Source organism: Sminthopsis crassicaudata, chromosome 5 (genome assembly GCF_048593235.1).
Source record: "Sminthopsis crassicaudata isolate SCR6 chromosome 5, ASM4859323v1, whole genome shotgun sequence".
In the NCBI taxonomy this organism is placed as follows: domain Eukaryota; kingdom Metazoa; phylum Chordata; class Mammalia; order Dasyuromorphia; family Dasyuridae; genus Sminthopsis; species Sminthopsis crassicaudata.
In genome coordinates this window covers 239,159,748-239,642,974 of record NC_133621.1, presented here as the reverse complement: position 1 = coordinate 239,642,974, position 483,227 = coordinate 239,159,748, and the positions used below count along the sequence as shown (strand labels likewise).

Here is a 483,227-nt window from a genome sequence, read left to right as displayed (position 1 = left end):
TGTACAGTGATCTTCTGGTTTTGTTCATTTCACTTTTTTTTAAATTAATTTTATAATTATATAAATTTTTGACAGTATATATGCATGAGTAATTTTTTAATAACATTATCCCTTGTATTCATTTTTCCAAATTTTCCCCTCCCTCCCTCTACTCCTTCCCCTTGATGACAGGCAATCCTATACATTTTACATGTGTTACAGTACATCCTAAATACAATATATGTGTGTAAATCCAATTTTCTTGTTGCACATTAAATATTAGATTCCGAAGGTATAAGTAACCTGGGTAGATAGACAGTAGTGCTAATATTTTACATTCAATTCCCAGTGTTCCTTCTCTGGGTGTAGTTGTTTCTGTCCATCATTGATCAGCTGGAAGTGAGTTGGATCTTCTTTATGTTGAAGATATCCACTTCCATCAGAATACATCTTCATACAGCATTGTTGTTGAAGTGTACAGCGATCTTCTGGTTCTGCTCATTTCACTCAGCATCAGTTGATTTAAGTCTCTCCAAGCCTTTCTGTATTCATCCTGCTGGTCATTTCTTACAGAGCAATAATATTCCATAACCTTCATATATCATAATTTACCCAACCATTTTCCAATTGATGGACATCCATTCATCTTCCAGTTTCTAGCTACTACAAAAAGAGCTGCCACAAACATTTTGCCACACACAGGTCCCTTTCCCCTCTTTAGTATTTCTTTGGGATATAAGCCCAATAGCAGCAATGCTGGATCAAAGGGTATGCACAGTTTGATAACTTTTTGGGCATAGTTCCAGATTGCTCGCCAGAATGGCCGGATTCTTTCACAACTCCACCAACAATGTATTAGTGTCCCAGTTTTCCCACATCCCCTCCAACATTCATCATTTGTTCCTGTCATCTTAGCCAATCTGACAGGTGTGTAGTGATATCTCAGAGTTGTCTTAATTTGCATTTCTCTGATCAGTAGTGATTTGGAACACTTTCATATGAGTGGATATAGTTTCAATTTCATTATCTGAAAATTGTCTGTTCATATCCTTTGATCATTTATCAATTGGAGAATAGTTTGATTTCTTATAAATTAGGATCAATTCTCTATATATTTTGGAAATGAGAACTTTATCAGAACCTTTAACTGTAAAAATATTTTCCCAATTTGTTACTTCCCTTCTAATCTTGTTTGCATTAGTATTGTTTGTACAGAAACTTTTTAGTTTGATGTAATCAAAATCTTCTATTTTGTGATCAATAATGGTCTCTAGTTCTTCTCTGGTCATGAATTCCTTCCTCCTCCACAGGTCTGAGAGGTAGACTATTCTCTGTTCCTCTAATCTATTTATTATCTCACTCTTTATGCCTAAATCATGGACCCATTTTGATCTTATCTTGGTATATGGTGTTAAGTGTGGGTCCATATCTAATTTCTGCCATACTAATTTCCAGTTTTCCCAACAGTTTTTTTTCAAATAATTATCCCTAATGTATCTTTGGGTTTATCAAACACTAGGTTGCTATAGTTGTACCCTTTTTTGTCCTTTGTACCTAATCTGTTCCACTAATCAACTGGTCTATTTCTTAACCAATACCAAATGGTTTAAACAATACCTTTTTAAATATCACACATCAATGACCAAACAACTATAGAGGTTTAATAATAAAACACGCTACCTATTTCCTAACTGAGAGGTCATGGAGTCAAGGTACAGAATAAGACATATATTTTTGGACATGGAAAACATATGGATTTATTGTTGTTTTACTACACTTATTAGATAGTTTTTATTTCTTTTTTTTTTTTTTTCCCTGAGGCTGGGGTTAAGTGACTTGCTCAAGGTCACACAGCTAGGAAGTGTTAAGTGTCTGAGACCACATTTGAACTCGGGTCCTCCTGAATTCAAGACTGGTGCTCTATCCACTCGTCACCTAGCTGCCCCTATTTCTTTTTTTAGAGATGGGTTTGAAGAGGAAACAAGGAGCTTTCATTGTATATGAAAATGCTTTTATTTTTGGTACACAAAAGATTTTTTTACTTAAGTATTTTCCTTTCTTAAAAATAGCTTAAAATTATCCTAATGTTAAAAAGATAATCACTAAACTTTTATAAAATAATTTGGTTGGAAATCTCTAATCTGACAGATTGCTTTCTCTTATTTAAGCAAAAATAAAAGCAAAAAATAAGTCTTTAAAATTGAAATTTATCAAAACTAAGTTGGTATCTTTAAGTATCATAAATAAATCCCCCCCAAAATTTCATAATATAAAAACGTTTAGAAACATTACTATAATAATTATGCATTTGAAACTTGAAACAACCCTACTTCCAATAAGAAGACCTCAATTCAACTGAATGCATTTCCTTTCTTAGGAAAATCATTCATCTCATCACCATTAGTATTGTATACTGATTGTTTCTAAAATTCCATATAAAGTTATCAAGTACAAAGCAATTACGTCTAATTACAAAAATAGTAAAAACAATTACTTGCTCAATACCAGGTACTTTTTCAAATACTTTACAATTATGTGGTCTCTGGAAAGTGAGTGAGAATTGGATGGGGATATAGTTTCTACAGAGTTATGCAATTAAAGTAGAGAAATACAGGGAAATGAAACTTAAAAGAGAAAAATAAAATTGAAACCTAGCTAGGATGTGGAGTAAAGATGCAAAACTAATAAAAGGAAAATGTAATCAGGGGTGCAAGACTCAAACTTGCAAATATTATAAAATGTAATTAGAGGTAGGGATTTGGAATAATAAAAAACACATTGTAAAATATAATTAGAGATGGGGATATGAAGGAAGATGTAGTATTGTGATCAGAGGAGAAGACTTAGTCTCAAGTGGGGGGGATTAGACTCTTCAAGTAGTATAGTACTCAGCCAATAGGGAATCAGGGGAAGCACTGAACTACTTCCAAATAAGGTGACTTCCAAGGAGAAGTAATGATGTGATCGATGATGGAGATTCATATATAGGTGGATTACTCACTCCTGAAAGGTTTTGATCTCTGTGGGGCATCAAGAGAGGGACTTATATTTTGGGTATTAAAAAAAGAAAACTATTGATTCCAAGTATTCCTATTCTATAGAATATCCACCTGTGCAGTTATATAATTAAAGATGTTTAACTTCATTCCTCCAAAGTCCAATGGTACTACCATTATCCCCTTTCAGAATAGTAAACTAAGGTAGACATAAAATAACTTGTTTCAGGTTGATGTGACTGATGTACATACCAGATGATGGTAGGCACCAAATAACTGGGATAATTCATCTTACTAAATAATAATAAATTTCACTTAAAGTGAAAACAGAATAAATTTTATCACACTAGGATTTATTTTTCAAATAATAACATAAAGAACCTTAATTTACAATTTTAGTGTTTAATATTATATGTTGTGTACATAAGGGCTATGTATTCCAAGCATTTCAGATTATGGAACACTATCTCCAACTAATCCTTGGCAAAAAATTTTTGAAGGGATACTGTAGAAGAGACTTTAACTATCACACTTGGTTAATATACCTTGCTTATAAAATTTCTCCACTTTAGATAGTTACTTGTATTGACTTTCAAATAAAGTTACAAAATTTTCCATCTTAATTTTCTCTACTTATACCAGAGTCTAACTTCTGCTATGTGGTTGGGGATGGGTCTGATAGATCTCTCCTCTCTCCAAGAGTTTTTCTAAAACCCCCTTAAAAAGAAACTCTAGAGATTGTTAATTCACCCATTATTTCCCCGAACAGGTCATAATTTAGGGCTATGAAAGGAAAGAAAGGATCTAAAGAGCACAGGCAGTATGAATTTGAATGACTTCTCACTAGCTCAGGCCTTAGATCTATAAATTAAGTTTAAAATTCATATTTTACTAAAATAACCAAGGTCCCATCTCTTATCTCACCACATTTTTTCCTCTATGTTTTTTTCAATCTCTATCTAGCCTCATCTTTCAGTTAAGCTGTTACCAAGCTTTTAATGATTTGATTCCAAGAGTTCTGTTCCCTCTATGTGTTCCTATGCAAATACATTCAAGATCATTCATAACTCACCTGGTTTTCACTGGCACTGGCTTTTACTTTTGTCTTCCTTTCTTCTAACACTAAGGAAAATAAATCCCTTTTGCCAATTGACTTTAAGTAGCTATTTAATTTCACTTTAGATGGAAATTTGCCTACCAAAAATCTAAGGTAGCTTTCTCTCATCAACCCCTCTAGGTTACATCTCTAGGCTTGTTTGATTGGTCAGCTTAAGAAAAACTTATTTTTAGAAAGTGCTCAGAGAAAAAAAAAAATCTCTTCTCTGATTCCACCTCCAAAACTCATAATCAAAAGACAGAAAGAGAATTTGAAAATTGGAATTACCCCTTTTAAACTACAAAACACAGATAGTCTGAGGAGGTCTAGTGAATGTGATGGGAGTTGAGGTCCCTTTAAAATTCCTTTCTGATTTCCTAACCCCCATGGCTGAATATCTGGGCCCAGCCCCCACCGGATCTGAGCTGGCTTGGGTTTTCTCAATCCACCACAAACAGTTTCTTACTTATCTGAAAAGCCCACCAAGAACTTGGAACTGCCCCCAATCTCCTTCTAGGTATAAAAGAGCCAAGCCAGAGCTCTCTCTTTGCAGGAGCCCTTCCCCCAACACATGGTATTCTTCCAGCCATGTAAGGGTTCCTGCCCGCCCAGCGGCCACCTCTGGCCCTGGCATCTTTCTAACTGAACTTCACTTCCAAATTCCTACAATAAACCTTTTATTTATCAATCTAGGTTTTTGGGCCTGTAAATTCATTTACAGGGGACACTGCACCTCATGGGATCTTTGCACCGACAAACAGGGTTCCCCCTTTCCTTTCTCTCATCAAATGCAGGATATCTTTTAAAGACAAAGACAAAAACATACAGAAATCAAAGTTGAGATCTAAAAGCTGTGTTCCTAAATTGGAAAACATGATCCTAGGACTAGTAGCTTTTACAAGAGCTGGTACTCTCAAAGGAGTATTTAAACTCTACTGTAAGAAGCTTCTAGGTCAGGTATACTTATAATAATTCTGAGGTATCTAGGCCACCACCCCAAAATGAACTCTGGAATTTCCATCAAGGTGGACACATCTCTGCTGGATCATAACTCTCACTCCCCCCACCCCTTAAAAAACATCCCAGAGCTTCTCTTAAAGCCCTCTTAACCAGAGGCTTTCTACAACTTGTGGACACCTCAATATATGCGCTTTCCCCAAGTCTGGCTTGAGGGAGTCTCGCAAATTGACCTTCCTTAATTCTGATGATGATTCCTCTGCTAGTGAGAGTGAAAATTAGAGAGCTGTAGTATCCAAAACAGTTAAATAGACAATGAACATATACACTTACCCAGATTAATTTAATTACTGGTAAAAGGGAGAGCAAGATCATAGCCAGAGTTCTAACAAAGAACTTTCCTCCTAGAGGACTTGGGAGTCAAAGGGAGTTTTTTATTACAAATCTAGAGTGCATAAAAAATAAAAAAAAGAATCTAGGTGCAAAGCTCTTGTCTCTTGTCTGGGCTGCCATAACTGTGGCATTTAAAAATGCCTAGGGATATAATTTTGGGGTAATGTAAACATTTTATTAATAAGACTAACACATTTATTAATTTAAAAAAGAGATCAGTGGCCCTACTGAATGCTAAGATCCTCATGGCAGTAATAGATTTTCATCACCAAATGTTGGGGAGAGAGGATTTAAACTTCAAAAATATGTTGGAGTCTCACACTGATTGATCTGGGTGAAAAAGTAGAAAAGGAGGAAACACCTTGGTCCTGATTCAATAATAATATTGATATTTTTAAATTTTGTCTAATTGAATACAAAAAAGAAATAATCATTTCTCTCAATGCATCAGAGCTCTTAAGTTTATCTTTATAATGTTGTTGTAACTGTTTAAATTTTAACTTGTTTTGTCCATTTCACTCTATATCATTTCATACAAGTTTTCTTTAGATCCTCCGAAATAATCTCTATCATTTATTAAGTTTCAGTAATATTCCATATACAGTTGTTTATTTTGCTCAGTCAATCCCCAATTAAAAGTGAATGGGACTGATTGGATGAAATATTTCTCAGTATTATCACATGTTCCCAGAATGGGACCTTGGGGGGTCATTTGCTTTCTGGAAGAATGAACTTTGAATCTGGAGATGCAGAAAGTTACAGGAAGTGACATGACTGGAGGCAGCCAGCATTGGTTACATCCTTTTAGTCTATCCAGTGAGAAGGCTTGAGTCTTTTGCTTTTAAACCCTGGACAAGGCAGAAGCTGGCCAGGTTCCAGGAATATATGGTGGGAGTTGGGTTGGCTCCCAGATGTGTCTGTGCCTCTCCTTGCAAGGATTAAATAAATACTTTCTCTTTGTATCTGATTGTGAAGTCCAAGTTAGCTCCCTGTTGACCTCAGGATCAGCCAGAGTCAGGATCAGCAAAAGTCCTTGGTCTTTAGGGGGAGAAGTAAAGGAGATGGACCACCTACTGACCTCCCTTCTCCTCTTTCCCCTCCAAAGTGACTCTAGCTTGTCTTACTCCACCCCCTAATCCCTGTATACACCAAAAGAAGCAGCCAGCACAGAATAGTGAGAAGGGCCATGTTCCAAGCATATGCTAATAGAGTATTGTCCAATAGGTAATTAGCCTTAAGTGCTTGGTTGTCTGATTCCAGTGCACCAGCTCAGAGTTTCAGCCCTTTACATCTGATGATGTCTCTGATTAGTTATTGGGAAGGGGGTCTTGCACCCGACCCATCCCACACAGTTTATGGGGGTTCCGCCTGGAATCTGGCTTCCCAGAGAGATGGCTGGTATCAGAATACCTGATTCAAGGTAAGTGCCAGGTTGGGTTCTCCAACCGACCTTGAGATCAGAGTCTCAGCCTCCCTCTCTGTGAAAAATGAGCCTAGGGAGACAAGACATTCAGATACAAACAGAAGGCATACAAGTTTTGAAGATGAAGCCCGGGTGAGAGAGAGCCAGGTAACTTAAGCATGTGTGATCCTGATGAGAGTGAAAGCAGACAGCCCAGTAAAGTTATGTAAAATCATCAACAAAAAGTTATACAAACTCAAATGGTCTTACATCCTCTGGAGACAGGATGAACCTCCAGAGAATGACTCTTTTCATATACAAACTCAATGGACTCATACCTTCTGGAACAGGAAGATGAATATCCAGAGAATGACTCTTTTCATATATAAACTCAAGTGGTTTTGCCTATTCTTAGATTTCTGTATAAAGTAGGCCTTCAGAAAATGTCTCTTTGCAAAAATCACTTCTCTCTTGAGAATGATGTTGCCCATCTTTATCTCGGTGTCTCTCTAACAATAAAAGCCTTTTTATCACAGCCTTTGAGTAAAAGAATTTCCTTCCACTACTGGTCTGAGCCTTGGAGAAGAAGGAATTGCTCACCTAATCCTGCCACACCTCTCCTTTGAAACCCTGCCCTCATCAATCCTAGAAACACTATCTGTTAATATGCTCTTGAACTATCCTTTTGGGCCCTGGGATCATCAAGCCTTGGGTGATCCAGATTAAGGGGTTAGGGCCAGATTAAAGGGTTCTGTTAATGGCACAGGATAGGGGTGTTCTATGGTTAGCTATGAAGGTAGGCAACTCCTTCTGACCCTGGTCTGCCAAGCCACCCTGGAGGGGTCGCTATGTATTTTCTGGAGATCAGTGGGTGAGACTGGATGCTCTGAGAGAGGACAGTCCAACTCAAATCTTTGGAGCAAAAGGAAAAAAAAAAAGTGCACTTGGGTATTTCTGTTTTATGTGGGAAAGTGGGGAAGACATAGTGTCTTCCTTGTGATTTTTGTCTGTGTGTGTCTTAGTACAGAATGTCTTTGTCATGTTTTTTCTGTGAGCTAGAATTTGTCAGAAAAAAAAAAAAAAGAGAGAAAGAGACTTTCTTGTAGGCTCCAACCCTGGCCAAAGTTGGAGCTTTAGCAAAGTCCATTGGCAATAATGGTCATGGAATTTGGCAATTGGTCATTTCAAAATTCCAAAGCAATTCAATTAAACTGGGAAGGATTGTGAAGAGAGAGTGAAGATGGTGATTCTTTTCCTTTCCTTATTTCCTGACTGCAGCAGGGGTCACATGGCCAGAGGGAGAGAAAGAAATTATGCTGTTTAGTGAAATTCATTATTTGGAAAATGATAGCAAAAGCAGTTTTATATTATTGGGAATTTAAAAGTGTATTTGATTGGATTTTGAGTTAAAATATAGGTTATTAAAACAAAATGCCTGTGGCTTATCTTAGGGGAGGTCATGTTTGTATCTCCCTACTTAGATGGTATGCTGCTTTCTAGAAGTATTGGGTAGTTTGTAAACTGAGTTATGCCTTAAAAAATTTGTCAGCTCTGTTGGGTATATGTAAAAGCTTTGTGAAATTTGGTTCAAAGTTATTTGCAAATCTTGAAGTTTAAAGTTTTAAAAAAAGTGATTTAAAGACAAGGGACAAAAAAGATTTATTGCAAAAGCAATTAATAGTTTAAATGGAGCATCTAGGTAGAAGGGTTATTGGTTTGAGAGTGTTTAAAGTATGTTGGAGAAGGTTTGAGCAAGTAAACATTGAGAGGAGAGAGACAGAGATGGTGTGAGAGAAAGAAGAAGAAAGAAGAAAATAGCTTTCCAGAAATAGGGAACAAAAAGGCAAACCCCCAGTGAATCTGCCATTTGCCATGGGAAAGGAGATACCTCATGAGGTTGGGGCCTGTCTCTAGCTGGCAGATTGGATACTGGGGGAAATGGTATCCTAAAAAGGTTAGCTATGATAAGTTGAGGTTGGGAAGCATGGTGGAATGAGGGAAGGACAACCACGTGGAAAGGGAACATATCAAATGACACCCTAATGCCCTCCCCCCATTTAGTATGGTGACTTTTTTTTTTTAAACAAACTTCAGCGCCTTGATGGTTCAAACAGTAATTGCTTTTACTGTTTAAAGGAACAAGGAACAACCTACATTTACATGGTTAATAACTGAATGTTTTATTTTTATTTTTCAAGTCTAGCTGCTCTAAGAAGTTTATTGGAACTGTAAGTTTTCTGAAAGCAATTTATTTCTACTAAGATATCCCATCTGTCATCAGCAAATTATTTAATGTTTAAGTGCATAATAGGTGTCCTTGTTTAAGGAATATGATCTGATCTGACAATTTGATTGGGTTATTTCCTAAAATTTAATTTTTTTTTAAGAATGAAGAGAGTATTAATGTTAAATCTGAAAGTTTCTTTTATGTGGAAACAGGATGGACAATATGCAATTTAGAATTTTTCTCTGTATTGAGTATTTTAAAAGCAAAATGATCTGTGTAATGTTGAACTTGGAACCATCTACTTAGATATGAAGAATAAGCTGTATAAGCTGTGAACTTTCTCTTACTGTGATTCTTGAGAACTAAATTCATCTAAAGCTTTGATTAATGATAATTGCTGTAGGAGATTGATGAGTAAATTGGGGCTCTAAGCCGAGATGGATCAGCTCTTCTCCTCCTGGGTCTGATTATCTCTCTCCTTCCCCAAAGTAACCAAGGGCAGGTTCGGTAGCAAATGAATTCGCTACTCAACGCTGTATCAAAACAAAGTCTTTATTGATAGTAAAGGGATAGACAGGCATTTATTTGGCCTCCAGGAAGACCAAACTGCCTGGCAAGGGGATGCCAGTTGGCGGGCACAAGGCTGGTATAAACCGAGTGCGAGGATTTCATTTTTTAGACCTTCCTTTTATACATAATTAGGATCATAAAAACAACGTTTGCACTGAGATGTTATCCTAGAGGTTCTGGAGATATATGTAAATAAGACAGGAATTCCAGATCTCATCATGAATATGCTACTCAGAAGAAGCTGTTAAAAGTGGAAGGTAACATTTGGGAATGAATTAGAAGGATGATCTTGGTCTCTTGCTGAAGGTTGGATTCTTCTGACTCAATTTCCCAGTGGTCTTCTTTTGAATGAGAATCCACCTGATTATTTCTGAATCTGATTTAAGGTAGAATGGTTTAAAAAAAAAACAGTTAGGACAGTTACCTGAAGTAAAACTGACTTAAATAAATCATGTCCCTGATTTTTCCTCTTACAGCAAATATCTGTAATCAGAGTAAGTGGTCAGTGGAAGATATAAAACACAATATAAGTGTTTAGATATTTTAATTTGCAGTCCTCGAGGACTTTCTGGATGCTGCTTTTATATCTTTTAACTCTTTTACTTCCTGGGGCTAGAGTTTCTTTATTTAAAGGCTTACTTTGCCCACGTACTTGGGGCCACTCCCACTTTGCAGGCAGGCAATCTTATCAGTCCTGAATTGGCTAAGGTTTTTTTAGGACCCTAAAAGTTATTTTACTTTGTATGTTGATTGAAGGCAGAACTAGGTCCTTGGGGTCTCTGGAACCCCAATCTTAGACCCCTGACTTATTTATCAAAGATCTATACTGTCTTCAAATGCATTTTTCATGTGAGGCTATATGGAAAGAGAATTTTTGACATCCAAACAATTCCCCATTAAGTATGCAGAGGTTTCTGTTGTTAAATGAAGGGGAATTCACTCCAGTTGAAGAGAAGAAGGCTTACAGATCAGCTGCCCATGCTACTGATTGTTTGCCCCTGACTATGGCAACTTTAATTCCCTAACTCCTGCATTCCCCCATATAGTTCCCAGGCAAGTAAATTCTGAAGAGGGCCTGCACATGTGCCCCTAGTAGGGACTTCAAACTGCTTTCTGTTTTGTTAACACCTGTACTAATTGGGTAAAAACCTTCCCTTGTAAGACTCTAGGGTTTTTTTGTGGGAGGGATCATACTCACTAAAGGGCACATGTTCTATCTATTGCACCTACTCCTTTGAGGAAACAAAAGCAAGAATTTGGGAAAAACATTCTTTGGTATCTATCCTAGGAAAGCTGTTAGAATGAGAGGCATTTTTGATAGCCTCATCCCCCTAGCCCTTTTCTGGGTGGGGCTACTGGTTACTATCCTTAGTAACCTCTTTGTTAACTCTACTTTTGTTTATTCTTTCTCTTTTACTCATATTTAGTCCTTGCATTTTAATATACTTGTGAGAGTTGCTTCTTCCAGACTCTGAGCCATGAAATTCCAACTATTTGGTCATCCTGAAAATCACTGAGACCTGATTCTGACATTCAGGACCAGATGCTGCTGCTGCTGCTGCCACCTACAACTCACTCATCTCCTCTTTTTAGTCCAGATCCCATTGGGTAGAGTAAGCTAGAGTCAGCCCCTGGTCAGCCTGAAGCAGCTGCAGAAGATGAGACCTTCATCTTTTTGTCCCAAATCAGTCTGGGTCTGGACTGCTTAAGGTGGAATGTATATATTGGGGTGAGAAATCTTCAAACTGATAAAAAAGAGGGGGGACTGAATGGGACTGATTGGATGAAATATTTCTCAGTATTATCACATGTTCCCAGAATAGGATCTTGGGAGGTCATTTGTTCTCTGGAGGAATGAACTTTGAACCTGGAGATGCAGGAAGTTGCAGGAAGTGACATGACCTGTGGGAGGCAGCCAGCATTGGTTATGTCCTTTTAGTCTAGCCAATGAAAAGGCCCGAGTCTTTTGCTTTTAAACCCTGGACAAAGCAGAAGCTGGCCAGGTTCCCTGTGCACATGGTGGGAGTTGGGATGGCTCCCATGGGTGTCTGGGCCTCTCCCTGCAGGGATTAAATAAATGTTTTCTCTTTGTACCTGATGATGTCTCTTATTAGTTAATTGGAAAGGGGGTCTTGCACCTGACCTGTCCCACACAAAAGGCAGTGCTTTGTCTCCAGTTCTTTATAACAATAAAAAGTTATCTATTTTTGTATTGATAAATCTTTTTTTCCCTCTTTATTTGATTCCTTTAGGCTATAAATAGTTACAGACATACTATTGAAATTTTTCTAAAAATTTTAATAAATTTCAATTTATAGTTTTGAACATTTTTTTCAAATAGCTGTTGTTAGCTTACATAGATTCTTCCTTTGAAAACTGTCTATCCTTTGAACATTTATCTGTGGAAGAATAGCTGCCATTCTTATATATTTGAATCAGTTACTTAGTGTTGAATATTAAACCTTTATTAAACATTGTCTACAATGTTACTACCTTTTTCTTCCCTAATTTTATTTGCATTGATTTTGTTTTTGCAAAAGCTTTTCAGTTTTGTATAATTAAAAATTGTCTTTTATGGTTCTTTTATCTCTTATCTGATCATGAACTTTTTCCCTATTCACAATGTTAATAATAGATAACATAATAGCTACTAAATACATATTTATATGATAGGCATTGTATTAAGAGCCTTATAAATATTATCATATTTGATCCTTACTATATAAAGTGCATGCACTTATAATCCCCATTTTGCAGTTGAGGAAACTGAAACTAACAGATTAAGGGACTCATTGAGGGTCACACAACTAGTAAGTGTCTGAAGCTAGACTTGAATTCAGGTCTTCCTGACTCAGCAATTGATTTCAATGTACCCTTACTCAAAGTTCAGCACTATCCACTGATCTACCTAACTGCTGTCTAACTAGTTTGGTAGTTTGAATGGTATTATATAAGAAAATTAATTTAGGTATATTTTTATTATTATTGTGCGATCATGATCCCCATAAACAATATTACTCCAGGTGTTATGGTCTTTATTTCTTTAAAATGTATTTTGTAGTTTTAGTCATACCATCCTATGTATCTTGGTAAGTGGGTTTCTGTTTTATGTGTTATGTCATTTAAAATTTTTTTTTATTAATTTTATAATTACAACTTTTTTCAGTTTTCATAACATTTTTTAAATTTATTTTTTAATTCATAATTTTTTTACAGTATATATGCATGAGTAATTTTGTTTATAATATTATCCCTTGTATTCATTTTTCCAAATTATCCCCTCCCTCCCTCTACTCCCTCCCCTAGATGACAGGCAATCCCATACATTTTACATGTGTTACAGTATAACCTAGATACAATATATGTGTGTAAATACCATTTTCTTGTTGCACGTTAAGTATTAGATTCCAAAGGTATAAGTAACCTGGGTAGATAGACAGTAGTGCTACCAATTTACATTCACTTCCCAGTGTTCCTTCTCTGGGTGTAATTATTTCTGTCCATCACTGATCAACTGGAAGTGAGTTGGATCTTCTTTATGTTGAAGATATCCACTTCCATCAGAATACATCCTCATACAGCATTGAAGTGTACAGCGATCTTCTGGTTCTGCTCATTTCACTCAGCATCAGTTGATGTAAGTCTCTCCAAGCCTCTCTGTATTCCTCCTGCTGGTCATTTTTTTACAGAGCAATAATATTCCATATCCTTCATATACCATAATTTACCCAACCATTCTCCAATTGATGGACATCCATTTATCTTCCAGTTTCTAGCCACTACGAAAAGAGCTGCCACAAACATTTTGGCACATACAGATCCCTTTCCGCTCTTTAGTATTTCTTTGGGATATAAGCCCAGTAGTAGCACTGCTGGATCAAAGGGTATACACAGTTTGATAACTTTTTGGGCATAGTTCCAAATTGCTCTCCAGATTCTTTCACAGCTCCACCAACAATGTATTAGTGTCCCAGTTTTCCCACATCCCCCCCAACATTCACCATTATTTGTTCCTGTCATCTTAGCCAGTCTGACAGGTGTATGGTGGTATCTCAGAGTTGTCTTAATTTGCATTTCTCTGATCAATAGTGATTTGGAACACTCTTTCATATGAGTGGAAATAGTTTCAATTTCATCATCTGAGAATTGTCTGTTCATATCCTTTGACCATTTATCAATTGGAGAATGGTTTGATTAGGGTCAGTTCTCTATATATTTTGGAAATGAGACCTTTATCAGAACCTTTGTTTTTAAAAATATTTTCCCAATTTGTAACTTCCCTTCTAATCTTGTTTGCATTAGTTTTGTTTGTACAGAAACTTTTTAGTTTGATGTAATCAAAATCTTCTGTTTTGTGATCAATAATGATCTCTAGTTCTCCTCTGGTCATAAATTCCTTCCTCCTCCACAGGTCTGAGAGGTAGACTATTCTCTGTTCCTCTAATCTATTTATTATCTCCCTCTTTATGCCTAAATCATGGACCCATTTTGATCTTGGTATATGGTGTTAAGTGTGGATCCATATCTAATTTCTGCCATACTAATTTCCAAATAACGAATTTTTATCCCTAATATTGGTATCTTCGGGTTTGTCAAACACTAGATTGCTATAGATGTACCCTTTTTTGTCCTTTGTATCTAATCTGTTCCACTGATCTACCGGTCTATTTCTTAGCCAATACCAAATGATTTTGGTGACTGCTGCTATATAATATAGCTTTAGATCAGGTACACTTAGACCCCCTTCATCTGACTTTTTTTTCATTAGTTCCCTTGCAATTCTTGACCTTTTATTCTTCCATATGAATTTTGATGTTATTTTTTCTAGGTCATTAAAATAGTTTCTTGGGAGTCTGATTAGTATAGTACTAAATAAATAGATTAGTTTGGGGAGTATTGTCATCTTTATTATATTCACTTGACCTATCCAAGAGCACTGAATGTCTTTCCAATTATTTAAATCTGACTTTATTTTTGTGGCAAGTGTTTCGTAATTTTTCTCATATAATTCCTGACTATTCTTTGGTAGATGGATTCCCAAATACTTTATACTCTCAACATTTGTTTGGAATGGAATTTCTCTTTGTATCTCTTGCTGTTGCATTTTGTTGGTGGTATATAAAAATGCTGAAGATTTCTGTGGATTTATTTTGTATCCTGCCACTTTGCTAAAATTCTGAATTATTTCTAATAGCTTTTTAGCAGAGTCTTTGGGGTTCTCTAATTTATAACATTTTTTTGACAGTACATATGCATAGATAATTTTTTACAACATTATCCCTTGTACTCCCTTCTGTTCCGAATTTTCCCCTCCTTCCCTCCATCCCCTCCTCTAGATGGCAGGCATTTCCATACATATTAAATATGTTATAGTATATCCTAGATATAATATATATGTGCAGAACCAAATTTTGTTGTTGTTGTTGTTGCTAAGGAAGAATTGGATTCTGAAGGTAAAAATAACCTGGGAAGAAAAACAAAAATGCAAACAGTTTACACTCATTTCCCCAATGTTCCTTCTCTGGGGGTAGCTGATTCTGTCCATCATTGATCAATTGGAACTGGATTAGATCTTCCATGTCATTATTTTTATTGGAATTTTCTTACTTCTTTCTGTTGGATTCTCTAAGTAATGTATATAGTACAATATAAAAGGCTAAGGTTTAAGGTTTATCTCATATAAATACATATAATATGATATAAAAGACGATTTCATGATTGTTAATTGTTTCAATTAAATTTTACTCTCTAGGATTTGCTATGTATACCATTATATTATATGTAAAAAATAATCATTTTTTTCTTTTTTTTTCTTATCTCATTTTTATAATTAACATTTCTGCAACTATGTTAAATTATAATAGTGGCTCTGAACTTGACATCAGGAAGAAGTTATTTCAAATCCTTTCTTACAGATTAGTTATGTTGCCATTGCCAATCATTTAACCTCTTTTCTTAGTTTCCTTTTATGTAAAATGGAGAAATAATAGCAGTTGCCTCAGAGTTGTGGTGAAGAACAAATATCTCCACTATGAAGTTAAAAATAAAGGCTATTATCAATGTCAACCAAAAAAAATTCAGAATCAAAGACTATTTAAAATATAGATTTATGTTCATTATGACAACTTGTTATTTTTCACCTTGATATTTATTATTTAATAATACATGAAGAAATCACAATTAGAGAGACATATAAAATTAAATTTTATTGCCAAAAAATTATCACCTGTTAAAAACTCTCATTTCAAACTACTTAAACTTGGAAATAGAATTGTCCAATCAGTTTAAGAACCTTTCAAATGAAGCTTTCAGTTGTTTTTGAATCCACTTGTTAAAAAAATTAAAATCTAACACCTTATTAGCTTGCAAGAACAACTGATATTCATAAGGGAAGAAAAATTTACTGTTAAATTTAACAAAAACATTTGCAAAATTGGTGGGTAGGACTAAAAAATAAGTATCATGATTTGGTAAATGTAGCTAATGATGCATATCTTCCATTTGAACCTACACATTCCTGTGAAATATCTTTCTTACCCTTACAATCAAGTACAAAAATAAACAAAACCTTTCTTTGACCTCAGGTCTTTTGTGCCTACTATGCCTATCCTTTGAGAGAAGAGGAAGAAGGTCAGACAGAAGTGGGATTTGCATTTAGTTCAGTGCCTGCACATAGTAGATACTTAACAAATGCTGATTGAACTGCTGCATAGGTACAGCTTCCATCTCCTGTTATGCAATTTCCTGTTTAATCTCCAGCCTTTGGAGGGAAGAAGAATAATGAAACCAATTCTCCCATCTAACTCCTTTCCATCTTATGTTTCCATCTTATGATTTCCAACCTGTCATCTCTCAGAAGAGTGGCACATTTCATTCAGTGATGAACTTTCCCCAACTGGTCATACACTACATATTTCAGTGGTTCTGAACTTCTGTATGTCATCAAACAAATCCCATTTCTCCCAAATTCTGGCTCTTTATTTTTATCCTCTTCAATTCTTCTAACTCACATTTCCAACCAAATATTATCCATGCCTTCCACTATGTCCTGTGGAATTACTTTTTCACAGGCAACAAACTTTCTTTCATTCTAGATTTTTTTCCTTTCCCACTTCTTTGGTCTTCTAAGTATGGCTGAAACCTGGCTTCCTTCTATGACATAACCTCCATGGCCACTCTTTGCAATACTGGCTGGACCTTCATTCATTCTGATTGCCTCACTAGTCAAGATGGGGGAACCCATAACCACTTCCATTCCCCCTTTACCTTCCTTACTCAGGAATCTTTTCTTTGAAATTCATGCAATTCATAACTACAGTCCAAAGAAAATCTACTAGTTGTCAAATACAGACCTCCAGATTATTCTTTCCTTTCTCAATGAATTCAATACTTGGCTCATAATTTTTCTGTTCTCCCCAACTTCTGCTTTGAGTAGAGGACTTCAACATATATATTAACTGTGTCTCCAAACAATCAGTCCCTTAATCTGCTCACTTCCCATGATCTATTCCTTAACTTTACTCCAGCTATACACAGAGATGGTCAGATCTTTGATCTTTTCATCACTCACAAATATATCACTTCCATGTTCAAACATTCCCCAAATCCCCTTATTTTATCACAATCTATTGGATTTTTCACCTCTCCCTTTGTCCTTCTCTTACCAAACTCTACTCTTTATCTACACCAAGACCTGAAAAATGTTGACCACCCACATCTTTCCCAGGCCATTAACCTTGTGCTAGCCACTATCCTTTCCTTCCTATCTTGATCCCTTCATGAACCAGTACAATTATTTACTTATATCAGTGATTGTTCCCTAGTAAGCCTCAGCTTTAGATCACTTCTACATAAACTGCTAAAAGAAGGTGAATACAATTATTTTGATTGAGACTATAAAAAGTTTATATCACACAGCCTCAAATGATATCTCTTTATCAAGCAATCCCTTATCAATTAACTATTACCACTGTCCACAAAGGATCTTTCAAATTTTTTTCATTGTTCCTCAAAACTGCCATAGTTTTCTCTGCCCTTATTCTCTCAGCTGAGACTCTTATTTCATATTTTACATAAAAATTTGAGGTTATTTCCCATGAACTCTTCTTTCTCTTTTCTCATCTCTTATCATTCATATGTCTTCTGCCTCTATCTCCTCCTTCACCCCTTTTTCATATGTAGAGATGGCCTTATTCCTCACCAAAGTTAACTTTCACAAGCAATCCATTCCATTAAATATCTTCCAGTAAATTACCTTCTGTTATCCTTATTCTATCATTTATTTTCAATCTTTCCATGTCTCCTACCTCCTTTCTTGATATAAACACGTTTCCTGCCTCCCCATTCCCGATTCTTTGCTAACTACCATGAATAGTTTTGATAAGATCATAAGCCAGAATGCAAGGGGTTAAATAAAGAATGAGAGGAAATTTGAGGCTTATATATAGATGGCCCTTTCAAGGAGTTTAGTTACAAAGGAAAAAAGAAATATAAGATGATTGTTAACATGCAGATAATTATGAAAAATCACATACTGAGAGGAGAGAAAGAGACAAAAGAATGAGGAGGAGAAAGAGGAGGAAAGGAGGAGGAAGAAATATTGATGATAATTTAAGAGGAAAGGCACTAAAATTGAGAACAGAGAAAGACTTCTTGCTGAAGGTAGGACTTTTATTGAGATTTGAAAGAATTTAGGAAAGATGGAGGCAGAGATGAGGAAAGAAAGTTTCAGGAATGGAATTCAGCCAATGGAAATGTATAGAACTTAGAAATGAAGTGTCTTGTGTGAAGAACTGCAATGAGTCCAGTGCCACTAGATTATGGAATATGTAGTTGGATAGAAGGTGTAAAAAGATTAGAAATTTAGAAAGGGTTCAGGTTTTGAAGGATTTTTGTTGAAAGTGAGTCTTCAGGTTCAGATTGATGTTGGAATGAAATTAAGAATTTCAAAGGCAGGAATAGTAAAGAAAAGATTTTTCTTCCTCCTAGAACAATTAGGATACAGTCACAGTTGGCTTTTCTGGACCCCTCCTATTGTGATCTTCCCATGGAAATGGTCAACAGAGCAGGGTATAGTGAAGAATATGGTAAGTCACTTGGTCTTCACAAATCCACCAGGTTGGCAAGACCTTGAATACTCATGGCTGGGACTTTATATTCCTTTAAATGACTAAGAACTGTTAGGAATAGGGTCAATCAAGTCCCAGAAACAACATTATTTTTGTTATTGTTTCATTTGTTATCTGACTCAGTGATCCCATTTAGGGTTTTCTTGGCAAAGATTCTGAAGTGGTTTGCCATTTCCTTTTCCAGTTTATTTTATAGATAAAGAAACTGCAGCAACAGGGTTAAGTGACCTGCCTTTGGTCACATAGCTCTAGAAATTGCCTAAGGCAAGGTCTTCCAGACTCTAAGTCTGGCAGTCTATTCCTGTACCACCTAACTGTTTGTTTTTTTTTTTTTTAAAGAATGCTAATAATTACGATGAAAGAAAAAGGGTCCTGAGCCCACACCACATTGTGCTAAGAAACTAAAGAAGTTGCATCAGAGAAATGATGGTAAATATTGGCTCTATCATATATCAGCTGTTGGTCATAAGGTCTTAACAATCTTTTAGAGGCCATTTTCCAAGATTTTAGGGATTGGATTGGACAGCCTTCCTAGCATGAGCAATACTAAGAAGCAAAAGGGAAAAGGAAAAAAAAATAATGGTACCAATCTCAAGGAGTCTCAATAATGAGAAAAAAAAAAGGAAAAATCTGTGGGACACTAAATGCAAGATACTTTCTAATAATATCACACATTGTTCCTCTAAATCCTTTCTGGGAAGAAATTGTGCAAATCACCCCAGATAAAAGAAAACCTACTAATTGTAAGGGACCTTATCTCTTTCTTCAGGATTACATGAAGCCCATTGAAGGGGCAATAATTTTGAAACCAAGAATTAATGTCTAAAAATGGTCCATTATTATCAGACAAGTTTTTCTGTGGAATCACTGGACTGGATAGCTCTTCCCCTTCCCAAGATGGCATTGATATTTCATAGACATGACTTCTAGGAGATTGGACATTTGATCTAGGTAATCAAGTGCCTATGTCCTAGGCATATGAATCTATTGTTTGGCAAATATCTTGACCTGTGATGGGAAAATGCCATTTTGTTTGTTGGTCAGGTTGAGAACCATTTGGGTTAGGTAGCTGATCTGACTGGTACAAGTAGCCTAGTTAGGTAGGAATTGGCAGTATGTCCTTATTTAGAGGGATGGTTCCATGCATGATACAATACATAATCATTACCCCGATGCTCAAATTGACACTGGATCCATTTCCCAACTGTGTTGTTTTTTTAATAGTTCTAACCTGGTTGTTTAGCATAATAGATATGATGGATACTGACATGCCCCATGAACAATTGTATGTAAAGGGAGGCATGAGAAGAAATTCTTCCTTAAGTCTTCACATCAAAAAGGAAAGACTAAGATTTTCTAGTCCCATGCTCTCCATTCCTCAGATCACTTGCCCAGACTCATGGTCATCTCCATGGAATTACTAGAGATGAAGTTTCTTTGTCCTATCCCTCAAGCCTCTCTCCTACAGGTTAGAGTTCATCCCACAGGAAGGACTTAGCAGGACCTTCATTCTTCTGTTACTCTATATTAGTGGCAGCCAAAATCTAGTCATATATGCCTCTCTTGTAGCAGATGGAATCACTGCTCAGCCAGGCAAAATGGCATTCTTCATTATTGAAATCCAGGTACTAATAAGTAAGTTCTCAATAGACCAGCAGAGGAAGCAGTATTCCAAGATTGGAAGCTTCAAGTTCTAGCAAAGTCAACATCTATTTATGAAAATCACTGACACTTAATGGTGAAGATGATTTCTAAAGTACCATTTTAATTAGCAATTCTATTGAACCTTCTATACTCTAGTGATCTTGTTAGAGGAAGGAACTTAGAACAATCAGTCTATAATAGAAAACAATAGATAAAAGGGAATTGTATAACCTAGAACCTAGTGTTATCTGTTCAGTAGTATCTAGAGCCCAACAGAGGCAAGACACTTTCCCAAAGGTGTGTTGTGACTTGGGAATTTAGAATTCTAGACATATAATAGTTGCTTATTCTACTTAACTTTTGAAGCCTGATAAACTCTATTTAGTTTGGTATTTAAGGACAGATATCTCCAGAAACATGGGCCTTACATAGACTCACAGGAAGAGACTTGCTTGCAAGGACAGCTTGCTTCATTTCTTCCATGACCAGGAAGCCACTTGAAAGAAGTAACCTTTTAGATTTGTAAGCCATCAGAATACATAGATAAGAAATATGGTTCTTGAAAATGTGAATAATAGTATAAGTCTCTGAGTTTTCTTCTTAGTTTGTAGAGAAATAAGTGTCAATAGCTTATTCTGAACTATTCTTGTAATCTCTAGGTTTTCTCGATTCCTATGTTCCTCAAGATTTAACTGAGTAGGATAAATTGTGGATTTTTTTTAGTATCAATTTCTTTTTGTCCTTCATATAGACTACCCTCTGATTATTAGCTTCTGCTACTATGGTCTCATCTGGCTTTATCAATATTATGTCATTAATGTAGTGGTGTACATCAAAGAAGTGAGGCTACTTTTATGTATTTTATCCATGACAATGTAGCAGAAAGAGAGTTTGGATAGCTCTGAGGAAGGGAATGAAAGTATTTTGGACTTTCCTAAGTAAAAACAAACTATTCCTGACTAGTTTTAGCCATTAGAATAGAAAGGTCAAAGAAACCTGCTTAGATTTATTGGAATAGAAAGAATAATAGAAAAGTGTAGAGTGCTGCAGATAGGCGGGGAATCTGCTGGTTAATTTGAATATGTCAAGTTGCTTGCCTTCTCAGTGGTAGTGTTGGGGAGGGAGAGAATTTGGAACTCAAAGTTTGAAAATAATTTTATTATTTTTACATGTACTTGGTTGGAAAATGAAATATTAAATGACAAAAAAAATATGTCCTGTGTCCATATATATTTTACTCCTTCAATCTCTTCAAAAATCAGAATTTTCAAACACTGTGAGAACTAGGTTTCTTCCATGTGTAACCTAGATAAAATCATGAAACTTGAAAAATAAGTATTTTTGAAACAAATTGAGGCTTATATAATTATCATCATCCCCACGTTGGGCGCCAAAATGTAGTGTCCCTCTGGAGGTCCCTGTTCGGGTGCCAAAATATACCATCCAAATTAGCTCTCTGGAGGATCTCAGGTCCAACCTTGGTCTTAGTGGAGGAGTGAAGGAGGCAGGAGACTTACAAGCATGGTCAAGATGGAGTGTCCTTATTTCAAGTCCTCTCAGCCCATAAATACCTTCATATAATTATAACATTACAGTACACTAAGTATGTGCCAACTACAGAATCATTGCATCACTACAGCACACTGTGCAAGTGCTAACTATAAGCACTCTGCTATTGATATGTAAATGCCTCTATTTACTGTAAGTATCTCTTGCTTTAAGTAGAACACAGGTGGTCACACCCTCCTTGACTTCTCAGGAAGGATGAGAATACCAAAGGTAAGTGGGAGCAAACTAGACATTGTCAGGAGGTTCCCTCTGGGCTGAAGAGTCTTATACCTTACCCAGAGTTACCCCCTTTCTGCAGCTCTCTATAGAAAATAAATAATTAAAAAAAAGATAGTGGAAACATATAAATAACAGAAAAGAGATATAGAACAAAGAAATAATAGAAAAAGAAAAATAGAAAGGATACCCAAAATATCTGTCAGATTCCCGAGTTTCTAGTCAAAGAAAAAATATTGTAAACAGTCTCCCTCTCTGCTTCTTTCTCCTATCAAAAAAGAGTTCAAGTACCCAGGGAATAATAGTCAATATCACTTAAGACTAGACTGATTTTACTGTAGAGAGAAAAATCTTGAAAAATTATATTGAAAAAGGGGAAAGGCTCATAATCAAGAATAACTTCTATACAAACTTGAATTTAAACACATGGGAGGAAAATATATTTTCAATAAACAGAGGACCCTCAAGCCTGATCAAAAAACTAGAGCTCAGAATAAAATTTGAAATGTAATGATAGGAGTCAAGAGAAACCTAAAAATGTAATTACAACTGAATAATTATGAGTTCAACAAAAGCAGTAATAACAATAACAATAAATTAGCTAACATGTATATAGTGACTTCTAAATGCCAGGCAAGCAAATCCAACCCAATAAACGTTTATTAAGCATCTATTATGTGTCAAGCACTGTGCTAAGTGCTGGAGATACAATTAATAAAAAGAAAGACAGTATTTGTCCTTAAGGATCTTATTACCTAAGTGGACAGATAACAGAAAAGGATATTTTGAACCTCTGAATAGGATTGTCAAAGCATTAGATATGGGAAATAGCTAGTAATGAATGAATGGAAATGGAAAAGCATACATACACGTGTACCACACACACAGAAATATACATATGTGCATATGTATGAATTTTTATTTTCCCAGTTGCATATAAAACTTTTACATTGACTTCCAGATTCTTTTCCTTCCTCCCTCCCTACCCTTCATTGAGAAGGCATATGTGAAGTTATGTAAAACATTTCCACAATTTCATGTTTTGAAAGAAAACAGATCTTCCCTCATCACTACCAAAAAAGAATGCTACAATCTGTATTCAGATACAATCAATTCTTTCTCTGAGAATGTTTAGCATTTTTTCATTTTAAGTCCTTCATAATAGTCTTGAATCAATATATTGCTGAGAATAATGAAGTCATTCATACATGTGTAAATATAGATGCATATAAACATTTTTCATTTTCCTTCAATAAGCTATATATCTAATATGTGTGCGTGCTAAACATAAAATTTTAGGGAATAAAAACTTCACAAGCAAATTCAGAAGAGCTGTAATATTAAACCCATCTTAGAAAAAAAGGACACTAAAGGAAGGATTAAAACATAATTGGACTCTAAGTTTTATCCTAAAGAATTGGTTGCCCAAAGAATAAATCATAGAACCAAAAGTTCAATGTTTGTAGAGGGCCATAGACAGTGGGGAAAGGCTGGGTGAGGTATAAGACCCTTCAGCCCACAGTGCTGGTTGGCTCCCCATGTCCTCTAAGGGCTCTCAATCTTCCTGAGAAGTTAGGGGAAGATGATAACCTATGTTGTGATTGAAGCCAGGTGGCAATCTACATACAATAGCAAGTTGTTTATGTGGTTCCAAGTGTGCAGTATCAATACATTTCACTTTGCTTAAGGATTTTCTAGGTGGTTTTTTTTTTTTTTTTCTGAGAGAATTTAGCTTATCATTTTCCATAGAACAATATTCCATCACAAATACATACCACAGTTTATTGAGCCATTCCTCAATTCATGTGCATCCCCTCAATTTCCAATTTTTTTGCCCTGAGAAGAGAGCTGCTATGAATATTTTTTTTTTCTTTTGGTATTCATGCTTAGTGGTAGTATTGTTAGGTCAAAGGATATGCATGAATTTATAGCTCTTTGAGCACAGATCATATTTTTGATCATTCATCATTTGGGGCACAGCTCTTATTTTATATAAATTTGTTTCAGTTCTCTCTATGTGTGAAGAATGAAGCCTTCTGAGAAGCTTGCTTCAAAATTCTTTTTACAATTACTATTGCTAATTGCATTTTCTCTCCATTTATTTTCTTTCTCCTTTCACCCTCTCTTCAAAAATTTTGATACTGACTACTCCCTCCCTCAATATGCCTTCTTTTATCACCCTTTCCATTCCCCTCCTATTTTCCTGCAGAGTTAAGATAGATTTCTATACCCACATTGAATATGTGTGTTATTTTTGAGACAAATCTGATGAGAGTAAAATTCACTCACTACCCCTTTCTTCCCAGCCACTATAAAAAGTTTTTCTTGCCTCTTTTTTTATGGCAAATAATTTGCACCACTCTACTTCTCCCTTTCACTTTCTACCAGTACATTCCTCTCTTACTCCTTAATTTCAATATTTTTTTCTTAAGATTATCACTTCCTATTCAACTGACACCTCTGCCCTCTTGTCTATATGTATGTACTTCTAACTGCCAAAATAATGAGAAAGTTCTAATGAAGTACAAGTTACATCCTCCCTCATGTAGGAATGTAAACAGATAAACCTTTTTAAGTCCCTTATAATTTCACTTTCCTGATTGCTTCCTTATGCTTCTTCAGTCCTGTATTTGAAAATCAAATTTTTCATTCAGTTCTGGTCTTTTTCATCATGAATACCTAAAGATTACACTCAGTTTGCTGGGTAGATGGTTCTTGATTGTGATCCTAGTTCCATTGCTCTCAGGAACACCATATTTCAAGTCCTCTGGTCCTTTAATGCAGAAGTTGCTAAATCTTATGCTATCCTTATTGTGATTCCACTATATTTGAATTGTTTCTTTCTGGATGCTAGTAATATTTTCTCCTTGACCTGGGAGTTATGGAATATGGTTGTAATATTCCTGGGAGGTTAAATTTTGGGGTCTCTTCCAGGAGGTGATTGGTGAATTCCTTCAGTTTCTATTTTACTTTCTGGTTCTGGAATAAGTTTTCCTTCATAATTTCCTGAAAGATGATAGTCAGCTCTTTTTTTTTTTTTTATCATAACTTTCAGGTAGACCAATAATTTTAAACTTATCTCTCTTGGATCTATTTTCCAGAAATGTGATGTTTCACATTTTTTTTTCTATTTTTTAGTTTTGCTTTATTGTATCTTGATTTCTCATAGTCATTAGTTTCCATGTATTTAATTCCTTTTTTTAATAGTCTTTTATTTTCAAAATGTGTACAAAGTTTTCAACATTCATCCTTTCAAAACCCTATATTTCAATTTTTTTCTCCTTCCCTTCCTTTTACCTCCTCCTCTAGGACAGCAAATAATCCAATATCGGTTAACCATGTGCAATTCTTCTATATATATTTCCACAATTATTATGCTGCACAAGAAAAATCAAATCAAAGAGAAAAAAAAACGAGAAAGCAAAAAGCAAGCAAACAACAATAAAAGGTGAAAATACCACATTAAATCTCCACAGTCCTATCTCTGGGTGCAGATGGTTCTCTCCATTGCAAATCTATTAGAATTGGCCTGACTACCTCATTGTTGAAAAGAGTCACACCCATCCCATAATGTTGTTGCTATGCACAATGTTCTCTTGGTTCTAATGCAAACCTTTCTAAGCTTTTCTGAAATCTGCTGATCATTTCTTATAAAACAATAATTTTCCATAACTTATTCAGCCATTCCCCAACTAATGAAATCTACTCACTTTCCAATTCCTTGCCACTACAAAAAGGGCTGCTACAAACATTTTTGTATGTGTGGGTGCTTTCCTCTATTTTATAAACTTTTTGGGAAACAAGCCCTATAGAGACACTGCTGGATCAAAGGGTATGCAGTTTGATAGCCCTTTGGGCATAGTTCCAAATTTCTCTCCAGAATAGTTGGATCAGTTCACCACTCTACCAACAATGTATGTGTTCCAATGTTCCCACATCCCCTCCAACATTTTCATTTTTCTGATCAATAGTGATTTAGAGTATTTTTCATATGACTAAAAATGGTTTTAGTTTCTTCATCTGAAAATTATTTGTTCATATCCTTTGGCCATTTATCAACCAGAGAATGGCCTTTTCATTTCTAATTTTTAAGGAATTATTTTCCTCAGTGAGTTTTTGTATCTCCTTTCCCATTTGGCCAGTTTTTCTCTTTAAAATATTCTTCTCATTAGCTTTTTGTATTTCTTCAGTTCTTTTCCTAATTTTCCCTCTTAATCCTCTTGATTTTCAAAATTCCATTTGAGCTCTTCCATAGCCTGAGACCAATTCTTAATTTTTCTGGAGGCTTTGGATGTAGGTGGTTTGATTTTGTTATTTTCTTCTGAGTGTGTGTTTTGATCTTCCAGTCTCCCCATAGTGCCTTTCTATGGTCAGAAACTTTTTCTTTTGTCTGATCATTTTTCTAGCCTATTATTTGGCTTTTACTTCCTTATTAAAGTAGGGCTCTAGACTGGGCAATGAATGTGGATCATAACATTTTATTTTCAACTTTTTTTGTTATTGTTTGCTTGCTTTTTCTTTCTTTTTTGATCTGATTTTTCTTGTGCAGCATGATAAATGTGGAAATATGTACAGAATTGTACATATTTAACATATATTGGCTTATCTTATATCCTGTAGTTTGCTGTGTAGGAGAGAGGATCAGGGAAGGGAGGGAGAAAAATTTGGAACATAAGGTTTTGCAAGGGTGAATGTTGAAAACTACCTTTGCATATTTTGAAAATAAAAAAGCTATTATTAAAAAAAAATAAACTAGGGCTCTGTTTTCAGGGTGGAGTGTGCACTGTCCCAAAACTTTAGTTTTGTGCAATTGTTTTCAGAGATCCTTCTAGGGACCTGACCACAAGCACTTTTTTCTGTCCTGGAACTGTTAGGACTGTCCCAAATCCATTATAGCTATAAGATCTAGCATGCTAAAGCAACAGAGTCCCACTTTGCTGGCACTGGGGCTAGGGCTGCACTGGCACATCCTGCACTCCCACTTTTATTCCACAGATCTCTTCTGAGGATCTTCCAAGTTTTCCTTGGTGTCTCTGGGGTAAGAGATCTGGAAGCCACCACTACTACTGCTGATTCAGACACCAGGACCAGGGGATCAGTGTCCAGGCAGGGGCTGGGGCTGTGCTGCCTGCACCAAGATTGCTCACTGAATTCCCACCCTGACCTTTTCTGCTAACTTTCAGCTGCTTTTAGCTGGTCTTATTTGATTTTAAAAGTCTTTTTAATCTTTTCAAATGAATTCTTTTTTGAATAGATGACCATTTGATAATTAAACTTTAGTGTCCTTCTCTGAAAATGAGCCCTCATCTTCCCTATTCCCATAGTAACTTTCTGTGGTTGTGTTCTCTTTTGCTTATTCCTTTTATAGGAGATTGTTGGGATAATCACCAATAGTCCTGGACATCTGGGGTGCTTCCTTTTGTTCTCTCCTCTAGTCTGGAACTCCATTCTCCTGTAAGTGCTTGCAGCCAAGCAGCATTCCTTACCCACTATTTCTGCACTCATTAGAGAATGTGCTGCTTCCTTCTCTACCAGAACTGCCTCTGGGCAGTACAGTTGGGCCTCACATTCCTTAAGAATAGAGGTTTCCCAAGTCTTCCCCAACTGAGACACCAGACTCTGGCATTCACTGGGATGTCAAACTCCTGTGGCTGAAATGGAGGATACCTTCCAACTTGGGCTCACTATTAACTGGTCCAGCTGAATTAGCCTGGAGGTGTTTACATATCACACTAACTAAACCTCCTACCTGGTATCTTTCTTCTGATCTTCTAGAATCACTATTTTGTCCCAATTATTATTATTATTTTTTAAACTATTTTATATTCACCCTGGGGCTTAATTTTGTTTTGTTTGTGGAAGAAAGCTTGGAATTTTCAAACCTACTTTGCTATTATCCCATAATCTTCTGTTTTCCTAATACCAAGCCATACTTGTTGTAATGAGTGATTTCTTGAGCAAATTGCTACAGTCAGGACGGACACGATTCCCTAAGTTTTTTGAGTCAATATTCATGAATAGATTAACATCTTTTTTTTTTTTTCATTTTTATCTTTTTCTGGTTTTAGGGTTTTGGTTATCTGAGAGGATTCTTATAGGATGCTTTCCTTTTCAATTTTTAGGAAAAATGTGTGAAATATGGGTACTGAATGAAGCATATTCTATGATAAAAGATATTAAGATATAAGCACAACTGTTGCTGGTACAAATGTATCTGAGAAAACAGAAGGAAATTTTGAAATCTTTAACATCTCAAAGCAAATCTCTACCACTCTGCATTTCTTTGTGGCAGTGGAAACAGTAGGAAAGGGACCCAGAATGACTGATGAAGAAATTGTATCTAGGTCCTGTAGGAAGATCATTTCTCTATCTCAAGAGCACTGGAATCATTCATACCACTATGATGGAGGCATCAGGAGCAGTGGAGGTATGGGAGAAAAGAATATATCATCTTCCATAAACATATCCCTCTAAATTTTTTCATTCATACAGAATATGATACTGCTTTTTTAATGACATTTCTCTACCACATTTATTTTTGTGAGGGACATTCTTCTGTCCTACCCTATTTAGGATATCCATATCTCCCCTATTTAGGAGTTGGTATACAGAAACACCCTCACCTATAACCCAAATATAGATTTATGTTAGGTGGCTTCTTAATTGGTCAAGTGATCTCTCTCAAATATTGGTTTAATGAATTGTCAGAAAGGGAAGAAAGCCAAAGAAGTGGTATTGCAGGAGAACATTGTGCACAGTAACAGCAAATTGTAAGATGAACAACTATGATTGACTTACCTTTTCAGCAATACAATTGCAAAGGGCTAATATTGAAAAATGCTGATGGATTCTGAATACAGAACAAGGCATACTACTTTCACTTTCTTCATTTTTAAGTCTTTTTTTCTCCTTTTGCTTCTTTTTCTTTTATGACATGACTTACATGGAAATGTTTTCCACTGATAACACATATATAACCTTTATCAAAATTTACATTTTAAGTAAAGAGAGGGAGAATAATAGAGGAAATGTAGAACTCCAGAATTCATGCAAATTTTTCTGTTTCCCTGAAACTTATTTTTTTTAATAATTTCTTACAACACAATAGTATTCCATAGCATCTGAATAGCATAATTTGTTCAGTCATCACCAACTGAACTACTTTATATTGTTATCTTTTTAGTGTGCGTATGTATTATTCCCCCAATTAGATTATATATTCCTGTAGTCACAGACTGTACAGTTCCTAGCATACTATTTTGTAGCAGTGGTTATTGGGTAAGTAATTGTTTTCTTTAAAACAAAACAAGATAAAATAAAGAAATGGTTCTATCCCAATCCTTTTTCCTTTGTACAATTTCATAAACCCATAAGAGATAACTAAATGACTTAGTTGAAGATGTTTATCTGTGGGTAGCAGGGCAGGAAAGATAATTAATGTATTGTATAACATAATCAGAATCCAAAATCCAAAAATTATACTAAAACTAATGATATGAAAACAAAAATTTGAGCTCAAATTTTTGATAAGTCAACTGACAAAATATATAATGAGGGGGAAATTATCTAATTATCTTGACAATAGTTCTCAAAAAACCAAAACAAATACCCCCCCCCCGCAAATTCAAATTAATAGAATGAGACTGCCAATAAGCTAAAACAATCCTAGGCTGAATTAATAAATAATTTTTTAATATGTAAGGTGTGTTAATAAACATGTAATAGCCCTAGTATACTTTGATTACACCACATATAGAACATCATTTTTGGTTTGGGCGCCATATTTTAAGGAGGACACACCAACAAATTCAAATGAGTCTTGAGGAAATTGTGAAAGATCTTGAAACTTAAATAAATGGTTGAAGGAACTTGGGCTTTTCTGCAGCCAGAAGGAACCTTAGAGATCACTTAGGATAATCAATTCCTGTTTGACAGATGAGAAAACTAAGGCACTAAAAAGTTTAATGAGAGAAATCTTCAAATATTTGAAGTGTCATATAAAGAGATAAAATTTAGACCACATAACAAAGAGAATGATTTCTTAACAAAGTAATCCAACCAATGAAAATGTTGCATTTACCTATCATTATCCTATCTATCAATATTCATAACTCCATGAATTCAATGGTTAATTTCATTTTTATTAAGTCTGAAATGGAAGTGATTATGGGAGAAAAGGGATGAGTAGCAGATTGTTTAAAAATTCCAAATATATATATATTTCTAACATGTATGTAAAAAATCTAAATCAAGAAGGAAAAAAAAAGTCTTCCAAAGAAAAAAGTTCAATAATGTGTGAAAATAGTACCATCTTGTGGACAATCATGAAGTCACACTGAATCTTGAAAATTTTATAAGGCTAAAAATTTTTGGTTCCATAGGAACTTTCTTTACAAACTGCTGTAGCACTGGAAGAGACCTCAGAGGTCATAACCCAACTCCATTATTTTACATATGAGGAAATCCTAGCTACAGAAACCAGGGGAGGTTAAACGACCTATTCAACCTCATAAAGACATTTAGTATTGCCCAAATTGGACTTTTCCCCCTGAATCATACTACCTCATCACACACACTTGTCTTCCACAATTTCTTTATATATAAAATAATTTAACCCCTTCAAGTTTCCAGTTTTAAAATGTATTTATTAAGTCACTGTTGAAGTAGATAGGGTAAGAGCAGTGGGCTTAAGAGTCAGAAAACCTGGGTTTAAAACTGGCTTTAGACACTTAGTAGTGTGATGTTGGATAAGTTATTTCACTATTTGCCTCAGTGACAGTTGTAAAATGGTGACAATAATAGCAGTCACCTTACAGGGTAGTTGTGAGGAAATGAGCACAATGCCTGGCACATAGTAAATACTATATAAATGTTAGCTGCTGCTGCTATTATTATAACTACTACATTTAAAATATGCTAATTATTCTTCCTTATAAGGTTTCCTGCTTTTGAACAAAGAAAACTTTGAAATAGTTTACTTAAGTAAAGAAAATGAAAAGCAGTTCTGACCTGAATAAATATTTCTTTCTTCTGAGAACAGAGACAAATAGAAACTTTAAAAATAAAAGCTCTCCATCCTATTAAGCAGAAATTAAAACTCTTTACTAATGACCTATGGTATGGCTAATGCAAAGACTCTTATGTGAAATATAATAATGGGGTTGCTATTCAAGAGTGTGAGATATTTGATATGTAAGGTATTTTCTGCTTGCATAGAGTAATACAGCTCCATATATGAAAATAGAGTGTTCTAGGAAAAAAAAAAAAATCTGTATCTTCTTGGAGAAAAAGCAAAAACTAATCCTTAATTAATGATATATTTAACTTTAATCTCAAAAAAGCTCTTTTTCATTCTTTCCCAGCTCATTAAATATACACTGATAATGGTCAGGATACTTATACAGGTCTGGAATATTAGGAAACTGTTTGAAGGGCACAAAACAGGTTGGTTTCACTGAAGACTTAGCAGTAAATCCTTGCTTCTGCCAGAAGTCTGTCTCACAACATTTGAATGCCTTCTAAATCAAAAGCAGTACTTTACAAAATTACCAATAGAATCTCAGTCTGGAAAGCCTACCTTAGAAATTACTTAATCCATCTACTATTTTCATTTTACAGATGAGAAAGCTGCCTGAGAGCATTTAAGTGATTTGTTTACAATACTGTAGGCTAAGTAATGGGGCCCTTCTCACTGGAGTTCTTCAAGCAAGGCTGAATGAACATTTGTCAGTTGTGCTATAGAAGGGCTGGACCAGTTGGTCCACCAGTATGTGATGGAACAGCTGAACTGCTAAATTCTCTTCCAAATTTGTATAGCAGAAGGAACTTTCAATGAATTGAGTCTTTGACTCAGAACTGAGTTTGGATCCTGGCTTGTTATCACATAGTAGATATGTGAACTGATCAAATCATTTAATTTTTCTGTCCTTCACTTCCCTTCTCTGTAAAGTATGACAACACTTAAAAATATATTCTTCATTAAGTCTATTTTAAAGCTTGTATTTCTCCCACAGTTTGATATGTATGTATATATATATATACACATATATATATACACCATAAAGACCAAGAACATTGGTTGTTGTGTTTTCTAAATAAGACTAAATTTATTCAACATCCTAGGAAAAGTTTTGATTATAAGTATATGAACAGTATAAAAAGTACAAAACAGATTGGAAGGTTTCTAATACATTAATACAAAGTGCATGACTACATACATTATATCCTACAGGCAAAGGAACAGATGGAAGAGGGTGAAGATGACGGTGGATGAGGTTCAGCAATAAATAAATAAATACAGAAGTAGAGATGATCTATATTATAGTATATTCTACCATACTGCAGTCATTAAAAATGTACAAAAAAAATCATTTCAAAAAAACTCAGGAAGAAAATGTCAATGGCTTGGACTCATGCATGCACTTCAAATACTGTAGCTCCACACAGCTAATCTAGCCATTTTATCATACAGTAATGTGCATGGAGAGTATGAAATAGGTATACTTTTCTCCAAAGGAGGAGTGTATTGACTAATGGTGGAAATCTAAAAAACTATAGGGGGCCCATAAAAATGGCTCACCCCTCATTCTTATATTGTTTATACTATCAAACTTACAAAATCCAGTCTTAAAAAGGAAGCACCACATCATGGTACAAGATAAACAAAACACTCCTCTTATTTTCACTTTCTGCACAGATTTGGTAGAACATTTTGAATTTACTCTCAAATTTAGAACATTTTCATAAAGAGGTTTTTGTCAGTGTGATGAACATGCAGTGGATTCAAACAGGAAATGTTTTTCTTGAAACCATTTTAGAACTGAAGAATATCATGTTGCAGCATTTATTTTATCCTTAACATTGCAATGTTTGGAAAGCTTGAATTGGAAACAAAATACAAACCCATTCTATTTCCCAACACCTTTTCCTTCCTAGTGGAAGTTAATATTAAACATAAGAAAAAAAAAAAAAAAAAGACAAAACTTGTAGCAGTGCACTGCAATATATCCCAAGAGGTTAAAACAAGTTAAATGCCCACCTATGTAGGTGAAACCTTCACAAAGGTCAACTGAAATAATCCAGAGCTAAAACTGAATCATGCAGGTTTTTGATGTAGTCACTAAGCAACCTATAGACAAGAGTTATATATATAATATAGAAGAAAAATGACAATTATTTACAGATGTGAAATTCCCTAGGAAATGTGCCCAGAAGCATTAACCCTTATTTTTTGCACAATCCTGCAGATATGCATAATTGTTTCATTAAGATGGACCACTACTTTTAACGATCAGTATATACAGTGTATTCTCTACCCATGCAGTGATGTTTCCATAGTTAGATACAGGAAGATTAAGCCCTAGTCATTCTTCCCAAGACTTGATACATCTCCAGGAGGACCTGTGGTTCTTTTGTTCCCCAATTCCTATAAATTACTATGTTCTTATACTATTACAAGAGGGAGAAAGCAATACAAATAAACAGGTCTCTCTTTGTCTTAAATTTAAAGAATGCTAACTCCTCCAAGTTATCTGCACTAGAAGGTACAGTTTGTTCTGCTTAATTACTCAGTAGTATAGGTTTAAATCATTACAACCTTTGCAAGACTTTCATGTTTCAGAATTGTTTTCAAATGCCTCTCTGGTATTTAAGTCTTTTTTACTAATCTGTCAGATTTGTTTTCACAAAGGAAAACAAATGTTATCATTCCCGTAAAACGCCTAATCACTGTTTTTCAATAGAGAAAGACTAAACTACATATTGTTTATACAAAAATCCCATTTCTGCCCTCTATATCCCTCTCAATGTTCATTTATTAAGAAGGGATTAAAAAACAGTAACAACCCAAAGAGCATTTTACAGCAGCATTCAGCTTTCCTATCAAATATGTAGCATCTTAAATATTATGTACAATCTTTTTTTTAGTAAGATAGACACTGGCTTCAGAGTTTAAGTGGAGAAAAAAATGAAAACAAATTTTTTAAAAACCCACTTTAAAACCATTCTAGAAATTGTCTTTTGGCAGGATAGTAAGTGTCCAAGCGAAATAAAGAGGGTCATTTTGTTGCCTTTCCTATACTAATTCTCAGTCCCCATTCTTGAAAAACATTAAAGTCACCATTCCTCCTGATTGGAGACAGGCAGAGATTCTGGTCTCTGCTCCTCTGGTTGTTCTGCAGCTGCCTTCTTATTTCCACAACAAGGCTTGAATAGATGTGTGTCTATTAGAACTTCCCCAAAACGCCCTTTGTAGATAATCCCACAGCATACTTTCTGTCTGAAAGAAAAAAAAAAAAACAAACAAAAAATAAAAACAAACAAACAAACAAAAAAAACCAAAACCCCAAAACATAATTAATCTGGAAACATATGCACACAAGCCAATGTCAACAACCAGCAACTATAAGCCCACAAAGTCCTGCTTCCTCAGTCTCATCATAATTCATGAAAATCCTTTAGCAATATCAATTAGCTAAGTAAAGGGTTATATAGGCCATAAATTTTTGTTTTAACTTTTTTCAAGTGGAAGATCACACAAAATTCCAAATTTTTATTTTATTCATGATTTCTAAGTAAATCCCACCTAGTTAGCCCAAACTCGCTTTGTTGCTAGGAAAGCAGGAAACAGTAGCTTATGATTTAGATAGAGTGTAAATTGAGATAGATGTTTCAAATGGTTCTATACCTTTTCCAGTATGTGAGATCTAAAAAGGAAAAGACTGGTGTTCTGCTAGATCCAGAGCTGATCTCCATATCTGAGCCATCATCAGACTGATTACTGTAACAAGGGGATTGAGCTGGGGAGGCACTTGAAGTGGTGCTATGAGCATCAGAATCTATAAAGGAGAAGGAAAAGTTACAATAGAGAACAGTGCTAACCTTCTCAAAGAACAATGGTATATAATCTCAGTATGGTATAAACTCTAAAAAGTTGGCAAAGTTATTAATTTCACAAACTGAAATTATCCTAACCAATGCCCAATAACCAAGAAATTATCCTAACTAATGCCCCACACACCCTCATTCATTGCTAATACAATAAAGAAACCACTGACATTAATAAACATTTAATTTCCCCCCCCCAAAAAAAAATCAAGAATTTCCTATTACATTCTATCTCAGCAATTCAGGATGTTACATTCTTTCCTTATACCTTTTGTCCATGGAGCATTTGTACATTCTCAGTCTATATTCCTCTACTAGGAATGGCTTGGGTTACATTGTCCTATGATTTTTCACATTTGTGATTCTCGAGGGAATTGCATCTTTAGAAGAAAAATCCTTAGTGACCTTAGGATTAGCTTACTTAGAGTACACCACTATCCTTACTAATAAGGGAACTTGTGTAAGTTGCTTTTGTCAGGCAAAGAGGTATAGTACAGGTAAAGCCATTTTCCCTGGTTCATCTATCCTATACAAGACTTTAGGGTGTACTGCCAGTACCAGAGATCTATCTCAATTAAGTCTCAGCCTGCCATATAGCTACACTAAACCTATTCTCTCTTACCTGTATTATAAAATTAATACCTGACTTTGCTACTTCTGATAGGGTTATTATGAAGCTCATCTGAGATAAAATATATTAATACAAATGAGATGTTATCGTATTATAAACTACATATTGTTTATATGTTTATACTTCTGCCCTCTATATTCCTCTCAATGTTCATTTATTAAGAAGGGATTAAAAAAACAGTAACAACCCAAAGAGCATTTTACAGCAGCATTCATAATAAAAAACAGTAAATGACGAATTCTAACAATGTAAGAGAAGAGCTTATTTCCAAATAGAAATGTCAAAAAGACAAGATCTGAACTGGAATTTCAAATGGAAATAAAGACATCTGTCTCAGCTTGCCTTTACAATGTGGCCAGAATAATTTCTAAAACAACTCTGCTCAAAAAACTTAAGATTGGTTCCATTGCCTATAAGGAGTAAAGTCTAAACTCTTGGTTTGGTGTTCAAAGCCCTTCATGACAATCTCCACCTACAGTGTAATATAGTGGATCTTCAGATGATCTGAGTTGAAATCCTAAATCTGCAAATTACCTTGAACAAATCACATAAATGCTCTAGGTCTCAGTTTTGCCCTGCAAAATTAAGTATGAGGGAAGGGAAGAGAGTAGGGTTGATCAGGGATGTACAGGAATTGGACTGAAATTTCCAAGTAGCTTTCTAACTGTAAATCCAATGATCCTCAACTCCACATTACTTCATGTATCGTGTGTGTGTATTCATTCCAGTCACAGGCATCTTGCACTGTTCCACCTACCTGTTATTTCTGCTAAGCGGATTCTTAATCACATGCAAAATTCCTAGCTATATTTAAAAATCTGAAGAATACTCATCTTTCCTTTCTCTTAACTTTTATTTTAGAACACCTTCTCCCTTGTATTAGTTATTAACGTAAATGCTTTATTCAGCACACAGTGAGGACTGCTACAGGTGAATAAAAAGAATTACTACAAAGGCAATAAGACACATCATATATAAATCAAGAATAAATGCAACAGACTTCAAGCTTCATATATGTATAATATTTTCTTTACCATCGTTGGATACCAATGAGTTTAATGGATTACATTAAAATAGTAATTCATTATTTCAAACTTACTATGTCGTTTGAATTCCTTTTGCAATTTGTTGATCTGATTGCTCTTTATTCTATTTCCAGAAAGAGTTTTTACTTTCTTTGGCTTTAATGTAGTCTTTAGACTGGGTCCAGCCCTTGCATCTACCACCTGAAAGAAAATGTCATTATTTTTTACTATCATCTTCAAAAGGGGGCTCCTTGTTTTCCTAGAGTTCTGTCCTATGTACTCAGAAAAGTGTGTTTAAGAATCTAAAACGTGACTCCCAATTCTGAGTACAAAGTAAGTCTTTTATTGTTTTTGAGGTACCAGGGCTCTACACTAAATTAAGAAATGCTGTTTCAGCAATTCCCAACTATGGCTTAACAATAAATGACAAACAGAATGTTAGCAGTCACATGGTATTTCTGCAAAGGTCTTTATTTCTGAACATCTAAAGGTTTCTGAACATCTAAAATCTAGTTTGGACAAATATGGATGACTAATAATAAGTTATTGTAAGAAGTCAGAGATGCCTGGGGTAAATGAGTTCATCTTTGATCTTTCATCCCATTAACCTTTGGAATGTATGTTGAGGGTCAATTGCTATGTTCTTCCAAAAATATTTGGTACAAATATGGGAACAGATATTGTCCTGAACCAAATTATTCATTTCTTTTATTTACTGTTCCCTAAACAATGACTTATGGAAAAATAAGTATTGCTTCCAAATATTTAAAGCCCAAAGCTTATTAAAAAAACCTCTGAATTCAAGAATAATTGTCTTCCCAGAGAAACTGATTATCAGGTGAATAGAGATAGTAAAAAAAGCTTCTTGTTACTTTAAAAGTTTTTAAACATTTAAAAAGTGTTCTACTACTTGTAAAAGCTACATAAGAAATAAAACAAATCCAAATAAGCATCACTTTGAAAGACAACAAAAGAGAATAACTAGAAGGAAAGGAACTAACATGATTCCAGTTTTTTTTTGATCCTGCTGGTAGCTTTTTCCATCTTTTCACCAGAAGCACACAGGCATTACAGATGTCTCCTGAACGAGTTTCATGCAACCTGACAACAGGGAAATAAAGAACACATTGATCTTACTTTAAGAATGCAAAAACACATTTATTAAAATGGATAATCTAAATATATCCCCTTTCAAAAAAAAATTTCCACTTTCTTTGCCCTGTAAACTTTATATTTCTAGAATTCACATTTAACAGTTTGGAAAGCCTGTAACAGATGTCAACCTGTGGCCAACCACCAAGTGTAGCCAAAACAGATTCAATGTGATTGGGAAATGTTTAACATAATAAATAAAAACAACATAGATAATGCTAATTTGTGGTTTTCTAATGTAATATGGCCTGCAGGGATACATTTCTATTTCAATTTGACACCACTAGTCTATAATATATTATGGAATTTAGGAATTATGAAGGGAATAATTCAAAATAAGAATAAATGTTATATGATTTCACAGAAACAAGCCAATTAAAACAATATAAAAAATAGAGAGAGGGGCTATGAATAGAAAACACAGAAACATAATGGTAATTTATCTCAACCTTTTTGAGAAACTTATTTCTGTTTCTATTTTAATATATATTGGCTTAGAGAGCAATGAAAAGGCAGGGAGAAGCTTACACAATGAAACAAAAGAGAGAGAAAAGCCACTAAATCCTGGCTCTGGTCAGGATAAACAAAAAAATCCACAAGCTCAGTGTTTCCTAAACTCATTTGGCCTCTGAACACTTTAGGGGTTGGAGACACAATCCATAAGTGCTAGTCTAGGAAGTATAGAATACTTCTGGGATGAAGAGAGCAATTAGGTATGAGAGAGGGATAACAGGACAAAGAGAGAGTTTTGTTCTTTTTTTAAAATAGAGAAGAATTACTGTACCTAATCTGACTTCAAATTTAATATGGAAAGGACAATGATTACATGATTATCAAAATAAAAATTTTTTTGTGGAACTCTTTTTCAGAATGCATGGAATATATATGGAATACCAGGGCTCTATATCAATTTCAGAAATGATGTTTCAGTAATTCCCAAGTCTAATTTCCAACTACAGCTTAATGCTAAATGTCAAATCTTATGTTAAGGAACAAACATGTAATTAAGATGAACAAAAAAAACTTAATAATAGCTAAAATTATGTATTAGTGATATTTATGTGCCAGGCACTTTGCAATAGCTTTATTTGATTCAGGTCTTTCTGAAACAATAATAAATGATATCCCATACCCTTTTATTCCTACTCCAGAAACTTATCTAGAAGTTGCTCACGGGAATGCAAGGAAAAGTCTCTCCATTACCACATTTATGCCCCTTGCTAGTTAGAATAGTAAGAGGGCTAGTAATTTATGACCTTAGGTTTCCTAACAACCACCATCTTGCACTCACCAATCAGAGCATTTACACCTCTAGGAACTCAATAACATCCCGGTGAAGTTGTTTTTGTTAGTTTTAGTTAAAATTCACTTGTGACATGATTATGAAATAATGAATAACCTCATACAGGATTATGTAGGCAGTGATAGAATGCTAGGCCTAAAGTCAGGAAGACTTTTCTTCCTGAGTTCAAATCTGGCCTCAGATACTCTCTAGTTCTATGACTTAATCCTATTTACCTTAATTTCCCACATCTGTAAAATGAGCTGGAGAAGGAAATGATAAGACCTCTGATATTTTTGCCAAAAAAAAAAAAAAAAAAAAAAAAAAAAAGAAGAAGAAGCCAGTTGGGATCATGAAAAGGTTGGACACAACTTAAAAAAAACCAGAAAAAAATAGCAGGCTATTCTTTTATTTTTTAAAAAACATGTTAAAGTATATGTTAAGTGCAATATACATATACATTCATTCATTCATTCATTCATTTATTTATTTATTTTTATGCAGTTATTTTGCTGCAAAGGAAAATCCGATTTAGAAATAAGGTAAAAATAACCCGAGAAGGAAAACAAAAATGCAAGAGGACAAAAACACAGAAGGATGGAAATGCTATATTGTGGTCCACATTCATTTCCCTTAGTTCTTTCACTGGGTGTAGCTAGTTCTCCTCATTATTGAACAAATGGAACTGATTTGATTCATCTCATTGTTGAAGAGAGCTACATCCATCAGAACTGATCACCATATAGTATTGTTGTTGAAGTATACAATGATCTCCTGGTCCTGCTCATTTCACTCAGCATCAGTTCATGTAAGTCTCTCCAGGCCTTTCTGAAATCATCCTGTTGGTCATTTCTTACAGAACAATAATATTCCATAACATTTATATACCACAATTTATTCAGCCAATCTCCAATTGATGGGTATCCATTCAATTTCCAGTTTTTAGCTACTACAAAAAGGGCTGCTACAAACATTTTTGCACATACAGGGTCCCTTTCCCTTCTTTAAGATCTCTTTGGGATATAAGCCCAGAAGTAATGCTGCTGGATCAAAGGGTATGTACAATTTGATAACTTTTTGAGCCTAGTTCCAAATTGCTCTCCAGTATGATTGGGTACATTCACAATTCCACCAACAATGTATCAGTGTCCCAATTTTCCCACATCCCCTCCAATATTCATCATCATCTTTTCCTGTCATCTTAGGGCAGGTTATTCTTAAAACCAATCTGTTACATTAAAAAAAAAAAAATAATAATAATAAAAAATGCCCCAAAACAATAAGAGGACAAATATCAGAGGACCAAATAATACAAAAAAGGAATAATGTGGTTGAATACTTTCATAAGTGATAGGGATTTGAACTTCACATTGTGACTTTCACATTAGTTACATGAATAATGAAGGGCAAATCACATAACTACATTGGTCTTTCTTTTTCTTGAGTATTTCCTTCAAATGCTTATAGTGACAATCAAACGGGAGAACATAGTATAAAGCATTTGAAAAAAGTAAAGATTCCTGACTCTTCAGGGTCCCCACACCTTTTCACAAGGTTAATTATTTAGCATGTCTAGTACTTATATAACCTTTATATGAATTTCTAATAACACTACAAAAAAAAAAAAATACAGTACCATTAGTAGCACATCACTCAAAAGCTTACTACTATGGTTTTATTGCTGTATTCATTTTATAATATGGGAATTTTCATTTAATAAAGACATTTGCAAACAAACTCATTCACTTTCAGATGATCTTACCCAAAGCAACTCTGGAAATCCTTCTCATAGCGTTTACTATCAGTGAAACGAGAACTGGAAGACTTGGCTCTGCAAATACAGCAACCCTCTATACTTCTGTACATCTTTGGTTTGTGGAAACCAAACATTTTGTCTTCTTGGCAGTAGCCTGTAAAGCAAACAGGAATTGACAAAGCTTTGTTAAAGTATGAAAAAGGCATCAAGTTGCTCAGATAGATGAATTGACATTCTCAAATATCAAAAAGGCATTTCAATGCTTACTATGTGCTGAGGGATATGGATAAAAAGGAAAACTTGCAAAAATAATTCCTGCCCTTAAGGGACATACATATTTTTGTTTTGTTTTTAATTTTTTAAATAGTATTTTATTTTTCTAAATACATGCAAAGCTAGTTTTCAACATTCATTTTTGCAAAACGTTGTGTTCCAAATTTTTCTTCCTTCCTCCTTTACATAGCAAGAATCCAATATAGGTTTAAAAAGTGTAATTCTCTAAACACATTTCCATATTAGTCATATTGCACACAAAAAAATTCCCTTCATGGGGCAGTTTGAGGACCTGAGTTCAAATCTGGATCCAGACACATAACACGTCCTACCTGTGTGACCCTGGGCAAGTCACTTAACCCCAATTGCCTCAGCGAAAAAAAAAAAAAAAAGAAAAAGAAAAATTCCCTTCAGATCAAAAGGGAAAACAATAAAAAGGTGAAAGTACTATGCTTTGATTCATATTCTGTCTCCATAGTTCATAATCTTGTTTCTATGTACAATGTTTCTCTTAGTTATTTAGCATCAGCTCATGTAATTTTAATTCTACCAATACTATATTAGTATCCCAGTTTTCCCCATGCCTTCCAACATTAACCATTATCTACTTCTGTCATCTTAGCCAATCTGAGAAGTGTAAAATGGTACTTTTCACATCATTTGACCATTTATTAATTGGGGAACAGTTTATATTCTTATAAATTTGAGTCAATTATATATTTTAGAAATAAGGTCTTTATCAGAAACACTGGCTGTAAAATTCCCCCCCCCAACTCTGTTTCCTTTCTAATCTTGGATGCATTGGTTTTGTTTGTGCAAAATCTTTTAAATTTAACATAATTAAAGTTATTCATTTTGCATTGCATGACAGCTCTTCTCTGGCCATAAATTCCTCCCTTCTCCACAGATCTAATAGGTTCCTTGTTCTCCTAATTGGTTTATTGTATCAATGTCTAAATCATGAACTCATTTTGATCTGATCTTGGTATAAGATGTTAGATGCTGGTCTGTGAAGGAACATACATACTAAAAAGTATACAAAACATCCAAAGAAGAGAAGTAACCTAATGAGAGGAAGGAGCTGGAGGGATGAAGGCATCCTGGGGGAACATTAACATTAGAGCTGAGTCTATAGACAACCCATGGATGTCAAGAAATGAGGTCTGAATTACTAAGAGAAATACAAATTGAAACCCTGAGATTTTTATTTCATCAGCAAACTGAAAAAGATGACAAAAGAAGGAAATAGTCAATGTTGGAGAAGGCTTGGAAACACAAGCACATATTTTAAAAAACAATAATATAGGAAATACTCCTAAAATGAAGGACTAGGGTAAAACTTATTATACTTCAAATGAACTAAAAGGGGGGGGGGGAGAAAGAAAAAGGGAGACAATTTTGTCTCATTCATATATAGTTCAAATGTCGTTATGACAGTTAATTAATTTCAATGAGCATTACTGTTTGAGGCACTAGAGAAGGACAAAAATGAGTAATCCCTGAATGTCAAGGTAGTTAATATAAATTTACCACCTTCCTCAAATAAAACAAACCAAAAAGCAAAATATTGCTTGCAAGTCCAAAAATTCCAAAAGGAAGCAGGAGAAATTTGGGTATGCAAAAGAATTTGCATACAATTACCTTCCTTTAAGGCATCCCTTAACTAAGGTTGTTTTTCTTTCCTAAAAGAAGGCAAATAGCTTTCAGGCATAAATAAGATACTTTTAATAAAGGTTATGTTAATCTCTTTGCCACCACAAAAATTCTATCCACCAGAGATAAACTATTACTAGCATTTACATGCATTTCCATACACGCACATATCACATGATTTCTGTGTAAAAGTCCAGGACACAAAAATGGTTGATGAAATCAGGTCTTTTTATTTGTCTGTCCAGCAGTGAACCTGGAGACTATCATTTTAAATATCTTTTCTTGTAGTTTTTGACTCAATTCTCATGGGTATTACCTTTAAGTCTAGCTGGAAGCTAGAAAAGAAAGATGCTAGTGCCATCTGCTTTCTAAATGATGAATAGTAACAGATGATGCTCTTATACAATCCCATCAGTGTGTGAGAGAAACAACAGGAAAGTTACACTCCCCCCCCCCCATCATGAAAAGTCGTGCCTTCTCTATGTTAGTGCTGGAGATAATGCAAAAACAGTTCTTGCTTTCTAAGAGAACACAGTCAAAGAGGATAAACAACATGTATACAATTATGAACAAATAGAATAAAGGGGGAGTAGTCTCGAAGAGAAAGCATTAAATCTAAGAAGGATTGGAAAATTTTTTCTTGTAATAAATGGGACTTTAGCTAAGACTTGACAAAAAAGCCAGGAATGCCAGAAGGTGGAGAATTACAGGCATAAAGGACAGACAGCCTGGATCACAGAAAAGATCAATAAGATAAAAGACTAGAAAGGTTATGAAATACTTTAATAGTTTAACAAAAGATTTTACATCAGATCCTGGATTTTATATTTGAATATAGGGAGCAACAGGAATTTTGTTCTAGGTTTAAAAAAAAAAAAAAAAAAAAAAAGGAAGCATTTCTTGGACAACTGTCACCCAACTGAGAAGTGCTGCTATAGTTTTTGGGGAAGAAACAATTCTCAGGCCTAGCAGCTTAAGTTATGAAAAGAATTACAAAGGAATCTGTAAAATTAGACTTAAGCATTATCTTAAATATAAATTCTACAATCTATTAAATATAAAGAATAAGATGGTCAATGAGCTAAAAAAAAAAAAAAAAAATGAACTTCATATCAATGATACAAAAAGCAAAATCTAAATCCAGGGAGAGTAAACCAAAAAGCAAAGGGTCTAATTTTGTGCAACCTTTGGATTTTTTAAATCCATTTAAGAGACTAGTAGTTTAAAGTATGCATTTTCTACCAGCAAACTTAGTGTAGGACATTACAAAGGATTTTTTTTCTTTTTTTAAAATAGCCTTTTATTTTCAAATACATACAAAACCTTATGTTCCACATTTTTCTTCCTCCCTTCCCTCCCCCATCCCTAGACAGCATGTAACAATCCAATGTTAAACATGAATTTTTCTATATATATTTCTATAATTATCAAGACACACAAGAGAAATCAGATCAAAAAGAGAAAAAAAAGCAAGCAAACAACAAAAAAGGCTATATACTATATTGTGATTTACACTCAGTCCCCACAGACTCTCTAGGTGTAGATGGCTCTCTCCATCACAAGTCTTTTGGAACCAGCCTGAATCGCCTCATTGTTGAAAAGAGCCAAGTCTATCAGAATTGATTATCACATAATCTTGTTGTTGCTATGTGCTATATTCTCTTGGTTCTACTCATTTCATTTAGCATCAGTCCATGTACTCTGAAGGCATACTGCTGATCATTTCTTATAGAATAATAACATTCATACACCATAACTTATATAGCCATTCCCTCATTGATGAACATCCACTCAGTTTCTAGTTCCTTGCCACTACAAACATAGCATTATCAATAATGAAATGCAGAGATGTAGCTACTAGTTTGTACAGTGGATTGACCCAGTAGCCTCAGACAAATACTAACTATGTGACCCTAGGTATGTCAGTTAAATCAAATACCTGCCTCAGTTTCTTTAACTATAAAACGCTTTCAAATTATCTCTTAAATTCTCCTTTGCCTCCAACCCAACTTTTCCCAGGCCTGAAATTTCACTATTAAATCTATTCCTTCAGTTACACAAGGTATTTAGACATTGCAGAGTTTTCATTAAAAAGCAAATACTTCTGAAATTGGTACCAAATCTCAAAAGAGACATAGTGGGGAGGAAGAAAAAGAGTAAAGAACTGAAAAGGAGATAAAGCTAAGGCATCAGAAACTATTATTCTAACAATTCCATTGAAATCCACTCAGTCATGGTGGTCTTGGATGCAGAAGTTGGAGATAATATTTTTATGTTGTATTACATTTGTAAAAAAAAAAAAAAAAAAAACAACAAACAACACTTTCATTATTAAAATACTCTGAATCTCTAAAGTAGGATCCTATGAGCCATCAGAAAATCCAAATTCCCAGATTTCCATTCATTATCCATGCTTTAAAGTATGAATCATTTCTGGAAGTAAAGACCTAAAAAAGTTTCAAAGGAGTTTCTTTAAGTTCTCATTGTTACATAGTTTTTCTCACACAGATATTTCACTTATTAGACTGTACACCATCACTGGTAAGATTCTACATTTTACCTCTTGGGAGTTTCTACTTTCTTTCAAAGATCAACTAAAATGGTATTTACTCCATGAGGGCTTACTAGATAGTGCCTAAAGGATATGAGGAAGTTTTTAAAAGTCTGATTAATTTTTCTCAAGCTGAGACATAAAATGATCAAGATGGAGAGTTATTACTATATATATAAATATATAAACATATATAATTTATATCTATATATAAATATTAAAAAAGCATCTATATATAGATGCTTTGGGGGGCGGGGTGGGGGGAGGGAGAGAAAGAGGGAACACTCACTCCAGAAGTTTTCTTGCAAACACCCACCACTCCAGAATGAATTCCTCTGCTGGATAAAAAGTTCATAAATGATACAATGCTAACATACATACAAAATGTTCTGAACAGGAGGGTCCACCATCACCTCAGCCTCCAGATTTCCTCCAGGAGTGAAAGTGGACTGAGTGCTTGTTCCCATGCCTTTTAGCATGATGTTTTCAGCGTTAACAGATACCTTCAATAGGGATGAAAATGGGCATCAAGGTCAGCTTTAGTTTAACTTTTCAATGTTAACTTTTTGTTTTTATATTACTTTTATTTATAAAATCACTATCTCCCTAGCAAGACTGCCTTTGTAACAAAGCGAGGAGAAAAAAGCAATTTAACAAAGACAACCAATAGACCACATTTAATAATATATAAAATGATACATTCAGTTCTCTACCTCTTCAAAGAAGAAAAGGTGGCTGCATTTGAATTCATTGAAAATTAAATTCTTGATTAATTAGGGATATCTAGGCAATCAACCAGGCATACCTGGGACAGAGGATACCTGTAGAATACCTAAGTGTTACTAGGATGAGGATCTAGCAAGGGGGAGTGAAAAGAAAAAAAAAAAAAAAAAAACAATCAGACAAGTAGGTAGAGACCCAGGAGAAAAAGTATTTGAAAAGGACAGATTTTGAACTCCGGATAGTACTTACATATTCTGCTCCCACCACCCGTGTTATTTATTCAAACTTTATACAAAGAAAACCCATTTCTTCTAGGATCCTATGCAGGCAGAATCTCACAACATCTACAAGTTTTCAAGTCTGATACAAGATTCATTCTAAAATTTCTCTTCTTGGATAATCAGATTATCTAATAAAAGATTGTCTCTAAATTGGCAAAGAAACATAATACTTGAAATGGAAGAATATTAGTCTGGGCTCTATAGCAAAAGTGATGAAAAGGGGAGTATATTTCTCCAATATCAGGATTACCTCTGGGACTAAGATTGAGTGTAACAGCATGGTTGCAATTCTGCTCTGGAACCTGGACCTTAGAAAAGTGTGGGGTAAACAAGCCAGCCCAGAGTAGATGTTCGTTCACATACCCTTTGTGACAATTATAGATGCTTCAATGTGATACTCAAATGTATCTCTTATATTAGGCAGGAGCTCAAAAAAAAAAAAAAAAAAAATCTTGCATAACAACCATAGTGTCCAGTTATTCTCTGCAAACAGATCCATTAAATAATCCAGTTTCCTATAAACGAGGCTGCAAATTGGCAAGAAGAGGAAGTTGAGACATGGAGGAGGCTAGCAACATTGGCTCATTCCTATGTGCTAAAAGCCCTGATCTTAAACAGCTTATCTATATTACATTAGATATTACAAGCCCCCTTGGACTGCATCAATACTTGGCAAATGGACGGGGAGCTAGCAAAACCAGAAAGTTTAATGTTGCACGTGTCTTATCATTAAGAACCCCTTGACCAATACTGCAGAAAAGTGAAGGGTGTTCATTAAATAGTTTAAGAAATGTTTGCTTAGAGACCTCTAGATAAAATAAATCATATATCCTACTCTATTCTCCTCATATCCTGTAAACTTTCTTTATGGAAAGTTAATCTGGAAAAGGCTTTTGCCAGCTCTTACATTCTTTCTGCTAGGCTAGATTCCACTTATTTGTTCACCTGTTTGCATGAAAGGTGTTTTTATTTGTTTTGTTTTTCCTAAATAAGAAGTTTGAAAAATATATCTACATAGAACTTATATTCACTAAAACATTTTAGCAACTCTTTTCCTAGTAATAAAGGTGACAATGAAATGATGTATGAGGTGGTTTTAGAGAAACCTAGGAAGATTTGTATGAAAATGATGCAATGAAGAGTCCAGTAAGCAGGAAAACAATTTTATAACAATACTAAAAAGACAAATAAGCAATATTCCCCCAAAGTCGTATCAGACTCAAGGTGCCAAATGAAATACACATTTTGCTCGATTATGTATATTTGCTTAAAAGGATTACTAAATCAAGGGTTAAGTTTGAAGGAAAAGAAAATAAATTTTTATTATAAAAAAATTTAACTCAATTAAAAAAATAACAAGTACAAGAAAAGTATTCAGTTTCCTGGGGGGAAAAAGGTAACATTAATTTAAGAAAAGTGTTTCATGAGGAAAATTCTAACAATTATTTCATTGGACAGGGAATAGAAGAGATTTTTAACCTAGGTCTGCAAATTTTAAAAAAACATTCTGATAATCATATTTCATTATAATGCTTTCCATTTGTTATCATATATACATAGGCAATATAGCACACAGTAAGTGTTGGATAAATGCTTACTGAATTGAATTTAATGAGGTTAGCTTTAAAGGACAGATCAACAGGCAAAAGAGGGGAAAAATTCTAGACAAAGGGAACAGTTATAGTGTTCCAGGCATGGTGAATGGCAAGCACATAGTGAATGTATGTCTCTAATGCTACCAAGCCATTTTAGAGTGGGTACAATGTGGAGGGACTGAAACTTGATATAAAACTAAAAGGGTAGAGTGACACCAGACTGCATAGATCCTTGAATGGAAATAAAGAATTTGTTTTTGTAGAAAAAATTGAAAACAAAGCAGATTTTCCACAGATATAGTAGAAATGACTAAACAAACTGTTATACATGAATGTGATGAACTGTTTACTATGCTATAAAGAAAATAATATGATGAATGCAAAGAAGCATGGAAAGACTTATAAGAACAAATAAAATTAGTTGCAAAATTACAAAGCATAACAGCTCCCAAGACATGAGAAGAATCCCATCCCAGTCCCCATCTTGCAGGTATTATATGTAGAGATGTCCAGATGTATGAAACATTGCACACACATTTTTTTTTAAATAATACTTTTTATTTACCAGATATATGCATGGTAATTTTACAACATTGACAATTGCCAAACCTTTTGTTCTAATTTTCCCCCTCCTTCCCCACTCCCCATGGCAGGTTGACCAATACATGTCAAATATGTTAAAGTATAAATTAAATACAATATATGTATATATGTCCAAACAGTTGTTTCATTGCACATATTTTTGGACTTTTTTCTTGTTATATCAATTGGTTTTGCTAGATTTCTTCCACACCCCTTTCTCTTTTTTAAAAAGTTAAACAGGATTGTTTTGTAAGAAAGAATCAGGTGAATTTTGAACAAATAAAAAAAAAAAAAGAATAAAACGTGTATTTTTAAATAACTGTAAACTTTGCTCTTCAGAAAGAAAAAAAAAAAACTACTTGAGATTTTTAATGAGTAACAATCAAATCTCTGTAAGATATTCCCCTCCCCCCAAGGGGTGGTAAAAGGAGTATAGGATGCAGTATAAGAAGTGCAATTTGGTGACATTAAGAGTTTTGTTAAGGAGGTCATAGAGGAAATTAAAAGGAAAGAATAGAAATGTTATGGTTCTCGGGACTAGTAACTAGCTGGATATGAAGGAAGGAATAAAGATTATCCTTAGATGAAAACCTAGGTGGTGCTGCTGAAAGAAAAGGTTTTAGGGGAAGTAAGTACAATCAGAAATGATGGGTCATCAGAATTTCAAACTACCTAGATATTATCTGTATGAATATTATCTGTAGCATCTATTAAATCTCTCTATGTACCCCTAAAGTAGAGAGGATGAAATTGACTTGCTTTAATAATTTCAATCTCCTGAAAATGAATGAAAAATCTCTACTCTGCATCTGATCTTCATCTACATGGAGGAACTAGGGGTGAAATGACCTCTCCATGTCTGAATTTATGATAGAAAAGGGGAAGACTATATACGTATAGTCTATGTGATCTTAATTTTGAGTGCAGATTTTAATGATAGATAGGATCCTATGACTTCAGCACAGGACAAAGAGTAAGTACTCAAAAATGAAATACTTAAGGCACAAAGAAATACATTTCAATTATAATGGGAAAAAAAACAAAAAAAACCCAACCCATTTTCTAGAGTCTAGGAAACAAACAAGCTTTAAAAAAAACAAAACAAAAAACAACAGTAGTTCCACCACTCTGATAGAGGTCCTGCACATTGATTTCTCAAAGTCTCTTCCACTCCACCCTCCACTCAGCCATTAAACTGATCTTCCTAAAAAATTTGATTACATCAATTTAATCCATTTAATCATTTGCAGTGGCCTTCTTCAGAACCAAATACAATATCCTGTTTGGTTACTAAAACTATTTATAAAAAACTAGTTTCTTTCTTTCCTTCCAATCTTCTCACTTTATTTTCTTCCATTCTCTTGTGATCCAATGATACCAATCTTCTTATTATTCCTCATAAAAGACAGTTCCCCTATAAATCACAAGCATTTTCATTGTCTCCCATGCCTGGAATTCTCTTCCTCATCTCTGCCATCTGAATTCCTGGCCTCTTGCAAGTGTCAGCTAAAGTCTCACCTTCTGCAAGAAGTCTTTCCTGGTCCCTCTTAAAAATAGTACCTTTCCTCTTAGACCCTATCTAATTTAATCTGGATATATTTTGTTTGGACACTATTGTTATTTTTTAATTCATGTTTTATTTTAAAAATAATAACTCTTTATTATCAAAAGATATGCAAAGATAGTTTTCAACATTCACCCTTGCAAAACTTTTGTGTTCCAAACTTTTCTCCTTCCCTTCCCCTACCTCCTCCCCTAGACAGCAGGCAACCCTAATATATGTTAAAGATGATTTGTACACTATTATACATATATAATCCCTCTGATTACACTGTGATCTTGAGAGCATGGGCCTTTTTTATTTGTATCCTAATCACTTAGCAAGTATTAGGAATAAATAAATAATAAATGCTACTTGATTTGGTTAAGTCCTGCAGACAAATAGTTTTATATATAATGACAAATGACTTAACTTCTCCTAAAGTTGTCTCTAGTTTGCAGAGCAGACGCTGATAATTATGAAATAACAGACCTAGTTTAAAACAAACAGAAAATAAATATAAAAAAGCAGGAAACTTATCAAGAGCTAAGCCTCATAATGCAGAGAAAGTAGTTTGTTTTGTTTTATAGTGTAGAAAGGAAGAAGTTAAAGAAAAGCATAAATAGAGGGAATAATGATAACAGGGGGAAAAAAATGGCAGGGTCAGTAATCTTATTTTGTTTCTTTTTACTCCTTCAAGGAAAATCATCTTTGGATAAGAGTGACTGAAACAAAAAGACTAATAGGAAGCTGAAACCTAAGATCAGTAAGGAGATAACTAAGTACCTAGCAGCCTTTGATAAATGTAAGGTCCAAGGAACTATAATATGACCCACAAAGCAGTAGCAGATGAGTGAGCCACAGTTAGTGATCTTTAAAGACTATGGAAACAATTCTCCCAAGAACTGCATATTATTAAAAAAATTTTAAATGTTCTTAATCATGAAGAGAACTGAAAATCAAAACCACGCAGAAGTTTTACACTTTACTCAACTAATTGGTAAGGATGACAAATAATAGACAAACTGGAGGGAGTTTGAGAAGACAAGCCCACTAATGCATTAGGGTTGGTGGAGCTGTGGATAGATAGAACTACTTAGGGAAGCAATTAGAATTGCACAAATAAAGTGGCTAAAATGTTCACACCAGAGATTCTATTGCTAGAAATATATCTCAAAGAGGTTAATGACCAAAAGGCTCCATAATAGTCATATTTATAAGTAGCTTTTTTTGTGAATCAAGATTGGCAAAAAAATGGATTCTATCAATTGAGAAATGGTTAACAAAACTTGTAGTACACACATGAATGTAGTGTGTAAACAACAAATTAATGAATACAGAGAAAGAAGCATGAATAGGACCTGAACTGATGCAAAGGAACAAAAAAAGGACAGCAACAATGTTAATGGTAAAAACAACACCAAAAAAACCCCATCAAAACTGAATGTTGGTTTAAAAGATACAGGAGAAGTACCCAGAGGGATAAAAAGACACTCCCCTCCATTTTACAAAAGTAAATAGAGGAGGAATTCCACCTATGGACTAGGTTTTTGGTTGTTCTTTTTCTGTAAGAATGGAGAAGATACAAGGAAAAAAATCTGGGTTCTCACCTAGAAATAAAAGATACTAATAAAAATCTATTTTAAAAAAATATAAAGGCCAAGACCTATATATATATATATATATTTTTTTTTAAAAGACTGTGAAGAATGGAAAAAAAAACGAAATTTCCCACTTTTAAAAGCTGAAAGAGAAGAGAGTCTGCAAAACAATAGACCAATTAATTCCTTACAAAATTCTAGAATTTTTTTCTTAAGGTAAGAAATGGCCAAGCCACAAATATCTAGAAATAGAAAAGAGACTACAACAAGCCTGCATGGCTTTATACCTCATCTCCCCATCCCCAAATCTGGTAGATTAGCAAAATTACCTAGATTCTTTGCTAGAATCTGATGGAGAGGTAGAGAAAAGTGAGACAACAGTAAAGATCAATAAGAATTATAATAGGTGCAATTATTGGACCCAAAGAGTGACAATTAATGGTTTGATGTCATTTTTGAGGACACCCCCTGGAGTGTCCCAGGGAGTCTAAGCCCCACCAATGGTCACAACATTTTTATCAATGACTTGAAAAAAAAATTAGTAAGCACACTTATCATATATGCAGATAACACAAAGTTAGGGAAGAAAAGCTAAATCTGTATGGCTATAGCAGAATAAGCAGCCAAAAAGGCCCTGACAGGACAGATATTGTGATGATGCTTTTAAGGCAAAACTAAAATGGAATAAACAGGAAAACAAAACCCAAAATACATTTGGCTTAAAAACCAACAACTAAGCCATAAGGTTTAAAAGCCACCAACAACTAAGCCAATTATTTCCACAAGATGAGGAGAGATGCAGTCACATACCAGTTTGAAAAAAGATCTGGAGGTTTTAATAATATTAACTGAATTCAAATCAACATCCCCAGAAAAAGCTTATACAAAATTAGGCTAACATTAAGAGAGGCATAATAGTTACCTAGGAGTTGACAATCTTATTATTCTATCCTAGTTAGATCTTAATCAATAGTATTGCCTTCAGTATTGGACTTTTGTAGTAAACTATTGAGAAGGACTTTGCAAATTGATTTTTTAACACATCCAAAGTCTGAGCAAGAAACAGATTTCCTGGAGTCATTTTATACTGTGGTATTGATGAGAAATATGGTCAAGGACACTACCATAAAAATAAATGTAGCCAATACTCTAGTATCAGTTGCTGAAAATGAGGTTGAAAAATTCTATGAAATCAATAAAACCTTCAAATTCATCAACATATTCTCTGATTCTTGGTGACTTCAATGCAAAAATGGGGGGGAAAGTGAAAAATAAAGCAAGGCACATACTTGTAAAAAGGTACAAGAATAAAGAATAAATTGAAAAAGGATAAAAAAAAAAAAAAAGAAGAAGAAATTAGAGTCCAAAGGTTTGTAGACCACACAAATGTCTCATTCCCATTAATGAATATTGCTTTGTAGTTGGTGACTGTCTGGTTCTTCACTTTCAGAAAAATGTTATCCTCATTGTGGAACTTGTTAATTACTTGAAGAAATTTGAATGAGGAAAAAAAGTGTTCCTAACTAGGATATGGAGTAAGGTTTTTTCCTCTTATTTTGAAATATGCTTATTTGTACTTCATTTGAATCTGTTAATCTGACTTCATTTCACTTTTATCATCTAATGGATGCAGATATAGAAGAAAATGGAAAGAAAAATAAGACAAAGCTCTCATTTGCAAAGTTATCAAGAAACTAAGTCATCACAAGGTGCTAAAAGATCATGCTAGAGTCTCTCTCCTGGATATTTTTTAAAAATGTAAACAACTATTGAAAGAAAAGACAGGCATAACTCTGAAGCAGAGTTGTTGTCTTTCCAGCACAAGATTCATTTTATTATATAGCATCAACAAGTTATCAAATGCTTACCATTTATATTAAGTATTTATAAATATATGTATTGATATATTAATTATATTGTACATATTTGTACTGAGTACTAAAGATAAAAATTATGTCTGCCCTCAAGAAACTTACATTTGAATGGAGCAGAAAACACATCTACAATGTAAATAAAACATAAAAGAAGGAAAGCATTAGCAGATAAGGAGTCTAAGGAAAAGTCTACAGAAAAATGATGTTATGTCTCCGGAACCTAGTCTTTAAGGAAGCCAGGCATCCTAAGGAGAAACTTTTCATGGGGAGAGCCGGTGCAAAGAACCTCCTTGGGAAGAACTTCTGGGAACTTAACAATGAAGTAGGTCAATATGCTAGACCTTAAGAGTTTATGAAGGTGAATAATGTGTAAGAAGATTGCAAAGGGGCCACTTTATAAAGATACATGTTATAAAGATAGATAGAATGTAAGCTCTATGGGGGACAAGCTAATTTTTTTTTTTGTCTTTGTATTCATAGAATTTACCCAGCACAGTTCATAGCACATTAGGAATTTTAAAAAGTATGTCATGATAGAATGAAAGTGTTAAGAGTGGTAACTAATTATATATATATGTATTATAGTCATTTCCAAAACTATGATTAAATATTTCACTAACTAGCCTTTCAATTCTAATGTGCTTCTTTTTCTTTTCTACCTTAACTCCATGTTGCCCATTATGAGTTACTAAACTGGCTTTTTGTCTTGTAAAAGTTTCTTCGAATTCATTTTTTTTAAAAACAATTCCTAAAAATCATATACCTTAAAAACCTAGAATATCCTTGAAGAGGATAAAGTCAAATTCTCCATTTAATCTGAACAGGAGAAGAAACTAGTTAATATAAAAGTCTAGTTATTTTTCTTCTTTGAATGTATGTGTGTATGCAAATAGGGTTAAGTGACTTGTCCAGGGTCATAAAGCTATTAAGCAGTAAATGTCCCAAGGATACATTTGAATTAAGCTCCTAACTTCAGAGCCTGTGACCTATTCACTGCCTCATCTTAGCTGCCCCTTATTTTCCCCAAAAAAATCAACTGCCAAGTTCTAAAATTTAGTTCTAGTTTACATAACTTACATTCAGAAATCTCCCTAATTAATAAAATGGTAAAGTGAGCTAGAAAAAGGCTTATGTTCCTGTGTTCAAATAAATATGAAAGAAGTTATCTTATGAAAGATAAAGTGCTTCATAAAATTTAATTAAATGATTTTCCAAGTAATTTTTAGACTTTTACTGTAGTAAGAGCAGTACTATCCTCTCATTTTACATATAAGGAAACTAAGGCCTAGAAATGTAAAGCTGACCTTTTCAAAGTCAACTAAGTTCAAAGCAAAGTCAAAATTTGAACTCATTTCCTGCTTCTATTGCACCACATTGCAGAAATCTGTTATTAAATAAGTCAACTTGGATCTTGGTGATATCAACACAAAAATAGGAGTCACTAAACATACATGTTGTGTATAACACATGTTAACTTTATTTGCTAATTGTTTAAAATCTCTGCTTTAGTTGACCAAATAACATATAAAGTAAAATGAAAATAACCTATTAATAGCATACAATGTATTTAAAGTCAATTTATAGTCATATTAGCCAAGCAACATTCAGAACTACTTATGAAACCTTATTGATCAAACTTGTATTGAGAAATTTTTAAAAATCAAGGAACATTTAGAAAAAAGCAAGCATCAAGGAACATTTAGAAAAAAGCAAGCTCACTTGTTGCTGCCCTAGGATGTCTAGACTCTAGTTTACCCACAAAAACCAAAGAAAGCCCTCTATTCGTCCCTATACTGAAGCTCTACAGAAAAACACTCTAGAAAACATCTAGGCTTAAAGTTAGATAAAGGAGCAGCCAGTTCTAAGCACCTTCTATCTTATTAGATAAACCAATCTAATTACAACCAATTTCCGAGAATTTCTAGTAATCAATAAAAGCAGGTATTTTTCATTCTCTCTTGAGGGGGAAGCAAATAAGATAAGGGGGGACAAGAAAAATAAATCACTAACCTTACAAGGAAAGTACTTTTAGGAAGTTGGGGGGGTGGAAATCATTTGTGTGCAGTGTTGTCTTTGTATGGGCACATAATATTTAACAATTTCCCATGTGCTCAAGAAAATCTAAGTGGCTAGAAAGCGAGGAAGAAATTAAACTTTTAGTTCTCCTCAAATCCAACCAAAATAAAAATGTTAACCTTCCAATTATGGTGTGTGTGCACACCCGTAGCAGTTCCAGTACTTACTTCCCTAGAAGCAACAGTGGGGACCATTAAACTTCCTCATGGTTATCTGATGAGGTAGTAGTGACAAACAGAGGAACATAAGTATATAAAGACACCTAGGTCTGGAAAAGTCAGTAACAGTAACTAAATATATTTCTCTATTTCCTTCATTATTCGCTGAATTCTCCTTTCAATCTAACTTGTTCATTAGATAATAAATTTCAATGTATTTGGTGGAAAAGGGTTCAGTTTAGTAGAAAAAATAACACATATTATATAAAAGTGATAATGTATAATGTCCTTGAATTGGAGTTTAAAAAACAATCCTAGGAACTTTAAAGTTACTCTTCAGCCCTTTCTCCAATAATCAAAAAAGAGAACAAAGTAAAATTTCTCTCTCTAGGTCTCTCCTCTCCTCTCGAGCTAACTTTATGGTCACCTTTTCCCAAAAGCCGATTCTAGTCTGATGGCCCAGTCATTCCAAAAGCCACTCCAGCATCTGTGCTCATGGAGTCCAACAGGCCGTTCCTTCATCTTCCATACTGTACTGGCTGTGCCGTGCCGCGCTGCTAAGACTTGTTCCTCCTCATGGCTTTACCCTGACGTAATTCAAACATGGCAACAGTTCGACTTCAAAAGCAAATCAACAGACCTCCCATACACACAGATCAACGAAGCAATGGTAGCAATCTAAAAGAACCTTATTAAAAGGCAAGAACGGAAGCTCAAACATAATCTTAGTCACTGCTAGAGCTCCTGGAGTTATATTTAAACGAAGGACTGGGAAGCTTCCTTCCTCTCTGCCTGAAAGTAAAGCCACACGCCTCCTCCTCCATGCACCCAGTATGGCACCTTAGAGTAAGTAGTTTGAACAGCCAAAGTTTCCCCACGAGAGGGTGGGGGAACAAAAGCCCTTCCAGAAAGTAGTCTTCAACTCTTGCAGAACAGCCAGAACCAGAACCCGGTCCCTTCGACCTCCCAGACTGGATCTTGCACCCAGGAGCATGAGCACATGCAGCCCTCTTTGTTTTCTGTCCAGCCAGGCTCTGCCTACGTGCAGCATCTGAGATGTCGGATTGTTTTCGATGGGGAGTGTGGGGGGTGGGAGCAAGAACAGGGACGCCTAAGAAAGGATACATGCACCTCGTCCGTAGTTCTTCCTCACCCTCCCTCAGAAAGGAAGAAATTTAATCAAAGTTTTGTAACGTCCTTGATTGAAATAGAAGGCAAATTGATAGAAATTCTCAGGCGAAAAAGCTGATAGTTAAGACTTTCACTCTGCTTTTTATAAACTGGCAAGAAGCCATCACCAAGAAAAATTTAAATTAAAATTAAAAAAAAAAATCATTGTCCCGCGAAGAAGGAATCACGTACCAAACAATTACTAAAAGGTTTTGGCTACGGCAACTAACATTAAAAACTAAAAAACACAAGTGCCGCTTGGGGCACATGTCATGCTAGGTTTTAGGTGGAAAATGAGTCCTTTTTTGGCTCACTTGAATCTTTAGGACAACTAAACTCCCTTCGTGTCAAAGTCAACTTGGGTGTAAGTTGCCATTTTAAACTGCAGAAAAATAACATCCTAGAAAAACCTCAGGTAATGGAGCCTTGTAGTTAGTCCAGATCAAAGCTACAAGTGAATAATATGTAACCAAACAAATACGGAAACATGGAACGTTGGGGGATATTCCAAGGAGAATTCGGTTTTGGATTTGGAGCTATTTTTAAACGGCCGCGTGTTCTGTCTCATTGTCGAATCCGCAGCTCTTCAGAGTTTAGCAAATAACGCCACGCCGCGCGCTAACTACTAATCTAAGCAATTAAGAAAAAAAGGGACTAATTTAAAAACCACTGGACACCAATACTCAAAAGCAAACTATGTTTTCCGCTCGAAATGCATATAATTTCCATGCATACAAACTAAGACACGTGCTCAAAACCAGGGTGGGGGGAGCCTAAATCTTTAAGCTAAACGACCCTAAGCCGCATCAACAACTCCAGTAGCAAGTCAAAACCCTGGGATATTAAGACCTTTCTCGGATCATTCGTTAATTAAATTGAGGAAAACAGGCCTTTTAGTCGACTGGCTTGCTTTATCCAACCAAACACTGCGGCTGGAAAAAGTCATTGTCACCTTCCAAGTGACTCTGTTAACTCCAATGACTACTTATTTGCACTTTACTTAGTTTCTCCTCCAGTCTTTTTAGTTTGCCTTACAAAAAAAGAAAGTAGTACAGACACATAAGACACGTGTATGTCAAAGCACTGGAAGATTTATTATTAAATTAAAGCAGCGCTCCCGGCAGACCCAACTCCAAGACAAAACTTCCCGCATAGGAGAGAGTGCCTAGAGCTGGCACTTTAAGTGGAAAAGAACAATTTCAAGTTCCTAGAGAAACAAACAATTTTTGCATAAGAGTAAGGATAAGAGTTACTCACCTTTCTACAGCAACTCTTCACGCTCAATAACGAGTGCAAGGTATGCCCTATAAGCCAACCGGGCCCACGTCTTCTTTAGCTTGCTCCTCCTGGTCTGGAAAATTGTCTACTGCAATTCAGCAGTTGTTACCTCGAGCCGGGAAGGTGTAGATTTCGATTTCCCTTTGCGCACGCGCTGTTCCCGGGACAAAATTCTCTTGAATCGAACTCATTTGCATGTGAGCTCTTGCGCACACAAGAGTGATCGAGGGTGGAAGCCCAAGCGGTCCCGCGCGCCCCCGTAGTCTCTATTGTCCTTTTAAGGGGAGACGCGCCGCGCGGGAAACATGGCGGGCAGGACCAAACCGAGAAGAGGGCGGGGGCTGCTTACTACAGCAGAGACGTCACGTAAACAAACGCCCCCTCGGGGGAAGAGGAGGAGCAGGGACACAGTATAAGGAGCCATGGCTCATTTATGAAGTTCTTCATCATGAAATTGATTGAGAGAAAAAAAGATTTTTTTTTTTAAAACATGTAGTTGAACGGTTCCTTTACCCTCCCCAAAAGCTGCGTTTTGCCGGGCTCCCACACCTGCTGTAAACTTGAGGCCCAAGAGGCTGCGCAGGAGGCTCTGGACTTAAATGTGCTCTTCTTCACCTCTGCTCTGTTTTCCCAAGACTTAGATCACTTTTGCTCTTCTTGTTTGTATTTAATGGGAAAAATTTTTTAAACCTTTATAAAAGTAATATTCACCTCCGCACATTCCCACTGTTTTGTTCTGTTCCTTTCGTTTTCATACCGATTTCCTCTGCTTAGGAGAAAGGGCTTTCAATTTCTGTGGCAAGAAGGCAAATTCCCGTAGGACTTGAAAGCCAGCAATCTGGAAACCTGCAAATATGTCCTTCAACTGAGAGTTGACCCGTGTTTTATATATTTAGAAATAATATCAGTCTCGGGAACTGAAAAGTGTTTGTTTTGAGAGGCTAGTAGTGTGAGTTTTCAGTATAGGTAATAAAAACTAATAGTCTTAATAGCAAAGATCGAAACAATTTATTTCATTTCAATTTGACGACTACAAAATGAAAAAAATGACGAATGTATATCTCATTCTGGAGATAAATTCCAACAATCTTATCTCAGTTTGATGAATAATGATGGATAAGGAGATAAAGGTTTGTTAATAGTGTGGATGTAAACATTATAACTGAATCACTTATTGACAAATTTCATTGTTTACTCCACAGTGTGAACATGCAGCTAAATTGGAAATTCCCACCTAAGGTGTCATCATGATCAAAATCATCATCATCATTATCATGGAAAACTATCTGGAGCATAATTCCTGCTAAAAGGTATAAAACTTTTAAAAAAGGAGGGAGGATGCAATTAGTTTGGATAAATGGACATATGTAATTTTTTAAAAGGGAAAATAATGGAATATAATTATTTATTATTCCATAGGAGGATATATCATTCAACAGAGGGGTTTTGTGACTGATACCTTTTTTTTTTTAATCTTTTAGTAGCAATTTCAATATAATTTATTTCATTTTTAATCCTGTGATTTTTATTTTATTCATTTTAAAACATTCTGATAATGGATCCACAGGCTTTAACAGATCCCCAAAGGAGTTCATGACACATAAAAAAATTAGGAACCTTTGGATCTAGCCTAACCCTCTTATTTTACAGATGAAGAATGAGAGGCCTGTAGAGGTTAAAAATGGAGCCTAAAGTACTAAGTAGCAGAGGAAGCTTTTGACATCAGATCTAACTTCAAATCTAACCCAGCCTGCATCTAAAAATAATAAAATATCCTCTTAGTTTGAACACACAACTTAAAATGATGCTTGACTGTGATGGACTTGGCTCATTTCAAGACAGATGATTCAAGGCAATTCTAATAGACTTATGATGGAAAAAACCTTCTGTATCCAGAGAGAGGACTATGGGGACTGAATGCGGATCACAATATAGTATTTTCACCTTTGTTGTTGTTTTTGTTTGCTTGGTTTTTTTTTTCCTTTCTCACTTTCTCACTCTTTTGATCTTTTTTTTTTTTGATCTTTTGATCTGATTTTTCTTACAAAGTATGATATATGTGGAAATATGTACCTATATTGGATTACTTGTTGTATAAGTATAGGGGAAGGGAGAAGGAGAGGGAGAGAGAAAAATTTGGAACCAAGATTTTGCAAGGGTGAATGTTGAAAACTCTGCATGTATTTTGAAAAATAAAAATCTATTATTAAAAAAAGAAGAATCAATATTATTAGAAAATAAAGCTACTGTCTTATTCAACAGTGTTACTTCTTTAAAAAAAAAAAAAAAAAAAAAAAAAAGTTGAAGATGCAGAGAAAGAAGTCCCGAATCAAGATAACCTTGAATACAATCCTGCTCCACACTTACTAATTATGTGACATTGGAAAAATCACTTAGCTTTGCTAAACCTCATTTTCTAATTTGTAAAATGAGAATGATAATATTACACTCAAAATCATAACTCACAAACCTGACAACAATTTATTTTCTTTTCGAGTAATCCAAGAATACAATTTTAAGCAGTCAGCTAATAAAATAAAATACTAAAAGAACATAGCAAAAAAAAAAAAAAAAATTCAATACTTTCCCACAAATACCTCTAGTTCTTGAATTCAAAGCACAAACCTCTTTCATTCTCCCATATAGATTCCCCAACCCCTGAAAAGGTACATACAGATAATGCAAAGCCCAGAGGACAAGTTTATAATTAATTTCCTCTACCAGCTCAGTAGGATTCCTAGTTTTTTTCATCTGCGGATGAAGGCAATAAAGAGTTGAAAAGGGGTTTGAATCATACCCTTAATATTCTTGTTCAAGTATAGGTTGTACTAGACAGCCCCCCGCGATTCTTTCTCACTCTAAAGTTTTGTGATTCTATATTTCTTACCTATCCTTCATGTATGTGCTCTGGCCACACACACTCCCTACATTTGTATCCCTTGATTTAGTCACTCTTCCCATGGTTGGTATGAGTATTTCTGGGAAAGTATGCCCCAGATTTATTGGAAATTTTTAAAAATGAGAACAATGTTATACTCCTACTTTTTTGTTCTTTTAGTTAGGCATTTTAAAAAGTCTTATTTTAACATTCTTTTGTACTCCTTCTTGTAATAAATCAGCTCTGCTGATTTTTTGTGAAAATCAAATGATTGCTATTAAGTTTACATACATTGTTTATGTATGTAAATTGATCAATATGAAAATTAAATTATCCTTTGCCATATCATAGAATTTAAAACTGGAAGAATTCTTAGAGATTAGTCCCTCGTAATTGAAAGTTAAAATATAAGAAGCTTGAGCAAAATGATCATCTGTCTCACCATCATCATATGGCTTATACTGTAATATATGTTTCCTGAATATAATTCCTGAAGTTTGAAACTCACATTAATGAAACCCTTAAAATGTTTATCTAACATAATTCTATTCTATTGGTAACATTCCCATTCTCTTGAACTTACTGACTTCTAATCAGAAATTTTAACTAATATCTATGATTTCTGACTGTTACTTTTGATATGTAGGGGCTTGAGTATAAAGAATTGAGAGAACGAATGTTTTTTTTAGCAAAATAAGTAAATCAATAGGTTTTTGTAAATACTACTGTCTCTAAGCAATCATTTGTTTATTTTATTGATGGCTGGTATCAGTACATTAAAAAATTTTTTTTTACTATTAGAAATGTGCTCATAGTTGTTGGATTTTTGAGTAGCCACTGTAACTGACAGAAACTACAGGAACACGTCATCTATATCATACTCCCAAATTATACTAATTTGTCATGTTGTTGGGAAGGGCTTTTCCTATCCAGAGTGAGCTTTCTTTTCTTCTTTTTTTTTTTTTTTTATTTAGAATTTTTTTTCCACAGTACATATGCATGAGTAATTTTTTTTATAATATTATCCCTTGTATTCATTTTTCCAAATTATCCCCTCCCTCCCTCTACTCCCTCCCCTTGATGACAGGCAATCCCATACATTTTACATATGTAACAATATAACCTAGATACAATATATGTGTGTAAATACCATTTTCTTGTTGCACATTAAGTATTAGGTTCCGAAGGTATAAGTAACCTGGGTAGATAGACAGTAGTGCTACCAATTTACATTCACTTCCCAGTGTTCCTTCTCTGGGTGTAGTTATTTCTGTCCATCATTGATCAGCAGGAAGTGAGTTGGATCTTCTTTATGTTGAAGATATCCACTTCCATCAGGATACAACATTGAAGTGTACAGAGATCTTCTGGTTCTATTCATTTCACAGAGTGAGGTTTCTTGCAACCTGTGCATCACTCAAAGCAACTCTGAATTTAAATAGTCTGATTTTATAACATGGAAGATTCTCAGTGATCACATCCTGTGGTTTATGGTCCCAAACAAGATTTTCCCTAGGTTTTGATCCGCTTTAGCTTTTCCTTAGAGATTTTTCATTTTTTAAAGGTGTGAACTAAAGGTGTGAACCCTGAGCTAGAGAATTGTTAAGTACTGATTCAGCACCTAGTAAGAACCTAACAAAAAGCATATGTTTTTTTCCTCAATAGTAGTTTATTTCATTTTCCCAAATACACATAAAGGTAGTTTTTAACATTCATTTTTGTAAGACTTTTTGTTCCAAATTTTTGTCTCTCCTTCTCATATCTCCCCCCTGCCCAAGTCAGCAAGCAAATTGATATAGGTTAAATATGTGCAAAAAAAATCAGACCAAAAGAGAAAAAACCAGGAGAAAGAAAAAGCAAACAATACAAATAAACAAAAAAGGTGAAAATCCTATGCTTCCATCCACGTTCAGTCTCTATAATTCTCTCTCGGGAGGCTAATAGCATTTTCCATCCCAAGTGTACTGGCATTGCCTTGAATTGTATTGTTGAGAAGAGCCAAGTCCATTACAGTTGATCATCACATAATCTTGCTGTTACTGAGTACAATGTTCTCCTGGTTCTGCTTACTTCCCTCAGCATTAATTCATCTAAGTCTTTTTTTTTTTTTTTTTTTTTTTTTGAGGCTGGGGTTAAGTGACTTGCCCAGGATCACACAGCTAGGAAGTGCTAAGTGTCTGAGACCAGATTTGAACTCCGGTCCTCCTGAATTCAGGGCTGGTGCTCTTATCCACTCCTCCACCTAGCTGCCCCCCATCTAAGTCTTTTCAGAAAGCATTTGATCTTAAAGCAGTTTTATTATAAGGTCCTTCTCTTTGCCAACACTAAGCCCATTTCTTCCAGGAGTTTGTCCTGTACATCTCAAACTACTCTCCCTGTGGTTCTTTCATAACATTTTATGTCCTTTGTGCCTTTGTATAGCTTGTACACATGACTTTAATATACTCTTTTGTCCCACTGTCACTAGTAGATCTTCCCGGGGCTCTTCCTGTTTATAGGGAACAGAAAGATTTTTCTATCTTGCTAGTCTCCTTACCTGGTTTCCTTCTGATTCCAAAGGAGAGAGAAATGCTATTTGAGCTCAGCTAGTCTTTCGGCTTTATCTGCCTGTGGGGAAAGATGGAAAAAAGTGCCACTTCATTGACTTCCTACCACCAGTCCCCTTATCTGAACTGCCTAATGCCCAGTGAGGACTGGACTATAAGGCTATCCCTGGTGGATAAACTTACCAGAGTATCAATCAGTATCAATAAGCTCTGCTATCTCCTCCCTTACTAAAAGATTGTGAACCTTAGGCTATTAGTCTTCAATGATCTTCAAACCCTAAGGCTCCCTAACTTATTTTCATCCCCTTAATACAAACTCCGTCCTCCCCCTCCAGCTCCATAAGTAATAAACTTTATTTCTTCTTAAGTTTTTTCTTTTCCCACACTTTTCAGCTTCTGATTCTTACTGAGACCCCACTCTCTCCTAAAAACAGCCTCTCGGGCCATTCTTTCTAACTCTGGTTGCATTTTAAAATATTATCTGGCTGAGGTAGAATTGGAATACTACTTATTCCACAATGCCATCTCTAATAATTTATGTAATGCCTATCTACCACCCACCTAACATTCTGGTAGCTCTTATCTACTAACTTCCAGGGCATTCTTTCCTTCTTGACATCAGTGGCTTTTTTCCTCCCCAACTCTGCCCTCAAACTAGAGGAATTCAGGATATATTTTGACACTCCCTTAACATCCTAACCTTCTAGCTATTGTTGTGTCTGGCTCTTCATGACTCTTCATGAACTATCTCTAGGGTTTTATTGGCAAAGATTGTGGAATGGGCTGCCATTTTCTTTTCCAGAGGATTAAGGTAAACAGAATTTAAATGATTTGTTTAGGGTCACACAACTAGTAAGTATCTGAGGCTGGATTTGAATTCCAATAAGGGGCTCTGTCCTCTAAGCCATCTAGCTGTGCAAAAAGATATAATGATAGCTAACTTTTATATAGTGCTTTAAAGCTTGCAAAACATTTTAACAAATATTATCTTATTTAATCATCACAACAATCCTGGGAGGCAGGTCTTAGTATTCCCATTTTTTCAGATGAGGAAACTGAGTCTGAGAGAAGTTAATTGATTAACTAGGATTTATTAAGTGCCTACTATGTGCCAAGCACTGTGCTAAAGGCTAGTGATATGAAGACAGATCTTAGTCTAATCAGAAAGACAACATACAACTATATATAATCAAACTATATACATGTTTTATTTTTAGTCATCAAAATTGTTGTTGTTTTTTGTTTTAACTATATTATAATCATTGTATACATTGATCTTCTAATTCTGCTTAATTTACTCTACAATGGTTATAAAATAATACTTCCCAGGTTTCTCAATTTATAATTTAACAGTATTTCTTTTTTCCTTTCTTCCTGCTTTTAGGAAAAAAAAAAGTATTTACAAAGCTATCATTTAAAGAGCAGTTGGTACAAAACATCTCTTCTTCCCTCCTCCAAATTTTGTGACACAGTTTCTCCAAATTAAACACAGAGTACAGGGAAATATGGGCTAACCCTTAAAGAGTGCATGTGGCAAAGGGATAACTCACAAGTCCTGGAAGTCCCTTTGCTAAAGTCCTTAAGATATTTCCTCTAGACATGCTGTAATTATTTTCCTCCTCAGCTATCCTTTATAGGGCCTTGATTCTGTATCTAATTTGTCCTTACTTTCTAAGGAAGACAGTGATATCAGCTGTTCCGGGAACACTTCATTGTCATCATTTATTTATTTACAGCATTTTTTCTTTTTAATATTCCTAATTCTTTCCCTTCCTCCCTTCTTTGGTAATGTTGGTGTCCGTATTGATTAGGGAAATTGGTCTATTGTTTGCTTTCTCTATTTTTGCTTTTCGTGGTGTAAGTATCAAAACAATATTTGTGTCATTTAGTTGATCTTCTTTACCTATTTTTCAAGTAGTTTATATAATATTAGAATTCATGGTTCTTTAAATGTCTGGTAAAATTCACTTGTAAATCTCTCTGGTCCCATAGATTTTTTTCTTAGCAAGTTCATTTGTGGTTTGTTCGATTTCTTTTTCTTTCTCTCTTTCTTTTTTTTTTTTTTTTTAACTTTTTTATTTTCAAAATATATTTATGGATAGTTTTCAACATTCACCCTTGCAAAACCTTGTGTTCCAAATTTTTTTTCCCCTCTCTTCCCCCTACCCCTTTCCTTAGATGGCAAGCAATCTAATATGTAAAACATGTGCAATTCTTCTATACATATTTCCACAATTACCTTGCTGCACAAGAAAAATCAGATCTAAAAGGAAAAAAAAAAAAGAAAACAAAAAGCAAGCAAACAACAAAAAAGTGAAAATATTATGCTGTGATAAAAACATTCAGTCCCTATAGTTCTCTTTTTAGATGCAGATGGCTCTCTCCATCACAAGTCTATTGGAATTGGCCTGAATTGCCTCATTATTGAAAAGAGCCACATCCATCAGAACCGATTACTATATAATCTTATTGTTGCTGTGTACAATGTTCTCTTGGTTCTACTCACTTCACTTAGCATCAGTTCATAAAAGTCTCTCCAGGTTTTTCTGAAATCATCCTGCTGATTGTTTCTTAAAGAATAATAATATGAGGGGCAGCTAGGTGGCGCAGTGGATAGAGCACCAGCCTTGAATTCAGGAGGACCAGAGTTCAAATCTAATCTCAGACACTTAACACTTCCTAGCTTTGTGACCCTGGGCAAGTCACTTAACCCCAGCCTCAAAAACAAACAAACAAAAAAAACCAAAAAAACAAAAACAACAACAAAAAACAAAGAATAATAATATGGCATAATATTCATATACCATTATTTATTCAGCTGTTTTCCAACTGATGGGCACCTATTTAATTTTCAGTTCCTTATCACTATAAAAAAGGCTGCTACAAACATTTTTGCACATGTGGGTCCATTCCCCATTTTATAGGGAAACTTCTGGATCAAAGGATGCGCACTATTTGATAGCCCTTTAGGCATAGTTCTGTATGGAGCTCCAGAATGGTTGGATCAGTTCACAATTCCAGCAACAATGTGCTAGTGTCCCAATTTTCCCACATTCCCTCCAATATTCAGCATTGTCTTCTCCTGTCACCTTAGCCATTGATTTCTTTTTCTAAGATGGAGTTAAGTGTTTTATTTTTATTTATTTATTTAAATACATGTATTTAATACAGTTTGTATTATTATAAGCATTCCTTTATTTTACTTAGATTGTCAGTTTTATTGGCATATAACTGAGCAAAACAGCTCCTAATAATAGCTTTAATTTTTTGGTAATTTGTTTTCTTCCTTTTTTAATCAAAAGAATTCAGTACGAAAACATTTATTTACCTTTTATTTATTTATTTAACTACCTTTCCTCCCCTCCCCCCATAAAACCAAGTCCTAGTTTTAACAAGGATTTTTTTTAACTTTCAAATTTATTGCTCTCCTTTGATTTTTAGGATTTCTGTTTTAGGTTTAATTGGGGATTTTTAATTTGTTCTTTTTCTTTTTAAAAAAAATATTTTTATTTACTTCATTAAATATTTCTCAATTACATGTAAAAACAATTTTTAACATTTTTTTAAACTTTAAGTTCAAAATTCTCAAACTACCCTTCTCCTTTTCCTCTCTTCTTAAGAAAGCAAGCAATTTGACATTGATTATGCAAGTGAAATCTTATATTATATTAATTGTTCTTTCTCTACTATTTTAAATTGCATGTCCAATTTATTGATCTGTTTTTTTCTCTTTTATTTATCTAAGGATTTAGAGACATAAATTTTGCTATATTTCACAAATTTTGGTATGTTATCTTATGTTGCCATTATATTTAATGAAGTCATAAGTCATTGATTATTTCTATGATTTGTTCTTTGTTTCACTCCTTCTTTAGGATTAGATTATTTAGTTTCCACTTAATTTTTAGTCTCTGCTTTCTAGACTTTTTATTGAATGTAATATGGTCAGAAAAGGTTTTGCTTTTTAGAATCACATCATACTCCCCTCTACCCCAATCTTTCTTTTGAACTACTCAATTATTAATGTTTTTAGACTTCCAATTTACGTTTCTACATGGAAAAAGTTTGTACTTATTGAGTCCCTTGATGTTCACTTTATATTTCTCTTGGATCTTGTCAAATTTTCTATTAAGTTCAGATCTTTTTGCAACAAAATCCTAAAAGCCTGATAATTCATTAAACATCCTCTTTTGTTCCTTCTGGATTATGCTTAACTTTTCTGGATATAATAGTTTCAGCTGCAATACCAAATCTTTTGCTTAAATATATAGTATTCTAAGATATGTGGTCTTTTAGTTTAGCCACTGCTAGATCTTAGGTAATACTAATTGTGGCTCTGTCATATTTGAATTGTTTTTTCTTGTTGTTGATACTATTTCCTTCTTAGTACAGTGGTTTCAGAATTTGGTTATGATATTCCTGTAGGTTTTCCTTGTAGGATCTCTTTCAGGTAGTAATCAGTAGATTTTTTTCCCTCTAGTTTTACTTGCCTCTTCTGTTCTTTTCTTTATTTCTTGTATTATCATAGTAAGTTTCTGTTTTGATTATAGCTTTCACATAGTCTAATTATTGTTATGTTTTCTCTTCTTGATCTGTTTTCCAAACCAGTTGCTTTTCTGAGATGTTTCACATTCTTTTCTATTTTTTTTTCATTCTTTTAAATTTTTCATTGTTTCTTGGTCTTTTATAACTTTGTTTTTTCTTTTGTAACCTTTGCTGGCTTCCCCTTGCCCAATTCTTATTTTACAGATTTTTTTTTTTCCTTGAGATTCTGTATCTCCTGTTCTAACTGGTTGGCTTTCATTTTATAATCTTTCTGTTTTTCTTGGATTGTTCTTATTTTAAAAATTTTCCCCTAGTCTCTTTAATTTGATTTTTAAAGCCTTTTTTGAGTTCTTTTATAAATTCTGTTTGGGCAGATAATCATTTGATGTTATTCTTTGGGGTAGAAGAATCTATTTTTGCTTCAGTATTCTTCTCTGAAAATGAATCCCATCTTCTTTATTTCCATAATAACTTTCTGTGGTTGGAATCTTTCCTCTTTGCCTACTCATTTTTGTTTTGTTTATTTAAAGCAGTTTGTTATTATAATTATCTCTAGTCCTGGTGTGGGGAGGGTGCCTCTGGCCTCAGGTCCTTCTGACTCTTATTTTTTTAAGCTTTGTACTAAGCTTAACCTTTGTACTTTTCCATTACTAATCTTGAAAATAATTGCAGTAATGCTCAAATGCACTATGAAATAATATTTCTTGTAGCCTTTAGATGTATTAATAATTGCTCAGAAAAAGAACTAAAGAAATTTTATGAATCATTTTATATGTCCCTCTACATAAATTAATATACATTCTTTGGTGCCAAAGTCTGATAATGTGAGGATGGGGAAAAATATATTGAGAAAATATGTTTCAAGAGAAAGAAATAAGTGAGAACAAAGATTTGTAGATTATACAAATGTCTTCATATTATGAAAAATTCTTCATTCATTCAAAAAATGAGTTAATGGTGTTGGACATGATAAATATCAAGTGATATTGAAAAAATGCAGTTATCTATGTTTTAATAGGTGTGGGATAAAATTTATTCCTGAGTTGGATATCTGTATGTAATCATAGCATTCAACAACACTAAAATCAGAATTTATTTTTTTAATGCAAGGATACAAATTTTATTTTTATTTTTTTATAATAGCTTTTTATTTACAAGATATATGCATGGGTAATTTTTCAGCATTGACCTTTATACATAACCTTCCGTTCCAACTTTCCCCCTCCTTCTCCCCACTCCCTCCCCTAGATGGCAGATAGACCAATATATGTTAAATATGTGAAAGTATATGTTAAATACAATATATGTATACATATCTATACAGTTGCTTTGCTGCACAAGAAAAAATCGGACTTAGAAATAAGGTAAAATTTACCTGAGAAGGAAATAAAAAATGCAATGGACAAAAATAGAGGGAGTGGAATGCTATATGTTGTGGTTCACACTCATTTCCCAGAGTTCTTTCGCTGGGTGTAGCTTGTTTTCTTCATTATTGAACAAATGGAACTGATTTGATTCATCTCATTGTTGAAGAGAGCTACGTCCATCAGAACTGATCATCATATAGTATTGTTGTTGAAGTATACAACGATCTCCTGGTCCTGCTCATTTCACTCAGCATCAGTTCATGTAAGTCTCTCCAGGCCTTTCTGAAATCATCCTGCTGGTCATTTCTTACAGAACAATATTCCATAACATTCATATACCACAATTTATTCAGTCATTTTCCAATTGATGGGCATCCACTCAGTTTCTAGTTTCTGGCCACTACAAAGAGGGCTGCCACAAACATTTTTAAATTAATTTTATAATTATAACTTTTTTTTGACACTACATATGCATAGGTAATTTTTTTTTACAACATTATCCCTTGTACTCCCTTCTTTTCCAAATTTTTCCCCTCCTTCCCTCCATCCCCTCCCCCAGATGGCAGGCATTCCCATACATATTAAATATCTTATAGTATATCCTAGGTACAATATATATGTGCAGAACCGAATTTTGTTGTTGTTGCAAAGGAAGAATTGTATTCGCAAGGTAAAAATAATCTGGGAAGAAAAACAAACAAAAAAAAATGCTCACAGTTTATACTCATTTCCCAGTGTTCCTTTTCTTGGTGTAGCTGATTCTGTCCATCATTGATCAATTGGAATTGGAATTAGCTCTTCTCTATGTTCAAGATATCCACTTCCATCAGAATACATCTTCATACAGAATCATTGTTGAAGTGTATAATGATCTCCTAGTTCTGCTCGTTTCACTCAGCATCAGTTGATGTAAGTCTCTCCAAGTCTCTCTGTATTCATCCTGTTGGTCATTTCTTACAGAACAATAATATTCCATAACATTCATATACCACAATTTACCCAACCATTCTCCAATTGATGGACATCCATTCATTTTCCAGTTTCTAGCCACTATAAAAAGGACTGCCACAAACATTTTGGCACATACAGGTCCCTTTCCCTTCTTTAGTATTTCCTTGGGATATAAGCACATTTTGATAACTTTTTGGGCATAATTCCAGATTGCTCTCCAGAATGATTAGATTCTTTCACCACTCCACCAACAATGCATCAGTGTCCTAGTTTTTCCACATCCCCTCCAACATTCATCATTATTTGTTCCTGTCATCTTAGCCGATCTGACAGGTGTGTAGTGGTATCTCAGAGTTGTCTTAATTTGCATTTCTCTGATCAATAGTCATTTGGAACACTCTTTCATATGAGTGGAGACAGTTTTAATTTCATCATCTGAAAATTGTCTGTTCATATCCTTTGACCATTTATCAGTTGGAGAATGGCTTGATTACTTATAAATTAGAGTCAATTCTCTCTATATTTTGGAAATGAAGCCTTTATCAGAACTTTTGACTGTAAAACTGTTTTCCCAGTTTATTGCCAGAATTTATTTTTAAAAGAGAAAAGCTGGCATGTAATTAAAAAGATTCATCTTCTTTCTTTGCTTCTCAGAGAAGTATTTGTGAATGATCCTACCATTTATCTCTAATTTCCTTCTTTCTTCTGGTCTTGGCAAAAATGTCAAGATAGAGATAATTTGGTTCCTCCAGCAATGTACCCACTTAGCCATTTGACAAAGCTCTCACCTTTAGGGTTAAAGAAGTTCAAAAACTATTTAATTTTTAGCATTCTCTGTTCTCTTTCCTGTCTCTCTGTCACCATCACTGCAAAATTGGAAGGGGGATACACAGGACTGAGGATTTTTTTTTTTTCATGAGATTCCATGGACAAACAAAACCAGCTAATAGTTATTGATCTGCATGCCTATTTTTCTACCTGTATGACATTTTTGAGTTATTTATGCAAGAATTAAAGGCAAATCTGATGAGAACCTCTACTCATAAGATGTTATTATCAATAACCAACAGTGGATCACATCTTTCCCATTGTAACATTAGAACAGGCTTAATAAGGGCTTAATTCTTAATGTGTGCTTAGATTTGCCCTTTCTGCTTGATTATACAGAGAATGTATAACATCTAATGCGCAATTCCATACACATAAGCTTAGTGAGTTTATTTTCGGTCCAGAAAGACTGGCAATCTAGTGCTGTGTGATGATGAGGAATTCCTGTGTGATGATGAGGAATTTGCAAGGAGCCAGAACTGAGTTCATATACAAATGAATTAACATACAATCTTTAAGTATTTTGAATGGAACTCTATTTTATTTCTTTTGCTTCTGGATGGTTATTTGTTTTATTTTAGTTGAAAGGCTAATGATTTATGGGAGCTTAGTTTATTTCTTGTTATTTTGCTGAAATTGTTTCAATTAATTCTTAGTTTTTAGGATTCTCTAAACAGACAATTGTGCTATCTGAAAAATATAATCATTTTGCTTTCCTTTTGCTCATACTTGCTCTTTTAATTACTTATAAGAAACATTTCTAGAAAAATATTAAATAATGGTCAAGAAAGCAAACATTGCTGCTTTGCCCCAATCTATTTCAGATGGATACTATTTCTTACATTAGGAAAAGGTCTATTTATTCATATATTTTCCATATCTTTTAACATTTTATGCCAATGATTTTTGTATTTGCAAAAGCTTTTTCTGCATCTAGTGATCTCATATAGTTTTAAGTTATTTTAATTATTAGCCTGATCTTTTATTATAATTTTTCTAATGTTAAACTAACTCAATATCCTTTATATAAATCCAACCTTCTCTTGTCATGTAATGGTTTAACATGTTGCTGTAACTTTTTTTGTCTATATTTTGTTCAATATTATTGCATCAATAATCATTAGGGATATTATTCTATAGTTTTCCTTCCATGCTTAGTCTTTCTCTGCTTTGGGTATTAACAATATATTTTTCTCATAAAAGGGGTATGATAAGATTACTTCTTTTACTATTTTTGCTAAGAATTTATGTAATATTGTAATTAATTATTCTTTAAATATTTGTTAGGATTCACTTGTAAATCTATCTTATCTTTGGTTCTTTTTGGAATTCTTTTAAACTTCTTTCAAATTATTTCCCTAAAATAGGATTTTTAAATTTCTTTATTTCTTGTCCTGTTAATTGGTATAATATTCATCCATATACTTTAAGCTATCACTTTTGTTGGCATGTATTTGGGCAAAGTACTTTGTAATAATTATTTCCTCTTCCTTTTTAAAAAATTGTTTTTATTTTTCAAGTTGGCAATTTGTTCCTTTTCTTTATTTAAATCTAATTAGCTAAAGATTTTTCCATTTAATGAAATTTGGTCTAAACTGCACTCAGTTTGCCTAATATGAAGCCCACAGCATTCTTTCACTATATAATAGTAATAACCTCCTCTGGTTGGTTGGTACTTCTATCTTTAAAACAGAGAAGACTGAACTGGTCATTCTCTTTTCACCATCTCTTTGACAGTTCTTTTCAATGACTCCTTTTTCCTGAATCCAGAGTGAGTGGGACTGATAGGATGAAGTATTTCTCAGTATTAAGTCACATGTTTCCTGTTTCCAGAACTGAGACCTTGGGGAAGTCATTTACTCTCTGGAGAAATGGACTTTGAACCTGAGATACAGGAAGTTGCAGTAAGTGACATAACCTATGGGAGGCAGCCAGCATCAGTGATCATTGGTCAAGGATGATTACATCCTGTTAGTCTATCCAATGAGAAGGCTCGAGTCTTTTGCTTTTAAATCTTGGACAAGCCAGAAGCAAGTTAGGTTCCAGGTGCACATGGCGGGGGTTGGGATGACTCCTTGGTGTGCGTCTGTGTCTCTCCCTGCAGGGATTAAATAAATGTTTTTTCTTTGTACCTGATGCTATCTCAGATTAGTTAATTGGATTGGGAAGGGGGGGGCGGGGTGTTTTACACCCAACCCTCCCACACACGAGTATATACCATGAACTGAACTAGGGAGACGGAAAGAATTCCTTTTTCCTATTCTCCCTCTTTTATCCTGGCTCCTAGAAATGGGCCTGGAGATATATTTGTTTCTGTTAAGTGTTATTTGTCCTCAGTTTCAGATGCTGGAAGTGAAGAATTTGAATCCGAGAGACCTTGGAGTTAACTTGCAGGTGGAGGTGCAGTAGCAAGCCGTGCCATTATCAAGCCCCTAAGAAGTCAGACTGAGACTTAAGTCCGAGGAGGGTTTTGGACTTGGGTTTTGGAGTGTGATCTTTAGGAACTGAACTTAAGCTATGAATCAAATTCTCTTACCCTCCCCATTGACTGAGGAGATACAAAGGGAATTAGGAATTACGCCTCTCACAAGTTGGAGCAACTATGTATATATTTATATCTCTGGAAGTAAAAATTCCTTTTGTAAGAGCTCCACTATGTTACATTATTTTCTTTAAAAAAAAAAAAGTTCTTAATTTTCTGCTTTCAATTTTGTTAATCCCTTTTTTGAGTTTCATAATTCTATTTTTATGTTTACTTAGTTTTTAAAAAAGTATTACTTATCTAGTTTTTTTTTTTTTTTAAGTTACCTTCCAAATTCATGGATCTTTTTTCTTCTCTTTTGATAATTATTTAGTGTTATAAATTTTGCCTACAGGATCCCTTTGGGTATGTACTAAAAGTTTTTGTATATTCCTCATTTATTTTAATATTATGTATTGTGTCTATGACTTGTTCTTTGACAAACTACTTCCTTTGTTAAAAAAAAAAAAAATATCGTTTTAGTCAGTCAGTATTGTCCTCTCACTCTTCCATCTCACTCATTCCTACCCTTGAGAACACAGGAAACAAAAACTTAGAAACATCTATAGTCAATCAAACAAATTGTTCACATTAACCATGTCCAAAAACCAAAATTTGTCTTGCATTGAGTTCTTTATTCCTATCAGAAGATAATTTTGTTGTTAGTCTTGTTAGTCCTTTTTTCCCCCTCTAACCCCTACTCTTTCAGTCTCCTAGGTTTCTAATTTGGAGTTATCCTTTTCACTCTCCTTCCCTCTAGCAAAGGAGTATTGGCATTAGTCAGCACTTTCTGAGTTCAAGTTCTGATATTTAGATGAAATAAAGTGCTCAAAAGTCATTGAATACCCAAAATCCAAACAGAGATATGCAATAAATATACACTGGCACTTAACTTTCTCCTCAATTTTCATATGGAAATATAATATTACCATACTCCTTTGGACTTCAAGTCCAAGTAATTTACTTTCAGCTTGGCTACAATCTTTAATCACCAACCAGATGCTGCATCAGAGAAGCTAAAGCTAATCAAATAAGGCCAATAGGACAGTTTTGTCCTCTACTATCCCATTATTGACTAGAGGTGAATGGTGGCATAAAATTGTCTCTTGCTTCAAAGATGCAACTCAGATTCCACTTTCTACAAGAAGCTTTTGATGCTCCTACCAACTGCTGCTATACTTTCTCTGAATTACTTTATATTTAATTACTTTGTACTTATTTATATTTATTCTCTTAATGTTATTCTGTACATAGATACTTGTCTCTCTTATTTAATTTTAATCTCCGCAAGAAGAAACTGTTTTATTATTTGTATTTGTATCTCCAGGACCTAGAACAGTTCTTGATACTAAGTGCTTAATAAATACCTATTGATTGACTGATAAAACTAACATTAACATAGTTTGGCTTATTACACTAACTAGCTATCATTTCTGGATACAATTTCAGAGCCTGCAGAGAATGAACTTTGACGGGAAAAAGAGGAATGGGAAAGATGCTGAATACTCAAAGATTGGAGCAGATGTAGAATCCCACAATAGGAGAAGCAAAATAACAAAGAAGGACCAGGGACAAAAATTAACTTCTAAAGGCTTATCTAGATAAGATTGACCTTGTAGTTGTAGATTGGCTAAAGTAACAACTATGCTATATACTTATGGATTCATTTAACTATAGCAATGACCACATTTGATGAGGAATGAAAAGCCTTGCAGCTAAAGAGGTTTAGCTGGAGATTTAGTGGAATTCCTTCTGTTTTGATGACCTAGCTCTGCTGCCATGGTGAGTGGGCATGCAAAGGGAAATAAAATTTATTTCATTAGTAATTTTATTCTAATATGTTTTAATATTTAATTAATAATTGAATCCTTTTAGCCTTACATCATAATTAACCTTAATTTTATTAAATTTTATGGTCTATGTGTAGTTCATTGCAAAAGATAGTCTTTGCTCTCAAGGAGTTCACAGTCTAATGGATGAAACAATATGTAAACAATTCTGTAGAAACAATTATAAAGGATGAAATAGAGATAACCAACAGAGGGAAGGCCTTAGTATTTAAGAAGATCAGGAAAGTTTTCTTTTTTTTTTTTTTTCCCCCCTGAGGCAGGGGTTAAGTGACTTGCCCAGGGTCACACAGCTAGGAAGTGTTAAGTGTCTGAGATCAGATTTGAACTCCAGTCCTCCTGAATTCACGGCTGGTGCTTTATCCACTGTGCCACCTAGGTGCCCCCCAGGAAGGTTTTCTTGTAGAAGAGTGGATTTTTATCTGAGAAGTAAGAAGATTGAGATGAGATAGGAAAGAATCCTAGACTAATGGACAGCCAATTAAAATGAACAGAGCCAGAAAATAAGCTCTATTGTGTGAGGAACAAGATGATATGTTTATGTGGAAGTTTAAATATGACTTTGAATATCAAATGGGAGATTTTGTTTTTGATCCTGAAGGTGATAGAAAGATACTGGATTTGTTGAATAGGAAGATGACATGGCCATACCTATACTTTAGGAAAATAACTTTGATAGTTGAGTGAAAACAGATTGGAATGGGGACAGTTTTCAAGCAGGGAGACCAACCATTAGGCTAATGAAAGTCTAGGTGTGAGGTGATGAGGACCTTAATCAAGGTGGTGGCAGGGTATTCAGAAGAAAGGGGACTATATTAGAGAGATTATGAAGGTAAAACAGGATTGACAATAAATTGGGCATGGGAGTGTGTTAGGATTATAAGGTGATAACTCAGGTTGTCTAAACAATTCTCTAGCTCAGAGTTCACACCTTTAGTTCAAACCTTTAGTTTACACCTTTAGACTTCTGAAAAGGAGTTTACACATTTAAAGAAGCAAATTCATTGGCTGTAGGAGTTCCCACAAGTGCCTGGGAGTTCTCACAAGCCCATTCTCTGGGAGGATAAAAGAAGACAACATTGAGCCTGGACAAGCAGTCTGGATTGGGGGAAAAAAAACCTGTGAAGACAGTCTCTTAGTACCAGATTTTGAAACACATTACAAAGTGGTAATCATCAAAACAATATGGTACTCAGAGGAGAACTAGAGATCATTATTGATCACAAAATAGAAGATTTTGATTACATCAAATTAAAAAGTTTCTGTACAAATAATACTAATGCAAACAAGATTAGAAGGGAAGTAACAAATTGGGAAAATATTTTTAAAAACAAAGGTTCTGACAAAGGTCTCATTTCCAAAATATATAGAGAACTGACCATAATTTATAAGAAACCGAACCATTCTCCAATTGATAAATGGTCAAAGGATATGAACAGACAATTCTCAGAGGAAGAAATTGAAACTATATCCACTCACATGAAAGAGTGTTCCAAATCACTACTGATCAGAGAAATGCAAATTAAGACCACTCTGAGATACCACTACACACCTGTCAGATTGGCTAAGATGACAGGAACAAATAATGACAAATGTTGGAGGGGATGTGGGGAAATTGGGACACTAATACATTGCTGGTGGAGTTGTGAAAGAATCCAGCCATTCTGGAGAGCAATCTGGAATTATGCCCAAAAAGTTATCAAACTGTGCATACCCTTTGACCCAGCAGCGCTACTACTGGGATTATATCCCAAAGAAATACTAAAAAGCGGAAAGAGACATATATGTGCCAAAATGTTTGTGGCAGCTCTTTTTGTTGTAGCTAGAAACTGGAAGATGAATGGATGTCCATCGGTTGGAGAATGGTTGGGTAAATTGTGGTATATGAAGGTTATGGAATATTATTGCTCTGTAAGAAATGACCAGCAGGAGGAATACAGAGAGGCCTGGAGAGACTTAAATCAACTGATGCTGAGTGAAATGAGCAGAACCAGAAGATCACTGTACACTTCAACAACAATACTGTATGGGGATGTATTCTGATGGAAGTGGAAATCTTCAACATAAAGAAGATCCAACTCACTTCCAGTTGATCAATGATGGACAGGGGTAGCTGCACCCAGAGAAGAAACACTGGGAGGGGAATGAAAATTGTTAGCACTAATATCTGTCTGCCCAGGTTGCATGTACCTTCGGATTCTAATGTTTATTGTGCAACAAGAAAATGATATTCGCACACATGTATTGTACCTAGACTATATTGTAACACATGTAAAATGTATGGTATTGCCTGTCGTCGGGGGGAGGGAATAGAGGGAGGGGGGGTAATTTGGAAAAATGAATACAAGGGATAATATTATAAAATATATATATATATATATATATATATAAAATAAAAAAAAAAAAAACAAAAAAAAAAACAATATGGTACTTGCTAATATGTAGCTATAGCAAAGAAAATGTAGACCAAAAAATTTTTAAAAAACAAGAATAATAAGCAAAGTTTTAAAAGTTTGCTTCAATCTGCATTTAGACTGTATCAGTTCTTTCTCTGAAAGTAGCATTTTTCATCATAAGTCCTTCAGAATTGTCTTGGATCATTTATAGATTTGGTCAAAGTATGTAAGTCATTGATAGTTGATCATCATACAATATTGCTGTTACTGTGTGTAGTATCATCCTGGATCTGTTCATTTCACTTTGTGTCAGTTCAAGTAAGTCTTCTTACATCCTACTCATCATTTTTTTAAATGTGTTTATTGGGGCAGCTAGGTGGTGCAATGGATAGAGTACCAGTCCTAAAGTCAAGAGGACCTGAGTTCAAATTTGGCCTCAGACACTTGATATTTCCTAGCTGTGTGTTTCTTTAAAACTTAAATGCAAAATAAGAAAAAAAAAACATAGAAAAACAAAAACAGTGTTGTGTGCCCTTCAGAACACTGGAAAGGGTTCAAAATATGTTAATAAATTTTCATTTCAATAAAGGGTGCATAATGGTAGAAAACATTGTATTCATAACTGCTCATCTTTTCTTTGCTTCCTTGTAGGTTTCTTTTTTTCTCTATTGTGCACATTTTACTTTATTCTTTTTTTCCCCCTTTTCTCCCCACATCTCCCAAGCAGTCTGCAATTAATATGTGCAAACACACACACACCTGCACACACATTTGTGTGCATATACATATACACACTTACATATATGCATATAACATACACATGGCTGAGATATAATGTAGATTTCTCTTTTGATTGAATCTTTTTAAAGTTTGACTTTGAGATAATGATTATTATCCCTAATTTTTTTCTATTAAATGCTATTTCTGATCATTGTTATTATCTTTGTGTATATCTCTTATTTCCTAGCCTTTACTTTTTTCTTTTCCCCCTCTTTCTCTTTCTCCCCTCCCAAACAGGTTTTAGTTAAACATGAATGTATTTATGTATACATGTATGTATTCACATCTGCTTAGACACACATACATATATATTACATATACATATACTTAATAGAATATACATAGATATATACATATACCCATATACACATATATACATACATCAATATTAATATGGCTTTAACACAATGTAGATTTCTCTTGATTGAGTTTTTTAAAGTTTGAGATCAATGATTACTGCCCCCCTTTTTAAAAATAAATTCTACTCTTGATCATTGTGATTGTGTTTGTGTATCTCTTATTTCCTGTCCCTGGTAACTCCTTTGTTTTACTTCTTGCTTTGCTATTAATTAACTTGCCACTGCCCCTGCCATGAATCCCTCCTTTATCTTCTCTTTACAATCTTTCACTCTCTCTTTATCCTATTCCCATTATTCTACTCCCATTAATGTACACACTCTCCTAAAACCCCAACTTATCCTATACCTTATCCCTACTTGCTAAATATATATATGTATTGTTTCTTCTTTAACCCATTACCCATGGAAGTAGGTTTTCAGAACTACCAGTCCTCCTTCTAATCCTCCTCCCCTGTCTAATTCCTTTGTATCAATTCTTGCCCTTGCACATCACTATTTTTTTTTTAATTTCTTCCTAGGTGGTTTTGCTTTTTAGAATCACATCATATTCATCTTGACCCCAGTCTTTCTTTTGGACTACCCAATTACAATTTTAGACATGTGGTTTATATTTCCACATATAGAATATACACAGTTTATACATATTGAGTCCCTTGAAATTGGTTAACTCATGTATGTTAAATTTTCTATTGAGTTCACGTTTACAAAATAATGAAATTCTGACAATTCGTTGTATGTCCTTTTTTCATTCAATATTATACTTAATTTTGCTGAATATAAAATTTTTAACCACAACCCTAGTTCTTTAGATTGCTTATATATAGTATTCTAGGACCTGCTTCTAGGTCTTTTATTTTAGCTGTTGATAAATCCTATACAAGTCTAATTGCAGCTCTAGTATATTTGAATTTTTTTCTTGTTATTGCTTAAAAAGTTTTCTCTTTGATCTGGGAGTTTCTAAATTTAGCAGTGATGCTTCTATATATTTCTTTGTGTTATCTCTTTGAGTGAGTGACAGTGGATTTTTCTATAGTCTATCACTTAAGGACAGTTTTCTTTCATTATTTATTATATTATTGTGTCAAGATTCTTTTTTTTTTTTTTGGTCATAGCTTTCAGATAATGCAATTCTTATGTTGTCTCTTCTTGATTTGTTCTCTAAAGCTGTTGTTGTTTTTCTTATAAGATGTTTCATGTTCTTTTCTACTTTTTCATTTTTTATATTTTGGTGTATTATTTCTTGGTCTTTTATAGCTTCACTGGCTTCCTTTGCCCAATTCTAATTTTCAAGGAGTCATTTTCTGTTTTAAGACTCTGGATCTCTTTTTCTAGATGGTTAATTGTCTTTTCATGAACATCTTGTTTTAGACAATTACAGTAAAGTTGGCATGGAAAATGCCATCCACATTCAGAAACAAAACTATGGAGACTGAATTCTCACTTTTATGTTACTTTTACTTTTTCTTTTCTTTCTCATGGTTTTTTTTTCCTTTTTTGGAGTGATTTTTCTTGCACAACAAGAAAAATATGTTTAAAAGGATTGTACATATAAAACCTATATCAGATTGCTTGCTGTCTTAGGGAGGGGCTAGGTAACAGATAGAGGAGGTAAGAGAGGAAGAAAGAAAAATTTTGGAATGCAAAATTTTACAAAACTGCATGCTGAAAAAGGTCAAGAAATTCAAGGGAATTAATGATAAATGCCATTGAAGGTGGCCTAGCTGTACCAGACCTAAAATTATATTATAATATTAAATCATTAAAACCATTTGGTACTGGCTAAGAAACAGAGTAGTTGATCAGTGGAATAGGTTAAGTTCATAGGACAAAATAGTCAATAACTGTAGCAACCTAGTGTTTGACAAACCCAAAGACCCCAGCTTTTGGGATAACAACTCACTATTTGACAAAACTGCTGGGAAAATTGAAAACTAGTTGGGCAAAAACTAGGCATTGACCCATACCTAACACCATATGCCAAGATAAGGTCAAAATGGGTTCATGATTTAGATATAAAGAGTGATATTATAAGCAAATTAGAAGAATATAGAACAATTTTCTTCTCATATCTGTGGAAAAGGAAGGAATTTGTGACCAAAGAAGAACTAGAACTCATTATTGAACACCAAATAGATAATTTTGATTATATTAAGTTAAAAAATTTTTGACTAATAAAACTAATACAGACAAGATTAGAAGGAAAGCAATAAATTGAGAAAACATTTTTTATATTTAAGGGTTCTGATAAAGACCTCATATAGAGAAGTGAGTCAAATTTATAAGAATTCAAGCCATTCTCCAATAGATAAATGGTCAAGAGATAAGAACAGACAATTTTCAGATGAAGAAATTAAAACCATTTCTAATCAGAGAAATTCAAATTAAGACAACTCTGAGATATCATTACACAACTCTCGGATTGGCTAAGATAACAGGAAAAAATAATGATGAATGTTGGAGGGGATGTGGGAAAATTGGGACACTAATACATTGTTGGTGGAATTGAGAATGGATCCAGCCATTCTGAAGAGCAATTTAGAACTATGTCCAAAGGTCTATCAAACTGTCTATCCCTTTTGAGCCAGCAGTGTTTCTGCTGGGCTTAGATCCCAAAGAGATATTAAAGAAGGGAAAAGGACTCATGTGTGCAAAACTATTTGTGGAAGCCTTTCTGTAGCATCAAGAAACTGGAATCTGAGTGGATGCCCATCAGGTGGAGAATGGCTAAATAAGTTATAGTATGTAAATGTTGTGGGATATTATTGTTCTGTAAGAAATGATCAGCAGGATGATTTCAGAGAGATCTGAAGAGGCTTACATGAATCAAGTGAAATGAGCAGAACAAGGAGATCATTATATATGGTAACAGCAGTATTATACGATGATCAATTCTGATAGATGTTGACTCTTTCCAACAATGAGATGATTGAGGCCAGTTCCAACAATATTTTTGTTATTGTTTGCTTGCATCATGTTTTCTTACTTATTTTGTCCTTTTTGATCTGATTTTTTATGTGCAGCAAGATAATTTTATAAACATGTTTATATATATTGGATAACATTTTTAATAGTTTTTATTTATCAGATATATGTAAAATTACAACATTGACAATTGCCAAACCTTTTGTTCTAATTTTTCCCCTCCTTCCCCCCCCACTCCCAGGATGGCAGGTTGACCAATACATGTTGAATATGTTAAAGTATAAATTAAATACAATATATGTATATATGACCAAACAGTTGTTTTGCTGTCCAAAAAGAAATAGTGTACAATTAGGCTGTGAAAGAAATCCAAAATGCAGGCGGATAAAATTAGAGGGATTAGGAATTCTGTGTAGTGGTTCATAGTCATCTCCCAGAGTTCTTTCACTGGGTGTAGCTGGTTCAGTTCATTACTGCTCTATTGGAACTGCTTTGGTTCATCTCATTGTTGAAAATGGCCACATCCATCAGAATTGATCATCATATAGTATTGTTGTTGAAGTATATTATGATCTCCTGGTCCTACTCATTTCACTCAGCATCAGTTCATGTGAGTCTCTCCAGGCCTTAAAATCATCCTGTTGATCATTTCTTACAGAACAATAATATTCCATAATATTCATATTCCACAATGTATTTAGCCAATCTCCAATTGATGGGCATCCACGTAGTTTCTAGTTTCTAGCCACCACAAAGAGGGCTGCCATAAACATTCTTGCACATACAGGCCCCTTTCCTTTCTTTAAGATCTCTTTGGGATATAAGCCCAATAGTAACACTGCTGGGTCAAAGGGTATACACAGTTTGATAACTTTTTGAGCATATTTGGCCTTTATTTTTGCCATTGATCTCCTTATATCTAGCAGTGAAACCCCTGGGTCAAAGGGTATGGATATTTCAGTTATTCTCTTTGGATAAATCCAAATTACTTTCCAGAATGATTGAACTAATTCATAGCTCTGTAAATAGCATATTAACATATCCACAATCCTTCCCATATTGACGATTATATTTTGTTATCTTTGCTAGATTCCTGCGTGTAAAGTATAAACTTAATTATTTTGATTGGCTTTTTTCTTATTAGTGATTTGGAGAAATGTTTTCACATTTTGGGGGGAACTGTCTATTCACATCATTTAACCAGAGGTATAGTTTTTGGACATATTAGTTATCTATATTTCTTGAATATCAGACTCCAGTCAGAGATAATTGAGAAGATTTTTCCCAAGTTGATTGCTTACCTTCTTATCATAGTTATTTTAATTTCGTTCATGAAGAAACTTTTCAATTTCATGTAATCAAAATTACTGTTTTATCTTTTTAAAATCTATTTTATCTTTTCACTTTTGTTTCTCTTTTGGATAAAAATTTATTCCCTAACCATGGCTGTAAAAAGTATACAATCTGTTCTTCTAATTTTTTATGGTATGAGTATTAATATTCAGCTCATATATTCATTTTGAATTTATTATGGAATATGTTGGTCTAAACTTAATTTCTTCTTGACCGCTTTCAAGTTTTCCCAGAAGTCTTCTTAAATAGTGAATTGTTTTTCTGAAAATCATTGGATATAACATTATAACATGTATAACATATATGAGATTACTTGCCATTTGAGGGAGGGGTTGGGGGGAAGGAGGGAAAAATTTGGAACACAAGGCTATGCAAGAGTCAATGTTGAAAAATTATCCATGCATATGTTTTGAAAATAAAAAAAAATAAAATTAAGGAATATTTAAAAATGTATGTTTAAAACTATCTTTACATGTATTTGGAAAAATAAAATACTATTGAGAAAAAATGATTTTCTTGTTTTTTTTTATTTCCTTTTTAGTTTTTTTTTCTTAATTTCTTTCATTTGACTTAAAATCTTTTTTGAGTTCTATAAATTCTTTTTTTTAAGCAGGTTTAATATCTTTGGGATAGAAAAGGTTGTTTTTTTTTTGTTGTTGTTTTTTTGTTTTTGTTTTTTAATTTTATAATTTCTGAAGATGAACCTTGGTCTTTCCTATCCCCATAGTAACTTTTTTGTGGTTGTTTTTTCTCCTTTGCCTACTCCTTTTTTTTTTTTTTTTTTTTTTAAAATAAGAACTTATTAGTGTAAATCACCTCTAGTTCTGGGGAAGTGGGATGGTATTTCTGGCTTCACTTCAATTTTCCCCTCTGGCGTGGAGCCCCAAACCAAGAACTCTACTCTCTTGTAAGTGCCTGCAGCCAGCAACTTCCGTAACCCACTGCTTCTGCACTCACCAGTGAGGAAAAGGTTCCTGTGATTGGGGCTGCACTACCTCTGAACCCAGGTTCCCTGATTGTTGTTTTCAGAGAGCTAGTCTATTTCACATAGATTAAAACTGTTCTGCCCAAGTTTTTGGCCTACTTTCTTCAAGGTGCAATTAGTTTGGATGTGGGGGAAATCTGTAGTTCTTGGAATTTTCTGATTTACTTTTCTATCTTTTCAGAATCATCCCCTCATCATTTCTTATAGCACAGTAGTATTCCATAACAATCATATATTTGTTCAGCCATTCTCAGATTAATGGGCATTCCTCTCAATTACCATTCTTTATCAACACAAAAAAAGCTATTACAAATATCTTTGTACATACAGATTTTTTTCCTTTTTTAAAAATCTCTTTGGGATATAGACTTAATAGTGATATTGCTGGGTCAAAGGCTGTGCAGGGTTTTATAACCATCTGAGCCTAGTTCAAAATTGCTCTCCAGCATGGTTGGATTAATTCATAATTCCACTAATAGCTGCAGTTATTTAAAATGAATTTTCTCTTTCTTTTTCTTCCTGCTGTGCTTTGTGTCTTAATATATAGAAATGTTGTAGCAGCTAGATGACACAGTGGATAAAGTACCAGCCCTGAAATTTGGAAAACCTGAGTTCAAATGTGGTCTCAGGCTCTTAATATTTAAGTCTCCTTGAGTCTGGGAGCTTATGCTCCAGCCTCCAGTTCTCTGTCTTCCCTGAGTCTGTTCTAGTCCCCCACAGTGGTGGGAGATGGAATGAATGTCTCTGGCTGAATTTGTCCCAGTTTATATACTCTATTATAATTACATCATCATAATCTTGTAGACCGAATCTTGTAGAATAGGTGTCAACCTTGTAGAACTATATTAAGTACTAAGTATATGTATTGAACTAGAGAACTATTAATCACGATGCTAAACTAGATAACCATTATATTATCAATTCCACTGAGTTAACACCTTTCTCCAGAATTCTGACCCATTACACTTTTCCTAGCTGTGTGATCCTGGGCAAGTCACTTAACTCCAATTGCCTTAACCAAAAAAAAAAAAAAAAAATATATATATATATATATATATATATATATATATATATATATATATATATATATATATATATAAATGTTAATGATTGAGTAGGTTTAATTTATATCCTGCAACTATAATTGTTTCAGTTGATTTTAAATTATTCTCCAGGGATGAACTAAATATACCATTATATAATTTCTCAAAAGTGATGGCTTGGTTGCCTATTTTTTTCCTTTAATTTTTTTTTTTTTTGATCTTACTGTTATAGCTAGCATTTCTAGGACAGTATTGAATAATAGTGATGATAACGGGCACCTTATTTCATTATTGATATTAATGGGAAGGATTGTTTATCCAATTCTAATGTTAGTTCTTATTTTCAGATATTATCATTTATCATTTTCAGAAAGTCTCCATTCATTCTTTCTAATATTTTTTTTCTTTTCTTTATTTTTTTATTATAACTTTTTATTTACAAGATATATGCATGGGTAATTTTACAGCATTGACAATTACCAAGCCTTTTGTTCCAATTTTCCCCCTCCTCCCCCAGATGGCAGGTTGACCAAAACATATTACATATATTAAAGTATAAATTAAATACAATATATATATATATCCAAATAGCTATTTTGCTGTACAAAAAGAATTGGACTTTGAAATAGTGTACAATTAGCCTGTCTTTCTAATATTTTAAATATAAATGTGTTGTATTTTGTCAAAAGTTTTTCTGCAACTATCAATATAATCATTTGATTTTTGTTGGTTATTATTTATATGATCAATAAATCCCACTTATTCATAATATATCTTTGTGCTATATTGCTGAAATCTCTTTGCTAGTATTTTCTTTTTTTATTATTATAGCTTTTTATTTACAAGATATATGCATGGGTAATTTTTCAGTATTGACCCTTGCAAAACCTTTTGTTCCAATTTCTCCTCCCCCTTCCCAAGATGACAGGCAGAGTAATACATGTTAAATATGTTAAAGTAAGTGTTAAATACTATATATATATGCAAACATATCCATACAGTTATTTTACTGCACAAACTTGGACTTTGAAATAATGTACAATAAACTTGTGAAGGAAATAAAAACTGTTAGTGGACAAAAACGGAGGGAGTGGAAATGCTATGTTGTGGTTCATACTCATTTCCCATAGTTCTTTTGCTGGGTGTAGCTGGTTCTCTTGATTATTAAACAAATGGAACTGAACGTCCAGAAGAATTGATTATTATATAGTATTGTTTTTGAAGTATATAATGATCTCCTGGTCCTGCTCATTTCATTCAGCATCAGTTCATGTAAATCTCTCTAGGCCTTTCTGAAATCATCCTGCTGGTCATTTCATTTTTTTTTCTTATTTTTTTTTTATTTTAATAGTTTTTATTTACCAGATATATTCATGGGTAATTTAACAACATTGACAATTACCAAACCTTTTGTTCCAATTTTTCCCCTCCTTCCCCACCCCCCCCAGATGGCAGGTCGACCAATACATGTTACATATGTTAAGAGTATAAATTAAATACAATACATGTATACATGTCCAAACAGTTGTTTTGCTGTACAAAAAGAATCGGACTTTGAAATAGTGTACAATTAGCCTGTGAAGGAAATCCAAAATGCAGGCAGACAAAAATTAGAGGGATTGGGAATTCTATATAGTGATTCATAGTCATCTCCCAGAGTTCTTTTGCTGGGTATAGCTGGATCAGTTCATTACTGCTCTACTGGAACTGATTTGGTTCATCTCATTGTTGAAGAGGGGCTCGTCCATCATAATTGATCATCATATAGTATTGTTGTTGAAGTATATGATGATCTCCTGGTCCTACTCATTTCACTCAGCAGCAGTTCATGTAAGTCTCTCAAGGCCTTTCTGAAATCATCCTGTTGGTCATTTCTTACAGAACAATAATATTCCATAATATTCATATACCACAATGTATTCAGCCAATCTCCAATTAATGGGCATCCACGTAGTTTCTAGTTTCTGGCCCCACAAAGAGGGCTGCCACAAACATTCTTGCACATACAGGTCCCTCTCCCTTCTTTAAGATATCTTTGGGATACAAGCCCAGTAGTAACACTCTTGGGTCAAAGGGTATGCACAGTTTGATAACTTTTTGAGCATAGTTCCAAATCATTCTCCAGAATGGCTGGATGTATTCACAATTCCACCAACAATGTATCAATGTCCCAATTTTCCCACATCCCCTCAACATTCAGCATTATCTTTTCTTGTCATCCTAACCAATCTGACAGTGTGTAGTGGTATCTCAGAATTGTCTTAATTTGCATTTCTCTGATTAATAATGACTTGGAGCATCTTTTCATGTGGCTAGAAATAGTTTCAATTTCTTCATCTGAGAATTGTCTGTTCATATCCTTTGGCCATTTATCAATTGGAGAATGGCTTGATTTCTTATTAGAGTCAATTCTCAATATATTTTGGAAATGAGGGCTTTATCAGAACCTTTGACTGTGAAAATGTTTTCCGAGTTTATTGTTTCCCTTCTAATCTTGTCTGCATTAGTTTTGTTTGTACAAAACTTTTCAATTTGATGTAATCACAATTTTCTATTTTGTGATCAATAATGATCTCTAGTCCTTCTTTGGTCATAAATTCCTTCCTCCTTCACAGGTCTGAGAGGTAAACTATCCTATGTTCTTCTAATTTATTTATAATCTCATTCTTTATGCCTAGATCATGAACCCATTTTCACCTTATCTTGGTGTATGGTGTTAAGTATGGGTCAATGCCTGGTTTCTGCCATACTAATTTCCAATTTTCCCAGTAGTTTTTGTTAAACAGTGAACTCATCCCAAAAGCTGAAGTCTTTGGGTTTGTCAAACACTAGATTATTAATGTTATTAACTATTTTGTCCTGTGAGCTTAACCTATTCCACTGATCGACTAGTCTATTTCTTAGCCAATACCAAATGGTTTTGTAACTGCTACTTTATAATATAGTTTTAAATTTGGTACAGGTAAGCTACCTTCATTTGATTTTTTTTTTCATTAGTTCTCTTGAAAGTCTTTACCTTTTGTTCTTCCAGATGAATTTTATTGTTTTCTAGGTCTTTAAAATATTTTGGGGGAGTCTGATTGATATAGCACTAAATAGATAAGTTTAACTAGTATTGTCATCTTTATTATATTTGCTCGACCTATCCAAGTTGCTAGTATTTTCTTTAGAACTTTTGGATCAGTATTCATTAGGGAAATTTTGTCATGTTGTGCAAGGAAAATCAGACCAAAAAGGGGGGAAAAAACTATGTTTCTTACTGGAAACGGAGTGGATGCCCCTCAATTGGTGAATGGCTGAATAAATTATGGTATATGAATATTATGGAATATTATTGTTCTGTAAGAAATGACCAACAGGATGATTTCAGAAAGGCCTGGAGAGACTTACATGAACTGATGCTGGGTGAAATGAACAGGACCAGGAGATCATTATATACTTCAACAACAATAATATATGATGATCAATTCTGATGGATGTGGCCCTCTTCAACAATGAGATGAACCAAATCAGTTCCAATAAAGCAGTAATGAACTGAACCAGTTACACCCAGCAAAAGAACCACTACATAGAATTCCCAATACCCCTATTTTTGTCTGCCTGCATTTTTGATTTCCTTCACAGGCTAATTGTACACTATTTCAAAGTCTGATTCTTTTTGTACAGCAAAATAAGTGTTTGGACATGTATACATATATTGGATTTAATTTATACTTTAACCATATGTAACATGTATTGGTCAACCTGCCATCTGGGTGAGGGGGTGGGGGGACAGAGGGGAAAAATTGAACAAAAAGCTTGGCAATTGTCAATGCTATAAAATTACCCATGCATACATCTTGTAAATAAAATGTTATAATAATAAAAAACTATGTTTCTTTTAATGAATGGTTACGTATTTTGTTTTTTCTTTTTTTCTTCCTTCCTTCCTTCCTTCCTTCCTTCCTTTCTTCCTTCCTTCCTTCCTTCCTTCCTGCTGAGGCAATTGGGGTTAAGTAACTTGCCCAAGGTCACACAGTTAGGACGCATTAAGTATCTGAGGCCAGATGTGAACTCAGTTCCTCTTGACTTCAGGGCTGGTGCTCTTTCCACTGCAACACCCTGTTTGTTTACTTTTTAAAAATAAAATAAATCCCTATTTTATTTTTTCAATTTTTCAATTTTTTAACTTAATTTTTTTTAAACTTTCATTTTTATTAAACCCTCCTTTTATTTTCAGGATTTTCATTTTGGTTTTGAATTGGGAATTTTTAATTTTTCTTTTTCTAGTATTTTTAGTTGCAGGCAAAATTCATCAGTATATATTTTCTCTTTTTTTTATTGAGGTAAAACCTTTAGATACATAAATTTTTCTTTGATTGAATACCACGAATTTGGTGTTGTGTCATTATCTTTAATGAAATTGGTGTTTTTTTCCATGATTTATTCTTCGATAAACTCTTTCTTTTAGGATTAAATCATTAATTTCCAAACTGTTTTCAATCTCTGCTTTCCTGACCCCTTGTTCAATGTTACTTTTATTATATTATGGTTTGAAAAGGGTGCATTTAATAGTTTTGCTTTACTGAGTTTTTTTGGGGGGGATGTGAGCTTTTCATTCCTTCTTTCTTCTGTTTTTCCTTTTTCCTTTTTTTTTTTTTTTTAAAATTAAGTGTTAAGATATTTTCCCTTAAAGTCTGATTTGGCTACATCTCCCAAATTTCAGAATATTGTCTCATTGTCGCCATCAATCTAACAATTCTTTTGGATTAAGTTATTTAGTTTTTAATTGATTTTTAATAATGCTTTCCAATAGCCCTTTTACATCAAGGGATGTTAATCGTTTTGCTTTTCTGTATTTACATATGAAGTTTTTATGTCTTAAAATACTCTTACTTTTGTAAGGTGACATACACAGTTGAAATATGTATTTTTTTTACTTTTTACTTCCATTTAGTAATTGTTAGTTTACCATATCTAATTTTACTAAAATTCCATTGGATATTATTTCTTGTTTTCAGTTTTATGAAATTTATTTATTTCTAGGAAATCTATTTCTCCTTTTAATTCTTTTAACTTTCCCTTTATACATACTATATATGTACCATTGGGATATATTAATATTAAATTCATTGTTACCTTTTAGCAAAAGTTTCCTTTTTATCACTTTTAATATATTTTTTGCTGTTATCTAAAATTGTAATTGCTATTTCTGCTTTTTTTATTTCAGCTCAAGCTTATTAGATTTTGCTTCAACTAATTGTAAGTCTTCCTATTTTAAGTATCTTTTTTGTAAATAACCTATTGTTGGATTTTACTTTGTAATTCATTTGGCTATGACTTTCTGTTTTTTGGATGAGTTTATTCCATTTACATTCAGAGTTATGATAGATCATCACTTACTTCCTGTCATTCAAGTTCAAGTAATGCTCCTCTCATTCCATGTTTGTATAAGGTTCTCCTTATACAATCCAATTATGTATTCCCATGTTCCCCCACCTTTTATCCAATTTCCACTTAATATTTCCTCTGTTTCTTTTCCCTCCTTATAACATTTTAAAATCATATGTAGATTAAATGTCTTTTGTCTCAGATAATTATCATTACAACACCTTTCTAAAATAATTTTTTATCCCTTTTAATATTCCCTCTTTTTAACAGAACATAATTATCCTTATAAAGTCTCTTCTGATTGTTCACTTGTAGTTATCTTTTGATTTTTCTCAACTTCTAGATTTCTTTTAAAATTTCCATTTCAGTTTTGTTTTTTTCAATAAGAATATTTGAAATCCTCTGTTTCTTGGAAGATCCATTTTTTTTTCTTGTAGTATCCTACAAGTATTCAATTTTATAGTACTCAAATTTGTTATACTAGTTGTAGATAATTATCTTTTCCCTTTTGGAATATCTCATTTCATGTTCTCTATTTTTCTAAAATGATAGATGCCAGATCTCATATGATCTTGATAGTGGATCTTTTGTATTTAAGTTCTTTCTGGTTGCTTAGAGGATTTTTTTTCTAGAATTCTGAATTTTGACAATAATATTCCTGAAAGTTTTCATTCTAGGTTTTCTTTCAGGAAGTAGTTGTGGATTCTTTCTATTTTCACATTGCCTCTTGTTCTTATGTGTCTAGGCAATTTTAATGTATGATTTGTAGAAATAGGATATCCTTGTGCTAATTTTTAATCATGAATTTAGATAATCACATGATTCTTATGTTTTCTCTCCTTGATCTGCTTTCTAGGTCAGTTATTTTTGATATGAGATACTTTACATTTTCTTCCATTTTTTCATCCTTTGAATTTTTTTTTTTTTTTAAATTCTTGTCGCCTTGAGTCATTAATTGTCACTTGGTCCATTCTGATTCTTAGGGGATGTATTACTAGGGTAAAGTTTTGTACCTTTTTGGTTAAGATTTTGATCTTTTATTCAATCCTCTTTTAATTTATTTTATAATTTAAAAAACTTTTTGCATAATTTTTTGTGAAAAAGCTGGTTTGATTATAGACGTTTTGAGTTATTCTCTCTTCTGAATTTGTATCTGAGTTATCTCTCGCATTACCAAAGTCCTTCCTTCCTTCATTTATTCACATTTATTTTTTGCTAAGTCCCAAGAAGTACGTTCCTAAGTCTCCTTTACTTTGAGGACCAAATCAACTTGTGGATCTTTCTTTTACTCTTTCTTTAGGCCTTTCTTTCTCTAGTCACTAAAATTCTACTGTGATCAACTGTTGAACCTCCTTTTTTTTTTTTGGATGAGGAAAAAAAGTGGAAGAAGCCATTTCTTTAATCTTCAATTTAAATCAAGAATGTTTTCTGATATTAAAGATTTAATTGATGACTTTTCCTTAGTGAGGATAAAAAAAATTATGTAAACTTGGAGGTTTCCTTTTCTTCACAATATTGCCTTTTCTCTATTGTGTAAAAAAGTTTTTAAACCATAGCTTTGAATTGAATTTCACATCAGTTCAACCTGTTGAGATTTTATTAATTCACTTTAACCTTCCTAAGAAATTTCTTATGAGGTTTGAAGCCCTTCACTTTCATCACAAGTATCACAAGTATAAAATGATAACATTTATTGCTTGTTGAAGGAGTGAATTATTTAATAATCAGATTGCTAAGTGTTGAGCTAGAGCTGAACTTTTTCTTCCAGCTCTGCTGGCAAGTTTCTTTAATAAAGGATTATTCCAAGATGTAGGTACCCTCTCTTCTATTTGGCATATTCTATTTGGTATATTTCCGGTGAGCCTATTAACTTGGGTAAAGTTCATCCCCAAGTTATTCTCTTTAACCAAGAATCTCCTATATTTTCTCCTTTTTTAGTAATATCTAGGTTTTGTGATTCTACTATTTTTTCATACTTGAATATTTTTGACTTGGAAGCTGTTTTTTGGCTATTACATTTCTGGGATTTTTTTTGTTGTAATGTTTCATTCCAGAGTTGATTAGAGATCCTTTTATCATTTTTCATTATAGTTCTGATAAATCTGCTTAGTTTTCATTTGTGCTTTTTGAAATTATGACCAAGTTTTTTTATTTGGAAATGATTTTCAGAGTGTGATGATTATTAAATTGTCTGTCCTCAATCTGTTTTCAAGGTCACTTGTTTTTAATAGTAGGTACTTATTTTTCTCTAAAATTTTGATTTTCTAATTTTTCTCATTGTTTCATGGCTCATTCTCATTTTCAAAAAGCCCATTACTTAGATGATGTTTTCCCCCGCTTCTTGTTCTAGGCTATTTATTATCTTTCTCCATATTTTTATTTAAATTTCTTTCAGATACCATTATAATCTTTGGGGCCAAGTCTTATCTTTAGGCTTTTTTTTTGAGTTGTTATGCAGTTACTCTTCTTTGAGAACTTCATCCTGGACAACTTTTAACTCATAATAGCTCTTCAGTGTTTGGGGTCTTTTAATTATTCGTATTTTTAACATCAATTATTGATTTGGGATTTGTGTCAGGGCCATTCCCACACTGTCATATTTTTGAATGACGTGGTCAGTTTCTCTTTCCTGGATTCTGTTGCTTTCACTTCTGAGTTGTCTGAGCTCAAAGTCATGGCAAATTTCAGTATCACCATTAGCCTTCCACAGTTAAAGAACAAAGGAATTGCCATGAATTTTTGATTCTTCTTCCCTTCTAGAATGTTCTCCATCCAGGCAATTTCTTTTTATCCCCAGGTTCTTCTTGGTCAGGCTCCTGTGCCTTGCTAGTGTCTTTTAACCAGTTTACTTATACTCATGTTGGCTTCTTTGGTAGTTACTTTTTTTGTTCAGGTAGATGAAATACTTTACTTAGTTTTATATTTGAAAATTTTCGTCATTTTATTGTCTGATTATTTTTAGATAGGATACAAATAAAAGAATTCAGTCTACCTGAAATTTTTCACAGGATCATATTAAGCAGAAGTCCATACTATAATTTCCTGAAATTCAATATTCCATTATAGTCATACATCATAATTTGTCCTAGAGTCAGGAAGACCTGAATTCAAAACTACAATTAGACACTGTGTGACCCTGAGCAAATCACTTAAGTCAGTGTGCTTCAGTTTCTTTATCTGTAAAATAAACTAAAAAGGGAATGGCAAACCATTCCATTATTTTTGCCAGGAAAACCCTGAATGGCGTCATGAAAAATCAGACAAAACTGAAAAACAATTGAATAATATTCTCCAATTAACACGTGCTCACTTTGTTTCTAGTTGATGAACACATACATACACACATAGACACACACACACACACACATACACACACAAGTTCTTTTTCTCCCCACATACAAAAATAATCATTGTTACATAGATACATATATGTATTTGAATATTTTACATTATACCTGTGAATGTATTCATATACACATATATAGACACTATATACACACAGACACATATACATACTAGACATACATATAAACGCATAGAGGCAACAATGTGATGCAGTGGATAGTGTGCTCGGCCTGGAGATCAGGAAGACTTAGCTTCCTGAGTTCAAATCTGGCTTCACAAACTTACTAGTTGTATGATTCTGAACAAGTCATTGAACCCTGTTTGCCTTAGTTTCCTTATCTATAGAAGAGCAGAAGGAAATGGCAAAACTTTTGAGATTCTTTGCCAAGAAAACTCTAAATGGGATCACAGAGATTCAGTTACATTTGAATAAAAACAAAATGTATAACATTTTATATATACATATATATATGTATATATATATATATATATATATATATACATATATATATGTTCATATACAGGTTGTACACATACACACATACATAAATCTCCCCCTTGCTTTGAATACCTCTCTAGAAATGGGTGTTGCTGGCTTAAAAGATATATGTAGTTTGGTGATTATTGAGATATAATTTCAAAATTTCAAATTTCCAGAATGGTAGGATGAATTTATAGCTCTGATAGTATCTTAGTTTGCCTATTTTTCCCAGTACTCAACCACCATCTGCCATTTCCTCTTTTGTGATCTTTGCCATAGGTATGAAGATAAAAATGAGAACAATATTTACTAAGGCTGTTACTTAGGTCAGATTAGCTATACTTAAATCCCTCGTTCACACAGATTAGTTTATTTTCCTCAAGAGGCAAACTCCATGAAACTCTATTGGCTCATGTTACTGATGTGAAGAATTGTTGTGTGATGTTTTCTTTGCAGATGATTGTGCCTTCAATGCAGCCTTTGAAGCTAAGCTACATCACAGCTTGTGCTAATTTTGGCCTGACAATTAACATCAAGAAAAGAAAGATTCTCTACTGGCCAGCACCACACCATTTATACTTGGAACCATCATTTATAGCAAATGGAGTAATTTGAAATGCTGTGGGCAAGTTCACTTAACTTGGCAGCATACTTTCCAGAAAAGTACACAAAAATGATAAGTTTGGTGCATGTATTGCCAGTCCTAGCCCAGTGTTTGGAAGGCTCCAAATACAAGTGTGGGAGAAAAAAGGCTGTGTACCAAACTAAGGGTCTAAAAAGCCGTAGTGCTGATGTGTGAAAGTGTGAAATCTGTACAGTATACTAGTGTCATTCCAGGAAATGGAATCATTTCCATTTGAGTCATCCTAGGAAGATTCTGAAGATCTCAAATGGCTCGGAAGAAATGAGAGATGTGCAAAATTTAGAGACATCTCCACTTCAAATATTCATACAGATAATGTGTGCCTGACTTGAATGAGACCCTTCTGAGCTTTATATAAGCCATATACAGAACACTGTCCCTTGACCCTAACATATTAATGTCACTTTGATTCATTTTGAGCATAAAGGAAAACACTTTTTCAAGTATTGTATCTTTCAGTCAAACTAGTTGCTGCCCAAATTTTATATTTTATCTTCTAATTCCATGACAAAAGTCTCTCATTTCTGAAATGTACTCCCTCCTCCTCTTTGCCGCTTACTTTGTGAAAACTCAGGTGCCTCCTATTTGAAGTCTTTTTTCTTTTTTGTCTTTGGATTAAATTTTTTTTCCATTATTTTGAGTTCCAAGTTCTCTCCCTTTTCTTCCCATTCCCCCTCATTGAGAAGGTACATGTGAACTTATGCAAAACATTTGCATAAGTCATGTTGTGAAAGAAAACATCCCTCCCCAAAAAATCCTCAGGAAAAATAAAGTATGCTTCAATCTGTACTGAAGTCTTTTTTGATTTCCACATCCCCCTCCCCCCATTAAACTCCTGAAAGGATTGCCGCTGCCTTTGTCTTTGTACTTATAGCATTTAATAGTACCATGCATATATTATGAACTTACCTAATTACTTAATATAATTGAATAATGTAAATTGAATCAAATCATTGTAAGAAATCCAACAAAATCATGAAAACAGAATTATTGAACCAAATCACTCTTTTCCCCTGTTCTTTCCATATTGTCATATCTATTATTTGTTTACACATCTGAATGAGAAAAGTTGGAAGAGTAAAATTTAAAAATATAGTAAACTTAAAAATATTTCCCATTCAAAATTCTTGAAAGAACTCAAGAGTTTCCAATATTTCATGGGCTCACTTTAAATGATCTTTTTCTGTGAATTAGGATAGTAACTGTTTTTACAGCTATGGCATGAAATTGAGTTAGTCTAAATTAGATCATGTGATAGACACCTCTTATATCAACATAGTAGAGTATTTGGGGTAGCCTCCCATTTTAAAAGATAAACCTTCACATCATTGCTCTGTATAATTATGCTGATACACATACACAATGCACAATGGAGATATGTTATATATGTTCCTACGTAAGTACACAAATACATGGACGTAATATGTATATGCATGTATGTATGTATGTATGCTTACTCTGGACTGTGGCCAGTAGTGTATGGTTTTTATTATATTACTTGGTTACAAAAGATCTTTGGTGATAATGAGGGTATAATACAAATTTCTAAACTGCAATCGTTACTACATATGTTGTTTTGATTTCATTGCCTCTTCATAGCTTATCTATGTTCAGGGTTAATCAGGAGTCTAGAGTAATAAAATGAGACAGAGTTTTTATTCTCACAGTTTTATTTGTAAAGAAAATAGCATGAAAAGCCATAAATGTACTTAAAATCTGAAAAACCCAAGACTGTTTTTGTGATGTGTATGTTAAAGTGCTTGTTATAACAATTTTTAAAGAAATTAACAGGCCTCATTTTAAAAAACCTAGTTCATATTCTATTTTGTTAATGGTATGTAAATAGAATGATTTAAATGTAGACACCTCAGGGTTTTTCTTTAATTATATGGGGCACAATTATATACATTTCAAGTTGGTAACAGGACTTTTTTTTTATAATTTTCATAATCTCATGTGATAGAAAACAATACCTTAGGGGCAGGTAGGTGGTGCAATGGTTAGAGCACCAGCTCTGAATTCAGGAGGACCTAAGTTCAAATTTGGCCTCAAACACTTAATACTTCCTAGCCATGTGACCCTGGGCAAGTCACTTATCCCCAGTTGCCTTAGCAAAAATAAATAAATAAAAAATAAAAAAGGGGACAGCTAGATGGTGCGGTAGATAGAGTACCAGCCCTGAAGTCAGGAGGACCTGAGTTCAGATCTGGCCTTAGGCACTTAATACTTTCTAGCTATATAACCCCCAGCAAGTCATTTAACCCCAATAATCTTAGCAAAAGAAAAAATAAGACCTTATTTACTAGAAATTAAAGTGAATCCAGATCCAGCCAAGACATTTGATTTTGCCCATTCCAATCCCTTCTTTCTATCTCATATCTTGCCATTTGATCCAGTTAGTTCTGGAGGAGATACCTGAGGTTGGTGACTTTACACAACCCATCCTACTTAAATTCAATTCACTCACATGTCAAAACATCAACCTCCACAAACAATAATTCCCACCACTATCCCAGATACCAAAACATATTGCTCTGCAAGTTACTTGTGTCAGAAAGGAATTTTATATAAATTAATATAAATGATGTTATTAATGGCTTTGTGTATGTATTACCTTTACTAGGAATATGCCACATTTTAATGGTAGAATTTCAGGTAGTGGGGCATCAAGATCAGATATTTTGGGAAAGGTATTTATGTTCCAGACTTTTCAAATCATATTGAATAGGCAATCACTTACTCTATTTGACACTTCAGGCTGGGTGGCCTCAATATATAAGTCACTAAATACTACAAAACTTGGCTGGATTTAAGGGAATTGCAAATACATAATTGATAAAGATGAAGAACATGAAATAATTTTCTCATTTTTCTTCAACAATAAAGAGTAATATAACAATACCATGTATTACAGACCTTGAAATCACACGAATTACTTAGATACAGGATTAACTCTATACAAGAGAAGGACTTTGGCCTTCCCTGAGACTCCATTCTTAATCATTGAGAGTGTACTAATATTGTATTATAAATAGAAATCCAGATTTTCAGCATGCTGAAAGGGGTTCTGTAAACTTCAAAATTAAAACAACCTGTAAAAAAATCTATAATTTGTGCCAAAAAGGAGAGATTTCATCACGAAATGGAATATTTCCAGTGCTGCTAAATAAATATTCTAGTAGGAAGTATGCTTCAATATATCTAAAGGTATATCATGATCTCTCTCTCTCTCTCTCTCTCTCTCTCTCTCTCTCTCTCTCTCTCTCTCTCTCTCTCTCTCTCCCCCCCCTTTTTCCCTCCCTCCCTCCCTCCCACCTTCTTCTCTCTCTCTCTCTCTGTTTCTCTCTCTGTCTCTCTCTCTTTCTCTCTGCTTTATTACCTAAAAGGGAATATTAAATATATAACACTTTCCCCATATTATTTACATGGTATGAAAAAAGAAGTCACTTTTTAAAAATTGCTTTTTTTAAGAAAGAATAAAATGTTAAGAGTATGAGCCATAGGTTAAAAATTGTGTATAAGAGTTAGCATTGAGTCAATAAACATGTGGGTCTTTAGATTTAGAAGTGGAGAGATGACCAACTGTTGTTTTTTTTTTAACCTATCTCCCTTCCCAGTGTGAGAGGCAAGTCTGCATTTTTTTACATCCCACCTTTCTATATACCTTGCTTACTAAGAGATGTTGAGGCTTATGCTTTCTATTTTTTTGTTTTGTACTTTAAAGAAACTATAAGCATACCCACCAAGGTATAGATTAAAACTAGAGAGAAATCATCTGTAAGGCAATGGTAATTGGGTAATAACCAGATTTTGCATAAAAATTGTAGCATCTAAATGCTTGGACTAAAGATTTTGTTTATACTTTTAAAGAATAACAATGTGAATTTTTTCTAATTAAAAAAGGAATGAATATTTCTTAAAGAATAATTTTAAAACATTTTCTTCTTGAGCTGCCATTATGTGAAAATATTAAAGGATGGCTTCAGCCATTTTTATTCAATATAAGATATATAAATGAGAATGAATTTTCAAATAAAAGAAATCATAAAATAAAGTAATGCAACAGATTCACTTTAACAAATATATCAACATCTAGATATCCAAATAAGAATTGTTTGCTAATTTCAATGAGGCCCAAACATCATTAAAAAGTTCTTTTGTATTTTACTCTGCTGGATGCCTATATTCTTGATATTCTTGTACATTTTTTTTTTTTAAAAGATTGCTTACTTCCTACTCCCACCTGCATGAGGATTAGCAAATCATTTAGCTGGAACTTTACTACTATGAAATTTCTAGGTATTGCTTTTCAATGCAGAGGTAAAATCTCGGGAGCATATAGCCCAGGAATCCTAGATTTTATCTACAAACTCAAGATTAAGATCATCTAGTTCTTGCTTCTGGTGTTCATTTCAGTTGTAATGATTCTATGAGTGCAATTTTCAGGGTGAATAATACTATATAACTGCATAGATTCTGAAGAGGTAGAAGAATGAGAAAGGGGATATTTTTTTGGGGAAAAAAAGACAGTGACAACAATGACTACTATTTTCACATTAAAGAGCTTGTGTCCTACTGTGGGGATCAGGAGATTTAAAATCAAGAGACCATGTTCTATTACTAACTATCCATGTGACCTTTCTCTCTCTAGGTCTCAGTTCTCTTTATCTTTAAAAATAAAGAAGCCGTGGGTTCTTTCCAGTTCCAGAATGTTCTTTAATATTCTATCCCTCAAGCTACACAAGAAATATTTAATAAGATGGTCATATGAACACTGAATTAAGAGAATATAATGGAAAAAACACATAGATTTTAAATTCAAAGGATCTGGGTTTCAAATCCACCTCTGCCAATGACCTTGGTAAGTCACTTAACAGGTTCCTATTAATCTATAAAATGAGAAGGTAGTAGTAGATGGCTTCCAGCTCTAGATCCTATAAAATCACCAATAAGTTACAAGAGTGACTTATCTGACATTTGCAAGTTAATAGTCCGGCATAGATTACTGTTGTAACAGATTTCAGTGGACAAGGACAAATATGATGTGATTTTATATATCACAGTGGAAATGTAGATATTACTATAAAAACCATGGATAATCAATTTTATGATAGAACCATAATGTTGATTCACTATTTTCCTGTATTTCTACTTTGTAATGTACTCTTAAACTTATTTATAGTATTTTTGATAAAGCCTTTAGGAAGCATAGAATAAAAGGTCAGACCTGAGAGTCAGGAGGACCTAAATTTAAATCCTACCTCAGACATTCAGAAATAAGTATGTGACCCTGAGCAAATCATTTAACCTCTTCTCATCCTCAGTTTCCTCATTTGTAAAGTGGAGATAATAGCACCTGGGTCACTAGGTTTTTGAGAGCATCAAATGAGACCTTTTGCAAACTTTAAAGGGCTGAATTGTTCTCTGCCATGTACTTGCTGATTTTAGATGGAATATTTCCTAAATGGACCACCCTAAATTAATGTATATGTAACAAAGGTTCTAGGTGAAAAGCAATACACTTATTTGCTGAAGTCTAAGATAGACCAGAGTATTGGAAGGGCTAACTATATTTTTGTTTCTCATTCACATCTTAGGATAACTCACTTGGTCTGAGCCTCATTCAAAGGATTTTAGAGCTGGAAGGGAAAACCCTAGAAGTTATTTTTTCACTTTCTTCATTTTGCAGATGTGGACACTGAGCCCCAGAAAAATAAAGTGACTTGTCCAAAGTCACTCACACAGGTGCCACATGGATGAGCCATCACCTTAATATAGGTCTTTGAACTATACATTCAGTATTCTTTTTTTATTGTAACACATCTAAGGGTATTGGACAATGCTGCCCCCCACAATGGCAAAAAATTACGATCCCCAAAATTAGATGTGATATGAGAAAAGAGATCATTCAGATATACTAAGGCTTACTGAGAGGAAAATAACCAAAGCAGTTGTTAATCCAAGTTAACTAGTGAAACATTTAATAACCATTACTATAAAAAAAACCACCCAATTAGAAAGCAAATGCTAAACTACAGTCATTCTTATCCACCTTATCTTACTTTTAATAATAACTAGTATTTATACAGTGCTTTAATGTTTGTAAAGCACTTTGAAATACCTCATTTTATTCTCATAACTCTAAGAGGTAGGTGCCCATTTTATAGATGAAGAAACCGAGATTGAGAGAAGTTAAGCAACTAAGTCACACAGCTACTAAATGACTGAGGGCAAGATTTGTATTCCAATTTTTCTGACTCAATGTTTAGTGCTCTATCTAAACAATGCACAGTTTACCACTTAATTTTTTACAGTTTGCCTTCATCTATATCTCCTGATGTAATACCTGTCTTGAAACATTCTTAATTGGAAAACAAAAAAGAAACATACTTAATTGTACCCTTTCATTTCTTTCTATACCATCATCAAAAATGCCTTCACAGTTTTCTAAGATAGCTACTGGTTTGTGTTTTAACAAGCTTTCCCTTAATTTTCTTGGGGAGCAAGAAAAGTGGCTAGAAATGGGGAAGAAGTAACAAAATTCTTAATTTCAACAAGCCAGTGCTTGTGGTTATCTCAGGAAGGTTAAAAGTACCACTGCTGAGTTTAGATAGCCCTGTTTAGGTACAATGTACTTGCTCCTTGCAAAGAATGAATACAAGGGACACTGTGAAACTTCTATCTTTTCAAAGCACCCCAAATGACAAGAAAAATGCCAAGAATTAAGTTAAGCCTGGCTAAGCTTTCCAAAGTATAGCAAGATTATCTTTCTATATTGTAAAAGAAATTTCTCCAGTTCAGCAGAGCTTCTAGGGACCAGTGTTTAAAATATTTTAAATACATCTCCATTTTTGTGCTGACCTAAAAATTACCTCCAAAGATTTGATATGTGAATTCACTGCTGAAATGCATAAAAGTTTGTAACTTAAAAGATATAAATGAGAAAAAGCAGTTACATCATTAGGTAAAACAGTTTATATCCACATTAACAAGGATAAGCCACAAGAATGGTAATGGCTACATGTTGATACTTGCTGTGTTCCTTTGCAATATCTTAAAAAAATTCTACTGGGCTTGCACTATATTTATATATTGATGGCTTTCTTGACATTCCCACTTTCATTTGCTTCTCCCTCCCTCCTGATTTTGTTAAGCTACTTATTTTCAGACATAAGAACATTCTAAGAAAGTTCTGACTAATAATTTCTTGAAGATAGATTATTTATACAACCTAACACACGAAAATATTCTATTTCATATTAAATTTCAGGTTCAAATGAACTATAATACAATATTTAACCGTGATTACAGCTTTACAACAATTCAGAAAAGGAATAATATCTACATCCTAGTTCAGAGGATGCTTTGTCCTCTCAGTGACTTACTACCACAGCATAAAGGGCCTATCAAGTTCATATATACACATGTATAGCTTTCTTTTGTTATTGATTCTCCCTGACAAAAGAATTGTTCTTGTGTTTATAAACATATATGTATAAGTATATACACACATATCTTCTTTCCCTTCACAATACTTCTTTTGCTTGGGAAGGGCAGACAACATGGCACAGAAGCTGGGAAAGGTAAAGAATAAAGAATCCATAGCTTTCAGCAAAGCCAAATTAAACATCCACTCCTTTAACAAGTGATCCTTCCAAGACAATACTGAAGTCCTGTATTGTCTGCAGGATGCGAATGAGGGAGTTGACAGTCATGTGGTCTCGAAGGAGAGCAGTTTCCTCATACATTCTAGTGATGGTAGGACATTCAGCCAATAATGGAATCCACTGGGGGAGCAGGTGATCCCTAAATGGCCAAAATAAGAATGGTTAGGTTAAAATAAAAAGGGTAACTGTACTACTAATGAAGAGGAAATCAAAGCAATTAAGTTATTTTGCCCAATAATATGCCAATAAATTCAACAATTTAAATGAAATTTAAGAATACTTATAAAAATATAAACGGTCTAGATTATCAGAAGAGGAAATAGAATATCTAAATAAGCCTATTCTAGAAAAAGAACCCATAAATGAGCTTCCTAATAAAACAAAACAAAACAAAACATCAAGACTAGATATATTTACAAGTGAATTCTACCAAATATTTAAGGATTAACTCATTTCAATAAATTTGCTGCAATACTAGGCAAAGGAGTTCTATCAGCCCCTATTATGAAACAAATATGGTTCTGACACCCAAACCAGGAATAGCAAAAACAGAGAAAGAAAATTATAGACTAATTTTACTAATGAATATAGATGCAAAAATGCTAAATAAAATGCTATCTAGGAAATCACAACAATATATCATAAAAATCATACATTGTAACCAAGTAGGATTTATACCAGGAATGGTTTAATGGAAAACTGTTAATGGAATTATGTCAATATCAAAAGTAACAAAAATCATATGATTTATATCAACAGATACAGAAAAAGCTCTTGATAAAATATCATACTCTTATTAAAAACATTTGAAAGCATAGATATAAGTGGATTTTTTCCTTAAAATGATAACCTAAAAGCACTAGCAACTATTATTTATAATGGGGATAAGCTAGAAATCTTCCCAATAAGATCAAGAGTAAAATAAGGATGGTCATTGTCACCAGTATTGACTATTGTGTTAGAAATGCTAGCAAAAGCAATGAGAAGAAAAAACATTGAAAGAATCAGAGGTTAATGAGGTAACAAAACTCTTTTTTCAGACAATATGATATACTTGAAAATTCTAGAGATTGAAGTAAAAAGTTAGTTGAAAAAATTAATAATTTTTGCAAAGTAGAGAAGACAAAGAAAATAAATCCATCTAATTAGTATTTCTATATATCACCAACAAATCCCTGCAATAAAAAATAGTTGTAGATATCCCATTTAAAATAACCATAGACAGTCTAAAATACCTGCCAAGACAAATTCAAAAATCACATGAACATAATTATAAAACACTCTTAATGCAAATAAAGTCAGATTTAAATAATTGGAGAAATATTAACTATTCATGGACAGGCATATCCAATATAATAAAAACAATAATTTTACCTAAGCTAATATATTCAATGCCATCTCAATTACAAAATAATTATTTTATTGACCCAGAAAAAATGATAATTAAATTCATTTGGAAGAACAATAGGTTAAGAATATCAAAGAAATTAATGAAAAAATTTGTAAAGGGAGAGGCTTAGCAATAACATATCTTAACCTATATTATTGTTGTTGTTTGGTCATTTTTCAGTTGTGTCCAACTGTCTTTATCCTTTTGAGGTTTTCTTGGTAAAGATACTGGAGTGGTTTGCCATTTCCTTCTTTAGCTCATTTTTAGATGATGAAGCAAACAGGACTAAGTGACTTGGCCAGGGTCCCAGAGCTAGTGTCTGAGACTGAATTTGAACATAGATCTTCCTTACTCTAGCTCTAACACTCTATCTAGTTGCCCTCAAATGATGCTATAAGGCAGTAATTATCAAAACCATCTGGTACTGGCTAAGAAATACAAAGATATATCAATGAAACAGCGCAGGCATACTAGACATAGTGGTAAATTATTATAATTACCTTATGTTTGACAAATATAAAGATTTAAGCTTTTGAGTAAAGAATTTAGTCTTTGGTAAAAAATTGTTGGGAAAACTTGGAAAGGCAAAAATTGGTATAGACTAATATTTCATATGACTTACCAAAATAAAGTCAAAACAGATATTTGATCTAAATATAAAAGATGCTATCTCAACATGGAACATTTTACTTATAAGACTTAAGGATAGGAGAATATATGAAACAAGAGACAGCATTGTTTGGAATAAAACGAATAATTTCGATTATATTAAATTAAAAAGGTTTTGTACAAATAAAACCAATGTAGCCAAGATTAGAAGGAAAACAGAAAACTGGGGAGGAAATTTATAGACAGTTTCTTGGAGACATATATACATATATATGTCAAGGTTTTATAAATTTGAGAGCGGTATATATTGTTATCAATATATAATGTATGCATACTATTGATATTAATATACATGTATATATAGACATGCATATATAGGCACATATATATGTACTGATATTAATATATACTTCAAACATATAAAGAACTCTCAAATTTATAAGCTCTTAAATCATTCTCCAATTGATAAATGGTTGAAGGAAGTACAGGCAGTACTTAGAGAAAGAAATTAAAGCTATCTGTAATGATATGAAAAATACTCTAAATCACTATTGATTAGCAAAATATAAATTAAAACAAATTTGAGATATCAGATTGGTTAATATAATAGAATAAATGACAAATGTTGGAAATGTGGAAAAATCAGGTGATTTTTGGTGATTGGTGAAACTGTGAACTGACATAGCAATTTTAGAGAGCAATACAGAATTAAGCCCAAGGAGTTATAAAACTGTGTATAGCCTTTGACCCAATAATAGCAAAATTAAGTTTGTTTTCTAAGGTGATCAGGAAAAAAGGAAATAAACCTAAATGTTTTAAAATAAGTTATAACAGCTCTTTTTATGGAGGCAAAATGTTTATCAATTGAGAAACGGCTAAATAAATTATGGCATATAATTTTTACAATTTTATTTATTAGCTTTTGACATTTACTTTTATATGAGTTTGATTTCCATTCGTTTCTCACTTTCCCCCTCCATAAGACAGCAATCAATCTGATATAGATTATAATGTATGATCATATTAATTCAATATTAGTCATGTTGTGAAAGAAGAATCAGAACAAAAGGGGAAAAAACAACAACAAAAGAAGTGAAAATAGTATGCTATTTTATGCAATCTGCAATCAGATTCCATAGTTCTTTTTCTGGATATGGACAGCATTTTCCATCATGAGTCTTTTAGAACTGCCTTAGATATATTGCTGAGATGACCAAAGTGTATCAAAGTTGATCATTTGTACAGTGTTGCTACTTTCTATCAAAGTTGAACACTCCCATAGTGTGGCTGTTACTGTGTACAATATTCTCTTGGTTCTGCTCCCTTTGCTTGGTATCAGTTCATGTAAGTCTTTTCCAGTTTTTTTCTGAAATTAGCCTGTTCATCACTTTTTTCCTCTGCTCATCATTTCTTATAAAACAACAGTAGCTAATTAATTTATCTTTGTAATATATAATTGTGATGGAATACTATGGTACTGCAAGAAAAGATAATTTTAGAAAAACTTGGAAAGACTTGAATAATATAATGAGCAGAACATTGTATACAATAAGAATAATATTATTCAAAGAATGACTAGAGAATGAATAAGTTATTTTGGCCATTATAAATACTGAATTCAATTACAAAATACCTATGAGGATGCTATACATCTCCAGAGAAAGAACTGATAAAAAATATGCATGTAGTATGTTTTTACATATTTACATCTATATCTTTCTATCTATCCATTCATTATTATCTATCTGTCTATGTCAAATGGTGGCCTTTTCTAGTGTGAGTTGGGAAGGAAGGCAGGGAGACAGTACAGAACTTGAAATATAACAACAACAACAACAACAAAATGGTTAGGTTTATTGCTGGGTAGTTTACAATTGCCTCCAACTCAGAATAATGCAGGATATGGGGCTGACTTTTATAAAATTTAAAGAAGCTTTGAAGTCAGTGGGAAAGGGAATTAAAACTATCCAACAAGACATTACTAAGGAAGAATAGGACAACAACAAATAGTGGGATTTGGGAAATGGTATCATATGGGAGCTAAGTTCCCAGTTGCATAATTTCTTCCCTTTCTCTTCTTCCCCCTATGTTTATGGTTTATGGTGCCTATATATCTAAGCTTTCATTACATTGAAATTTCTTAAATGGGGCTGAAAAGTAAATACTGTGAAACAACTGTTATAAATGAGTGGCATAAATAAGGACAAAAAAGTGCCCTTATAAGGGTGGTATTCTTCATTTTTTAGGGGGATGGTATTCAAAAGAATGAAATTAGGTAACCTAAAATGTTCTAGGTGAGGTGAAATATTGTCTAATAATCAGACTGATGAAGAGATCTACAGAAATAGCAAGACAGAAAAATTATGGCAAGGAGCTTTGAAAAACACTAAATGAATGAAAGCATTTATTATAAAGACATATGCTGATCTCAAAACGTTAGTCTTAGTACTTTAGGAGAAAAAAAAAACCCTCCTAATCTTCAATGATTCCTAAATTAATTCCCGACACCAAAGCTACTTGTGAATAAATAATAAATTCAAAATGAGAAACCAATGAATGAGATTTATGTCCAAGGCAGATATAACTAACCTTCTATGAAATGCTTTAGGTTTAACCATGTACCTCTAACATAATTTTAAAAATCAAAACTTCTTAGGTAACCTAAAAACAGAACAAAACTAAAAACTTAAAAATGTGTCTCATTTCCTATTATTCTAGAGATATTAGCTAATGGATAGAATAATTCCTATATATCAATTTTGGATAAAAGTTATTAGAAGAGAACATTCTTAGCACAGGAAAATCCCTTCATGCTAGCAAGTTTAAAATAATAACACAATGTACTGCACAGTCCTTTATTAAGAATATCTTATAGATATTGTAAAACTAGCATCTTAATCTTATAATCATCCCTTCCCCTAAATATTTTCTTAAAGATAACAAACTATCTCAAAAATGGAAATGGAAAGAGATAAATGGAAAATTTTGTCAAGACAGGATGTATATTCAATACAGCTCCAGGGGTTTAGTGTTGAAATGAAAAATAGGTCAGCTTAAAAAAACAAAACAAAACCTGGATATATACCTTGTCCCAAGACAAACCAGGATCTGGAATTTGCCATCCTTTCCAATGTGCCTAGGTGCAGTATTGATAGCATTAACATAGTGGCAGAAGGTTTTGCAGGATGATTTCTGAATAAGGACTTCATCTTCAGTGTCCTCAATTTGATCAGTTGTTTCAAAATAAGCAACAGCTTTCTCTGGAAAAAGAGGTCACAGTCACCATATAAGGAATATCAATTCATTTCAACAAAGATTTAAGTTCCTACTATAGATCAGTCAGTATGCCTGACTCTAGGGACACAGACAAAAAACAAAATTTCCTTGACTTTACTAAGCTTACATTTTATTGGGAAAACATCACCTTGTATGAAAATAAATAAATAAGTACAAAGTAATACAAAATATGGTGGGGAAGGGACACTTGGATTTCCCTACTCCATTCTGCCTACTTGATATAAAATAATTTCTGAAAGTAATAGGCATATGAGAGGAAAGGAAATAGAAATTTATTAAACTAATTGTTAAAAACCATCTTTTTCTGTTATTCCTTTATGAAGTATGAAATTCTGTGACTCGAGAACAGCTGACTATATTGGTTGTCAAAAGATTGGGCACTTCCATGATGGACTTAAAAAAAAAAGACAAGTTATATTCTCTAGGGAAACATATAGAGAGTTAAGGCTAAGAAGTAGTTTAGAGTTTGACAAAAAGAGAAGAGCTATCTGTGAATTCAAGAGAGCTTAGTCCTGGAAAGCCAAAACTCAAATCAAAAAGAGGAGTTGAGATATTATGCCTAGGAATGGGGTGGATGGCAACATGAAGTCAACACGAGAATAGAAAGGGCATTAGGGCCTGTAGTAGCAGAAATATCACTTGCATTGTCTATTGTCCTATACCGTGTCTCATACCGTGTACTGTAAGTTTGTCCTAACCTCTGTATATTTATTGGTAGAATGTGCCACAGGTTTGGGAGCGTGTGATACTACTGTTTTTTTTTACAGGGTTTGGGGCTAATTATGCCTATTGGTTAAAGAGTGAACCAGTGGAAGTAAAAAATATTGAGTATTGAGTAAAAAGTATTACTATTGGTAAAGAGTGAGACAAGATACTAGCTGAGAGGGTAAGTGGAGGGGGAGGTGTGATATGTAACATTTATTAGCCAACTACAATGTTCCAGACATTGAGTCAAATGTTGGTGATACAAAGAATGATAAAAGATAGTTCATGATCTCAAGGAGCTCACAATCTAAATAGGAGAGACAATGTGTAAATGAATTATGAAGAGCATTAGCTGGAAATCATCAGTAGAAGGGAGATCATTAGAATTAAGAAGAACAGGGAAAGGATTCCTGAAGAAGGTAAGATTTTAGTTAGGACTTGAAGGAAGCCTGGGAAATCATGAGGAAGAGATGAAGAGGGAGAGCATTCCAGGCATATGGGGCAGCTAGTGAAAATATATAAGTTGAGAGATGGAATTTTTGTATCTGGAACTGCAAGAAGGTTATTAGATCAAAGAGTTTTTAGGTGGGGTGTAAAGATACTTGGTCTTCCATAAGGGCTGTCTCTATAACTGGACCCAGATAGATGACTCTGGAGGGGAAAAGGAAGCAGGTGACCTTGCACATTACTCCCTCACTTAAATCCAGTTCATTTGCTTTGCCATAAGTTTACCTCCCTGATGTCATGGTCCTCCTCGAGAACTAAAGATAAATAGCAACCTCTGTGAGTAGATTCCACTGGCATCCCAATTGGAGCTGATCAGTTGGGAACACCCTCTTTCCTTTCTCCCTCTATTTCTCCCTTCTTTCATTCTTGCCTTCCATCCTTCCCTGTCTCCCTCTCTCCGTCCTTCCTTCTTTTTATCTTCCCTTTCTTCAGTCCTTTTCTCTCTTCATTTCCTCCCTCTGTTCACGTAGGGTATCATACCCTTACCTATAGATACTCAAAACTTTTTTTTTCTTTTTGGATGGTTGAGCCCTCCCCCAAGATATCTTAAGGTTTGCTGGCTAGATTTCTTTCTTAAGGAACATGCCTTAACCAAAACACTGACTCTCACAGATTAGATAACAATAGGTCCCAGGCCAGTCTCCAAGTGGTCATTGATTGGGTCCAGATTGACTCAGAGTAAATGTAAATAGAAATCATTTCTGTTTTGGCCCAGAAATCCTAAGGATATTCCCCTCTCAAATTGCTCTCCTTCACTTAAATACAATTTACTTGCATGTCAAGGCATTCTAGAACTCACATGGGACCATATTGAGAATCCACAGAAAATTTACTGTTATAATAAACTACCAAAGGTTTATTCATGTCAACAGGACTAAAAGGTTAATTCTTAAAAATACTTTCATTTATTGGATCTGAGATTTAGGAAAATGACAACCCTCTCATTCCTCCCTCCTACAAGCAACCCTTTTTTTTCTCTCTCTCCTCTTCTTTTTCTCTCTCTCTCCCCTCTTTTATCCTCCCTCCCTATCCCCTTCTCTCTCAAATATACCTATATAGCTTTTTTCTTTGGTAAGCCTTGAAAATTTTTTTATTGATCAGTAAGGTAAAGGAATGAGTATAATAAATAAAGTTTGGCTACTAGGAAAGTTCTTTCCAGGGCCATAAACTTGCTGCAAGTCAAGTTAATAAACATTTATTAAGCACCTACTATGTGCCAAGCACTGTGTTAAACACTGGCAATACAAAGATGAAAAACTAAACAAAAAATTCTATCTGCAGTTCTACAACCCTTCATATCCTGCCAATAGATACTTATAGTGAAGCCAAATCAGCAAAATTTGAAGGAGGAATTGACATACATCTCAGAATTGACTTGTATAGAAAGAGAATGATGTATGAAAGAGTGTTCCAAATCACTACTGATCAGAGAAATGCAAATTAAGACAACTCTGAGATACCACTACACACCTGTCAGATTGGCTAAGATGACAGGAACAAATAATGATGAATGTTGGAGGGGATGTGGGAAAACTGGGACACTGATACATTGTTGGTGGAGTTGTGAAAGAATCCAGCCATTCTGGAGAGAAATTTGGAACTATGCCCAAAAAGTTATCAAACTGTGCGTACCCTTTGACCCAGCATTGCTGTTATTGGGATTATATCCCAAAGAAATACTAAAGAGTGGAAAGGGACCTGTATGTGCCATAATGTTTGTGGCAGCTCTTTTTGTTGTAGCTAGAAACTGGAAGTTGAATGGATGTCCATCAGTTGGAGAATGGTTGGGTAAATTATGATATATGAAGGTTATGGAATAATTATTGTCCAGGAGGAACACAGAGAGGCTTGGAGAGACTTACATCAACTGATGCTGAGTGAAATGAACAGAACCAGAAGATCGCTGTACACTTCAATGCTGTATGAAGAGGTATTCTGATGGAAGTGGATATCTTCACCATAAAGAAGATCCAACTCACTTCCAGTTGATCAGTGATGGACAGAAATAACTATACCCAGAGAAGGAACACTGGGAAGTGAATGTAAATTGTTAGCACTACTGTCTATCTACCCAGGTTACTTATACCTTCGGAAGCTAATAATGTGCAACAAGAAAATGTATTTACACACATATATGATATCTAGGTTATATTGTAACACATGTAAAATGTATGGGATTACCTGTCATCGGGGGGAGGGAGTAGAGGGAGGGAGGGGATAATTTGGAAAAATGAATACAAGGGATAATATTATAAAAAAAAAAAAAAGAAAGAGAATGATGACTTAAAAAATATGGCAGTGGGAACTGGTTTCAGTGTGGAGTGGGTTGGTGAGATGGTTTCACCTAAATTTTTTTTCTATTTTTTTCTTTTTAACTACCCTGAATTAGATCCAAAGATGTTTTCACCTTGTTCCTTTTCTGATAGAACTCAATTTAATAACTGTTTTAGGCAGTAGAAATCCAAAGAGAGATTATAAAGTCAATTATTATTACTTATTTGAAGTTTTAATTAATTCAACAAATATGTATGATATGCTTACTAATAAATGTACCTTGTCAAGAATGAGAGATAAGCAATTATATTATTTTACTTAAATAAATCCTATCTCTAAGAATTTTTTTTAATATAACCTAGTAGTAGAGATGAGCTATATGAAAGTTACTGAAAAACAAGAAAACATACTATTCATAAGCAAAAAGTATACATTTGGAGGATTAAGAGATCATTTCTGGTAGAAGGAAAGTTTTCTTAAAGAGACAGCATCTGAGATGGGTCTTAAATAATGAAGTCAAAGTATTTCAACAGAGATATAGGAGAAGGCATATAAATAGATGTGGTTTAGGCAAAAAGATGTGAAAACATTGGATGTGTTTGGAATCTAAATAGTAGGGGGAAAATAGTAAGGGAATTGAGAGAAAATAAGACAAGAGACAAATCAGCAAGAGAAATGGCAGATTCTTAAGAATTTGGACTTTAATTGGATAGCAGTGAGGAGCCAATAAAATAAAGTGATGGGATTAGATGTATGCATTTAAAATTATTTAAAATTAAATTGGAAAGGAATATATAGCTAGATTGTAGATTATAGAAAATAGTGGTGACATAGGGACCAATTACATATAGTTTACAGGGACCAGTTACATATAGTAACATATTGTAACATAGGGAAGAGTTACAATAGTTTAAGGAAACAAAGAGATATGGAGATAAAATCTATAAGACTTGGTGGCTAACTAGAAGCATAAGTTGGAAAGGTAGAAGTAAAAGATTTTAATTAAGATTTTTAAACATGTGATATAATGTGACTGGGAGAATGTTAGGAATATTAAAGAAATTGGGAATTGGGAAAGAAAAGCAAGGTATTTGGAATAAGAACTGTTTTGAACATTTTGAGTTTGCGATGTTGGTAGAGAATCCAGCATACAGTGGTTAAAAGCCTAGATTTCTCAACCAAAATAGAAATAAAAAGAAAAACAAAAGATTATTAAGGAAAAGAGAAGAAAGCAAAGGACAGATAGGAAATATCTATGCATAGGGGATAGAAAGAAGAGAAACAAGAGAGGACAATGTTCTAAAAACCAAGGGAATGAGTCTACTGTTGGGGTCAACAGAATAAAACATTAAGAGATAGGTCCATGAGAATGAAGGCTGAAAGGCTATTAAATTTTACAATTAAGTCATTAATAACCTTTAAGGAATTTCAGTTGAGTAGTGAGAATTAAAGTCAGAGTACAAGAGGCTGAGGACAAAGTAAAGAAGTGAAATCAGATAAAAACTACTCTTCTATGTAATATGGCAGTGAAAAGAATGACTGAAACACAGTAATACTCAAGAAATCTTGGTGGGAGAGTTGGAATACTTTTTCATCTTCATTATCACTTTCTCAGTGTGAAGTACTTCCAGATATATAAATTAAACCATGGCCTATATATTTTTTTACATGTGTTCCTATTTCTTTTTTTTTCCCCTTCCTTCCTTCTCTTTTCCTTTTCTCTCTTCCTTCCTTCCTTCTTTCCTTTCTTTCTCTTTTTCTCTCTCTCTTTCTTCCTTACTTCCTTTTTTTCAAAAAGCTGGAACAACTTACTTTTGAGCTGTGAAGTTTTCTTGATTTCTTATAATTTAGCTCTGCTACACAGGCTTTTAAAAAATTCAAGTGGGGCTACCTGACTATGATTTAAACCCAAATCATATTGGATTTCATTGAATGGCAGCAATAGGTCCAGCCCAAGCTTCTTTGGCTCACTGTTTAAGTTTTGATGGATTAGAATGAATGTAGTGAGCATTTTTTTCTGTTCTGGCCAGAAACTCTGAGGATCTTTCTCTCCCAGCCTCTGATGTCTTTGGGATGGTAAACTGGGCCTCAATTCTTACCTAGCCCATAGTCATTGAATAATATTGAATTTAGAAAGATGCTCTTAAAAGAAATTTATTAAGTCACCCACTGCACTCTGGGACACTGCCAGTCATCTTGATTTTTGTCTTGCTATGGGACTCTAATGATTCTGGAGGAGAGAGTGAGATTGATAACTGTGCAGCTCTGCCTTACTCAAATCCAATTCACATGCAAGACATCATGCTCCTGATGTCATTGGTTCTCTTCTGAGAATAAAGAATGAATACTTTTCCTTTACCACCACTACTAAGTAATAATTCTTCCTTTGAAATTCAAAGTTTCAAATTTCCATCCCATCTGGATAAAAATTATGACTACTGCATGATATATGCATCATGATATTCACTCTATCCCTAGTCATTTCCCCTCACACTCAAATCATCATCCTATGTTTCTCCTCCCTTTATGTCCTTCTAGAATAAGTAGTTTCCATTCACTACTTCCATCTCCCCTCCTCTATCTCTTTAAAAGCTTTTGGAATCTAGCTTCAGACATTATAACTTAAATGAAATGCTTTTCTCTAAAATTACCAATGATCTCTTAATTTATGGATCTGATGGTATTTTTCTCCCCTTAGTCCTCATTCCTCTCAAACTATGTACTGCACCTTTCTCCTCCTGGATGTTTTCCTCTCTCAAGGCTTTCATGAGAGTACTCTCTTTTGGTTTTCTTCCTACATAATTGCTCCTTCCCAGTCTCTTTCAGTTAACATCTAGACTATGTGCTCTGTGTTCCCCAAGGTTCTGTCCTAAAATCCCTATTATTCTTCATTTTTTTGTGGTGACTTCATCAACTTTCACAATTTTAATAAGTATTTCTATGCATTGACTCACAGATCTCACATCACAAATTACATAGTGGGCATTTTCAGCTGTATGTCCCAGAGCCAATTCAAACTGAGCATGTCCAAAATAGAAATTCATTTATCTTTTCCCAAAAACTTATCCCTCTTTTATACCTCTCTATTTCTGACCCAAATATCACTATGCTTACAGACTCCAAAGTTTATAACATTGGTGAAATCCTTCCTTTTTTTTTTTTTTTAAGGACAGAAAGACTGAGCATGTTTGTTGGAAGAAGATAATGACAACTCAAATTTCTATAGCACTTGAAGGTTTGTAAAGAACCTGTAAAGTACTTATATCACTCCAAACCTATGAAAATAGGTAGTAAAAATACTATTCTTATTTTTCAGATGAGGAAACCAAGGTTCTGAGAGGTTAAGTGATTTGGCCTTGGCCAAATAGTCAGCTAATATTTGAAGTAAGAATCCAATTCAGATCTCCTGACTCCAAGTCTAATGTTTTTCCTACTATACCATTCTGCCTCTCAAGATATAATACCAAGGATGATTAATGGAGAAAGATCTCAGAGATGGTGGAAAGGATGGAATTGGTATAATGGTTATCCTTGACAGAGAGAATGATCTCTTCCATTAGGAACACAGAGAATTTTGAGATAAAGAAGGGGAAGTAAGACAATGGACAGACTTAATATTTTTAGTAAAAAGTGAGATCATCTGCTGAGTATAATAGATGAAGGGATTGGGTTAGGGGTTGAGAAAAGTAGGAGAGATTTGGAACATTTATTGTTGACAATGGTATAGTCAACAGGAGATAAATATAGAGATATAAATGACAGTGAGTGTCTAGCTGTGACAAAAATATTTTCTTTTTGTTTTTCTTTTTTTTTTTTTAAAAGCAAAAACAGCAACCAAAAAAACCCAAACCCTCCACAAATTAAAATAACTTTCTCCTATCACCAAATTTCATTGTTCTCTCACCCTTACTTACTTAATCTTAGGGTTTTTCTATTAAGGACTCTGATGAGCTTACATACATATACACAGTAGTTCATCTACCTATGAAGTCCCAGATGAAGACATTCTTGTGAAAGATTCGAGCAGATTTGAATCCATGATGGAAAACTTGTTCTAATGCTGCAACCAGACCATTTTCTCCACAGAGCAATATGGTAAGGCTTCCCCTCTGTGGAACAAACAATATTATTAATAATAAACATAATCATTTATGTTTTAAGATACCATAGGAGCCAAGTGCTAAAAACAGTTGCTTACTTATTAAAAATTCTACATACAAAAATTAGGATGGTTTATGTTGCATTTTCACTTATTCAAACTAATTAAAACATTTACTAACTGGATACTATGTGTAGAGCCCTAAGCTGCTGGAGGGAATCAGATATTTCTTAAAGGAGGTAGCACCTAAACTGAGCCTTGAAGGAAAAGAAGGATTTCAACAGGAAGGGTTAGAGAAGGATTGTGTTCCAGGTATGGGGAATGTCTTGCCTGAAAGCAGAAAGCATGGAGGTGAGATGGGGCAGGATAAGATCAGGGAACAATTAGTAATCCAGTTTGGTTAGAATGTAAAATGTGTGAAATAAAATTGTGAAGATGGGAGGGAGTCAGATTGTAGAGAACTTTTAATGTCAAGCAAAGAAATTAATATTGCATCCTCCAAGCAATAGATGAATTTTTTGAGGATGAGGGTATAATCATTATATCTTGTATTAACAGGACAATGATATACTTGTAGCAGTATGAGTGGAAAAGAAGAGAGATATAAAAAATATTGCAGAGGCAGAAATGACATGGCAAATGACTGGAGGCAAATGGAAAAAGTGGGAATAGGGGAAAAGATGAATAAAAGTTAGCTTTCTGAAAGCCAAAGAAATCATCAATAGAAAAAGGGAAGCTGGGTTGAGAGAAATGTATCAAATGGAGAAGGAGTCGGGACTGATGAGTGCAGTCGAGGTTATAAGTGTTGGTAGAAAATTCAGATGGATAAATTAAATAGGCAGTTGGAATATGGGACTAAAACTCAGGGAGAAACAGGATAGATATATAGACCTACTCTAGATGTGATAAATGAAATAGATAAGATTTTTAAGTAAGATCAGGATAAAAGAAGCCTTAAGAAAAAAAAAATTATTTTAACTGACAGCTTGTAATACCTCTTTTTCAGGTTTATGAAAGTGTTTCACAATGTTGTTCACAGCTTCTCCAATTCCTTCTTGAATCTGTCCAGCACTGGGTTCTGGAAAAGAATGGAATTCTCATGCAGAATAACATATAGTCCAAGAACTTCTGAGACTCAAAACAAAAATACTGTAAGTAACTGGCTCCAAATGTCTCATGGAGGTGGAGCACAATTTACCTTTATCTTAAGTTGCCTTGGCCAGTTTAATTCTAAGAAATGAGAGGAATAAGATAGAACAGATACCTGTTTGTCCATAAGCATAGTATGAATTGTCAGAGACAAAACTATTCGTCCTGAGGTTTTGCATATGTTTAATTTGTATGAATTATTTTTCAGTTAAAATGTCAATAACCCCAACAGTTAAAGAGGTGAGGATAAGAGATATTTCATGTGAAACATTTACCTAACCTTGGGGCTTCTCCTACTAGTCTAATTTTTTTTTCTAATCGCCTGTTATTCTCCTAAGATATTAGCTTCTATTATTTTTTGCATTCTTGGGATTCTGGGTGATTTTAAGGGAATACAAATGAAATACAAATGATTCTACCTCAAAATTCTGCAAACCTTGAAGTTGGCTAACAATTAGTTCTCAATAAAATGAATCTCAGTTTCATCAGAAATTGATGACATGGGAAAAATTGCATATTTTGGTATTTATTTGTGGTAAGATATATTAGATCTAATTGAAATATGAAATTAGGGAGTAATATTTTAAATTATGCAAAAATATAAATGTGTTTCTGATGCTTTTACTATAATTAGTATGGAAACTGTTCCTTCCCACCAAACCCATCCAGCAAGCAGAGATATACGTGGAAAACTGCATCTGCAGCTTCTTCCCACCTACCTTCTTATTGGGTGTGGAGGTAAAGTAGAAAACCAGGAAAGCATAAAAAGATTGAGATTATTCTGCTCTCTCTCATTTTATCCCAAGAAAATAGTATAACAGGATTAAAAGACAGAAAATACTTAATAAACTGTGTCCCATGCAGAGAGGGAGAAGAGAAGGAGTAGGGAAAAAATGGGTGGAAAAGAGACAACAGACAGATATCATTGCTACTGTGCCCTCTGCATATAAGTTTTAGAGAGCAAGGTCTTTGCCAGAATTAAAATTTTGTATGCATCTTTGGGGTTATTAGTTATTTAATCAAAGATTAAAAAACAACCCAACAACCCATGCAATAGTATGTGGATTGTATGTTTGCCTGTAAGCAGAAAATATAGCTTATATAGTCTAGATGTGGCAAGGTTTTCTGGGTAGAAGTTATAAGACTAAAGTCAGAAAACTTTAAAATATATACCTCGGCCCTTCACATTATGAACTTTTGACACATATTACATTTTTTGGGTATTTTGGAGGGCAGCCAAATGGCACAGTGGATAGAACACCAGCCCTGAAGTCAGGAAGACCTCAGTTCAAATCTGACTTCAGACATTTAATACTTTCTAGCTGTGTGAACCTGGGCAAGTCACTTAACCCCAATTGCCTCAGCAAAAACAAAACAAAAACAAAAAGAAACAAAATGGTATTTTATTTAAAATAAGCTGTAGTCTCCTTTTGAGAAATGCTCCAGGAGCAGTTAGATGGTGCAGTGGATAGAGCACTGAAATCAGGAGGAGTTGAGATCAAATCCAGCCTCAGATATTTAACACAGTTATCTGTGTGACCTTGGGGAAGACACTTAACCTCAATTGCCTGGCAAAAAAAGAGAGGAAACATTCCAACTTTCCAACTTGTATGTACAGGTGGGGTTTCCTAGAATGTGACTACTCAAGTTTCAAAGCACTTTGTAAATTTGAAATACTAAAACTAAAGCGGGCAAAATTCTACCAGGGGTAGAATTACCTTAGTCAAATAGCAGAACTGTGACTTTAAACCCAATGTCCTTTTTACTTTTTTCCTTTGGCTGAAATTAATTTTGTGGTTCTTCTACCATGTTCTATGTGATGTTTTAGTTTCCAACAAATTTATGTCTTCTTTAAAGATCACAGAATACTGTTCTTTGGAATAAAGACCTTTCCCTTTCAGGTGAAACATATGAGATTCATTAAAAGAGATTTATTCCTCCATTAACTCCAAATAAAAAGGGTGATGATAATTCAGAACTTTGGCTTCCCTAGTAGGAGAATCACCAAAGTGCCTATGGATGAGCCTCAGTGTCTTCACGACATTTAACAAATGTAGTAACAAAATGCTTACTCACCTGAAGGAAAAACATTAAGGCAGAATGATATGCTTCACAATGCAGTAAAACTTCAAAAATTTTGACATTGCTAAAATTAAGAATTTTTGATAATTTGGATATTTTTTGATCTTTGTTTATAAGAGTTTGTATTATTGTATTAAAACAAGACTGTGGGAGAATAAAACTGTCTTTACATTTTTTGGGGGGAATAATCTTTACCAATAATTAACTGATAGATAACAAGAATGGTTATTAATTAGCTGTGGAATGAAAAATAAAAGTTTTTCTAAGGACTTCCTTAGTTCTAAATATTAGCTTTGTCTAAATACAATAGAATTCAACTTGTATTAATTTCAGTGAGTGATAATTACTGTACTACAACAGATTATATTTAAACACAATATTCTACACATTTTTTTTCTGATTATGACAATTATCAACTTATCTTTTTTTCAGTCAGCATGATAAAAGAGGATTCTGTTTTGCCTGAGGTGAAAGTAGCAATAAAGAGTGATAGAAATGTTGTAAATCCCTTAAAAAAATTCACTAAGTTGCTGAAAGTTATCAGTATTTCTGTGCGTGCGCTCTCTCTCTCTCTCTCTCTCTCTCTCTCTCTCTCTCTCTCTCTCTCTCTCTGTGTCTCTCTTTCTCTCTCTCTCTCTCTCTCTCTGTCTCTCTTTGTCTCTCTCTCTCTCTCTCTGTCTCTCTCTGTCTCTGTCTCTCTCTCTCTCTGTCTCTCTCTCTGTCTGTCTCTCTCTCTCTCTCTCTCTGTCTCTCTCTCTCTCTGTCTGTCTCTGATGCCTTCTTCCTTTTTTTTTTTTTTTTTTTGTTCCTGTGAAGCATCTAATTACCAGTGTAAAATCTTGAGATCAATGAACTTACTACTATTAATTTTTCCAGTGAGGGAAGTAATGCTCAACCTTCGGGTTATGGTAGGTGATTTCTGCTGGGGTGGGGTCCGACACTGTTTTCCCAGATCTTCCTCTGATGTTGATGGGATCAGTTCTCCAATAAGAATTCTCATTCCAAGCTTCCATCATCTATTCCTTTCCTAGCCACCTCCTACATGGGAACCTATTAAGAATTAAGAAAATATCCTAAATACCAAGTGACATTTCAAACAAAAATGCATCATCTTACATGAGGATATTTCCAAATGAAAATGAATGGGATTAAAACTATGAAGTAAAAGTAGGTGGGTTTTCAATTAGAGTAAAAAGTAACAACTAGAATTTACTAGGACTGTTTTATTTTATGAGATATCTCTGCTTTTCATTAATTCTTACCAAAAAGTTAAACATATAGGGCAAAAGTAGACTAAAATATTTAATTCACTTCTATATTAAACATTCAGAAGGAGATCTGTGGCAGTAGAAAAGAGCAATAAGATTAGTATAACCTTATATTCAAACTTCTGAGCAGTATATAAATACTGAATCCCTAAATTAGACTATTGAAATTCTTGAGCCAGTATCAAGTATTCTTGCAAAGGCAAGAGCTTTTGAATCACTGTACAAGAGCAAAAGATGATATTCAATAAGTTGGAGATCATTTGGGAAAGGCAGCCTACACTGGAGGAAAGAGGAGCTAGGGGATATTTGGATTGAATATGAAAAACAAATGTTGATATAGCTACAACTTCCCTTATTTACTGCTCTATCTACTGGCCTGAAAGAGCCTGTGGAGAACATGGCAAAATTGTTTTGGCACCAGGAAACTGGGACTAGTAAGTAATATGCGTTAGTCTCTCTCTGCTGTATATCTTTTGATTTAATATGTATTTTAAAAAGCATTTCCCCTTACATTAAAAAAATTACATGGTCAATCTGTTATTTTTATTCCATAATGGGAAAGAGATAATAGTAGAAGGCATTGGCTAGCAGGAAAAAGAATATATAAAAATTAAAGATTAGCATTCTCCAAATTGGGGACATTGAGATTTTATGATTTTATTAACAACTTTTTGTCTTATATGAACATTTTAACCTAGTTTTAAAATTTTCCAGGTAGATTTGGGGTCATTTTGGTCTTGGACTAAAATGAATATATTGTTGTGGTCAGATGAGTCTGTTCAGATCATGGAAGTGTCAGGCAGGAGTGCAACCTTCAGTGAGAAAAAAAGGATGGGAGAGAGACAATAACCTAACAAAGAGAGAAGGTTTTGCTCTTGAGCTGACCTAGTGGGAAGGGAAAGGTAAAATGATAAGTTTCTCCTTAGCTTTGCTCAATAGTGATAACTGCTAATTATACACAAGTTTACAAAATCTTCGTTCTAATCTCAGCTTTGTCACCACCTTGTTATAAGCTATTGAATTTATTTGGGTTTCAGCTGCTCAAATGTCAAATAAAAGAATTAGACTATATTATCATTAAGGTCACTGAATTCTAAAAGTTTATGTTTTCTATGATCCAAAATTCAATATGCTTTTATGATCACTGGTTTAGGATTTTTACAGTATGTGAGTAAAAGAAACATATATGGAAAGAAACAAACTAATTAATATAACTTGGTAAAAATTCATAAAGACAAAAAAATCTCAAATCCATCTTGTCTGAAGCATCTCACAGATTTCTCATTTTTCAGATTAGTCACTTACCTGTATGTATGTCCTGTGATTTCATTCCTGACCATGACACAATCAACAAGCCACTTGGCCAAAAGCCCTGAGTTATCGTGACCAATTTGAACAGTGGTCAGTTTTCCCAGATTTTGGCACTGTGGAGGAAAATATAAGAGGTTATTCAAAAATGGATGGTCTTTGTTGGTTCTCTGATTTATCTATTTAATTTATATTCATTTTAAATACAAAGATGTTGGCTCAAACAACAGTAGACAAAAAAATCCCACACGATACTAAAAATTTTTTTTGCTTAAGCAGATGAAAAAAGAACAAGATTGATTTTAATCCTATTCTATCATCATTTTAAAAAATAGATTTTATAGTAATTAATGTTTTAAGAAATATCATATCTTATCAATATTTTAAGAAATAGCATAAAAGAAAAGGAATGGTAATAAATAATAAAAACAAATGCCAATAAGATTAAGACCTTTAAAATTCTTCTTTTAGGACTACTACTGATTAAGGTATTCAGAGCTGAGTTTTCAAGGCAGAAGCTAGTCTAATATTTCTGCATCTGAGAACTGTCATCTGTAAAGTGACAATAATTTTCTAAACTTTCCCCTTATACTAACGACCTATTATCTGAGCTTTTTTGTACTACCTCTGCATTCTTTTCTAGTATATCTTATAATTTCCTAAGTGTCAGTCTCTGGATATGAATTACTATGTTTATCTCAGTTATTAGAAATAAAATACTGAAATTCTTAAGAATAATTGTTTTCCTGGAATAGACATTTCTTTTCCAAGGATCTACTGGATTACTGAGATAGAATGGCCAAGCTCAAGATCATTACACTCATAGGAGAAGATGGAGCTATTCTTTCCATCTACTATGAACAGGAGTTCTCAAACTACGGCCCACGGACCAGATGCGGCTCGATGAGGATGTTTGTGCAGCCCGCAGGGTTATGGCAAATGGGCTGAGGGGCGGAGACAGAGTGTGAGTTTTTGTTTTTACTATAGTCCGACCCTCCAACAGTCTGAGGGACAGTGAACTGACCCCCTGTTTAAAAAGTTTGAGGACCACTGACTATGAAGATAGAAGACTACTTATGCAAAAATCCATGAGTCAAAACATTGGTTTTAGTGGCATTGATCAACTTTATAAGGAATAATCTAAGGATTAATTGTAATTGGCTGGAAAGCATTTTATAAAAGAGAACAAAAAGAGGTCCATAAATAATAAAATAATTTAAGCTAGAAGAAAATAAATAGTACTATACATATTCCTACAAATTTGTATAATACTAAAATTCCTACCAAAATACATGTAGTACAAATCTATACATATTTTCTACAAAATCTTCCTACAAGATGATGTCTAGGTTTCTTCTAAACTGCCCACCTGCTAGAATGATTCCAAGAAGCAAAAACTTTGTAGACTAAATCAAAGATTTCTGAAAAGGAGAATTTTAATTGTTTTTCTTGGCAAAGACATTGGTATAATGGTTGTCTATAATAATGGACCTGAATTTAGATTCAATTTCAAAAAAGGATCCTGAATTGAGTGTTCCTTTACCTTTCTTTCAGAAAATAAGTAAATTAAGTATTTCATCCTTGAAGCATTAGTTTGCTTCCAAACAGTGGGATTAGCTGAACTCACCTCAAAGGTCATTTCAAGGAGGTTTTTAGGAATCTGCATCACTCCTGTATCTCCTAGTTCACCTGACACACAAATCCACGGGTTTGAAGTAATAATTGCATTGCTTAACTTCTTAATTGGAATGATCACTGATCTATAAGGAATTACTGAAGAGAGAACAATAAAGTTAATAAATATTATCGACATGAAATTTCTCCCTACAATATCTATGAGATTTTCACATTTGAAAAATATCAGATGTCTTGAACACAGGATTTCCTTTTTAATGGTCATGGTCAAGACTGCCTATATGAAAAGGTGAAAGGGCAAATACTTCAAGGATGGACACACACACAACACACATACACACACACACACACACACACACACACACACACACACACACATGAATATAAAAAACCTAATGTTCACAAAACATATCTAACTTAAACCAATCTTAAGCACCAGGAGTTCCTTTAGATGGTAATACTGATAACCACATTTATATCACTTTACTAATTAACTTTGTTCAAAAAGCTGTTATACATTTCCTTGTAAATAGACAAAACCTTATGTAAAGAATGGTAGAATGCTTCTTGAATATTGATCATTTCTCCCTGATTTTCTTTGGTAATAACTTAAAGTAATATAGTTTAGATTCCTTGTACAGCTCAGTTTCATGTTACAGTGATCAACAAAACAGTGACATCTTGCTTCTAGATTTGAATGTTATCTAAGATGACATGTAAAAGGAGGAGTAGGTAAAAACTATAAGGTTCCATTCGATCCTAAATATAAGAGTTAATTAAGCTAGTTCTACTGAAAATGCCTACCTTCAAACGTATCTGAAATCTATTCAAAGAACATGGCACAAGTAATCAACTTCCCTTTATAACACAGAATATTTGAAAAAAACCTTTAAATTAAATTTATAAGCCCTAGGGCAACACAAAACACATCAATTTAGAGGTGATTCCTTATTTAAAAGTGCATAGGAAAGGCAGTTATAACTAATGGGGACATTTACAAACCTCAAAACTCAGGACCACTCAGTGATATACTGGGTTTTTTCCCCCATTTTATAATATTTTATTTTTTCCATTACAATATAGAAATAGTGTTCAACATTCATTTTTGTAAGATTTTGAATTCCAAATTTTTTTTCTCCTTCCTTTACTTCCTCCCTTCTCAAGAGAGCAAACAATCTAATATAGGTTATACATATACAATAATTTTAAGCCTATTTTCATATTAATCATGTTGTAGAAGAAAGAAAAAAAGATGAAAATAGTATGCTTTGATCCGCATTCAGTCTTTATAGTTCTTTCTTTGGATGTGGATGTCATTTTCCACCCCAAATCTATTGGAATTGTCTTGGATCATTGTATTGCTGAGAAGAACTAAGTCTATTATAGTTGATCATCACACAATTTTGCTGTTACTGTAGACAATGTTCTCCTGATTCTGTTCATTTCACTCAGAAACTCAGCATTAATTCATGTAAATCTTTCCATGCTTTTCTGAAATTAGCCTGCTCATCAGTTCTTATAGAACAGTATTCCATTACATTCATATATCATAACTTATTCAGCCATTCCCCAATTGATGGGCATCCACTCATTTTCCAATTACTTACCACCACAAAAAGGGCTGCTACAAACATTTTTGCACATGTGGTCCTTTTCCCTCTTTTATTACATCAGAAGTCATACTGTTGGATTATGCCCTTTGGGTATAGTTCCAAATTTCTCTCCAGTATGGTTAAATAGATTAACAACTCCACCAACAATGAATGCAGTCATGTCCCAGTTTTCCTACTTTTTTTTCCTACTTATCACTATCTTTGCTTATCGTCTTGGCCAAGATTGTTTTAATTTGCACTTCTCTAATTAATAATAGTGATTTAGAGCATTTATCATTTGACTATAAGTGGCTTTAATTTCTTTATCTGAAAACTGTTCATATCCTTTGATTATCAATTGGGGAATGATTTGCATTCTTATTAATTTAACTCAGTTCTTTATATATTTTAAAAATGAGGCCTTTATCAGAAACACTAGCTGTAAAAATAGTTTCCCAGCTTTCTGCTTCTCTTCTAGTCTTGGCTTTATTGGTTTTATTCATGAAAATTTTTTTAAATTTAATGTAATCAAATTATCCATTTTGCATTTCATAATGTTCTCTATTTCTTGTTTATTCATAAATTCCTCCCTTCTCCAAAGATCTGACAGGCAAACTTGTTCTCCTAATTTATGATATTATCACCTTTATGTCTGAGTTTTGAACCCATTCTGACCTTATCTTGGAAGAGGGTTAGATATATGAGTATATGCCTAATTCCTGCCATGTTAATTTCAAGTTTTCCCACAAATTTTTGTTGAATAGTGAGTTCTTATACCAGAAGTCTTTGCACTAATCAAATAGTTTATTAAATACTATTCATAATCTATTCCACTGATCTACCACTCTATTTCTTAGTACTAAATGATTTTGCCTTTTTATAATACAGTTTTAGGTGTCATATGACTAGACTACTACCTTCCTTTTAACTTAAAAAAAATTAATTCCCTTGATATTCTTGATCCTTTGTTCTTCCAGGTGAATTCTGTTATTTTTTAGGCTCTATAAAATAACTTTTTGGCAGTTTGATTGGTATGGAAATGAATAAGTAGATTAATTTAAGTAGAATTGTAATTTTTGTTATATTATTAGCTTGTCCTGCTATATTTTTTCAGTTGTTTAGATTTGATTTTATCTGTATGAAAATTGTTTTGTAATTTTGTTCATATAGTTCCTGGATTTGTCCTGGCACACAGACACCCAAATATTTTATATTTGTATGGCTATTTTATTTTCCAATACTATTTTATTTTTCTAAATACAAGTAAAGATAGTTTTCATCATTCATTTTTGTAAAACTTTGTGTTCTAAATTTTTCTCCATCTCTTCCTTACCTCCTCCCTAGAGAGCATGCAATCTAAAATTATGCAATCCTTTTAAACATATTTCTATATTTGTCATGTTATATAAGAAAAATCAGACCAAAAAGGGAAATAAATGAGAAAGAAAAACACATACATACAAAGAAACCAAAAGATGAAAATATTATGTTTCTATCCACATAGTTCTCTCTCTGGATGTGATTTCAATGATGAATACAATGTTTTCCTGGTCCTGCTCACTTCACTCAACATTAGGTCAAATCTTTTTAGGCTTTTTCTGAAATAAGCCTGCCCCTTATTCCTTATATTCCATTATATTCACATACCATAACTTATTCATCTATTCCCCAATAATGGGCATTTACTCAATTTCCATTTCCTTGCCACTACAAAAAGAGCTGCAACAAATATTTTTGGATGTGTAGGTCTTTTTCCCTTTTATATTATCTCTTTGAGTTAGTACTCAGACATAGTACTGAGACTGTTGGATCAAAGTGTATGAACAATTTTATAGCCCTTTGGGCTATAAATTGCTCTCTAGAATGGTTGGATTAATTCACAATTCCACCAACAATGCATTATTGTTCCAGTTCTCCCACATCCTTGCCAACATTTATCATTATTTTTTCCAGTCATCTTAACCAATTTGATAGATCAGAGTTGCCTTAACTTTGCATTCCTCTAATCAAGATCCATTGATTTTCTTTTTCTCTATTTTATTCATGAAAGCATTTAAAGATATAAAATTTCCCTTAAGTACTTCTTTGATTGTATCCTTTAAGTTTTGGTATGTTGTTTCATTATTCTTTTGGAAGAAATTATTTCTGTGATTTGTTGTTTGATCCACTCATTCTTTAAGATTAGGTTATTTAGTTTCCAATTAATTTTTTTTAATATATCTTTCCATGGCTCTTTATTGCACATAATTTTTATTGCCTCATGATCTGAAAAGAATGTACTTAATTTTTCTGCCTTTCTATATATGACTGTGAGGTTTTTATGCCCTAATATAAGGTTAATTTTTGTGTAAGTGTCATATACTGCTGAGAAAAAGGTATATTCCTTTCTACTCATTCAATTTTCTCTAGAGGTCTATCATAGCTACACCTTCTAAGATTCTATTAACTTCCTTAACTTCTTCCTTGCTTATTTTGTGCTTAGATTTATCTAATTCTGAAAGGGGGAGGTTGAAGTCTCCCACTAATATGTGGGAGTTTTGTTATCTATTTTTTCCTGTAACTAATTTAAGTTTTCCTCTAAGAACATGGGCTATATCACTTGGTGTATATATATTTTGTATTCATATTATTTCATTGTCTATGATACCTTTTAGCATGATGTACTTTCCTTCTTTATCTTAGATTTATTTTTTTCTTTCTTTTTTCTTTCTTCTTTTTTTTTTTTTTTTTTTGCTTTAGTTGAGGCATAATATATTGTGATCCAGGCTTTTATCTTTACTCTATGTTTATCTCTATGCTTCAAATGTGTTTTTTGTAAACATTGTAGGATTCTGGTTTTTAATCCACTCTATCTACTTCCATTTTACAGGAGAGTTCATTCCATACACATTGACAGTTATGATTGCCAGGCATCCTATTTTCATCCCTCAATCGTATTTTCCCTCAGTTTATACTTTTCTCTCCTTTTTCACCCCGTCCCTGTTCATGAGTGTTTTGCTTCTGACCACCACCTCCCTCAATCTGCCCTCCCTTTTATCACCTCTCCTCCCTTCTCTTGGTTTTTTCTTCCCACCCTTTCTTTCCCTTTTCTCCTTCTACCTTGCTATATAGTAAAATAAATTTCTAAACTTACCTAAGTGTGTATATTATTTCCTTTCTGAGCCAAATCTGATGAGATGGAGCTCCAGACAATGCTTATGCTCCTCTCTTCTTTCTCTGTACTATAATAAGCCTTTTGTGTCTCTTGGTGTGATCTTATTTACTTTACTTTACTTCTCCTTTTCTCTTATCCCAGTACAATTCCTTTTCCACTCTTTAATGTCTTTTTAAAAAAAATATCATCACATCAAAGTCAACTTATATTCACATCCTTTGTGAGATACAGTTCTCAAGTATCATCTTCCCATGTAGGGATGTAAATAGCTTAACCTTTAAATAACATCCATTTTTTTTCTTAGGTGTTTAGCTTTTTATGCTTCTCTTAAGTGTTATATTTGAAGATGGAATTTTGTTTCGTTCTAGTCTTTTTCTTTGAAATGATTGAACGTTTCCTATTTCACTGAAAGTCCATCTCTTCCCCTAAAAGATTATGCTCAATTTCTCAGGGAAGTTAATTCTTGGTGTAACCCAAGTTCCTTTACCATCCAGAATACTGTATTCCAGGACCTCTGATCCTTTAATGTCGAAACTGCTAAATCCTGCATAATTTTGACTATTGACTCTTCATACTTAATTGTTTCTTTCTGGAAGCTTTCAGTATTTTTTTCCTTCACCTTATGATTCTGCAATTTAGTTATAATATTTCTTGGAGTTTTCTTTGTGTGAGCTCTTTCAGGAGATGATTGCTGGATTGTTTCAATGACTATTTTGCCTTTTGGTTCTAGGATATCAGGGCAAATTTTTTTGATTATTTCTTGAAAAATGTTGTCCAGGCTGTTTTTTTGATCACGGTTTTCAGATAGTCAGATAATACTTAAATTATCTTTCCTGGAGATCTATTTTCCTGGTTAGTTATTTTTCCAATGAAATATTTTGTTTTTTAATAAAACTTGCTTAAAGAATGAAAAGATCCCTGAATTTGCTGGATGAAGGTATTACTCATATAAAAAGTTTTATTCTTTACTCTTTATTTTACCTAAACAATTATTTCTACACTGAATTACTGATATTCTCTGAAATAAAAAAAAGACTTAGGAAAAAGAAGGCACTAGTCGATAGGTCTCAGGTTTTGATAGCTCAAGTGATGATAAGATAGAAATTTCCCTGAAAACTGAAGAAAGCTGAAACTGAGTGCTTGTTTCTCTTTTCATTCCCTGAATTAACTTGAAAAAAGTTCCATGAGGATGCAATCAATGATTTATTAAGTCTTTTCTATGTGCCAAGCATTGTATTAAGTGTTGGGGACACACACACACAGAGACAAAGAGAGAGAGAGAGAGAGAAGAAAAAGAAAAAGAAGGAGGAGGAAGAGGAAGAGGAGAAGGAAGAGAAGAAGGAAGAAGAAGAAGAAGAAGAAGAAGGAGGAGGAGGAGGAGGAGGAGGAAGAAGAAGGAAGAAGGAGGAGGAAGAAGAAGAAGGAAGAAGGAGGAGGAGGAGGAGAAGAAGAAAGAAGGAGGAAGAGGAGGAGGAGGAGGAAGAGAAGAAGAAATAGTCCCTACTTTCAAGAATTTTATATTCCACGGGGAAAGACGCATAAATAGATGTATACAAAGGAAATACAAAGTAAATTTTTATAGCAGAGGGAGGACATTAATGGCATAAGTTTGAGAGAAGGTGTCATTTGAGCAAAATTCTGAAGAAAACATGGGATTTCAAGAGGAAGAATTGTATTCCAGGTACAGGAGACATTTTGTATCTTTCCATTCTTCTTATGCCTTACTCCCTATTCTTCCAAAGGAGATCAAGGCCAATGAGTTGTGAAAAGTAATAAGATTCTCTAAAGATTGTCAGCAATCCATAGGTAACTATAGGATGTTTTCATACAATAGCTTGAGAATTCATTTAATTCAACTTTACTAATATTTTTTCACTTTATCAGCTTTAGTTATTTAAATTTATATTCCAAAAGGATGCCTTTAAGAATCCTAATGGCTTCCTTTCAATCTATTTGTACAAAGACACATCATAGGAACTTATGGTAACTATTAGGTAGTTATGTGTTCTTTCTCTAGTGACACTAATTTGGAATACTGAATAGCTAGACCAAGAGTAAGGTTTAGTATTTCACAATAAGTACTTTTTGATACTTGTGAAAACTAATAATCAGCAGCTTTTCTTTCTTTCTTTTTATTCCTTCCTTTGCTCATTCCTTACTTCCTTCTTTCAATAATCATTTATTAACAAACAAAAACAATCTAAAAAATGAAGATGTTATTGGTGACATTCACTATGTAGTACAATAAACTCTGATCAGCTATTCCACTAATTATAATTATCTTTAAATAGGCCCTTTAGTATTTATGGAACAAAAAGGACCTTGATATAAAACTCTGAGGCACTTACTAATGAATGAAATAATTCTTATTTTCTGAAAGCTGGCAATCAAAATATATACAATGTATATATTGTAACAAAATAAGTGATAAGCCTGAATTCCATTTCTACTACACTCATATTTATCACACTAAATCTTAGTCCCAGTTTTTATAACAAATGTAATCAATTTTTGGAGTCATTGATATATTCATTCAGTTTTCTAAACTCACTGATTGTGGTGAATACACTAGTAAAACAGAAGTAATCCACAGCATTGAGGGAAAGGAGGTGGTATAGGAATTGTTCTCTTTCTTCTTCACAGCGCAGAAAAGCATACCGTTTATAAAGTTTCCTGTAAGACAAGAACACTACTTTAGAAGACTAACATAATTTTAAACATACAAAAATTTTCTTATGTTAAATACACCCTTGCTTCAGATTGTAGATAGCAATATACAAAGTAAACATAAGGACTGATGGTGAGAGAGCAGATTCATTTTCAACTTGGAACCATAGGAATGTGCAATATGGGCTAGTTCACTCTTTTAGTCTTCCAAATGGGATCTACTTTGTTGTACTAAGATATATCATCAAGGTATTCCAGGAATTAAATAATCCCATAGCTGTTTGCTGAAATACTATGCTAAACAAAGGAGTGCCTGTGGATACAATATGATTCCAAAGGCCATGTATGTGTAGATCTTATTCTAGGGAATCACAAGTCTGTATCCTTATACCTAATTCTAACCACTGAACATCATTTCAGGAGGATAAATTCAGTTTAGGTTTTTTGACAAAGTAAAAGGCAGAACATCAAAGGTTAATAAGTAGAATGAATGTGATAGTCTTTTCCAGGATTATCTTCCAATGGGTAAACACTCATCAAGACAGCATTTACTACAGAATTTACTTGCTCCTCATTTGCATACTATAGCTTCTGGGTCAGTGGTGAGGAGGTTGTTGTACACAGAATGGGTATGACCTTAACATTGTTACTTGTTCCAATATATACAAGAGAGCTAATTGCCCACATATGTGTGTGTGCATTCACACGCATTCATGTATGCATACACATTTATGGAAGTGATACACTGAAAGAGCTAACTTTTGTAATCTCACTAATCTGTTTTTTAAACATACAAGTCACTAAAAAAAATCTTGAGAATAATAAGCTGTTCTTACTTAGTTAGAGGTTGATTAGAAACCAGCTGCTTGAGATGTTGAGACAAGAGCTTCTTTTCAAGAGATAACCTTATCCATGCCCGAGCTCGACCTACATCAGTCTTGATTTCACTCATATTCTGAATGTGTCTGAAGAAGAGTGGCAAAAACAAAATGATGTAAATTTATAAGTATCACTTTAGACAGATAAAGAAACAAAGTGATATGACACTTGATAGTCTAATTTTCTTTTATATATAGAAGATAGATGATAACATAAAGCTCACATTCACTAAATTTTAAAAAGCTCCACAGTCATATTTCACAAGGGAAGTACTCTGGTAACACCAGAAAATTTAACATTTAATTTAATTTGATTTTTTTTCCTGAGGCAAATGGGGTTGAGAGACTTGCCTAAGTCAGCCAGCCAGGAAGTGTTAAGTGTCTGAGACAGTTTTGAACTCAGGTCCTCCTGACTTCAGGGCTGGTGCTCTATCCACTACACCAATTACCTACCCCAATTTTATTTTTTGGAATAGCGTAGTTCCTTGTTTTAGTTTTAACCTGTGCAAGCTTATGTGAACAAAACACCCATCAATTTTGGAAATTAGATTTCCAAACAGTAGACTGGAAACCATACTACTATTGCTATTTAGTTATTTTTCCCACTCAACTCTCCTCCTCAAGCTAATCTATACATTCACAGCTTTACCATCTTGACTAAGTATTATTTATAAATTCAATCCATTAAAAAATTTCTTAGAGATAATTTTCCACACTGTCTTTGAGAATGCTTAAAATTATAAACCACATAACACGGAATAGTACTAAAGATAGCAATTAAAAATTCTGTAAAAGTTTGAAAGGCTTTTAATTAAGAAAATTATATTGTCATTTTAATTATCACCCAACTTGAATGTTAAACATGAGTCTACTGCTGTGTCCACTAAGCTTGAAATGACTTTCCAGATAATATTTTCCCCTACAATAAAAAAAATTAGAGCCTGGAGGGATATTGAGCAAACTGTAATCCTAATAAAGGGGGAATTACCTTGCTAACTTGGTTTTTCTTTACCTACCTATCTCTTTACTTTTCTTTTCATTTCAGAATGACTCCTGGTAGCTGTGAAATTGGCAAGAATATAGAGTATGCAATCTTTAGATCTATACTCCCAATACTCATAACCCTATACATCCTAGATCTTCCTATATAGTATTCCCTAATTTATAGTCTTGAGGCTTTTATAGAGGTTGTGCAAGACTGTTAACCTCCAAAGCTTGCATAATCAAATAATCTGAAGAAATGAGAATTAAGCATTATTATCTCAATCTCTACTACAAACTCCTGGGAAAAGTATACAAAGTCCATTATCATTTTTGTGGGGCTATATCCTTTTTGAGCTAAAAACCATTACAGATAACTACATATGAAACAAAATAAAATGGTATCAAGACATACATCCTCATGAAGGACAGTGGAAAACTCAAGCAGTCAAAGCTCTAGTAAACCTTTGAAATAGCAGAGGCATTTTTCTAGCTCCATATAGAAATATTAATGATGTTGACTGTAACCAATCAGGGCAAAAGGCACAGATATTCATCATGTAACATCAAAGTATTTAATCCATATCCAAATGTACTCAACCTACCTAATTACTTTATAGAATACGTTCTTAACTGGGGGAGGGTTAATGAACATTAAAAATATATTTTTTTGTAAATGCATTTTAATATAATTGGTTTCCTTCATAATCTTACACATATTTTATACATTTTAAAATATTATTCCACAGTTTTGGAACCCCCTAGCCCAGATATAATAAAAGTGTCACACAATTAACTGGTTAGAAAGAAGTATAGGGAACATTTTCTGACACTGGGTGCAGGGTTTGATATATCTGGCAACTCTATTGTCCATACTCAATTCTGGGTTGTAGTTCCTGAGTGGAGAGGAGAATGAATAACAAGGGATTCCTTTGAGGTCAGTGCTCATGACTGTAAGGGAGTAGAGAATGTGGCTATGGTTTCAGGATCAAGAGGAGTATTACCTCTTGTGATTGCAGGGTAACAGAGATGGTTCTTATTGTGAGACGAGCATAGACTAGGAAAATAGTGATGACATCTTTCCCTGAATGACACCACCTATGAAGCACTGAAAACTTGTAAACCCCCGGTACTAGTTCTGAAAACAGCAACATGAAAAAGCCTGAAGTTTGGGACAATGTCTTCCCAATGCCAGGCAAGCAAAGCCCAACTTTAATATAAAGTACCAAATAGGCTGGGAAAATAAACAAACAACAACAAAAAAGAACTTTGACCATAAAGAGCTATTATAGTGGCAAGAAAGACCAATAAATAAACTCAGAAGACAACAAGAACAAAAGAACTACAAACAAAGGCTCAGAGAAAAATAACAATTAGACAAGAATTCTTAGAAGAGTCTTTCACTCTTCTAAGATAAGAGTAGTAGGAAAAAAAATTGGAAAAGAGGGTAATAAAAGAAAAAAATAAAAAGGGAGAATTAACACCTATATAAAAAATACTGAACAAGTTAAAAAACATATTTGGGAGGGAGCTAGGTGGTGCAGTGGATAGAGTACCAGCCCTGCAGTCAGGAGGACCTGAATTCAAATCTGATCTCAGCCATTTGACACTTCCTAGCTGTGTGACCCTGGGTAAGTCACTTAACCCCAATTGCCTCAACAAAAAAACCAAAACAAAACAAAAACAAAAAAAACCAAAAAAATGGATTTGGCAAAATTATAAGAGAGGCTCAAAAATTCACTGAATAACTACTTAAAACCCCAAAACAGGTCAATGAGAAGATAGAAAAGTTCAATGAAGAAAAAACTCCTTAAAAATTAGAATGAGGCAGTGTAAACCAAGGACTCCATAGTCCTCAAACATAAAAAAACAATAAAAATCAAAAGAATGAAAAAAAAAATAGAGGAAAATGTAAATATCTCATAAAAAACATAAACAAAACAAGTGATCTAGAATAAAAAGAGAAAGGAGAGATAATTTAAGTTGGACCTCTAAATAAAATAATAGCCAGGAGACTATGACAATACATCACAAAGATTATACATGGTGACAATGTGGGCTTTATACCAAAAATGTGGGAAAACTATTAACATAATTGATTATCAAAAATGGTAAGTCATATGATTACATTAATAGATGCAGAACAACCTTTTAACAGGTTGTTTTGACAAAATACAACTCATTCCTATTAAAACATTTGAAATCATAGGTATGAATAGATTTTCCCCTAAAACAGTTAAGAAGTGTCTATCTAAAACTATTAGTAAGGATTACTTATAATAGGGATAAGCTAAAAGCTTTCTCAATAAGATTAGGAGTGAAACAAAATTGTCAATATTATTTAATACTGTATTAAAAATGCTAGCAGTAGCAACAAGAGAAGAATGAGAAGTTTAAGGAATTAGAATAGGCAATGAGACATTATATAATGATACATTTGGAAAATCTTAAAGACTAAAATTTAATTGAAACAATAATTTTAGCAAAATAGCAGAATATAAAAATAAACCTACACAAGTCATCAGCATTTCTATACTACCAACAAAATCCTCCAATAACATCCATTTAAAAATAAATCATAGACAGCTTAAAATACTTGCCAAAACAAATTCAGGAACTATATGAATTTAATTATAAAACACTTTTTATGCAAATAAAGTCAGATTTAAATCATTGGAAAAATATTAATTGCTCATGGGCAGACAGATACAGTATTATAAAAAGGATAATTTTACTTAAACTAATCTACTTAATTCAATGCTATTAAACTACTAAGAGATTATTTTATTGAGCTAAAGAGAATAATAATGGAGTTCATTTGAAAAAATGAAGGGTTGGGAATATCAAGGGGCATGGTAAAAAAAGACTGGAAAGAGAAAGGCTTTGCTGAGGCAGAGCTTGCACTGTATTGGAAGATAGTGATTGTTGACACTACCTGGTACTAGGTAGAAGATGGAGGAATGGAGTGATGGAGCACAGTGGACATACAATAAATAAGTATAGGGATTTAGGTTTTGGGGATGGGAATAATGCATTGTTTGATGGAGATTCCTTTTTTTTCTTTCTTTCTTTTTTTTTTTCCTGAGGCTGGGGTTAAGTGACTTGCCCAGGGTCACACAGTTAGGAAGTGTTAAATGTCTGAGACCACATTTGAACTTGGGTCCTCCTGAATTCAGGGCTGGTGCTCTATCCACTACACCACCTAGCTGCCCCCTGATGGAGATTCTTGAGAGAGCTCAAGGACAATGTGGAAGAGAGCTGATATGGATCAATATCTTACAACATTTACCAAGATGGGGTCAGGGTGGACACAAGGCCTAGAAATAAAAGGAGATATTATAGGAAAACTGAAAGAACATGAAACACATTATTGGACTTGTAGTTAGAGAAGATTATAAATAAATAAGAGATAAAGAACACCGTGCAATGTAAAATAGATAATTTTTTATTTATTTCATTAAAAAGGGTTTGTACACATAAAAACAAGGTAGCTAAGATTAGAAAGAAAGCAAAAAATGGGAAAAATGTTTATAGACAATTCTTGTCTGATATCTCAAATATAAATATAAGCATATATATATATATATATATATATATATATATATATATATATATATATATATATATATATATATATATATATATATATATATATAAAACTTTGCCAAATTTATAAGAATGAGTCATTTCTCAATTGATAAGTGGTCAAAGGATATGAGAAGGCAGTTTTTTAATGAAGAAATCAAAACTATTTATAGTCATACAAAAATATGCTCTAAATAACTATTGACTAGATAAATGCAAATTAAAATAACTTTAAGATATCATCTTAAACCTATCAGATTAGCTTAAAATGATCAAAGGGGAAAATAAATGTTGTAGTGGCTGTGGAAAAATTAGAACATTAATATAATGAAAAGTTAAGGACTCCATGACTCATGAAGAACAACAAAGTCAAAAGAATGAAAAAAAAATAGAAGAAAATGTGAAATATTTCATCAGAAAAACAAATTACCCAGTAAAAAGAATAAGTAGAAAATTGAACTGATCCATCTATTTTGAAGAAGAATCTGAAATTATTCCCAAAGATTTATAAAACTTTGTATACTTTCTGACCCAGCAATACAGGTCTCTTTCCCAAGATGATCATGGAAAAAGAAAAAGGAACCTAAAAGTTCTAAAATATTTATAGTAGCTGTCTTTGTGGTAGTACAGAACTGGAAAGTGAAGGGATACCCATCAATTGGGAAATGGTTAAACAAGTTGCAGTATATATGATTGTAATGAAATACTACTACTGTGCTATAAGAAATGATGAGCTGGTTGATTTTAGAGAAACACAAAAAGATTTGTATAAAATAATGAAAAGTAAAGAGGATATTGTAGACAGTAACAGCAATATTTTAAAAGAGTAATTGTGAACAACCTCAACAGTTTAAAAGAAAAATTGTGAACAACCTCAACAGTATTCTCATTACTGTAAATACTCAAATTAGTTATAGAGGATCTATGAAAGAAAATACTATCCACTACCAGAGAAAGAACTGATAAACAGAAGCATCCATAGTATAATTTTCACATATATTTATAAGTCTGTGTCAAATTATAGCCTTCTTTACTATAGGGTGGAAAGGACACAATTAGAAACTTAAGATGTAACCCCCCCAAAAAAAAGATTAATTAAAAAAAAGAAAAAAATGATTGCTAGATAACCTGAAAACTATGGAAAAAAAAAAAACTATGAAAACTATGAAAGAAGAAAAAAAAGGCTTAGAATTTCAAGAAATTATAAAGGAAAACTGTTATCTAGGTTCAGATGGGAAAAATAGAAAATTTTAAAATTCACCAATCACCTCTTAAAAGAGATTTAAAAATGAAAATGTGCCCAGGAATATTGTAGATAAATTCCAGAGCCAGGTCAAAGAAAAAGCATTGCAATCAGACAGAAAGAAACAATTCAAATATAGTTTTGAATTTTGAACAGGAAAGATTTAGCAGCTTCCACATTAAAAGAGAAGTGAATTTGCAATATGAGATTTAAGAAAGCAAAGGAGCTAGTATTATAACCAAGAATAATCTACCCAGCAAAACAGTATAATCAGGAGGAAAAATTGATATTTAATGAAACAGAAGACTTTCAAGCAATCATGATGAAAAGACTAGGCCTAAATAGAAAATGTGACATTCAAACACAAAACTCTATAGAAGTATAATAAACTAAACATGAAGGAGAAATCATCATAAGGAATTCAATAAGATTAAATTGTTTACATTTCTATGTAGAAAGATGACAAATATAATTCCTAAGAACTTTTTCATAACTAGGGCAGTTAGAAGGAGTCTACATAATCAGAGGCCATGAATGTAAGTTGATCATGTTGGGATGATTTTTTTAAAAAATGAAGGGGTAAGAAAGAGGGATGCATTGGGAGGAGGAAGAGAAGGGAAAAATGGGAAAAATTATCTCACAAAAAGAGTCATAAAAAGAAGAGCTTTTATAATTGAGGGGAAAATGGGAGAGGATAATGGGTAACACTTGAACCTTACTCTCACTAGAATTGGTTCAAAGAGGGAAGAACATCATACACATATTCAAGGAGGTAGAGAAATGTATTTTACTAAATGGGAAGTAGGAGGGGAAGAGGAATTAAGATAAGAGGGTGTGGGATAAAAGGGAGGATGGATGATGGGGAGGTAATGGCCACAAGCAAAACAGACTTTTAAGGAGGAAGAGGGTTAAAAGAAAGAGAGAATAATAAACAGAATGGAGAAAAGGATATACATAGTAGAAATCATGATTCTAAATATAAATAGGATGAATTCATCCATAAAATGAAGATGATAGCATAATATATTAGAAATCAGAATCAAGAATATATTGTTTACAAGAGAAACACTTCAAATATAAAGACACAAACACACAGGGGCTGAAGTAGAAACTATTCTACTGATTTTTTTTTTTTTTTAAAGGCAAGGAGTAGTACTAATGGTCTCAGACAAAGAAAAAGCAAAAACAGTCCTATTTAAAAGAGATAATTAGAGAAACTACATTCTGATAAAAGATACCATAGACAATGAAATAATTATCAAAAATTTACAGCAAGATTTTCTGATAAAAGTCTCATTTCTCAACTACACAGGGAGCTAAGTCAATTTTGTAAAATTGATAAATGGTCAAATAATTTGGATACTTTTCAGAAGAAGAAACCAAAGTTATTTATAATTATATGAAAAAGTTCTAAATCATTATTGATAGTGATACTTTATCACACCTATCAGAAATGACAAATGCTGGAAATGACAAATGTAGGAAAATAGATACACTAATGAACTGTTACTAGTTCAACCTTTCTAGAGAATAATTTGGAATTATGGCCAAGGGGGCTATAAAATTATGAATATATATCCCTTGATAAGCAATATCACTACTAAGTCTGTTTCCAAAGGAGATCAAAGAAAAAGGAAAAGAATATGCATGTACAAAAATGTTTATAGCAGTTCTTTTAACTGGAAATTAAGGTTATACCCATCAGTTAGGGAATGGCTGAATAAGTTGTGGTATATATGATTATGATGGAATACTATTGTAATATAAAAAATGACAAAAGGATGGTTTCAGAAATACATGCAGAATCAGGAGATCATTTTACAAAGTAATAACAATATTGTACTGATGATCAACTGTTGAAAGATTTAGCCACTCTGATCAACAGAGTTGCTTAGGACAATCTGGAAGGACTCATGATGCAAATTACTATCCATTCTACAGAGAGAACTGATAAACTCTGAGTGCAAATCAAAATATAATTTTCTCACACTTTACTTTTCATAATTTCTTTTTTATAATATGGCTAATATAGAAATATGTTTTGTAAGCTTTCACATGTATAATAATGAGTATCATATTGGTTGTCTTCTCAGTGATGAGGGAAGGGTGGGATAGAATTTGGAAAGTTTTTAAAAATAAGTTAAAAAATATTTTCTCTGAGAAGGGATTCATAGGCTTTACTACACTTCCAAAGGAATCCATAAAGCAAAAAAAAAAAAAAAAAAAAAAAAAAAAAAAAAAGGTTAATCATGCCTAGTATAAAAAAGAAGTGCAGGAATGAAGAACTATGTTGAACTTTTGATAGTTATGATGATGATTATGAAATTTACTATAAATCTATTCATTTATCTCCTCTTTAAACCACTACTGATCTATAGAATATTGCCGGAAAAAGTACATGTGATTCTGAGTTATTGTTTGCTGTATCTCAAAATTTACATTAAGCACTTACAATGTGCCAAGCATGCTGCTGAGTGAAGGGGAAGATAAAAATAAACACTAAAAAGTCTAATAACCTGCCTTTACATAGTTTTTATATTCTATTAAGAGGAATCAATATGTACAGTGAAAAATAAATATTAAAAAGATAAATTTATTGAGGAACGGGAAAAGGAGGACATCATCTAACCTAATGAGGTCAGAAGTGGCAATTCAGTTGAGATGAAACGGGAGTACATTCCAAATCTGACTCAAAACACAGAAACAGGACATGAGATTTCACATATGGGGAACAGCAAGAAAACTAATTTAAAACAGAGATAATAGTAATATGCAATAAACCTGAAAAATAAACAGAACTAGAATATGAAAGGTTTTTGAAACATCACAGTTCTTCAGAACTATGAAATTCCAAATTTGGGTTGAAGGTATTAAAAAATATGCTGAAGCTAAAAAAGAAACCACTTCCCCAGAAATGTCAATTTTGGCAATATATTTTGGATTCTCTGATCATGGCCTTGAGAGGTTACTCTTTTCTATTGGAACTTCTATTGTCTTCTCCAGGATTGGCTATTTTCTTTACCCTGAGATACAATGAGTTATCACTAAGATAACATTCACCTATAATACCAAAACTACCCTTTACTATTTCCTTTGGACTCTTCTGACCCTTGAATCATAGTATCTGACTAGGAAATGCCAATTCCTCACCTCTTACCTCTTTAATTTTGGGTTTCTCGAGAAATCTGTATTTTATCTTAGAATAATGAGGGAGTTCTTGGAGCTTCTTGACAAAATCACTATCTATCCTTTAATATGAGGTTTATGAAACTCTGTATGTGACCTTTTCCTGAAATTAAAAAAATACTCATGGACCTACCAAATTTTATCTTGGTCTAGATTTTGGTTACTTAAGTACATATATATAATGGATGCTGGAGGGAAGTGTGGAAAAGTCTATATAAGAACTTAATTTGTACATTTAATAAAATAAATTTCCTACATTCTATATTTAAAGAAAATGTGAAGATCTCAATTATTTAGTGCTAAACCTATCCAGTATACAGATATTTGAGGTCTTAACTTGTACTATTATTAGTAACAGAAGAGTTCAGTGTGTATCATCACTGCAAAACCACAAAGATGGGATAACTGGGAGCTGATTTAGAGGACTGAGGACTGATTTAGAGAAGCATCAATGTTAGAACAAAGTACTATTGGCTACCTAATTTTTCCCCAAGTTTTAATCTTTTAAAGAACTGACTTGGATCCAATGAAACCCAAGTAGAGAATCAATCAAGATGGAAAAGGTCATTTTTTACTTCTTATTTTATTTTCCTACAGTTACATATACAAATAATTTTTAAGATTTATTTTTACACCGAGTTCTAGATTCTCTCTCTTCCTCCCCAACACACCCTCAATAACATCACAATTTAATATAGGTTATACATGTGCAGTCATGTAAAACATCCCCATAATATTCATGTTGTGAAAGAAAATATTCACCAAAAAAAACCTCAAGGAAAAATAAGACAATCAAAAAAAGTATTCTTCAATCTGCATTCAGACATTCTCTGGATATGGATAGCATTTTTTATCATAAGTCCTTCAGTGATGTCTTGGATCATTGTATTCCTGAGAATAGTTATGTCACTCACAGCTGAATATTTTATAATACTGCTGTTTTACTTTGTACACAATACATTTTACTTTGCAGCAGCTCATGGAAATCTCAGGTTTCTCTGAAAGCATCCTGCTCATGATTTCGTACAACACAATAATATTTCATCATAATTACATACCACAATTTAGTTAGCTATTCCCCAACTGATGGACATTACTCTAATTTTTAGTTATTGGCCCCTAGAAAAGAGCTGCTACAAATATTTTTATACATATAGATCCTTTTCCTTTTTTAAAAAATCTCTTTTGGGACAGAGACTTATAGTGCATATTGCTAGGTCAAAGGGTATGCATAGTTTTATTTTTTAATTTTTTTTATAATAGTTTTTATTTACCAGATATATGCATGGGTAATTTTACAACATTGACAACTGCCAAATCTTTTGTTCTAATTTTTCTCTCCTTTCCTTCCCCCCCCACAGATAGCAGTTTGACCAATACATGTTAAATATGTTAGAGTATAAATTAAATACAATATACGTATACATGTCCAAATAGTTGTTTTGCTGTACAAAAAGAATCAGACTTTGAAATTGTGTACAATTAGCCTGTGAAGGAAATCCAAAATGCAGGTAGATAAAATTAGAGGGATTGGGAATTCTATGTAGTGGTTCATAATCATCTCCTAGAGTTCTTCTGCTGGGTGTAACTGGTTCAGTTCATTACTGCTCTATTGGAACTGATTTCGTTCATTTCACTGTGGAAGAGGGCCAAGTCCATCAGAATTGATCATCATATAGTATTGTTGTTGAAATATACAAAGATTTCTTGGTCCTGCTCATTTCACTCAGCATCAGTTCATGTAAGTCTCTCAAGGCCTTTCTGAAATCATCCTGGTTGGTCATTTCTTACAGAACAATAATATTCCATAATATTCATATACCACAATGTATTCAGCCAATCTCCAATTGACGGGCATCCAGGTAGTTTCCAGCTTCTGGCCACCACAAAGAGGGCTGCCACAAACATTCTTTATGCATGGTTTTATAACTCTTGCCCATAGTTCCAAATTGCTCTACAGAATTGTTGAATCTGTTCACAACTTCACCAATGGTGCATTAATGACTCATTTTTTCGCATCCCCTCCACCATTTGTCATTTTTCTTTTCGGCTCTATTAATCAATTTAATAGGTATGAAGTAGTACCTCAGAATTGTTTTAATTTGCATTTCTCCAAGCAATAAGTTAGAGAATTTTAAAATAAAGCTACAGATAGTTTTGATTACTTTATCTGAAAACTATTCATATCTTTTGATCATTTACCAATTGGGGAATGGCTGCTATTTTTTATAGATTTGATTCAGTTCTCTACATGTTTAAGAAATGAGGCCTTTATCAGAGATATTTGTTTCAGAATTTTTTTCATAGATACTTTTGCTGTTTTTCTCTCCATCTTATTTCTCCCCTCCTCATTTATTCAATTCTCTCTCTCCTTTCACTCTGTCCTTCTCCAAAAGACTTCTGATTCTGACCTCACTCTCCTCCAATTTGCCTTCCCTTCTAATCCCCCTGTGCTCTACTTTCACCCTGGTGCAACAAATTTTTCCTGCTAACCTTCCAAGTTTTCCTGGTCTGAAAAATTGTTTCACTATATCTTTTAGTGGATTTTGCTATTCTAGAATCTGTTTAGAGTCAATATTTAAAGAAATTTGGGCAAAACCCTACCTTTACTCTGTCATCTTGATTCTGCCTTTTTTAAAAGGATATTTTTACCTAAAAGCAGGTAAGAAATTAACAGCATTTTGTTTCAGACAAGGGAAAAACTGGGATTGCCATCTAGAAAGGAGGACAATGAGAGAAGACCTAAGACTAGAAAGCCAACAACAACAAGATCAAATGATCTAACTCTTCAAAAATCCCTATCTTCCTCTAGTAAAAAAGAACCAAGATACACTACATTTAGTTCTGAGTACCTTTATCATGGAAAATTCAATGGAGAAAAAATAGAAACAAATAGAGAAAACATTAACAAAATAATAAGGAGAAGGGAATTAGTGATTTATGACAGATTAATAAATAAGTATAAAGATTACTAAATTAAAAATTTAAGAAAGAATAATAGTCCACAAATATTTGAAAGTATTGAACTAAATACTCTGGAAAAAGAAGGAGCTATTTATATATTGCATAGTGGAAAAAGGATAAATGAAGGAAAACTCAGGCTAAATGATTAAAACAATTCGTTAAAAGTTTGATACATGATTGTGGAATATTTTCTTAAGAACTGAAGTCACATATTATATGCGTACTAAGACTGCTAGATAATGCAATGGATAGACTGTTGGGTCTGAAGTCAGGAAGACATCTTCCAGAGTTCAAATCTAGCCTCAAACATTTATTAGTTGTTTGACTCTAGGCAAGCCACTTAACCCTGTTCCTAATCTGTGAAATGAGCCAGAGAAGAAAATGGCAAATCACTCCAGTATTTTTGCCATAAAAAGCCTAAATGGGATTTCAAAGAGTCAGATATGACTGAAACAACTGAACAGCAATTACTTGAGTATTAAGAAATTAGGCTCTGTTTATATAATATGAGGAAAAAATATGCACTGAAAATAGCCTTGCAACATAGTAAGATTTTTACTATACAAGTACAATATTTTTACTCTAAATTCTAATACTGACATAGAGATTTTTTTATACCAATTATATATAATGTTGTTTTCTTGCCTTGTGCTTATAGCTTTTTTTTCATCAATAGTATTTTATTTATCCAAATATAGGCAAAGATACATTCACTTTTGCAAAACTGTGCTCTTTAAAATTTTCACCTTTTCTCCCCCCACCTTTCTGCTGCAATTCAATATAAGTTAAACATACAATTTTCTAAACATATTTCCATATTGGTATGCTGTGCAAGAAAATCAGATCAAAAGGGGAAAAACTTCTTAATTTCATATAATCAAAATTATTTATTTTATATTCTGTGATCTCCTTTATCTCATATTTGATCATACTTTTCTTTTCTGTATCTCTGAGCAGGTACATTTTTCCATGCTCTCTTAACTTACATAGGATATCACTCTTTATGACTAAATCATTTAGCCACTTAGACCTAATCTTGGTATGTGGTATGAGGTGTTAATCTATGCCTAGGTTCTTCCAAACTGCTTTCTGATTTTCCCAGAAATTTTTGCCAAATGATGAATTCTTACCCCCAAAGCTTGCATTTTTAGGTTTGTAAAACATTAGATTTCTATGGGCATTTGCTACTATATTATGTACATAATCTATTCCACTAAATCACCACTCTGTTTCTTAGCAAATGCAAGATTGTTTTTGATGATTAACATTTGTAATATAATTTAAAATCTGATACTCCTGGGGTGCTTTCCTTCATTTTTTTCATCTATTCCCTATTTTTTGTTGTTCTTTCAGATGAATTTTGTTAGTTTTTATAATTCTATAAAATAATTCTTTGATAGTTCGATGAATATGGCACTGAATAAGTACATTAACTTTAGGAAGAATTGTCATTTGGCTTAGCCTATCCAAGAATTCCTTTCTAATATTCAATAATTCCAAGAGATCTATTATTTAAATTTTTTTAAAGCTCTCTTCAGGTTCTTAATTTCTTTACTGTTACTTTTTGCTTAGATTTCTCTTGGTTTTAAAATGATATATTAAGAGCCCCCACTTTTATAACTTTACTATATTTTTCTCCTAATTAAAATAACTTTAATTATAATTAGGTGCAATTATTTATATTGATATCTATGGTTCTATGTGACATAATATAATTCTTGTTTTTTTTTATTTTGTCTGCATTATAGGGTTCACTGAAATCATAATTATTACCTCTTTTTCCAATTCAGCTGAAGCATAATGGATTTCACCCCAGTCCTTTTTTAATTCTATGTGAATTTTGTTTTTCAAGCATGTTTCTTAAAATTTGTTTTTTGTTAAATTCAATTTCCTAATCCATCCAGCATCTTCTTAAATTTAAAGACAAACTTCATCCTATTCATGTTCACAATTATGACCATTAACTGTGTATTTCTCCCTCCATTTGACAAGATATAATGAATAGCATAAATAATGTATTAGATTACTGCTATCATTATATTACTATTAATATATCATATTATGATTTATATTGCATCCATCATGAAATGATAAACTTAAAATCAGGGAAAAACTAAAGGATACAAATGGAACTTTCATTTAAGTCTTTTCAATTTCTCACACTGCATGCACCATAGGCCAATCAAATTTTTGTTAAAGGCAGAATGAAAGTAATGGCAGGTCCTACCAAGCAGGACAGATTTCAAATATAGGCCTGTTATACTCAACAGGTTCTCCAAAGACTGTTTAAGTTTGAAGAACCCCATTGCCAGAATGATAGCTATAAGATATTAATTTATTTTAACTAAGAGCAACTAATGAAATCACATACTAACATTGAGAATGGTTAAAATCTGAATTGATGGTCAAAATAAAATATGAAATAACAAAGCCTTTAATAAGACATACTATCACAAATAGTTTCAGATACTTGACAAGCCATGTTAAATATGTATAACTAATATTAATAAAGTACAACATGAGAATACAGTGGCTACATATCTTAAACTTTAAGATTTTCACTTTTTAAGAGTTCAGCGAGATGTATATAATACTAATATCTGGAGAAAAACTCATATTCTGTAAATCTATTTAAAATAAGATCACAGAATTATAGAATTTGACAGAAAAGACACTAGTGTCTTTTCACTAGTCTAACTAGTCTAAAAGGCATTCTCACCAAAACATAGCACATAATGATCTAGCCTCTACATGAAGACCTCTAATGAGGGGAAATGCAGTGCACCTCATAGAGTCAAATGTATTTCTAATAGCAACAATTCTAAGCCTTGTATTCAAAGTAAATTCATCTTTAAACATTTTTTAATAAAAATTTTTACTGCAAATAACTATAATTAATTGAAGAATATCATCCTTTTCCCTTAGCAGCTCTTTGGTCCCCAAATTCTTGAGAATAAAATAAATTTATACCCAGATGAATTTATATACAGATGAAATTTAAATATGGGCTGGATAGTGACAGTTTTTTTGGTTGGATTTTGTGCTAAGTAAAAAAACAAGTGCAACAAGTTTATTCACTAAAGAATAAATACATTCTTGATGCAAATTTATAGTAGTTCGAGCCATTCTCCAACTGATAAATGGTCAAAGGATTTGAATAGACAATTTTCAGATGAAGTAATTGAATCAATTTGTAGTCACATGAAAAGGTGCTCCAAATCACTATTGATCAAAGAAATGCAAATTGAGACAACTCTTGAGATACCATTACATACCTGTCAGATTGGCTAAAAATGACAGGAAAAGATAATGACAAATGTTGGAGGGGATATGGGAAAACTGGGACACCGATATAATTCTAGAGAACAGTTTGGAACTATGCTCAAAAAGTTATCCAATTGTGCATATCCTTTGATCCAGCAGTGTTACTATTGGGATTATATCCCAAAGAGATCTTAAAGGAGGGAAAGAGACCCACATGTGCAAAAATGTTTGTGGCAGCCCTTTTTGCAGTGGCAAGAAACTGGAAAATGAGTGGATGCCCATCAGTTGGAGAATGGTTGGGTAAATTATGGTATATGAATGCTATGAAATACTATTGTTCTGTAAGAAATGACCAGCAAGATGATTTCAGAGAGTTTTAGAGAGGCCTACATGAACTGATGCTGAGTGAAATGAACAGAACCAGGAGATCGTTATACATGGCAACAAGAAGATTATACAACGATCAATTCTGATGGACATGGCTCTCTTCAATAATGAGAGGATTCAAGCCAGTTCCACTTGTTCAGTAATGAAGAGAGCCATCTACACCCAGAGAGAGGACTGGGAACTGAGTGTGGACCACATATAGCATTCTCACTCTCTCTGTTGTTATTTGCTTGCATTTTGTTTTCTTTCTCAGTTTTTCTTTTCCTTCCTTCTTGATCTGATATTTTTTTTGTTCAGCAAGATACATATATTGGATTTAGCATGTATTTATATTTAACATGTATTGCACTACCTGCCTGCTAAGGGAGGGGGTGGAGGAAAGATGGGGAAAATTTGGGACAAAAGGTTTTGCAAGGATCACTGTTGGAAAAATTACCCATGCATATGCTTTATAAATAAAATAATAATAAAAATGTAAAAAGAAAAAAAGAATAAAAACATTCTTCATCAGCATAGAAAATGCATATATCCTTCAGTCATTTAAGTAATTTAAATATGAAATCCATGAAATTATGAAGTCATTGTCACAGGTTAAAATAATTAAATACCTCATGTCTTGAATAAGAGAGACTCTAAGTGTTGGTAAAGTGGCTCCTGAATCAGACTTTCTTCTTTCTGGTCCAAGGGAAACTGTTTAGAAAAACATCATCACTTAGAAAAAAATTAGACTCAAATTAACATAAATAATTGTTAAGCATCTGCTATATGCTGACTAATGTTCTAAGTTCTAAAAAAACATAGCTTAGATAAGACATGAGACCACTTTAATCTATATACCATAGTATTAGAGTTGGCTCTAAAGGACAGTAATATTCACTCTATACAACAGGCAAAAGAGAGAGGATAGAAAAAAAAATGTTCCAAAAACAAGGAACAATTTGAAAAAAGGCATTAGAAGCAAAAGCTGAATTTTGGGAAAAACTAGTAGTCTGGGGTACAGGAGAAAGGAGGAGGATATATGGAAAAGTCATATGGGCTAACTAAAGAAAACTAGGTTGGTGTCACCTGAATGCAAAGCAGAGGAACATGAGCTTTCTTCTTTAGCTGTCATTTGGAGTTACTAAAGATTTTTTGAACAGAGATCTTATTTTTGCAGAAGGAAAATAAAAGAAGAAAAGATAGATTAAATAGTGGATAAAAAGGCTGGACTGGACTCAGAAAGACCTGAGTATAAGTCAGACCTCAGATACTAACTAACTATGTGACTATGTAACCTGTTTGCCTTAATCCACTGACAAACCTTTTCAATATCAATATGATGCATTATATTGTGTTAGGCACTGGGGATAATAAAACAAAACAAAAATAAAACAAACATGACAACAAAACAAAAATATAGTCTGTGAATTCAAAGAGTTTATATACTACTAGGAATATAATATACACATGGATAATACCAGGTAATATGAAGAAGTGGCAACTAGCAATTCAGGGAAGATTTCATGGAGAAAGTGGTCTTTGAGTTTAGTGTTGAATTAAATAAATATTCTGAGAGGAAAAGATATGGAAGGTGCATGGTTGGCATGGGAGATGACCTCTGTGAAGTCATGGAGAGAGGAAAAGCATGCTTAATCTAAGAAAGAGCTAGTAGTGCAGCTTGGGTGGAAAGTAGACTGAGGGGGGGTGGGGGCGGAGATAATGTGAAAAAAATTCTGCTTCTCAAAATTGTTTTATAACCTCCCCTCCAAAAAATCAGTACGTCTGTTTTACAACTAGCTCCTTCAATAACGATATTTCTTAATTTTTCTGATTATTGTTGATTTAGAATACTTCTTCAGGTAGTTATTGAAGAAGTCATATATTTAAATGCTGGACAGGGATAGAGATGAGGAAACTGCAGCTCAGAGAGGTAAAGTGACCAAGGGATTACTTTATCCAAGGGGATAAAATTTCTCCCTTGATAAAATATAACCTCCTTCAGGATAGGAAACGGTTCCATTTCTGTTTTTGTATCTCTAATATCTAATGGTCCCTGGCCCATAAGATATCCTTAGTAAATTTTTATTGATTACTGTTAGCTAGAATTTTCCATTCTGGTTATTGTGGGCCTACAACTAGAATCTAAAAATGAGTAATAAAATACCTTTAAAAAAAGTAGGTAAAACGTTGCCATAAGTTCTGTATATCTTACACCAAGTAAACCACTGAAAATAGGCATAATTTCGATTCTTATGTAATTCTACCACACCACACTTTAAGATTTTTTTTAAATAGGAAAAAACCATTCAAATTGTTGAAACTCTAAAATTATTTGATTAACATCAGCAAGCACACCATTAATAGCATACAAAATGGGCAACTTAAAAACAGTACTTTTCAGATGAAAAGAAACAACCCAAAGTAGGTTGCTACTTTGAAATCACCTTATACAGTGAATGAATTGCTTAATATTTTTATAAGACAAAGAGAACCTTCTCTAACATTACACATTGGAATCTCAACGACTATAAATGCCAATTCTGACATAAATTGTTATGTGGCTCCAAATAAATTATTTGTACTTTCTGTGTTTCAGTTTCTCCATCCATAAAATCAAAACTGAAGTTTGAAATCACTTAATAATTAAACAGTCAAATGGCCAGCAGAAGTAAAGGAAAGATACAGTAGGGCTAGAGAAGGGCAAATGTCCCAAGTTTCAAAAAAAAGGGAAGAGAATTAGTTTCTACCAAATATAGAATCTAGTGAATTCTATTCCTTGAAAAATTTTGGAACATTCTTAAAGTGATGCCTAATGAACATCCAGAAAAGAAGAATGGATGATCACAAATTGCATTATTCCTTGGTCAAGAAAAGAACATGCAAAATGCATTGACAGGAGGCAGCTAGTTGGTGCAGTGGATAGAACACCTGAAGTCAGGAGGACCTGAGTTTAAATCTGGCCTCTGACACTTAATACTTCCTAGCTGTGTGACCCTGGGCAAGTCATTTAACCCCAATTGCTTCAGGGAAAAAAAAATTACTTTGACAGGCTTACTAAAGCTCATAATTCTGGAGATTTAACTACTAAACTTAATTTTTCTTTCTTATTATGAACTTAAAACACAAATTAAAAAACAAAACAAAACAGAGAACAGAAAGGAAGTAGTAAAGTTGTAAACTTTTTTTTAAAAGTTGATACTAAATTTGAAAATTTAACAAAATTTCCTGTTTGTTGTCCCCTCCTAAATTTGTTTTCTTTTGTGTGTTATGAAAATATTTTATTGATCTTTTTTATATGTCTATTATTAGATCCTGCTCCAAAATAGAAGACCTTCCTTCTTAAACAAATAAGAATAACCAAGCAAAACTTAGCAATCCATTGACCATCTTTTTTGGATACATGATTAGTTGTTATGCTGAACAGAGTTTTAAGTCTTTCAAATTTGTTTTCTTTTTTATTATTGTATTTATTGTGTAAATTGTTCATTTCACCCTGCATCAACTCATAAAAAATTTCGAAGTTTCTCTGAATCCTTCATATTTAATATTATGTTGTCAAAACATCTTGTTTTCTTCATATATCACAATCAACCACTCCCCAATTTAAGCTCCCACTTTGTTTCCAGTTTTTGGCTACTACAAAAAGAGTGACTGTAAACCTTTTTGGACATATAGTTTTTTTCTTCTAACTTTTAAGTTCTCTGATATACCTAGCAGTAAAGCAGTATGAAATACATAGGTGGCATATTGATTAGTTTGCTGAATTTGGAATCAGGAAAATCTGAATTCAAATCCTGCCTTAGTTTAAGACTAGATGTGCAACTTTCAGTAAGTTAGCTAATTTTTTTCAGCCTTAGTTTATCTGCAAAATTGATACGGTTGCTCTGATGATCAAGTGAGATGAAATGTGAATTGTTTTACAAAGTCTAAAATTCTGTATATTATTATTACTAATTGTATTTATGAGTTAAAGGGTATATACTTTTGGGGTCATAGCCCTTCTAATAGTTCAATAGTGTCTGTCCTCCAATAATTGCCATTTTGCCAATTTGATATGAGACAGAACTCCAGATTGGTCTTAATTTGCATTTCTCCTTTTAATGTTTGGATCATTCTTTCATTCAGTTGCTGACAATCTGTATTTCATTATTTTAATACTACTCATTAATATATTCTCTGAGCTTTGGTTTTTATGTATTGAATCGATTTCCTACATTATCTTGGATATCAGACAACAGGGATTTTTTGCTGCAAAGGTTTTTCATAGTTAACTGATTCTCTTGCAATTTTAAGCATACTGATTTTTCTTAGGAAAATGCTTTTAAAATTTTATGTAAAAACGATTCATTTTCTCTAGGCCACATGCCTTACTTAAGAATTATGTCCTCTAGCCATAGCTATGGAAAGTATTTTTTTCTCTAATTCTCTAATTTTTTTTAATGGGTCTGACCTTTTATTTCTAGTTCTTGTTTATATCTGAATCTTTATTGTGGTATGTACTAGGATACTAGTTTAAATCTAATTTTAGCCAGAAATCTTTTTAGTTTTAGTCATAGAGATATCTTAGTCCAGTAGTTGGTGTCCTAAGGTTTATTGCACTATATTGCTTTTGACATTAATATCATTTATTAAAGTTGTTGTTTTCTTAATGTTGAATCAAACTTGCATTCCTGGACATTTTTGACCAAATTGAATGCTTTTAAGAAAATGATTCTTCAGGTGCTCCAATATTTTAACTTATTATTAGTCTGTTCAACTCAGTCATGAATTCTAAACTAAATTTTGTACTTTGGTTTTACTTTTTCAGTTAAATTTTGCCTTTGATATTTGAAGACTATGAAATTATAAAGGAAATGTGCTACATCAGAATTTCATTAAAGAGAAAGAACCTTTTATTTTTTTTTATATAACTAATGCAATTAAAAAAAAACTACCTCTTATAATTTAGCATTTATATTACCAAAAAAATTGATTGCAAGTCAGTAATTCACATGCAGCACTTTAAGATGGACTAATCATTTTTCTTATATAACAACTTTATAAAATAAGCAGTTTGCATTTATCCCCATTTAAAGAGAAAAAGGGAGAAACTTATTGCTGCTGGCTTGTTTGAAACTAAGTTTATGTTGCCAAATCAGAAGGAAAAATTTTCCATTCTCTCTGTTCACTTATCAATTTCCTTCTCCTGATCAATAACTTAAAATTTGCAGGTGAAGTTTAAAGTCTTTCATTAAAGATTAAAAGGCAACTTTAAAAATTTTCTTCTGATTCAACCAATCCCAATTCCATATTAGTCATGTTGTAAAAGAAGAATCAAAAAAAGGGAAAAAGAATGAAGAAGAAAAAAAATGAAAATAGTATGCTTTGATCTACATTCAGGCTCCATAGTTCTTTCTCTGGATGTGGACAGCATTTTCGTTCACAAGTTTTTTGGAATTGTCTTGGATCATTGTTTCAAACAGTTCTTTTAAAAGAGCTATATAAATTATTTTACTTTCTTTCTTGAATCATTTATCTTCTAATGGGGTAGAATATTCATTTGAACCATACTAATATACAATGCATAGAACATCAATGTGCTTCAGGAGTAGTGAAACAAATTCAACTGAATGATTCTTCAATTTGAAATTAAGCTATCTGTTTGCTTATGAACACTAGTTATAGGTCCTCATGTACCATCCTAGAGACATTATGAATAAGAACCAAATTTTTTGAAAGGATCTTAGAGATTATTTAGTCTAATTCAATATGAAAATGGATTTGTGATCTCATTGATTTGATACAGATTAATCTTGTTCATGTCCTCCCATAAGTTTGACATGCGTGGTCTATTTTCAAAATGGTAGAGAACTTCCTTATTTTCTTTTGACATTGAAAGAATATCAATGGTGCACTCTGTCCACTTGTTTACCTTATGCTATGTGACCAGCCTATATTAATTTTATCTAATATAATTCATTAATGACATCTTTATGTCAAGAAATTTCTCATTGTTCATATATAGCAGTCTGTTCACTCTCTACATGTACTTTTCATTGCTCTTTGTGGAGTACTCATTTAAAATTTTTCAGCCAATCATAGTACTTGTTTCACTGCCAATTAGAAACACTTGTAGAATCTTTGCCACAAAAAGATGGACCTTTGCTTTAATAGGAATCTTGGGGTCAGCAAGAAGCTTTGCAATTTGCTGAAGACAATTCAATCTGCTTTTGTACTCACATTCAACTCTGGACCCAACTCATTAGCAACTACTTTTGCCCTATATATACATACTGATAGACAGGTTCTATAGCTGTTAAAATCTAGACAATAGGCATTTTGACTTCCATTCAGTGTTATATGAATGAGAGTGATGTACCTGGGAAGCATTTACTTGTAAAACAAATGCTGAAGTGATGTTTTGTTCTATTGAATCATATGCTTTTCCATAATCAATAAACAATAAGAAAGATGAGTTATTCTATTCTATCTTTCAGTTAATGTTGAAATGGTAAAGATGTTAGTTATTGACTCTCATTTGTAAAAAGCCATGTATTCACTACTAATAACTTAAGTAAAAATGCCTTTTATGTATAGATGACTATTACAAAGATTATTCTATGGGAGATTAGGCATATAGAATTGTAATTACTGATATTCTTTATTTGTTTTTTGGAGATATCAATATAGTTCAATTTTTTTTTTGGTTTGGAAACTTTGTATTTATTAGTCTTTTGATGTCCACAAATGTACTGCCTTTGGCACAACTCTCCATAATATATATTTGGTCCATTATTACACAATTTCTGAGTTGGAAGACACTTCAGTGGCTGTCTTGTGTGACCCATACCAGAATATATACAATAGGAGATCTCTAGTATCTACTTAAAGACTTCCAGGGATGGGGTAGGCTATTCCTTCTCCACAAAAATTTCAATTTCTTGATTAAATTATGGGGTTAAATTCTTTCAACTATACACTAAATCATTTTTTGTGAATTTATTTTAGTTCATTCATTTATTTTTATTAATTCTGAGCTTTAGTTCTTATGAGTTGATAATTTGACTTTACAGAAAGCTGACTCAGGAATAAATCCCATATCAATAGAAAGTTTTTTTATTTTAATTAAAATGTAATCTATTCCCTCCAATATGATATCCAACTTATCTAGCAATTGCCAATTCTTTTTCTCAAAGTGCTTGTGATATAGAGGCATGGAGCTTCTATCTAACCTAGAAATCTTGGACCATTTGCATTCTTTCTTCATAAACTACTCTTTCCCCACATATTTTTCCTATTCTCATCTTTTTCTATCTCTGTAGTGAAGTCACCAAGTGTCAGTGTATATTAATTTAATCTGGAGGGTTTTATCATGTCATTTGTAGAATTTCTATAGCATCTGTAGCATTTCATTTATAGCAAATGATGTCACTACATAACAATTATTTCCTTGGTTGACTTTTTGTAAATACTTATCACTAGTACTGAAATATATGATGACCAAATATTTTATAAGACACATTTCTTGTTGCCATCGGCCATGTTAAAAAAAACTTACTCCATTAGTTTCCTCTTTATGCATATTCAAGAAGTTTGTGCAAGCTATTCTTTTTTAATGCTTTAAATTTTTTTTAAGCCAATTCCTTTTTTTCTTCAGGTTCCATTTATAGCAAGAATGTTAACAGTGATACAATTCAACTCTTCCAGCAGTTATGACCCTGTGATGGCCCTGGATAATGATCTCACATTAAGGGTACAAATAGCAAATTTAAAGTTTATTGATGTCTTCAAAAGTACATGATTCTAAGAACACTCTTCCCTTTTTCCCATTACTCTGCCATTGATGCTGCTGAAGTCAGTTGGGGCCACATAGGACTGAGTACTATTTTTTATTTTTCTGTAATAGTTGTCAGAGAAAAATAAAACCATTACCATGTGGCCAGTCAATTGGGAACATGCCTGTTTGTAGTTAGATACTTTGTTACTTGGAAAATGACTCATTCTATTACTAGGACTATATTTATAACCTTTATAATATGGGAGAACTTGGCAGAGTTTAAATTTTACTGCCATAACTTTTGAGAAGCCAATGTCACTTCCATAGCACAATGACACATAGGAACAAAAAGACTATTTCTTCCAAGCTATAAACTTATGTTGACTTTAAAAGCTTTTGGACTTTAAAAGTTTAAGGACTGATTAAAGCAGATTCAGAAAGCTAAGCAGAAATCCTTCATGCATAGACTTTGATATATTTTAACAACATATAAAAGAAAAATAATTCTTAAGTGACAATGATTCAAGGTTAAAAAAAAAAAAGTCATCCTAATTCACAACTCTCTATATTTGGCTTCTACCTCTTTTGGTTATTTTATCAACGGAAAAATTGTGAAAAACCTTCCTAGACTTTGGATAATTCCTAGATATTAGGCAGAATTTCGCTATTTAAGGGAAAACTCTATCCAGGCCTAACTTGACTCCTTCCTTTCTGAAATTGCCTCATTTTATGTATTCCTTCCTTCCTACCTCCAAATTCTGATACCATGACCAAATTAAATCTGCCATTGTTCTTAGATAGTGTTTCAATCTATTCTCTCTTAGTTCCTTTTACATCTTTATAATTTTCCTTATTAAAATATCCCTCCCTGACCACTAGTCACAAATATGTGTTGTTTTCCACAGTAAATGCTTGCTTTTTTATTAGTTCATTGGATAACAACAGAGACATATTTTATGTTGAAAATAATAAGCAGTAACATAGGACTGAATAGTTTTGGGTAAATAGTCTATCCAAATACCTACAATCTGACAATTTTGAAATCTTTAATTTACTAAATCTTATATTAGTTGGTGTAAAATAAAGGGGAAAGTCGATTCCATTTGCAAGAGACAAGTTTAATTTTTTTTTCAACAGGGTTTACTGCTAGCACTTCTATAGAAAAGATAAGACAAATCAGCACTCACCTGGGGATTCTGCAAGGTGCTCTTGACACTCTTCTCTGTCTTGATATTGAATTAAATGTGACCACAAAGCAGATTTCCCCTAAAATTAAGAGTTTATGAAATCAATTTATCAAAATAATTCATATTTCCATAGCATTTTGAATGATGGAGACTAGAGGTCCTAAGAGAGGTAAGGACCAATATGTGGTACACTTTTTTTTTATTTATTCATTTTTCCAAATTATCCCCTCCCTCCCTCCACTCCCTCCCCCCGATGACAGGCAATCCCATACATTTTACATGTGTTACAATATAACCAAGATACAATATGTGTGTGTAAATACCATTTTCTTGTTGCACATTAATTATTAGCTTCCGAAGGTTTAAGTAACCTGGGTAGATAGACAGCAGTGCTAACAATTTACATTCACTTCCCAGTGTTCCTTCTCTGGGTGCAGTTATTTCTGTCCATCATTGATCAACTGGAAGTGAGTTGGATCTTCTTTATGTTGAAGATTTCCACTTCCATCAGAATACATCCTCATACAGTATTGTTGTTGAAGTGTATAGTGATCTTCTGGTTCTGCTCATTTCACTCAGCATCAGTTGATTTAAGTCTCTCCAAGCCTCTCTGTATTCCTCCTGCTGGTCATTTCTTACAGAGCAATAATATTCCATAACCTTCATATACCACAATTTACCCAACCATTCTCCAACTGATGGACATCCATTCAACTTCCAGTTTCTAGCTACAACAAAAAGAGCTGCCACAAACATTTTGGCACATGCAGGTCCCTTTCCGCTCTTTAGTATTTCTTTGGGATATAATCCCAATAACAGCAATGCTGGGCCAAAGGGTATGCACAGTTTGATAACTTTTTGGGCATAGTTCCAAATTTCTCTCCAGAATGGCTGAATTCTTTCACAACTCCACCAACAATGTATCAGGTGGTACACTTTTTTAAATTTACTCATGGAAAAGTCAGAGATTGAAAAAAATTTACTAAGGTTAATATTCCATTTGAAATGATAGATTTTACAGTGGGGAAAAAAAGACTACAACCTAGGAAAAAGAAAAGAAAACTATTGGATGCCAAGCAATTGATCAGAAAATTAGGAGATAGTCACTTTTGATCTTGAGTCAATCATGAATTTTCAGTAAAATACAGAGACTTATCTTTTGTTTTTCTTGCCTTTTTTCTATATATCTTCCTGTTGACAAGGTCCAATTTAAATTCTGCTTCCTCTAAGAAGCCATCTCAAATCTCTCACATTGGAATTATTCCCATCTTCATCTCATCTTATACCATTAATTGGTATCTTTATGCACTTGTCATATTTTAATTTGTAATTATATTTATCTTTCTCTATTAACATGCAACCTGACACTTTACTATGGCAGAGAAGTAACCAGAATTCACAAAACCCTAATGATTGTATGTAAGCTTTAACAGGGTCTATCAAGAAAAACAGAGGAGATGTCTGTAATAATATGATGAATATTTAGTTACAATTCTCAAAGACTAGCTATTTAATTGTAGAGGGACTGTGATATCATTCATAAAGAAGTTTCTCATTTGCTTTTTTATATTCCCAATGCCTAACACAGTACATGGTGTTTGTTGAATGAAAGCAATTTCAAATTGGCTATATAAATATTATTTAGATGACATATTTTAGCAATACAAACTATAACTACTTAAATGTGTGTGTTTGTTTTTAAGAAAACTCAGAAGAGGTAAACTAAAAGGATAAGAACTTAGAAGTTAGTCAATCTTTTCAATTTCATATATTTTGCTTGTTCTTAGTATAGAAAAAATGCTATCAAAATTTCCCTTAAGCAATGTCAGATAGTCATTTAAAATTTACCAATCAAAAAGGAGACAGATACTATATGGATTAACAGTTTGACAACATAGATTAGAATCTTTCTCTAGGTATTTTCCTAAGTATTTTTTCCCCAGGAAGCAAGATTTCTGAAACTTCCTTTGGTTAAAAGGTACATTTCAATAAATGAAACACAAATAGTAAACAATAAAAATGTACATCCAGTGAACTTTTTAAAACTAAAAAGCCCCAGTTCAACAATAATGCTTTAATTTGTTGCCGTTACATACTTTTCAATAGGTTTTTATATCCTACAATTTTAAATGGCTCTTCTTAATATTCCCTACCTGCTTGATCTGAAGACCATGGCTCCATATTCTTTCCAGCAAGTCACATAGGCTGGCAATTAAAGTATTTTCCTCCAAGCCTGTTATGTTTGCTTCACCATGGCCAAGTTCCACTGCTTCATGTCCCATCTTTTCCACCAACATGCGTTTTGTCTGAAAATACCACAAAACCAAAATCAGTCAAAAATATATTGAGAAAGCTGAAGCTTTTTTTTCTTTATTTTTACACAAATGATATCAACTTTGGGCATATTGTTTAATCTTTATGTATCTGACAATTAGAGCACTATCATATTAGAAGAAAGATGATGTGATGATATTAGATAACCTCTATTAAGCAGCTTTTTGCTGAAGGATTTCACATCCAATTCTTTTTTTAAAAAAATATTTTATTTATTTTTTTATTATAGCTTTTTATTTACAAGATATATGCATGGGTAATTTTACAACACTGACAATTGCCAAGCCTTTTGTTCCAATTTTTCCTCTCCTTCCCCTCTCCCCCTCCCCCAGATGGCAGGTTGACCAATATCATGTACAATTCTAATGATATGAATGGCACTGTTCTTTTCTTAACACTGGGAAATCTCATCAAAGAGAAAAAAAAAATCTCAGTCACCAGAATTTTGGAATACATATATGTAATTATCAGCATGTCAAGAATGCCAGTGAAATGATGACATTTGGGGTTAGCTTTGGTTAAATTTAAACAAAAAATTATCATATAAAACCTGTTTTTCATGAGTAGATTAGCTTTCAAATTAGCCAGGTCTTTTGATTTTCTTCCCTATTTTTGTTACCCATTTCATCGTATTTTTGTTCCTAAGCATAGCTTAAAAAAACAAACAAACAAACAAAAAAACTACCCCAGAAACAAAACAGAAAGTGAAAAGAAGGCAACTTAGATCTGCTTTAGTAGCTCTTTGGAAAATACATGGTGAAAGGAGACATTAAAATTATTAGATGAATAAAGTTAGGGGGTTATGTATACATTTAATTTCTTTGGAGTTATCAATGTTCTTCAATAGGGATGGATAATTGATAGCTGATGAGTGGCAAATATGTGTACTAAAAGGTACAGATAGACATATGCAACTACAAAATAATATTGGTTTTCATAAACAAAGGCAACACCCACCATTAATAATAATGAGCCTGTTTGGAGTACTCTAGAGAGTAGTGGAGAAAAACTTTAGTCCTGGATGACAGGCCAAACTATGGAAATTCTTGAAAGCCAGACTAATTTCAACTTGATCATACATGTTACAGGCCATAGGGAGTCCAGAGATATTTCAAAACATTAGCAAGAGTTAGAAAAATAGCTAGCCATATAAATATTTTTAAATGAAAGTAAATGGCTCATAAGAGGATTGCAACTTTGATTTCATATTAACAATAAAAAACAAATCAGAGTGAGAGTGTGCATATACATACCTTCATTCTACATTCTTTTAGCAGGCCTTCTACAAATTTCCAGTTGGTCTGAGCTATCACTGCTGGAGAAAGATCTGACAATTTGGGTTGTCTCAAATTTTTCCCTAAATTCCTTGCCTCTTGCATATATTTCTAAAAATTAAACAGCATTATGAATACATGAGGATCAGTCTATTGATCTTACAGATAAATGTGGAGACAAAAAAAGTTCAAATATGGTTGTATGTGTACATGCAGCAGTAAATTAGCTAAGATTTAGAGCATAAAAGCAGTGACATTTCATTATTTCTTCATTGACATGATTAATAATAACAATAATTCACATTTCTATAGTGTTTTATATATTACAAAGTGATCTCACAATAATCCTGTGAAATAAGTAGCATTAAGTCATTTTACATCTGTTTCATTACATCTTCCATATCATACTGGAGTTATTTTAGGAAAAAATAATATAAGTACTATGGAATAGAAATTGGGAGAACTTATTTTAGGAAAAAATAATATAAGTACTATGGATTAGAAATTAGGAGAACTTATTTACTTACAAACTATGTGACCTAATGAATTCTTCCCCTCTTTTTTTATAATTGATAAAATGGGTATATTAAGTCCTAGAGTTTAGTCCAGAGCCAAGGGACAATGGGATCCAATTGCTTAATTTCTTATCTGATTATCAAAAGCTACAGTAGTGGCACAATAATTCTGCCTAATACTTTTACTGATTGATTTTCTTTTTAGAAACTCATAGGACCAATGCTTTTAAGTCCTATGAGTTTCTAAAAAGAAGATCAATCAATATGGTCAAGCTAGACTGAGGCTTTTTCTCCTATGTTGACTGGTAAATTTCATCTAGACACTAAAACATTCTACCCTTGTAGTCCCCACATGGCAGGTGTTTCCTAATCCAATGGTTAATAGTTTTATCGCCTTAAATTATGTTGTGGTGCCACTAGAGGGTGTGAAGGTACTGGGCAAGGAGAAGAGAGGGGATGTTTTCATATAAATAGTTCTCTAATTTAAAGGCAATATTTGAGATTCTATGAGAATTCTATGTAAAGTTAAGATAGTTTTCTTTAGGAGAAAATACAAATTAGGACAAAAATTGTTCATATGCTGTTACCTAGAGATAAGATTGGCTAATTCTACTCTCTTTGATATTTAAATTTCATTAAACAGCATAATAAAACTTTACAAATATCAACTTTTGTTGATTTCTCTTTTTCTCTTTTTAAATTCTATAGAAGAAATCAAATGAGTAAGGGAATATTTTGAGCAGGATAAAACTAACACCACAATGGAAATTAAATATGTAAGTTATAAAGATACAACTTTTAAGATAATGTATTATATAGTTAGGAAATGAAAACAGCAAAGTGCTGCTATGAGAACCACAGCATTACATTTCTGAAAACTCAGCATATATTACATGTGTTTCAGTGATATCTATCTATCATTAGATTTTTTTTTATCAATCTGAAGAGCTAATAGCATTACATAAAATATATATTATTCCAGTCTTGGATAACATACAAAAGAGAGTATCAGGAGCCTAAAAAGTAATAAAGTAAAAACAAAGGTATGATTTCTTTTGGCATTTATGGAGGAAAAAGTAAGGATTGATTTGGTTTTCCATCTTTGAATCACTCACCACACAGCATAATTATTTCTTTGAGGGTAAGAAATTAAAATTAAAAAAGTTTTCATACATAGAAAATAATACTCAGTTGAATGTTTTATGATTTTACAAAAGGAATGAAACTCTTAAGGATGAAGAAATTGCTACCAGGGATTTACTTTTTAGGAAAGAGAAAATACAAAAATTAGGAAAGGTAACTTAAAATCTTAATTTGGAGATAAGACAGCATAATAAAAACAGATGTCTCTAAAAAATCTCTGATAAAAAAAGTCATGTGCTTTCATCCTTGATAAAAGAGAATAGAATGAGAAAGAGCTAAATACAAACAAAAACAACTCAGCAAAAGTTGGCAGTAAATGGAAGGATGGCAGATTTTAAATGAAACAAATGGGCAAAGGGTCTAAAGATACTAGGGTTATATGTACTCAGGTAAATGCAAGAGTCAAACATCTGGAAAAACAGCTTTCAGCCAAAAAATATACCAGTCAGCATTCAGAGGAGAATATTTTTAGGAAGTTGTGCAGGAGGAGGTGACCTCTTATCCCACTTCCAAAATGAATTACAATTCTGAGATCAAAGTTCCTGGCAAAGTTCCTCCTACAGGAGGTAGATATGCCACAATGCCAAAAAAGCAAGAAAGAAAAAGAGAAAACACAAGCAAAATAACCATGCTTATAATTATTTACAGCATAAAGAAATGAGGAAGAGAGATTGCATATATGGTCATGGACAAAGAACAACTAAAGAGATTATGTTGAAATTGACAAGCAGGGTTTCAAAATAATATCTGCATGGTCACATGAATAAAAGTACTAATATTTAGCACTGATAGAATTTTTCTTTATTTCCATGTATCTGAATTTAGCAATAAAATCTATTGAAAGCATTTTTTAAATTTTAACTACAAATCATACTTAAAATGCAATTATTTAGATATTAGTCATTTATGGTAAATGATAGTGTTATTTTCAAGTAGCATAATGCTCTAGAAGAGATAGATACATAGCCACCATTCTTATAAATTAACTAATCAACATGAATTTACTGAGTTTAGTGATTTTTAGCTGTGTTTAACTCTTTGTAACTCATTTGAAGTTTTCTTAGCACACAGGAATGGTTTGCCATTTCCTTCGCCAGATCATTTTTACAGATGAGGAACTGAGGCAAACAGGATTCAGTGATTTGTCTAGGATCACATAGCTAGTAGGTATCTGATACTAGTTTTGATCCCAGGAATATGAGTTTCCTGACTTTAAGGCTGGTTTCTTTATATCCAATGCCACTTAGTATCTACTAGTGCTAAACGCTGAGTACACCAATAATGCCCAAGTTCTGCCAAATTTGGCAAGAATCTCTGTTTCTAGATTTTTTTCACTTAAAATGAAAAATTAAATAAGAAAGAAAGGTTTTTTTTCATGTCAAACGGGTATAAAATAGAATTTTTAAAAAATTTTAAATTGCTTTTCCTCCAATAAAAAAGAAGATATATATTTGGGTTAAGATATACATGATTATGTAATAAATACTTGAATAAACTATATCAGTCATAAATTTAAAAATATATATATATATTACACATATATACTGAAGAACAAGAGAAGTTGAATGACTCTGAATTCTTTAACTCTGAGACTGAGGCAAAATTTGGAATTACATACCTCTTTTAAGTCATTATCTAATCCAACATGTTCTGAATGCTGTCGTTGCCGATCTTTCTTACGCTGTGCTGTGGCACTCCGGCTAACCCAGCGACTGAAATAATCATATCCAAGAATTTTCAAGTTAAAACAAAACAGGGTTTCCATTTTCAGTAAGGAAAAGAAATCTTAATATTGAAAATACAATATTCCGTGACTGTTGGATGCATTCATTAATTTAAGTGCCTATGTAGTCAGTTACACATTATTATAATGCTCTAGAATATTGCATGTATACACAATATATACATATTTATAACATTTAATGACATGATCTTTTACATTTAGATGAGGAATCCATTTGGCATTTGTTGTGGTATTTGGTATAAAAACAATACAAAGAAGCAATTATGTTCTGTTTGATGCTTTTTATCTTTATATCAGAATTGTTTCCCACCAATCCACTCAAATTCAAAATGAACCCTTCTTATTGGACAAAATATTAGTTCCTTCTAATGCTTGTTGATTTGACTCTACTACAAGAAGAGTTTGTCTGTTGCATTATTCCTTTCTAAACTCTTTTTTTAAAAAGTAATATTTTATTAAAATAAGATGAAACATCAATACAACTATTTAAATTTTAGCAATAATTTGAAGTTAATGAATAATAATAATAAGTTAATGAATAATATTTTTCTTTTTCTTTTCTGTCTATGACAATTTACAACCTACTGAACACCTCAAGTAGGACTCCCTTAGAGGAAATATGCATAATCAGGTAAAGCCAAAAACAAAAACAAAAACAAAAACAAAAACATTGACTATACCCGAAAATGTACACCCCCTTCTGTACCTCTAGCCCAAGACGTCTTGGCCAAGAAATAGTGGATACAATTAATTCTCAGTTTTTTGAAATTGTTATTGAAAGAAGGGGCAGCTAAATAGCATAGTGAATTGGTAAAGGGCTAGAACTGAGCAATGCACTTGGATGATGAAGCACGTGAGACTAATTGCCAATTGGACGGTTCACCTATTAACTTGTTTAAGGTTGACCCTCCCCAGCTGTTCTGTGCTGACTTGATTGGTGAGACAAAGAGAGAGAAGTGACTTGTGTGGGAGGAGTAAGAGAAACTTGGGTGGTGGAACTCACGCTCACTTGCACTCGTGACCTGGCGTTGGAGGCGATGGTAAAGATCTAGAATAAAGACATTTAGTGATCCTGACTCCTGCTGATTTCTGGAAAGATAGAGTTCCAGCAGTGAATAAAAGTCAGGAAGATCTGAGTTCAAATGCAGCCTCAGACATTTAAACACTTACTACCTGTGTGACTCAAAGCAAGTCACAACTCTGCCTTGCAAAAAAAAAAAAAAAAAAAAAAAAAAAAAAAATATATATATATATATATATATATATATATATATATATATATATATTATTTGGCACTGCTTTGGTAAGAGTTCCAAAAAGGTTTTTCAGAATTGTTTCTTTTCATGTTGTTGCTATGGTCATCACCTGAAATGTTCCCTTGATTTTGTCAACTTCACTGTACATCACTTCATGTAAGTTTTTGTATATTTCTCTAAAACCATCCTATTCCTTATTTCTTATGACACAAATTCATTCATGTCACATCTTTTTAGATATCCACCAATGAACACTTATTTTGTTCCCATTTCTTTGCTTAGATAGCAAGTATTGTTATATTTTTGTATATATATTTTTGGTGACTTATTTAGATAGTTTCATATTCTTTAGAGAATGGTTAAATCAATTTTTAGCTTCAACAACAGTGTTCCAGTAAGCTTGCCCTTCCACAATCCCTCAATATTTGCTGTTATTTTCTTTTATCATCTTTGCTAAATTGATGATTTTTTGATGTTAAAAAGGAAAAACCTAAGTGTATTTTGATTTGCATTTTTCTTGGTAGTAGTGACTGAGAAGATCATTTTACATGTTAAAAGTTTGTAAATTCAAATCACTATTGATCAGAGAAATGCAAATTAAGACAACTCTGAGATATCATTACACACCTGTCAGATTGGCTAAGATGACAGGAACAAATAACGATGAATGTTGGAGGGGCTGTGGGAAAACTGGGACACTGATGCATTGTTGGTGGAGTTGTGAAAGAATCCAACCATTCTGGAGAGCAATCTGGAATTATGCCCAAAAAGTTATCAAAATGTGCATACCCTTTGACCCAGCCATACTACTACTGGCCTTATACCCCAAGGAACTACTAAAGAAGGGAAAGGGACCTGTATGTGCCAAAATGTTTGTGGCAGCTCTTTTCATAGTGGCTAGAAGCTGGAAGATGAATGGATGTCCATCAATTGGAGAATGGTTGGGTAAACTATGGTATGTGAATGTTATGGAATATTATTGTTCTATAAGAAATGACCAATAGGAGAAATACAGAGAGGCTTGGAGAGACTTACATCAACTGATGCTGAGTGAAACGAGCAGAACCAGAAGATCATTATACACTTCAACAATGATACTGTACGAGGATGTATGCTGATGGAAGTGGATTTCTTCAACATAGAGAAGAGCTAATCCAATTCCAATTGATTAATGATGGACAGAACCAGCTACATCCAGAAAAGGAACAATGGGAAATGAGTGTAAACTGTTATTTTTACGTTCTGAATCCAATTCTTCCTGTGCAACAAAAAAATTCGGTTCTACACACATATATTGTATCTAGAATATACTGTAATATATTTAACATATATAAGACTGCTTGCCATCTGGGGGAGGGGGTTGGGGGAGGAAGGGAAAAAATCTGAATAGAAGTAAGTGCAAGGGATAATGTTGTAAAAAATTACCCATGCATATGTACTGTCAAAAAAAAAAAAAGTTATAATTATAAAATAAAATTAAAATTAAAAAAAAAAAGTTTGTAAATTCTTTTTTAAAGAACTATTTATTCATATCCTTTGACTACTTATCTTTTGAAGAATGATTGTTGGTTTTGTATGTCACATTATTTATTATTTAAGATATCTGAGAAATCTTATATAAAGATTTTGTATATGATTTTAATTTTTTTCCCCAGGTATTTATTTCCTTCCTTATGATGAATGAGTTAATTTTGTGTAAGTCTTTCAATTTCATGTAACCAAAACAAGCTATTTTATTTTTTGTAATTGTCTATATCTCTTTTTTAGATTAAGAATATGTTTAAGTGATTTTTTCCCCTGAGGCAATTGGGGTTAAGGGACTTGCCCAGAGTCACACAACTGGGAAGTGTTAAGTGTCCGGGGGCAGATTTGAACTCAGTTCCTCCTGACTTCAGGGCTAGTGCTCTATCCACTGCACAACCTAGCTGCCCCTGGATTAAGAATATATTAAAAAGTTATTGATACCTTATATATTTTCATTTGAGAACTACCTGTTTACATTCTTTAGATACTTATCTACTGAAGTATGACATCTTCCTTTATGCTTCTATATATATATATATATATATATATATATATATATATATACATACATCCACATATGTATCTTTAATAATTAGACTTTTTCAGAGAAATATGCTGGGAACATCTTTTCCAGACTGTTTCCCTTATGATTTTGACTGCATTTAATTATCTTGTACAGAAACCTTTCAATTTTGTGAAAACAAAATTATTAATTTTTTCACAATCAAATTCAACCCCCCCCAATTATCAAGCATTATTTTTCCCTCATCTCCTACCCCAAAAACTGGAAAAATGGAAAACAAAACCCTTATAACAAAAAAAGTAAAATCAAGCTTTGTCAGAAGGTAGATGACATTCTTGATTATCAGTACTCTGAAATTATGGTTGAATACTCACTGAATTCATTTTAAAATTTTTGTTATTAAATTATAGTACAAATTATTCTTTTGGTTCTGCTCATTTTACTCTGTATCAGTTCTTTAAAATATTTCTGGGTTTTTCTGAAAATGTCTTTCTTCTTTTTTACAACACAATAATATTGTATTAAATTTATATTACAAAATTTTCTCTTTTCCCCAAATGATGTATATCATTTTAGTTTCCAGTTCTTTGCTATCACAAAAAGATCTGTTATAAAAATTTTGGTGGAAATTAGGATTTGGACACCCTGAAATCTATTCACAGACTCCTTGTAGGTTTGTAGATCACAAGGTAAGATGCCCTTAGGTAGATAAACTCTCAGATACTTATTAGAAAAACCTCTAGTGCTTCTTCATTATAGACAATGCTAGTTAGTTTCTTTTTCAATAAGTTTTATTATGTTAAAGGAAAAGGATTAGGAATTTTTTTACTTTGACTATTTAAATGATTTCTTTTTCTTTTTTTCTTTTTTTTAGATTTTTATTTCCAAATTTTTTCCTTTCCTCCTATGCCCTCCTCCCCGAGGAAGTAAGTAATATACCAACTGATATAAATGATATAAAAATCATGCAAAACATTTCCACTCAGTGATTTTTTTTTTAAAAAGGCAAGAAAATTATGCCCAAAAAGTTATCAAAATGTGCATACCCTTTGACCCAGCCGTACTACTACTGGGCTTATATCCCAAGGAAATACTAAAAAAGGGAAAGGGACCTTTATGTGCCAAAATGTTTGTGGCAGCCCTTTTCATAGTGGCTAGAAACTGGAAAATGAATGGATGTCCATCAATTGGAGAATGGTTGGGTAAATTATGGTATATGAATGTTATGAAATATTATTGTTCTGTAAGAAATGACCAACAGGAGGAATACAGAGATGCTGAGTGAAACGAGCAGAACTAGGGGATCATTATACACTTCAACAATGATACTGTATGAGGATGTATTCGGATGGAAGTGGAGATCTTCAACATAGAGAAGAGCTAACCCAATTCCAAATGATCAATGATGGACAGAATCATTTACATCCAGAAAAGGAACACTGGGAAATGAGTGTAAACTGTGAGCATTGTTTTTTTTGTTTTGTTTTGTTTTGTTTCTCTTCCCATATTATTTTTACCTTCCGAATACAATCCTTCTTTTGCAACAGCAACAACAACAAAATTCGGTTCTGCACATATATATTGTACCTAGGATATACTATAAGATATTTAATATGCATGGGAATGCCTGCCATCTAGGGGATGGGGTGAAGGGAAGGAGGGGAAAAACTTGGAACAGAAGGGAGTACAAGGGATAATGTTGTAAAAAAAAATTTTTTTTACCTATGCATATGTACTGTCAAAGAAAATGTTATAATTATAAAAATTAATAAATAAAAAAGGCAAGAAAAATGAAGCAAGAATTATACTTTTCAGAGTTCATTGGTTCTCTTCTCTCTAGAAATGGAGAATATTTTTTCATCGTGAGTCCTTTGGAATTTTCTTGGATCATTGTTTTGATCAGAGTAGCCAAGTCTTTCAGTTGATCATTATTACAACATTGCTGTTATTTTGCACAGTGAATTCCTGATTCTTCTCACTTTACATCAGTTCACATAGGTCTTAGGTTTGTCTTTTTTTTTTCCTGAAACACCCCCTCATCATTTTTTATAGCACAAAAGTACTGTATATATATATGTATGTGTGTATGTATATAAATACATATATATACATACACACACATACATACACACATACATATGTATATATGTATATACATACATACATACACACATGCATTACACACACATATTTGTATATGAGCACACACAGACTCATGTACTCTATTACAATCATATGCTACAATTGGCTATAATAATCCATTCCCCAATCAATGAACATCACTTCAATTCTTTGCCACCACCAAAAATGCTGCTATAAATATTTTCATACATGTAGGTCTTTTTCCCTTTTGGGGGAATCTCTTTAGGATACAGATCTAGTAGCAATATCACTGGGACAAAGAGTATGCAAAGTTTTATAGTCTTTGGGGCATAATTCCAAATTGTTCTCCAGAATAATTAGATCAGTTCATTACTTCACCAACAGTCCCTTAGCTGATAGGTGAGATCTTAGAGTTGTTTTAATTTGCACTTCTCTAAGCAATAGTAATTTAGAGCATTTTTTTTCATACATAGCTTTGATTTCTTTTGAAAATTGCCCATTTATATCCTTTGACCATTTATCATTTGGGAAATGGCTCTTATTTTTATAAGTGTAATGGCCTCTTCTAAAGCCTTATATCTTTAAATCATTTGATACTATTAACCACCTTGTGTGGTACGGCAAATCCAATTTACAAATACTCAGAGATAACTCAAGTGAAGAATAGAAGTATTTACTCTTACAATCTTGTAAGAAGTGAACTTCTCCAAAATGGACTCCAAACCAGTCTAGAGAGGTTAATTTCCACAGAGATTGAAATGAGTTATATAGTCATGACCACAAGAATAATTCTTGGAAGTAATATGAACTTGTTAAATTTTGACTTGAATTTTATGATGGTCTGTTTTGCAACTGCTTACAATTGTTTACCCTATTTCACTTCCCCAGATAAACTAAATCTAAGTTATAAATTCAATCTACCTTAGTTAATAATTTTATAAGAAACCACATAATCCCCCACAAAGAGATTTGTTTAGAGGTAAGTAATTCATTAAACTAGAATAACCAAGGAGACTTAGTTTACCTCAGGCTTCCTCAACAAATAGAGATTAGCCAGTTTATAGACTTCTTAGAATATCTCCAGGTTATTAAATAATTAGATTCTTTTCTAAGCAATTAAGGTCCAGGAGATCAGATATTTCTGCTACAAGAGCAAGTCTTTTGTTCTCCTTCCCAGAGCCTTAATGATTAACAGATCCTTGAAATTGGGTCTGGAATTATCAAGTGAGAGGTGCTCAGTTTCCCTATTACACTCAAATCCCTCCTCTTTTTAACATATGAGGACCTCTCACTCACCAATTCCCACCATTTGTCTTGGAAACAGTTATCACATGAAGAAATTGAAACTATTTCTAGTCATATTAAAAGATGCTCCAAATCATTATTAATTAGAGAAATGCAAATTAAGATAACTCTGAGATACCACTACACACCTGTAAGATTGGTTAGAATGACAGGGAAAGGTAATGCGGAATGTTGGAGGGGATGTGGGAAAACAGAGACACTAATACATTGTTGGTGGAACTGCGAATACATCCAACCATTCTTTTTTTTTTTTTTTTTCCATTTTTATTTTTTTTTATATTATCAATAGCTTTTTTTTATAATTTTTATTTTATTTTATAATTATAACATTTTTGACAGTACATATGCATGGGTAATTTTTTACAACATTATCCCTTGCACTTACTTCTATTCAGATTTTTTCCCTTCCTCCCCCAACCCCCTCCCCCAGATGGCAAGCAGTCTTATATATGTTAAATATATTACAGTATATTCTAGATACAATATATGTGTGTAGAACCGAATTTTTTTGTTGCACAGGAAGAATTGGATTCAGAACGTAAAAATAACAGTTTACACTCATTTCCCATTGTTCCTTTTCTGGATGTAGCTGGTTCTGTCCATCATTAATCAATTGGAATTGGATTAGCTCTTCTCTATGTTGAAGAAATCCACTTCCATCAGCATACATCCTCGTACAGTATCATTGTTGAAGTGTATAGTGATCTTCTGGTTCTGCTCGTTTCACTCAGCATCAGTTGATGTAAGTCTCTCCAAGCCTCTCTGTATTTCTCCTGTTGGTCATTTCTTACAGAACAATAATATTCCATAACATTCATATACCATAGTTTACCCAACCATTCTCCAATTGATGGACATCCATTCATCTTCCAGCTTCTAGCCACTATGAAAAGGGCTGCCACAAACATTTTGGCACATACAGGTCCCTTTCCCTTCTTTAGTAGTTCCTTGGGGTATAAGCCCAGTAGTAGTATGGCTGGGTCAAAGGGTATGCAATTTTGATAACTTTTTGGGCATAATTCCAAATTGCTCTCCAGAATGGTTGTACATCCAACCATTCTGGAGAGCAATTTGGAACTATGCTCAAAAAGTTATCAAACTATGACCCTTTGACCCAGCAGTGTTGCTACTGGGTTTGTATCCCAAAGAGATCTTAAAGAAAGGAAAGGGGCTTGTATGTGCAAGAATGTTTGTGGCAGCCCTCTTTGTAGTGGCCAACAACTGGAAACTGAGTGGATGCCCATCAATTGGAGATTGGCTGAATACATTGTGGTATATAAATATTATGGAATATTATTGTTCTGTAAGAAATGACCAACAGGATGATTTCAGAAAGGCCTGGAGAGACTTACATGAACTACTGCTGAGTGAAATAAGCAGTTCCAGGAGATCGTTGTATACTTCAACAACAATACTGTATGATGATCAATTCTGATGGACGTGGCCATTTTCAACAATGAGATGAGCCAAATCAGTTCCAATAGAGCAGTAATGAACTGAACTAGTTACACCCAGTAAAAGAACTCTAGGAGATGATTATGAACCACTAAATGGAATTCCCAATCCCTCTAATTTTGTCCACCTGCATTTTGGATTTCCTTCAGAGGCTAATTGTGCACTATTTCAAAGTCCAATTCTTTTTGTATAGTAAAACAACTGTTTGGACACACACACACACACACACACACACACACACACACACACACACACATATATATACATACATATATATATATATGTATGTGTATATATATATATATATAGTATTTAATTTATACTCTAACATATTTAACATGTATTGGTCAACCTGCCATCTAGGGGGGAGGGGAAGGAGAGAAAAATTAGAACAAAAGGTTTGGCAACTGTCAATGTTGTAAAATTACCCATGCATATATCTGGTAAATAAAAACTATTAAAGAAAGAAAGAAAGAAAGAAAGAAAGAAAGAAAGAAAGAAAGAAAGAAAGAAAGAAAGAAAGAAAGAAAGAAAGAAAGAAAGAAAGAAAGAAAGAGTTATCACAAAACAGATTGACATTTGGTAGACATAAAAAATGCAAAAATGAAAAAACAAAAATGACAATCTAGGGAAACTGAGGAAGGATAATTTAGGGAAACTGAGGCACAATATTCCACACTCTCCTTCTGAATGTTTGAATTATTGAATTACCTTCTCCCAGATATCTGGGAGGCCTCAGCACCATAATTTTGACCAACCCAATATGAAGCAAATAAATAAAAATAAAACTAGAAAAATGCAAGGATTTATGACAAGGGCAAGTCTCTCCCTGATAACCTCAGAATTAATCAGCAATACAAAGGATCCTTGCTGCTAGAATGTCAGGTCCTCTGCAATTCTGGAGCATCTCAGACAGAGAATCCAGTTTGAGATGGACAGCTCACTGTGAGTTAAGTGGTCTGCAGTCATTTGTACATTTAACTCAGTCTCTGCTCATAGAGCAGCAGGGCTCAAAAAGGTCGTGCTGCCCATTCAGAAGGGCAACCCTCTCCAGAGGAGAAGGGTAAGTCTTGGAGTAGCTACTCCAAGGAACAGACAGGGCTGCTACTAGGATTTCTGAGCAGTGTATGCACAGTTAGACCATCAAGATGGGCAAATCCTGAGCTTTAGAGGCCTGATATCAAACTGGAAGGTCCCTTTGAGAATGCTGAAATACTAATTAAGGAACTGGGGTTACAGGAGTGAAGAACCAGATCAGAAAGATTGCCAGTTCCAAGACAGGTGTCTGATTTCTGGTTGTTTTTAAAAAATAATCCCCAAAACTGAGTCTGCCAGGGCAATTCCAAGAGAATAAGGGATTTCCTAAAAATCCCTCAAACATAACAGCAATAGTTATACAATTCTAACAATTCCATCCCAAATCTTAAATACAATTAAAATATTAACAATAATTCATCAACCGCTTTTGCATTCTCCCATGTCAGTCCAAAGTACACCAGGAGCAGGGGAGATGGTTTCAATATGCCTGCTTCAGGCTGAGGCTCTCAGTCCATGCAAGGGGTGGGTGTGGCATGCTGATAACTACCTAAGCTTCAGATGGGCTTATCCATGTCCCAGAAGCGGTTCAATAATCTATAATTTGGCCAACGTTTAGAACAAAAAACAAAACAAAACAAAAGAAAAAAACCCCAAATCTAACAAATAAAGATTAGAATAGTCTGAGATTGAAAGACTGGTCCACAAGATGTGGGAAGGCTAAAACAGATTAGCCAGCAGCTTTGTCCTCTCATTATTTAGAAACTTAGAACAAACAAAAACAACACTTGAATATCATAGACACAATATCTAGTAATAGATAAATGATCAGGCCAAATACTTATTTGGCCAGGTATTTAGGATATAATGATTACATATATCATTGGAAACAGCAAGGTATGGCATAATTGAATTGCATTAACAGTTTCTATTGACCATTGCTCTGATTATAGAAATCAGTCACAGGAAGAAAAAATGCAGGGATATGACTATAACATAACATAAGTAGTTAAAACTCAACCTTCAGCACATCAGAGGGTGGAGTTTTAAAACTCCCAAATAGCATTAACTATAAGCCCAAGAAAGCTTACCTCTAATAACAAATCCCATTAACCAAAGTTTCAGATAAATCCCAAACAGTTATTTACTATGGCCTTATAACAGTAAGAAATTTATCCTAGAAAGTTCACATTTTTCATATCCAAATAGATATAAGTTGAACATTATACAAATCATTTTACTTTTAGAATGCCCAATACACAGAAAAGTCTATACATATTGTCCATAACAAAAACATTTTCAAAAGGACAAAAGCAAAAACCATCATTCTTGGAGTCCCTTTAAATAACTGGCATCAATACAGTTAATTACAACTTCCTATTTTCACATAAAAGAATCAGAAAAGTTCTTAAAAACATCAGTTACTTTTTGAAATAATCCTTTCAAACTATAGATTGAATTTATGATCATATTCCTTAAACAAGGAAACCATTATGTATCTAAAGAAACAAATATTCAATCAATTAATACCTTGTAATATCAACCTATCCCTTTAAAAGATTAGATGGCTTTCTTCAGCAGAAGGAACCCAGCTGCTGTAGCATGAACAAAAAAGCCCCTTTCCAACTGGGGCCCTTCCCCCCATCTCACTTTCAAAGGAGCAATCTCAAGGAGTGAAGGGGAAGTGAGCTAAATCTTTACCCCTGAGGAAAAAAAAATCTTTTCTCGTTTCCTACTCAATTTTCCTACACAGGAATCCTTCTCAGGATTTAGCCAATCAATTTATTTACTTTCTCCCAATATCAAGTTTCTTCCCAAGTCCACAGTTTCCCAAACTTTCTTTTATATTAGGAATGTAAACAGTTTAATCTTATTAAGTCCCTTATGATTTCTCTTATACTGTTCCTGAGTCCTGTATCTGAAAGTCAAACTTTCTTTTTAGCTCTGGGATTTTTTTTTTATATCACAAATGTTTTAAAGTCGTCTATTTCATGAAATATTCATTTTTGCCCCTAAAAGATTCTACTCAGTTTTGCTGAATAGGTGATTCTTGATTGTAATCCTAGCTCCTTTGGCTTTTCAGAACATCATATTCCAAGCTTTCTGATCTTTTAGTTTAGAAGCTGTTAAATTCTATATTATCCTGATTGTGGATCCACTATAACAAATACTTTTTTCTTTTTTTGAGACTATCACTAACCTTATATATAAGATTTTTATAGCTCTTAATTAACTAATAATTCCTAAGGTTCTTAAGTACACCATTTTATTAGTAGAAAATCATAAATATGTATTAAGTTATTATTAAAATAGTATAGCACAAGACAGAAAATCATCTAAGGTCTATTAAATTTTATTTTTATTATTTTGATAGTTTCTTATCTTTCCAAATATCTGGCTAAGGCTGTTTTCAACATTCACCTTCATCAAACCTTGTGTTCAAAATTTTTCTCTCTCTTCCCTCATCCCCAAGACAGCAAGCAATCTGATACAGTTAAATATGCAATTTTTCTAAACATATTTATTTGTCATGCTGAGCAAAAAAAGAAAAAAATAATAATCCAATCAAAAGGGGAAAACCCCATTAAAAAAAAAAAGAAAGAAAAACAAGTAAACAAATGACAACAACAACAAGGTGGAAATACTATGATATGATCCACATTCAGTCTTCATACTCTCTCTAGATAAGGATGGCACTTTCCATTACAAATCTACTGGAATTACTTGGAATTACCTCATTGTTGAACAGAGCCACATCCATATCACAATTAATCATTATATATATATATATATATATATATATATATATATATATATATATATATATATATATATATATATATATATATATATTTTTTTTTTTTTTTTTACTATGTATGATATTCACTTGGTTCTGTTCACTTTACTTTGTATCAGTTCATATAAATCTTTCCAGGCTTTTTAAAAATCAGACTGTTCATCATTTCTTATAGAACAATAATATTTCATTACATTCATATACCATAACTTATTTAGCCATTCCTCCACTGAGGGACATCTACTTAATTTCCAGTTCCTTGCTGCATCATGGTCTATTAAATTTTGGCATAGGTACCATGAGCTGTCTTCATAGAATTATACCATTTCTTTCATCTCAATACCTTAAGAATGCTTCTGTTTTTAAGACAAATATTCAATATCCCTTACTGTGGGCCTTAGAAATGATTAAATACAACTAAATTTGAAATATAAAGGACATAAAGTGTAGAACCTGACTTTTATTTCTAGGGTAAGAGATAAATATGGTGGCCTAAATTACATCCTCCAACTTCACTTATATTTTCCATTAATAGCAAGATCTTATATTTAAAAGTACTTGGACTTAATGGGTTAAAATCTTTTCCTTAATTTTGTCTCAAAAGGTTTAAATGGGAAAAAAAAAAGACAATTATGGTTCAAAGTACATTGCCCCATATATCATAAATACCCTGTTGTAAGTATCTTCAAATATCTCAGCATTCCCCAATATCTGCAGTCCTCTACACATATATTCAGAAAAATAAAATACTATTTAAAAAAAAGGAAATTTGATTGATTCTCCCTAATAATTATGTAATATTTACTAGACTACAGGAAACAATGTATACTATCAATCTGAAGCATGGGGAGACTTATATAACTTGATTCAGATAAAAGTAACAAGATATAACCAAAATAACAATAAAGAATAATATAAATACAAAAAAAAAAAAAAACAAAGAAAAGAAAAAGGATGCTGTTTAATTCTAAACAAAAACCTTGAACCTTGAAAAAAGTTGAGAAAATATGAGTGTGAAATGTTGGATATTTTGTCACATAATGATGACAAATTGATTTCTTTTACTTAAACAAGGGATAGTTTGGTGTGGAAGGGGAAGAAAAATTTAAGAGATTATATTGGAAATCTAATCCCTTCTTGAAAGTCTTACAGACACCATCTCATTTCAGGCCTTCTTCATCTCTCTCTCTCTCTGGAACATTTGAAATGCCTAATTGATCTACTGTCTCCAGACTGTCCCCATTCCAATCAGTTTTCCCCACAACTACTAAAATGACTTTTTCCCACTATATAATATTTATTTTTTATAAAAATGTGTAATCTAGCACTTACTTTTAAAAATCATTTAGTTTATGAAATCACTGTTTTGTAGGAAAGCATTAAAAACAGCTTAAGAAATGTCATTGCTATGGACAAAAAAAATCCATTTTGATTCTTTTTTTTCTACTCCATATTTTAATATTGGCATAAGATTGGCATAAGGGAAAATTAATTTGTCTCGAATGTTTAATAGATGATGATTTTCATTTAGCACATACATTGATTTAATCACTACTATGGTCTTTAAAGACTTCAATTAAGTTTCAGAGAAAAATAATTGAGGATACCATGACTGTTTTATTGTATTTTTAACAGCAAAAAAATTTCTTTCAATACAGCAATCTCTGTATTCAGGTTGACTTTTCATATTATTCTATACCTGTACTTAAGCCAACTCAGTCATACTTCACTTTTACAGAAAAATGTTAAAATCTGTGTTGTTAACAAAGCAACTTTAAAAAGACCACCAGTATGAATGGAACAAAAAATATCAACTGTATAATTCATTATCTGGGGTTTCTCATCATAGAAATCAGCACAGGGATTTCCAGTAAGTTCCTCAAAATATCTTAAAAAGTAATTTTTAAACATTTCAACAACAGGCTGCTAAAGAGCTTGACAGAATTCCCATATTATTTCAGAAGCTACCTATAGAAAGGGGAAATATTCTTGCTAAAGATATCTATACATTCTGGACCCCTTTTGAGATGAAAGTTACTATACACTCAGATAAAGCCAAAACTATGCACCTGCCAGGTCAAGAGTTTGTTTTAAAAGTGCTAAGAAACATGCAGAATGTATTTGTAGACAGACATCAGCAAATCTTATTGGTCCATCTTTGCTCCCAAGGGTCCACAAACTTTGAAAGGACGATAAAGCATATTTTTGGGACAAGATTGCTCTTTGAATAATAGCTATTCACACTCTTTCAACATTCTCTACACCCTGGTTGGCTATGATTTCACTCATTTCACTCCCTGTGATTGTTTTCAGAAAAGTGAAGTAGCTCATTTTCCAAAGTGGCAGATTGATCATTTTCTTCTGTACGGCAAAATAATACTTCAAAAATGGCATAAAGTAAATCATGAACATCTACTGTAAAAATGGTGAAACTTGAGTATTAAACTTGGCTGTAAGATGATTGAAGAGAGGAATGAATTATTGAAGGTACAATAGTCTTTAAGCACGAGTTCTGGGGCAGAAGGAATGAACAGAAGTCTGACAAGACAAATGATTATTTGATGAAGGAAAGTATGGACACTGCTTCTAAGAATCTCTTTCTGTAAAGGACAGCTGAGGCTGGCAGAAATGTCTGTAAACAGTCCCACATAAACCTCAAAACAGTCAACTGTTTGGCGGGACAGCCCAACCACGTCATTGAGAAAGTCTGTTAGGAGTGCCTAATTTTCTTCTTCAATTTTTAAAAACATATTTCCATGAACACAGTCAACAAATTCCTCATTAAAACCTATTTCCTTTCTGCTAAATAGTCTCTGATAACAATTAGTAATCTTAGATCTCATAAACAAAAAGCTGATCATCACTGAACAAGAAAGATTGGTAACCATTGTTCAGCTGATTTTGTATTCTGTTCAAAATGTCCTCAATGTAGCAATTTGGAACTATGCCCAAAGGGCTATAAAACTGTGAATACCCTTTGATCCAGCAGTGCCATTCCAGGGTCTGTATCACAAAGAGATGTTAAAAATGGAAAAGGAGCCACACATACAAAAATGTTTATGGTAGTTCTCTTTGTGGTGGCAAAGAACTGAAAATTGAGGGGATGCTAATCAATTGGAAAAATGGCCAAGTTGTGGTATATCAATGTAACAGAATGCTATTGTTCCATGGGGAATGATGAGCAGGTTGATTTCAGAAAGATTTAAATGAACTGATGCTGAGTGAAGTGAGCAGAAACAAGAAAACATTGTACACAGAAACAGCAATATTGCATGGATGATCAATTCTAGTATTCTCAACAATACAGTGATCTAAGACAATTCTAAAAGATTCATGATGGATACGCAGAAAAAGAACTAGAGAGTCTGAATGCAGATTGAAACATACTATTTTCTTTTTTTTTTCTTTCTCGTGTTTTTCTCCTTTTGTTCTGATTCTTCTTTCACAACATGACTAATGTGGAAATGTTTAATATGATTGTACATGTAAAATCTATATCAAATTACTTGTCATCTTGGAGAAGGGGGAAAGGAAAGAGGAAAGGAGGGGGGAAATGGAAATCAAAATCTTAGAAAACCAAATGTTAAAAACTAATAAATTTTTTTAAATGACCTCAATGAAAATATTCATTTATGTATTGAAGGACTTGATAAATCTGGATAACAGATAAGTTAACAGATAAGTTGTTGTGCTCTATACTTTTGGACTAGATTAGTATAGGCCTCTTTCATCTACGAAAGCCTTTGGAACACAAAGGAATGTATGTAGGTTCAATAGCAACAAACTTTTCATATTGAACTCTACAGTTTCAAAAAGCTTTAATGTCACTGATGTATGCTGATAGGCACTTATACTAGATTTTGTCAAACTTCCTATCAAATCCTGTAAAGCAGTTGCTTTGGAAACTTCATCTGAGATATGGGCACTATGAGACACTGAAAGAACTGCCAACATATACAGCAATCTTATTACACTTTAACTTCTTCAAACCTAGTAGTTTGCCAATTCTGTAGCATAGTGCTAAAAAAACAAAAACAAAAACAAAAAAAAAAAAACTAGCAACAACTGTGGAGAGACTTGAGCAAACCGATTCAACAATAATTTTACTTGCTTTCTATATTATACAAACACAGCTTCATCTTCACCCTTTCATTTTCTTTTTTTGAAGTATTTTTCTTTAAAAAAATTTTTTTTATTGGGTTATAAATGCTATCTTCAGCAATAAGAGATGAAAAAGAGATTAAAGGAATTAGAATAGGTAATGAGGAAATCAAATTATCACTCTTTGCAGATGATATGATGGTATACTTAGAGAACCCCAGAGATTCTACTAAAAAGCTATTAGAAATAATCCACAAACAGAATCAGCTACACCCAGAGAAGGAACACTGGGAAATGAGTGTAAACTGTTAGCATTTTTTGTTTTTCTCCCCAGGTTATTTTTACCTTCCGAATCCAATTCTTCCTTTGCAACAACAACAACAACAACAACAACAACAAAATTCGGTTCTGCACTTATATATTGTACCTAGGATATACTATAACATATTTAATATGTATGGGAATGCCTGCCATCTAGGGGAGGGAGTGGAGGGAGGAAGGGGAAAAATTCAGAGCAGAAGGGAGTACAAGGAATAATGTTGTATAAAAATTACCTATGCATATGTACTGTCAAAAAATGTTAGAATTATAAAATTAATAAAAAAAATTAAAAAAAAAGAAATAATCCACAAGTTTAGCAAAGTTGCAGGATACAAAATAAATCCACATAAATCATCAGCATTTTTATACATCACTAACAAAATCCAACAGGCAAGAGATACAAAGAGAAATTTCATTTAAAATAACTGTTGATAGTATAAAATATTTGGGAATCTATCTGCCAAGGGAAAATCAGGAACCATATGAGCAAAACTACAAAACACTTTCCATACAAATAAAGTCAGATCTAAACAATTGGAAAAAATATTAAGTGCTCTTGGATAGGTTCAAGCAAATATAATAAAGATGACAATACTCCCTAAACTAATCTATTTATTTAGTGCTATATCAATCAGACTCCCAAAAAACTATTGTAATGATCTAGAAAAAATAACAAAATTCATTTGGAAGAACATAAGGTCAAGAATTTCAAGGGAACTAATGAAAAAAAAAATCAAATGAAGCTGGCCTAGCTGTACGTGATCTAAAACTATATTATAAAGCAGCAATCACCAAAACCATTTGGTACTGGCTAAGAAATACATTAGTGGAATAGGTTAGGTTCACAGGATAAAATAGTCAATAACTATAGCAATCTAGTGTTTGACAAACCCAAAGACCCCAACTTTTGGTATAAGAATGCACAAAGCTGCATTTGAAATTTGAAAATTTAAAATTAGTATGCAGAAACTAGGCATTGACCCACATTTAACATCATACACCAAGATAAGATCAAAATGGGTGCATAAAGAATGAGATTATAAATAAACTAGAAAAACATAGGATAGTTTACCTCTCAGATCTGTGGAGGAAGAAGGAATTGGTGACCAAAGAAGAACTAGATATCATTATTGATCACAAAATAGAAAATTTGGATTTTATCAAACTAAAAATCTTTTGTACAAACAAAACTAATGCAAACAAGATTAGAAGGGAAACAATACAATTAAAGGTTCTAATAAAGACCTCATTTCCAAAATATATAGAGAATTGACTCTAATTTATAGAAAATCAAGCCATTCTCCAATTGATAAATGATCAGGTGAGGGCTGGGGGAAGCAGAGCTGATAGTGGGGCTGGGCCCCGATATTCAAAGGGTGCCTTTGACCAGGATTTGTGAATCAAGGTCAGCCATGGATTGGGCAATTAGAAAGGAATCGTAAAGGGACCTCAACCCCCATCAGTTGGAAAAGAAGTATTTCCATGGGTCAGTGTTGAAAAATTACCCATGCATATGTTGTGTCAATAAAAAGCTATAATAAAAAAATTAGTTTTTATTGAATTAAATACAAAATAAGAAAAAATAGAACAGAAAAAAGAAAACAAAAATAAAAAAAACAAAACACTGACAGGTGTAAAGAGTTGAAACTCTTAAAAGGTAAGCTTGAATCAGAAAACGGAGCACTTAAGGCAAATTATCTATTAGACAATGACTCTATTAGCATATATTTGGAAAAATGGCCCTTCTCACCTTTGGTGCTGGCTCAATGTTAAGATAATCGTAGGCAAGGATTAGAGGGTGGGGTGACAGAGGCCAGAAACTCATATGGCAGCAGGAAGAGGAAGAGAAAGGTGGAGATTCTGGACTCCAGAATCAAGAAGAGATCTTTGGCAAAACTCCTGGCTGTTTGTCTACTTCTTTAACTTCTCCTCCTAAAGACCAAGGAGGTTTACTTATCCTGACTCTGGCTGATCCTGAGACCTCCAGGGAGTTACTTTGGACTTAACAGTCATATGCCTAGGAGAATATCAGGGAGGATTCAAAAATATACAATGAATTTCCATTTCTAGAAAGTATATGTAATAAGAAAAGCCATTATATTCATGAATATTCATCTTTTCTTTGCTTTCTCATAGGTTATTATTTGTTCTCTCTTGTACATTTTTTACTTTATTTTCCTCCCCCAAACTGGCTATAGTTAAGCACAGATATATTTATATATGCACATATATTCACACCCACTCACAGATTCACACATATACATATATTTAAATAAACACATCCATAGACCTATATGCATACATATCCACATATACTTAAATACAGACACAAACACACACACACACACACATACAACACACTCATACACACATACATTTACCCAAATGAAAACATGCGTCTTATACAATATTAATATGGCTGACCTATAATGTAGATTTCTCTCGATTTAAAGATTTATTTAAGTTTGACTTTGTCTAAGATTGGATCACTAGCCCTACTTTTTTTTTCTAATAAGTTCTATTCCTGATCTTTGTTGTGGTGTTTCGGTATGTCTCTTATTTCCTATCCTTGATTATTCTTCTACTTTAATTCTGCTTCTTAACTTCACTTTTTTTTAACCTCTCTCTACCCTTGAATCATTCCCTTCTTTTCCTTCCTTCTTTAATCTAAACACTTTTCTGTAGCTCATCTTATCCTATGCCACCCTTTCCCTTCCCTTTACACCTTTCCCATTAATTTATACACCTTGTCCCATTACCATTATTCATATATTACACAACTTTCTACATCCTACCTTATCCTATTCCCTCCCCTCATCCTTCCCTACATATTTCTGTTGTGCCACATTTTTTAAAGTCCTGACCCAGTTTCCCTAATTGGCCTCAATTACTCTGCCTCAGGCTATAACCATTTCCTCTTAATCATTAGAATGTTTGAAAGGATAAAGGTCTTATATCTAGAATCCCTCCATTATGTCATCCCAGGTACCTCCCCCCATTAGGTCATCGTTCTTGTTACCCTATAAAAGAATCTTTGTATTCGGCATTTGTTGCTGGATTCTTGGAGATGATAGTCTCATTCAGCCCTGGGACCAAACCATGGATCCATCTGGTCCCAATAAATCTCTCTCTTTCAAATAAAATATTAAAAACTCTCTAATCTCTATTTTGCCTTAGTTTCTCTGGCATTATATTTCTTTATAGATTTTGGAGAGTGCTATACCCTTCAGTGTGTGTGTGTGTGTGTGTGTGTGTGTGTGTGTGTGTGTGTGTGTGTGCAGTGTTGCCTATTTAAGCCATTCTTAATGTGAGTAGTGATATAATGACTCTGTGGTCCCCTGATCTTTGTGTGGGGCCTGTATCAGAAAACCCTGAATCTCCTGACAACTCCTCTTCACTCTTTTATTTGGCCTCTGGGAAACTCCTAAAATGATTTCCCACCTTCAATTCACTTGAAGATCCTGGCCTCGGGAATAATGACCACCCATTATTGATCTGGAAATTACTCCCTCAATTCATCTGGAGAGTGCTCCCTAACCTCGGATCCCAGGAGGCTAAATAAAATTAAACCCTGTCTCCCAGGGCTGGTGCTCTATCCACTGGGCGACCTAGTTGCTCCTAATAAAACAGTTATATGAACGAAATCTCTTTGCACTGACCATATTAACAGAAGATTTAAGAGTTTGGGAACTTTGAGGAAAACAAAAAAGTGCTTGGCTAATTTAAAAACCTGGTAGCAAACAGCCAAGTCTGCAAGCCTTTTCTGATTCACTAAGGGGGAGATAGGGACAAAACAATGTTTGTACTTTAAAAGCCGCAAGAACTGACACTATACAGCTCTGAATGGGAAGAATAAAAGACAACAAAGAAAGCTGATGTCAAAGAAAGTAAACAGGAAGTGAAGGGGAGTCTTTTTCTGGAATTCCTCTTAAATTGTAAATCTATTAAGTTTCTTAAAATTATCTTGTAAGTAAGGTTATTATCCCTTGTTTGAGTTACATAGGTCCAAATGAAGGAATGAGTTTACTGATAATCTACAACTTTGCTAAGTAGGAACAATTTCTAATGATTGGCTTTTACACCAGGGATGTTAAAGAACCTTCTTAGATACCAAGATGAGTTGTAAGTTTTATATGATGAATCTCTTACTATTACAATTATATGACACAATTGCTATCAAATGGTATGTGCTAGAATTGTGAATTTGTTTACTTTAAGTACAAGATCTTAGAAATTTGTATGAAAATATTTAAACATTACTGCTGGAAATTTAAATCGGTATTTGATTTGATTTTAAGTTTTAAAAATAGGTTATTAAACCAAAGTTCTGGCAGCTTACCTTAGGGGGTCACATGTTTTTATCTCTAATTAAACGAAGTATGTTGCTTCCTAAAATGTGTTATTAGGCAACTGGTAATTTATGAAATTTGGTCCAAAGTTATTTAGATATTAGCTATCTTGTGACTCTTAAAGTTTAAAAAAAAAGAGGTGATTTTAAAAAACAAGGGACAAGAAACCTTGATTTGCAAAAGCAAGTGAGAGTTTGAATAGAACATCTAGTTAGAATATTACAAGGTAAAATATTGTTTTTAAAATAATACTTTAATTGGAACATATGTTAAAATTATAAACAACTGTCAATTACAAGAGATTCCTACCCCTTTTTGTGATAGTCTATGTTATATTTATTTGGCTATTACTTATGAAAATTGTAAACTTGCTAATTAAATAAGGGTTATTATGGTAATATTGAAACAAAATTGTTAAGGATTATTGATGTGGTAAATTGTTAGAAAGAGGCAGAAAGAGAGACAGAGAGACAGAGAGAGAAAGAAAGAGGAGCAGGATGGAAAAAAGGGCAGTTCTTTTAGAGGAAGGAACTTGCCATTTGCTAGAAGAAAGGAAACACTCCACAAGGTTGGGGCATGTCCTTAGTTGGAATGTTAAATCCTGAAAAGGACTTAGCACCCTAAAAAAATTATCCCTAAGGAGAAGTGGGGTTGAAAAGCATAGAGGAGTTAGGAGCAATACCACGTTGCACAGAGGAAAGGAAAAGAGAAGATGAAAGCTTTATTGAACATTTTTCCTCACTGAGTGTGGCTATTCCTTAGGAGTGAGAAAACAAACCGACTCACTGGAGCTTACCACTCCTCCCCTCCCCCAATTAATTGTTTTTATTATTAATAACTGAATCCTTTTATTTTTCAAGTTTATAGCTGCTTTAAGGCAAGGTCATTCTTGATGCTTTATCAAAGATTCCACTGCTTAGCAATACAAAAAACTTTTAAAAGGTTTGTTAGAATTGCAAGTTCTCTGAAAATGATTATTTCTACCAAGGTCTCCACCTGACTTCACCAAATTATTTAATACTTAGTAAAGTGAATAATGGTATCCTTGTAATAAATGTGTGGCTCAGAATGGTGAAGGGTCACCATTTAATAAAAAGCTGGAGAGATATCTAGGAGCAAAACAAAGTTCTCTCAAGAATCTGGTGTCTCTCCCATCAAGCATGCAGTTGAAGGGAGGCGGCACCTTTTGGGTCAGATTTTATATTTAAAATAGTCCCTTATGCAAACACTCCTCCTACCACTGACCATCATTCTCATTGCCTGAAAATCTTACATTCTAAAGGAGGGAACTACCCAAGAAATTGAACTTGGCCAATAAGTACACAGTTGCCATATTTGATTGAAGTAGAGATAAAATGATATCATGGGAGGATAGCAGGAAGAGGACTTAGGTATGCCCTTGAGTCATTGCTCAAGGACCTTCAGGCCTAGTCCAACTCTGAAGTAGATGAAGCCTTACTCAATTTTCACAACTGTCTTGAGAGATCTCACCTCATATAACAAATATAATCTATAGCTTTCTTGAAGTATCCAAGAAGAATTTTAATCTGATATTCCTGCACTAGTTTTGACTGTCTTGCAGGCACATTTGATAGATTATGCAAAATGGTTTGTAAGAGTAGAATTGTAAATTCATCCGGCCATTCTAGAGAGCAATTTGCACTATGCTCAAAAAGTTATCAAACTGTACATACCCTTTGATCCAGCAGTGTTACTACTGGGTTTGTATCCCAAAGAGATCTTAAAGAAGGGAAAGGAACCTGTACGTGCAAGAATGTTCGTGGCAGCCCTCTTTGTGGTGGCCAAAAACTGGAAACTGAGTGAATGTCCATCAATTGGAGAATGGCTGAATAAATTGTGGTATATGAATGTTTGGGAATATTATTATTCTGTAAGAAATGACCAACAGGATGATTTCAGAAAGGCCTGGAGAGAATTACTTGAACTGATGCTGAGTGAAATGAGCAGGACCAGGAGATTATTATGTACTTCAACAACAATACTGTATGATGATCAATTCTGATGGATGTGGCCCTCTTCAACAATGAAATAAACCAAATCAGTTCCATTTGTTCAATAATAAAGAGAACCAGCTACCCCCAGCAAAAGAACACTGGGAAATGAACCACTATATAGCATTCCCAATCCCTCTATTTTTGTCCGCCTGCGTTTTTTATTTCCTTCACAGGTGAATTGTATGTTATTTCTAAGTCCGATTCTTCTTGTGCAGCAAAATAACTGTATGGATATGTATCCATATATTGTATTTAACATATACTTTAACATACTTAACATGTATTGGACTATTTGTCATCTGGGGGAAGGAGTGGGAGGAAGGAAGGGAAAAATTGGAACAAAAAATTTTGCAATTGTCAATGCTGAAAAATTACCCATGCATATATCTTATAAATAAAAAGCTATAATAATAAAAAAAATACTTTTGCCCCATTAAAAAAATAGTTTGTAAGATATTTTTTGTTGTTTTTATATAGACTTTCTGAAGCCTCTGCTAGGTGAAACTTGCTACTGAGATGAAATCTCTTGAGACTGTAATATTGTTTTGAATTTGGATAGGATTGTCTGATAGATTATTAAATAATAACCCACCATTTGGAAGGAATGTCATAAGTTACTTGGAGAGATGCCTTCCTGAGCTATTACAGGTGATTGTCTTATCTGGGCAAGAGCTGGAAGGAAATCTTTGGCCTTTGCTTAAGATGGTGTGTGGAGTAAGGAATGGTGAAGAACTTACAGATTAAGCACATATTGATCAGAGACTGCTAGCTAACGTAAAATCAGGCCTTTAGGCCCCAGTCACGTGAAGGCCTAGGCTGCATTCCTTTGCCCAAATAGGGATTAACCTATACCTGGCCGAAGAAGCTATAAATCACATTGCCAGCTGCATTCCACTGATCAAATATGACCAATCACAACCTATGGAGGGCGGGATTTTGGAGGTTCTTTGTCTGAAATGTATAAAAGTCGTGAGCATCTTCAAGGGAGTGGCTCTCTCCTGCTTTGAATCTGGCTCACAGACCAGGATGGGGTCTGCTTCTCAAGATTCTAATAAATAATTCTGCTTTTCTATGAGTGATCTCTGAGTAGGCATTTTTGGATAGGATTTTCTATCCCTCACAATGGGATCCTTCTGATTCAGTTTCCCAGTTCGGTTTCTTTGTTTCCCACTTGATTATTACTGAGTCTATGAAGTAGAACTATTACTGCATGATTGCTTGTCAAAAGAGCTAAGGGTACTTTATCCTGTCATGGATATGCTCTCAGGCTGAGACCTTTGAAGGATCAGTTTTGACGCTATTATAATCATGTCCTGCTTCTTCCTCTTATAGCAAATTTCTGTAATCAGAGCAAGTGGTCAGTAGAAGACATGAGATATAATACAAGTATGTAGATGACATCCTGATCTGCAGCCCAGCCCTGGAGGCTTCTCTGGCTACTGCTATACAAACCCTTAACTTTCTTGCTTCCTGGGCAAGAGTTTCTTTGTCTAAAGGCTCACTTTGCCTATCAATCTATTAATCATTTGGGCCAGACCTCCATCTCCCTTTTGCTCACTATGGAGAGGAAGCAGAAAAGCTTTCTCTGATCAGGCCACAATAAGACTTGAAAGCTAAAGTGACTTCTCCCCCACTATAGCCCTATCTAAAGCTTTTTACTATTGTACAATGATGAAAGGGGAGGCAAGGTCCTTGATCCTGGATTCCTTGCATACTTCTCAAAGAAATTTGGTGAGCAATGGCTTCCACAGTCGTCCTAATTGAGGAAGCCCCTAAGCTCATCCTGGGACAATCATTGGTGATTCTAACTCCCCTCTTGGTTCGAAGCATTTTTGTCCCCATCAGAGCTTTAGAATTGGAGAAAGAAATGAGAGTGAATATTTATACTGACTTCAAATATGCCTTTCATGTTTTGCACGCTCATGGGGGCTATATGGAAAGAAAGGGGATTTTTGACAACCAAATCCCATTAAGTATGCAGGGGAACAATTACTGCAAGCTATCTGTGGACCTAGAGAGGTTTCTGCTATGTTTCGTAAAGGAAGGGGGATTTACTTCAGGCCAAGGGAAAACAGCCTTGCAGATTCAGCTGCCAGTGCTGCCTCTTTGCCCCAGACCATGGCACCTTTAATTCCCCAACTCCTGACTCCTGCATTCCCTCATGCCTCCCAGGCAAGTAAATTCTGAAAGGACTGTTAAAAAAAAGGTCTATCTCTTCAGTAAGCATAATATGCAATAGAAATAAACTGCAACCTTTCCCAGTAAGATCAGGAGTGAAACAAGGTTGCCCACTATCACCATTACTATTCAATATAGTACTAGAAATGCTAGCCTCGGCAATAAGAGCCGAGAAAGAGATTCAAGGAATTAGAGTAGGAAATGAGGAAATTAAACTATCACTTTTTGCAGATACATGATGGTATACTTAGAGAACCCCAAAGACTCTGCTAAAAAGCTACTAGAAATAATTCAAAATTTCAGCAAAGTGGCAGGATACAAAATAAATCCACATAAATCCTCGGCATTTTTATATATCACTAACAAAATGCAACAGCAAGAGATACAAAGAGAAATTCCATTCCAAACAAATGTTGAGAGTATAAAATATTTGGGAATCCATCTACCAAAGAAAAGTCAGGAATTATATGAGAAAAATTACAAAACACTTGCCACAAAAATAAAATCAGATTTAAATAATTGGAAAGACATTCAGTGCTCTTGGATAGGCCGAGCGAATATAATAAAGATGACAATACTCCCCAAACTAATCTATTTATTTAGTGCTATACCAATCAGACTCCCAAGAAACTATTTCAATGACCTAGAAAAAATAACAACAAAATTCATATGGAAGAATAAAAGGTCGAGAATTGCAAGGGAACTAATGAAAAAAAACTCAGAGGAAGGTGGTCTAAATGTACCTGATCTAAAGCTATATTATATAGCAGCAGTCACCAAAACCATTTGGTATTGGCTAAGAAATAGACCTAGACCGGTAGATCAGTGGAACAGATTAGATACAAAGGACAAAAAAGGGTACATCTATAGCAATCTAATCTTTGACAAACCCAAAGATTCCAACATTAGGGATAAAAATTCATTATTCGGAAAAAACTGTTGGGAAAACTGGAAATTAGTATGGCAGAAATTAGATATGGATCCACACTTAACACCATATACCAAGATAAGATCAAAATGGGTCCATGATTTAGGCATAAAGAGGGAGATAATAAATAGATTAGAGGAACAGAGGATAATCTACCTCTCAGACTTGTGGAGGAGGAAGGAATTTATGACCAGAGGAGAACTAGAGATCATTATTGATCACAAAATAGAAGATTTTGATTACATCAAACTAAAAAGTTTCTGTACAAATAATACTAATGCAAACAAGATTAGAAGGGAAGTAACAAATTGGGAAAATATTTTTAAAAACAAAGGTTCTGACAAAGGTCTCATTTCCAAAATATATAGAGAACTGACCCTAATTTATAAGAAACCGAACCATTCTCCAATTGATAAATGGTCAAAGGATATGAACAGACAATTCTCAGAGGAAGAAATTGAAACTATATCCACTCACATGAAAGAGTGTTCCAAATCACTACTGATCAGAGAAATGCAAATTAAGACCACTCTGAGATACCACTACACACCTGTTAGATTGGCTAAGATGACAGGAACAAATAATGATAAATGTTGGAGGGGATGTGGGGAAATTGGGACACTGATACATTGTTGGTGGAGTTGTGAAAGAATCCAGCCATTCTGGAGAGCAATCTGGAATTATGCCCAAAAAGTTATCAAACTGTGCATACCCTTTGACCCAGCAGTGCTACTACTGGGCTTATATCCCAAAGAAATACTAAAGAGCGGAAAGAGACATATATGTGCCAAAATGTTTGTGGCAGCTCTTTTTGTTGTAGCTAGAAACTGGAAGATGAATGGATGTCCATCAGTTGGAGAATGGTTGGGTAAATTGTGGTATATGAAGGTTATGGAATATTATTGCTCTGTAAGAAATGACCAGCAGGAGGAATACAGAGAGGCCTGGAGAGACTTAAATCAACTGATGCTGAGTGAAATGAGCAGAACCAGAAGATCACTATACACTTCAACAACAATACTGTATGAGGATGTATTCTGATGGAAGTGGAAATCTTCAACATAAAGAAGAGCCAACTCACTTCCAGTTGATCAATGATGGACAGAGGTAGCTACACCCAGAGAAGAAACACTGGGAAGTGAATGTAAATTGTTAGTACTAATATCTGTCTGCCCAGGTTGCATGTACCTTCAGATTCTAATGTTTATTGTGCAACAAGAAAATGATATTCACACACATGTATTGTACCTAGACTATATTGTAACACATGTAAAATGTATGGGATTGCCTGTCATCGGGGGGAGGGAATAGAGGGAGAGGGGGATAATTTGGAAAAATGAATACAAGGGATAATATTATAAAAAAATATATATATAATAAAAAAAAAAAAAAAAAAAAGGTCTATCTGGAGGATTTTACACATATGCTCTCTGGCAGGGCCTTGAAACTGCTTTTGGTTTTTGTTAACAGCTGTACTAATTGGGTAAAAGTCTTTCCTAGTAAGACTGAAAAGGCTCTCAGCAGGGATTTTCAAACTACAGCCCTGACGGCTGAGGAAGTTTATGCAGCCCGCCTGGAGCTGAGGGGCAGAGACAGAGTGAGCTTTTGTTTTTACTATAGTCCGGCCCTCCAACAGTCTGAGGGACAGTGATCTGGCCCCCTATTTAAAAAGTTTAAGGACCACTGCTCTAGAGTTTTTGCTAAAGGAGATCATTCTCATTTTAAGTCCAAATGTTCTATTCATTGCTCCATTTCCTTTGAGGAAACAAAAGCAGGAATTTAGAGAATATGTTCTTTGGTATTTATTCTAGGAAAAGTTGTCTGAATGGGAGAAATTGATGATAGTCTCATCTTCCCCATCCCCCACTCCCAGGTCTTCTTCTGGGTGGGGTTCCTGGTTACTGTCTCTAGTAACCCCCACACTAATGCCACTTTTGTTTATTCTTTTTCTTTTGCTCATATTTAGTCCCTGCATTTTTAATCTACTTGTGAGAGTTATTTCTTCCAGACTCCAAGCCATGAAATTCCAACTACTTGGTCAACCTAAAATCCTGATACCTGATTCTGACATTCAGTAAGCACTTCCTTGCCAGATGCTGCTGACTGCCATCTACAAGGCACTTGTCTCTCCCCCTTAGTCTGGACCCAACTAGGCAGGGCCAGCTCTACATCACTTATCATACTGAAGCAATTCTAGAAGATGAGATCTTTGTCACTTTGTCCCAAATAAATCTGGGTCTGCACTGCTTGAAGTGGAAGGATGGAATAATGGCCTTGGGGCCATCCGGCCTCGACAATGCTATAGTTCTGTGGATAACTAGATGCCAGATGCCAATCTATTGTTCTGTGATGACAGAGTTTCCAAGACAGATAGTGGGAGGTGGTGGAAGTGATGTGGCAGATTCCTGCTCATTGCTTTAAAAAGCATTATCTTATCACCCACTTGCTTATTCACTTAATCACTAGAATAGTTCAAGATTTCTTAGCTAAAAAGGTTCCTGAAAGCTTCCACTGATGTACAGGTGTTGGTTCTAAATGGTAGAGAATGGGTCACAGTTAATACTGAAAAGAGGGAAGAGTCTGAAGACCTAGATAATAAGGATGTCCTAGTGGAAGCAATGTATCAGGACTGGTGTGAGAAATCTTCAAATTATGAAATAAAGAAGAGGGACTGAATGGGTCCAGGTGAAGATTTCTCAAGAAGTCTATGAGATGGAGTAGATTAGAACTGGGCCTAAGTTTCAGTAAGTTAAATGACCCACAGGAAGTAGGCAGCATTTCTGACCACTGGTCAATGTTACTTCCTTTTCAGCCCATCCAATGAACTCAAATCTTCTACTATTTAATCAATTCATCATTTTCAGGTTGGGAGCACACATCATGGTGGAAGATTGGAACTGAGAAGCTGCTCAGCTGGTGTTCTTGGATATCTCCTTGAAAGGACTGAATAAGGGGGGCAGCTAGGTGGCACAGTGGATAGAGCACCAGCCCTGAATTCAGGAGGACCCGAGTTCAAATCTGCTCTCAGATACTTAATACTTCCTAGCTGTGTGATCCTGGGGAAGTCACTTAACCCCAGCCTCAGAAAAAAAAAAAAAAAAAGAAAGAAAGGACTGAACAAATGCTTCCTGTATGTATCTGAAAATACCTCTGAGTAGTTATTTTGGGTGAGAGGATCTAACATCCCATCCCATATACCACTATGGAGTTGTGGAATAAGGAAGGAAAGGGAGAATGAGATCTCTGCAGCCTGAGCCAGGGGACTTGCTACCTGCAGTTCCTCCCAGTCTCCTACAGCATGGGCCCACGAATAGATGGGGTCACTGCTGGGCCGGAAGGGAGGAAAACAGACTTTAAACCCCGACTTCCAAAGATAGGACTTTTAAAGTCCTATCTTCACAGAAGTCTCTTCTCTCCCCACTTTTAAAACTCTTCTCACAACCTGGGCCCAATATATATTTCCAGCCTCATTACTCAGTACTCACCTTGATCTCAACTGCATTGCCAAGAAGGTATTCAATCTTTTTTGTGCTGGTGGTCAGTCCTCTATTCCTTGAATATACTCCTTCCTCAATTCCCCTTCACAGAATCTCTCATCTTTCAACAGGCAGTTCAGATACCACCCATTATATGAAGCCTTTCTCAATATAATATCCTCAACTACTAATGTTCTTCCTAAGTACTGTGAGAAGTAAGATGTTAAGGGACAGGTCAATTCTCTGAGAGCCTCCACAGCTATGGATCATAACATCTGAAGAAATTGCAGCCTTTGTTGACAAAAGTGTTGCAGACTGGGAATGGGATAAATTGGAGGCAGAGAGAAGAGGAGAGAGGTAGCCAAGCCAAGCCAAGCGGATGGATAGCCCAGAGAGGTAAGGAGTTTGGTAGAGAACATGTGGGTCTTCAGACCAGGTGTTCATTAGGGAACTAACAAGTCAGGGCAGCGAGCTGGGTAGAGTTGACACTGCAAAGGTCAGTGGTCAAAGGTACTCTGTTGGGCTTTGGACAGACTAGTAATTGTAACTGCATGTTACAAATGTCCTCTCAGTCAGAGAACAGGTCTAAGTTCTATCATGATTCTCACTCATGGCTATCTTAAGTCACTTAACTTAGCTTCAATAAAATGCTAAGTTATTTATTGTGCAGATAGGGGAATCAGGTCATGGAGGTGACACTGACTTGCATAAATTAATAGTGGAGCCAAAACTAGAACTCAGTTACTCTTGACTCTCAGTCCACCACACTCTGTACATTGAGTTTACCACACTCTGAAAATGTACTTTTTGGGACTAATAGTGTCCTTTGGTTTTTTTTCTTGGTAACCAGCTTATTAAAAACACCTATCTTTCAGACATTTGTAGTAATCTAAAAAACAAATAAATCCATATATAAAAAGACAATAGCCTTGAATTCTAATCTTAACTTTTATGTCTGTCTGAATGACATCATCTTATAAAAAATAAGGATGCTTCAAGAGTTCCTTTATCTTATTCTATCTTTGGTTCTGTAAACTGATAAATTTACTGATATATTTAACTAATAAGCAATATTTAACAGTCAATCAAAGCAATGAATGACCATTATCCCAAATCATGTAAATTTTTGTTATTGTTGTTACTGAGGCAATTGGGGTTAAGTGACTTGCCCAGGATCACACAACTAAGAAGTATTACGTGTCTGGGATTTGAACTCAGGTCCTCCTGACTTCAAGACTGGCACTCTATCTACTGAGCCATCTAACTGCCCCAATAATGTAATTTTTAAAAAGAGGAACATTATAATAATGAGTTTTTTCTACAACAGAAAAAGAAATGAAGCTATACGCAGATTAAATCCAATATTATCTTCCAAATTTACATTTAATGTAAAAGATGAAGATTTAACTTAATCTTTTAAATTAAAAGATTTAGTAATCTTAAAATTATTAAGATAATTTTACATTATCTTAATGTAAAAGATAATGTAAAAGACTATCACTTTTCACAGGTGTAACCAACATAGTTTAATTGCCATGCCTGAAATTGATATCCTCATGCTCTTCACTTATTACTTAATCCAATTTTTTACTTCAGTAAGTACTTACTTATTGTTGGTTGTCAGGACATCAGCTTGCAATTTTGGAAAGAACCCTTGTTCATATTTGCCTTGACCAATCTTCATGTCTAGTAAATGGGGGTGGATGGCAGAATGATCCATCTTCATTAGTCGCTGCTCAATGGATTGGGCTGCAAATGAAATATGTAAGCTATTTTTATTGCACTATTGCAGGTCCAATCATATCACACACCACTCAAGAACAGATATAAAATCCTCTGTTTGGATTCAAAGATATTTTAGAAGGCAAAAGAGCTTGGATTACAATAAAGAATCAATTACCAGCAAAACTGAGCATAAACTTTCAGGTGGAAAAGATGACACCAAATAGAATAGGGTACTTTAAAACTTTCCTGCTGAAAAGACCAGAGCTAAATAGAAAATCTGATCTTCAAACACAAGATAAATACAAATACAAGCTACAAAAAGGTAAACAGAAAAGAAAAATCATATTATTCCATAAGGTTAAACTGTTACATCCCTAAAGAGGAAAATGATATTTATAAGTCTAAAGAACTATATATTTATTAGGGAAGTTAGAAGGGGGATATGTAGACAGTGGATGTGGTATGAAGTAGCTTTGAAGTGATGATATAAAAAAATGTAGGAGAAAAAAAAAAAAAAAGAATTGTACCAAAGTAAAGGCTGGAGCAGAATAGATTATGCTTCAATGGAAGTTAAAAAAAAAAAAAAAAGCAGAAGCAGCCATCCTGATCTCAGACAAAGGAAAAGCAAAAATACATCTAATTATTGCCAAAGCAGTATTTAGGGGAAATTTTATATCTAAATGCTTACATAAATAAAGCAAAGAAAGAAGAAATCAATGAACTGGGCATGCAACTAAAAAAGTTAGAAAAAAAAACAAATTTTTAGAAACCCAATTAAATACCAAATCAGAATTTCTGAAAATCAAAGGAGAGATTAATAAAATTAAAAGAAAACTATTGAATATAATAAATAAAATTAAGACCTGGTTTTATATAAAAAACCCAATAAAATAGATAAGCCTTTGGTTAATTTGATATAAAAAAAAAAGCCAAATTACTACTATCAAAAATGAAAAGGGTAAATTCACTATCAAATGAAGTTAAAAATGAAGCAACAAATAAGAGATATTTTGCCCAACTATATATGCCAATAAATCTGGCAATCTAAGTGAAATGGATGAATATTTACAAAAATATAAATCGCCCACATTAACAGAGAGGAAATGAAAAAACCCTATTTTAGAAAAAGAAACTGATTTATCTATCAATAAATTCCCTAAAAACAAAAAAAAAATGTAGGACCAGATGGATTTATCTACAAGTGAATTTGCCCAAACATTTAAGGAACAATTAATTACAGTACCATACAAATTATTTGAACAAATAGGTGAAAAAGTAGTTCTAGTAAATTCTTTTTATGACAAATATGTTGCTGATACCTAAACCAGCAAAAGCCACAACAGAGAAAGAAAATTATAGATCAATTAATGAATATTAATGCACAACTTTTGAATAAAATATTATTAGCAAAGTGATTACAACAATTTATCATAAAGATAAAATACTATGACCAGGTAGGATTTATACCAGGAACACACGGTTGGTTCAATATTAGAAGAACTATCAGTATAGTGAGCCGTATCAATAACAAAATCAAAAAAAGTTATACAATTATCTCAATAAATGCAGAAAAAGTCTTATGCATTTTATTTAAATTCTTAAATTCTTAATTAAAAATATTACAGAGCATAGGAATAATTTTTTAGCAGTAGGATTTTTTTTTTAAATGATAAGCAGTATCTATCTATCATGAAATAGGAATAAGATAGAAACTTTCCCAATTAGATCAGGGGTGAAATAAGCATAGTCATTGTCACCTTTATTATTTAATATTTTACTAGAAAAGTTAGATTTATTCTTCACTTAAGAAGAAAAAGAAATTATTAGAATATACCACAAAGAAACAAAATTATCACTCTTTGAAGATGATATGGTGGCATACTTTTAGGATCAGCCAAAAAATTACTTGAAACAATAACTTCAGCAAAATTGCAGGATACAAAATAAACTACAGCAGTGAGTTACAAAGAGAAACTCCATTTAAAATAACTGTAGATAAAATAAAATACTTGAGAGTCTATCTGCCAAAACAAGTAAGTTTAAGTATAAAAATAAGAACACGATTACTAAACACTTTTCACACAAATAAAGACAGATCTAAACAATTCAAAAAATATCAATTGCTCATGGGTACGATGAGCTAATAAAATAAAAATAACAATATTCATTTACTTATTCAGTCTATAAAAAGTACCACAAAGTTATTTTATGGAGCTAGAAAAAAATAATAACAAAATTAATTTGGAAGAACAAAAAGTCAATACCAAGGGAATAAATGAAAAAAATGCACAGGAAAGTGGCCTAACTCTGTGGAGACTAATAGCAGACAATCTCCAGACAAACCCCAAAGGAGAATATACCCTGGTTCCCATCACACAAGACTCTCCTAGAAGAAATTAGAAAAGATCTTAAAAGAGAGCTAGAAGAAAAATGGGGAAAGGAAAGAGAAGCTCTGCAAGAGAGTATGGAAAAGGTATATAACTCATTAAAAGAAAGATTTGATAAAGTGGAAAAAGAAAACAATTTCCTGAAATATGAAATGGAAAAGGTAAAGAACTCCCAGAGAAACAGAATTTGTGAATTGGAAAAGATAAAGAACTCCCAAGAAAGTAGGATTTGTGAATTGGAAAAAGAAAATAACTCATTAAAAAAAAATTAGTGAAATGGAAAAAAATTCCACAGAGCAAAACACCTCATTTAAAAACTCAGTTGGACATATACAAAAAGAAATTTTAAAAGTTAATGAAGAAAGTAACTCATTAAAAATTAGAATTGAACAAATAGAAATGAACGATTCGTTGAGACATCAAGAATCAATCAAGCAAAACCCAAAACATGAAAATTAGGAAAAAAAAAAAAAAAGTTAAATATCTACTTGGAAAAACAACAGACCTGGAAAATAAATCTAGGAGAAATAAGCTGAGGATTATTGGACTTCCTGAAAATTATGATAAAAAAAGAGCCTAGGCACTATTTTACAGGAAATCATCAAAGAGAACTGCCCAGATGTAATAGAATCAGAAGGTAAAATAGACATTGAAAGATTTCATCAAACACCTTCTGAAAGAGACCCCAAAATAAAAACTCCAAGGAATATTGTGGCTAAATTTCAGAACTACTGATGAAGGAAACACTATTACAAGCAGCCAGAAAAAACAATTCAAATATTGAGAAGCCACAATAAGGATCACTCAGGATCTAGCAGCTTCCACATTAAAGGATCGAAGGGCCTGGAATATGATATTCCATAAGGCAAAAGAATTTGGAATGTAGCCAAGAATAAACTATCCAGCTAAGCTGAGCATTTTCTTCCAGGGAAGAAGATAGACATTCAATGAAACAGGTGAATTCCATTTATTCTTAATGAAAAAACCAGAGCTAAACAAAAAATTTGACCTCCAAATACAGGACTCAAGAGTAGCATAAAAGATAAAAAGAACTCTTGAGAACTATATTTCTGTTACAAGCATACATAAAGAGCATGTGTATAATTTGATTTTACTGTTATAATATAAAAGAAGGGGGAAATAGAAGTGGAAAGGGGATTGTATCAGAAAAAGGGAAAAGAAGAGATAAAAAGAGGGAAATTATATCCCACAAAGAGGTAAAGGAAACCTATCATATCTGAGGGAATTAAGGGAGGGGGAAGAACACTGTGCAATTCTTATTCTCATCAGATTTGACTCAAAGAGAAAATAATAGACATATTTGGTTTATAGAGAAACTACTCTCACCTCATTAAAAAGTGGGAGAGGAAAAGGGAAATGGAAAAGAGTAGTCTAAATAGAAGGGAATACAGAAAAAATAAGGGAAAGGTATAAGAAAGGAAAAGGAATGCAAAGAGGGTGGGAGGGATCCTAAAGAGGGAAAGCTGTGTGAGGCAAGTGGTGCCCATAAGTTTAATACTGGGGATGGGGTGGTAAGGGAGGAAAGAAAAAGAAAAGTATAATCTAGGGATAATAAGATAGCAGGAAATACAGAATTAGTAGGGTTTATATATATATATATATATATATATATATATATATATATATATATATATATATATATATATATATAATAGTTTTTATTTACCAGATATATGCATGGGTAATTTTACAATATTGACAATTGCCAAACCTTTTGTTCTAATTTTTCCTCTCCTTCCCCTCCCCACCCAGATGGCAGGTTGACCAATACATGTTAAATATGTTAAAGTATAAATTAAATACAATATATGTATACATGTCCAAACAGTTGTTTTGCTGTACAAAAACAATCAGACTTTGAAATAGTGTACAATTAGCCTGTGAAGGAAATTCAAAATGCAGGCGGAAAAAATAGAGGAATTGGGAATTCTATGTAGTGGTTCATAGTCATCTCCCAGAGTTCTTTTGCTAGGTATAGTTGGTTCAGTTCATTGCTGCTCTATTGGAACTGATTTGGCTCATCTCATTGTTGAAAATGGCCATATCCATCAGAATTGATCATGATATAGCATTATTGTTGAAGTATACAACAATCTTCTGGTCCTACTCATTTCACTCAGCATCAGTTCATATAAGTCTCTCCAGGCCTTCCTGAAATCATACTGTTGGTCATTTCTTACAGAACAATATTCCATAATATTCATATACCGCAATTTATTCAGCCATTCTCCAATTAATGGGCATCCACGTACTTTCCAGTTTCTGGCCACTACAAAGAGGGCTGCCACAAACAGAATTAGTAGTTTTAATCGTAAATGTGAATGGGATGAACTCTCCCATGAAGTGGAGGCAGATAGCAGACTGGATCAAAAGCCAGAATCCTACAATATGTTGTTTGCAGGAAACACATTTAAAGCAGGGTGATACATACAGAGTAAAGGTAAAAGGTTGGAGCAGAATCTATTATGCTTCAGGTGAAGTAAAAAAAGCAGGGGTAGCCATCCTTATCTCAGATCAAACAAAAGCAAAAATTGATCTAATTAAAAGAGATAAGAAAAGAAACTATATCTTGCTAAAGGGTAGCATAGACAATGAAGCAATATCTATACTAAACATATATGCACCAAGTGGCATAGTATCTAAATTCCTAAAGGAGAAGTTAAGAGAGTTGCAAGAAGAAATAGACAACAAACTATAATAGTGGGAGATCTCAACCTTGCACTCTCAGAATTAGATAAACCACAAAACAAATAAGAAAGAAATTAAAGAGGTAAATAAAATATTAGAAAAATTAAGTATGATAGATCTTTGGAGAAAACTGAATGGTGACAGAAAGGAGTACACTTTGTTCTCAGCAGTTCATGGAACCTCTACAAAAACTGACCATATATTAGGACATAAAAACCTCAAATTCAAATGCAAAAAGGTAGAAATAGTAAATGCATCCTTTTCAGATCACGAAGCAATGGAAATTACATTCAATAAAAAGCCAGGGGTAAATAGACCAAAAAGTAATTAGAAACTAAAAAATCTCATACTAAAGAATAAAAGGGTGAAACAGCAAATCATAGACTCAATTAGTAATTTCACCCAAGAGAATGACAACAATGAGACAAGATAACAAAATTTGTGGGATGCAGCAAAAGCAGTAATAAGGGGAAATTTTATATCTCTAGAGGATTACTTGAATAAAATAGACAAAAGAGAAGATCAATTGGGCTTGCAACTTAAAAAGCTAGAAAAAAGGCAAATAAAAAACCCCCAATCAAATATTAAACTTGAAACTCTAAAATTAAAAGGAGAAATTAATAAAATTGAAAGTAAAAAAAAAAAAAACTATTGAATTAATAAATAAAACTAAGAGTTGGTTTTTTGAAAAACAAACAAACAAACAAACAAAATAGATAAACCTTTGGTAAATTTGATTAGAAAAAGGAAAGAGGAAAATCAAATTGTTAGTCTTAAAAATGAAAAGGTAGAACTTTCCACCAATGAAGAGGAAATTAGAGCAATAATTAGGAGTTATTTTGGCCAACTTTATGCCAATAAATTTGATAACCTAAGTGAATTGGATGATTACCTTCAAAAATATATGCTGCCTAGATTAACAGAAGAGAAAGTAAATAGCTCAAATAGTCCCATTGCAGAAAAAGAAATAGAACAAGCTATTAATTGACTCCCTAAGAAAAAAATCCCTGGTCCCCAGGACCAGATGGATTTACATATGGATTCTACTAAACATTTAAAGAACAATGAACTCCAATGTTATATAAACTATTTGAAAAAATAGGGAATGAAGGAGTCCTACCAAATTCCTTTTACAACACAGACATGGTACTGGTACCTAAGCCAGATTAAGTTGAAAACAGAGAAAGAAAATTATAGACCAATCTCCCTAATGAATATTGATGCAAACATCTTAAATAAAATATTAGCAAAAAGATTACAGAAAATCATCCCAGGATAATACACCATGACCAAGTAGGATTTATACTAGGAATGCAGGGTTGGTTCAGTATTAGGAAAACTAGTAGCAAAATTGACTATATCAAAAACCAAATTAACAAAAACCATATGATCATCTCAATAGATGTAGAAAAAGCATTTGATAAAATCCATCTATTCCTATTAAAAACACTAGAGAGTATAAGAATAAATGGACCTTTCCTTAAAATAGTCAGTAGCATCTATCATTAGTAAGCATCATATGTAATGGTAATAAACTGGAACTATTGCCAATAAGATCAGGAGTGAAACAAGGTTGTCCACTCTCAACATTACTGTTCAATAATATATTAGAAATGCTAGCTTCGGCAATAAGAGTTGAGAAAGAAATTAAAGGAATTAATTAAAGGAGCAGGTAATGAGGAAAACAAATTATCACTCTTTGCAGATGATATAATGGTATACTTAGAGAACCACAGAGATTGTACTAAAAAGTTATTAGAAATAATCCACAACTTTAGCAAATTTGCAGGATACAAAATAAACCCACATAATTCATCAGCATTTTTATATATCACTAACAAAATCCAACAGTTAGAGATACAAAGAGAAATTCCATTTAAAGTAGCTTTGGATAGTGTAAAATATTTGGGAATCTATCTGCCAAGGCAAAGTCAGGAACTATATGAGCAAAATATTTTCCACATAAATAAAGTCAGACCAAACAAATTGGAAAAATATTAAGTGCTCTTGGATAGGATGAGCGAATATAATAAAGATGACAATACTACCTAAACTAATCTATTTATTCAGTGCTATACCAATCAGATTCCCAAAAATCTATTATAATGACACAGAAAAAAAAACAACAAAGTCCATCTGGAAAAACAAAAGGTCAAGACTTTCAAGGGAACTAATGAAAAATAAAATAAAATAAAATGAAGGTGGCCTAGCTGTGGCAGATCTAAAACTATATTATAAAGCAGTGGTCACCAAAACCATGTGACATTGGCTAAGAAATAGACTAGTTGATCAATGGAATAGGTTAGGTTCACAGGACAAAATAGTCAATAACTTTAATAATCTAGTGTTTGACAAACCCAAAGACCTCAGCTTTTGGAATAAGAATTCACTGTCTGACAAAAACTGCTGGGAAAATTGGAAATGAGTATGGCAGAAACTTGGCATTGACCCACATGTAAGACCTTACACCAAGATAAGGTCAAAATGGGTTCATGATTTTGGCATAAAAATGAGATTATAAATAAATTAGAAGAACATAGGATTGTTTACCTCTCAAACCTGTGAAGGAAGAAGGAATTTGTGACCAAAGAAGAATTAAGAGATCATTATTGATCACAAAATAGAAATTTTTGATTATTTCAAATTAAAAAGCTTTTGTACAGACAAAAACAATGCAGACAAGATTAGAAGGGAACCAATAAACTGGGAAAACATTTTTACAGTCAAAGGTTCTGAAAAAGGCCTCATTTCCAAAATATATAGAGAATTGACTCTAATTTGTAAGAAATCAAGCCATTCTCCAATTAATAAATGGTCAAAGGATACGAACAGATAATTTTCAGATGAATAGAAACTATTTCTAATCACATGAAAAGATGCTCCAAATCATTATTAATCAGAGAAATGCAAACTAAGACTACTCTGAGATACCACTACACACCTGTCAGATTGGGTAGGACGACAGGAAAGGATAATGCTGAATGTTGGAGAGGATGTGGGAAAACTGGGACACTAATGCATTGTTGGTGGAATTGTGAATGCATCCAACCATTCTGGAGAGTAATTTGGAACTATGCTCAAAAAGTTATCAAACTGTACATAGCCCTTGATCCAGCAGTGCTACTACTGGGCTTATATCCCAAAGAGATCTTGAAGAAGGATAAGGGACCTGTATGTGCAAAAATGTTTGTGGCACTTCTTTTTTTAGTGGCTAGAAACTGGAAAATGAATGGATGCCTATCAATTGGAGAATGGCTGAATAAGTTGTGGTATAATGAATGTTATGAAATATTATTGTTCTGTAAGAAATGACTAGCACGATGATTTCAGAAAGGCCTGGAGAGATGTACTTGAATTGATGCTGAGTGAAATGAGCAGGACCAGGGGATCATTATATACTTCAACAACAATACTATATGATGACCCATTCTGATGGACATGGCTCTCTTCAACAATGATGAACCAAATTAGTTCCATTTGTTCAATAATGAAGAGAACCAACTACACCCAGCAAAAGAACTATGGGAAATGAGTATGAACCACAACATAACATTTCCACTCCCTCCATTTTTGTCTGCTTGCATTTTTGATTTCCTTCTCAGGTTATTTTTACCTTATTTCTAAGTCCAATTTTTCTTGTGCAGCAAAATAACTGTATGGATATGTATACATATATTATATTTAACATATATTTTGGCATATTTAACATGTATTGGTCTGCCTGCCATCTGAGGGAGGGGGGTGAGGGGAAAGATTGGAATGGGGGGTTTGCAGGAGTTGGTGCTGAAAGATTACCCATGCATATGTGTTAATAAAAAGCTACAATAAAAAAATATTTTAAAAAAGAATCAATTTATTCAATAGCTTCTGCATGTATAATTATTACAGATAAGGAGAGGGATTAGGTGGGACTAAACATATAATTTGACCAGTACAAAGAACTGCCAAATGAGGTCCTGACTGCTGTGACACAGTCATTTTAAATCTTATTAATCCTTTTTTTTACAGGTGAGAAGACAGACTGTGAGGATAAATAACTCCAAAAGGAAGGACTACCACAAGTAAAGCAGCACAGTACCCTAAATCTGAGACAAGAGATGGCATATTTTAGACAAGTCAGGCCATTATTACCTTAGCCACCACCTTCTTTCAGACCAAAATGGTAATAGCCAGGACCTTAAGCTCCAAATCTCTGGGAATATCTATACTTTCCCAGGCCACCATCCCATATTCTCCAATTGAGGGGAGAAAGGACCTGCCATCTTACCACCACCAAGCTCCAACCAAACTGCCACAGACAAGCAGTTAAGAACTTCAAAAAAGCAATGTCCCTCAAATCACTCACCTTGCTTTCAGTCCAACTCCCACAGCCACCATCTAGAACAGCAACTCCTATGAGCTGTGAACCACAGGCTGGCAAGCTAGCCAGCCTAGGTGAATCACAAAGGCACCCTGAGAGACAGGGGGCTGTTAGGATTACTAAGTGAGAACCCAGGCTTCCAAACAAGGGGCCCAAGAGGGAGACACATTACTAAAACAAATCTGATAGTAGATGGAACTGTGGCTCATGAGAAAATCCCTGGTTTTCATTAGTGCAAAGGTCTGGTCTAGCTCCTCTTGTCAGGATAAGCAAAAGTCCTTGCCCCACGTTGGGCGCCAATTGTAATGAGCTGTCGTCTCTAGAAGCTGCCGGATCACTCTCTGGGAAGAGATCTGCTGTGTCTTCTACTCAAATCTCTCCGACAGATTCTTCTTCCTGTAACGAACCGTTGTCTCCAGGCAGTTGCTGTTAACTCTTATCCAGAGAAGTGACTTCCCTTCCTGCAGGAAGCCCCGGTTGTCTCCAGGCAGTTGCTGTTAACTCTTATCCAGAGAAGTGACTTCCCTTCCTGCAGGGAGCCCCGTCAAGCCTGATGCAATGCAGAGTCTTTTCCTTGAATCCTGGCTCTGAATCTCCTCCAGCTCTTATCCTTCTCCAGGCCGATCTGCTCTCTGGGCCCAGTGCTGTCTCTTTTATCCTCCCAGAGAATGGGCGTGGGATAATGCAAGGGCTTCTGGGAAGAACCACCCCAGCCAATGAGCTTGCCCCCTCTATCAAGTCAACCTGAGTTCTCACCTTGTAATTGTCCAGAAAACCTGAGTTCTCACCTTGTCACTGTCCAGACAACCTGAGTTCTCACTTAGTAATCCTAACATCTTCTATTTGGTGAAACAAGCAACTACCACTATCACTCCTTACACTACAGTGCTCAAGACACTGAGCCAAAGAGCTCCTATACTACCCGGACCACCTACATCTCTGCTCACATTCAAGAATATCAGCTGTTTCCAGTCCAGACCTGAAAGCCATCTTCCTGGGATCACATAGAGAGTGAAAATTTAGAAAAGTTTTTTTTTGTTGTTTTTTTTTTAAACCACCAAGGTCCTGTAAAATGATTGCATAGCAGAAATGGATATGGTTTTATCAGTAGAATTAAGAAAACAAAAGATGGGAAATGAATGTAAACTGTTATTTTTACCTTCTGAATCCAATTCTTCCTGTGCAACAAAAAATTCGGTTCTACACACATATATTGTATCTAAATTATACTGTAATATATTTAACATATATAAGACTGCTTGCCATCTGGGGGAGGGGGTTGGGGGAGGAAGGGAAAAAGTCTGAATAGAAGTAAGTGCAAGGGATAATGTTGTAAAAAATTACCCATGCATATGTACTGTCAAAAAATGTTATAATCATAAAATAAAATAAAAAATTAAAAAAAAAAAAAAAAAGAAAACAAAAGAAAGAAAACAAGTATATTACCAAGTATATTATTTTGCTGCATTTTAAGGACCATGAAGCCTTTTCATCTGATTAGCTTCTAAAACTTTATAGACTGTCTTAGTTTCCTATTTATAATCTTAGCACTTAGGAGAATACAAAAGCTTAAAAATCCTTTTTCATATGTTTAAAAGACTTGCACATCATTTAAACTATATCAGACTGCTTGCTGTCTTGGGAAGGTGGTCAGTAAGGGAGGGAAGGAGAAAAATTGGAAACACAAAGATTTACAAAAATGAATGTTGAAAACTATCTTTACATGCATTTGGAAAAATAAATCACTATTAAAAATGCTTTTTAATTCATTCTTTTCTGTAACGTGCTCTCCTGGCAGTTACAATTACTAGTCTGTCCTAGACCCACCAGAGTACCTTTGACCACTGTCCTTTGCAGTGTGAGCTCTACCCGGCTCGCCTCCTCTGAGGCCTTCTAAGGTCTCTGGCCACAATCTCTTGAATCTATAGCTTAGTAACCGGTAGCGCACTCAAGAACAACCACATGTAATCTTAAAAGCCTTTATTATACCTACTCACATAATGCCCTAACTGATGCCCTGACTTGTTGGTTCCCTGGTGAACACCTGGTCAGAAGACCCATGTGTTCACTACCAAAACCCTTACCTCTTTTGGCTACCCATCTTGGCTTGGCCACCCAGGCTGGGGAGCCAGAGTGAAGAGCACCAGGTTAAAGAGGGCGGTTGCTGCCTGCAGTGGGCTTACATAGGGCCTGTGAGGTCACACACACAGCCAATCAGCGAGAGAGTCACCCATTACGAAACTATCTCAATATGGCCAGGATCCCGCCCAAGGGCAGTCCTAATATCCACAGAAATTACTTCTGGGCCTCAATCTCCCGATGCACTGTGTCCGCCCATTTAAAGGGCCCTTACACTTTTCTATAGAAGAGTTCATTTCACAGTTAGCTAAGAATTAGGAGCTAGGTATACTTTTTGTTCCTTCTCATGGCTAAGAATTTAAATTCAAGTCATTTGCCAACATAAAATATCTCATTAATAAATAAACTATCCAAAGATTCTGCATATCCATTTAAAAATATTTAAAGGGCTGTATCATACTCAAAAAGAAAAGTTAATACTAAAAATTTCCATTCATATATTGATAAAAGCAAAAAATACTCATTTCAATAACTTAAATGTACCTCTTATTAATGAAGATGTTATAAATTGATTATTTGTGTTCCACAATAAACAATGTTTATTTTAATCAAATCCTTTTGTAGTTACATAATCAAAAGACATTTCAGATTTATTATTTAAAATTTAAGATTTTCTGAGTGAGACAAGTGGTTGAGAAATACTTCCTTGTGTGACATAAAGGGATAGAAGGCAACATTTTTGGTATTAATATACAAAAGTGGATAACAATGATCATATATCAATCTTGTGACTTAAGCACTTAGTTCATTCTAACATTTGCTTCATTATACTTATTGTTTTTCTTCCAGAAACTGAGAAACTAAAAAAGCAAAAGGAGGCATGAAACTTTTCCCTGGAAAATACAAAAGAAAGTAAGAATAAAAGGTAGGCATAATTTCTTCCATCTCTTCCCTTGCTCCCCCAAATTTCATTAAATATAGATCACTAAAAGAAAACTGGTATATAGTAATAGAAGAAAAAAATTACACATAGTGGAAATAACATGTAAAAAGGGGAATAAATAAGCAATTTTATTTTAACTTATAAACTAGATGTACTTGCTTCTTTTAAAGTGATGCATTTCTAAGGGGCAGCTAGGTGGAGCAGTGGATAGAGCACCAGTCTTGAATTCAGGAGGACCCAAGTTCAAATCTGATCTCAGACACTTAACACTACCTAGCTGTGTGACCCTGGGCAAGTCACTTAACCCCAGGCCCCCCCCCCCCAAAAAAAAAAGTGATGCATTTCTGATACATAGAGGTCAATGGGAATAGCATATGAAAAGGGGAATAAGCTATTTTATTTTAAATTATAAACTGTATATACCTGCTTCTTTTAAGGTGTTGCATTTTTGATATATAGAGGTCCGCAAAACAGGTGCTCTTACGTTATACAGTCTTATCTTCTCAATCCTTGAATCAAAGACCCGAAGAAGAGGATCTTTTTCTTCCCACTGGGACATAATTTTATTATCAACAAAGGTGGCAAACATCTGTGTTTCAATGAAGTGTGAAAGAAATGGCAGATAAGGCTCAGGCTGATCAGACAGAAAAGAAGCCTGTAATGAGATAATTAGGCAATCAGTGAAAGTAGCATTCTTTATTATCTTTTACATCCTAAAAATACCCCTATTATTGAGGTCCTTTTTCAATTACACCTTCTAATCTCAACACAAAAATGCCCTCTGAAATTTCAAAAGCACTCTCAGCATACCTTTCTATGCTTTGTTTTCAATTTATAATCATTTACAACTTTGTCCACTAATACCACATTTCAACATCTCATCTCATGGGAGGAACTTCAAAAACTAAATTCTCAGGTGTTCCATCAATTCAATTACCATACTTTATCTTCCATCCCATCTAAGCTATGACAGGGATAGGTCAAGCACTGATTTTGTCATCACCCATAAATATTTCACTTCCATTTCAGGAATTCAAAAATTCCTTTCTATGGCCATAATCTTCATCTCTCCTTCATGCCCTAGTACTACTAAACCTCTTCTTCAGTTTCACTATGTCTACTCTCTTTATCTAAGTGTTTTCCCAGAGCATCATTCCTGCTCTGGCTATGCTATTCTATTGTCTATCTACCTCTAATTGAACCAATTCAATTCCTCACTATCTTCTCTCAAATTCCTTGTTCCTTTTCCCTAATGCCAATCATACCTGGCTAAACTACAACTCAATTATTCCCATCATCCCTTTGTTTCCACTTATGTCTGCTGAAAAGTTTGATCAAGTCAAATGGACTCACTATAAATTTATGTTATTAAATCTCAAGTGGTTAACAAAGTAATTTTAACTGTTGTTGAATTAATTCTCTATTCCACTCCCAGATATTCCAAATCTTTTTTCCTCATAAGCCTCTCTTCCCAGCTGAGGATCTTACCTCACATATCACTGAAAAAAAATTTTTTAAACAATTTTAATAGTTTCCTCTTCTCATCTCACATTCTTCTGACACCATCCCCATCTCTCTTTTCTTCCATCACTCCAATTTTGATGAAGTGGCCCTTATTCTTGCCAAGAACAAGTATTTTAAATGTATCCCTGATCCTTCTCATTCCTATAGAATTTTGTTTTCCAGTCCCTACTATCATTCCTTCTCTAATCTCTGACCTCTAATTATTAATTCTTTCCCTAAAATTTATACAAACACTCTAAATTCCTCCTAGGATTTTTTTGGGGGGGCTGAGGCAGTTGGGGTTAAGTGACTTGCCCAAGGTCACACAGCTAGAAAGTAATGTGTCTGAGACCACATTTGAACTCAGGTCCTCCTGACTTCAGGGCTGGTGCTCCATCTACTGTGCCATCTAGCTGCCCCTAAAACTTTTTTAACTATCAGCCACACTAGTTATAGTCCTATCATTTTCTTTCCTTTTTCAGCTAAATTCCTCGAAAAAGTCATATATTTGGTAGCTCCAATTTTTCTCCTCTTCACTTCTGACTTCACAATTCATCTCAATCTGTTCTATTTATGCTACTGGCAATACAATTGCTATTAACATATTTTTCTAAGTCTTCATCCTTCTTCTGTAACATTTGAAACTGCTGACTACCATCTCTTCCTGGATACTTTGCTCTGGGTTTCTATGATCCTTCTCTTTTAGTTTTTATCCTGCCTATTGTTACTGTTCCTTTTTATCCATACTGGGGCCTTCTCTATCCAATATTCCTTATCTCTTTGATTTTATTAGCTAATATCACAAAGTGTTATCAACTGTCAATTTTCTATATTATCAGAAACCCATAAATTTTTTTCTGCCATATATGTCCATATGCTGCCCCTTCCTGGGAGTAAGACATTTTGAAATATCCCTTTCAGGCTACTACTTAATTTCTGGTAAGGAAATTACCATCCTCTCAGTTATCTAGGGTCACTACTTCAATTATTTTTGACTCCCTACTCTAACTGAATTCAATCAAATACTAAATCTTGTTTCCACCTTCATAACATTCTCACGTCATTACTTCTTGTCATCATTACTTCTTGATTAGACAACAGCAATAGCCTTTGGTTTGGTCTCTTTGCCTCAAATGTCATTCCATATACTCTAATCAATCTTCTACGCAGTGCCAAAGTAAATTTCCTAAAATTCAGATCTGATTATTTTATCCTCTACTTAATAAACTTCAATGGCTCCTGTATATTTTTAAGATCAAATAAAAATTCCTTTAACTTATAAAACTCTTTATCATCCATCCCCTTCTTATTTCTCCTATCATTTTACCCATTACTCCCATTGATGCATCTGGAGTGTTATCATACCAGATTATTTGCTATTTGGCACAGAAGACTCTCCATCTTTATCTACCTTTGCACTGGCTATTTATCTCCATTCCTAGAAAGTTCTCCCTCTTTATTTCTAATCTCTTAGAATTCCTGACTTCCTTAAAGAGTCAGTTGAAATGCCATCTTCTGCAGGGGCTTCTCCCTTTGAGATTACCTTGTATAATGCAAGTATCTATTCTAATGAGATAATATAATATGTAAAATTCAAACCTAAAAGTGCTACAAAAATTTTAGCTATTATTATGATGATGCATTCTGTAATTGAAAGTAAGGGTTGTTTCTATTGATTGATTGTATTTCCAGAACTTGAAGAGTGTCTGGTACAGAATAAATCCTAAGTGTTTAATGAATGATAGATAATATTAAATATTTGCATCTACAGAGATTATCCAAAAAGAATTCTGACAAAGTGAATTTTCAGCTTAAGATTTTATAAAGATTAAAAAAGAATCAACACTCAATTTGATAGGAATTTGTAAATTTTTCCTAGGGATAAATTTCTAAGGTCATATAAATTCTCTCTCTCTTCTTTTTATCAGAATAAAGGAAATAAGCATTAAGAATCTACTATGTGGGGCAGCTAGGTGGTGTAGTGGACAGAGCACCAGCCCTGAATTCAGGAGGACCCAAGTTCAAATTTGGTCTCAGACACTTAACACTTCCTGGCTGTATGACCCTTAGTCACTTAGCCTCAGAAAAAAAAAAAAAAAAAAAAAAAAAGAATCTACTATGTTACCAGGCTCTGTGCTAAACATTTCATAAATTTTATCTCACTTGTGGTTGGGTTAATGGATAATATATCTAATTTGGTCCTTATAATAACCCTATGAGGAGGGTGCTTTTATTATCATTCTCTTACAGATAAGGAAACTGGGGTACATAATAATGTGAGGCCATATTAGGACTCAGGTCTTGACCTCAGGCCCAATGCTCTATTCACTGCATTACCTAGCTCTTTTTATAGAACTGGCAAGATGCCTCAAAATAATGAAGTTCAATGATTAAAAATACAAGATTAAGAAATTCTGAAGTTGGCAACTTTTTCGGGGATTTATGGACTGGTGAAATCTGGCAACCAATAACAGCTTCTTAATCAACAGTTAATGCAAGTGACTGTTATATAAGAAAGTGGAGCAGTAAGTTGATTGGGCACTCTATCCAAAGGTCTTCAATTACTCTTTAATGGAGAAAACCAGTTAATGTGCAGTGCCTGGCACACAGTAGGAGCCTAATAAACAAATCAACTTAGTTTTTCTGTCATCTTTTTTTATATAAATTATCATTAGAAATGTATTAGCTGAATGTTCCATTCATTTCTCACAAAGAGAAACTTTCTTTACTATCAAACTGAGAAAAAAACCAGATTTCATTTAATAAAATTTAACTCTCACAGTAAGTACAGATGATAGAAAAGTCACACAATTAAAAAAATTCAGAATTTACAATGCACAGAATTGTTCTTGGAGGAAAATATGTTAAATTCAAAAGTAAAAAAGTCAAATTTTTACAAATGCAATCTTAACTCTTGTATACAACTTAGCTACTAGGTAAAAATTTGGCAACCACATTGACTCTCCCTGATTGACTCTCCTGAGGCTACTATTTTTGATGACAACTCACCTATACCTCAAACACTATGTTGCTTCCTACTCTTAACTTTTATACTGGGCTAGTTTAGTGGTGAAGAAAATAGTATATTAGTTCAAGCATTAATCTCTGGCAGTGACCATAGAACCACCTCCTTTCATCAGTTAGTAAATAAACATTATTTATTATACGTTAATCAATCTACTACATCTTCCCTCAGCTTCTGTGAGTACAAGGATAACTTTACTGTGGTTGTGTGTGTGTGTGTGTGTGTGTGTGTGTGTGTGTGTGTGTGTGTGTGAATAAGATACTTATATTTTATTTTTTTTTCTCTAAGAAATAAAAAATAGGAAAGGTTTTGGCTATCCAAGTACTCTATTCCTATTTTCATACTCTAGAATTATTATCATTGACCCATACATTTTACCACATTCCCTAATCAAGATGTCTTGCCTCAATGTCTATGGGAACTATTACTACTGCTATACGGCTGGACCTACTTGCTAAATGGGTGAACTCAGGCATGAAGGAAGTCCCTCTATAGTGGCAGGAAAATGTTTATTCCTGTCATCCTAAACTGAATCTCTGAATGCATTTTTTTGTGTAGAAATACTGTTATATGTGATGATTAGGTAGTATAGTAGTATGATATTCATCAATTATACACACATTATGGGTTGAATAGGCAGGCTTTCATGATTTGATTTGACCTATAGGAAAGGTCCTTGAGGACCTATTGATATTAATATTGAGGACCTATAAATATTCAACAGACTTGAAAACTGTGAAATATAACCAGTTGGAAAGTTGGGGATGGCCTACACAGGCAACTCTTAAAGGCAATCAATTTTATTTCTTGAAAAAATTCTACATTGTATCAAATACTGCAATCTAGAGTCTATATTCAAATGAACTTTCTAAATGGGCAGAGCAAGAGAAAAATCTGATTCCCTCCCCCTATACTAAGCTATTAATTTCATCTCTTGAGGATAACATTAAAAAGCTAATATTTTTACTTTGTCAAAGTTCTGCATCTGCTCCCTATTGGTCAGCCATGATTCCATGTCCTGTGCCGTCTGAATCACAAAAGCCTCATAATCAGCAAACATCTGTGTGAAGCGATTGGCAAAGACTTCCCGAAGCTGTACGTTGAGTTTATAGTCTCTCATTTCTTCTTCTTCACACTGTAGTTTTAAGTTCTTTTCAGCCAGAGAGGCAGGAAGGGCCACTTTTTCTACAGTTACACCTGTCCTCTTGGTTAGAGCTTGAAGACGGGCTATAGTTTCATTGCCTTTCAGTAATTCATACATGTGGATTGTGTTTGTAGAGACATTTCCATTCTTTTTATCACTAACCAGGTCCTTCAGAACCATATTCTTAAATTTAATGCTGCTTTCATTGCAGTGTAGGCTGCTCTCAGGAGAAATTCCAAACTGAAGGAGAACTTCAGAGATTTCCTGGATAAAATCTAGTTTATTTGGGAACTGTGGAAATTCTTCTGGAAGCTCAATAAAGTGATTATCAATGTCCACAAAGCACAAATTTGCCTAAAAGGGAAAAAAAATGTCATCATCAAAATTCACTTCTTTTTAAATGTAAGAACTGTTAAAACTGTGAAAACATCAAGATTATGTGATCAGTCTTGCCTAATAATAACATGCAACAAAAGGAAAAACCCTATGTCTTTCATTTCAACACTCCAGATATCAGTGTCCTGAATCTCTACTGCCTTTTCTATATGCCTTTTGTGTAATTCTAGTACTAAATCAATGATTCTTAACCATTTTTATGTCATATACCCTTTGGATATACTGGTTAATTCTACCAACCTCTTATCAGAATAATGTTTTTTTTTTAAAGCTTTTTATTTTCAAAACATATACATGAATAATTTTTCAACATTAACCCTTGCAAAACTTTGTGTTCCACTTCTCCTCCCTTTTCCCATCCCCTTTCTTAGATGGTAAGTAGTCCAATTAATGTTAAACATGGTAGAAATATGTTAAATCCAATATATGCATATATATTTATACAATCATCTTACTTCACAAGAAAAAATCAAATCAAACAGAGAAAAAGTGAGAAAGAAAATAAAATGCAAGCAACAACAACAAAAAGAGTGAAAATGCTATGCTGTGATCCACACTCAGTTCCTACCGTTCTCTCTCTGAGTGTAAATGGCTCTCTTTATCACAAGATCACTGGAATCATCTCATTGTTGCAGTAAGCCAAGTTCATCAGAACTGATCATTGTATAATCTTGTTGATGCCATGTACAATGATCTCCTGGTTCTGCTCATGATGAAGCAAGAAGGAAACTGTTCCCTTTACTGAAGCTGTGTTCCCTTTAAGATTATCACTCTGAGATTGTGTCCCCTATTCTAATCTCAGAGATCAGGATCTCCTAGGCTCCAAGGAATCTAGAGACAGGGCCCATCCTTCAATTGAGAAATCCTGCTCTGATCAGCTCAGGCTGTCCCAGTTCCCACCAAGGTGCACATATAATAGTTTCCCTCAGCTAAACTCCTTGCAGATAGCCCAAGCAATATGCTAGGACCCTGCCACCTGAGCATTTCTCAGCACCAAAATTCCATTTCTCAATAGGACATTTCTCAATAGTCTCGTAGCAAACTGATTTCTATCCAACAATAAATTTTCATTTTGCAATAAATAATTCAGGAATAAGTGAATTTTTTCACCTTTAAACTTGCAGCCAATTAAAAGGAGACACAGCCTCATCACCACCAGGAATTGAGGGGATTAAAACCTCATCATTTTTGGTTCTCTTACCAGAAAGTCCCGGAGATCTGCACAAGGTTTTCACTCCCCCCCCCCCACTTTCTGTAGTGGATATCTAGACACGTGGGTTTGGGATGTTGGAGCCCTGGCTCAAGCAGTATTTTCCTAGGGAAAATACCTGTGTTCTTTGACAAAAGGCCTCCTTTTGTCGCACTCTTGTCTCCAGAGGTGAATAGAGATGAGATGCTATAGGATTTGGCGAAAATTAAAGCTTTTTCCTGTCCAAAATGAAGCAGAGACCAATTTGGCTTGAGAAAAATCCCCTAACTGGAAAGCTTAAGATGCTTAGATTTTGCTGGAAGGGAATCAGATTCCCTCCATTTAGCCTTCCTGGCTGATGAGTGCATCTCAAGGCACTCCCTAAATTTCTTTTTCTCTCAATTGACCTGAACTCTGGACCTTCCAGCTTTTCCAGGATTCTGATTTTAAGCTCTGCCCTTGGGCAGAAATGGGGAGATACACACAAAGCCAACCTCCCCCCCTCCCACTCCAAAGAGAAACGTGGCCATTTCTCTGAGGACCCCACACAACTTTCTCGGGGGTCCAAGGCCGGCACCCTCTTTGATCTGTCTTGGCAAGATAAATGGAGAATCTTGAGTTCTCAAGATTCTCCCACTCCGCTGTTACATATAGCTGTTGGAGCCTTTAATGACAGGAATCAGGCTGTAGCGGAGGAGAAAAGTCACAGAATTAAAGTGAGATTTGGAGACATCTCTTTACTCGTGGCTGCTACTCCTGGGAACCACAGGGGTTGAGCCGTCTCCCCAATGCCCTGTTCTCCAGCAGAAGTTTAGGGCTTGGTTGCAACAGCAGAACTCTCGCTATTCCCGAAAGTGGCCAGGTAATAACATTACACTTCTTTCTTCTTCACTCTTACTCTGCAATGCTGGTTTCTCCTCCCTTTCCCCCCATAGAGTGGGGATTGCAGAGGAATTCTTCCTTGCCAGCTTCATAACCTGTTATTTAAATATTCCTATCCTGTTCCCTTATTGGAGTAGTATTTAGTGGGGAGACTGGGGACTCAATCTTATTTTTTCAAACCTCCAGAAAAAATTTTCAACCAACTTTAAATTGCAAGGTTAAGAGAAGTTTACCTGCAGTCTGGACAAGCAGGGCCACGCCCATCCCAAACTCTGTCTCTTAAAAGAGCCCTAGCTTCCAGCCCTCTCAGGAAGCATGCTTAACCTATACATTTTAAAACCGGGTTTGATTTCCCTGATTTGGTCATCCTGCCTTAGAGCAGTGGCTCTTGTCATACTCCTTTTTAATTGAACTCCCCACTAGGTCCACAGCATTTCATCCTTAATCCTGCAACCCTGTTTCCCTGGAAATGGGGATACAAAGGCAGATTATTCTGTGGGGACTCTCACTGGCAACCTAGAGGCTGAATCATTGCCTCCTGGGATTTCTGCCCTAACCAGAGTTTTAGAACTGGGGAAGGGAATGAGAGTTAACATCTGCATGCTCATGGGGCTGTCTGGAAAAAAGGGGGATTCCAAACTGCTTTTGGTTTTTGCTAACACTTCTGAAAACCTCTGGGCACTTGTTTAAACCTGCCTCCTTGTGGAGAGATAAACAGCCTACTTTTTGTTCCTAATATATTCTCTCCTATTTTTCTTGATTGGCATTCTATACCCCTGCCAGCAATTAAAGGTCTGACTTTTCTGTAGACTCCAACTCTGGCCAAAGTCCATTAGGAAAAGTCCATTGGGAATAATGGTAGAGGAATTTGGCAATTGGTCATTTCAAAATTCTAAAGCATTCAATTAAATTGGGGAGGATCATGCAGAGAGTTAAGAGAGAGTGAATGAAGATAGCTGGAGCTCTGTGGGCAATATTGTTAGGTAGGCTATCAGCATTCTTAAGGCAGCCCACAGATGGGACCTGATGCATTTTCTGCAAAAAGACCCCATTCCCAAATGTCATCATCTCAACCCTGGATGATACTCCACTTTTAATCTCTGCTCCTGAGATGTTTTTTCTGGGCTTTAAGCTTCCGATTTTCAACTGCCTTTCAGCCTGGAGAACATGGGACAACTGATTGGGACACACAACACACAACCAGATGCTATGCTGCTGTTTTCAGATTTCACACCCCCCCCTCCTGGCTTGAACCCTTAATATCTCTGCAACCCTTGTGAGCTTGAAGTAACTACATGACATTGAGATCCTGGTCCTTTTTCCCCCAAATGGATTTGGGTGTTAACTGCTTGTGATAGGGACGAAGGAGGAAAACCGTTCCCTTTACTGAAGCTGTGTCCCCTTTTCGGATTTCAGAGATTAGTATCTCCTATGCTCCTAGAAGTCTAGAGAGAGGGCCCATCCTCCCAGGATGAGAGAAGTAACACTATTCAGGGGCAAATCAACTCTCATAGAAATTCTAAATTCTCATTCAATTGAGAAACCCTGGTCAGATCAGCTCAGGCTATCCCAGCCCCGACCAAGGTACACATATAACTGCTTCCCTCAACTAAGCTCCTTGCAAATGGCCCAAGCAATTTGCTAGGACCCTACCAGTGCCAAAACTCCATTTCCCAATAGGACTCTGACACAATAGAAGTCAATCTCTTAGCAAACTGAGTTCTATCCAACAATAAACTTTCATTTTGCAATTAATAATTCAGGAATAAGTGAATTCTTTCACTTTTAAACCTACAGCCAATTAAAAAGGGATTTTTAACAACTTTATTATTGCCACTAACCTCATCACCACTGGGAATTTGAGGGGATTAAAACCTCATCAATTTCACTTAGCATCAATTATGTAATTGATTTACAATTACAATCAATCACACAAGTCTCTCCAGGCCTCTCTGAAATCATCCTGCTGACTGTTTCTTCCAGAACAATAATAGAATAATATTTTTAAATACAAAAGTGAAATACATAGGTCATAAAGGAAATAAACTGATTTGAAGAAGTATCAAAATATTAAAATAAAGTTGTGATATAGGAATATATCTACAGTAATTTCTAAGAGTGTAAAAGCTATTTCAAGATATATACAACTGCAATGTGATATGAAAATGTCTATGATTTTGATTGGTGATAAAGTAACAAATACTAGTAATACTATTGTAGCTTGTTGCCTATATTCAAAATTGAAGGAAATGCTAAGTATCCATTAAAGATTAGTGGATGATAAAGATAAAAATTTTTATTTATTTTCTCATCCAAGTTGATGGAAATCCTAAAATCTGTCTACAGAGCCCAGTTTTAAGAATTTTTGTGCTAGACTATAACACAGAAATACAGAATGTATTACCAGAATTGGCAAATAATAGTTCACATTTATATATCTTTTCCAATTGTGAAAATTGTGAAATGTTTACATGTTAGTTCATTTGATCCTAACATGGTGAAGTAGTTGATTCAAACAATATTATTTCCATTTGATCAATGAAGAAATTGTGGCTTAGAGGGATCAAGGAACTTATATATTAATAATTTAAAATCTATTCAGACTTTACTTTGTGAAGAGCACTGTATTAATACGGCAAAATAGGCTTGTGAAAACCAAATTGATTGTTAAATTTTCATAAGAAATAGGCAAATACTAAAAACCAGGGTTTGATTTTTATTGTTTTGTCAATGTCTATGAATGAGACTGATTGGATGAAGTTTTCTCAGTTTGAAACTACTACTAAACAACTAAACTACTAAAGGTCTTATACCTTAGGCTATAATCATTCCCTCTAAATGTTTGATGGGATAAAGGTCTTTATCCATTTTAGACATCATTAGAATATCAGGAGCCTCTCCAGTACCTCCCTCCTAGGTGCCTGCCTCCATTATGTCATCTTCATCCTATGTTCCTCCCCCCATTAGATCATCTCCTTCCAGGTACCTCCCCCATTATGTCATTGTTCTTGTAACCCTATAAAAGAATCTTGTATCTGACATTCACGGCTGGATTCTTGCAAACTATAGTCTCATTGACCCCTGGGACCAAACCACGGATCCATTTGGTCCCAGTAAATCTGTCCCCATTTAATAAATTATTAAATTGTTCTCTAATCTCTATCTTGCTCAGTTTCTCGGGCCTTACATTTTTTTCCTGAAGACGTTTCTGATTAATTTGGGAAAGGAGATCTAGCACCTGTCCCACACAACTAGACTTGGTGAAAAGAAAAAAATGTTAATATAGATTAAACTTAAAAAATATATTGTGAATATATACACACACATATACAATCATATATATATATATATATGCATATTTTTGGAAACAACTGTTAAACATTTACTCACTTATCAATGGAATTATCAATCTAATAAAAAGATAAGACAATAATACTAATAACTAAAATATAAAATATTACATTTGAGGGTGATCAGAGATTTTCTGAAATAGATAGCTTTTAAATTGGACTTTTTTAAAAAAGGAGAGAAGTTTAAAAGACAAAAAAAGATAAAGTACTCTATTCCAAAAAAAGGGAACAACCAGATAGTTTAGTTCCAGAATCATAGATTTAGATCTGGGTTTAAAGATGAGAAAACTCAGGTTTCTAGCAATTTAACAACTTGTCCAAGTAGAATGTGGAAAAGCTAGAATTTGAACTCAAGTCTCTGGCTTAAAATCCAGGGTACTTGCCACTACATTGTGTAGCCCATGTTTTATTGGAGAAAAGAGAAAGGAGCAGAGAGCAATCCAGCTTGTTTGAAGCATAAAGAATTTAGAGGAAAATAATATAAGAAAAAATAAAAACAGAAAACCACTAAAGATTATTGAACAAAGGATTATGTAGAAGGCCAGTGGGTCCATGCCCTTGATGGCTTAACCATCTCTCTAATAATTGTAAAGACATATTGGGTAAAAATCAGGATAAACTTGGTGGAAAATTCATGCAATAGAAACAAGGCATCTTAAATATACTATTTACCCCTTAAAAATGACCTAAGGACGTACTTGAAGTATAAGTATATCGTACATTAGTATGATAATTTCTGCTATTTACTAGTCTGTTTGAATAGTATTGATAAAACATCAGGTATTTACACAATTCTGCTGATATTGATGAGCATCACAATTAGGCTATCTACAAGGCTGTAGATAAAACATCTTAGTATCTATGGTTGGGATGGATACTGAAAAGTCAAAGTATGGAATGTGCATTAACTCTGGAGGGATAATGATATCAACTAGAGCTAGCTAGTAATGTTGTTACTCTAGCCTAAAAGATTTATTAAGCTGGCATTCAGATTAATAAAATGAAGACTACAAAGCATATCTTCCAGCTGGCCTCAGGTACCTACACTCTCGGTTTTCACAGAAGCTAGACTTCAACAGGACTAGTTTAAGCAGAACTATCCTTAAGAAAAGATATTCTGTGAATAGTGTGGATTAAGGAAAGGAAAAAAGTAAGGGTGGAAGAGTCTAAAGGAGGTTAGTGGAAGGAAGCATGTGCTTACAAAGGCCCAGGTCATACAAAGGATAGGATGTAGATGCTAGGAAACATTTAGATGGACATATAATATAGGTAGATGGAGCTATGGCTCTATTACAATATCTAAGGACCTTTCTTAGATTATTTTCTAAATGCAACTCTAAACAATGCAATTAACTTATATTTTCCTTGGTTTCCTCACATATAAAATAAGTTGCGAAAATAAAATGAGATAGTGATTCATAAAGTATTTTACAAAATTAAAGCATTATATAAATGCAAGCTACTGTTATTATCTAGAAATTCAGACTAGAGTGAGTTAAAGAGTTGGGAGTTACACAATTGATGGATGGCTAAAAGAGACAAAAGAGAAAAAAGTCAAGGTTAGACCCAAAGAAATAATTAAGGAGCTACTTATAAAGACTGAGTAGGTACAGTTAAAGGTATAGGAGGAACACCAAGAGAATTATTATCCCTCTGAAGCTAAGAGAACATATGTAAGACAGTTAGCCAAGAGTGTGAAAAGATGCAAAGAACTGGGTGTGGGGGGAGGAAGCAAATGGATTTGGCAATCAAAAAATCCTTGGTTATCCAGGAGCACTGATTTACAGAATTAAGACTCTAATTAGGAACTAAATTTCAGTGCTACATATTTTTAGACTTTATTAATAAGGATGTCTAGATACTCAAAGTTTTTGAGAGTTTCTGAATTACTAGATTTGGGGTGGAAGTTTAGAGAACTAATCTCCCATCTTAGAGAGGTTCTTCAAATTGAAAGAATTCTTCCCATCTTGAATGTGACCCTCATGAATGAGAAATTTGATATTTCTTTTAAAAAATGATACTTCTTCAAATTATAAATTAATTAAGCTATGAGATCAGGTTTCTATTTTCCCCTGTCTTTCCTCATTGGCGAATCATTCCCAGAATATGGGGAGGGGGAGCAAGTCAGAAGAGTGTGGAGCAAAATGACTCAGCCCTTATCTTTCATACACTGAAAGCCCCTCTGAGGGTCAGTAAAAGGAATTTTTTGAAAACTGTCACCCTAATCTGGGGGAAGGGTGGTCATGGATCTCAAACTCTCCCAGAAGCTAAGTAATCTCATTCAATTCAATTGGAAATCTTGGCCACGGGCATAATCACCATCCTCTATTGAAAGGTCCCTAGCTCAGGGCAGCAGAAAAACACAATAAAATTGAATGCTATGTGCCCAGACTTTTGCAAAAGTCCTAACAGGAGTTTGCCCACTAAGAAAGCTGTTTTCTTATTAAGAGAGCTGCAGGAAGAAATGGACAACTATAACAGTGTGAGATCTCAACCTTGCATTCTCAGAATAAGATATCTCAAACCACAAAATAAGTAAGAAAGAAGTCAAAGAGGTAAAATAGAATACTATAAAAGTTAGGTATGACAGATCTTTGAAGAAAACTAAGCAGAGACAGAATGGAGTACACTTTCCTCTCAGCAGTTCATGGAACCTATACAAAAATTGACCATATTTATTAGGACATAAAAACCTCAAATTCAAATGAAGAAAGGCAGAAATAGTAGGTGTATCCTTAGTAAATGTAAATGCATCAGATCATGAAGCAATGAAAATTACATTAAATAAAAAGCCAGGGGAAAATAGATCAAAAAATAATTGGAAACTAAATAATATCATCCTAAAAAATGATTGGGTGAAACAGCAAATCATAGACATAATTAATAACCACCCAAAAAATTATAATAATGAGACATCATACCAAAATGTGTGGGATGCAGCCAAAGTGGTAATAAGGGAAATTTTATATCTCTAGAGGCCTACTTGCATAAAATAGAGAAAGAGGTCAATGAATTGGGCTTGCAACTAAAAAAGCTAGAAAAGGAGCAAATTAAAAAACCCCAGTCAAACACTAAACTTGAAATTCTAAAAACAAAAGAAGATATTAATAAAATTGAAAGTAAAAAAAACTATTGAATTAATAAATAAAACTAAGAGTTGGTTTTATTAAAAAAAAACCAACAAAATAGATAAACCTTTGTAAATCTGATTTTAAAAAGGAAAGAGGAAAATCAAATCAAATCAAAAATGAAAAGGGAGAACTCGCCACTAATGAAGAGGAAATCAGAGCAATAATTAAGTTATTTTGCCTAACTTTATGCCAATAAATTCAATAACATAAATGAAATGGAAGAATACCTTCAAAAATATAGCTTGCTGAGATTAACAGAGGAAGAAGTAAATTGGTTAAACAGTCCTATTTTAGAAAAAGAAATAGAACAAGTTATTAATCAATTTCCTAAGAAAAAATCTCCAGGACCAGATGGATTTACATGTGAATTCTACCAAACATTTAAAGAACAATTAACTCCAATGTTATATAAACTATTTGAAAAAATAGGGATTGATGGGGGTCCTACCAAATCCCTTTTATGATACAGACATGGTACTGATACCTAAACCAGGTAAATTGAAAACAGAGAAAGAAAATTATAGACCAATCTCCCTAATGAAGATGTTCCCTAATAAACATTGATGCAAAAATCTTGAATAAAATATTAGCAAAAAGATTGCAGAAAATAATACACCATGAACAAGTAGGATTTATACCACAAATGCAGGGCTGGTTCAATATTAAGAAAACTATTAACATAATTGACTATATCAATCACCAAATTAACAAAAACCATATTGATGGGGGTTGAGGTCCCTTTAAGATTCCTTTCTAATTGTCCAACCCATGGCTGACCTTGATTCACAAATCCTGGTCAAAGGCACCCTTTGAATATCAAGGCCCACCCCCCCACCATCAGCTCAGCTTCCCCCAGCCCTCACCTGATCTGAGCTAACTGAAAAGCCCACCAAGAACTTAGGGGTACCGCCTATCATCTTCTAGGTATAAAAGAAACAAGCCAGAACGCCCTCTTTGCAGGAACCCTCCCAGCCAACACATGTAAGGGCCCTGGTGTCTTTGTAACTGAACTTTACTTCCAAATTCCTACAATAAACCTTTTATTTATCAACCTAGGTTTTCGGGCCTGTAAATTCATTTTACAGGGGACACTGCACCTCATGGGATTATGTGCCGAGAAATGGGGTTCCCCCTTTCCTTTCCCTCATTAATATGATCATCTCAATAGATGCAAAAAAAAGCATTTGATAAAATCTAACATCTATTCCTATTAAAAACACAAGAGAGTATAGGAATAAATGGACTTTTCCTTAAAATAGTCAGTAGCATCTATCTGAAACCATCAGTAATCATCATATATAATGGTATTAAACTAGAATCATTCCCAATAAAATCAGGAGTGAAACAAGGTTGCCACCACTATCACTATTACTATTCAATATTGTATTAGAAATGTTAGCTTTGGCAATAAGAGATGAAAAGGAGATTAAGGGAATTAGAGTAGGTAATGAGGAAACCAATTATCACTCTTTGCAGATGATATGATGGTATACTTAGAGAACCCCAGAGATTTTACTAAAAAGATATTAGAAATAATCCTCAACTTTAACAAAGTTGCAGGATACAAGATAAATCCACATAAATCCTCAGCATTTTTATACATCATCAACAAAATCCAACAGCAAGAGATACAAAGTGAAATTCCATTTAAAATAATAGTACAAAATATTTGGGAATCTATCCACCAAAGGAAAGTCAGGAACCATATGAGCAAAACACTTTCCATACAAATAAAGTCAGCTTTAAATAATTGGAAAAATATTAAGTGCTCTTGGATAGGCTGAGTGAATATAATAAAGATGACAATACTACCTAAACTAATCTATTTATTTAGTGCTATACCAATCAGACTCCCAAGAAACTATTTTAATGACTTAGAAAAAATAACAAAATTCATACGGAAGAACAAAAGGTCAAGAATTTCAAGAGAACTAATGAAAAAAAAAAATCAAATTAAGACAGTCTAGTTGTACCTGATCTAAAACTATATTTTAAAGCAGCGGTCACCAAAGCTATTTGATATTGGCTAAGAAATAGACTAATCAATGGAATAGGTTAGGTTCACAGGGTAAGATTGTCAATAACTACAGAAATCTAGTGTTTGATAAACTCTTTTGAGATAAGAATTCACTGTTTGACAAAAACTGCTGGGAAAACTGGAAATTAGTATGGCAGAAACTAGGCATAGACCCACATTTAACACCACATACTAAGATAAGATCAAAATGGGTCCAAGATTTAGGCATAAAGAACGAAATCATAAATAAATTGGAGGAACATGGGATGGTTTACCTCTCAGACTTGTGGAAGAGGAAGGAGTTTGGGTCCATACTTAACACCGTACATCAAGATAAGATCAAAATGGATTCATGATTTAGGCATAAAGAACAAGATTATAAATAAATTAGAAGAACATAGGAGAGTTTAGGAGAGTTTACCTCTCAGCCTTGTAGAGAAGGATGGAATTTGTGACCAAAGACGAATTAGAGATCATTATTGATCACAAAATAGAAAATGTTGATTATTTCAAATTAAAAAGCTTTTGTATAAACAAAACTAATGTAAACAAGATTAGAAGGGAAGCAATAAACTGGGAAACCATTTTTACAGTTAAAGGTTCTGATAAAGGCCTCATTTCTAAAATATATGGAGAATTGACTCTAATTTATAAGAAATCAAGCCATTCTCCAAATGATAAATGGTCAAAGGATATGAATAGACAATTTTCAGATGATGAAATTGAAATTATTTCTACTTATATGAAAGGGTGTTCCAAATCACTACTGATCAGAGAAATGCAAATTAAGACAACTCTGAGATACCACTACATACCTGTCAGATTGGCTAAAATGACAGGAAAAGATAGTGACAAATGTTGGAGGGGGTGCAGGAAAACTGGGACACTGATGGTGGAATTGTGAACGGATCCAGCCATTCTGGAGAGCAATTTGGAATTGATCCAGCAGTGTTACTATGGGCTTATATCTCAAAGAGATATTAAAGAAGGGAAAGGGACTTGTATGTGCCAAAATGTTTGTGGCAGCCTTTTTGTAGTGGCTAGAAACTGGAAATTGAATGGATGCCCATCAATTGGAGAATGGTTGGGTAAATTAGGGTATATGAATTTTATGTAATATTATTGTTCTGTAAGAAATGACCAGCAGGATGAATCCAGAGAGGCTTGGAGAGACTTACATGAACTGATGCTGAATGGCATCAACAGAACCAGGAGATCATTGTACACTTCAACAACAATACTCTATGAGGATGTATTCTGATGGAAATGGATATCTTTGACAAAGAGAAGATTGATCAATGATGGACAGAATGAGTTACACCCAGAGAAGGAACACTGGGAAATGAATGTGGACTATTGAAAGGTCCCTAGCTCGGGGTAGCAGAGAAATTCAATAAAATCGAATGCTCAGCACCCAGACTTTTGCAAAAGTCCTAAAAGCCCTAATGGGAGTTTACCTGCTAAGAAATCTGTTTTCTTAGTGTAACAAACCCATTCTTGCCACAAACCTTGAGCCTGTATTCACTGGGATTTGAGAATTCTTTCACAAAGTCTGTGGAATGGCCAGGGAATCCCATTGCTATCAGATTCTCAACCCTTGTTTCTCACACCTCAACAAAATGCCTTTGTTTAAATTTGAAACTATGTGTTATTTCCTCATTCGCTTTTTTTTTCTTTTTTTTAGTTTTCGAGCTTAGAATGTAAGGTCACATTTTGGTTAACATTGTGTCAGGGAACCCATTTATTGCCCTTTCTGTCCATGGTCAGGGACCTCACTTTCACCCCTCTATATGATAAGAGTGACTGTCCACAAGATAATGAATAAATGGAATAAATTTACTAGGAAAAACTCCAACAATTTGCATCCACAAATAGTAGGTCCACTAAGTGTGGACCATGACATAGTATTTTCTTTTTTTTTTTTTTTTTTTGTTACTTGTTTGCATTGTTTTTTTTTCTCATTTTTTTCTTTTTCATCTGATTTTTCTTGGTCAGCATAATAATTGTGGAAATATGTATAGAAGAATTGCACATGTTTAACATATATTGCATTATTTGACCTTTAGGGGAGGGAGTGAGGGGAGAGAGAAAAAAATGAAACTCAAGGTTTTGCAAGGGTGAATCTTTAAAACTATCTCAGCATATGTTTTGAAAATAAAAAGCTTTAAATCAAAAAAAAAAAAAAGAAAAAGAAAAAGAAGAGAAAAACTCTAATAAGTAATTTTATCACTTCCTAGAATTTGAAATAAAATGGTTGACTTTAGAAAAGGGAGCTTAAATTGATTTTGGGGGTATGTGGGGATTTATTTGTGATATTCTTAACTATTATTACCACGTATGCATTTCTTTATGTGACTAACAGATAAGCCTTAGCCCATGTCCATGAGAGAGAAGCAACAACAATAAGTGAAATCTGCAGGTAATCCATAAAAATAGTTTAAACTCTGTGTAGCATCAAGCTATTTCATAAATTACTAAAAAGTGATAACTTTATGTTTTACTTTCATTCTACAAGCTCTACTTTCATTCTACAAGCTCTTCTTTCATTCTCCTTTGTCAAGAAGAAATGACTAAACAGTGAAATGCTGAAAAGGTAAATAACAAAAGAAAGGAAGAGGAATCAGAACATATTCAAACTAGATAATTTACTTTAGAAAAGAATAAGAGATTCATAAAATTTGAGACCTTAGGAAGCATCTAATCCAACCTATGCCAGGAAGAAATCACTATGATAATATATCCAAAGATTGGTCACCTGTTTTTGCTTAAAATTAAGGAAGGACACCCACCCACCATTTTCAAAGCACCTATTCTGTTCTGGTCAGCTCTAACTATTGAGTTTTTCTTAACATCAAAGCCTAAAGTTGTCTCTGCAACCTCTTTCCATTGCTCTCATTTTGCCCTTGGGAGACAAAGGAGAAAAAAAAAATTAATGTCTTTTTTAACATGACTGAACTTTAAGTACTTGAAAACTGCTATTATTTCCCCAGAAATAGGCTATGAAGGAATTTTCTAGTTCACACCTCAGAATTATTTGTCATTTTAAAACTGTGATATCTAGAACTGAACAAAATAATTCACATGAAATCTGATGTAGAAAAAGTACCTTCCCCTTCAATTCCACCTCCCGTTCTTCCTGGAAATTTTGCTTCTGTTGAGACAGCTAAAAAAATCACATAAATAAACAAGCACTTCTCAAGAGAAGAAATATAAAGTATCCACAACTATGTGAAAAAATGTTCCAAATGATAAGATTTAAATGGAAGAACAAAAATGCAAATTAAAAGAACTCTAAGCTTCAATATCATAATTTAAAAAAAAAAGGTGACAACTGTTGGAGAGGATAAGAGAAAAAAGGCACACTAAGCACTAGGGTTCGTAGAACGATAAAATGGTCCAGCTATTCTGAAAATCAATTTGTAAGTATACCCCATATAACACTAACTATGCATATATCCCTTTGCAAAACCCAGTAATACCGCCATGTCGGAATATACCTGAAAATTGAGAAAATCAAACTGACTCTTTTCTGTTAATTGCTTTCATTTTGTATAACCACCAAGATTTTATATAATCTCCTAAATCATGTTCCACTTGTATCTGAGTCAAGTTTAGAAGTTCAATTTTCCTGCTAATCACTGTTGCATAGAAGAGGACAATATGATACTATGTTGGAAGGTATTCCTAAACTCAATTGTGATGTCCCCCAAAGAGATTAAAAAAAAGGTAGCAAAGAACTAAGAGAAATAACAAAAGAGATAAATTCTGAGAAACATTTAATAAGACCTGAAAAGTAGTCAGCAGAATTAGAAGCACAAATTATAAAATAACTGTAACATTCACCTTCCAAGATATGTTTCTGAGTCTCTAGACCTTGATAGCATGCTTCAGCTGCCTTCTCACCCTGGAACTTCTCTCAGTGCCTGTGACTCCCATCCTCTCCACACTATCCCTCAAATATTCCTCCTTTTTCATCCCTTCTCCTATCTGTGATTTCCTTTCAGGGCCTCCATTTTGTGAAGGAATCCAAACTGTCTATCCTTCACCATATCTCTCCTGGCCAACCTTACCACCCGATTTTTAGGGTTTTTTATGTTTTACTTTAGAATTTAAACTCCCTGATGGCAGGAATTATCTTTCTTTTGCTTGAGTTTACATCCCAAGTGTTTAGTACAATGCTTAGCATATAGTAAGTAGTTGTCCAGCTGTTCCATTGTGTTCATTTCTTCATAACACTGTGGATCATACAGTCCATGGCATTTTCTTGGCAAAGATATTGTAATGGTCTTCCATTTTCTTCTCCAGTGAATTAAGGCAAAAGGAATTTAAGTGATTTGCTCAGAGTCTAGTAATTGTTTGAGGCCATATTTGAACTTAGATCTCTCTGACTCCAGGCTCAGAACTCTAGCCACCTAGTTGCTTCAACATGTATTCAACATAATCAATAATTATTTACTACCCACCTATTAAAATAGTGTAAAGAAAAAACAACTTTGAAAGGTTTAAGGACTCAATCAATTATATTCCCAACTATGACTACAGAGAAGAAGTTAGTGTCAGTAATGCTCCTGCCCCTCCCTGCAAAAAATGTCACTGAAGCATTTTTTTTTAATGCATCAAACAGAAAAATTCAGAGGGAAATGTAAACAAGATAACTTCCAAACTAAGTTAAATATATTTAAGAATATGATCTGATTTGTGATTTCATAAATAATCTTCTGTTTTTTATAAATGGAAGTATTGTTTATCAAATTCAGAATACATTAAAATAGGGATGTAATGGGCCAGAATTCTGGAGAAATGTACTTGAAACAAGGATTCTTACAAGGTATTAACTCAGTGGAATTGATAAGACAAAGGTTATCTAGTTTATCGTGTGAGTTCTCTAGTTCAGTATGATTGAGGTCTTAACTCAGTGGAATTAAGATAATGATTCTCTAGTTTACATGTACTTAGTACAATTTTGGCTCATTACATAGGGACATATATCTACATGCAGATATAAATATATATATACACAAAACATACATACATACACACACACACACACACACACACACACACACACACACACACACACATATAATATATAAATATTGCATTTCCTCCAACTGGAGACGCCCTCTCCAACCAGTCAACTGGGAGGTTGGGGGCTTCAAGTGCTTCTGCAGTTAAGGCTATTTAAATTAGTATTTTACAGTTTATGCTTTGCATTTCTTTGCTGACAAACACCTTGTGAGATGGAAGATGCCCTTTCTCTGGAGATCGTAGTAAGCCCCTTTTAACTTTTTCTTACTCTGAGAATCTCTGATTGTTTTTGTGGTTGATACTGTTCCACACAGTTTCTTCTGGGCTCTGATCAATTCACCTTCAAATGATAGATGATCACAATAGATGAGCTTCAGAACCTACTAGATATTGCTTTGACCAGCTCCTGGTTCTTCAAGCTCACCACCCTCCAAATGGGACCCTGTATGGCAGACTCAGCTCTATACCCACTCCCAGTAAGAAGCATTTTAGAAGATAAGATCATCACCCTCATACCCAAAATTTTAGGCCCCACTTGTTTGAGGGGGGAAGTTGTTGATGGTAAATAAACCCAGGCAAAATACTAAGCAGTGTTTGAGTGAGCCCCAGTGAGAAGCAAGCTGCCAGGAGAATTATTTTGTTCTGACATTATCATGTACAGAAATCTTTGTGCTTTGGTAATCAACACTATATTTCACTACTAGCTTTTGGGCACTTATATGTTATCTCTGGATTTAGCTTCTAAAGATGTGACTATGAAAAAATAGCTTTTTTAAAATGCCGCCACATGATTCATATTGAATTTGCAGTTTACTAACTTTTACCCCCATCCCTTATACCCTAGCTTTTTGCATTTCTACCTAACCATGCTTTTCTCATCCTATATTTGTAGAGTTGATTGTTTTGTACTTAAGTATAAGGGTTTTCCCATTTACCTTTAATGAATTTTATTTTATTAGATTAAACCCAAAGCACTATGCCATTAAGATGCAGTTGGATCCTGGCTCTGTCATCCAATATGGTAGCTGTTCCTTTCAATTTTGAGTCATTTATAAATTTGATAAGTATACCATCTATGCCTTTATTCAAGCAGTTGAAAAAAATGTTAAACAAGCACAATCCCTGCATGTTCCACTGAAGACCTTCTATTATTGTGACATAAATGATTAACTATTATGACACTGACCATCTAATTTTGCATCTAATTATACTATTCTGTCTTCTCTAAAAGAATGGTATGATATGCTATCAAAAGTTTTAGTAGAAATCTAGTTACCCCTGCCTATAGCTTTCTTCTGATTCATTCTTTTAACAATGTTGTTAAAAAAAAGAAATAAGGTTAATGTGATGGGTCCTCTTTTTGATAAAGTCATGTTGGTTCTTGGTAATCACCACTTCTCTTTCTGGCTACTTCTTTCATTTCTTTAAAGATCTAGTCTAGATTAAACCCCAAAATTGGAAATGGACTATCCATGCAATAAACTCTGCATCTGAGAGAATTCTGGGAAGATGGCAGAGTAGGTTGCTAAATTTCAAGCTCTTCAGATTTCCCCCCTAAGAGGACAAATTTGTACTTCAGGGTGAATATAGACTCCTGAAAAACGAAAAAGATTTGGGGCAGAACAGGGATCCTCCAAATACAGCCCAAGAAGATCAGAAGAAAGGATAGAGGCTAGGGGTTAGCCAATGTGAAGTACAGATACCTGTGGGCTAGGTCTGCACAAACACTAAGTGGGGAGCTTGGGGGCTTGCTGGGTTTGATTGTAGCTTCATCAGGAACCACAGAAACTTTCATCTCATAGACAGTGTGAATTCAGAGTTAGGGATCTGAGTCTGGGAAGACTGAGTAAATCTCAGCTGATTAAAATGTAAAACCCAGATATGTTAAGAGATGTGGCCGTGGCCAAGAGTTACCAGTACACTCAGTGAGTGCAAAGGCAGTAGGGCAAGGATGCTGCTGGCTGTAGGCACTTGAAGTAAAGCTGGAAGCACCATTGCCCCACTCCAGGACTAGAGAAACTTACACAAATACCTTTTATTTTTTTTTTAAAAATGAATCTACAAAGAAGAAAGAACCAACCATAGAAACTTACTATAGGAAATGGGAAGACCAGGGATCATCTTTAGAAGAGAACTTCTACCTCAAAAGAGAATTTATAGGAAAAATATGTATGGATGGAATAACTTAAGTCAGGAGAAGGGGTCTCTCCCAGCACTGAGCCAGGACCCTGTTGTTTTGATCATACATAGATAGATCCCAGTCACAGTTCTGGGTGACAGTCCCATGGTGAGAAGAAACACTAGTACACCAGAGCTTGTAGCCATAGTGGAGCAAGGACCCTCCACACAGTTCCAGGGCAGAAAAGAGTGATTCCTCACATTCTACAACACAGACCACAAGAGTAATAAACACCCTTCTCCTTAGATCATACTACCCTAGAAGAAATAAAAACCCTAGAAGTATCTCTGAAAACAGCTACACAAAATCCCTAAAGCTTGGGACAATGAACCTTCCACTCTGTAAGCAGAGTCCTACTTTAACAAACAATTAAAAGTCAAATAACAAGCTGGGAAAATGAACAATAAATAGGAGAAAAAAAAATAAGACCATAGAAAGTTACTACGGTGACAAGGAAGATCAAAATATTCTTCAGAAGATAACAAACATCTAAATCCTTCAAGAAAAATATGAATGAGTCTCAGGACATGGAAAAACTCAAAAAGGGTTTGAAAATCAAATAAGAGAGGTAGAAGAAAAAAATAGGGAAGAGAAATGAGAGTAATGAAAGAAAATAATGAAAAAGTCAACAGCTTGGTAAAAGAAATACAAAAAAATACTGAGGAAAATAACATCTGAAAAAACAGAGTAGGCAAGCCAATGAGGAAAAGACAAAAACCTACTGAAGAAAAGGATTCTTTAAAAATTAGATTTGAGTAAATGGATGATAGTGACTTTAAGAGAAATCAACAACTGATGCTGAGTGAAATGAATAGAACCAGAAGATCGCTGTACACTTCAATGTTGTATGAAGATGTATTCTGATGGAAGTGGATATCTTCAACATAAAGAAGATCCAATTCACTTCCAGTTGATCAATAATGGACATAAATAACTACACCCAGAGAAGGAACACTGGGAAGTGAATGTAAACTGTTAGCACTACTGTCTATCTACCCAGGTTACTTATACCTTCAGAATCTAATACTTAATGTGCAACAAGAAAATGGTATTTACACACATATATTGTATCTAGGATTTATTGTAACACATGTAAAATGTATGGGATTGCCTGTCATCGGGGGGAGGGAATGGAGGGAGGGGGGGGAATAATTTGGAAAAATGAATACAAGGGATAATATTATAAAAAAAAATTACTCATGCATATGAAAAAAAATTCTAAATAAATTTTTTAAAAAAGAGAGAAATCAAGAAGCAAAAAGCAAAACTAAAAAAGTGAAAAAATGGAAGAAAAGGTGAAATACCTCAATGGAAAAACAAATGATCTAGAAAATAGAACCAAGAGAAATAATTTTAAAATTAGTGGACTACCTGAAAGACATGATCAAACTATGTATCTAGATAAAATCTTTCAAAACATTATCAAGGGAAACTAAGTAAATTGTAAAAAAAAAAAAATAATAATAATGTATGTAAAAAAATAAGTGGGATACACAAGGGGAACGTGGAAATGAGGAAGAAGTGGTGAAGGGATTAGCAGGATGATTTTAGAGAAGCCTGGGAAGACTTACATGAACTGATGCTAAGTGAAATGAGCATCACCAGGAAATCATTGTATACAGCGATCACAACATAACATTCTCACTCTTTTTGCTGTTTTTCACTTGCATCTTGTTTTCTTATTAATTTTCTTTCCTTTTTTATTTGATTTTTCTTGTGCAGCAAGATAATTACATAAATATGTTTACATATATTGGATTTAACATATATAACATATATTGGATTGCTTGCCATCCAGGGAGGGGGTGAGGAGAAGAAGAGGAAAATTTGGAACACAAGGCTATGCAAGGGCCAATGTTGAAAAATTATCTGTGCATATGTTTTGAAAATAAAAACTTTAATAAAAGATAAAATTGTTCATACTATAAAATAAATATGTTGGCCAGAAAAAAAAAAAATCAAAATACCTCTTGATTTTAAAGACAGGAGGTATGGGGAAAAAATAGCAAATGAATAAGAAATGGGGAAAGAGAAAGATGCCACCTAAGAAGATATTATTTAATCTTTAAAAAATACCCAATTATCATTTTAAGTTAAATGAATATAAAATCAATAATAAGAGTATATTTTGATTTGGAATTAAGCAAAAGCAGATATTTTACTTCTGAGGTTTCAGTCAAAATAGAAAATAGAAATGTATAGAAAATATGTATATGAACATGGATACTAGATGATGCCCATGATAGATATAATGGAAGAGTTTGTCTTCATAAATTCAGATTAGTAGTTAGCAGAAAGACCAGAAAAATGGGATGTAACTGGTTCTATCCTGCTCAAGTTAGAAGATAGTTAACTGGGTGAAGGTTAAACTTTTCTTGGAGAGTTCATGGCCAGGAAGTTCATAAATATTAATTTCTCCTCTGGAGGAGCAAAGCCTCATTTTAATGGTCATACAATGTATGTGGTAGGAGAGGGAACATATCTAAGGGTAAATGTGTACTCAGTATAATGGAAGATGTACATTCTGTGGTCCCAGCAAATGGTAAAATAGGGAAGGGACTTTGTGGTAGGGAATAGGGACTTAATGCTTGCTTTTGTTAAGTATGTACTTATTCAAAGACTTCTGCTTTTGCAACAGCATAATAAATTGAGCTTTTCACTTCATCACTCTTAAGAAGCTTATTTTTCATACCTTAGAAGAGTGATAAAGTATCAGCTTCTGCTTCCAAAACAATGTTATTGAGCTGTAGTTTACTCATTGAAGCAACTAATATAGTTGATAAAAGAAACTCATGTAATTTATCCCAGGGCATAGTATTTTTGTATTCAATGAGCTTTTTAAATCTGAAAAAAATGAAAAAGCTGATGTTGAATTCTTGAATAAAGAATTAGAAAAGCCTAAAACTATAGAAAGGGACATTTAAATAGGGATTGTGAATATGTGTGTGTTTGTCAAGTGTATGTTAGAGTCAGAAAAATACATAGGATTTGAAAAGGCGAATACTGAAAGACTTCACACACAAAATTCCACTATGTTCTCTCTTTCTTTCTGTCTCTGTCTCTGTGTGTGTGTCTCTCTCTCTGGCCTTTACAATTCCCACATAAACATATATGTCTCAAAATCTCAAAAATCAATCTCTAGCCCATCATGGAAAATCAATGCCTACAAATTCATTGGCTGTGCTAAGCAAATAAGAAGTGAAGTAAATTATATCTTCTAAGAAAATCATTTTCTAAAATAAAAACTGGATAAAAAAAGTAAAAAAAAAAAATCAATAAGGAATTTCAGTGGATTTGGCTAATCCATTTATTTTCCAGGATAAAAGAATGGGCAGATTTTTTCAACTAAAAAAATATAATAAGTCAGATTTAGGAATAGGTAGATTCTCTCAACTAAAAATATAATAAGTTAGATTAGTTTATAGGAAGAAGAGAGAAAAAAGATATGAGAAAAGAAACTTCAGAGAAAAGTGAGAGAGCTTAAATGTGGCTTATACCAAGCTATTTTCCATGACCAAAGTATGTCCTATTAATAGGGAAATATTCACTGAGCCAAAAATAAGCAATGGATGACTGCATTTGCAAGTGGACAATGGCTTTGTATATTAAAACTTACTTGTGCTATATGTGAAGAAATTCCTTGAAAATGGTACTAAATAAGTTTAGTAATAATATAAGGTTCAATTATTTTATGCTTCTCATTTTAATTTTACATGTTATTAAGAAAAGCAGATATCATTTTTCCTTCCCTCTTTTGAAACCTCTTGAGGGGCCAAATAATAAATATCAAGAACCAATAAACTAAAAATAATTTATTTATGAAGTCCAGACTATATGCAAAAACTATTCTAGGCTGAGATTACAAAGACAAAAATGAAAATCTCTGCTCTCAAGCCTTTTATTTAATTTAACTAAAACTCTCAAAGAGTTTCCATTAATAACCCTAAGATCACACTACAGCCAGCTATTGGAATTTTATCTCACTTATATTTATAGACCAAGTGATAGAAATATTGTGTCTAGGCCTTAAAATAAAAAATGTTAAAGTATTTGTTATTTCATCAGCTACAAAGTGATAAAGGATATTCTTTTCATGTTCCAGAGGTAAAAAAATTAATCAATTTTAATGTTTTAGAAATTGTTATAAAATTTGAAAATAACTTTTAAAATGGAGTTGGGAAGGTTGGGTAGAGAAGAGATTAAAACTACTTTAAACCAGACAACATAAAGAGCATATATATCTTATCTGAGCTCCATTTTCACTGTTTCTTAAAATTTATTTATCATTGACTTGAATCAGTTCTGTATTATATGTAATAAAGTGCTTATGGAGATGATTACAATGTGGTAGCATCCATTAGTAGGGCAGCAAATTGGCACAGTGATAGAACAGCAGGATTGGAGTCAGGAAGACTAATCTCACTGAGTTAAAATTTAGCCTCAGACTAGCTGTGTGACCTTGAGTAAGTCATTTTGCCTCATTTTCCTCATCTTTAAAATGAGCTCGAAAAGGAAATGGCAAAGCACTCCTGTATTTTTGCAAAGAAAACTCCAAATGGAGTAAAGAATTGGACGTGACTAAAAAGTGACTGAGCACACACATGGAGCATCCATTAGTGGACAATGTCTAGTCTCTAATACTAAAACTATAAGCTGAAGTTGGTTGAATCACTCAACAAAAGAGAGAGGAAAAGGGAGAGAGCTTGTCAAAGTGGAGAACAAACTAATCTCCATGTGGGCTCAAGTCTCTTCTCTAAAACACATTAGTCATATAACTAAGGCAAGTTACTGGTCTAAGCAACTCTAAGTTGCAGAGAAGGTACTCCTTTATATTCATAGATATATTCTTCAATAAAAGTTCTTCATAATAATATCAGAAAATTTTTTTAAGTAAGAACATAAAGGAAAAAAAATACCCATGCAAAAGCATTTTTTAAAAACCTTACATAAACTATCAAGCAAAAGAAAAGTATCATAAATCACAATAAAATTTACCTCCTGTGGAAGTTCTAATTTAGAGCGATCAGTTCCTTCTTTTGACTGAAGTCCCATCAGATAAGGTACAGGAGCATCAAGAAAATGAAGGAGGGAGGCAGGAAGAATAGGTACATACACATGTTGCCATTGAAATGGGAATAAAAGTGTGGTGATCCCTTCTGCTACCGTCATTAGGCGCTGATAATCTTCAAAAAGAGAGAAAAATACATACATGGAGTAAAAACAAGTAATACACATTCAGGGAGAATGTTTGTACTTATAAAATGATTCTTATAATTATATAATGAGCTAAACAATTTCAGTTTAATTCTCCTTGATTTCAAAAAGCATAGAGATCATTATTCACACATTCAAAATACCACTAACTAGTTTAAAATAAACAACCCCTTTTATATATGAACCTCTATTTTTAAAATATGAGATTATGTATGTATTATTAATATCATTCTTTGTAACGCTATTATTATCCAAAATATACAATGTCCATAGAAATTTCCTTTGTGAATTTTTCTGGTAGGGATTTTTTGTTTAGTTTTATATTAGGGCTAGCAGTTTTTTGTTTGTTTGTTTGTTTGTTTTGTTTTGTTTTTTCTTTCAACAGAAAGGGTCTATGCTCATTGCTTGAGGAATGGAAGACAACCCACTGAAAACCTCAGAGGCTGAAGAAAGAGGTCTACGCAAATAGTAACAAAGCAGCCAGAATACTTAGCTCACAGAATATATAGAGAAGAATAAAGTGCCACTGGACTAGAAAAATAGGAAAAGATCAAATTGTGAAGAGTTATTTAAATGCCAAGTATAGAATTTCATATTTGATCCTGTGTATAAAAGGGAGCCACTAGAGTTTATTTAGTAATAGGATGACAGTCATTCCTGCATTTTTAAGAAAATCACTTGGGCAGCTAAGTGAAAGATGGATTCAAATGGGAGCAGTGCTGTAGACAAAGCTGAAGAAACAAGAATATTTCAAACAGCCCCGTGAAGAGTGGGATAGTAAATTTGTTATGAAGTACAAAAAGGTTGTGCTGCTGAAGTGAAGACATATTTGAAATTGCATAACAAATTTGTACTGTAGCCAGTTAAGTACAATATTACAATTTCCTACAGCTTTGTTCAGCAGCATGTGAATAAGAGTAAAGGAAGCAAATGATGGGAATAATTACCTTTTCAGCAAATTATCTTTTTTTCAGGTACCTTTTCAGTAAATTTATTTTCTAAAAATTATCCAAGTTCTGGATGATTAAAAATGCCAGAAGGGGGCTCATGTGCAAAAGTACTAGAAACTTTTACCCCTTAGAATTTAGAGGAGAATAGTAGTTAGCTGCCCTTTGTGAAAACTATCCCACCAATTTCAGTATCATAATGATAGTATCTCTGCCATACTTATGGCAGTAAGAACTAGACTTTGCAATAGACCAGAACCTATCTAAAAACATGTAATCGCGAGCTTTTCCCTTTTTAAATGAAAGAAAATATGTATCACTTAGAAAAAGCCTAGAGGAAAATACCAAAAATAATCACTTGAGACATGTTTTTCACAACAGTTAAAGGAATTGTGACTATCTCAGAAAAAAAAAATGTGTGAAGAAATATACCATAAGACAGGAATTGAAATGCTGTGGATAATAGTATGTATTTCTATATGAAAAAGGACAAAGGAAAATTTTAGTCATTATTAACAACTTTCTCCCATAAGAAATTTAGGTATAACAATTTATCATCAGGGAATGTCATAATTTTCCTTTAGAAATTTTTTTAAATAGTAAAAAATTTTAAAATAGTAAAAAAAAAAAAAAAAATTTTTTTAAATAATAAATTTAAGAAAGTAAGTACTATTACTTAGCAAGTCTGTTCCTAACCAAAATCATTATCAATACAAAAAAAGTTGGGTCATTATTAAACATATTCTACTTGACTCATTCTACTGACATAATTTTTTTAAAAAGAAGAAAAGCAAAATGGTAAAAATAGGCTTCATACCAATACCCACATTGCAAATAACAAAATATGTATAAAGCACAAAACATTGTTCAAAAAAATCTGCCATTATGGGTATTAATATTAACATTTTTACATGACTTTGAGTTTTTTAATTTTTTCTTGAATCCAGCAAGGTAAAGAAGCCGATATTCATAATTCTCTTTACATAAATGCCCAATATTTAGAAATGCTACTTCTGGGACAACATCAAATATCTATGTTCTTTGATAATCTTATTAGAGAAACAAACTCTTTATTTGGAATACTAAGTTATGGGAGGCCATAATTAACAGGGTTATTACTTTGAGATGTAAGACTGTAACAACTATTTCACTTGTATTCTTCTTCTTTCCTTCCTCTAATTAAATCTTCCAAAAGCAATCCAAAAAAAGAAAAAGGAAATGGTCCAAACTGTACAAAAATATTTATAGGAGCTTTTTGTGGTAGCAAAGAATTAAGATCATAACTTGTAGAATGGCTGTGGATTACTGTGCCATAAGATGAGCAGGATAGTTTCAGAAATACCTGGGAAAACTGCTATGAACTGTTACAAAATGAAGTGGACAGAACCAGAAGATCACAACTATGAAAGTCTTAGCTACTCTAATCAATACAATGATCTAAGATAGTTCTAAAGGTCTGCCTCATGATAAAAAATTCCATCCACCTCTGGAGAGAATTGATGAAATCTGAGTGCAACTGAATTGTAATTTTATCTCTTTCTTTGGTTTTTTTTTTTTGCCTTTTTTTTTTTTTTTTGGCAAGATGACTAACATATTTTTCATGATTTCACATTTATAAATGATATGGTATTGTTTGAGGAGAAATTGGAGGGAGGCAGAGAATATAGGATGTGAAATTTAAAAAAAAAGAATATTGAAAATAAATTTATATACATGTATATATATATATATATATATATATATATATATATATAAATGTATTTTAAATCTTTAATATTTTAAATCTATTAGAAAGACAGGCAAAGTCTTTTGCTTAGGAAGCTATATAGCCAACAGTTTCATTAAACTCTCTGCAATATAGACCTCATGCCAAAAGCATTTTGAAATGTGTATGTATGAAGCAGTAAAACTTATATTATGAAAGAAATGGTTACCTGTTCACTCAGGTACCATGTATGGCTAGGAAATTTTTTTCTCTGAATACTTATCTCTCCAAAGTTAATCTCACCTTATAAAGAGAAATAAGGCAAACTGCCAAAACTTGGCTTTCATTTTTTTAATAACAAGTTGCCTCTACCATGTAAAAATAGACAAATATTCTATAAAATGCTAGAGACATTTGGGTATTTTAAAACTTTTTATAAGGCTGCACAGTATTTTGTTTCATTTGAATATAAAAGCAAACACATTTGTAGATTATATAAAAGTGTAATATGAAAAGCCGATAAATTTGAAGTTATCAATTATCATAGAATTATTAGCAAAAGAAATGTGAATTAAATGATCTTTAAGATTTTATATCATACCCATCAAATTAAGAGATTATAGCAGAAGAAAAAAATTAATGCTTCAGAATGAGTTTAAAAAACAAAAACAAAAGCTGATGCTTTTTATTTTTTACACCATTCATTTTCCAAAATATCTTCTGCTACTACATTTACTCAGCATTCTGCTCTCTGCCCCAAACCACCAAATCTTCCCTTGTAACAACAAAATACAGTTAAGTAAAACTCAAAGACATAGTATGACATTAGGCAATGTAGTATCCCCCTATCTTCACTTCATCATGAAGAGATTTGTTTCATTATTTGTTCTCTGGAACAAGTATACATTTTTGTGCTTAATTCAGTTGTCTTGTACACTAATGTATCTTAATAGGAGATGAAAATGATTCAGGTGCTTTGGAAAACAATTTAGAATTACATAGAAAAAGTTACCAAATGTTAACAAACAAACAAAAAAATAAGCTCATCTTTAGGAAAATGGACAAAATATGGTATATGGATGTAATAAAGGAATATAATTATGCTAAAAATATTCAAATAAGAAAAAGAGAAATATGAGAAATTTTATATGAACTGATGCAGGGTAATAGTAGATTAGGATCATATACACAAATCATTAGACTAATATTGATGAAGACAGTTCTAAAAAGTAGCTGATTACTAATTGTAATCATTAATTTTAATTCCAGGGGATATGATGAAGCATATTTTCTTCTTGGCAGAGAGAGGGTAAATGTTTGTATGCAGTTTTGTTGTAAAATATTTTCAGATCCAATCACTGTGGTAGTCAGTTTTATTTAATAATTTTTCTTTGTGAGAGAGGCTAATATTGGAGTCAGGGCATATCAAGAAATTATTTTGATGTAAAATAAGTAAAAATAAATAAAGACTTACCTTGTGAATATAAAAGAATCTGCATTTCTAGAAGAACACATGTGAAAACTTGAACAAGATTCTCCAGTCCTAGAAGTTCAAAGATTTCCCAAAGAGGATAATCTGAAAGTGGGAGCTCATTGGGTCCAGGTCTCTGGCAAATGACAGGTTCATAAACACCATAAAATTTTAATGACCTCCCTGGAGGTGGAAGGGGAACCTCATAAAGAATGTTATGAATATAGCTCTCAAGAGGTAACGGTGGGGGCTGCTGGGAGCTAACTGCTTTATAAAGCTGAAGGAGAAATTTTTTGCAAGCTTGCATGAATGGTAGTGGAGTGATCAGACATATACTTTTTGAAACAAACAGTGTATCTCTGCTGATGTCATAAGAATTGTACCGCTGGAGCTTAGCAAGTGAAGTTGCATCTCCCTCATCAATATTGCTTATGAGGGAATCCATGCTGCAAGAGGATGAGGTATAGATATTATTGTAATGTTCTGCATTATGCATTTGGTAGAGTGTATGCATTGCTGTGCAGATCTGCTTACTGGTAACTTCTTCATAAAAAGTAAGAACAAAACCATAGGTGCGGGAACCATCTTCTCTGGTAATTATAAATGAGTGGAATTGAGGATCTTTATTATCCATTTGTGTTCTGAAGGAGAGTCCTTTAGGCATACAAAGCTGTGGAAAAAAGAAGACATAATAAGAATTTACAAATATTGTCATCCCAAAGCAAGTTCTGTGGATCAGTTGTTCTTAAAGAACTAAGAGTGAAAAACATTTTATCTACAACCCTAATGCAGTTAAAAGCAATCTTCATTTTATTCATAAATTAAATTATTTTTAAAGCAATGTAAGTAACATGAAAAATCATGGAATGAGAAAGCAGAAAAAACACTAAAATGGGGATTAAAAGATCAAGGTTCTGCTCTTAACTCATTTACTAGTCATGTTATCTATAATAATAACATTTCTAAATCTCAATTATCTAACCATGGACCTAATAAAGGTTGATGATCATGAAGATTACACTTAACAACATATAATAATTTCCATTTGCAAACAGTGGGAAGATGAATATTTAATGAAAGAGGATTTCTTCTTACGCATTCCTGATGAAAAGACCAGAGCAAATCTGATTTTCAAATATAAGACTCAAGAAACATAAAAAGGTAAACAGGTAAGAGAAATCAGAAGGGATTCAATAAGGTTAAATAATAAGGTTTATATTCCTATAAGAGAATATGATATGTGTAATTCTTAAGAGTTACAGAACTTATTATTTTTAAGAATTTAGAAAAAGTATAGTTGTGATTTTCTCCACTGCAGTTTTGATACATTGTGGGTCAACATAAGAAAGTAAATGGGAATTTGGGGGGAGTTTTGAGGAAACCACAGATGACATACAAAGGAAGTTTGTGACCAAATATTTAACCCAAACTTTACAATAAGGTATCCCAAAAAAGAAAAAGTAAAAATTCAGAATTTTCTGGTACAGAAGGAGGGCAAAAAATTTTATGTGGATTTTCCAGATTGCAGGGAGCACTATAGCCCTAACCCTCTTGATATGGAAGGGATAATTACCTAGACAAAGGCAATGGGTGTTAACTGATTATAACAAGACGATATCCAGAAAACCACAAAACAAAACAAAATTAAATAGTGAGAAAGAGAAAGGGGAAAGGAAAAGTATAATGAGATAAATTATTTCATACAAAGGAACTTTTATAGTGGAGGGTGATGTGACTGGTATAGCAAATGATGTGGCACCAGGTGATGTGCTTTAGAAGCACTACTAATCCTTTCCAGACCATGGAAAGGATTGACAGATTGATAGCTCTTTCTCATGTGAAGAATTCACAATAGCCATTCTCTTTGGCAAAAGGTAGATTTTTTTTTTAATTTTATTTAGAATTTTTTTTCCCTCAGTATATATGCATGAGTAATTTTTTTTACATAATATTATCCCTTGTGTTCATTTTTCCAAATTATCCCCCCCCCCTTCCTCTACTCCCTCCCCTTGATGACAGGCAATCCCATACATTTTACATATGTCACAATATAACCTAGATACAATATATGTGTGTAAATCCCATTTTCTTGTTGCACATTAATTATTAGCTTCCGAAGGTATAAGTAACCTGGGTAGATAGACAGTAGTGCTAACAATTTACATTCACTTCCCAGTGTTCCTTCTCTGGATGTAGTTATTTCTGTCCATCATTGATCAACTGGAAGTGAGTTGGATCTTCTTTATGTTGAAGATATCCACTTCCATCAGAATACATCTTCATACAACATTGAAGTGTACAGAGATCTTCTGGTTCTATTCATTTCACTCAGCATCAGTTGATGTAAGTCTCTCCAAGCCTCTCTGTATTCCTCCTGCTGGTCATTTCTTACAGAGCAATAATATTCCATAACATTCATATACCATAATTTACCCAACCATTCTCCAATTGATGGACATCCATTCATCTTCCAGTTTCTAGCTACTACAAAAAGAGCTGCCACAAACATTTTGGCACATACATGTCCTTTCCGCTCTTTAGTATTTCTTTGGGATATAAGCCCAATAACAGCAATACTGGGTCAAAGGGTATGCACAGTTTGATAACTTTTTGGGCATAGTTCCAAATTGCTCTCCAGAATGGCTGGATTCTTTCACAACTCCAAAAAGGTAGATTTATTTAAGAGGTTACAGACAAAATGAAGAGATAAAATAGGCATCAGGAAAGGCAAATATGAAATAGAGTGGAAAAGCACATAGCAAGGAAAGGTGTTTTAATAATTAGTGCTGGAAAAGGAATTTAGCACCAAAAAAAGAGTTAATTAGCTTTAAGGAGGAAAAGTAGGTCCAAGAGAAGAGATACCATAAGGCATAGTAGATTTAGAAGAGATACCATATGTTGTGACAGGCTAATCCAAAGGAGTACAGCAAAGATGGCATGTGTCATAAGTAGATTTATAGGGAAAATTTAACCTCAGGTACAAGACTGGAATTTCTGAAGGGACACAGCAAGGTGAGTGTACTCATGACCCCACAAAGGGTGAGTCTCAAGAGGGTTGATGTGGACTGACCTCCACAAAGGGTAGGACCATGGAACTAAACTGATCTCTATCAGAGCCTTCTCCCTGCCTGATCCAGGGAACAATTTCATTAATGCTCTGGTACCTGCCAACCACACTCACTATTCAGAATTTCAGGGGAAGGAAATTGAGAATGTATGGAGGAATGCTTGAACCTTACTCTTACTGGAACTGGCTCAAAGAGAGAATAACATACACACTTAGTTGAACACAGACATCTCTTACCCTACAAGAAAGATCTGTTATCAAGTAAGGAGGAGCAGTGAGTATCTTTTTAGAAAGGGCCTAATAAATGCCTTTATAACTTAGAACATGAAGATCATTAAGCTTTGGGCCCAAGGTTGGGGATTTATTTCAGTAAAAGAAATTACTACAGCCTCAGGACTAGTGCATTTTTAAATGTAAATGTTTGTATTAACAAGTAAAGATGCCATCCCTCCAAGAATGACAATCATCCTACAGTTCATATTGAAGAACTATCCCTGAAGGAATTTTCTGAAACATTAATATAAAAAAGTAGTAAGAGAAAAAAAGAATGAAAATTTGGTAAGTCCAACAGCTGCAGAAAAAGATTAAAGAGAAGATGAGAACTTTAGAGAGGGAGAGAACCAAGAAGTTTCTTGTGTTTTTTCCCAATATTCTTCTATTATTTCTGGTCTAATTTATTTTTCTTGCTAATATCTACAGCCTTCTGTTCTTCATGACAGTTAAATACAGACTTGCACTTTTATTTCAAGGTCATTTGATAATAAGGAGCAAATCAGTTTTTAAGTGATAAAAGGTACAATATTTTAACAACCAATGGCTCATTGAGGCCCCTTTTCCAAGATATGTTCTGAAAGGAGCTGGGGGGAGGGAATGTTGGGAAAAGGAAAACAGCAACATTGTTTTCCCCTTCCAAACAGGTAGGCAGCAGTAAGATACAAACTGATGCTTATTATATTATTCTTTCTTTAAAAGTTGAATGTTATTTATTTGCTATACATAAAGCATAAGCATTTCACTTGTGTTTGAGGACAACTGAATTGCTTTCTCTGAATATTTATATACTATCGTGTTTTCATTAAATACTCTATAAAAGACTGATAGAAAATAATTTCTGTTCTACTGAATGAGACTGAGCTAGCTCAATACTCTATTGACTACTTGCTAAAATCAGGTTTGACTTGCTTTCTGGGAAGAAAAATCAACAGAACCTTGAAATTCCTTTCCTGAAAAACTGTTCAGAACAAACTATTCCCAATGTAGACTGCTTTAAGCCTTTGATCCAAATTTTCATGCTTTGAATTCATAAACTTGAATCTAATGATACTAAATCCCAAATCCCTATTTCATTTACTCTGATTTCTTTAACAGCAGTTCTCTATCACAGAGAGAAGATAAATAACTCATCCATCCTTTCTCAAATCCCTACACCATTGGAGAACAAAAACAAAAACAAAACCACTTGAATTACTACTAGGTAGAAATTAAGGGATTTTGAAAACAAATAAATTAGCTACAAATTAGAGGAAGAGAGGAAATTAGGAAAAAAGGCTCAAGTCATCCCAAATTATCAATAGCCTTTGTATCAGAAATTTTGCAACACTTTGCAACTACTTAGTAGTTTTACCACTGAGACTCTTCAGGAGTGTGCTTGTACCAACTCAGCAAAGTTGACTGTCAAAAAACAAGTGTTAACATTTAATGCAAATGCTACAAACTAGGAATTATTATTTTGTTGATTAGATTTAAGTGATTGAAAAAATGATTAAATTTAAAAATAAGTCCTGAATTTTCAGAAAGTAAGTTGTATTTATTAGCTTACTCCTAGATTGGCTCTCTTACATAACCCACTAAATGGGGTTTCTTCAAGAAATCTTGACAGTTGCCTAGGAAAAATATGATTTCAACAATTTCTACATATTTGCCTACATAACAGTAGTTCCAAGAATGCCCACAATTGCTGTAGTTATCACTATTATAGTTTAAAAAAAAAAAAAGTTAAAATTTGGGTCACATCATAGTCACCAGAAAGATGGAGGAGTAAGCATTTTTTTTTTGATCTTTTAGTCCTATCAAACCTCTTCAAATGTGGAATTAAATGAAAAAGATACAACAATTGCAACTATCTATAAAGTCTAGAAAATCAAGAACCTGAATGAGGTAACAATTCAATAAACAGAGCACAGAAGCATAATTCTTTATTAAGTACCACTTCTCCCATTACATACCACATTCTGGGTGAAAGTGTATGGAATAGAGAGATAAGGTGAAGAAGTTAAGAGGAATGTGTGAATTCTTTTTCTGTATTTATTTTCATTATTTCTGTGTTTGTCCTATGACCTGTATAATACGTGCAGGCCCATATTTACTTGAGCCTTAGCCAGCTATATATCTGAAGCCTGAAGGTCTGATTTTCTGTTTCCTAGAAATCAGATGATTTCGGGCAAACAGAAACCTTCCATTCCAATCTCTCTGGATAGCAACAACCAATTAGATGCCTCCCCCTCCCCTTCTCAATGCTCTCTTGTGATGTAATCTCATGTATAAAAGCTGTGTATTTTTACTATTTCTTTAGCCTTCCTACCACGAGTTTTCTCTTTGCCTTATCTCATGATAGAACGGCTCATCCTCTGGAGGTTTTAATAAACAACTTTTCTGTTTTCTACTGAGTGATCTCTGAGTAGTCCTTTTGGGTAAGGGTCTTTTACATCCCACACAAAAGGTTGCACAAAAAACCTATCCATAACCTATAGATTCACAACAGGACTCAAACCTGTATTGCTTCCTCCTAATGCCTCAAAAATCCAAAAGTCACACCTATCTTAGGCTACAGACAATAGTGAGAAAGCCCTTTGCTGCAGCAGAGCTCAGCCAAAGAACTGAGGAACTGGGGCAGGACATGTGTCTATATAGTGGAATGTTTATTATTTTATTAAACCTGAAAAGAAAGAGCTCTAGCATTCAGCTAGGGCTAGTTCTATATCCTCCAAAAGCCTTTAAGGGCAGAGAACAAGATTAGTTAACTATAATGTTCTGATTGGTTTTCTGGAGGTCTTGGAACTAGCCTTTGTTTCAGCAGAGTAATCACTATGAGAACAGCCAGAGATAAAATCCATAAGTCTTTATTGTCTCCTTCACAGTTTATCTCCTTGATTGGGGCCCAGCTAGCTTTCTGGCAGTCCTTTGGAATGTGTCTTGGTTTCTGTGGGGGAGGCAGGAGGACCATCAAACGATGGTCTCTTCTTGAAGTCTGTCTCATTCCGAGAGCTTGTGCTCCAGCCTCCAGTCCTCTGTCTTCTCTGGCTCTGTCTTTGAACCTTTAGGTCTGACTGTAGCCTAAATACTCTATTACAATTAAATCATTCCAGTATACTGAGTATAAGCCAATCATTATATCACTAGGGAACCATTATTTGTTGTAAGGTTAATTCAATCATACTGAATTAGAGAACTATTAATCACCATGCTAATCTAGATAACCCTTGTCTTATCAATTCCACTGAGTTAACACCTTGTAAGAATCTTTGTTTCAAATTGGGAAAATATTTTTTAAAGTAAAGGTTCTGACAAAGGTCTCATTTCCAAAATATATAGAGAACTGACCCTAATTTATAGGAAACCAAACCATTCTCCAATTGATAAATGGTCAAGGGATATGAACAGACAATTCTCAGATGATGAAATTGAAATTATATCTACTCATATGAAAGAGTATTCCAAATCACTACTGATCAGAGAAATGCAAATTAAGACAACTCTGAGATATCACTACACACCTGTCAGATTGGCTAAGATGACAGGAACAAATAATGATGAATGTTGGAGGGGATGTGGGAAAACTGGGATACTGATACATTGTTGGTGGAGTTGTGAAAGAATCCAGCCATTCTGGAGAGCAATTTGGAACTATGCCCAAAAAGTTGTCAAACTATGCATACCCTTTGACCCAGCATTGCTGTTATTGGGATTATATCCCAAAGAAATACTAAAGAGCGGAAAGGGACCTGTATGTGCCAAAATGTTTGTGGCAGCTCTTTTTGTTGTAGCTAGAAACTGGAAGTTGAATGGATGTCCATCAATTGGAGAATGGTTGGGTAAATTGTGGTATATGAAGGTTATGGAATATTATTGCTCTGTAAGAAATGACCAGCAGGAGGAATACAGAGAGGCTTGGAGAGACTTACATCAACTGATGCTGAGTGAAATGAACAGAACCAGAAGATCACTATACACTTCAACAACAATACTGTATGAAGAGGTATTCTGATGGAAGTGGATATCTTCAACATAAAGAAGATCCAACTCACTTCCAGTTGATCAATGATGGACAGAAATAACTATACCCAGAGAAGGAACACTGGGAAGCGAATGTAAATTGTTAGCACTACTGTCTATCTACCCAGGTTACTTATACCTTCGGAAGCTAATAATTAATGTGCAACAAGAAAATGGTATTTACACACATATATTGTATCTAGGTCATATTGTAACACATGTAAAATGTATGGGATTACCTGCCATCGGGGGGGAGGGAGTGGAGGGAGGGAGGGGATAATTTGGAAAAATGAATAAAAAAAAAAAAAGAATCTTTGTTTCAAGTACAGAGTTGGTGAGAACCCCAAAAAGGAGGTGATCACATCCTCCCTGATGTCTCAGAAAGGGAGATGAAAACACCAAAGGGAAATGGAGAATCAAACCAGATTAGTGGGTTTCTGAAGGGTCTCACTTGAGTCAGGAATACATAAATCCATCAGCATGGAAGGCATTACATAAGTACATGTCAATATAGCACAGGGTAGTAGTGATATAACAAACAACATGAAACAACATCAGGAATTTGCATGTCCATAAGTCCTAGAAGTAGTCCAAAACCAATCTATTGTCCATTACATCATGTCAGGAATCCAAGGATTTCTGCCAGTTTGGAAGTCCTGCAAGTCTTATGTGTTAGGGAATCCAATAATTCCTGATGGTCCTTGATGGTCCTGCAACAGTCTTATCAACAATTTTTCATCACAGGGAAACCAATGATTCTTGTGCATTCTGAAGTCCTGCAATATTGTCTTATTATGTATTAGGGAATGCAATGATTCCTAATGGCTTTCAAGTCCTGCAAGTCTTATCAACAATTTTTCATCTCAGGGAATGATTCTTGTGGGCTTTGAAATTCTGTAACAGTCTCATTATCGGCCATGCTCTTTCACTGTCAGATGTTTCTTAGGTCTTCTCTTTTGTTTTGAGATTTTTTTCTCTTTTGTAGACATGCTTCTGACATTTGCTCCTTGGGTACACACCCCAAGTATCATCTATATAATGTAACAACATTACTTTTGGAAATGCTTTTCTTACTGGAGTAAGAGCAGCAGTAACATACATTTGGCACATAGTAGGGCTATTTTTCATTCTCTGTGGCAAAACTGTCCATTCATATCTTTTATAAGGCTCAGCTAAATTAATGCTGGGCACTGAAAAGGCAAACCTTTTTATATCCTCCTTATCCAGAGGGATAGAATAGAAACAATCTTTAATGTCTATAATGCAAAGAGACCATTGTCTAGGCAATTGAGTAGGAGATGGAAGTACAGACTGAAGAGTTCCCATAGTTTCCCTCTGTTAATTTACTTTTCTTAAATCAGTCAACATCCTCTATTTTCCAGATTTCTTTTTTACAACAAATACAGGGGAATTTCAAGGATTTAGAGAAGGTTGTAAGTGTCCTTGGTCAAATTGCTCTTGCACTATATTTAATAAGGCCTGAATTTTATTACTTGTTAGGGCCACTGTTCTATCCACACTGGTGAATCAGTTTTCCATTGAATAGGAACAGGTGAGAGTAAAGGCAGGCCTTCAATAGCAGCCCTGCCTAAAAAGCCAAAATACTCAATTGTAATCCTAACTGCTGTAAAATATCTCTTCCCCATAGACTGATGGGGATTTTTTCAATTACAAAAGGAGTAAAAACTCCTGTTTCACTTTCAAATGTCCATCTCATAGGGGCAGCACTAATTTCAGCTGTTATTGATTCTCCTATGTCTCTTATAGGTGTCTGTCTTAATCTTTGGCCAGTGACTGGCACCCCTAATGACTATATAATGTGCACCCGTGTCTACCAACCCTTCTGATGGTATGCCATTTACATAAATAGTGAGTATAGGTTAGTCAGCTGTAACAGCTGCAGTCCAGAATATTCCTGGATTATGCTGGTGGGAGTCAGAATCTGGGCAATTATTACCAGATTGCTTATTAGGATTATGTAACAGTAAACCTGATGCTACTACTTCTCCTGGGTGATAAGTCACACATTGTCTACCAGTATTAGTGACTGGGACATTAGCTACATATTCCCCAGTTTCCCACATCAGTATATGGATGGATGCTGTTTTGTAAATACTCTCAGGAGGTGAAATAGTCAAGCTTACTGTGCCTGGGGCAAGGGATCCATGGGCCGGACAGGGACAGATTTCACCTTTCCAGGGCATATCTCAGCAATCCCAGCTGCATACAACTCTATTTTCCCTAAATGCAATCCCTTTTTTCCCATCTGATTGCTTCTTGGCTGATAGATCATGTAATCCCTTTCTTCCATCAGATTGGTTTTTGGCTGACTGATCATGTCTTAATATTAAACTTCTAAAGACTCTCTGGTTGTAACCTTGGCTGCCATCTTGCCCCACTTGGGGCCGTGGAGTTGGGCTCTACCTCTCATTTCCCTGGGTCATTCTACATTCTAAGGCCCAGTGACAGCCCTATATTTTGGATATAGGATTTTGGGTCTTATTCTCCCACCCTGTCCTCTCATCCTGTCTTGATGCCAACATTGAGCTTTCAGATGCCCTACTTTACCACACTGAAAGCATTGGCAAGTCTCTCTGGAAGTCCCTTGCCAAGAGGGACCCTCTCTTCCCATGTTCTGCATCATGGCATGTGGTTATAAAAGGCATTTGTGCTCACAGTGGCACAGTGTCTTATGATCTCCTCTAAAGGAGCATCCTTGTGTAGTCCAAGAATAATTCTTCTACAAACCTCATTAACATTTTCTCTAGCAAGTTGTTTTGTCATTATTCCTGCTGCTGCATTTCATATGACAGCTGTCTGCAGATGTCTCATAAAATCAGCAAAGGGTTCATCTGGACCTTGCTCTATTTTTGAGAAGCTTTCCCCTCTATATTGTTTTCCTGGGAGGCTGCCCCATGCTTTGATAGCAGCGGCAGCAATTTGCTCATATGTTATGAAAGTGTAATTAGTCTGTGCTAAAGCTTCTACATACTGACCTTTACCTGCTAGTTGGTCAAAGGTGATTTGTAGATTAACTCCAGTTTGCCTACTTCATTAGCCTTGTATTCTACATAGTTCACTATACTCTGAAAGCTGTAAGAGGGCCTGCCAACCCCCTGCCAGCCTTGGACATCGCACAGGGCACGGCTCAGGTAATCTGAGGGTAGCCTTGTAAAGGTGAACAAGATGGCGTTGGGAGGAAGGGGGTCCCACCTTAAGGAGCAACATGGCAATTCCCAGGAGAGGCATGCCAGACCTTAGAAGGGAGTACTTTGAATATCCTTATTAAGAGAGGAATGCACACAACATATCTACATGTAGCTTCCTGTGGAGAATCATGTATCTACTATAGGCTAGGATGTGATTACGTATGAAGTAGTAACTAGAAATAAGCATCAAGATGATAAAAGGACCTGCAGTCTTTGTAATAAACAGAGTCTTACACCACCCTGGCTCTTGCCCTCATTGCTCACAGTCTTCGCCATTTCAGGTAGACAGGCAGTGCTGGTCATATAAGGCCTGTTCCACTCGAGAGTAAGGGCTGAGACCCCTAATAATCTGATGCCCAAACGTGGCTGGGACCCCCAAAGCAGACAGCCACCAATCAACCCATAATAAGGGCAATTGCAGCAGGCACAGGCAAAGCTTACTGCAGATGCAAGAGGCATGGCTGTGGTCTCCTCAGGAGTGCCCTTGATTGATTGATATCAAGGAAGATAGCATGCTCAGCTCCTGAGAGATAAAGAGGTCAATTTGCTGGTGAGTGACCCTGCATAAATTAATTATAGCAGGTGAGACAGGTATCATTCTATCATGGGACAAAAAAACCTCATCAGATAAGTTAAAATAGAAAGATTACACCAGAATAAGCTATACAAAAGCAAAGGATCTAGGAGTAATAACGCATGTTAAGAATATCAAGGATTTATTGACATAATTCAGAAAGTATGCCCATGGATCATAGAGAGACCTCCAGTCTCCCTACAATCCTGGATTTTAGTGGAAGAGCAATTAACTGAACATCAATCAACTAATCCTGGAATATTAGAAGACAGCACTTTCTTTCTGTACAGTATTATTAAGAGTGCACTCCAGCCTGAAGAAAGAAAGACAATAGTCTAGAGGGTAGTCAGAAAATGTTCGAATTACAGAGGAATTTCAGGAAAATATAGTGGAGTTACAGACAGACATACTTTGCTCAAACTTAAAAAAGGAATTAGAGAAATAAAGAGCCAAAGAAAAACAAATGAAGGTTGAATCAGAGATAGTTAAAATCAAAGAAAATTAGCACTATTGGCTGGTGAGTCTTCAGACAAAAGATGTGAGGAGTTTAAGGAAAGAAAAGCATCTGTGCAGGAACTCAAGGACAGTTACAAAGATAAAGGGAGAGAAGGAATTCCAACAGATAAGCACAGAAAAGCTAAGGAAGCTGATAAGGTTGCTAGGAGACAAAACCCAGATTACCAGCCAAGTCAGGAACAGAGGGTCGTAAATCAAGTAAGAAGCGAGCGCCACCTGGTGGTGGTATAAGCTCGCAAGATGAGGAAGAAAGGACTGCAAAAAAGGGCAGAATGGACCAAGAATCTAAAAGTAGGGAGAGCGACACCTAGCGGTGAAATGTTGTCTACACTACAAAGAATGATGAAGGATCCACAAATCAATAAAGAACATGATACACTAGCAGAAACTGGATTAAGTTATTTCCCAGTTCTGGAGACTGCTGTCAATGGGGGACCTCCACAGCGCAGTCATAACAGCAGTATCACCTAATGCTATTAAAGAATTGAAAAAGGCAATTACAGAATATGGCCTTAATTCACCCTATGTTAAAAGATCTGGCAACCTTTATATTCAGTACAAACGATTAGAAGTTAGTTTTTCAAGCTATCCTGACGCCTGGAGAATACATTACATTCTTAAGCCTGTTAGCTGAGGAATGTAAAAATATGGCACTCAAGCACAACCCTAACAATACCCAGAATGCAACCCAATATTATGACCAATTATTTGGATTGGATTATGCCACAGATGGACAGCAAATACATTTTCCTATAAAAACTTATGAAAGATTAGCCATCTGCATAGAAGCAGCTTATGGAAAAACCCCAGTAAAGTGAACTAGAAAGGCTTCTTTAACCACATTAAAACAGAGAAATGATGAACCATTTGTGGACTTCTGTGCTATATATCCCGTATCATGAGGGATGTGGAAGGAACACATATAGTCATGAGCGACATACTCAGAAATAGCTGCAATGGGGATTGTAAGAGAGCAATGATAAGGCTTAGAAAAGATGCAAACATAGACTAAATGATGCAAAGGTGTGAAGCTGTAGGAAGTACAGTATTCATGGCTAATGTGAAAGTAGAAGCTTATGCTCAAATCAAAAACCATAATCAGAGAACCAAGCCACAGGGAAACTTCTGTAACTGTGGAAAATCAGGACATTTCAATGAGGAGTGCAGGTTTAGAAATAGTGGAGAGGCCGATTTTAGGAGGTGGGGGGCAAAACCACGTACTCCCTGACCAAAGTATAACAGAATGGGTCATTGGGTTTCTGAATGCAGAAACCAGAAGAGACTACGGGTGACACACCAGCCCCAGTCCAAAAGAATGGGGGATTCAAACTAACTTAGAGAGAGTGGGAGGACAATAATGCAGAGACCAGGTCTATGAGAGAGCATTATCAGGGACTAGTGGATCACAGGGACGACAAGCCCAATTATTGAAATGTGCAGGATATTACAACGCTGGTCCATTAGCCACAGTTATGGTACCAATATTGGAAACTATCACAATACCAGAGGGAAGAATAGGGATACTTTTATCTGCCCCTCACAATTAACATACAGGAATGAACCCAATTACCCATCTTTATCACCTCCATCAACTCATTACTAAAATCCCAAAGATTAATACCACTAACGAGGAGAGTAACATAGGACAAGGACAACCAATAGCTACGCTATTATTATACCTACATCAGGAAGATCCCAGAGAAACAGCATACTGGACTCAGCAATAAGAAAGGAAAAATACAAGTGAGGATAGAAAACAGATGATTAGAGGGACTAGTTGATTCAGGCGCTGATACCACAGCTGTTACTGAAACGGACTGGGACCTCCAATGGCCAGCAGGGGGATCCAAAAATATTTATGGAGTTGGAGGAGTTCAGCAAGTTGAATCACAGCACCCCCTAAAGTGGGAATTTGAAGGAAAAAAGGGGAACAATTTGGCTTCATTTAGTGCCTGGAATTCCTATAAATTTATGGGGAAAGGATATTTTGCAACAAATAGGGGTTATGCTAACCATGGATCTTACATGGGGCCCCCACTGGATGGGCAGACATTTCACCACCAAAATTAACATGGATATCAGATGAACCCATTTGGGTGGACCAGTGGGCCCTAAACAATGAAAAATTGTCGGCTTTAAAAGTCTAAGTGCAAGAACAATTTGGTCAAGGATACATAGGAGAATCTTTCAGAGCATGGAATTCTCCAGTTTTTGTGATAAAAAAGAAATCAGAAAAATGGAGAATGCTGGCAGATCTTAGAAAAGTTAATGCAAGTTTAGTTACTATGGGAACTTTACAATCAGGCTTAACTTCTCCAAACATGAAACCCCAAATTACCATTTGTGGATGATAGACATTAAAGACTGTTTTTTTAAGCATCCTCCTTCATAAAAAGGGTAGGCATAGGTTTGCATTCTCCGTTCCTAGCATTAATCTGCAGGAACCCACCAAAAGATATCACTGGAAAGTGTTGCCACAGGGTATGAAAAATAGCCCAACCATTTGTAGACAAATGGTATGTAGACAAAATATTAAAACCCATTAGGAAAAAAATACCCCAAGTGCAGATCATCCATTACATGGAAGATATTCTTGCTGCTTATGATCACATAGATACCCTAGAATGAGTATTAAGTGAAGAACAGAAACAACTTGAATGCCACGGTTTAAAAATAGCTCCTGAAAAAATACAATGACAATTATCTATACAGTATTTAGGCCATATTATTTCTTATAAAAACCATACAATTGAAATCTTTTAAAATAGACATCAGCAAAATTAATACATTAAATGATTTCCAAAAATCCATAGGTGAGATACAGTGGATAAGGAATAAAATAGGGATTCCTACTGATCAATTACCCCTATATAACTTATTGAAAGGGCCCATTGAATTGCCCCCCTGATGCAGTGGAATGTATCTCCATTATAGAAAAGGAGCTGATAGGACAATTTACTACTAGGACAATGAAGGGAAAGCCAGTTCTAGGAACAATTCTTACTATCAGGAATTTACCCACAGGGATTATTCACCAAGAGTAAGGAATTTTAGAATGGGTCTACCTAGCTAAAATTAAAAATAGGTCATGCACTAGTTATCACAATTTATAGCCATGACCATTTAAAAAACTATGGAAAAGAACAGTTCAATTAACAGGACAAAATCCTGAGGTCATAATACCTTCCTCATACTAATGATCAAATTCAGGAATGCATACAAACATCAACTGAATGGCAAATTATTGCAAATTTGAATTTACAACAGGGAAATATTTTGAGGTGGGAGCAACAATGGACTGATTGGCCCTGGATTTGGACCACTAAATATGTAGAAGTTCTAGTCACAGGGATAAACATTTTTACTGATGCTACTAAAGATAATAAGGCCACAATGTATATTCCCATCAGGTCACAATTATACAAATTTCAACCCAACAGAATGAATTGTGGGCAGTTATCAAGGCTTTAGAAATTGATGAACCTTCTAACATTATTACAAACATTTCTTATGTGGCAGGTCTCCTCCCTCGACTAGAGATAGCGTATATTACAGATAAGCAAGACAATATAACACAATTGTTACAATAAGCACAAAATACTATCAGAGAAACACAGTCTCGTTTTTATATTTGTCATGTCGGGTCTCACACTCACCTTCCTGGTCCAATAGTGGAAGAAAATAATATAACAGACTAGGCATTACAAACATATCAACTAGACACATCACTTTAAGTATTGAAAATATACCGACTGCACAAGCCCATAATAAATACCACCTCTCTGCAAAATCACTGAGGTGGTTATATGGAATCTCAAAAGAACAGGCTAGACTGATAGTAAAACAATGCACAAATTGTGCCCCTTTTCTACCATCACTGAAAGTTACGGTCAGTAACTCAAAAGGAGACACTCCTAATGACATTGGGCAAATAGATGTTACACACTGTAATTCATTCGTTAAGAATAAATATATTCATTTATGTATAGACACCTCCCGATTTTTAATGGCCGCGGCACAAACTGGAGAATCATTTAAACATGTCACTACCTACTTGGTAGGTTGTTTTGCAAATCATGGCATTCCCTGGACATTAAAAACAGATAACGGCCCTGCCTGTACTTCAAAATCTTTTCTAAAATTCTGTTTGGAATACCAAATTAAACATATAATAGGGATCCCCCATAATCCAACAGGGCAGGCCATTGTTGAACGAAATAACTGAACTCTCAAGGCCTACCTAGAAAAACAAAAAGGGGAATTCATGAATGCATTCATAACAAATTGCAAATAGCAATCTAGCCATGAAATACCAATTACTAAATTTGAAAGTGAAAAATAAAGATAAAAGAAAAGAGAGCTCTATTACAGGAGTGAGAGTCATGTGGAGAGATCATGAAAAACAATGGCATGGGCCACATACAGTGATAACCTGGGGAAAAGAGCTTAATTATATTTCCATAGGAGGAGAAAAGTAGGTTCCAGTAAGGAGAATTCATGTGCTGCAAAACATCACAGGGAAGGCAATAGTGCGTGAAGAATAGAAAAAAGCACCTATTGGAACTGATCAAAACTCTCACCACAGAAAATGAAGACTGTCATCACAATACTTAGCAGCATCCAATAATAATAACAGCAACAGCTTCCAGCTTGACATCCAAAACTGTCAAAAAGACACACAGATGGATTTTTATCCCATCCCCACCCTGGTTGAAAGCACTCACATAGACAGAGACTATGCCAGATGTTATTCTGTATACATATATACATATATAAAGAAGGAGGTTTTGGATGGGACTCTGATGACACATACACAACAATGTTCAACAAGATATTTGATTTCACTTACCAGGACTTACCAAGGAGCTACCATTATGCATCCAAAAAGTAATAGGGAATTTGGACAGGGGGATAAGTGGGAGTACTATGGAATCAATACAGACTCAGTGGATTGGTGCGCTCCATTAAGGGATGGGGTCATGTATCAAGGAGACACATCTATAAGAACAAAAGCAGGTACCTTGTTCATTAGTACGGACTGACAAAATCATCTCATTCTTTCAACAAGCTGACCCATGGGGTCACTTGAAACAACTTGGAATCACTGAAGGAGCAATTATATTAGTATTTGTTGTAACCCTATGCTTATTATCTATGATCTTTAGATCTGTATTAACCTCTATTCAGTATTCTATCAATGTTCAAAAATTCCAGCTAGCAGAATTGTCACATAAAAATAAAAAGGGTCAATTAATTGTAAGAGGGCCTGCCAACCCCCTGCCAGCCTTGGACATTGCACAGGGGATGGCTCAAGTAATCTGAGGGTAGCCTTGTAAGGGTAAACAAGATGGCTCTGGGAGGAAGGGGGTCCCATCCTAAGGAGCATGTGGCAGTTCCCAGGAGAGGCATGCCGGACCTTAGAGGGGAATACCTTGAATATCCTTATTAGGCAAAAAATGCACACAACATATCTACATGTAGCTTCCTGTAGAGAATTATGTATCTACTATAGGCTAGGATGTGATTATATATGAAGTAGTAACTAGAAACAAGCACCAAAGATGATAAAAGGATCTGCAGTCTTTGTAATAAACGGAGTCTTACACCACCCTGGCTCTTACCCCTCATTGCTAACAGTCTTCACCATTTCAGGTAGATAGGCAGTGCTGGTCACATAAGGCCTGTTCCACTTGGGAGTTAGGGCTGAGACCTCTAACAGAAAGCCACAACAAGTTTTGTCCAGGTTTGCTATAGATTTCCAATCACTTGGAGTTAAAATTTCATAAGCCAAATTCTCTAAATACCATCTTAACATAAGAGTCAAACTCTTGAATAACAGGTTATGCTTTTATTTTTAAATCAGACATATCCTGTCCTTTTTTAGCTTTAACTAGTGTCTTTTGTAATCTTGTCATAGGGGGTGGATAAAGCTGCTTCATAGGTGATGGTGATTGTGTTATTGCTCCTTTCCCTCCTCCTCCTCTCTCCACCCATGATGAATTGAGGTGGGTAGATCAGGGGATAGGGAATGTCCTAATGGCTTCTGCTATGGAGCACCACATTCTTTAATTTCATCTACATTGTACTTCACTTCTTTCTTACCTAATTCTTCATGCTTTTCAACTGCTATATTAGTACCCTCTCCCTCCTGCACTTTCTTCTTTTTCCTTATTCTATAACTTATGTAATTACTTAAAGCCAATTGTATTAAATTATATGTATAGAATGCTTCTTTAGGAATTATATCAATGTAATATTCAATTAAATGTTCTACTAATTTCCACTTGTCTGGCTCTAATTCTTCTTCTTTAGAGAACCAAGGAGATATGTATTTAAATGTTTCAAAGAGTTCAATGATCTGCTTTCAAGTTACAATCAAACCTTGATTTCTTATCAGTCTAACTATGTACTCTATACATTCTACTTGAGGTGGAGAAGTCTCCTTTCTAAACATTTGCCCCATTTCAGCTGAAACACTAATTTAGCCCTTAACAAAGTTTCCTTCTTGTCTATTTTTGTACTCACCCTAATTTCTGGGTCACGGAGACTTTTTCACTGAACATAGAATAGTGTCAGTCTGGATTTCTGAGTGTAAATCTTTAGTCCCACAGACACCAAAATGTAATGTTCTGGTTGGTTTTCTGGAAGTCTTGGGACCAGCCCTCGTTTCAGCAGAGTAATCACCACGAGAATAGCCAGAGATAAAGTCCTTAAGTCTTTATTGTCTCCCTCACAGTCTATCTCCTTGTCTATGGCTCAGCTAGCTTTCTGGCAGTCCTCTGTAATGTGTCTTGGTTTCTGTGGGGAGGCAGGAGGACCATCATACGATGGTCTCTGTCTTGAAGTCTGTCTCACTCAAAGAGCTTATGCTCCAGCCTCCAGTCCTCTGTCTTCTCTGGCTCTGTCTCTGAACCCTTAGGTCTGACTCTGGCCTCTTAAATACTTTATTACAATTAAATCATTCCAGTATACTGAGTATAAGCCAATTAATTCAATCATACTGAACTAGAGAACTATTAATCACCAGGCTATTCTAGATAACTCTTGTCTTATCAATTCCACTGAGTTAACACCTAGTAAGAATCCTTGTTTCAAGTATAGAGTTATGGCCCATTACAATTAACTATGAATTGCTCAATGTGGGAGGAGTCTGAGAAAGGGAAGGTCACAGAAACTGAGCTAGAGGAAGAAAAGTGTGAGAAATACTGCAAAGTTGGGTTGCCACACTTTGAGGTAGTATGGGATTGGGATAGTGGGTACCACTGATCAAGAGGTTTTCAGAATGTGAGAGGTTAAGGAAGATTAGGATTTACAGAACAATTAACTGTGTAGTACAGGCTAGCTCTCTGGAGGGCCTCAAGGTCAGCTAGTCAGGATAAATCAAAGTCCTTGGTCTTTAGGGGGAGAAGTGAAGGAGCAGGCAAGCTGCCACTCTGCTTGTCAAAGATAGTATCCTGGATTCTGAAGTATGGTGTCTCCAGCCTCTCTCCTCCTCATCCTGCCACCAAGTGCCTCTCACTTCTCTCCTTCCATCCTCCAATCCTTGGTTACAATTATCTTACTACCAAACATCCAACAAGCACCCTATGGTGAGGAGAGTCATCATCCAAATATATGCTAATAGAACCATTGTCTCACATCGAATAGGTAGCCTTAAGTGCTCTCTTGTCTGATTAAAAGTTTCAGCCCTCTACAATTAAGTGATCAATAGAAGCCTTGAGCAAACAAATTGGGGAGCTAGGAAGGCACAGGTGGATTCAGCCAATCAGACATAGTCTTGTGGTTTTCAGAAAACCACAAGTTGAAGATAATAACCTATTCAGCCCAAACTAGTTGGGGTCAATGACCTGACTTAACCAAAACACTACTCTGCCTGCTTAATAAGCTAACTAAATATTAAACAATAAACCTAAGAGAAAGAGTTTTCCACCACTTTTGAACAAGGGATGTATGATTGGGGGGAGGCTTGTTTTATACATATTAAGGGGAAACATGTAGTGGGTATATCAGAAAGACTGTAACCCAGATAAAACAGACCAATCCATTGTCTGAAGGGAGGAGTTGCATCACTTGAGCAAGTATAAAGGTTCCCCCATTTCTATACTCAGTTCCCCTCTTCCCAAAGATGTGTGGTGCCTGCTTCTGGCCAGAAACGATTCTTTAAGATTCTTCTTTAATAAGTTTTCCTTAATATCTGATTTTCAGTGTCAAGAGTGTTATTTTTAACAAAGGGAAAAAACAAACAAACTAAAATTACCAAAGATCCCAGGAAGGAAAAGAAAAGTTAATTTAAAACCTGGAACATAAAGTGATAAACTTAACAAGAAGATATTAAGAACAGGGAATATGGCCTCCAGATCAGCTAAAAAATCCAGATATATGTGAATAACTATTGTAAGATGAAGGAAATTGAATCAAGACCTTTTGAGGAAAAAAAGAGTTGTGAAAGAATTTGTGGCCTATACAACAAACATAAATGACAATATAGAAAAACTTGAATCTATGGAGGAAGTCTCACCAAAAAAACAAACAAAAAACCCAACCAATGATTAGGAATGCAAATACATAAAAATTAAGTACAATATAAAAGAAGAGATTTAAAAAAAAGTAATAATATTAAAATAAGAAAATGAAAGTAGTCCAGACAGAGGAATAAGAAGATATATTATTACACCTACCAAATTTGCCCACCAAACCTCCTCCATGTTGAAATTTCATAGGGAAAACCCAGGAGGGGAAAAAAATCAAACCAAGTCATTTTTGTAGCACAGAGAGACGCAAGGAAAAAGGGGTCTGACAAATAGCCCAAAGCACCCCAGTGCTCATGAACTAAAGTAGAGCCACAAGTAAGCACCAGGACAGGAAGCATTGGGACAGAAAGTGATCTAGAAGATCCTTAAACTAGCACATGTTACAGAGAAGGTGCCAACTGGAAGTTTATTACTCACCATCCAATTCCAGGTTACCAATCCAGGGCAGAGAGGAGTAATTATAATTTTCCTTATATTAAATCAGCCCAATATTGTTGATATAAATGCATTTTGGTTATGTTTTACAATCTTTTTAATAGATTCTTATAGCCTCTATTTTTTTATTTTATTTTATTTTATATTTCTGCATCAATAATCATTAAAGACACTGATGCATATTTCATTCTTTAACTTTATTTAAATGTCAAAAACATAAATGTATCATATAAGGAGTTAGAAAGAATTCCTTTTTTGTCCTATTCATTCTTTTTTTAATGCTGTGATAGAATTTACTTATAAATCCATCTGGTCCTTAGGTGATTTTAAATTTAAATAGGCCATTTATGACTTGTTCTATTTCATTTAACTAATACTGAGCTATTTAAATAATAAATATTATTTGAATAATAATCTACTAGATTCGAAATTTATTATCTTTGATGCTCTTAAGCATAATGTGTTTTTTTCGCTTATCCTTTTTACATGGATGATATCTTGGGGTGTGCACTTGAGGAGCAAATGTTAGAAGCATGTCTACAAAAAACCATAGAAACATTAAGGAATTAGCAATTGTATATAGCCCCAGAAAAAAATTCAAAAACATGCTCCTTTTCAATATTTAGAATATGAAGTATATCATAAGGTGCTTACAGTACAAAAACTTTCTTTAAGAACAGAGAAGCTGAACATGTTAAATGACTTTCAGAAATTGATAGGAGATATTCAATGGATGCATCCAGTGTTAGGCTTAACTACCTATCAATTACAACCATTATATGACATTTTAAGGGGAGACACTGCTTTAGACTCACCATGCCAGCTTGCAAAAAAAGCTCAAGAGGCTTTGAGAGAGGTTGAACTGGCTTTTTCCAATGTAGTTGAAATAGTCACTCAAAAACCCTTGGAAATATCAGTTTTTGCTACAAAAGAAGCACCCACATCAGTCCTTCATCAAGAAGACAGTGTGATAGAATGGGTGAACCTCCCAGCACAACTAGGACGAAGCCTTACTCCTTACCCAGTGCTTATGGCTAGAATCTTATATAAAGGCCATTAAGCTAGCAGTACAATTATCTGGGATAAGACCTGACAAGATATACAGTTTTATCCTAATGCACAAATTAATATATGCTGTGAAACCATCCCATAGTGGCAAATTTTGTTGGCCACAGCTCCAAACTTTACACATGGGTCTCCATTAAAGATAACCTGGCTATTACATAATTGGCAATGGATTTTTGAAGAAATGTTTTCTAAAGTTCCTCTTAAAGGATCAACCATCTTTACAAATGCATCCAAACATATTTGTGCTGTATACTCTCGTGACTTAACTATAAAGAGAGTAGTCAGAACTCATTTTCAGTCCACTCAGCAGAATGAATTGTATGCAATCATGCTAGCTCTTATTTGTTATCCAGAAAATGTAGGTATAATATCTGATTTGGCCCATTCAGTAGGTGTGGTACAAAGAATTGCCACAGCCAAAATAAAACTTATAGCTTCTAGTATATATATATTTTTACTATTTACTATTTATTTACTATTACTATTATATATATATATGTATATATGTATATATATATACATATATACATATACATATATGTATATATATATATACATATATACATATATATACATATATATATATATACACATACACATATACATATATACATATACATATATATATATATATATATATATATACATATATATATTTACTCTTTAAGGAATTTTAAGAGCAAGTGAGAAAGTGTCCAGGTTAAGTATTATATCTTGCATGTCCATAGAAATTCAAAGGCAGATTGCCTTTTACCCAGGTTAGCCAATACTCCTTTATTTCAGGAAGCCCAAGAATCTCATTCTAAATATGCTCCAGCTTTACATTTGCAGTTTGGGATAACAAAAGAGGAAGCTAGGAAAATAGTAAAAGCCTGTACAGCTTACCTTTCTTTCCACACTCCTATGCTCCCTCCAGGGAAGAACCCTCATGGTTTGAAACCTAGTGAAATTTGGCAAATAGACATCACCCATGTTAAGAAGCAGATATCCATGTAACCATGGATATATATTCTCAATTCCTTATGGCTTCACTCCAATCTGGGGAAGCAGTTAGGCATGTGATCAGCCATCATTATCATTGTTTTTCCATTGCGAGAGTCCCACGTGTACTTAAGACAGATAATGGACCAGCTTATGTATCTTCTGCCTTTCAGTCCTTCTACATTGAATTGGGCATTGCCCATTCTCCTGGCATTCCATATAACCCTACTGGCCAAGCCATTGTTGAATAGGATATTTTGTACCATCAAGATGCTCCTGTCTAAACAAGAAAAGGGAGTACTGGGGTTTGCACAACCCTTCACCTGACTCACAAAGGCTCACTTAGATGCAATAATATATACATACAATTACCTGCAATTTTCATATTCTGGGAATCTTATCATAGCAAGGTGTTTTTGGCACATGCAAAAGGCACAGTTGAAGAATAAACAAGAGCCCTCTGTCCACAGTGATATGGAAGGGCCCGGGTTGGGTCAGGGTTTGGGAACCCAGCTATGCTCTTATCATTCTAGATGCAGACCCAACAGCAGAGGAATGGATCCAACCAGGAACATCCATGACCTAGGGAATCAAGAAGAGAAGGACCAGACGACGACTTCATCCCCAACGACGACCCAGAAGGATTGGCTGTATGTCAGTAGCCCTTCAGATGCTGATGACAGCCATGTCCCTCCTCATCCTGACATCAAAGATAGCAAAGACAGCACCAGTGTCACAGCTGAATTGGGCTGTACTGGTTGATGGGCAATGCTTAGAGATTGTCAAAACTGGATAATGCACTTGGGCGCTTCTCTCATGGCCTCCCGCTATTCATATGGTAGGCTGGGAAGAGGCTTTGCCCCATTTTCCGCTTGTAGGCAACGCCTTTAAATTAGTGAGTTGAACACCATGTTACCTTTTATTGGTTTTGGTCCCTGTTGGGCTTAGCTCTATTTTCCTTTTTGTTTGCCTTTGTCCTATTTTTATAATACCTTGTAATCTCATTAATTAAGCAAGCTATTGTTGATGTCAAAGTTAGTTTGATGCACTAAGTGGTCCCCGCTAAACAAAAAAAAGGAGTTGTAAGGGTCTGAAGAGGAACCTTGCACAGTGCAACAAGGAAGCAGAAAGGCTTTGATGCCTGAGTTACCCGGATGTCATCTCTGCAGCTAGCAGGGACTGCCTCATGAATGGGAACTCTAGTCGTATTGAGAACACATCATCAACGGAAGACATCTCCTTCTCTTATTGGCTGTGCATGTGAACTCATAGACCCAATATAAGTAGTGGGGACCAGGAAGTGGAGGAGTATAGCATGTGATTGTATAGAATAAAGACTTGTGCTGGGAAGCCACTGTGTCTGGGTGCTCTGTTGAACAAAGAACTGCTGCTCGATGAGGCAGCAGTCAGAGGCATCTAAAGGCCTGAGATTACGTAAAACTGGCAATCAGTAATCTTGGTGGAAGGTTTCATAAGGCTAAGGGGGAAGATGTTTGTTATTCTTTATTTACTACTTAGACCCTCTTAAAGGAGATGTTTACTTCTTAACCACTGGCCACATTTTGAGAAAAACAAGGAACAGAAATATGTAGCAGAACCCAAGATTCTTAGTATCATCTTTACTAGGACTCAAGGTCCTTGTATCTGGGTGCACGGTTAACCATGTCCTGTTAGTGTCCTGCACTAACAACTTGCTTTTCTTCTCTTGCTCCCAATTATAAACAGAGGCCATGCTAGGGCCCATTCCAAAAGAACTCCAATTCCATTATTCTTTCAAATATAAAACTATGATAGTCTTTCCCACATGGCATTATTTTCCATCTCTGTCCCTTTGCCCTGGCTATTCCCTATACCTGAATGCTCTGCTGTCTTACATACACCTTCTACTTTCCCTGGCTTTCCTTTAAGACTTGTATTTGCAGGAAGCTATTTGTTTTTCTCATCCCAGCTGCTAGCTCTTTTCTACATGCACTCTCTCTCCTTCTGTCTCTCTCTCTCTCTCTCTCTCTCACACACACACACACACACCTGTATACCGACTATCTATCTATATCTTGTACATGCTTAAAATATGCTCCTTCAAGGCACCAAAGGTTTGTTTGTTTTTGCCTTTTTTTGTATCATCCATGCTTAAAATTATGTCTAATAAATTTAATAAATATTTATTAACTCTCTCTAACAATTTCATCACTTCGTTATGATGTCCTAATCTTTTCATCTTACTCTTTGTTTCAATCCTTTAAAACTATTCTCTCCTTTCACTATGATAACCAATTTTTATAATCATCCTAGCCTATTCTGGCCACTAGCACCTCTTACCTCCACTACTTTTTAAGCCTTTTTTTTTTTTTTTTTTTTTTTTAATATACTGTCTTTCCCTATTAAATTGTGAGCTCCTTAAGGGCAGGAACTGTCTTTTGGTTTTTGTATATGTCTCCCGTGCTTAATACAGGGCCTTATATATAATAGTCATTTAATAAAGGTTTACTGACTAATTTTTTTCTCTTTCAATTCTGACTCTTATACTTTCTTTAGTACTCAACACAAGTGCCAATTCTTACAAAAAGTCTTTTCTGATTTCTCTAATAAATCTCATTAGGAATACCTCTAGTGAAGGGTAAGGTCTTTGAAGTCAAGTATTGCCTTGGTTTTACCTATTTTCAGTACCTAATACAAAGACTGGCATATAATGAGTGCTTGCTAAATGTTTAATGAAATAATTTGCTTAGTTCTAGTTGATGACAGCATCTATATGTTAATTAATGTAAAATTTCAGAAAATAACAGTGTAAGAATTATGATTAAAAAGAAAATAGATGAAAGATCAAACATCTTAAACTAGATATGCAAAGTTAAACTTATGATCCTTTCTCTACATCCTCCACATATCTTCTATCTTCATTATTATAAAGGGCAACATCATACTCCCAAGTCTTTGTTCACAACCTAGGTGTCATTCTTAACTCCTCTCTATCTCTCACCACTCTTCCCACTCCCTCACTCCCACCGTATCCAATTTCTTGCAACATCTCTCAAATAAAACTCCTTCTCTGACACTGCCATTACTCTGGTACAACCCCTCATCATCTCATACCTGGATTATAGCAATAACTTACTGTTTGGTCTTTCTGTCACAAGTCTCTCCCCATTCTAATCCGTTCTCCATTCAAAGTGATTTTCTTAAAGCATAGATTCAATCTCTCTACTCAATAAGCTCTAACATTTCCTTTTTGCCTATAGGATCAATATAAAATCTTTTGCTTGGCATTCAATATTCTTCATAACTTGGTCTCCTTTTACTTTCCCAGTCTTCTAACATCTTACTCCCTCCATATAGTTTTTTGATCCAGTGATACTGGCCTCTTCTGGCTGTACCATGAATAACATATTTCATCTCTTGGCTAGAGTTATTTTCTCTGTCTTCCATGCCTAGAATATTCTTCTTCATCTTCACCTATTACTTCCCTGGTTTCCTTTATGTTTCAACTAAAACTTCATCTTTTACAGGAAACCTTTCCCCATTCCTCTTAAATCTAGTGCCTTATGTTGTATGAGGATGTATTCTGATGGAAGTGGATATATCTTCAACATAAAGAAGATCCAACTCACTTCCAGTTGATCAGTGATGGACAGAAACAATTACACCCAGAGAAGGAACACTGGGAAGTGAATGTAAATTGTTAGCACTACTGTCTATCTACCCAGGTTACTTATACCTTCGGAAGCTAATACTTAACAACAAGAAAATTGGATTTACACACATATATTGTATCTAGGTTATACTGTAACACATGTAAAATGTATGGGATTGCCTGTCATCTAGGGGAGGGAGTAGAGGGAGGGAGGGGATAATTTGGAAAAATGAATACAAGGGATAATGTTATAAAAAAAAAATTACTCATGCATATATACTGTCAAAAAAAACTTAGAAAAAAAATCTAGCGCCTTTCCTTTTGTTAAATATTTCCTATTTATTCTGTATATAGCTTGTTTATATATATTTGTTTACTTGCTCTTGCTCCTTAAAGATAGAGACTATCTTTTACTTCTTTTTCTATTCCAAACATTTAGCACAGTGTCTGACTCACAGTAATCACTTACTGTTTATTGATGGGTTAATTTACTGACAGAAGAAATATACATACCATATTGACTGCATCTTGATCAAAGGGGTTCCATTCTATATTCTGAGGATAGTGAGCCAAAACTTTGGACTTGAAAGTTCTTCTCAGGGGACTTTGATCAAAGTTTTCTCCTAGGAAGAAACAATTAAGTTTTGGTAAACAACTATAGAGTTTAAAAAACTTTTGACATTACCTCTACTCAGATTGAATTGAAACAGGTATTGAAACATTAGAGGTCTGTATTTAAATGAAAAAATAACAGCTTTAAATAAAACCTTGAAAAATTCAAATACACTAAAATTTTGTTTAAGTTCTTTTTTCAAGACAAATTTGTATTGAACTTTATAAATAAACAGATGCTCTGAATTAATTATAAACTTGATATATTTTCTCATTGTTCTTAACTCTTATTAGGTTATAGACTGATAGTACTCGACTAGATTACAGACCTGTAACATTACATACAATAAAAGGAAGTGGTTTTCTTTGAGTTATTTATTATTCTTGACAAATACTGCTGTTTAAAAAAATCATGTAAAGGAGGCTATGTGAATATTGATGTACTCCATCAAGCCCAAGACTGAACAAAAATAAATTCAGAAGCCTGTGGGCATCAGAAAAGTGGATGGATCATAAAAACCAGCAAAGATGCAGGTAAATAAACTTTTAAAATTTGCCATAATGGACTGGTAACATACCAGAGGCACCAAAACCTGTAGCACGCTTTACCTAGAGATAGGAAAATTGGTAATTTGAAACCTGAAGCACTCTGATCATTTTCACCAATAACATCCAGTATGGAAGTCAGGAGCACTCAGACTAGAACAGCCCATGCTTTCAAAGCACTTAGACTTGAAGAATAAGAAAGAGGCACCTGAAAACCATTGACAGTGAGCACAGATAAAACAGAAGGAGATTTCCAGAAAATTCAGATCAGAGCTAAAAGGACTGGGCACACGAATCTAAAATACAGAAGAAGGCATTTGGACTAGGCAAAATGTTCCAGATCAGAAACTGAAGCTAGAGATAATAGTAAACAGAATGAGCTACAAAGCACTATGAATAAATAATATGACTCTGGAAACATCCAAGGGGCAAGTCCAGAAGAACAAAGTAACAAAAAGACCAATCAAGATGGTAAAACAACAGGAAGAAGTACAGTTGCGTTTACCTCCACAATTACTCTTTAAAGATCACACAATTTTTGCCTTTTTTTGTATCTCCAACATTTAGTATAGTGCTTGGCACATAGTAGGTGCTTAATTTGATTTGCTAGAACTAGGTTTAGTTTGGAATCCCTGTTCTTTACCATCATGCTTCAGCTTCCTTCCCTCTCTGTTCCCAAGTCTCCCTCCTCCCATTAGTATAATTCCTAGAACTTCTGTTTTCAGGAAGGGTCCAAGAATGAAAGTTGCACAAGAAAAATCAGATCAAGAAAGAAGAAAAAGAAAAACTGAGAAAGAAAACAAAATGCAAGCAAATAACAAGAGAGAGAGAGTGAGAATGCTATGTTGTGTTCTACAATCTGTTCCCATGGTTCTCTCTTCATCACTGCACAAGTAGAACTGGTTTGAATCATCTCAATGTTGAAGAGAGCCATGTCCATCAGAACTGATCATCATATAGTCTTGTTGTGGCCATGTATAATGATCTTCTGGTTCTGCTCATTTCACTTGGCATCAGTTCATGTAGGTCTCTCCAAGCCTCTCTGAAATCATCTTTCTGGTCGTTTCTTACAGAACAATAGTATTCCATAGCATACATATGCCATAATTTCTTCAGCCACTCTCCAATTGATGGGCATCCACTCAGTTTCCAGTTTCTTGCCATTACAAAGAAGGCTGACACAAACATTCTTGCACATGCGGGTCCTTTTCCCTCCTTTATATATATATACATACACACATACTGGGATTAATCCCAGTACAAACACTGCTAGATCAAAGGGTATGCACAGATTGATAACTTTTTGGGCATAGTTATGGAATTATTTCTTTCATGGACTCTAACTATACAAAGGATTGATACTTTTCTTTGATTTATTCATCAATCTAGCATTAATTCTTGAATTGTGGCTTTATCCCCTGCTATGCTTTTACATGAGGAAGCCAACCCTACTTGGTCTTACCTTAGTTTCTTTAGGTTCCTGAGCTGATATTCATCTCCTGGATTTAGGGACCCCCTGGATCCTTGAGATTTAGAACGTTAGATGTTCATAGTTTTCGCTGGTTTTTCAGAAAAGAATGTCTTTGTTTAAGTACTTCAATACAATGCTAGTTACTGTTGTAACTGCTTGCTCCCATTCTTATTACTTAAAACTATCAAATACCTTCCTCCAAATACCCAATTCAAATTTTTCTAAAAGTATTTCTGATTTTTCTGTTTCAAAACACAGAGGTGTGCAGGTAAATGTGTGCTGGCACTACATCTACTAATGAGGCTCTCCTTTTCTACTGTACATTAGTCTTCTGGCTGATGTTAACAGATAATTATTTACTATAATTTGTCATAGGATTTCTTGATTAGGAGCAGTACAGAGCTCAGATGTCCAAAAAAAAAAAAAAAAAGGCAAGGACTTAACCTAAGTTTTTCCAAATTCCCATCCAAAGAATTTAAAATAATACCTCAAAACAAATTCCAGAGTGGCAGAATCTACAAAAAGGACAAGGTAAAAGAATTTTCTAGTGTAATACCACTTAGAAAGTCGGCATAAAATGTTTGTTGCATATGGTCAAAAATGGGAGCACCAATGCAAGCTGCACCAGTGCAGACTGGGTTCCAGCAAACTAGCAGTCCTTGGGAGTAACTAAAACAACAGCAACAGTAACTTTGGTAGCTCTCAGGTCACAGAGGGTAAGGAGGGAAAAAAGATATCGCAGGGATTCTTTTGTTGGCACTACACAGATTGTTGAATTACCCATATTCAGATCTCCCAGGGCAAGGAAGAACACTAACATGGCAGAACTTGAAGTCACAGTTCCACATCAGAAAAGAGGACATGGGGTTGCTCACAAATACAGGCAGGAAACAGTAATCACACCACTCAAGATCATATCAGCTTGAAAGGATGAAAAATTTATAGAGCCCCCAGGGGTCTTAAAATTTTTATATTAAATTTGGGCTCTAGGATCAGGAGATTGTTGTATATTTCAACAACAATACTATATGATGATCAATTCTGATGGATGTGGCCATTTTCAACAATGAGATGAACCAAAGCAGTTCCAATAGAGCAGTAATGAACTGAACCAGCTATACCCAGCAAAAGAACTCTGGGTGATGACTATGAACCACTACATAGAATTTCCAATCCCTCTATTTTTGTCCATTTGCATTTTGGATTTCCTTCACAAGCTAATTGTATACTATTTCAAAGTCCGATTCTTTTTGTACAGCAAAACAACTGTTTGGACATGTATACATATATTGTATTTAATTTATACTCTTAACATATTTGACATGTATTGGTCGACCTGCCATCTGCTGGGGGGGAGGGGTGGGAAGGAGGGGAAAAATTGGAACAAAAGGTTTGGTAATTGTCAATGTTGTTAAATTATCCATGAATATATCTGGTAAATAAAAACTATTAAAATAAAAAAAATAAGAAAAAAAAATGAAATGACCAGCAGGATGATTTCAGAAAGGCCTGGAGAGACTTACATGAACTGATGCTGAGTGAAATGAGCAGGACCCAGGAGATCATTATATACTTCAAAAACAATACTATATAATAATCAATTCTTCTGGAAGTGGCTTCAATAATGATAATATGTTCTCTTGTATTTTTTATGTGTATATTGTAATACATTCCCTACTTTAGATGTAATACACATCTTTATCTCATAAGTAGAATTTGCTAGCATTAATCCTTTTCTTATCTTTCTTTCTTTCTTTTCTTTTTTTTTTTTCCCCTGAGGCAATTGTGGTTAAGTGACTTGCCCAGGGTCACACAGCTAGGAAGTGCTAAGAGTCTGAGGCCATATTTGAACTAGGGTCTTCCTGACATCAGGGCTAGTGCTCTATCCACTGAGCCACCTAGGTGCCCCTCCTTTTCCTTATTTTTGAAAATAATATTGAATTAATTGTTGAATGTTTAATTTTGTTAAACTAACAATTTAAAATTTAAATAAATAAAATTTAAACTTAAAAATAATTTAAATAAAATAAAATTAGTTTTGTTAATTATTTCAAGTAATTCCAGATGACTCTCTCCAAGATGGTCAGATCAGTTCACAGTTCTATTAATAATTAATTAGTATTCTAATTTTTCCACATTCCCTCCAACATTATTAGTTATTTCTTTTAATCATTGTATCCTGTCTGATAGGCATAAAATGACTGTTCATTTCTTCAAGATTGTTTTAATTCAGAATATTTTTTCATATGACTATAAATTTTGATTTCTTCATCCAAAAACTGCCTGGTTATATATGTTTTTACCATTTGTAAATTGTAGAATCTTCTTATAAATTTGACAAAATTCTTTATATTTTTGAGAAATTAGACCTTTATATGAGAATATGTCTATAAAAATCTTTCCCCCAAATTTTCTGCTTTTCTTCTGACTTTGGCCATATTTGTTTTATTTGTGCCAAAAATTGTTAATTTAAATGTAATTGAAATTATCCATTTTATACTTCATACTGTGTCCTCTTTCTTGTTTATTCATAAATTGTTTGCCAATCCATGAATTTGACAGATAATATGTTCCAGGTTTTTCTAATTTTCTTGTACTATTCTCTCTGGATATTTAGGTCATATATTCACTTTTAACCTTATCTTAATAAATGGTATAAGAGACTGATCTATGTCACACTTCTGCTAGGCTGCGCTTAAATTTTCCCAACAATTTTTTTTAAACCGTATAATGAATTCTTATCCAAATCATGAATTCTTACCCAAGAAATTTAAGTCTTTACATTTGTCAAATACAAAGTTACTACATTTATTTGCTGTTATAAATTGTACCTTTATTCTGTTTTACCAATCTACTTTTCCCTTCTTAGCCTGTACCCAATACCTTCAATAAATCTCTTTCCTTCACATTTTTTTCATTTATTCCTTTGATATTGACTTTGTTTTTCCAAAGAATTTAAAAAAAAAAAAATTCTTCCTCTTCTTTTAAAAAATGGGTAGAAGAACCTGGCATCCTGAATAAGTTAAGATGTCTATACAATCTGCAAAAACTGTCCAGTCAGTCAATTTTCAGGGTATGGTCATTCCAGTAGTCTCCAGCACTCACCAAATCTGAAGGATCTCAAGTATTTGAGGTTGGTTTCTTTAATTGCCCTAGAGGCAAACACTGAGTTAAGAAAGCTGGAGCCAATCAGAATGTGTGGGAATAGGATTTCAGGGAAGCCGCGTCAGGAAAACAACAGCCCTCTTCCACCAAAATCTGAAAGATAAATTTCTATCTTATCCCTCTCTAATAAGTTTATGTATAACTTTTTATATTTTTATATTTATATGCTTCTATTGGCTTAACAAAATTGTTGGTCTGAACTTAATCTGTGGCAGACTACTATCCAGTTTTCCAAGTTTTTGATAAATAGTAAATCTTTCCCCCAATAATTGGGGTCATTGGGTTTATCAAAAATTATGCTACTGTGTTTGTTTCTGTATTTTATGTATCTAATATGTTCTACTTATTGACCTTTGTATTTTTTAGCCAGTAGCAAATCTTTTCAATGATTACTACTTTGGAATTACTACTTTTTTTTTCATTAGTACTTTTGAGATTCTTGACCTTTGGTTTCTCCATATGAAGTATCTTTTTTCTAGCTCAAAAACATCCTTTAATAGTCTGACTTATATAGTATTGAATAAATAAATTAATTTAGGTAGTAATGCTACTTCTATTGTATTGGCTCAACCTATCTAGGAACAAATAGTTCTTTAGTATATCTTAGATACATTCCTAATTATTTTTAAAAATTTTTTTGTTCTTTTGAATGGAATGTCTCATTCTAGCTCTTCTGCCCTTCCCCAGGCTTTTTTGGGCAACAAACAAAAATGCTGATGATTTTATGGATTTACTTTATACCGAGAAATTTTGCTGAAGTTATTGCTTTAATTAACTCTTCATTGACTCTTTTTAGGATTTCCCCAAAAACATCATCATATCATCTATAAAGACTTTTGATTTTGCTTCCTTTTTCTCTATATTTATTTCCTGAACTTGTTTTCTGATTTCTGTTATCTGTGATATGTATTCAGTCTTCCTTTTTCTGACAAAAATTAATCTATGGCCTAGATATAAAAAGATTACTAGACATAGATATAAAAGATTAAAAGGAAACAATGAACTGGAAAAAATATTACATTAAGTTCCTCTGATAAAGTTTTCAGAAGACTAAGCCACTTCTCAATTAATAAATGGTAGAAGAGAGGCAGCTAGGTGGCACACTGGATAGAGCACCAGTCTTGAATTCAGGAGGACCAGAGTTCAAATCTGGTCTCAGACACTTAACACTTCCTAGCTGTGTGACCCTGGGCAAGTCACTTAACCCCAGTCTCAGAAAATAAATAAATAAATAAATGGTGGAAGTATATGAAAGAAATAAATCCAAATTATCTAAAACCATATGAAAAAATGTTCCAAGTCACTAAGAATTGGAGAAATAAAGTAACTATATGGTTGTACCTCAGTTTGAGGAGAACAAAGTAGAGAAAGTAAAAGTATATTAAAAAATGGAAAATAATGCTGGAGAAAAGTAGTGGAAAATATGCCTCCTGCAGGGGCCTTGAATTAGTACGACCATTTTGGAAAGCAATTTATAACTATTTCCTAAATGTTACATACTCTTTGATCCAACAATTCTTCTATTGAGAGATCAAAGAAAGAGGAAAAGGTTATACATATAAAAAATATTCACAGAGACTCTTTTTGTGAAGCAAAAGAACTCAAAACTAAGGAAATAAATGTCTGAACAAATTATGGTACTAATGCAAGGGTATCTGAATAAATTATGGTACTAATGCAATGGTATTATTGTAAAAAAAAATAAGGAAGAAAAGAATTTCAAAGAAACTTGAGAAAATTTGGATAAAATTTACAGAATGGAGTGAAAAAATAGAACAATTTCTGGGACTGTTTGTTTTTTTTTTTAATCAAAGCTTTTTATTTTCAAAATATATACATGGATAATTATCAACATTCACTCTACAAAACCTTATGTTCTAATTTTTTCCCCTCCCTTCTCCCCACCCCCCTACCCCAGTCAGCAAATGATCCAATATATATTAAACATGTGCAACAATTTATCAATACTGTAAACATTAAAAATTTTGAAAAGACTTGAGAAGTTATATCAAATCAATGATCAATCATGATTCTAACCTAATGATAAAGAATGTTATATAACTCCTGATAAACTGAAGTGATCCAACTGATGTAATGATATTCATAGTTTTGGACTTGGCCATTAAGGGAATTTGTCTTATTTGTTATAAAGTTTGTTTGTTATAAAGGTTTTATTATTCTCTCCCACACCTTTTCACAGTGGGGAGTGAAGACATTTGGGGGGGAGGGAATATGTTTAGTAACTGAAATTTTTTTTTAATCAATAAACTTCATGCCTAAAAATGTTGATCCAATAAGCTTCATGCCTAAGCATGTTGACCCAATAACTAACAATTTATTTTAATATTATAGAACATACAAGTATTCCCACCAGTGAATTAACAGCATAGGATGCCCCCCTAAGTCTAAATACAGCTTTAAGCTACTCAAGTTTTTAAGTTATTACAGCTTACAACTGCACCAAGACTTTTGGGACATTCTATATTGATATAGGCTTTTAAAATTTCATTAATGAAGGTAATTAATTCAATCCTTCATTCTGTCTAGTCTGCAATTAACCCTACTGATGCAAGTATCAATTCTCTATTTAAAATGAAAAAGGTTTTTGCCTCTTCAAATGTCAATAAGGAGCCATAAATCTTTTTCTTTTCCTGAGGCAATTGGGGTTCAGTGATGTGCCCAGGTGTGTAACACCTCACAAAGCTTAGAGGTGTTAAGTGTCTGAGGCCAAATTTGAACTCAGATCCTTCTGACTTCAGGACCAGCATCTATCCATTGCACCATCTAGCTGCCCCAGAAGCCATAAATCTTAATTCAGAACTAAATAGTTCCATGATAAAGAAACAAACAAAATTATCCATAAATTTAAGATAAAAGAATGAAATGTAACAGGTTTTGCACAATAAGATTACAAATAGCAATTATTGCTTCCTGGCTTCCTCACCATAATCAAAAGTTTAGATTAGTGAAAAAGAATCAGCAAATCAATAAAGCTACACCATACCTTACTTCTCAAATGAATCAGGAAATTAAAATGGAAGCAAAAGTGGAGACAACATGAGAATTGAAAAGACAGACAAGATTACCCAAGTTACACTTCATTCAGAATCAGAATCATTAATCTGATTAAAACTATACGCAAAGGAATTTCTTTGTCATATTTCTCTCTTTTTTTCCCCCTGGGATTGGAACAGGCAAGCCTTGAATTACTGGGAAGTGATTTTTTTTTTTTAAAAGAGATCAAATTTTTTGTTTAGATCTTGTTTTTTCTTTAGAAACAAATGGAATTCATCTGTTTCATTAAATGTATATCTTCTTCCATGGAAGAAAATGCTCAGCTTAATTGGGTAATTCATTCTTGGCTGCATGCCAAGTTCTTTTGCCTGTCAGAATATCAGATTCCAGGCCCTTTATCCTTTAATATAAAGGCAGCCACATCTTGAGTGACCCTCATTGTGGCACCTCAGTATTTGAATTGTTTTTTCCTGGCTGCTTGTAATACTTTGTCCTTAATCTGATAGTTCTGAAATTTGGCCACAATATTCCATGGAGTTTTTTTTTAGGGTCTTTTTCAGAAGGTGTTTCAGATGCATTGTTGGTGGAGTTGTGAAAGAATCCAACCATTCTGGAGAGCAATCTGGAATTATGCCCAAAAAGTTCTCAAACTGTGCATACCCTTTGATCCAGCAGTGCTACTACTGGGCTTATATCCCAAAGAAATACTAAAGAAAGGAAAGGGACCTGTGTGTGTCAAAATGTTTGTGGCAGCTCTTTTTGTAGTGGCTAGAAACTGGAAAATGAATGGATGTCCATCAGCTGGAGAGTGGTTGGGTAAATTGTGATATATGAATGTTATGGAATATTATTGCTCTGTAAGAAATGACCAGCAGGATGAATACAGAGAGGCTTGGAGAGACTTACATGAAGTGATGTTGAGTAAAATAAGCAGAACCAGGAGATCATTATATACTTCAACAACAATAACGTATGAAGATATATTCTGATTGAAGTGGATATCTTCAACATAAAGAAGATCTAATTCAGTTCCAGTTGATCAATGATGGACAGAAACAGCTACACCCAGAGAAGGAACACTGGGAATTGAGTGTAAACTGTTTGCACTACTTTGGAATCCAATTCTTATCGTGCAATAAGAAATTTGGTTTTACACACATATACTGTATCTAGGATATACTGTAACACATTTAACATGTATGGGATTGCCTGTCATCTAGGGAAGGGAGTAGAGGGAGGGAAGGGAAAATTTGGAAAAGTGAATACAAGGGATAATGTTGTAAAAAAAATTATCCATGCATATGTACTGTCAAAAAAATTATAATTATAAAATTAAATTTAAAAAAAGAAAATTATCTATGTATATATTTTAAAAATAAAAAGCTTTAATAATTTTTTTAAAAAAAGGATTGTCAATTGGACCAGAACCAATCTCAAACCAAGTGTGTGGCCAAAGCCACACCAAAGTAGGCTAGAGAAAGAAGCTTAATAGAAGCTTAATTAATTTCAGAGTGAAGATGCTAGCAAGTGGAAGCCCCTAAGAGAGAGGGCTTACCTTGAAAGGGAAAAGGCTTAAACATAAAAACAGAAATCAGCTGGACCATGATAATCATCTTTAGGTCCTGAGTTGCTGTCTCAATAGCAGACTCATGTGTGGATAATGCAGGTATCCCTGGATCCTGTGGGAACAGCCTCCAAGTTAATTGTCTCACAGAAGCAAACAGAACCAGAGTTAACATGGCAGGAAAAAGAGTGCAGTACCTCTTTCAGTTCACTTAACTGTTACAAGAAACAGGGATTGAAAACATATCAAGATATGTGATAGGTGGCTCTCAGGTTCCTGGGAAACAAGGGACAGTGAACATGTGGTGCTAGTCAAAGCAATATACTTTATCAGAGAGTGAGATCACCCAGAGTACAAAGTGTTGTTATGCCAAGCTTAGAACAAAAACTGATTGCTGGGACTTAGCTTGAGAAACAGAGTGTCTACAAAATATTTTGTCATTTTTCTCTTTCGGAACAAAGGAGAGAGGGTGTGAAAGAATCCACATCCTTATGGCTAATAAAGGAGAGAGCCAAGAAGTTCTCTTTGAGGAGACCTATTTGGAAAGTATGTCTCAGGTATTATGCTAGCCATTGCTTCCAAGCAGAAAAGGTCCAAGAATGTGGAGGGAGTTAATAATGCGTCAAACATGTCAACAAGGTAACCAAGAAAACATAAACATTAACATTAAGTTCCATTTAATAAACGCACATGGCTAACTGAACACTCAGCCTATGGAGACCTGGGGAGTGGAAGATATTAGAACACAGCAGGTAAAAACCTGTGGGCCAGAGCCAAACAGCAAGCAAGAACAGTTGGTTAGAGAAACAGAATATGCAGAAATGACAGTTTCAAGTGTTTCATGTAGTTATCTGGTCCCAAGATACCGTTTTTTTTTTTTTTTTTTTTTTTTTTTTTTTTTTTTTTTTTTTTTTTTTTTTTTTTTTTTTATTATATATATATATATATATTTTATAATATTATCCCTTGTATTCATTTTTCCAATTTACCCCCCCTCCCTCTATTCCCTCCCCCCGACGACAGGCAATACCATACATTTTACATGTGTTACAATATAGTCTAGGTACAATACATGTGTGCGAATATCACTTTCTTGTTGCACAATAAACATTAGAATCCGAAGGTACATGCAACCTGGGCAGACAGATATTAGTGCTAACAATTTTCATTCCCCTCCCAGTGTTTCTTCTCTGGGTGCAGCTACCTCTGTCCATCATTGATCAACTGGAAGTGAGTTGGATCTTCTTTATGTTGAAGATTTCCACTTCCATCAGAATACATCCTCATACAGCATTGTTGTTGAAGTGTACAGTGATCTTCTGGTTCTGCTCATTTCACTCAGCATCAGTTGATTTAAGTCTCTCCAGGCCTCTCTATATTCCTCCTGTTGGTCATTTCTTACCGAGCAATAATATTCCATAACCTTCATATACCACAATTTACCCAACCATTCTCCAACTGATGGACATCCATTCATCCTCCAGTTTCTAGCTACAACAAAAAGAGCTGCCACAAACATTTTGGCACATATATGTCTCTTTCCGCTCTTTAGTATTTCTTTGGGATATAATCCCAGTAGCAGCGCTGCTGGGTCAAAGGGTATGCACAGTTTGATAACTTTTTGGGCATAATTCCAGATTGCTCTCCAGAATGGCTGGATTCTTTCACAACTCCACCAGCAATGTATTAGTGTCCCAGTTTTCCCACATCCCCTCCAACATTTGTCATTATTTGTTCCTGTCATCTTAGCCAATCTGACAGGTGTGTAGTGGTATCTCAGAGTGGTCTTAATTTGCATTTCTCTGATCAGTAGTGATTTGGAACACTCTTTCATGTGAGTGGATATAGTTTCAATTTCTTCCTCTGAGAATTGTCTGTTCATATCCTTTGACCATTTATCAATTGGAGAATGGTTCGGTTTCTTATAAATTTGGGTCAGTTCTCTATATATTTTGGAAATGAGACCTTTGTCAGAACCTTTGTTTTTAAAAATATTTTCCCAATTTGTTACTTCCCTTCTAATCTTGTTTGCATTAGTATTATTTGTACAGAAACTTTTTAGTTTGATGTAATCAAAATCTTCTATTTTGTGATCAATAATGATCTCTAGTTCTCCTCTGGTCATAAATTCCTTCCTCCTCCACAAGTCTGAGAGGTAGATTATCCTCTGTTCCTCTAATCTATTTATTATCTCCCTCTTTATGCCTAAATCATGGACCCATTTTGATCTTATCTTGGTATATGGTGTTAAGTGTGGATCCATATCTAATTTCTGCCATACTAATTTCCAGTTTTCCCAACAGTTTTTTCCGAATAATGAATTTTTATCCCTAATGTTGGAATATTTGGGTTTGTCAAAGATTAGATTGCTATAGATGTATCCTTTTTTGTCCTTTGTATCTAATCTGTTCCACTGATCTACCGGTCTATTTCGTAGCCAATACCAAATGGTTTTGGTGACTGCTGCTATATAATATAGCTTTAGATCAGGTACACTTAGACCACCTTCCTCTGAGTTTTTTTTCATTAGTTCCCTTGCAATTCTTGACCTTTTATTCTTCCATATAAATTTTGTTGTTATTTTTTCTAGGTCATTAAAATAGTTTCTTGGGAGTCTGATTGGTATAGCACTAAATAAATAGATTAGTTTGGGGAGTATTGTCATCTTTATTATATTCGCTCGGCCTATCCAAGAGCACTGAATGTCTTTCCAATTATTTAAATCTGACTTTATTTTTGTGGCAAGTGTTTTGTAATTTTTCTCATATAATTCCTGACTTTTCTTTGGTAGATGGATTCCCAAATATTTTATACTCTCAACATTTGTTTGGAATGGAATTTCTCTTTGTATCTCTTGCTGTTGCATTTTGTTAGTGATATATAAAAATGCCGAGGATTTATGTGGATTTATTTTGTATCCTGCCACTTTGCTGAAATTTTGAATTATTTCTAGTAGCTTTTTAGCAGAGTCTTTGGGGTTCTCTAAGTATACCATCATGTCATCTGCAAAAAGTGATAGTTTGATTTCCTCATTTCCTACTCTAATTCCTTGAATCTCTTTCTCGGCTCTTATTGCCGAGGCTAGCGTTTCTAGTACTATATTGAATAGTAATGGTGATAGTGGGCAACCTTGTTTCACTCCTGATCTTACTGGGAAAGGTTGCAGTTTATTTCTATTGCATATTATGCTTACTGACGGTCTTAAATATATACTCCTGATTATTCTAAGGAATAATCCATTTATTCCTATACTCTCAAGAGTTTTTAGTAGGAATGGATGTTGGATTTTGTCAAATGCTTTTTCTGCATCTATTGAGATGATCATATGGTTCTTATTAATTTGATTATTAATATGGTCAATTATATTAATAGTTTTCCTAATATTAAACCAGCCCTGCATTCCTGGAATAAATCCTACTTGATCATAGTGTATTATCTTGGAGATGATTTTCTGAAGTCTTTTTGCTAATATCTTATTTAAGATTTTAGCATCAATATTCATTAAGGAGATTGGTCTATAATTTTCTTTCTCAGTTTTCGATCTACCAGGTTTAGGTATCAGTACCATGTCTGTGTCATAAAAGGAGTTTGGTAGGACTCCTTCATCCCCTATTTTTTCAAATAATTTATATAACATTGGGGCTAATTGTTCTTTAAATGTTTGGTAGAATTCACATGTGAATCCATCTGGCCCTGGGGATTTTTTCCTGGGGAGTTGATTAATAGCTTGTTCTATTTCTTTTTCTGAAATGGGACTATTTAAGCAATTTATCTCCTCCTCTGTTAATCTAGGGAGCCTATATTTTTGGAGAAAGTCATCCATTTCACTTAAGTTATCAAATTTATTGGCATAAAGTTGGGCAAAGTAACTCCTTATTATTTCTCTAATTTCCTCTTCATTGGTGGAAAGATCCCCCTTTTCATTTGTAAGACTATCAATTTGATTTTCCTCTTTCTTTTTTTTGATCAAATTTACCAAAGGTTTATCTATTTTATTGGCTTTTTCATAAAACCAACTCTTGGTTTTATTTATTAATTCAATAGTTTTTTTACTTTCAATTTTATTGATTTCTCCTTTTAATTTTTGTATTTCGAGTTTAATTTTTGGTTGGGGGTTTATAATTTGGTCTTTTTCTAGCCTTTTAAGTTGTAAGCCCAATTCGTTAATCTTCTCTTTCTCAATTTTCTTCAAATAAGCCTCTAAAGATATAAAATTTCCCCTTATTACTGCTTTAGCTGCATCCCAAAGATTTTGATATGATGTCTCATCATTATCATTATCTTGGGTGAAATTGTTAATTGTTTCTATAATTTGCTCTTTCACCCAGTCATTCTTTAAGATGAGATTATTCAGTTTCCAATTACTTTTTGGTCTATTTACCCCTAACTTTTTACTGAATGTAGCTTTTATTGCATTGTGATCTGAGAAGAAGGCATTTATTATTTCTGCCTTCCTACATTTAATTTTGAGATCTTTATGTCCTAATATATGGTCAATTTTTGTATAGGATCCATGAACTGCTGAGAAGAAAGTATATTCCTTCCTATTGCCATTCAGTTTTCTCCAAAGGTCTATCATACCTAGTTTTTCTAATGTTCTATTTACTTTTTTAATTTCTTTCTTGTTTGTTTTGTGGTTTGATTTGTCTAAATCTGAGAGTGCAAGGTTGAGATCTCCCACTATTATAGTTTTACTGTCTATTTCTTCTTGCAGTTCTCTTAACTTTTCCTTTAGAAAGTTAGATGCTATACCACTTGGTGCATATATGTTTAGTATTGATATGGCTTCATTATTTATGCTACCTTTCAGCAGGATATAGTTTCCTTCCTTATCTTTTTTAACGAGATCTACTTCTGCTTTTGCTTGATCTGAGATAAGGATAGCTACCCCTGCTTTTTTGGCTTTACCTGAAGCATAATAAGCTCTGTTCCAACCTTTTACCTTTACTCTGTATGTATCTCCCTGCTTTAAGTGTGTTTCCTGTAGACAACATATTGTAGGGTTCTGCTTTTTGATCCAATCTGCTATCCGTCTCCGTTTGATGGGATCGTTCATCCCATTTACATTTACAGTTAAAATTACTAATTCTGTATTTCCTGCCATCGTATTATCCCCAGATTATACTTTTTTCCCTTGACCTCCCTGATCCCCCTCCCCGATATTTAATTTACAGCCCCCCCTTGTGACGCGCAACCCTCCCTCTTTTTTTTTTTTTTTAGGATCCCTCCCCCCTCCCTCCAAGTCCCTTCACTTATTCTCCTTTTCCTTTCCTCTTTTCCTCTCCCCCCTTTTAATGAGGTGAGAGAAAATTCTCTGAAAAACAAATATGTTAATTATTTACTCTTTGAGCCTCTTCTGATGAGAGTAAGATTCACACAATGATTCTCCCCCTCACTAAGTTCCCTCAGATATGGTGTATTTTCTATGTCTCTTCCTGGGATGTAGTTTCCCTCTTTTTATCACTCCTTCCCCTTTTTCTGAACCGACCTCCTTCCCTTTACCACACCCCCCTTTTTTTCTTTTATATCAGTAAAATCAAATTATCCTTGAGTATTTTTTATATACCCACAACAAAGTTACAGTTCTCAAGGGTTCTGTGTACCTTTTTCTGTTTCTCTTCAGTCTTGTGGATGTAGATCAAATTTTTTGTTTAAGTCTGGTTTTTTTCTTAGAAACATATAGAATTCCTCTGTTTCATTGAATGACCATCTTCTTCCATGGAAAAAGATGCTAAACTTAGCTGGGTAGTTCATTCTTGGTTGCAGTCCTTGATCTTTTGCCTTTCGGAATATCAGGTTCCAGGCCCTTCTATCTTTTAATGTGGAGGCAGCCAGATCTTGGGTGACCCTTATTGTGGCACCTTGGTATTTAAATTGTTTTTTTCTAGCTGCTTGCAGGATTTTCTCCTTTGTGTGGTAATTCTGCAGCTTAGCCACAATATTCCGTGGTGTTCTTTTTTTAGGGTCTATTTCAGAAGGAGTTCGATGAATTCTTTCAACATCTACTTTCCCTTCTGTTTCTATTATCTCTGGACAGTTCTCTTTGATAATTTCCTGTAAAATAGAATCTAGGCTCTTTTTTTGGTCATAGTTTTCTGGAAGTCCAATAATCCGCAGATTATCTCTCCTAGATCTATTTTCCAGGTCTATAGATTTTCCCAGTAAGTATTTGACGTTGTTCTCCAGCTTCTCATTTTTTTTGTTTTGTTTGACTGATTCTTGGGTTCTCTGTGAATCATTCATTTCTATTTGTTCTATCCTGACTTTTAAGGAGTTATTTTCTTCTTTCACAGTTTTTAGTTCTTTTTGTAAATGCCCAATTTCGTTTTTAAATGAATTATTTTGCTCTATTGAGTTTTTTTCCATTTCCCTAATTTTTTTTTTTTGAGAATTATTTTCTTTTTCCAATTCAGAAATTCTATTTTCTTGAGACTTTTTTATCTTTTCCAATTCAGATATCCTACTTTCCTGTGTTTTTTTAACCTTTTCTAATTCACTAATTTTGTTTCCCTGCATCTCCTGTGAATTCTTTATTTTTTCCAACTCCAATTTCAGGACATTGTTATTTTCTATCATAACTTCCCTTTCCTTGCCCCATTTTTCTTCGATCTCCCTCAATTTCTTAAGAGCTTCTTCTAGGAGAGAGTTATGTGATGGGGGGCAGGAATCGTTCCCCTTTAGGTTGTTATCTGATTCTCTGCTGTCAACTTCCTCGGGGTTGGATACCCGCTCTTTCTCTGTATAGAAGGAATCTATGGTTTTTTTAGCTTTTTTGCTCATACTTAAAAAAAATCTTTTGGGGTCTGTCCCTGGGGTAGGAAATTATTTACTTCTTTACCAGCTTCCTCCCAGACGGGATGGATGCAGCGGCTCCTGAGCCTGAGCTAAGAGAGAGCTCTGGGAGAGAGTTCCCCACCCTCTCCCTGGGAGTGCCTCAGAGGTGATTAGCACTGCTGTGCTTCGAGGGCGTAGAATAGTGAAGACTGCAGGAAGCCCAGGCTATGTGTCCTGGTGGGGAGTGGGTGTCTGCAGCAGGTGACGTAAGAAGCCCCTGCGCTCAAACTGGAAGTGTCTGCCAGAAACCGCGGTCCCTAGTTCAAAGGTTCCGCTTCTCTGGGACTTCCTGGAGCTGAGTTCCACTCCCTCCAGCTAAGTTAGGCAGTGTGTGTTGCCTTGGGCCGTATCCACCCACTTGTCAGTCTCTTAACTATTCTCAGGAGGTAGCTGAGGCCACACCCCCTGGTGCCGAGATCTGTGCCTGAGTCACCCCCAGGGTCCGGGGAAAATCTGAGTTTTAAAATATTTTGGCTTTCTCTTCTGAACTGCTAAATAATTAGCAGAGAAGAGCTAACAGCCTGTGCCAGATTCCTTTACCTCAGTGGCTTCTCTGATCCCAGAGCCCCTCCCAGCGCAATGGGCGCAGTGTGCCCCTACCCCACCGTCTGTGCTGGTCTCTTATTCCTCCCCTGAGAACTGACCTTTCCTGTTGAAACTCCAGATTCTCTTCAGCTGGTAAGTCGTGCTTCCAGTCCTTGTGGTATCTATCAATCCTGAGCTAATTTTGAGACTTAATTTATCTAATTGGTTGTGAGGGAGTGAGGACGTTCACTGAGTCGTGTGTTTCCTCTCCGCCATCTTGGCTCCGCCCCCCCCAAGATACCGTTTTCAGAGCTCTGTTTCTCTACACTTTTAAAAATGTATGAGGGGGAGTGAAACAAGGTTGCCCATTATCACCATTACTATTCAATATAGTACTAGAAACTCTAGCCTCGGCAATAAGAGCTGAGAAAGAGATTCAAGGAATTAGAGTAGGAAATGAGGAAATCAAATTATCACTTTTCGCAGATGACATGATGGTATACTTAGAGAACCCCAAAGACTCTGATAAAAAGCTATTAGAAATAATTCAGAATTTTAGCAAAGTTGCAGGATGCAAAATAAATCCACATAAATCCTCAGCATTTTTATACATTACCAACACAATCCAACAGCAAGAGATATAAAGAGAAATTCCATTCAAAATAATGGTCGATAGTATAAAATATTTGGGAATATATCTACCAAAGGAGAGTCAGGAATTATATGAGCAAAATTACAAAACACTTGCCACAAAAATAAAGTCAGATTTAAATAATTGGAAAGACATTCAGTGCTCTTGGATAGGCCGAGCGAATATAATAAAGATGACAATACTCCCTAAACTAATCTATTTATTTAGTGCTATACCAATCAGACTTCCAAGAAACTATTTTAATAACCTAGAAAAAATAACAACAGAATTCATATGGAACAACAAAAGGTCGAGAATTTCAAGGGAAGTAATGAAAAAAAAAATTAAGTGAAGGTGGTCTAGCTGTACCTGATCTAGAACTGTATTATAAAGCAATAGTCACCGAAACCATTTGGTATTGGCTAAGAAATAGACTAGTTGATCAGTGGCATAGGTTAGGTTCACAGGGCAAGATAGTGAATAAAAATAGCAATCTATTGTTTGACAAACCCAAAGATCCCAAATTTTGGGATAAGAATTCATTATTTGACAAAAACTGCTGGGAAAACTGGAAATTAGTATGGCAGAAACTAGGCATGGACCCACATTTAACACCACATACTAAGATTAGATCAAAATGGGTCCAAGATTTAGGCATAAAGAACGAAATCATAAATAAATTGGAGGAACATGGGATGGTTTACCTCTCAGACTTGTGGAGGAAGAAGGAGTTTGTGTCCAAGGGAGAACTAGAGACCATTATTGATCACAAAATAGAACATTTTGATTACACCAAATTAAAAAGTTTCTGCACAAACAAAACTAATGCAAACAAGATTAGAAGGGAAGTAACAAATTGGGAAAACATTTTTACAGTTAAAGGTTCTGATAAAGGCCTCATCTCCAAAATATACAGAGAATTGACTTTAATTTATAAGAAATCAAGCCATTCTCCAATTGATAAATGGTCAAAGGATATGAACAATTTTCAGATGATGAAATTAAAACTATTTCCACTCGTATGAAAGAGTGTTCCAAATCACTATTGATCAGAGAAATGCAAATTAAGACAACTCTGAGATACCACTACACACCTGTCAGATTGGCTAAGATGACAGGAACAAATAACGATGAATGTTGGAGGGGCTGTGGGAAAACTGGGACACTGATGCATTGTTGGTGGAGTTGTGAAAGAATCCAACCATTCTGGAGAGCAATCTGGAATTATGCCCAAAAAGTTATCAAAATGTGCATACCCTTTGACCCAGCCATACTACTACTGGGCTTATATCCCAAGGAAATACTAAAGAAGGGAAAGGGACCTGTATGTGCCAATATGTTTGTGGCAGCCCTTTTCTTAGTGGCTAGAAGCTGGAAGATGAATGGATGTCCATCAATTGGAGAATGGTTGGGTAAACTATGGTATATGAATGTTATGGGATATTATTGTTCTGTAAGAAATGGTCAACAGAAGGAATACAGAGAGGCTTGGAGAGACTTACATCAATTGATGCTAAGTGAAACAAGCAGAACCAGAAGATACACTTCAACAATGATACTGTATGAGGATGTATTCTGATGGAAGTGGTTATCTTCAACATAGAGAAGAGCTAATCCAATTCCAATTGATTAATGATGGACAGAATCAGCTACATCCAGAAAAGGAACACTGGGAAATGAGTGTAAGTTGTGAGCATTGTTTTTTTGTTTGTTTGTTTGTTTTTGTTTTTATTTTTGTTTTGTTTCTCTTCCCAGATTATTTTTACCTTGTGAATACAATCCTTCCTTTGCAACAACAACAACAAAATTCGGTTCTGCACATATATATTGTACTTAAGATATACTATAAGATATTTAATATGTATGGGAATGCCCGCCATCCAGGGGAGGGGGTGGAAGGAAGGAGGGAAAAAACTCGGAATAGAAGGGAGTAGAAGGGATAATGTTGTAAAAAAAAAAAAAAAAAAAAAAAAAAAAAATTACCTATGCATATGTACTGCCAAAGAAAATGTTATAATTATAAAAATTAATAAAAAAATGCTTAATAAAAAAAATGTATGAGGGGGTAGAATTCTGGGAAGATGGTGGAATAGATTGGTAAATTTCAAGCTCTCTAGATTTCCTCCACAAATAGAACAAAGTTTGCTCCTCTATGCAAACACCGACTCCAGAAAAATCAAGAAGACTTGGGACAAAAGAGGGGTCTTCCTGATACAACTTGAGAAGATCTGAAGAAAGAGCCTGGGCTGGGGATTAATTCCCTGTGAAATGCAAATTCCTCTGGGATATCTCCATAGAACCTATAAGGGGGGAACCGTGGGACTAGCTGGGTATGGCTGGAGCCTCAGTCAGAATTACAGAAACTTTAACCTCCTAGATTGCTTATGGAGTCAAGATCTGAGTCAAGAACCTCAGCTGATCAGGACCACCAGGCTTAGCTGTGTTGTAAAGACACTGCCCTGGGCAAGAAGGAAGCAGCACCTGGTGACTACAGAGGTAGGGGGACAGGGATGCTATTGGCTGCAAACATTTTCTGGATGGTGGAGCTCTTGTTTTGGGATTCTTCAGAGAAGAGAGCTGAGATGAAGTCAGAGGCATCATTCCCCCCACCATTAGTATCTCTTATTAAAAAAAATGGGCCCTACCATAGAAACATACTATGGGAACAGAGAAGACTGGGGTTCATATTCAGAGGAAGCCAGTAAAGTAAAACAAAATTCTACCCAAAGAGTAACATGAAATGGCTCCCTGCCCAGAATCTATAGAAGAACTCAAAAAGAGAATTTAAAAATTAAATGAAAGACATTTGAGTAAAAAAAATCCAAGAAAAACAATAATGGGGAAAAAAGTTAACCAACTCAAAAAGGAGATAGAGGCTCAAAGGAAAAAAATAACTCTTTGAAAATCAGAATCGGGCAAGGAGAAGCCAATGAAGCTAAGAAAGACCAAGAAATAACAAATAAATGATAAAGAATGAAAAAACAGAACAGGATGTGAAAACGACAGATCTGGAAAACAGATGAAGAAGAGAAACTGTAAGAATAACTGGACTGTCTGAAAGTTGTGACTGAGTGAGACATATTAAAAGTCTCCCAGAGACTGTTTATTAAAATAATTGAAGTCTGAGAGCCCCAGTTTCCATTTCTCAGAAATAAAAATTACTAACCCATTTACAATAATACTTATGTGACAACCACATTGTTTTATAAAGCCCTTGCAAAAAAAGCTTGCAAGACGACCACAAGTTTCCTTATTGTCTGAATAAGACCTTGTAGGAAGTCCACAAGCTTCCTTATTCCCTTTGGGCAAGGACCCAGCCAATGAAATTAAAAGCCAATGGAAACAGAGTGGGTTAAGGAAGTACTGTGGTTTTTTGGTTTTTGATGATAAAAGCTTGCTGACAGTACTTATTAAGCAGCCTCCTGCACTGAGTTTTGACTCAGTGCTGGGACCACCTGCTTCTCATGAGATTCTAAATAAAGGAACTTTTTGTCTGTACTTAGAGACACCTCTGAGTAATCAATTTGAGTAAGGGTCTTGCTATCCCTTACAGTTGGGGGCTCATCTGGGATCAGTGGTCTTCAGGGAGACGGTGGTGGTCTCAGGTCAAAAGCAGGTGTCCACAGACTGATTGATCAGATGGCTTTTGACTTTGAGAGTGCTGCCTCCTTCCCACAGGGCAAGCAATCCGACGCAGAGGAACTCGGCATAAACAGAACTGGAGGAGATCAAAACAATCCTGAAGGCCGGCACAGTCTGGAAACCCTAAATGTGTAGCTCAAGGTAAGCACTTGGGAATCTGGAGGTCTATGGGCTGGGTCAAGAGGACCCAAGGGATTAGCCCTCTTGAAATTATTGGGACTGCTCTGACCCCAAGAAAAAGGCTCTCTGAGAATGCTCTCAGGTGACTGCTAGTGTAAGGTGACCTTCATCAAGCCTGGTCTGGGGCCAGATTGTACTATGGGAAAAGCGCAGTCCAAAGAAAAGAGTCAGGATGGAGGACAGGGAATATCAGCCAACAATACTCTGAGGAATCAGCTTCAAAATTGGGATAAAATCCTAAAATATAGAGGGCATAAGAGACCTAGAAGGCCTGTACAAACTCAGCAGAAAAGAGGAGGGCTGAGGATGCTGGACATATGGGAAACAAGGGCGTTTTTCCAGAGAGTGCCCCAGGAGAAGTGAAAAAGAACAGGTGGCTTCACTGATGGATCTAGAGGAACTCAGGGCCTCATTGAAAAGTCCCACCCAGAACCCTTGATCAATTTAAGGAGCAGTTAGAACCACAGTCACACAGTACTAAAAGGGACAAAATTGTCTACTAAGACTTTAATAGTGTCTGGGGTCAAAGCAGAAAATTTCCTGGTCCCCATGTCTAAAGTAATGCCCATAGAGTATGATGGGACAGAGGTATTAGGACAGCTTCTGGTGATACCTGAAGGTGGAGTAAATCTGTTAGGAAGAGATTTGATTCTAAAATATGTATCAGCCTTGTCAGTAGAGGATCTGTGTTGGTGCCTGTAAGAACTTATATCATTAAAGAAATTGATAAGAGCGAAATTAATCCACAGGTATGGGTTAGCCCTGGGAATACAGGGCATCTCTCTATCACCCCAATCTGGATAGTAATCAAGGACCCACTATATATTGTTTGCGTTCAACAATACCCCTCCCCATAGAAGTGAGAAAAGGCCTACAATCAGTCATTAGGAGATTATTAGACACAAAGTTGATTGAGCCCTGCATTTCACCACCATATAACACCCCCATTCTGTCAGTGAAGAAAAAAAGACAGGACATATAGGAAGGTGCAGGATTTGAGGGAGATTAATAAAATATTCCTCCCTTCACATCCAGTGGTTTCAGACCCTTACACCATCATGGGAAAAATACCCACGGGCAGCTCAGACTTGAAGGATGCATTTTGGAACTGTCTTTGGCTGAGGAAAGTAGAGATATTTTTACATTCAAGTGGGAAGACCCAGAGACAGGGAGGTAGAAACAATATCATTGGAATGTGCTTCCTCAGGGCTACACAGAATTACCCAATCTATGTAGACAAGTCTTGGAAAAGATATTAGAGGAATTTGAGTGTCCTGACAGGGAAGCAAAAATATTACAGTATGTAGATGACTTACTCCTTGTAGAGAGAAAGAGGAATTCCTTAGCACAAACTACTATCAGGTTGCTTAATTTCCTAGGGCAGAAAGGGCTGAAAGTAACTAAAGAGAAGCTGTAGTTTGTAGAAAGGAAAGTAAAATATTTGGGACATTTAATAAGTGAAGGACAAAAGAAAATGGATCTGACCCAGATTGAGGGGATTCTCCAAATATAAAGGCCAAGAATAAAAAGAGAGCTCAGGAAATTTTTATGGCTGGTGGGATACTGTAGAAATTGGATTAATGAATATGCACTGTTAGCTAAACCTCTTGCTAGAAGGAAAACCCAATCAGATTGAGTGGGAACTTGAGGCACAAGAAAATTTTGAGGAATTAAGAAAAGCTCTAATGTCCTCCTCAGTGCTTATGTTACCATCCCTGGAAAAGCCATTTCACCTATTAATACTGAAAAGGGAGTAACACTGGAGTGCTGGCACAAATATAAAGGAGGGCAGAGACATCCAGTGGCTTTTCTATCTAAACTCCTGGACCCTGTGGCAAGGGGATGGCCCTTGTGTATACAAGTGGTGGCTGCAACAGCCACCCTTGGTGGAGGAAAGTAGGAAATTGACTTTTGGAGGAAGTCTTATTGTGAGCACCCTCACCAAGTTTGGTCTACTTTGAATCAAAGGGTGGTTGACAGAGTCTAGAATATTAAAATATGAAGCAATTCTATTAAAAAGAGATGATTTGATATTATCACAGGATTCAAATCTGAATCCTGCCAATCTTTTGTCTGACTCTTCTGGGGAACATGTTCCGTTAGAGCACGATTGTATCAATATAGGAGATTTATAGACAAAAGTTAGGGAGGATTTACAGGAAGATGACAGGAATTCAGTGATTTATAGATGGTTCTTCATGGGTGGTAGAAGGGAAAAGATAGAATGGGTATGCAATCGATGGGAATGGATTGTCAGTTGTCTAGACAGGAGCCCTACCCAGCAATTGGTCAGCTCAGACCTGTGAATTATTTGCTCTTAACCAGTCCCTAAAGACATTAGGAGAAAAGAGTGGAACCATATATACTGATTCTAAATATGCCTGGAGATAGTGCATATATTTGGAAATTTTGGGGAAGAACGAGGCATGGTCAACAGTAAAGGTCAGGGATTGGCACATGAGGCCTTGATAGCTGATGTATTGACTAATCTTATGCTACCCAAATTTATTGTTGTTGTCCATGTGAAAGGGCATCAACTCGGGAATTCCTTTGAGGCCAAAGGACATTGCCTTGCAGATGAAGCAAAGCAAACAGGGGAGGGAGACTCTACTAATCCTGAGGAAATGGTGTTAATACTGGCTCTACTCCAACATATACCTCCACCATCCTATACCCATATGAGAAGTAGAAGCTTCAGGCTCTCGGAGGCTAGGAGGACACAAAAGGCTACTGGTTCTTGCCCAATGCAGAGAGGTACTGACCAAGGCAGATATGAGACATGTACTCCAATATTTACAATAGGGTAGTCATTGGGATGTCAGAACAGGTGTGATGCAATTCTTACAAAGTTCATAACCTCCAGATTGTGTAAGGGTCCGGAGAGGAAGTTCATACAATATAATAAGGAAGTACAAAGGCCTTGAAGCCTGAGACCCCTGGATTGGGTTTTCTGTGATTAGCACGGACCTCCTCATGAGTGGAAGCTCTGGTCGCACAGAGATTGCGTCATCAACTGGACATCACCTTCTCTTATTGGCTGTGCTTGTGACCTCATAGACCAGATATAAGCTGTGGGGACCAGGAAGTAGGTGGAGTTTACTAGAAATCTCAACAGGGAGTTCACTAGGAATAAGCAGGATGTCACCTAGGGCAGGATATGAACACGCGGAATAAAGATTTTAAGATTGCATGCAGCTGATCTCAGGTGCTCTACAGAAAGTCAGAACCACCGCTGGATGAGGCAGTGGCCAGAGATCTCTGAAGATCTCTGATTGAAGATTGGTAAAGAGCCAGTGGCCAGAGATTTTTCTGAAGGACTGGGAATTAGGAGTGAATGGTAACGGTAGTTTCTGGGTGAAACTACAAGTGGCGACTCAATATAGGCACACTGCAAATTATCGGACCCCGTAATTGGGAAGGTTCATCAGCCCTGATCTGGAAGGGAAGGCAGTATAGCATTATGGATCTAGGTATACGTGTACCTATGACTAAGCCTGAGAGTACAGTTGTACACGCAGCTCAGGTAAATAAGTTAAAGAGCCAGATGGATAATTCTCTAACAGAGAAAGCCTCTGAAGAGGGGCTTGCTCCCAAACTCCAAGGTGTTTACTCCCATGCCTATTAAATACAGCTCAGCAAGGAAAACACCAAGGGATAATAGAGATGATTAAATGTATAGAACAAAAAATACAAGAGTTACAGGCTGAATTAGAGAAAAGACAAAAATTTAAGTTACAGCAGCAACAGAAAGAATAAGAGTTCAGCCTACTGGCTGAGACACAGAAGGAAAAAGAAGCGAAGATACAGCAGTTAATAATGAAAGAACCAAGTGAATACAATGGGTTTAAAAATCCCACAAATTTTAAAACTAGGGAAGATTTAAACTTGAATAGCCAAATGAGGAAATATAAGGAAAAAAGCAAGCAAGAGTTGGTAGCTGCAACCCTAGATAGCATAGCACCAGGGAATTAGCCAGGGAAATTGTTTTTAGCATTTTTCTGATTTACTTTGCCTGCAGCTGCTCTAGGGGATCTACAGGATGTAGTCATTTAACAGAGAAAAGAGTTAACTATCTATCTTGCTAATGGGAAGGGGTTTGGTCCTTTACACATTTTGGTTAAAATTCTGCCTACCATTGAACATGCATCTTTAGGGAATTTTTCCATTTCCTAACCCTCCTCTCTCAACTGTCTTCCTGGGCAGGAAAAGGAGGAGGAGGAGGAATGGGATGGGCTATGATATCATCAGCACTGCCCACTAAGCAGTTTCAACCCCCTAAATCAACATTACAAAAGTCCGGGTTAGGCTTCATTGCTCCAAGTAAGGAGCACTTATGATGCCTTGATGGCAGCAATTGTTATTATACTCAGCCAGTCTTTGAAAATGCAGCACTCCAATCTCATCAGTTAGTCTTTAAGCAAGCCTGTGGGGGAAGGGGTTTGCAGTTAGAGTAAAGTTGTATGCCACTGGGACTACAGAGATAATCTCCTGGAGATCTTGAAAACTTGTCTTTGTTCAGCTTACAATTCTTTTGCCTCCACACACAATTAACTTGATCATTTTACCCCCTTAGGGTGCTTACAAGACAGGGTCTATCCATATGCTGATTAAGGAAACTGAGGAATGTGTAGATATTGTTCCTATCATTAATGTAGATAAAGAGTGTGTGATCTGACCTAGGAGGTGTAACATCAGGCTTATTGTTTGACACTCCTGAAATGCAATTTGGTGATATTTATTCCAACTCTGACTCGGTAAATTCAGGAACATTATGGACTGCTGCTGTTACAACCAAATGTCCTTTGCTCATTATCTGTGTGAATGGCATATCATTGAAAAGGTTGATAGACACAGATGCAGACTATTAGAGGTGTCAGTTGGCCTAGTCATTGGCTAAAGATTACAGCAAACACCTATATATCTGGCATAAAAGGATCAATAGTAGCTGGAATTAGTGCTACTCCTTTGAGATGGAAATTTTAAGATAAGACAGGAGTTTTTATTTCTTTTATAGTTGAAAGTGAATGAGATGAGGTAAGATCTTTCAAGACAGTTGTGAAAATTGAGTAAGGCTTCATCTCCTTCAGTGTTTGAGTAGGCCTGAAGGACTCTGAAGATCCAGTCAAGGGCATAATTGCATTCCCCTCCCATGATATCATCTCCTCCCTATTTCAGCCAAATATGGGCAACTATGTACTTATTGGTCAAATTCAATTTCGTGGGTAGATCTCGCAGTTAGAATGTAAGACTCTCAGCCAATGAGGATGAGGGTCAGTGGTGGGAGGAGGTGTTTTACATTAGGGATTAAAGGTGCTGTCCTGCCCACAGGAGGCACTTCCTCTCTTCGATTGTCTGCTCGAAGAATGGGATGCCCTTCTCTTGAGAATGTAAAATAAACTTTGCTTTTCTCTAGAGCTCTCTCCAGCTTTTTTTTTATTAAATGGTGACCCCTCACCATTTCTGTACCACACAGTTGGGGGCTCGTCCGGGATCCTTTACTCGGTGAGTAAGTAAACTCCTGGGTGCTAGCGGGGAGGCGCCCTGCCCTGATTTAGGCAGCCTGCCAGTGTCCAGGGGCTTCTCCTTGCTCCCCAATGTAAAATGGGCCCGAAGTGGACAAACTCAGAGAAAATCAAAGTGAGAAACTCCATGGTGAAAATCCCAACCGGTTAGTGGAGGACAGATCAGTCAAGTAATTTGCTGTGCAGCAACCCAGAGGTAAACCTCCTGTGAGTCCCTTGAGTCTAGTTATAGGTTCTGGAGGGGTGCTCTGGAAGAGAGGCTAGGCCTTTCTGGGTGACTGGAGTTAACCGGTGACAGCATGTTTGGGCGTTTTGGAGTTTATTAAACTCCTTCCAAATTCAATAGCTGTGGCCTGGTCCCAGACAGCCCTCGAGGAGAGAAATGAGAAAAATATAAGAAAATATCAGTAGATAGTCCCTTGGGAGATAAATTAAGTAACTGGAATAAACTACCAAAATATGAGGAAAAAAAAAAAAAAAAAAGCAAGAAAAAGATGATAAGGTATTGTTGTTTTGTTGTAGACTGGGTGTGCCAGAAGGATTAAATGGTGTACCTGAAGGGAAGCAAGAGGATTTAATTCCATTAGCCCTTCTAGGGGCCTTTGGGTGGGGAAGAGAAATATGTCTATTTTGAAGCAGGGGCCATTTTAGCTGACCAGAAATATCCCTTAGTAGATTCCATTTGGGATCAATATCCCTGTACATCGGGGAAGTATGTGGGATTTGATTGAGTGAAGATGGTGGCTTCCTTCCTTTCCCTCCCCTGTGTCTTGACTGCAGCAGGGCCACGTGGGCCAGGGGAAAGAAACTGCTACTTAGTGAAATTCATTGTTTTAAATATGATGGCAAAGTAGTTTTATATTATTGGGAATTTAAAGCTGTGTTTGGGATTTTAAGTTAAAATATAGGTTACTAAAACAAAATGCCGGTAGCTTACTTAGGGGAGGTTGTGGTTGTATCTCCCTACTTAGATGTTATGTTGCTTTCTAGAGGTATTGGGTAATTTGTAACTGAGCTATGCCTTAAGTGTTTGTCAGCTCTGTTGGGCATGTATTAAGTTTTATGAAGTTTGGTTCAGTTATTTGCGAACCTTGAAGTGTAAAGTTTAAAAATATATACATATATATTTACTTAAAGACATGGGACAAGAAAGATTGATTTGCAAAAGCAATTAATAGTTTAAATGGAGCTATGATATATTGGGTTGGGAAGCATGGTGGTGTGGGGGAAGGGTGATCACTTGAAGAGGGACCTGGTCAGGTATTTTAGATATTATTTCTACTGTTTAAAGGAACAGCCTACATTTATATGGTGTTAATAACTGAATGTTTTATTTTTATTTTTCAAGTCTATAGCTGTTCTAAGGAGTTTGTTGGAACTGTAAGTTTTCTGAAAGCAATTCATTTCTACTAAGATCTCATCTGACTAAAGCAAATTATTTAATGTTTATTTACATGCCTGATAGTCTCCTTGTTTAAAGATTATTTTAACCTGATCTGATAATTTGATAGGGTTATTTGCAAAAATTTTAATCTTTTTCAGAATGAAGAGAGTATTAATGTTAAATCTGAAAGATCTGAAAGTTTCTTTTCTGTGGAAACGGGATGGACAATTTGCGATTTAGAATTTTTCTTTGTATTGAGTATTTTGAAGGCAAAATAATCTGTAATGTTAAACCTAGAACCATCTACTTATATGTGAAAGATAAGCTGTATAATCTGAACTTTCTAGGATGAATCTTTTACTGTGATTCTTGAGAACTAGATTTACCTGATTATTGCTGTAGGAGGGAGATAAAATCTTTTGGGACTGTAGCTAATATTTATGCCCCTGATTTTTTCCTCTTATGTCTATAATCAGAGCAAGTGGTCAGTGAGATATACAGTACTGGGACCACTCCCACTTTGTTTTTCTTTTTGAGACAAAGCTGGTAATCTCTGGAACCCCAATCCTAGACTCCTGACTATAGATCTATATTGTCTTCAGATGCGTCTTTCATGTTTAGCATGATCATGGGGAGGGGCTACATGGAAAGAATTTTTGACAATTCCCCATTAAATATGCAGAAAAAATGAAATGAAGGGGTATTCAAGTTAGAACAATATTAAATCAGAGGGCTGGGAAATGGCTCACAGATTGCAGAATGTTGAAATACTATTAGAGGCAATACTATTAGAAAAGGATCTATAATCACCCAAAATCATAATCTTAATCCTGCTTCCTTTTTGTCCCCTGGAGAACAGAACTATTGCTGTATAAAACATTATGTTATGTATAATCTGATAATTTCTGTAAACAGAGGGGGAAGGAAACTGAGATTTCAACTGGTCAGGAAATTGGGAAAAACTGATGTCTTATTTCAGTTCAGGCCGAATTGGAAACTATGCTAACAATTCTGGGGTTATTGGGGAGAAACTGGTCCTTGACACAAGTCCTTGCATTTTCTAATTTTAGTCTGGTTTATTATTGTCCTGACTCAGTTTCCCTAATTATCCTGACTCAGTCCTGCCTCAGTTTCCCTGCCTCTTAGTTCTGCAAACTCCCCCCACCCCCTGCCTCTTTATCAGAATACTTGATAAGATCTTATTTGCATTGGGTATTTTTAAAAACAAACTGATTCGTATGAATAATGTTCACTTATGAAAGATCTACTTGGATATGAACTTATTGGGACAAATTCCTTATTATCAACAGAAGGTTATGATAAATATTTGTTTAGAATTTATGTATGGTTCTTCTAGGATGGTAAATGGGAAAAAGAAAAATGGGTTTGCTAGAACTTCCACTGTTACCAAGGGCAGTTACCTGCCCATTGGTCGGCTCAAACTTGTGAATTGTCTGCTTTAAATCAAGGGTTGAAATAATTGTGGGACCAGGATAGGAATATATATATACACTGATTTGAGATATGCCTGGGGTATGGTGCATGGATTTAGAAGGATTTGGGAGAAAAGAGGTACTGGAAAACATTCTGGAATGTAGCAGTAATACATGTACTGGAAAACATTCTGGAATGTAGCAGTAATACATGTAAAGAGACATCAGATGGGAAATTCTTTTGAGGTAAAGGGAAATAGATTAGTAGACGAGGAGGCCAAGGGAGCTGGAGACCAGGATATTTCTCATATTATGGCCTTGATACCTGTACTTCCCCCTAGTCTACCCTCTCCCAGTTTTACCTAGAAGGAAAAGAGAAGGCCTCAACTCTCGGAGCAGTTGAGAACTCCGAAGGACGATGGCTCTTACCTGATGGGGCAGGTCCTTCAGCAACTGCACCAGAGCAGTCATTGGGATGTCCAAAACCTGTATGATGCTGTATTGGTAAGGTATGTTTCCCCCAGCCCATATACTATGGCCCAACACCTGGTGGACAGCTGTCTCGTTTGTCAAAGGACTGACAAGGCTGCTCAACACCAGATCCCAAAAAGGAGATGACCTCCAGGAATCAGACCATTCCAAAGCATCCAGGTGGACTTTACTGGGCTGTCACCAGGGTCTCCTCAAATACTTGCTGGTCATGGTGGACCATCTGACCTCATGGGTGGAGGCATTCCCCTCAGGCCGAGCAACTGCCTCGACAGTAAGTAAGGTCTTATTAGAACAAATTATTCCTAGATATGGAATGGTGGAAAGGATAGACTCGGATCAGGGAACACATTTTTTGCTCAGGTATTGCAGAATCTGATTGGGGCCTTAGAAATCACTTGGGATCTCCATAGCCCTTGGCATCCTCCCTCTTCTGGGAAAGCAGAAAGGATGAACCAAGAAATAAAACGGCAGCTGACTAAGTTATCTTTAGAGACCCAACTACCTGGGACTAAAGGCCTTCCTCTCGCTCTGGTTAGAATCTGAACCAAGCCACGCAGAGATATTGGGCTTTCACCTTATGAATTATTGTATGGTCATCCTTTCCAGGCTTATGAGGGAGACTGGGACCCTATTTTAGAGACAAAGGATTTATTTGTTAAGAGATATGTTAAATCATTGCTAAAATATTTGCAAGAATTTCAACAAAAAGGGCTAATAGCTCAGACTCCTCCTCTAGGTTTCCCTGTTCATAGAATTCAGCTTGGAGATTGGGTGTTGATCTGTTCCTGGAAGGACAGAAGCTGACTCTGTGCTAGGATGGACCCTACCAGGTGGCACTGACCTCAGACACTGCGATTCGCACCCAGGAACGAGGCTGGACACACCACACCAGCACCAAAGGACCTGTGGCGCCACCTTTATTGGAGTGGACAGTTGAAGACAGGGGAGACCTCCAATTACATAAGAGGAGGGGACCTCCACTGAATGGGAACACTGATTCTAAATCCAGTGCATTGTAACTCTATGACTTTTCTTTTCTTACTTTGGGCCTGTTTGGAAGCTGATATATTTGGGAATTTCACCTTAACTTCACAGTTATAATAGTTGAACCTCATGGGGCTTTCCCTGAGCTTTGGGTTTACCTATTTCCTCATGATAGCCATAGAAACCAGACCTTTACTTTCCAGAGATGAGAACTAGTTCCTCCTGCTCATACAGAATATAGAGAGAACTTTTAATTTATCAAATTGTTGGATATGCGCTGTATGCTTCAATGTTGTATGAAGATGTATTCTGATGGAAGTGGATATCTTCAACATAAAGAAGATCCAACTCACTTCCAGTTGATCAATGATGGACAGAAACAACTACACCCAGCGAAGGAACACTGGGAAGTGAATGTAAATTGTTAGCACTACTGTCTATCTACCCAGGTTACTTATACCTTTGGAAGCTAATACTTATAATATGCAACAAGAAAATTGGATTTACACACATATATTGTATCTAGGTTATATTGTAACATATGTAAAATGTATGGGATTGCCTGTCATCTAGGGGAGAGAGTAGAGGGAGGAAGGGGATAATTTGGAAAAATGAATACAAGGGATAATGTTTTAAAAAAATTACTCATGCATATATACTGTCAAAAAAATTATAAATAAAATTAAAAAAAAAAATTGTTGGATCTGTGTTGGATCCCAATAATCAAACCAATGGCCATGGTTACCTGTCCCCTTAAGCCCAGCCTGGGTCCTTAGTAACCGATCCCAAAGGGAACATATACATTGGGTACAGTTATCAATGGGGTTGGTACAATGTCACCCCAGGGACACCCGGAAACATGGGACTCTGTTTCCCACATTTTGGAGTACCTCTAATCTAACAGGCCGGTGGCCAGTTGCCAATTGTAGTTGGAGAAAGGAGCAAGGTTTATGTCAGTATGTCATCTTTGTGGGGGGAAGCCCCCTAGGGATGAGAGACCAACAATATTACCCTTTTACAAGGAATAGTTCAGACATATTTTCAAGGGAACAACCTGCTCTAAAGGGTCATTATTGGATCTGTGGTTTAACTGCCTATACTCACCTACCTCTTAATTGGACAGGGAATTGTCATATTGGACTAATAAGGCCAAAATCTGTCTTTCTTCCTGAACAGGCAAACCAATATTTAGGGATTCAGTTGTACGATGATTTGGGAAGAGGGAAACGGAGTTTAGATACCTCCATTACTCAGACTGGAGATGCAAATGGTTGGGGTGATGCCTGGCCTCCAGAAAAAAATAGTCAAAGAGTATGGGCCAGCGACCTGGGCTCAAGATGGAAGTTGGGGATATAGAACCCCAATATATATGTTGAACAGGATAATTAGGCTTCAAGCAGTTATAGAGATTATCACCAGTCATAGGGCTAAGGCACTAGATCTTTTGGCTAATGAAGCTACTCGAACCAGAAAGGCTATTTTAGAACACAGACTTGTGCTGGATTATTTGTTGGCTGAGGAAGGGGGAGTTTGTGCTAAACTAAATTTATCCACCTGTTGTATAAAGATTGATGACATGGAAATCTAGTAAGAGAAATCCCTAAGAACATTAGGAAACTTGCTCATGTTCCCGTACAGGTCTGGACCTCACTGTTCTTGGTGATCCTAGTTTGGGAAAGCTGGTGGAAGCAGTTCCTTTGGTTTGGCCTTATAGCTCTTAGTGGTGTTATATTACTCCCTATCTGCATCCCTTGTTTGATCAGATTAATAACCAGAATTGTCTGAAACTCATTATCTGGAATGATTAAGCTGGAAGACAAAGCTGAAGGGTCTGATTGATGGTATTAAAAGGACAAGGGTGGGAGCCAGTAAAACAGTGGCAACAGGAACCAGAAGGGGATGAGGAATTTGATAGGGAATATGAAGTTATGTTACAAAAATTTGAAGAGATCTCAATGTATAAATAAAAGGAGGAACTGGATGAGATGAGGTGAGATCTTTCAAGACAGTTGTGAAAATTGAGTAAGGCTTCATCTACTTCAGAGTTTGAGTAGGCCTGAAGGACTCTGAAGATCCAGTCAAGGGCATAATTGCATTCCCCTCCCATGATATCTCCTCCCTATTTCATCCAAATATGGGCAACTATGTACTTATTGGTCAAATTCAATTTTGTGGGTAGATCTCACGTTTAGAATGTAAGACTCTCAGCCAATGAGGATGAGGGTCAGTGGTGGGAGGGGTGTTTTGCATTAGGGATTAAAGGTGCTGTCCTGCCCACAGAAGGCGCTTCCTCTCTTGGATTGTCTGCTCTAAGGGTGGGACGCCCTTCTCAAGAGAATGTACAATAAACTTTGCTTTTCTCTAGAGCTCTCTCTGGCTTTTTTTTTTTTTATTAAATGGTGACCCCTCACCATTTCCGTACCATACAAAAGGATCCCTATCAATCTATGGGGAAGGAACATCTTACAAAGTGAAAAACTTCAGGCTTTATTAGATATAAGACAGGGGGAACTTTGCTATAAAAAATAAATTTGGAGAATGGAGAATATTGATTGATTTGAGAAAAGTAAATAGACAGATGGAGACAATGGGAGCTCTTCAGCTTGGGCTTCCATCTCCTCAATTGTCTAGAAAATGGTCTTTTTGGATTAAGGATTATTTCTATTCTATCCCTCTGAAAGGATTTGCCTTTTCTTAAAGTATTAATTTAGTTGAGCCTTATAAAAGATTTGAATGGACAGTTTTGCCACAGGGAATGAAGAATAGCCCTATGTGTTTTACTCCTGTAAGAAAAGCATCTCCAAAAATTTTATTGTTACCACCATTATATGACATTTTAAGGGAAGACAGTGCTTTAGACTCACCACACCAGCTTACAAAAGATGCTGAAGAGGTTCCAAGAGAGATTGAATTGGCTTTATCCAATATGGTTGAGTCACTCAAAAAGTATTGGAAATATCAGTTTTTGCTACAAAACTGATGAAGGACTTACTTCATCAAGGAGACAGTATGACGGAGTGGGTGAACCTCCCATCACAACCAGATCAAAGTCTTATTCCTTACCCAGTGCTGGTGGCTAGAATTTCATTAAAGGCCATTTAAAGAACAGTACAATTGTCTGAGATAAGACCTGACAAAATATACACCTTTTGTACCAATACACAAATTGATATGTGTTGTGAAACCATCCCAGATAGGAAAAATTTATTGGTCACAGCTCCAAACCTTGCATTATAATATTTGATTCGGCTCATTCAGTAGGTGGGTACAAAGAACTGCCACAGCCCAAATAAAATTTGTAGTTTCTAATATACATATCAGCTCTTTAAAGAACTTTGAGAGCAAGTGAGAAGGCATTCAGTTAAGTATTATATTTTTCCATTTTCATAGTGGACTTTCAAATCCTATCTTTTTTCATCAGGCTGCTAGAGCTTTAGATTTGCAATTTGGGATAACAAAAGAGGAAGCTAGGAGCATAGTAAAAGGCTCTACAGCTTGCCTTCCTTTACACTCTCCTACGCTCCCTCCAGGAAAAAACCCTTGTGGTTTGAGATCTAATTTGTGTGGCAAATGGATATCACCTATGTTAAGAGGCAGAGCATCTATGTAACCATGGATACTCAATTCCTTATGGCTTCACTCCAACCTAGAGAAGCAATTAGGCATGTGATCAGGCATCTTTATCATTGTTTTTCCATTGTGGGAGTCCTACATGCTCTTAAGACAGATAATGGGCCAGCTTATATATCTTCTGCCTTTAAGTCCTTTTGCATTGAATTTGTCATTGCCCATTCCATTGGCATCCCATATAATCCTACCGGCCAAGCCATTATTGGACAGACTATTCATACCTCCAAGATGCTCCCATCTATGCAAGAGAAGGGAATTTTGGGATTTGCACGAAATGTGGCAATACATACATGTAATTGCCTGCAATTTTCATATTCTTTGAATCTTACCCCAGCAATGTGCTTGTGGCACATGCAGAAAGTGTGGCAAACTAACAGACTGGCCAACAAGGACAAGAGCCCTCTTTCCACAGTGATATGCAAGGGGTTAGATGGCATGAAGGGCTCAAGTTGGGTCAAGGTTTGGGGTCCTGGATATGCTCTTGTCATTCCAGATGCAGACCCAATAGCAGAGGAGTGGATCCAAACCAGAAATATCCATGACCTGGAGAATCAAAAAGAAAAGGACCATACGACAAAGACATCGCCAATGACAATGGCCCAGAAGGATCTGCCAGATGTCAGCAACCCTTCAGATGCTGATGACAGTCATGTCCCTCTTGACTATGACACCAAAGATGGTGGACATAGCTCCAATGTAGAGCTGATTTGGACTGTCCTGGTTGACGTGCAACACTTAGAGACTGACAGAACTGGACAATGGGCTTGTGAGTTTCTCCCATGGCTACCTGCTATTCATATGATGGCCTGAGGAGATGCTTTGCCCTATTTTCCACTTATAGATAGATAATGCCTCTAAATTAGTGGGTGAAAAACCAACACGCCTACCTGCCAGAATTAGTGAGGCAGTACTATAGGACATGACTTTTCTTGTATATACCTTTCCTCTGTGCCTTTCTGTACCAAAAAGTGAATACAATTGAAACCACAGATTTGTGATATCCTGCCTCCTTGAACAATACTGAGTGGGTTGAACACTACATTATCCTTGTTTGGTTTTGACCCCTGTTGGGCTTAGTTCTTACTGTTTTATTTTTATTTGCTTTTGTTCTGCTATATACACTCTGTAATCTCATTGATCAAGTGAGCTATTGTTGATGTTAAAGCTAGCTTTCTGGAGAGGAAATTCGAACAGTGCAATAAATACAAAGGCCTTGAAGCCTGAGATCTCCCGGTGGTTTTCTGTGACCAGCATGGACTGTCTGGTGAACAGAAGCTCTGGTTGCATTAAGATCCGCATCTTCTCTAATTGGCTGTGTGTGATCTCATAGACCCTATATAAGCTGTGGGGATCAGAAAGTAGGTGAAGTTTACTAGGAGTCTTACCAGGGAGTTCACTAGGACTGATTAGGAGGTCAGCTAGGGCAGGATGTGAACACGGGAATAAAGATCTTAAGCTTGTATGCAGCTGTCCTCAGGTGCTCTGAAGAATGTTAGAACCATCGCTCAATGAGGTAGTGGCCAGAGATCTCTGAAGATTTCTGACTGAGGTAAGATTGGTAAAGAACCACTGTGTGAGACAGTGGCCAGAGATTTTTTTGAAGGCCTGGGATTTAGGAGTGAGTGGTAATGGTAGTTTCTGGGTGAAACTACACCGGATTATATATACTGGCTCAGCAAACAGTGGATGCTTGCCTTGTCTGTCAAAGGACAAAAACAGCAGCCTTATGACTAGCCCCGTTGGGTGGACGACCTCCTGGTATCAGGCCTTTTCAAAGCATACAGGTGAACTTCACCCAATTGCCCCTGGTGGGGCACGTTAAATATCTGCCTGGTCATAGTGGACCATCTGACATCCTGGGTAGAGGCCTATCCCTTTCAACAAGCCACAGTTTCAGCTATGATCAAAATCCTCCTTGAACATATTATTGCAAGGTATGGGTAGTGGAGCATATTGATTCAGACCAGGGTACCCATTTTCAGGCTAAGATCCTGCAATCCCTGGCCAACTTAGAAATACTTTGGCATTTCCATACTCCATGGTACCCCTCCTTCTTCAGGGAAAGTGGAAAGGATAAATCAGGAAATCAAGAGGCAGCTAACCAAATTGGCTTTGGAGACTCAGCTACCTTGGACAAAGTGCCTTCCCCTTGCCCTCTTGAGAATAAGAACTAAGCCTCATAGGGACATAGGGCTCTCACCTTATGAATTTTTCGGTCATTCATACTTGGGATGCTTGTCAAAGAACAAGTAGATCCAATTTTTGAAACCAAAGATTTATTCTTAAGAAAATATATTTTAGTGCTGGTGACTCATTTGAAGGAATTACAATTAAAAGGTCTTATTGCTCAGACCCCTCCTCTAGGTTTGCAGTAAACTAATATAAACCAGGAGACTGGATCCTGATTAAGTCCTGAAACGACAAGTTAATCCCGAGATCCTCCTGACATCTGATACTGCAGTCTGGACCAAAGAAAGAGGATGGATTCATCATAGATTCTGGTGATCACATGAATTTGAAATTAATGACAAAAATTGGACTTCTTGTGTTTAGATGACTTCTAGGAATTTTTTTATTTCGGGAGCATTGTTAGGGATTTTTCTTGTTGAAAAGTGTTGGACTGTTTTGTTAGTTGTTACATTGGACTAGTCTGGCCTAAATTCCTTTTCCTACAAGGACAGGAAGGATAATTAAGGGTCTCATTGTTTGATAATTTGAAAAGAGAAAAGAGAAGTATAGACACCTCTCACTTCTGCTGGAGATGCCAATGTATGGGGGGGACACTTAGGCCCTGAGAGGATAATCCAAGAGTATGAGCCCACTACCTGGGCTCAGGATGGGAGTTGGGGCTACAGAACCCCAGTGTATATTTTAAATAGGTTAATTTGACTTCAAGCCGTAGTGGAAATTATAACCAATCAAACAACCAGGATTCTAGATCTCTTGGCTGATCAGGCCACCTAAACCAGGGCAGCTGTTCTACAACACAGATTGGTTTTAGATTATCTGTTAGTAGAAGAAGGAGGTGTTTGTGGGAAAACTTTATCTAATTGTTGTATGAAGATTAATGGCAATGGACAAATAGTGAAAGAAATGAGGATGAAACTGAGGCTCAAAGGAAAAGATGGTTCAATGCTTCTTTCTCCTCCTAAGTACCAAAGGCTGGGTTCATTTAGGGAATAAATTCGCTACTCAATGCTGTGTTAAAACAAAATCTTTATTGATAGTAAAGGGATAGACAGGCAATTGGCCTCTAGGAAGAAAGGCCCAACTGCCTGAAAGGGGACACCACAGCAAAGTTGGCGGGCACAAGGCAAGGAAACCAAGTGCCAGGAATACAATTTTGGAGATTCATTTTATACACAATCAGGGTCATAAAACAAAGTTTGTATTTAAAAGGACTTTTCTGCTTCCTTCAGATATAGAGATGTTATCAAAGAGGTTCCGGAGAGATTTGTAAATAAGACAAGAATTTCTCTTAAGGATGTAAAATTCTGTCAATCATTTGTGTCTCAGGTTATCTCCTTTAACCTCTTCTAAGACAGGACTTTCCTGTTAGTCATTTGCATCTTGGGCTATCTCTTTTAACCTCATCAGAAATAACTCAAAGTATCATGAAACTGGCTCATGTGCCAGTACAAACTTGGACATCCCCATTGGATACCTTTAGATGGTCATGGTATAGGGGCAGCTGGTGGAAATAGCTCTTATGGTTTGTACTCATCACCCTTAGCTGAGTGACACTGCTTCCAATGCATGATTAAGCTAATCATCATTGTTTAGAGTTCATTATCTAAGTTAATACAAAAAAAGGGTGGCATTAAGCTGATGTTGCTCCAGTATCTGGATGGGGGAAGGGTAGATAGAAAGTGTGAAGAATTACTAAAGGAACTTGAACAATCTTGGGAGTCTTCCATTACCAGATAAAAGAGGAGGGATTGAGTGAGACATATTGAAAGTCTCCCAGAGACAGTTTATTAAAATAATTGAAGTCTGAGAGTTCTAGTTTCCATTTCTCAGAAACAAAAATTACCAACCCATTTACAATAGTTCTTATGTGACAACCACATTGTTTTGTAAAGTCCTTGCAAAAATAGCTTGCAGGAAAACCACAAGCTTCCTTATTCCTGAATAAGACCTTTCAGGAAGTCCATGAGCTTCCTTATTCCCTGCAGGCAAGGACCCAGTCAATGAAATTAAAAGCCTCTGGGAAGAGGGTAGGTTACTATGGTTTTTGATGATAAAAAAGCTTGCTGACAGTACTTGTTAAGCAGCCTCCTAGATTGAGTTTTTCCACGATGCTGGGACCACCTGCTTCTCATGAGATTATAAATAAACGAACTTTCTGTCTGTATCTGGAGATACTTCTGAGTAATCAATTTGAGTGAGGGTCTTGTTGTCCCACACATGACCAATAAAAAGACCTTAACACAATAATGCAAGAAATAATCCAAGAAAATTGCCCTGGAGTGATGGAACAGGAAGGGAAAGTAGAAATAGGAAAAAATCAAAACAAAACAACAAAAACAAAAAATCAGATCACGAGGGAAATGGCATAGGAATATTTTTATTTTGAAATTCCTTCCTTCCTTCTTTCTGCTGAGGCAATTGGGGTTAAGTAAATTGCTCAAGGTCACATAGCTAGTAAGTGTTAAGTGTCTGAGGCCATATTTGAATTCAGGTCCTCCTGACTTCAGGGCTGGTGCTCTCTCCACTGCACCAACTAGTTGCTTCTTATGTTGCTCTTCTATGCTCTGATTTTTGCTTATTAAGAAGAAAACTTACATTGCTGAAATACTATAAGGCATTCAAAAGACTCTTAGGACCATTAGATTAGCCTTTATTTTTAATTGTCATTTGTCAATAGAGCTGTTACTGGAAATGATGTCACATGTCATGAGACTGAATATTGCCAAGTTTCATAACCCTCAGATCAAAAATTTTTTTTGCAAAAAACAAGAAAAAAAATTCAAATACATTAGAGCTACAATTAGAATTGTACAGGACTTATTAGCAGCCACAATAAAAGACCGCAGATCCTGAAATCATGTCTACTGGCAATCAAAAGAACTAGGCATCTGGTCAAAAATATATCCAGCAAAGTCATTTATAAATTGAATGAAAAAAAATACAGACATTTAATGTACTTGCAGATTGTCATTTATTTAAGACTGACAACAACAGGACAGCTCAAAAGAAAGATTGGATCAGAATTAAGATAAAAATAGTTACACAAAAATGTTACACAAATGAAGTGCAGAGGAAGAATACACATAGAGGCATTAGAGGTGATAGGAGGGCTAGTAATTCTGAAAACCTACTCACATTGGAAATGGGTTAAATAGACAATACTACATATATAAATGAAGGGTAAAAAAAAAAAATATATATATATATATATATATATATATATATATATATCCAAAATCTATAAAGAAATTACAGGGGAGAATGGGTGGACCAGAATAAAATCACTGATCCCTTTATCCTTGGCAGTTTAAAGCCACTTTTAGAGTAAGGTAGGTAAAGAACAATTAAAGTAATAATGTAGTGCTTAGCATCACTAGTTACTGTTAAGCATTTTACAATCATTATATTATTTTGATCTCATTGCCCTGGAAAGTAGATATTGTTATTATTTTTCTTTATGCAAATCAGAAAACTGGGCAAACCTGCCTAAGATTGCACAGTTTTTCTGCAACTGAAACAGAGAAGGGTAGGCTCACCAAGGGCAGACACTGGCTGGCTCCAACCATCTCATTGTGTCATACTAGGGTGCTGCCAGGGGCACCTGGACTCTCCAACACAGCAGCTAGACAAGACCTGGCAAAGGCTGGCCCTACTTAAGAGACAATGAATAAGCTTTTGGGGGGAGGGGGTGTTCAGAAGGCACTGCCTAGGAGCTAAGGTGGCTGGTGCCAGGACCTTTTCATTGGTGGTAGCTCTTGGTGGCAGGGAAAATTGAATAGTAGGAGACCTGATTCTCCCATCCTCAACAGCTGTAGGTGCTCTTGGGCTAGGGGCACTTGTTAGCTACTGGAGCAGGGTAGGCAGAATGTACTGCACCTGGGTGACGCACCAAAGCTCCTCAGAGAGGTGGGTGTTCAGGATGCCAAAAGTATGTGACCACTGGAACCACTAACAGTGAAGGGCCCATTGTGAATACTGACCTTTCTCAACCAGGGTGGGACAGAACATAATTCAAGTTTCAAGTTTCACTACACTTCTTTAGCACTCTCTTTTTTTTAATCTACTGAGTATGAAGGGTTAACAGAGAGACATGAGCTATAATGTTAACTATAATGTTTCATGGCACCAGGAGGAGTGGATGGGGAAGGAGAGGATTTTAAAACTTTTTTTTTTTTTTTTTTTTTTTTTTGCCTATTTGCCTAATATTTGCCTTTTTTTTCTTTCTTTCATCTCTCCATTCAAATTACTACTAACAAGGCCAGTGTTGATACAATAGAAAAAGAATGTCTTAAAAGGTTTTTCTCTTTTCTTATAACCCAATCTCCTGCTGAAAGCCTAGAGTTTACTGGAACACTGTTTCAGCTAATAAAGTTCATCAATCTTTCACATTGGCTTCAGCTCTAAGTTTTTCTGGCTGTGGCTGCATTTTAAATCATTCAAGGTAACAATCTAGCTCACAACATAAAACAAAAAAAACACAAGACATTTTGCATCTTACAAAGACAAAATGATAACCAAGCATGAAAATCTGTTTTTACTTGACTGACCTGCAGCACAAAAATTCTGAGATATGCAGAAAACAAAACAAAACACAGGCACACAGAGACCAGAGCAAAGCAGAGGAGCCAAATTACAGAGGCAGGTCTTGTACCTCAAATTCTTTGTCCTTTATGAATTCGAATATTAAGGCATTTGGAGAATATAATTTTATGCTGATATTGGGTTTTTGTCTATGGTTTGTATTATTCAAAATTACAGAGGCAGGACTTTCACTAACTGAACATTTTCTTAATTGGGAAGGAGAAGGGATGTATGAAGTCAGAACCTCATCTAGGACATCAGAGCAAAAACAACTAATCGAGGAGGTACAAGACAATGGGGTACAAGATGATGAAATATGCAGGGGAAAAAAAATCAGAGTCACAAAAGCATAAAATTTATAAACACACTGAAAACTTAAGCCTTCATAGAATCCTTACTGAGTCAAAGGAGGGGGTCCTAGAGTTTTCCTCTTAAAGAAAGGCAAGCTCCTCACAGGTAAGCCCAAAGGATTTAAGCAGGAGAGGGTGATGGACTCACCAGAGAGGGGAAGTCAGACTTTGGAGAAATTTCCAGAGGCACTCCCCCCATACCAGAAATTTCACATGACCATGCCAAATTTCACTTCTGACATCAATTAATGTCAACTGGATTAAAACAGGCCTTTAACCTGTGGATGAACAAAGCTGCACAAAGCAGGCTAAAGATAGGAGAGTGAAGACAATTAGAAGTTTAATTAATTTCAGAGTGAAGAAAATGATGCTAGCAAGTGGAAACCCCTTGAGGGAGAGGGTTTTATCTTGCAGGGGGGGGGGGGGAAGGCAGAGTTTCTTTACATGAAAATCGTTAAGTGGGCTACAACACTACGTAATAAAACCTTTTGCTTATAAGAAATACATTTTTAAATTCTGCATCCAATACTGAAGGGACAGAAAAAAATGCTATGAATCAAGTGAATCCAAAAAAGCAAAGATGGTAGTAATGCTACTTCTCTATTACCTTTATTCCAATTGCACTATATGTCACATGGTCTATAGCATAGCAAAAAAACAACAAAAAGACAAAAAATAAGCCAACTTAGAATACAAAAAAAATTAATAAAAGGAATAAACAACAAACATTATTCAAGGAACAATAGACAAAAAACAGTAACAACAATAAGCTTATGTTTTCCAAATACCCTAACATCTGAATTCATAAAGTACAAAATATGAGCTACAAGAAGACATACACAGTAATACAATAGTGACAGGAAACTTCAACATCCCTCTTTCAGTTTCAGAAAAAATTGACAGAAAAAATGAACAAAAAGAAAAAATGGGGTTTCTAAACAAACTGGAAAAAACTAGAGTTAAAAAGAATCATGACATCTTCTAAATGGAAAGAATACACATATTTATTGGTACTACATGGGAACTTTAATGATAACCAACCAAGTATTAGGATACAGATATGCTGAAAAAACAAATGTAAGAAAGCAGGAATACTTAACACACCCTTTTCTAGACTGTAAAACAATGAAAACAGTGGTCAGTTCACAGACCATTAACTAAAGACAGACCCTAATGGAGATTTAACAATGAAATACAAAATAAGATTGAGTCAAAGAAAAAAATTCAAGGCCGCAAAGTGGCTCAGTGGATAAAATGTTGGGCCTGTAGTTATGAAGGCTTTTCTTTCTGAGTTCATATCAGGCCTCAAGACTCTTACTAGCTGTGTGAAGTTGGGCAAGTCACTTCTCCCTATTTGCCTCAGTTTTCTCATCTATAATAAGCTAGAGAAGATATGGTAAACCACTCTAATATCATTGCCAAGAAAACCCCAAATGGGATCAAAATGAGTCGGACAACTCAAATGATTGAACAATAAAAAAGAAAACAGAAAAAATAATTACATAAAAGAAAATGATAAAGATAAAGTATGCTAAAATTTGTCGGATGCAGCTAAAACAGTATTTACGGAAAAAAAATTATATCCCCACAAACATATATTTACAAAGTAGAGGAAAAGAAGATTGTAGTAATATGGGTGCCATCTGCCAGTAGCTACTAGAGGTCTAACTCAGACCTGTAGAATGGATCTCTTCATGTGAGATGATGATGATACAAGGAGACTGAGAAGCAGTTGCATTCTCTGACCTCTCTCCTCTTCCCTCTCACTTCCAATTTATTTCATTCCCAATCCACAAGGAACATCTGAGTCAAAGGCTTTGCAACTCCTTTAAGTGTTATGATTCACAGCAGTGGAGGCTCTTGGAAAAATAACCTGCCCCTTCACTTAGGCATGGTCCTTAACAGAGGATAAATGAACTAAGTATGCATTTAAAAACCAGAAGGCCAAAAAATAAGCAGGATTTAGCAGCTTCTATATTAAAGAATTGGAGGGCTTGGAACACAGTATTCCAAAAGGCAAAGGAACTTTTATTACAATAAAGAATCAACTATCCTGCAAAACTGAGTATAATCTTTTAGGAAAAGAGATGGACCCTCAATGAAATAGGAGAACTTCAATAATTTTTGATAAAAAGACCAATACTAAACAGAAAATTCAATCTTCAAATACAAGACTCAAGAGAAGGATAAAAAGATAAACAGGAAAGAAAAAAAATGTTATTTGAAGATTAAACTGTTTACATCCCTATATGGGAAGATGACACTTGTAACTCTTGAAAACTGTAATTTTTATTAAGGCAATTATTAGAACTATATATATAGGCAGGATATGGGTATAAGTTGGTCTTTGATCTGATGATATTTTTTAAAAAAGACATTAAGGAGTGGGAAAAAAAAGTATACTGGGAGAAGAGACAGGGAAGTAATATGGGATAAATTACATTACATGAAGAAGAACAAAAGACTTATTAGAGTAGACAGAAAGAAGGGGGAAGATGAGTACTGTCTTAAGCTTAATCTCATCAGATTTGGCCCAAAAAGGGAACAACATAGGCATTCAGTTAGGTATAGAAATTTATCTTACTGTTTAGGAAGCAGGAAAAAGGGGGAAGAAAAAGGAGGAGCTGGATAGAAAGGAGGGCAGAAGCAATGGGGAAATGGGTAAAAGAAGGGAAAGGGATGCTAAAAGGGAGATTGAGGGAGGGGGTGATCAAAAGCAAAATACTGATGAGGAGGGACAGATTGAGAAGAAAGAAAAATATAAACGGGGTAGGGAGGTACAGGAAGAAACAGCCAAACCATACTAGTGGAGGGTCTCAACCTCCACCTCTCAGAATTGAGTAAGTCTTACCATAAAATAAACAAGGATAAAAGTTAACGTGAATAAAATCTTAGAAAGCATAAGATATTTCTGGAGAAAACTGAATGAGGATAAAAAGGAATAGACATTGCACCTACATAAAAAAGCCTCATAATCAAATGCAGAAAGGCAGAAATAATAAATGCAACCTTTTCAGATCATGATGCAATAAAAATAATATGCAATAAAAAGCTATGGACAGATAGACTAAAACTAATTGGAAATTAAACAATCTAAACCTAAATAACAAATCATAGAACAGAAATCAATTATTTAATCCAAGAAAATGACAGTAATGAGACAACATACCAAAACTATTGAATTAATAAATAAACTCAGTTTTATGAAAAAAATCAGTAACACTTCCAGTTAATCAATGATGGATAACTACACCCAGAGAAGGAACACTGGGAAGTGAATGTAAATTGTTAATACTATTGTCTATCTACCCAGGTTTCTTATACCTTCGGAATCTAATACTTAACGTGCAACAAGAAAATTGGATTTACACACATATATTGTATCTAGGTTATACTGTAACATATGTAAAATGTATGGGATTGCCTGTCATCAAGGGGAGGGAGTAGAGGGAGGGGGGGGATAATTTGGAAAAATGAATACAAGAGATAATATTATAAAAAAAATATTACTCATGCTTATATACTGTGAAAAAATTATAAATAAAAAAATAATAATAAAAATAAAAATAAAGAAATTATAAAAAAAATCAGTAAGATAGATAAAGCTCTGGTTAATTTCATCAAAAAAATCACTTTGGCAGCTGAACAGAGAAGAAATGGCAAGAGACACAAGGCAGGGAGACCTATTAGAAGTCCATTTCAGATAAAATTAAATGCTTAAAAAAGAACCAAAAAACCCCAAAGTATTGTTTTATCTGTGAGAGTCAATGAGAACCTATATTAGGGAGTATAGTAGTAGTAGTAGTAGTAGCTAGTAGAGGGAAGGGAAATATATGAGAGATTTCTAGGAGAAACATTTTACAAGACATTGTTATAAGACAATATGTGAAGTGAGTTCCATTAAGAAATAAAAGCTGACACTGCTGTGACTGGGAAGATGGTGGTACATAACAGCAGTAATAGGAACACTGGGAAAAGAGGCTTTTGGGGGAGGGGGGGAGGGAGATAAATTTTGTTTTGGAAATGTTGAGTTTGAGATGTCTTGGGAACATCCAATTTAAGATTCCCAAAAATCAACTGGAAATGTGAAAGGAGAACTCGGAAGAAATTAGGCAGCATAGATAACCCTAAGTAGAGAAGATAAAGCTAATGAGATAGTCAAACAAGATAATAGAGGGCAAGAAGAAGGCATTGTGCTAGGAGAGGCTTACATTTCTGCAACAATTATAAGCTTCAGTTTCTACTTCAAATTCTATTATTCACTCTATGATCTAAGACCAATCATTATATTTCAGATCCTTTATATCCCTTAATTGTCCTCCTTTCTAGTAAAGTACTCAGTAAAAGACACTAAAATAACAACCGATGGATTTACCACTACAAAAGTTTTGAAAAATTAAGTGAAGATGGAGAACTAACTCAATTACCAGTTGTTTTACAAGAAATAAAATGGCCTTGAATTTGTCTTTTTCAAATCCTAAATGTTTTTTCAGGTAGAGAATTTCATATTTTAATTTATCAACTAATTAATTAATTGAGGCTGCAGGTGATAACCTCTGAATGAAATTCAGAAGATTCATTTCCCAACAGTTTTGGTTAAACATTGGTTCTAAAATATATTAACAGAATTCATAGATATCTAATCTGAAAATTTTCTTAATGCTGCATACCTCTTTGAACAAAGGAGAACTAGTGCAGTTTTAAGTTTATTTTTACAAAACAATAATTGCCATGTGATTGGCTGCTATCCTTGCTAGTTTAGGAGAAATTCATCACCATAAGGCTGGTCACTAAAAGATCTATTATTACCTTCAATTACAGGAACACATAAAAACCTAAAGTATAGAAGAAATTGTTATTAAGTTTTGATACTCACACTAAGAAGGTCATAAATCTTTCAAACATTTGGAGAGCAGAACCTTTATTTATGCTAGATAGAATACAAGATCTCTATAGAACAAAGTCTAGGAAAATTTGAATTCTCTAGCAAACAAATAAAATCCTTATTTTCCTTTCCTTTTTAATTTTTATTAAATCTGAAGGTATATGGCCCTCTGAAGTACCAAATCACACTGTTCTGCCAATAGTCTACCTTTTAAAATCTTATCTTAGGGACATAAATTTTTCAAATATTTTCACCATCCAGTTTCTTTTCTTTGCCCCTTCAAATCTGACATTTGGTTTGAAAAGAAGAAAAAAGACATTTTTTTTTAATTGTTTTAACTCAACCTTAAAATTCCTTTTAGAAATTAAGTTAAATACATAAACTTTAAAACTGATAAAGGTATGGAAAAAAAGAAACAAAAAGAAAAAGAATCTGGACTCTCAGGACTATTACCTTCTGTTCTCTTCCAGAGGTAGATGGGAAACCTCACTACACAAGGTAACACACATACAGTTTTTTTAAAAAATCACATTTCAAATCAGCAAATTTGGAGAGGAGAGGTCAGGGAACCCCTGTTCTAGGGTAGTAATTACTAGGCTAGTAATGCAAGTTTGTATACTTTTGAGAGGAAATTAAATTTCATTCTTTCAGAACGTTATTTAAATAGTTAAATAAGTTTTACTTCCTAAACCAATAAATAATATAATAAAATAAATTTTTTTTATAAGTTCTAAAACACTCTATGCTATAGAGGCACTGAGGCCACTCAACATTTCCCACACTTCTCATTAATCTGGGATATTTTTTTCCTATTCCAATCCAAGAAGCATTATTAAGCACTGCAGATACAAACAACAACCCTAAAACAAAAACAAAGCCCTGGCTTTTAAAAAGCTTATGGTTTAGTGGAGAATACAATACGTACACAGAAAAGTATATGCATGGTAATATAAAGAGGAGAAAAAATACTTATTATTGTCCTTCATGTTCAAAAAAGACCAAAGTGTTTATGTTGATATCAAAGTACAGTACATATGACTGTGGTTTATCAGACCAACTTGAGCTCAGAAGGTACTACCACAGCTCGAGCATAAATAATCCACACGAACATTTGCAGTGGAGATGTCTCTAAATTGGGGCATCTCACATTTCTTTTTGAGTTACTGCAATTCTGTTTTGTTCATAGAGCACAGCATCTTCTTTGATGTGGCACACGATGCTGGGGAGTCCAGTGCTACTGTCTCTCATGTCTCATAACAGATTCTTAAGATCTTTAGAGAGACCTTGAGAGTGTCCTTATATTGTTTCTTTTGGCCTCCATATGAGTGCTTGCCTTGTGTGAGTTTTCTATAAAATGGTCTTTTAAGCACCATTTTGGCATTCAAAAAATGCGTTCAGTCCATTGGAGTTGTGCTGTCTGAAGTAGAGTTTGAATGACGGAAGTTCACCTTGCTAGTTGATCTTCAGAATCTTTCTCAGGCAATCAGATAGAAGTGATTCTATTTCCTAACATGGCGCTGGTACACTGGCCAGGTTTCACAGGCAATACAACAATGAGGTCAGCCTAATAGCTCTGTAGATCTTCAGTTTGATACACAGCCTAGAATCTCTTCTTTGTCACATTTTTCCTTTGGAGCATATCAAACACTGAGCTAACTTTGGCAATATGTGTGTCAAACCTCCATGGTAAGTGGACCTATACATAGCATTCAAAATTTTTCCCTTTGATGTAAATGATAATTCCATGTATGAATAATGTGACCCTGGTTGATGGATAGCCTCTATTTTCTTGGGATTAACTGTGAGGCCAAACTATTAATAGCAACATACTCCATTGCATCTCAGAGGCTGCACTAAATATATCATCTTGGTTTATAGCCTTTTCAAGTTAAATAATTTACTACCAATACAGTAGTCTGCTTTGAAGGCATCTGATGACATCACTGAAAAAAATCATGCTAAAAAGTACAAGAGTAAGTTAATCATCCAGTTTCACTCCATAGGTGACTAGAAACGCATGAAAATATCATCTATTATCCAGAATCTGTGCAAGCATGCCATTGTAAATTGGCATATAATATTTATTGATGAACTTCTTTGGAAACTAAATTTTGACATGTTTGACATGATTTTTAATAAGCCTTCACAACTGACTATTAAAAGCCTTGATCAGAAGAATGAATGTTGTATATAATCCTCTATTCTGTTTCCAGCATTTCTCCTAGAGTTGCTGGGCAAGAAACAATAAACACTATTATTAACTACTCTTTAGCCTTTCTGAAGACACACTGATTCAGGTGAAGAATGAGCTATTAAAGAGGACCATGGGAAGAATCCTGTGAAGTAAGAGAGATGAAAGTGATCCAAAGAGTTGGACTGATTCAAGCTAAACATTTGCATTCAAACAAAATAGAGACCTCAAGGCAAAAATAATAACATGAAGACAATGTCAAGAGATAAAAGTGCTTCTTCACATGTGAGGAGTATGCTGCTAAATTAGAGGGAAAGCTGAGCCTCTTTCATGGTTGGTAAAAATGGAGTAAAAAAGGAGCAGGCAAACTTGCTGAAAGAATTAACAAAATTAACAAAGCTGCAGAATACAAAATAAACCCACATAAATCATCAGCATTTCTTTATTACCAACTACAAAGCATTCTATATTACCAGTTAGAATTAAATATTAACAACAAAGTCTAGCAGCAGGAGACAAAAAGAGAAATTCCAATTAAAATAATTCCAGACAATATAAAATACTTAGAAGTTTACCTGACAAGATAAACCAAGGAACTATATGAATTCAAATTGTAAAACATTTTCAAACAAAATTTTCAAATCTCAACAAATGGAAAAATATTAATTGTTCATGAGCAGGCTGAGCCAATATATTTAAAATGACAATTCTACATAAATTAATTTACTTATTTAGTAGCATACCAATCAAACTGCTAAAAAATGATTTTATAGAAGTAGAAAAAAACTCATGACAAAATTCATTTGGAAGAATATTGAGGAAATTATTGAAAACAAATGTGATGTTTCCTAATTGATAAATGGTCAAAGGATATGAGCAGACAACTTTCAAATGAAAAAATTAAAGCCATCTATAGGAAAAAATGCTCAATCATTGGTTAGAGAAATGCAAATTAAAACAACTCTGAGGTACCACCTCATACTTATAAAATTGGCTAAGATGACAGGAAAAGACAATGATAAATATTGGAGGGGGTGTGGTAAAACTGGGACACTGATGCATTGTTGATGGAGTTGTGAAATGATCCAACCATTCTGGAGAGCAATTTGGAATTAATGCTCAAAGAGCCATAAAACTGCATATCCTTTGACCCAGCACTGCCACTATTGGGTCTGAATCCCATAAAGGCTGGGAAAAAGATCCACATGTGCAAAAATGTTTGTAGCATCTCTCTGTGGTGGCAAAAAATGGAAAATTCCCCATCAACTGGGGAATGGCTAAATAAGTTGTGATATGTAAATGTAATGTAATGTAATGTAATGCTATTGTTCTATAAGAAATGAACAGACTAATTTTAGAAAAGCCTGGAAAGACTTACATAAACTGATACTGAGTGAAATGAATAGAACTAGGAAAGCACTGTACATAGCAATAGCAAGTTTGTGTGATGATAAATTATGACAGATTTAGCTTTTCTCAGCAATACAGTGATCTAAGACCAATACAAGTTTGGAATGCTCTGCCACAGGTTGGACACAAATAATCACTATGAACATTAGGGCTATTTTCTCTAATTTTGTTCAATTCATGTTTCTTCTGGGCTAATTAAATTCTGCTCTGCTCACAGAACACAGCACCTTCTCTGATAAGAGCACCTGTACCAGAGTCACCCATGTCATCATCGATTCTCAAGTTCTTAAGAGATACTTGAGACTGTCCTTGTATTGCTTTTTCTGACCATCTTGTCATATAGCTTACCCTATATGAGTTCTTCATAAAATAATTTTTTAGCAGCATACGTTTGGCATTTGAATGTGACCAAGTCCAATGGAGTTGTGCTCTCTGCAGTAGAGTTGAAATGTTTGGCATTTCAGTTCAAGAAAGGACCTCAGTGTCTAGTATTTTACCCTACTAGGGTAATCTTCAGAATCTTCCTAAGACAGTTCAAATGGAAGTGATTCAGTTTCTTGGCATGGCACTGGTATATTGATTTCAATGTCACAAAACAATGAGGTCAGCACAACAGCTCTGTAGTCCTTCAGTTTGGTAGTCAGTCTAATACCTCTCCTCTCCCACACTTTCCTTCAGAACTTCCCAAACACTAAGCTGGCAATTAATGTGTATCAATCTCATCATCATCATCAATCAATGCTGAAGTTATTAACCATTTACCTCAAGTTGAAATCAATCATTCCCTAGCTAAAGTTCCAATTGAAGAAGAGGTTTTGAATGCCATTAGGCTACTTTTGTGTGAGAAAGCATTCCAGCTGAGAGTTACAAAGTGGGAGGGAGGGCTGGAAAGGGAGAAAGAGGGGAAAGGGTGGAGGGATGTCCACTGTTCATACAAAAGCTGAGTGAAATCTTCCAGATTCTGTGAAAAGAAAAAGTTATGCCCCAGAAGTTTAAGGATGCCTCCATTGTCCATATTTATAAAGGTAAAGGAAATAGATTGTCCTGTGACAATCACAGGAGGAGGTCTCTCTCTCAGTCATTGCTAGCAAGATACTTGCCAGAGTCCTGGCATTATTATGATTTTATTATGTTAATTTCGGCCTAACAATTAATACCAAGAAAACACAGGTCCTCCATCAGCCAGCACATCATCATCCATATGTGTGAGGAAAAGAAATAAGACTTATGTAAGAGAATTATGAAAAAAAAAGAGCTTGGAAAAAGAAAACAACTCATTAAAAACCAGAATTGGCCAAATGGAAAAAGAGGTAGAAAAATTCACTGAAAAAAAAAAAAAAATTCCTTAAAAATTAAAACTGGTCTATGGAATATTATTGCTCTGTAAGAAATGACCAGCAGGAGGAGTACAGAGAGGCTTGGAGAGACTTAAATCAACTGTTGCTGAGTGAAATGAGCAGAACCAGAAGATCACTATACACTTCAACAACAATACTGTATGAGGATGTATTCTGATGGAAGTGGAAATCTTCAACATAGAGAAGATCCAACTCACTTCCAGTTGATCAATGATGGACAGAAATAACTACACCCAGAGAAGGAACACTGGGAAGTGAATGTAAATTGTTAGCACTACTGTCTATCTACCCAGGTTACTTATACCTTCGGAATCTAATAATTAATGTGCAACAAGAAAATGGTATTTACACACATATATTGTATCTAGGTTATACTGTAACACATGTAAAATGTATGGGATTGCCTGTCATCGGGGGGAGGGAGTGGAGGGAGGGAGGGGATAATTTGGAAAAATGAATAAAAAAAAAATTAAAAATGGAAGCTTATGACTTTATAAGATATCAAGAAACAAACAAATCAAAAATCAAAAGAATGAAAAATTGAAGACAATGTGAAATATTTCATTGGAAAAACAACTCACCTGGAAAATAGATCCTGGCTAGATAATTTAAGAAATATTGGCCTAACAGAAAGTCATGATCCGGGAAAAAAAAAAGAAAAAAAGGAAAAAAAGAGCTTTGAGAGCATCTTTCAAGAAATTATCAAAAAAAAGTGCTTGGTAGTATAGAACCAGAAGGTAAAATAGTAACTAAAAGAATCTACAGATCACCTTCTGAAAGATATCGCAAAATGAAAATTCTAAGGAATATTAAATATAAATTCCCAAACTCTCAGATCAAGGAGAAAATATATCAAGAAATCACAGTCATGATTACATAGGATTTAGGTACTTCTAACATTAAAGAATAACAGGCTTAGAATACGATATTCCAGAAGAATCAACTACTTTAAGAAAACTGAGTATAATCTTTTTGGGGGGAGGGAGTAGGTATTAATTAAAATTAGGGACTCTCAAATGTTACTGATGAAAAGAACAGAACTAAACAGAAAATTTGATTTCCTTTTTTTTTTTTTACTTTTTTCTCAAAATTATTTTTTGCAAATATATGTAAAAATAATTTTCAACATTCATTTTTATAAGATTTTGTGTGAAGACTGTGAAGACTTTGTAGCTCACTCTTTCCCTCCTCTTTTCCCCAAGAGTGAGCAAGAAATCTGATAAAGGTTAGACATATAATCCTTTTAAATATTTTCCCATATTTGTCATATTGTATGAGAAAAATCAGATCAAAAGTAGAAAAGACCACAAGAAAGAAAAAACAGACAAAAAAAAAGGTGAAAATACTATGCTTCAATCTATATCTGGTCTACTTAATTCTTTCTCTGGGTACAAATGGCATTTGTTTTTCAAAGTTTCAAAAGAGTCAAAAAATTTTCAGAAGACTCAAGAGAAGCATAAAAAGGTAAACAGGAAAGAAAAAAGTGTAAGTTAAATTTCTAAAGGAAAAATTAAATGAGTTACAGGAGGTAATAGTGGAGGATTACATTAGTGGAGGACCTCAACTCTCCCTTCTCAGAACAAAATAAATTTGAAAATAAACAAGACAAAAGTTGAGAGGAATAGAATTTTAGAAAAGTTAGATTTAATTGACCTCTGCAGGAAACTGAATAGGATAGAAAAGAATATACTTTTTTTTTTTTCAGTGATACATTGCAACTACACAATTAACCATTTATTAAGGCATAAAACTCTCATCAAATACAAAAAAGCAACAACATTAAATGCAACCTTTTCAGATCATAATGTAATAAAAATTATATTTAATAAAGGGCCATGGAAAGACAGATCAAAAATTAATTGGAAATTAAATAATCTAATCCTAAAGAACAAATGGTTCAAACCACAAATCAATATTTTCATCAAAGAGAATGAAATAATGAAACAATATACCAAAATTTATGAGATGCATCCAAAGCAGTACTTAGGGGAATTTTATATCAGTAAATGACTACATCAATAAAATAGAAAAAGAGCAAATCTCTGAAGTAGGAGAGCCAGTAAAAAAAGTTAGAAAAAAAAAATTAAAATCTCCAATTAAATAATAAATTGAAAATCAAAGGAGATAGTAATAAAAATAAATAAAACTATTGAACTAATAATAAAACTAAGATTTGGCTTTATGGAAAAAACTCAATATAAAAGATAAATGATTGGTTAATTTGATTTAAAAAAAAAAAAAGATAACCATAATACCAGCATTAAAAATGAAGAGTGAAGTGTGCCCACCAACAAATCAGAAATTGAAGTGATAATCAGGAGCTATTTTGCTTAATTATATGCCAATAAATCTGATAATCTAAGGGAAATGGAAGAATATGTACAAAAATATAAATTGCCCAGATTAAAAGAAAAAGAACATTTATATAATCCCATTTTAGAAAAAAATAAAAATGAACAAGTTATCAATTAACTCCTTAAGGAAAAATCTCCAGGACCAACAGATTCACAAGTGAATTAAAATTTAAAGAACAATTAGCTCCAACACCACATAAACTATTTAGAAAAAGAGATGAAGGAATCCTGCCAAATTTCTTTTATGGTACAAACATAGTGCTAATACTAAATCAGGAAGAACCAAAATGAAGAGAGGAAACTATAGACTAAATTCCCTAATGAACAACATGGATCTAAAATATCTTTAATAAAACACTAGGCAAGGAGGTTACAGCAATATATTACCAGAATCATATACCAGGATCAAGTGAGATTTATACTAATATTGACCATATCAATAACAAAACCAAAAGAAATAACAATTAGCTTTGGACAAAATATAACATCTATTCTTTATTAAAAAAAACACCAGAGGAAGCAACTAGGTGGCATCAGTCAATAAAGTACTAGTCCTGGAAGATCTAAGTTCAAATCCACACTCAGATACTTAATGGCTTTATGGCCTTGGTCAAGTCACTTAACCCTAACTGCCTCAAAAAAAAAACCAAAAACAAAACAAAACAAAAAAAACCCACTACACTAAAGAACACAGGAATGAATTGGAATTTTCCTTAAAATGATATGTAGTCTCTTAAATAAAACCATCATGAAGCATTAACTATAATTGAGATAAGCTAATAATCTTAAATAAAATCTTAGCAAAGAGATTAGAGAAAGTCATCCCCAGGATATATCATGATCAAGTAAGATTTATACCAGGAATAGAGGGCTGGTTCAATATTAGGAAAACTACTAGCATACTTGACTATATCAATAACCAAACTAACAAAAATCATATGATTATCTCAATAGATCTATGTAAATGACATACCATTGGAAGGGTTGGTAGACAACTGTGCAGATCATACAGTCATTAGAGGTGCCAGTGGCCCAGTCATTGGCTGGTATAGGAGGATCAATAGTAGCGGAACTTAGTGCTACCCTTTTGAGATGGAAATTTGAAGACAAAACAGGAGTTTTTACTCCTTTTGAAGTAAAAAAAAAAAAAAATCCCCATCAATCTGTGGGGAAGAGACATCTTACAACAGTTAGGATTATAATTGAGTACTTCGGCTTTTTAGGCAGGACTGCTGTCAAAGGCCTGCCAGCACTGTCACTTGTTCCCATTCAATTGAAAACTAATACACCAGTGTGGATAGAACAGTGACCCTTAACCAGTGAAAAAATTCAGACCCTATTAGAAACAGGAGCAACTTGGCCAAGGACACTTACAACCTTCTCTAAGTCCTTAGAATTCCCCTGTATGTGCTGTAAAAAAGAAATCTGGAAAATGGAGGATGTTGATTGATTTGAGAAAAGTGAATAAACAGATGGAAACTATGGGAACTCTTCAGTTTGGGTTTCCATCTCCTATTCAATTGCCTAGAGAATGGACTTTTTGGGTTATAGATATTAAGGATTGTTTTTATGCTATCCCTCTGGATAAAGAGGATATGAAAAGATTTGCCTTTTCAATGCTTAGCATTAATTTAGCTAAGCCATATAAAAGACTTGAATGGACAGTTTTGCCACAGGGAATGAAAAATAACCCTACCATGTGTCAAATGTATGTGGCTGCTGCTCTGATTCCAGTAAAATACATTTCCAAAAATTATGTTATTACATTATATGGATGTTATCTTGGGGTGTGTACCTGGGGAACAAATGTTAGAAGCATGTTTACAAAAGACCATAGAAATACTAAGGAACTACAAATTGCACATAGCTCCAGAAAAAATTCAAAGACATGCTCCTTTTCAATAGCTAGGATATGAAGTATACCTTAATGTGCTCACAGTACAAAAACTTTCTTTAAGAACAGAAAAGTTGATCTATGCCATAGTGGATCCTTTTCAGGATTTGCTTTTGCAATATCAGAAGCAAAAGAGACAGCCCAAGTGGTCATTGAATTATTTATACAGACTTTTGCAATTATGGGCATGCCACAAGCAATGAAAACAGATAATGAACCTGCATGTACTTCCAAACATTTTGCATGCTTTTGTGCACAGTATCAGTTTTCACACACCACTAGCATACCCTTTAATGCTCAAGGACAGGCAATAGTAGAGAGAAGAAACACAGATATCAAGATACTCCTCCAAAAACAAAAGAAAGGGGGGAGCTACAGGTAACCCTAGAAAACTTCTAAACTTAACTCTATATACTATTAATTTTTTTTATTTTTGATGAATATGCACTGGCTCCAGCAGAAAGGCAGTGTCCAGTGCAAGCAGCTCTTTAGATAATTGCCAGGTGACGTGAAGAGATCCTGAAAGTGATGAATGAAAGGGACAAGATAGACTAACCACTTGGAGCAGAGGATTTGCTCGTATCTCTACAGATAGAGAAGGAATTAGATAGATGGGTGCCAATGAGCCCTGTCCTCCTTGTCTATCAGAGAGAGAATAAGAAAAGACCCTCAAAATGAATGAGAAGACCCAAGAAATATCGGGTAGTTACACCTCTGACTACATCTGCCACTGAAAGAGCAAGGCAGTTAACCCTACATGTTGAGCAATTGACTCACAAACATGAAAAATAATTGTTAATGAGACTGATGCAGGACATCAAACCCTGCAAGAATCACTGGATTCCCTGACACATGAAGTGATACACAATAGATTGGTTTTGAACGATCTCTTGGCTACTGAAGTAAGTGTTATGTGTGATCATTATTTACATACCCTCTTTCTAGGACTCATGGAAATCTTTTATAATCCCATGCTAATCCATATTGTTTGTTACATTACTACTAGCGTGTGTTATATTACTACTTGTTTGTATGACACTTCTCATGCTGATGAATTTACATATACCTTTTTCAACTAAAACAAAAGAAAGCAAGAGATGTAGAGGGCTACAGACAGTGGGAGAACTGTTGGTGAGGTATAAGACCCTTCAGCCTAGAGGGAACCTACTGACAATGTCTGGTTCATCTCTCATCTCCCCTTGGGGGCATCTCAGCCTTCCTAAGAAGTCAGGGTGGCATGACAACCAGTTTCTTTTTGAAACAGATATACTTGCAGTAAAGAGGCATTTACATAATAATAGCATGGTGCTTATAGTTAGCACATGCTCAATATGCTGTGGTGATGTAATTGTACTAAGGTATTTAAAGCTGAGAGAACTTGAAATAAAGAGGCTCCATATTTGACCAACCATTTAGATTCTTGCCTCATCACTCCTCCTATAAGACCAAGGATTCAGTTTGGTCCTGAGATCCTCAAGAGAGCTAGGCCAGACAGACAGTACATTTTGGCACACTAATGTGGGGCTCTAGAAAGCACACTATGTTCATGATTGAACACTATATAGATAATAAATTTAAAAGTTTGTGTACAAACAAAACTAATGTAGACAAGCTTAAAAGGGAAGCAATAAACTGGGGAAAATACTTACATTCAAGGGTTCTGATAAAAGCCTCAATCTTAAAATATATACAGAATTGACTCAAATTTATACAATTCAAGCCATTCTCTAACTGATAAATGGTCAAAGGATATGAATGGTCAAAGTCATATGAAAAGATGCTCTAAATCACTACTGAGCAGACAAATGCAAATTAAGACAACTCTGAGGTACCACTACACACCTGTCAGATTGGCTAAGATGACAGGAAAAGTTAATGACAAATGTTGGAGGGGATGTGGAAAACTGGAACTCTAAGACACTGTTGGTGGAACTGTGAATAGATCCAACCATTCTGGAGAGCAATTTAAAACTATTCCCAAAGGGCTATCAAACTGTACATACTGTGACTCAACAGTGTTTCTACTGGGTTTATATCCCAAAGAGATCTTAAAGGAGGGAAAGGGACCCACATGTGCAAAAATGTTTGTGGCAGCCTTTTTTGTAGTGGCAAAAAACTAGAAACTGAGTGGATGACCATCAGTTGAAGAATGGCTGAATAAGTTATGGCATATAAATGTTATGGATTATTGTTCTATAAGAAATGATCATCAGGTTGATTTCAAAGAGGCCTGGAGATGCTAAGTAAAATGAGCAGAACCAGGAGATGTACATGGCAACAGCAAGGTTATATAATGATCAATTCTAATGGTCGTGGCTCTTTTCAACAATGAGATAGATTCAGACCAGTTCTAATGATTTTGTGATGATGAGAGCTATAGCAGGCTGGAACTCTGAAAAGGTATACTTGAATCACAGCATGGTGCTTATGGCTGTGCATGCTTAATGTGGTATATAGTGAGGTAATCAAACTGAAGGATTTATGAGCTGAGGGAGGGACACAGAGCTCTATTGGCCACAGTGCTCTCACCCACAGCTCTCAGCCGGGGAAGACTTCAGGCTCCAGACTCCATCTTTGACCAGCCACATGGCGGCTCTCCTGCCTCCTTCACTTTTCCACCCTAAGACAAAGGACTTTGCTGATCCCAAGGTCCTCCAGAGAGCTAGTCCGGACATTACAAGAGCCATCTATACCCAGAGAGAAGACTGTGGGAACTGAGGGTGGATCATAACATAGTATTTTCACTCTTCTTGTTGTGGGTTGCTTGAATTTTAATTTTGTCTCATTTTTTTTCTTTTTGATCTGATTTTTCTTGTGCAGCAAGATAATTGTATAAATTTGTATGCCTACTCTGGATTTAACATATTTTTTATCATGTTTAACATATATTGGATTACTTGTCATCTAGGGGAAAGAAGGGGTGAGGGAGATGGGAAGGAAAAATTGGAATACAAGGTTTTTCAGGGGTCAATATTGAAAAATTATCTTTGCACATGTTTTGAAAAATAAAAAAACTTCAATTAAAAATTTTAGGGATAAGCTAGAAGTCTTTCCAATAAGATAAGAGTTGAAGCAAAGAAGCCCATAATCATTACTCAATATTATACTAGAAATGTTAGCATTAGCAATGAGAGAAGAAAAAAAAAATTAAAGGAATTAGAACATCTGGTAAAACAAAACTATCACTTTTTGCATGTGATAGGATACTAAGAAAATCTTAAAGAATCAACTAAAAACTAAATAATTAATAACTTTTGTAATGTTGCACGATATGAAATAAATCATGTTACCAATAAAACTCAGGAGGCAAGAAACAGAAAGAAAAATCCCATTTAAAATAACTGTAGATAATATAAAATACTAAAGAAGAATTTCTGACCAAACAAGATTGAGAACATTATGAGATATGAAACAGAAAATTTTGATTATATTAAATTTAAAAGGGGTTGCATAAATAAAACTAATGCAGCCAAAATATAAGGAGGAAAGCAGAAAACTGGAAAATAATTTTCACAGTGTTTTTAATAAAGGTCACATTCCTCAAATATGTAGAAAACTGAGCCAAACATATAAATACAAGATATTCTCCAACTGCTAAATGGCAAAGTATATGAACAGGCAGTTTTCCTTCAAAGAAATCAAAGCTCCCTATAGTCATATGAAAAACTGTTCTAATGATGTTTAATAAGAGAAATGCTAATTAGAACAACTCTGAACACCTATCAAACTGACTAATATGACAGAAAAAGAAAATGATAAATGTTGGAGAGGAAGTGGGAAAAAATGGGACATTAATGCATTATTGGTGGAACTATGAACTGAACTAACCATTGTGGAGAGCAATTTGAAATTATACTCAGAGTGTGCAATCAAACAATGCCTATTCATTGACCCACCACTACCATCTGTATCCCATAGAGATCATAAAAAAGAGAAAAAAACCAACCTGTACAAATACGTTTATGGAGGCTCTTTTTATGATGGCAAAAAAAATGGAAGTTAAGGGGATGTCCATCATTTGGGAAATGACTAAATAAGTTGTAGCATATTATTGTAATGGAATATTACTGTGATATATGAAATGATGAACAGGCAGATTTCAGAAATTTATTTTTTCTGATTACAATGTAAAAGCAATGTCTAACATTCTTTTTAAAAAATTGAGTTCTAATTTTTTTCATCTTCCTCACTTCCCTCCCATTTCCCTAAAATTGTGACTAATTTGATATGTTATAGATACACACACATATATATAAAACATATTTCTATATTAGTCATGTTATAAAAGAAACAGACTAAAAGGAAAAAAGAAAAAAAAAAAAAACGGTGACTATCCCCTTAATTTCCAATTCTCTGCCACCACAAAAAGAGTTGCTATAAATATTGTTATATATGTAGGTTATTTTCCCTTTTTTATGATCCCTCTGGTATATACACCTAGTAGTGGTATCATTGGATCAGAGGGTATATATAGTTTTATTTGTCCTTTGGGCATAATTCCAAATTCTTCTCTATGTATCTGTTCATATGGATCTCCATGGATCTCTTGGACCCATTCATAACTCTGCCAACAATGCATCAACATCCCAATTTTCCCATTCTAAGATTTATCATTTTCCCTTTCTGTCATGTTAGCCAACCTGATAGGTGTGAGATGGTGGCTCAGATTTGTTTTAATTAGCATTTCTCTAATCAAACATGATTTAGAGTAGTTTTTCAGATAACTATAAGAGCACTTTGATTTTTTTTCCTCTGAAAATTGCCTGTTCCTAACTTTTGAACATTTATCGATTGGGGAATCACCTGTATTCTTATAAATTTGATTCAGTTCTCTATATATTTGAAAAATAAGACTTTTATTAAAGATACTTGCTATGAAAATTATTTCCCAGCTTTCTGCTTTCTTCCTTATCTTGGCTGCACTGGTTTTGTTTGTGAAAATGCTTTTGAATTTAATATAATCAGATAATAATTCTAATATAATCAGAATTATCCATTTTAAATCTCAATGTTGTCTATCTCTTGAATGGTCATAAATTCTTTTCTTCTCCATAAATCATAAATAGATAAACTAATTCTTACTCTTCTTATAAACTTATTTGCTTATGATATCACTCTTTATGCTTAAATAATGTACTCATTTTGATCTTATGTTGGTATATGATATAAGTTGGTCAAGATCTAAGTTTTGCCATGTTGTTTTCCAGTTTTCCCAGCAGTTTTTGTCTAAGAGGAAATTCTTATTCCCCAAACTAGGGTTTTTGGGTTTATCAAAAATTATAGTAAATTGGTTATAATGTAATATATACTTAAATCTATTCCACTGAAGTCACTTCCTATTCCTAACATTCTTTAATTCTGTCAGGAAGCTACAATCTATTTGTTTGAATTTGGACTTTTTTTTTTTTTTTTTGCCTCTTACTTCCTCAAACATTTTTACTGAACTCACTATACCAAGACACCAAAAGTAAAAATAACTACATGACTCAAGAGGAGCATAAGAAGGAAAGAACTCTAGAGAACTATATTTCTGTTATGGGTATACTTAGAGAATGCAGGTATAAGTTGATTTTATGATGATGAAAAAGAATGAATATGAAAAAGAAACTAATGGTGGAAAGGGGATCATACTGTAAAAGTTGAAAAAGGAGGTAAAATAAGGGAAATTACATCTTATGAAGAGGCAAATAAAACCTATTATAATTGAAAAAAAGAAGGGGGGATGAGCATTGTGTGAATCTTACTCTCATCAGATTTGGCTTAAATTGAGAATATCAGACATATTTGTTTTCACAGAGAAACTTGTCTCATCTTGAACATCACTAGATCCTAACGGTTAGTTTACCTGACTCATAAATTTTCTCATTCTTTTAATTCTCTGCAAAAGAGATGCAATGAAGCTAGAAATAATTTCATTTAAGTAGAATTCAATAATGGACTGTAATGTATGGTTGAAATTTTTTTTCATTTAAATTTAAGCATTTTAAGTAGTAATAAATAAGGGTTTTTACAACTGGTCAAAATAACTGATTCAAAACAAAAGAGAACTAGTTTAGAGGGAAGTAGTAGGGAAGGGGAGAAAAGAAAGGAAAACCATTAATAGAAGGGAAAACAAGAATTAGGGTAAAGATGTAAAAAGAGCTCAAAAAGGGGAGGACTGTTTGAGGGTGGTAGTCAAAAGCAAAGGGAGGAGGGAAGAGAAGAGGAAAGGAAAGAGAAAAACATAACTTAAGATAAATATGATGGCAGGAAATACAGAATTAGTTATTTTAACTGTGAATGTGAATGGGATGAACTTTCCCCCAAAAAAGAAGTGGATAGCAGACTAGATTAAAAGCCAGAATCCTACAATATGTTGTTTACAAGAAACATTTAAAGCATAGTAAAACATGTAGAGTGAAGGTAAAGGGTTGGAGCAGAATATATTATGCTTCAGGTGAAGAAAAAAAAGCAGGGGTAGGTAGCAATCTTAATCTGAGATCCTAATGAAGCAATATCAATACTAAACATATATGCAAAAAGTGATAGAGCATGGAAATTCCTAAAGAAGAAATTAAGAGAGATGCAAGAAGAAGTAGATAGCAAAACTACACTGGTGAGGGATCTCAACCTTGCTTTCTCAGAACTAGCTAAATCGAATGACAAAATATTTAAATAAGAAAGAAGTTAAGGAGATAAACAAAATATTAGAAAGGTTAGGTATAATAGATCTTTGGAGAAAATTGAATGAAGACAGAAAGGAGTTTATTTTTTTCTCAGCGGTTCATGGAACTTATACAAAAATTGGCCATGTGTTAGGGTATAAAAACCTCAAATTAAAATGCAGAAAGGCAGGAATAGTAAATGCATTTTTTTCAGATCATGATGCAATAAAAATCACATGCAATATAAGACCAGGAGAAAACAGACCAAAAAGTAATTGGAAACTAAATAATCTCATCCTAAAGAATGAATAAGTGAAATTGCAAATCAAAGATACAATTAATAATTTCACTCAAGAGAATGACAATAATGAGACGACATAACAAAGTTTGTGGGATGCAGCTAAAATGGTAATAAGGGGAAATTTTATATCTCTAGATGCTCACTTGCATAAAATAGAGGAAGAGAAAAATCATTGAATTGGGCTAAAAAAGCTAGAAAAAGAACAAAATTTTAAAAGCCCAAATACCAAACTTGAAATTCTTTTTTTTATTATTATTATTTTTATTGATAGAACATATGTTTGGGTAATTTTTTTACAACATTATCGCTTGCACTCACTTCTGTTCCGACTTTGCTCTTCCCTCCCTCCACCTCTCCCCTAGATGGCAAGCAGTCTTATATATTTTAAATATGTTATAGTATATCCTAGCTACAATATATGTGTGTAAAACTGAACAGTTCTCTTGTTGCACAGGAAGAATTGGATTCAGAAGGTAAAAATAACCTGGGAAGAAAAACAAAATTGAAAACAGTTTACACTCATTTCCCAACATTCCTTTTCTGGGTGTAGCTGATTCTGTCCATCATTAAGCAATTGGAACTGAATTAAATCTTCTCTTTGTCAAAGATATCCACTTTCATCAGAATATATCCTCATACAGTATCATTGTTGAAGTGTATAATGATCTCCTGGTTCTGCTCATTTCACTTAGCACCAGTTCATGTAAGTCTCTCCAAACCTCTCTGTATTCATCCAGCTGGTCATTTCTTACAGAACAATAATATTCCATAACATTCATGTACCATAACTTACCCAACCATTCTCCAATTGATGGGCATCCATTCATTTTCCAATGGCCACCACAAAAAGGGCTGCCACATTTTGGCAATACAGGTCCCTTTCCCTTCTTTAGTATTTCTTTGGGATATAAGCCCAGTAGTAGCACTGCTGGATCAAAGGGTATGCACAGTTTGATAACTTTTTGGGCATAATTCCAGATTGTTCTCCAGAATGGTTGGATTCGTTCACAACTCCATCAACAATGCATCAATGTCCCAGTTTTCTCGCATCCCCTCCAACATTCATCATTATTTTTTCCTGTCATCTTAGCCAATCTGACATGTGTGTAGTTGTATCTCAGAGTTGTCTTAATTTGCATTTCTCTGATCAATAGTGATTTGGAACACTCTTTCATATGAGTGGAAATAAATTAATTTCATCATCTGAAAATTGTTCATATCCTTTGACCATTTATCAATTGGAGAATGGCTTGATTTCTTATAAATTAAGAGTCAATTCTCTATATATTTTGGAAATGAGGCCTTTATCAGAAACTTTAACTGTAAAAATGTTTTCCCAGTTTGTTGCTTCCCTTCTAATTTTGTTTGCATTAGTTCTGTTTGTACAAAGGCTTTTTAATTTGATATAATCAAAATTTTCTATTTTGTGATCAGTAATGATCTCTAGTTCTTCTTTGGTCACATTTCCTTCCTCCTCCACAAGTCTGTTCCTCTAATTTATTTATGATCTCATTCTTTATGCCTAAATCATGGACCCATTTTGATCTTATCTTGGTATATGGTGTTAAGTGTGGGTCCATGCCTAATTTCTGCCATACTAATTTCCAGTTTTCCCAGCAGTTTTTGTCAAATAGTGAATTCTTACTCCAAAAGTTAGGATCTATGGGTTTGTCAAACACTAGATTGCTATAGTCATTGACTATTTTGTCTTGTGAACCTAACCTATTCCATTGATCAACTAATCTATTTCTTAGCCAATACCAAATGGTTTTGGTGACTGCTGATTTATAATATAGTTTTAGATCAGGTACAGTGAGGTCACCTTCATTTGATTTTTTATTTTCATTAATTCCCTTGAAATTCTCGACCTTTTGTTCTTCCATATGAATTTTGTTGTTATTTTTTCTAAGTCATTAAAATAGTTTCTTGGGAGTCTGATTGGTGTGGCACTAAATAAACAGATTCAAACTTGAAATTCTAAAAATAATTCTAAAAATAAAAGGAGGAAGATTAATAAAACTAAAAGTAAAAAAAAAGGTTGAATTAATAAAACTAAAAGTTGGTTTTATGAAAAACCAACAAAAAAGATAAAACTTTAGTTAATCTGATTAGAAAAAGGAAAGAGGAAAATCAAATTAAGTCTCAAAAATGAAAAGGGAGAACTTTCCACCAATGAAAAAGAAATTAGAGCAATAATTAGGAATTATTTTGCCTAACTTTATGACAATAAATTTGATAACAAGTGAAATAGAGGAATACCTACAAAAATATAGATTGCCCAGATTAACAGAAGAAGAAATGAATTACTTAAATAGCCCTGTTTTAGAAAATGAAATAGAACAAGCTATTAATCAATTCCCTATATAAATTCTATCAAACATGTAAAGAAAAAATTAACTCCAATTCTATATAAACTATGTGAAAAAATAGGGAATGAAGGACTCCTACTAAATTCCTTTTATGACACAGACATGATACTAATACCTAAACCAGGTAGGACAAAAACGGAAAAAGAAAATTATAGACCAATCTCCCTAATGAATATTGATAAAATATTAGTAAATAAAATTAGTAAATAAAATATTAGTAAAGAGATTATAGAAATCATTCCCAGGATAATATATTATAACTAAGTAGGATTTATACCAGGAATGCAGGGCTGGTTCAATATTAGGAAAACTATTAGCATAATTGACTATATCAATAACCAAATTAACAAAAACCATATGATTATCTCAACAGATGCAGAAAAAGCATCTGATAGAATCCAACATGCATTCCTATTAAAAACATTAGAGAGTATAAGAATAAATAGACTTTTCCTTAAAATAGTCAGTAGCATCTATTTAAAACCATCAGCAAGTATCATATGTAATGGTGATAAATTGAAATCATTTCCAATAAGATCGGAGTGAAACAAGGTTGCCCACTATTACCATTACTATTCAATATTGTATTAGAAATGCTAGCTTTGGCAATAAGAGAAGAAATAGAGATTAAAGGAATTAGAATAGGTAATGAGGAAACTAAATTATCACTCTTTGCAGATGATATGATGGTATACTTAGAGAATTCTAGAGAATCAGCTAATCAACTATTAGAAATAATCCACAACAAAGTTGCAAGATACAAAATAAATCCACATCAATCATCAGCATTTTTATACATCACTAACGAAATCCAAAAGCAAGAGATACAAAAAGAAATTCCATTTAAAATAATTGTCAATAGTATAAAATATTTGGGAATCTATCTGCCAAGGGAAAGTAAGAAACTGTATGAACAAAACTACAAAACACTTTCCACACAAATAAAGTCAGATCTAAACAATTGGAAAAAAAGTGCTCTTGGATAGGTCGAGGGAATATAATAAAGATGACAATACTACCTAAACTAATCTATTTATTTAGTGTTATACCAACCAAACTCCCAAGAAACGATTTTACTGTCTTAGAAAAAATAACAACCAAATTCATCTGGAAGAACAAAAGGTCAAGGATTTCAAGGGAAAAAAAAAAGCTAATGAAGGTGACCTAGCTGTACCAGATCTAAAACTGTATTATAAGGCATTGATCATCAAAACCAATTGTTAATGGCTAAGAAATATAATCAATCAGTGGAATAGGTTAGGTTCACAGGACAAAATAGTCAATGACTATAATCTAATCTAATCTTAGTCTAGTCTGATCTAAAGTTTGATAACTCCAATGACCTCAGCTTTTGGGATAAGAATTCACTATTTGACAAAAACTGCTGGGAAAACTGGAAACTAGTATGGCAGAAACTAGGCATTGACCCACACCTAACACCATAAACCAAGATAAGGTAAAATAAGTTTATGATCCAGACATAAAGAATGATAATATAAACAAATTAAAAGAACATAAGATAGTTTACCTCTCAGATCTATGGAGGAGGAAGGAATTTGTGACCAAAGAAGAACTAGAAATCACTGTTGACCAAAAAATAGATAATTTTGACTATATTAAGTTAAATAGTTTTTATACAAACAAAACTAATGCAGACAAGATTAGAAGGGAAGCAATAAACTGGGAAAACATTTTTACATTCAAAGGTTCTGATAAAGGCCTCACTTCTAAAATACATAGAGAATTAACTCAAATTTATAAGAATTCAAGCCATTCTCCAATTGATAAATAGTCAAAGGATATGAACAGGCAAATTTCTGATGAAGAAATTAAAACCAATTTTTTAAATGAATATGAAATATGAAAATGAATATGAAAAATGAAATATGAAAAGATATAGGTTGCCCAGATTAACAGAGAAAGAAGTAAATTGGTTAAACAGTCCCATTTTAGAAAAATAAATAGAACAAGCTATTAATCAACTTCCTAAGATATAAGGCCAGTAGAAATACTGCTGGATCAAAGAGTATGCAGTTTGATAGCTTTTTGAGCATAGTTCCAAATTGTTCTCCAGAATGGTTAGATCTGTTCACAGTACCACCAACAATGTATCAATGTCCCAGTTTTCCCACATCCCCTACAATATTCATCATTATCTTTTCCTGTCATCTTAGCCAATCTAACAGGTGTATAATGGTATCTCAGAGTTGTCTTAATTTATATTTCTGTGATCAATAATGATTTAGAGCATCTTCTCATATGACTAGAAATAGTTTCAATTTCTTTGTAATGTCCGTGCTAGTTCTCTAGAGGACCTCGGGATCAGCCTTGGTCTTTAGGTGGAAAAGTGAAGGAGGCAAGAAAGCTACCATGTGGCTGGTCAAAAATGGAATCCAGAGTATGGAATCTGGAATCTGGTGTCTTCTCTTGTGTCTGGCTGAGAGCTGTGACTAAAAAAGCCTCTCTGAGAGAGTTTGAGACTCCCTTAAGTATCTCAATAAGATTACATTATATCACATCACTACAGCACACTGAGCATGCATAACCATTAATTCCCCATAGAGAACCATTATCTCACATTAATTAGGTGCTAGGATCCTGACCTAGATCCAAGTACACCTTTTGAGTTTCAGCCCTCTACATTTCTTCATCTGAAAATTGTTCATATCCTTTGGAACAGAAAGTTTTGTAAGAGTCAATGTTGAAAAATTACCTATGCAGGAAGAAAAAGTTTTAATAAAAAATCTTTGTATAAGTAAAAAGTTTTAATTTTAAAAAAACCTATATGAACCTCAAAGGAGCTCAGAGCATAATTTGTGGGAGTGACTCTACACTCTCAGGCCTCCTTTGGATCAAGGAGTTTAAGATCATAATTTGATAAATGAACCACCTTTAGAGCAAATGAAGTCCATTTGGCATTTCCTCCCTCCATTTAAATCTGTGATTTCATTGATACCTATGTGGCAATTCTGGCTAGTCATCTATAACTTACAGTCTCAGAGAACTGCCTAGATTTTTCAAGGGTTAACTGATTTGCCCAGTCACACAATAAAGATATCAAAGGAATCACTTGAACCTATGTCTCCCAATCTAATAAGGACCTTAAAAGTCTAGATCAATTACCCAAATTCAAAGATGAAGAAACTGAGGGGCAGTTGTGTTGTTTTCAGGCTTGTCTGATTCTTCATGATTCTTGGCAAAAATACTGGGTGATTTACAGATGAGGAAACTAAAGCAAATTGAATTAATGAATTTGCCCAGGGTCATAGAATAAGTATCTGAGACAGGATTTGAACTTAGATCTTCCTAACTTCAGACCCAGCACTCCATTCACTGAACTACTTGGCTGCTTAGCTGTATATAGTGAACTACATATAGTGTTAACTACAATAGTGTTATAGCAAAAATAATGCGAGATTTGAAGATCCAGAACAACTCTCAATCCTAATTCTAACTTATTTCCATTATAAGCACAGGAAAGTCACTTAGCCATGATAAACCTAACAGATGCTCTTTAAGTCACTTCAAATCTCCAAATATTGACACTAGAATCTTCAGAGAAGAACCCAATTAAATATATTTATAGATATTCATTAGATATTTATTTACCCAAGTTGTTCTCTTCCACACCTATAAGGAGATATATGTGTATGTATATATATGTGTGTGTGTGCAGGTTTATAGAATGTGTGTAGGTAAATATAATGTGTGTACATATATAATATATATACACTCATATATATAAACACATGCATATAAACATACACATACATGTATATGTTTACAGGAATACATATAGGACTTGTGATTTCATTATCACAGGGAACTTCTGGTATGAAAACTTCCTCCATCAGTAGCTGAGTTAAAAGTTTACTATTTTATGATTTAGCAGTTTTGCTAAACAAGTCCTTGAAACAGTCTAGTTAAATTATTAGCCCCAGAACATATAATTTCCAAGTATTCTGTGAGAGAGGATTTGAAACCTAATTTTCTCTATTGTATGCTATGTCAAGGTGCCTTTATTATACCACAAATTATATATATATATATAAATTTAGATGCAAATATATTTCCACAACAAAATATACAAGACTCAAAAGTAGTAAGAGGATCATCCAATGGGAACAGTAAAGGGGGATAAACATTTAAGTGCCTACTACTGTACTATCTATATACATAAATATAAATATACATATATGCTTTACTGTCTCATGTCTCATCCTAGATCAACCACTTCTTCATAAATTAATATTACATATACAGATAGAGATTTGTGCTAAAGAATTTACAGACATTTTCTCCTTTTATTTCTACAACAACTCTGTGTAGTAGATGTTATTATGAGTCTCACTTTACCGTAAAGGAAATTGAAGCAAAGAGACATTAAATTATTTGTCCAGGGTTACATGGCTAATAGCTGAGGCCAAATTTGAGCTCATAAAGATGAGTCTTCCTGACTCCAAGCCCAGTGCTGTATCTATTAAGTCATCTAACTGCCCTAAGGACAATTGAGAAAGTAATAGTCTTAGCATCCTGGTGAAAAAAAAGTCTAGTTCTATAAATTTTCTGATCTCATTTACCTGCAGCACTATCTAAAATTCAGTTGAATTTTAATAAAGGGGTAAATTGAGATAGATCTTCATATAAGATAACATTTATTGGCAGGATCATGTTACTTGTCAATAAATATTTCTATGGCTTGCCATCTATCCAAACCAAAGACCTCAAAGCAAAGGACAGTTCCCCTTATAAATATTTTGAGAAGTATACAAAGAACAGAACAGGATAGATGACATAATGCAATTAAGGATAACCTGACTGGCTACATAGCTGAAGTGTAGGGAACAACATGATTAGTTGAAAGTTTGGTAAGGAAACCTAGCAAAAACACCACTTCTCTCAAGAGACTAAGTGCTCTTTGAGTGCAGGTGGAAGATAGTCATCCAGATTTGCATAACAAACCAAACATTCTATAAGGATAATTTGGTGGAATAAAAATATCAAGTCTAAACTCCCTTGCATAATTACACATTTGCCAAGTTCAATTAAATTCTTTGAAACAGGAGAGCTATATTTTTTTAACTTAACCTGTCAGGTCCCTGAACTCTGAACGAAATTCAGAGACAAGCAATTATAGGACAAAAGCAATTACAGGCAAAATCAATGACTTGCAACAGGATCAATAAGAAAATGATCAATCTTAATCTCACAGGTCTAGGAGGTGAAGCATAAGGAAGCTTGAAAAGCACAAAGAAACATGAAAAAATACTATCAGATTTGTGAATAGGGGAAAAGTCACAGAAGATAAAATAGATTAATTTGAAAGTATTTGCACAAACCCAATGAAGCAAAGATTAAAAAGGAAACAACTGAGAGAAAAAAAATCTTTAGTTTCTATGAATAAAAAGTTAAAGATATAATTTTCAATAATCTATATGTGATTCAAATTGAAAAGAAGAAGAAAAAGTATTTCTTCAAAGAATGAACGGTCTAAAGATGTGGAAGTCAGTTTTCCAAGGAAGAAATCCAGGTTAATTCATAGTCATTTATTTTTTAAATGCTCCAAATCAGTACTAATTAGAGAAATGCAAATTAAATCAATTCTGAGATTCCATCTCATTCCTGTCCAAAATGACAAAAATATCAAAAGTAGAAAATAATAAATTTTTTATTTATTGTGTGAAAAGGGGTACAATCACACAACATTGATGAACCTATAAAGAGATACAACTATTCTGGAAAGCAATTTGAAATTATACATACAGTAACTAAATAGTAACTTCAGTGCAGTTATTGTTATTCTTACCCCAAAAGAAATCAATTTACCCCTTTATGTATAAAAATTTTCATAACAGTTCTTTTTTGTGGTGGCAAAACTGGAAATTAGGAGTGGTAATAGAATTTTAGTAATGGAATATTAAGTACCAAATAAGGAAATAGATAATTTCAAAAAACATGGAAATTTACATGAACTGATAAAAAGTGAAGTATAATTATGTGTATAATATATATTAAAAAGAATAATTTAGACTAGCATGCATATTATTAAAATGAATTATCTAAAGGACTTTTAGAAACTGATGAAGAATGAAATGATCAGTCAAGAACAATTAATACAAACACAACATTGCAAAAATCAAATGTTTAAAGCTATAAGAACTATGATCAATACAATGTACCAGAAGATTAATGATTCATACTATGATGAGTAACAAAGTGAGACTCATCTACATATAGACATAGATATAGATAAATACACATACATGCTTCATTGTTTCATGTCTCAACCTAGTTCAATCACTTCTCTATAAATTAATATGCATTTATATCTATTTATAGATATAAAGACCTGTACACAACCACTGAGGTAATCTGTTTTGCTTGACTGCAAATTTATTGCTTTCTTTCCTTTTTTTCTTTTTTTTTTTTGTTTTCAACAAAGTAAGATTAGGAGGAAAAGAATACATTTTAATTAAAAAGATGGGTGCTACCACAATGAAATGTTGCATGCACTTTTAGATGAGCTTATGGTTATTAATTATACTTAAATTTTATTTTTAATACAAAAGACATCTCATGAAGTAATTTACAAATGTTTGCAATATGAAAACAAAATATCAATAAAATACAAACATTTTACATTTTAAAAAAGGAATAAAATCTAGAGGTTTGAAGACAGGAAATAGATCTTAGTTAATTTGATCTTGTATGTTTAACATATTTATGTTTCAAAACTAAAGAGTATAACTTCATGAACATGCATATATTATAAATAAAATGAGGCAAATGATTTTATGCTTTACATGGCCAACTAAGTTTTTCTGCAGGCAAGAAGACAATTTGATAAGGAACATTATAGTAAAAACCTGATCATTTTCAGAAAGGCAAAGTCATATTTATTAACTAATTTTATTAACTAATTTATTAACTAATATCTATCAACCTCCAGTACATTTGCTTCTTGGGTCTTTTTTATGATGATATCAATTAATGAATTCAATGATCAGCCCTAACTTCTTTCCTTCCATCCAGTCTCAACATCTCCAACTGCCTAATGGATCTGGCTTTCAGATATTTAATTCAACATGGCCAAAACTGAATTCATTATCAATTGGCCTCGAAACCTTCCTTATCTAAATTTTCTTACTACTATCAAGAGTACCACTATCCCAGTCATGAAGAACCCTAACCTAGGTATTATCTTTCTTTACTGTCTTTAATCTCCCAAATCCAATCTTTTGCCAAGTTTTATGCTGCCAATTCCAACTTTTTGATATCTTTCCTCTACGTCCCTCTGACACTGCCTTCACTTTACACCTGAATTGTTTCAATAATCTTAGTTGGTCTTTCTGCCTTAAAGCTCTCTTCATTCCAATCCATCCTTCATACCCATGTCAAATTGATCTTCCTGAAACACTGATTTGATCATGTTAACATCCTATACAATGAACGCCAATGGCTCTCTGTTATCCCCAGGATCTGATATAAATTACTGTTTGGATATTAAAGTCCTTCATAACCCAGTCTCTTCTTACCTTTCCAGGCTGTTTTATTACCTTTGTCTTCCCATATTCTCTGAAAGTGACACTTGGCCTTCTTGGTATTCCTTACACAAAACACTCCACCTAAATCAATAAGTCAAGTGGTTGACCTCTAATAGAATTCTCTTCTTCCTCATCACTACCTTCTGCTTTCCTTTTAAGACTAGCCAAAATTCTTCACTCTACAAGAAGGCTTTCCCAATCCTCCTTAATGCTAACACCTCTCCTCGGTGTTTTATCTCCAACTTCACTTGTATAAATCTTGTTTTCACATAGTTGTTTGTATATTATCCACTTCATTAAATGTGAACTCCTTGAGAACAGGAACTGTCCGTCCTTTGTCTTCAGATTCCTAGAGTTTAGCAGAGTGCTTGGGCACAGTGCATTTTTTCTTAAAAATGTTTTACTTGAAAATGTATTCCGAATAAAATGTAAATGTAAATTTTTGTGTTCAAAATTTCTAAAACTGTTCCAAAGTTCCCTCTAAAAGAAAAAACAAATCACGTGTTACCAAGTTCAAGCTGGGAGAAAGTGCTTTGTAAACTGGACGCCTATTTAACCCTGGGCTATTATGTCCAAAGGTACTTCTTTCTGGAAGCTAATCTAGAAAGTTATGACCTAATAGTGTTTAATAGATACACAAATAAAGTTCAAGGGGCAAATGACACTTGCCATACTTGCTTCATGTGGGTGGGGGGGTAGGGAGAAGGCTGAAAGAATTTGTTACCTTAATTTTAATTAGAATCTCTTCTATTTCTAAGAATAGACTTCACCCTCTTCTCCACTTTGCCAACCTCCCATCCCTACCAACTCATGTGTACAGTTCTCCATCCCCCAGCATTGGGCGGCCTGCTCAGTCCAGCACTGCACCACAAAATGAACAAGAGAGCACTTCTCAGAAGGATATATTCAACTACTTAATTAGCATAGGGTTCAAGAAATGTAACCGAGATCGAATATCACATGATATCGGTATACAGGGTCCAAAGGTTGCTTTCGTAGCTTTCTGACCCCAAATCTTTGCCAAATCCACAAAATTCCGAAAGTTCATTCTTTCGTCATCACAAAATACACAAAATCCCCCAGAACATTCCAGCTTTAACAGAGCCGCACATCCCTTTGTCATTTAATCAATCCCCTTGGACATTTCAGTCACCTCCAAGGAAGAAAAAGCAAGAGCAAGCAGGCCACAAGTAAACAGCCAAGATGTCATCTTTCCCGACTGCCAAGGGGACATCTTTTCTGTGCCCTGCACGCTGCCCTACATTCAAGGAGACTAACTTCGAAGGGGAAGAATGAGGAGGTGCCAATCTCGGTGGCGGGTGGGGGCTGAGAGTAAAATGGGACGGCCAGGAAACAATTAAAGCAAAGCTGCCGAGTTAAGGAGCTCCCAGGAGTCGTTATTTCATTCTTATCTACAACAAGCCGCCGCAAAGGCCTGTGGAAACCAGGCAGGCTATGCAAGGTGCCCTGCGGAAGCCAACCCAAAGGCGTGTGATGATCCCCAGCATCTGTTTTTCCACCGCCCTCCTTTCCCTCTTTATTAACAGTCCGGGAGCTGCTAAAGCAGTCAGGCCCTAGGCGGGTAGGAAGGCTGCGCAGCTAGCCCTTTAAGTAGTAGAAATAACAACGTCATCTTAACAGGAGCCAAGGCAGCGGGCGTTCCTGCTCCGACTCGCCGGAGAGGCGGTGATCCACCTGGGCAGAAGTGATTCCCCAGCGTCCCTTAGTGCCTGCCCACACCCGGGCCTTCCCCGCCTCCCTCTTTCCCTGGCCCGAAATCCTCTCACTCACCCGCTAGCTCATCGGGCTCTAGCCCGCTATCCGCGTCAATCCCACACAGCACGAAGTAATGGGCGAAGCGGCTGGGGGCTGAGGCCGGGCCGGAGCCCGAGCCGGGGGCCGCAGTGGTCCCGCTCATAGTGGCCCCCAGAGATTGCTACTGCAGCTCTGCTAGCCCCGCAGCTCTCCAGGTCCAGGCGCCTCTCTAAGTCCTAGGGCAATCGCGGGGTTTCCATAGACGCACTTGCTAGAGGCGGCCTTAGCCCCCAGTCCGGCCCCAGACGCAGAGGATGCGGCGGCACTAGAGACCCTTTTCAGGATGAAAGAGAGGCAGGTCAGGGTAGGCGCAAACCCGGTGGGTGAGAAAGTATGCATCGGCTGAGCCTGAGAGTCTGGCGCCACGGTTAGCTGAGTGCAGGCCTTCAGTCAGTTCTGCTCGTTGGCGGGGGGCGGGGAGTGTGTACGCGCGCGCACTTGTGTCTCTGGGTCGGAGTGCGTGTGTGACGCTGCGGTTAATATGGTGAATCCCCACCAGTGGGGTTGCGGTGGTGAGAGTTCTTTAGGACTGTACTGCTGAAGTCTTATTTAATCAAGCCACTTCTGTGTTGTTGGGGAGGCATTCGAGGAAGATCCTATAGCACCCCCTAGAGGAAGATACTCTGATTCCGGACTGGTCAAAAAGAGAAAAATACAGACTACTCGATATTAAACCTAGAAGGGACTTTGCTTTGGGGACCATTAGTAGTACAATTCCCATATTTTTTTGATTAAAGTTTTTTTTGTTTTCAAAACATATTGCATGTATGTTTACCCTATATCAGATTGCTTGCTGTCTTGGGGAAGAGGGATGGAGGGAAAGGAGAAAATTTTGGAAACACAAGGTTTTGCAAAGGTGAATGTTGAAAATTATCTTTGCATGTATTAGGAAAAATAAAATACTATTTGAAAAAACACATGCATGGATAATTTTCAACATTCATCCTCGCAAAACCTTGTGTTCCAAATTTTTTCCCTCCCTTCCCCCACCCCTCCCCTAGATAATAAATAATCCAATGTATGTTAAACATGTGCAATTCTTCTACACATATTTCCACAAATATCATGCCTGCACTAGAAAAATCAGATCAAAAAGGAAAAAAAAGAGAGAAAGAAAACAAAATGCAAACAAGCAACAACAAAAAGAGTGAATATACTCAGTTCCCACAGTTCTCTCTCTGGTTGTAGATGGCTCTCTTCATCATAAGATTGGAACTGTCCTGAATCATCTCATTGTTGAAGATTCATCAGAATTGATCAGTGTATGATCTTGCTGTTACCGTGTATAATTGATCTTCTGGTTCTGCTCATTTTACTTAGCATCAGTTTATTCCTGGCCTCTCTGTTATAATTCTGCCGATCATTTCTTATAGAGGAATAATATTCCAAACATTCATATACCATAATTTACCCAACCATTCTATAAATGTTGGGCATCCACTCAGTTTCCAGTTTCTTGCCACTACAAAAAGGATTGCCACAAACATTTTTGCACATGTGGGTCCCTTTCCTTTCTTTATGATGTCTTTGAACTCCCATACTTTTTAGATGAGAAAATTGAGGTTCAAAGAGGTAGTAACCTGCCAAAGATAACATTCCTATTACATGGAATAGCAGAGATTTACACAGAGATTATTATTGTTGAAAAGAACCATATACTTCAAACTGGTGTGAATGAGGTATTAGGACTAGCATCTCTGGTGTAGCACCTCTGTTCATCCAGCTTTGGTGTTCCCCTGTCACCCAACTCTCATTTATGGCTCCAAGAAAGTGTACCCAGCTTGAGGGTAACCATTGGACAGGCAACCTTTAGTAGGTTAGGGGGATGTCTACCCTAAGCCTGAAGACTTCTCTTTGCAGAATGGACAGATGAGAACAATTTGTTTTAATGGCCAAAAATGGGGCTGAAGTAGATGCAGAAGGACTTAGAGCTTGGTCAGACAAGGAAGACACTGTATCAAGAACTAAGAGAATAAACGTGCAATGAGAAAAGAAAGTTATTTGAAAATGTTATGATGGTTTAGTTAGAAAATCCTAAAGATGGAACTATAATTAATTGAAATTGCTTTAGTGAGATAATAGGTTATAAAAAACTCCACAAAAATCATCATCTCTTCTGAATATTACTAACAAGATCCAGCAGAAAGAGATAGAAAAAGAAATTTAACTCACAACAGCTATAGAATGTTTCAAGGGATTGTGACTCTAGCTACCAACAAAAATTGATTACAACTATAATACCCTTCTAAAGCAGGCAAGCCAGCCTAGCTGAAAGAACAAGACATTCTGAGGCAGCATGTGCCAGACTAGTCAAACCAACCCAGTCTCTTCAAAACCTTGAAGGAGATAGTCCAGAATAAGTCTGGGGAAAAATGGCTCCAAGATCACTATTCCAGATTCCAGCCTGGATCTCACAGCCATCATCACAGCCTAAAAAATCAGTATGGGGGCAGCTAGGTGGCGCAGTGGATAGAGCACCAGCCCTGAATTCAAGAGGACCGGAGTTCAAATTTGGTCTCAGACACTTAACACTTCCTAGCTGTGTGACCCTGGGCAAGTCACTTAACCCCAGCCTCAGGAAAAAAAAAAAAAAAAAAAAAAAGAAAAGAAAAGAAAATGTGTTCTGGCACCTGCTTCTTTAGATATCATTTCCACATATATTGAAGACTGAACAAGACTGAACATTTTGCCACCAAATTCCTTGGCATTGTCAAATGGTTCAACTTTAGAAACTGATAATGACTTTTTCAGTGGAAATGATAACAGATATCTGAAAGTTCCTAAGGAATTTAGTCTTTAGGATACAGTAATAAAGCAGATGGTCATGTTATCATGACATTGAGACAATCACAAGGCTTGATGATTCTAATAACTTGGAGACTATTCCACAGGACTCACAATCTTCTGTATTGTCTCCAAAATGCCTGTATGTGTGGGCCTTCTGTGGGAACTATTTATTCAAGAACTAAGAATAACTGTTAGATCCCACCTTTTGGTGGTTTTCATGCTTAAAAACCCTTCCCCTGTTATAAGCCATAAATCCTCCTTCTCAAGAAAGCTTCCACTTGCAAAAACTTCTATTTAATTTCTGACTTTCCTGTCTCTAGCCTGCTTTGTTTGACTCCAGCCACTCATAGGTTAGAAGCCAGTTCCATCTGGGTGACAAAGGTGAAGCCTTTTATATATATGGCCTCCACTATTAAAATTAATTAGATTAATTTATTGATTGATTAGAGCTGCTTAAATGTATGAAATATCATAATTTTCTGTTCCTGTCTCTAGCCTTTAGCACTCTGCTTTACTTACAGTAAGAGCTTAATAAAATGCTTTTTCATTAATTAGTTCTCCTACAAAATGCTCCTTACTGAAATATAGACTGCCAAATAATTAGAGAGAATATATTGATTACTTTTTGGAACATGTCAATATGATAAAAATAATGATTCTACCTTAATTCATTTTACAGATCCAGTGTTATACCAATAAAATTAGCAAGGATCACTTTACAGAATTGAAAAATAAATATAATTCATCTAAAGGAACAAGAAGAAAAAGGTCAAAAATCTCGAGGAAAATCCTGAAAAATATTGGGAAAGGGTCCTAGCAATACTATCTCATACTATAAAACAAAGCAATAATCCTGAAAAATATTTGATACTAATTAAAAACTTATAAAAGTTAATCAGTGGAAGAAACTAGATATATAAGACCCAGAATCACTCAAACATAGCATCACAGTGTTTAATAATTTCAAGCACTACAAGTATTGGAATAAAGACTCTTCAACAGAACAACTAAGAAATTTAGAAAGTAGGAAGAAATGGCCAAGTACTTTACACTGTAACAGCAGACTACAATAAGATCCAAATAGATATGTGATATAGATTTCAGAAGTTATACAAAAAATTATAGGAAAATAGAGATATCTTTCATAGCTATGGATAGGAAAAGAATTCTTTAGCAAAAAAAAGGTCAGAGAAGACTACAGGAGATGCAAATTGATTATATAAAATTGACAAAGTTTTGCCCAAAGAAAACCAATGGGGGCAGCAAGCTGGTGCAGTGGATAGAACACCAGTTCAGAAGTTAGGAGGACCTGAGTACAAATCTGATCTCAGACATTTAACATTTCCTAGTTATGTGACCCATGGCAAATCACTTAACCCCAACTGCCTCAGGAAAACAACAACAACAACAACAATAAAACAATGAAATTAGAAAAGGAACAGAAATGATTAATTGGGGGGAAGTCTTTTTAACAAATTTCTTAGATAAAAATGTAATATCCACATTTTATAAAGAATTAATACAAATATATAAAAATGAGATCCATTATTCAATGAATAAATGGTCAAAAGATTTGAATAAGAAGTTCTGAAAAGAAGACAAGCTGCCAACTACTTCATGAAAAAATGTTTAAAATTATTAATAAGAAAAACACATTAAAACAATTCGCACTCATCAGATTGGCAAATATGAGCAAAAAAAAAAAAAAGGAAAATTGTTGGAGAGACTACTAACTGATAGAACTATGGATTCTTTGAATCATTATGTATATCAGTTTGAGACTATACCCCAAAATATCTGTGAACTTTGAATTTATACCTTTAAATAAACAGTTCCATTATTAGATATACTCCAAAAAGATCCATTAAAAAAGAAATGGCCCATGTATACAAAAGTAATATAGTAAGCCTTGTTATAATAGAAATAACAAATGAGGCAAAAATGATTTTCCATCAATTGGGAAATGGCTGAGCAAATTATAATGAATAATCAATATTATTCCACAATAAGAAATTACTGAAAGGGAAGCATCAGAGAAACCTGAGAGTACTTCTATAAATTAACACGGAGTGAAATAGGAAAATTTATGCAATGGCTACTCCATTGTAAAAGAAAAGAACTTTGCAACTATGAAAAATTTAAGAACTCTAACAATGACTAGTCATAATTCCAGAAGACTGATGATGAATCATTGATCATTGACAGAGGTGCAGAATAATACATTCTCAAACTTAGCCAATGTGTGGATTTGTTTTGTTTATCTATTTTATTTATTTATTTATTTTGGTGGGGATAGATTTTCAGGAGGATTGGGTGGAGAAGTGATAGTGATAAAATAAAAGACCATCAATAATATATATATATATATATATATACACACATATATATATATATATGTATATATTGAAAATGCACATAGGAGAGCACAAGAAGGTTCTGAAGGACATGTAGAAGCAGGACAGTAGAGTTGGAGCTGCCATGTTGAATTTAATCGTGTTCTTTTAAAAAAATCCAAGATATCCATAATATGTTTTATTATGTTATATAAAATTAATTTTTTGTAGTTGTTTTATGTAAGGAAATTTGTTAAACTCAAAAAATTAAAGAAAGTTGAAATTTACAATAAAAAAGTACTTCCCCTTGATCTCTTTTTTTCTCTTTCTATCTGCAGATAGAATCAGAACCATTTGAGTCTATTTCCTAGTAGGTCTGGGTGGAGAGACAAATGCTCTTCTCCACTTAAAAGAAAAGGCATCTAAAATATATTGTGAGCCTGAAATTGGATTTGGGGTTCCTGTCTGGCCTCTTCTGTTTTATTTCTTTCCTAAGTATGGGTGTGCAAGTAGTGATCCAGAAGTAAACATTTCAAGTCTTGAAGAGACAACCCTATAGGTTTAAAAGATCAAAAATCCCATAACTGTTGATTGGAGTTGACTGGCAGAGAAGTGAAGTTCTACATTAGAGCAGATGACTACTGACTGGAAAAGGGGCTCAACTCCTGATAGGCTTGCCCAATAATTGTTTGGAGGATTGTTTATATTTCATAGTAAAATATAAAATGTCATATTAGCAGGCTTGTAAACTGTATTATGATAGCTATCATAACAATGTCTTAAGTATCAACCCCATCCCCTACACCAAAAAAACAGAACAGTAGTTATATCATTGCTTCTGTTCATTCTATTCATTGCTTCTATTCATGTTCATTTGAGCTTGTAGAACTTGTATATTTAAAACATTTATTTGTATGAAAGAATAAATAGCTTTCCTATGCCTGAACTACATTGTACCCTGAGTACCATTCTATTCACCCTTTTTAGGATACCCTAGACATAGACAAAACCTAAGTTTTAAGTAATTTTTCCAAGGGTAGGGGATATAAAAAGGCAGAGAAAGAAAATGATTTTGATTGCTTTTTTAGGTGGTAAGTTTTCCTCAGAACTGAAATAGGTTATTACATATGTTGATCTAGAGCAGGGGCCCCCTTACTGGAGGAGGCAGCATCCCAACCTCATGGGTGCAGAAGCAGTTGTTATTGTTAAATATGATAGCTGTCAATCACTAATAATTTTTAATTTATTCAGAAATGAATTCCATTGTTTTTTAATTTAATACCTGTTATGATTCTTACAAGGTACTAAGACAGTGGTATTGATAGACAATAATTATCTAATTTAGCATGGTTCAGTATGATTGATCTGATCCTACAAGATGTTATGGGCCAGAACTTGAAACAAGGTACTAAGTGGAATTGAGGGGACATTGAGGGTTAAATTTATTTTAGCATTGATTTAATCCTACAACAAATAATGGTTTCCTAGTGATATAATGATTGGAGTATACTCAGTGTACAGCATATAAGCAAGAAGCTCTCAGGGCCAGTGGACCCACAAGCCCACAAGCCCACTCTTGGAGGCAGAGACAGATTCATTCCATTTTCCACCTTTGTGCTGGCTGGAGCCTTTGGATTCAGAGGGAGCTAGAGGCAGAAGCTGGAAGAGACAAAGAAGTAGCGGCAAGAGCTTTTGGAACCCAGGAGAGAGATAGACCTCTAAAAAAGCTAACAGGGCCCAGGGAAGGAGACAATACTTTGAAAGAGAAGATAAAGGATTTGGACTTTAACTCCTGGCTGCATTTGGGGTGATTACATTGAATTGAAAGGAAGGCTGCTTCTAGAAGTCTCCCAAGAAACCTTCTCTCAGAGAAAATTGCATTTTTTAGAGAAGAATATTACAAATACCCTATTTAATTTTATCTGAAAATGGGAAGGCTAGATAGCCTTCAACTATTAAACTACTTTGTTAATTTACTTTAAGAAGCATTTCCAATGACTCAGGCCAGTTCCAAAGGTCTTGTGATGAAGAGAGACATCTATATCCAGAGAGTACTGTGGATTACAACATAGTATTTTCACTATTTTTGTTGTTGTTTGTTTGCATTTTATTTCCTTTCTCATTTTTTTTCCTTTTTGATCTGATTTTTTTTGTGTGTGTGTGCAGCATGATATTTGTGTAAATATGTGTAGAAAAATTGCACATGTTTAACATGTCATCTAGGGGAGGAGTGTGTGAAAGAGAAGGAAAAAATTTGGAACGCAAGGTTTTGCTAGGGTGAATTAAAAATTATCCACACATATATTTTGAAAATAAAACATTTTAGTTTAAAAAAAGAAGGAAGCATATCTAGGAGGTTTAGATTTCACATTCCAGATTTTGATTCATAATTCTTAGTGCCAGGTTCATAAGTTTCTACCACCTATTACTACTCCAATCAACACTTTTCTTAACTCTTATTGTACTTTTAGTGACAGTCATAGAACCTAAGGGTTTATCTGCCCACAGACCCCATCTAAAACATAAATAGCTTTTAAAATATTCATAATAAGTGATCATACCTTCTGCTTGAAGAGCTATATTGACAGGAGACTCATTACCTTATGGGGAGTTTATCCTACTCGTGGATAGTGTTAATTATTAATTTTTAGCCAGTTTTTAGTGTTAATTGTTAATTAATAATTAAAAGAATTATAATCTTCATATTGCGTGGAAATCTTTCTTTCTACAGTTTTCGCCTATTGCTCCCTATTCGGAACTCTAACCAAACAGAATGAATTGAATTCCTTCTCTATATGAAAGCATTACTTTATATTTTAGTACTTAAATTGTATTTATTTTTTCCATTATCTCTCCAATTAGTCCATCTGATTCTTAAGAGAAGATTGTGCCCCACACTCTTTATATATCATCCAGGACAACACTTGGCTCAGAAAGCATACAATGAAAACTTATTGACTGATCTGGTAATCCTTTCACCCCAGATTTACTGTGTGAAGGCTACACATTTAAAAAAAATAAAAATTAAAAAAAAAAACCTATCAAATCTTTTGCATTTTCTACTTATAATATATGATATAATATATAATATAATCACTTGTTCTGCATGCTTATATCAAGTATGATTGCTGGAAAGCAATCACTTTTATCAATTTGTTAGATATTTATCTAGTTTTGAAAGGAGATACATGGATTTAAAAATTTTTAAGAAACTTTTCCCTTAGGAATGAATGAAGAAAAGAATTTCAGGCTCAAACAGTAATTCACAGTATTTAAAAAAAGATCTTATGAAGAAAATAAATTTAATTGTTGTTTAATCAAACGTTTAATCAAACGATACTATCATTTTTTCTACCAATTTTTCTTCTTCTGTATACCTATATATGTAAAGTGTATATTTCTCTAATTTATTTACTTTTGCTTTAAATAGCTAATTGGTTTTATAATCAACTGTTATAGAAGCAGTATCCTAATCCATTTCCCCATGGAGATTAGGAGATTTTCTTAAAATATATGGAGACATTCTCTGAGGCTTGCTTGGCTCAGGGGACTATATGCTCAGACTGTTGACATCACTTTTCCATCTTCTGAATACAAGATGGGCACAGGGAGCTAAAGAGACCCTCAGATTCTTGGCAAGTGGATTGTGAAGGGAGTTTGCTAAATTGAATCAATTCATGAGTTTTCAATATTTATTCTTATTGACTATCATCTTCTTTCTAGGGCTAAGTTAAATCTCCTTTGTTAACTGCTGAATGACCTACAAGCAAGAGTATGCAGGTAAATGTTTGACATAATAAGTCAATGCACATTTAACTAGATACATTTTCTTTAGTCTTAAGTCTAGAAAATCAGTGAAACAATAAATCAAGTCCTAATTTGTAAAATTTGCTAATTTGAGATATAAGGCTCACATAGAAAATTTAACCATCAGCTGTCTTGGGATGAATGGAGCTGGCTCCAGCACATTCCTTAATACCAAACCCAGCTTAGATCAGTTGACATGGTGGTGAAGATTAGTGGTAAGCTGTTTTAGGCCCTTCAGCTATGTTGAGCTGTCCTAGCCTAGTGATTTAAGCTTCTATATTCTACTAAGGCATCTCTTCAGAGCTCAGTTTGCCTTCAAAGCAGAATTGGTGGCAGAATTGTGAGTTTGGGTTGTCAAGAGCTTCTAGGTCCCTCTCAATGGGGCCAGCTGTCAGCAGGAGGAATTTCCTGTATTTGAAAATCACCACTAACCAGAAGGAGAAGCTCTGGCATGATCATCCAGAATCTTCTGGAACTACTTGATCCATCCCATGTGGTAATTATTGATCTCATTTGTGAATTGCTGACCTCATCTGTAGTAAGGCAAGCGGGGGCTGTAGTACTCAATCCTACCAAAGCAGGGCAGAGTCACTTCCCAGAAACAGCACAGTTGCCCTATCTAGTGCACAAGAGCAGTAACAACATAGGCCAGCAGCAGTCCTCTTGTATAAGAGTGAGGTCAGACCTACTTCAGAGATGAAGCTCAACAAGTTCTAAACATAATTCAATAATCTTCCCTTTTCCTCACCCAAATTTACTCCTCTTCCAAAGTTATCTATTATTATCAAGGGCAACAAAATCCTTCCAGTCATCCAGATTTATAATCTCATTGTCATCTTTAATTGCTTACTCTTTCTCAACACCCGTATTGCCAAATCTTGTTTTCTTTATCCATGACAACTTTTGAATGTTCCCCCTTCCCTCTACTCACACAAGTCACATCAACTTAGTTCAAGCCTTTATCACATTTCCCCTGGTTATTGTAATAGTGTTCTCTCCATTCCCAACTATAGAGCTCCAAAGGGTCATCCCACTCCTTAGTTAATTCCAGTGACCCCTTATTACCTGATATCAAATAAAAACTCTTCTGCTTGGCATTTGAAGCTAGCTATTCAAAACTTTACCAATTTTCCTATTTTAGTCTCCTCCTTGCACTCTATGATCTAGCCATATTGACCAACTTGAGATTCCTCACTCGTATAATTCCATATTTAATATTTTAATATTTCAGGATGATTTAGTGAAATCATTATGGACTCTGAAAGTTCATGGTGATGATCAAATGGGTTCACATTACAAGTTTTTTAATGGTACTTTTAGAGTAGTAATTGTCCAATTATATTACAAATATTTTTTCTCTATGACAATATGCATATACACATTTGGATATACACTTATATAATTTGTTTCTGTAATGATTTAATACCATCATAATTATATACACATGATTTTGGTGTTCATGCAGCAATTACATCAAGTTCTGGTTAAGCAAAACTTTTTGCAGTTTCTGCAAAGTCATTAATTTTCAAATATGAACTGATTTCCAAGAAACCATCAGATACATGTGCCTCGGGGAGGAAAAGCTATCTTGAAATCACAGTCCATCACAAATTTTTGTAGAAACAAACCATATATTGTCTCTCATTGATGTGTTAAAGCTATTTTCCCTTTTAAACCTATTCTTTGCTTCTCTTGCTTTTCTTTTCTCTGGCAGATTTTCAGATGAACTGGTTGACCACATTAGTCAGTCATTCAATAGTTTCTGTGAGATTGTAACCACAGTCCTAGAGAGAACAGAAGAAAGTAACATCTGAAGATTCTTTTCCTTGCAAAAATAAGTTTATATATGAAGTTTTGCAGATAATAACAAGCAGATCTTGTTTATTTTAAAAATTCTTATAGAACATCATATATAAAATATTCACAATTATATTAAAATTGGCATTTTGTGATTTTATAATTAGTTTTCATAATTATGAATAGAATAAATGTTATATTTTATAATTGTAAGTTTATAAAATAATTTTAATTTGGAACTTTTAGGGCAAAAGTTATTATTGCATTATAAGCATTTAATCTAAAAAAGCATTTTAAGTATTATGTTAAATTACCCTGGGAGTTCACAAAACATTTTTTTTTTTTTTTTTTTTTTTTGCTGTTATTGAAAGGGTTTCACCAAATAAATGAAGATGGGAGCCACTGATTTAGTAAATTACAGCAAAACAATACTTTATATTAGATCCTACCAGAGAATCTTTATTAGTTGTTCCATTGGAATGAGTAACTTAGACTACTAGAAAACAAGCTAGAGAAAGTCACTATTATTCTTGGAAAATTAAATAGCTAACTAGAAACCATGTACATAATGAAAAATGAAACTCATTGTCAGAAATTCAATGAGATTGATTCAATTTTTTGTGTTGCTCTAAATGACTAAAATGGATTTATTAGCACATGATGGGGAGCCATACCATAACAATAAAATAATTTAGTAGAATAAATTATGTACCGATATTGTTTTGTATCTCTTTTGGATAGTGAATTTCTGCTTATGATGAAAATCATAGAGCTAGAAAAATGGGAACAAATTACCTATTACAAGGCTAGATAGTTTCCCATAAGTCATGTACAAAATTTACATACATTGTCAAGAGTTTAATTAAATTGCTCTAATTCTTTTTGATGATGTAAATAGCTAGATGGTTTTGTCTGAAAGTAATGGAGTAAAGCATTACCACATGGAAACAATATGTTCCTAATTATTATAAACAAATACTACTAGAGTGTTCAAATTGAAGTTGTCCTAATGCAAATCACTAGACTACAGGAAAAACTAATTGTAGGAACCCAATTTCAGTATTAGAAAGCTAGTATAATAGTATAATAAAAACACATTATTACATAATTTTATTCTTACTAGCTATATATAGTTACAACTAGTAATATTATTATATAACATAATAATTAATATACTAATAGTATAATAAATAATAGGGATACACAGTCAATGCCTTAATATCCCTGTTTTTCTATGACCACTCCACACTGATTATTCTGATCAGAATAATTTGATTACTGCGTGTTAAAAACTTAGGTTTTGATGTGCATTTCTTTTACTAATTATTTGGAGCATTCTTTCTTATAGTTGTTAGTAGTTGAAATTCTTCTTTTAATAAGTTTTATTTAGAATTTAAGAATTCTGATCAACATAATCAACAACTGCAATTTCAGAGGACTCATGATGAAATATGCTACCCTCTTCTGAAAGAAGGTGCTAAGAATGGGTGCAGATTACCCTCTCTATCATCTATTTTTCAATCTTTCCCTATGTCCTGGCTCATTCTTGGGAAGAATTATTGGGGCTCGTTCTTTCTACAAATATTCCCTTATCTCCTGAAAAAATTCTCACCTCATCCTTCTGTTCTCAATTGCTATCTTCTTATATCTTTTCAGTTTTTTGTAGCTAAACTCTTTGAAAAGGTCACCTACAACTATTCTCTTACAGTCCTGTTTCTAATCGTATTATTCCACCAACATTACTTTCTCAAGTAGCCAATGATCTCTTAATTGTCTAATCATGGGGCCTTTTCTCAGTCTTCATTCTCTTTGAACCATCTGCAGTCATATATGCTGCTGATCACCCTTTCCTCCTTGATATTTTGATTTTCATAAAGAACAGGTCTGGTCATGTCATCTCTCTCCCTGGTTATAAAACACCAGTGACTATTGCCTTCAGAATCAAATACAAAATCCTTCCAAACTTAGTGCCCTTCTACCTTTCTACTCTTCTTAAGCTTTATACTATGTACTTTTTAATCCACTGACATTAGACTCCTGGCATTTCTGTGTGTGACAGCCACACAACCCCTAACTCAAAATGGCTATTCAGAGACTTCTCAAAGTAGAGAATAGGAGCTTTATTAGAATCTCACGAGAAGTGGGCAGTCCACTCACTGAGTTCTTCAGAAAGAGGAAGCCAATTTTATAGAGCCTACGAGGCTGTTTAAATGGTCAAGAGGAAAAAAAAATTACAGAAACTATTTGTCCACCTATCTCCTGTATTTATCCTTTTAAAATCATGGTACTAGGGTTAAGCAATAACTGTTTTAGAAGGAGTCTGTTCTGCTTCAAAGGTTAATAATCATTTAAGCCAGAGAGGTTAAAGGTTTCTAAAATAACTAAGGAGACTTGGTTTATCTCAGACTTTCTCAGTCAACAAATAGAGATTATCCATTTTTCTAATATCTCCCGGCCATTAAATAATAAGTTATCTCTTAAAATGTTTTCTGTTGGAAGAGCAAGTCTTCGTTCTTCTTCCCAGATCTTTGGTATTGAGTCTTATTATTCTGAGAATACTCTGTTTTCCCATTTCACTTAGTGTTACAAAGTGTTACAATGTTTGCTACATTCTAGTCTGTTACAATACTTTACTCAAATATGGTTGACTTATTACAAATGTTTGCTTAGCTGATCACTATACTTAAACAATTTTAAGTTCTTTATCATGATGTTTATACAAAGCATTTTATTTTCCCAAACCCATGACTTTATGAGAAACCACAAAAAACCTCTCACTCTCACATTTCCATGGATAAAACACTCCAAAGATTGGCTCCTGGAATTTTCTTTGACTGTCTCTCATGCCTGAAATGCTCTCCTTCCTCCTCTCCATTTACCTCCTTCCCTGGCTTCATTTCAGTCCTAGCTAAAATTCTATTTTCTACAAGAAGTCTTTCCCAATGCCTCTTCTAATTATTATTCTAATGACATTCCTCTCTTAATTATTCCAATTTATCCTTTATATGACTTGTTTGTGCATATTGGTTTGTTTATTGTCTTTCCCCATCAGATTTTGAGCTTCTTGAAAGAAGGAATAGCCGTTTATCTCTCTTTGTATTTTGATGCTTAGAACAAGGACTGGCTGTCTATAAACAACTGAAACTTTTTTTTTTTTTTAAACATGGCTATTTTGAAATTTGTTTTGTTTGACTACACATATTTGATACAAGAACTTTGTTTTGCTTTCTTTTTCGACTGGGGGAATAGAGGTGGGAGCAAAAGCAGATTTTGGTTAATTAAAAAAATTTTTAAAAAATTTTTTGAAACAATCCTGTTCATACCCTTCCCTATGTTTTGTTAAAGTTCTTTTGTATTTATATAGATATCAAAATCTAATATGGAAGGAGATCTTTCCATCAATGAAGAGGAAATTAGAACAATAATAAGGAATTACTTTGCCCAACTTTATGCCAATAAATTTGATAACTTAAGTGAAATGGATGACTACCTCCAAAAATATAGGCTTCCTAGATTAACAAAGGAGGAGATAAAATGTTTAAATAGTCCCATTTCAGAAAAAGAAATAGAACAAGCTATTAATCAATTCCCCAGGAAAAAATCCCCAGGACCAGATGGATTTACATGTGAATTCTACCAAACATTTAAAGAACAATTAGCCCCAATGTTATATAAACTATTTGAAAAAATAGGGGATGAAGGAGCCCTACCAAACTCCTTTTATGACCAGGTAGGTTGAAAACTGAGAAAGAAAACTATAGACCAATCTCCTTAATGAATATTGATGTTAAAATCTTAAATAAGATATTAGCAAAAAGACTTCACAAAATCATCCCCAGGATAATACACTATGATCAAGTAGGATTTATACCAGGAATGCAGGGCTGGTTTAATATTAGGAAAACTATTAATATAATTGACCATATTAATAATCAAATTAATAAAAACCATATGATCATCTCAATAGATGCAGAAAAAGCATTTGATAAAATACAATATCCATTTCTACTAAAAACACTTGAAAGTATAGGACTAAATGGACTATTCCTTAAAATAGTCAGGAGCATATATTTAAGACCATCCGTAATCATAATATGTAATGGAGATAAACTGGAACCTTTCCCAGTAAGATCAGGAGTGAATCAAGGTTGCCTACATCACCATTACTATTCAATATTGTATTGGAAATGCTAGCCTCGGCAATAAGAGTAGAGAAAGAGATTAAAGGAATAAGTGTAGGAAATGAGGAAATCAAACTATCACTCTTTGCAGATGATATGATGGTATACTTAGAGAACCCCAGACATTCTAATAAAAAGTTATTAGAGGGGGTTGAGGGAGGAAGGGAAAAAATCTGAACAGAAGTAAGTGCAAGGGATAATGTTGTAAAAAAATTACCCATGCATATGTACTGTCAAAAAAAAAAAAAGTTATAATTATAAAATAAAATAAAAATTAAATAAACAAACAAAAAAATTGTTCTCCAGAATGTTTGGATTAATTTGCAATTCCAACAATAGAACATTAGTGTCCCAGATTTTCTTTTTAAATTTATTTATCATTTTTAATAAACATTGCTGATATTGAAAAAAAAAGTTATTAGAAATAATTCACAACTTTAGCAAAGTTGCAGGATACAAAATAAAACCACATAAATCCTCAGCATTTTTATACATCACCAACAAAATGCTACAGCAAGAGATACAAAGAGAAATTCCATTCAAAACAACTGTTGAGAGTATAAAATATTTGGGAATCCATCACCAAAGAAAAGTCAGGAATTATATGAGCAAAATTACAAAACACTTGCCACAAAAATAAAGTCAGATTTAAATAATTGGAAAGGCATTAAGTGCTCTTGGATAGGCCTAGCGAATATAATCAAGATGACAATACTCCCCAAACTAATCTATTTATTTAGTGCTATACCAATCAGACTCCCAAGAAACTATTTTAATGACCTAGAAAAAATAACAACAAAATTCATATGGAAGAACAAAAGGTGGAGAATTTCAAGGTAATTAATTTAAAAAAAGTCAGATGAAGGTGGTCTAGCTGTACCTGATCTAAAGCTATATTATAAAGCTGCTGCCATTTGGTATTGGCTAAGAAATAGACTAGTCGATCAGTGGAACAGATTAGGTACACAGGAAAAAATAGGGTACAACTATAGCAATCTAGTGTTTGACAAACCCAAAGATACCAACTTTTGGGATAAGAATTCATTATTTGAAAAAACCTGTTAGGAAAACTGGAAATTAGTATGGCAGAAATTAGATATGGACCCACACTTAACACCATATACCAAGATAAGATCAAAATGGGTCCATGATTTAGGCATAAAGAATGAGATCATAAATAGATTAGAGGAACAGAAGATAGTTTACCTCTAAGACTTTTGGAGGAGGAAGGAATTTATGACCAGAGGAGAACTAGAGATCATTATTGATCACAAAATAGAAGAGTTTGATTACATCAGATTAAAAGCTTTTGTACAAACAAAACTAATGCAAACAAGATTAGAAGGGAAGTAACAAATTGGGAAAATATTTTTACAGTTAAAGGTTCTGATAAAGGCCTCATTTCCAAAATATATAGAGAACTGACTCTAATTTATAAGAAATCAAACCATTCACCAATTGATAAATGGTCAAAGGATATGAACAGACAATTTTCAGATGAAGAAATTGAAACTATTTCTAATCACATGAGTGTTCCAAATCACTACTGATCAGAGAAATGCAAATTAAGACAACTCCGAGATACCACTACACACCTGTCAGATTGGCTAAGATGACAGGAAAAAATAATGATGAATGTTGGAGGGGATGTGGGAAAACTGGGACACTGATGCATTGTTGGTGGAGTTGTGAAAGAATCCAGCCATTCTGGAGAACAATGTGGAACTATGCCCAAAAAGTTATCAAACTGTCCCTTTGATCCAGCAGTGCTACTACTGGGCTTATATTCCAAAGAAATACTAAAGAAAGGAAAGGGATCTGTATGTGCCAAAATGTTTGTGGCAGCTCTTTTTGTAGTGGCTAGAAACTGGAAAATGAATGGATGCCCATCAATTGGAGAATGGTTGGGTAAATTATGGTATATGAATGTTATGGAATATTATTGCTCTGTAAGAAGTGACCAGCAGGATGAATACAGAGAGGCTTGGAGAGACTTACATGAACTGATGCTGAGTGAAATGAGCAGGAGATCATTATACACTTCAATAATGATACTGTATGAAGATATATTCTGATTGAAGTGGATGTCTTTAACATAAAGATCTAATTCAGTTCCAGTTGATCAATGATGGACAGAAACAGCTACATTCAGAGAAGGAACACTGGGAAAAGAATATAAAATGTTTGCACTATTGCCTTTCTACCCAGGTTACTTATACCTTTGGAATCCAATTCTTACCGTGCAACAAGAAATTTGGTTTTACACACATATATTGTATCTAGGATATACTGTAACACATTTAATATATATGGGATTGCCTGTCATCTAGGGGAGGGAGTAGAGCAAGGGAGGGGAAAATTTGGAAAAGTGAATACAAGGGATAATATTGTAAAAAAATTACCCATGCATATATACTGTCAAAAAAAATTATAATTATAAAATTAATAAATTATTTTTAAAAATAAATAAAAAAACAAAAAAACTAATATGGAAATATTTTATATTTTGAATATAATATAAAATAGATGTGATTATCAGTTTTACAATTATGCCATATATACTTTTATACATACTTATGATCTCCCTCATTAGAAGGTAAGCTTTTTGTAAGAAGATTACTTCATTATATATATTTAGTTCTTTAGTGCCTAGCCTAATGTCTGAGCATGTGGTAAATAACTATTTGATTAATTGATTCTGGATTTTTTAATGGTATGATCTCTAATACTCAGGTCATATACATTTTGAATTTATTGAAGAATATGATGTAAAAAATGTTAGTCTTCACCTAGTTTCTGCTGGGCTGTTTTCAAGTTTTCCCAGCAATTCTTACCAAATAAGGAATTCTTTCCTGGGTAACATATTTTTAAATTTATTGAACACTAGGTTATTTAATTTAATTATGTACTATTCTTCCTCATACAGACCATTTCATTGATTTATTTTTCTTTTTTTTTTTTTTTTAGCACCAACTGGTTTTGATTATTTTTGCTTTAAACTATAATAATATAAGACTAAAATAATACTATAGTAATATATGACATCTCCTTCCTTCCTACTTTTTTTCATTATTTTCTTTAATATTCTAGATACTTTATTTTTCCAAATGAATTTTGATCTGGTCTTTTGATCAGAAATATCTGAAAGATCTCTTTTCTATTAAAGATCAATTTTTGACTGTTAGATGATTTTCAGTTTTATCATTTATTCTTGATTGTAAATATATATATATATATATTTTTACCTTTTGGAATATGATTTTCCATCATCTCTATTGATATAGTTGTTCCCAGGTTTTGTATAATCCTGATTCTGGTTTCTTATTATTTAAATTGCTTCTTTGTGTATATTTAACAGGGTTTTTGGTTTTTTCTTTGAGCTGGGAACTCTGGATTTTTTTTGGCTCTGATTTTGGGATATCCTTCGGAGTTTCTTTTAGGAGGTAATCTGTGGATTCTTTATATTCTGATGTTCTCTTTGATTCTAATAGAAAATGTGCATTTTCATTTATGATTTCATCATCCTTCCTTTGTCGTTCCCTCTTTCCTTCCCTTTTCTTTCTTTCTCTCTCTCTCTCTTTCTTCTTCTTTCTTTCTTCCTTCCTTCCTTCCTTCCTTCTTTCCTTCCTTCCTTCCTTCCTTCCTTCCTTCCTTCCTTCCTTCCTTCCTTCCTTCCTTCCTTCCTTCCTTTCTTTCTTTCTTTCTTTCATTCTTTCTTTCTTTCTTTCCCATGCTTTGAAAAAATTGTAGGCAAGGTAGGTGAAGCAACAAACATTAAGGTATTCCAATGATTGTTAAATGATTTCTTCTTGACCCGTTTTCTAGGTCAGTTGATTTTTATACCAGATATTATACTTTTTCTTCTTTTTTTTTCAAACTTTTGATTTTCTTTTAATATTTTTTGCTACATCATGAATAATTCTATTACGGTTTCTTTGCCATGGTACTGCAATCGAGACCCCTGCTTCCACATGACTGATCACAAACACGCCTCTCCTCCCTGGAACTGTGACCCCAAACTGCTTTTAAGCTACAAAGTGTTCACAGTAATCCCTATCTGACCAGTTGTCTAGCCCCATTATTATCTTTGGGCTTAGGCCTTTGGATACAGTTATAATCACCACTACTGTTCTTTCTACTGTCTGCCTCTAAAACTCACTTCTGGAGCTACCTACCAGATATCCTTTAAGCTAGGCCCTACTCCAATGTCACAAATCTCTGTTGCCATCCTCTTGAATTGTTTTAATCTGGAAAAATGTCTCACTCTGACCATTTGTTTGGCTTTGCCGCTACGGAATTTGATTTGAGGTGCTATTTTAAAGTTATTTGGAGGGGGATCTTGGAAGAGATTGGCTGAGCTGCTGTTTTGACCCCACCATCTTTGCTTCATGCTAATCCTCCTATTCTAGTTTCTGAATTGCATCTTTGTGTAATTCAAGATAATGCTATTGACTTTCTCTCCAGTTGTAATAGAATTCAGGCTTCTTTTTAAAAATTAGTCAGGCTTTATCCTCTGCTGCATCTTTGGGTAGGATAGTCAGCCTTGATTATTTTTCTCCTAAATTCCCTTCTAGGACTTCCTAGGTTCTTCATTATATGTTTTTGACTACCCTTGAGCTTTCTGATAACTTTAAAGTGAAGGAAGCCTCTGCTTTTACTGCTTTCAGACAAAGAACTTTGTGAGTTATAATTGTTTTTGATCTCTCTCTGTTTACATTGAGGAGCTTGTTTTCTTGCTCTAGAGTTGGCTTTCCTGATAATCCCTCTCTTATTAGCCAGAGGCTTCTGGATGACCTTTTATATTTTCCAGATTAAGCTACTTTCTATAATTTATTATTGGATTTCTTGACCATTATATGGTTTGGTGCAAATTTCAGGGTCTTGACAGAATGAGTATGAGGGAATTAGGCATTAATCTTGGCTAAAATACAATATATGTTGTTATTAACAACGTAAAAACATTTTAAAAAATAATTAGATAATAAAGAATGTCAGCTCTTAGTATAAAATTGATTCTAGATTTTAAAATTGTTGCTCACAAAAACAAACCCTGAAATCTGAAATGGCTTTAGGAAGAAATTTGTTAGGTCATTTGAGAGAGAGAGAAAGAGAGAGAGAGAGAGCGCCAGAAAAGAGATATAAACTCCCTCCTCCAGGTTCTGATTATATTACATAGGACTTTGATAAAGATTTCTGTATACGAGTCACACATGAAACACATGACAAAAGTATCACACATGAGTCAACTGAAGGGAACCCAAAATACAAACTTAGGTAGATCCAAAACAAACTCTGGGTGTAGGTTCCTGACACAAGACTTTGGGTGAATACAGGACCTGGGGAAACACAAAATTCCTTATAGCTATATTCAGCATTCCTATAAAGTTACTGTGGTCAGGATAATGTGGGCTGAGTACAGTCTCTAGTTATATTTAAACTATAATAATAAGATTTCAAAACAATATAAAAAATAATTGTTTCCTCAATTATATAATAAAGCTATATTAATATGTAATGTTGTGTTATGTTTGAGTCTGATGTTTGGTGGTTTTTCAGCCTCAATGACAGTGGTCCTAGACATGTATACTTATAAATATTAAGGGCAAAAAAGAGTCTGATTAGGCAGGCTTGGTTGACAAACTTGCCATTAACAAAAGAAATAAAAAACTTTTACTTATTCTGATCATTACCCTAACCCACTTAAACATGGAGAAAAGGGCACTTCTTTTAAGTGCATCCATTAAGGACCTCTTGTCCTTGCTCAGTCACTAATTCTATCTATTCCTCCTGACTTCTACTTAGTTTGCTTAGAAAAAGAAGTCTGATCTTTTGATGGGGGAAAAAGGGCATTTAGTGCAGGAAATTTTCCCTACAAGTTTGATAAAGTACTGACAAGATTTTCTTACTTTATGTCTAGAAAATTTATTCAGATTAGAGAAATAGTAATTTTTTCTTAATATTTCTAAAAGAGGATATCTTTTGTGCATTCATGCTGTATACCCAACTATATAAACATATATAGTACACATTATAAATTTATTTGGGCATGCATGTATGTGGCTGTAGAAATACATATGCACATACTTATATGGTTGGTTGGTTGTTATCCTTCATTTTCGAAGAAGACTAAAATTTCATCACTATGTTAGAGTTGAGTTACAGTGTGTTCAACTGTGGCTGATCAGACCAATACAAGCCTAGAATGCTCTGCCACAGGTTGGATACAAATAGTCCCTTTTTGCAGTGGCTTTTCTAACTGTGCATCTGGAGTTTCTTCAGAGCTAATTCAATTTTGCTTTGCTCAAAGGGTACAACACCTTCTCTGATGACCCAGACCTGGGAGAAACACCCAGGGATATGAGTATAGGTAAACTAAGGGAACCTCTCCTTATTAGGAATGCCACCTAGCTGTGCTGCTAAGACACTGGGTGAGAAGAAACCAAAACACTCTGTGAGTGCAGAAGCAGTGGGGCAGAGATGCTTCTGGCTGCAAGTCCTTGCAGGAGGGTAGAATTTTTGGTTTGGGGTTCCAGGTCAGAGCTGAAGTGAAGCTAGAGACACCATGCCTCCCACCCCACAATTAGAGATGCTAACACTAATACTTCTTATTTTTAAAAAAAAAATAATGAACCAGCAAAGAACAAACCCACCCATAGAAACTTACAATGGGAATAGGAAAGACTGGGGTTTGTCTTCAGAAGACACTGATGTAAAAAAAGTTTCTTCTACCAAAGAGTAATGTTAAATGGTTATCTACCTAGAATTTATAGACGAACTCAAAAAAGACTTTAAAAATCAGAGAGATTGAGGAAAAAACTAAAAAAGTAAAAACCATCCAATAAAAGCAAGATTATAAAAAGAAGCTAATCAACTAGAAAAGGAGATACAGTCTTAAAGAAGAAAATTCTTTGAAAATTAGAATTGGGTAAGAGGAAGCCAGTGGAGTTAAAAAAAAAAATACCAAGAAATAACAAAACAAAATATAAAAAATGAAAAAATTGAACAGAATGTGAAACAGATCTGGAGAACAGATCAAAAAGAGAATATGTAAGCATAATTGTACTACCTAAAAGCTGTGATCAACAAAAGAATCTTGACACAACAATGCAAGAAATAATTCAAGAAAATTGTCCTGGAGTGATAAAACACGAGGGAAATAGAAATAGGAAAAAAAAAATCTATTCATCACCACCTCAAAGAGAAAATTTTATTGCCAAATTTGAAATCCCCAGATCAAAGGGAAATTTTTTTCAAGAAACAAAAAAAGGAAAATTCAATGCTGGAGCTACAAATTAGAATTGTGTCAGACTTATCAGCAGCTACAATAAGACTGCAAGTCCTGAAATCATATATACCAGCAATCAAAAGAACTATTCCTGTGGCCAAAAATTTATCCAGCAACATTATCCATGATGTTGAATGGGAAAAAAAAAAAAAAAAAGGACATTCAACAAACTTGCAGATTTTCAGGATTTCATCTCAAAAAACTAACAATTAATAATATCCAAGAGTGAAATAAACTCCCACATAAGGTTATGAGTCTCCTGTCAATATAGCTCTTTAAGCAGAAAATATGATCAGTTATTAAGAATATCTTAAAAGGGATTTATGTTCTAGATGGCAGTTGGGGGTAGATAAATCCTAAGATTGCTATATATTACAATAAATTTCTATTTCAAGAAAGCATATATAAAAACAGAAAAGATTATATTTTATAAGTGTTCATCTTTTCTTTGCTTTCTTATGTAGGTTATTCTTTTGTTCCCTATCATTTCACACACACCCCAAACAGGATACAATTAAACACAGATATATTTATATATACATATTCTTCTATTAATGCTATTACTGTGTACAATTTTCTCCTGGTTCTGCTCACTTCAGTTTGCAAGTCTTTTATGCAAGTTTTATGCAAGTCTTTCCAGGTTTCACTGAAAGCATTCTGCTCATTATTTATTAGAGGACAATAGTATTCCATCACAATCACATACCACAACTTATTCAGCCATTCCCCAGTGGATGGACATCCCCTTCAATTTCCAAATTTTATTACCATAAAAAGAGTTGCTATAAATATTTTTGTTCATATGTGCTCTTTTCTTTTTTCTTTGATGTCTTGGGGGTGTAGATCTAGTAGTAGTATTATTAGGTATAGTCCCAAATTGCTCTCCAGAATGATTGGATCAGTTCATATATAACTTCACTAACAGTGCATTAATATTCTAATTCTGTCACATCTCCTCCACCATGTGTCATTTTCTTTTCCTCTGATATTGGTCAATCTGATAGTTGTGATCTCAGGCCCTTTATAAGCCCACTGCAGACAGCAGTCTCTCTCTTTAACCTGGCTCCCTAACCTGGGTGGCCAAGCCGAAATGGATAGCCGAAAAAGGTAAAGACTTTGGTAGTGAACACGTGGGTCTTCTGACCAGGTGTTCACTCGGGAACCAACAAGTCAGGGCATTATGTGAGTAGGTATAATAAAGGCTTTTAAGATTACATGTGGCTGTTCTTGAGCGTGCTACCGGTTATTAAGCTATAGATTCAAGAGATCGTGGCCAGAGACCTTTGAAGGCCTCAGAGGAGGCAAGCTGGGTAGAGTTGACACTGTAAAGGTCAGTGGTCAAAGGGACTCTGTAATTGTAACTGCCAGGAGGGCACAGTTGTGCCGCCCTCCTCCTCCTCCTCTTCCTCCTCCTCCTCCTCTTCTTCCTCCTCCTCCTCCTCTTCTTCTTCCTTCTTGTTCTTCTTCTTGTTCTTGTTCTTCTTCTTGTTCTTCTTCTTGTTCTTCTTGTTCTTGTTCTTGTTCTTCTTGTTCTTGTTCTTCTTGTTCTTGTTCTTCTTGTTCTTCTTGTTCTTCTTGTTCTTGTTCTTCTTGTTCTCCTTGTTCTTCTTGTTCTTCTTGTTCTTGTTCTTCTTCTTGTTCTTCTTCTTGTTCTTCTTCTTCTTCTTCTTCTTCTTCTTCTTCTTCTTCTTCTTCTTCTTCTTCTTCTTCTTCTTCTTCTTCTTATTCTTCTTCCATACTATTCATATACCACAATTTTTTCAGCCATTCTCCAATTGATGGGCATCCACTCAGTTTCTGGTTTCTGGCTACTACAAAGAGGGCTGCCACAAACATTCTTGCACATACAGGTCCCTTTCCCTTCTTTAAAATCTCTTTGGGATATAAGCCCAGTAGTAACACTGCTGGATCAAAGGGATGCACAGTTTGATAACTTTTTGAGCATAGTTCCAAATTGCTCTCCATAATGGCTGGATGTATTCACAATTCCACCAACAATGTTTGATAAACATTTTTCTAATCAAAAGTGATTTAGAGCATTTTAATATGTATAGATAGCTTTGATTTCTTTGAAAACTGCCTGTTTATATCTTTTTATTATTTATCAACTGAGGAATGCCTCATATATTCTTATACATTTGATACAGTTCTCTATATATTTGAGAAATAAGGCTTTCATCAGAGAAATGTGCTGTAAAAATGTTTTCCTTCAGTTTTCTGCTTTTCTTCTATTCTTGGCAGTACTGATTTGGTTCTTACAAACCCTTCTGCATTTAGTATATTCAAAATTATCCCTTAATGCTTTCTATCTCTTATTTGGTCATTAATTTTTTCCTTCTTCATAGATGTGGCAGGTAAATTTTTCCATGCTCTTTAATTTCTTTATGATATCATTCTTTATGTCTAAATTATGTACCCAATTTGACCTTAGCTTAGTATACAATGTGAGATTTTGCTTTATATCAAATTTCTGCCAAATTGCTCTCTAATTTCCCCAGCAACCTTTGTCAAATAGTGAGTTCTTGTTCTCAAAGCTTGATTCTTTGGATTTATCAAACACTAGTTTATTATCTTCATTTACTACTATGAGGTTATTTTTTAAAATAAAATTTTATGGATCTTTTGTCTTTTACATCATTATCATTTTCCCTAGTATCCCTCTTCTCTCTTACAGAAAGCCATTAATATACAAATAGTATTTTATTTATTTACAAAGTAACAGCAATAGTGTAAGAATGATCAACTATTTTCAGTAAGAACATGACCAAGACAATTCTGAAGGACATATGATGAAAAACGTTATCCAGAAAAAAAGAACTGCTGGAATCTGAATGCAAATTGAAGCACATTTTTTTGTTTTTTTGTTTTTTCCTTTTTTCTTTCTTCCTTCCTCCCTCCCTTTTTCTTCCTTCCTTCCTTCCTCCCTTCTTTTCTTTCTTCCTTCTTTCCTTCCTTCCTTCCCTCTTCCCTTCCTTCTTTCCTTCCTTCTTCCCTTCTTTCTCCTCCTTTTCTCTTTCTCTCTCTCTCTCTCTCTCTCTCTCTCTCTCTCTCTCTCTCTCTCTCTCTCTCTCTCTCAGACCACCCCAATGATAAGCAATCTAGACAAAAGGGGGAATCCACTTCAACTAAAACCTGACCTACCCTTAAGCTTGAAAGAAATCAATGGAGTCATTGAAATCTAACATTGAAGGAAGAATGAATGTCACAATGAAGAATAAAAAATGTAGAACCTTGTGGCATCCCAAATTCAGATTTAGAAATTTAGAAAAAGAATGTTTTTTTAAAAGTTTTTTACATGTAACTGAGAAAAAATAAAATTAAAGAAAAAAGATTTTAGACAACAAAAAAATAAACTCAGCATGTCTAAAATTGACTATCTTTTTTTCTAAAACAAACTTTCCTCCCTCTTCTACACTTTCTTATTATTGCTTTCTACTACTCCAAATCTCTTTTCCCCAGGCTTGTAAGCAAGGTCTAATCCTTAACAGCTCTCTCTCCTATTCCCTTATTCTGCAAAGATTCATTCTGCAGCCAAGACCTCTCAATTTTGCCTTTGCAACATGTACACCCTGTCTCTCCTCTGGATGGATTCTGCTATTATTCTGGTGTAGGTCCTATCTCATACCTGAACTCCTTATACCTGAACTATTGCAATAGCTTTCTGGGTGATCTGTCTCAAATTGCACTCCACTACAATCCATCTTCCATTCACTTATGACCATTTCACCTCCCTACTCATTAAACTGTGTTGGCTTACTATTATCTCTAGCAGCAAATATAAAATCTTCTGTCATTCAAAACTTTTTATAACCTATCCTTACCTTCCAGACTTTTTAAACCCCTCACTCTTCACCACCATATAATGTTTGATCCAGTGATACTGGCCTTTTTCATGAGCACTATTTCTATCTTCTAATTCTGGGCATTTTCATTGGCTCTGCCTCATGCATGAAATCTTCCTCTTGACTTCCTTTGCTTTCTTCAATAAGTCCCAGCTAAAATTCCATCTTCTCCAGGAAGCCTTACTAATCCTCTTAATTGTAATGTTTTTCTGCTATTTATTTGTTTACATGTCATCTATCCTCTTAGACTGTGAGTTCTTTGAGAATAGGGACCGTCTTTTAAAAATTTTTTTAAAAAGTCTTCAGCCATAGCACAATGTCTAATAAACTTTTACTGACTGACTATAAAATAACTATCTTCTCTATAGAATCAAGTATTCCCTTTATATGTATCCCTCCCCATGAGTATCTATTCTTCCCTCTAATTTATAAATGGACACCTATTTTGTGGGAAAAATGATTTGTTGTTTCTTTTTTTTTTTTTTTAAACTAAACCATTTTATATAAACTTTCCTTTGGATTAATTGTGTTCTGTATTGACTATTAAAGAAATAATGAGATAATGAGAGAGACTTATGAACTATGGTTTATGAGATAATCTTGAATTTGGGGTTGTCTTTCTTGGGACCTATTCTTTTTTTTTTTTTTTTTATAAATTTTTTTGACAGTATATATGCATGAGTAATATTTTTTATAACATTATCCCTTGTATTCATTTTTCCAAATTATCCCCTCCCTCCCTCTACTCCCTCCCCTAGATGACAGGCAATCCCATACATTTTACATGTGTTACAATATAACCTAGATACGATATATGTGTGTAAATCCCATTTTCTTGTTGCACAATAAGCATTAGATTCCGAAGGTACAAGTAACCTGGGTAGATAGACAGTAGTGCTAATATTTTACATTCACTTCCCAGTGTTCCTTTTCTGGGTGTAGTTGTTTCTGTTCATCATTGATCAACTGGAAGTGAGTTGGATCTTCTTTATGTTGAAGATATCCACTTCCATCAGAATACATCTTCATACAACATTGAAGTGTACAGCGATCTTCTGGTTCTGCTCATTTCACTCAGCATCAGTTGATTTAAGTCTCTCCAAGCCTCTCTGTATTCCTCCTGCTGGTCATTTCTTACAGAGCAATAATATTCCATAACCTTCATATACCATAATTTACCCAACCATTCTCCAATTGATGGACATCCATTCATCTTCCAGTTTCTAGCCACTACAAAAAGAGCTGCCACAAACATTTTGGCACATACAGGTCTCTTGGGACTTATTCTATGAATTTGGGATGCCACAGGGTTCTACATTTTTTATTCTTCATTGTGACATTCATTCTTCCTTCAATGTTAGATTTCAATGACTCCATTGATTTCTTTCAAGCTTAAGGGTAGGTCAGGTTTTAGTTGAAGTGGATTCCCCCTTTTGTCTAGATTGCTTATCATTGGGGTGGTCTGAGAAGAAATAAGTCTCTTCCAAGACTGAGTGATTAGTCACATCCCCCAGACCCTCATTAGAATAAGCCCACCTCTCATTATAATATTCATCTTTCATTATTTGTTAACCAATTAGAGTTGATTTTTACCCTCAGACTACCTATTCTTCCAAGCATCATGTGAGTTCCATGATGGAGCTTTGCTGTAGGAGAGACAGCCAAATGAACCTCCTTTTATTAGTTATCCTCTAGTATAAGTATAATGATTACTATGTCTCCCAAACTTTTTATATGTCACAACTCTAGGGTAGCCGAAGGTCCAAATCAATACAAATCATTCTTAATTTCCTGTTCGCTAATGGCCAGAGAGGTCATGATCTTGGTCGCTGACTCCACATATCTATATACTTCCTCATTATTCATCTTTCTTTGATTTTACATCTCCATGATTGTCTCCAAGATGCTGATAGACTGTCTTTTGGCTCTAGAGACTATCTCTCTTGTGATTGTGAAGATCAATATTTATATATATTTCTGAGACATTTATTTTTAATTTGTTTTTGTTTCTATTAGTATATCACTACAGGCTTTCAAAACTACAACAAACTCAAACCTAATAAAGTTGAATTAAAACAACTCTATGCAACTTATACATAAACCAATACATTGCATAAATTCCACACAAGTTTATTGTGAGTGTTCTGCTTTGTAAACCTTTAAATTCTCTATAAATAAATATTTTAAATCCCAACAATTTCTCTTATAGATGCATTTGAAATGAGAAATTATCTATCCTAACACCAGATGGCAGCATAGTCTCAGTGAAATGAGATTTTAGCATTCTAGGATAGGGCAAGTTTTTTTATGCAGGCCTAGAACATGTTAGGAATGACTGAGGCAATGATCTCTGTATTGTAGAGTTCATCCTTTGCTAGATATGGCCACTATAGTTGCAAAACAGTTGAAAGGAGAAAATTCAGAATAATTTTAATAGCTAACATTATTAATATACCATTCATCTGTATAGGGGCCTCCAGGTGAGGTAATTCCCTTCATCAATTCATATCAATAATTATTCTTTCATCTACAGTTTTAGTTAACTAGGATGCTGAAAAGTAATTTGGACACAAACCCAGATTTTTCCGACTAAACATTCCAACTCTACTTCAGAGAGAATGAAACTCCATTCAACTAATCACATTGCTCTAATGTCATATGCTTGCCAAAAAAGACTAATTTATGAAGAACTCAGAGCAAGTGCTCACAAGGTGGTTAGAAAAAACAATACAAAGACAATCTCTTGGTGTCTCAAGAATTTTAATTTTGCAATTACCAGCAAATTATGATCACTATAGCTATCTTTGAGGAAGAAAGTGAGAGGCAAATAGATCCAATGATCAGGGTTGGGGAGGAGAATAGGGATGATTTGAAATTCACTGTCCCATCCTCCTGGCTCCCAAGGTAACACTTGGGAAAACAGGGAAGTAGTGTGTTTAAAACAATACCTCATTCCCCCTGAGGGACAGAGGGGACTCCAAATAGTCCCACATACTTTAAAGCAGACTTGCCAAGGCCCTTCACCCAGACATCTGCAAACCATTTTAAGATTAGATAAAAGTCTTGGCCCCAAAGGAATGTCCTGGATGCGTGAGAACTCCCTGCCCCAAGGTTTCTCTGACCCAGGTGTTAACAATAAAGTATTCTTTAGATCTTAAAACCTGTCAAACACATGATGAATGTTTCAACCATAAATCTGTCACACATTGCCTTGACTTCCTGATATATGGTCAACAGATGTTATATCCTTTGTTCTATGGAAACTTACTTTGCTACGTGGCATTTGCTCCACAACGTATATAAACCCTCTACTTTGCTTCAATAAACGAACTTTTCTGCCCTGTGCAGAATCGTCTCCGCTTCTTTCTTTTCTTCACCCATTCCCAGGTTGTAGCCTTACCAGCCTTTTGCTTACAGGCTGACACGCGGCTTCAGATCTCCCTTGTTCAAGACCCGCAGGCCGGGTCACAGACTCAGCCCCTGCTCTGGAGTCCCTGTTGATTCTCCTCAATTTATAAACTTGCCAAGTTTCTTGAATTCTTTTTGTGAGTAAGCCTATGAGTCTTGGCAAAAGACCTTATTTTGGGTTATATAATTCCCAAATAAGCTTGGGCTTACTGAGAATTTATAATCTTGTTACTTAGAAGTGGTTTCTAATGATTATTTTAAACAGCAAGATACAATGTTGTATCACAGTTCCCTTTTATTGTCCTGCCTCAGTTTCCCTAATTGTCCTGCCTGTTTCCCTAATTTTCCTTAGTTTCCCTGAACTATTCTGCCTCAGTTCCTTGAATTGTTCTGCCTCAATCCCCCGGTAGCAACCTGCCCCCTCCTGATCATTAGGACTAATATAACTTAAGCCTGGCTACTAAGATTATAAATTGTAAAATTTTAATCCAGATAAGGAGAAAGACCTTCTACCTCAGACAGCATGACTCCAAACCTTCCCAACTTATCAGAATGTCAGTTGCCTTCCCCCATTATGCCATTATTCTTTTTAATCCTAAATTATTAATAATTTATGGTCCTACTCCCCAACCTGTCAGAACCAGATTGATGGTTCCTTCTCTGAGATTCCCGCTCACCAGAGTTTGGATTCCACACCTCTACATTGGACTCTACTCTGATAGCTTAAGAGTCAGTGTATATATATTTCATAGGAACCTCACATTGGCTGCTGGATGCTTTGAGACATCAGCCCTGGGGGCAACATGCCCCCAGCACAATCTCTCCCTCTCAAATAAAGTATTAAAAATTCTCTAATCTCCATCTTGCCTCAGTTTCTCTGGCATTACAAGATGTAAACTCAAGAAGGAGAATAAAGAGGAGAAATTGAAAAATGTTATGTAAAAAGGCTTTGGTTGTTGATCATTGATCATCTTAAAAGCAAGATCATTTGTGCAAAGTTGTACTTAAAATCATCTTTTTAGATATCAAGTTGAAAATTTACTTATATGTGATCCTTGAGGCCTGAACCTATCTAAAGCTATGATTATTTGCTATTTGTGAAACTTGTGTTTTGTGAGACTTGAGATATAATCTCTTAGAATCATAATTATGTTCTTTTTCTCTCATTACAATTTTCTATATTCAAAGCAAGTGACAAGTATGTTAGATTTTGCTCTTCATATTCTGAAAATGTCTTATCATTTAATAAGTGAATATTTGACCTAGTCATCAGCATGCTATATTTAATATAAAATAGGTATATTTTACTAGAGAATTATGTTTGTATAGGACAAGATTCTTAAAGGTTTCAAAATGATCTAAGAACAAATGGTACAACTGGTTATGACACCCCACTGTTATTTTTTTAATTATTGAAACTAAATCTGAAATATTTTCAGTGTAGTTTGGAGACGAGAATTTTAGTGCAATCTATCTCAAACATTCTGCTTTTTGACAAGTAATTGTTAAAAGGTCCTGCCTCCCTCCTTCCTTCTCTCTCTCTTTCTCCCCTCTCCCCCTGCAACCTCATGGGCTCCCACAAGTGGGGAATAACTATTTGATCAAACTACCTTAACCCCTGCTTCTTAGGTTTGTTTTCTTTTAGGCTTTGGTCAACTCACCTTCAAATGATTAGCACTGGACAGCCAAATCAACCAGAACCCACTGGATAAGCATCAATCAGCTTCTGGCCCACTCCTCAAATTCCAAATCAGGATCCTGTGGGATGGCTCAACCTTACCCAGTAAGTAGTTTTAGAAGATGAGACATCACTTCATACCCCAAAGAACTTGGATCTCATTGGTTTGGGGGGGAGGAGAAATGGAACTGATTGGTGAATGGACCCCCAGATTCTCCAATGATTCTCCAGTAAGGAGTTTATTGTTTGCCTAAGTGAAGGCAGGGGGCTTATACAATAATAATGCTCTTCCCCTGCTACAATAGGATTTGGGACTTAGTTAAGATTTGGATAAACATTACTGAAGAAGATAACCCACAAACAATTTAGTCTGATGCCTGTCAAATTATAGAAGGTGGAGACTTAACTAGTCACAGACAACTAAGTAGTTATAAATGTTTGTGCCCTGATAAAGAGGATTTTATGAAACTGCCTGTCCAATTTGGTTACTACAACTAATAAAGGCCAGATATTTAGAGAATGCAAATCAAAGAGTAAATCGAATTTATGATTTAAGAATATTCGTATTAGATAATAGATCTCTTAGGAAGATTTGGAATCGTTGTTCTTAAACCACAGATGAAAGTTGTAAAACAAAAAATTGGGATTCTGTATTCTCTAAATGCCTCCATGCCTTATGGAAATTGGGGGCTTCTTTTGAAATAGGGGGCTTCTAAGTTTACTCAGAGCCAAATGTCTTTATCTTAAAATCCAAAGGCTATCACGATTATCAAGTGTCCATTTGACTAAACAAGCTTTTCTTTTGGACACACCTAATTTAACCCTGAAGGTATGTCAGAACTCTGAACCTAATACCCATGATTGTGAGGAATTGCAGCTTTTAACTAGCTGTTTGGAATTTGTTTCCTTAAACAGTTCTGATGTAATCTGGTATGTGGGTGAGTTTAACTTTGGAGAGAGGGAATAAGGAAGGCTGGATATGTAATTATGGATCTCAGCATCATTGAGTCTGCCCTATTCCTTCCTAACACTTCTGCCCAGAAAGCTGAGTTAGCAGCTCTCAAGAATACTCTAGAATTAAGCAAAGGAAAGCAGACAAACATTTATACTGACTCCAAATATTCCTTTCATGTCCCATAGGGACATGTTCCTTCATGCCCAAGGGTCAATACAGAAGGAAAGGATATTCTTGACTGCTAAAAATTCCCCAGTTAAGCATGGGAATGAAATTTTGCATTTCCTCCTTTGTAGTATATTGTCCAACACAGGTAGAAATAATGTACTGCAAGGGCCACCAGAAGGTTGATCTGAGCAAGTTGTAGTCAGTCTCCGGGTAGATAGAATAGGTAAAGCTGTCTGCAGAAAAGTGAGTGGTTCTACTGGCTCTTCTGATATCTCAAGGTTCCTCTTCCTTCACCCCTCACTATACTCTGGAGGAGAAACAGCAGTATGAATCCAGGAGATAGTGACTCTCAACAGGATGATATAGAAATTATCCAGAATAAATAGTGATCCCAGGATTGGGAATGTGGAAGCTCCTTTTTGGATTGCATTAGGCAACTCATTTAGGGAAACATGCCCTCTCTATCCTGTTAAATGCTTTTTCCCCCAAGACCAAAATATCAGAAACTATATGCCAGGTACACAGAGACTGCCATGTCTGTACTCAGGCTAACCCTAAAGGCGCGGTGAAATTCCCTATTACTGTTTAATCGAGGATTCCTTCCCCAGGAGGACTGGCAATTTGACTTTACACATTGAGTCTCCCCTTTAGGACAGAAAGAGCAAGTAAGGGTGATTAAAATCTTATTCCCCAGATCCTTGGTCTTTTTAGCGTGATAAGGACCCAGCTTCACTTTTCAAGTCACTCTGGGAATGGCTGAAATATTAGGCATTATCTATCATTTTTATGCCAGTGTAGGCACTCCCAATCTAGTCAAGGTTGAAATGGTGAATTATACCTTGAAAAGAAATTTGACCGAATTGACTGACCCTGGAAATTTGGCAGAACTGGGTAAGTACTCAGAGCTTCTTGAGCAGATATTAAGCTTAGCCCTTCTGAGTTTATATATGGTAGGCTATTCTTTACTTTTTATATCCTAATAAATCTTGAACAATTCCTTACCAAATATTCTCTCTCCTTAGGTCAGGTGCAAAGGAACTTGTCAGATTATTTTGATGCTCATATCCCTAAGCCAGATAAAATCAGGTCTCCTCTTAAACTGTCAGCCCTGGAGATGTGGTCTATTTCAAAATCTTGGAAGACATAGAGAACAGACCTGTTAGGAGAGAAAAGGAAGGGCCCCTATAGAGTCATCTTGAGCACTCTAACAGCTGGAAAACTTGAAGTCCTTCTTAGATTAATTCATATTTTTGGAGAAAACCTGTTTCTTCTTTCATCACAAGACTTCTCAAGCAGTATTCTTGTGAACCAATGGAGTACTTGAAGTTTCTCTTCAAAAAAAGCAGAGGATCCTCTTGACCAAATAATCATTGAGTAGTTGCTTTTTGTCTGTTTTGTTTCCCTTTCTGCCTTTCTCTGCTTCTGGTTTTGCACAAAGTGATATATTCTTTCCTTTTGCTCTTAGCATATTCCTCATTCTTACACCTGGAACTGTTTCCCTGTGATTAGAATTAATTCTGTTGGGTGAGGTGGAGTGCTGGGTATGTTATTCTCCTCCCCAAGTTGTGTCCTACCTCCCATGGCTCTTCCATTATTCTTGGGAAGCCCAGAATAGAATTTGATCTCCATGAGTTCTGCTATGGACCTCCCAGCTATTTCGATAGCCCATCTTTCTCTAAGCCTGAAGACCCAGAGAACTTACTTTTTGGCTGGGGACAATAAAGAGATTGTTATCTTTCTTGCCTTTCAACAAATATAAACTCAGGTGGCACAGGAGTAGGCAACATGCAGACTTTTTTCTGGCCTCCTCATCCAGACTATCCTTAAGTATCATCCAGTGACCAATAATATCATATATCCTTATAATTATTTAACACTGGCCTCAGTTTTTCCCTGGTTTCTATAACACTTCATTTCCATAAGCCACAGTATTGCACAACTGCCTGTTCCATACTGAAGGTTCTCTTTGCACAGCCTGGGAAACTGTCTTCACTTGTGGGCCGTCCTTCCTGTGTCCAATGATACACAACCCTCGGTGCTGTCCTGACCATCCACTGCCTCTCCTCAAATCAACCTCTTGGACAAAAAGCACTTAGCCACATCGTACCCCAACTTTGTATTTACAATAGAACTTATAATGGGACCTATCCCTAACATCATTCCTATGCAAAATGCAGATTCTATGAATATGCCTTCTTTGATATCAGAGAGGGGGCTGAGAACTTAATCCCCTTGGTAGGTCATTGGAGTCATGATGCCATTCTCACCAATCTTAACAGCTACCATTTCTCATCTCACAAATAATATCTCTCATGCCCTATCTGATCTCTAGGAATCACTGACATCTTTAGCTAACATTGTTTTAAATATTTGCATTGTTTTTGACTATTTATTTCCTGGCTTTGTCTGAAGATGTCTGTGTCCTTGCTAATATTTTCTGCTGCATGTACATTAATAATTCTTACAAGGTAGAATTTCACACACAAAGAATCATGGAAGTAGTCTCTTATATGCAGGAAATTCATTCCAAGTTGGTATCTTCCCCTTACCTTCATCCTGAAGCTCTTGGTTGTTCTCATGACTAATCCCCCATTTTGACTCCCCCATTAATTTTATTGCTTTTGGTTTTGGAGCCATGCCTGTTTAATGTGTTAGTGCACTTTGTCTCTTCTCATTTATGGAAGTTCCACCTTCAGCTTCTGGGCTACCAGCCTTTGGCTACTGTTTTACCTTGGAGTTCTCAACCTTAGACACAGCTGGCAATAATGCCCTTCACCCCTCCTCTGGTATAATCATGGGGCCACCTTCATATCCATCTTTCCTAGAAAATTTCTTCCATATTATTTTGTAATTTAATAAAAGGGGAAAGATGATGAGATTGATTTTAGACTTTGCCTTGCACCCTCCCCTGTAGGAAACTGCCCATTAACAACAGAAATTTAGTCCAGTAACAAAAGGACTCAGGGCATATATGACTAAATTTGCTACAACCTAGTTCCTTGAAACAATACCATGACCCAAGTTCCCTGCACCTGTCTGGGTTGGACAACTTTATCCTGTATTTCTTTATCCTTTCTGGTTAACTGTTCATGTAACTTAGTCTGTGACAACAGACCCAGAAATTGTGAAAAATACCAGACCCTTTGTCTAGCTTGTTGCTGGACCCTTAAGGAATCATCTTGCTATTTACAATAAAATCTGCCTTGCCTGAGAACTGACTTGCTCTCTGAAATTCTTTTCTTCATCCAACTAATCCAGACCCATTCAGACCAATCCTTATCATTATGTGTTTGTTCCTCTTTTTAAAATGTCTCCTTTCTGTTCCTTCCTACACATGAAAAACATTTCAGTGATTCCATAGTGGTTTTTGGCATCACTATTGTAATTTGCTCCTTCTTTTCTTCTTTATTAACATCTCAAATTTTGAGCTAGAGGCTCATGAGATCATGTGACCTGGGTGTATCAGTTTCCCTGAATTGTTCTGCCTCAGTTTCCCTGGTGGCAACCTCTCCCCCCCTTTGCCCTATTGGGACTGAGAGAACAAGGGCCTCTGGCCACTCTCACATTACAGTGAGCCATAAAATTCCAGATGTCTGATCTTAAATGCTTGAGTATCTCCTAGTCTCATACTTCCTGTCTCCTGCTTTCCACCTGTCAAATTAAAAAGTTATGGTAATTTCCTGGAATTTCCACTTACTCAGTGCTCTGTCCTCCCCACTATCCTCGGCCTTTGTTTCCCTGATAGCTTACCTGTAACGTGCTGTTGTCTCCAGAAGATGCCAATCACTCTCTGGGAGGAGAGCTGCTGTGTCAACTCAAATCTCTTGGACAGATTTTTCTTCCTGTAGAGAACCATTGTCTCCAGACAGTTGCCGTTAACTCTGGTCCAGAGTAGTGACTTCCCTCTTTTATCCTCCCAGAGAATGGCGTGGGATAATGCAAGGGCTTCTGGGAAAAATTACTTCAACCAATGAACTTGCTCCTCCTAAGCATGCAAGCTCTTCCCCAGGAATTCACAAGTAAAAACTCCCAGTAAAGGCCAGAACTAGAGAATTGTCAAGTACCGACTTAGCACTTAGTAAGAACCTAATATCTCATTATCTCATTAGCACTTAGTAAGAACCCAACACTTACCTACTCTAATTCCTTTCATCTCTTTCTCAACTCTTATTGCCAAAGCTAGTGTTTCTAATACAATATTGAATAGTAACCTTGTTTCACTCCTGATTTCATTGGGAATGGTTCTAGCTTATCCCCATTACATATGGTGCTTACTGACTATTTTAAGGACAAGTTCAAGTGTTTTTAATAGAATAGATGTTGCATTTTGTCAAATGTTTTTTTCTGCATCTATTGAGACTATTGCAGGACTTCAAAACTTGCAGGAATTATTCAATTCCTGGCACATGAACTAACGGACAACAGATTCCTTTTGGACTATTTCTAGGACTTATGGACATGTATAATTCCTCATGTTGATTCATGTTATTTGTTACATCACTTCCAGCCTGTGTTATATTGCTATGTGCTTATGTAATTTATGTATTTATGTGTAATACCTCCCATATTGATGGATTTATGTATACCTGTTTCAAGTGAGCTCCTTCAGAAACCCACTTATCCGATTTGATTTCCCATTTTCTTTGGTGTTTTCATTTCCCTTCCTGAGAAGTCAGGGAGGGTGTGACCACTTCCTTTTTATGGTGTTTTCACTTCTTTTTTGAGCAGTCAGGGAAGGCATGATCACCTTCTATTTTGGGATTCTTACCTCCTTGAGAAGTCAGGGAGGTCATGACCACCTTATGTTCTAAATTAAAAGAAAATGGGAGATGTTATGGGCCAGAACTTGAAATAAGGTGCTAATGCTAATGTACTTAGTTCACACCTTTAAAGGAGTTCACACATTAGTTCACACATTCACACCTTTAGAGAGGAATTCACAAGCCCACAAAAGGACAAGCCCACTCTTGGACTTCTGGGAGATTCACAAGTCAGAAACCCTCAAGCCCACTCTCTGGGAGGAGTCAAGATTCATTCCAACTTCCACCTTTGTGCTGGATGGAGATTCAGCAGGAGCTCTTGGAACCAAGGAGAAAGATAGGCCTCTATTAAAGCTAACCAGGCCCCAGGAAAAGAGACAACATTTTGAAGGAGAAAATAAAGGATCTGGACTTTAACTCCTGGCTGCATTTAGGATTATTGAGCTGAACTGAAACTAAGGCAAGAAATCTGCTCCCAGAGAACATTATATTTTAGAGAAGAGAACATTACATGGAAGGTGTGGTCAGGTCTTGAGAGACCCCAGTGTTTCCAGATTGAGGTCTTTACCTCCTGTGTTTATAGCTTCTCTGCTGATCTAATGGCTTGCTGCCAGGGCAAAGAAGTTCACACTGGGTAAAGTTCTTCTAGCAAATTTTCCGATGGCTGTGACTACACCTACTCCCTCCAGTCTGCTCAGTGTGAGCTGTCCTCTGTACTCTCATTGGCTGCCTGCAGTCTGCACCTGGTCTAACTGTCCCCACATGCAAGCAAAAACAGATCTTTTCTGGGAAATTTCAAGGATATCTTCTGTTGTTAATATATTTGTGGGATTTTTCAGTCAAGCACTAATTCCGAGGCCATATCACGAAAAAAAAAGTATTCTGAGGGCAAGAAAGAACTTAAATAGATGCGTGTGTCCTCTCCACCATCTTGGCCAGAAGTCCTTTTTTGACTTTCAAAGGTGATTGTATTTACACTGATGTATATTGTACATTGTAAATGATTTTTTAAAATAAGAAATACTTTATTATCTATATTCTTTTGCATCTTTCTTTATCACAAATAATTTCCTAAAAATCTACCTATATTTTCTGAATTTTTGTATGCATCATTCCATGCATTAGTGCCTTTAACACAATAATTACTCTATAATTATTTATTCACTAAGTTCAATTGAATTGAGACTGCAATTTAAGATTGCTTCTAACAAAAAGAAAGCAAGAAGACCCACACAAGCACAAATATTCATAACTGCATTTGGGGGGGCAGGGAAAAAATCTGGGAACAAAATCAATGTGCTCAATGATTAGGGAATGACTGAACAAACTGTAAAATATGAATGCAACAGAACTGCACAGAATGATATTATTCCATGCAGTTCTGTTATTTATAACTTTTTCTTTGAAATTTTGAATTTTGGCTAGGATGGTCTTCATCATGATTCCTATGTCTTTGAGATTTAGAGCAGTGGATCTCCAAGGCCCTCTATGGCACTTGAGAAAAGACTGCTAAACTAGTGTGGAGTTGTGAACTGATCCAAACATTCTGAAGAACAATTTGGAACTAGGTTCAAAAGATTATATCACTCTTCTATATCAGAACAATTTTTTTTTTTTTAATAAATGGGAAAGAACCTATTTGTACAAATATATTTATAGCAAACCTTTTTTTTTTTTTTTTTTTTTTGTGGTAGTAGAAAATTGGAAATTGAAGCTCTAATCCTATTAATTAGGGAGTGGCTAAACAAATTGTGGTGTCTAATGAAAATGGACTACCTATAGAGGAATACTATCAGAAAAATCTGGAAAAACTTGTATGAATTAAGGCAAAATAAAATGAGCCAAATCAGAAGAACAGTAATATTGTATGATGATGACCAATTGCTATTCTTTATACATATATATATATATACATATATATATATATATATACATATATATATATATGTCTTTTTATTTACAAGATATATTCATGGGCAATTTTTCCGCATTGACAATTGCAAAAGCTTTTGTTACAATTTTTCCCCTCCTTCCCCCCCACCCCCTCTCCCAGATGGCAGGTTGACCAAAACATGTTATATACATTAAAGTATATGTTAAATACAATATATGTATACATGTCCATACAGTTATTTTGCTGTACAAAAAGAATCAGACTTTGAAATAGTGTATAATTAATCTCTGAAGGATATCAAAAATGCAGGCAGACAAAAATAGAGGGATTGGGAATTCTATGTAATGGTTTATACTCATTTTTCAGAGTTATTTCGCTGGGTATATCTGGTTCAATTCATCATGCTATTGGAGCTGATTTGGTTCATCTCATTGTTGAAGAAGGCCACATCCATCTGAATTGATCATCATATAGTATTGTTGTTGAAGTATATGATGATCTCCTGGTTCTACTCTTTTCACTCAGCATCAGTTCATGTATGTCTCTCCAGGCCTTTCTGAAATCATCCTATTGGTCATTTTTTACAGAACAATAATATTCCATAACATTCATATGCCACAATTTATTCAGCCATTCTCTAATTTATGGGCATCCACTCAGTTTCCAGTTTCTAGCCACTACAAAGAGGGCTGCCACAAACAGTCTTGCACATATAGGTCACTTTCCCTTCTTTAAGATCTCTTTAAGACATAAGCCCAACGCACTTAATATTTTTCCAGTTGTATAGATCTGACTTTATTTGTGTGAAAAGTGTTTTGTAGTTTTGCTCATATACTTCCTGATTTTCCCTTGGCAGATAGAGTCCTAAATATTTTATACTATTGGTAATTACTTTAAATGGAATTTCTCTTTGTAACTTTAACTGTTGGATTTTGTTAGTGAGTTTATTTTGTATCCTGCAACTTTGCTAAAGGTGTGGATTATTTCTAATAGCTTTTTAGTAGACTCTCTGGGGTTCTCTAAGTATACCATCATATTATCTGCAAAGAATGATAATTTGGTTTCCTTACTACCTACTCTAATTCTTTTAATCTCTTTCTCAACTCTTATTGCCGAAGCTAGCATTTTTAATACAATATTGAATAGTAATAGTGATAGTGGGCAACCTTGTTTCACTCCTGATCTTAATGGGAATGGTTCCAATTATCCCCATTGCATATAATGCTTTCTGATGGATTTAAATAGATGCTACTAATTATTTTGAGGAAAAGTCCATTTATTCCTATTCTCTCAAGTGTTTTTAATAGGAATGGATGTTGGATTTTTATCAAATGCTTTTTCTGCATTTATTGAGATTATCATATGTTTTTTGTTAATTTGGTTATTGTTAAGGTCAATTATACTAATAGTTTTCCTAATATTGAAACAGCCCTGCATTCCTGGTATAAATCTTACTTAGTCATGGTGTATTATCCTGGGGAAGATTTTTCTGTAGTCTTTTTTGCTAATATTTTATTTATTCATTAGGGACATTGGTCTATAATTTTCCTTCTCTGTTTTCAACCTACCTGGTTTAGGTATCAGTACCATATCTGTGTCATAAAAGGAATTTGGTAGGACTCCTTCATTCCCTATCTTTTCAAATAATTTATACAGCATTGGGGTTAATTGTTCTTTAAATGTTTGGTAGAATTCACATGAAAATCCATCTGTTCCTGGGAATTTTTTTCTTAGGGAGTGATTAATAATTTGTTCTTTTTTTTTTTTTTCTGAAATGGGACTATTTAAGCAATATACTTCTTCCTCTGTTAATCTGGGAAGTCTATATTTTTAGAGGTAGTCATCCATTTCACTTAGGTTGTCAAATTTATTGGCATAAAGTTTGGCAAAGTAACTCCTTATTATTACTCTAATTTCCTTTTCATTGGTGGATAGTTCTCCCTTTTCATTTTTAATACTAACAATTTGATTTTCTTATTTCTCTTTTTCTAATCATATTTACCAAAAATTTAACTATTTTATTGTTTTTTTCATAAAACCAATTCTTAGTTTTATTTATTAATTCAATAGCTTTTTTACTTTCAATATTATTATTTTCTTTTAATTTTAGAATTTCAAGTTTAATATTTGATTTTTTTTTTTTTTTTAAATTTGGTCTTTTACCAGCTTTTTTTTTTTGAGGCTGGAGTTAAGTGACTTGCCCAGGGTCACACAGCTAGGAAGTGTTAAGTGTCTGAGACCAGATTTGAACTCAGGTCCTCCTGAATTCAAGGCTGGTGCTCTATCCACTGCACCACCTAGCTGCCCCCTTTCCAGCTTTTTAAGTTGTAAGCCCAATTCATTAATCTTCTCTTTCTCTATTTTATTCAAGTAAGCCACTAAAGATTATAATTTCCCCTTATTACTGCTTTGGCTGCATCCCACAAATTTTGGTATCATGTCTCATCGTTGTCATTATCTTTGATGAAATTATTAATTGTGTCTATAATTTTCTGTTTCACCCAATCATTCTTTAACATGAGATTATTTAGTTTCCAATTACTTTTTGGTCTATTTACCCCTAACTTTTTGTTGAATGTAATTTCATTGTATCGTGATCTGAAAAGGATGCATTTACTATTTTTGCCTTTTTGATTTTAAATTTGAGGGTTTTTTTCCTCATATATGGTCAATTTTTGTAGAGGTTCCATGAACTGCTGAGAAGAAAGTGTATTCCTTTCTGTCACCATTCAGTTTTCTCCAAAGATCTATCATACCTAATTTTTCTAATATTCTATTTACCTCTTTAATTTCTTTCTTATTTGTTTTGTGGTTTGATTTATCTAATTCTGAGAATGCAAGGTTGAGATCTCCCACTATTATAGTTTTGCTGTCTATTTCTTCTTGCAACTCTCTTAACTTCTCCTTTAGGAAGTTACATGCTATACCATTTGGTGCATATATATTTAGTATTGATATTGCTTCATTGTCTATGCTACCCTTTAGCAGGATATAGTCTCCTTCCTCATCTCTTTTAATTAGGTCAATTTTTGCTTTTGTTTGATCTGAGATAAGGATGATTACCTCTGCTTTTTTGGCTTCACCTGAAGCATAGGAGATTCTGCTCCAGCCTTTTACCTTTACCCTGCTTCAAGTGTGTTTCCTGTAAACAATATATTGTAGGGTCTGACTTTTGATCCAGTCTGCTATCTGCCTCCACTTTATGGGAGAGTGCATCCCATTCATATTTATGGTTAAATTACTAATTCTATATTTCCTGCCATCTTATTATCCCCAGATTATGCTTTTCTTTTTCTTGCCTCCGTTCTTACTCCCTTTCCCAGTATTAAATTTATGGGTACCACTTGCCTCATGCAGCTCTCCCCCTTTAGAATCCCTTCCACCCCCTTTGAATCCCTTCCCCTTTCTTGTACCTTTCCCTTATTACTCTTTTCCTTTTCCCTTTTCCTTTCCCACTTTTTTATGAGGTGAGAGAAGTTTCTCTGTAAACCAAATATATATTATTTTCTCTCTGAGCCAATCTGATGAGAGTAAGATTCACACAATGTTCCTCCCCCTCCCTAAATTCCCTTAGATATTATAGCTCTCCTTTATCTCTTCGTGGGATGTAGTTTCCCTCTTTTTATTTCCCCTTTGCCCTTTTCCCGATACTATCCCCTTTCCATTTCTATGTTATATCAGTAAAATCAAATTATATATGTACTCTTTATGTATATCCATAACAAAAATACAATTCTCAAGAGTTCTTTTTACCTTTTTCTGCTTCTCCTGAGTCCTATGGTTGGAGATCAAATTTTTTTGTTTAGTTCTGGTTTTTTCCTTAGAAACAAATGGAATTCATCTGTTTCATTAAATGTCCATCTTTTTCCCTGGCAGAAAATGCTCAGCTTAACTGGGTAGTTTATTCTTGGCTGCAAGTTCTTTTGCCTTTTGGAATATCAGATTCCAGGCCCTTCAATCTTTTAATGTGGAAGCAGCCAGATCTTGAATGATCCTTATTGTGGCTCCTTGGTTTTTGAATTGTTTTTTTTCTGACTGCTTGTAATATTTTTTTTCCTTAGTCTGATAGTTCTGACATTTAGCCACAATATTCCTTAGAGTTTTTATTTTAGGGTCTTTTTCAGAAAGTATTCGATGAATTCTTTCAATGCCTATTTTACCTTCTGATTCTATTACATCTGGGCAGTTCTCTTTGATGATTTCCTTTAAAATAGTATCTAGGCTCTTTTTTTCATGATAATTTTCAGGAAGTCCAATAATCCTAGATTATCTCTCCTAAATCTATTTTCCAGGTCTGCTGTTTTTCCAAGTATATATTTAACATTTTTTCTAATTTTTCTTTCTTTTTTTTTTTTTTTTTTTTTTTGGTTTTGCTTGACTGATTCTTGATGTCTCAATGAATCATTCATTTCTATTTGTTCAGTTCTTATTTTTAATGAGTTATTTTCTTCATTAGCTTTTTTTATTTCTTTTTGTATATGTCCAATTGAGTTTTTAAATGAGTTGTTTTGCTCTATGGAATTTTTTTTCCATTTCACTAATTTTTTTTTTTTTTTAAACTGAGTTATTTTCTTTTTCCAGTTCACAGATCCTACTTTCTTGGGAGTTCTTTATCTTTTCCAATTCACAAATCCTATTTTCCTGGGAGTTCTTTCCCTTTTCTAATTCACATTTCAAGAAGTAGTTACTTTCTTGCATAGCTTCTCTTTCTTTTCCCCATTTTTCTTTTAGCTCTCTTTTAACATTTTTTTATAGTTTCTTCTAGGAGAACCTTATGTGATGGGGGCCATATTACATCCCCCTTTGAGGTTTTGTCTGGAGATTGTCTGCTACCTGCTCTTTTTCTGTATAGAACCTATCAATGGTTAGTGTTGGCTTGGCTTTTTTACTCATTTTTAAAAAAAAAACCATTAGGGTCTGCCTTCAGGGTAAGGAGATTACCAGTTTCTTCTGCAGAGCAAATATATGGCCAGTAGTTATCCTGCCAATGGGCTGCAAAGAACTGCTGGAAATGCTCTAGGAAAAGCTCTGAATCAGAAGTGACTTAGCCCTGGGTATCACTGGCAAGCTTTGTAATGCAAAGAGCCCCGCTGTGGGGATTAGCAACTGCCCTGGGACTAGAGGCTAAGCAGTGAAAGTGTCATTACCCCAAGCAAAAGCTTGCTGTTCTTATTAGCAGTTGCCCTGTGAATAGCCCCATACTGCACTGGAAGTGTCTCTGCCCTGAGGATCATAGTCACTCTGTGGAAGTTCTATTGTCCCAGGCTGAGTCCCCTGTGCAGATTAGGGGCTGCCCTGGGCTGTGCCCCCCTTCCGTGCAGATTTGTGACTACCCCAATGAAAGCTCATGCTGCAGAATACATTTGCACAGCTGTGCTGTGGTCTGTGCTGAGTCACTTATTTACAGTTTTGGGTGGGTATGGTCAGATCCTGTTAGGTTCTGGCGATTTTTTAGAGTACCCTCTACCTTTCACTTTAATTTATCTGCTGGGTCTACTGCTTTGCAATCAAAGCAGAGCAACTAACCTGTGGTAGAGTCCACCCTGTAAATTTTCCAGCCACAGAGACCACCCCTGCCCTGCTCTGTACACTAGCCTCTGGTTTATCCCTGCTTGCACTGGTGTGTTCCTGCTGCCCAGACAAACCTTTTCTGGTGATCTTCCAAATTATCTTTGGCTGATAAGTTGTTGTACTTCCAATCTTCATGAATTTTACCCGTCAAGCATTATTTTTGAGACTAAATTTAGTAATTAGTATGAAAGGAGCTTAGAAAGTCATGTGTGCCTTCTCCTCCATCTTGGCTCTGCCTGACTTAGCTATTCTTAGGAAAGCAATGATTCAAGACTGTTCTGAAGGGCTTATGATAAAAAAATAAAATAAAAAAAAAACGCTTTCCACTTCTAGAGAAAGAACTGGTGGAGTCTGAATACAGATTGAAGTATACTTTTTTCTATTTTCTTTATTTTTCTTGGGATTTTTTTGCGGAGGTAATCTATATTTTCTGATGTAACTTTAATGTTTTGCATGATTGCATGTATATAATCTATAGCAGATTGCTTGTCTTCTCAGTTGGGGGAAAGATAAAGAATTTGGACATCAAAATGTTAAAAACACTATTGTTAAATTTTGATTTTACATGTAATTGGGGAAAAAATGGGTAGAGTGTTAAAGATGTGAGCCTGGGCTGTCTTATTCTGAGAACTGTCATTCCCAGTGACTTCCAAAGTCTTTAATATAGGTTTCTCACCACTCTAGGAAATTCTTAAGGTAGCCTTCTGCTCTTACTAATAACTCTGATAAGTATCCTTGTCTCAAAGGTCTCTGTGCTGTGCTTCCTTTATTTTCTTTATTTTTCCAATAGTATTTTATTTTTCCAATTACATATAAAGATAGCTTTCAGCATTCATTTTCATAAAATTTTGAGTTCCAAATTTTTTTTCCTCCTCCCTTTTTTCACCTCTCCTTAAGAGGTGAATAAAACAAGAAATTTGATATAGGATATATCTGTACAATGATTTTAAACATTTCCATATTTATCATTTTATGAAAGAACAATAAAAACAAAAGGGAAAAAACAATGAGAAAGGAAAAGCAAAGAAACCCCCAAAACATAAAAATAATGTGTTTTGATCTGCATTTAGACTCTATCAGTTCTTTCTTTAGGTAGATACATATCCCAAGTCTATTGGAATTGTTTTTAATCACCACGTTGCTGGGAATAGTTAAGCTTTATCATAGTTGGCCAGCTGTGATTCTTTTCTCCTGTTTATCTAAGAGCCCATGAAGGCTTTACTATTGCCTTTTCTGTTGCCTATGGGCTTCTGGCTGACTTAGGGGAAATTCTGAGGTTGGTAAAGTCATTTACTATAGTTTTTCACTAAATTTATTCTGTTTTATTTTTATTTAGTATTTTTTTTCCTAGTTACATGTAACTTTCTTTATTTATTTTTCAAAACATATGCATGGATAATTTTTCAACATTAACCTTTGCAAAACTTTGTGTTCCAATTACCCCCTTTCCCCCACCCCCTCCCCTAAATGACAAGTAGTCCAATATATTTAACATTAATTTTTTTCTTAAGACAATTAGGATTAAGTGACTTGCTCAGGGTCTACATAGCTAGGAAGTGTTAAGTGTCTGAGGCCAGATTTGAACTCAGGTCCTCTTGACTTCAGAGCTGGTGCTCTATCCACTGTGCAACCTAGCTACTCTTAACATTCATTTTTAAAACTTTTGAGTTCCAAATTATCTTCCTTCCTTCCTCTCCAATCCCCTTCATTGAAAAGACAAGTAATTTGATATAGGTTATACATGTGTAGTCATGTAAAACATCTCCATAATAATCATATTGTGAAAGAAAACATAGGGTTGGGGAGTTGGGTTTAGACACAATCTCTCTTTACTTATCTTGCTTGTCACCTTACTTCTCTTTATATATTTTATGTTACTTAATGCTTACAATGGCCCAGTGAGGTAGATTATTTTTTTAATATTACATTTGGAGACACTGAAGCCCAGGACATTAAATGTCTTTGGACAAGGTTCAATTGCTAGGAAGTGGCAGGGCTGGAATTCAAAACTATTTTGGGGGATTAAATTCAGTGCTCTTTTCAATATACCATTTTTCTTCTTTAATCTTTCATAATTCATTTTTTAAAATTTATATTTTAGAATATTAAACTTCCTTAAGTTAAGGAGAACACCTATGCACTTTATTTAAATTGGCTTTTTGAGGGAGTGTGGGGAATCCTGGAGTACTTTCATAATAAAACACATATTAAAAATGGACAGAGGGCTTGCAAACTCACTTTTCCTAGATAAATAATATTTTTATGGGCTATATAAGTAACTTTTTTTATTATAGCTTTTTATTCACAAGATATATGCATGGGCAATTTTACAACACTGACAATTGCCAAGCCTTTTGTTCCAATTTTTCCCCTCCTTCCTCCTGCCCCCTCCCCCAGATGGCAGGTTGACCAATGCTTGTTACATATGTTAAAGTATAAATTAAATACAATACATGTATACATGTGCAAACAGTTGTTTTGCTGTACAAAAAGAATCAGACTTTGAAATAGTGTACCATTAACCTGTAAAGGAAATCAAAAATGCAGGTGGACAAAAATAGGGGTATTGGGAATTCTATGTAGTGGTTCATAGTCATCTCTCAGAGTTCTTTCACTGGGTGTAACTGGTTCAGTTCATTACTACTCTATTGGAACTGATTTGGTTCATCTCATTGTTGGAGAGGGCCTCATCCATCAGAATTGATCATCATATAGTATTATTGTTGAAGTATATAATGATCTCCTGGTCCTGCTCATTTCACTCAGCATCAGTTCATGTAAGTCTCTCCAGGCCTTTCTGAAATCATCCTGTTTGTCATTTCTTACAGAACAATAATATTCAATAATATTCACATACCACAATTTATTCAGCCATTCTCCAATTGATGGGCATCCACTCAGTTTCCAGTTTCTGGCCACTACAAAAAGGGCTGCCACAAACATTCTTGCACATAAGGTCCCTTTCCCTTCTTTAAGATCTTTTTGGGCTATAAGCCCAGTAGTAACACTGCTGGATCAAAGGGTATGCACAGTTTGATATCCCTTTGAGCATAATTCCAAATTGCTCTCCAGAATGGCTGGATATATTCAGAATTCCACCAACAATGTATCAATGTCCCTGTTTTCCCACATCCCCTCCAACATTCTGCATTATCTTTCCCTGTCATTCTAACCAATCTGACAGGTGTGTAGTGGTATCTCAGAGTTGTCTTAATTTGCATTTCTCTGATTAATAATGACTTGGAGCATCTTTTTATATGACTAGAAATAGTTTTAATTTCTTCATCTGAGAATTGTCTGTTCATATCCTTTGACCATTTAGCAATTGGAGAATGGCTTGATTTCATATATATTAGAGTCAATTCTCTATATATTTTGGAAATGAGGCCTTTATCAGAACCTTTGACTATAAAAATGTTTTCCCAGTTTATTGCTTCCCTTCTAATCTTATCTGCATTAGTTTTGTTTGTACAAAAATTTTTCAATTTGACATAATCAAAATTTTCTATTTTGTGATCAATAATGGTCTCTAGTTCTTCTTTGGTCATAAATTCCTTCCTCTTCCACAGGTTTGAGAGGTAAACTATCTTAATAACATGTACTTTAAATAATATTATCTCATAATCCTTGAAATTACTACTTTGTAAGTTCTTTTACTTCTATTTTTAGAGATAATTGATGTAAGTTGTGAACTAAACATGGGGGTAAATGTTGCTGTGCTATCATGCTGTGTTATAAGTCAGTAATGCTTTAATTAATATTTGAAATATCTTTTAGGAGAAACAGTTGATGTCATTATGTAGAGAATGGACATTGTTTCCACGTCTTTCTGCTGCTTTCCTGGTATTTTTATGAAGGTTTTGAAAAGTAGCAATTATGCCTCTTTTCCTTGGAGACACTTTCTCTACAGAACTTCCAGAAACATCTTGAGCCCAGAAGTACAGGTCTTCCTGGAGGAGAATACTGAAGTGACTAACAGTAGAAATCTCATCTCTAAAATCCAACTTCTACTTTTGATACTTCAATGCAAATTCTGATGGGAAAGAGCTGACTTATGGCCCTACAGTGATCTCTACTGGGCAATATACTGGCCAGAAGGTCAGGCTCTAACTAGGTACTTAACTTTATAGAACTACATAGAACAAGGTCACAACAAACCCTATAAATCTGCTATAGAAGGACAGTAATTGTCAAGTATTCCCAATAAATTTAAGTTCACTTTTTTTTTTTTTTAAACCAACCACATCACCTTAGGCAAGTCATTTCACCTCTCTCACTTCAACATGAGAAGACTAGTACTTCTGGTGTGAGGGCATGCCAAGCTCTTTTAATAGCTGCTTATCCAATGTTAGTGTCCACCTATCACCCAACTTTCACCTGTGGCTCCAAGAAGCTGTAGCATACACAGTAGCCATATCTCATTAAACTGTTTTGGCAGATGGGCTAAACAAGATTGAGAGTAACTGACAGTCCTCATATCCATCAGTGAATTAGGGGGATGTCTAACCCAACTAGTGAAGACTTCCTTCAACACGATTGACAGATGAGAGAATAATTTGTTCCAGTGGCCATGAAGGCAAAAGAAGTAGGCACTGCGGAGTGCTTAGTTAGAGCTTATTCAGATATCAAAACCACCAAGATTATTTACTGCATACTAAGCCATCCTAGCTGTTTTGACTTTTGTCTTGCCACTGGACTCTGGAAGAGAGACTGATGACTTTATGCAATTCTGCCCCATTTAAATTCAATTCACATGCATTGGTGCACTTCAAAAATGAAGGACAAACAGCAGCAAAGAGTTGGCCATAAAGTCACTTATTTATTTTAAATGCTCACACTCATCTTCTAGTCACAGAATTTCCTTCCTTTGTAATTGTGGCCGTTTTAGAATCCTTGGTGTCCTAAGTATTGAAAATTTGATTTTACTAGCAAACTTTATTGTGCATGTAACTTGGGCAAAGCCAAGAATACCACCAATATATCCTGAGTGAACCTCCTGTGGTCACACAGGAATCCATAAACCTTATACCTCCTTACTTCTGTTATATCCTACTATGTGATTTTTCCATGACATTAATCAGAATTTCACAGCAGTCTAACAATAGTTTCATTGTAAACATTCACACATAACATCCTGTGTTTATGTACAGAATTGGTGGTATGAAAAGAAAAATGAATATGTTTTGGCCAGTTGAATGGACCAAGATTCTTCCAGGTCATGATCAAATCAATGGATTTTCCCTGTATTTCCCAAAGGGAGGCTGCAGCTAAGAAAAGTAGAATGTTTGCATAGTTGGCAAATATTAAAGGTGAGATCTGAACCTAGGTCATTTTCATTTATGGCTCAGTATACTCAATGCCTTTCCCAGTACTAAGCATATAGCAAGTTTAATAAATGTTAGTTGAATTGGAGGGAAGAAATTGATTTGCTTTGATCCTTACTATTGGATTTGAATAGGAATTCACAGTCCCCAATTCCATATTCCAGGCTTTCATCCTTTCAAACCATTCAAATATCCAAATCCCTCTTCCAAAATGTATACCTACTATAACATTAATTACCCACTAATAAATATAATTATTTTTAATTTTATTTAGCCTAATCACAGTACTATTGATTCTTAAAGTATGTAAACAACTAAATAAAAATAGTTTTTAAAAAATAATCTGTTAAAATTGAACAACCACCCAGATAAAGTATGGAGAATACTTTGCAAACTTCGAAGTGCTGTAGAAATATCATTACTTAAAATTTTTTAGTATTTTACTTGGTTTCCCCTAAAGCCATTTATTTGTTTGATGTAATATCCATTCTAATGAATTATTCATGTTTCTATCCTGATTCTTTGGTCATTATAACATAAATGATTTACAAAATTTAAAAGGTAGCACATTTTATATATCTAAAATGCACATAATATCTTAACAAACACATGTCCAAGTCTGTGAAATAAAGTCCCTTGTTTCCTACAAAACATCAGCAGAGGTGGAGCATCTGCTGCTAGAATAGACGCAGCAATCCAAAATTAATTCTTCCATCATTCTCTTCCAAACAACTTTAAAATAAAATGTCAGAGGGTAAAATAGAAATGAAAAAAATCCACTAATTACTGCTGAAAAAGATATCCCCCCTTAACCTGCTCATCCCACTCACACACCCCCCCCAAAAAAAACAACAACAAAAAACCTCCCAGACTATTTTCTATCTGAAAGGAGGGAAGTGCTTGAAATATGATATTCCAGAAAACAATGAACCTGGGATTACAAACAAGAATATTCTATCCAGCATTTCTGAGTATAATGCTTTAGAGGAGAAAATGGATATTTAAGAAATAGAGAGCTTTCAAACATTCCTGGTAAAAAGATCACCACAGAATAGAAAATTTGACATCTAAATACAGCATTCAAAAGAAGCAGAAAAAGGTAAACATGAATGAGAAATCATAAGGAACTTAATAAACTGTTTATATTCCTGTATGGGAAGATGTTATGTATAATTCCTAAGAATGTTGTTATTATTAGGGCAGGTGTCTATATAGAAAGAATGAGTTAATTATTTTGGGATGATCTTGAAAAATATGTATGGATGGGAAAGAGGGATGAACATGGGAGAATGTGGAAGAGAGAGGAAGAATAAGGGAAATTATCTAATGTAAAAGGGACATGCAAGAAAGAACTTTTACAGTGGTTGGGGGAAAAGATTTATGTGACAAGTAATTCTTGAACCTCATTGAAATTGGTTCAAAGAAGGAAGGATGCATACGCATGCAGTTAGGGACAGAACCTAATAGGGAAGCAGGGATAAGAAAAAGAAATGGGATGGAATGATAAAAGAGAGGGTAGATTAAGGGAGGCAATAGCCAGACACAAATCAGGCTTTTGAGGAGGGACAGGATAAAAACAGAAGCTTAAACAAAAGAAAATGGGATATAGGGAGATATAGGGAAATACATGGTAATAATTGAATTGAATGAATTCACCCATAAAATGGAAATAGATAGCAAAATGGATTAGAAATCAGAATCTAACATGTAGCTTATTTAGCCTAATCACAGTACTATTGATTCTTAAAGTATGTAAACAACTAAATAAAATATAGTTGTTGTTTTTTTTTTTAATAATCTGTTAAAACTGAACAACCACCCAGATAAAGTATGGAGAATACTTTGCAAACTTCAAAGTGCTACAGAAATATCAGCTATTATTATGATATTACTTAAAAGTGTTTAGTATTTTACTTGGTTTCCCCTAAAGCCATTTATTTGTTTGATGTAATATCCATTCTAATGACTTATTTATTTATGGCTCCAAATTTGACACATGCGTCTCCATTAAAGATAACTAGACTATTACATAATTGGTCATGGATTCTTGAAGAAAAGGTTTCTAAAGTTCCTCTTAAAGGACCAACTATCTTTACAGATGCATCCAAACATAATATTTGCACTTTATACTCTCATGACTTAACTATAAAGAGAGTAGTCAGAACTCCTTTTCAGTCCACTCAACAGAATGAATTGTATGCAATCATTCTAGCTCTTACTTATTATCCAAGAGATATAAATATAATATCTGATTCAGCCTATTGTAGGTGTGGTACAAAGAATTGCCACAGCCCAATAAAATTTGTAGCCTCTAATATATATCAGCTCTTTAAGGAACTTCAAGAGCAAGTGAGAAAGCATCCAGGTAAGATTTATATCTTGCATGTCCACTCTCATAGTGGACTTCCAGGTCCTATTTTTGATGCTAATTCAAAGGCAGGTAGCCTTCTAATCATGTTGGCCAGTAATCCTTTATTTCAAGAAGCCCAAGAATCTCATTTTAAATATCATCAGGCTGCTTTACAATTTGGAATAACAAGAGAAGAAGCTAGGAGCATAGTAAAAACCTATCCAGCTTGCCTTTCTTTCCATGCTCCTACACTCCCTCCAGGGAAGAACCCTTATGGTTTGAGATCTAATGAAATTTGGCAAATGGATGTGACCCATTATAAATCTTTTGGTTGTCTTTTATCTATGTTTTGGTAGACACTTTTTCAGGATTCACTTTTGCAATACCAGTAGCAAAAGAGACAGCTCAAGTGGTCACTGAATTCCTTATACAAGCATTTGCAATTATGGGTGTGCCACAAGCAATAAAATAGACAATGGACCTGCATATACTTCTAAACATTTTGTACACTTTTGTGCACAGTATAAGATTTTACACACTACTGTCCTCAAGGACAGGCAATAGTAGAGAGAAGAAATAGAGACATTAAGAAGCTCCTCCAAAAACAAAAGAAAGGGGGAACTACAGGTAACTCTAGAAAACTTCTAAATCTAGCTCTTTATATTATTAACTTTTTGATTCTTTTTTTTTTTTTTTTTTTTTGGGAGGCTGGGGTTAAGTGACTTGCCCAGGGTCACACAGTTAGGAAGTGTCAAGTGTCCGAGACCAGATTTGAACTCGGGTCCTCCTGAATTCTGGGCTGGTGCTCTATCCACTGTGCCACCTAGCTGCCCCCAACTTTTTGATTCTTGACAAAGATATACTGGCTCCAGTAGACAGGTTTTATAATCCACTGGAAGGGCAGTGTCCAGTGCAAGCAGCTTCACTATCTTTAGATAATCGCCAGATGATGTGGAGAGACCCATAAAGTGGTGAATGGAAGGGATCAGATAGGTTAACTGCTTGGGGGAGAAGGTTTGCTTGTATCTCTACAGATGGAGAAGGAATCAGATGGGTGCCAATGAGCTGTATTCACCTTGTCCATCGGAGAGAGATGAAAGAAGAAGAATCAAGAAACATCCGGGAGTTCTGTTGCTGACTGTGCCCACCACTGAAAGAGCATTGCAGTTATGCTGTTTGATTTATAGACATCAAGAATTGTTGGACTTCAAAATCCTCAGGAATCAATGGATTCTCTGAGACATGATAAGACTATTGTAGGACTTCTAAACCTTCAGGAATCATTGGATTTTCTGAGAAATGATAAAACTGTTGTAGGACTTCAAAATCTGCAGGAATCGTTGGATTTCCTAACACATAAAAAGATTGTTGTAGGACTTCAAAAACTTGTGGGGATCATTAGATTTCCTGACACATGAAGCAATGGACAATAGATTGGTTTTGGACTATCTCTTGGCTGCTGAAGAAGGCATATGTGTGACTGTTGTTTACATACCCGCCTTCTAGGACTTCTGGAAATCTTTTACAAGACCATGTTGATTTATATTGTTTGTTATATCACTACTTGCATGTACAATTCGTGTTTGTTACACCACATCGAACCTACACTGACTGTGGGGAGAGTCATCACTCTCCTGTGTGTTATTGCTATGTGCTTGTGTAATACCTCCCATGCTGATGGGATGTGCATACCTGTTTCTAATAGGATCCTTCAGCCCAGAAACCTGCTATCAATCCCCACTTCCCTTTGGTGCTTTTTACCTCCCTTCCTGAGGAGTCGGGGGGGGGGGGTATGATCATCTCCTTTTTAGGGTCCTTACCTCCCTGAGAAGTTAGGGATGGCAGGACCACCTGTGTTCTAAAACAAAATAAAGAGGGAGTTGTAAAGGGCTGAAACTCTTGAGTCAATGCACTGGGATCAGACAATCGAGCACTTGAAGCTAATTACTGATTGGACAATACTCTATAAGAATATGCTTGGAAAATGGCCCTTCCCACTATTCTGTGCTGGCCCAATCATTTGGTGTATACAGAAAATTGTGGGAGGGACTAAGAGGTGCAGTGAGACTAGCCAGGGTCACTTCTGCAAGAGAGACAAGGAAGTGAGGTTGCAGAGATTCTCCACGTCCATTCCCCCTTGGCTTCTGCTGCTAGAGACCAAGAATAAAAACTTTTGCTTATCCTGACTCCAGCTGATTCTGAGGTGTCTAGGGTTCTAATGCAGTCACCACAATGCTATACTTTTATCTTATTTTTGGTGAAGCAATTGGGGTTAAGTGACTTGCCCAGGGTCACACAACTACTAAGTTTAAATGTATGAGGCTAGATTTGAACTCAGGTCCTGGTGATTTCAGGGCCCATACTCTATCCATTGTGCCATCTAGCTGCCCCCAAATGCGATAATTTTAAAAAATGAAAAGTATAATAAGCTTTACTCATTACTTTCAATAACAACTTTTTTAGCAGAACTAGCTGAACTTCAAGTCAGACTAGTAAAGAACCTTCATTCCCATCTTAGCTCCATTTATTTCCCAATCAGCCAGGCAAGATTTAGTAGCTTGAGTCTAGTCAAGCTCCAACCTTCCAAGACCATATCATTTTATATACTGTCACATTCTTTAACCTCCTTATTCAGTTCTTCTATCTAATGACTTGTTTACCTACAGATCTCACTATTATTTATCTTTTTAATGTGTATCTCTTGGATAATTATAACATTGTCAAGGGAAGATCTCGACTAGATCTTGAGAGTGAATGTGGAGTAACAGGATTGCTGCTAAAATGAGTGGAGCACAAGAGAATATTGGCTAATAACATTGATCCTAGTGAGGCCTTTGAATATATATTCTTTTAGCTCAATAATTTATGCTGTTCTATATGTATATATGTATGTGTGATGCGATTAGTGGCAATGCAAAGAGTTGTGGGAATCCTCTCTGGTTGGAGAGGCACAAGTCCAATGTGAAAGAATTCACAAATCTGAAAAGTCTTAAATGGCAAAAAGAAAGTTTATTGGCACTGAGAAGCCAGCTTTACTAGGAAGACAAACTTCTGAGTGCCAAGAGGTCCTTCAGAGAAATAACAAAATGTTGTCACTGAGAAGTGGGTCTCTTCACAGCAGGGAGGAGTCCTGGTAGGCAGCTTTGCCAAAAAGAGAACTTCCTTGGCAAAGCATAATTCCTACTTTGGACTTCTGCAAAGATTTGGAGTTCAAAATGGTCATTTTATTGGCAGTCTGAGTGATATTAAATGAGCCCACTTAAGTTCGAGCTAGTGGGAGTGGTCCTAGGCTAATCCACTCAATAGAAATATCAACTCCAGATCTCCAGCTGAATGAGACCACTTAAATTCTGGGCTAATCTTAATGAAGCCACTTAAGTGCCCTGAAGGATGGGTCTCTGTCAGGAGAGTTTCAAAGCTTATCCCCATAGCTTCTCCCCCAAAAGTCTGGAGGACCGACATTTGTCTATATTTTAGGAAAAATTGAGTTGCTAAGTAAATTAAGTGTCTATACATGGTTAATTATTTATTAGACTTATAGATATTCCATAAAGACTTAGGGAAAGACAAATAAAGTTTTTGTAGAGGTGTCCAAGTTATTTTTTATTCAACAGAGTGTTTGTTTTGTTCTTTTTAAATCCAGCATATAACTATATGTAAGTTATTATGCTAGGGACTGCTAGGTGGCGCAGTGGATAGAGTACCAACCTTGAATTCAGGAGGACCCAAGTTCAAATCTGGTCTCAGACACTTAACACTTCCTAGCTGTGTGACCTTGGGCAAGTCACTTAACCCCAGCCTCAAAAAAAAAAAAAAAAAAAGTTATTATGCTAGTTGTTAGGCTAACAGAGCTTTGCAGAATACCTGCAAAAGCTCACTATATGATAACTAGTTGAGGTCAGTTAGGACCATAGACCTTCAGTCAATAAACATTTATTAAGTACCTACTATTTGCTAGGCACTACGTTAAGTATTGGGAATGAAGCCAAATTCTGATTGGGATTTATACAAAGAGTCAGAAACAAGCCAAGGTCATGTTACAGGTCATCAGGAAATTTTGACATAGAACCTAGGTATTGGGCAAAATATGCATTGCCATATGGTTGCAGCCATCCAACTCATAGATACCTACATATCCAAACTACATAGGAACTACATAGATACTAATATCCAAAACTACATACTACATAGATACCTAATATCCAAAAAATAGAGGATAATGAACAAGCAGATCTTGTATTTATTAGTTATATTCTAACAAAGTAATAGCTAAATGAAATGGATAGATGTTTACAAAAAAAAAAAAAAATCCAGGTTAACAATATAAGAAGTGGAGAATTTGAATTAACCCAATCAAGGAAAAAGAAATTGAACAAGCCATAAAAAACTCCCAAAGAGTGGGAAAAAAACTGTCAATACCCAATGATATTAGAAGTAAATTTTATCAAGCATTCAAAAAACAATCAATTCTAATGTTATACAAACTGTTGGTAAAAACTGAAAAAGATATCTTGTCATAGAATACATATAATTTTGATGCCTAAGCTTTGAGAACAAAACAGAAATAAAAAATATAGATCAATATTCCTAATGTATATCAATGTAAAAATAAATAATAAAATATTAATGAATCTATGAAAACATTGAAAGATTACTTAATTAGGTTGAATTTAAACCATGAATGTAGGGTATCATTTAAAAATAGGAAAATTTTAGGTATAATATACTATGCTAATAATACAAATTACATAGTTATATATATAAAGAAAAGGCTTTTGATAAGACACAATCCACCTATTAATCAATCAATAAATTAAGCACCCACTATTAAATGTGTAGGCCCTGTGTTAAGTATAGGGGATATAAAAAAGAGGCAAAAGACAGTCCCTGCTCTTAAGAAACTCATGATCTAATAGGGAAGACAGCATGCAAACAAATATATCCAAAGCAAAGTATGTGAAAAACACTAAAAATCATAAAAATAAATAGATCTTTCCTTAATGTGGCAAACATATCAATCTAAACTAAGTGTAAGGCTGAATCGGTGGTGGAGACAGCTGTGGTGTTATGAAGAATAAGAGTCAGATTGTCAAATTATTAAAAAATGGTCTATGAATAAATGTCTTAATACCTAGAAACAGGTTATCTGTCTTTCAAATACAGGTTGAGCTCTCCTGTAGAAGGTCAAAAGGTTCAAAGAGTGTGTCACCTCACTCTAAAGCATTGGATTGCATCTAATAAGAATGAATTCAATAGGGATAAAGTCTTACATTTAGGTAAATGGAAGTGGCTAGAGAATAATTAAGAAACCCACCAAGAACACTATATTTTGGCACTAGAACATTACAACCACCCCTTCTCACTTCACACACACTAAGACATCACAGTAATCATAGTTTGTTTTTCACATAGAAGGGTCTTTGTTCATAATTTAATAAAATCAGAAAAAAAAAGTTTAAAAGGGTACATGACTTATTAATTACATAGAGATTTAGCTTCCTTAAATATATAAATATATAAAGCTTCCCTGAAGAGGGAAAGTAGTAATTAAACATTCATATTGTCATTCTTATTAAACAAGGTATAAAGTATGCCTATTTAAGCAATGAATTTTTTTTCCATCATTGTAAAGATTCCATAAGAAGAATCTGTTAGCAACCTCTGGATCTTTTCATTTATAAACACTATTTAGAACCAAAAAGAAAACACCTGAATGTTCAAATGACTCAGTTACTCCTAGTAGAATAATGGGAGAAAAAATTAAAATTGAATGGTGCTTATCAAATCACTACATACTTTTTCTTAGTTGCAGGAGGCATTACTTTGTTGAACTGCAAATTAAATAAGCTGGAACCCCTTCCCATTTTAACTAAAAACATGTTGGACTTAGAACCAGATAAGTGGGAACTTGTCCTAGGAGATATGTTTTATGATGAAGACCTTTCAGATAGTCTTCTTCAGTGGTTGAGGAAATGCATTTTGACACATGGAACAAAAGTGCTGATTGCTGATCCTGGGAGACCACAATTCTGTGGACACAGAATTCAGTCATTTACAGAAGGTACCAACATACTCCCCTTCAGAGCTCACTGAGGGAAACAATAATCTGTCTGGAATTTACAACTCTGAATTTACTTTCCAAAGGGACACAGACACAGAGATACACATATACACTGAATCTTACATTTATATGCAATTGTTACAGTTAGCAATTTGTGAATCATATTTTTTTAAAAAGTCATTTTAAAGGCCTGTGAGTATTATTTTTTTCCTTTTTCATATACTTGCATTTCCATTCATGGCAGTTATATAATTGTTGTTTCCTGATTGTTAGTATCATTTTGAAATGAAAAATTATACCAATATATTGAAGTTTTCAGTGCTTTTAAAAATCACTTATTGGTATTTTTCATTTTCATATTACATTTTCCATTATGTTCTCCCTTATCCCCTTCTAGGGAAAAAACAAAAACAAAACAAAAAAAACGGTTCTCCTTTTTCAGCTTACTCTTGTAAAACCCTTCTTTTTCTTTTCATAACTCTTTACAGTCTGGTTTTCGATTTTTTTCAACTGAAACTGCTCTCTCCTAAGTTGGTAAAGATCTAAGGATAAATTTAATGGTCTTTTCTCAGTCTTCATCCTTCCCAACAGGAAAGCTGCTTCCTACAGGCTTGGACATTATTGATAATCCTTGTCCCTTTGATGCTTTCTTTTAGGATTTTGTTGATACGGCTCACTTCTGGTTCTTCCCTTCTCTGACCACTTCTTAGTCTCCTTTGCTAAATCTGCATTGAGATAAAAAATATACCATGTATATTCCACAGGATTTCATCCTGGTCCTTTTTCTTTTCTTCCTCTATCTAGTGGTTTATTTGGTTATTTTGTTAGTTGCCATGGATTCAGTTATTGTTATGGGCCTAGTTTAACACTGATTTAATCCTACAACAAATAATGATTTCCTAGTGATATAATGATTGGTGTACACTCAGTGTGGGACATATAAGGAGGAGCTCTCAGGGCCAAAAGGAGAAGCCCACTAGAAGCTCTTGGAGCCTCAGCCAGGATTCAGTCAAGCAGATTCAGAAGCCAGAGAAGGCAATCCGGCAGAACTAAGGAAAACAGAGGTGGCAGGCTGTCCAGTGGAGAACACTGAAACCAAGATCTGGAAAGCCTCCAGAAAACTAGCTGAGCCTCAAGTGAAGGAGACAAGACTTTGAAGGAGACAATAGAGGATTTAGACTTTAATTCCTGGCTGCACTTGTGATTACACTGAACTGAAAGGAAGGCTGCCTCCTTCAAGAAACCTGCTCCCAGAGAAGATTATATTTTAGAGAAGAATATTACAAGTTAACGTCTCTATGCTGATATTCCCAAATATATTTATACAGTTCTAACCTCTCTGTTTACCTCTAGTTTTCTATTTCCAACTGGTTGTCCTCTTAACATCTTAAATTCAAGATGTCCAAAATTGAACTCATTATCTTTCCTGTTGGGTTGGGATCAACCCATAGAAAATAATTCTTTTTTTTTTTTTCTGAGGCTGGGGTTAAGTGACTTGCCCAGGGTCATACAGCTAGGAAGTGTAAAGTGTCTGAGACCAGATTTGAACTAGAAAATAATTCTTAAAGTAATAAAGTATTTATTAAAAAGAGGAAAATTTAGGATTTCCAAGGCATTTACATATAGGTTGTTCTTTAAAGATATTATTATTAAATTAAATTAACATTATTATTAAAGATAATATATTAGAGTGCAACAAGAAAATGGTATTTACACATATATATTGTCTCTAGGTTATATTGTAACATATGTAAAATGTATGGGATTGCCTGTCATCAAGGGGAGGGAGTAGAGAGAAGGAGGGGATAATTTGGAAAAATGAATACAAGGGATAATATTATTTTAAAAAATTACTCATGCATATATACTGTGAAAAAAATTATAAATAAAAAAAAGATAATATATTAGAAGCTACAAATTTTATTTGGGCTATGGCAATTCTTTGTACCACATCTACTAAATTAGCCTAATCAGATATTATATTTACATCTGAATAATAACTAAGAGCTAGAATGATTGCATTCAATTCATTTTGCTGAGTGAACTGAAAAGAAGTTCTGACTCCTCTCTTTACAATTAAGTCATGAGAAAATACAGCACAAATGTTATGTTTCAATGCATCTATAAAGATAATTGGTCCTTTAAGAGGAACCTTAAAAATCTTTTCTTCAAAAATCCATTGCCAATTATGTAATAACTGGATTATCTTCAATGAAGACCCATGTGCAAAGTTGAAGATGTGGCCAATAAATTTTTCCACTCTGGGATAGTTTCACAAAACACATCAATTTGTGCATTGGTACAAAAGGTTTATATTTTGTCAGGTCTTATCCCAGATAATTGTATTACTCTCTTAATGGCCTTTAATAAAATTCTAGCCAGCAACACTGGGTAAGGAGTAAAGCTTTGTTCTGGCTGTGCTGGGAGGTTCACCCACTCCATCACACTGTCTCCTTGATGAAGGACTGCTGTGGGTGCCTCTTTTGTAGCAAAAACTGATATTTCCTAGGGTTTTTGAGTGACTCTTCCAACAACATTGCATAAAGCCAGTTCAACTTCTTTCAAAGCCTCTTGAGGTTCTTTTGTAAGCTGACGTGGTGAGTTTAAAGCACTGTCTCCCCTCAAAATGTCATATAGTCATATACTGGATGTAACAACATGATTTTTGGAAATGCTTTTCTTACAGGAGTAAGAGCAGCAACCACATACATTTGACACATGGTAGGGCTATTTTTCATTCCCTGTGGCAAAACTGTCCATTCAAATCTTTTATATAGCAAAGCTAAATTAATGCTGGGCATTTGCCTGAAAAGGCAATTTTTTTCATGTCCTCCTTATCTAGAGGGCTAGAACAGAAACACTCCTTAATCTAAAGAGGCTACTCCAGGCAATTGAGTAGGAGATGGAAGCCCAAGCTGAAGAGCTCCCACTGTCTCCATCTGTTCTTTTACTTTTCTCAAATCAGTACATCCTCCATTCTCCAAATTTCTTTTTTATAGCAAATACAGGGGAATTCCAAGGACTTAGAAAAGCTTGTAAATGTCCTTGGTCAAGTTGCTCCTGCACTATATCTAATAAGGCCTGAATTTTTTCAGTTTGTAACATGTTTCTTCCCCACAGATTGATGAGGATTTTTTCAATTACAAAAGAAATAAAAACTCCTGTCTTATCTTCATATTCCCATCTCAAAGGGGTAGCACTAATTCCAGCTACTGTTGACCCTTTTATGCCAGACATATAGGTGTTTGCTATAATCTTTGGCCAATGACAAGGCCAACTGGCACCTCTAATGACTGTATGATCTGCACTTGTGTCTATCAACCCTTTCAATGGTATTCCATTCACATAGATAATGAACATAGGATGTTCAGTTCTAACAGCTGCAGTCCATACTATTCTTGGACTCTGTTGCCAGGAATCAGAATCTGAATAAATATCACCAAATTGTATTTCAGGAGTGTGAATCAATAAACCTGATGCTACTTCTCCTCCTGGGTCATAGATCACACATTGTCTACCTATATTAGTGACTGGAACAATAGCTACACATTTCTCAGTTTCCCATATCAGTATGTGGAGAGACACTGTCTTGTTAAGTACTCTCAGGGAGTGAAATGGTCAAGCTAATTGTGTGTGAAAACAAAAGATCTGGAAGCTGAACTAAGACAAGTTTCAGCTCTCCAGGGGATCTCTCAGTAATCCCAGTGGCAATCCCCTTCCCCCACAGGCTTACTTAAAGACTGATCAGGTTGGAGTGCTACATTTTCAAAGACGCTATGGATGTAACTGCTATCAAGCTCCATGTGCTCTTTGCCCGGGGCCCTGAAGCTGACCCTCACCTCTTGTAATGAGGACATATGGGATGGGGAAAATTACTTTGTGGGTGGTACTGATGATATCATCACTCCTCCTGCTCTTACTCCTCCTCTTCCTGCCCACAAAGGCGGAGTTGAGGTAGGAGGGTCAAGAAATAGGGCACTATCCTAAGGGCACATGGTCAACTATAGGTAGAATTGAAACAGAAACATTTGCTTTTCTCTAATCAATAATAATTTAGAGCACCTTTTCATATGACTAGAAATAGTTTCAATTTCATTATCTGAAAAGTGTCTGTTCACATCCTTTGACCATTTATCAATTGGAGAATGGCTTGATTTCTTATAAATTAGAGTCAATTCTCTATATATTTTGGAAATGAGGCCTTTATCAGAACCTTTAACTGTAAAAATGTTTTCCCAGTTTATTGCTTCCCTTCTAATCTTGTCTGCATTAGTTTTGTTTATATAAAAAGCTTTTTAACTTGATATAATCAAAATTTTCTATTTATGTGATCAACAAATCTAGTTCTTCTTTGGTCACAAATTCCTTCTTCCTCCACAAGTCTGAAAGGTAACTTATCTCCTATGTTCTTCTAATTTATTTGTAATCTCATTCTTTATGCCTAAATCATGAACCCATTTTGATCTTATCTTGGTGTATAGTATGTAACCTTTTCATCAGTCCTTCCTCAAGTCTGTCTTCACTCCAGTTCATTCTCTACTTAGTGATAAAACTTATCTTCCTGAAGGGTATATCAAGTCTCCTCCCCTACAAACTCCACTGGCACCTTATCCCTTTTAGGATAAAATGTAAAATCCTCTGTTTAGTTTTTGAAGCTCTTATTATTATACTATACTCTTCCCATTCTTAACACTCCATCTTTTAGTTTTGGTCATTTTTCTCTGTCTGTCTTTCATGCCTTTCATACTTTCCTTCCTCATCTTTGATTCCTGACTTTGCTCAAGTTTCAGTTAAAATCCCACTTTCTACAGATGGGATTTCTTTTTTAAAAAATTATTATTCAATTGTATTTTATTTTTTAATTACTTGTAGAGATAGTTTTCAATATTCATTTTTATAAGATTTTGAGCTCCAAACTTTTTTCCCTTTTTTCCTTCCTCCCTTTTCTCCATTCAGCAAGCAATCTGATAAGAGATTATACATATATAATCATTTTAAACATATTTCCATATTATTCATATTGTGAAAGAGAAATCAGAACAAAAAGGAAAAGCCATGAGAAAGTTGAACAATAAAAGTTGAAAATAATGTTTTTCCCTTTTGTTCTGGTTCTACTTACTTCATTCAGCACCAAGTCATGTAAGTCTTTGCAGACTTTTCTGAAATCAGCCTGCTCATCATTTCTTATAATAATATTCCATTGCATTATATATCATAATTTATTTAACCATTCCTGTAGGGGTCCAGATAGGAAACTCGCATAGCACAATCAGGATGTAAAGACACCTTAATGTCTGAGACACTAGGATGTGGTTTCTATGAACAGTGTGGACCACCTCCTGAACGGAAGCTCTGGTTGCATTGAGATGTAATCATCCATGGGAGATGTCTCCTCTTATGGGCTGTGCATGTGAACCAATATATAACTTTATACCAGCAGTGGGGACCAGGAAGTAGGTGGAGTTCAACCGGAGTCAGTAGGAGGTCAACAATAGTGAAGGAGGGGCAGGATGTGAACTTGTGGAATAAAGATCTAGAGATTGCGAGCCGTAGTCTTTGGGTGCTCTGTTGGATGTGAGAATGACCACTCAGAGAAGTGGTGACCAGAGATCTCTGAAGACCTCTGATTGGGGTAAGATTGGTAAAGAACCAGTGTGAGACAGTGGCCAGGGATTCTCTGAAGGCCTGAGAACTAGGCAAGACTAATAGCTAGTAATGTCTGGGTGGGAGGTTACAAGTGGCAGCTCAATGTGGGGCAGCACTTTTAAGGTTATTAGACCCGGTAAACGGGAAGGTCCAGCAGCCTTGTCTAAGAGATGAGAAGTCAGCAAGGTGTTATGGATCTTGGTTTACCCATGATCATGCCTGAGGACACAGTTGTGCTTGCAGCTCAAGTAAAGAAGTTAAAGAGCCTGACTGACGATTCTCTAGCAGAGAACACCTCCAATAAGGGGCAGGGAGCTTACTCCCGAGCTCCTGGGCATCTACTCACACTCCCATTTAAGTACAATTCAGCAAGAAAAATATCAAGAGATGATTGAAGTGATTGAGGGAATAAAGCAAAAAATATAAGAGTTACAGGTTGAATTAGAGAAAAAACCGAAAAAATCACATTACAGAAACTAGAACAAGAAATGCAAAAATAACAGGTTGGATTAGAGAAAAGACGAAAAGTCAAGTTACAGCAGTTAGAACAGAAAGAACAAGAGCTCAGCCTACTGGCTGAGGCAGAGAAGGAAAAAAAAAAAAAAAGCTGTATTGCAGTTTAAAAATGGAAGAACCAAGTGAATACAATGGCTTAAAGAATCCCACAAGTTTTAAAACTAGGGAAGATTTTAACTTGAACAGCCAAACTAGGAAATAATCAGGAAAAAAGCAAGCATAGAGTTGGTAACCATAACCCCAGAGACAGCATAGCACCTGGGACATAAAGAAATCATTTTTAGGGTTTTACTAATTTATCTCTTTGCTACAGCTCTAGGAGATCTGCAGAGCTTAGCCACTTGGGAGACAAAAGGGCTAAGTATTTCACTTGAGAGAAGGGGTTTGGTCCTTTTCACATGCAAAGCTTGTTTCCCTTCCAATTCCGCTTACCACAGAGCATGCGCCTTTAGAGTATTTACCATTTCCTCGCCCTTCGCCCTCAACTCAGCCTTCATGGGCGGGAAAAGGTGGAGGAGAGGGAGGGGTGATGATATCATCAGCACCGCCCACAAAACCGTTCTGCCAGCCCCCTATGTTTTCATTACAAGAGGCTGGGCTAGGCTTTAGAGCCTCAGGCAAGAAACACTTAAGGTTGTTGGATGTCAGCAATTGTTATTATGCCCAGTGTCTTTAGGAGCTCTGTACTCCAACTGCAGTTTGCTGAAAAACAACCTGATCAGTCTTTAAGCAAGCCTGTGGGGGAAGGGGATTGCAGTTAGGGAGAGTGAAGCTGTCCACTGGGACTACTGGAGTCTCCTGAAGAGATGAAATTTGTGTAACACATGTCATCAAGGGGAGGGAGTAGAAGGAGGGAGGGGACAATTTGGAAAAATGAATACAAGGGATAATGTTATAAAAAAAAAATTACTCATGCATATATACTGTCAAAAAAATTTATAAATAAAATTAAAAAAAAAAAAAAGAGATGAAATTTGTCTTCCTTCAGTTTAGCTTGACCATTTCACTCCCTGAGAGTGCTTACAAGACAGTGTCTATCCACATACTGATATGGGAAACTGAGAAATGTGTAGCTATTGTTCCAGTCACTAATATAGGTAGACAATGTGTGATCTATGACCCAGGAGGAGAAGTAGCATCAGGTTTATTGATTCACACTCCTGAAATGCAATTTGGTGATATTTATTCAGATTCTGATTCCTGGCAACAGAGTCCAAGAATAGTATGGACTGCAGCGGTTAGAACTGAACATCCTATGTTCATTATCTATGTGAATGGAATACCATTGAAAGGGTTAATAGACACAAGTGCAGATCATACAGTCATTAGAGGTGCCAGATGGCCTTGTCATTGGCCAAAGGTTATAGCAAACACCTATATGTCTGGCATAAAAGGGTCAACAGTAGCTGGAATTAGTGAGATGGAAATTTGAAGGTAAGACAGGAGTTTTTATTTCTTTTGTAGTTGAAAAAATCCCCATCAATTTGTGGGGAAGAAACATGTTACAAACTGAAAAAATTCAGGCCTTATTAGATATAGTACAGGAGGAACCTGACCAAGAACATTTACAAGCTTTTCTAAGTCCTCGAGATCCCTCTGTATTTGCTATAAAAAAAGAAATTTGGGAAATGGAGGATGTACTGATTTGAGAAAAGTAAAAGAACAGATGGAGACAGTGGGAGCTCTTCAGCTTAGGTTTCCATCTCCTACTCAATTGCCTAGGGAATGGCTTTTTAGGATTAAGGATTATTTCTATTCTATCTCCCTAGATAAGGAGGATATGAAAAGATTTGCCTTTGGATTTGAATAGACAATTTTGCCACAAAGAATGAAAAATAGCCCTACCATGTGTCAAATGTAAGTGGCTGCTGCTCTTACTCCTGTAAGAAAAGCATTTCCAAAAATTATGTTGTTACATCCATTATGTGACTATATGACATTTTGAGGGGAGACAGTGCTTTAAACTCACCACGCCAGCTTACAAAGAGGTTTTGAGAGAAGTTGAACTGGCTTTATCCAATGTGGTTGAAAGAGTCACTCAAAAACCCTTGGAAATATCAGTTTTTGCTACACAAGAGGCACCCACATCAGTCCTTCATCAAGGAGACAATGTGATAGAGTGGGTGAACCTCCCAGCACAACTAGGACGAAGCCTTACTCCTTACCCAGTGCTTATGGCTAGAATCTTATTAAAGGCCATTAAGCTAGCAGTACAATTATCTGGGATAAGACCTGACAAGATATACAGTTTTATCCCAATGCACAAATTAATATATGCTGTGAAACCATCCCATAGTGGCAAATTTTGTTGGCCACAGCTTCAAACATTAAAGATAATCTGGTTATTACAAAATTGGCAATGGATTTTTTATGTAAATAAAATTTTAAAAATCTGATTTGACTTATTCAGTAGATATGGTACAAAGAATTACCACAGGCCAAATAAAATTTGTAGCTTCTAATATATATCAGTTTTATAAAGAACTTCGAGAGCAAGTGAGAGTAAGTGAGGTAAGTATATCTTGCATGTCCACTTTCATAGAGGACTTTCAGGTCCTACTTTTTATCATCAGGCTGCTGAGCTTTATATTTGCAATTTGGGATAACAAAAGAGGAAGCTAGGAGCATAGTAAAAGCTTGTACAGTTTGTCTTCCTTTCCATGCTCCTACACTCCCTCCAGAGAAAAACCCTTGTAGTTTGAGATCCAATGCTTTATGGCAAATGGATATCTTCCACAGGTCATGTTAAGAAGCAGAGCATGCATGTAATCATGAATATACATTCTCAGTTCCTTATGGCTTCACTCCAATCTGGGGAAGCAGTTAGCCATGTGATCAACCATCTTTATCACTGTTTTTTCATTCTAGAAATCCCACATGTACTTAAGACAGATAATGGATTGGCTTATACATCTTCTGCTTTAGGTCATTCTGCCTTGAATTTGTCATCGCCCATTCCATTGGCATCCCATATAATCCTACCGGCCAAGCCATTATTGGACAGGCTATTTGTACCTTCAAGATGCTCCTGTCTAAATAAGGGAAGGGAGTGTTGGGATTTGCATGACTGTTTACACGACTCAATAGGCTTGTTTAGATGTGCCAATACATACATGTAATTGCCTGCAATTTTCATGTTCTTTGGATTTTACCCCAGCAATGCGCTTCTGGCATACACAGAAATCACGGCTAACTAACAGATTGGCTGACAAGGACACGAGCCCTCTCTCCACTGTGATGTGGAAGGGCTTAGATGGCATCTGGAAAGGCCCAGATTGGGTCAAGGTTTGGGGTCCCAGATATGCTCTTGTCATTCCAGATGCAAATCCGACAGCAGAGACATGGATCCCAACCTCATGGATAGTAATGGATCCCAGGATCTGGAGAACCAAAAAGAGAAGGCCCAGACCACGAAGGCATCGTCACTGCCGCTGGTCCAGAAGGATCAGCCAGAGGTCAGCAGCCCTTCAGGTGTTGATGGCAGCCATGTTCCTCCTGACCATTGCAGCAGGTGCAACACCAGAGCAGCTGAATTGGACTGCCCTGGTTGATGTACATAAAACACCTAGAGATTGTCAGAACTGGGCAATGAGCTTGTGTGCTTCTCCCATGGTTATCCAATTCATATAGTGGTCTAGGGAGAAGCTTCGCCCTGTTTTCCACTTGTAGGCAAAGCCTCTAAATTAGTGGGTGAAAAACCAACACACCCACCTGTTAGTGAGGCGGTGCTACAGGAATGACTTTCCTTGTATACACCTTCCTCTGTGCCTTTCTTTACTAGATACCAAAGGGTGTATGCAATTGAAACCACAGACTTATGACATCCTACCTCACTGAACATGACTTTCGTGAGTGGGTTGAACACCATGTTATCCTTTCTTGATTTGGGCCCCTGTTGGGCCTGTTTCTTACTGTTTTACTTTTGTTTGCCTTTTTCTGTTTTATACAGTCTGTAATTTCATTAAGTGAGCTATTGTCGATGTTAAAATTAGCTGGATGTGATGAGCCGTACTGCTATACAAGAGAAGGGAATTGTAAGGGTCCAGAGAGGAAACTCCCACAGTGCAATCAGGAAGTAAAGCGACCTTAATGTCTGAGACACCTGGATGTGGTTTCAGTGAACATTGTGGACCGCCTCCTGAGCAGAAGCTCTGGTTGCAATGAAATCAAATCAACTTGAGAGATGTCTCCTTTTATTGGCTGTGCATGTTGACTTCATAGACCATATGTAAGTAGGGGGGACCAGGAAGTAGGTGGAGTTCAAAAGGAGTGAGTGGGAGGTCAGTGAGTGCAGGAGGGGCAGGATGTGAACACGTGGAATAAAGCTTGTGAGCCGCAGTCTTTGGGTGCTCTGTTGTTTGTGAGAACCCCTGCTCAGAGAGGTGGTGGCCGGACATCTCTGAAGATCTCTGAAGGTAAAGAAGGTGTGAGACAGTGGCCAGAGATTTTCTGAAGGTCTGGGAACTAGGCAAGACTAATAATTAGTAATCTCTGGGTGGGAGGTTACAAAACCAATTGATGGGCATCTCCTCAATTTCCAATTCCTTGCTACCACAAAAAGCTGTTACAAATGTTTTTGCACATATGGGTCCTTTCCCTTTTTTTGTGTAGGTGGGATTTCTTAATCCCTCAGTATATTTCCTCTGTTCATTATTTCCAGGTTTTTTTTGTGTTTTTTTTTTACTTATTATTTTATTTATTTATTTTTTTAATTTTAATTTTATTTTATAATTATAACTTTTTTTTTTGACAGTACATATGCATGGGTAATTTTTTACAACATTATCCCTTGCACTTACTTCTATTCAGATTTTTTCCCTTCCTCCCCCAACCCTCTCCCCCAGATGGCAAGCAGTCTTATATATGTTAAATATATTACAGTATATTCTAGATACAATATATGTGTGTAGAACCGAATTTTTTGTTGTACAGGAAGAATTGGATTCAGAAAGTAAAAATAACAGTTTACATTAATTTCCCAGTGTTCCTTTTCTGGATGTAGCTGGGTCTGTCCATCATTAATCAATTGGAATTGGATTAGCTCTTCTCTATGTTGAAGAAATCCACTTCCATCAGCATACATCCTCGTACAGTATCATTGTTGAAGTGTATAATGATCTTCTGGTTCTGCTTGTTTCACTCAGCATCAGTTGATGTAAGTCTCTCCAAGCCTCTCTGTATTTCTCCTGTTGGTCATTTCTTATAGAACAATAATATTCCATAACATTCATATACCATAATTTACCCAACCATTCTCCAATTGATGGACATCCATTCATCTTCCAGCTTCTAGCCACTATGAAAAGGGCTGCCACAAACATTTTGGCACATACAGGTCCCTTTCCCTTCTTTAGTAGTTCCTTGGGGTATAAGCCCAGTAGTAGTATGGCTGGGTCAAAGGGTATGCATATTTTGATAACTTTTTGGGCATAATTCCAGATTGCTCTCCAGAATGGTTGGATTCTTTCACAACTCCACCAACAATGCATCAGTGTCCCAGTTTTCCCACAGCCCCTCCAACATTCATCGTTATTTGTTCCTGTCATCTTAGCCAATCTGACAGGTGTGTAATGATACCTCAGAGTTGTCTTAATTTGCATTTCTCTGATCAATAGTGATTTGGAACACTCTTTCATATGAGTGGAAATAGTTTTAATTTCATCATCTGAAAATTGTCTGTTCATATCCTTTGACCATTTATCAATTGGAGAATGGCTTGATTTCTTATAAATTAAAGTCAATTCTCTGTATATTTTGGAGATGAGGCCTTTATCAGAACCTTTAACTGTAAAAATTTTTTCCCAATTTGTTACTTCCCTTCTAATCTTGTTTGCATTAGTTTTGTTTGTGCAGAAACTTTTTAATTTGGTGTAATCAAAATGTTCTATTTTGTGATCAATAATGGTCTCTAGTTCTCCCTTGGACACAAACTCTTTCCTCCTCCACAAGTCTGAGAGGTAAACCATCCCATGTTCCTCCAATTTATTTATGATTTCGTTCTTTATGCCTAAATCTTGGACCCATTTTGATCTAATCTTAGTATGTGGTGTTAAATGTGGGTCCATGCCTAGTTTCTGCCATACTAATTTCCAGTTTTCCCAGCAGTTTTTGTCAAATAATGAATTCTTATCCCAAAATTTGGGATCTTTGGGTTTGTCAAAGATTAGATTGCTATTTTTATTCACTATTTTGCCCTGTGAACCTAACCTATGCCACTGATCAACTAGTCTATTTCTTAGCCAATACCAAATGGTTTTGGTGAATGCTGCTATATAATATAGCTTTAGATCAGGTACACTTAGACCACCTTCCTCTGACTTTTTTTTTCATTAGTTCCCTTGCAATTCTCGACCTTTTATTCTTCCATATGAATTTTGTTATTTTTTCTAGGTCATTAAAATAGTTTCTTGGGAGTCTGATTGGTATAGCACTAAATAAATAGATTAGTTTGGGGAGTATTGTCATCTTTATTATATTCGCTCGGCCTATCCAAGAACACTGAATGTCTTTCCAATTATTTAAATCTGACTTTATTTTTGTGGCAATTGTTTTGTAATTTTGCTCATATAATTCCTGACTCTCCTTTGGTAGATATATTCCCAAATATTTTATACTATCGACTGTTATTTTGAATGGAATTTCTCTTTGTATCTCTTGCTGTTGGATTGTGTTGGTAATGTATAAAAATCCTGAGGATTTATGTGGATTTATTTTGTATCCTGCGACTTTGCTAAAATTCTGAATTATTTCTAATAGCTTTTTAGCAGAGTCTTTGGGGTTCTCTAAGTATACCATCATGTCATCTGCGAAAAGTGATAATTTGATTTCCTCATTTCCTACTCTAATTCCTTGAATCTCTTGAAAGCTCTTATTGCCGAGGCTAGAGTTTCTAGTACTATATTGAATAGTAATGGTGATAGTGGGCAACCTTGTTTCACTCCTGATCTTACAGGGAAAGGTTCTAGTTTATCACCATTACATATGATGTTTACTGAAGGTTTTAAATATATGCTCATTATTTTAAGGAATAGTCCATTTATTCCTATACTCTCAAGCGTTTTTAGTAGGAATGGAGGTTGGATTTTATCAAATGCCTTTTCTGCATCTATTGAGATGATCATATGGTTTTTATTAATTTGATTATTAATATGGTCAATTATACTAATAGTTTTCCTAATATTAAACCAGCCCTGCATTCCTGGTATAAATCCCACTTGGTCATAGTGTATTATCCTGGGGATGATTTTCTGAAGTCTATTTGCTAATATCTTATTTAAGATTTTAGCATCAATGTTCATTAAGGAAATTGGTCTATAGTTTTCTTTCTCAGTTTTCGATCTACCTGGTTTAGGTATCACTGCCATGTCTGTGTCATAGAAGGAATTTGGTAGGACTCCTTCAATCCCTATTTTTTCAAATAGTTTGCATAGCATTGGAGTTAGTTGTTCTTTAAATGTTTGGTAGAATTCACCTGTAAATCCATCTGGTCCTGGGGACTTTTTCTTAGGAAGTTGGTTAATAGCTTGGTCTATTTCTTTTTCTGAGATGGGACTATTTAGACTACTTACTTCCTCTGTTAATCTGGGCAAGCTATATTTTTGAAGGTATTCTTCCATTTCATTTAAGTTATCAAATTTATCGGCATAAAGTTGAGCAAAGTAGCTCCTAACTATTGTTCTAATTTCCTCTTCATTAGTGGTGAGTTCACCCTTTTCATTTTCAAGACTATCAATTTGCTTTTTCTCTTTCCTTTTTTTAATCAGGTTTACTAAGGGTTTGTCTATTTTGTTGGTTTTTTCATAAAACCAACTCTTAGTTTTATTAATTAATTCAATAGTTTTTTTACTTTCAATTTTATTAATCTCACCTTTTATTTTTTGAATTTCAAGTTTTGTGTTTGTCTGGGGTTTTTTAATTTGTTCCTTTTCTAGCAATTTTAGTTGTAAGCCCAATTCGTTGGCCCTCTCTTTCTCTATTTTATGCAAGTAGGCCTGTAGAGATATAAAACTTCCCCTTATTACTGCTTTGGCTGTATCCCACACATTTTGGTATGATGTCTCATTATTGTCATTTTCTTGGGTGAAGTTATTAATTATGTCTATGATTTGCTGTTTTACCCAATCATTCTTTAGTATAAGATTACTTAGTTTCCAATTATTTTTTGGTCTATTTTCCCCTGGCTTTTTATTAAATGTTATTTTGATTGCATTATGGTCTGAAAAGGATGCATTTACTATTTCTAACTTACTGCATTTGATTTTGAGGTTTTTATGCCCTAGTATATGATCAATTTTTGTATATGTTCCATGAACTGCTGAGAAGAAAGTATATTCCTTTCTGTCTCCATTTAGCTTTCGCCAAAGATCCATCATATCAAACTTTTCTAGTATTCTATTTACCTCTTTGACTTCTTTCTTATTTATTTTGTGGTTTGATTTATCTAATTTTGAGAGTGCAAGGTTGAGATCTCCCGCTATTATAGTTTTGCTATCTAATTCCTCTTGCAGCTCTCTTAATTTCTCTTTTAAGAATTTAGATGCTGCACCACTTGGTGCATATATGTTTAATATTGATACTGCTTCATTATTGATGCTGCCCTTTAGCAGGATATAATGCCCTTCCTTATCTCTTTTAATTAGATCAATTTTTGTTTTTGCTTGATCTGAGATGAGGATGGCTACTCCTGCTTTTTTGGTTTTGCCTGAGGCATAATAGATTCTGCTCCACCCTTTTACTTTTAGTTTGAATGTCTCACCCAGTTTTAGGTGTGTTTCCTGTAAACAACATATAGTAGGATTCTGACTTTTAATCCAGTCTGCTAACTGCTTCCTCTTTATGAGGCAGTTTGCCCCATTCACATTTATGGTTAGAAGGACTAATTCTATATTGCTTGACATCCTATTAACCCATGCTTATGCTTTTCCCCTTTCCTTCCCTTTTACCCTCCTATCCAGTATTAAACTGGTGAACACCACTTGCTTTTCACAGCCCTCCCTTTTTAGGATCCCTCCCCCACCTTAAAGATCCTCCCCTTATTTTACCCCTTTTCCTCGAAATTACTGTATTCCCTCCCCTTAGTTTACTCCTTCCCTTTCACTTTTCAATGAAGTGGAAGAAGTTTCACCATAAATCGAATATGTCTATCGATACACACTATGTTCATCTCTCTCCTTTCTTTCTCTCAGATATAATAGGTTACCTTTGCCTCTTCATGAGATGTAGTACCACCAGTTTACACTTATTTACGATATAATCTCCTTTCCACCTCTAGTTTCTAAGACAAATTGTACATATGTTCTTTACATATTTTTTTGACAGAAGTATAGTTCTCAAGATTTCTTTTTACCTTTTTAGAAATCTCTTGAGTTCTGTATTTGAAGATCAAACCTTTTATGTAGGTCTGGTTTTTTCATCAAAAATAGATGGAATTCATTTATTTCGTTAAATGTCCATCTTCTTCCCTGGAAAACGATGCTCATTTTTGCTGGGTAAGTTATTCTTGGCTGCATACCAAGTTCCTTAGCCTTTCGGAATATCATGTTCCAGGCCCTGCGTTCTTTTAATGTGGACGCTGCTAGATCCTGGGTTATCCTTATTGTGGATCCTCCATATCTGAATTGTTTTTTTCTAGCAGCTTCCAATATCTTTTCCTTTGTCTGATGGTTCTTGAACTTGGCCACTATATTTCTTGGCGTTTTGATTTTAGGGTCCCTTTCAGTAGGTGATTGATGAATTTTTTCAATGTCTATTTTACCCTCTGTTTCCAGAATGTCTGGGCAGTTCTCTTTGATAATTTCCTCGAAAATGGTGTCCAAGCTCTTTTTTTCCTCCCATTTTTCAGGGAGTCCGATTATTCTCAAATTGTCTCTCCTGGATCTTTTTTCCAGGTCTGTTGTCTTTCTGGTAAGGTACTTGACATTCTTTTCAATTGTTTCATTTCTCTGGTTTTGCTTGACTACCTCTTGGTTTCTCCTTGAGTCATTCATTTCTACTTGTTCCAGTCTAATTTTCAATGATGTATTTTCTTCACTCACTTTTTTTATATCTCTTTGTAATTGTCCAATTGAGTTTTTATCTTCTATGGAATTTTTTTCCATTTTATCCATTTATCCATTATTTTTTAGAGAGCTGATTTCTTTTTCCAGCTCACTAATCCTGTTTTCCTTGGAGTTGTTTACCTTTTCCAGCTCACTAATCTTGTTTCTCAATGATTTGATTTCTTTATCCACTCTGTCTTTGAATGCATGGGATGACTTCTCCAGGCTCTCTTGCCAAGCTTCCCTTTCCTTTTCCCATTTCTCTTCCAGCTCTCTTGTGAGAGCCTTTTTGATTTCCTCTATGAGGTTCTTTTGTATTGAGGAGCAGCTTATATCCCTCCCAGGGGATACATCTGGGGACAGTCTGTTCCTAGTCTCCTCAGCATTTGAAGTCTGCTCCCTCTCCACACAGAAGCTGTCAATGGTTAGAGCCCTTTTGAATTTTTTGTTCATTTTGTCAGAGTAGGAATCAAAGAAAACAAACTGACAAGAGAAACAATTGGTCTGTTTTGCGGGGGATGGGGCTGGATGGTATTAATGGGCTTCCTCTACAGATTGGGGGTAGGGCAGCAGAGAGCCACTAACAGAACAGCAATGACTGTACTGAATCTGCGCTCTGAGGCTCCGAGAACGCACCAAGTCAGTCCAGGTGGGGGTTGGGGGTGGCCGGGCTCTGAGAGACGCTGGCTTTCTGGGGTTTTAATCTTCACCTCCGGTGTTTACATCCTCTCCACCGCTCCTGGCTTGCTGCCAAGATGGAGCATCCACACTGGGGCAAAAGCCCTTTCACAGAAACGGCAGAGATCACACCCCTCCCCCTCTGGTCTGAGCTGTGTGAGCTGCCTGTCTTGCTCTGGCTGCCTGCCCTCAGTCTGCGCCCAGTCTGATTGACCCTCCCCCGAGCAAACACAGACCTTTTCTGGCGACTTTCAAGGATGTCTTCTCTTGGTGATTATTTGTGGATTTCTTTCTGGGTCAAGCATTAAGTCAGAGGCTTGTCATGAAGTAAGTTCTGAGAGAAAACGAGGAGCTCAAGCAGCTGTCTGCCTCCACGCCGCCATCTTGGCCGGAAGTCTTTTTTTTTTTTTTTTTTTTAACACATAACTTGTTTGTTCAAGTTTGTGTTTTCATATTGTCTCCCTCATTAGACTGTGTTAGTTCCTTGATAGCAGAGCTTATTTTGTTTTGCTATATCTTTTTCTGTGTCATCAGTAATTAGCACAGTGCTAGCACATAGTAAGGGATTAAACAATATTTACTGATTTTTTATTTTTATTTAAACTCAGTTCAAATGCCACCTTCAATAGGGAGCCTTTTTAAAGAACTAGACAGCATTCAACTTAAAAGTTGAAGAGTCCAGAGTTCAAACAGAGCCAGAGATACTAGTTGTATTTTTTTGTTTTGCCTTTGGATCTTCACACGACACCTGGCACATAGTAGGCACTCAATAGTGTTTGCTTATGGATCATGATAAAATCTGCAACAAGAGAGTTCATACAATCATATTAACATATAACAGTGTTCCTGATGAGAAAGGAATATTGGAGGTGAAACGAATCATTTGAGTTGGCATCTTTAAAAAAAATGTTAAGTTTTGATGTTTCTGGTAGTAGGAAAAGCACTGCTGAGCAAGGGTCAATAATTCTTCATAGTGCTTTCCCTGCCCACAAAAGATCTGATTTTATTAACTATAAGGTACTTTTTATCTTCCAGCTTATAAAGGGAATTATAATTATTATATATATTGATATATGTGTAATGAATATACTAGTAATTTAGATTTTTTTGGAGTTACCATTTTCTCAGCAAATTCTGACTTGGAAGTTAAGAATGTCATAATCTAACTTAAAATTATCAATCAATTCTTGATATTACTCTTAGAATCACTACATTCTAATGCCTCTGTATGTTAAGTTAAATGAATCAAAGACTGCATTATCTGTTCCTGTCACAGAAAGAGCCCCACCAAGTAACAACCCTCAAGATTTGAAATAGTCATTTAAGAACTGTTCTTGGGGGCTTTGTAGGAAACCTCTCAGGCCCTGGAAATGACTGTGTTGTAATCTATCTTCATCCTCCCTTCCCACTTGTGATTTTTTATATATATATAAATTGTGCCTTTATTCCAGAAGAAGCAGCTCTCCTCAGGAGAACTTCAATTTTTGAAGATTGGTTCTCTACTCTGAAAGTAATTAATTAAACCACTACCTTGTTTCCCTGTCTCTGGGACTTTGTGTGACTCCAGCTATTCCTAGGTTATAGTCCTGTCCAGATTAACAACACTAACTATATAATTCTCTCAATTAAATACAAATTTTTTTTTCACGTTAAATATGTTAAAGTACAATATACATATATATATGGTATGCTGCTGCACAAGAAAAATCAGATTTAGAAAGAAGGTAAAAATAACCTGAAGAGGAAAACAAAAATGCAAACAGACAATAACAGAAAAAATGGAAATGCTATGTTGTGGTCCACACTCATTTCCTATACTTCTTTCACTGGGTGTAGCTGGATCATCTCACTGTTGAGGAGAGCCACGTCCATCAGAATTGATCATCATATAGTATTGTTGTTGAAGTATACAATGATCTCCTGGTTCTGCTCATTTCACTCAGCATCAGTTCATGTAAGTCTCTCCAGGCCTCTCTGAAATCATCCTGCAGATCATTTCTTACAGAACAATAATATTCCATAACATTCATAAATCACAATTTATTCAGCCATTCTCCAGTTGACAGGCATCCACTTAATTTCCAGTTTCTAGTCACTAAAAAAAGGGCTGCCACAAATATTTTTGCACATACAGATCCCTTTCCCTTCCTTAAGATCTCTTTGGGATATAAGCCCAGTAGTAACACTGCTGGATCAAAGTGTATGAACTTTTTGAGCATAGTTTCAAATTGCTCTCCAGAATGGTTGGATTCATTCACAATTTTACCAACAATGCATCAGTGTCCCAGTTTTCCTACATCCCCTCCAACATTCATCATTATTTGTTCCTGTCATCTTAGCCAATCTGACAGGTACGTAGTGTATCTCAGAGTTGTCTTAATTTGCATTTCTTTGATTAATAATGACTTGGAGCATCTTTTCATATGGTTAGAAATAGTTTCCATTTCTTCATCTGAAAATTGTTCATATCCTTTGACCATTCATCAATTGGAGAATGGTTTTATTTCTTATAATTTAGAGTCAATTCTCTATATACAAAATATTTTTTGAATTAATGAAAATGATCATTAACTTTCCTGGAAAATAAGAAACAAAACAGTAGAACTCAGACAAGTTTATGAAAAAAATTGTAAAACAAAACCCAAATATCTTGTATGTTCCTTTTAAAAAATACAGTATCTTGTAAATGACTTTAATTGCTTGGAAGTGATTATGCAAATTACCTAAAATAAAATGTAGACTTTGCTGTATATTTGGCATTAAATTTTATTGTGTTTTAACTTTCAGAACAATATCAGGCTCAAGAAAAAAACCAATTCTATCCCTTTTAAACATTTGTACAAAGACATTATTTTTGTAATAACAATGTCAACTAATAAGATTTATAAAGTAACCAGTGGTGACTATATAAAATAGCCAGAAATAATGCTGAATACAAATCTCTTCGATCAAAACATTTAAAACAACTTTGTTCCATACACTGCCATTCTCTCTACTCACCCTTCCCATCATCCCCAGTCTTTTATATTTTATGCTTAAATGAAACAGGAAAGATCTTGACATAGTACAGAAGTTTTACAGAAGAGAATTCCATAAAGTCTCCTCCTTAAGGAAAAATGCTTATCTAAACATGCACAAAGAAAGAGTCCCATTTTCAGATCATTGGGATAAATTAGTAGTTCATAATGCCCTTTCAATTCTTGAATAACTGAAAAAAAAAGATTTGTGATGACATTTGATCTAGATACTTCAATTTAAAGAAACATAAGGTTAACATTTTATTTGGAAACTGCATATTATCAGTATATAACCACATGGCTCCTTTTTCCTGAAAATAAAAAGTTCCTTTCTGAATGTGAGGAAGTAAAAAATAAAATTCAAAGTAACAGGAAATCACCCCTCAAACTTTTAAATTTTAGTTCTGTAGTTAAAACATAGTAAATTCAGTTTACCTTCCTTAGCTTAGTTTAGTGACTTCACTACTCATCTGTATTTATGGAGGGAAAAAAAAAAGGGTCATCATGAGTCATAATTTTAGAAACTTAAATTGTGGCATTGATGATACTGAAAAACAAGTCAACCCTAAAGTTCAAATTTCCTCTCAATGCATGGTGGCTTTTAATTTTTCTTTTCCTTCCTAGGTGGTTGTTTTTGGTAAATTATGTTTAGGAATCAAAATAGCAGTTCATCTATTTAATAGCGCTCAAATTCCTATAGGAATAAGTAGGTCATGGAAAGTCAATTACCACTGTTCCTGCATTTCCTCAGACATTAGTTTTGATGAAGGCTTACCTTCCTGTACTACAGGAAGGTAGTACTCTGGTAGTTGCTTCAAATGTTACAAATAGTAACATCAATTTTTTCCTAAAATATTCTTACAAAGCTTACAAAGCTCTACCTTAATTCTTTCCAAAAAAGGGTCTATAAAATGTCTTCCAATAAGACGACAAAACAAACAACAGGGCATTTTCTGCTTTCTACTAAACATGAAGCAGACCAGAAATCTTTGAGGCATCACTTTGTTCAATCTTTCTGAGTCTAATCATAATGATTTTATTTCAAGTATCCCCAATTTTTTTTTTTAACATCATCAGTTCTAAGAAAATAAACTGCAAATATTTGAGGAAGAAAGCCAAGAAAGACTGAATAAATCAAATCATAGGCTGGTGATAAAACCAAATTGATACCACACTTCTCTGCTGAATAATAGGTTAAATTCCCTATTACTAAAATGTTTGATTGCTGAAGGACCAATTCAAAAGAAAATGTTCAGGGTTTATGATCAGATTTGCTATTTAGCAGATGGGCCCTTAACCATCAAAAAGGTGGGAATAAGAAGAGATTTAATTAAACTATTTTCCTAGTGGTCATTCATCAATTATTTAGGAATGAAAGAGAAGCATCAGGGAAAATTGATCATTTTTAACCTGTACATATTTCACATGGGGTTTTACTGTGTAAAAAAATATAAAAACCCAAAGAATGAGAAAGGTCATAGTCACAACAGTAATACCTTTTAAAAAGTAGTGACTCCCTAAACAAAAATAAATGGCAACAATATTGTTTGTATTTTGGAAGAGTTTAGTTTTACCATTAAAGCAAAATTTAGTATATCCATAGATATAACTAGTCATTTTGTGACTGACAGTTTAAAAACCCCAATAAATCAATATGGCATGCTTAGAATAAAAATGGAAAGTCAATCTCCATAGTCATTTCCAGAAAAAAATTGCAAAATCATTGTAATTTTAATAAGCATCAATAAACAGTCCAGGTTACTTGTTTGATTTTGTTCGGGCCCACTAACCGCTCCAGGACTTCTCTGGAATGATCTATAAAAGAAAAATCACAATAAATAACCCATAGTAAATGAAGATACATGAAGATGATACAGAGTCTATTTCATGGCAGATTTGTTATTCTTTGGCATGGCTGTTTTCATATAGCCTTTTTAAATAAAACAGTCACAGACAAAACCAAAACTGTTGAACATTAAACAGTAATGATATTTTTCCTACTTTTAGTTTATTCATAATAATAAACTGAAGCAGAATTCTGTAGAATTTAACTTAAAGTATCCTACAGAAGTAAAATGAGAAACAAGTCTAAGCTCTAATTAGCGCACTGTAAGGAAAACATTGTCTTTTTGGTCCATGTAACATAACTCTGTTTCAAAGCCACAAAATATATGTCTAATCCTGGCCAATTTTCTTATAAATATCATAAGGTATAAGTGGAGTCAAATGAGAAAAAAATGACACTTAGAAAAATTCAGAGCTATCATATAGGCATCAGTTCTTGTGAAATAGCAAAATATTGCAACTAACTCAGTTAAAATGAAAAATCCAAGTCTCTTTTTCATATGCAAAACAATGAAGTGTTACTAGAAACTATACAAGATTTACATGACAGGTTAAATTTAGTTTCTACTGAAATATTTTGCATGAAGGAGGAAAAAAGTATATTCTTATATGTTATATAGTCCATTGATTATATTATCCTTGTCTGAACTGATCATGTGTATTTTTTAGTTATTGACTTAATTTTATATCAAGTTGAAATTTAAATAAATAATTTACTCTCACCTTATTTCTCTTAAGAATCCAATCAGAAAACTTATCAGGCCTAAATTATCTTTGTATCTTTACTATATTAAAGAACTTCCATGAATGAAGTCCTACTTTGAGGCTTCACCATAGTGTGGAAGTGACCCTAGGTTTAGAAAACTATGCTAGTGGTATGTGTATTCTGGCAAGTTCATCAAACTGGAAAGGTAGAGGTTATGATCTGTATCTGTCTGTCAAAGATTTTCTTAGCTAAAATAGAAAAGTCTAACACCAGATTAGCTCTGGAGTGATTAACTTTTTGCTTACTAACAATCCAAAAATCATCTAAGACTTATAAATGCTTGGAAGTCCACTGTGTGAGTGGACATGCAAGAGTTGGAAGGTAGGGTGAGGGAGGGGCACTGTGTGAATCTTATTTTCATTAGAATTGACTCAAAGAGGGAATAACATACATACTCAGTTGCGTATAGAATTCTACCTAACCATAGAGGAAAGTTGGAAAGGACAGAAATGAGAGCAGGCAGGAGATCTGATAAAAGGGAGGGTGGATTGGGTGATATTAAAGTCAGAAAAAAACACTTTTGAGAATGGACAGGGTGAAAAAGAAAGTAGGATAATTGGGGAAAATAGAATGGAGGGAAATACAGAGTAATCATAGCTGAAAAAAAAAGTTTACAACTAGTTTCTCTAATAAAGACAAATGTATTTGTCAAATTTATAGAAATAAGAGCCATTCCTCAATTGATAAATGGTCAAAAGAAATGAGCAAGCAGTTTTCAGGGGAAGAAATCTAGAATAACTAAAGTCAGGGGCAGTTAGATGGCACAGTAGATGGCACTCCTGAGTCAGAAAGACCTCAGTTCAAATCTGGCCTCTTACCTGTGTGACTCTGAGCAAGTCACTTAACCTCAATTTCCTCACAAAAACCAAATCAAAACTATCTGAAGTCATGAAAAAATGCTCTAAATAACTATTAAATAAAATTTAAAATAATTATAAATAATTAAATATTAAAGTCAAATAAAATTAAAATAAATAATTAAATAAAAATTAAGATAATTCTGAGCTACCACCTGACACCTATCAGATTGGCTAATATGACAAAAAAAGGAATATGACAAATGTTGGAGGGGATATGGGAAAACTGAGACACCAATGCATTGATACTAAAGTGTAACATATTGGAATACACAGGAGCCACCTGACAATGGCTGCTGGAGATCCAATCCAGACCTGCAGAATGGATCTCCCTGTGTGAGAGGATAATACAAGGAGACTGAGAGGCCGTTGCATTGTCTGACCTCCCTTCTCTTCCCTCTGCCTCCATTTTATTTAATTCACAGTCTACAACATCTGTGTTAATAAAGGCTGCTTTACAACTCTTTCAGATGTTATGATCCACAGCTGTGGAAGGCTCTCAGAGAATTGACCTGTTCCTTAACAGTTACATAATGATTCAACCATTCCTCTCTCTGGGTGTAGATGGCTCTCTTCATCAGAAGATCATTGGAACTGGCCTGAATCATCTCATTATTGAAAAGAACCACATCCATCAAAATTGACTGTCATATAATATTGCTGTTGCCATGCCAATGATCTCCTGTCCTGCTTATTTCTCTTAGCATCAGTTCATATAAGTCTCTCCAGGCCTCTCTGAAATCATTCTGCTAATCGTTTCTTATAGAACAATAATATCCCATAATATTCATATACTACAACTTGTTTAGCCATTCTCCAACTGATGGGCATCCACTCAGTTTCCAGTTTCTTGCCACTACAAAAAGCGCTGTCACAAACATTTTAGCACATATGGGTCCCTTTCCCTCCATTAAGATCTCTTTGGGATAAAAGCCTAGTAGAAGCACTGCTGGGTGAAAGGGTATGCACAGTTTATAACTTTTTGAGCATAGTTCCAAATTGCTCTCCAGAATGTTTAGATCTGTTCACAACTCCACCAGCAATTCATCAGTGTCCCAGTTTTCCCACATCCCTTCCCACATTCGTCATTATCTTTTCCTTTCATCTTAGCCAATCTGATAGGTGTGTAGTGGTACCTCAGAGTTGTCTTAATTTGCATTTCTCTGAACAATAGTTATTTGGAGCACCTTTTTATATGACTAGAAATGGTTTTAATTTCTTCATCTGAAAATTACCTGTTCATATCATTTGACCATTTATCAATTGGAGAATGGCTTTGAGTTCTTATAAATTTGAATCAATTCTCTCTATATATTTATCTCCTCATTAGAATATAAGTTCCTTATGACCTGGGATTTTTTAATTAATTGTACTTTTTTAAATTCCAGTGGCACAAAGTAGGCACTTAATGAATATTGGGTGTTTGATTTGGCTTATATTGACTCATACTGAGCTTTCAACTAACACAGCCAGATCTTTTTTCACATAATCTGCTGTATAACAATTTCTCTAAAACTCTTTATTTAAGTTTTAACTACATTATAAACCTTTACAGTTATCTTTATCTAATGTTACATTATGGGCCTCAGCTCAGAATTCTAAACAGCCATGACTTTTTTGAATATTAAGTCTGATATCCAATATATTAACTATCTCCTTTAGCTTGGTGAAAATTTGATAAGCATTCTATCTATGCTTTTTCCCAAGTCACAAATTAAAAAAAAAATTCGTACAGAAGAGGGAAAAGCACAAATCCTTGTGACCTACAGTAAAACTCCTTCCAAAGTGATCCTCTTTCCATCTAGTTATTCAAAGAATTCTGAAACCACTAATTATATTATCATTTAACCCATAGCTCTCTATCTTTCCCATATAGTTGCTATGGGATAATTCATTAAAGGCTTTGCTAAAATTTAGGTAAACTTTATCTTTAGTGTTCCTTTATTGAGTAACTAAAGGAATGATAGTTAATCTGGCATCACTGGTTCTCAAGGAGAGATTCTCTTTAATCCCAGATGAGCACAGCCCAACTTTAAAATAAAGTTCAAAGTCAAGAAATAGGTTGGGAAAATGAGCAAATGACAAAAAAAGAACTTGACCACAAAAAGCTAACATGATGACAGAGATGATCAAGATAGAAATTCAGAAGAAGATAATGTGAAAACAACTTACATGCATAGTCTTCACGGAACACAAATCTAAAGAGAATTCTTGAGTTAGAATGGTGGAAGAAAAATTGGAAAAAGAAATGATTGTAATTCAAGAAAATTATGAACAGAGAATTAACAGCTTGGTAAAAGGCCCAAAAGTTAATAATGAAAAGAACTACTTAAAAAGCAAAATTGGCCAAATGAAAAGAGAGATACAAAATTCACTGAAAAAAAAATCTCCTTAAAAAGCAGGATAGGCCAAATGAAAAGAGGCACAAAGCTCACTGAAAAAAATATTTCCTTAAATACTAGAAATAGACAAGTGGAATCTAATGACTTTATGAGACATCATGAAAAGAATGAAAAAAAAAGAAAAAAAGTAAAATAACTGATTGAGAAAAAACTAATAGAACAGATTCAAGGAGATATAATTGAATTATTGGATTACTTGAAAGCTAAGATCAAAAAATAACTTAGACATCATGGATAAATGGCACTTTTATAAGTACTATAATTTTGATATCTCATCCTGTGTAATTAATATCCAGGGTCCTCCATAATCATCCACATAGGAATCCTGTAAACTTTTGGGGGATGAGAAAGGGTTCCTTCAATTCTCCATTGTGTGGATATTAATGGAGAATATAGGTTGTCCTTTGCTTATCTTTTACATTTACACTTCATTATATATAATGAAAGAGGGCCTTTAAGATAGTATTTTGTACATCCAAATCAAATACTAACATATTAATTAGCACAGGATAAACTTGTAGTCACATCTTTTAATCATATGAAATAGTAAAGATATGATCCAAATTATATAGAGTAAGTTTTTTTTAAAAGCCAAGAAAGCTATTCCCAAAATTTGACTTGTCCTATGATGTTAAGATTCAATCCACCTAGCTACTAGTAGAGCTTCCTCATGGCTTCAGGCCATATTAATGTCACTTCCTGCTTACCCAAGAGCAATAAAAGTTCTGATCACAGAAGTCTGGAACATTAGACTAGAGAGATGTCCCAAGAATTTTTTTTTTAATTTGTGACTTGGGAAAAAGCATAGATAGAATGCTTATCAAATTTTCACCAAGCTAAAGGAGATAGTTAAGATATCTAGATAGCAGATATCTATGACTTATCTCATTGACCAAATCCTTTCCTATATGGAGGAGTTTATCAAAGCTGAGTACAGTATCTTTTTACATATCCTTTCTATGCTATATAGCTAACTAAGCCTCCTTCTGTTAGTGAAGTGATTTATGAGTACCTTATTTCATGCCAAAACTACCAGGACACTGCTAAGTTAGGTCCAATTCACCAAAAGTCTGCTATTGAATATTGCTTGCCAAAACCTTAATGTTCTTGACTAATATCAAATTTGACCTCTCTCTTCCCACCCATACTGATAAATGTGTGTACACACACACACACACACACACACATACACACATACACACACACACACACGAAAGAGAAAAAGAGAAAGACAGAGTGAGAAGAAATGGGTGAGAGAGAGACAGAGAGAGATGACTCTAAGATTTTATATAGATGGTAAAGGATTTATGCTGGTAATTGCTAGTGCTCTCTTGGTTGTCTCTGATGGGAGTGGTGTGGAATAAGATCTGAATTTTTCCTCCATGTTTTTCATAATCTTTTGGATAGATTTCATATTGGTTCCTTGAAATCCTCATAGTTGTATCATTTCCAGTATGGATCTCTCCTAAATAAATTTAGTCTAATTAGGTTGCCTTTTTTTCTCTTTACTGTCTTTTCTACTTCCTCTATAAGCACATATGGGACTGTTATTAAAAGTCCAAATGTAGACTCTGTTTTTGATGCTGAAAGTCTGTTATAATAATCTTGGTTATTTTTCTTGTTACTCTTTCATTTTCATCTTTAAATTCCTTTTATTTTTTGGGAGAAGGAAACTTTGCTTAAGTGGATGTCTTAGCAAAATTTCTTTATACTGGTTTTGCTTTCTCCACTACTTTTTCCTATTTGGAGATGTTACTTCTCATAATCATCCATTATCTTTTGTTAAGATTTTACAAAGTCATATTCTAAGCAGGTGTTCTCTTTACCATTTCTTTTGCTTATCTAGTAAAACAATTGTTTGCTGACTAAAGTGTTTTCTGGGTTCTTTCGATTTTGTTATTATGGTTGATTTACATAGTTGATAATGCTGTATAAATTACTATAAAAGATATTGTTACTATTTCTTTCATCATTTACAATTTTTAATTATTACATTTTTAGGATTCAGGATTGAGTTATTATAACTGAATACTGTTACTTTTTCTCATTATAAATGTTTCTTTTAGCTACTTATTCTTTTGGGGGGAAGGCAATCAGGGTTGCCCAGGATCACTGAATGGATCTGAACTCACAGTCTTCTGAATCTATCCACTGCACCACCCAGCTGCCCCTATATATTAATTCTTAATTTCAATATTTCTCTGACAAGTTAATAATCTGAGAGTATACAAGTGGCTAATTCAGAGATAACTATCACAATAATAATGAGTTTTTCCTATCAAGATAAAATTAATTTCATTTTTGTGAAGTTCTTTGGAGATCACAAAATAGCCTTTTTGTGATGTTATATGATATATATTATACACACACACACATGTATATTTATGTCATATATAAGAAGCTTACCAGCATCTATCAATTCTTTTTGTCACTATTCACAATATACAGATATGAGACATCATACTCTACATATTTGTCAGTTCGATACCATCTTCTTGAATATGCTTTCCCATATTTTTTTCATCATTCTCACATTCACAATGAGTATCTAAATGAATGTTTAATATGAATGGCCCATTTTGGTTTTTGAGTAAACTTTTCTACTTTTTCATCTTTTATAGCCAGTGTTGGTACATAAGCAGAACTTACTTTCATGATGGACTTTTAACACAATAACTACAAGAGTTGAACTATGAGAAAATCAAATAGACAATAAATTAATATTTCTTGTTGCCTTTAGGTATATGGAAAAAACCCCAACTCCTTTCCTTGTCTCTCCAAGGAGTATTATTTAATGGCAATTTCTTTCTTTCTCTTGGTTTATTTATAATAAAACCATCAAGCTTAATATATGATCCAGCCTCTCCAGTATTAGATCCATTTGTTGGTTCTGGTAAGACTCACACATTTAAAGTAAGACAGACAAATTAAAGTTTATAGACAGTTGTTAAACTGAATGATTCTTAGCACATTCTGTCCTCCTTTCCTTCAGTTAGCTATCATTGCTAAAGAAGTAGAAGGATACCATATACAACTGAGAGCCATTTTACATTTTTCTTTGTTTAGTAAGTTGCAATCACCAAACCATATATTACCAAAAGGCCATATTACTGGCAAAGAATCTGTCCATATTTAATTAGGCTGTTAAAACAGCCCTTTCAGCAGGATAGAACCTATCACAACTTATGTTCCACGGGTATAGTTTTCTAGAAACATAAGTTTTCAATGAAACATAAGTTATCAGAGTAGGATTCTATGGAGGTTGTAATAGCTAAATACTTTTAAAATGTTCACAATTCTCATTGTTTTAACCATAATTCTAACACTGTTTTCTACTGATTCAACTGAATACTAACTTTGTCTTTTTGGTTTTTACTCTTCTTAGTCATTCAATCAACATTTATTATGCATCTACTATTTGTCAGAAACTATACTAAGCACTGAAAATACAAGAGGCAAAAAACAGTCCCTGTTTTCAAGGAGTTCACAATCTAATCTTGGTGAAGAACTTTTTAAAAAATAACATTAAGACTCTGTGCATGTGGAGACTATTCTTCCTTTGCAGATGCTTGAATAAAAATTCCTTGATCCAACCAAGACCTAAATTCATTTCCTGCATATACTTTTCTTTTATAATTTATTTGGGAATTTGTTAATGGAAATGTGAGGCAATTCATATCTCATATCTTTCACAGCCTTTTGTGTTACTATAATTCTTTGGAGACTGAAGTATTCTATGCCTTACAGACATATAACATGACTGAAAGAACAGAAATTTAAAACAGACTTCTGTTTTAAGGAGAATTTTATAAGAAATTTGAGCAATAGAAGCAAGTTAGGATATAAATGGATATAATTTTGACTGTAAGGTGAGATATATACTGGAGTCCAAAAAGAAAAATATTTTAGCTGTGATAAAAGGAAATTTTAAAAGAAAGCAAGCTTGGGTTGGGACTGAATTAGCAAGAAAGAGCAGAAATGCAAGGGTATTTTACCTCAAGGATATAATAGGGAAAATATGAAAGAACTTGAACAATTTTTTAAGTCTAGTATAGAGAATTTAGTATTGTACATCCTTTGTTGTAGTTATGCTGTATTTACTATATAGTTCTGTCCAACTTCAGTGAAATTATATGTACATCATAATAAAACTTATTTTATATTATACTTGAGAGGACATTATGAGACAAGAGTACTGTTCTAGGAGTAAAAGGTAAAAGGTCATGAATCCTAGTGGCATTACCTTTGAACAAGAAATCATCCCTTATTTTCTGGTTTACTTGGCAACAACAAATTATTCAAGTAAACGGTGAATTTTTTTTTTTTTTACTGGATTAAAACTATCTTTGGATAATTTAATAATTACAGTGCCTTTCATTCCCATTATGCAAAATGAAATGAAAACTGACAGTAGAATCCAAGAAAAAAAATACTAATATCAGTCAATAAGTACTTACTAAGTAAGCCCTGTGCCCTAGGGATGCAGAGACAAAAAACAAACAAACAAACAAACATTTCCTATTAGGGATCTTTCATTCTACATGAAGAGACATGCCTAAAAAATATAGGATGAATACAAGTTTGGTTGGAATGTATAGTACAAGAAAAAGAATAGTATGAAACAAGACTAGAAAGGTAGTTTGGAGTCAGGTAATGATGGGGGAAGTGTTTGAAAATTCACTATTGTTCATACATTCTTACTTCCTGTCTAGATATATATCTAAAATAATATTGGAATTTTTAAGCTAATGGATTTTTAAAGTTACTCCTTCTTTGAAAGATATTTTTATAGACATATCTACCTCATGGCTCATTTCCAAAGTCAGAGAGAGAGAGAGAGAATTTCAGGCCTCCCCTTGTCAACATGACACTGACCAGACAGTTTACCCTTGATACTAAATTGTAATAATAGTGAGATCAAAACAAACAAAATAAAGTTAACCCAGAGATTCTATAGAACAGATGTGAAATAACTATAGTTAGAATTAAGTAGTTAAATATGGTAAGTGCAGTTCTGTCCATGACTAATCTCCAAGATCATATAAGACAGACGAAGTATATTGGAAAGTGACCTACAAAAGCTCCATTTATTTCAATTTATTTATTTTATAGGACACAAATATTGCGTTTCAATCCTAATGTTACATATAAACTTCACAAATATTGATTACAAAACTTGAAAAGTGAAAATAAATAATTCCTGAAGGCCAGCAAAAAGAAGTATTCATATGATAGCAAACTAACCTGTTATTAGAGGGCATTCATGAAAGAGTAAAATATGTATCTGAGGGCAGCAAGTAAGAACAGCTTCAACAGCACCATCAGTAAGATTTACACAATGCCCCATGTGAATCTCCTATGAGGAACAAAAATATTAAGAACAATGACAAAATTAGAAAAATGAAATATAATCCAATGTAGTAATTTGTGGGGAAAAGATAACTCTTCAATAAAAGCTAAGGTATATTAGCATTTTTTATTTTACCTCTATTTTTTATTTAATAAAAGTTAAGACTAAATAAATGTAAATTCAATAGGTATTTCTTCCTATATGTGTACATAGAGGACTTATAGACTTAATTCCAATGACATATTCAGTCAGCAGTAATGTTTAATGTCATTACTGACTTTATTCAAAAATATTTTTACAATCACACAAAAGTGATAATCTAACTCTATACTTTTTCATGACCAGTAATTCATAAATAAATAGATACTGGGTACTAAGAAGATAATATACTCATTCATAGATGTGTAAATAACTTTTTTACATGGAAAAAAAAAAACCCAAAACATAATGATTAACATATACTCAGTTGTTGATAACCAGATTTGTCACAAAGGAAATATTTGTACATTTTCAGTACCGTACAAATTAACCTACTAAAAGATTATTTTATTGAACTAAGGGGGAAAATCATGAAATTCACTCTAAAGAATAAAAAGAATTTCAATGGAAAAATGAAAAAAAAAAAGGAAACCTCAATTTTGAACCGAATTTGTTTTTCAGTTGTTTCAGTCATGTCTGACTCTTCATCACACCATTTGGGGTTCTCTTGGCAAAGATATGAAGTGGTTTGTTGTTTATTCCTTCAATTCATTTTACAAATGAGGAAACGGAGGTGAACAGAGTGATATGACTTGTGTAGGGTTACAAAGCTGGTAAGTGTTAGAGGCTGAATTTGAACTCAGCTCTTTCTGAATCCTGACCTGATACTGTTAGTCAACAATCCCTCAAACTATATTACAAGGCAGAAATCATCAAAACAATTAAACACCCATTAAAGATAGAAGTTAATTTCTGCAACAGATGAAATGCGCAACATTTATAAGCAAATGAATACAGTATTATAGTTTTCAATAAACTGAAAGACTATAGCTAGTGAAGTAAGGACTGAGAAAAAAAAATCTGAGAAAACCTGGAAAAAGTCTGGCAGAAATTAAGAATAAACCAACATCTCATACCATACAAACAGATACATGGATGGATACATAGATACATGATAGATATAAATAATGGCATAAATAAATTAAGAGAATAAGGCAAGAAATCACCTTTCATATTTATGAGAAAGAAAGTGTTTATAACAAAAAATAGATAAAGACAAACATAGAAAACAAAATGGACAATTTTTCTTGCATAAAATTTAAAAGCTTTCATATAAATAAAATTAACACAGTTAAAATTAGATTAGATATTCATGGTATACTAGTAAAACAATCAAAAATTATCTTATAGAGCTAGAAAAATTAATAATATTCATCTGGAAGAACAAAAGATCAAAAATATCAAAAGAATCCAAATCACTACTGATCAGAGAAATGCAAATTAAGACAACTCTGAGATACCACTACACACTTGTCAGATTGGCTAAGATGACAGGAAAAAATAATGATGCATGTTGGAGGGGATGTGGGAAAACTGGGATACTGATACATTGTTGGTGGAGTTGTGAAAGAATCCAGCCATTCTGGAGAGCAATTTGGAACTATGCCCAAAAAGTTATCAAACTGTGCATACCCTTTGACCCAGCATTGCTGCTATTGGGCTTATATCCCAAAGAAATAATAAAGAGCGGAAAGGGACCTGTATGTGCCAAAATGTTTGTGGCAGCTCTTTTTGTTGTAGCTAGAAACTGGAAGTTGAATGGATGCCCATCAATTGGAGAATGGTTGGGTAAATTATGGTATATGAAGGATATGGAATATTATTGCTCTGTAAGAAATGACCAGCAGGAGGAATACAGAGAGGCTTGGAGAGACTTACATCAACTGATGCTGAGTGAAATGAGCAGAACCAGAAGATCGCTGTACACTTCAATGCTGTATGAAGAGGTATTCTGATGGAAGTGGATATCTTCAACATAAAGAAGATCCAACTCACTTCCAGTTGATCAATGATGGACAGAAATAACTACACCCAGAGAAGGAACACTGGGAAGTGAATGTAAATTGTTAGCACTACTATCTATCTACCCAGGTTACTTATACCTTCGGAATCTAATACTTAATGTGCAACAAGAAAATGGTATTTACACACATATATTGTATCTAGGTTTTATTGTAACACATGTAAAATGTATGGGATTGCCTGTTATCGGGGGAGGGAGTAGAGGGAGGGGGGAATAATTTGGAAAAATGAATACAAGGGATAATATTATAAAAAAAAATTACTCATGCATATATACTGTGAAAAAAAAATTCTAAAAAAAAAAAAAAATCAAAGGAATCAATGAAAAGCAACTGTGAAAGAATGTGATCTAGCCATACCAGATCTGAAATTCTGATATAAAGTGATAATTATCAAAACAATCTAGTACTAAGAAATAGAATGGTGGATCAATGAAAAAGATTAGGTATACAATATTCAATAGTAAATGACCATAATAATTTAGTGTTTGATAAATCCAAATATCCAAGCTTTAAGAATTAAAACCTCCTTATTTGACAAAAATTGCTTGGAAAATTGTATAAGGAAATTAGTTTTATCTATCAGATCCATAGATCTGGATAGTTTAGGAAAGAATTTAGTACCAAAGAAAATACAGAGTGTGTAACAAAATATAAAATAGATAATTTTGATTGTATAAAATTTAAAACTTTTTGCACAAACAAAACCAATGTAACCAAAATTAAAAAGAAAAATATCTGGGGAAGGGAATTTGCAACAAGTATCCCTGATAAAGCCCTCATTTCTCAAATATATAGGTGTGTGGCTCAGAATGGTGAGTGTTCACCATTTAATAAAAAGTTTATTGTATGTTTTTGTGAGAAGCAGGCATCTCTCCTGTAGAACAAGCAATAGAAAGGAGGAGGCACCTTTTGGGACAGATTTTACACTTTAAATAGTCCCTAATGCAAACCCCCCCCCCATCACTGAACATCATCCTCATTGGCTGAAGTTCTTACATTCTAAATGAGGGAACTACCCAAGAAATTGAACTTAGCCAATAAGTACACAGTTACCCATATTTGATTGAAGTAGTGAGAAAATGATGTCATGGGAGGATAGCAGGAAGGGGACTTAGGTATGCCCTCGAGTCAATGCTCAAGGCCTACTCCAACTTTGAAGTAGATGAAGGCTTACTTGATTTTCATAACTGTCCTGAGAGAGATCTCACCTTATCTCATTCATAGGGAACTAAGTCAAATTTTTAAAAGTACAAGTCATTCTAAAATTGGTAAATGCTCAAAGAATATGAACAGGCAGTTCAAAAATAAATCAAAGCTACCTATCGTTATATTAAAAAAAAAAAGTCTAAGAGAGAGAGAAACGCTCATTAAAATCACTGATATATCATCTCTCACCTATTAGATTGGCTAATATGACAACAAAAGGAAAATGACAAATATTAGAGGTAATGTGGGGAAACTGGGACATTAATGCACTGCTGGTGGAGTTGTAAACTGACCCAACCATTCTGGAAAGCAATTTAGAACTATACTCAGAGGATTATAAAACTCTACATACCTTTAATCCAGTAAAATTACTTTTAAGTCTATATCTTAAAGACATTTTTAAAAAGGGAGGAGGGGAGGATAAAAGGATCTATTTATACAAAAATATTTAAAGCAGCTCTTTTTAGGCTTGCTACGGGAATTAATTGGGGAATGACTAAACAAGCTATAGTAAATGACTGTGATGGAATATTATTGTACTATAAGAAAACAAAATAATAATTAAAAAAAATTTTGTTCAAATGCAATATTAAACAAGAAGACTTTTCTACTTCTCCAGCCAGTTAAATGACCTCTCTGCATATACTTTGTATACATCTCTTTGTATATACAGTCAAATGAATATTTATATATTTATTTTTGTATTCATGCTTTATATATTTTTATGTGTACTTATTGTCTTTCATATTAGAGTATAAGCTTCTTATCAGTAGGGATTACTTCATTCTTTCTATTTGTATCCTCAGTGCCTAATATAGAACTTGGTACATAGAAAGCACTTAAGTAGTATTGGTTTATTGTTGAATAAGTACAATATTCATTGAAATTTACATAATTACCATCATTCTTTTTTGTATATCACTCTAAAGGAATGAAAAAGAATTTGCTAAGCACTTGTGGTAGTTCAAATAGAAAATCAATTCCTACACACAAGAAACTCTTATTCTAATCTAGTGGGAAGTCAATATATACATATAAAAGATTTTCAGCTATAAGTCAGATGAAAAGACTCAATTGATCTTCATACTTCCCCCTCCTTATTTATTTTTTGAATTGTTTTTAAATTTTTAGCTCCAGATTTTCTCCCTCCTTCATATTTTCCCCCTCCTCCACTAAGGAAGGCAAGCAATATGAGATTAATTACATATATGAAATCATGCAAAACATGTTTCCATATTGGTCATATTTCCCCCAAAAAAGCAAAAATAAATAAAGTGAGAAAATTCTACTTCAGTTTGCACTCAGAGTTCACCACTTCTCTATCTGGAGGTGAACAGCAAGTTTTTCATCATGAGTCCTTTGGAACTGTCTTGGATCATTGTGTTAATCAGAGTAGCCAAGTATATCATAATTGCTCATCATTGTAACACTGCTGTTGTTTTGTACAATGACTTCCCAGTTCTTCTCACTTCACTGTGTATCAGTTCACATAAGTCTTGCATGTTTGCTCCCCTCATCATTTCTTATAGCACCATAGTATTCCATCACAGCAGCTAGGTGGCATAGCACATAGAATATGGGGCCTGGAATTAGGAAGATCTGAGTTCAAATCCAGCCTCAGACACTTATAAGCTGTGTTACCTGGGAAAGTCACTTCACCCTATTTGTTTCCTCATTTGAAAATAAGCTGGAAAAGGAAATGGCAAACCACTCCAGTATCTTTTCCAAGAAAATCCCAAATGGCTGAAATAACTGAATAGCATCTCCATCATCATATTAAAATGCTAAACATTTCCCAATTGTTATGCATTCCCTCAATTTCCACTTATTTGCCACAAAACTCAAGTGTTCTTAACATGTGATAGCAAAAAAGATGATAAGGCATCTTCTTAAATATCATTTCCATTGGGGGGAAAAACCCTCTATTTCTGATGCTGAGTCATTTGCAAAAGACTTAAATAGCAATTACTTTTTTTTTTTTTTTTTTGTAGAATCATAAAATCACAGAGTCAGAGAATTGGAAATGACATTGATACCCATTTAGTTTAATCTAATGAATATGGGTATTTCTTAAAAATTTGTCCTTTGTTTTTTGTTTTTATTTATCCCACCCTATACTTTCTCCTTTTTGCAACCCTTCAAATGCTACCTCCACAATGATGAAGTCCAAATCTCTTCAGACTCATGTCTCCCACTAACTATAAAACTTCTAATCTGAATGTCTGTTTTATTGACACCTCAAACTTGACATATCCAAAACTAAGCTTATACTTTTCTCTAAAACTACTTGCTTCTTCTTGATTATGTTTTATACCTTTAAAATACTGTTCTCATTAGCATATCTAGGTCTTTCAAAATTGTTTGTGTGTATATATATATATTTAATATATATTTGTTATTATATAGTTCTGCATTCTGCACCAGTTTATATAAGTCTTCCTAGGTTTCTCTGAAATATTCCCTTTATCTTCATTATTTCTTCATTATTCTACAGCACAATAGCATTACATCACATCTATATACCATATTTTAGTCGATAACTCCTCAAATGATGGGCATTACTTCAGTTTCTAATACTTTACTACTGAAAAAAGGAGCTTTTCCCTACTCAATTAAAGTTGTACTGTATCTTGCGCAATACTAATTGTGGCTCCTTGATTCTTAAAACTTTTTTTTTTCTGGCTGCTTTTAGTATTTTTGTTTAACTAAGAGACTGGATTTTAACTATATTGTCCTTGGATATTGTTTTACTTTGGCGTTTCAGGATATGACTAATAGATTCTTTCTATTTTGACTGCCTTCTAGATCTAGGAAATATGGACAGTTTTCTTTTATGAAAGCATAAGAGAAAAGTCTCTCTCTTCCATGTTTTCCAGGTCAACTGTTTTCATTATGCTATGTTTTACATTTTCTTCTATTTTGGGGGCCAGCTTTCTTATTGTCTCAGTGACTCATTCTAATTTTCAAGGAATTTGTTTCTGAGGCAAGACTTTGAATGTTTTCTACCAAGTTGTTATTTCCCTTTTTAATTGTTTATTTCATAGTTCTAATTTCTTTTCCAAATTTTTTTTTCATCTAACACATTTCATTTATTAAAAAAATTAAACCGCTTTTTAAAAATTCTTGCTTCATCTCTTCTAAGATTTCTAGTTGAATATTGTGTTGAAGTACTTTTCTTTGAGATTTTTCTTGTACATGATTTGGTCATTCTCTTCTTCTGAGTTTGTCTTAGAGTGTCTCCTATCATAATAGGAGTGTCTCTTTTAATAGCTATTTGTGATAACATTTTTATTTTATTTATTCATCCTTCCCAGGCTACTTCCTGATTTTAAACTTTATGCTAACGTCAGGTTCTGCACACTTCTGGAGGAATGTGTGGGCTTCTTCTGTTCTTTTCTTGATGCTAACTGAAACAATATCCATAGTGTATGTATGAATTGCCATATTTCTTATATTTGGCTAGGAAGACATTTAGCTTATAATCAATTCTCAAAAATCATTTGCGTTACACCAGGATCTCTTAGGCTTGAGACCTAAAATTTTTCAGTGATCTCATTCAAGGAAAAGTCTGATTATTGTTCTCATGTTTGAGCTCAGCAAGTTCCTGATCTGTTTAAAGTCTGAGCAACGTGACTGTGGAATTATTCCATTTGGAGTTCTAGTAGACAGTTACTAGACTCAGTCACTATCCCTAGTTTCTTTAAAAATTCAATGTAAGTATCACTTGCATAAAGCTCTTGTTGATCATCTTACTTGCTCGTGTTTTTTTTCTCCAAAAATAATTTGGCATTCATTTTGTATCTATTCTGTATATATTTCCATCCATACATATTGTCTCCTTTATTAAAATATAAGGTCTTGGAGAGCAAGGAGTGTTTCACTTTTGTCCAAGTATCCTAAGAGTTTAACAGATTACATGGCACATAATGAATGCTTAATAAATGCTTATTGTCTGACTGATCATGAAGAATTATGTGATCTGTATCTTTGAGCTGATAATTGAACTGATATCAAATATCAGTTGATAATAACTGATCAAATTAATCAGTTATTAACTTGATAACTGATTATCAAGTTAATCAAACTCTGATTAACTTTATAAAGTTAATCAAATTAACTTTGAGTTAATTAAAATTAACTTTTAATTCAGTTAAAACCTGAATTCTAACTATTTTTAATGCCTTCCTAAATTACTTCTGCTAAGTGGCTATCAATAGAAAGAAAATTAAGGAAACATAGCATCAATAAACTAGAACAATACTAAAAAATTACACTTGGTATTTTCTACCTCCCACGTACTCCTGTCTCTCTGTAGTCAGTCTCCCTCAAACCTGAATATTAAGTTTCATTGATCATAACTTCCTTTGGCAATAAACTGGACCTCCCCCCCCCACAGTTTATTCCCATAGTAATTGTAAATTCTATAAATTCATTGTGCTCAAGGAAAACAAAGGTAGGTTAATTGAAGAAATATCCATAATGTATGTATGAATTGCCATATTTCTTATATTTGGTTAGGAAGACATTTAGCTTATAATCAACTCTCAAAAATCATTTTTCAAGTACCACAATTCATATAAATTTTGCTATTGGCATTGTTTTATCAGCATAAATATTTTAAAATTACCTCTAATTTCTTAGCACATAGTCCACTAACAAGTGAAATTACACCATTGTCAGTTACCTAGAGAGATTGAAAGAAAATTATGTTATAAATAAAGAACATGGAAATAAAGTCATACCTTTTCTTTAAAAAGGAAAGAATGGAAAAGGGAACAAGCATGCATACAGCATCTATTATGTGCCAGGAACTTCATTAACCACTTTAAAAATATCTTCTGTGATTACACATAACCCTTGACAGAAAGCTACTTATTATTCCCATTTTACAGTTGGAGAAACTGAGTCAAACAGAGATTTAAGTGGCTTGGACAGAGCACAGCTAATAAGTGCTCTATGTACTGTCTCACTTAGCTGTACAGAAATCATTCTGGAAAGTTTTATTTCACTTTACTAAGAAAACGTACCATCTAAATACATCCTCGTTGTTTAAATTTAGAGGTTAAACTATGAGCACAATTACTTTTAAAACTAGATAAAAATTAAAAATAAAAGAATAATTTATAAATCTTAAAAAGTGGATCTAAAGATTAAATATAAAATATACTACATAGTTATATTATTATTTACCTGAGTAGCAGAAAAGTCAACACTCTGTAAAAATGAACAATTTTCTCCAAGTGCTTGTAGGGACACATCAGTAATACCTGAGCAACCACCCAAGTCAACTATCTTTAGTAAGCGACAATTGAAGGCAAGAGCAAGAACACCTTCATCTGTGAGATTACAGCATCTTTTCAAAGAGGCTTCAGAAAGGAATGAACAAGATGAGGCAACAGCTTTTATTCCTAATGGGAAAAAAGTATATAAGGTATGATTATAAAATAATATGACTGATTTTTTAAAATTCAAACTTTATAATTTAGATATCCAAATAAATGTAATCCCTTTCAATGAAATTACCTAAGAGGTTATCCATTTATTCGAAGGATGATGCCACAACTAAGAACATTTTTTAAAAAATCAAAACCTTTACTTTGGGGAATATCTGAAGCATTCTTTTGAATATCTTCAATATTCAAATGAAGTAACAAATTTTAATTTGTTAAAGAGTGGATATGATTTTTTTTGAATAACCAAAACTTATTTTAAGTTAAGTTTGGTTAAGTTAAGGTTGGTCATAGTGAGTAATATTTCCTGGTTAAAAAAAATTAAGAATGATATAATAAAGTAATTGCATTAATTTTCTTTGATGGTAAATCTAAGAAGGTTATTTTAAAAGGTTTTTTTTTTTGTTTGTTTTATTTTGTTTTAGCCCTGGAATAAATAAACAGTTTTCCAAGGTGACAAGTTATGAACAGGACAACAATAAGTCAGATGCTCAAGTTCTCATAGGTTTCTTTAAAAACAAAAGCAAATAAAACCCATTTATTTTAGTAGTTTACAGTCACATTTCTAATATAGAGAAGTGATAGATTTTAAATGGAGAATGAGAAATATATTTTTGTAAATATTCTCTGAATTTGTTTTCCTCGACTATGCATATTTCTTACAAGAAATTTGTTTTTCTTTTTTTCCAGTAGAGCAGGGAGTGGGAAGGAAAGAATAGATATCTATTATTTTTTTTAATGGGGTGGAGGGAGACACAAATGTGAAATACTGCATATACTTTCAGAAGATGTCATTGCATTGGCGTGTTAGAGACAGCTCAAACTGGGAGCTGATTGTTAAACTTTCAGTGTATACACTGAGGAAATCATGAAATGCTACAAATCAGGATTTAATTTATTGTTTTGTTGACTGTCCTCAATGGAAAAAATGTTAATAATGCAAGTTAAACTTAAAAGTCTCTCAGTACAATTTTTTTTGGTCCAGAGAACCAGTTGTTAAATATTATTAGACTTCCTAACCAATTTTACTTTGCTACAAGAGATCTCTTATATGATGGGAATAATCTAAATGTTTATATTGCAAAAGGCAATATGTAACAATAAAACTTTTTTAAAAAATAAAACATATTTCAAATTTAGTATGTTAGTTCAAATGCTGCTCTACTTTGCATAGTGCAAGCAGTGATGATTTTAGAGTAAAAAAACAAAAACCTGGGTTTAAGTTTTTTTGTTTTTTTGGCTAACATTTACCACCTACACATGATTTTGAACAAATCACTTAACCAATTTGGGTTTTGTTATCAAACTTCAGATTATATGGTTTCTGAGGTATCTTCCAGTTAGAGATTTATGATCCTATAATCCTATGAGTGTCATTTTATTATAAGAATCCTTAATAATAATTCTAATTGTCCCACATAGGTTATTCAAAACTTAAAATTTGTCCATACTTTAATCTTTAAAAAATAGACAAAGACCTGTTTAAATTCAAATTCAAAGTTATTTATAAAAAAGGTTAGTGCCATTGCATTCATATTATTTATTTACTCTGACTTTTTTAACCCCACACTCTGGCTTGCATTTGATGAGAGTAAAACTCTGTAGGACCTGAGTGAGCCCTGTAAAACTATGTAAAATCACTGAATAATGTCTTCTTTGATCTACAAAGCTAAATGGTCTTGCATCCTCTTGGATCAAGATAAGCTTTCTTGGGGGAAGTCACAACTCCAGGCAAGATTTTACATTCACCTGAGATTTCCCTTAGACTCATGCATAAAATGAGTCTTCAGAAAATTACTCTTTTGCAGATCACTTCTTTCTTGAGAATGATATGCCTGCCAAGAGAATCCCTCTTGGTATTTCTTTAACAATAAAATTTTGCCATAGCCTTTGGGTTTAGTGAATTCTTTCTCTCTGAACTCATGTCTTGGAGAATGGACCTCTCCCATTCCTACCTAACCTTTCTATCATCCCTCATCTCTCATCACATTCACTGCCAGACTCAATTCTGGGACCCATACTCTCTCTAGTTTTTAACTCTGTACTATCATTTCTCTCTGACTCAATTCCAAATGTCTGGTAACTTTAATTACTATATTATAACTCCCTTTCCATCGGTATTCCTCCTCCTCTGGCCTGGAATGGCCCCAGCTTTTTTGGAAGTGCCAATTATGTGCCATTAAGGTCTTGGAGTCTGGTTGTTGTGAGGAACTGAATATACATTCAGGTATATAGGTAAGGAAGTGCTACTGCATTTGTATATTATTAACTCATATGTCTTCCACAAAAAATAAAATAAAAATAAAAATAAATTAAAAAAAAGGAAAAAGACTATATTCTAAATATCAGCCATGGACAAAAACTTCTAAAAGGTTTGTCACAAAACTGACCACAAAAAAAGAGAATGATATTTTTAGCAATGAACAATTTTTTTTCTTGCTTTTCTATCTTTGATTGTTTATCTGGATCCAGAAAGACCATATGAGAGTTGGATAAAGTTTTAGTTAGATCAGAGGAAATGAAACATATGGAGAAAAAGGAAACTACAAAGTACCTATGACATATCATTATTTTATACCCATATACAATAGCAAAAGAACTAACAAGCTATAAGGTAAAATTAAAGGAAAGAAAGATAAGGAAGGAGAAAGGAAGGATCATAATGATGGGGTGCAGCTTCTAAAAGAAATATAATAGCAATCCTGAGGCTCCCTGACCTTAGAAGTGCTACTGTTCTAACAATCTGGCAATGATCCTAAAGTCACTTGGCCTTAGGAATACTATAGTATAGCTCTATAAACTTTGCTGACTGCTAGATAACAATTTGTTGGTTAGTGATAGCAGTATTTCTGAGACAAATGATGAGGTAAATACCAGACTACTCCTCAAGTCCACCTTTAAACCATAAAATTCAATATTGAGATGCATAACAGATCACTCCTCAGTTAAGATAGAACTAAGCCACAAAATTAGCATATAAATGACATAAAGAACTGGGTATCATTTTCTTTTCCTATAAATTTATCTTCTTGCTCCTGGTTCTTTGGTAAATTCTTTTGGAAATTAGCCTGCTTCAATTGGTATTACAATTATAATAAACTTTGCCCCTTTACTTGGACATGGGTTCAAGCCTTTAAATTCTTTTTTTTTTAATTAATTTTATAATTATGATTTTTTGACATTACATATGCATAATTTTTTATAGCATTATCCCTTGTACTCACTTCCTTTCCGAATTCTCCCCTCCCTCCCTCCACCCCTCCCCCAGATGATAGGCAATCCCATACATGTTACATGTGTTACAGTATATCATAGATACAATATATGTGTGTAAAACCAAGTTTCTTGTTGCATGATAAGAACTGGATTCAGAAGGTAAAAGTAACCTGGGTAGAAAGACAATAGTGCAAACACTAAATTTTTTACACTAAATTCCCAGTGTTCCTTCTTTGGGTGTAGCTGATTCTGTCCATCATTGAGCAACTGGAACTGAATTAGATCTTCTCTATGTTGAAGTTATCCATTTCAATCAGAATACATCTTCATAAAGTATCATTGTTGAAGTGTATAATGATCTCCTGGTTCTGCTCATTTCACTCAGCATCAGTCCATGTAAGTCTCTCCAAGTCTCTCTGTATTCATCCTGCTGGTCATTTCTTACAGAGCAATAATATTCCATAACATTCATATACCATAATTTGCCCAATCATTCTCCAATTGATGGGCATCCTTCAATTTCCAGTTTCTAGCCACTACAAAAAGGGCTGCCACAAACACTCTGGCACATACAGGTCCCTTTCCCCTCTTCAGTATCTCCTTGGGATATAAGCCCAGTAGCAGCACCCCTGGATCAAAGGGTATGCACAGTTTGACAACTTTTTGGGCATAGTTCCAAATTGTCAAGCCTGAAAATTCTTTTGAGATACCTCATCTGCATTTTGAGATAACTCATTCTGCAACCCTAACTTTTTGGGGTCTCTTGAATCTCAATAACAATTTTAGGAAGGGGACAAGTAAAAAGCTTTTATAAAAAAATAAGTCAGGATGGGAGTTTTCTAGATGAAGGATAAGAAGCAACAGATAAGTTTTATTGCTCCACATTCTTTAGCTAGATATTCAGTTCTTTTTATTGTTCTAAATCTATCAGACAAGCAGTTTTGAGTAGGTCCAGGGTGGTGATTTATTATTAGCACAATCAAATAAGGGTAAAAGAAAATATGGGACTGGATTCTAGAATTATGGGGAATAGGAGATATAAATAAGGGTGGGGAATCATAATAAGGAAATAAGGCACTCTAAATGGGCTATGTAAACCCAGACAATGGAGAAATAGGGGAGAGAACTACAAAATGAGAATAGAGGATAAAAAATGTGTTCTTTGTCTTAAGGAGTCTTTGTCTTAAGGAGTGTGCCTATAGCTTAGCTTGTAATACTTTTGTAAAAACATGAAATAAAATCTTTCTTGACTTTACCAATGCGTGTGTGGAGTTCTTAGTAAGACCTTTTGTTTATTACAGACCATGAATATCCGTAAATGCATCCGTGAAAGACCATGAAGCTACCCATAAATAAGATAGCTTTATTTTATTAATACCTTTAAAATGTAAAGTCATAGGTCAGAATCACAGAATCTCAGAATTGGAAGATACTTCTGGGGCCATTTATCCTTCCTGTCCTGGAATCTATTCTATAACATAACCAATCAGTGATCATAGTGAAGAATGCCAAGGTCATGATTCATAATTAGTTTTAAAGAATTCAAGGAGATTCTCTTATAGTCACAAAAGATTTTCTTAATGCCATAACTAATGGACTAGTCTCTAAGACAGTCTAGAATTAGAAGTTTGGAAGAACTTTATACACTAAAAAATTGGGGGCTTCAGTTTTCAGGCTAATAAGATTGTAAAAATGATAAGGAATAAGCCAAGATGTTTTTTGGCAAGGTTTTGTTATTTAGGGAAGTAGACAGATTAAATGTCAGGATATAATTTTTTCAAACAAGAATTCAAGATGGAATTTTTACAAGGAAAAAATAAGGAGCAACAGATTTTATTGCTCCACATTCCTTAGCGAGAGCAGTTTTGAGTAGACCCCGGACTTTGACTCATCATCTCTCCCATTTCTGTCTTTTGGGAAGAGTAAATTCTGGTGACAAGGCTGATGATACATCAATAGAACCTCTGCTTAAAAATCATGTGGAGGCACCCACTATCTCCCAACAGCAGCTCATTTTTTGATAGCGCTAATTCTTGGTAAATTTTTCCTTATGTAACTTCCTCTCTTCAACTGCTACCTTATGCTTTTAATTAAGGCCTCTGGATCCTTTTAGGAAAAAATCTAACCATTTTGGAGGTTATGAGCGTCACTTTATTATGAAAATCCTTAATAATAATTCTAATTGTCCTCAACTACCTATTCAAAACTTAACTTTGACTATACTTTAATCTTTGAAAAGTAAACAAGGACTTGTTTAAATTCTAACCTTCCCAACCCATATTCTCCCTTGCATTCATTGCCAAATTCAATTCTAGGCCCCATACTCTCTTTAGTTTTCACCTGAAGTATCATTTCATGTGAGGATAGCATCCTCACAAATCTCTTCTTCAATTCCTCCTTTTCAAAAATTGAATGTTTATGTACTCTAGACTCATGATTATTTTTATTGATTAATGTCTATTTCATCATCTTCAGTTTTGCTTTAGACTAGGCATTCAACCTGGGGTCCATGAACTTATTTTTTTGAAAACTTGGTAACTGAAGAACTAATGCTGAGTGAAATGAGCAGGACCAGGAGATCATTATATACTTCAACAACAATACTATATGATGATCAATTCTGATGGACGTGGCCATCTTCAACAATGAGCTGAACCAAATCAGTTCCAATAGAGCAGTAATGAACTGAACCAGCTACACCCAGCTACAACCACTACATAGAATTCCTAATCCCTCTATTTTTGTCCTCCTGCATTTCTGATTTCATTCACAGGCTAATTGTACACTATTTCAAAGTCTGATTCTTTTTTATACTGCAAAATAACTGTATGGATAAGTATACATATATTGTATTTAACTTATACTTTAACATATTTAACCTGTATTGTCAACCTGCCATTGGGGGAAGGGATGGGAGAAAGAGGGGAAAAGTTGGAACAAAAGGTTTGCAATGCTGAAAAATTACCCATGCATATATCTTGTAAATAAAAAAGCTACAATAAAAAAAGAAAAGCACTGAAAAAAAAAAAAGAAAGAAAATTTGGTAACTGTATTTCAATAAAACTATTTTCCTTCCTAATCCTATGTATTTTATGTATTTATTCATGACAATTAAAAAAAAAAAAGTCAATTGCTCCTTTAAATAGATTCTTCTTTCTTCTCTCCTTAATAGGTATACCAGTTCTCTTTGGGTTCACTGCAACTTACATACTCAGGGTGAGACATACTCCACTAAGCAGTTGATGTATATTTCTGAAAAATTGGTCAGTAATATTTATATATAACATTAGACAAAAAGAGGGGCAAAATGGCTGAAGAGAATATTGTCAATAGTTACAGGAGGTAAAAAGAAATGTGTTAGTGAAAGGGGATTATATATCACTTGTGAGATAAGATAAAGGAAAGAAGTGCCCTTAGCATGTTGAAGTACTCTTTTTTTTTTTTTTCTTTTTTTAATAATTATCTTTGGTATCAGTTCCATTTGTTCAATAATGAATAGAACCATCTATATCCAGCAAAAGAACTCTGGGAAATGAGTGTAAACCACTACATAGCATTTCCAATCCCTCTGTTTTTGTCCGACTGCATTTTTGATTTCCTTCACAGGTTAATTGTACATTATTTCAAAGTCCAATTCTTTTTATGCAGCAAAATAACTGTATGGATATGTATATATATCTTGTATTTAACATATACTTTAACATATTTAAGATGTATTGGTCTATCTGCCATCTGGGGGAGGGATGGGGGGAAGGAGGGGAAAATTGGAACAAAAGGTTTTGCAATTGTCAATGCTGAAAAATTACCCGTGCATATATCTTGTAAATAAAAAGCTGTAATAAAAAAAGGATGAAAACAAAAAACAAAAAAAATTATTATTATTTTTGGTGTTGATTAGAGGAGGAAAAAAGACATGGAGGGAAACCAGTATTGCTGAGTAAGTTACAAAGTTCATTCAGAAGTCATATATAGCAAAAATGGTGAATGCAGAACAAAATGGAATAATTATGTCAATTCTTAACAGACTACTCTTAGATCTTTTTTGAACTCAAGTCCTTCTGACTTCAGAGCTGGTACTCCATCTACTGTCCTACCTAGCTGCCCCTACTCTTAGATCTTTAAAAAAAATGACTTAAAGGGAAAAGAATAAATCAATAATCATAATCAATTTAACCAATATTTAAAAACATACCTTCTGAAGTTACAGAAATCCTGTTTTCTTTTGAAGAATTTAAATTTAATTTCTTCAGTTTTCTGCAGTTACAAAGTTGTAATAATGCAATATCTGAAATATCACAGCTTCGGAGATCTAGAAACTCCACTTCAGGATGCAAAATCTATTTTAAAAAATGTAATTTTTCATTAAACCAGGTTTTTAGATAATTTATAAATTCAATTCTGGAGCTATTCCCCTCAGTTTCATGAGACAATTATATATAAAATTATGTGTGTGTGTATACATATATATATATATATATATATATATATATATATAATTATGTGTATGTATGTGTATATATATATACATATACATACACACATATATAATTTTAAAAGATTACAGTTTTTCTTTCTTTGTTCTCTAACCTTGTTAGTAAATGTTACATGTAATTTCTTTTTTCTTTTTTTTTTTTTTTTACATGTAATTTCTTGTACAATTTCATTTGTTATATCTATAGACAGGATCCCTGAAAATCAGTAAAGAGAACATAAAAAATTATACTGCATAATCCCTCAACTTACATTTTTATATAGGTTAAAATCACATTCAAATGAACATTAATTTGAAGATAAAAATTTGAAGGTAAAAAGTCACAAGAAGAAAGACTGATAGGATACATGAAGGTTTAGAAGAGGGAAGTTTTGAAACCTTTTGTTTTGTGGTATAGGAGTTAAATGAAAGAAGGCCTTTCCTAGAACAAAGAGTGTTTAGCTCAAATCCCATCTGACACTAGTCTTGACTATTTCCTTATCTGTAAAATATAAATAATATCTGTAGTAACTCACAGAATTGTTGGACAGTTCAAACAGACATTTAGAGCATTTTTACAAACTATTTGTGTGTGTGTGTGTGAGTGTGTGTGTGTGTGTTTGGTAATTTTTTTTAACTGAACAGGTGGCCAAAGCCATATCTTCTTTCCCCTCTTCCCAGCCAGGCTATCTTCCCAGTTATTGACTAGACAAAAGTAATGGTATTGCAGAGAAAGAAATCACCTCAATTCTAGCAACTCTATAGAAATCACACTTAATATTAATTTCCAAGCCTATTCCACATCTTTTCTATCACCTACAGGCCCTCCCCCTCTGTTAAACTGGATTCTATTCCTGGGTTATTCAGATGTAGTAGTACTCTTCTCCTTACCTCACTTCCAACTCACTTTTATATGTTTGAATAAGAAATTAAAATTTCATATTAGAATTGTAAGCTCACTCAAATCTAACAGGCCTGAGCTTCTAAATTATGGGAATTTGACCATTCCATAAACTCTATATGTCCTTGACAATAGATACCAGGAACTAGCCATTCCTAGGAATGTTTATGCTTAGGGCGGGTGGCTACCTCCCTGAGCATATTCAATTACTAAAGAAACACGTCAAGGTGTAGACATATGGAATGAGTCAAAACACCAGATGGTCACTATTTTATATGTCAAGATGATAGGTGAAGTGAGTCAAAATACTAGATATTTGATACATACATATGTCAAGATGATATATGAAGTGAGTCAAAATACTAAATGATCACACATGCCAGACTTCTTGGCTGAAAGCCCTCTTTGTTTAAGAGAGATATATAAGATTAAGAGTCCTACCTCTCTACTGAAGTCTCATCTGTGGGGAGGATGCTTCGCCTGGAAAAATCTTTACACAATTCAAGTTGATTGAGGCTGAAACGAGACTCCCAGCCACTTGAGTTTTTGAGGTTCCCTTGAATTGGTGATGTATTCTTTTCCTCTATCTGCTATAATTGTCATGTTGTTAATTGTTCTTATTTCTATTTGTTTTGTTGTGTAAATCTAAATTGTCTGTACCTTGTCTTGTTTGATTAAAACTTTTTATTTTCATTTTTTAATTGAGCTTGAGAGCATCATTTATAGGAGCGAATCCAAACTTTTCTTTAAAATCATAATACAATGTTGTCTTCCCACACAAGAATAAGTTCCTTAGAAGAATGGATGGTGGTTTTGATTTTTTGCCTCCAATTCTTGGCACATAGTAAGCAATTACTATTTTATTTATCTGCTAACTACAAGGTAGATAAACCAATGATTGGAATCTTTAAAATAATCTGTCTACCACCATCAAGCAATACAGACTGAAACATAATTACCAAGTGGTGCAAAGCTTTTTAAACTGTGGATTGTGACCTCATCACAGAACTGAATGTGAGGGTTGCAAAAAAATTTGGCAACAGGAATCAAATATTCTGCTAAAATTTGATTCATTATGTAAAAGCATGGTTCATCTCATTAAAATGCAAATGTGTTTTCATCTTTAATAAGTGGTATATGTATACCAAAGAACTGCTTTAAAATAAATCTCTTAAAATATTTGGAATCTACCTGCTAAGACAAAATCAGGAACTATATGAACACAATTATAAAACACTTTCCACACAAGTAAAGTTAGCTCTAAATAAAAATGACAATCCTACCTAAATTAATCAACTTATTCAGTATGTACCAAACTGCCAAGAAATTGCTGTACAGAACTAGAAAATGATAACAAAGTTCATCTGAAAGAATAAAATTTTGGTCAAGAATTTCAGAATTTCAAGGGAATTGAAGAAAAAATGCAAATGAAGGTAGCTTAGCTGTGCCAGAACTAAAACTATTATAAAGCATCAGTCATTAAAACCATTTAACACTGATGAGGGCGTAGCCCCCTTTAAGATTCCTTGTCTGATCTACCTTTGGGACAAGATCTGGTCAAAATTATCCTTTTGTATTCCTAGGGGAAAAGATCCATATCTGAGTCAGTTTGGGCCTGTACCCAACCCCCAACTACCTGCTCAAGTTTCCCTAAAAACAGTTTCTTCCTTATCTGAAAAGCCCGCCAAAAATCTGGCCTTCCAAGAATCACCCTGAGCTCCGCCCATAATGCTTCTTCAAGCATATAAAGGCAGCAAAGGTGGAGTCGTCTTTTGTCAGAGTTGAAAGATGCCAGCAAAGATGCTTTACATCAGAGATTCTCTGTCCCCGCCTCTTTCGGCGTTTATCTTCCTCTATCTAATGCCTTTTACTAATCAGACTTTAACCTTGCTTCCAAACCTTGCAATAAACCTTGTTTTTACCCATCTAGGTTTTCAGGCCTTAAATTCATTTACAGGAGCCACTAGACTTGATTTAACTTTGTATCCTTGCGCCGAATCCTAAAGGGTTGCATGTGACTCCCTGTATCTCAATCCTGCCACTAGACCTCAATTAATCCTATTGAGGTATATACCTCACCATTAGGTATTTACCTCAATTATTTGGTTCCCTGTTACCTCATCAACATTAGCTAAGAAATAAGAGTAGTTGATCAGTAGAACAGGTTAGCTTCACAAGACACAATAGTCTATGACTATAGTAATCTAGTGTTTGAAAAACCCAAAGATTCAGGTTTGGGTTTGACAAAAATTGCTAGGAAAACTGGAAAATAGTATAGCAGAAACTAAGCATTTACCAACATTTAACATCCTATACCAAGATAAAGTTGAAATGGGTTCATGATTGTAAGCAAATTACAAGAACAAGGATAGTCAGTCTATCTCTCACATCTGTGGAGAAGGAAAGAATTTATGACTAAAAAACTAGAGTACATTATGAAATGCAAAATGGATAATTTTGATTATATTAAGTTAAAAAGTTTTTGTACAAACTAAACCAATAAAATATTAGAACAGAAAATTGGGGAAAAATTTATATCCAAGAGTTCTGATAAAGGCCTCATTTCCAAAATACATAGAGAATTGATTCAAATTTATTAGAATACAAACCATTCTCTGATAAATGGTCAAAGGAGAGAACAGCCAATTTTCAAATGAGCAAATTAAAACCATTTAAGTCATGAAAAAATGCTCTTAAATCACTATTGATCAGATAAATGCAAATTAAGATAACTTTGAGGTAAACCTCTAAGATTGGCCAAGATGACAGGAAAAAATACTGATAAATGTTAGAGGGAATTTGGGAAAACTGGGACACTGATACATTGCTGGTGGAGTTGCAAACAGATCCAACCATTCTGGAGGGCAATTTGGAACTATATCTAAAGGGCTATCAAACTGTGCATCCCCTTTGATCCAGTAGTGTCTCTACTGGCTCTGTATCCCAAAAAGATAATTAATAAAAAAGGGAAAAGGACCCACATGTGCAAAAATGTTTGTAACAGCCCTTTTTGTAGTAGTAAGGAACTGAAAACTAAGTTGGATGCCCTTCAGTTGAAGAATAAGCTATCGTATATGAATGTTTGGAATAGTATTGTTCTATATGATTTCAGAAAGACCTAGAGAGACTTACACGAACTGATGCTAAGTGAAGTGGGTAGAACCAAAAGAATATTGTACACAACAAGATTATGTGATGATCAATTCTGATGGACATGGCTCTTTTCATGTTCTTTCTTTTTTTGGGGGGGGAGGGGGTGTAAAGGGATGAGACTCTAAATAGGTGCATTTGAATCAGACAACCAAGCACTTATGGCTAATTACCTATTGGACAATAACTCTATTAGCATGTTTGGAATTTCTCTTCTCACAGTTTAATGCTAGCTCAATGCTTGGGATTAAGAGAATTGGAAGGAGGGATATAGGGGGTGGAGTGAGATGAGCCAGAGTCACTGTGGAGATGGACGAAGAGAAGGGAGGTTGTAGAGAGCTTGTGACAGTCTTGTCTATCCCCTTCACTTCTCCCCCTAAAGACCAAGGACTTTTGTTTATCCTGTCTCCAGCTGATTCTGAGGCCTCCAGGGGGTTAACCCGGACTTCACAGGGGGGTGCTGAAGGAAATGGGGTTAAGTAACTTGCTCAGGGTCACACAGAAAGTGTTAAGTGTCTGAGGCCAGATTTGAACTCAAGTCCTCTTGACTTCAAGACTGGTATTCACCTACTGTATTACCTAGCTGCCCCAGGACATGGCTCTTTTCAACAATGAGGAGATTCATGCCAATTACAATAGACTTGTGATGGAAAGAGCCATCTGTATCCAGAAAGAGGGCTGTGGGGACTGAATATGGATCTACTTTTTTTTGTTGTTGTTTGCTTGCATTTTGTTTTCTCATTTTTTCCCCTTTTTGATCTGATTTTTCTTGTGCAGCATGATAAATGTGGAAATGTGTATAAAAGAATTACATGTGTTTAACATATATTGAATTACTTTCTTATCTAAGGGAAAGGATGGGGGGAAGGAAGGGAGAAAAATTTGGAACACAAGGTTTTGCAAATTTTTTAAATTTGCAATTATTTTGAAACTCATAATTAGTGTAAAAATAAAAAGCAATTGTTTAAAAAATAAAATAAATCTCTTTCTGGTTTATTATCAGTAAATGTTTTATATATCTACGTATCTAGAGTCATGTAAAAATTTCTTGGGCAAAAAGGGGTTGTGAGTGGGAAAAGTTTAAGAAATCTTGGTAGAAAGAAAAGATGGATTAGGATTAGGAGTAACAGTGAAGGAATTATTTTTAAGACCAAAAAATTTATTCTTACATTTTGACACAACTGTTACTAATAAAAATGCAACTTTCTTGGAAAGGACCCATATTTAGTCTAAATGAATGAATCAGTGCATTCTTTAGGATTTACCCAATGCTAATATGATTCAGTCACTCAACAAACATTTATAAGGTACTTATCTGCTAAGCATTGTGCTAGACAGTGGGAATTTAAAAAATGAAAGTCCTTGTACTCAATCAAGCAGCTTGTATTTTTACTATAATTCTGCTACAGCAATAACCTGAAAACCAAGAAAGCTATGAGTTTCTCTATACAATACTTAGTTTTGGTTAAAATTAGGAAATACTGGATATTTATTTCTTTTTTCTTTTTTTCCTTTTTTTATTTGAAAAAAAGAGTAAGAAAAAACAAAACAAAACAAAATAAAGCAAAACAAAACATTATCATGTGCTCAGCAGAACATCAGAGAGGATTCAAACTATATAACAACAAATTACCAGATCAAGAAAGTATATATATTAGCAGAAGAAATTATATTCATGAAATATACATTTTTTCGTTACTTCTTTATAAACTGTTCTTTGGTTCTCTTCTGCTCTCCTTATTTACTTTATTCTTTTTCTTCCCTTTCATCCCCCTCTACCACTTCCAATTAAGCTAATTCTAAGTAGAACTTTTTAAAAAAAGCTCTTTCCTATCCTTTTTGCCTCCTTAATTAAATTCTGCTCCATACTTGCCTTGCTATTACTTAAGGATCCTTTGGATTCTTTTTCTCTCACCCTTTGCTTCCTCATCTACCCATCTTTCCTCCTTATTTCTTCATAGATTTTGGAGGGTGCTATATGTAGTGTAATCTATTGCATCCATTCCCTATGTGAGTAGGTTTTTAGAACTTCCCTTTCTCTCCCCTCTAAGACCCCTGTATCTGTTCTTCCTTTGCACTTCATTTATATAATATGATTGCTATTTCTACTTTAACTCTGCCAATTTTTCTTTTGAGCTACAACATTGTTGATGGGAATTTTATATACATACATGTGTGTATATATGTGTATAAACACATACATATATAAAAATAAATAAATTGTCCATGTTTAAACAGTCTGTCCATATCAAGTTTCTTAAAATTGATCTTTCATGTTAGCACTTATATGTTAAATTTTCTGTTAAAATCAAGTTTGATTGACAGAAAGTCCTGAAAATCTACAAGTTTGTTGAATGCATTTTTTTTTTCTCATTCAGGATTACAGATAATTTTGCTGGATATATTTTTGGCCTCTGGACTAGTTCTTTTGATTGTCAGGAGATATGATTCTAGGACTTGCGGTCTTTTATTGTAGCTGCTGCTAAGTCTTGTACAATTCCAACTGTGGCTCTAGCATATTTTAATTGTTTTTTTTTTTTGTTTCTTGCAAAATTCGGCAATAATATTCTCATATGTTTTCTACTCAGGATGTCTTTGAGGTGGTGGTCTGTTAATTTTTTTCTATTTTTACTTTCCCCATATGTTCTATCACTCCAGAACAATTTTCTTGGATTATTGCCTGTATTATTGTGTCAAGATTCTCATATTAACTTTCTGGCAGTCCAATTATTCTTATATTTTCTCTCTTGATCTGTTCTCCAGATTGTTTTTCTTACAAGATGTTTCATATTCTGTTCTATTTTCTCATTCTTTATAATCTGGTTTGTTATTTCTTGGTTTCTCATAGCTTTGCTGGCTTCCTCTAGCCCAATTCTAATTTTCAAAGCATTATTTTCTTCTTTGAGACTCTGTACCTTTTTTATTTAGGTGATCAAGTTTTTTCATAAGCTTCTTGTTTTTCTTGGATGGTTTAAATTATTTTCTTTAGTTTTTCCCTCAATGTCTCTCATTTGACTTTTGAATTCCTTTTTGAGTTTTTCTACAGATTCTCTCTGGGTAGGGAACCATTTTATTCTTTGGGGAAGAAGCTTTTTTTTTTTTTTTTTTTTTAAACTAAAGTGTCCTCCTCTGAAAATGAATCCAGGTCATCCTGGAACTGTAATAATGTTTCAATGATGAGATTCTTTTTTTATTTGCTGGTTAATTTTTTTTTTAAATAAAAGTTAGTAGTGTAAGCATCTCTAATGTGGGATGGGGAGATGGTGCTTCAAGCTTCCCTTCAGCTCTCCACTTTGACCAGGCATCCAAATCAAGAACTCTACCTTCTTGCAAGTGTCCACAGCCAGTAGTGCCCCTGTCCCCCTGCTTCTGCACTCATCAGTTGCTGGTTCCTTCTCACCCAGGGTGGTGCCTCAGCAGCACAGCTAGGCCCAGTGTTCCCAGTAAATCAAGATTCACTTAGTCTTCCTGGACTCAAACCCTGATACCACAAACAGATGGGGAGGTGAGAATCTCTGTAGTTCTTGCTGAGGCTTCAGCCACATCTAGCTACCCCAAAGGGTTCCACCACCTCATGTTTCTGTGGAGTTGGGGCCTTTCTTCAGATCTTCTCAGGTTATATCTGGAGGACCCCAGATCTACCCCAAGTCTTCTAGAGTTTTCACTAGACAATGCTTGACCTGAGATACAAATTTGTTCTATTTGTGGGGGAAATCAGGAGAGCTTTAAATTTACCAACCTATTCTATCATCTTCCCAGAATCCTCCCAGTACTGAATACTGAACATACTGAATATAAGTTAAAATTCAGAAATCATAAAAATATAATTTGCTCATGATAATTCACACATAAAACATTTTAAGATTTGTAACTACTTTTCTCATAATAACCCTATAAAATAATCAGTGAATGAATGATTATCCCTATTTGGCAGACTAAGAAACTGAGGTTCTGAGAGGTTATAAAACATGTCCAAGTTCACACAGCTAGTATCTAAGTTGGGATTCAAACTCAGATCTCCTGATTCTAAGCCCACTATTCCATTTTGTTTCTCTATATAATAACATGAACTATAGAGACTTGGGTGAGATACCAGATTTCCACTGCTGAAGCCTCTGCTGATGAGCTTTGAAATGTTAATGCTCTCCCTTTTTTAATTACCCCTTGCATAAAGGGTGCATATCCCCCAATAGAATATAAGCTGCTGGAGAGTAAGGACTGTTTCATTTTGTCTTTGTATCCTAAGTGGTAGGAACTTAAAAAATGTCTTCTACATAAATAAATTTGCCTCAGGAAGCCTTACCTTCTTTCTCTCGAATATTTCCTATTTATCCTGTATATATAGCTTGTTTGCATAGATTTGTTTGTTTTCTCTCTTGTGAGATTTTAAGTTTCTTGAGGGGAGCAACTGTCTTTTGCCCCTTTTTGTATCCCCAATACTTAGTATATTATCTGGAACATACTATGCACCTAATAAATGTTTTTTGATTGACTGATTAAAATATTCACTGAATCTATTTTCTCTGGCTCCTTTTGAAAAAAATTTTTGAGTTAGAATGTGGGAAAAAAAGTTTAAATTCCCCCCCAAAATACTGAATAGACACAAAGGATATTTTTATGCAGGAAACTGTATTTTTTTCAGTTTCTTGAATATAAAAAACAAGGACAAAGATTAACAAAGCAGTTCCCTGGGATGATAAGAAGTAAATAATGAATTCTACAAGATATTTCGGTGTAATTTTTGTAACAGAAAATATTAAAAAATCTTGATATTTTAAAAATCATCACTCTTTCCTCTTCCCTTATAACAAGAAGGTAGTTTTGCTTCTTTATTTAGAAGAAGAAATCTTTATATTCTTGACGTTTTGTGCATAATTGTAGGCATAATTCTCAAAGAATAACATGAGGCCGAAAAGAGGAAGTAATTCTTTCTATTCCATCAAGATGAATACTTAATTTCCCATTTCTGTCTCCTTTAAAGGGAGATAAGTCATATTTTATACAGATTTAAAAGTAGAAAATGAAATAAGTACAAGGACTTATAAAGGAAAATGGTTTCCATATTCAGATAAAGAAATTATGGACTCTGAATGTAGATCAAAGAGTATTTTTTTCCATTTATTTTATTCTCTCATATATTCCTTCCTTTTGATCTGTTCTTTCAAAACTGTGATGAATATTCAAGTATGTTTTACATGATAGCACATGTATAAACTATATCAAACTGCCTGTCATCTTCAGAAGAGAGGCAGAGAAAATGGGAAGGGAGAGAAAAGAATTTAGAACTCAAAATTTTGTAAAATGAATGCTAAAATTTTTCTTGACATATAAAATGAAGAAAAATGAAACACTATTAAAAATAAAAATAGAAAAGGGAGTAATTTCTGAAGTCAAAAATAAGGTAAGGCAAAAATATGTGTTGCATATTTAAGCAATGATATTCTTTTAAGAACTATTAAAACAAGGGAAAAAAAAAACAAAACCCCAGTAATTACACAATCTGATTTCAGCAGGATTAAGCAAAATAAATTGTTAAATAAGTGCAAACACTATATATTCATTTACATGTATTCAGGAAAAAACAATGTCAACAGTGTCATCACAGAAAATATAGTACTGGCAGGTTAACATTACTATGTGTACATCCACTAATTTGGTGTCTCCATACAGGTGCAGCTCCCCTTTCACCATATCAATTCTCTATCTGTTTTCTAGAACTCAAATTCTGACCACTGGCACAGGTATTCACTATCAATTTCAGTCTCTCAAAGCCCCTAATTCTCAAGTATCATAGTAAATATGATTACTTAGAGTGGATAGACTAGGTAAAAGGAAAAGGTTCACAAAGATATGAAGTCTTGAAAGAGGCTATTAGCATTGTTGTAAGGGAAAGTAAGCTAGAAAAGCTTGACACTGATCAAAACCAAGAGAACACTGTACATAGCAACAATAAGATTATGTGATGATCAACTCAATAGCTCTTTTCAACAATGAAGTGATTCAAGGCAATTCCAGTAGACTTGTGATGGAAAGCCATCTGCATCCAGAGAGAAAACTATGAAAACTAAATGTAGGGGCAGCTAGGTGGCGCAGTGGATAGAGCACCAGCCTTGAATTCAGGAGGACCTGAGTTCAAATGTGATCTCAGACACTTAACAGTTCCTAGCTGTGTGACCCTGGGCAAGTCACTTAACCCCAGCCTCAGGGGGGGAAAAAAAAAAACTGAATGTGGATCACAGCATAGTTATTTTCACATTTTTTTTTATTGTTTGTTTGCTTTGGAATTTTTTCTCATTTTTTCTCCTTTTGATATGATTTTTTTTTTTGTGCAGCATGATTAATGTAGAAATATGCTTAGAACTGCTCCTGTTTAATGTATATTTTATTATTTGCTGTCTAAAGGAGAGGGAAAGGGGAAAAGAAGGAGAAAAATTTAGAACACAAGTTTTGCAAGGGTGAATATCGAAAACTATCTTTACATGTATTTTGAAAAATAAAAAAGTATTATTATAACACAAAAGAAAAGAAAAACTTGGCACTGGTTCAGAAACAGTGAAGTCTAATGAACTTGATGAGATGAAGGAGTTAACTAAATCAAGGAATCAACTAAAAGAAATGTAGAAGTAGTTAGCAAATATAAACATTTTGTTGAACTGAAAGAAAAGCTGATGTTCCAGTAAATTTTTTAAAGTTATTATTCCCAGTATAATTAAACCTAATATATAATTACTTTAACTTTGAAAAGTTTATATATTCTTACCTCACTAATATTGGAATCTGTTATTCGTCCTTGAAAACTCATAATTTTTATCATCTTATCTTTTATATTGGGAGGCAAAAGTTTAATGTCTGTGACGTATCTGGAAATATTCTTCATCAAGCACCAAATGCATCTGAAATATAAATAGAAAGATAAAATAAACTGCATCATAATTTTCACTTATATTCCTACATGATGTAATAGCACATACCCCTTCCCTATAGTATATTTAAATATTTTGTATCAATAGTTATGCTTTTATCTGAATACATTTCTATTTTATTAAATACTCAATCTCTATACTACATCATTGTTGTTTCTACTCAAGTCATTTCAATCATGTCTGACACTCTGTGATATCATTTGGGATTTTCTTGGCAAAGATATTGGTGAACTTTTCCATTTTTTTCTCTAGCTCATTCTATAGATGAGAAACTTTGGCAAAAAAGGGTTAGGTAACTTTCGTGTTAACACAACAATTAGTATCTGAAGCTTGAATTTGAACTCAAGAAGTTTTCCTGATACCAAGCCCAGTGATCTCTCCACTGAACCACCTAAATATCAATACATATTCTTTCTCCAAATCCATATTTTCCAGTATGCAAGTTTACTACATACTAAATACTTAATAAATGTTTGTTGATTGGCTTACAATAGATTTCTTCAATCAACTTTCTTTCAATTCCTCAACTGCCTAAAGATTTTTGTCATGAAATGGTTAGTAAAGTCCCCATTTAGTCACCTCTTTTCTAAGTTTTTAAGATATATTTCACTATACTGCCCTGATATTTTAGAATCAGAAGGTAAGATAGCCACCAAAAGAATTCACTAATCACCTCCTGAAAAATATCCTAAAATTAAATCATCAAGGAATATCGTGGTTAAATTATAGAACTATCGCACCCAAGGAAAAGATACTGTAAGCAGCCAGAAAGAAACAATTCAAATACTGAGGAGCCACAATTAGAATTACCCAGGACCTAGTAGCTTCCACCTTAAACGATAGAAGGGCCTGGAATCTGATATTCCAAAAGACAAAGAAACTTGATTACAACCAAGAATAAGCTATTCAGCTAAAATGAACATTATCTTTCAGGGAAGAAGATGGACATTCAATGATATAGGTGAATTTCACCTATTTCTAATGAAAAGACAAGAACTGAACAAAAAAAAATGATCTTCAAACTCAGAACTCGAGAAGCATAGAAAGGTAAAAAGGAAAGAACTCTTGAAAACTAGTATACTAAGAGAATGCGGGTATAATTTGATATTATTTTAATATGAAAAAAGAAATTAGAGGTAGAAAGGGGATCATATTGGAAAAAGAGGAAAAAGTAAGTAAAATAAGAGAAATTTCATCTTATGAAGAGACAAAGAAAACCTATTATAATTGAAAGAAGAGAGGGGAGTGAGCAATTGTATGAATCTTATTCTCATCAGATTTAGCTCTAAGAGAGAATATCAGACATATTTAGTTTCACAGAGAAACTTGTGTCACCTTATAGGGAAGTAGGAGGGAAAGGGGGAAAAGAAAGGGAAAGGGAAAGATTAATACAAGGGAAAACAAAAGAATTAGGGGAAAGGTATAAAAAAGGAGGAGGGGCTTTAAAGGAGGAAGACTGTTTGAGGGAGGTGGTCATCAAAAGCAAAATACTGGGGAAGAGGGAAAGGGTAGCATAACTTGGGGTAAATAAGAAGGCAGGAAATACAGAATTAATTATTTCAACAGTGAATGTGAATGGGATGAATTCTCCCATAAAACAGAAATAGATAGCAGTCTGAATCAAAAACCAGAATCCTACCATATGTTATTTACAAGAAACACTTAAAGCATGGTGATACATACAGAGTGAAGGTAAAGGGCTAGAGCAGAATATATTATGCTTCAGATGAAGAAAAAAAAGGGGGGGGGGTAGCAATCCTGATTTTAGAGCAAGTAAAAGAAAAGATAGATCTAATTTAAAGAGATGAGGAAGGAAACTATATTTTATTAAAGATAATCATTATAGATAATGAAGCAATATCAATACTAAACATATATGCATTGAGTGGTATAGCAGGAAAATTCCTAAAGGAGAAGTTAAGAGAGATGCAAGAAGAAATAGCAAAACTACACTGGTAGGGGATCTCAACCTTGTTTTCTCAAAATAAATAAGAAAGAAGCTAAGGAGGTAAACAAAATGTTAAAAAAAAGGTTAGGTATGATAGATCTTTGGAGAAAACTGAATGGAGACAGAAAGGAGTTTACTTTTTTCTCAGTAACTCATAGAACTTACCTCATATGCTATCTAGGGGAGAGGGTGGAGGGAAGGAGGGGAAAATTTGGAACAGAAGGGAGTACAAGGGATAATGTTGTAAAAAATTACTTATGCATATGTACTGTCAAAAAAATGTTATAATTATAAAATTAATAAAAAAAAAAAAGAACTTACCTCAAAATCCAATGCAGAAAGGCAGAAATAATAAATTCATTGTTTTTTTCAGATCATGATGCAATAAAAATCACATGCAATATAAGGCCAGGAGAAAAGAGAAAAAAGTAATTGTTAGCTAGATAATCTCATCCTAAAGAACGAATGGGTGAAACAGCAAATCATAGACACAACAATTTCCTCCAAGAAAAGAACAATAATAAGACAACATATCAAAATTTGTGGGATACAGCCAAAGCAGTAAAAAGGGGAAATTTTATATCTCTAGATGCTCACTTGCATAAAATAGATAAAGAGAAAATCAATGAATTGGGCTTGCAACTAAAAAAGCTAGAAAAAAAACAAATTGAAACCTCCCAATCAAATACCAAACTTGAAATTCTAAAAATAAAAGGAGAGATTAATAACATTGAAAGTAAAGAATGATTGAATTAATAAATAAAACTAAACATTGGTTTTATGAAAAAAATTCAACAAAATAGATAAACATTTAGTAAATTTGATTAGAAAAAGGAAAGAGGAAAATCAAATTGTTACTCTCAAAAATGAAAAGGAAGAACTTTCCATCAACGAAAAGGAAACTAGAACAATTGTCACATTGCCCAACTTTATGCCAATAAATTTGATGACCTAAGTGAAATGGAGGAATACTTACAAAAATATAGATTTCCCAGGGTAACAGAGGAGAAAATAAATTACTTAAATAGTCCCATTTTAGAAAAAGAAATAGAACAAGCTATTAATCAAGTCCCTAAGAAAAAAATCCTCGGTACCAGATGGATTTACATGTGAATTCTACCAAATATTTAAAGAACAATTAATTCCAATACTATATGAACTATTTCAAAAAATAGGGAATGAAAGATTCTTTTTATGACACAGATTGATATTTATATGATACCTAAATCAAGTAGGATAAAAACAGAGAAAGAAAATTATAGATCAATCTCCCTAGTGAAATATTGATGCAAAAATCTTAAATAAAATATTAGCTAAGAGATTACAGAAAATCATCCCCAGGATAATACACTATGACCAAGTAGGATTTATACCAGGAATGAAGAAATGATTCAATATTAGGAAAACTATTAGCATAATTTACCACATAAATAACCAAATTAACAAAAACCTTATGATTATTTCAATTGATGCAGAAAAAGTTTTTGATAAAATCCAACATTCATTCCTATTAAAAATACTAGAGAGTATAGAAATAAATGGATTTTTCCTTAAAATAGTCAGTAGCATCTATTTAAAAACCATCAGCAAATGTCATATGAAATGGGAATAAACTGGAACCATTTCCAATAAGATCAGAGGTGAAACAAGGTTGCCCATTATCACCATTACTATTCAATATTGTATTAGAAATGCTAACTTTGGCAGTAAGAGAAGAAAAAAAATATTTAATTCCTTTAATAATTAGGTAATGAGGAAACCAAATTATTACTCTTTGCAGATGACATTATGGTATACTTACATACTCTAGAGTCAACTAAAAAACTATTAGAAATAATCCACAACTTTAGCAAAGTTGCAAAATACAAAATAAATCCACATAAATCATTAGCATTTTAAACTGGGAAAACATTTTTACATTCAAAGGTTCTGATAAAAGCCTCATTTCTAAAATATAGAGAGAATTTACTCAACTTTATAAGAATTCAAACCATTCTCCAATTGTTAAGTGGTCAAAGGATATGAACAACTTTCAGATGAAGAAATTAAAACTATTTGTAGTCACATGAAATGGTGCTCCAAATCACTAGTTGGTAGGGTCGAGGGCAAATCTCAAGAGCAGAGTCTCAGGCACTTGGAGGCTTACTCTGCCTGAGTCCAAAATAGGGCATTGAAGGCATTGAGTAAGCCTCATCCAATGAGGTGGAAGCCCTTCTCACTCTAGATTGATTATGCACCTGGCTCTGACACTCTCTGACACCTGACCTAGGGACTATAGAAAAAGGGGTTACAGAAAGGGGAGGAGCAGTAGTGTAGTAGAGTAGATTGTAGTACAGTAGAGTAGAGTAGAGTAGAGTAGAGTAGAGTAGATTCATTATGCTTTAGGATTAGAGCATTAGGATATAGGGAACTCTATGTAGTAAAATAATGTAGTGAATAAAGGTTAATTGCTGCATATTCGTGTGTATCTGTGTTCTGTGGGGGACCTCTTGAGGTTGTTCTTCGATTCAGATAATCGAAGCCATGATGGCGAAGACCTGGTGAAAGGTAAGACACTGCTGAGGTGAGCAGGGGGAGTTAACGACTATGGATCAGAGAAATGCAAATTAAGACAACTCTGAGATACCACTACACATCTGTCAGATTGGCTAAGATGACGAAAAAATAATGATGAATGTTGGAGGGGATGTGGAAAAACTGAGACACGGATATATTGTTGGTGGAGTTGTGAAAGAATCCAGCCATTCTGGAGAGCAATCTAGAACTATACTCAAAAAGCTATCAAACTGTACATACCCTTTGACACAAAACTGTTTCTACTGGGCTGATATTCTAAAGAGATCTTAAAGGAGGGGAAGGGTCCCACATGTGCAAAAATGTTTGTGGCAGCCTTTTTGTAGTGGCTAGAAACTGAATGGATACCTATCAATTAGAGAATGGCTGAATAAATTATGATATATGAATGTTATGGAATATTATTGTTCTGTAAGAACTGACCAACAGGATGATTTTAGAAAGGCCTGGAGAGACTTACTAAGTAAAATGAGCAGAACCAGGAGATAATTATATACAGCAACAAGAAATCTATACAATGATCAATTCTGATAGCCATGGCTCTCTTCAATAATGGGATGATTCAAACCAGTTCCAATTGTTCAGTGATGAAGAGAGCCATATACCCAGACAGAGGACTGTGGGAACTGAGTGTGGACCACAATATATCATTTTCACTCTTTCTATAGATGTTTGCTTGCATTTTGTTTTCTTTCCCAGTTTTTATTTCCTTCTTGATCTGATTTTTCTTGTACACTAAGATAATTGTATAAATATGTATACATATATTAGATTTAACATATATTTTTAACATTTAACATGTATTGGACTACCTGCCATCTAGGGGATGGGGTAGGGGGAAGAAATTTGGAACAAAAAGGGGTCGTTGTTGAACAATTACTCATGTGTACTTCCATTTATCTATCAAAAACGATACAGAAAAAGCCCTTGACCAAAAAAATTATTCAAATAGTATAATCTAAATACTGAATAGAGCAACTAAGTGGTACAATGGATTGATCCTGAGTTCAAAGCTGGCCTCAGACACAATCCTGGGCAAGTTACTTAACCCTGTTTGCCTGAGTTCCCTCACATGCAAAATTAATTGGAGAAGGAAATGGCAAACCACTCTAGTATTCTTGCCAAGAAAATCCCAAATACAATTATGAAGAGTGGGATACAACTTAACAGTAAAATAGTGAATGTGTTTGGAGGTAGTATTTATAAAAATAGGTAAGGTATAAAACAGTCTTCATAGTGGGATTTTGATGACCCCCAAAAGTAATGTAGTAGAACAGATACCAGATTATTACTTACAACCTTTATTACTTATTTCTTTTGCTTTCCATTAAACCATATGCTATTTGGCTTCAGACCTTATTTTTCATATGAAATTACTCTCTCCAAAGTTGCCAATAATCCCTTCATTGCCAAATCTAATAGCTTTTTCTCAGAGCTCATCCTTGACTTCTCTGGGGTATTTGATACAATTGATTATTTCTTCCTGGATTCTCTTCTCTCTGTTTTTTATAACACTGCTTTCTCTTTGTTCTTCTGTCTAATTTTTTCACTCTTCTTTGCTGGTTCATCATTCATATCATATTCCTTATCTGTGAATATGCTGACACTAAGCTCAAACTCTGGAAGGCTTTTATCAGCTTACCAAGATTTAATTATCTACTCAATCAATCAATAAACATTAAGAGACCATCATATGACAGGCACTGGGCTAACTGCTAGAGATACAAAAAAGGGGGAAAAAACAGCCCTGCCCTCAAGCTTATAGTAAAGGAGACAACCTGCAAACAAATATATTTAGAGCAAACTATACAGGGTAAATAGGAAATAATTAAGAGAAGGAAAGCACTAAAATTAACAGAGGTTGGGGGAAAGCTTCCAGTAAAAGACAGGATTTTAGTCATGCCTGACGGTGCCTGATAAGATCAATACAAGCTCAGAAGGCTTTACCACAGGTAAGGCACAAATAGTCCAATTAACCATTTGAAGTAGAGATATCTCTAAATTACAGATCTTGCCTTTTGAACTACTACAATTCTGCTTTGCTCATAGTGCCATGTAGATAATCCATATGCCAGTGTCTCCATGTCTCACAATCAATTCTGAAGTTCTTCATAGACCTTGAGAATGTCTTTGCATTATTTCTTCTGACCTCCATGTGAGTGCTTGCTTTGTGTGAATTTTTGGTAAAATAAGTCTTTTGGGCAAATGTACTTTTGGCATTTAAACAACGTGACCAACCCCTCAAAGTTGTGCTTTCTATTACAGAGCTGAAAGGAAGCTAAGAAGAGCAATAGATAGAGCAAAGGAGAAAGAGTATTCTGGAACTGAGGGATAGCCAATAAAAGTGACCAGTGCCAGGAGAGTATCTTGTTTTCAGACTCTAATTTATAAAAAATCAAGCCATTCTCCAATTGATAAATGGTCAAAGGATATGAACAGACAATTTGCAGATGATGAAATTGAAACTATTCACATATATATTAAAGACTGTTCCAAATCACTATTGATCAGAGAAATGGAAATTAAGAAAACTCTGAGATACTACTACACACCTGTCAGATTGGCTAAGATGACAGGAAAAAATAATGATGAATGTTGGAGGGGATGTGGGAAAACTGGGACACTGATGCATTGCTGGTGGAGTTGTGAATGAATCCAACCATTCTGGAGAATAATCTGGAATTATGCCCAAAAAGTTATCAAAATGTGCATACCCTTTGATCCAGCAGTGCTACTACTGGACTTATATCCCAAGGAAATACTAAAGAAGGGAAAGGGACCTATGTGTGCCAAAATGTTTGTGGCAGCCCTTTTTGTAATGGCTAGAAACTGGAAAATGAATGGATGCCCATCAATTGGAGAATGGTTGGGTAAATTGTGGTATATGCATGTTATGGAATATTATTGTTCTGTAAGAAATGACCAGCAGGATGAATACAGAGAGGCTTGGAGAGACTTACATGAACTGATGCTAAGTGAAACGTGCAGAACCAAGAGATCATTGTACACTTCAACAACAATACTGTATGAGGATGTATTCTGATGGAAGTGGATATCTTCCACAAAGAGAAGATCTAATTCAGTTCCAATTGATCAGTGATGGACAGAATCAACCACACCCAGAAAAGGAACACTGGGAAATGAGTGTAAACTGTTTGCACTTTTGTTTTTCTTCCCAGGTTATTTTTACCTTCTAAATCCACTTTTCCCTGTGCAATTTTCGGTTCTGTACACCTACATTGTATCTAGGATATACTATAACATAATTAACATGTATAAGACTGCTTGCCATCTAGGGGAGGGAGTGGAGGGAGGAAAGAGAAAAGTCGGAACAGAAGTGAGTGCAAGCAATAATGTTGTAAAAAATTATCCAAGTATATGTTCTGTCAACAAAAAATTATAATTTTTTTTAAAAAAGAAGAAATGACGATCAGGATGCTTTCAGAAAAACCTGGGAAGACTTGTATGAATTAATGCAAAGTGAAATGAGAAAAACCAAGAGAACATTGTATACAGTAGTTGTCTTTTGCTCTCCAAAAGGACCAACATGACGTCAAGAATAAACAATAGGGGGCAGCTAGGTGGCACAGTGGATAGAACACCAGCCCTGAATTCAGGAGGACCCAAGTTCAAATCTGGTCTCAGACACTTAACACTTCCTAGCTGTGTGACCCTGGGCAAGTCACTTAACCCCAGCCTCAGGAAAAAAAAAAAAAAAAAGAATAAACTATAGTATGTCTGACTGTGCCTGATAAGATTAATACAAGCTCAGAAGGCTTTACCACAGGTAAGGCACAAATAGTCCAATTAACCATTTGAAGTAGAGATATCTCTAAATTACAGATCTTGCCTTTTGAACTACTACAATTCTGCTTTGCTCATAGTGCCATGTAGATAATCCATATGCCAGTGTCTCCATGTCTCACAATCAATTCTGAAGTTCTTCATAGACCTTGAGAATGTCTTTGCATTATTTCTTCTGACCTCCATGTGAGTGCTTGCTTTGTGTGAATTTTTGGTAAAATAAGTCTTTTGGGCAAATGTACTTTTGGCATTTAAACAACGTGACCAACCCCTCAAAGTTGTGCTTTCTATTACAGAGCTGAATGCTTGGCAATTCAAGTCAATCTTGCCAGGGGATCTTCAGAATATTTCTAAATCAATTTAAATGGGAGCAATTGGTTTCCTGGAATGGTACTGATATACTATCCAGGTTTCAAAGGTATACAACTATGAGGTGAGCACAACAGGTCTATAAACTTTCAGTCTGACAGGCAATCTCTCCTCTCCCAAACTTTTCCTTCAGAGCTTCCCAGACATTGAGATAGCTCTTTCAATGTACACAGTAACAGCAATAAGATAAACTATTAATGATTTAGCTATTCTTAACAACACAATGATCTAGAAATCCAAAGAACTTATGAGGGAAAATGCTATCCACATCCAGAGAAAGAGCTGATGAAAGACAGAATCATACTTTTAAAAAATTTAATTGTTCTTTTTTTCATTGCAAAAAGATCTAAATTTAATAAAACATTTGACATATAAGAGCCAAGAGAAATATAAGGTAAACATCAAAGATTAATTTCAATGATCTCAATAAGTACAAACTATTTATTTTTTATATGTAGGAATGTAAACCCTATGTTTAAGACTGTCATTAATAATTGGGCAGTTTGAAAGAAATATTGGGCTAGAAGTGTAATGTGATTCTAAAAAGCAAAACAACGGAGGAAAAAGCAAAAAGAGTAATTATCTTATATAAATGAGAAGCGAGAGAAATAACTAACACAGAGAGGAAAAGAGTTGGTAGTTCTGTAACCCTATTTGTGTATACATATATATATACATACATATATATACATACATACATACATATATACACACATACATGTATATACATATATACATACATACATATATATACACACATACATGTATATACATATATATGTATATGTATATACATACATACATATATATGTATAAAGAATATAAGGAAGTAGGGGAGAATAAGGGAAGGATTTTTAGAGCACCCTTCTCATACCAGATATGAGTTAAAGAAAGAACAACACATACATTTAGGAGGGAATAAAAGTTTTATAAATGTATAAAGATATAAAAGGATGAGAACTAGCTCACCCAAATAGTATAAATAGCCATGCCATACTTCCCACTCTACTATCCCATGGGATTTGGGCAGCAAGGAGATGGGAGAGTGGATGAAGGAAAGACAAAAGAGAAAGAAGACTCTAGTAAGTCTGCCTGACCACCTGATCTTGTGAGTCAATATAATCAATAATATTTGTAATTTTGAGTGGATAAATACTGAAATTTACATCTTACTATTTGTTAGAATTATATCTTCTAAAAACAGAAATAATAACTACATAAAATTAAGAATCAATCAACAAATTTTATTAACGTTATGTACTATATGAAGTTCATTGAAAATAAGTTTGTATAAAAAATAGTCTCGACTTTTATGGATCTAAGTGTTGGAGGCATGGGGACATGCCACAAACCCATGTAGATTTAATACACAATATTATGAAAATCATTTTTGGTTTTGTCCTTTTTCAAAGAAGGCCAATGACAATGGGTGAGATCTTTTTTTTTTAATTAATTTTATAATTATAACATTTTTTGACAGTACATATACATAGGTAATTTTTTACAACATTATCCCTTGTACTGCCTTCTGTTCCGAATTTTTCCCCTCCTTCCCTCCACCCTCTCCCCTAGATGGCAGGCATTCCCATACATATTAAATATGTTATAGTATATCCTAGGTACAATATATATGTGCAGAACCAAATTTTGTTATTGTTGTTGTTGTTGCAAAGGAAGAATTGGATTCGGAAGTTAAAAATAACCTGGGGAGAAAAAGAAAAAAATGCTAACAGTTTACACTCATTTCAATGGGTGAGATCTTGACTCACTTATGAATAAGATTAAAGGGAGGCTGAGTTGTATAAATTCATTGGTCTCATTATTTCTTCCTGAGACATTAAAGTCTAGTGTCAAGATAAAAGTCAGGCTAACTGGCAATGGCCCAGGATACAGTAGTTAACCTTGTAGCCTTTAATATCTGATCAAGTTCTAAGTGCTCTACAATGCCTGCTTTAGTCAACTTCATGGCTGAATGCTTGAGGTAGAGATTATTAAAATTCAGCAACCAGTTTGAGGATTGCTGATTACCCTTTATCTGGTTTAGACAATTTGGCAAGATGGTTTACCAGGGTATGGCCACTGTGCATTCTACAGCTTCTTAGAGCCACAGATGAGAATTGGGTGAATCAGATTGACACCAAAGATTAATGAGCAGCCCTAAAAAGAGCTTGGCAACTACTAGAAGTGCTAGTCTCCTTAACTACTCCATAAGAGAGTAGCAAAGGAGCTAGGTTTTATAAACAAGAATAATTAACCCAGCAAAACTCTGTATAATCCTATAGGGGGAGAAATGGATATTAGATAAAATAGAGGATTTGTAAGCATTTCTGAAGATTAGCATTGAATTAAAAATCCATCATTCAAACATAATATTCAAGAGATGTATAAAAAAGTAAATATAAGTGAGAAATCACAAAGGGTTTAATAAGGTTAAATTGATTATATTCCTAAACAAATGATTTATGTAATTCCTAAGAACTTTATCCTTATAAGGGCAGTTGGAAGGAATCTTCATAGACAAGGGCATGGGTGTAAATTGATAATATTGAAATCCATAACTACCCAAAGATTCACTAGAAATAGAAGATCTTTCCCTTGGAAACACAGTGTTCTCAAGCAGAAAAGATACTGATTGACAACATAAACCAGAAAAGACTAACTTGTCAAAAACAAAGGAGACCATTATCTTAATAGATGCAGAAAAAGCTTTTGATGAAACGTAATATCTATTCCTATTAAAAACACCAGAGAGCATAGGAATAAATGGAATTTTCTTTAAAATGATAAGTAGTATCTTTCCAATAAGATCCAAGGTGAAAGCAAGAATACCGATTATCACTACTATTATCCAATACTCTACTAGAAATGCTAGCTATAGCAATAAAGTTAAAGAATTAGAATAGGCAATCTATCACTTTGCAAATAAGAACTAAGAGAATACTAGAGAATCAACTCAAAAATTATTTGAAATTATCACCAGCTTTAATACAGTGGCAGAAACAAACTCACATAAATCATCAACATTTTTATATATTATCAACAAGCAGCGAGATAAAAAGAGAAATTCAATTTAAAATAACTGTAAGACACAAAATATAAAAAAAACTTGCCTGTTTCTATAGTTTTCTCAATTTAGAGCACAAAAGTGCTAGACTGCAACTAGAGAAGTTCCTCTTCTCTAGACGTTTCCAAATTGCTGAAATCACCTTTTATGCACATACTGGAAATTTTGAGGATAAGCATCTGAAAGAATCCAATCTCTTTGTTGATCATGTAATTGTGCAAGAATTTTCAGGATCCCTGCTAACTACCACTAGCTAAGCCAACAAGGGTTTCAGTCAGGCATAAACATTAAAATTTATTTATCCATTCAAGTGACACACATGATCAGAAAGTGGTTGAAATGTGTTTCTCACAATCCCAAAGATGACAGATAGATATATATACAGACAAATAGTTTCTTCTCCTAGGTAGGTTATGTAAACAGATTATAAAGCAGTTTGGGGTAAGTGTAGAGCCCTTAGACAGGAAAAGATACATTTTTTAGAAAAAGAAAAAGGATGCCTAATATGTTACAAATACTTTTAACAGATGTTTATACCAGACCAAAGAAAATAATATCTTTATTAGTCTGTTAAGTTCCTATTACTTGCTTTATTAGATTACAGTGAAATCTAATATCAGCAAATATAACAGAAAATGAAGTCAGTTATGTTCTCCTAAAAACCACTTTTACACCACCTTTCTAGTAAGCCTTATATGCCCTTCCCCCAATCTTACTCTTTGACCCAGTGACACTGGTTTCCTTCCTATTCTTTGCACAAAATATACAATCTCCCAGCTCCAGGCATTTTCTTTCTGTCTCGGATGCCAAGAACACTTTCCCTTTACTCCAGCTTCCCTGGATTCTTCTAAGTCTTGAGGAAAGTCCCACCTTTTGCAAGAGGACTTTTCTGATTTTTCTCCTCTTTCTTTCTCTCTGTTGACTATCCCCAATTTATTCTGTATGTATTTTGCTTGTACATAGTTGTTTACTTGATGTCTTCCTCATTAGATTGTGAGTCCTTGAGAACAGAGAATAATTTTTGCCTTTATTTGTAACCCCAGTGCTTAGTGCTTAGCACATAGGTAACTAATAAATATTACTTAATCTTCTGACATAAAAAATTTCTGTTACAGAAATTCAGAGAAGGGAAAGATCCAATGATGCTAGTATGTCCTCAATCAAACTCATACCTGTTGAAGAGTTTAAGCTTAAAAATACTAAGGTCTCCCATTATATCCAGGGCCATCTCTAGTCATCCTAATTTATATCTGGACACTGGACCATGTTTTTACTCACATGAAAGTCAGAAGAACTGATACAAGGGCACTCTTGAAGAACTCAATGTTTCTCTGAAGAACTTTGGAAAGGGGAGACATGGGAGATACTGGCTAAAAGACTGTTCAGCATAGTATGCCCCCATCAAAGAAGGTGCTGTATTCTTAAGAGCAAACCAGAATTGAAGAAAAGAAACATGCAATACACAAATTTAAGAGATATCTCCATTCCAAATGTTTAAATGGACTATTTGTGCATAACTTATAACAGAGCTTTCCATGCACGTATTGGTCTGATCCGCCACAGTTAGACACCTTGTACTTTTGCCCTGATATAGTGATATCATTTTGGTCCTCTGAGTACAAAGAACAATAACTGATTAATCCAGACAAACTATTTCATCAGTTTTCTTATTTGCAAAATGTGAGATGATCTCTGCCATGCCTAACTGCCAGCTGAGCATGAGGTGTCTGCTTTACTTAGTGGAAAAATTTCAAGTGTTTCTTTCACCTTAAGTGTTGGTCCTAAGAGGACAAATTAGGCTTTTCAGTAAACTAGGTCAAATGAGAGAGAAGACATCTCTCCTTTCCCAGTGAATGAATATGTTTTTAATACCATAGTTCTTCAAGATAAACATACATTTTATCTATTCTTCATTTGTAGGTCTTCCCAAGATTTCAAGAAAATTATTTCATAACAGTAATTTATACTTGTGGGTGACTAGGTAGCCCAGAAGATAGAGCATTGGACCTGGAGTCAGAAAGAACTGGGCTCAGATTCAATCTTAGGCAAATACTGTGTGATTCTATTTGCCTCAGTTTACTTAAGTATAGAATGAGTTGGAGAAGGAAATGGCAAATCACCCTAGTGTTTTTGCCAAGAAAACCCCAAATAGGGTCAGGAAGAATCAGACATGACTGCACTGATTGAATGACAAGAACATAATTGTGTGGAGGTACTTCTGGGGACAGCTGGGTGGTACAGGGGATAAAGCACTAAGTTTGAAGTTTATCTTCCGAATTCAAATCTAGCCTTAGACACTAGTTGTGTGGCTCTAGGCAAGTCATTTTACTAAGTTTGCCTCAGTTACTCATCCATAAAATGAACTGGAGAAAGAAATGGCAAACCACTCTGAAGTCTGGAAGAGTCTGCACTTAACAATGTACATTTACATTAGTCTTTGCTTTGCTGTCAAACCCTTAAGACCATGGACTTGCAGATGAAACCTACACTTATTAGTCTCTCTCCAACTGAATATAAACTCAGGGATTGTCTGATTTCTCTATTTGTATTTCCCCTCTTCTCCTCAGTAGTTGGAGTGCAGAGAGCACTTTTTCTGGCAACCTTGTGGATACTTGCCCAGTATGCTCCACATAAAATAGTCTTTTTATCGAGCTACATTGCCAGAAAAAGTGACACAAAGGGAACAGCTAGAGCGCCCTGTACGGTTCAAATCTAGCTGTGTGACCATGGGCAAATCATTTAACCCCAATTGCCTTGCTGGGGAAAAAAAAAAAAAACAATACAAAGGTGTCCTTTTAAAAACTTCAGAACTGAATATAAGAGCATCTGAGAAGCTTATCAGAGAATACTCTATGAATAAAGCAGAATTGAATTAGCTCAGAAGAAACATGATATGCAAGATGCTACAAGGTTAAGAGAAGCAGCCTCGCATGTTCATCGGGACTATTTTGTGTCCACCTATGGCAGAGCATCCGGAGCTTGTATTGGTTTGATCAGCCACAGTGGGACACACAGTAATTCCACTCTAACGCAGTGATGTCATTTTGGTCCTCTTCCAGAACAAAAGACAACTACCAATTTATATCCCCAGCATCCCCTGTGCTTTTGTACAGAGTGATCAATTAATAGCTTAACTTCAGTTAAGTGACTAATGGATGGAGCAGTGGATCTGGAAAACTCGAGTTCAAATCCAGTCTCACTTATTAGCTGTGTGCCATTGAACAAAACTTTTCTTCTCTGTAAAATGGAGATGATAATAATGGCACGACACCTACTTCCCTGGGTAGTTTTATCAGATAAGATTATATTTATAAATTACTTTTGCAAACCCCTAAGTGCTGTAAAATGCTTCATTTGACCATTTTGAACGCCAAAAGGCAGAGAATACTCGCTTGGAAGGGTTCCTCATTTCAGATATCCTCGGAGCAGCTCCTGGCACTTAACAGATGCCTAATAAATACTTACTGAATGAGTGAATGAATGACCGAAATCCTGGGGAGACGGTCCCTTTTTGGGGGGGAGGGCACAAGCCTAGTTTGCCCGCGCCTGTTCACAAAGATTTGGACCTTCCTCCCCACTTCTTCCCCCAAACCTCAGGTCTGGGGACAAAAACCTCGGGGCCCAACCTCTACAAAGCAAAAACAAACACAGAACGCAGAACGCCCGATGCCCGCCGCAATTGGGACGCAAATATCGAAAAGCCGCCCTAGGGAGCGCGGAGAAAAGCAGTTAGTTGGAGGCGGCGACTGGAGGCGGGATGGAATTCCGATGGGTCAAGGTCTGGCCTGGACCGGAAGGCTCAGGCAGATGGGGCTTGGAGGGGAAGGCGCAGTTATGGGGCAGGGGCGGGGCACTCACAGGTCCAGGAGGTGACTGACCCGTCGGGAATGAGGCATGGCGGCCTTCTAGGCCGTGCCTGGCCCAGAGCCTTCGATCCAACTCCCTCAACTCCCAAAGTTGCCAGGCCAGATCTGACACTGCGAACCTCCCATCACCGGGCGCGGCTGACGTCAACTGAGACATTCTTTCTTGAAGGCGGGAGCAGCTGGGGGAAAGGGGCGGGATCTCGAAAAGAGAGTTGAAGACCTGCCCTCGTGATGCCTCATGGTAATTGTAGTCCAAAATTCTACACGGGCTAAATTTCCCTCCAAATATGCCTCAATCTGTACTTACTCATTCACCTGTTTCTATCAGTAAAGTCATATGAAACTTTGGGAAGAAACGTGTTTCAACGTGAGTCTTCTGAAATCATGGTTGACTGAATATCACACTAATCAGAGTTTCTAAATCTTTCAAAGTTATTAACCTTATAATATTTTTATCAATTTAAATTTTTCTCATGGATCTGTTCAGAAAGCATGCAGAACATTCTTGTAAAACATTCACATTCCTATGTGACCACATGCCTAAACAATTCCTCCCATGAACAAAGATAAATGAGATAAAAGAAGGTCTTGGCCCCGACCTTGCTCTCCCTTTGTTTCCCCTTCTTTTCTCTTGTTGAGCAAAGTTTCTAGTCAAACTGAAAGCTCGGAAGCCCGGTCAACAAAGGAAACAGCCAGGGAGTGGGATTATAGTTAGGGATAAAAGTTTTGTACCTTGTTGAATTCTTTGTTACTGCCTGCACGTTTTTTCTGAGCACCACATGGGAAGTACCCTTTCTCATGAGAAAGAAATCCTTTTTTGCCTCTTTGAGTTTATTTTTTTTAAGATGTCCCTGTGGCCTTTTCCCACACACAGGTTTCTCTGAAGCCAACCCTATTATAATTCCTTACAGCACAGTGATAATCTATCACATTCATATACCATAAATTATTCCATCGCTCCCTAATTAATTCCCCACTCCCTCAGTTTCCAATTTGTTGCCTCTACAAAAAAAGGATGCTATAATTTTTTTTTTTTTTGTTACATGTGGAAATGAACGATTTAATAACTTTTGGGGCATCATTACAAATTCCTTTATAGAGTGGCTAGACCAGTTCACGGCTTCATGGATACTACCTATATGTATCTGTTTTCCCAAAATCTCTTGAACATTTGTCATTTCCTTTTTTTTCTAGCTTATCTAATGGATATAAGGTGGAACCTCAGAGCTGTTTTAATATGCTTCTCTTCAGTTATTAGTGATTTTAGAGGATATTTTCATATAATTATTGATAGCTTAAATTTCTTCCTCCAAAAAATAATCCTTTCTTATCAGTAACATGGATTTGCTCTGTCCTTACTGGGACTGTTATATTTTTCCCTTCCCCCTTTCTTAAGATTATCCAGTTCCCTGAGAAGTTTGGGGGAACCTCTTTTCTGCCCTAGGCTTAGAAAAGCTCCAACTGTGTCCTTCTTACTTTAGGCACTCAATTCTGTTTTGCCATTTGATATTCAATTAGCTTTTAAAGTCATATTTACTTCAAATATATAGCAAGAATAAATATACAGACCAACAATACTCAACAGACTTATTCCTCTTCAACTCAATATATGTCTCAATCTGTATTTAGTCATTCACCTCTTTCTATCAGTAAAGTGATATGAAATTAATGGGAAGAAACATGTTTCAACATAAGTTGAAACAGACACATATGTAAGAGAGTAATTCTGCTTAAGTATGTAGTGGCTAGAAACTGGAAATTGAAGGATGTCCATCAATTGGAGAATGCTTGGGTAAATTGTGGTATATGAATGTTATGGAATATTATTGTTCTGTAAGAAATGACCAGCAGGAGGAATACAGAGAGGCTTGGCAAGACTTACATCAACTGATGCTGAGTGAAACGAGCAGAACTAGGAGATCATTATACACTTCAACAACAATACTGTATGAGGATGTATTCTGATGGAAGTGGATATCTTCAACATAGAGAAGATCTAATCCAGTTCCAATTGCTCAATGATGGACAGAATCAGCTACACCCAGAGAAGGAACACTGGGAAATGAGTGTAAACTGTTTGCATGTTTTGTTTGTCTTCCCAGGTTATTTTTACCTTCTGAATCCAATTCTTCCTGTGCAACAACAACAACAACAAAAATTCGGTTCTGCACACATATATTGTACCTAGGATATACTATAACATATATATGTATGGGAATGCCTGCCATCTAGGGGAGGGAGTGGAGGGAAGGAGGGGAAAATTTGGAACAGAAGGGAGTATACAAGGAAAATTACCTATGCATATGTACTGTCAAAAAATGTTATAATTATAAAATTAATAAAAAAATTTTTAAAAAGAATTCTGCTTAAGTAATTTTAAAGATAGTGTTTGACTACACAGCTGATGGAAAAAGGCTCTTAACTGTTTGGAATGCTAAATGTTTATCTCCAATCTCCCATGATCAAAATTCAGACAGTCATATGAGTCATGTCATTTTGGGTAGTTTGTGAATGCACAAAACTGCCATTACCTAATTAACTGAATGACTGATCAAAAGAATGAATATGTTTACATTTCTAGTTATCTTTGGAGTCTCAGTATCTGACTCTGGAATGGTAAAGTCTGAGATTAAAGCTTTTAAAATGCAGGAATTTTCTTTATATACCCACAAAACTATTTTTTTCCAAGGAAGCAAGGTGATTTACAGAATAGAAAGTATAGTCACTTAATCTCTCAATGAGAAGTAATTTCTTTAGCATTACCCAATAACCAATAAACTCACAAGTCCAGTCCTTATCCTATTTTTAATTGCTTTTAAAATAAGGTATAGTTATTAGGTCTGAAATTACAATTTTTTTTTTCTGTGTCAAGCAATAAACAGACTTCATTTAATGTCAAAATGGAAGTAGACGTTATGTTAGAAGATAAATAGAAAACAGTTGTAGTAATGTTCCTGGAGTCTTTCTGGTCTAAAATATATCTGAAATATATTACATGCTCTCTTGTAGAATATTTAACCAACAAAGGAATGAAAGATAAGTTTAAAATCTTTAGCCTCAGTGAGACGTATTCCATTTGAAAAGAAGGGACTTCCATCTAGTCTGCTTACTCCACAGAATAAGGACAAATTTGTTTATTCCTTTTCCTTTGTTGAAGGAGCAGTAGAAAAGGTCTAAAACTATGATTACTATCTTCTACATATGGATGATATTCACCATAGTGGGAAAATTCTTTATTCTTTATTAGTAATAAATAAAAGAGAAACGGGGAAGCTAGGAGAGGCAGCTAGGTGGTGTAGTGGATAGAGTACTAGCCCTGAAGTCAGGAGTACTTGAGTTCAAATCTGATCTCAGACACTTAACACTTCCTAGCTATGTGACCTTGGGCAAGTCACTTATCCCCAATTACCTCAGCAAAAATAATAATAATAATAATAGTAATAATAATAGAAACTATCTAACTCAAAGCTTACAAAAGAGCTCTGGTTGACCTTAGAGATGCTGAAGGAAGCCAAATAACTAATAAGAATGCTTAGATCCTACTTAGGTCCTGTTTTGGGTTCAACCAAAGCTTGTGTTTTGATTTTTCCTTGTTACATATAATTACCTACTGATTAGACATCTCATACTACTGTTTTTTCATGGGAATTGCCTACAATCAGGCTTATCCTTATGCTTTTATGTGAACTTTATATAAAGTAAAATTCACAAAGAGGAAACCACACTTTTTTTCTGATTCTCTGATGAATCAGGAATAAAATTCTTTCTAAAACTTTTGTTTGTTTTCCACTGACACCATTCCATGATTTGATCCATACCATGCTTCTCTATAACTTCTACCTCACTAAGATCTTTTTTAATTGTATGATTTTTTTAAAATTACATGTTAAAATATATTAAATCCAATATGTATGAACATATTTATACAATTCTCTTGCTGCACAAGAAAAATCAGATCAAAAAGGAAAGTGAATGAGTAAGAAAACAGAATGCAAGCGAACAACAACAAAAAGAGAGTGTTATATTGTTATCCACATTCAGTTCCCACAGTCCTCTCTCTGGGTGTAGATGGCTTTCTTCATCACAATATCATTGATACTGACCTCAATCATCTAATTGTTGAAAAGAGCTACATGCATCAGAATTGATCATTGTATAATGTTGATGTTGCCATGTTTGATGATCTGGTTCTGCTCATTTCACTTAGCATCAGTTCATGTAAGTCTCTGCAGGCCTCTCTAACATCATCCTGCTGATTGTTTCTTATAGAGCAATAATATTCCATAACATTCATATATCATAACTTATTCAGCCATTCTCTAGCTGATGGGCATCCACTCAGTTTCTAGTTTATTGACACTATGAAAAGGGCTGCCACAAATATTTTTGCACATGTGGGTTCCTTTTCTTCCTTTAAGATCTCTTTGGGATATAGGCCTAATAGAAACACTGCTGGATCAAAGGGTATGCATAGTTTGATAACTTTTTGATTCTAGTTCCAAATTGCTCTCCAGAATGGCTGGATCTGTTAACTGTACCACAATGTATTAGTGTCCCAGTTTTCCCACATTCCCTCCAACATTCATAATCTTTTCCTAACATCTCGCTAAAATTTTGAACTCTTCCCTGGGTTCACTAAGTTTTACAAGCAAATTTTTACTTTGTTGGAATCCAGGCCTCCAAATCATTTTGAACTCCTTTGTGCCATGCTATTAAGTGATAATGGCAATCCCCTTTCTAGCTCTCTTTTTACAAGCTGATCTCCATTAGAATGTCAGGCTTAGTTGTATTTTTATACAATTTATACAATTTTATACAATTGTGTTTAGCATAGTGCCATAGTTGCCTGTAACAAGCACATATGTATATGTGTATGTGGTTTTTATACATTTAATGGGTATCAAGAGGTCTCTTAAGAGCAACTTATTATAGTAGGCTCAAGGGGAGAAAGAGACAACAAAAACATTCAGTTCTACTTCTCAGGAACTTCATTCTAGAGAGAATACCAGAGGGAACCGACAGTCTATGGCAAATATATAGATACAAAGTTGAGGAAGGAGAAAATATTGTCATCGGGAAAGATAAAAGAAGATTTCTTAGAGCAAGTGATACCTGATTTTGATATTAAAGATAAGAATTCTGACAGGTAGAGATTAGAAGGGAGTATAGTTCAAGCAAAGTAAAATTAGTTTGTGCAAATACATTTAAATGAAGATGAAATGTTCAATTTTGAACTACTAGGACTCGTCTGGAGTTCAGAAAATGGAATAATATGAAATATAGTTGGTAAAGTATGTTGGAGCCAAATTGTGAGAAAACTTTAATGATAAGATAGTTTGTATTTAATCTTAGAGCCAATTGTTAGGAACACTCTTCCTGAATTCAAATTTGACCTCTTACTCTGTGACCTGAGTAAGTCACTTAACCTAGTTTGCCTCAGTTTCCTCACATATAAATTAAGTATGAGAATTTGAATCTACAATTTGATTTGAGATATTCCAATACCTTTCTTAGCCAAGAAAGCCCCAAATGTATTCCCAAAGAGTAGGACACAACTGAAAACAAATGAACAACTACCACAAACTGTCTCTGAGCTAGTTATATTGTAAATTAAAATTGTTACTTTGACAATTTTGTGAAAGATTAATTGGAAAAAGAAGAAACAAGTTACATTCCCGTAAGAAGCCACTAAGGCCTAAACTAGGATGGCACTTTTGTGAACAGAGAAAAGGCCAAAGGCAAAAGTTTCTTGTGAAAGAACCAATAAGATATCAATTAATTGGATGTAAGAGATTGTAAGGAATCTTAGTGAGTCCCAGCCATGACCTTTGGGTAACTTTTTGCTGAGAACATAAGAACAAATTTGGTACAAATGTCTGTATTACAAATTTGATACAAATGCCATAACATTCATATATCATAACTTAGCCATTCTCTGAAGAATGAATGGAAGGCCACTCTCCCTGTGTGTTAAAGACTTTTCTTGTTGCCAATGTGTTTGCTCCATAAATCTTGCCAGTTCCTTGAGTAAAAGCACCAACCTAAAGGAATGAATAAACTATTCTCCTTGTTGAGTTCCTAGAGATGGAACTACCTGAAGGAGAAACTGGAGAGTCACATATCAAACTGGACTACTGTATTATGATTTTAAAGGAAAGTTCAGATTCGCTCCTATAAATGATGCTCTCAAGCTCAGTTAAAAAGTAAAAGTAAAAAGTTTTAATCAAACAAGACAAGGTACAGACAATTTAGATTTACACAAACAAACAAATAACAATAAGAATAACTAATGTAACAACAATAATTAGTATAGCAGATAGAGGAAGAGAATACATCACCAATTCAAGGGAACCTCAAAAACTCAAATGGCTGGGAGTCCCGTTTCAGCCTCCCTCAACTTGAATTGTGTAAAGATTTTCCCGGGCGGAGCGTCCTCCCCACAGGTCGACTCGGCGGAAATATAGGACACTTGACCTTATATACCCTCTTTAGACAAAGAGGGCTTTCAGCCAAGAAGTCTGGCACGTATACATGTGTAAAATACGTGACCATCTGGTGTTTTGACTCACTCCATATGTCTATATCTTGACGTATTTCCTTAGTAATTGTATATGCTCAGGGAGGAAGCCACCTGCCCTAAGCATAAACATTCCCAGGGATGGCTAGTTCCTGGTACCTATTGTCAAGAACATAGAGTTCATGGAACGGTCAAATTCCCATAATTTAGAAGCTCAGGCCTGTTAGATTTGAGTGAGCTTACAATTCTAATATGAAATTTTAATTTCTTATTCAAATACTTAGCAAAGTGCCTCCTTTGTTCTTAACCTATAAAATCCCCTTAGTAGGAAAGGAAACTTTGGAATCTAATCTGTGAAGACCACCTGGGACCTTCCTACTCCAGGACCCTCAATGGCTGTGACTTGGGATGTCCCAACCAAGAAACTCAGGTGTTAGTGCTGTCCTAGAGTGGTGATGGTGTGTGCTATTAGTTTGTTTCTTATATTTATTGTCATAGTGATAGTTATTATGTCTGCTAGTTGTGCATTATTCCTGTCTTTGAGTTTGCTTTTCTTATATTTTGATCAGTAATAAACTTATACTCACTCCCTTTAAGTCTGTACTTAAGGGGCAGCTAGGTGGCACAGTGGATAGAGAACCAGCCTTGAATTCAAGAGGACCCGAGTTCAAATCTGATCTCAGACACTTAACACTTCCTCGCTGTGTGAACCTGGGCAAGTCACTTAACCCCAGCCTCAGGAAAAAAAAAAAAAAAAAAAAAAAAAAAAGTCTGTGCTTAAGAATATGGATTCTGAACCCAGATTAACTTTAAAAGGATGAGGGAGAAAAAAGGAAGAAGAGTGACTAAGGCTACAATGGGATAAATGGGAATATTTCAACAATAACTGGGAAATTTGAAAGAAAGGAGGGAGATACCTTTGCAACTAAAGGATAAAAAAACCAAAAAACAAAAAAACCACAATATATAGGTAACAGCTAAAGTTTTTAGACCAAAGAAAGAATATGGAATCAGGAAGATATGAGATCAAATCCTGCACTTAAAAGTTATATGGTCCTATGAAAATGAACCTTTCTTAGCCTCATTTAACTCATCTATAAAATGGAAATAATAGCATTTACTTTAATTATTCCAGGAAGACAAAAGATTTGAACATTGGTATCTAAATGACCACTAAGTATTAGACAATTTTCTTAATTATTATATAATTTGCAGTTTATCACCATTAAAATCTGCAATGAAGAGAAACTGAGTTACAAAGTTTCCAAGCATATTGATTCATTTAGCAAGGCTAGCAGTTGCTGATTTGCAAGAGGGGACTCATGTCAGGACCTATGGCAACAGGAAAAATACAATGATAATTATCATTTTCTAGAAAGTCTGCTACCAAAAGGGAAAGGGAAAGAGGTCTTTGATTTATATAATCTTTTCTCTTTTCATGGTCAAAGAGACTTAATGAGAGATGGCTATAAAGTGAAAACTTTTTTCCTTTGCTTTGGGCTTAGTTCTTACAAACTAACTGCTCTCCTTCATTGCACTAAAACAGTAAGGTTATAAATCTTCAGGAGGAAAAATAACTTGTCAAAATGCCATTGACCTGAAAAACTTTTTATGAAATTTAATTCTTATTTTTCCTTTAAACAAATTCTACAGAGTCATTCCTCAAAACTCATTAAGATGTTTCATAAAGGAATAAGTTCCTGGAATTACCCAAAGTTCCAGTTCTCCCCATCTTAAAATGACTAACCTCCAAATCTCCAAATTCTACTAGGGTATTCTTAGTAGTTATTCAGATTTTTATAATTTGACTTTATTTCTGTAATTTCAATGTGGTCAAGGCTGAGATGACAGGGAAAAAAAAGTGTCAGGTTTTTTTTTCTCTTTTTTCTTTTTATGATGGGAGTCCATCCTACTTACTGGGACAATTGGTTCAAGTATGAAACTTCATTAATCATTTCCAGAATTCTAAGACCTTTGGTTATAATGCTTGAGCAATTTTTTGGGCTGGCTTCATTTTTCTTTTAGAAATCCTTCAAGGTAATAGAATCTACAAACACCATAAACTTGATTAAGACAAAGATTTCAGAATATTTTATAAGACACAAAAACAAAATGATAAAACAGACATGTAAACAGAATAGATTTTTTTTCTATCTAGGAGGAGGTAGACAGAAACCATCACTTAAAGCTGCCTGGCAAAATAAAAAATTCATGTGGTTTTTGCCGGGAGTATATAGGAACACTGCCTTAGCCCAAAGGAAGAATTAGGATCACAGGAGGGATTGGGGCCTCCCCTCAATTCCCAGTGAGAATTTTCTAACATCTGGGCTCAATGCGGGTCTAGTGGTAAAGAACTGGGGTGGGAATGCTCTCTGATCAAAGACACAGGTCCAACATGAAAGAATTGGCAAACCTGGAAAAGTCTGAATGGCAAAAGGGATCCTTATTGGCACTGAGAAGCCATCTTTGCTTGGAAGACAGAATTCTTAGTGGCAAAAGGTCCTGTTAGGGAAATAAAAGTTAACTATAGAGAGCCAGAACTCTGAAGGATACTTGAAACAAGGTATTAACTCAAAGGAATTGATGACAATGGT

The 483,227-nt window shown here is 34.6% G+C and overlaps 4 protein-coding genes, 1 long non-coding RNA gene and 2 pseudogenes across 14 annotated transcripts; 2 read left to right on the top strand and 5 right to left on the bottom strand.

The window, feature by feature from the left end:
- Window positions 1-32,258: 32,258 nt before the first annotated feature.
- SINHCAF (SIN3-HDAC complex associated factor) lies at window positions 32,259-58,567 on the bottom strand. 3 transcript variants are annotated; one of them, XM_074270628.1, is made up of 6 exons: window positions 58,243-58,567; window positions 40,915-41,062; window positions 37,720-37,819; window positions 36,793-36,919; window positions 34,863-35,013; window positions 32,259-34,454 (listed from the first exon to the last, which is right to left on the bottom strand). In XM_074270628.1, exons 2-6 carry the CDS (start codon window positions 41,040-41,042, stop codon window positions 34,292-34,294), a joined length of 669 nt encoding a protein of 222 aa, XP_074126729.1. In that variant the 5' UTR covers window positions 41,043-41,062; window positions 58,243-58,567; the 3' UTR covers window positions 32,259-34,291. The 3 variants fall into 3 exon arrangements, with proteins under 3 accessions (XP_074126729.1, XP_074126727.1, XP_074126728.1); XM_074270626.1 differs by lacking the exon at window positions 58,243-58,567 and adding an exon at window positions 56,656-58,205; XM_074270627.1 differs by lacking the exon at window positions 58,243-58,567 and adding an exon at window positions 56,243-56,608.
- Window positions 58,568-100,123: 41,556 nt separating this feature from the next.
- DENND5B (DENN domain containing 5B) lies at window positions 100,124-342,328 on the bottom strand. The gene is given in 23 exon segments (XM_074270625.1): window positions 100,124-103,229; window positions 108,175-108,349; window positions 115,855-115,981; window positions 116,967-117,049; window positions 120,061-120,199; window positions 120,202-120,227; window positions 120,230-120,252; window positions 121,776-121,894; window positions 123,406-123,551; window positions 130,711-130,832; window positions 131,663-131,791; window positions 147,923-148,004; window positions 156,237-156,315; window positions 158,390-158,542; window positions 159,824-159,955; window positions 163,121-163,214; window positions 194,220-194,361; window positions 207,239-207,470; window positions 212,311-212,841; window positions 235,655-235,842; window positions 240,000-240,666; window positions 266,794-266,903; window positions 341,773-342,328. Coding segments are annotated over 23 exon segments (3,810 nt in total). The 5' UTR covers window positions 341,900-342,328; the 3' UTR covers window positions 100,124-103,045.
- Window positions 176,964-178,132, bottom strand: LOC141542718 (exportin-T pseudogene; annotated as a pseudogene).
- On the bottom strand, window positions 177,949-181,491 carry LOC141542716 (exportin-T-like; annotated as a pseudogene).
- Window positions 287,964-300,644, top strand: LOC141544441 (uncharacterized). Its single transcript, XR_012482604.1, has 2 exons — window positions 287,964-288,426; window positions 298,033-300,644. It is a non-coding gene; the product is annotated as an uncharacterized LOC141544441 (long non-coding RNA).
- Window positions 342,329-365,076: 22,748 nt separating the features above from the next.
- On the top strand, window positions 365,077-405,362 carry ETFBKMT (electron transfer flavoprotein subunit beta lysine methyltransferase). Its single transcript, XM_074269623.1, is given in 7 exon segments — window positions 365,077-365,093; window positions 390,173-390,376; window positions 396,631-396,761; window positions 399,743-399,983; window positions 399,985-399,997; window positions 403,826-403,951; window positions 405,324-405,362. Coding segments are annotated over 7 exon segments (771 nt in total).
- Window positions 405,363-419,622: 14,260 nt separating this feature from the next.
- On the bottom strand, window positions 419,623-480,567 carry AMN1 (antagonist of mitotic exit network 1 homolog). 8 transcript variants are annotated; one of them, XM_074270617.1, is made up of 8 exons: window positions 474,129-474,408; window positions 471,529-471,589; window positions 458,329-458,461; window positions 447,239-447,383; window positions 439,571-439,788; window positions 439,008-439,064; window positions 431,006-431,117; window positions 419,623-421,706 (listed from the first exon to the last, which is right to left on the bottom strand). In XM_074270617.1, exons 1-8 carry the CDS (start codon window positions 474,271-474,273, stop codon window positions 421,633-421,635), a joined length of 945 nt encoding a protein of 314 aa, XP_074126718.1. In that variant the 5' UTR covers window positions 474,274-474,408; the 3' UTR covers window positions 419,623-421,632. The 8 variants fall into 8 exon arrangements, with proteins under 8 accessions (XP_074126718.1, XP_074126721.1, XP_074126723.1 ...); XM_074270620.1 differs by lacking the exons at window positions 471,529-471,589; window positions 474,129-474,408 and adding an exon at window positions 480,455-480,567; XM_074270622.1 differs by lacking the exons at window positions 471,529-471,589; window positions 474,129-474,408 and adding an exon at window positions 480,469-480,567.
- Window positions 480,568-483,227: the final 2,660 nt, after the last annotated feature.

Excerpts from the sequence above, each read along its gene's own strand:
- SINHCAF (XM_074270628.1), bottom strand. The coding sequence starts at position 41,042 with ATGTTTGGTTTCCACAAACCAAAGATGTACAGAAGTATAGAGGGTTGC. Across the intron at positions 37,820-40,914 it reads GATTTCCAGAGTTGCTTTGG|GTTGCATGAAACTCGTTCAG; the intron begins GTAAGATCATCT and ends CCCTGTTGTCAG. Across the intron at positions 36,920-37,719 it reads CAAAAAAAAACTGGAATCAT|GTGGTAGATGCAAGGGCTGG; the intron begins GTTAGTTCCTTT and ends ATTTTCTTTCAG.
- AMN1 (XM_074270617.1), bottom strand. The coding sequence starts at position 474,273 with ATGTCTCAGTTGACGTCAGCCGCGCCCGGTGATGGGAGGTTCGCAGTG. Across the intron at positions 471,590-474,128 it reads CCATGCCTCATTCCCGACGG|TTCTTCAGAGAAACATTGAG; the intron begins GTCAGTCACCTC and ends CCCTTTCCAAAG. Across the intron at positions 421,707-431,005 it reads TGAATGCCCTCTAATAACAG|ATCATTCCAGAGAAGTCCTG; the intron begins GTTAGTTTGCTA and ends TTTCTTTTATAG.